Source organism: Lemur catta, chromosome 7, assembly GCF_020740605.2.
Source record: "Lemur catta isolate mLemCat1 chromosome 7, mLemCat1.pri, whole genome shotgun sequence".
NCBI lineage: Eukaryota > Metazoa > Chordata > Mammalia > Primates > Lemuridae > Lemur > Lemur catta.
In genome coordinates this window covers 33,468,936-34,045,651 of record NC_059134.1, presented here as the reverse complement: position 1 = coordinate 34,045,651, position 576,716 = coordinate 33,468,936, and the positions used below count along the sequence as shown (strand labels likewise).

The 576,716-nt window shown below is 37.1% G+C and overlaps 2 protein-coding genes and 1 pseudogene across 3 annotated transcripts; 1 reads left to right on the top strand and 2 right to left on the bottom strand.

Moving 5' to 3' along the window:
- Positions 1-116,343: 116,343 nt before the first annotated feature.
- PDGFD (platelet derived growth factor D) lies at positions 116,344-352,457 on the bottom strand. 2 transcript variants are annotated; one of them, XR_006736360.1, is made up of 8 exons: positions 351,907-352,457; positions 198,044-198,248; positions 194,089-194,269; positions 154,651-154,713; positions 150,457-150,655; positions 137,203-137,417; positions 125,955-127,692; positions 116,344-116,448 (listed from the first exon to the last, which is right to left on the bottom strand). XR_006736360.1 is itself a non-coding variant. In XM_045556810.1 (7 exons), the coding sequence occupies exons 1-7, from the start codon at positions 352,028-352,030 to the stop codon at positions 127,567-127,569; spliced, it is 1,113 nt and encodes a 370-aa protein (XP_045412766.1). In that variant the 5' UTR covers positions 352,031-352,457; the 3' UTR covers positions 125,044-127,566. The 2 variants fall into 2 exon arrangements, 1 of the variants encoding a protein (XP_045412766.1); XM_045556810.1 differs by lacking the exon at positions 116,344-116,448 and having other exon boundaries at positions 125,044-127,692.
- DDI1 (DNA damage inducible 1 homolog 1) lies at positions 232,805-234,043 on the top strand. The gene has a single exon (XM_045556809.1). It carries the CDS (start codon positions 232,805-232,807, stop codon positions 234,041-234,043), a length of 1,239 nt encoding a protein of 412 aa, XP_045412765.1.
- LOC123643169 lies at positions 263,187-263,332 on the bottom strand (annotated as a pseudogene).
- Positions 352,458-576,716: the final 224,259 nt, after the last annotated feature.

The following is a 576,716-nucleotide window of genomic DNA, read 5'->3' as shown; positions in this document are numbered from 1 at the left end:
TATCTGTGGGCTGCCATCAACCTTTTTATTATCTGTCAGTGGATAAAGGGGACGGTGTTTACACAGAAAGTTTGAAGGCAGAACATGGACAGCCCCGGAGGATAGGCTGAACAGTTTGGTGAAATTAATTAGCCAGAGAGTGAAATGAAAAGATCTGGGCTTCAAGAGAGTCACTTCCTCAATCTAAACAAAAATGTAGGCGTGTAATTTCTAGAAGGTCACTCTATAAGGGTGCATATTGGCTGGAAAAGAAAGAGGAAGACTGCAGGAAAGAAAGCTTTCTGTATAAGCACAGATTGGTTTAATGATTGTTGAACAGTCACCTTGAAAGTTCCAAAAGCTGGGCCTAAGAGTGGAACAGAGTTGGCAAGTGTCAGTGAGGGACAGGCAGGATCTTAGCAGACACAATTCTTTGTGATGAGGCCATATGAGCACTTGGGGAGGAAAGGTGGCAATAATAAATCATGAATGCTAATGTCTACCAAACAGCAAGTGTTACTAGGGAGGGCCGCAGACTCGCCAGAGCCACAGCTTTGGCCTCATGAGCATCTTGCTATACCCACCTAAGCTAACCCTAGAGACTCCATACTTGCAATTCATCCCACATTTGTCCAAGGTCATGAGAAGTTTATCTCAGTCAATAAGAAATTTGTGTGGGTGTCTTTATTTTCCAAAATAGTTAGAGGGGAAATGGGGCTGGTACCATATACAGAGGTAAATTTTTTATTGATTTTAGAATCCTCTCTTAAAAATTACATCTCACCCAAACAACTGAAACCAATGTAAATTCTTATCATGCCTTTCTCGCCCACTTCAGATTGCAATTATTGTCATTATTAGTTAGATTTGGATGCTCTTAGAAGTCATAATTGACTTTTAATTAAGTGCCGAACTGTTTCCAACTATTCCGCATACCCTAAAGATTTCTGCACCACTTCTAATTTCCTTCAGATGCCTCCCAGCACAGGAAGGGATGCAGAAATGCACCTGACTGCAGAGCTGCAAGGCGAGAAATCGTAGCATGCTTTTAACAAAGTTGTTAAAGAAAACCAAAGCCCTCTCTTTAAAAGAATTGCTATGATGTCTTGGGCTGATGTGCATTATGTTCACAGCTACCCAGTAATTACTTTGGAGTCACAGCTAAAGGTTTGGTTCAAAAGTCAGGTCTTAAAACAAAAATTGTGTATAGACAAAATTACCCGTGTTCCTTGACATTATCCTGAACGATAAGTAACAGCGACAAGTAAGTACATAATATATATTTAACTGTAGAGCATATAATCAAGTGTCAATATGCAAAATATAATTCTGTAGTATATTTATGGTTATAAGAAAAAAGATTCACAACTAGCTGGACAAGACAGCAAACCCAGAGAACTAAGGCAACTGAAGGAACATAGACCAGCATCTTTATGTCTTCCTCAAGCACACTCCCGCCTTAATGCCATTATTTTGGAAAGGCCCTACCTGGAAAAGTATATCCTCCTCTGTGGCATTCTTCTGTTTAATCTTTTATATTTCTTATCAAATGTCATCTTCAGAGAGGTCTTTTCTGGCCATACTATACAGAATTAGCTGTTTCATCTTTCTTCATTAGTTGAGATGATCAATAACCAAAGTAAATGTTTGTAGAATGAATAGATGATGTTTTCTAAGGGCATAATTCACTTTAGATGTATCAGCAAAGATAGTACTGAGTTCCAAGTATCATGAATTCAAATTTAGTATACATTTGACTCATTCATTTACTTATTGTTCCATTCATTCAACAAGTATTTATCAAACACCCATTCTGTCCCAGACACTGTTCTAGGCAAGCAAATGCAATGAAAACTAACCGAAACAAACTTTCAATGAGGAAGACAGAAAACAAATAAGAGACAAGCAAATTATTTAATGTCAGTAATGGTGTTATTAAAAATAAAGCAGAGTAAGGGTGTGGAGATTGGATGCTTGTTTGTCGGGTGCCAACATCTATCTGGGGTACACACAGCATCTGTCTGTCTGTCCAGGGTACACTGGAACAGAGACCTGAATGAAGTTAAGGATCCAGTCATGGAGATATCTGCAGGAAGAGTATTCCAGGCAGAAGTAGCAGAAAATGCAAAGCATGGTCTATATGACTAGAGCAGCATGATTGTGGAGGGAAATGACAAATGAGGTTGAAAATGGCCAGATGGTGAGAGGCTTGCAGGCCATGGTGAGGATGCTGCATTTTATTCTAAGTGAGATGGGAAACCATTGGAAAGCTTTGGACAAAAGTAATGGTATCTGATTTACAACTGTAAAGGATCACTCAGGCTCAATGTGGGGCATAGACTCTTAGGAGAGAAGTGGTGAGACCATGTGGGAGGTCAGCACTTCACAAGAGAGATGAGGGTGGCTTTTACTAGGATAGCAGGAATGGAGATGGTGAAATGATTGTTGCAGATGTTTCTTGAGGGGAGAGCTCAGAGGACTTTCTGTTGGGGTTGGCTTGTACGTGTGAGAGAAAGGGAGAAATAAAAATGATCCCTGGATTTTGAGCCTAAGGAACTAAGCGAATAGTATTGCAATTAATGAGTAGGAAATCTTGAGAAAGTTCATGCAGGTAGGGGTGGAGTTAGAAATCAATAATTCCAATTTTTGATAAGCTATATTTCAGATGCCAATGAACATCCAAGAGAAAGGTCAAGTAGCCATTTGGAAAAACAATTCCAGAGCTTACATTACTGAGATTGAGCTCCCTTGAGTGTGATTATTCTTAAATTATGCTTCTTAACTGCATATATAATCCTATATCAGGAATTATAAATGTATTCAGTGGATCACCAATGCCTACTGAGTAAACAATAAACTGACATTCGCATCCAAGGAAAATATGGGGACATTTACATTTTCAGACTTATTTCATATTGGACCCTGCTACACATCACAGATCCTGTATACCTATGTGCTTTTTATATACTTTTCAGCTTTTTTGAGTAAGTTGTTCTTTTTGGGACTCTTCCCCTCAACTGCACCTATCAAATCAGATGAAATAGAATGAAGTAATGTCTTTTGCAGCAACCTGGATGGAACTGGAGACCATCATACAAAATAAAGTATTTCAGAAATGGAAAAACAAATACCACATGCTCTTACTTATAAATGGGAGCTAAATGACAGGTCTATATGGCCATAAAGAGGTATAAGGGACATTGGAAACTAAGAAAAGGGGATGTTGGGAGGGGAGTGAAGTATCAGAAATTACTTATTGGGAACAATGCACATGATTCTGGTGACGTGTACTTTAAAAGCCCTGACTTCACCCTTACACAATTCATCCATGGAATAACAAAAGAAATTGTACTCCCTAAATATCTTGAAAGATTTAAAAGTTAAAATTAAAAAATCCTTAAAAGTAAGCCTTATGAAAAAGTATAAAAGGTATATTTGCATATCCTGAGGATAACCTATAGGAAAACTGCTTTATTGATACAATAAAATTAAATTATCTTCCATAATGATCCCATGAACAAATGTATAATCTAGAGGCTGCCAAATGGCAAACAGTTTTCATAAAAATTTCTGGAAAGGTTTACCTATTTGAAATTTCTTATTTATAGTTGCTGAAATTATTAGGACAGAAGGAAGGAGAAACTCAGTTTTATGAATTTTTCACAGATTTCCCTTGTCATATTTGGCACCCTTGGTATGGAAAGCACAGTGGAGTTGACAATATTTGTAGGGTTTTATCTTGTAGAAATTTTAAAATTAAGAAAGTTTGGCTATATTTCTCTATGTTTTTCTGCTATTAGTTTACTCCAGCTAGAACAACAACAGGTTGGCCAGGTGAATGTTTAAAAGCTTCTTTGGGCTTATATTGTATATTTAAACTTTAACCTGCACTTATATTTTTAAAGTGCTGTAGAATTTACCAAGTGTTTTCATAAGTATCATTAGTTATTTCAAATAATCTAATTTATTCTGACATTTTGGCATTATTTTTTATTTTACCTATGAAGAACTGTCAGAGAGATTATATGTACTCATCCATGGTTCCATAAGTTATAAATCAGGACTGAGATAAATGCTTCCTTATTCTAAGCCCAGTACTATTTCTACTGAACCACAGCTGTCAATGTACCTACCAAGTGGATGAGAATTGATATATTTAACTAGATTTTTGGTTTACATTTTTAAAATTTCCCCTATACTTACATTTTAAAGTAAATTTTAAAGGCAATTCCTAAACCTGGTTAAAGAAAATCTAGTTACAAATGATATATAATGAAAAAGAAGTCTCTTCCTTCCCAATACCTGATCTTCCTAAGTCCTCTCCCTGGAAGAGACAACTTGGATGCCAGTTTTTGTGTATTTTTCCATACATACTTTATGTATTTATAAATGTATGAAAATAGATTCTATTGTTTTTCATATCAAAATGATTTTTCAAATTTTAAGGGTACATATTTTTAAAGATTTGTGTATACTTGAAATACTAAGTTACCACTGGAAGTTCCCAATAAATTTCTTAAATATCCCTTGGTGAACTGGTGGGACCTTCAGTTACCAAATAGGATAGCACCAGAGGAGGCATCTCTCATTGAGACACCACAGCTATACCTGCAGTTTTCCTTGTCCACTCTGGGACAATGCTTCTTCTTCTTTTTTTTTTTTTTTTTGGGACAGAGTCTCAATCTGTTGCCCAGGTTAGAGTGCCGTGGAGTCTGGCTAGTTCACAGCAACCTCAAACTCCCGAGCTCAAGCGATCCTTCTGCCTCAGCCTCCCAAGTAGCTGGGATTACAGGCACACGCCACCACACCCAGCTAATTTTTTGTATATATTTTAGTTGTCCAGCTAATTTCTTTCTATTTTTAGTAGAGATGGGGTCTCGCTCTTGCTCAGGCTGGTCTCAAACTCCTGAGCTCAAACAATCCACCCACCTCGGCCTCCCAGAGTGCTAGGATTACAAGCCCGCGCCTGGCCGGGACAATGCTTCTTACTGAAATATATTCATTATATTTTAAATTTTAAGTTTTGGCTTTTATTTTTATTTGTTGTACATGCACATTAAGTGTCAACCAGTTCTACAAGGTTTGTTTAAAAAAATAAAATAGCACAACTCTCTCCCCGCTATTTACCTCTTCCCAGGGACAACCACTTGCTTCTCTTTTAGCTGATCGTGTCTCTTAAAAACATGTTTATATTGTGACTTCATTTCCCTAACATCTTTTATTTTCCATTAATAATTTTGCCCTTTTTAATTTTTGCTTTTTTTTCCCTACATACTAATTGATTTTCCACTACCAAGTCTTTGCCAAGTGCCTAAATCCCGTCTCAAGTTATTCAGAGATATTTGGTTTTCTGTTAAATTTGCCTTTCCAAGAGAGTGTCTCCTAACCTGCTCCAAGCTGGCCTGGTTTCTCTCTGGGCTTGGGACTCAGCTGCTATTCTGAGTTTTCTCTTTCTAATAAATCCAGAAAATTCTTAGCCTTCTTGCCTATGTTGTATCTCTTCTCTCCTATATCCATCCTATGTCTCCCTATTTATTGTCTTTCTTCTTTATTGTCTGGGATGGAGCACATTCTCTATTAACTTTATGAGAAGGAATTCATCATGCTAATTTTTTTTGGAGACTTACACTCCTTAAAAAGTCTGTATTCTACTCTCCAACTTAATTGAAAATTTGGCTGGCTAGAGAATTCTAGGTTGGAAATAATTTTTTCATCAACTCTGTGAAAACTTGGAAATCTCTTTCTTCTTTTCCCTGACGATTGGGAACTTCATAATGATACGATGCAGTGTGGGTTTATGTTTATCCATCAAGCTGGGCAAACAATATATTCTTTCAATCTGGAAACTCTTGTCCTCTAATTTGGGAAAAAATTTTCCTTAAATTTTTAGCTTATGGAAAATAAAAATATTTATTTTATGATTTCTTCTCTTTTGATATCATTCTTCCTTTACAGTGATTTTAGTGAGGTTTTAGAAGGGAAAGTAGATGCTGTATTCAACCTGCCTTTCTTTATCTAGAACTTGCAAATTTACTTTTATATAATTTTTTTCTCCTTTGTGGTAAAATTTTTGTGGATAAGTAATATAAATATAATTTGGCAAATGTGTCTACTCACAGTATCAATTTATGTTAAAATTTTCTATAAAGAATAAAATTTGAGGTAAAATTATAAAAGTGATATTCAAAAATGACATTTTGAAGTGGTATTAACATAGTGATACTTAAAAAGAAGACTCAAGAATACCCAAATCTTGCTTTTGTTTAACTCCGTCCAAGAGGTTCCTAAAGGAGATATGTGCACAGACGAGAAAAAGAAAGTAAAGCCAACAATAATTATTAATGAGGGCTTTGGTCCCAGATCTTGAAATTGAACTTTAACAAAAGAGGCTAGAATACAGGGAAGACTCAGTCTTCCTTATCTAGCTAGGCTGAACTACCTAGAATCAAAGCAGACCATGGTTTCCATCTTTATTAATTATAAGATCACACTAAAATCTGAAATCTTATCATTTACTAATGGAGAGAAAGACAAACCCAGCACAGAGGATTCATGATGTCTGTAAATATAAAACAAACCAATATTACTCACTGCTGCCTCCACCAAATGGAAACTGGGAATAAATAAGGCAACTGATTCTCCAGGAAAGAGACCGAAGATCTTGTTGTGAACACAAGGGAAAAACAGGCACACTTTTGCTTCCCCTCTCGTGCCCACTGTGTGGGTTGCTCTGCTCTCCTGGCCTATTCCATCCCTCTCTTGGGCCCATCTCCTGTATGGCTATTTATCTTCTCTGAAGAACGCCTGAAATTTTCTCAGAACTAAGAACGGTTTTTCCATTTTTAAGTACTTGAAGAAATAAAAAAAATATATTATTATGTGATGTGAAATTTATATCAAATTCAAATTTCACTGTCCATGAATAAAGTTTTATTGGAAAGTAGCCACACCTATTTGTTTACATATTGTCTACGGCTACTTTTAGGAAACAATGGTAGAGTTTAGCAGTTCTAACAGAGACTGGCCTGCGAAGCCTGAAATATTTACCATCTGCTCCTTACAAAAAAACGTTTGGCAGCTACTATTCTAGGGGTATGACAGATATTAATAATAAATAGGTAATCAATTAAACCAGACAATTATGGATTCTGATGAGAGGTCTGAAGGAAATACACTTGATGGTGAAATCTCATACCTACTTTGAATAGGGCGGGAACAGAAGACCTCTTGGAGGTGGTGGTAGTTGAACTGAATCCTGAAGGATAAAGATGTGCCAGCCATACAGAGAGCTGGAAGCAAAGCATTCCACGTAGAGGCAACAGCTAGACCAACGGCCTAGAGGTGGGATAGGATCTGCTGTATTCTGTGCATAGAATGAGGCCAGCAAGGCTGGAGCACCGTGAGTAGGTGGGAAAGGGCTGGTGAGACAGAGAGGTAGGCAGGATATGTGGCACAGGATCTCAGAGGCCCTGATGAGGACTTTGGGCTTTATTCTGAGAGCAAAGAAAAACCATTAAAGGATTTTAAATAGAGGCATGATACGATCTGATGTACATGTTATTTTGGAAAGCTTTTCTGGCTATTATGTGGAAAATGGGTTTTAGGGAGGACAAGAGTGGAAGCCAGGAGACAAAATAGGACACAATTATAGTCCAGGCAAGAGATGGCAGTGGTTTGGATTAAGGTGGCACTGGAGTTGGAGAAATGTAGAAGTCTTTGAGATATATTTTGAAGGTGGTGCCTATTCAACTTGGTGATGGATTGGGTCTGGAGTTGAAGAAAAGGGAGACTTACTTCAAGACTGTTTCCTAAGCTCCTAACTTGATTAGCCAGGGCTATGGTGCTACCATTAACTAAGACTAATTCATGCAACAAATACATATTGAATGTCTACTACATTATGATCACTGATATAGGCTATAGGAAACAGCAGTGAACATAACAAAAGAGATCAGGTATACGTATAACTAGATAAAATGCCTGATGATGACGAACGCAACAGAGAAAACTAAAGCAGAGGAACAAGGAGGTGGGGGCCCAGGGGCAGTCTGAGAAGGTAGGAGAAGGTGTGCTTGACTGTGAAGCAACCCCAGATAGAACTCACATCTAAATAAAAGATGGTATTTCTGTTTTCTCAGTTAGAATAGCTACTCCCCTCAAAAAATGTTTTTGGCCAATTTGTCTATTCAACTTATTTAATTTAGTTAAACACACTTTTAAAATCATAGATTACATAAAGTAATTTAAATAAAAAGTATAACTTTAAAATAAATTGTATTAAATTTACCAATTCCTTTACTATGTCCATGTTTTTTTAAAAAATTGTATAGAATCCGAAAATTTAATGTATAACAGCAATATTATTTATCATTTCAGATTTGGCTTGAGAATTATTTTCCCCAAATCTAGAAAGACCTAAATATAAAGTGATTCCTTTTTTTTTCTCTCTAAAGTATGATGTTGGCTAACAGCTAACTAACTAACTGAATTAATGAATGAATGAATGAATCAGTCAGTCCTCACCATGTCCAAGCCCATGCAACAGTCACCTAGGAGAGGAGAAAAGCAGTTACGGGCAGAGCAGGGGAGGAGGCCAGGTAGCAGGCAGCACAGTGTGCAGTCATGACTTAAAGGGAAAGCATTAATCCCAGCTTGAGGCTGTTCTTCACCATGATTCACTGTTCAGGGCAGACTTCAAGGTGGCTTGTCCAGAGTGAGTTGTGCCAAGATGGCTGAGAGAGAAGAGTTCAAGGTTGAAGGTATTTGCAAGGGAGTGGTTTTAGATGATGGAAGACCAGATGGCTGATAACAGAAAGGGAAAATCCAAAGTGATTTGACTTCTCTTTCCTCACTTTCCTGGGCCAGAGGTTATAGGAAAACCTTGTGGGAGCTGGTAAATCCGTCTGTGTGGCAGCACAACAGGGCACCAGAAGTCTATCAACAGACTCACTCGAGTGACAGGACTGGGGCAGATCGGATCTGTTCTGTTGTTACTGGCTTTATTTAGATGAGGCCAACGGCGAGGAGGCTTCCCCAGCTTGTCAGAATTCCTGTTGTCCCTGGGCTGCCTGCGAGGGACTATACAAAATAGTAAAACTAGGTTTCTACTAGATGTCAAAAGCTGCAAGTTATAATCCTAACTCTGACATTTATTAATTTTGTGACTCTGGGTAAATTCTTCGACTTCTATAAATGGGAAGAGAAGTAATACCTGCTCTGTTCCAGATTTGGAAGAGCATCCAGTCCTTTCTTTTAGGTACTGTGTCCTAGCTGGCACCTGAAACCTTCATTGTGCCTGGCCCACAGCCAGTGTTCCCTAGTTAGCAGCTAGGATCACAGGAGGTCGTGTGGCAGAGAGAAGAGTCAGTCAGTCCTTGGGGGGCGGGCACAGCCAGGGCTCGGTTCAAACCCAACACTACTGTTGCTACATGACCTTGGTCAATTTATTTAACATCTCTGGTTTTTTTTTTGAAAATTACATAGCACCTTCGTACGGTGGACAATTAATAAATAGTAGCTGTTATTGCTATTATTCTAAAAATGATGACTATGCTGATAACACAAACACCAAACATGGTTTCTGTCCATGGGTGGGGTGTGTGTGTGTGGCTGGGGGTGCAGGGGAAGATGACAAGTAAGGGGCTGGAGGAAGAGATTGGCAGATGAACTTCCAATGTCTAGTTGTACCTGTGTAGAAGTAGGTAACACAGAGAGATAAGAAAATAATTCTATCCACTTAGCCATTTTTCATCTGAGAAAATTTCAGGCGTTCTTCAGAGAAGATAAATAGCCATACAGGAGATGGGCCCAAGAGAGGGATGGAATAGGCCAGGAGAGCAGAGCAACCCACACAGAGGGCACGAGAGGGGAAGCAAAAGTGTGCCTGTTTTTCCCTTGTGTTCACAACAAGATCTTCGGTCTCTTTCCTGGAGAATCAGTTGCCTTATTTATTCCCAGTTTCCATTTGGTGGAGGCAGCAGTGAGTAATATTGGTTTGTTTTATATTTACAGACATCATGAATCCTCTGGTGCCTTTTATCTTTGCTGGGTAATGCAACTTTTCCTGTTTTTTCTCATGGAAGGCTAAAAAAAGCTAACTAAATTATGCCAGCCCCTGTGTAGGAAAGAGGATGGCATTTTACAAGCAGCTATCATTTTACACATTATTACTGGGCAATAATCGTTTCTAGCTGCAGATATTTATATGCGTCTAATCAGGGAGACAGCATCACACTCCATTGACTGATGTGTTAAAATTACCTGTAACCTCTACCTTTTCCATATAGAAACCTACTTTACTGGATTAAACCAGGTTTAGTTACAGTCTTGCCAAATGAGTCATGTTTTCCAATGAATGAGCAAAAATAGGCAAAAAACAGGCTTTAGCATTAGAAACAGTAGTCTTTAATTCTGCTTACATCATTTACTGACTTTGCAGCTTTGGGTGATCTGAGACTCAGTTTCTCATCTTTAAGATGGAATAGCATTTATAGTCTCATTAATATGTTACAAAGATTAAATAAGATTAATCTTTATTAATTAAGATCAATAATTTAAAGATTAATCTTTATTAAGATTAAATAAGATTAATTTTTATTTCAGAATATTACGAGGGTATTTATAAAGCACTTAGCATAGTGCCTAACATACGACTATAGCTCGATAAATGTTAACTTCCCATTTCCCTCCTCCTTCCCTTCCTTTTCCACAATAATCTCTGTGCCCAAGGCCATTTAGCTACCAGACAGAACTAAGGAGCAACAAACTCAAAGTCAGAAGACACAGCTTTGCCATGTATTACCGGGAAGGGTTTGGGGCAATTAGTCACATCTCTTAATTATCCTGTCTGCGAACAATGGAGGTGATATAGTATCTAGCAACCTAATTGATGAGGCATCAGTGGATTAAAAGAAGAAATGAGTGAGAAACTGGCTTTTAAATAAATGGTAAGGTCCTGATTCCTGTGACATTTTGAGTAATCATCCAGGCACTGGGAAAATAGCTGATCTTTATTCTTATCACCTTTTAAATTGCTTGTCATTCCCAGTAAAATTATTTTGAGGAAAGCTACCAATGTTTAAAAGTCTCTAGGGTGCACCCTTTTAAATTCCCACCAGCAGTGTACAAGGTTCCAGTTTCTCCACATCCTCACCAACACAGTGTCTTTTGTTTTTTTGATAATAGTCACCCTAACAGGTGTAAGGAGATAATTTATTATGGTTTTGATTTGCATTTCTCTGTCGATTAGTGATATCGAGCATCTTTTTACATACCTATTGGCCATTTGTGCCTTCTTTGGAGAAATATCTGTTCAAGCCTTTTGCCCATTTTCTAATTGGGTTATTATGTTTTTTGCTGTTGAGTTGGAGAGGTTTCTTATACATTTTTCATATTAACCCCTTATCAGATACATGGTTTGCAAATATTTCCTCCCATTTTGTAGGTTGCCTTTTTTTTTTTTCATTCTGTTGATTGTTTCCTTCACTGTGCAGAAGTTTTTTAGTTTGATGTGGTCCCACTTATTCATTTTTGCTTTGGTTGTCTGTGATTTTGGTGTCATATCCAAGAAGTCACTGCCAAGACCAATGTCATAAAGCTTTTTCCCTATGTTTTCTTCTAGGAGTTTTATAGTTTCAAGTCTTAAGTTTAAGTTTGTAATCATTTGGAGTTGATTTTTGTATATGGTATAAGATAAGGTAAGATAAAATGGTACAGCTGCTATGAAAAACAGTATGGAGGTTCCTCAAAAAATTAAACATAGAAATATTTGATCCAGCAATCCTACTTCTGGGTATTTATCCTAAAGAATTGAAATCTGAATCTTGAAGAGATATTTATACTCTCATATTCATCTCAGTATTATTCACAATAAATAAGATTTGGAAACAATCTAAATGTCCATCATGGTATAAAACATACAATGGAATATAATTAGGCCTTAAAACATAAGGAAATCCTGCCATCTGCAACAACATAGATGAAGCTCCAGGATGTTATGCCAAGTGAAATAGCCAGTCATAGAAGGACAAATACTGTATGATACCACTTAGATGAGGTATATAGTATAGTCAAACTTATAGAAGGAGAGAGTAGAGTGGTAGTTGCCAAGAGCTGGGGGAGGGAGAAATAGAAAGTTGCTATTCAACAGGTATAAAGTTTCAGTAATGCAAGGTGATCAAATTGTACATATCTGCTAGACAAAATTATGCCTATAATTACCATACATTACCATACTGCACATTTAAAATTTGTTAAGAGGGTACTTCTCATGTTAAGTGTTCTTATCATAATAATGTGCATAAAATTCATCTTGGTAAAATTCTGATTCTAACATAAAATATTTGCAGTGGAGCCAAAGAGTCCAAATTTCTAATAGGCCCACAGGTGATGCCAATGGCTGCTGGTCTGCGGATGAAAGTTGGAGTGGCAGGTGTTTAGCGTGGGCTGACAAACTATGGCCCAGGGGGCCAAACTGGGCCCACCACCTGTTTTTGGATCACTCTAGAACTAAGAATGGTCTTTATATTTTCAAATAATTTTTAAAAAAATCAAAAGAAGAACAATACTTTCTGGACACATGAAAATTATATGCAATTCAAATTTCAGCATCCATAAATAAAACTTTATTGGGACACAGCAACACAGGAACAATATGATTTGCAAGAGCTGAAATAGTTACTGAATTGATAATTACTAATTACTAATTAATTACAGAAATATTTACTATCTGGCCCTTTACAGAAAAAAGTTTGCCAACCCTTGGAGTAGAGGGCAACTTGAATTCTCAGGAAAGTAAATATAATTCTCTAGGGTTTTGGTTGGTTTGTTTTTTAACTGCTATGAGATTCTCCTGCAAAAGCCTTGTGCCTTTTGGCACTTCTCACCAGACTCTAAGAGTTTTGAACTGTTCTTTTTTTAAGGCACTGTGCTGGGCACATCAGGTCTACAATGCTATATAAGTCAGAGTTTCTACAAAGGCTCCTCTTATAAGAATGACTGAGCAGCCTGAACCATTCTCTCTTGCTATTGTTTAGCCTTACAGCATCCTCCCGTCAAGGTGTTCTCATACACATGAGAGCTGTCTAATGTGCAGAAGAAGACTTTGATTTAAAGCTTTCAAAACAGAAACAAATAATTCTGTTTATTAATCAACAATCCTTTGAAAATGGACACTAAAATCTATGTCTTTCTACCTAAAAACAGATTAATCTAACCTGATTTAAAATAAAATGATAAAACGTGTCTGGGAATCTTTCATCAGCATGGGAGTCTGCTATCCTCAGATGAGACCCTTAAATCCAGTTCTTTTTTCTTCATGGAGTCTCAGTTGTACCCCTACCATAAGAGAAAATGATTTAAGGTTTCCACCTGCCTCTCTTACCAATATTTTAAGATCAAAAACATTTAGAGAACTTTACAAGTCTGAAGTGCTGAAGAACAGACTACAGTTAATAAATGAATTTTACAAAGCTGTAAAATGTAAGAAAAATTACTGCAAGCCAAGCTCTGTAACTCTGTGCTTCTGAGGTTACACAGAGCTGGCTACAGGCACACCGACAGATTACCTCTTCCTTGTGCAAGGGGATGACAAAAGCTATTTCTTACAGAGTGGTTATTTTGAAAATGCCTTGAAAATTTTAACTTTTGAAAAATTCCAAATCATATCTAAGGAAATAAACCTGTTTTAGCTATTCTTCCTAATGGCTCCCGGGTCAAGACTAGTCAACATAATTGTCTTTGGTTTGGGAAATAGTCGGGAAACCATGGCTGCTGGCTTAAGTGGCGAAGTCTCTATTGTTTTTGGCTCTCAACAACCATAACTGGTCCAGACATGTTGACCTGATCTAGCCATAATAAGGCGGCTTCCATCCAGCTCTGTCGTCATAGAAATTAATGTGTCAAGAAAGATTTAGTAACCCACATTTTTCTCTGAGCCCTTGTTTTTACAGGAACACACTGTTCTTTCTTTGTTTCAGGTGCTTTCAGTCAATGAAAATTATCATTTAAAAGTAAATAAATAAAAATTTAAAAATTATTTATTAGGTAATTGAAGTACTCATTTGTGACAATAACCTTATGAAATGAGTGTGATTATTTCCATAATAGTTCAATAACTTGTTCAAAGTCATGCAGTTACTTCGTGGAAGAGGTAAAATTCAAAACCTTGTGATTGATAACTCTGGAAATGAAACCTTTAGTTTGAATCCGTGTTTACTCCTTCTCACAGAGTAACTCTCAAATCCCATTGTTAGAATCTGAAAACGTTCTTCTGGCAAATCATTCATTTATATTCATTAATATACATTGAGTTTTCAATATGCCAATATTTTAAAGCTATGTTTTAAAAAAAGTTTAAGTAACCAAAACATCTTTCGGCACGTTTTAAGTTCCTGATAAAGACACACCAAGAGCCAGAAGACTCAGTCTTTCCTCTCCAAGGGTTCATAACATATTAGGGCACAGAAGACAAGGATACAGATAGTATCAACAGCATAGAGTACATGATAAGTGCCCCTAGAAATGCACAAGGAACAAGCGCAGTAGTTTAAAGGAGAGTTATTTGGACAAGTGACTATGGAAGCCTGCACCAGGATTCTAGCTCTTAGAAACTGCTGCCTGGAGCTAAACTTCCAAGATTCACACTTGGGCTGCATCAATTCTTAGCTATATACCCTTAGGAAACTTCAACTATCTGTGTCTCAGTTTCCTTATCTGTAAAATGATGATAGTAAGGGAATCCAATTCATAGAGTTGTTGTGAAGATTAAGGTACTTAGAATATTCCTGGCACACAGTATGCTTTGTAAGTATCCATTACAATGCTTTAAATTACTATTTTGGGATGAATTGGTGAAAAAAATGGAGATCTGAGGAACAGAGAAAAGCTTTAGGAATGCCATGAAAACGAAACCAAGATACACAAAGCCAGGAGTGCATCACCTCTGAGCAACAGGTCTCCCATACTTGTCCTGAGCTGTGTGCAGAAGAGAAGGAAGGCTGGGAGGAATTCAGGGTTCGAATGGCTAGAGAGAGCCAAGTCATTCTAGGACTGGGGTTTGGCAGCACATAGAAGGTAACCAGGATGACTAAGTTTCCCAAAGATTGTGGCTACAGCTGTGAGCAGGCTAACCCAGAAGTGGAATGGCAAGAAACAGGCCATGAAGAAACATGGTACTTCCAATGGCCCACGATATTGGACTCACCTACCTTGGACTGTCAGTAGCTTTGTGCTGGTCCCAGAGGGTGCAAACCTGGCAGAGAATCAGTCCTCTAAGACTTAGAGGATTGGGTCTTGATTTCATCTGAAAAAAACAGGAAATATGTGTAGTCACATTGAAATTCTGTTTGTGTATCTTGTTGGCAGGAGGTGGCTTATCATTGTTTGTCCCACAGATGTGTTTGGAAATTGCCAACCAATTAAAATGCACAAAGTTAGCAAAATTGGTTACTCATTTTCCCAAAAATGTATACTAAATGTGCTGTAAATGAGTTTCCTTTAGAAAGTTCAGTGAAGTATACAGATTCCAGTTACTGGTAATGACTTAAAATAAGGCAATAAACATGCCACAGCTGAGTGTGGTTTTTACCCTTTACTTTTAGTTCTTGATGTGGCTCACTGAAAACTGTAATTGAAATGACTGGTTGAGTTATGACTGCCAAACTCTGCCTTTGTTAACGTGGAAGTTAGACAAGGTATGGAGGAGGGACTGGAGCGTGGTCGCACGCTGGAAGGGAGACAGGCTGCATGGATGAGGGAGACCATTGACTTGTTTCTGGATTCCTCATTGGAACCAGTGGCAGGCAAATCCCTGAAGTTTCTTTACAATCTGCCTGTTTAACAAAGACTGAGATTAAACTCTCTAATATTAGTTGATTCATACTTTAACTGCATTCCATTTTCAAATATCTCCACTTGAGCAATGTCACCAAACCTTGCAACATAAAATGCACAATAATTGTAAGGGAAATTTGATCACTCCTCTGTATTCACATGGGTCCATATATCAAGAGAACAAATTAAAGAGAAATTCATCCCAAGGGGTTTTCAAATACATTACCAGAGAAAACTGAAACAGAATGCTGAAAGTAAGGCAATAGAAAACTAAAAAAAAAAAAAAAAATTGATACTTAAAGAAGGCTACTCTAAAAATAATGTAACCAGAGCACAAGAAGCAATACCTACAAAGGTCAATTCCCTTATGTCAGTGGTTCTCAATTAGTTGTCACATTGGAGAGAGGAGGTGTTACTGGTATCTGGTGGGTAGGGACCAAGGATGCTGCTAAATATCCTGCAATGCACGGGACACCCCCTACAAAAAAAGAATTATCTGGCACAAAAATGTCAGTTGTGCCAAGGTTGAGAATTCCTGCTTTATATAAAGGCTAATTTCCCCAAAACTTTCTTCTAGCTGGAGAAAATGATTGCTGGTGTACTGTCTGTACCCTTCATAAGCATTTTTTAAACAGTATTGGTAACATAAATTTATTAATATCTAGAAATTGCATAAAATATGAATGCACAGATTAAGGAACTACTATGTAGTGGACGCTTACATAACCACCACCCAGGTCAAACAACAGAATATTGTGAACCTGAAACCTCACCCTCCACCCCCAGGGCTCCTTGGCAATTATGACTCCTCTCTCCCTCACTCTCCTGAGTTGGTTTCCAGGTTTTCTTTGTAAATTATCACCCAGATGTTCACTGACAAACACTTTAGTTTTACCTATTTTTGAATTTTGTATATATGGAATCATACAGTATGTCTACTTCTATGTCTTTCTTCACTTGTCATTTTGATGAGTTCAATCCATGCATGTAACAGGAATACATTGACTTCCATTGCTGTATGATATCCCGTTGTATTATCACAATTCATCCATTCTATTGTAGATGGGCATTTGAGTTGTTTTCAGTTTGGGACTGTCACAACTAATGTACAAGTAGTACTTGAGAGCACCAGTTGTCTTTCATTTTTTTCCAACCCCTGGTATTGTCAGTCTTTTTAATCTTAGCCATTCTGATGGTATGTAGTGGTATTATATTGCGGCTTTAATATGCATTCTTTGATTACTGAGAAGGTTGAGTACCTTTTCATATGTTTTTGGCCATTTAGATATTCTCTTTTGTGAAGTGTCTCTTTAGGTCTTTTGTTCACTTTTCCATAGAGATGTCTCTTTCTAAATGATTTGTATTTCTTTATATATTATTGACATGAGCTGTTTGTTGTTTATTAAGCTGCATGTATTTTCTCCCTGTCTGTAGCTTGCCTTTTTATTCTCACAATGATATCTTTAATGAACAGAAGTTCCTCATTGTAATGTGCTCAGTCAAATGTGTACATCTTTTTATATACTGTTTTAGACAAGCTGATATTGATGTATGGTGTGAGATAGGAGTGTGTCTTTCTGTGTACCTATTTATTTGCACCGTTTCAGCAATATTAATTGATACAATTATTCTTTCCCCAATGCTCTGCAGTGACAAGGTTATCACAGGTCAAGTGTCTATAAAAATATAGGTCTTTTTTTTTGGCCTTCAATTCTGTTTCAGTGGTGTGTCAATTTTTGAAGCAATACCATGTTGTTTTAATCACTTCAACTTTATAGTAACCTTAGTATCTGTACAGCAAACCTTCATACTTTCTTCCACAAGAAAGTCTCAGTTCTTCTTGGCCTTTTTTATTTGAATTTTAAAATCAGCTTTTCAATTTTTACACACACACACAAATGCACACTTTGGAAATGATCGAGTCCATTGTATTGAATCTGTAACTTTTCAGTATTGAGTTTTCTAATCTATATAAAATATCTCTCCATTTAGAAAGGTTTCCTTTAATTTGTCTCAATTATGTTTTATTGTTTGCTGTATAGAGGACTGAGATAACGCAGAGGGTAGAATTGTTGACTCAGACTCACATAAATCGTAGATCTCATTCAATGGCAAACATTACTAATAATTCCCAGGATATAGGATAAAGGATAAGACTTGAGCAAAGTGCTCTTCCTTTGGAGAAGTCCAAAACCATCAACACAGCTACCCAAAGATTCTTCTTCTTCTGTTTTAGGGCATGTTCTTATTCAGATTTTACACTGATATTTAAGCAATGCATGTGGAATATTGCTTACACAGAGGGAACAAATTTGATTAAAGATCATCCCCATTTTACACTCAAAAAATTGCACAGTTTATGTGATATTCTCCAGCCAGTCATACCCTCAAAAACCAAATGTTCCAGGTTTCTTTCTACTAGATAAATAATACTAAAAGGATTTCAGAAAAGGACTCTCATTTATCTTTCTGTTATTAAGCATCATTGGCACATTTACCAGGAGATGGGGTCCTGTTTACAAAGGGACTAACCATGATCATTCCTTTTTTCCAAGTAACCCTGGAAAAGAGGAAATTATTCACAGGCCTACTGTTAGCATTTTCTTCTCAAAGTTTCCTTTATCTTTTGTTAGATATACTTCTAACTATATGATGCTATTGGTGCTATTTTAAATGGTATATTTCTCTTAAATATCATTTCTAGTTATTCATTTCTTGTTTGTAGAAATACAATTTATTTTTTATATTGAATTTGTTTTCAGTAATCTCAAAGACTCACTGATTAACGTAATAATTTACCTGAAGATTATGTTGGACTTCCTATTACCTGATATCATTTGCTGTAATGAGAGCTTTCTTTTTTCCTTTTCAGTTTCTATATATTTTAACTTATTTTTCTTATTTTATTTCTCCAGCTAGGGTCACCAGTATAATTTTGAATAGAAATTGGTGATTGCAAGCATCCTTGTTTTCTTGCTGATTGCAAAGGAAAATATTTCAATATTTTACTGTTCAGCACAATGTCTGTTATTGTTGTTTTGTAGTTAACATTAATCAGACTAAGGAAGTTACCTTCTATTCCTAATGCACAGAGTTTTTATAGTGAATAGATGTTGAATTTTATCAAATGCTTTTTGAGGTACTTTGAAATGATCATATATTTTTTCCTTTATTATGTGACAAATGGATAGATTTTAAATATTTAAATAGTGTCACACTTGTGGAAAAAGTCCAACTTGACCATAATATTCTTTTTTACATATTGATGCATTTAATTTGCTAATATTTTGCATCTGTATTCATGGGTGAGTTTGGGCTGTAATTTTTCTTTCTTATACTAAGTCTTATGAGGTTATGGCAGCCTCGTAAAATGAGTAAGGTAGCATCTTTCCTTTTTTTATTTTATGAAACAATTTGTGCACTTTGGTCTTATTTCTTTCTTAAATGTTTGCAAAATTTACAGTGAAACAATCTGGGTTTCACAGAAACTTAAATCCAAGCTCTTAATCTAAAGTGACTTTGGGCTACCCTGGTAATGCAAATATATGAAGCAGCAAGAAATAAAATAAGAAAAATTTTAAAATAGTGATTACTACGGTCAATTGGAAACCATTTCATGCATATGAGATGCATAAACTTACACATATGCACACACACACATAGACATATAGACAAGCCAAGCACATTGGCTTGTAGCTGCCATTTTCTGAGTTCCTACTTTAAGTTTTTACTACACAGGGAGTGTGATAAAATATTGGGACTTCAACAACCTCTTACTATCTATAGTCTTAATCCTAAGTCATTTGTTTTACCTCACCCCACATAGCACATTCCAACTTGTTCCCAAACCTAGAGATTTTCAAGGATGTTCCATTCTGAGTGGTATCTGTGCGACTGAGACTATTGTGGATGGGATCTTCTAGGGCTTTATTACTTTTTATTCCATTCTGGGAGTACAGAACCAAAGTTCAACAGATTAAAACTACTGGCCCTCACCAAAGGAGTCTTTTTAACCCAGCTTTTGAGAATACCTTCTTGACAACCTTCAATAAGCCACATTTGGAAGCTTCAGGCTGGGTTAAAAGACTGATGTTTATTTTGTTCAGGGTTACCGATAAAAATGATCTTAAAGAATGCATTTTAGTTAGTAGCTAATGTACACAGGAAAGAATAACTGAGATATAGAATAGAATGGAGGCATACCTAGGACATATCGCAGATTTGGTTACAGACCACCGTAATAATGTGAGTCACACAAAGTTTTTGGTTTCCTGGTGCATAGAGAAATTATGTTTACACTATCCTGTAGTCTGTTAAGTATGCTATAGCATTATGTCTTAAAAATGTATACACCTTAATTAAATAATACCTTATGTCTAAAAAATGCTAACGATCACCTGAGCTTTCAGCAAGTCATAATCTTCTTTCTGGTGGAGGGTCTTGCCTTGATGTTGGCGGCTCCTGACTGATCAGGGTGATAATTGCTCAAGGTTGGGGTGCCTGGGGAAATTTCTTAGAATAAAACAGTGCAGTTTGCCACATCGACTCATTCTTCAAGAAATATTTCTCTGTAGCATGTAATACTGCTTGATAGTATTTCACCCACAGTAGAACTTCTTTCAAAATTGGAGTCAATCCTCTCAAACCCTGCTGCTGTTTTGTCAAATAAGTTTATGGAATATTCTAAATCCTTTATTGTCATTTTAACAGTGTTCATAGCATCTTCACCAGGAGTAGATTCCATCTCAAGAAACCACTTTCTCTGCTCATCTGTAAGAAGCAACTCTTCATTCATTCAAGTTTTATCATGAGATTGCAGCAGTTCAGTCACATCTTCAGGCTCTACTTCTAATTCTAGTTCTCTTGCTGTTTCTACCACATTTACAGTTACTTCCTCAACTGAAGTCTAGAACCCCTCAAAGTCAGTTATGAGGTGTTAGAATCAACACGTTCCAAATGTTGATTCCAAGTATTCCTATCAGTGTTGATATTTTGACCTCCTCCCATGAATCGTGAGTGTTTTCAGTGCCATCTAGAATGGTGAATCCTTTCCAGAAGGTTTCCAATTTACTTTTCCTGGATCGATCAAAGGAATCATTATCTATGGCAACTTATAACTATACAAAATGTATCCTTAAATAATAAGACTTGAAAGTTGAAATTACTCCTTGATCTGTGGTCTGCAGAATGGATGTTGTGTTAGCAGGCATGAAAAAAACATCCATCACCTTTTACATAACCAGAGCTCTTGGGTGAGTAGGTACATTGTCAATGAGCAGTAATATTTTAAAAGGAATCTCTTTTTCTGAGCAGTAGTCTTCAAAAATGGACTTAAAATATTCAGCAAACCATGTTGTAAGCAGATGTGCCATCATCCAGGCTTTGTTGCTTTTCTAGAGCACAGGCAGAGTAGATTTAGCATCACTCTTAGGAGCCCTAGGATTTTCAGAACAGTAAATGAGCTTTGGCTTCAACTGAAAGTCATCAGCTGTATTAACCCCTAATAAGAGAGTCAGCCTGTCCTTTGAAGTTTTGAAGCCAGGCATTGACTTCTCCCCACAACCCTGAAGGTCCTAGGTGGCATCTTCTTCCAACAGAAGGCTATTACATCTCCACTGAAACTCTATTGTTTAGTGTAGTCTACTTCATCAATTACCTTCACTAGATCTTCTGAAAAACCTATTGTAGCATCAGCGCTTGCTGTTTCACCTGGCACGTTTATGTCAGGAGGACAGCTTCTTTCCATAAACCTCATGAACCAATCTCTGCTGGCTTCAAACTTATCCTCTACAGCTTTATCACCTCTCTCAGCCATTATAGAATTGAAAAGTGTTAGAATTTTTATCTGGATTGATTAGGCTTTGGTTTAAGGGAATGTTGTGACTGGTTTGATCTTCTATCCGGACCACTAAAACTTGGTCCATATCAGCAATAAGGCTTTTTCACTTTCTTATTGTTCATGTGTTCACTGGAGTAGCACTTTGCATTTCCCTCAAGAACTCTCCTTTTGCATCCACAACTTGGCTAACTGGTGCAAGAGGCCTAGCTCTCGGCCTGTCTTGGCTTTTGACATGACTTCCTCACCAAACTTATCATTCCCAGCTTTTGATTTAAAGTGAGAGATATGCAACTCTTGCTTTCACTTGAACACTTAGAGGCCGTTATAGGTCTAATTTCAATATTGTTGTGTCTCAGGGACTAGGCAGGCCCCAGGAGAGGGAGAGAGAAGAGGGGATGGCCAGTTGTAGAGCAGTCAGAACATACAACATTTATTGAGCACTGTTCCTTGCACCCAAAAACAATTACAATTAGTAACATCAAAAATCACTGATCATAGATCATCATAAAAGGTATAATAATAATGAATAAGTTTGAATACTATGATAATTACTAAAATATGACACAGAGATACAAACTGAACACATGCTGTAAGAAAAATTGTGCCAGTAGACTTGCTCCATGCAGGGTCACCATAAACCTTCAATTTATAAAATGGCACAATGAAGTGAAACACAATAAAATGAGGTATGCTTGTATTTAACATACTACAATTATTTCCTTATCATTTATCTTTTTCTCTAAACCCTTCCTTTATCATGAGCCTTTTATTCCAAAATATTCTCACTGAATATAAATTCCCACAATTGTGTCTTTAAATCACACATATCCTACAGATTCAGCTCAAATTCTTTTCTCTGCATGAAACCTTTCTAGACTATGAGCTCCATGATATCTTCTCTCTATTCTATCTTTACTAACCAAACAGTGGCCATACTATTGAGATATTCTTCATATTTATGAGACTGCCTATATCACACAGCAAGTCAATGGTGGATATGTCTAGAACCCAAATCATTTGACTCGGCCCAACAATCTTTCCCATAGAATCCCACTGCTTCAACGACATTCTTTGCATTCATTATATGTCCAGGGGCCATCAACTGGCCTAATAGGAAGCTGACCCTGACCAGAAGTTCAAGGGAAATATGTGCAGTGAGGAGTGAGGAGAGAGGAATTCTTGAGTTTGTTTATAAGGATTACACTTTATCTTTCACAACACAAAGAAAGAATCCATGAGTAAAGAGGCTTTTCCTCTTCCAAACCTGAGGAATGCAAGTTCTCACTTGCTCTGGGAAGGAAAGAGTTCAGCATTTCTTAGTAGCAAAATTGTAGAACCCAAATGAAGCCGATCATTTCTCAGAATTGAAGATAACCCTTTTCATTTAGATAAGCACCTGGTCTTTCGCTGCAGAATTCTGTCCTTTACTCTATTAAACAATTTTAAAAATAAAATCACATTATCCTAATATGTGGGATTGTTTGACTCTCCATGTTAAGCTCACTTCTGCAGCTTCTCTTCCAACAATCATGTCAGTGATTGGAAAAGGAAGTAGGATACAGAGCAGCTTATAGGTGTGCTGATATACCTCTCATAAATGGTGGAGTAATCAAGATTTAATCACAAAACATGTATAATGAGGGTTTTAAAGAGCCTATTCACGAATTTGAATCTCTCTTCACTAGACTCTCTCACCAAATGCTGCAGGAGGCACTGAGGCAACTATATTTATGGCTCATTAATAAAGATTGCTTTCTCAAAAGCATGTCTTTAATGTAGTCATGAAGATGAGGGGATTTTTTTTTAAAGGAATTACATCACTGAAAAAGGGATTGATGTGTCCGATCAGCAATGATTCCATTCTTTACTCAAATGACATGTTATATTCGAGTAATTGCTGCAAGCATATCTTCTCTGCAAATACATTTTTTGAATTGGTAATAAATGATGCTAGATATTTAGTTTTCAGCCTAGAGAATGATCTGATATGATCCTCTGTCTTTTATATATGGCCTTGATTGGCATTCCAAAAATTCATATTGGGAGACTGCAAAAGAACTTGTCTGACATGCCACCTGAGGGGATAATGTGAGGAAGCTGCAGACAGTGGATCCAACAGTCACTCTGGCAGTTACGGGATGTGAGAAAAATATGCTTCTTCCCTGTGTCAGAGCAGTGACAGAAATTTCTTTTCTATTTTCCACATCCTTTATCAAAAACTGATCCCAAAACCTTTCAAAAATTCTTGTTTACCAGTTTATAAAACGGTACCATTAAAAAAAAAAAACTTTACAAATACTTTCAAAGCTATGTGAATTTTTGAAGAGTAATATTTCCAAGCTAAAAAAAGAATTGATCTTGCTATTTGACTGTTGAGCTGCCAGACTATTAATAATCACCTTTACATGTTTACAGTCCTCATCGTTAGTGCTGCTATTGCTACTATCTACACAACAGTTGCCACCTGGCACCACTGAGGATTCACATGTGCCAATTTGGTTTATGTGCATTGTCTCATTTAATCCCCATAATCCATGGGATAGGCATTTTATGGCCCTTCTGTATGTTAGATATCAGAGATTTAGATACTTACGTACCTGAGTAAAGTAACCCAGGTTAAAAGTGGCAGTGCCAGGGTTTGGACCAAGGCATTCTGATTTCAAAACCCAAGGGTTTTTCTTTTTAACCACTCAGACATTCTGCTTCTAATCTGCTATGGGGCTGAAAACCAGGTGGTCACACTTACTAGAACTGTGTCTAAATGTAAACTATGTAAGTGCTGCATTGGGTTTAAAAAATTCTCCTGAAAGCAACATTTTTAAGCTTTAGAGTAGTATTTTTAGCCAATGTCGGGGAGGACAGAATTATTAGGTCTATAAAATGATATGTAAAATAGCTTACAATACACAGGTTAGTACTTTGTAGAGGTATATATTAAAAAATACCAATTGGTTTAAACGTGTTGATGAATTCATAGTCTGTTTTACTTATTAATGGAAGAAAGCACAACGTAGTAATGTGGTTAAGCACACAGACTCTGGAGTCATATTGTTTGGGTTCAAATCCCAGCTCTGTTACTTACCAGCTTGGTGGCCTGGTTAAGTTACCTGATCTCCCTGTGTCTGTTTCCTCATATGTAAAATGAGTTTACAAACAGTAAGTACTTACCTCATGGAGAATTAGTGAGATAAAATAAATTAAGATTTGTATAGCACTTAGAATACTTTGCAGTCTCCATAGTAAGTACTATGTGTTTCCTTGGATATCAAATGCTAAATACAAACTATCCTTAGGGGGTCTATGACTATTTCTTAGATCAACCTGAAACTGTTGAGAACCAACCACTGCTCTAGAAAGGATATACTGAGACATCTTGGTGGTTGTTTCAGGGACCCATTTTTTACCCTTCCAGTTTATTATTTGGGTTTTTCATAGTTCCGAATGCTGGGCATATGTCCTATAGAAAAGTAAGATGCTGCTCGACAGTGTGTTAGGAATTCACAGGCATACAATTTACACTTAGGTATTGAATTAAAGTCAGTTAAAAAATGACACCATCTCAGGAGATTAACATTTAATGTAAAGGTAACATCACAGACATAATTTAAATACAATCGGCAAAGACAAAATTTAAAGTCATATCTTTTTTTACTGTTTTATTTTTATGTTTGAAGAAGCAGACCATTATTCTCATTTTTTTGTTTCGTTAACCCAGTTTATATAATGTAGTTCTCCCTCTGTTCATCCATACAAATAAATAATTCTCTCATCAAGGGAATTTTGAACTCAGATTCTACATAAATTCCTATTTTTCTTCTCAGATGAAAACTGGTCTATGCTCTGAATGCTATTTGATAACCCTATATTTATTTGTATTCAGAGATTCTGTTGCAGTCTACTAAAAGCCATTTCTTGGGAGCCCTGGATAATTGTAGAAGACAAGGCTGTGAGAGTACGTTTCCCCTACAGGAAAGTGAGGAAGGATACGGCTGAAGCTGAGTAGAAGGAGCACAACCCAGGCAAATAAGGAAATAATTAAGGGCAGGAAAAACAATGTGACTATATCACATCTCATGCAAATTAGAGGACCTTGGGAGTAGTCAAAGAAAACCTCACTCTTCTGACACACACACACACACACACACACACACACACACACACTTACACTCCAGCTCAAATTTGGAGCAGAAAAAAAAAAAATCAAAGCAGCAGGTCACTCAGACATTAGCATCCCAAAGCCTGAGTACTGAGGCACCATTTTGTACAAGCTTCATTTGGGTGAACTGAGAGCATCCTATGGGATTTGTTCACAGAGCCTGAACAATACGTGGGAACTCTGTGAGGTGATACAAAGAAAATGCTAAACATTTCCTACTTACATTTCCTCTTACATGAAAGGACAATACACTCATCTTTGATGCAGGAACAAAAGGCAAATAATGTGCATCTGACGTACATTCTAAAAGAAAGTCTGCTTGTGTTGGGGGGGTGGCACCAAAGGGGACAGTACCAACATCTCTGCTGTCCCTTTCATTGTTCTTTTCACTCTGTTTTGTGGTTACAGGTGCCATGCTAAGTACCCAAAGGACTTTTTACTTTTCTATGTTCTACATATTACAAGAATAAAGAAGAGGGTGGATTCTCTAAGCAATTTCTTTTAGACATCACCAAGAAGCCTTCTTGTTTTTAGGGCAGTGGTTCTCAAAATTGAGTGTGCATTAATCACTTGGAGGTCTTATGTTAAAATATAGCTACTGGGCCTCTTCAAGTTTCTGATTCAGCAGGTCTGTGGTGGGGCCATGGAAATTGCATTTCTAGCAGTTCCAGAGTGGTACTGATGCTGCTAGTTGTGGGACTGCACTTTGAAAAACCCTACTGCAGAGCTTCATGCAATGTGCAAACTTTCCTGCACTTTGGAATCAACTGGAGATCTTTAAAACTACTGATGTCTGACATTACCCCCAGAAATTCCGATATCATTGGAGTAGGTTGTGACCGCAGCTTTGGGATTTTACAAATCTCATGTGATTCTAATCCTTAGCAAAGTTTGGGAACTAGGATATTAGGCTATACCTCTCTTTACTTCTCCTGGTAACTAACATCTAGTAAAATCCCGATTAAAAAAAAATGTAATGCCCTTGTGCTCTTATCTTTTTGTCTCATCTAGCTGGCAAAAATCCTAACCCTGGATCAAGCTATTATCTGCATTGTTCACTTCTTCATCTTTGTTGATGTGCACTTCTGGAGAAAATAACATAATCACAGATACTCACACATTGCTGCACTATAAATTTGCTGTCTCATGTGTCAACTGGGCTCTCAAATTGTCATTTTATAAGACCAGATTCAGTTCATTTATTGTCACATACATTCTCTCTAACATCCACACTCTCTTTCTTGCTGTCTTATTCCACATAATACTTTTTTGAAGCCCTCTCAACATCTTACAATCTATCTCAGTGATATTCAACCTAGGGCAGTTTTGCCCCCCAGGGTCATTTGGCAATGTCTGGAAAAAATCTTGTTGCCCATCTGGGAACAGAGGGCTGTGCTACCTATCTAGTGAGTAGAGGTCTCAGGGAAGCTGCTAAACATCCTACAATACACAGGTCAGACCCTGTAACAAAGAATTATACAGCCCAAAATATCAACAGCACATTCATTAAGAAATTCTGGTTATCTCTACACTACCTTCCCCTAACCCTCAGCAGTTGACCATCACTTGAACTTTATAAAGAAAACAGAGCCCACTGCCCCTCTCCACCTTCATACTCGCATATCCATACCTGTTCTTCACTGCTTGGTCTAGTTTCTGTGGAGAAGAGAGTCCTCTACATCTAATAAATGCACACAGTGCTTTTCCTCAAATTCTCCTATCATTTTTGGAAGCTAAAATATCTAAAAATGCATACTCATGCCTTCATTGATTTATTATTTCACTCACTTGGAAAATATTTATTATTTACCATGTGTCAGGTACTATGCAGAGTGCTAAGAATATAAAGCTGAGCAAAGCAGACATAGTCCCTGCCTTAATTGATCTTAATTTCCAGTAGAGGAGACACGAGTTAATTAAATAGTCCCCAAAACAAAAATTACAAAATGTGATGGGTGCTAAGCAAGCCTCTAACTGGTGAAGTTGACCTAGCACCAGGTGTCAGAGGAAGCCTGACAGCAACAGTGCCGGCTGCTTGTTGAGCTTGGCTGGCTGGACAGCAAGGGTGGGAATGCGGAGGAGAAAGGGCCCCAGGCAGAGGGGCAGCATTCATGGGGACCTGAGGCTTGATGATACACATCCGAAGCATGTCTCAATGCATGACAGAAAAGGTGATCGGTGCTGCTGGAAAACAGCCAAGAGGGAAAGAATGTACAGAGGAAACTAGAGAGCAAGCCAGGGGCCAGTTCTTTAATTCTTTCCTTCATTCATTCAACAAGTATGTATGGAGAACTTCCTGCAAGCCAGGTGCTGCTTCAGGCACTTGGAATTTAGCAGTGGGTTTATATTCTTGTGGATGATATAGGTAGTAAGAAAAAGAAATAAGAAAAACATGTTGTATGTTAGATGGTGATCATTGCTAAGAAGATACATAAGTTGGGGAAGGAAAGCAGGGAATATGTTGAGAATGAGAAGTGTTTGTTTTTACACTGGGTGGTGACATTTGGGTAAACCTGAGAGAATGAAGAAGCAGGCTATGTAAAAGGAGTCGCCATTCCTGGCAGGGGGACCAACAGAAGCAAAAGGCTTGTGTAGGAGACAGAACAAGTGAAGGACAGAGCAGTAGAAGAAAAAGTCAAAAAGGTAAAGAAAAAGAGAGACTGGCAGGCCGGGTGCAGTGGCTCACGCCTGTAATCCTAGCACTCTGGGAGGCCGAGGCGGGTGGGTTGCTCAAGGTCAGGAGTTTGAGACCAGCCTGAGCAAGAGCGAGACCCCATCTCTACTAAAAAATAGAAAGAAATTAGCTAGCCAACTAAAATATATATAGAAAAAATTAGCCGGGCGTGGTGGCACATGCCTGTAGTCCCAGCTACTCGGGAGCCTGAGGCAGTAGGATTGCTTAAGCCCAGGAGTTTGAGGTTGCTGTGGGCTAGGTTGATGCCACGGCACTCACTCTAGCCAGGGCAACAAAGTGACACTCTGTCTCAAAAAAAAAAAAAAAGAGAGAGAGAGATTGGCAGAGTGGGTTTAAAACATGACCCAACTATATGCTGTCTACAGACAAACTCACTTCAAATATAACGATATAGGCAGGTTGCTGGTAAAAGGAAGAAAAAAGATACATCATGAAAACATTAATCAAAGGAAAGCAAGAGCGATTATATTAATATCAGATAAAGTGGACTGTGGAGAAAAGAAAATTACTAAAGGCAAAGAGGGGCATTACGTAGTCATAAAAGGATCAATCCACCAAGAAGATATAGGAATCCTAAATGTGCATGCACTAAACAACAGAACTGCAAAATATTTGGAGTAAAAAGTAATAGAATCCAAAGTAGCAACAGACATATCTACAATCATAAATTATAGGTAGAGACTTTAACACCCCTCTCTCAACAATTGATAGAACAGCTAGCCATTGCAAAGTTTAGAAACTCAATGTCATCAACCAAGATCTGATTGACAGTTATGTACACCCCATCTAATGACAGAAGAATACACATTTTTTAAGGGACCACAGAATATAAACAAAGATCAACCATGTCCAGTGCCATAAAAACAAACGTCAACACATTTAGAATAGTTAAAATCATACAGAATGTGTTCTTTGACCACAATAGGATTAAACCATAAATACAAAAAAGATAAGAAAATTTCCAAATGTTTGGAAACTAAAGAACATATTTCTCAATAATACATGGGTCAAAGAGGAGGTCTCAAGGGAAATTAAAAAAAAACAAAAAACAAACACTTTGAACTGAATGAACACGAAAATACATGACATCATGATTTGTGGCACATAATTAAAGCACTGCTGAAAGGGAAATTTATGGCATTATATGCATATATTAGAAAATAGGAAAAGCCTCCATTTAATAATATAGACTCCCACATCAAGAACCTAGAGAAAAAAAAAGAAGTGCAAAATAAACCCAAAATAAGCAGAAGGAAGGAAATAATAAGAGCAAAAGTTGATGAAAATAAAAACAGAACAATAGAGAAACAAAACAAAGCTGGTTCTTTGAAAAAAAAAATTCATAAAATTGACAAACCGGAGACCTTGCAGATATCAAAAGGATGATAAGAGAATACTGTAACTAATTCTACATGCACACATTTGACAATTTACATGCAATGGACCAATTCTTCAAAAAATATAAACTAGTTCAACTTACCCAATATAAAATACATAATTTCAATAGCTTTATAACTATTAAGCAAATTGAATCCATAATTTTAAAACCATGAAAGAAATTTCCAGGCACAGATAGTTTCATGGGAAGCTTTAAAAAATAATTAATCTCAATTCTGCACAATCTCTTCCAGAAAACAGAAGAGGAAAGAACACTTCTCAATTCATTTTATGAAACTATTATTACTCTAATACCAAAACCAGATAAAGACATATCCTCTCCCCCAAAAAAGAAAGAAGGAAAACCACAGACCCATATTCTGCATGGATATGGATGGATATGTTCAAATACTTAAAATATTAGCAAAAAGAATTCAGTAATGTATAAAAACAATCATAAATCATGACCAAATAGAGTTTATTCTGAGGCTGCAAGGCTGTTTCAATATTTGAAAAATCAATCAATGTAAATCACATATTAACAGGGTAAAGAAGAAAAATAACATGATCATGTTAGCCAACTCAGGAAAAAAATTCAACAAAATTCAACAGCTACTCATGATAAATACATTCAAAAAACTAGGAATAGAGGGGAAACTTACTCAACTTGATAAAGAGCAAACACAAAAATCCTCAGTTAATATTATACCTAATGGTGTAAAATTGAATGCTTTCCTCTTAATATCAAGAACAAAGCAAGGATGTAGTTCTCATCACTCTTATTCAACATGATACTGGGAATTCTAGTTCAATAAGGTAAGAAAAGGAAATAAAAGACACACAGATCAGAAAGGAAGAAATAAACTGTTCCTATTTGTAGATGATACCATCATCTATGTCAAAAATCCCAAAGAATCTATGAAAAAAAAAAAACTCCATGAACTAATAAGTGAGCTCAGCAAGGTCACAATACAGATCAATATGCAAAATCAAGTGTATTTCTGTGTACTAGCAATAAACGCATGGACACCAAAGTTAAAAATGCAGTAACATTTACAATATTGCTCAAAAAATGAAATACTTTGGTTTGTATCTGACAAAACATGCACAAGATTTTTATGCTCAAAACTATAAAGTACTGATGAAAGAAATCAAAGACGACCTATGAAATGGAAAAATATACAGTGCCACTGCACTGGAAGACTCAACATAGTAAAAGTATTCATTTTGTTCCAAATTAGTATACAGATTTAACACAATTCCTATGAAAATCCTTGCAAGATTTTTATAGATAAAAACATTTATTTTAAAATTTATATGGAAATCTAGATGAACTAGAATGGTTAAAAAATTGATAAAGAAAATGGAATGAATTGGTTTACTTAATTTCAAGACTTCTTATATAGCTACAGTAATCAAAACTGTGTGATATTGACAGAAAGATAAACATAGATCAAATGGATCAGACCAGGGAATCGAGAAATAAACCTACTCAATGGTCCTTTTGCTTTTTCACTTTCCAATTTTTGACAAAATTGCCAAAGCAATTCACTGGAGGAAAGATAGTCTTTTCAGCAAATAGTATTTGAGCAATTGGACTTCCATAGGCAAAACGATAAAATAAAATAAGAATGTTGACCTAAGTGTATAAACAATTACTCAAAATAGAACACAGACTCCAATGTAAAATATAAAACTATAACATTTTTAGAAGAAAGCATAGGAGAAGATCTTTCGAACCAAGGGCTACTCAAATAGTTCTTAGACTTGACACCAAAAGCATGATCCATAAAAGAAAAAAATAAATAAATTGGACTTTTATCAAAATTAAAAACTTTTGCTCTGTGAAAGGCCCTATTAAGAGTCTGAAAAGACAGGCTACAAAGAAAATATTTGTAAATTGCAAATCCAATAAGGACTCGCATCTAGCATATTATTTTTAAAAACCCTGTAAACTCAACTACTGCAAAAACAATCCAGTTTGAAAATGGAGAAAAGTAATAAACAGACAATTCAGCAAAAAGGACATATAGATGGCAAATAAGCACTTGAAAAGATGGAGAATATCAATAGCTAACAGAGAAATGGAAATTAAAGTAAAAATGTGACATCAATATACACCTATCAGAAAGGCTAACTGTGGGGAGTTACCTACACTCCCCACAAAGAGGTTTTTCCGGTCTGGTCTCTCAGGCAGGGGTCGTCGCAAAGGATGAAAAAATAGTAGGAAACAGAAATAAAAAAATAATAATACACAGAGCCAAAGGTATAGTTTATAAAGTAAAGGTTTATGAAGACAGACAAAGAGGGTGTCCGGATGATTATATCCCTCCCACGGAGATATAACAAACACTGAACTTTTTACATGGGTACTTATAGGGCAGATACATGCTCCCGAACAGACAGTTTGGTTTAGGGTCAAAGTCTTCTAAAAGGCTACTACAGATCCTTTAACTAACTCTATCTAGGTGAATAATGAGTTACAAAATCTTCTTAGGGCAAACTTCTAAGTTTCATGATAAGGCTATTACTTTAGCAAAAAACAGAAACATCTTGGCTCCGGTAATTGTGTTCTTGGAGACAGAGATGACCTCAGAAGTCAACATGAGCTGTGCCTTGTGCTAATTACTTTAACCACATGGTTCCATCTGGGCCCAGCTTGGGCATTAGCATATCTGTTTGATCAGCTCTCATCTCCAGTGGCCTTGTTGATCAGTTCTGGCAACCTATGGCTTTAGGTGAGACCTGCCTTGTCTTTCAAAACAGGTGAGAACCATAGGCCCAGCTTACAGCTGTCTCTTTGAAATGCAGCTGTTACTGACCAATGACATGCCCTCCTGAGGCAAGGCAGCTTTTTGATATGTAAACTAACATGCTTATTTTTTTCTTTAAAGCAAAGCCTTATTTGACTTCTGAAATCAAATCTTGTCTCCAAAAATATAGGGGACATTTCTATAACTCAGTATTCTCAGGCTCAACAGCGAACATAAAAAATCTGGAGACAACACTAAGTGCTGGTGAGGCTACAGAGATGCTGGATCACACGTGCATTGGTAGTGTGGGTGTAAAATGGCACAGCCACTCTGGAAAGCAGTTTGGCATTTCTTAACAATCTAAACCTGCAAATACCATATAACCCATCAATTTCACTTCTGAGCATTTATCCCAGAGAAATGAAGAATCATGCTCACACAAAAACTTGTGCACGGATGTTTGTAGCAGCTTTACTTATCATAATCCCATACACAACCCGTATGTTCTTCAACAGATCATTATTTAAACTGTGGCATGTCCATCATGATGGAAACTACCTAATGGTAGAAAGGACTGAACTACTGGAACACACAACAAGCTTGGTGAATCTCCAGAGAATTATGTTGAGTGAAAAGCAAAAGCCAATCTCAAAAGGCTACATGTTGTATAATTCCCTTTATATGACATTCTGGAAATAACATACTACAGATGTACAGGTTAGTGGTTGTCAGGGTTAAGGAGATGATGGAGGTGGGGGGTGGTGTGGCTACAAAAGGGCAAAAGAAGGATCCTTGTGTTGGTGTACATGCTCTGTGCCCTGACTGTTTCAATGTCAAAATCCTGGTTATGATACTGTAGTCTAGTTTTACAACATGTTTCTAGTAGGGGACACAAGGTAGAGGGCGCATGAGATTTTTCTGCATTATTTCTGGCAACTGCATGTGAATCAACAATTATCTCAAAATTAAAAGTTTAATGTTAAAAAGTTTTTATCCTCATAATAACATATGGACAGGTTGACAAGCCCTCTATATGGCCCAATGATTTGGTAGTAAGAGCCCTCCTTCCTTCCCTTCCCTCCAGCATAAATAGAAGTTGGGAAGTTCAAGTTACTTTTTAGAGATTGTTACTCCATTGTTTCCTTCCCAATTACCCATGGCCTTAAACTTAAAGGGCCTTGCCAGCCTCTGTGAAATAAAATATTCCAGTGCAGCATTAGGATTAGGCTTGGCCTTAATTTTACTAAATTTCGAGGCAAAGTTAAACAACTAGTCATTTTATTTAAGAATTCTTTACTTCATTTTTCTTAACTTTTCATTTTTAATATATTGTGATAAAATTATCAGACATTCTGAAGAAATGAGAATTAATGATGATACACTTAAATAAAGTATTCTTCGAGCTAGAGGAAAGGTTATGTTTTTAAAGAAAAAGAGTACAGTGGTTGTTTTGTTAATAGCTGTGTTTTTGGAAAAACTGGGTTGTCCAGATGATGGTGCTAGAACAGTATTCTTAAGTCAAGTGTGAGAACTGGAAACTCATTCTGGGTCATTCAAAGTCATAGGCAGATCATTATTAAAGACATTTTAAAATGGTTTTTCCAGACCAATCATCATTGCCATCATTTTCATCAGCAGATACTTATGGAAAATTTTATAATCTGCGTGGCTTTCACAGCAATGAAAGAAATCCTTACAAGGCCAAACAACTCTATTCATACAAGGAATTGTTAAATGAATTTCATTTATTCATGAAGTATCTGTTTAACCTATTAAAGTAATGCAATCACACATGAAAGATCATATTAGAAGTGCCAGCACTTCTAATACCATATAAGGGTTTTTTAAAGAGATTATATGAAATGTTCATGACCAAGATGGTTTTCATATGTTGTATATAGGAAAGTATTTTTAAAGTTATAATTATTAACATGGTGATTGAATTAAAATGAATTATGAGTAAATTAATTTCTAGGGGTAATTAAAGCAACATCTTACTAGTAATAAAAGGAAATATATGATATACATATTTTATACCACAATAGTGAAAAACAACACAGTCGAGGATACAAATAACACTGAATGTAGCCATGATTCTGCTCTGGTTTATGAAAGAAAGTTAACCTTGAGACTTTTAGAATTGGAAAAAATAAAAAACACCATAAAGAACAGAGAACAAGTAATAGGAATAAAAGTCTTTTTCTTGAATTGCCTTAGTTTGTAAAATGTACTCTATCATTTCTCACCTGGGTATTAAGTCTTATGTCAAGCTGAAGAGCTATTAGAAAGAAGAAAGCAAAAAAAACCCAGCTTTTCAAAAAGAGCAAGTTTATTGTGTATATCTGAACACTACCTTGCAGGTGCCAAATTACGATGACCACAGCACATAAAATCACCCTTTGCAAAGCACGAACTTTTCCTAACCCTCAGAACTGAAGGAAAATTGATGTGTTTTCATGTTGAGTACTGAAAACAAATTCTCATTCCCTCATTCTCTCCTCTTCCTCTCCCTCCCCGCCCCCACATGCACACGCACGCACGAACACACATACAAATGCACACCCCACTGTGGATAATTCCATCTCTTTCTACCTCCCATTTTATCCTGTTGGCCACTCTTTCCTACTTGCTCATGATCGGAACACAGCTGTAATTATCACTTTACATTTTGCATTTATAGAACATTTAATATATTTTAAAGTCTCCGTGAATGTATTTTATTTAATGCTTATAGCACATGTCTTATTACAGGGCTGAAAATGCTGACCTAGTTTGCAGGTGTCAGCAAAAGAGAACTGAATTGTGCTTCTCACAAAACACAGGGTCCTCCAAAAGATCACATAAGTGAAAGGAAAATCATTTCAGGATTCATCTCTATGGAGTTGACTCTCGGGTTTCTACCCTAAACTTCCCTTCTGGGCTCCAGGAGAGGCCCATCTTTAGACATGTGTGCCAGGTAGCTTCATGTGTGTTTCATTTGCACTTGGCCCATGTGCTTAAACCTCAATTATTCTTTCTTCCCCTCTGGTTTCCACACTGTGTTAATTTGTGGCACCTCTCTCCCTAGAACCCAGATGGGAACCTCAGATGCTTCTTGGACTCTTGCTGTTATTTCTCACATTTGATCTAGTCAGTTGCAGAATCCTGTAGATGTTATTCTTTGTCTACAAAGTACCTTGATTTGCTCCTTCCTCATTGTCACTGGCACTGCTTGATCCTATCATCCAGGCCTTGCTGCCTCCCCTACATGTTGCTATAATCGGTCTCCTCTACTTCTCTTCTCCCATTTCAGGACGTCCACATGCTGCTGATCACTCTCCCAATCAATAGCTTCAGCATCTCTCATCAACTCCTGAGTTAAGCACAAAGTCCTCATCCTCATGATCAATACCCTCGCTTATCTTTTCTTCAGACTGAACTACACACACCTCAGTCTTCTGCCAGACTGCAACCCACACAATGGGGTGTCTTTCTTGCCTCTCTTTGCTCCTGATCTATTTTTGAATTAACCTACCAAATTCTACTGCCCAGCTCCTCCTGCTAAACCCATGCCAGCCTCAGTACGTAAATCCCTACGTACTCTGTCAGTCCCTTCAACTGTAATTTCCCTCTTACAGTCATTTGTGTGGATGTCTTTCCCTTCCTTCTAGATTGCAAGCTTCTTGAGAACAGAAACTTTGTCATTGTATTTTCTCAAACACCTAGGACTGAGAATTGAATATAATGGAGATTGTATAGCTATTTAAAGTAACTTGAATTAAAATAGAGGTAGAATTGAAGATTTTTATTTTCATTTTACTGAATGGAGTTACCTTTCTCTTAGTCAGCTTTCAAATATTGCTTCAAAAAGCACTGCTTAACTGGTACAAAAACACATCTTTCAGTTTCCACAGAAGATTATTATGTTTGAGTATATGTATATAGAGTTAGTTAAAGCTGAGATACTAGCAATGTCAACAAAGGGCAGGAAAACATTGCAAATGTACACACTAGTTTATGTCATCAACAAATGCCCATTTGTTAACACCATTAATCCAAATAGGTTATACCATGTAAGCCATTAATTGATTTAGGACTAGAACTACAAATGGAAATAAAATTCAAGCAATCATTAAGCTTTTCTTCTGTTAATAAAATGCTAGATTTTACCTGTGGTAACATGCTAGAGATCAATTTCACAATTGTTTACTTATCATTCATCTATTCATTCTTTCTCTTATTTAAGAAATATATATTGGATAACTGGGCATAGGAGATAAAAATTATCACTATTTTTGCTCTCAAGTCTACTATAGCTTGGTGGGGCATGGTGGCTCATGCCTGTAATCCTAGCACTTTGGGAGGTCAAGGCAGGAAGATAGCTTGAAGTCAGGAGTGTGAGACCCCGTCTCTATTAAAAATAGAAAAATTAGCCAGGAGTGGTGGCACATGCTTATAATCCCAGCTACTCAGGAGGCTGAGGCAGGAGAATCGCTTGAGCCCAGGAGTTGGAGGTTGCTGTGAGCTAGGCTGACACCATGGCACTCTAGCCCAAGTGACAGAGCAAGACTCTGTCTCCAAAAGTGAATAAATGAATAAAATAAAACAAAAAGTCTACTATAGCTTGATGGAAAGATAGACTGAAAAGTGCCATAATACATGTTAAACTCTCTATGGGTGCATAAGTGCACAAGGAACCATAGTTTATGGGGAAAGGAGAATGTAGATTTCCCTAAGAAAGACAAAACCTTTCAGAAGTGTTGGAATATTTGAGTGAGAACTGAAGAATTTCTAGTTTGCCACATGGAAGTGAAGGTAACAGCATTCTGAGGACACAGAGATGCATTTGAAAAGCATAGGATGGTGAGGTACTATGTCATACTTGGAAACTGCAGCTCTGCGTATCTGGTACCCAAGCAAGGAAGAAAGTCAGGAGATCAGTGTGAGCAGGTGGACTCAGCCAGCCTGGAGAAAACCTGCTACTCCCTGCTAAGTCTTTTGAATTTTATCCAGGCCTCAGGGTATGGGAAGATCCCAAGCAAGGAGATGCCTCTGATTTTATCATAGAATCAGCACTCTGTGATATTTGGGTGATGGAGCAAAAGGGTGTGAATGAATGAGCCCACATTTTAGTGTCACATCAATGAAAAGCTCATTCCCATTAACAGTGGGTCAGTAGCATCAACAGATAACTCTTTCTTCAGGATTTAGGAGGAATTTCTGGACAGATCAAAGCTTTAAGACAGAAGAGAGTAAGTTATATCAAAGTGACATTCAATCATTTTTTAAAGTCTGAGAAGATTCAAGGACTTATCACAGCTGGACTGTGTAGAATTCATCCAGATGGGTAAATGCCTGTCTGTGTCCCAGACGAGGAAATGCCACAACCACCCAGGTTTATGACATTACATAGACTTCAGTCTGGAAGTCCCTTTGGTCTAACCTAAATTTATTTTCTTGTACTTTAAGCTCATTTCCTCTTTTCCGTCCTTGGGGAAGGTAAAGAACAGATGGTCATAAACCACCAGATAATGACCCTTTTTAGACTGGAGACATTATTAAATCATCTCTCAGCCATCACTTTCCTGGGCTGAACAATAGAAACTCCCTATCAGTTTTATTCTTAGATTTGCCGTTCTAAATCTGTAGCTTTGTTTTCTTCTAGTGTCTTTTTCACCTCCCTTAGATGTTCATCCACAAACAGAATGAGAGTCTTCAACAAATACATAATTATTGCCAAGTGCATTAGAAACATTTCTTCTGGGATCTCTGACCCTGTAAATATAGTCAAGTGTTATGTTACATTTTTTAAAAAAGATAGCAGCAGCAAGTTACTGACTGCCATCTTGGGACCACTAAGATTTCCACATCCTTTTAGCAGAATTTGTATCAGGCCAATCTTCCTACCCTATGTTTGTCAATTCTAAACTATCCCTTTTTGTAAATTGCTGAATTTTGCTTCACTTCTTTGAGTCTCTCTACCCCTTTCCATTGAACTTTATTTTGTTCATTTCTGGCCATTTTTCTACTTCTTTGGCATTGCTTGGCAATTATTTATTTTACCATGAGTGACAATCAGAAATAGTTCAGATTTTCTGCATCTTGGCACATCTGAAGATCTTATAACTCTTTGCCTTTTTGAAAAATATCATGGATTTCTCCTTGTACTAGGCTTCTCTGGAGCAGGCAGAGGCATCTGGCAAGGGTGCTCCCCTGCCCCACCCCAAATACTCACTTCTAAGCTCCCCAAAAGAAACCACAAAGGTTGAGTAATGGCATTTATTGAGCACTCTCTTTTGGCCAGACACTGGGCTGGGCAGAGGGATAACTGTGAATGTTTCGATTCCTGCTCTCCAGGGACCACAGCCCTGGGCAAAAGGTCCTTATCTAGCCTGTTTTTCACAGGGATTGGACACAGGAGAATATCTCTGCAGTTTGAAAGTTAGATGATTACCTAAGATATGGTACTATCCTCAGAGTTAACTGGGGAACAATAAAATGTTAGATTTTCACCTATATTACCCCTCAATGTTTAAGTGCAGGCCTCCTTACTAGATCTGTTAAAAACCATAATTTAAAAAATCATTTAAACTTTTAAAGTATTCTCATAAAACCAGTGTTTAATGACATATTTTAAGTAGGAGGACAGTTCTGGGGAGGGGGAAAGAGTTGAAATATGCCAAGAATAAATCCTATAGCCCCCTGTTGACTATTAATTAATATTGGGGGAAAAAAACCAGCCTTTTGTTTTATTTCCTCAAACCTCACAATCTCTCAAAATCCCTGTAGGCTGAAACATCTGAGAAGGTCATCCATCTATTGGAAGAGAGAATTTTTGCTGATCTTTCATTCACAGGACCATCATTTCCAAGTGGACAATGAGATCCACAGCTCCGTTTTCCTGGGAGCTACTATGAAACGGGCATGCGCCGTGCTACAGACTTGCATCTGTAGCCAAGATTCACGCCCAGCAGAAGCCCCTTTACGTGAGAGACTGAGAAGTTTCTTAGTCAAGAACTCATTCTAAGGGAAGACGGAGTCAGACATCAGAGTTTTGATCTGGTCACCAAGTATCAAGCCGGAAGGGAAGTGGTAATTTAAAACACGGAGGAGCTGTCTTTGATCTGGACCCATTTCTAGTTTTATCTGTCTGGATCTGAGGACAGAAGAGAACAATAAATAAAACTTTAAAGAGATAAATCAGTAGGAAAACTTCCAAGAATTTAAGGGTAAGCAGACTTTATATCCTCCTAACAAAGAATAACCAACCCCAAGGGGAAAGAGGCAACAAAACTATTATTGTAATCTCATTTCTACCAGAAGTTAGCGAGCCCCGGAGAAATTAAATAACAGGTAACCACATCACTGATCTGTCCCACAGAATCTGAGGCAGGTATGATTCATCTCATTCTATGGACGAAGTTTGGGAAGCGATTCTTAGCATGTGTGCCAACCCAGCGGGACACCTTTCTTTGTCCTCCATGAGAAGGGCGCCCCCTGCAGCACCAACTGGGCGCGCTGGACTTGGAGTCAGGCCCGGCTGACTCTGAATTTATCCCGTCAAAAAGCCAAGGTCTGTCTGGATTGAAGCCACCTCATTCTTCGGGAACTAATAGACCCAGTGAGCCGACCAGGACTTCACAATCAATGGGCCTGTAGGATATTTGTCAAGTTAATGCCACTACGGAAGTTCTCTATTTCCTCTGGTCTTGGTGAGGAGATTTTTAGCCTTCCCTAGAAATGACTTTGGGGCTGGGCTTTTGTTCTAGGAGACTTCAGCCTTGAGCTTTGTTTGCTTGTTTATTTCCTCTCCTGCATCCTTGTTTAGGTTCCCAGCCATATTTCCCCCCTCTGCTTATTTATTTGAGAGCAACTGCCTGTGTCATTTCCTTCTGCCCTGCCATGTCCCTTGGTTGGTGTTTTTGTTCCCCTCCACGGCCTGGGGCACTGCTAAGAACCTGCCATGCGGGATGCACAGACCTGTGATCAGAGGAGCCAGGACACACTGGAAGGACGGGCTGGCAGAAGGGGGTGCCAGCGCGGGAAGGCGGCACGTGCTCAGTCCCTGCTCAAACATAGGCCTGAGTGTCTGCTACAGTTGGCAGCGCTTCACCCATCTCGGTGAGAGGAACAGGCATTCCCACGTTCCCACACGCTTTGTCTGCATACCTGGTGTCCTCGCCAGCTCCAGTGCGTATTCCCACTGGCTCACCTTGCACCCACGGTACTGTTGCTGCTGCTGGTTTTGTTTTGCTTTTTCCTATTAATAATGGTCACATTTTATTAAGATAAGAATAACTAAGTTTTTGAAACTCTTGTTTCATCTATTCTTCCAATGCTTTTCTGTTCAGCTTAATAGCTTCTAAACATAAAATTTAAAATAACTATGGTCTCATTATAAAAATTATAACATGTTCATTTTAGAAATTCTGAAAAAAAGTATAAAGAAAAAAAATTACCTATAAGCTCAGCACCTGAACATAGTAGCCACCATTTATGTTTATATGCTTCGATTATTTAAAAAACGCACAGGCACATATGTTTTTTTTAAAAATGGAAGGAATAATGTTCCCCTGGTTTTGTTTCAGTAGTTTACTTGCTTTAACAGTTACAAAGTCAGGTATTTATAAAAAACACTTTACAGATACTCTCTTGACATAGTTGAAACAAAGTATATTTTTAATTGAAGTATAAGTCCCATATAATACAATGTACCCATTTTACATTTTCCAATTTATATTCTTGGGCCGGGCGCCAGTGGCTCATGCCTGTAATCCTAGCACTCTGGAAGGCTGAGGTGAGAAGATGGTTTGAGCTCAGCAGTTTGAGCCCAGCCTGAGCAAGAGAGAGACCCCCGTCTCTACTAAAAATAGACAGAAATTAGCTTGACAACTAAAAACATATAGAAAAAAATTAGCCAGGCATGGTGGCGCATGCTTGTAGTCCCAGCTACTCAGGAGGCTGAGGCAGAAGGATTGCTTGAGCCCAGGAGTTTGAGGTTGCTGTGAGCTAGGCTGACGCCACGGCACTCACTCTAGCCCAGGCAACAGAGTGAGACTCTGTCTCAAAAAAAAAAAAAAAAAAAAAAATTATATTCTTGTGTAACCACCATCATGCCCTAGATAAAAAGCATTCATATCACTTCAAAAAGTTGCCTTGTGTACAACCCCCATCTCTACTCCCTGTTTCAGACAACCACTGATCTGCTCTTTGTCACTATAGGTTAGATTTATCATTTCTACAGTTTTATATAAATAGAATCATATAGTTTGTACTCTTTTGTATGTAGCTTCTTTCACTCATTATAAATTCTCACATGTTTATAATCACATATGACTATACTTGCATATATATTTAAATCTGCTTTTCTTCATTTTATACATACATTTTGAAATTTTTCATGTCATTATTTTCTTAAAATTTAATTTCCAGTGACTAATTGTATTCTGTTTTAGGGATACACCATAATTTATCTCATAAGTAAGACCTTATTGTTAATCATTTATATTGTCTCAATGATCTTCTTTTATAATCAAGAATGATTATTCTTGAATACATGTTTGTGTACATTACCCAATTTCCTTGGGATGAATTGCTATAAAAGTAATTAAGATAAAGGACAGGCCAATTTTTAAAGCTTTTAATTGTGCCAATTCACTCTCCCTCCAGCAATATATACAAATGTGTGAAGAAAAATAGTATTTGAAATCTGGAAAGGAACCTGGAAAACATATAGTTTAGTGGTCCTTAACCAATGGGGTGGACACATCTCTGGGAGCTTTTTTAAAAATGCACCTGCATTTAATCTAATTTGGTATTAATGAGGCTCAAAAAGCTGTTGTTCTTGTTTTCAGTTCTGCAGATGATTCTCTTGCACACTCCATGGTAAGAATCACATCATTGTTACAGATAAAGAAACTAAAGCCTGAAGAAGCTAACTAAAGCCTCCTGGTTCTCCACACTCTTGCCACTTCTCCAGGGTGAACTTCTCTTCTACATTAATTACCCATTGTCTGGAAAATGATGATAACAACAGCAAGCACAACTTGCCCTCTCTCAGAAACCACAACCAGCTAGGTCCTTCCTTAGTGGACCCATAGTTAGAACAGCACTTTAAGTGATGAAGTTGATAACAGCGCTAGGACCACCTCAGAAAACTCTCCAAGGGAGAGGGACCACAAAGAATCTAAAAGATGTGTAATCAAAAAATCTGCTTAGAAAGCACTGCCAAAAACTGAAGCAAGCCCTCCTTTTCGAGGCACATCAGGCTGGGAGTAAAAAATAGATTTATAATAACAATAAACCACCCCCCCCCCAACACACACACACACACACACACACACACACACATACACAAGTTTTTTGACTTTGTCCTCATTCCCTCTGCAGGAACTCCAGTCCTTCCTCAACCTCCAACTTCACCTCTTCACATTCCTCTCATAGGAGCTGAGAGGCAAAGAACAGCCTCACTTGAGCTCAGGAGTGCATCCTTTTACCCACCTGCTTTGGTCAGTTTTTTGATTTTCTCTCCTGGGGTCCAGCTCCCAGAAGTTACAGCCATTGTTTCTGCTACTTTGCACCATGGCTGCTGTTGAATCACGATATCTTCTATGGATTCTTCTCCTTTCCAGACACAGACTGACCCAGCTGCTGGCCAGGCCATTGTGTCCATTTCTTAACTTCTCTAGGCTCTCACAGTCACCCTGGAGTAGGGTAAATGCCTTTCATCTAATTTTTATTACAGGGGCTACAAAGCATTGCTCCACTGAGCTCTCAATGTCTGACAGAGGTTTTAGTGTATCAGTTCTTTGAAATCTCACCTACTCTTGACTGCAGACTAATTTCCTAATATCCTAAAGGACTAATTTCCTTTAGGATAAGGTCTCAGGAGTCCTGATGGAGATAATTCCTTACGTAAACAGACAGTTGGTTCACCCTCTTCAAGAGTTCTCTAGGCATACCAGCCTCCTGGGGGAAACCTGGTGTGATTGCCAAGGTGAGATTCCTATTTAAAACTACCTGGGTATTCTAGACATATTATTCAGCACAAAATCGATTCCCCAAATCACAGCATTTCATTTGCAAAGAAGTAGGATTTTAGATGCAAATTATTATAAAGCCAAAGAAAAATACTTCTGGAGAGGGCCTTTAAGCTTTAGCAAATAAGAACTTACAAAAAGAAAAGTTTAAGTCAAATTATGAAGGGCTCCTTAAGCACTTTTCAATACTTATAATGCAGATACAGTGATTTTTCCACACATGAATCCCCAGAAATTAGTTTGCTAAAAAGAAACATCTTCATAAATCATAGAAGAACTGCTTGCACACCAACAACACCTCAGAGAATAATTCCCCTTGGGAGGATACATTTGCCTTTTCTTCCTGTGACTCTTTCGTTGCTTCTGACCCCAGATCTCCAAGTATTTATATCCGCATCCCCTTTACAAATTAATATAGGAGTGGCCCTGCTAATAAATCACTCTTCTTCCCAATTAATTACTGGCCAGGCACAGTGGCTCACGTCTGTAATCCTAGTACTCTGGGAGGCCGAGGTGAGAGGATTGCTTGAGGTCAGGAGTTTGAGACCAGACTGAGCGAGAGTGAGACACCATCTCTACTAAAAATAGAAAAAATTAGCCAGGTATGGTGGCATGTGCCTGTAGTCCTAGCTCCTTGGGAGGCTGAGGCAGGAGGATCACTTGAGCCCAGGAGTTTGAGGTTGCCGTGAGCTAAGCTGATGCCACGGCACTCTAGCCTAGGCAACACAGTGAGACTTTGTCTCAAAAAAAAAAAAAAAAAGAAGAAGAAAAAAAATAATTACACTTTAGCTGAAACTCATCTGGTTAATTTCAAGGCCCTATTTGTAGAATGAAATACGTTTCAGTAATTAAAAAAAATAATGGCATCAGAAAAGAGTTGTGGAAAATGTTTGGTTATGTATGCCCACGAAATCACTTATGGCCACTTGACTGACTTTTGAAAGTAAGTTTAGCTGAAGCAACTTTCATAAGTCACAAGTTCTGTGTACAAAAATGTTGCTTTCTCTGTTTCTCTCAAATTCGACTTACTTTCTACCTCGAGTCCTATTTCTGTAGGCTTCTCTATGGTGACACAAGATCCTCAGTGATTTCTCAGTCATTTTAAAATTAAATTCAGCCAATTTCAATAACTTCTCCCTGCTCCCTTAGCAGACCCAAACTAAAACATTGCAGCATTGGTAGAAAGAGGAAGTAAGCAGTTTATTAAATATTTTATTCCAAAATCTGTATATTGCTCACTTAGGTCAAGGCTTTTAAGCTTAAAATTAACAATATAAAGTTCTAGGTTTTAGTTCCCCTTCCTTCCACCACTGGAGAAAGTTGGCCTTATGTCTCCTAGCTAAGTGTAGCAACTATTGGAGTATTAAGGCAAATGCAAGATAAATCCCACATTTTTCACAGTATTTGTGTTATGTAAACATGCCCCAGACTCCTACTCCTCCCCTGCCCCCTTGGGGAAGAGACTAAGGCTTCTGCTGGCCCTCCCACAGGTTCATAAGGATGGAAGAATCTGTGTTTCATTGTCAGTGGCTTCTTCCCAGAGCTGGAGCCTGCTTTGTCTCACACAGGCCAGAGGCACGTTCCCTCCTGGACTTCCTCCCCCCACCTCCTCCCTGCCCCTGCACTCAGTGGCCTACACCCCATTCCCTCATTACCTCTAACCTCGGTCCAACACCTTGCTTCACCTCCTTCTGCATCAAGATGCCTACAGATCCATTCCTTATTTTCTAAAAGTTATTATTGTTTAATAGATTTTTATTCTATAACCATTTTACTGTCTGACTTTTGGGTATATTGCCATGTTTCCCATGGTATTTCTCCTGGTTATGATACCTCTGACAAAGAATGCTATTGGGATGCACACTGCAATTAGTTGTTGATGTATCTTTCTCTTCCACTAGATGGTGAGTTCCTTAAAGGTAGAGACCATATCTGACTTATCTCAGCATTCTGAACAAAGCCTAACACATAGTAGGTGCTCAATGCGTGTGTAGTGAATACTTAATAAATGCATCCTTTCTGCTAATAAAGAATGCCAGACATCCTTTTTTTTTCTAATTTAATGAAAAATTTATTTTTTACTGTTTTCTGTATGTGAGTTATAAGCAGTTAAATTGTCAATATCAATTGTAACATAAGAACATCAACAGGTAAGATTTTCACAAACCAACTGCAGGGTTTTGCCCAGGGGGCCTCCCCTCATGAACATTTATGCTACAGCACGGCAGCGTGAGTTGCCTACGTACCATGTGGCTCCCAAGGTAAAGGGATGTGTGAGTTTTTTTTTTTTGTTTGTTTTTTTATTTCAGCTCTTCATGGGGGTACAAAAGCTCAGGTTATATACATTGTCCATTTCCCGCCCATCCCCCTGAGTCAGAGCCTCAAGCGTGTCCACTCTCCATACAGTGCGCCTGGCATTCACCATGTAGTCATACCTCCATCCCCAGACATCCTTTTAAAAGGATCATCTGCTTATAGTGCATATACTCAAGTAAAAGCCAAAGGCAATTTCTAGTCATCTAAATAATTTATCATTAATTACTAATGTGATAGTATAAGAAAATATTGCTGAATTTTCTTCCAAGCAATGATTCAAAGCTTGCAGATCGGGAGACTATGGACTCCTACAATAAGATAAGAGTCAGCTTCCTGTTTGAGTCTGTCAGCAGCTACTGATTTATTAATATCACAATAGAGCTGCAACAGTACTGTTTCCTAAGCTATACTCCTGGTTTTTCCTGTATCATCTGGGATTGAACTATATAACAGGTATTATGAATTAAATTCTCCACTGGCAGTACATCTGTTTCCATACTGCACAGAAATCCAAGTGGAGAAAATAGCAGCACGTCACAAACTCTTGGTCTTCTACCCAATGTTTGCACTGTGATTTCATTGAAGGAATTCCAAGCACTTTGTGGGTTTATAGATCCCCTTAAAGTTCTTTAAGTTATGTATTAACCTCAACTTGAAGTTGAATAAACTAACACTTGTTTCAAGAGGAATTTATCCAGTGTTTTATATATGGCAGATAGTACAGAAAGAAAGAGCTTCTGAATTATTTTATTTGTTACCTATATCATTCTATCTGATTACATAGTGTTTTTAAAGGTAATTGTGCTGTTGATAAAACTTGTAGTAGAAATAATTTTTAATTCCTAAGAATTAAAAATAGGCTTAAGCCAAATTTCTGAATATAGTTTATTTTAGAAGACAGAAGAACAACTAGACTCTCACCAGCTCCAAAATTGTAAAAGCTGTGAGAATTATTGCAAATACTTAGAAGTCATATTTTTATTGTTTTTTCTTTCACATTTAAATATTCACTGAATACTGATTCACTTATTCTTACTCCCTGAAATTACAAAGAGCTGTGACTCAATGTCAAACCCAAACTAATGTCAATATCAACTGATAAAGTCTTGTTAAATATGCTTAGCAAAATATTATCCATATTCCAAATGTTAATAAATATCAACTGGCCTTTACTAGGGTAAAGTTTGAGATAATAATGTTACATATTAACGATTTTCTTCCACTAATGAATAGATACAAGTTCTCACCAACTAAATAACGACTAAATAACATTACTCAGAGTTGGAACTTTAGTTTCATGTTTAACAATTTTGAGACAATGTCAAGAAAACAAACAGAAACAATTGATATCTGTGTAGCCATTAATGATTTTGATGTTTTCCCAATAGTTAACCCTCAAAAAATGAAGTCCCATTATTCACAATATCTGACTTGACTATTAGGACATGTCTAATTTGACCATGCCCGCTGGCAAGAATGTTCAGCCTTTTCTCCCAGAACATCATAAACCACGTGGATATAATAGAGTTCAGTGATTCAGAGACTGGGCTTTAATTCTAGCTCATTATTTTATTAGCAATGTGGTTCTGATCAAGTTGTTTAATTTCTCTAAGCCCTCTTTTCCTAACTTGTAAAATGGGGTTAAGAATCTTTGTTCTTCTGTAAGAACTAAATAAAATAATATAAATAAAAGGCTTAATGTGGGGACAATTAGTGCTCAATAAATGATATTTAGTAAGAAATTTTTATTGAGGGTAAATACTCAGAATGTGACTCTCATCCAGCCTTCTCTAGAGCCAAGCATGACAGTGCTTGGTGTCAGCATGATAAACCAAGAGTAGGGTACATATTCAATGAATGATTTGACAATAGTCATCGAGTAGATAAGGTCGATATCAGAAGATAGATGACAGAGGTGGGAAACTATAAGGAGAAAGTTTTTTTTTTTAATATCCAAGAAGATTTTAATCTAAAAATTTTTAGGTGAGGACAGTCATATTATGCCAGAAGAACAAATATTTATTGAGAACATTTATATGCAAGGCCATACGCCATAAGAGACATACCAAAATTTATTCAGTAAATATTTATTGTGTGTCTACTATATGTCAGGCACTGCTCTAATGCTGGAATAAAATTTGACTAACAGAGTCAAATTTTCTGTCCTTGTGGAGTTTACCTTCTAGCATAAGAAATATTAAATACAAAGATATTATTTCTTTTTTCAAGACATTTACTATCTCTTTAAGGAGACATGAACCTTTGTATTTAAAAAGTATAAAATAGCAATAATAATAAAAATAGCAAATAGTAACAATAATTGCAACAAAGGATACAAGAAATGTCACTAGGAGACTCACTGGAGTGGTCAGAAGGAACTTATGGTGACCAAGAAAACTGTATTCAAATCCAAGTTCTGACAGCACCTTTGGACCTTGGGACAATAAAGCATTTTATTAGAGTCTCATATTCTCTTCTGTAAAATGAGCATAATAATAGTTACTAAATAAGGTTGTTCTGATAACTAAATGAGATTACATGTATCAGTCCTTTCCTAGAGTGACATGGTTACATGAATGTCTTCACTGAGGAGGAGACTTGACCAGTGCCTCAGAGGATTTGGCTAGACAGAGAGGAAGAGAAAGTACATCCTACGCTGAGGAAAAAGCTTAATGAAAGAGCTTGTGTGAATGGCACAAGCATTATTTGGAGGAAAGTGAGTTGAACAATTTGGCTACAGCAGAGAGTTCATGTAGGCAAGCAGATAGAGAAACAACTCTAATGATAGGTGGTCCTTGGATGACTCACAGAGGAATTTCTGAGAGTTAGAATAGCTCTCATGCATATGTAGACATTGAAACACAGCATAATTAAGTGAATCACCCAAGGTTATATCATTAACAGTGAAAGCAGAATCCCAATATCCATCTGGCTCCCTGTCTCCTTGATGGCCTGGCCAGTGGTGAAGACAATATCTTAACATCCTCCTCATCAATTTATATCTGAATGGCCTGTAAGGCATTTTTTATAATATACAGCTGATATGCTATCCAGCCCTCTAGTTTAAGTGTTGCATTTATGGCAAGAAAAAGCAATTCTAAAACAACCAAGGGGAATGAAAAACAAGGGGCTATTTCTCAAAAATGAGATGGTGCTTTGCAAAACTGAACTGACTTTATGATGCCATCTGGAAAATGCTTTTGTATTCCCGATACAGTGCACTGAGCATAACTTAAAGTTGACTAACCAGCTCTGAAATGCTCTCTTCTGCTTCCTCACATGTGGATGTAGCCTACAGGAATAAACATTAGTCCTTGGATGGGACATCTGGTGTGAGTCCTCAGCAATAAGGTGTGCAATCCTTGGGTGAATTTCAGCAGAGCACATCAGCCTAACTTTGGAAACTTTTCATGGTTCAATCTCCAGTCCCTGGTGATTGACCTTATCCAGAAAAAAAACTAGTGCTCCCAAACTGAACTCTAATCACAGAGATTCTGTCTTCCCTCCCTCCTTCTCGCCTTCCCTTTCTCCTTCCTTCTTTTGTTCCTTCCTTCCAACATTTTAAGAATGTCTGTGATGTGTAATGCACTGTGGTATACTCGGACAGAATTAAGATTTTCAAACGAATTTGAACCCTAAGATGTTATATCATAGCCAGACTTTTTGCTGCTTAGGGTGGCAGATGTTCCTCACAGTTTCTTTCCAAGTAACAACAGTCTTTTTGCATAATTTATTGTAATTGGATATTGGAACTATGGACAAAGAAATTCTTCTCTTTTCTCAAATTTAGTAATACAACCTAATTTTAACATCAGTAGAAAAGATTTAGAATCTCATAAATGAAAAAAAAAACTTCATTAATTTGGTTACGAATTAAGCTGATGCTAACTTTGCTTTATAAAATGTTGCCAATAAAATAGTCTAACACTTACATAGAGGAACATTCAATTTGTTGAAGAGAACAAATTGCTTTCAAACAATTAAAAACACCAATTTATGGTTAGATAACCAATATGTTAAATACAAATCATTCTTTATTTATTGAAGCAGCTTCCCAACTCCTTTGCTTGACAACATTTAATTAGTATGACTTGAATTGCTTTATTTAATTGAAATTAATACAACTAGGTTTCTTTTAAAACTTGCTTTATTAAGACTGACTTTCCCATTTGTTCTAAATTGTGATAATTAATAAAATCTGCTTTTAAAACTATTTTTCTTTCACATTTACAGTAATGGTCAACACATTACATATTTATATGAGGACTGATTATCCGGTTTCTTATGACATGAACATTTTTGCCTCATTTTAAATCTGACTGCCTTTTTGGGAGGTGGAAAAATATCCTTAGCCACTCCACAGACAAGATAAAGTACATCCAGTGAGTTTGGCTAATGTCTCTTATAAAAATATTTGCTTGGGGAGAATGAAGGCTGAAATGTATATTTGAAATATTTGTTTTCTACTCTGGCACTATGGCTGATGAAGACGATGGTTTGGTCATAAGTCAGTTTATTATTATTTTAAAGGGCCTAAATAAGGGAGAAGTAAAGATTCTACACCATTTGAGATCAAACAAAATTGTTTTAACTCTGGCTCCCCCATACACTATATCTTTGATCCTTGAGTCTATAAACTTCTCCAAGCCCGACTTGAGTGTAAAATGCAGATAATAACATCTATCTAGCAATTTTTAGATCACATATATTGGGTACTTAACATGTGCCAGTTACTGTTCTAGGGAATTTATACATATTAATCCATTTACTCCAACAATCAAGCCTATGAGGTCAATATTTTTGTAACTCCATTTTACAGATGAGGAAACTAAGTCACAGAGAGGTTAACTGACTTGCCCAAGGTCACACACTGGTGAATGGGGGTGCTTGGGTTCTAACAGAGAAAGCCCAATGCAAGATTTCACTTTCTAACTAGTTCTGGAAGCTGAAGTGAAGATTAAAGTGGTGAACTTATACAAAGGACTAGCATGTGACCTCACACAGTATAAAAGCTCATTAAGTGGATTTCTATTAGGTTTCTGAATACTTCTCAGCCTTCAAGATACTGGAGTGCTGGAGTGGTCTCTCTGGCCCCTTTCCTTCTCCATGCACATTCCTGTGTGAGCTCCTTCACTACCAAGCCTGTGAACACCGTGGCTATGCTGCTGGCTGCCAATTCTCTGTCTGCAACCTTGACATCTCCCAGCATTTCAGATTCATACTCCCCACTGCCTGCTTGTCATATTTATATCATCTCTAACAGGCAACTCAAGTGTATGCTGCCCAAAACAGCACACTTGATTTTTCTCCTTCAAAAATGGCACCACCATCAGCCCTTTTGCTCATGATAAAATGTAAGATTTATGCTCCCACGTCAAATCCTTCTGCAAGTCCTGCAGATTCTACCTCCACTTTTCTCCATTTGCCTAGTCCAAACTGCCATCCCTCCTGTTTAACTACTCCAAGAGCCTCCAACAAGTCTCCCAGCTGCCTCTCTGACTTTCCATATAAATCTACTGTCTGCCCAGAAACAGTGTGTTCATTTTAAAATATAGCTCAGCTCAAGTTGCTCCTTTCCTTAAAACCCTCAAATATTTTCCCACTGTACTTAAATGAAACTCAAACTACCATGGTTCACAAAGCCACATAAGATCTGGCCTTTGCCAATGCTGCTAACCTCATTCCAACCACTTCTTCCCCTTCCACTATCTTCAGTCACTCAGAACATCTGTCTGGGTCTCAGATTCTCAGACTCATTTCTGTTTTGGGACCTTTGCCCAGCTTTTCCCCCTTTTGGAAATGTGTTTTCTCTGATCATACAATGGCTGACTCTTTTATGTCAGTTTCCAATTCAAATGTCACCTCCCCAGAGAATTTTCCCAAGCACCCAATTTAAAGTAGGTCTTTCACTTCATCCCTTTAAAGTCTCTACACTGAACTGTTTATAACCTGATGTTGGCTTTTATTGTCCACCCCCTTTTTTCCAAGAACAACAACACATACACATGCATGTACATATGAATGCCTAAAAGTGAAAGTTTCATGAGAATGAGAATCTTACCTTTGCTATTGTTGCTCTGATTCCAACATTTAGTATGTAATGGCCAACAAAACATACTCGTTGAGTTAATGAATGCATTAAATTATAGTTGCTGTTATTAATGATCCTTCTGAAGGTCAAGGGCCAATGTGCAACTCCTATACATCTTATCATATTTTGTGACAGGACTAGGTTTGGCCCAGATAACTACACAAGGTTTTAAAAGACAGAAGGGTACAAAAGAGAAAAACAATCTATTTGCAGAAGCTGAGCAGCCACTTAGACTGCTACACAGAATTCAGCATCTAGTAAGAGCATCCCTAGACTATAAGTGATACTAGGTAAACAATTAGCATTCGTATTCCAGCTTGAAGCAATGGTAATTCCCAAATCAATGGTAAGAACTTAGTGATGGAGAATTAACAAAGATGGGATTGAGAAGTACACACAGGCAGACGTGAATGACAGTCTTTGAGCAGGAGCCTGGCCCACTAGGGTTCAGAAGTCAGCTTTCAAAGCCCAGGCAAGAAATAGGAGTGACAAATACAAAGGGAAGAGCCTTATTTCTAGAAGTAATGGACACTAAATTTGCAGACAAATTTGAGAAACTCAAGCTCAGGGAACAAAGCAGGGTTTCACATACTAACATAAAGCACAAAGTAGGGATATAGCCTCAAAAGTCAAATAGACTTCCTGAACAGACCAATAATGAGCAATGAGATTGAAGCAGTAATAAAAAAACTTCCAATAAAAAAAGCCTCAGACCATATGGATTCACAGCTGAATTTTACCAGACCTACAAAAAACATCTGGTACCTATGCTGCAGAAATTATTCTATAACATCGAGACAGAGGGAATCCTCCCCAGCTCATTCTATGAAGCCAGTATCACCTTGATACCAAAGCCAGAAAAGGACACTACAAAAAAGAATACTACAGACTAATATCCCTTATCAATATAGATACAAAAATCCTCAATAAAATACTGGCAAACTGAACCAGCACATCAAAAATAATACACCATGACAAAGTGGGCTTCATCCCAGGGATGCAAAGATGGTTCAACATATGTAAATCAATGAATGTGATTGACCCCATAAACAGAAGCAAAAACAAAGACCATATGATTATCTCAATAGATGCAGAAAAAGCATTTGACAAAATTCTACACCCTTTCATGACAAAACCCCTAAAAAACTAGGCATAGAAAGAACATAACACAAAATTATACAAGCCATATATGACAAACCAATAGTCAAAATCATACTGAATGGGGGAAAGTTAAAAGCATTCCCACTAAGAACTGGAACAAGACAAGGGTGCCCACAGTCACCACTTCTATTCAACATAGTGCTGAAAGTCCTAGCCAGAGCAATCAGGCAAGAGAAGGAAATAAAGTGTATCCAAATCAGGAATGAGGAGGTTAAACTATTACTTTTTGCTGATGATATGATTTTATATCTAGAAAAACCCCAAAGATTCTACCAAAAGACTCCTGGAATTGATAAATAAATTTAGCAAAGTCTCAGGTTACAAAATCAACTTACACCAATTAGTAGCATTCCTATACACCAATAACTGTCAAGTTGAGTGTTAAATCAAAGACTCAATACCATTCACAATAGCCAAAAAGAAAATAAAATATCTAAGAATATACTTAACCAAGGACGTAAAAGATCTCTATAAAGAGAACTATGAAACACTGAGGAAAGAAATCACTGATGACACAAATGAAAAACATAGAATGCTCATGGATCAGTAGAATCAACATTGTTAAAATGTCCGTACTACCCAAAGTGATTTACAGATTCAATGCAATCTCCATCAAAGCATCAACATCATATTTCACAGATATAGAAAAAATTATTCCGAGCTTTGTTTGGAACCAGAAAAGAGCCTGACTAGCCAAAGCAATCTTAAGCAAAAAGAACAAATCTGAAGACATCACATTACCAGACTTCAAACTATACTACAAGCCTATCGTAACCGAAACAACATGGTATTAGCAAAGAAATAGAGACATAGACCAAAGGAACAGAAGAGAGAACCCACATATAAAACTATCCACATACAGCCAAGTGGTCTTTGACAAAGCAGACAACAATATACACTGGGGGAAAGAAGCCTTATTCAATAAATGGTGCTGGGAGAATCGGATAGCCACATGCAGAGGAATGAAACAGGTTTCATATCTCTCACCACTCACAAAAATTAATTCAAGATGAATAAAAAACTTAAATGTAAGGCATGAAACCATAAGAATGCTAGAAGAAAATGTTGAAAAAACTCTTCTAGATATCTGCCTAGGTAAAGAATTTATGAAGATCACTCCAGTAGCAATCACAGCAACAACAAATAAATAAATGTGACTTGACTAAATTAAGAAGCTTCTACACAGCTAAGGAAATATTTAACAGAGCAAATAGACAACCTACAGAATGGGAGAAAATATTCACAAGCTATATATTCAATAAAGCACTAATAAACAGAACCTATAAAGAACTCAAGTGAATCAGCAAGGAAAAAAACAAACATCCCCATTAAAAAGTAGGCAAAAGACATGAACAGAAGCTTTTCAAAAGAAGATAGATGAATGGCCAATAAATACATGAAAAAATGCTCAATGTCACTAATCATCAAGGAAATGCAAATCAAAATCACAATGAGCTATCACCTTACCCCAGTTAGAAGGGCTTTTATTTAAAAGTCCAAAAACAACAGATGCTGGTGTGGATGCAGAGAGAAGAACACTTATACACTGTTGGCGGGACTGCAAATGAGTACAGCCTCTATGGAAAACAGTGTGGAGATTCCTCAAAGAACTAAAAGTAGACCTACAAATTGATTCAGCAATCCCACTACTGAGTATTTACCCAGAGGAAAAGAAAGTCATTTTTTCAAATATATAACTGCACTTGAAGTTTACAGTGGCACTGTTCACAATTACAAGGATGTGGAATCAACCCAAGGGCTCATTAATTCATGAGTGGATTAACAAAATATGCTATATATACACTGTGGAATAGTACTTAGCCATGAACAAGAATGAATTAAGGCCTTTTGTGGCAATTTGGATGGAACTAGAGACCATTATCCTAAGTGAAATATCTGAAGGATGGAAAAACAAATACCACATGTACTCACTATTAAATTGGAACTAACTGATGAGCACACATGTGCAAAGAGGGAAGTAAAACTCAGTGAAAATCAAGGAGGGGGGAGGGTTGAGGAGGCGATAGGCAAAAACCTACCTAACAAGTACAATGAACACTATCTGGGTGATGAGCAGGCACATTTATGATTCTGACTTAAGCATAACAAGAGCAATCCATGCAACTAAAAACATTTGTACCCCTGTAATATTTTGATTTGATAATAATAGTAAAAAAAAAAGAGTCAAGCAGAATCAGGGTTGGACTGGCTGCAGATGACTTGATGCTGGGTCTCAGGCTAACATGGCAGGAAGGAGGTGAGGCTGTGTTCCGAGCAGCGGGCCGTGCAGTCAGATGGGAGGGCTTATCGATTGCCTTTCACTGCATCATAACACTGTCAGACATGAGACCCGAAAGCCCATCTTTCTGCCTGCTGCTCTCAATCAATATGATAGATTTTTCCCTCAGAGGCCTGTCTGAATCCTATTATTCTGCCTACACGCATGTGGAGCTAAATTAATGATGATGACTCACGGGCTTCAGAGCATCTGTAAACTGTTATTATCACCATCCACACCAGCACTTTATCGATCTTCTCTATTAGGCCTTGACTCAGTTTATGACCGTCCTTTTTTAGGAAGCCAATAGGTTAACCTTCTCTTTCCTCTCTACCAATAGTCAGGGTAAATGTAGGCCCAATCAGGAGTCATCTGTCTCTGGCTAAACACTAGACCAGCGACCACAATTATGAGAGCTCATGTGGATATAAGTACATGAGTTAAAACCAAAACCCTCTTGGTATTCTCTCCTTGAGGCTCAGGGCAAAAAGGAGTTTCCTTGGAGATAACTTCATCACACTGGTATATGAACTGAATTTACCAAACAGTTAAAATAAACATTACAACTAATTATGAATAGACAAGAACAAATTTAGGTTTGACCATGGATGGCTCTTTGTGCACAGATTGCTCAACATTCTGTAATCAAGGGTGATTAGAAAAATATTTCAGTCCTGCTATTTTGATCTGATGTAACCTTTATTTTGATGTTTTCTTGTGGGGCTGGCAGGAGGCTGCCTCCTTCTGCAGTGACTCAGTGCCTAGTTATTATAATTTCAATCAGGCTCTTGGTGTCCTCTCTGCAGACTTGTACATCCCCTGCCTCACACTGGCCTATTCAGGGCCTCAATCAGTATCTGGCACATACAGAACGCTCAAGAAATAGACATGGAAAGAGGGAACGAGTGCTCTTTCCTCAGGAGCATTAACCCTCTACCACTCACACATGCGACTGCCATGATCAATCATAGCCCTGACCTAGAGTTTTCTGAGCATTGTAGAATGGAGAAGCTCTGATTACTGCAGTACCAGAAAATTTTGACAAGCAAATCTTTAATAACCATTGAATAAAACGTGAGTTCATTAATCCTGAGGCCCACATAAAGATACATGCACGTATTAATATAAATCCACAGATAGTCATATAAGCATGAGTATTTAGGGAATGTATGCATGCATGTACAGTGTATGACTACATGACTCATCCAAGTGGAGGGTGGGTAGGACTGTGTGAAGTTCATTCCTGTTTTGTCTTCCCTTCCACACAGCAGAGAACTGTTGGTTGTAACCAGTTCATATGCAATGCTCTAGGGAAGGTAAGATAAAGTTAAGCTCACTAGTCTTTTCACCTACATCTCACTTCTTCCTGTTTTCAAACAACAAAACTCTGATCTATTCCCAAACATTCAATATTTGTGCAAACTTTTTTTTTGGAAGAGAATAAACTAGAAGGATTAAAGCATGTTTGGATATGAGAGGAAAATCTAGAATGCTTCCCCATTAGGGTCAATAAAAGGATTTGAAATGAATGAGCTCCCACTTGGGGATGAATGCAACATCACCAGCAAACAAAGAGATCCAAGGAAGGAAAGATCTTAAAGTGGCTTCCAACCTAGACTTGAGGTACAGTCCTCATCCAGCCAATGTTCTACATCATTAAAACATTACCTCTTTATTTAACAGGTCATTTAAATATTTTCCACTTTTTATAAAAGCTCCAATGTATATGATAGACATAGACACTATAACATTCAGAAAGGCTATTTTTCTCTGGAGGCTTTTTCATGTTGTTAGATTTGAGATGTGAATGATAAGTGGGGTACTTCAGATGCTACCTCCATTTAAGCATCTGTTCAGTCAATATGTGATTATATACGATAATCTGCTTCAGCCACATTTGGTTCACTGTTAATCAAAAGCCAAAAATTCTGCCTTGCATAATAGCTTTTTCAGTGTCATAGTTTGAATCTAAGAAAGCATATGTAAATGATTATCAGGTGATAAGCCTTTCTGAAAGTTTCTGCTATAGAATGTCCATTTTATGAATTTTTATGATTCAAAGGTGTTAATCATTATAAAAGTAATCTGAAGAATAAGGGAAATTAGGAGTCTGTTATCTAATTATTCTCTCCCTCTTATTCAATATATTAACAATGAAATTCTATGTTATGAGAGAAGGACAGATGGACAAAAAGAAACAGAACACATCAAATCCTCCCTCTCTTTTCTTATAACATATTAAATTGCAAGTATTTTCCTTAAATCTATACAACTGTAAAGTTTGTGTTTCTATTCTTTATGTTTTGAAGAAGGTAAATCAGTAGTATGTTAATCTATAGGATTTGCTTCTCTTGCTTACTAGTCAATGTTAACATCAATAGGGTCTCACAGATAAGCCTAAACGAAAGCCTTCTACGTCAAGCCCCGTCTGCCCTTTATCAATCATCTGTTTTAAGATGTAGCAAGAGAGATGTTTTTCTTTCTGTCACCTGGGCTTGCTTCTGTGGTCAATTTCTACAGAAATAATTAGAACTTTTCTTGTTACTTTCTAAATAGATTTTTCTAGTTTCTTCTTGCAGAAGAGGGGAACCATTGTACGCTGGAATTCTCTGAGCACTCACAGAAAGTGTGACAGCAAAATGGAAGTGACAGGAAGCTGTTCCAGTGAGACATACCTTTATGCCGACAGTTGAATCTGATGGGAAAAGGGAATCCAAGCTCTTTAACAAAACAAAGAAACCCAAGGGAACTCACCAACTAAAAATCAAACATTTTTTGTCAAATTCACGTTCAAGAATAGTGTTTCTACATCTGTTTGAAGCACACCTTTGTGGTCATAGAAATCATGGATTTTATTTTTATTGAAAAGCATTGGGGATTTGGGGCAAATCACCTTCAGACTGAATCCTTTCTGCTCTCCCTGCCCGTGATAATGCTCCTGTGTCAGGAGGGGTTCAATGATTATCGAGCTCCGTAAGTTTGCCTCAATTAAAGCTCAAATTATTTACTTTCAATCAAGGCTCACTTTATTTTCTCACATAAGGAATCATTTTCTCATAAGTGGAAAATAAATTGCGTATAACATTAATAAATAGCACTCTTCTCCCAAGCTCCTTCTTGCCTACGGGACTGTATAGTTTCTCAAGCATGATGTGGATTACTGATTAATTCCCATTAACACCAAGGAGAGGAAATAAGGAAATTCATGTACACCCCACCCCACCCCACACACATGCCTTGGGTATACATGCTAATGAAGCCAGTATATTTTTTGTGTGTGCACGTATAACCCATTTATTGGATAATTAAAACTTGCTCAAATGTAAGCAGAGAGTGACTTTGTTATTTTTTCACAGCTTTTAATTTAAACCACTCTGTAGGTTCTTTCTGCTCTTCCTCTGGGTGAAATATTAGCAAGTTCCCATAGCATTTCATTCAGATTTAGATATTAACAAACTGTGTTAAAAACCAAATCATTCTTTTTTTTTTTTTTTTTTTTTGAGACAGAGTCTCGCTGTGTTGCCCGGGCTATAGTGAGTGCCATGGCATCAGCCTAGCTCACAGCAACCTCAAACTCCTGGGCTTAGGTGATCCTACTGCCTCAGCCTCCCCGGTAGCTGGGACTACAGGCATGCGCCACCATGCCCGGCTAATTTTTTCTATATATATATTTTAGTTGACCAGATAATTTCTTTCTATTTTTAGTAAAGACGGGGTCTCGCTCTTGCTGAGGCTGGTCTTGAACTCCTGACCTCGAGCGATCCACCCACCTCAGCCTCCCAGAGTGCTAGGATTACAGGCGTGAGCCACCACGCCAGGCCAAAACCAGATCATTCTAATGTCAATCTACAGACTCTCATGAGTTTAGAACGTCTTGCCTCCCTCAGCTTGTGCCTGACAGTGAAGAGGAAGGGTGTGGGAATCTCTCTGTCCTCAGACTTTCTCATCCACCACTGTCCACTCACCAACAGCCTCAGACGCCACACGGTTGCAGAGGACAGGTAAGGGGCAGAGCAGACGCTCTCTGACTCTGGCGCCTTCTCCATGCTGCAGAAGCCCAAACAATAATTCTCTCTCTTGGGTGCTACTGGTGGATTTTTAGAACATGACTGTTGAGGATCTTTGTCCCCAAAGTTCTCTGAGCAGGCTGCACCCTCAGCTGGTTTCCTGTAGCTCCGCCCTGACCCTCTGGCTTCAGTTGATCCCACACAGAATCCTTACGTTGGGTTCATCTTATGCCTCTTGAGTAATGTCTTTTCAGGCAAACCAATCCCAGTTCTACTTCTGCCAATGAGAGTATAGCTCCCTTCCCTTGTGTCTTCTCCCCTCTGTGCAACTCTAGGTAGCCTCTTACTACCAGTCTTTTGAGCACGAACTCCAAGTCCTTCTAACCCTAAATTCTAGGGAATGCACGTGAGCTGCTTTAAGTGATTCTTTGAAGTCACACTCTTTTGATTTGTGGGGAAAGGAAAGCATCCCTCTTCCTGAAGAAGAGTGAAAAATAATAATATCTCTCTTCTTCCTCCCTCCCTTACTCTCTCTATCTCTCTCTTTCTCTTTACCCAAAAGAATCCTGTGCCAATCTTCCACAACAACCTCATTAATGCTTAACCCCCTGTTCTGTGTCCTAGAGATGGGTGATATACTGGTGCTGGCATAGCAGAACCTGTCTTTGGCCACCTGATTCGGAAGTCCTGCGGTGAGAAGACGATGGTTTAGGATCGGGCCTCCAATTCCTTCTTTTACTTAATGCTGGGTTTGGGGAGATCCTTTGAGAAAGATAGTTTACCAGGTTGACAGACCTCATGAATGATGATGGTATTTACTTAAAGGAGGCTTATTATTAATTTAAGGCTGTTAGCAAAATATATCTGATATTTCTAGGATTATGTATGGAAAACAAACCTGGAATCCATAGATTCATTAGGAATAGTTCCCTAGAAAATGTCATGTAAGCTATATAACTAGTTGACTATAACATAAAGAAGTTTATATGACTCAACAATGCCTTTCCATGTAAGTAATATCTCTGTGTACACAATTCAGAGACATCATAAGGCGATCTGGGACACAGTGCAGAGTCATGCAGGAAGAAAGGGCCTGGGAACTGCGCTGGCAGTCTGGGACCTCTCTTAGCTTTGGCTTTGCCTTGTGATTATTTGTGTCCCTGAAATTATTATTGAAGCCTGAATCCACATAAGATCTCATTCATAAGAACTGACAGATGGTGTAACCCCTTATTTTAGAAGGTAGGGTTACTTTATTATTTTTTTTTAGGTTTGGTACCTAAAAAGACTTTTTCTCTATGAGATATGCTTACTTTGTAGGTACCAAATGAATAAGAAAAATCCTTAATTTTCTTTGGTTTTGTTTGGGGACTCAAATCTGAGAGGCACTTCCTGGATATTAGGGTTTTTCTGATTCTAATATACAGTATGGCACCCCTTGAAGGTGGCCTCTATAACTGACCTCCACTGATAAATTTCTTAATTGCAGAAACCACGTGAGATTCACCTTAGGATCACTGGTACGCAGAGCAGATGTTCAGATAAATGAGTAACGGTGATTTTAGTTGGAGTTTAGGGCTTGTTCTTTGCTGAAGTTCATGAATGAGGGATGGGCCTGAAATAATATTTAATTGTGTCTCAGGGGCTTTATTTTTGGATGTAGAAGAAGATTGTAGCCCAAGCTTGGGGGTAGAGAAGACAGAAGGCACTAGAGAAATAGCTGCAATATATTCCTCCACCAAACTCCAGGTACAAGTTTCAGCCTTTGCAGAGAAGGGAGCTGTTTTCAGGTTATTGTGAGATATAGGGCATACGTCATTTTTACTTTGGTTATAAATCATGTCACAGATTAAAGGAGAAGGGCTTTCTCCCATTTATTCTTGCAGCAGTATTGTTCGGACAGTGTGATGACTAAGGGATTATACAACATCGTACCATCACATTGAGTGTTTGGCTACTGTGGAAGCCCATCGAAACCCCCGACTTGGCAGGAGTCAGCGTTCTCCTGCAGCAAGCTGTGGTCATAAGGAAGATGTTATCCTCAAACAGCATAGAAGACAGAGGAGGTCAATAAAAAGAGTATGTTGGAAGAAAAGAATTGTTTATGGCCAGCTGGAGAAATGCCTAAGGAATCAAAATATGAACAAACAGAACAAACAAACAAACTAGAGGAAGTTTTGATTTTCAGGGTGTCAGGGGAGAGGTTCAAGGTCCTGTATTAAGCAGGTTGGAGCAATGAAATAGTGAAACGTACATATTCAAGTCCAAGTGTCCTTAGTTGTACCCAGAGGCTGTTGGCCTCTGGGGAAATATTGATCACAGATATTGGCTTAGTGAATGGAAAGATCCGATTGTTTATTTTTCTAAGTCCCATAAAATGAGAAAAATGTTTCAGACCATATTACACAAGAAAAATTAAAAAATGGAGATGGGGTGATGAAAGAGGTCATAAACGTCGATGAGGTCTGATTCAATAGAGTTAGGTTGCAGGTGACAGTTTATGTCAAAATAGAGTTATTACCATGTATTGAATGACTTACAAAATTGTTGGAAAGGTGGTAGAAGAAGGTTCTAGCCTGAGCTTCTGAGAATTTCTGCCAGTGACAGGGAAGCTCCCACCTGAGCCTGCAGCAAGCCATCAACTCCGGAAGCCGCTAACCATGGTTTTGCACTGCCTCTCGCAATTTACAACAGCAAAATGAGCGCCTCATGCCCTGCCCCTTGCCCCACTTAACTCAGTTTCAAATCCAAACCTCACGTGAGTGCACTCAGTTGGTAGAACTTAAATCACATCCAGAACTCCAGCAGCAAGGAAATCTGGGGATTGTTGCTTTTAGCTTTCTAGCCCCTACAGTTCGGAAAGACATGATAGAATAAGGTTGGAATGGACGCCAGACTAGCCAGTGCACAGAATCCACCGTGATCAGGCTTCGGAAAACCCACTCCATCCCCTACCTTACATTGTTTATTCATAGAATAAATATTTATCGAATGTTCGTTAAGTTTTAGATCCCATTCCTTGGTTTCAGCAATAAACAGGATACAAAGGTAGAGAAAAATAAACTTGAGTTATTTTCCTCTTTTATTTCTTTTCTTTTTCTATTTTAAAAGTAAAATTCAGGGTAGTGTGATTCGGGGCTGGGTGTGCCTTCTATAAGAGATGCTTTGTCTCTGGAGAAGGAACACAGGCCAGGGAGTGGCCCGGGGAAATAGGAGGCTTGCTTGCTGGCTGGTTAAAATCGACTCCATTCGCAGACTTAAAGGATGAATATGAGAGGAATCATGAGGCTGCTGAATTTCCCAGCCCTGTGTACCAGCGTAAAGAGTAGACAGGGATTTGGACACAAACCCTGCTCAGGATAAGAATTTATTTGGCTAGAATATCCCTTTCATTTTATCTCAGAACTAAGCCTGACCATAAACAGCTAAAGGGAAGAAGCTGGAACACTCAGTTGAAAAGAAACACAAGCACAAAACCTTAGATAGCAGGGCACATACCCGCAGCAATGGGTGGCAGTTGTACAGAGGAACGTCAACTGCAGGCTGGGTGGCTTAGAACAGGAAAGCACGTGGTGTAGGTAATTCATCAATACATTCAAATACACAGAGTCTCAAAACATAAAAGACAGCCAACCATCTCATACTATCTCAGGAGAAGATTCTTCCCATAAATATTTCATTTTTTTCCAGTTTTGGGCTTGAACTGGAAATACTGTGAAGAAAGCTGTACACTGTATCTATCAAAATGTGAGGAAAAATTCTCAAAGAAATAGTTAAATTTGGTAGTATTTTAAAGTTTGCATGAAATGAATTATTATTTAAAGACCAGCTTAGTCATCAGTATCTAACTTGAATTTTCATTTTTTTTTTTGCAGAGTGTAAAGAACTCTGTTAAATGGAATTATCCAAAATATTACCAAAGTTCTCAAGCTCATTTAGATATATAATTACTTCTATAACCATTTAATAAGATGAGTGGAGGAGATAAAAAAATGTTACCCCATTTTATGGATCAGAAAATTATGGTGGTTTAAATATGTTCCCCAAAGCTTACGTGTTGGAAACTTAATCTCCAATGTAACAGTGTTGAGAGGTGGGATCTTTAAGGGGTGATTAGGTCATCAGGGCTCTGACCTCCTGACCTCCTGAATGGATTAATGCCATTATCAGGGAAGTGGGTTAGTTATCACAGGAGTGAGTTTGTGATAAAAGAGTGAGTTTGATACCCTTCCTGTCTCCCCCTCACATGCTTTCATGTCCGTCTGCCTTCTGCCATTGGATAACACAGCACGAAGACCCTCACCAGATGCTGAGCAGATGCCACTGCCATGCCTTTGGACTTCTCTGGCTCAGAATCATGAGCCAAATAAATTTTTGTTCATTATAAGTTACCCAGTCTGTGGTATTCTGTTATAGTAGCACAAAACAGAGTAAGACAACCAGCCAAATACTAAGCTAAAGAAAGCTTATCTGGCTGGTCATAGACTTTAAGGCCAAAATAGTTATTAGAAAGAAGGGTAAGCACATATTAATGAAAAGGCAATATGCCAGGAAGATAAAATAATTGTAATGTTTAAGCTTATGGCACCAAATAACATTTCTTCAAAATATATAAAACAAAAATTGAAAGGCTATGATTAAAATATAACAAATCCACTATAATAGTAAGAAATTTCAACACACTTCTCAGATATTGATACATAAAGCAGATCAAAACTCAACAACGTTACAGATGTGTAAACAACATAATTAATGTGAGTGATCTAATAGATAGATAAAGAACATTTTATCTAGCTGTTGAATAATTCTTTGACATACAGGTAACATCTGCACAAATTTATCATTCACTAAGCCAAAAAAAGTTTTTAAATATTCCAATCAGTATCAAAGGCTACCTTGACTAGCAACAAGAAAACTAATTTAGCTATCAGTAAGAAAAAGATGTAAGAAAATCCTGTGCATTTGAAAGTTTAAAAGCAAACTTCTAAATACGTCCTAGGTCAAAGAATAAATTATAATGGAATATAGAAAATACTTAGAACTAAATGATAATGAGAATAAAACAGAAGATATGGGGGCTGCTGTTAGAGCAACAGAAAACTTTGGTGCCCTACAATTGTCAAAGAAATTGAATCAGTAGTTAAAAAGCCTCCTCATACATAGAAAACCAGATATAGATAGTTAGATGTACATGGAAATCTATCAAATGTTTATCAAACAGCTAATTTCAATTGGATACAAACTTTTTCAGTAAATAGAAAAAAAGAGAAAACCCCCTCCCTAACTCTATCAAAGAAGTTATTTTTAGACTTGATAGATAACAGAGATAAGATTATAAAAAGGGGAAAATTGCAGAACAGTTAGATGTAAAAATCTTAAACAACATATTTAGAAACTGATTATAGTCTTGTATAAAAAAAGACATTGTGATCAAGGTGCATCAGGTTCAGGAACAGAATATATTGTTCATGATCCTCGCATCTTCTAGCTTCCATCATTTGCATGGAGAATTCAATTCTCAGTCTTTGATTGCTATTTTGAAAGCAATGTCTTTTTTTTCTGGCTTCTTTAAGATTTTGTCCTTATTTTTGGTCTTCAGCAGCTTATTATGAGCCAATGTGGGCTTTATTTTGCATTATCTTGACTAGGTTCCTCAAAGCTTCTTGATTTTGTGGGTTAGTTTTTTAAATTAGCTGTGGAAAATTTTTGGTTATTCTCTCTTCAAATATTACTTCTTCCCCTATTCTCTGTCTCCACTCTTTCTGAGACTCCAATTATATGCCTGTTACACTGTTGGTTTTTTTTTTTTTACTATAGCTTGCATGTGTTTTATGTTCTTTTTTGCATTTACTTCCCCCCCCCCCCCACTTTGTGCTTCAGTTTGGATATTTAATATTTGGAGGGGATACCTGGAACCTTGTGCCTTATTTCTCCTGGACTTCACCCCATATGCCTTTTCTCTTTGCTGATTTTGATCTATATTCTTTTGCAGTAATAAATCATAACCATTAACATAACCACTTAAAAGCCCTATGAGTCCTTCTAGTGAATCATCAAGCCTGAGGATGGTCTTGGGGACTCCCAACATTGATACCATTTACAAAAAGAGCAGAACTAATAAAGTATCTAAAAATAAATTCAAGAAAAGGTATGTTATACCTATAGACAGAAAATTGTAAAGAATAACATTAAATAATAATACTTAACAAATTTAAAGATATTTCACATTCATGGATAAAAAATTCTTAAATATATCAAATTTTGAAAAGTTATTGACAGTTATGGTAACATTCTGATAAAAATCTCAATAGAATTTTAAACAAACTTGATGATTCCAGTTTCATATGGAAGGACAAAGGACTGAGAATATCCAAAAGGATGAATATGTTACAGGAATTTGGCACAACAAATACCAAGAGTTATTATAAACCAATAGGAATTGGGACAGGGAGGTATTGGTACAAGGATAGTCAAATTTACCAATGGAGCAAGAATTGAAAACTCACACATATATGGAAGTTAATTCTCATTTGATTAATGATTTAAACGTAAAAATCAAAACTTTAAAACTTTTAAAAGGAAACATTGGAAAATATTTTTCTGGGCTTTGTAGAGAAGGGTTTCTAAATAAGAGTCAAAAAGCATAATCCATAAAGAAAAGATTGAGAAGTCTACTTCGTGAAAACAAAGAGCTTGTGTTCTTGAGAAGATATAATAAAGGGAGTAACAATGTGAGCCATAATGCTACACATATGATCAATAAAGAACTAGTCTTGGGCCAGGCATGGTGAGTCACACCTATAATCCCAGCATTTTGGGAGGCCAAGGAGGAAGGATTGGTTGAGGCCAGGAGTTCAAGATCAGCCTAGGCAACACTAATTTTTTGTAGAGACAAAAAATTAAAAAAATTAGGCAGGCATGGTGGTGCACACCTGTAGTCCTAGCTACTTGGGAGGTTGAGGTGGAAGGATCACTTGAACCCAGGAGTTCAAGGCCACAGTGAGCTATGATTGGGCCAATGCACTCCAGCCTGGGTGACAGAGTGAGACCTAGTCCCTATTTAAAAAAAAGAAATGGTCTCTAGAATGTACAAACAACTGCTAGAACTATTAGAAATCAGTAAGACAGTCATCTCAATAGATGAAATGGACAATAAAAGGAACAGACATTTCACAATGAACATATGTATATATCTATCATCAACCTCATTATTAACCAGAGAAATGCATAATAAGATAACAAGATACCACTTCATTCCAATGAAAATATTAAATTGTCTAAAATATGTTCAAGAGAAGATATAGATCAATAGGAACACATTTCTGATGGAGGGGTAAGTTGGTATAGGCACTTTGTAGAACAGTTTCACAATAATATGTAAAGTTGAACATTTGTATACTCTATGACTTAACAATTCCACTGTTAGGCATGGACCCCAGAGAAATCCTTGTACATGTCTACCAGGAGTCATATATAGAAGTCTTCCTTGTACTGTGCAGTACATGATAGTAAAAACTGGAATCAATGTAAATGTCCACTGATTGGGAAATGGATGTGTAACTGGATTTACCACTTCCAGTATCACACAATGTAATATTACACAGTTATACCCATTAACATGGATGATTCTCAGAAAGCTAATTTTGAGTAGGAAAAACAGTCAAGTTCTTGAAGACTACAAACAGATATTATAAAGCTCAAGACATGCAAAATTAAACTATCTATTGTTTAGGCAAAAATACACATATGGTTAAACATTTTTAAAGGAAGGTATTAACACAAGATATACAGTGATTGTTACCCCAAGGGGAGGGAGCAGAATGCATCTGGGCACAAAAGATATCAAGGCAACTGTCAATATTCTTTTCCTTTTGCCAGCTAGTGAGTACCTAAGTATTTGTTTTAACATTACTTTCTAAATTGTACATGTGTTTTATATACACTCTCTTTTTAGTATGATATATTTCAAAATAAGTGAGGAAAAGTATTCTCATAACAATAATTAAAAAGATTAAATGTAGCTAGTTTTCACAATAATGAGCAAATCTCCAGAAAAAGAGAACTACATTATGAATTAGGGAAATTTCTATGTTTCTACTGTCTCATTTATTCTGTACCATTAAGATAGCCTGACTTATCTTTTTAAGGTTTTGTTTGTAATTTTTCTTTCTCAAATTCACCAATCTTTTCATGTTCTGACACTTATGGCCTAAGACGTATTTAGTTTGCAAACTATTATTCTTCCAAATAGAAATATATGTGTAAATTGTCTTCTAAATTACTGTTCGGACATTTTCCATAATCTGTTCACTAATTTTGAAGCTGGCATAATTTAAGTGACTTAAGCCAAAGGAATTTATTTGGCAAAGTTTGTCATACCCAAAGATAGCTTCATCAACAAGAAAAATGAGTCCCAAGGCTCCAAGACATAACCAGATAAGTCTGTTGATGTCATTGCCTGGCCTTCCAAGTGACAATACGCTTCACACATAAGATAGTGGGTGGCCCCTGAGCACTATTTACGAACTCCCTCCTACATGACAGGAGTTACTCCTTTGGCAAGGAAGATAATGTGGTAAAATATTGAATTCACAGGGATGCATTTATCTTTTAAGATATTGACTAGAACACATACACATATCTAGCTGACTCAGTGGTTTCTCTCATTGCTGCATAAGACAGGAAACAAATTTAAAGCGATATAAAGATCTTATTATGATGTTGCTCAAAGGACTGGGGGAAGGAAGCTATTAGGAGAGATTTTTTTCTGGAGTGGTCACTGGGAGGCTCCGCAGCTCACCAAGAACACCTGCTTCGCTAACACCGACGCACTTTACTCGCTGTCTCTCTAATTGGAAACAGATGCTGAGATTGCACGAGCCAAGCAGCAGATATATTCATGACTACTCTTAAGTTGTCTGAAAGAGCAGCATTCAGACATTTGTCCTTTGAATGACTGTCCTGTTCTCCATAATGGTTGTTTAGCAAAATCATCAGGGAACGATACTATCCTAATATTCGGCTGTCCAGGAGGATACATGACAGTGTAACAGGGACACTAAAAACCACAGAAGAAACACAGCACATAATTCAGGAGTTTTAACTTCACTCAAAAATTTGGAGGTAAAAATTTATGAAACTTAATCTGGTAAGAAATTAAAATCATTTTTGCAATAAAGCAAAAACATTGTGGAAAGGTAGTCACAATTTGCATACTTTTTAAAAGTGAAAACCTGATTCAGTCTTCAAATAAATTTCTCATTTTTATCCAACCCCTTTGGGGGCTGTGTTCCTACTTCCTTTAATGTATCTCTTATGGTTCTAAGCGTAACCTCCTCAGCATTAATGGAAGAAGTTTGAAAAAGCACTGACCTAAGTTAGTGGGATTAGAACAGACTAGATTTTTCCCAAGGATGAATCTGTGCTAGAATATAAAGGGACAAGCCAGGGAACTTCAGAGGGTGGACCCTAATTGGGGGTTGACTTGGTACTTACCATAAAATAACTTCTTTTTCTTCATAAGGAGTCACTTCACTTCCAAAAGTCTGTGCACTTTGGCTGATGAATAATTAGCAGGAGATGGGAGAGAGGCTTTTTACTTGCACGGAAAAAAGGAAGTCTTTTTTGTCCATTGAAGTCATGGTAGAACAGCTCTTCTTAGCAACTTTGTCATTCCACAGAGAGGAAGTAGGCCTTTAAGGGCAGGCGTGGGCAACCCATGAAATACCGTGTGAAGAGAGGGGTGGTCGGCCTCAATAAGGTGGAGGTGAGAAAAGAGTTTATTTGGAGGAACCAGAGGTTATCATACAGTAGGGAAAGGGAAGATATGGCCAGTCATTGGTCAGCATCAGGGAATAGATGACAAAGATGAGCTGAGATCATCGCTGACCAACTGACAGAAAAGACTGGCTTATTGAAAGAGAAGAACCAGCAACAATGGTTACCTATTTGCTCAAACAAATTGCTCAAGACGAATGAAATGGCTGAGGGCAAAATTTGAAGTAGTGGTGCTTGTGTCTGCTTCCTCATTTATAAAATGCAATAATGCCCCGTTCAGGGCCACATGTGTTTAAAGAGATAGATAATTCAAGTCACCTGAGACAGTATCTGGCCCAAAGCAGACACTCCGTTAGTGGCAGCAACTGTTATTATCATCTCTATTTACTTGTAGGAAACCTGTGTAGGCTTATGTGTGGCAAAATAAGCCCAACAGTTTGCTGATCCATGCAGAAAAAGTGTGGAAACTGTCAAAATCTAATAAGACACCAGCTATGATCCACTAGGGGCCTCTGTAAAATCCTGTCTAATAGGAACCAATTTACCACATTTTGCATGGCCCAGTCTGCAGCCACAAATAGATAAACCAGAAGATGGTTTCTTCTCCCTTCTTCTTCTTAACTGGCTCAGTTCTTAAGAGGCTTCCAGCAGTCACCTTTACAGAACCTCAGTGAATTAGATGTTCTTCCTTAAAATTTCCAGATATCTAACAATGGTTTTATTTACAAGAAAGTCTCCCCTTCGCTAAGGATACCTACCTATCAACTCTGCAGCCCTGTAAACTCCTTGCTGAGCAGAACGGCTGCTAAATTTTTAATGGCTCACACCTGCTTTGCATTTGCTTCCAGTTGCAGGTCATTATGCCACTCTTTTGATATTTCCCTGCCAGCCACAAGGATATCTTTGAAAGCCCAGGTTTGCGGGCACAATGCTCTCAGGCCAGAACTTCTCAAATTTTAATGTGTATAAGAATTACCTGGAGGCCATGCGCAGTGGCTCATGCCTATAATCCTGGCACTCTGGGAGGCTGAGGCAGGAGGATCGCTTGAGTCTAAGGGTTGGACGTTGCACTGAGCTATGACGATGCCACTGCACTCTACCCAGGGTGACAGCAAGACTCTATCTCCAAAAAATAAAAATAAAATAAAAAATTACATGGAGATCTAGTTAAAATGCAGATTATAATGTAATAGGTCAGGGTGAGGCCTGAGAGTCTGTAGGTCTAACAAGCTTTCAGGTGATGTCCTCAGAGCACAGTTTGAAAACGGCAAGGTGCTAGAAGGCAGGGTGAGCTATGACTGTTTACTCACTTGCATTTTGTGTCATCAGTGAGTAGCACAGCATTGACCCTCAAGAGAGTCCTAGCTCGTTGTAATGTTTAATGAGTATTTAAAAACCAAAATGGCCCAGCTAACTCATGCAGCAGAGATTTCCAGGTGCACACCAGGTCATTCAAACCAGTGCATATGAGGATTTTGCTAATTGGTAAAGTTGGCTCTCATACCTGTTTGCAGGGAAAATGACATGTATATTTTATAAAAACACATTGAATTATGTATCTGTGATTACAAAAGATGAAGAGAAAAGTCAACTCCAAAGAAAATTGTTTGTTAGCCACTAAGAATCTAGCTGACTCTCTTCTTCAGTCTTCATCTCTTTTATCTTTCCAAAAAACTGCCCAGCCAACCACAAAATGGCTCTTGGATAAATAACTCTCAGCAGGGCAGGGAGACAAGCATTCCCCTCTGTACAAAAATGTCCTTTCTTTTCAAAGGTGTTTATTTAAAATCTGTCTTTGCTGTTTTCCCATCAGCTCTGAAGTTATCTTCCAGAAGAGTGTATATACGTTTTAATCAGCATTATCTCAAGAGGAAATGCTATACTCTAATTAATGGCTCAAGCAATTGTGCTAAGTATAACAATTGCCTGACGGTCATACTTTGTGTTAACTGTATGATTGCTGTTTGTGCTTTGTTTATTCAAAAGTCATGTTATTACCATCTCCAGATAATCAGCATTTACTCCAAACATTTCAGAGCATCAGTGAGGGGGTGCCAAACAGGCCAGCGATTTTTTTTTTTCTTTTTTTTTTTGAGACAGAGTCTCGCTCTGTTACCTAGACTAGAGTGAGTGCCGTGGTGTCAGCCTAGCTCACAACAACCTCAAACTCCTGGGCTTAAGTGATCCTACTGCCTCAGCCTCCCGAGTAGCTGGGACTACAGGCATGCACCACCATGCCCGGCTAGTTTTTTCTATATATATTTTTAGTTGTCCATATAATTTCTTTCTATTTTTAGTGGAGACGGGGTCTCACTCTTGCTCAGGCTGGCAGGCCAGCAATTTTGTTAAATATGTTGCATGGCAGCGTCTCAGCCACCAGAGCAGGGAGGTCCTGGCCATGCCTACTTGGTATTGCTCGGTGTGATGGACATTAAGGAGCTGACAGATTACATTTTGTGATGCTTTAGAGAATTGTAACAAATTAAAGGAAAATCATGTTGTACCCAATATATTCTACAAGACATAATACTTGCTCTGTCTCCGTTCTTATTCTTCCTATATTATAGCCTCACCTGGGAGAAACCACCTCTAGCTTGTACTGAATACTACCTGTAGAAAGAATATGGAAACATAAAACACCAGAAGTCAATATCATTTCCACACACTATGCAGAGCCACATGGGAACCGGAGGCAAAAGGATATATCAGTAACAAGGATGCCATCTTTATTTAATGTTGGGTTATTTTGCTCACTCTAAATTTTTTTGGCATGAATTTTGACTTTTTAAAAATCACATTAAAACATTATTTATCTTGATCACTGAGGGTTTTTTTTTTGTTGTTGTTGTTTTGAGACAGAGTCTCACTCTGTTGCCCGGGCTAGAGTGCTGTGGCATCAGCCTAGCTCACAGCAACCTCAGACTCCTGGGCTTGAGCAATCCTCCTGCCTCAGCCTCCCAAGTAGCTGGGACTACAGGCATGTACCACCATGCCCAGCTAATTTTTTCTATATATATATATGTTTTTAGCTGTCCGTATAATTTCTTTTCTATTTTTAGTAGAGACAGGGTCTCGCTCTTGCTCAGGCTGGTCTTGACCTCCTGAGCTCAAACAATCTACCCGCCTCGGCCTCCCAGAGTGCTAGGATCATCACTGAGTTTTTTAATGCCCTCTTAAATTTTGTGCTCAGGATGAGTGCCTCATCTTAGTCTTGGCCTTGTCATTAGAGAGGAGATAATCTATTTAACAGCCAAGAAAAGAAGAACATTTATGAAGAAAAAGGCTGAGTTAATGACACTACACATTGAGAAAAAAAAGAGCAAGAAATGATGGGTTGTGTTTCCATGAACTGGAAATCAAAGCTAATAGGATGTGAACGTGTGTGCTGATGATTCTTGCAGCTGCGATGGGCAGAGGAAATGCTTTGAGCACTTTCTCAAAAGTCTCCTCAGTGTTTTAACTTAAAATCCTCTTATAAAAGAAAAGCCTTTGTTGTGGTTTATTTGGGTCTCCTTCATCTTAATAGGTCTTCTACACAGTAATTTGCAACTTTTATCCAAATTGAACTTCTAATGTGTATGTTGTAAATACTGAGAAACAACTGTGGTGGTAGTTACAGGAGGTAGGCACTGCTTGCTTTCAAACTAAAGTCTTTATCTTGGCAGCTGTAGACTCTTGCTTCATTTTTATCTTGAGATGCTCCTTGGCACAAGCTTAGTGAGGAAGCTGGGTCTGGTGGGGAAAGCACAGGCTTCTCTGACTCACAGTTCATGTGACACTGGACAAGTGAGGCTCTAAGTTCACCAGGGCTCAGTTTTCTCATGGTAAGTGGCCGGAGTCAAATCTGCCACATATACCTTATTGGGTTGTTTCCAAAGTAATGCACAGAAAATTGCTTTCTAAAATATGACCACCATATTTATTATTATTAGTTGACCATGAATGGACATAAAAATAATAATAACTTCAGAGGACTTTTTCAGCATTATTAGATAAAATACTTAGAACAATGCTTATATATAGTGCTAAAAATGTCAATATTATATTACCATAATTTTTATTACCTTCATTTGATATTCTTCAAAGTCTCCAATAATTTCCGACCTGAAAATAATTTCTAAAAGGGTCATGTTACTTTGTTGCTTATTCATATGTAGCATCTTTAAGACCCTCATTACAGAGAAATAAAGCTCAGAAACTTCAAATACTATAGGGTTTCCCTGGCTCTTGCTGCCATATCTTAGGTGCCTACAGTTTCCCCTGAACCTTCTTTCTTTGTCCTTTTGTTTGGGGAAGGTTGTTTTACGTTTTTCTACTCTCTCTTGTGTTCTTTCTCTCCATTGCAGTTTAATGTTATTTTCCGTTTTCCCTTTATTTTCATAACCAATTTCCCCCCATGCTTGGCACCCTACCTTCTATTCTCTGTCTTCAATTCTTTGCACAATTTTCACTATTCCTTCTTTGCTGTCTCATGTGGGAGCAAGGACACATTTATTTAACCCCTCTGGAAATCCTGTGTTTTGATGGGAAAAGACTGGCTTTCTAGCAGTACTAAAAAGAGAATAATTCCTTGAAGGAATGCAGGATGGGGCCAGTTAGTAACCGGATAAATGGAACTTGGACACAAGGCAGAGATGTGGCCACAAAGAAAACATAAAGACTCACTTACCTGGTCCAGGGGATGGCATCAGAATGGGTCTAGCAGCAAGGCTGACTTGATGAATCCAAACCAGGAGGCTTACTTTTTCTCAGCCTGGAAGGCAGGAGCTAAATTTGAAGGTGGCAATAAAGTGTCCCCAGGGGTGGCTGAGGCAGGGCTGGGGAGGTTGTAAGGTCTGGTAAGGACAATGTGGGAGCAATGAGCCAGTATATTCAGTCCTTACACTGCTTAGCTTTTAAATAGGAAAGACAGAGCTATCAAATTCAATTTGTATTTTGTGAAAGAATTTAAGCTTAATAATTTTAAAACACAAGGCTGCATTTGATTTTTTCAAAAGCACAATTAAATAGAAAATAGCTCCCTCAGTGGCTCATACTTATAGAAGCCAAATGGTTTGGATCAAAATACCATTTCCAAGTCACCAGCATCAACCTGTGTCAGTAAAATTATAAGGACAGGCAAAGCAAATTGGAAAAAAAAGCATTGCTTGAAGGTAGGTCTTTCAAATTCAAATAAAGTGAGAGTAAAATTCACAGTATTTAAAGAACCAGACCTTGCTGCTCCTTTATTGAACCAAGCTTCGGTTTCCTCGCTCTGACAAAGGACACAGTGACTACCGCAAGGGTTGCTGTAGGAATTAGATGAGATAATGTGGGGAATGTGTTTATACTACAACATTCAACACATGGATAGGTGTCTACATTAGTTTCCACTGCTATGTAACAAATTTCCATAAACTTAGTGGCTTGAAACAAGTCACTCATTATCTCACAGTTCTGTCAATCTGAACTCCAGGCACTGAGAGGCTGATTATCTGCTCAGAGCCTCACAAGGCTGAACCCAGGTGTCAGCCAGATCGACCAGGGAAGAATTCCTTTCCAAACTTATTCAAGTTGTCGGCACAATTCAGGTCCTTGCGAGCTTCAACTAGGGGCTGATCTCAGCAACTACAGGCCACTCTCCAGTCTTTATCACGTGGCCCCCTTTATATTCAAAACCAGCAACAGAGAATCCCTCTCACATCAAACCCCTCTCATACATACTTTCAATCTCTGTGACTTTGGAAAGGACTTACCTGGGTAGGTCAGGTCCACCAGAACACTCTCCATTTTGGCTAGGTCAAAATCAACAGACGAGTAACCTAATCCCAGGAGTGCTGTCGTAGGCACAGGTGTGCCTGCAGGCATGGGGAGGGGATTATATAAGGCAAGTACACCTGAGGCAGGGTGGGCAGGACTCTGGCAGCCATCTTAGAATCCTGTCTGCAACAGTTTCTATTAAGTGGTTATTATTGTTTGTTACTGGGGCATAAATAAAGCAGAACTCCTAGGAGATAAAACACTTCCAGTCATTACAAATGTCAAGTTGTCTGGTGAGGTGTTACACAGAAGTAAAACACGCATATAACAGGCTCTCATAAGTCGGGACACCTGGGAAAGTTATGGGGCGGGTTAGGACTCCTCAACCTAGCAAGAGGTCTGAGAGGTGACTTAGTGGTGACCCAACACCGCATCTGAAATCGTGGTTTGACTTCAAATGCACCGTGGGCAGAAAAGGAGAAAACATTTAAGCTAGAGCACACAGTTATGGGATTATCTAGAAGGAAGGATAAAGCTAGCTAAAATTAATAATCATTGCCAAGGCTGTTTAAGCTCTGCGTCTGGAAATCTTCTAAACTGGGGTAAATTGGCCTGTATTTGAAGTAGTTTGGGCATAGTCCTGCCCGAAGCCAAGGGAAGATAAAGTGTTGCAGTCACTCCTTCCAGCCCTGTGACTCGGATTCTGTGTCTCAGGAGGCAACACGCCTATTGAATCGGGCTCACCACAGGCTCCATCGCAACATTGAACTGTGTCTGTGCGAAAGAACAAGGTTAAGTCAGGATTCCCTGATTAAGACCAGTTAATATAAACACCGAAAAACCCATGTGCTGCCAGCATAGCTTTTGGCAGCAACAAGAGAAAGAAGAAAGAGCTGTAATAGAATAACAACAAAATAACGTCTGGTCCTCCCCTCCCTCCCCCTGCCCTCACCAAATCCCATTTGTTGATCTGAGGCTCTGAATTGCTCAGTACTTGGATGTTTTGCTCTCACATGTCATTGTTGTGTTGAACCTTCCCAGGCGTGGACAGAGCTCACTGCTCAGGAGATTAACTTTCTAAAGCCAAAATGCTTGACCAACTTGAAATCTATTTGTGGAATTTATTGTCATTTTCATCGTTGAACCATGAAAAACAAATTCAACAGAGTCCTAATAGCCCAGCTCATCAAGAAATATCTCTAATTTCTTGACGTGTCCAAGAGTCAGAGAGAGTTGAGAGAAGTATCACTGTCTATTTAGATATATTCTTTCTCTTTTTCTTCTTTAAATCTGGGATTTTTGACTTCAGAATGGAGTTGTTTTGATTACTGTCAGTTTTTCTGGCTAATGTAGTTTTCTCGTCAGAAGAAGGCTTGAACACTTTTAACTTAATAGCAAAGAGAAATCATGATAGCTTCTTTTGACAACACTTTGCACAAAAACAAACAAAACAAAACAAAAATCCCATAAACTGGTAGAACAAGAAGACACGGCATGTAAGAAACAAAGCAATTATGTTCTTGATTCTAACGAGGCACATGATTTTCTCTTATCAAAAGTTCAATATCTGGCCTTGAACTTTGATAAAGCATGTATGACTTGTTTATCTACTTGTGGAGTTAAAAGATTATTCTTACAAATATTGTTTCTCCCATAAAGTACTTATTAAATATTAAAGAAAATGGAACATTAATGTAAACATGACAGTCACTAAGAATTTGTAGACACTGAAGAAAAAGCTCTGGATGAATGATCTGACAACAAAAGAAGGCTTATCAGTATACCTCAGACTAATGATTGATTGGGTATTCTGGGAACATGGTTTTTGGACAGTGGGTCCAAGAGGACAATAATAAATATTATTAAAACTTCTTATAGTTTATAAAATCTCTTAGATCATCTCAGTGGGAGGAAAGTAAGGAAAGGAATATTTATTGACAGTCAGTGATGTATAAGCACACTGCAAGGTACCTTTCAGGTCCCATTTCATTAATGTTTTACATTGATTCTGCAAGGAGGGATATCACCTCCATTTTATAATCTCCAAGGGCTTCAAAGTGTTTAAGTGACTTGTCACTCTGCATAAAAATGTAGATGCTTCAAACAACTTTTTGCTCTCTCTTTGTCTCTCTGATTTTTTGGTCAGGAATTTGGAAAGAGCTTAGCTGGGCAGTTCTCATATAGAGTCTTTTGGATGGTAGTAGCCACTGGGGCTTCAGTCCTTTGAAGCCTAGACTCAGCTGGACTTCCAAGTTGGTCACTCTTTCCCTGGTTTTCAAGAGTACCAGATTTGGTCAGCTGAATTCCACAGCAAGGTGAGAAACTGACTTTGGACAGCCTCACAAACTACCTGCAGCTCTTGAAATCAGACATGGTTGGTTCAAGGCCATGTAGCAGGTTCTCAGATCCATGGCTAAAAGTGAAACCAAGAGGTCCTCATACCTTTCTAGCTCAACCTGGTTAACGGGGCCTAAAAACACTTTATTTGCTTGTGAAAAACAAAATTAAAGGAATATATAACCACTTTTGCTTCCACAGTTTGCATGAAAATACAGTTCATGTATTGCTTTGCTTTTGAAAGGTTTTTTTAAAAATCAAATGTTTAAAAAGTGATTGAGGGTAACTTCGATATAAACATAACTATTATTGAGGATTTCTTTAATGCAAGGAAGTTTTTTTTTTGGTTTTGGTTTTTTTTTTATTTCAGCTTATTATGGGGTACAAAATTTAGGTTATGTATATTTTGGTTTTGATTTCTAATCCATGGGTGCTTGTAAGAGGTTTGGTTTGGTTAACATAAGCCAGACTGATCATCTGCCAAACTAGGAAGTAAGAGATTTTTTTCCTTTGGTGTTCTAAATCCCCCTTTCAGTACCCACTTTCCTCCTCCTGTTACTGCAAGTTCATCCCTGCACTGAGAAGAAACGATTCCAATAAAATTCATGGTCAGAAATGGGGATGATTATGATGGTGATCATACATGCTATTTAATCAGTGCTTACCATTTACTTGTTATTTACTCAGTGCTTGTTATGGGGCTAGGTTAGGCTTTACATACATTATTTTGTTTAACCCTATCTACCCTATAAGATTGATACTGCTGTTTCCCCAATTTTATAAATGATGAAGTTGACAATTCCAGATGGAAATAACCATATCAGGTGAGTAGTAGAGGTGAAATTTAACTTCCTATTTATTGGACTCCTAAACCTGTTGTTGTTGTTATTATTCTAATAATCATAATAATGGGCTGGAAAATTAATCTATTATCTGTCCTTGAAAAACTTTCATCTTAAAGGAGGATCAACAGTATTAAGCAGTGAGTAATGGAAAGTTAAGAATTAGCATCAGTGTGGGTCCCAGCATGAATAATAGGCCAGTGTGAAAAAATATTTCCAAGTTGCTGAGAAAGGGCTTCCCAGAATCTCCCAAATCACAAACCACACTATGTAGAGAAATTTTTTTCCTTTCACAAAAAATTTCACATTTTGTGACTGAAATGGGAATTAGGAGATCCAAATAATAGCACCAGTTATGCTATTACCAGCTGTAGGCTTTGAGTCCCTCATCTGTAAAATGAGGAAGGGGGAGAAAATAATCCACAGGGATTATTCCAGGCCCAACCTCCCATTTGTGAAGGATTGATTACCTGTTGAGGCCAGGTGAGGTGGCTCACATCGTTAACCCTAGTACTCTGGGGGCTAAAGCGGGAAGATTGCTTGAGCTCAGGAGTTCGAGACCAGCCTGAGCAAGAGTGAGACCCCCCCCCCTGCCTCTACTAAAATTAGAAAAATTAGCCAGTTGTCGTGGTGTGCACCTATAGTTCCAGCTACTCGGGAGGCTGAGGCAGGAGAATTGCTTGAGCCCAGGAGTTTGAGGTTGCCGTGAGCTAGGCTGACGCCACAGCACTCTAGCCCGGGCAACAGAGTGAGACTCTGTCTCAACAAAAGAAAAAAGATTACCTCTTGAATGGATATAGTAAATGGATCTTAAGGCTATTTGGTAAGCCTAAAATCCTAGTTTCCTCAGCTTTCAGAACTCCAGTTTCTTGGGCCTTATGTAAATCCTCTCTGAGGTGAAAGATACCCTGTAAAACTGTGGTCCCCAACCCCTGAGCTGCAGACTGGTACCAGTCCGTGCCCTGTTAGGAACTGGGCCACACAGCAAGAGGTGAGCAGCACGTGAGCAAGTGAAGCTTCATCTGTATTTACAGCCACTCCCATCACTCACATCACTGTCTGAGCTCTACCTCCTGTCAGATCAGCGGCAGCATTAGATTTTCATAAGAGCAGGAACCCTACTCTCAACTGCGCATGCGAGGGGTCTAGGTTGCACACTCCTTAGGGGAATCCGATGCCTGATGATCTGAGGTAGAGCTGAGGTGGTGATGCTAGCGCTGGGGAGCGGCTGCAAATATAGATTATCCTTAGCAGGGAGGTTTGACTACACAATAAATGTAATGTGGTTGAATCATCCTGAAACCATCCTCTCCACTCCTAGTCTGTGGAAAAATTGTCTTCCATGAAACTGGGTCCCTGGTGCCAAAAAGGATGGGGACTGCTGCTGTAAAGCACAGTGTAGGCAATTTTTCAGTGAATGTCATGACAAAATTACAGGTCTGATGCTAATTCATCTCCCAGCCTACTTTCCTAGGACTTGGAAGTAAAGACTGAAGGCTGTTTCAGCCCTTTTCATTTTCAAAGTCTTGCTAAAATATCTAATTAATCTTCAAAGGTAGGCACAATCCAAGTGCTGTCACTCCTTTTGCATTCCTTTCATCTGTTCTTGTCAATCATGTTCTTAGCATGGTGGCATTAGAGGAGACCAGGAAGTGTTGTTTAGTTGAAAACCACATCTGATACTTGAGTTCTACAATCATTCCTGCCAAATGTTCATCTAGTGTAGAGAATAACCTTGGGGCATCTTCCCAGCCCAAAAGCTACGAATTGCCCGTTTTGTCTGCAAATTACCCCACCCAGACAGAACCCCAGGCAGTTAGGTGAACACAACATGACTCCCACGTGACTGCTGTTGAGTGAACCCCTGCAGCAAGCTGGGCCAATCAGAGTGCCCTCCTCTGCAACCAAGAATCAGAATGAAGCTGCTAGACTCTTAGTCTGGGCTGTTTTCTTGAATGCAGTTGATGACCTTGAAAGTGGTGGTATATTGACCCTCCTCTGTGTGCACCAGTCAGCAAAAACAGAAATAGGAAGGAAATGTACAAGGAACAGAGATGCAAAATGGAGAAAAGCAGACTCCTTGAATTTCTAATCACTTTCCACTTTTTGGTTCCAATCCCTGGCTGAGCCTCTGCATTTGTGTCAAATTAGCATCCTCACTAATACTCTCAGCTTATTCTTCAACAAATCTAATAACAAACAATTGACTAGAATTTTTTTTTTAACTTCTCTTACAGCTCCCTGTTCTTTTCTTCTAAGACTCTCTGGGTTCAAAGAACAATGTAGGATTCAGGATTTTTTTTTTCTTACTCCAATTGGGATGGGGTAGAAGATGGGATAAGGAGGAAAGAACTGAGTATTTTTCTCTATTATTGCTGGCTTCTTTTGAATTTATTTCATGCTGTTTCTGGCCTCCTTTCCAGGATGACTATTACAGAATTATATCCATCCCCTGCAGTATTGTAATAGGAAAGGTAAATACATAAACCCACAGCCTAGTTGATTTGCAGGTATTCACATAAGTGGGAAGAATAAAAATTTTAGCATAGCTCTTAATTAAAATATTTTCTCACACTTCCAAATTCTGGTTTGGCCTTTCATCTTAACTGAATCAATTCTTTAAATTTTTAGACTGTGTCAAACCATGTCTTAAAACATCATAAACTGTCAGGCTAAACCAAAAGAAGACCATTACTTAAAGTGTATATCACTGTAAATAACCACTTCCTGATGCAATTTGGAAATGGCTGTCAATAAAGTCTAAAAGTGGGTTTTCAGTTGGTAGCAATGACACCTAAATAGAGTCTGGAAATTTAGTACTTAGGTTTTGAAATGTCCTTCTGCTTGACCTAAAGTAAATTGTCTCCTCATGCCTGCTCTTCCACCCACACCCCCACCCCTTCTCTGAGTGGAGCCTGGGAGGCCAGGTCTGAGTGGTGTCACTTCAGGAAGGGACTGTGTAGCATCTGGGTAAAGGATGCCATGACAGGTAGGAGACAGGTGCAAGAGAGTGCCAAAAAATAGAGGCCCCCAGAGACAAACTGCAATTCAACCTCTGCCACAGTTGTGCTTTGCCCTAGAGCATGGGTGGGCATCAGAGCTCCATCTCCCCACACTGGTCTCCCAAGTCTTTTTAAAGTGTGTCCCTTGTACTGGGCAGTAGACAGATGAATCCATCCAGTGCAAATAATGAAGTGCTCCTTAAGAAGACAAAGGATCAGAAATTCATTTTCAATACCCCATTCAGAATAAATACACTTGCTAGCTGTTCTTGGCATGATGACATTTCATTCGCTCATTCAGCTCTTCAAAAACTTTTTTTTTTCTTAAATAATTGAGCTCCTGCAATGAGCACTACTGGCTTATTATTTGCATAGCTGTCTCTACAGTGGTTTTTAAATTGTGATCCCTGCATAGTCCATTTGGGCTGCTATAACAAAATACCTTAGACTGAGTAATTTATAAATAATAGAAATTTACTTCTTACTGTTCTGGGGCCTGGGAAGTCCAAGATCAAGGCACCAGCACATTTGATGTCTGGTGAAGGATTGTTCTCTGCTTCACAGATGACAAGTCTTACTATGTCCTTCCATGGCAGAAGAGGCAAGGCAGCTCCCTTCAAACTCTTTTGTAAGGGCACGAATCCCATTCCTGAGGCCTCTGCACTCATAGCTTAATCACCTCCTAAAGGCCCTGCATTTTAATATTATTGCATTTGGGGTTACATTTCAATTTATGAATTTGGGGAAACACCAACATTCAGACCACAGCCCTGCATCAACAATAGCCTCATTACCAGGAATTTGTTAGAAATGCAAATTCCTAGGCCCTGTCTCAGATTCAATAAACCAGATATTCTGGGTTTGAGGTTGAGCAATCTTTGTTTTAACAAGCTCTCTGGGTGGCTCTGATGTACACTAGAGTTACAGAACCACTGGTCTAGAGACCATAAATTTCAGGCAGAAAGTCTGTTTCATATAATCCCTTGAAATCACATTCTTCCCATGTAGCAGTGCAGTGATGATCTATAATGGGACTTAAGGTGAAAGTTAAAAATCAATAAATTGATCCTTTCTTTATTTAAAATTTAGATATTCTGTTCATCATAATTTTTTTGCCTTACTTTTGACTTTTACAAATATCTGTCTTGCTACTGAGTTTTCTAGTGACCCCTTAAATTTTGCCCCTGAGGTGAATGCTTCACTCACCTGCCCTTCCCCTGCCCTTTACGAGAGCACTCACATCAGGAAGAGAAAACAGACTTTCAGGGCAGTCAACTTACTGTCACCCTGGATTCTGAAGGACAGCAGGACAGGTATTCCAGAAGTGGGCTGGGAGGACTCACACTTCAGCTGCGTAGCATAGCACCTCGTGCACACAAACTTCACATGGTCCTCAGCTGTGGGTGGTCAGGGTAGAATTGCAGGGTTAGGAGATATTTTTTCAATTTCAGGGATTTAAACAGTAATTTCCAGAGTGGCCTCAGACCATCCTTCAGACCTCCCTTCTTCGGAACTCAGTTTCAACCAGAGATGACTACTAATTTATTTGTTTCTGAGTGAAACCACGTTAATCAGGATGAACTAGCTTGATTTAAAATGTGTGTCATTTTACCCATAGTTACTTGCCCCTTTATTTTGCAATCAGTGCTGATTTATCACTGAACTGTGACAAGAGGGAGGTAATTCACACTGGGGCCTGAAACTCATCTCCACGTTTAGTTTCATCTACAGAAAGGCAGAGTTGCCAAGGATAGGGCCTGACATCTGAGTGCTCGATAAGCCAATGACCTTCCTTCCTGCCTTCCTTCTTTTCATTTCTCCTTCATTCCAAACTTCAGGAACAAAAGGAAGGATACAAAATTCATGTCTATAAAATTATAACTTAATTAAATGAATCAAAAGGACTTTCTCAATAAGTTGTTTTTTTTTTTTGGAATAGATGCAAGCTGTCAGTCCCCACTTTACCCAGCTAATCTCATCTGCAGGCACTGAGGACGCTGAACCCACTGGCTGGTTCTGGAACAAGTTCTGATCCAGACTAGCAGCCTAATAGTAGGATTTGACTCACCAGCTCTTGGGGTAGTAAGTACTGTGGTGCTCCTTCCCAATCCCCTTTATAGATCCCATTCACCCAATCGCTGGCTTCTGGGACTGGCAGCTATTGAAGGCTCACAGCTGCATTCCCCACTGGACTTGCCCTCAGTCTTTGGGATCAGTACTGACCAAAGTTATGCCCACAGCCAACAACATGCTGAAGTAGGGAGACAAAGACCCAGTCCTCTTAAGACTTAATTTGGGACATTGTGAAGAACATTCCAGCTCCAAAACTCTCAGTAGGATCAGCTGAGGTCTTAGCCGTAAATCAGCTTCTCTTTCTGCCCAATCCTGCCTTCCTCACTTCCTTAAAGTTCTGTCTCCTGAAAACCCACCCTTCCACCCCCTGTGCCCAACTATCCATTTCAGTGTCTGTTGCCAGAGAACCCAATCTAACGATCAGAAGTGGTACTAGGAAGCAGCCTCTGAGTGGGCTTTTGCAGACTGATGATTCACTGGCTGTCTGGCAATGGGACCCCCATCACTGGTGGGGATGCAGTGGAGAATGAGCAGCCCCTGGAATGCTGTGGCAGTGCAGTTGTCAAAACTCTCCCTGATGGTTAACTGGAATAACATTTTGGTGGAAGAAAATGAACTGACTGATGGAATATTTATGGTGCTGGAAGCATAAAGGAAATGATACCGAGAAGAACCATGGAATTGTGTGGTTGATGCTGAGTACCAGTGATTCATTAAAGAGATATAATAACAGGCTCAGGGTGACAAGTCATCAATTCAAGATACAATGTGAAGGCTGGAGAGGACTCCTGGGCAGCATTTAAGGATCTCCTGTGGTTGGAGGATTAGACCCAAGATCAGGTTCAGGCTTTAGTTCCACTTAATAGTAGAACATAAGAGAAGTCTAATAGCGAAGGAGTGGGACTTTGAGACTTGGTACAGGGATCTCTGGGTAGATGTATTTGAGAACCTTGAATTACCAGGCTCTCCTGAGTGCACTGGGCATACAGAAGCAATGCACTTATACTTGGTAGTGGCCTGTTCTTTACATAAAGATAATACAGAGGACTCAGAGGAGGCAGGTGCCTTAGAAGATAAAGTCCACTTATGCCATCCTGGAAACCAGACTAATAAAAAGGGTCAAATCTTGGCACAGCTCACTGGGCATGTGCTGGGCCTGCTTAGGGAAGATAGGGCTATATACTGAAGGGGCTGTAGAATTTAGATAATACCCTCTGGCAGGAACTGGAAAAATTGTATGGAACTCGATCTTGAGTGTTCTAGATCAAGGGGGGTGCAATATAGAGTTGGATAAGGGAGTTTATTGATATCACTGAACACTCCCATAATATAAGGGCCCTAGTGAGGCCCTTAGGAGATAGTGCTAACATGCTGCTAGAATGGCTCTTAACTTGCAAGGAACTGCACATTCTGGACAAGCAGCTGAAGTGGAGCACTACTGGACTTTTCCTATTTCCACTTCTGGAAGCCATGTGGTAGGAGCAAGAAAAACATAACACAACAAGACCCCAGAACCAAGAGAAGAAGCTCCTTTGTCCTGCAATGTCCCTCCAGCACACTCTACTGATAAAGCTTAACATCATGCTTGCTGTGAAGGAGAAATGCTTAAAGGGTCCAGGTGCAATATCACAGAGCAGGGAATGCCTGATAGATTTGGAGAGGAGGAGCAATAAATTGATTAATGTCACAGTCCACCCCTTTGACAACTCAGATTCTATATTCACCCTCTACACACATTTGAACTTCCATACAATTAAATAACTCTGTATTTCCACTCCAATAAGATACAGCTGCCCCTTCTTGCAAGTGAAGAATTCTCACCCTTTCCCAAAAGTAAGGAGATGTACAGTTCTAACAGTCATTGTATCCATCACTACTATATTAATGTCTCCTGAATTCCATTACAATCCCACTGAATGTTCTGTTACCTAAAGAGTAAAATTTAAAGTTAACCCACAACAGCTTGCATGTAAAATAAAAAGTCGGCAACGAAGGGAGAAGAAAACGGTTAGCATGCAAGTAAATACATATAACAAGCAAAGAGAAAACACACAAAGCACTGAAGTTCTTATTCCTGTAGTTGGCTACAAGGCTCTAGTTGATATTTAATTATTTCTTACTTTAATAAGAATTCTGTATTTCCCCCACTCTCAGCCAGAATCTCAGTTGGTTGGGGTTATTTACCTGGTACAGTAACCCAAATGTTAATTCCTAAAGTATCTGGGTTGTCAATTAACCCGCCTTTTTTGTTGCTGTAGCTTTCATTAACTTATTTTATCAAACACGGAAGTGCTAAGAGATACTCCAGAGGGTCCACTGGGTTTCCAACAAAATCCTCCTTGACCTAAATGTGTATCAGTGTAGCAGTAATTCAATTTCCTCTTGGTATTCTGGATCAGCAATTACACCAAGTAACTCCTTTTTTGTTTGTTGTTCAAAAGGAGCCCGAAATGGCCAAGGTGAAAGTTTCATCTTCCAACTGAATAGAAATACCACTGTGTCACCCAGTGGAAGTATTCCTTCTTTAGGTGCAAAGACCTCCAAACTCAGGGAAAAAATCCTGTGAGAGAGTTATTAAGTATAACAGTGAGAAGAGGCATCTCTACACGTTGATTCCCGGAGCCATGTATTCTGGCTATGGGGGAGACAGTATCATATACTAGTATGTTCTTTGAAGCGCATGCTGTACCCTATAAACAAAATACCATAATTTCAGGGTGTTTCCCAACCTGTGCAGCAATTGAGTTGTCCATAAACAACACAACATTCAGTGAGCCCAGTTGTTTCCAGGTGACATGATATTTAGCATTAATAAAACAAGTTAATGTTAGAGACATAAGCTCATTGCTGCACTTACTTTGCTGTGAGATGATTTCCTTTATTAGATGCAATGCTATGCATAATTCTATGACAGCAGATAAGGTATTCTGTGAGTCTATGGGTGATGATGCTAATAGAAACATTATGGGTAGAGGAAAGCAATTCTGGAATCTAAGTCTATTCCAGTGAAGATGAATCTTTGTCCCTTCCATGATATAACAGATCAAATGTAATCAACCTGCCACCACATGACTGGCTGGTCATCCTGGGGGATGGTGTCATATTGGTGGCTCTATTTTGGTCTTTGCTGTTGGCAAATTAGTCAGTGGCATTACCCAGTTTAGTCTTTTCCCATTGGTAATGGGAAATCTATGTTCTTGAGTGCCTCTGTCTTTGCTACTATGGCCACTTTTTTCATTGTCCCATTGAACACCAGCTAGTATGACTGGAAAAAGGCTAACTGATATCATTAGAACATGCTGTTTTATCTACATTATTTTTAAGAGCCTCTTCTGTGGTGCACGCTCTTTGCTGAGTATTCACATGAAACATAAATATCTTCAGTCTGTTCCATTATGAGAGGCCCATCCACATAGCTCTTCCCTAACACATTAACTGCCACATGAGTTGTATTTAACTCACGCTAGTTTTGAGCCTGGGGCCTCTGAAGCATATATAACTCTCTTCACCTTGGGAGCTGTGAGAACTATTTTTCAAGTTGCACGCACAGACAATAAAAAATTTTAAAAAATTTCATTAAATTAGAAAGGATTGTTTTGTTTTTGAAGTTTTCATTCTATTTTTGTAATAAAACACCAGGGCCCCGAGAAAACAAATATTTCTTTCTAGTGTGACAGTCAATGAGTTAAACCTCTTGTCACCTACTTTCCAATCCTGTTCCTTCTCAATCCCTGACCATACAGCGAAACTTAGCAACTGCCCAAGAGTTAGTGTGCATCCGCACTTTGGCCCATCTCTCACTCCAGACGTAGTGAGAAACCAAATGTGCTACTCAAAGACATGGGGCGGGGAGGGGATGGGTGTGTACATGCATAATGAGTGTGATGTGCACCGTCTAGGGGATGGATGCACTTGAAGCTCTGATTTAGGGGGGAGGGGGGCAAGGGTGATATACATAACCTAAACTTTTGTACACTCATAATATGCTGAAATAAAAAAAAAAAGAAGATTAAAAAATAAAAAAGTCCTGCCCACTGAGAGGATTTTCTTTCAGCACTGCTGTTCAGAGTCATGCCTAAGTGAGCATGCAGGGATGCAGCTGTCTTCTTTTTATTGGTGCCATCATATCACACAAACCCATCTGGCTTGAGAATCTTCTTCCCCCAGTCATTTGGGTACAGATAATACCCCCAGAGGCCATGGGAACTGATTGAAGTAGAGGAGGCAACGCAATAGAATTGGTACTGAAGGAGTCTGAGCAACTTGCTTACTCCTACTTTTAAGACCTGCCTGAGCTCAGTCTTTTATATGCCATTTTAATTTCATGTTAGACTGTTGCTGCTGACACCCACCTTATGAACACTGGAAGGTCAGACAATACTCAGTTTTTGAGGATAAGCTCAGATTCTATGGCCACTTGATATCCCATGTTTAGGCATCAGTTTCTACCAAGGTCCAACAGCCAGTCAGAAGCTGTTTTTCAAAAGGAGAAAAGTTATCTTCAGAAGATAACATAGATTTGCTCCTACATCTTAGAAATATATGTTGTTATTCTCCTATGGGTATTTGCAAGAAACTCCATACAACATCCTTATTGTCATGGTCACTTCAAGTATCATTGCATCTGTTGGATTATAAGGACCCAAGTGGTAGCCTGGCTTGTACTGCAACCTAAACTTGAAACTGGAAGCATTACAGGTGACTCTGAGGATGGGTTGAAGTAGCACACTCAAATGTAGTATAAGTTGCCTCCAAAATCCAGAAAGTCCTACCAAGCATTGTGCCTATTTTCCATGGTAAATAATATGAGGTGAAGCAATTCTTCTTTCACCTTGCAAAGAATATCTTGACATGCTACATACCAGTGAACCACCAGAAACTTCATTGAGGTTTCAGGCGCTTATGTTTGTGGGGTTTATCTCACACCCTTTATTTTACATGTGTCTTACTCAAATATCTAGAGAACTTGCTAATTCCTCTTCATCAGGTATGATGAGCATAATGTCATTGATATAGTGGGCCAGTGAGATGTTTTGTGGAATAAGACAATCGAGATCTCTGCAGGCTTAGAAATGAACTGGTGGACCTCTGATGCAGGATTCTAAGTGTATAATGCTTGCCCTGCTAGGTAAAAGCAAAGTTCATTTTGTGTTCCTCACAAATTGGTATGGAGAAAAAGGCATTGGTCAGGTCAATAGCTGCACACCAAGTGCCAGAGTTCATGTTGATTTGTTCCAGTAAAGTTAGTATATCTGGAATATCAGCAGCAATTAGAGCCACCATCTGATTAAGTTTACAGTTGTCTCTGGTTATTTGCCAATATCTATCTGACTTTATCACAGGCCTAACTGTTGAGTTACATGGAAACGTGATAGGTATCACCATCCCTGCTGTTTTTAAATTTTTGATAGTGGCATTAATCTCTGCAATTTATCTAGGGATGAGGTACTGCTTCTAGTTGACTATCTGTCTTGAGAGTGAGGAGCTTTCTCTTAATCAGTCCTCCCATAATGACCCTCCTCCTATGGTCAGAGAGCCCATGCAGGAACAAACTGAGCCCACCATAAGTCATATTTGTAGTAAGACTCCATCTATCATCTGATTGCTGTAATTCCCACTTTAACTGTCAGACCATAGTGGTGTTTTGGGTCCCCAGGAATAATAATTAATTCATACCTATTATCTAATAATTCCTCAAAGGTCTGATTATTCCCTATTCCCCAGTGCATTCTCTCCCTAATACATGGCCACAGGATTATGTATATAGTAAGTCCTTGCAACAGCGGCACAGGGTTCTTCCTCAATGTTATTTGGCCTCTCTGTCAATTAAGGGGCTCTGGCTCTGTGACTTGACTAAGATCTGGAAACCCAGGGTTAGGTCAGGACTCTTCAATGTGGTGCCTCAAGTCATGTTTTGGCTCCATATATATAGTTTATTATACCATGAGATTACCTATCTATTTAATTTCTTGGGAGACCATGATCACTTAGCCCACTGCCAAATATTCTTGAGGGTCAAAGTATTTCGATTACTGGTACATCTCTGCTGTCCTTTATGGTAAACATTCCCACCTTGTTTTTCTGGCTAAGTGCTGCCACTTGTCTTAGGAGAATTCACTCCTGCACATGTTCCCTGAGTTTCTTTCCATACGCAATAGCAGAGTCTTGCAATGCCTTTGGTATGTAAGCTATTTTCTTCTGGGTTATAGTGTGTCTTGCCTCCTTGGAACATGGTGAGATTTGACTCTAGTTATGAGTCTAGTGCCAACAGAGTGTGGTTGTGGTGTGTCTTGAGGGGAATGAGCATCCATTTTCAAGGCTTCTGCCTTAGGTGAGTTTATCACAGAATCTTTAAGCAAGGTAGGCTATCCCCTCAGACACCAGACAGGAATTTAAGTCCCTTGGTAAGGGAGGCTCAAAATAGCACAGGAATTACCAATTGTGAGTTTTATCTGGGTGCAACCAGATGTCCCCATTCTAAGTTTTATGATTTCATTCTTTCCTAATCATTGTCTTAAATTTCACATGAGAAACTTGATGAAATTGTAAATTTAAATGTTGTAATTCAGCAATCCATACAATTAACTGGTTGTGTTTTATTTTCAGAAATATTAGTCCTGTGGCTACAAGAAAAAGGATATTCTTTTAAGGCTGTCATGGAAATCCTCTAGTTCTCAGATAGCGACTTAAGCTAAAAGTTAAGGAACCTGATCCTCTCATTTTCTTTTTGTAAGTACTCAAATACATTAAAAAAATCAATCCTAAATCATAGTCCTTGTAGTCATCATTACTGCCATAAAAGTCAAGTGCAGCAAACACTTGGGATCCTGTGGCACTTGTTTCCATTGGCACTTCATTGCTATCAGCCACAGCTTATAGCTTGATTAGTAATAATGCCACTGTTTGCTGTAGATTGGATTACTAATATCCTAATCGCCATTGTCAAGGAGCTCAGCAATGTATTTCAGCCCAAGGGCATGACCAAACCAACTCCCAAATACCATTTTTGGGGGCCTACTCTCACTACCAATTCTTTATGAGTTTGCTTCCAGTTAGAAGACAGAAACAACACAGGGAAAGTTTAATATAAAGCATTATTCACAATAAGAGGGGAGTAACTATGAGAAGCTATAGAAATGTAAATAGAACTACAAAGAATACCCTAGGGCTAATAGAGAGAGGGAAAAATTTGGAAGGGAAGCCTTATAGGAAGCACTTTACAGTTTCTCTTTGGCAAATCCTAACTCTTATAGTCTGGGACCATTATCAAGTAAACTAATGACTTGAACACAAGCAATGTGATACAGCAACAGTGAATCTGATAACTGAGACCCTCCTGAGTGACTGACGGGTGGGCGGTGTCTACAGCAAGGACGTGCTGGACAAAGGGGTGATGCACGTCCCGGGCAACATGGAGCCAGAAGGCATGAGATTTCATCACCTTACTCAGAACAGTAAGCAACTTAAAACCTATGAATTGTTTATTTCTGGAATTTTCCATTTACCATTTCTGGCCCACAGTTGACCCTGGGTAACCGAAACCTGGGAAAGTGAAACTGTGGATGGTGGTGGGGTTGGGGTGGGGCTACCGTACCAGGCAAGCAGGAGACAGCCGACAACCTCTCGGTGGGGCTGGCTGAGACCAGGGCTGGAGCAGACAGAAGGAATCAGGTAGGGGCCGCTCACTGGAAGGGCAACCTGAGGCCTTAGATACCTGTTGTCCCCATCAAGAGAGCTACGGCAAGGTGTCAACAGGCCAGGGTCAGAGCCAGAGCTGCAGACTGGCTGAGGGACTTTGAGCCCTCCAGGAAAGTGGCTGGGGAAGAGAGCCACTGCCATTTCCTCATAGACTTCACTGGAAGCCATGTGGTAGGAGCAAGAATGAATCAAAACAGCGAGGCTCACTGCAGAACCAGAAAGAGAAGCCCTCCCCCTGCAATAGCTCCCTCGCCCCATGCCCCCTGCTAACAAAGTTGAATTTGTTCTCTTTGCAAAAGGGAAATACTTAATAAAAGGTCAGTTTTCATCATCACAGAAGCTAGTAATAAATGGATTTGGAACTGAAAGGCAATTAACTGGCACAGATCCCTCCCTTGAGTCCCCTTTCCTGCTTTGAACTTGACCTTTCACACCTTCCCTTGCTTCCCGCCTCCCCCCTCCACTCCACTGTGACCTTGGTCTGGTGACACATTCAACTACAATGACTGCTCTAGATTTCTGAGTCTGATGACTCAAACACCTGAAAGCAGACAGAGGTTAGAGAGGGAGAGGAAGAAAGGAGGCCTAACACTTCAGACTCTTAAATATGTATATACTCTCATTAAGTGACACTGAAACTAAATCTGGTGGTAAAAATTTGGTTGTGGCCTTAATTCTTTCTTTTCCCTACTCCTGTCCTATAGCACAGATTATACAATTCAATTAAAAAAGCTGAAGACATCGTTCTCATTCCTGCTTCAAAGCAGCAATGATTGGAACTTAGTCTAGAAACATTGTTACAATTACCTGCTTCCCTGATTGCCTCTAGAGGTGTTATCAATTTAACAAGAGGAATTCTCGTAATACCGGCTGTCTGTTTAGGTAGCTCCCAGAGGACTGATGGGAATATTTGCCTACACAAAACCTGCTCTGAGCTTGCCCTAACACACATTGCTCATTAAACCTTAAAAGAATTGTTTGTGGGAGGTCATCACTGAGCAGAGAGCTTGCAGAAGATTTCAGTGGCAAGTCTTTTCTGTTAAATTGTGTTGTAATTTCAACAGCAAATAAACATTTTCCAGTTTCTGAGTCAATAAGCTATATAGTTTTCTGGCAATGGAAATCATGCTCTTGGACTCCCAAGCTGAACCCCTGCTGTTTCTCTGTGAGTGCATTGTATACTGATTTCAGCGCTGTACTTAATTGAGTAGATGGTGTTTGACAGAGCCAGTGTAGCAGGTAAAAAAATAATATTGGACTCTGTGTTATAAATAGTGGATTTTATGGCTTTGTACCAAGGAGTGTTAAATACACAGCCATTTTTTTCACTGCTCATTCTTTTCAAGTGACTCATAAGATTTGTATCAGTCAGGGTTCTTGATTGCAATCTATAGAAAATGCCTGGGAATCTTAAGCCAGAAAGGGAATATATTGGAAGAGTAATCAGGTCTCACAGAAAGAACTAAGAGGAGACTGGAGGCCCAGACTGAGAACATGGTAGATATGAAGGGTGCTCTGGGGGTGGGCAGCAGACACTACAGCAAAGACGATGAAGCAGACACAAGTTCATCTGCTGTTGCTGTGAGAAGATGACCTCAGTCAGCTCTGTGACCTCATGTCGTTCACGGTCATAGGAGAGTAAGTCACATTGGCTGAACTGAAGATGCCTTCCTTTGGTGAGAAGGGCACTTGCTCACTGCAAGAACTGCACATAATGTGGGATTACTAAGAGATATCAGGTGCTAATAGGAATGGAAGATTAACGCTAGACTGTCAAAAAATGACAAAAGTCCTTCCCACAATTCGTGTTCCTTAGACGCCCTTTCAGGAGACTGGGAGATATCGTTTCAAGGAATTATTCATTTAAGTCAAGGTATGGCATATGCAAAAGGTCAATTGAGGTTAAACAATTTCTAATCCTTCATTCATTCAGTAAGTCATCCATTCATCGAACATACATCCAACATGTATAAAGTGCAAAATCCTATTCTGGGTCATTTGAAAACCAGTGCCACCCATTCATGCCTTCTCCCTTTATCCCTCTCATCTCTGCTCTTAGACTTTAAAAAATTTATATTATGGAGTCAATAAATCCCCAGTGATTCAGTCTCTTGTGTATGCCATTAAAGTTCCTTTCTCCCCCAACACCCTCCCCTCACCCTTCCCTCCTGTTGCCCAGCCTTGGTCATCTGAGATTTGGTTTGAACCTCTGTTCCAGCAAGGACAAGGAAGGGAAATGAGGTCAATCTGGACACATCTCCAAGGCTACATTAAACAGCTCTGGCAGGAGACTTTTAACACAGGATATTGCAGAAAATATGTTTTAGGGATTAGTTTTAGATTTCAGTGACCTGTGTTCTCTCTGGCCCCAATCATCAGAGCTAATTGAAAACTGGTGTTGATGTAATAAGCCTGTGGGTTAAAGTGATGGCCACAAGCACCCAGGAAGGCAGCCCTGGTAATGACAAGTACAGCGGCTTAATTCAACTTCTGTGCCCCTTACTAACTGTGTGAGCTATTTTATTGCTTTTTGAAACACGGTAACATACAATGTGCACATACAAACATTTATGTGCATGTACATACACTATACTTTTGTAGGTAAAAAAGCAATAGAAGGTAGCAGTTAAGCCCATGGGCTGTGGATTCAGATGGAGACAGGGTTAAAATCTGCAGTCATGCACCACATGATGATGTTTCAGTCAATGAGAGATCGCATACGTGATGGTGGTCCCATGATATTATAATGGAGCTGAAAAAATTCCTATCACCTAGTGACTTCATAGTAGCCATCATAACATTTCAGCACATCACATTACTCATGTGTGTGTGGTGGTGCCAGTGTAAACAAACGTACTGCATGGTCAGTCACATAAAAGTATAGTAATACAGTCATGCACAGTACATAATACCTGATAATAATAATAAATAACTATGTTACTGGTTCATGTATTTACTATCCTATACTTTTTATTGTTGTTTTAGAGTGTATTCCTTTTACTTATTACAAAAAAAATGTTAACTCTAAAACAGCCTCAGGCAGGTCCTTCAGAAGGTATTCCAGAAGAAGGCATTGTTTTCATAGACGACAATAGCTCTCTGGATGATTTTTGCCCCTGAAGATCTGCAAGTCCATAGACAGCTCTCTGGATGATTTTTGCCCCTGAAGATCTGCAAGTTGGACAAGACGTGGAGCTGGAAGACAGTGATGTTGATGATCCTGACCCTGTGCATGCCTAGGCTAATGTGTGTATTTGTGTCTTGGTTTTTAACAAAAAAGTTTAAAAAGTAAAAAAAAAAAAATTAAAAAATAGAAAAAAGCTTATCAAATAAGGATATAGAGAAAGAAACTATTTCTGTACAGCTGTATAATGTATTTGTATTTTAAGTTAAGTGTTATTACAATCCTGCAAACTCCATTTATGGTAAGTGTCCTATACAGGTGTACCATTTTTTAATCTTTCATACCGTATTTTTACTGTACATTTCCTATGTTTAGATATGGTTAGATAAACGAATACTTACCATTGTGTCAGTTGCCTGTAGTATGTAATACGGTAACATGCTGGACAGGTTTGTAGCCCAGGAGCGATAGGCTATGCCACGTAGGCTGAGTGTGTGGCAGGCTCTGCCATCTGGGTCTGTGTAAGTACACTCTGTGACGTTTGCACGACCGTGAAATCGCCATACATTTCATGTAACAATACATTTCTCAGAATGTATCCCTGTTATTAAGCAAAGCATGACTGTTCCTATGTCCTTGAATTACTAGTTTTGTGACCTTGAACGTTCCCCTTATCCTCTTTGAGCTGCCTTTGCAATTTGACATCAATAACCACCTTTCAGGTTTGTTGTCGAGATTAAAGAAAAAGGATAGCTAACATTTATTGAGCCCTTGCTACTGTATATAAAAGGGCTTCCTACAATACCAGGCACTATCAGGTATAAGATATTGTGCACAGCAGCTGGTTAGCGGATTCTCAACAGAAGAATGAAATTCACACTCATTTCACAATCACCTCTGATTAAAATGCCACTTGGGAAGTACAGACCTTTCATTCTGAGATGATCCACGTTCCAAACAAAAGGTTAAATAGCAAGTCACCACTTTGACTTCACAATCAAAGGTAGGTTCAATCTGTCAGCCTGTACTTATGAGGAAAAGAGGGAGCAATGACAATATCCTGAAATGAAGTTCACCTTGTTCAAGAGACACTTTCCTATGAAACATTGAAAACCAATACTCTGAAGCCTCTGGCACCGTTGAACTCTCCCTCCAGGTGAGAAAGAGGGCACAGAACATGTGGCACTGAACCGTATATATGGAGAAAGAGAGAGAAAAGAGATTTTAAGGAATTGGCACCCAGGTGTGTGGGGGCTGGCAGGTCTGAAATCTAGGGCAGCCTGGCAGGCTGGTAACTTAGTCAGGGTTGCAGTCTTGAAGCAGAATGCCTTCTTTTTCAGCAAACCTGTCTTTGCTCTTAAGGCCTTCGACTAATTGGATGAGGACTACTCACATTATGGAGGATAATCTGCTTTCCTTAAAATCAACTGATTGTAAATGTTGATCCCATCCGCAAATGCCTTCACAGCTATATCTGGACTAGTGTTTGACCAAACGCCTGGGCACCACAGTCTAGCCAAGTTGACACATAAAATTAACTATCATAGTGGGAAAGAATAGTGACTGCTTAGTCACTATTAGTTTAGAGTTAAGAAAACTCATAGAGGGGGTGATACATGAGTTTTAGTCTTTAAGAAGTAGTAGGAAGTGAGGGAAGTTTTTTCTCAAAGAAAACAAAGGAAGCAAAAGTTCTGTCAGAAGGAGCCCACAGAGGCCTGACAACACGTGTGCTCCAGGAAGAGGCAATTTCTCGGTGTGGCTGAGCAGCGCGACCCACAAGCCGGGGGAAGAGGAGACTGTAGAGGCAGCAGGGCCAGTGACCTAGAAGGTCATTTTCGCCAGTTAGAGTTTATTTTCCAGATGTCTGAAACCCTTTTAAAGTATTTAAGCATGAGAGCAACACGCTGGTGAAATCTGACTTCTAGAATAGTGGTTCTCAAACTTGAGTGCACACGAGAATCACTTAGTAGGTGATAAAGGTGCCAATTCTGAGGATGTCCCCCTAGATTTTCCTATTCTCTAAGCCTTGTCTGAGGTCCACTGAACAGATTTTTAACCAGCACCTAATGAATCCTCTGCAGGTGTTTTGGAGACCATACTTTGAGAAGCACCGTTCTAGAAAGATAGCTCTGGCGGTAGAGTGTGAAATGTGTGGAGAGGAGCCAGACGGCTGAGAGGCACGGCTTTTGCTCACATGCCTCAGTCCTCTGGAGCGCAAGGAGGTGGCCGTGTTCTCTAGAGACAGAAGCCATCAGGGGCTCGCAGACTGCCCCTCTCCCCACTTGGATGTTATTTTATTACAATGATACAAAGCGCTGTTTCATTTGCTTCAATGTCTTAGAGTAAACCTTGCTTTGATGTTTTTACTCAGAGCCTCTCCCCTCAGACTTAAGTCCTCACAGGAACAAGGACGGGAGGCAAATCCCAGTGACAGAAACCATGCTGAAAGCAGTATACCTACCCACCACGGCCACCCTGTTACAAGTCTGCCTAAGGCTTTGTGATTGGGCAGAACACAATGCCTCCATTTTCTTTTTATAGAATGAGTTTGCTCCCAGATTCGTTGGCTCTGGTTACAAATAAGTTTCTAATGGTCTTTTTCCACCAGTTCATCCAAAATGACCAGATTTCTTTGAATTTCAGTGCAGAACACAGCTTAGGCTCTAGTGGGAACCCCCCGCCCACATAAATACCAGTGATTCTATACAGTGTATGATGAACAGATGTGTTTTTCTGTCTCTCCCTGTAGAGTTAATCTGGTCTAGGTACAGATCTGAAGCCTCACACCCATCGCCAGAATTAGTCTTGCTGCCAGTGTCCTTAGACTGAGCCCTCTGTACATGTTTACTTACCAAGCCTTGGAGTTGTCCCTCATCCCCACCACTGTGGTCCCATTGTTGCTTGGGCCATGGTTTGCTAATGGGCACCCCAGTGTTTTCCCTGAGACTGGAGCTCTGCCCTGAACTACACTCACTTGCTCAGGGCCCTGCCTCACGGCCGGCCCGGCTGTCTCCAGCTCCCTCCTGCACAGGCTGAATTCTGCTCTAAGCCACAGGGGTCCTCAGAGTCTCCACTCCACGCTGCCAACTGCCTCCCTGAGTGCCTGGTACCTCATCTGGAACTGCACCAGATTAGAACTCTTGACGGTGATGTTGGCCTGGTTTAACAAATAAAATATTTATTTTATTCCTTAGGACACTATAATTTGCATTTCTGATCACTACTCCAAGGTCATATTAGTCCCCAGGCCAAGCTCTGCCTTTCCCCAGCTCCAAACCTTACAAGGCTATGGAGAGGGGAAAAAATGGGTCTTACTTCTGAGCCCAAAGAGGATGTGGTGTTACATGAATGATCAAAGTGTTGCAGCAGTTCAAATAAATTCAAGTTTAGGATTATATTTTAAGCAGACTCACTATGCAAACTCACATAACATTTTATTCAATGCCTTAAAGAAAATCCAAACTTGTATATTATTTTTCTGGGAAGATCCGATCAGAGCTACCTCCATTCCTACTTATCCCTCTGAAACTGGGCAGGCATGTCAGAGTAGAATCTGCTCTGCAAACCTGTCTTAAATTCAAGGAAGGAGAAATAAGAATCTCTATTCAGACTTCCCGATAGCATGTGTTTCTGCACAGATTTTGTTCATAAAATGGTATCTTGCATTCCATTTGGCATTTGTTTCTTGTGTGTCCAGCTCTTTGGGTTAGGACCCCAGAGAGAGATGCAATCAGTGATAGGATATGGGCATCAAAACCTCACTCTGAACTCTAAGATTATGTATGTGAATGTAAATCATGAACTTCAGAGCAGTCTTCAAACTATAACATCATAATCATTTAAGACTCGACATAAGTTAATCAAGAATGGTCTGAGAACAAACAACCCCATTAAAAAGTGGGCAAATGACATGAACAGGCATTTTTCAAAAGAACATATACAATGGTCAACAAACATGTGAAAAAACTGCTCAGCATCCCTAATCATCAGAGAAATGCAAATTAAAACCACAATGAGATACCATCTTACTCCAATTTGAATGGCTATAACTAAAAAGTCAAAAAATAATAAATGTTGGCACAGATGTGGAGAAAATAGAATGCTTATACACTGTTGATGGGAATGTAAATTAGTACAACCTCTATGGAAAACAGTGCAGAGATTTCTCAAAGAACTAAAAGTAGACTTAGATCCTGCAATCCCACTGCTGGGTATATACCCAAACGGAAAAAAGTCATCATATCAAAAAGACACCTGTACTCGTAGGTTTATCTCAGCAAAATTCACAATTTTAAAGGTAGAGAATCAACCTAAGTGCCCATCAACTGAAGGGTGGATAAAGAAAATATTGTATATGTATACCATGGAGTACTACTCAGCAATAAGAAAGAATGAAATAATGTCTTTTGCAGCAATTTGGATGGAACTAGAGGCCATTATCCTAAGTGAAGTAACTTAGAAAAAGAAAAATAAATCCCTCATGTTCTCAGTTACAAGTGGGAGCTAAGCTGTGGCTATGCAAGGACAGACACAGTGGTATAATGGACACTGGAGACTTAAAAGAGAACAGGGTGGGAGTGGGTGAGGAATGAAAAATTACCTATGGGGTACAATGTACACTATTTGGGTGATGGGTACACTAAAAGCCCAGACTTCAGCACTATACAATGTATGCATGTAAGAGAATTCAATTTGTACCCCCTAAAGCTATTAAAATGAAAAAAAAAAGAAAAGAAATGGTCAATCTGTCCTTGATAATAGAGTCTACGCATTGTCTCTCTGTGAGGTTTTTGGATGTGCCCCTTAAGAATCATTACTCTCCACAGAGTCCTAGAGAGGGTATGGAGCTAAAGGACATCGTTAATAAATGCTATGAACTCTTTGTCAGTAAGCTATCATATGAATACTGAGTTATATTATCACATTACACTGTGCACAAAGGAACACCTTTGCACTGTCACCTTAGGGGCAGGGAAAAAGCAACCATTTTATCAGCACCTGTGATGCTCTGCCACAGACTCTCTCTAGAAAAGCTGTTCAATTTTGATAGACCATCAATCTCAGCTCTTGGGCAATTGGCTTCCACCTATGCTGATGTGAAAAATCAATCTTGATTCCCAAAACACAGAGCAATTGTTACCAAAGGTCACAAAACAATTGCGGTTGCTTTTCTTCAGCAGCAAGTATAAAAGGATTGCTACTGGTCTCAGATAAATTTATCTCTCTGCTCTGCCTTCAGCTCCTCTCCTGGCCAATTCAGGAGAAGGAATGATGGAATCCAAATCTCTGATGGTGGAAAAGTCAAACCAAAGGGCTGTCAATTTTTTTTTAGTTTTTAGAAAAGAACTATAACAGAGGTTAAACTGAACTGGGAATATGGAAAATTATTTCAAGTTTGTCACATCTCTGTGATGAATTTAGCCTAAAGCCAAATTCAATATATTACTATTTCCACTCTCCTACATACCCTGATTTCTGACAATAGACAATAGCATTCTAGTACAGCATTTATAATCAACTGGGGCTTCATCTCCATACTTCTTTTACCCAATCCAATAAACTGCCAATTTTCCCCTGCAACTGTCATTTTCCCCTGCTTCTCTGCCATCTATCCCTATTTTTCCTTTTTCTTTCTGGTGAAAGAATAATCCAGGATTACACATAGATTATTGAAACAATTTGCCTGAAGAATCCGTATTTCAAGACTGTCTCCCTCCAATCTATTCATTCAACTCTCCATTGCAGGCCTCATTGTGCCAGGCATTTCTTTCCATATTCCGAGACGTACACATTATATGTCTACTTAACTAGAAAGTTATCAAGGCCCAGAAAGGTTAATTGTGTAGAACACTCAAAATTACACACCTAATACTTGGCAGATCAGAATTTGAAACTGGGTCTGCAAATGCCAAACTTCACGGTTTTCTGTTTTACCACACCATGTCCCTTCTACCTGACTTACCTGTTGATCTGCTCTAACAAAATGTTCATCATTTCATACCCCTCTGAAAAATTTCCAGTGGCTCACTCATTACCAAATTCCTTTGTCTGCCATTAATATAACCTGATGCCAACGTCTATATCAGTCTGATCAGGCTTCTATAATAAAATACCACAACACAAATTTATTTTCTCATAATTCTAGAGGCTAGGAAATCCAAAATCAAAGTGCCAGCACAGTTAATGTCTGCTGAGGCCTCTCGCCTTGGGTTGTAGAAAGCTGCCTTCTCACTGTGTACTCACATGACCTTCTTTTGGTGCTTGAATGCAGAGAGAGAGAGAGAGTTCTCTTGTGTCTCTTCTTATAAGGACACAAATCCTGTTGGATAAGGGCCCCACCCTTATGACCTCATGTAACCTTAATTACTTTCTTAGGGGCCCAGTCTCCAAGTACAGCCACACTGGGGATTAGGGTTTCAACATATATATTTTAAGGGGGAAACAAACATTCAGTCCATTACACAAAGTATTCTAGCAATCCTGTCTTCCTCTCCTCCTTCTTAGAAACTTTTCACATGGAAGCTGATCTACAAATTTGCCAACCATCTTGAACAGTTCTTGTATTTTGCCACTTCTGGACCACTGTTCTTATAATTCCTCCTATAATTTAGAAATGTTTTTCCAACTTCCTTTCTACCTATTCAAATTATACTCATCCTTGAAGTCAAGCTTAATCTCATATTTTCTTAGAAGGTTTTTATGATTTTCCTGATCCTTAATGACTTTTCCTTATTCTGAACTCTGGAAGCACTTACTATCTGCACAGATGGCTGGAGACAGCTTATACAGACACGGTCTCACTGAACACTCCTGGGATGCATCTTGCCAACAAATCCTCACTGCTCATGGACAGCTTGATGCTATTTGCGATAATGTGGATTAATGCTTTCCTAAACTCTACATCCTGCATTTCTACAACTTACTCCTTTTCTCACGGCATGTATTTCACTGATCACTGAGTCTCTTGGAATCCTCTTTCTTCTTTGTTCTTATGTCCAATTTCATTTTTCCCCCCTTATATTCCAGTCTACTTGCTTCTTCTCTCCTTTTCCAAAACCACCATTTTATTTTAAGTCCTTTTTACTCCACCTGGGTAATAGCATCTGGCATCCCATCTCTCCCCATTTTAATTTATTTACATACACCAGCCAGCCAGTCTCCTTCCATGGTGCCTTATTCTATTACAGTCCTTAATGTATGGCTCAGCTGTTTTCTTCATATCATCTGCTTCACAAGTTTGGAGGTGTGGAAGTCTCATTTGTTACCACTAGATTATAAATTCCACATGACCTTTTGCTGCTTTTGTTATCACATGGTTCATAGAAACTCATCGCTTGGTTGAATGCCATTCTCACCATTTCACTCCTCATCTCCAAGTCCTACAGTACACCCATTGCCCATTTTAGTATCACATTTCTACTTGCTCAGGCTCATTGTTAAAATTTAAAATCAATTCTCTGTCTTTATGATTTAAAATCAATTCTCAGTTACACTTTGCCAAATTCCTTCCACATTTCTTTCTACCATGGCCTCCACTGTTCCAAAAAAACTGAATCTATATACTCTCACCTGCCTTTCTTACCTGAGGGATCCCTCATCATCTTCTAACCTGGATGTGTGAATCCCTGATGTTCCAGGAAGTTGTGTGCTTGTTGTCTGCAACACAAAGATAAAAATGATTGCAAACCATAGTGAAAATGGCAATGAAACATAAGCACATGAACGCAAAAAAAAAAAAAAAATGACAGCTTTTTAATTGTATGTACGTTTCCTGATAACTCAATTAGGAAATGTCTGAATTGAGATTTGGCACATGAATCCGAACTTCAAACCAGGCAGAGCAGAGTCACATTTTTATGCGGGAGTTAGGTTTTAAAGACAGCATGTAAGGTGGAAACTATGCAGAACATTTCTTAGAAAATGTTGAACTGACACAAAATCCCTCAATAAGTTTGACACAGCAGTTTCTCCTTTTCTCTTTTTTTAAATTGGAAACTAGATGAAGTAGTTGACTTGAGGATACATGCTGTACCCCCAAAAAACTGTAAGTTTAAATGACTAGTATAATTTGGCTCAGAAAAATGTTCACATTATGAAAGTCATATGAGAAATGATATGGGCCTTGAGAAGAGTGGATTTCCATTCATTCATTTTAGAGTATAAATTTATTGTCGGGAATGGTGAGCTCTGTCCACTTTTCACACTGCACAGTGATTTGGCTGGACTTTTTCCAGCGCACAATAGAGACCACGGAGCAGGCACTTAATAAACACTTGGGATTAAATTCAATATTGTCACCCTTGCAGCTGAAAATTCAGACTCCTCCCTGGTCTCTCCTTTTCTCCATTTTCCTACCTTTGTACCATCAGACGCCTGAGGCAACAGAGACCTCAGATCGCCACTCCTTGCACACAGCATGGCAGAGCACTAGGGCCTAAGCCAAGCAGGAATATTTCCTGCATGGTCTGGAGTGATGGAGATATTTGCACTCATTTTCTTCATTTAAAGCCAGAAAAGGAGAGGTGTGGTGGCTCGTGGCTGTAATACTAGCACTCCGGGAGGCTGAGGCAGGAGGATCACTTGAACTCAGGAGTTCAAGACCAGCCTGAGCAAGAGTAAGACCCTGTCTTTATGAAAGATAGAAAAATTAGCTGGGTGCAGAGGTGCACACCTGTAGTCCCAGCTACTCAGGAGGCTGAGGCAGGAGGATCCCTTGAACTCAGGAGTTTGAGGCTGCAGTGAGCTATCATAAGGCCACTGTACTCTAGCCAGGGTGACAGAGCAAGACTCTTGTCTAAAAAAAAAAAAAAAAAAAAAGCCCAAAGAAAGAGCTGAAGCCTCACCCAATGAGACTTCATAAAAAAGCGCTAGTTAAGGAGAAAGTAGTTTATGGAAATTTTGCCTGTGATAAAACTCTTTAATAATTTTGTAGGTCTTAGGAAAATCACGTCGCTCTCATGTGAGCAATAAAAGCCCATGGAAATCTTTAAATTCTGTAACTCTGAGTAGTACTTATGTAGTAATCATCCCCTTAAATTTTCATTAAGGTAGAAAGAAATGTATACTCTTGACATATCTATATAGACTGTCTCAAATTTATGAATGGAGAAGTCCCCAAAATTTACTTATAAGTCACTTATTTGGGATTTGGAACTATTTTGCCATAGAAACAGTGTAACTCATGGTAGTTCAAGTCTCGGGCCAGCCTACAATGGCCTTTTAAACCCACAATGTAGGTGAATTAGACAGATAAAGTCCGTAAGCCTTGAGTGGCATGAGACCCAGCCTCGGCTCTCTGGGACAAAGACGTGGTACCCAGGCCCTGGACCTCTATTTCTGTGCCATGAATCCTGAGAATAATAAGATTAAAGCTGGTTGGAGGGTCCCTCAGTTATATCTCAAGGCAGCAAGAGAAAAGGCTCAAACAGAAGCTGGAGGCTTGAAGAGGCAGCTGGGGAGGATCTGCTATAACTTCAATGAAGTCTCTTGCATATAATATGCACTTAAAATTGCACAGAATCTCCCATTCTTTCCAGGCTTTTTTTTCTTTTGAAAAAATAAAGGCTTTGAAAGCTTCCTTTCTAACTAGGTGCCCATCGCTACCTTTACGGTGCTTGTGTTCTGTCATATGTCATATGGAGATAATATCTAACTTGGAGGTGGTAATAAATATAATTCAGTTGGCACACAGTATTTTATTATAATACGCAGTAGCTAGTGTTATTATTACAATGCTGCTTTACCTACTAAACTGTAGAAGAATTTGAAGACCCAGGCAGTTTTTACAGGCAGACAGCTTCACTATTGTAGTATTTCTTTAAGTTTAATGTATGAGGTACTAAACCAAAGTACAGCCAGCTCTGGATAGGAAAAAACAGAAAGAATCACTTGGAATGCAAAATATGTCTCTTCCAGCCTCTTCATATGAAACAGACTGCCCTGGACAGAATATAGGTTCTGAGTTGCTCCTACTTTAAAGACCTGGCTTGACCAGAATTTTCCATCCTCATGAAGTGGCCTATCTCTAAGATCATCTATGAGGTGAAAGTACTGACCCTATAATCTTTGTCTCATTCATGGTCTCACCTCTCCCATCGACTTGCTAGAAATGCTGCCCAGGCCCACCTTCTACACGGTAAATCTAGCCTCATGGAATTTTTGGTTTAATCTCTGTCTTACAGGCTTACCAAAACTCTTACATAAACAAAACCCCCTGTTTGTCATTGTCCTACACCAGGGAGTCCTGGAAGCTACAACTACTTCCTGTCTTGCACTGTATCTGCCGCTCTGAGTTCTTTATTAAGTTTGGATGCTATAGTTCTCTATCGACCTGGCTACTTCCAATAACCACAGAAATGGGCCCATTGCAGGAACAGTAACAGCCTCACGGATTGACTAATCGGTGTAAGGGAAGTAGATGCTGGTGAACTGGCCTCTAAGCTTTTATTGTTGATGACCGAAAATCTCAGGTGGCACATGGATGACAGAGAGATGACAGGTCCAAGTCCTGACGAAGTGCATAGTAACAGATATCCTACTGCCCAGGGGAAAGGGCTTTAGGTTCCTAATTAGGAAAACTAAGCTCCAATTCTGCCACTACTCAAGGTGTGACCTTGAGCAAATACTTAATCTCATTATACTTCATTATCTGAAACAGAAATCATAATACCTGGTCCAACTACCTCTCTATTGTTTTCTGGATCAAATTAGATAATAGGTAGTAATCTATTTTGAAAACATATTAGATAATAGGTAATAATAAATATTGAAAACATATAGAATGTTAAGCAATCAAGGAATTATACTGTTGATCATCACCATCATTATAAAACTATTCCATAGCCTGTTAGCTTGCTCTGAAGACAAATGTCATGCTGACCTCCACAGTATGCCAGCTACATTCCCAAAGGATACACTGACCTTTTTGATACAATTTTCTATTTCTTGGTCTATTGCATTCCCTGTTTATTGGGCTGTGTCCTGCCTTCCCAGCAGCAATCAGCCTTCAGCTTTGTTTATAAACTCCTAATTGCACTTACTTTCTTTCTACTAGATATCGGCATCAATTAATAAATGTTCATTGAGCACCTACTATATGATTAGACACATTACTAGTTTCTGGGAATACAAAGTGCCTAAACTTAAGAAATTTACCATTGATCTCAGATTGCCACAGTAAGGGAAGACAGAAGAGGAGATTCACAAGGGATGTTCTCAAGAGTTGTGTACAGGAGTAGCTTTCATCACTTCCATTTACACTCTATTGGCTAGAAGACAGCACATAATCCCAACACAGCAATAAAGGAGGGTGGAAAATATACGGAAAAGAAAAATGAAACAGAGCTTGCTGACCACTTAGCATTGTCTCTGTCCTATGAGCCTCTAATAAAAATAGGATATTGATTATGGTATGTATATGGCCCTAAGAGAACAGAGAGGATGCAGTCATTTAAATCTGCTGAAGTGTTGTGGAAATTGACATTAAAGTAGAAGGAACCCAGAAAGATTAGTACGCTTTGCTGGATCAACAAAGTAAAAGAAGTGCACTTTTCACAGAGGAATAATGTGGGACAATTGTTGAGGCATTGAAATGCACGTGCTTTTTGGAAGAATGGCAGGTTTATTAAGTTGAATTCTATAGCTTCATGGAATATGGTATTAAACAAAATATAAAACTGGAGAGATAGGTTGGGAATACATTTCTAAGGTCCTTGAATGCCAGGTTAGAATTTAAATTCATTTTATCACGCCATGGGACACTATTAAGATTTTTAATAAAAAACTTTGATGTGATCTGAAGAGAAAAATCCTCTGATGGCAGAGTACAGAGGAAATTGTAGAGTGGGAGACTAATGAGACTAATGAGTTATACCAATGGTTTTTAAACATAGCTGCACACTAGAATTTCCTGCGGAGCTTTAAAAATACGGATGCATGGGCCTTTCACTAGACCAGTTCACTCAGAATTTCTGGAACAAGTACTGTATTTTTCAAAATTACATAGGTGATTCTCATGTAGAACCAGTGTTGAGAGTCACTGATCTATGCCAACAAAATGATAAACACTTCCAGAGCAGTCCTGTTTATTAGACATGTTAAAATCTGAATTTGACAAATAATGAGACCATGGTACTTTAATTGGTTGACTGATGTATACATCTGGTCATGAATAGGGTTGTTCTAGTGCAGGCCAGTGTAGAACCTTGGTTTGAGCTTTGTTCATAGGAATAAGTGACTCTGGATAGTGGCTTACACTGGTTGGGGGATGTAACTACGTCTAGACATGGAGCTAGGTGTTTTCATATACTATACCTGTCATTCTCAAATGTCCTCTGTGTGTGCATTATTAGATATTAAGTAGAAGATTCACAAACAATATTGAAACACCTTCTAAAGTTTCATCTGTCTCTGGAATATTTACTTCAATAACATAAAAAAGGAATCATTAGCCTACTTCCAAGTCATGCTGACATTCATCAACTTCTGCACTCCTTCCCCCTCAAGGAATTTCCTGGGGCTGTTACGGTTCACATCCCTTACAACTCCTGGAAGATCTCATATCCCCAAACCTCCTAGTTACCATCTTCCATTTTCTAGGGGCACCACTGCTGCCCTCCCTCGGGGTGCTCAGAATGAAGAAGCGCTGACATGCATTTTCCCCATAAGCATGAGGTGCTCTAAGCCTGGAGCCCTTTCTGGAAATTCCTGAAGCAGATGGGATCTGGATGTTCTTGAAGTGTGCCTTTTCTCCTTGGATACCCGCTAATGTCTCGAGCTTTTCTCCTTGGATGGCCCCTGCTACCCTGTTCTCCTGGCTGCTCTGTCACAGCCCCTGAGTTCACTTACAGTTCAAAGTAGTTCCCAATATCCACATTGATCATCTGGTCCTGGAACGTCTCTGCTCAGTAAATAGACCCATTTGTGACTGGACTGCAGACTTACTCTCTCAAGAGCAGTGTCTCCGAGGAAGTCTCAAGGAGAGTTGCAATGCCGCACATCTTTAAAATAATGAAATTCTCTTAAGCCTCCATAATTTCATTAGAGGATCCAGCCCGCATTGTGCCCTATGTTCTCACACTCTGGTCTGTCCCTTCAGCACCAGGAGGCTGTTCCCTGGTGTGGTAGGAGAGAGTCCGTCACCTCTTCAGCACCTGCAGTCAAGTACAGCAAACAAGTGCCACATTCCTTTTTACCTGGTCCCCACGGGTCACCAGAAACATACACATATTGGCTGCCTGGAACACCAATAGGCATCTCAAGGTTTCCCACAGCAAATGGGCAAATTAAAAATCAATAACGCCCCTGGTTACAGCTATATTTCTCTGTTCACACACCAGCCTCTTTTGCGAAGCAGTTGTATATTTTAGACTTGGTACTATATTTACAAAGTATGACGGCTTAATGAAATACGCTTTAAATAAAACATGATCACTATATTTTTTACCTAAATTTCTGTCAATGACGCCCAAAGAACTGTATTCACTTTATAAAAACAGCAATCTCCTTATGAAGGATAGTACCAGATGCTGCTTAGGCTGCAGAATTTGCAGCTGTGTGTTAGCGTTCAATAGCTTGTGACTGGTTTGTCACTTCTCTATGGCTTTTCCCCCCCCGCTCCTGGGAGTGTGAGATGTGGGAGAGAATTGCAGCTGTTATATCTGCAGAGCTCTGTGGAGGTAACTCAATGGCTGCTGCTGTATTCAGGGGCTGCATATCAGCTGCAGCGCTGAGCAGCTGGAAGGGAAGCTGCTGAAAAATTTTAACTATGCTTATTCAACATGTTATGGGACTCCAAGTCCTGAATCTTTCGAGAAAACATGAGTGGAATACAAATAGTTGACATCACACTTACATCTCTTGCAATCTTTCAACACTGCTTTCAAAGCAAAAAAATTTCCACTTCACAGGAATATGAAGCTTCCAAGTGCGAAGCCTGGTCTTCTCATTTGCATGTCAGTGCCAGAACGCTTTCCCAGGCCTCAGCTCTTCTGAGCTTGCTGTTTTAGGTAGGATAAAGAAAAGGCTAAAGTGTCCCCGTGCTTTTTGAGTGTTGTGTAAATTGTACCTGTGACATGCAAACAAGAGATGTAGGAATTTTCCCTCTGTCCTAAACTTAGTGTGACTTCAAATGAAAAAGTGAGAGTTTGGAACAAGTAGAAATGAAGTCATGTTCACTCATCACCCTTTGAAGTAACATTTGAGTGCTTGAAATTCTAGTACCTCCAGTCTGTTTTTATCTTTCATTTCAGGGGCACATATTACAGGTTCAGAGAGGTTGAGAACCGGAAAGGAAGTTACAGATCTTCTAATTTAGGGCCTCCCCAGTCAATGGATGGCCATCATCCGTGTGGTCCTAAGCCAGGTATGGCTGCCAGCTCTGCCCTCCACAGAGTACCCTGCTGACATTCGCCTCCAGTGACAGCTGGAGTGAGACCACAGACAGCAGGGGCCACGCCTCACCCACACTGGCCCAGTGACCTCTAAGTGCTTTTGATGATTCCACCACAACCACCTGCCTCATGAATGTATAGCTTAGAGACCTGAAATTGAAATGTCTGCATCTTCAACAAAAATGAAAAATACACTTTTCTTGATGTTGATTTTTACTTTAAAGGGAAGAAAACTGAGGCCAGAGCGGGTAAGGCTTTCCCAAGGTTTTATGGAAAGTTGACAGCAGAGTCAGGATGTAAACCCAGGTCTCTGCATCTTAGCTCAGAGTTATTCTGCCCTCCGCATAAAGTGGCCACGAGCCTCTCCCATGCCAGTCACTGCCCCAGGCCTGGGGACAGTAGCGACCAAGAAAGAGAAAAAAAGAGAGTTCTGTCTTCAGAGAGTTTACACAGCAGCAAATATGAACATTAGTTACAAGCAATTACAGTCAATGGTGAAGAGCATTAGCATAGTTGAAATAAGTTGATTTTTTTTGTCCTCTAACTTCCAAGTAAGGAGCAGAAAATTCCCCTGCATTTATTCTTCCTATGGACATCTAGAAAAAGTGTCCATTTAGTGAAATACAATACTAGTGACTCAAGTGTCAAGAAAGACAACGATTTTCAGGACATTTAATTGATTGCTTAATTAATTCTGTTGATTGGGCACCTTTTGTTTGTCACACACTGCATCAGGCATTAGGAATTCAAAGATAAGAAAGATAGGATCTCTGCACCAGAAGGCACAGAGCATAGGAAAGGAGTCACATAAATGAATGGATACTTAGGATGAAATGTCATGATTGCTATAGGAAGTAAAGGTTTTTAGACAATGCTATGAGAGCACAAAGGAAAGATCAGTCCAGGAGGTGGGGGTAGGGAGGACAAAAAAGGCTTTGTGAGGTAGTGGCCCTCAGCTGGACTTTGGAAGGTGTGAAGCGGGGTAATGTGCATGAGCTGGGCTTACAAAACAGCATGCACAAACTAGAGATGCATGAGGATTGATTATGGCCTTCAGTTTTGGTCTGCATTCTACTGTACTAAAGCCAATGTACATATTCCCCAAGTAGGCAACAGAAACCAGAGGAATGGCCTTGTCTCAAAGGTCTATGCTGAAGGGTAGCATGGTAGTTAAACACACAGGCCCTGAAACCAGACCTCCTGGGTTTAACTTCTGGCTTTGACCCTTTTTAGCTTTGTGACTTAAAATTTTCTATCTCCTAATTTTCTCATCTTAAATTGGGCATAATAAAAGAATTAAAGTTTTTTTATTATATAAGGGTTAAATGCATTAATGATGTGAAATACTTAGAACAGTTCCTGGCACATACTCGATACATGTTAGCTTTTATTGCTTGGACCATGGTGATGCTAGTATTAAATGCTTTTGGCTCCTGTTCACAGAGGGTATGTATGGTGGTCTCTTCTCGGAGTGGCCTTGAAGGAAAAGGCACTATTGTGGAGCTCATGGGTCAGCCAGCCCTCTCTGTGGGGGAAATGGGAGAGATGTTCTTTGTTGCTTGAAAACTTCTACTGCCTGGGAATGGGGCCAGAGGGGGTGGGAATGTGTTTTTCTCCTTGCCCATTTCTAGTTGCACTCACTGTTTTCACCAGCATCTATTTACAAGGTATAAACTATCTGACTAAGATCTGCTGGCAGGTCAGAGTACATGCCAGAGGGAAATTTACTAAATGCCAGGTCTCATGAGGTCGTTGTCAGTTCTGCTCAGCTTAAGGCAGCACCGAGGTGCTCCCACTTCCTCCTCTCTTTCCCAGCCCCTCCAAAATAAAATTTTGTTTTGTTTTGTTGGTTTGGTCTGTGGTATTCTTATACCCCACCTTTTACCATCTCTGGTCTATAAAAAGCAAGCTGCTTTCTGTCCATCTTTCAGAGCCCTGGATTCCTGCTTAGCTTCCCCACAAAACTGTTCTCCTCCTAGTTGCTGTCCAAAGCCTGACTTGGGGCATGTCTTGGTCAATTTGGGCTGCTATAACAGAATGCCGTAGACGTGGTGGCTTAAACAACAATTTCTTTCTCATAGTTCTGGAGACTGGGAAGTCCTTGATCAAGGTGCCAGCTGATCTGGTATCTAGTGAGGGCTCTCTTCCTGGTTGGCAGGTGGACACCCTCTTGCTGTGTCCTCACATGGCAGAGACAGGGAGATCATCTCTCTGAATGTTTGTGTGCCCCCCCCCAGAATTTCCTATGTTGAAGGTTAATCCTCAATGTGATAGTATTTGAAGGTGGGGCCTTTAGGAGGTAATTAGTTCATGTGGATGGAGCTCTCATAAATGGGATTAAAGCCTTTATAAGAAGAGACATGAGAGAGATGATCTCTCTCTTTGCCCTGTGAGCACACAGCACGAAGATATTTATCTGTCAAGCAGGAGGAAGACCTCTACCAGGAACTGAATTGGTACCTTGGTCTTGGACTTTCTTGCCTCCAGAACTGTGAGAAATACATTTCTGGTGTTTAAGTCATCCAGTCTATGGTACTGTTATTATAGCAGCACAAACTGACTAAGACATAAGGGCACTAATCCCATTCATGACGATGCTACCATTATGACCTAATTATTACACATCTTCAAATTCTATCATACTGGGGATTAGGCCTTCAACATGTGCATTTTTGGGGAATACACTCAGTCCATAGCAGGGCAGTCTTCTATCTGCACCCCAAGCTCCTCACTCAGTTCCCTATTTCATTCCATTTGCTCAGAGTTCCTTCTATCCCCTCTTCCTTACTCTCCTTAATATTACCTTCCAATGTGCCAACCCAAATTTTCATCTGGCCTAAAAAGCACACATGCTATAAAAATTATATTGACAATACTTACCTTACATCTCACAATTTATATTAAATGGAACTACTTTTTATTTAGTCAATTTTTAAGTTTTTTCATAAACCCATTTACAACAAAAGGAGTATAAATTATTTTTTAAAAAAGACCAAATTCACTTTTTACCAACAATGATTTCCTTCTCCAGATAGGACACCTAAAAAGCTGACAACTCAACTTTCCTTGATGAGTTGCCAACTCCCCCACACCTTTGGTCTCTAGCCATCAGCTCTTCTCAGATGAATTCTAACACAACCCTTATTTAGCCTCCCTTCAAATTAAATGCTTGGGATTGGCCATTTGGGGAATGATTCCAAATAAATATATGATTTTTGAGGAGATTGAGTATTTCTCTTTTTATGAGAATTTTAAGCTATCTTTATGCAAGAGAGATTGGTTGACTGTGAAAATACTGACAGTTGAACATGGCTGCACTTCATCAGTAATACAGAGGCACAGTGTTCCTAAGAATACATTCTATCTGGAGAGATAACCTTGTTTTGTGCTTCACTGAAAGGTGACTACTTTATTCTCCTTGAAATGGTGAGTACTATCTCTCAGAGAAATTGTAACTGTACAAGATGAGTTTTGAAGAGGGATCTTCTTTGAAACAGTGATGAATCATGTCACAGGTAAGAAAAATGGTTAAAAGATTCAAAATAATTTTTAAAACTTCTTAAAAAAATCTTCTTAGATCTAGTAGTTCTCAAGAGAGGTTTGAAAGTATATTTTGTTGTACAGATAAACAACATCAGCGTTCATTGTTCGTCTTTTGTTTTTTAAAGGCGACTTTGAACATTTACCTTAATAGCTTTCCCAAGTAGATAATGAGACTCACCCTTGGCCTGTAAAGTCAGAGAACACACACACACACACACACACACACACACACACACACACACACACACACGGATATGGACACACTTAAAAGAAAACCAGACAAAGAACTCCAGCATATGAACCATAAGATTCCTGAAGCTTGACTTTTCCTACTCATCTTATTCTTATGTCTTGAAAGTCCCGTTTTCTGACCTTTAGATCCATTGCTTCATGAGGTCCCTGGCACAAGATTTTTCAGAAGCTCTCTGGCTTCTGTGCCTCCCAATTCCATTGTAAATTACAGACAAAGTACATGTTTAGGCAATGAATTCACTTTATGAATTTTAACTTAAGTCTGGAGAATAAGGATGTACAATAAGCTATATGACGAGGGCATGTGCTGAGGAAGTGGATTATACACAGAACCAGAACTCAGATCCCCTGTGCCTCTGGTCCCACTCTGTCTTTTACTTCTTGTCTAGCTTTAAACTACTCAATTAATCCCTGAGTTAAATGTGATTTTGTTCAATGCAAAGGGGAGAAAAATCCAATGTCCCTGAGTGCTAGGACCAGTTCTACCACAAAGTGACTTAGTAACAGCTTCTGTAAGTTGTTAAATACTGGAATGAGGCTGTCATTTTGTTGGGATGTGGTTTACTATCTATGCTTATGTAGAGTCAGGAAATTTTTGATGAGTTTATAAACTTCAGAAAGTGTGGTTAGTTAAAAGCTTGTTTTCATTTGATTATCCCAATAAACTTATCCCTTTGCAACATGAAAAGAAAAAAAAAACACAAGAAACTGTATCACAGAATTTATAGGTTTAGTCAAATTGAATCCTGAAGGCAACATATCTATATTAATTTTTGACAGCACATTACTGAGAATTTCCAAAGTCTAAGGGTATAATCTGGGTTTATCCACCTCTCTTTAATTTTTATTACTCCTGTGACATTATTAGCTTACTGAAACATCAATTAATCAGGGAATATATTGTTATGGTTCATTGACTTTTCCGGTTAATTGCAGGTTAACAAGAAAATGGTTTGTGTTTCAAACCTTATTGAAATTCTTACTAAAATGTCCACTTTTATGACATAACAAAAGACCCTTCATTCGTTATTCAACCCCTAGTGGTTCAGAGCTTGCTGTCCTATGAGCCAGACATGGTACTGGACACTGGGGACAAAGACGAGCAGATCTCTCTGCTCAGAAGTGAGAGGACAGCTCAACATTGGGATGCCATGGACCACAGGGTCTGGGCTATGTGGCCAGTGTAAGCCAGGGGATCCCAGAGAGAGGCATCTGCTCGGCTGGGAATTAAGAGAGAGGGCAGGACTCACAGGGAAGAAGGACCTTTCAAAGATGGGAAAATGCTGTGTGTGCAGCAAAATTGTATTCAGGGACCTATGAATAATTCAGCAGTCCTGGAGTGAGGTCAAGAGTGGGAAACAATGAGAGGTGAGAATGGAAGCTTATGCTAAAGGCCATGGGCATGGATCCTTGTGTTTTAAGCAAGGAAGTAATAAAATCAAATATGTATCCTAGAAAGACGTCTTAGGAAGCCTTGTGGGGGACTGACTGGGGAGGGAGCAAAGCTAGGCTCAGGGAGATGCTTAGTTTGGAGGATGTGGTGGTAATTCAGGCAGATGTTGTGAGGTCTGGACTAGCTGGGGATGGAAAGGAAAGGTTAAACAGGTAAAATATCTTATATAGATCAGTGATTTCTAAAGTGCGGGCCCATGGACAGCAACATCAGCATCACCTGTGAACTCATAAGAAATGCAAATGGCATCCTTTACCCTCTGAGACCCAGCGAATCAGAACTCTGAGGCTGGGGTCCAGCACGCTGGTTTAACAAGCCTTCCAGGTGATTCAGATACATTCTGCAATGTGAGAACCACTGCAATAGATTGATTTACAAGACTTGAGAATTGATCTGATGCCAGGAGGATAGAGGGGCATAGGATGCTCACAGGTATCTTGAGTACCTGGTTAAATGGTTAGCAAATTGAACCATCTGGTGACTCGGGGCCTCAGAGTCATTTTCTAAAACATTACTTAGGGTCTTTATGGGAACAGGGATAATTTGCAGATATAAACTTCCTACTGTTCTTTCTCTAATGTGCCCCATTCAGCTTTTGTCTCCAACATTCCACATATGACTTCCACATGCTGAGTCCATTTCTAAATGGCCACATGTGCTTTTTAAAAATGCTCATTCATTTATCCCCAGGACTCCTATGTCAGTGACACAGATGGCTCCCTCAAATTAGATAATTCAAGGGGAGGGGTCTAGTTACAAAGAGACTAATGACTAAGGTGTAAGTATAGTGTAGAGGAAGGACAGCTAATAGGGCAGGAACTTGGGGCCGTCAGGATAGAGTTGTCACCACCTTTAAAAAGATGAAGGCAGGAAGACATTACTGAAATTCCAAAGGAAATAGAGTCATGTCCTGAAGGTCTATTCGGGAGGAGCAGTAACTTTCTGTTAGGGTCACAACCAGGCTGAAGCAATCTCACTGGGAGGGCATGGGGGGACATAAATACCTTAACGTAGTGGTTCTCCAAGTGTTGTCCCTGGAGCAGCAGCAGCAGCAGCACCTGAGAACTTGTTAGACATGCAGATCCTCAAGGCTCACCCAAGATTAGAGAAGAATCAGAACCTGTGGGGGCGGGGCCCAGCACTCCGCTTAACAATCCGTGCAGGTGATTTGGATGCATCCTAAAGTTTGAGAGCTGCTGATCTAATCTCATTCCCTTCTTTCTAATCTCCCTTTCTGGCTCCTTACCATTGGCCAAACCCAACCAGAAACTGGAGGGAACAGGAACTATTTCCATTGAGAGCAGCCTCCTTGGACAGACAGCCAGGTGGAGAGTGTTGGAGAAACCTTCTATCCAGCAATGCAAGATGCTCAGCGCATACCCCACACCAACCAGTCTTCTGCAACCTCACTGCCCACCTCTGCTGGTGTCTCACTGTTCCCTAACCTCTTATTGAAGGAGGCTCAAATTTTGGGCCTCTTTTCTGTCTACTTTTACTCCTTTTGTGAATTCTTCCAATATCCTGGTTTGAAGTGCAATCTCCATAATCTCCATAAACCAACAAACTACCAAATCACATCTCCATCCCAGCCTTCCCTTGAACCCTGCATTGGTAAATTCAACTATTTACTTGACTTTTTAACACAGATGATTAATAGGCACTGTTAACATGTCCAAAATTAAGTTCCAGATCTTTCCACAGCCAAACCTCTTCCTTCCACAATATTCTCCATTTCAGTTAAAGGCAACTCTATCAGACCTTTCTCAATCCCCAAACCTTACAGTCATCTTTGATTCAATTCTTTCGCTCACGTCCTGCCTTCCATAAACAAATCTGGGCGGCTCTATTTTCAAAATACATCCAGGATCTGCTCCCTTTTTACTTTCCCCACTGTTACCACGATGTTCCAAGCCACTGTCATCTCTTGCCTGCATTATAGTTGCAATAACTACCTTCTAATTTGTCTCCTAGCCCCTGCTCCTACCCTCTTCAGTCTATTCTTAACATAGCCAGAGTTGTTTACATATGTGCCAAATCATGTCATTCCTCATCTCAATATTCTAGAGACTTCTTATATCAGCCAAACTAGGCCACGCTGCAGTATCAGAAACGGAATGACATCAGCTAACACCACAGAATTTTATTCTATCTTAGTCTATATGTCTAGTGTGGGTCATCAGGAGCTCTGCTCCGCACAGTCACTCAGGGAACCAGGGTGGTAGAGGCTCTGCCTTGACCTGCACTTCCATCCTCTCTGCAGCAGGAGGAAGGGGTTGAGGAAATGTACAGTGACTTTTAAAGATTTCATTCCCAACCATAATTGACACATTTCACTTCCACTCTCATTTTATTAGCCAATTTGTTGCTGTGCAAAAACCCACCACAAAAAATCTCAGGGGCATGCCACAATAAGCATTTGTCATTTATCTTCTGGCTGGCTGGGGTCAGCTGATCTAAACTGGGCTAGGCTGGGTAATCTTCTTGAAGCTGCAAGTCCTCTGGGATAGCTCTGCTTGGTATGTTTCTCATCTTCCTTCTGTTCAGCAGGCCAGCCAGGGCATGTTGTTTTCATGGCGATGGTAGTAATTCAAGAAGGCAGGCCACACCGGGCAAGCTCATCTCAAGCCCTCACTTGCATCATGCCTACTTACATCCTCTTGGCCAAAGCAAGTCATGTGGCCAAAACCATAGCCAAGGGGTGTGGATGTATTCTCTGTCTGCAGTGAGGATGCAAAGGAAAGAGGAAGAACTAGGGTAAATAGATTAGGTTTAGATTTGCCCACAGTAGGGGCAAGTAACTCAATCTATCACACCTGGCCACACCTAACTTTAAGTAGGTAGGGAAATAGGGAGCAGGCCTTAACCACTACTGAAGATTTTTAGCAGTCAAAACCAAAGTCCTAACAATGGCCTAGAAATTTCAATAAAATCTGGCTCCTACAAGCTTCCTAACTTCATCTCCTAACACTCAACCTAGCTCACACCATTCCAGCCTCACACCAACCAAGGTCCTACCTCAGGGCCTTTGCATTTACTGTTCCCTCTGCCTGGAATCCTTCCCCCACCCTTTTTAAAAAGATATTTGCATGGCTTTTTCCCTTATGTCTTTTGGGCTTTTACTTTAAGATGACCACCTTAACAAAAGTTGAATTTGCCTCCTTTGCTGATCCCCTTCCCCTGCTTTTATTTATCTATAGCCATACATGTATTTCCTTCTCACATATTATATACATTTTACTTATTTGTCTGCCTCCACACAAGGACAGGGATTTTGGTCTGTTTTGTTCACTATCCTCAGCACCTATAGTTAGTTGTGCCTGGCACATAGAAGAGTAAGCATTTAATAACTTTTTCTTATTGAATAAATGAATATTCTGGAAATCGATATGTGTGTCATCAGAAAGTTATTGCCTTTGTATTTTGAAAGTTTACCAAGGGATTCTGATGTCTTTCAAGCCTAATTCAGCCCATCCTGACTGGCTGGCCTCTCCACCTTAACCTCAAATTCTCCTCCAGGCAACATCACTTGGCAAAGGCACCTTTGTAGAACGAATTGGGATACCTCACAGAAAGACAGGATTTTATTGCTAATATAATCTCTAAATCAGTGGTTCTCATGTGGGGATGAATTTTTCTCCCAGTGGGCATCTGGTGATGTGTGGAAATATTTTTTGATTGTCACTAATGGGGGAAAGAGTGCTACTGGCATCGTGTAAGTAGAGGTCAGGGATGCTGCTAAACATCCTACAATGCACAGAGCAGCCCTTACAACACTAAAATTACCCAGCCCAAGATATTAACAGCTCTGAGCTTGAGAAACCCTGTTCTAAGGGGGATGCAGAGGTCCTGGTCTCAGTGGTTCTGAAAGTTGCTTCAGACAACTGGTGTTTTACTACCTCTCAGTGTTAGTGTTAGACTGTAAGTACAGCCAGGGCAGCACTGAGATGGGATTATTCACTGGTGCATTCTGAGCACCTCGTAGAGTGCCCGAAACATAATAGTTTCTCAAAAATAGTCGTCGAGTGCATTAATGAAAAAAGATGTCCCATTAAAACACTAAATGTATTCTAGACACAGTATCATGCTGATGATTAAGCTTTGCATCATTTCGTTTATTCTATATTAAGATCAAATTTAGACCTATAATATTCACAGCTCTGTGGTTTTTAGTCTGTTTTCAATTTCTATGAGAAGAGAAAGGAAAGTCGTATTAGTCCTAGTCTTGCACAAAGGCTCATATATTTCATTAAAATGTCTTCTGGAGAAAAATGTTTTCTCCTACGGATAAAACAGGAAGTGATTTTAGTTCTTGTAGAACCTAATGTGGTGGTGGTGAGCCTGAGGTATTGGAATGCAGAGAATTATTTTTAGCTTGTTTTTGAATCCATTTTTGGGTAAACAGTTGACCACAATATTTCCTTTTTTTTTTTTCATCCTTGATGAATACACTTAATGATTTGGTCTGGGATTTTCTCCACTGCAGACTCTGAACAAGTGCAAGCTGTATTTCTCAGCAAAGCTAATTTGTGTACCATTGCTTTATACTACACTCAAGTGTCTTCATTTAGCCGTGTGTATATGGGGACAAGGAAACTGTTGCGTAAGCCTTCATTTTTTATTTATGTAATAATCAAAGTTATATTTGGAGTTTGGACAAGGTTTAACTGGGAAAAAATCAATTTCTTTCTTTCTTTTTTTTTCTTTTCTTTTCTTTCTTTTTTTTTTTTTTTAACAAAATGAGGGTTTCAGTGAATACCCAAGGTGATTTATTCCCATGTGTTGAGGGCAAACTTTCCAAGGACATCCAGAAATCAACTTCCTTTAAGTCACAGCAAAAATGTCATCTCCTCAGAGAGGCCTGCCTTTGCCCTTCTAACTTGCTTTGCTTTTCTTATAGCCCTTCTGAAACTATACCTGTTTTTTTCTTTTTGTTTCTATCTTGATGCAAATTCCACAATGGCAAGAACATTGCCTTGTTCATCATCCCTGGTGCCTAGAATATTTTCAGTTACTATTGATTAAATGGATGGCATTTGATCAGAATGTTCAATGAGGACCTTAGGGTCCATGCTTGGAATTGTCCTGTAGGTGAGGAGACTTTCCGAGGAAATTTTTCAGTTCCGCTCGCTATCCAATGACTCAGAGGGATGGTGTGACAATGTGATCAAGAATGTGGTTGCAGAGGCATTGTCAGGAATTGACTACTTGCCAACCGTGGGTAAGTTACTTGAACTCTCTGTGCTTTACTTTTTCATCCTTATGAAGCATAATAAATATAATAGCACTGTTCTTTAATAAAAAGCTTTAGTATATATTCATTTCTTTCATTTTCATAAAACCCATTTATCATTGGGTTATTATGAAAATTAAATACATATATGGAAGCTTCAGAAAAATTCCTGCCACCTTGTAAAATGGGCACTATCATTACAGTCAATATCCATTATTCACAGCTTCCGTATTTGCAAATTTACCTGCTCAAAATTTATTTGTATCCCCCAAATCAATATGCACAGTGTTTTTTTGTAGTCATTTGCAGACATGAGCAAAGCTGTGAAAAATCTGAATGGCTCCTGTTCCCAGCTGAGGTAGAACAAGGTGACATTGCCTTTTGGTTTCAGCTCTCACACTGCAAAGGAATGTCCTTTTCATGGTCTATTTAGTGTCATGTTTTTCATGTTTTTGTGCTTTTTGTTGGATATTTTGTCATTTAAAATGGCCCCCAAGTGTACAACTGAAGTGCTGTCCGGTATTCCTAAGTGCAAGAAGACTGTGATGTGCCTCATACAGAAAATAGGTGTGTTAGGTAAGCTTGGTTTAGGCATGAGTCATAGTGTTGTCAGCCATGAGTTCAATGCTAATGAATCAGTGATGTATATTAAATAAGGAATTCTTAACCAGAAGCACACATAATACAATGTTATGTATTTATCGGTTGTGAAAATATTGTGACTAGAGGCTTGCAGGACCCTGACCCTGTATTTCTCCCAGGAGCAATGGTGCAGCATCTGCTAATTCAGTGGTTGTGGAGACTTCATAGAACCCAATTGCCACAAATAACAAGAACTGACAGTATAGTCATCCCTTGGTGTCCATGGGATATTGGTTCCAGGACTCCCTGCAGATACCCAAATCCAGGGATGTTACAAGTCCCTCATACAAGATGGTGTAGTATTTCCATATAACCCATGCCCATCCTTTCATATTCTCTAAATCATTTCTAGATTACTTATAATACCTAATACAATGTAAATGCTATGTACATAGTAGTTGTTATGCTGTGTTGTTTTTTATTTGTGTTATCTTTATTGTTGTGTTATTGTTTTTTATTTTTTTTAACAAATATCTTTGATCTGCTGTTGCTTGAATCCACGGATGCAGAACCTGTGGGTATGGAGGGCTGACTATATTTCCTTCCTTCCACTCACTAATCGACTTCTCCAGAAAGCGGTTTCCACTCAGCACCTCCATTTCCTCACAGTTCTTCCCTCTGGATATCTTACCACCTGACTCACACTTCCACCATTTGACATTCTCAGAGAACTAAGAGGGATATGGCTACACACTCATGTAGCCATGAGTCACATGTGGCTCATGTAAATTAAATAAAATGTAAATTAAATAAAAAAGAATAAAAAACTCTTCAGCTGCACTAGTCACGTTTCAAGTGCCCAGTAACCACATGTGGCCAGTGGTTACAGTCTTGGACAGCAGTTATAGAACATTTCCCGTCATCATTGCAAAGAGTTCTACTGGTCAATACCACTATAGAAAAAGAGGTGTTTCTCAGAAAAGGAGCGGAGGTGGGGGCAGGGAGCAATGTTTCTGGGCAGACAGATCAGTAGGTGTTTCTTTCATCTTCTCTGCAATAATTGATAAAACTGACCCAGACCCTTGAAACAATTTCTTCCTCTGGCACTCAGGACATGTTGATACTCTTGCAATTGTCCTATGATCCTTTCTCCTGTCAATCTTCACCCTCCCCTAAGGATCTGGACCACTCCTGTGGCTTTTAATAGCTACATGTTCATGACTTCTAAATTTACATCTTGTTCTCAGGACCCTCTTCTGAGCTACAGACCTGCAGACCTAACTGCCTAATTGATATCTCCAACTTGATATGTCAAAGGCCATTTGGCATCAATCTCTCACATTGAATTCTTAATCTACCCCAAATCCTCTTCTTCCCTTGTCTGCCTTGTCCCCCATCTCAATAAATGGCACCTCTATTTGCCCAGTTTGTTATGCCAGAAGCCTTGGAAAAACCCTTGACATCTTCCTCAGCTTCAGTCTAATCCATCACCAACTCTAGTCAATCAAACATTTCAAAATATTTCTTTAATCTAGCTAAAATTTTTGTTTTCGTTTCTCATGCCACCATTTTTGTTTTAATTTCTTACACCACACTCTCCTTTCACTTTCCTTCTATCTAATGTTTATTCAACTTTCTGTTCTGGCTGCAGTGCCGTCTTCTCAGAGAAAGCCTCCTGATCCCCTGATCTGGAATTCTACCTTTTACTGTCATCCCTCACTATGCTTCTGCTGTTCACAAATATCGTGTGTTATTTATGTAATTATTTGTTTAATATCTACCCTCCCTTCTCTATCTAGTTTGATAGTTTGATAAGGGCAGGAAACATGTTTGTTTTATTGTTTTGTGAATCTATTGTATCTAGTACAGGATTGGGCCCTTTACTAGCCCTCAATAAGTACCAAATTTTTGGAACACATTTTGTGAGCTTTGTTACTTCGTCTTCTTTACTCTTCTCTATGGAAGTCCTTCAGGTTCTTTCCTTTATTTTCTCATGATTTTGGCTTTGCCACTTATAAGGATAATTCTCAGCCAACCTTAATTATAAACTGTGCCTCCTCTTCTGAGAGATGCTCTCGAAATTGGCCTCCCCTTCCTGGCTCCCTTCTTTTCTCACAGAGAATACTCTTGAAATTCCTTTCCTCCAGAATACCTTCAAACCTGCACCCTCCTCCCCATTCAATCACTAAGATCTTTGAATTCTCTTGTTTACCTTTCTTGTAGTCTTAGTTCTTCAGATAGCAGCCCTCAGAAATTTGCAATGCACAGCCTGCACAACCACATCCCTTCCTGTTTCTGAAGTCTCCTTCCTTATTATCTCATGAACTAAAATAAAATCTTAAGCACCCCAACCAATGGAATAGACCCCTTCTTGGCCAAGGGGACCCTACAAATACCCTAAAGCTGAGTTGCTGGCCATGAGAAGGGAGGTCAGACATGCCTCCTCATGCCCCCCTCCCTTCTTGGAGATATCCTTTATAACGCGTTAATAGGCCTAAGGCTATGTAAGACAAAGCTTAAACCACACCTATAGGTCTTCAATTTACTCAACAGATCTTGTGAGTCTATGTCCTGTGACTTGTCTCTGATTAACAGACTTCCTTATCTAAGACATTCTAAGCCTTTAGACAAAGCTTCATTTCTTTAACCAATTACAAATCAAAGAATCTTTAAACCTACCTATACCCTGTAATCCCCTGCTTGGAGATGTCCCTCCTTTTCAGGCCAAACCAATGTATACCTTTCATGTACTGATTTATGACTTACTTATAATTCCTGTTTCCCTGAAATGTATAAGACCAAACTGTAATCTAACCACGGCAAGACAACTTGCTCAAGGCTTCTTAGGTGTGGCTCCAGGCCATGGTCCCTCATACTTGGCTCAGAATAGACCTCTTTAAATTATTTTAGACAGTTTGGATTCTTTTCCGTTGACAGTCTCACCCCTAAAACAAGGGGCCACATAACTCCCAGCCTATCACCATTCTTCCTGGAGACTGTCATTGTCCAAAATGCAGAACTATTCTGCTGGCTGGGTCCTACAGAACATCACACGCATCTGATTTTGTAAATGAGGGAACACAAGTCCGGAAAGGCAGGTGAATCACTACCCAAGCCCTCTAACGTTCTGTCTGGTGCTCTATGGCATTTACAGTCCCTGCTGTCTCAGAAGTCTCCACAGCCTCCTCTCCTAGTAAAGGATGAGACTTCTTTGCTGGCCATCCAGGGAAGACTTTGTGCAATCAGGTGCTTATGTACTTTTTCAAACTTAACTGTTTGGCTATATATTCCTTTCCTTTATTTTCTGCCACTTTACTCTGTATTGTACGAAGTGCCCATGCCTACCTTTTGCATTTTCACTGGAGCATCTCTGTTTTTTCCATTTATCCCACCTACAATATCTTTCTCCAATATTATCCTCTCTTGTGGATCTCACTTGTGTTTTGGGCCCCAAAGCATGCCTGATGCATAGTGGGCTTTAATGCATATGTTGCTGAATGAATGAATGAATGAAACATTTAATTTAGTCTGTTTTCCCCATTATTGACTGTGGCTAAATTTCCTTTGACAGAAGTCAATAAATATTCACCACCATATTCTGAAGTTTACATCAAAATGGATGATATTGGAAAATATTCACTTGATGTGTTTTGACTCTCAAGAAGCAGTGATACCCTAACAGTTGTCAATGTTACCCTATTAATTGCTTACTTGGGAAACTGTGCATTTGATCTTTTCAAATGATCTGTCTTCCCAAAGCAGATATCAATTCTGATTTTCTCTGACTTGAAGATTGGTGGGGTAGAGGCTGGTGAGAAGGGAAAGGGATTTGGGAGTCACAGGGAGAAAAGGAAAGTCTAGAAAAGACTGGAAGGACTAAAGAAAAGGAATTTATAATATGGCCTCAACCAGAGACAGGTGAGAGAATATACCCAGAGGCTTTAGTTCTTAAAAGAGAATTTGTATTGCAGGTATTATGTAAAATGCAAATTGAATCTAAGAATGTTTTTAACATTTGGTTTCTGGCCACTAAACCTGGCAATCAGTATTCAACAGTTTTAAAATAATTAGAAAGTCAAATGATTTTGTTAGAAAATGAAGATTTCTTGGCCCATAACTTTCTGCACTGAGTCCATTAACCTTTATTACGGACTGAGCTCCATTCTCCTCTAATGTGATCTACTTGAAAATTTTTAGACATCTCTATAGAAATGAAATTTATTCAAAAATAATACAAACTGGTTTGCAAAATTCAGAAATAGAACTTGAATAGCAAGCATGAAGTCTTAAATTAAGCAGTTAGCTGCTTATCTATTGTTGATGTCTAATTGTTTCATTTGAGAGGTATCCCCGTGTGCTATGTTAAGTTTTGAAGGCCTGTGTAGTCTCTAACTTGATCTTTAAAAACAATAAGATCTGAGTAAATGTCAATAAAACCAGAGAAGTATAAATATTCTATTTTCTGGCATATTTGATCAGGGCTGTCAATAAACAAAATTGTATTTCCTAGGATTTTGGGCATGAATACTAAGCTATGAATTTTAATTTAATGTTCTACCAGAGGACTGTAGGAGAATATGAACAGTTTGGACATCTGTTGAGTCAGTCTTAGAGAAAAACTGGACACATGAACATTTCAGGAAATGACATAAAATCCTTAATGTCTTTGCATTAAAATGCTGTTTACACATACAACTATTATGACTTTTTACATAAACACCCAAATTATCTGAATGAGCTTTTATGCACAGAACTATTTGATCCTTTCCTCATCCCTCCCTGAAACTCACACATTAGCTGGTATTTTTGATTGTAAAGTTGATTCTTGTCATGGACTACATATGTCTCTACCCCCATTCCCCAAACAACCTAAAACCATTAAACTTTAGTGGCAGAGTTTTACCCAACACTGCAGCTGCTATCTTGTCTCTAGTAGGATGATGATAAAGACTAAGCCACAAGCAAAAGCAAAAATTCTTGCAGCTAGAAGAGCTCTCTTTATGCTCTGGGGCCCTTGACAAATGGTAAACTAAATACTACAAGAGTGTGGCTCCTAAACTAGTCTCCCTGAGCTGATAGCACCGAACCACTAGCTGGGGTGTCCATCCCGATGGGAAAAGGGGTCAGAGTGGCCAAAAGGGAAATGAGGCTGTGATGTTGTTGATTTCAGGCCTCAAGGAAGAGAGAGGATGTGGACTCTTAGGAGAGGAATGTCAGAGGACAATATAATTCATTAAAAGCCCTATGGGAAACAGTCATACATAAAAGCAACAGCAGCAGCATCAAAACAAAACCCAAGTCCTGCCTCACTGTGAGGTTGCAGAGCAGGGACAGAGTAGAAACCTGTAGTTGGGGAATAAGGTGCTTCATCTTTCAGCATTATCATAAAATGACGCCTTCAGAAACCACCCAATCTTGTCATTGCAAACAATTTGTGAAAGTAAGTTTGTAACATTGTACACCTTTTAAAACTGCAATTGAGTACTAAATAATAGGGTAGTTTTGTTCCAAAGCAATATTTATTTTTCCTGAAGATAAGAGGCATATTACATTTGCCATAGAAAAATTCTATGAGAGGAAAAAGCTGCATGTTATCAACATGACAAAAAAAAAAAAACAACATAAAAAACTCTACTTATGAAAGTGTTCTGCCCTATAAGAACATATTGAATGAAAGGCATTATTTCAGTTGAGTGAGCCATGCAGAAATGTGGATTTATTAGGGTTTGTTTTGAAATGTAATTTGTATGGTGAGCTTTTTATTCCTTTGATGGCAATGAACCAGATTTATTGGCTACATGTTGGAAGTGCAATAGCTAACAGATAACCAAGGGAGAAGTTTTAATAAAAAGCTCTCAGGAAAGACAAAGAAAAGTGAGTGAATATGCCTGCTTACATTTCAGCTAATAAATAAAAAGTACAGATAAGGGTTTAACTGAAAACCATCCTGGTTATTGCAGCCTGGAAGGTTTATTGAAAATCGGGTAGAACACTCCAATTTTTCATATTTACAGCTACGACGTGAGCTGTACAAGCTAGAGTGATGTAACAACACACATTTTGATTTGGGTACAGGAAGCCAATGTTTTCACAGGAAACTTGCAAATAGCCATGAAGGGGAAGAGTGGTTCCTGATTGTTAGTGTCTGCCTGGGATATTTCTGGGCTTTTGGAGACTTGAACAATAGAGTAATTTTACCACTCACTGCCTCAATAAAAACATCAGGCACTTCTAGGAAAGTTTTAGAAGGTACATCTTCAATAAGCACAGGTCTTTCATCTGAAAGAGCTGGGAAGAATTGAGCCACCTAAGGGTAGTTGAGAGGTTGGACCTGAGAGCACCATGCTTAGAAATCTAAGTATATCACGGCCACTCATCTGACACTGGGACTTCACTAGCCCTGTCACATACCTCTTGCCCAAACTGGTTGCAGGCAGTAGGGCCCTAGACTTCCAGAAGGAATCGGCTCTCCTTTTTCCTTTCAAGGCAGGAAGAAAAATGTAGTTCTCTGTGAGCAGCCCGTGAGCTATCTTGATTTCAGAACTGCTCTCTTAAGTGTCTTGCTTTGGAGAATGATGAATCACTTCCTACTCTTGGAGTCAGTCTTCTTTAAAACAGACATGAAGGAGCCAGGGAGGAAAAATTACTCTAAATACCAATAACCAATGCAACACAGTTTTCTAGTGGGAGAGCAGGGCCGAACTTGTGCTTCCAGAATTCACAGTTGGCTTCTTAGAACAAGATATACAGATTTAGAAAGAACCAGAGACCCCCAGATCTGACTTCATTTGGTTCAGAAACATTCTCAGCATGGTGATTACACATAGGATTGGGAATTTGCATCAATAAAATTAGGTTATTTTATTGATACACAAAAGCTTTTAGGCTAAAAGTAATCCATGATGCCTTGCCAAAAATAGAATGCCATTTTAAATCCAAGTCTCTCTGTCGAAGGGACAGGGACATAAATGCAAGATACATAAAAATTAATTGGCATAGTTTAGAGAGTTTGAATCCATTACTAAGTAGGGAGTCTATCAAATATTCCACCTGATTTCCAGTTATGTCAATGTATCAATACTCACTTTTTAAACTCTCAACTACCCAAATCTTCCAGTGAACACCATTTTGAAAGGCCCATACAGAATTCCCATGCCATTCTTGAAAGGATTTCCTCTTGCAGAGGGGTTTTGGAAAAATAAAAATTCAAAATTCTGCTACAGCTTATAAATTGTCTCTTGTAAGATTATAATAATAAAGACTCTGAGTACTTTTCTTGAGACAGGTGTTCAATGGATTAGAATGCCTCAGCAAAATGCATGAAAAGAAGACTTAATGATTTAATTTCTAAAGCACCTACGTTATTAATGGCATGGTTTTGGAGACAGGTTATTATTGTCTACATAGGTAAGTGTGTAGTGCATCTTGTGGGAAAAATGCGTAAGTATTTGCCTTTTTCCGAGAAATCATATTTTTCCCTTTATATAATCAGTGAAGATGTATACATAAGAAAAGCTTATCTTCTGGTTTTTAATGTACAAGATGATTTCTTTAAGAGAGCGAGATCCAAAATTGTTCTGTGATTTAAAATTTAAAAATAAACGAATTCATTTTCTGAAAATTTTAAAGACATGTTTCATATATTTGATTGTCCCTTATTTTGTGAAAAGATTTTAAGGGTCTAAATAACCATATGTAAGCTCTAGTGTACCTGGTTATATATACTGAATAAACCGTTTGAGCTATTTACACATAGACATGGATATACATATCTGTGCTGTGTATATATATCCTCAGACACTATTATTAAATGCAATCCTATATTCTTGGATATAGAAGTTGATGATACGCCTTGCTACTTGCCCTGGCACTAAAGAAGCTAGGTGGAAACTCAGCAACCACTTGTGTTCATGGCATTTCAGGCTAGCAGTAAGTTCGGTTGCTGGTGGAAAATGAGTCTCTTACCACACCCCCCTTAAACTAAAGGTTTCTTCAAGCTTAATGTAAGTATGTGCACATTCTTTTATCGAGGGGGTCTTGAGCTGCAGATACAATCGCACCGCTCATGGTGATCCAATTGAATGTCAACGAGAGCCATGGTCTTTGCTCTGCCCCTCCTCCTGAAGTGGCCAGGCTCAAACTTTAACACCTAGGACAAGAAACATAGTTCCTGTTAGAAAGCCCTTAGAGTTTAACTCAACCAGATGCCACTTTTCTGAAAATCGGTTCCTAACCCTTTGAGAATCCAAGGCAGACTCTGGGCCTGCTAACAGAATGCCCACATGTAAACATTTTCACAAACAATCGACTCCCTTGAAGTAGAAGAGTGAACTGATCCCACAGTAATACCCTGGCATTACCTACCTGCAGTTCCCAGATATCCTCGTGTGTCTTAGCAGATATGTATTGATAGCTTCCTAAGGGCCTGCTTTGGGCCAGGTGCTATTACAAATATTATCATAAAGATTCTTCTGACCGAAACATATGTTATAAACACAATACTGAGCACATTATCACCACAGACAGGAAAATGAATAAAGTCATGAACATAATATGCTGGCATGCCTAAATGTTTGGTTGAAGTAAAACATTTTGCCCTGTTGAAGGTCATTAGTGGCCATAAATAAATAAAAATGTTTATATTCTCACATATTTGCTAACACAGAATACCCTTTACAATTCAAAATAGATCAGGCTCCACTAAAATCTTGATGCATTAATACCTGTGCATCAGTGCAGTATTTCTTAAGTCAATAAGTATATCCTTAATTTTTTAATTAATAAGCTTAAACATTATTTCTTAAATCATTAGTTCAAACAGAAGCTAACTTTTCTTCCCTGCTGTGACCTTCATTGAGTCAAACAGCCATCACATGCACAAATACTTGGCAGAATTATCAACTTATTTTCAAATTTACTGCATAGTTACTTGAATTGCTTCTTTTCTTGATGTTCTTAGATTTCTGTTAGCCTTTACTTTTGATTTTGTTCTGTTTTCCTTTTAGACTCCAAACTCCGTCATGGCACCACCAAACAATTGTTACATTTCACAGTTTTCAAAGAATTTGCACAGACACTACTTTTTTTGCCCTCATGCAAACCTTGTCACATAGCAGAGAAGGTACCACTATGCCCATTTTATAGATTAGACAACTGAGATTCTAAAGGAGAATAATTACATTGTTCAGGGTCTTCCAGCAACTTGGACCTGGGACCCAGGCTTTGTCCTCGAGGCTCCTGGTGCACTCTGACCCAAGGCCTCTCTAACGTGCCTATGATTTCCTTTTGTGCCTTAAAGTATCTGGCCCCTGTGTGAACTGGAATGGGACTTGTTACACTTTGCTTGTTGTACTCTTGTCCTAGATGAAGGTTAGATGCAGGAAAATCTTGCTTTAACATCTGCATAACTCTTCATGGCATCCCCACAATTCTTTTTTTCTGGATTGTATTCCCAGGCATTTTCTCATCCTCCAATGTTTAAAGTCTTAAATAAACCAAAACCATCCACTAGGAAAATTACGCCTAGAGTCCCCTGCACTCATGCATCATGGTCTGCACACATTGTCATTTAGCATTTAGCCATGCTGTTCCATGGGAGTCCCAGTGAGGCAGAGAATAAGTCCCTGAATTTGTTCGGCATTTGATCAAGACAGGGCACTCTGCTAACGCACAGCACAACGGAGCATGGAATCCCATTTGCAGCAAAGCTTCAAAGGAACTGTGAGTACAACATTGGGGGGAAAAAGGAATACCTTAAGAGAGTTCATGAAGGAAGCACAAAGACTCAAAAGCATTTGATATCGGTAAAGCTAGTCCAAATGCCAGTTTTGATAGCTGATTATATGGTTTTCATTGCCTCCCACAATTCTACTACACTTACAATATGTATCATACAATTTCACAAGATTTGTTATGCATTCTGTTAATTGGATTATAAGTGCTCTGAGGGCAAGGATAGCATAAATAATTGCTAACATCATTTCTAGATACTAGACACTGTTTTAAGTGGCTTTGCAAATTTTTCGGACTTCACTGCAACACAGTGAGGTAGGTACATTTCTAATTTAGTTTGCAGATGAGGAAGGAGAGATTAAGTTACTTGCCTAGGGTCATACAGCTAGTAAACTGTGGAACCAGAATTTGACGCCATGTCCCTATTCATGAAATCCAAGCTTTTGTTTGTATCTCATCAGCAAGAGGCAACACAGGCAAGGAATTAAAGCAAGGGCCAGAACAAAGTTGCCCATGCACAATTTTGAACTAAAATTGAAAGTCCTGAGAGCTGAGTTGCAAAGACATTTGACTTTTCCTGTGCCCATGTTCTCTCCTGCTGAGTCTCTCTAGAAAATATAAACTGTTACTTCACCATGAAAAAAGTAAGTAACCAAAGAGATGGATAGAGAATGTGTTACTTTTTTGCTATCCTCTGCCCATGACAGATACGAAAACCCTACTTTATCGTACTTGGTAAGTGTGCCTTACCAAGGGGTTGGGGGTTGAACCCCTACAGATTTGCCAAGAATTTCTCCAATATGAATTAGTTGCTATGGTCTGAGACTATCTCCATGCAAACTAGATTTGAAGGCTGGGGGATGCAGGGGAAGGAAGTGATTCCTGAGAAGGTGAGCATATGATAAGTAGTCTTTGTTTAAAGAAGACCATTATCAAAGCCTAATAATTTGTGATGACTGGCACCTGGAAAATCAGTGCTCTTGTAGCTTTGCCTTTTCATTTGATGGCAAACAAAAGTGTGTGCTTTGGGACGAGAACAGAAAGCCTGGGCAGTTTTTCTAACTGGTCTTCTGATTGTTCAGGGATTTTTGCTTGTGTTTTATATTAAGCAATGTGAGCACTGTATATATGTGTTTTGCTGATAAGAAGAGAAAAATGAATTGGCAGACACTTTTCCCAGACAAGACAGGAAAGCACTATTTGAACAAAGTGGAAATTGGACTGCTTGACTGGCTGATCACAGCACGGATGTTCAAAGCCTTCAGATCATGTAATAGTCTTAGGTTCAGGTATATGACGTTGAAAGGAGGAAGAAAGCAAGGCTGATTTGAGGGTACATGGGAAAATGAAAAGCCTTTATCTGAGAAAGCAAACTTGCTGGCTATGGGTTATCTGGTCACCTTTAAAGGGAAGGAAGCATTGAATTAATTATAGCTGCTGAAGGTCACTTGCTAATAGGTACCATCACAAAATGCTTTCTGATTTTCCGAGCTATGACTCACAGCTGCAAGCACACACATGGAAATAACAAATGCACTGAGGGACAGCCAGCCATGTCTCAGCACCTATGGGTGAAAATCGGACTCCTTGACTCCTCTCCACCCCCTGGAAAATCATGTGAAGCCAGGGAAACTTGACATCCACTAAATGGAGTGTGACTAAGCCAGTAGGTGGCTTTCATACCACACAATGCAAAATCAAAGATGCTCAGTTTTGCAAATTACCACATCACGAAAGATATTTAACTACAGTTACTCACCTTGTTGCCAATAAACCTCTGAATGAATCTTTGCCATAAAGCTATTACACTAATAAAACAATACCAGGCAGAAAAGCTATCTGCTGAGTCGGGTTCTTGTTTATTGGGAATATAAAAAAAGGTTGTTAAGGCCTTGTAACAGTTCTCAAATTAATGGCTGACAAAGGAACACAAGTACATATTTCAGGATAAATGCATTATATAAACCTGAATCATTAAGAGTTTATTTAAGATTCTACCCAACTTCTAAAGCAGGCTGTATTCAGCACATACACAGTTTACGAAAAAAGAAAGCTTCCTACTTTTGCTTCTACTTTGACTTCTTTCATGCTTATAGTTTATAAAAAATGTACACGGAGTCAAGATTTTTAAGGGGTGATAGTGACTTATTCTGAAACCTAAGTGACTACAGGCAAAAATATTTTCAGAAGGGATAACATATTATTTTCTACCTGGGTAATTACTCAACCTGCAGGCAATAGTCCCAGCAGAGGCTGAGCGTTAAGACAGGAGTGATGTCAGGTCATAAGACACAGTACTCACTAGGAAAGACATAAACGATAAACAGGACACAAACGTTATACTGAGGAGTTAAGGTGAAGGTGACGAAAGGCTGGATGGTAGTGGGGATTTATAAAATGCTCATGACTTTTGAAAATGCAGTCATGACGTCTGCGGATATTTATTGCTAATAGAAGCTTTCTGTAAACACTCTAGGGTTACTATGGGGTATACTTAGCTGGGAACCTACCTTTACAGAACTAAATAGTTAAACGATTTCGACAGTACCTTAGAGGATTAATGACTACATGTTTAGCTTACCCACTGCAGAAAACATAATGGAAGCCTGGCTGGACACTAAATTTCAGAGCATGGCATTAGCATTGGTATCAGTCATAACACAGCTGGGCCTTGTTTGCCTGGGGAGTATCTTGCCGGGTGGCAGGTTTGCTAAGTTTGGAAGGAAGGCCTGATGGGAAGGAAGCTAGACTGAGAAGGGAAAGGCCATGTGTAGTTTGCAGTATGTAAGTGAAGCGTCCATTCACTTGGTAAGTGAGTCATCAGGGCTGAAAGGTAGTCAGAACTGAGAAAGCCAGACCAGGCTCTCATATAATTCCACCCACATCTGTCTTGTGCTTGACAGTGTTCAGATGCTTTCATTAACCCAGTATCCCCAGGTGGTAAGAAGCACAGGTGTTATCATTGCCATTGTCAAGCTGAGTGAATTAACTTTTTTATAAGTAGTCTATAAACATTAATGGTTCCAGATCATATCTTTATTCTTTTGCATTTCGCTAGCATTTCAACCACTAATTTGTCTTTATTCCTCACACAATTTCAGTAAGATAAGATTTAGGGGGTAGGATGGAGTGTAACCACAGTTCATGGATATAACGTAATTTCAAGTCTGCCTGGGAATTCAAAATTGTAGGTTATTAAGGGATTAAGTAAGGAAACCTGAGGCCCTGGGAGGTTTTAAGTGGCTGGGGCTTGGTTGCCTCCCCATGTGGAAGAGCTGGAACCAGAACCCACATCTTTTCTCTTGTAGTCCTGCAATTTTCCCACTCTATTGCCCTCTCTCTGAGTAGGAAAACACAGGAAAAGCCTGACTCATGGTCTCAGTCAAAGGTGGAGAAAGGAAAGAAGCAGGGAGACTCTAGGAATGTGGTTTCCAGAAAAATAATAGGAAAGAGATTTTCTTGATTTTTGTGATGGATGGTTGGTTATAATCATGACCCCAAAACTTACTGCCTTTTGCCAGAGAGTATAAACTCCTTGAACAAAATTTCTTTTCTATCTCTTTGGTCTCAATTTGCAATTTTAGATAAATTTGTTTCAATAATAGATCTTTTAAACATGTAAAAACTAAAAGTACTATTCTTTCATCTCAAGTCTGAAGGTCACCATTGTAGTACTCTAATTAATCTTATGTCTCATATATAAATACAGATGCTCATTGACTTATCATGGGGTTATGTCTTGATAAACCCATCTTAAGTTAAAAATATCTTAAGTCAAAAATGCATCTAATACCCCAATAAACCCACTGTAAAGTCAAAATATCCTAAATTGAACCATCATTAAGTCGGGGATTATCTGTACCTACTTACATCTTCTAACTCTTAAGCTGTAATAAAATGCAAATTTTTAATATAAAATTCTACATTAAATTAAAACAATCCTCTGAAGTCATTTTCTTTTGCATTTTGTCCAGAAATAGGAATAATTCTAGATGCTGTAAATGTGCTAGAAACAGAGAGAGGTGGATCTAGGCTTCTGCTGTTCAATACAGTAGCCACTGGTCTTGTGTGGCTATTTACATTTCAATTGGTTAAAATTACATGCAATTAAAAATTTAGTTTTTATTTGTGCTATGCACATTTTAAGTGCCCAGCAGCCACATGTTGCTAGTGATTAGCATATTGGACAGTATAACTATGGAACATTCCCATCACTGCAGAAAGTTGTATTAGTGCGAATAGTTATGTCACCATCATGACAAAATCACGACAGGAAGGACAGAGAAAATTAACTTCAGTCTTTCTCTCTCAGCTGCTTTCTAAGTTTTTGGCTGCTGACTGAACGGACATAGCCAGGGCACAGAAATGAAAAACAGTAAGTATTAATTTAATAGGTCACCATAATTTTAGGGAATATCCTATCTCTTCATTATGATTATCAAGGGAAGAGGAGAACTAAAATTATAGTATCCTCTAATTGTCTAAGTAATATGTTTTCTGGAAGCCTCCCTTAAAAAAAAATCACTGCCAAAAGTCTCTTTTAAATCCTATGATGGGGTTCAGGGCATTCTACCCTAAAATATTTTAAGCTGAAGGGATCTGAGAAAACAGCAAAACCAGAAAGGTCACAACGACCTTCGCCCCACCCTTCTTCCCTGAAGTATGTCATAAAACCTAGAAAAAATTTTCTGACCTTCCCTATAGCAGGACATAAGAAGCTCATGTGAGGAAAGGAATATCTTTATCTCTGAAGACAAAGGTACAGCAAAGAAGAATGTGAACAAACAGGGCTTGCTAAGTTTCCCCCAATTTATTACCATTAGATCATACTCTTTGCCCTATCACATTTCTCCTCCACTATGCACTCTTCATCAAACCTACTATAAAAAACACTCAGGTTGAACTGCTGTTTTTGGGTCTTCGTTTCCTTATGGAGGTTCCTGCATCATGTAAAACCTATGTTGAGTCAATGTGTATGCTTTTCTCTTATTAATCTGTCTTTGTTATAGTGGCTTTGACCATGAACCTAGGATATGTGGAAGGAAAGATGTTTTTCCTCCCCTATATCTATATATTGCAAGAGGCATAGAACAATTGTTAGAAAAGAGGAAAAATACTTTAACAGGGTACCTACAAATTTTTGAGGGCAAGAAATAATACAGATGGTCACATATTTTACTGCACAGCGAAGATTGCTGAAACCCCTACAGGAGAAGGTGCACAACCTGTGAAAAGAGCAATGATACTAGTTTCATTAGGAGCTTGCAGGGTCTCCCAGATTTTAATTCCTTAATGTTCAACACTGAAATATTTGTGGAGAATCACACAGGCCTGTTATGTGACAAGGTCTTGTTACCCTCCTAAGGGTGCTCATCTCTCCTAGAAACTCATTTCACATCTCATCAGTTGCAACCACGAGCTGGGGAAACTGGTTTCTCATTTCTCAGAGGTAAGAATACAGACACAGAACTAATAGAATAAAGGACGAGGATTTTTCCCTAATGAGACCAAGCTCAAGCAACCCCCACTTCTGGAAATGGAATAAGCCTTCTGCTATTTTCCACAGGGTACTTGGCAGTGATAATTGTGACACATTTCAGGGGTATTTTAGGAATCTCAGGGAAATATGACTGGAGTGTTTGTTCCAGGTATGCAGTTACTGACTAATGATTGATGGTGATTTGCCCTTTTGTCCAGCACTTGGCAGAGGGATTTTGTATAGTGAGCTGCAGAGTACTAGAGGTAAAAATATTATGACACATGTTATGAAGAGACGCTTTAGATGCAGTTTTAAAAGGATGCCAACATTTTATACCCACTCATGAGACTGAGCAAAGAGCTCAAGAATTTTCCCCACTAGATATTAACTGCGAACACAAATTTGCAGGTAACAGTTATTGTGTACAGAGATGAGAAAGGAACTAAGAGGAAGAGGGTAGCCAGGCCTTCAGAGTTCTTCAGAGTTAACTGTCTGGGAGGCAAGAGTCTTTTTGGGTATATGGTTAACTCTGCTGTTCCCACAAGAAGTAATTTAAAAAATCCAGCTGAAGCTTCAATCTGAACCCAGAGTCAAGATAAAAATAAAGCACTCTACAAATACATCAAAGGCCTGAACTCGAATGTTCTTCCTCACAGTTATTACTAGGTAGAGATCTTGTCACTTCCTAGATTATTTTAACTCTAACCTGATTATTGCATTCTACATTTATCCTCAGGGTTTAACTTAACATTATAAAATTCAGGTTCTTAGAAGTGAAGGGCAACATCCAATCTAGAGTTCATCAGTTCATACAAAAATAAAACACAATGAACACAGACGATAGCATTCTCCAGATATGAGAACATTTTTTTTCCTTTGAAAACAGTGGGGTGGAGTAAGCAGTTCTTTTGACTAAGCAAGTATGTTCTATGTAGGTCTGAAATAATGTGTTTCCCCTGTCTAAGGTAAGTATGGTCATTGTGGCACAACTTCCTACATTTCTGAAGTTGAAAATATCACTTGGAACATACTCATTTTCGTTTAGCCCAGAAGGTACCTTCTAACTTATTATTACTGTTGCATTGTTTTCGGGATACAAATCAAAATAAAAACAAAACAAAACCAAAACCCTCCAAACCTTTAGTTTTACAAAGCTAGAAATTTTATTTAGAGAAAACTATCCATTCCTGTGTTTTGGTGTTATTGATGGAAAGCAACTCAAACAATAATTCCTAACAATATTATTTGCTTCATATTTTAGCTTATATTTTTAAACATATTTCTGTATGATGTTTCACATCTTACAAAATGCATTTCATATGCATTATTTTATTGGATCCTCAGAATAACTCTGAAAGGGGTTATCTGATATCATTTCTTAGTCCAATTTCACATATGTAAAAACTGAGTCTCTTAACTTTAGTGACTTGTGTATTCTCCCACAACAAGAAAGTAATTAGAGCTGCTGTCTATGTCAGGAACAGCTCTAACGCCTTTTAAGTTTACTCTTTATTTTGTGCTCAATAAAGTGCTGTATGTTAACATTATAGCACCGTATTACTAGTGATAAGATCATAGCCTTTGGAACCAGTTGACTAGAGCTCCAGTCTTGGCTCTGCGATTTACTGACCGTTACACTGGTCAACCTACTGATTATATCCTAAGCCTCAGTTTACTCACCTATAAAAAGATAATAAAAATAGCAATCCCCTTACAGCATTGTTGATATACTGCTAAATGAGCTAATGAGTACTTACAGTAGTGTTTGGCACCCAGTAAATACTATTATTATTATTAAAGGTTACTGCTCTCCTTAAATTTTTGTTCCTCTTATATCTTTATATTTACTTTTGTTTATTTCTACATTAATTCAATAGGTTATTACCCAGGTAGCACTCAGCAGTATTTAGAAAAAAATGAGCATTTCCAGATGAAAAATACTTTCATATTTAGAAAATGAAAAGGTCTCTAACAATTTATATTTTGCTACCTTTACCGTTCTTAATTTTCTAATGACTTAATTGAATTAAGTTTTGGCTTTTAGCATTTTCTTAAAGCAATCTAGATTTCGCAGTCATATCCTGTAAATGAATAGCATTATATTTCTACAAGGAGGCCAAGTAAGGTCTAAAATTACTGCATCATACATTTGATTATATATTCTAACAAGGCTATTGTTGACCGACATGGTATATTGTAGGAAATAGAAAAAGGAATTCCTTCTTCAGGATGGAATTAACTTATCACCAGGGCACTTGGCTTGGTAAACCTAGCACTGGTAGAAGTTCAGCTTCCTATTATCCCCTTGGCTGGGTGCCCTTGCGCAATGAACAACCTGAACAACAGTATGCAATGGCCCTGTCTTCCAGTATCTTAGAGAAAACACAACTGATGCAGCTGAAAAGAGCTAAATGTAGCACTACCTCAAGAAATTTGAGAATGACATACCTCATGATACTTTTTCACAGTTTTCCCTGAAGTGCATGTGCAGGACTTCCAGTTGGCAGTTCCACAGCCACAATTTCCTCCACAGCGCTGCACAAGGAGGCAACGTGGAAAGAAGACCACACTGGTCAGCTTCAGCTCTTCTCTTAAATTGACCGAGTAATTCCTGGGAGTGCAACTATAACGCTTGACATCATCATTGAGCCTGTCCAGGTCAACTGTAAGCAAATACACACACTGTGTAAAGCGAACACAACCGTAAGCAAGAACATTCAGCACGTGTTATCGAGAATGCAGTGGGAAGATTCTGTGCCAACAACCTTAACCCAGGGATTACATCTGTCCTTAGCATCTCAATTACTGGGCACATAAAGTGGAAAACCTAATTTCTCTTTTGATCCTATCTGCCCTTCAACACTAACAACAAAACAAAACAAAAACTAGGCTAAAATCTGTATCTTCATTCAGATTTCCATGTGTCTTTTCTTAATGCCCAAAAACTGTTTGTTCTGAGGGAATAAAATAAAACATTTGACAATTTAAAATAATTGTCTTTATTTAAAAAAAATACATTGCTTCTTGGTTCTAAATAAAGCCTGACTCTAAGTCATTACTTAAATATAATTTGAATTATTAATATATCTAGGACACGTCAGGGGCAACCACTGTAATATATTTCCCTGGCAACAAAATTTTGCAAGTAAATATAAGGAAGAAAAGGTTTTAGTTTCATTTAATTCCAAAGTCAACCAAATTTTAAAGGAAATGGATTTTTTTTTTTTTTTTGCTGTGAATATGGTGCATATTTGTGCATCGGGTCCTAGGTGGCAGTATAGCATAGTGGTTACATGCCTGGGCACTGCAGTAAACTTGCAGCTGCCTTCAATCACATCACGGCTCTGCCACCTTTTAGCTGGAAAGCCATTTAATGGCTCTGAACCTCTGCTTCCTCATCTATAACATGTAAATATTTGAAGGAATGAATGTAGCGTGCCTGGCACTCAATTAGTGCCGGCTATTATTATTCATCTTGATTCATTTGATTCTCCCCCTCCCACATTTTCTTCCTTTAAAACCAAATGGTCAAACTTGAAAAAAAAAAGAAGTCTTTCTCCCTCTTTATTTCTTTTTTGGCCATTACACTAAGTAAATGAATATGCACTTGAATTGAATTTGTATTACGGTGTTATGAAAATTGTATTTTAATTAGTGTTCTCAAAATACATCCAACCACCCACCCATTTAGCGTCCAAATTCTCTTACTGGTGCACACACACATGAATATCTTCTTACAAGAATGCAATTAGAAGCAAGTCTGTTTGCACAGGTTCCACCACCATTTCCTAGTGCATGTCCCCTGTGCACCAGCCACGCTACTATAGGAAGAATCCTATCAATGTTAGATACCACTATGCTCACTCTGAACTCTAGCCCCAATAAATGTCTTAGTTTTAAACCAGCCCTGCTTGAGGAGCAATAAGGAATGATTTTGGGGGGTGGAGGTCAAAGGCCAAGGACAGTGTCAGTGGAATGCATCCGAGAGAAACAAGGAAAAGAAGGCATAAGTGTGGACCAAGAGTCTATTAACCCCATCCCTGTGTGCCTTTTAACATATGCAACTATGCTTTAATTCTCAAGGGCAAGGGTTTATTCTCCAGCTATTATATGCTGAGCCCAGGACACTGTGGGAACTGAATAAATGCTAAAAAGTCACTGTGCATAATTTATTGCTGTTTTCTTTCTTCCTTTGTAAAGACATGTCATAACTTTAGGTACAATCAATCCAAATTTAAATTGAATGAACTCTGTCTTGGGAAAGGAACAATTTTATTGCTGCTAAAGTCCTGAAAATAACTGCAAGCAAAGCAGGAAGGATTACATAAATGGATTAAGAAGTGCAGCAACCATCCATTACAAGTGTCACCTTGAGATAAATATCGATGCTGGCCTGTGCATTCCTGGGCTTGTGGACAGGGCTGATGCAGAGGCCAAATCTGCTGCCTGTGATAATGCGAATGTATTTGACTAACACGGAGGAGTAAAAGAGGTGCAATTAGCAGGAAGGGATTGTGATGAGAGGGAAGGCAGAGAGGGACAGGTAGGAAGTACCAGCACTGAGTCTCTAGTTAGTTCAGCCCTCTGGAGGCACCTTAGCGCTGTGACTACATTTGGTTGTTTCTCACCCTTTGGAGGTGGGTGTTGTTTCCCCAAGGTGAACAGTAAATGGTGAAACTGGAATTGAACAGTAAATGGTGAAATTGGAATGGAAGCCTTTCTCTCTTTTGATTCATAGTCTTTGCAGCACCAAGCAGGACAGGGAGATGACAGGTAGCCAGCCCACTGGTTGAAAGAAGAAGACCAAGGTTGCTAGGGCTGTATAGGGCTCTCCTATAGGATGCTGAATTGGGCTTGGGTGGTGAATGGCCACATCCTCATCTCCATGAGCTACCCGAGCCAAATTAGAGCATGGCTTCCCTTGGGAATTTAGGCAATCCCCAAAGTGCCCTCAACAAACCAGGGCAAGGCCTTAGTCCCCTTGAAACCAAACACCTCACATTGTGTATCTGTTTAACTGACTAGCACTGGTTACTTCCGTTTCTTACCCGCCACGAAGAGATTTACAATTCTGTCAGTTTTATGCATCAATTCCCTGATGTGACTAAGAACTGTGGCCCAGTGTGACTGCTGTAGAATCCAGCTGCCCTACATATTAGAGGATTGAAACCACCGAGGCACTCAATTTAGAACTAGAACTAAAAGGTTCTCTGACGGGATGCAAATAACTTCAAGGCGTGATTGCAGACTTTCTGCAGGGGCTATTGAGTTTTCAGTCAAAGAAGACTGATTAGGTGGCACAGCAGAGCAGGGAGCCAGACAGAGGCTGAGCAGCAATTACAGCTTCTGGTGCTTCGGTCTGAGGGACTCTGGTGTGAGACTTCTGTGAGGGAGACAGGCCATGTGCGGCAGATCCACGTGGGAGAGGGGCTGCCCCTTCCATCCCCATAGTTGAACATTACGGAGCAGCAAGGATGTTCCAAATTCAATTCGAAGGCCCATTAATTTCATTTAATGTCCCTTATGTAACCCAGGTGTCCATAATGGTATGATCCCTCTCTTGCTGTCCTGTTAAATTTGAGTCTTGCTTTTTCATGGATCTTCAACATGGATTAAGTTTTTTGGGCTTTATACTTACAACCTTCTGGAAAGACTTGCTTCTTTAGGCTGTGATGAGAATTCTGGATCTGAGCCCCAGGGTGCAGATGTGAATGCACACCCTTGTTCAGTTTCTAATATATTATGACTTAGGTATGGGAGGAAGAAGAGTCAACCTGGTCTTTTTGATTCTAATAATCCAGACTACTAAATAGCAGGTACGGTGAAAAGCTCTTCATATGCATGATTGCATGAAATCCTTATAAATGCTATGAATTACACACCATTATTACCCTTACTTTTATACTTGAGGAAACTGAGCCTTTGCAAAAACTTGTCCACAGCCGTACATCCAGTCAGTGGTAGAGCCAGGGTTGGAATCCAGGCTTCTTCATGCCTTTTGTACTTATTAGCCTCAGTGTGATGAGGTGGAGGGTGCAAAGAGCAGCCTCCACAGCCATGCTTGAGTCTCCCCACCAGAGAGCCATTTGCTGTCCAAATGACCTGGGTTCCTAGGTGCATGGATCAGTTACACATACCTGAGCATGAGCTCCTGTGCACACTCATTCATCTGTTGGGTTCCAATAAACCAGGCAACTATACAGAGCCTACTTTTTTCTTTGGTGCTTCAATATAATAAGTTTCATCCTTTCACCTGGACTGAGGGGAATTTGGCTGAGGCATACCTCTTCATTTTGTCCTCATTTCTCCTTGAACCCCTTCTTGCACTCACCTACTTGTAGTCTTTGTCATGAAAACCAATCAGAGGTCTGAGTAAGGAGCTGGATGGATTGATAGCAATGATTTGTTCTCAGTGGGAGTGAATGCCAGCATCCTAGAGATTCTAGTTTCTACAGGACAGATAAACCCAATATGCCCAGTATGTGTTCACATACTTGGCAAACACAGGATGGGTGATGATCAGTTTAAGACAAAATTTTAAACATGTATGTCCATTCTTTTTCTTTCTTTTTTTTTTTTTTAAAGTGACACACATTTGCATATAAGTTTTGTGTTCAGGAGGACAGAAGTCCAGAATGGGCCTTACTGGGTTAAAATCAAGGTATGTAAAAGCAAGTCTGTGTTCTTTTGTGAATACAAAAATTCATTGTGAAACAAAATAATCTGCTCACTTTGAATGTGGGAAAGTACTTTTTTTCTCCCCATGCATGTTTAATTTATGGCTTGGTCTGTTCAACAGGAGGATAGTTTCCTTGGATCAATCTCTCAATGTCAAGTTATCAGTCGGCTTTCACTGTGCTGGTTGTTCATCAATCTTTATGCTGATACATGCACCACCAGCCTTATTTCTCTTGATCATCCCGAGTCTGCTAGAGTGCCCAATTAAACTGCTGCATGTCCTGGGAGAAAGCCCAGCAATCATTTTATAACAACCAGGTCCAGCCTTTACAATGCTAAAATTCTTTCTAAACTCTCTGAGCAGGCGTGCAGCAGCCTCCATGTTAGTGCATGTTTAGCACACGGTGATGGCATGGGGAGAGTGGGGGCTGGAAGTGGGGCCATACTCATTTTCAGCACCATGCTTGTGTCATTCTGTTCTGTCTTATCTGGGATCTCAGCCTGCTACATCATTTTAATCTTCTAGAGCTCAAATCAAAAGGCACATTCACTCTACATCTTCTCTGACCCTTCTCTATGTACTCACCACACTTTCTCTGCCCTCTATTAGAGACAGCACCTACTTCACAGACCCTGCCTTATTGTTTTCTTTCCAGTTGGTCTCCAACTTACAATGGTTCCACTCACAATTTTTTGACTTTGTGATGGTGCTTTCAGCTGTGTGTGTTAGTGGTGAGTACCCATACAACCACTCTGTTTTTCACTTTCACTAGAGTATTCAACTACATGAGCTATTCAACACTATATTACAAAATAGGCTTTGTGTTGGATAAGTTTGCTCAACTGTAGGCTAATGTAAGTGTTCTGAGCATATTTAAGGTAGGGGAGGCTATGAATGTTCAGTGGGTAAGGTGCATTAAATGCATGTTTGACTTAAGATATTTTCAACTTAATGATGGGTTTCTTAGAACATAAACCCATCATAAGTTGAGAAACATTTCTAATTATGTGCTTCTCTTCTACTGAACTGTCTTGGAAGCAGAGAATTAATCATCTTTTTATCTCTCTTCTTATAGTGCTTTGCCCCTATAGGACAAAGTGGAAGAACCAAATGCAATTCATTTAAGTACATGTCTTTTAAAACCATTTGACTTCAACAATCAGAAGCAAGGTGTTGCCAAAGGAAACACAATCTCATCTTTGTGCCAGATTATCATGAAGAGAGGGAGAAACAATTGCAATTATCTTTCAGCACATACATATGTTTGGCTCTTTTCTCAAGACTAACCTGTGCTGTGGTCTAGTGGGAAGGTGTTAAGAGTAGAATTGAGAAACTAGGGTTCTAGAACCAGCCCTACCACAGATGAACTATGATGCGTGAAGAAGATTGGCTCTAAGACCCATGGAATCTAGAAGCAGTGCCAACCAGGGTAGAGCATGGTGTCAAGAAAGCTCACTCTCAGATACATATATCAAGGTGCTAAGGAACATGTCCTTTGCCAAATGGGAAAGAGTGCCACAATGTGTTAAGTACTAAACATCTAACTTTGATGTTGCAACACTAGATTTATGACACTTTGCAGTGGGGGTGGGAGGTGAGGGGAATATATTAATAATTGTAGTATTTCTGTACCAAGCAACCAGGGGCTCTCAGCGTTTTCCAAGGTCCATAAACTCGCCAGGAGGAGTCTGTACTTCTTTATGGACATTACAACCTCACTGTGATTTTCAGATTCTCTCTCGTATAAATCAGCACATAATTGTAAAAACTGTTTGCACATTTCAACCCCAATGTGGATGTGCAAATAAATCTGGAAAGAACAATTAATTTATAACTTTTAATAAGGGAATGTCAGGATACTTTAAACTTTAAATCATGAAATACAATGAATTTTGTGACTCCATTTGTTAGTTTCATATCTAAACAATGAAAACTTCTACCACTTGTTTTGACAAAAATTAACCTAAATCACATAGTAGAAGGTTCTTGATCAGATAATTTCCGATTTTCAAGGGTTAAAAACAGTGTGAAGCAACGAGTGAATGGAAATTTACTGAGCACCTACTAGGTGCGCAGCACCATGTGAGATGCTTTCACAAACTTAAGTCTCATTGAATTCTCATAAGAAACCCTCATCTTAGCTATTACTGTTCCCATCTGATACATGTAGAAGAGATGCAGAGGAGTTAAGTGACTTGTCTAAAGTAGACATAAGTAGACATTCATAAGTAGACATTCAACAAATACGTGCTGAAAATTCAGTGGATGACTAAATGAATACCTGGAAGGCATTGAATTAGGCATATAAGCAGTTGACACCATCCTAAGGCAATTCTTTGAATCCTAGGAACTCATGACCTGGGGGAATGTATGATGTCTACTTATGCAATGAAAAATAAGAAAACAAGTTAGGAGATTATTAAGAACCAAATAGATCTTAAAATGTCTCTCTTTCTCTCCTTTACTAGACTATGAGTATCTGAGCTTTGGACACCACTGAATTCTCCCATAGAATGAGCTTTGCAGCCCACAAAGCCAGGTTCATGTCGTGGCGCTCTACTTTGTAGTTATCATAGAATCTTTCTGAATTTGTTTGTTTTACTGTGTAAAATGGGAATAACAGTACTCTCTTACCAAGAAATTTATTAAGACTGAGTGAGTTTAGAGTGTTTGAAGCACAGGTCCAAATCCTACCTCCCAGGAGGTGTGCCTCATGTCATTGTTGAAGTGAGTAAAACAGATTAAAGAGGGAAGGTTAAAAGCAAAATCCCCTAACACCAGAAGTAGCTGTGATTTTGCAATCGCTGAGTACTAAGGAAAGGAAGACCATGGCTACCTTGATCTAAATGTAAGCATGCAACGGTCAGGTGTGTTCAGTTTAATTTCATTGGACTGAACACTATCCTTTGAGCCAGATCTCTCAGAACCAGCAGTTCCTACATAAGCATGTGCCCCAGGAACAGTGCAGTGTTTCCTTAAGTCCACTGGGGCACGGAGCAAAAGGATGCCATAAGGGTTTCCCCGTGCTTCACAGAAAAAAATGGGCACAGAAAACACAAGGCACATACATTTTCTTTAACAAGAATAACTGCTGTGGAAAATGCACATTTGTTCACCCAGACACTAAAAGTTACCAATAGCTTTCCACTGCCAAATGGATTGTTCCTATTAATTTGCATTTGAATGATATGCCTCCATGGAAAAAATAACTTTGATGATGAGAGTGGGATTAGGATATCCGCAAAGATGAACAACCTCATCAAGGAGAAAACCAGAGGTGGCACTGGCACTAGACAGAAAAACAACTGAAAATGTCCCTGTCCTGCTGCAGAGATTTTCTTCAAATGTTTCGTGTGTGTGCTCTCATTGACACATGCAACATGATAAACGATAACATGGCTTTTATTAATGCTTGCTGGCAAACCGAGTGGGGAATTTAGATACTTAAAAATCATATGAGTCATAAACAGTGGCTAAAGCCTTAAAAAAAAAAGAAGCTCAGCAGAGGAAACATCCAACAAGCAAAATGGTGCCAGAAAGTTTCTGGGTAAATAGTATCATAGAAAAGTTTAGTACTTGGCGATAATTTTGTAAACTTTTAATGAGTGTACTGATTATACTGATACTTAAATATGACAATATTTGGATACTATGTATGAGGCTTTCCAGATTACTGATGATTATCTTAGAAGAGCCTTACGGAGAAGAGAGCAGAGGAGTTCATAGAAATATCTTGGTTCTGTGCAGAGTATTGTAAGTAATAACTGTAGCTATCAATTATTCAGGGTCCACTAGTTGTTACTCTGCTATTATCTAATCCTAGCACAACTTTGTAAAGTGATTATAATTAAAGCCATTTTACAAAATACAGAAAACTGAGGATCAGGGGTCTGTAAAAGTGACTCCTCCACGGGTATCGATTTTAGGATTTGAGTTAGAATTTGCTTGACTCTCAAGTCCATGCTCTTTCCATCATAATATTCTTCTTTCTTTTGCTATATTTCGATCAAATTTATGGCAAACAATTTTAATATTGATAAACAAAACTTTGACTTGGTAAAAGTAACAAATCACGTCTCAGGAAACCCAGTGAAGTTAAGCTTCTTTTGATAATAGAAATTATTATTAATATGTTAACAAATATTAATAATGATAATCATTAATTTTTATTATTGATTTGATGTCCCTGGTACCTCTGTTTGTTTAATTTACAGAGAAGTAGTTACAGAGGGCCGGTATCTCAAGACTGACTTATCCAATTCATCACTGTTGTCAGTCAAGGGCTTTTTGCAAATTTTCCCCCAGGTATCAAACAGGCAGACAGAGAAAGCTATAGGCACTCAGTTTCTAAAATATATTTATACTTCAATACACTGTGAAATTATTCCCTACATTCTAAATCATTTTCGAAAAAGCAAAATTTGTATACTCCAGGTTAGCATGCAGTGGCATGACAAAGAAACAATGATTCACTGTTTTTTACAAAAAGTATTTTGACCTAAGAAAGTTCCAAACCAATTCAAATATCTTGACAAGAAGCATATTTATTTCATTTATTCATCAGTTTCTTATGCCAGTTATTTATCAATAGTTTGCAAATTAGAGTTATGTGTTAGACCTTAGAACAAAATATCATGTACGAAATAACAGAATTGGTATTAGACACTCAGAAATGGGTAACTGTCCCTGAGTTACAACATCTAACCATTTAGAGTCTGTAAAAACCATATATTTCAAACCTCATCATTTGGAATTAATTTAATATCAAGTTATTCACTGCACTCAATATTAAAATACTTTTGAAAAGAGGAATGTATGTCAATTTTGGCATGTGTATCTGAAAATGACAACTCTTTGGGGAAAAATATTTTTTATTAATAGTTTAAAACTATTAATTTGCAGTGCCCCAACCATTTTGCTCATATTTTAATCATAACACAAACTGTGAGAACAGGCTTCCCTCCTTGCTATTATGTGTTGAATTTTTTCCTACAGCAAACACTATCATTCTGGAAAGTTAAATTCTCCTGGAATAAGTAAAAGCACAGATCTCACTTACATTGTTATTCTCTATAAAAGACCTTTCATTCGATGTCCTGTCTAGTGGAGCTCAGGGCTGATCATTTCTTAATTTAGAAATGTTGAATTTTGTGCTATGAACTTGAATAGAAATACACTGCCCCTAAGTTCATAGGTATATCTTTTAAATGAATCACAGTTTAGTTTCAGTGGAACTACAATGGCTATGCAATGATCTAGGTGGTAATTATGTAGCTTATAGAAAGAACATCCACATAATTTCACCTAATTTTGTACAAATTTGCTATACTCATTACCATGTCCATCAGAAAAAGTAAATGCAACTTGAACTTGAAACTTTTTTTGTTAACTTTTGGGTAGCTTTGAGGTTGAAAGCATGAGGTTGAAATTATTGCCAAAAATTGGGTTCAGAACTGCAGTTATGTATAGATTTCAATTATACATGCTACCCTTTTCTCCACAACCATTAAGTTGGATATATTAACTTGTTATATTATCTTCTGTCCAGAGCTTTTACTGACAAGTTTGAGCTTATCTATTACTTGTGAATTAAAAAAAAATAGTAAACCTTATATGTCAGCATTCTGGCTCTAATACTTGGCAACGTTATCTATTCTCTTTCTCTTTTCTCCCCAAACTTCACTGTCCTCTTATTTTTCATTTTCAACTCTCTTGAAGAGAATGAAAAATGCACGCATACCTGACCTCCTTTCTACCAAATAAATAGAAGCAAAACATAAAACTTAATTTTAAAATATGAACTGTTTCTGCTTCACTACATAAGTTCTTCATCCAGTTTGTCTGCATTTTATTCCAGAGTTTATAAAACTTTGTGTTTTGTATATTCACACTCAAGTGTAATCTTAGAATTCTGCCTTTTAGAATCATGAAAAATGCCACTTTTGATCTGTCTGGGCAAATTAGAAGGATGGATCCTCAATATCTATTCATAAATGACAAGCATGTTTCTGTACAACATTATTAAGAAATTATACACCGGTAGAAAGAAACTTTGCTGGTGATCCTGTAAAGCTAATGTTTTATTTGACACCTAAATGACTTCCATTATCCATAGCTGTTTCCCTGTTTTCAACCTTTATTCGCTGCTTCCTTCTTCACACATCAGGATAGAAGCCCTAAATCTGTATTTTTCAAGTTCCAAAAGCAGAAAATACCAGCTGAAATATTAAACCTGACTTCCCTTGTTTTTGTGATACATGCAGGTGGTTCGGCATCAGTGGAATGATAAACAATTAAATCAGCACATTTAAACAAGTGCAGAGTCAGTGGTGACTTGGCAGGTTAAATGAAACTGTACGAATCTGCCTTAGGGCCATTTTAAACAAGAAATGGAACCTAAGCCATCAGTGGAGAGAGATGATGTTTACTCTGTCACAAACATGGAGTAGAATGTCGCCTCCAATGTTCTTGCAAGATTATATCAGTACCAAAGGCGTTCTTAATAAAGCTACACTCTTCAGTCTATGGGGTAGGTTTCTGTAAACTTTAGAAATACACTAATGCTGAATTATTAATATCTTCAATTCTGCAAGCATTCATTGAGCATCTAAAAGGTGTCAGAGACTCAAAGACTGTGCCAAGTGGTGCAGATATACAATGAGCAATCCCTAAAATAATGGTTCTCGAACCTGGCTACCTCTACACGTTGATCTCCTAAGGGCCATAAATAACATCGGTACTCCAGCCCCACCCTCCAGAGATTCTTAGTGAATGTGTCTGGGGTAGGACCAGGCATCTGTAGTGTTTTAAATCTCCCCAGGTGATTTTTAGCCCAAGTTTGAGACCCATAGAAGCTCCTGGGATTGCACAGCCCTTTAGAGAAAACACAAACACACAATAACAGTGCAGTAGTAGGTCATACAAACAATGGTTTTGGCATCCCAAAGTACTCCTAACTTTGCCTGGGTTGGGGGGCATCACAAGGACAGGACAAGGGGCAAGGAAGTCTTCACCAAGGAAGTGATGCAAATATATTTCAGAATTCTAAGTTGTGATAGTTAACCAACAATTCTTGAACAAGTATTACATGCCAGGTGCTCTGGATGGCACCACAAACTATTCCCAGAAGCAGGTGCTATTACAGGCATGTTGCCAATGAGGAGATTGAGACATAGGAAGGATCAGGGTTCTTGCTGGGAAGTCACAAAACTTATAAGTGGCAGGGTTGGGATTTGAATCCAGGCCTCCTGCCTTCAACTGAACATAACTTCTAAGAAAAAAAAAAAAAGGTAAGATGATTTAAAATTTTTAATATTTCCAGAAAAGGGGAGCCAAGAAGGGCTACTCCTTGAATAGCTGAAGACAGAGTCACATTTTATTGCTTTTTTGTCCAATGACATTTTTAATATGTCTTCTGGGTTTTACAAAATGTGACTATTTTACTTTTTTTCAAGTTGACCTAGTGGAGATCCAAACACAGCAATGACTTACAGAAAAGCAATTTCTTCTTTGAACTGAATCCAATCTGAGCCCTGAGGAGATTCAGTTTGCGAGTTTTAGTGATCTGCATGTGGCATATCTCCATAACATCAGGGCCACCGGTAACTTTTGCGTCCCCCTCTTAACTGTGTATTTTAACTAAACTTATGACCTGAGCCATAAGCAGAAGGCCCGGGCAGAAGTTAATTAAATATTAAGTAATTTGGGCCCAAATGTTATAACAGCTTGTACTAAAGCAACACAGTTCTTAAAAGTACCCTCAATATTACAAAGTGTAGGAACAAGCTGTATCTTAGCTAAATATCTTCATAGCTATGATGCAAGTCAACCTTACAAGACTTTTTCAGGAGAATTTTAATGATAACAAATCTTATCAAGCAAGGACACAGACTAGAATGGATAATTTTATTCAATCAGAGTTAATTACACTTCATTTCTCTATTAATTTGAGCTATGCAGTCCAAAAAACATTCTCATCCTGAGATCACATCACTCAGATGTATGACTAGGCTATTTATTTTTTAAGAGTTAAGTATTGTTTTAACTCATGATGATCTCTCTGCCTGAATGTTCTCTCTTCTTCTCCCCTCATTCTACTTTTCTGAAACTTCCCATTGAACATGTGCTCTCACTATCCCAGGCCTTCTTTTCCTCTCCCTTGGGACATTTATATCCCAAACACTTGAAGCACTCAGGCACCAAGTACACAGTAGATACTGATTTAAAAAATTACAGAATGGACATCAAATGAGTAGAGGTGAAATCTTCCAGTGGAGTTTTCACTATTGCTTTAACGGGAGCCTCTGCTGTCAACACTGACAGGACTGGACTCAACCAATCCTCAAATCCATCAAAGAGGCACAGTAGACAGTTACACAAACACTGTCATTTTAGGCAAGAGACCACAATTCTCATGTCTTCCCTACTGCTATTACTTTGGCAAATCATTTACCTCCCCTGCCTTTTGGTGCCTCCACTATAAAATTGGGGCTAGTAATGCCTTACTTGCTAAGGAGTGAGACGCTGGTCCAGATGATTTATAAGGTCTCTTCTAGCTCCAAACTATGACAAATCTTTGGGTGAAATCTTTCTTAGTCCTATAAAAACAGCACAGTTTGTGCAAAACACAAAACTTCATCCGAAAGCGCTGTGAAATGTGGTAATGCACTGACAGCAATCATCTGATTTAAGTAAATTAAATATATTGCATTGCTAATCCTTACTTATTATTACAGGTTAAGTATCCCTAATTAGAAAATATGAAATCTGAAGTGCTCCAAATTCTGAAACACTTTGAGCACCAACATGATGCTCAAGGGAAATGCTCACTGGAACATTTTGGATTTCAGATTTTCAGATTAGGGATGCTAAACCAGCAAGTATAAATGTAAATATTCCAAAATCCAAAAAAATCCAACATCTGAAACACTTCTGGTCCCAAGCATTTTGGATGAGGGATACTCAGTCTGTACTATTAACACTCTTATCTGTTTACGAAGAACCCGCAAGCCTCTTTCTCTTACCTTTTGACTTCCGGTCATGGTACGACCTGCCTCGATAATGAGGGGTGTCCAGATACAAATTCTCAAGATCTTCTTGCCATGACTCAGGGTTGAAGTGCTTGAGCAGATCTTCCACGGTATCAAACTCTGCAACTGTTTTGTCCAGAGCATCCGCAGTAAGAGTGGGATCCGTTACTGATGGAGAGTGATAGGATACCCCCTAAGAGTGACATACAGCTCAGTGTACTCAGAAAAAGTTCATGGCTATGAAATACAACAGTCATTGAGCTCTACGGAAGAAACATAAACAGGCTTCTGGGTATAAGACATCATATGTCTACATCCCATGCAAAAGCCACCTGGCATTATCTTGCCATATTCTCAAATAAGAGCAATCAATTAATTGATATAAGATAATCATTCAGTTTTTTGCAAATCAAAGCCAAGCAGGTCATAAAACTTCCATTTCATCTGAACTGTAATGATTTAAAAATATAGATGAGGTGGAAATATCAAAACTAAGTTATCTAATTTCTTGGTTCAAGGTCCATTATCACCCATAGATCAACAAATAATGGTGAATATTAAAATTTCAAACTCCTTCCATGCAAGTTTTGATAATTCATTTCATTCTTCCACATTTAGCCTCCATGTTTCTCTTTTTCAGGTCACCTGGTATTGCAGATGATGCGTGAGCAGTGTCTGAATCTACTCTGGAGACATTTTGATAAAATCTGGCACTTTAACCAACTTATTTAATGTCAGCAAGGATAATTAGCCATGAAACTGGCTCTCTTGCCTTAAGAGTGGTGGATTCATATGGGAAACATATTTTTTTTTAAAGTCCTATAGTTTGCTAGTGATCCCAGTTGCCATTAAAACATTCTTAGGAATACTCTGTAAATGAGGAACATAACATCATTGAATGTCTAGAAAGGATTACGTATTTTGCTATGGAATACATCCCCACATAAGGCTTCCAAGCACTTACTTCAATAACCCTTGTACAATCTAGAGGTAAATGAGCCATGATTCAAACATCTCTGTAAAAATTCATGACCCATTAACAAGGAAATAGAGAGCACACAGCCTCAAATGATTTTTAAATGTCTTTAAAGAAACTGCCAAACAAATAATATCCCCCAAGGGCAAATATCTCCTATCACTAAGGGAAAAGGGGAATTAATGAAAACTTGTTTTCCTGAAATTTAACCATAGGATCCTATCAAGAAATAATAGGCACTTTAGAGTCTCAGACAGCAAAGCCCACAACTTATATTCTCACTCTTAGGCAATGTTGTCTCTCTTTAACCAAACAAGGACCAAAGGTCATAAGTGATTAGATGATCACCTGCTCTCAGAGGAACAGTCCCTCTTTAGCAAAACAAAGAGGTGTAAAAGCATTAATCTACCATTGGTGTAACTTAGTTGCAGTTTTCAAATATGCCCTGTAGGGGAAGCAGAGTGGGGAGAGTAGGGTGGGAGAATGAGTTACACTGATGTATGTATGTGTCAGTCCAGCTCAATTTTTTTATTTTTTCATTTAGAGAAACCATACATCTAATTTTCAGTCATCCCTGTTAAAATAAGTAGATATCCTCTCCTGACCAAACCTTTCCTCCATGCTACTTTCATTACCTGCTCATGAGTCTACTCTATATTCTGCACAGGTGTAGCCAGGTAATATCAATCATTTATCTGGTGGCATGGCCTTTGCCATACATTACTGAAGAGTCTAGAGATTTGTTAGTAGTTGAAGCCATACCAAAGACACCCTCTACAGTCATCTTGTGGATACGATATGGCTCTTCCAGGGGCAGCCATATTTGTTCCTCTGTTTCTGATAAGGCAGCTCTTTAATCTAGGGGTGGGGGTGTGTGTGTTTCTGCCTGATATGAGCTGAACCCTGATTTAAGCACATCATTTCTGTCTTTCTGTCAAGTGCTAGGGGTGGATAATACATATAATTCAGTACTATGACTCCAAATCTCTACTCAACTTGTATTGTCTGGGTAATCCACAGTATACCTGGCTCGTATTCACCAGATGGTTTACAATTAGCCTGGTATCACAACAGTATGGGTCTAAGAACCAAAACATCAAAATGAGCTGACCAAAGTTAGGAGCACGGCAGCATATAAAACCTTCGAGATTAAAAAATGCTTCCCTCTTTTTTGAAATAAAAGCAGGGACATTAATCAAGCCACACAAGTGAAAACTTTTATGATAGCTCTGGGGAAAATGGCTACAGGAGTTTTCTAGGGTAGCTTCTAACATGGCCAGAGATCTGCAGTGTGTACCCAGATTATCTCTCCAAGAGAAAGTGTTCAGTTCCTGAGTGGGAGGGGGAAATCTAATCTCTTCTAACACTGGGCTGAAGAGCAATCCGAACCATAGGTAAAATGCAAACATGTCTTCACTTATAAGCTTTACAGCCGTTTTCAAGTTTGGACTCAGGGCAGTTGACAGAAACAATGATGATGGCTAAGAAAATATTACGTGACCTAATAAACCTATGAAAACATTTATTTTTCCCTGAGGTAAATATTTTAAGACTAATTTTGAGAAAAATAACTAATTGGGTGTGCCTCCTTCAGTTGCACAGTAAATATGATCTCATTCAGCTTTTGTTATTTATTTGTAAAAGTCAATTCTAAAGTTATCTAAATGACTTCAAAATGATAACAATTTGTAAAAAAGATGCTTTGAAAACTGTAAACCACTTTCAACAAAAACAAAGTATGGTTCAAACAGAAGTTAATGGGAGGTCTAATGGCCCTTGCTCCTACTCTAGAAGTTCTTGAAGAATGGAATGCTGAGCACAGAAGCTGCTAATAGTTTGCCCTGATCTTCCAAGAATGCTAAGCAGCACCTTGACTTGCAACGCAAACCAGAAGAGTTTCCAGTGGGTATGAACCCAAGGCTGAGCTTCCCCAGATACTCTAAAAGGATGGGACAATGCCTCTTCTTTTAAAGGTCATAGATTATCCTTAATGAGCTAACGGTCCTTTAAGGTTTATAATTGTGCACTTCAGGCAGAGATGAATAGACAACCCTGAGTTATCATTTGTAAGATACTTGAGAAGCTGGAGGATTCCTTGACACACAGTCTCAGCTGCAAAAGCTGCTGCTGGCGTCTGCTTTGAGTTATCAGCCTCAGGCTGCCAAGTGCCCAACCCTCCTGAGCTGCCTGAGCAGCTCCTCAGCATGACCTGCCTTTGTGTTGATTTTCACCCAACCGACAATGATTGTCTACACTGGGGTAGGTTCAGAGGATGCATTCTGGATTGTCAAAAATGCACATATAAAACACTCTTAATATCACCGTCAGTGACATGTCTGATCTCTTGATCAGACAGTCCAACAACCCAATCAGGTGAATTTAATAGTCACAGAATCCAAAACTGAGGAAATCCTGCCATATGAGGGAATTTAAAACAAAACAATCCCCCAAACAGCAAAAGATAGCATATCACTTTCGGAAAAAAAAAATCACCTCTGACTCAGCCACTCAGACCCACTTTAGAGCCATAGACAAGCCTTCTCCATGCTCTTGACCTTTTTATGAACAACTGCATTTATTATCTTCTGTTTTATTGCTGCATAAGTGCTACACAAAGGATCGGTAAAAACAAAGTCTGCTCTTTCTGTGCAAAGTTGATAAGAAGACAGAATATTGAGAAATGACTAAATTTGGAGAAAAAATTGGGGCATGAACCATTTTATAGCTTTGGGGTGAGTTGTGTTTTATATCCAAGTCAAATAGAATACATGCCTGATTTGCACTTAAGTTATCTTACTGTAAACATTGGTATTTTTCAAGTCTGAAAAGACCCTTGAAAATGCAAAGGTTAACAATTTCTTCTGGAATATTCAAAAAATTATTACAAAATTCCCCACTTGAGCTTGGGCCATGAACCACTTTGATATGTTTGATGTGTGGACAGACCTTTCTTGGAATGATCTGCTTTGAAAATGATAAATATTTAAGTCATTGTCTAGCTCCTGGCAATTCCTGGAAACCTTTCTGGAAGAGAGGAAAAAGGGTGTCTGATACAATCCACTGTAACCTAAATTAAATGGAGGAACATATTGTGCTTGAGATCTGGTTTTTGGTCAAACCCCAGGTCCTTAATGCAGGTGAAGTCCTTTGGGGGTTGACCTTAGCTATTCTATCAGTTTCTTTCACTGGCAATAGAGTAATAAATTACTTACTGAAATAGAGCTTGTGACTGATTCCCAGTTGGTCTCTGAGGCTGCTGCGGGCTGGAAATCTTCCTAGAAGGCAAAGAAACGTCTATGTGAGTGAGTCAAACCTCTGTTCAATTCATTATGTGCACAGTTTCAACATCTCAGCCTCTGAATCTCCTTCCAACTAAGTGACAACAGAAATAGGGCTACATTCCTGCAGAACAGGTTACCATTTTTCTTAAGGACCTCTCCTCAAGAACCCTTCTCGTTCAAGAATCGGCACTTTCTTGTAAGTACCGGGGAAATGGAAAATGTCCAGACCGGGGTTCAAATTTTAACTTGTTCATCTACTGGCTGTGTGACCTCAGGCAACCTACTTAACCTCTCCAGTCCTTTCCTTCCTTATCTATAAAAGGTTGGTATGGGATGCTCACGTTATAGGTTTTGAGAATTGAATTCATTAATTATGTAATTACAACTGGCACGTGATAAAATGGTTAATAAAGAATAATAATAATTACTATCTTTATTGGTGTCTAATGTTTATTTGGTTTAAACTGGATTCTGCATTATGTTCAATCTTGCTTGTTGAGCTAGTCCACAATATAGGTGATCTTTTCGAAGGTACACTAACTTTCAAAGGGCTGTTCCTGACTCTATCAACAAATGTCAGGAAGGATGGCAGGGGAAGAAAATGACTAGGAGTGACAAAGTACTACTCACCCAGAGAAAGAAGGCCAAGGGCAGACCTGAGAACATTAGTTATTTCAGACAAGCCCGAATGGACCTCACAGAAAGAAACTTCTCTTAAAAGGCAAACTTGTCTCTCATTTATATGTGACTTTCATGTTAATTACTCCTACAAGAAGTTTAAAAAATACAAAGGGAAGGAAAGCTGATTCTACCATTTTTTTTTTTTTTTTTTTACATATCAGAGATGGCTTCTTGACTCTGCTAAAATAAATCACCATGGTAAATTTCTTCCAGCCAGACCAGGCAGTGGAGGTGTTTTGAGATGATGCTGAGAAATATTCAGCCACTCAAGTCTGACGGCTCACTTTCCCAAGTGTACTTTCTGAGTGAAAACTAAGTGTCTGGTCTAAATTTCATTAACATTTTGAGAAGCTGGAAGTGTATTTGTTAATTGCTCATGATAAGACTGGATTAGATATAAACATCCTGTGTTAAAGAAAATTCCTGCTGTTCACCAAGAAAGACTTAGTCAAATGTGGGATCCAAGGAATGAACAAGTATTAAAAACTGATCAGTGAAGGATCTCAGGAAATTTCACCCCAAAATATGAGTTCTCGGTATAATATAAAGAGTATTTTGAATTACAGGCCCTCTGAAATCAAAGATCAAAAAGCATTGGAAGGGGCTTTCCCTCTGTCTGCATAAACCATAGTGACAGATCAAAAGAACAATTGACTTCCCTTCCTCTCCTTGTCATCTCAGTATATTGGAGGAAAATTGTTCAAAAATGTAACCAGACCTGGCCCAAATCATCTGAAATATAATACCTGTCTCTCTGGTTAACTTAATTTGCTAAGGGAATCATTTACTAGTCAATCTGTTTCCCCCATCCATTCATCCTCCCTAGCAACCATTTATTGCCCCGAAACAGAATTACCTATACTGCTCAGCTCCCCTACCCTCTGAAAAGCCAGTATAAAAATATCTGACCTTCACTGGGATATTGGATAATCGCTCTGTGGTTCTCCCCATGCACATGGTAAATAAACCTTTCTCTTAGTAGTCTGCCTTAATTGTGAGTTGATCTTTCAGTGAACTTTTGGGGAAGAGGGCAAATTTCCCCCTCTGCCCCACACTAGACATCATTATTCTAATCTCAACCACAGGGAAGATAAGAGAGAAACAGATGTGGCCTCTGCACTCTGCAAAACAGCATAGACATGAAAAGGACACACAATTCCCGCAGCAGAAGAAAGTGTGCAATCAAACGCAGGTTGGCATTTACATGGATCTTCACAAGCAGGTGAGCAGGTGAGACGGGGTGGGAAGCAAGGGAGCCAGTGGCTTCCCCATGGCTGGATGAGACTGCTGGTGGGAGGACATACGCTAGGTAAGACAGGACAGGAGAAATCCCAGATCATAGAATTTTCATTTTCACTCATTCATTCAATAACTATCCCTACCCTCAAGGAGTTCAAACTATAAACATGTAAATACACAGGTGCACTAATCTCAAGTGGGTGCTCTGATATCAGTCTAATCAGCATACATTAGAAGGCAGCAGACAATTATACTGGAAAGGATGTGAGTTTGGAAAAGTTTCATACAAGAAGGTGACTCTTGAGTGGAGTCTCCAAAGATAAGTAGGTGGTTACTTGCAAGAAAGGTGGGGGACAAGACTGAAAGGGAGACATCCTTAGATGGATGTCTCCCTTAGACATCTAAGGAAAGTGTGCAGAAAGAGGAACAAGTTACTGGGGAAATTTAACAAGTCATCTTGGACCTAGCATGTTTGAGGTGCCCGTGCACTATACAGCTAGAGATTTCCGGAGGTTTGCTACATGAGAATGGACCTCATGAAATTTGAACTTGAGACACAGATTTGAGAATTACCAATACAAAATGTAATTAAAGCAAGTAATACATTATGTTGACCACGTGTGAAAATCAGAAGAGGGACAGTTTTAAAATCTTGAAGCTGAAAATGGTTTTAAGATTATCTAGTCTAATCTTAATTGAACAATAAGAAAACCAATTCTCTCTCTCTCTCTTTTTTTAGACACAGTCTGTCTCTGTCACCCTGGGTAGAGTGCAGTGGCATCACCCTAGCTCACTGCAACCTTGAACTCCTGGGCTCAAGTGATCCTCCTGCCTCAGCCTCCCGAGTAACTGGGACTACAGGCATGCACCACACTCGGCTAATTTTTTTATTTTTTGTAGAGATGGTCTCACTCTTGCTCAGGCTAGTCTCGAACTCCTGACCACCAGCGATCCTTCCACCTTGGCCTCCTGGAAGAAAACCAATTCTTAGAGAGATAAAAGATGTGCTCTGTGTCATGTAGCCATCTTCTGGCAAGGCTAGGACCACCAAATCTCATTCCTAAGCAGAAACTGTGTGGTTGGTGATCTTTTGCATCATTACAGCTATCTTGGATAATGTACGCCTGGGGGAAAAAAATGGAACGTTGTCCAAAAAGGGAGTCAACACAATAGCACGAAAGGCATAAAGCAGAGGATTGGTGGCAGGTTCCACATCGTCAAAGTAGTCTTAGTTATTTAGATTTGATATCTATATTTATTAAATCCTGTGACTTCAGTTCATATTCTTGCATAGACACGTTTAAAATATTTTGTGATTTTTTTTTTAAATGATAAAGGCACTTTCATGCACAAGCACCTAGACAAATGTTACAGAGAGAACTTTTAGCTTCTTCATTGTCTGGGCTGCAGGATTCCAGTCAGAAACTTTAATAGGAACAAAGGATAAAAGATTTCATTTAGTCCTAGATAAAATGTAACTTAATCTCCTCTTAGCAACATGAATATTAGACATTTAAAAGAAACCAACTTTCTTTTATGTGACTTCAAAAGTTTACTATTATTTATAGATGACATGTTTAAAATGAGCTTATAAAAGGGAACAATATCTTTTATCAAAATAAAACACTGAGCCTCCAAGGTTTTAGCCCTGAAAGGAGAATCTCAGCATAGGGAGGAACGTAGTGATTTTACCTTCTAAATATATCCTCAGTATGATCGTTTCTCATCTCTCCCAAGTCTCAGACACCAGCAAGTCTCCCAACTGCCTGTTAGCTTTCTCCCACGTGGCAGCTAGAATTATCTTTTTTTTTTTTTTTTTTAACAGTAAATCAAATCACTTCTGTTTTCTGCTTAAAACCTTCCAATAGCTTTCCACTGCACTTAGATCTGGCATAAAACGATCTGACCACTGCTTGCCTCTATGACCTTATCTTCTGGTGTCCTTCTCTGGTTTGATGTTCTACCTTTCCCACTAACTTCACTCCTGCTACACTGGCCTTCTTTTTGTTTTAGATGGAAATGTAAAAACTAAAATTTTAATACTGAGAAAAATACAGTTGAGACTGTAGCCCCCCTCCAGCATATTAGGGAGTTGATATTGGGTTCCCTGCATAAAGCCTAGAGTTCTAAAGGAGCTAGCTAGAATCTTGTTGGTGATAAAGGTATGGATCAAATAATTGTTAGCTTTTTTGGAAAAATATAAAATTATATACGTAGGCTAAAGCATAAGAGTAATCCTTAAAGAATTAAAAAGAAATAAAGCATAACTTCCAAAACAGTAGTGGAGGAAAAGTGATTTGTAAAAAATTAACTTGCAAAATTTAGGAAAAGAATGAAAAATAATTAAGTAGAAATACAAAATAAGATGGCAGGAAACAATCCATAACATCAGGAATCACAATAAATTTGAACAGATTAAACTTGCCTATTAAAAGTATAAGAAACTCAGATTGGACCTTTTTTAATCTTCTAAATATATTTTAGGGAAAAAAATATGTTTCATATAAATGCACTAGGATGTTTAAAACAATAGATGAAAAAGACATAATAGGTAAATTCTAACCAAAAAGAAAGCTGTACACTAGCCTTCTTACAGTCCTTCAAGTAACACTCCAAGCTGCTTCTTCCCTTAGATTTAACCTGCTGCTGTTCCCCGTGCCTGGATGCACTTTTCCTGAATGTTCCAATGGCTGGCTCCTCATCCTTGAGTTCTCTGCTCAAGAAACAAATCTTTAGAGAACATCCTTGAGCACTCTATTTAAAATACTCCCCCCCCCCACCGCCTGCTCACTATCTACCTAACATGCTTAATTTTCTTTAAAGCATTTATGGTTATCTGAAATGATTTTATGTTAGCTTTATTGTTGATTATCTCTTCCCTCAACTAGAATGTATGCTCCAGAGTGGTAGGGTCCTTGTTCATTTGTTCACTACTCTGTCATAAATTTCTAGCTGAGTTCTTGGCACATATTCCAACTTCTCTGGCTCCCAGGGTGCACTTGGGGATGATGATGTTCAGGGACTACCCACTAGTATAGGCAAACCAGTAGTTTATAGCCAGAATCCATTCTGACTGGTCGGTGCTTCGGTAATACTGCTTGTTATCTATTTTTAATATTATCCTGGGTAGACTTCCTGCTTTTTCAAGTTCCAGGCTAATAATGGAGCTTGAAAACTCCCTTTCTGTGGGTTCTTAGCAGAGCAGTGCCCTTACCGTTACTTTAAGAAATGCTACAATAGAACAAACAGTGACTAATCATTTAAAATGTATCAAAATGGTCCAGTTTGCAAAGACCACATTTCTGTTCTTTGTTATAGCAAACGCACATAAATACTTTAAAAGCCACACCCTGAGAGAACTAACTATTTGTTAGCTCCAGGAAACTGGTACACATTCAGCTCTTGATTTCCTTATCTCCTGCTACTGAACTGCAGCATAACACATCCTAAAACCAAGTAGCTGACATTTTGGTTCCTTTGTTCCTTTAGTCTATGTAGGGAATCTTAGCACTTTGGTGCTGTGCACCTCTTACTGCGCCTTACTGAGACCATCTCTAGAGTGTCCAATGACCTCCCTGGAGAGAGGAGCAAACTGAAGCTCAGAGAGCCCAGTGAGTTGTCCAGTAGCCCCAAAGTAATTATTACTAGAACCCAATTAGCTATTGTGCATTTCTTAGTCATATGTGCTTTCCAACCCACCAAATAATGTTATATATCATTCTATAATTATAGGAATCTTAATCTGCATTGCCTTAATAAGAATTAATTTATGTCATTAAAATAATAATTTATTCTCAGCTTCTATCTTCACATTAAATTAGTTCATAATTATATTTTGGCAGTGAAACCCATTGTTAGGCATTTTAAAATGCAACTCCCTCATTCTCTGCATTTAACTTTTTTGGGTAGTTTTCAAAACATAGATATGATTCTGAGATCTTTGCTTTTTAAATTGCTTAGTATGCAGAGTTTGGTTTGTATGAGAAAACTGTTGCGGACTAGAAAGTTGGGGAGGTATGTAAAAATAAAATCTTAAAGTACTACATGAAAATACAGATAAATAGTTATATATGCGTAGTGTGGAAGGATGTTTCTAAGCATAAATGCGAAGTCAGAAAACATAAAAGTTGATATACTCTACATATACAAAATGTTGTATAAATTTAAAATATGTCAAAACAAAATGAAAAGCATAATGGCAATGTAGTAAACACACTTGTAACAGACAGATAAACAGTTAACATCCTTAAAATACAATGAACTTTTCTAAATCAAAAAGTTATAAAAGAGTAGGTTCCATATTATACAATTTTGCTAGAAAAATGTACAGATATCTGATTGAAACAGGACTTAAACTGTATTCACAACAATATTTTTATTGGTTAGCACTGAGAGATACATGATTTTTTTCCTTTTAGTTTATTTATATGTTCTAAAATTTCATAATAAATGTCTAGTTTTAATAAAATGGTAATTTTCTAAAACGACAATGAAAAAGAAAAACTGGATTGGGGTGTGTGTTATCACTTACCCCTAAAGGCTTATCTGTTATATCACTTGTTGGATGGTGTCACCCATGTATTTCCTTGTAGAAAATAAATGCCTTCTTATAGAAATGCTTCTCACCAATTCATAATAGAAAATTATTCAAAAACTGGAACATAAAGGGTTCTAGAATGATCACATTTGACTCCATCTAAAATATGGCTAATGCAATGCAAACTTTTAATGCCTTTAAAAACAGCCATGAAAACATGCCATTAGTCATCAGCTCAGGGTCATACAGGCATTTGTCAGGCTCTGTAAGAGAATAATTTACCCACAGGCTGAAAGCGAATATAGCTGGGGCTATAATAATACTGCAGGTAATGAATGTTTTCAATAACAATCCTTGCTATTAAAGACTAAGATGAGTGGGAATTTCCATTTTCAGAAGCAGTATCTCCAGGTAGCCCTTCCTTTCCATTGGCCATTTTGTACCCATGCTAGAGAGGGCAGTTGATGCATTACAATCTAACCAACAAATAATCCACTCATTCCTTCACCAGAGCAAGCCTGCACACATTCCATCATTGAGCACCAGCCAATGTCCAAAGGAATTCCTCTCCTGTCCTAGATAGTAAGCTAAGGGCTCTTGTCTTTTGAGTTTCTGGAGACAGCTGTTCCCAGGCCGATACTGAAACATTTGGGATGATTAGTTGTACCACCTGTTCCTGGATCTCACAGAGGGTGGCTTTTGATTTTTATCCTAGGTGATTATGCTGTATGTGAGTAGATGAGCCATAAACTATTCATTGCTAGAGGGATGTATTTCACCAGCACTCAAAACATATGCAGTTGCTTGGAGTTTTTAAAAAGCTTTCAACCAAAACAATCTTTAACTTACCAAGGATGACTTACTTTGGGAAAGTTTTAAAAGACATTTGGCAGAGTATTTTCTCTCATTTTGAAAATATTTTTTTCTGTTTGCTGTTTTACATTCACTCCTCAGAGGAAGAAAATAAAGAAATCTCTCTCCAAATTTTATCTATGCTTCTTGATTGAGTGAATGCTTAGAGGTGTTTCTTTTGAAATTTGAAACACCGAGGGATTTGATGGGATTCATAAAACAATAATGAATGAATACATCCTCAACATCTATTCTCTCAATAAATTCTTCTTTCATTCATGATACCCCGCTCTGTTCATGACCCACTGAAGGAAATTCAAATATCAATAAACATGGAGACCTGTGACCTGGGATTACTCTATGGGGGAGATCTTTGAGAACAAAGGCTTTCGATACTTCAGGACCTGAATCTCTGGCTTGCAGACCAAATAATATATGCAGAGATGATATACCCCAATGTTCTAATGTCTACAGGAATAGCACAAAGCAAATGATTAAAAATTTGATCCCGTAGGATCAAACTCTGTGATCCAACCAAACCTTTACAACTATACTTTGTTACAAACTCATCATCAAACCAACTCTTCTACAGACAACATGGGAAACGCCTTGGCAGGAGGCCAGGTTTCACTGGCAAGAATATTTAATACAAGGATATCAAAACTCTAAGAATCAATAATTTAAAAGAATCAAAAAGCATCTTTCAAAGTTAGAGAATTTGCCTGTGAAATTTAATAATGTCTGATTCTTAGAGTCATAAGAATCCCTGGACATGAGCCTTGTTATTGGAAAAATGTCTTTGATTAAATAAATACATATTTAATAATAAATATTCTTCATAGATTAGACATACTTGCAGATTTCCATTGACTGAAGAGTTACTTTTACACCTTTTTCATTTATCATTATTGACAATAAAGAACAATGTTTTAATTCAGAACTGATAGGATTCAGCAACCAATCATCTATGTAATCTTTATGCTAATGTCAAGGTTTTTTTTTTTAAGTTCACTTTTTTCTTCTTATGTTATGAGACAAAAAACCTTTCATACTTGCTAGTTTCTGATTTCTTCAGACTGAACTCAGTCTGGGAAGTTTTTCTCAATATGATAAGCAAAGATTAGAGCAATCCCCAGTCCAGTGGGTAAAGAAGAAAGTTCCTCCAGTGAGCTGAGAAGAGAAGGAATCATCAACTTGAACAGGGTCAGGAGCACAATACTCGAGAGCTAGAGAAGGATCAAGGTATGTTTGCAGAGAAAGAGAGAGGTGCCTATTCAAATACAATAAAAGGATGAACAGCCTGCAATTCTTGTGTGTGTACTGTGACTTGAGGAAAACATAACGATCCTGGAGAGGAGAGATGAATGGTCAGGAAGGTTGATTAAAGCCTCCATTTGCCATAACAGGAAGTCTTATCAAGGGGCTGTGCAGAAAATTGCAGATTGTAAAATACAACTTGGCTAATAGCTTCCGTCATGTTTGATACAGATCAAATGATAAGTGAACATTTAATTTGTATCTAGACAAATACTGTCAGAGTTCTTTCAATAATGTCTTGCTGAAAAGCTAGGTGCACATTTAAGTTTTGTGACTAATTGTTTGTTTAATACTAAGAAAACCCTGTGATTAATTATTTTGCTGTAATGGCTACCATTCATGGAGCATAGATTTTTGTTCTGGGCACTATATGAAACCCTTTCTGTACATTATCTCATTCATCATTTCTACAGTAGCTTTAAGAGATGAGAAAGCAGAGACAGGAAGCAAGCCCCGTTATTTAGAGGCTTTGCAGATATCTGAACCTGAGGCTGACTCTCTGAATTCTTTCATCTTTGCTGAACTATTCCTCTTTTCATTTGTAAAGAATCTCTTTTATAAGATAGGCAAACACCCTTGATTTGTGCTAAGCATAGGTTTTCATAAATTCCTTAAATGCATTTCTTTTGTTCGTTCTTTTTTTTTTTGAGACGGAGTCTTGCTCTGTAGCCCTGTGTAGAGGTGCAGTGGGGTGATCATGGCTCACTGCAACCGCAAACTTCTGGGCTCAAGTGATCCTCCTGCCTCACTCTCCCGAGTTGCTGGGACTATAGGTGCATGCCACCACACCTGGCTAATTTTTTTCTATTTTTCCATATTTAGTAGAGACGGGGTCTCACTCTTGTTCAGGCTGGTCTTGAACTCCTGACCTCAAGCCATCCTTCTGCCTTGGCCTTCCGGAGCGCTAGGATGACAGGCATGAGCCACTGTGCTCCGCCCCTTAAATGCATTTCAGAGAGAACATTTGGTTCAATTCACCACTAGCTTGAAAATTATTCAAGATTGTACTTTTGATATTACTAAGCTAATCTTAAAGACTATTTACATTACCAAGCTAAAATGGATGGCTTAGGAAATTATTCTGCTACCTTAGGAGAATTACAAATTGAAATGAAAAGAAGAAATATTGAACTGAATGATTCATAGGTTCATTTTCTTCCATTTAGCACAATGCCTGGTGCATAGTGGGCACTCTTTTTGTTTGTTGGCTTTATTTTTGTCCCCTAGTTGAAAGAGGAAATACTGTTTCATGCTCAAAATTCAACAAACCATTTCACAACTCTGTACTGCAATTCACACTCCCAAGAACTGCTAAATTTCTCTGTACTTGACTGATGTTATATAAATAGATTATCTTCCTGGTGGCCAAAAGCTAGTTACATTATTAAAACTAATAATTAGAGGAAATGGGAATTACAAACAGTATGAAGATTAAGGCCATGTCACCAAAATCCCTTAGCTAAAATCATTACCTCTATAAACTCAAATTATTCCATTACTAATTAAAACTCCTAAGATCTGACTGTAGGGAGAAAATGCCATTTGAAGTCCAAAAATCAAAGCCACAGTCAACACAGCTTGCATAGTACCGGGAAAAAGAGCACTCATGAAACATTATTCAGCAAGTGATAGGATTATAAGGTAAAGGGGAAAATCTAAGAGAATTAGGAGCAAGTCAGTCATAAGGCATTCAAGAGGCTGTTCATTCCTTTTAAAAATATGAATCTTGCCTAGGGAGGTGACTTTGTGTTGTTTGTGACACATTTTTCTTCTACACATTCATCCCTGTACTCACCCATCATAATTATCATCTGACATTATGGGCTATACCGAATATAAAATACTTAATAGCCGTGTTAATATTATAGAGCCATGTAAATGAAATAAGTTAATTCAAAGTACCTTTTTCTTGACCTGACCCCTTTCTAAGGGGATTTCCAGACTCAATTACGTGGTTAAACTACAGTGACGGTTAATATAAAGTTTCAAACAAAAGTCTAGTACTTATATCCTTGCAAATCATTTCTCCCACAAAAGGTGAGATTAGTACATTCTTGACTCTGCAGTTCCTCTTTCCAGTCCCCACTCAACTAGCAACTTATCAAAGCAGTTTTTTTGCAAGTTTCAGATCTCAAAAGCAGGTTGGCTGTCTGGGTCTATTAGCTGAGCTTGTTGGAGCTGAGCACCAAGCACTCAGGTCATTGGTTTCTTTCTGATAAGAGTTGGTAAAGCTTTGCACAGAGAAAAACTCAATCCTTTTGCCAAACTCAGTGGTTAATGCCAGTGAAAGAGATCTCCCAGGAACAAATGCATGACTCAGTCCATGGAACTTCGTCACTCCTGCGTAAAGAACTCAAAGTCTTCCTCTACTGGTTGGGAGGATCCTTCCTGAATAGGATAAGTGGTGTTTAAATGAGAAATCCTGCAATCTGAGTTCTATTAGTTCATGTTTATGAGCTTTTAAAATTTCTTTTAACTTTTGGTTATCATCAGTTAACAGCAGCATCCTTTACTCTTACTTGTTGTTTTACGTTAGCAATATTTATCAGCAGCTTTATGAGTGAAAACATTGGGCTTTGCATAGCAAAATTTTAGTCTTAGATTGGCTCTCCTTTGCTTCTTGCTACACTTTTTTGTACCATCACATGCTGTGTACTTAGAGAAGGCAAATTCAGTGTTTTATTCGTCTAAGCCAAATATAATTACAAAGGTAATTTATTCTGCCAGGAAAAAAAAAGTACAATGCATTCCAAAGTCAAAGGGAAAATACTCTAGGGCTTGGGTAAACAATTGCTTCTTTTCTCCTGGATTGGGAAAATTCAGAGCTGACTGTGTTGTTGCCCAGGCTTGAGGATTAGCTAAGATCCTCGCTGGACATAGATTTTTTTTGACAGGCATCATGTCTCACACTTACAACTTATACCTATTTCTTTATTCTCATGAATGCAGTTTGGGAGCTGGAAGGGATCCCTTCTTAATTCTAAGATTGCCTGTCAAAAAAATGGTTTACCATTATCTCAAATTATCTTGTGTCTTAGTCAGTTGGGGCTGCTACAAAGAATGGAAATTTATTTCTCACAGTTCCGCAGGCTGGGAAGTCTAAGATCAGGGTGCCAACATGTTTGGGTTTGGGTGAGGGTCCTCCTTCTGGCTTGCAAATGGATGTTTTCTTGCTATGTCCTCATATAGCAAAGAGAGAGAGATCATTTCTCTCATGTATCTTCTTACAAGGACACTAATCTCATCATGAAGGCTCTACCCTCACGTCTTATTTACCTCCCAAAGGCCCCATCTGTAAATACCATCACATTGGGGATTAGGGTTTCAACATAAGAATTTGGGGAGGGCACTAACATTCAAGCCATAGCATCTTGTTCATTTATTTCTGCTTTGTTTTCAAGTTTGTGTCTCTTCATTAGGATGTGAAGCCCTTGAAGGTGGGATGTTTTCTAACTTTCTCACTTCCCTAGCCCCAGAACTTACATTAGGACCTTGTTAACTAACATGCATTCAATAAACAGGGGTTCAATGAAAAAAATGAATAGTCATTGCATTGTTGTGACATTCAAATGAGATGATGAGATGATTCACGTAAAGTCATAGCACACTGGCTATTACACAGAGGGGGTTAATAAATATTTGGGGACTAAATAAATAGTGCAACTTAGAGACATATGTGCTCTACTAGAGCCCTGAGCGAAGTCCTGGAGGTCTACAGAGGAAATAAGGATTTAAGTCCATTTAGGAAGGCTAGGGGAAGGTCTCAGAAGAAGTGGTCTTGGAGTTGACTTCTGAATGAAAACCAAGGCTTTTGATAGTCCTGGGAGCAGGAAGGTAAAGAGGAGAGCATGCGCAAAGACAGGGGTGGCATCACCTTGGATCTGTTAGTGTGTCAGGCACCCATTGTACCAGGAAGGAAATGAGGCTGAAGAGGAAGGAGCAGGACAAATCGGAGGGTCTTGAACACCAGGCTTAAGGGCTTTTTTTTTTCTTGCAGGACATTTAATCTCTTATTCAACAGATACTTATGGACTTCCACTATTACTGACTACATGGTTCAAGGTTCTAGAGAAAAAGAAATGAAAAGAACTTCAAGGTCACTGCTCTCACAGGCTTTCGTCCTACCATCCTTTGCCTGCATACAGGAAACCAAGTCCCCACAGGTTGTCAGTGTCGCTGGCAGAGCTGGTGCCCGCAGCCCAGGTCTCTTGACAAACTGTACTGCTTTGCACTAACTTGTAGGGAGCAGTTTTTAACATAACCACATCTTCACCTCCCCTGGTCACATGCCTCCCTTTCAGTATGTATGAAAAAAAAAAAAAAAGAACATTTGATCATCTTGAATTCAGAGAAATTAAGTACGTAATGGAGTTCCTAGAAAACAAACACTAAAGAACACACAGGTATTCTGAGAGAGGAAAGTAGAGGAAAAAAACTGAAGATAAGAAATTCAGTGCTGTTGGTTTGGAAAAACTTCTTGAAATGTCCTAATTCTAAGCCAATCTTAGAATTAGGCAATCTTAGAATTAAGAGTCATTACTTATTTTGATAATCAAACCCCTAAATGGTAATAGCACTCAAATACAATTTAGTCTTATCTCATCCCTCAGCAGGGTACAAAATTACCTTTCTTCTTCAAGGAAGAGTTAGAATGTTTGCCTGATCAGAGGATTCAATAGATGAGAATCCCTTAAGTACTTTATGATGACCCCTGAGGTTGGTCAGCAGGAATTGATTTGGTAGGATTACTAAAAGCTATCTCTATACCCAGCAGGGATCGTAAAGACGCCTGAATACAAATGGCTCTGGATGGTTTCATCAGAAGATCTCTAAGTGAAAACAAAATAAAAGCAAACTGCATGCCTTTAAATGAAGAGCAGGGAAGTTCGGAAACTCCTTTACTACTCATCTTGCTGAATGAGGATTGCACTATTTCAGTTGGTTAAAAGATTTGATAATCATTGTGTTAAAGCATTTTTAAAAATTGGCTTTGGAGACAGAACCCTCAATTGAATTACACAGGGAATACTGACTGTGTGACCTCAGGCAAGGTAAACTCTCTGTGCTTGAGATTTCTGATTTGTAAAATGGAAAAAATTATCTTTTTCCCCCATAGGGTTAGTTTGAGGATAAGATAACTCACGTGAAACTAACTGACCCAGGTGGACATTCATTGCATTTTTTCCCCCAACTAGTACAATCTTTCTAATATGTTATCTTTCTACTTGAAAGATGGCTATATTAACACCTCTGCAAAGATGGGAATCACCTGTTACAAATCCTGGAGTCTCTGGATTCAAATCACAACTTCACCACTTACCAGCTAGAGTCCTTGCACCAATTACTTAGTTTCTCTGTGCCTCAGTATTCTTATCTGAAAAGGGAGATAATTCCTACATCACAGGGATGCTTTGAAGACTAAACAGATCACTACATGTAAAGCTATGAGAAAAGTGTCTGTCACACAGACACTTTCTTTGGAAAAAATGTTGATTGGTCCATCCAACCTATAGTGGCCCAATATACTATCACATAAACCTACATTGAGGCTTCGAAATTTTCTGAAAGCTTTGACATCTTCCATCTCATTTTACTCTCCCTATCACCATGTCAGCTGGCACAGATACAATAGATAAAAGAATAGTTTAGGTCTACTCAGAGAGGACATTTTTGGATTTCCTAACTGGTCATTTCTGCCACCATTAGACAAAAGGATGTGTAATCTCTTCTTCGGCTTTTTCTCTGGGGAAAAAAGAAATGGCAACCATTTCCCAACCCCGTAATTATCTCCAGTATCATTCCCACAATAGTAGTTCCTCCCCATGCCCTAGAAAATTACTGAGTGCCTACTCTTTGCTAAGCTGTCTTCCAGGCATTGGGAATGTCTGGTAAACAAACCAACCATGGTCAATTTGATCATGTGAGAAAGGAACAGACATATATATGTGTGTGTGTGTGTGTGTGTGTGTGTGTGTGTGTATGTGTGTATATATATATATATATATATATATATATAAGTAATTTGACAGATGCAAATTACCACATATATGTAAAGTACTATTATTTATGTGGGTCTTCCAAATATCAAACAAAAAATTTTAAGAGGACAAGAACTTGCTTTAGAAACAGTTGAAGGAATTTAAAGGTAAAAACTACATATGCATGTGCAAACTACTAATTCTTGCCAGAGTCCAGCTGCTTCTTAGACTGAATCATCTTTTATCCAGTCTCCTAACTCTTGGTAAAATAATTCTACATCCACACTAATTATTGCTATTTCTAACTCACGAATTAAGATTTGTAATTTTGGAGCTGGAAGGAGATTTACAAATCATTTACCAGTGCTTTCAACTTACAGATACTGTGCTGCCCCTCTCTGCTGGGTCTGTTTTTCCAGGGCTTCTCTTTGGGGCCCTTCCTGTGGGAGGGGTGAACTTCTAGCCCCCATGATGGCAGGCTTGGTCATGTGACTTGCTTTGACCAGTGGAATGTAAGTAGAGGTGATAAATATCACATCTGAGCAGAAGCTTTAACACACATTGTGTGGTTCCACCATTGTTCTTTTTCCTCTGTTGAAATAACAGCTTGTCCCAGATGGGGGCTGAACCTTCAGCCTGGATCTCTAAACGAAAAAGCTACATGGGGTTCAGCTGTAGGTAATTCGCACCTGATGTGTAACATGAATGAGAAGTAAATCTTTGTTTTTGTAAGCCCCTGATGTTTCTGGGTTGTTCATTAATGCAGTAAAACTTAGTAAGCTGTGACTATTTCAGAAATCAGTGTCCAGAGCTATTACTTTCCAATGAGCATGCATCTAACTCATGTGAGTGCCAGGACTAGATCATATCTCCTACCTTACTCCAGATTCTTTTCCACTCTAGCACATGCTTTAAGAAAAGAGGGGAGGGGCCTTTTCTTGGTGATGGATTTTCTTTTCTTCCCCATATCCATTCGTGGCAAACTGTGAACACTTCCCCACCCTGTGGTGCCCTCCCAATCTCTACCCAACTCCACCCAAACTCCATAAGTGTTGCAGAAAAAGGAGGGAAAACCATGTTGGTTCCTGAGACAACTGATAATTTGGAAGGGTCATAGCTGTTGTCCTCTGTGAGGTGCACCAGGAGCAGGTGAGGTCCACGTGGAAGAGAGCAGAGGTGGTAGTGCTGTTGGTCTAGGGTACATGTAAAACAGGAATTTGTCTTCCAATATAAGATCAACAGCATGAACATAAGGTCCCTCAAGAAACTCCATTGGCATTTAAAATAAATCTTGTGTAAAGGAAAACTTTATTTTATGAGAAATGATATACAGGTTTTGAAACACAGACACTGAGCTACATGCACTATGCTCTCTCTGCATGTGACATGTGAGAAGTCAGGAGGAACTCCCTATCAGTTAAGACGACTCTTTAACAACCATCTTTTAAAGTAAGATTCTGAAGCTACAGTGAACAGATACTATATAACCATATTATCTTTCCTTCTACATAAAAGATTAAGTTAGAGACGATGTTAGGGGTCATCTAGGTCACAGTCCTACAAAATGTGACAATTATTATCATAAAAAGTGGTCAGCCAGGTGCTGCTTCTTTATTTCCAGCTATGGAAGCTCCAGTTTAAAATAAATCCAACAGTTGTAAAACTCTCCCTTGATTTTATTTGAATTGGATGCAAAGTTTCACACAATATTGTGTGCACTGCTACATCAGTAAGATTCTTATGGGTAGAAATGATACAACTGGAATTCAAAGCTCTTGTCTACATGTAGAAAAGAACCCATCACCCATGGGGGCAGCTGGAGGGGTGGGTTGGGTACAGTTCATGGACCAGCTCACACCATCTATCATGTTCAAATGCTGATCACAGTAGTCTCAATCTTACTGTAATTCACTGCCCTTGAGAGGTCTTTGGTGAACTCCTGTCATTCTGACTCTGACAGGTTTAGGGGAGGACTCCTCAGTAACAGGAATGCCTGTGCTGAGCAAAGTGGAAAATCCTGACTCTTCAACAGCCTCTTAATATTCACCCAGGTTGGGGCAAGGAACGCCTCCGTGACTCAGCAGAGTGGCTAGGGAGCAGCTATGGCACATGTGGCTGGTCTCGGGTTCCCTCCCAGATTCTGATTCCACAAGGTGACAGTACTGAGTGCTCCTGCTTTTAGCACTTGGATGTTCCCAAAGAGGACAAGGAAAAGGAGGGGACCTTTTTCATATCTCCTTATGATGTGGAGAGAGAACTGTGCAATACCATTTAATATATAAAGGCCAAAAACTATTTGGGTCAAGCAAAAACATCTGATTAGAATCACTCTGTTCCCAGGATGTTTAGGATGCTTCCTGATGAGCTATAGAGGAGAGAATGGGGGGTGGGAGGGAAGGGACGATAGACTGTACAAAGCAAAATAATATTATATTTAATCACAATGTCAAGTAATTCTGGGTTAGGGAAGCCAGATATTTGCTTCACTGATACCTTCTGTGGCTCTATTCATTTTTGCTCAAATGGGTCTAGTCAGCCTCTACAGGTATTATTCAGCCAATGCATACGGTAGATTTCATCAGGATAAATAAAAGAAAAACATCCTCAATAATCCTGTGTGGAGAGAGGAAGATGCTATCTTTTTAAGAGCAACAACAATAATAAAAAAAAAAACGCTATAAATTTTTATGGAAGATAAGAATATAAGGTAACAAGAATCTTTGCTCTCAAGAGAACACTACATTATCTACTGCCAACTTCTTAGCTTACTGATGGGATCGAAAGCTGATGATTTATTGTAAATGGTAAAGAATACTGCTTTTGGGAGCTGTTTTCGCCTGGACTCCATGTTCTCTTCAAAAATAAAAAGGAAACTTTAAATTGGATTTCTGACATTGGTTGAGCATTTTCAGTCCAAAATCTATTAAGTAGATTAATTTTAAAATGGGGCACCATAAGCACAATATCACTTTTGAGAGGCTATCGCTTTACAATGCCTTCTAGATCTCTGAATCATTGTAGACACAACCCCAACACCCTTGACGCCTTCAATGACCACTCACTCTTTGGTGCTGTAACCAAAGCTTTACTCTCCTCAGAAAATAGTACTCCTCTCCAGGTTTACCAAATGAGAGCTTCCTCTCTGAAAATCCTGCCACGCTGGGAAAACAAGGATGTAGGGGTGGGGGGCTCTCTTCTGGCTTCATTCTGGCACTTCCAAACCACTGATATTTTTAGTCTAATACATCCATATGGATCCAAACCTAAAAGTTATGAAAGGGATGTCACTCAGAGGCAACCAACATTACTGATTCTTACATATTCTTTTAAAGATATTATAGGTGTATATTAATATAAGTACTCATATATAGACACTTCCTCTGAAACTTAGACCATGCAACTACAATTCCCTGCTTCCACCCTGTACATTGCTGTCTCGACTCAAGTCCTGGTCACTTCCCTACATTCACTAAGGACCACAGCATCTGTGTTCCTATATTTCTTTCCACCTCTTATTATCATCTGCCTGGATGATGTCAGTGTCCAGGTAGATAGCACAACACTTGGTTTGCAGTCCTTTGACTCCTTCAACTCTAACGACCCTTCTTATGTAACCCTATGTTAGCAACTCCTTCTTAGATCTTAGATGCATAGTGCACTCTGTGACCATTCTCTCCATGTCCTTGCATGCCCTTGAATGCTCTTGGGGCTGTCCCTTTCTCTTTAACCTCACTGAGCCCTTCATACACTTAATCCTTCTATATTCCCACAAGTTAACAGCCTTCTATTCTTGGAGGCCTCACAACCCATCACTTCAAGTCCTGTTTTATCAATACTCCCTTACTGCCGAGCTGCTCTGTGGCATACACCCTGCAGAGTCCCTCCTCTGGAGCAATCCAATCACCAACATCTAGACTCCTTCATCTGGATTTCTGATGGAGAAAAATTACCAAACCAGCACAGTATGTTGCCTTTCTTTCTACCATATCTTTACTCTCTTCTTGTTTGTCCTTTGCAACCTCTAAAAAAAAAAGTCTGTCTCTAGAATCTTAAAAAATATTTCCTTGATTCTCATTGCACTCTAAGTATCGATTCTTTAAATCCTTGTCCCTTTACACTCAAGCTTCTTGAAATAGTTTATACTAGTTGTTTATTGTAATTTTGATTCACTTGTCATCCCCTGGCAGCCTGGTTCTTGCTTCACTACTGTGATGTAAAGACTTTTATTAACATTTTTAATAGCTTCTGAATTGCCAAATCCAATACACCCTTTCTAGCCATTGTTTTATGTGACCTCTTTCTTGCATTTAACATTGTTGATGACTCACTCCTTAATACCCTCCCCCTTCGGCTTTTGTAATATCATGCTCTGGTGTTCTCCTTTTACATCTCTATTTCTTCTCTGGATTCCCTTATTGTACTGTCTTTTCAAATTTCAGCATTTCCCAGGATTGTGAAACTCAGTACCTGGCACCTGAGGAAACTCATTGACTTCCCTGGCTTCAGCAATAATTTACACATGCATGATGCTTTTCTCCATATCCCAGGCCAGGAAATCTTTGCTGAAAATCTGTATCATTTTGCCAAATTCCCTCTGGCCACCTCTCATTGGATGTCCCACAATCTCCTCAGACTCAAAAGGTCCAAAAGGTTACTCATCAATTTTCCAGCAGCACCTGCTCATTGTCCTGTGTTCCCTCTTCTAGAAAAACACCACTACCTTTACCTGTATATATGGTATACCTAAAAGTCACACTGAAATATTCCCAAATTAGTCTTTCAATCCTTCAGATTATACTTCTTTAATCCTTCAAAACCATATCTTCTATGCTATGCTTCAATTCAGAAGCTTATTACATCTCCACCGGATTACTGTGGTGGCCTCCTAAACAGACAGTCTTTCTCCGCTTTTGTCCAGCTGCAATCCCTCCTCCATTGGCCTGCCATATTGGTCCTCAACAGCAAAAATCAAAACAAAAAGTACTACACTACTCATGTAACTTCCAGGCCCCAAATCCTTCAGAAGTTCTGAATAGCTTCAAGTCCTTTGATGAGTACATGAAAACCTTCACGATCTGGCTATTGTCTTCATATTCCAGTCACTCGTATTTCCTGAAGTTTTCAGAATTATTTTATACTTTGTCAGCCCTCTTAAATTTGCATCAGCTGCTTACTTTTGCTTGGAAAGTTCTCACAACTCTTTCTCACTTAACTAATTCCACCTCGCTATTTAGAACACAAATGAAATCACTTCCTTTGAGAGACATCATTAGGTCTGATGTAGGTGGCCCCACCTCTGTGTTCCCAGAGTATACAAAGGCTTTGACAGTGTACTCTTTCATCAGCGTTCATGCTTCCACTGCAGCCAGTATAGTTAGGCTCTCAGTAAAGACTTGAAGGATGAATGGGCTCCCAGGGTATGATGTGACATTTGTCGTTCTCAAATTCTTAACGAAGATCTATCACCTATTAGCTGGGAATTTAATTAATGAGTTTAAAAGACCATATTTTCAGGTGGTTAACTCATTTTTAAACCATCTTTATTCATAAAGGTGACTTAAAGTTAAATGTTGGCTTAAGGGTTAATATTATTTTTAATCTTACACATTTCTAAATGTGTGACAACTAAAGGTTCTAGAAAGCCACTTCCTTGGCAGCAAGACAGCAGTTAATATTTAGTTTTATCACCAAAGGTGTTTTTCTTCTTGGTAAACGGTTGAGATATCACCCTTAAAATGAATGTTAAAAAGGGTGGGTAACAGGTTGACAAACTTAATTATTTTAAGGTTGTGTGAAAAGAATATTTTCTCTATATTTCTGTCCTTTGATATGTTGTACCTACACCTTCAGGGGCTTTTAATATTGAAATTCAAGATATTACAATGATTCTCATAGAATCAACTATGCTAGCAGGGTCATAGTCTTTTAAAATGTATTCACAACCCACATTTGGTTTATGTTAAGATGAGAACTATAAATTCTAGTAGCAATAAAATACTCAGACAAAACAACAACAGTGGTTTTCATAATAATATTAATTCTAGAGCTGGAGAACTCTAAAATTTGAATGTTTTGAAAATGAAAAATCATCGCAGAAGACTGGAAACATTTATATTTAAAAATAAAGACTTAAGAATTAAAAAAAAAAGGAGAGTTTCCCTGACATACATGATCATGTTTAATCATCTTGAAAGAAACAGAAAAGATTTCTGCGCTAATTCTATACACTATACATTTTAAGAGGCTAAATTATTTACCTGACAAGGATCTCCCTGTAACTTCAATAATTTGCATAATGCAACATGTTATAGGGTCCTTGTGTGGGCAGATTTAGTAGAGTATTTTAGACATTCTTTAAGTGGAAATGTTGATATTACATTAGATATAGACCATTTCAGAGTTGAGAGAACATAGAAATTAGTGAAAGTGAAATGACTTCTCTAAATATCAATAACTGATGCACAGTGGCTAGTACAGTATATCGTATATGGTAGGATGGTAGGGAGTAAGTGAGTTTTAATAAAATGTTGTCATGACATCTTTGGTATTACCGAATCTAGAAATGTAATTGCTTTACCTGAAATTTCAAAGGAGAAAGTTTTTCCGTGAAATATAGTGAGTGTTAAAAGCTATGAGGGCACTGTTAAGATATCTTAAAGGTGCCAAAAAGAGTATTAAAGTCTGAAACTAGGAATCAATCGTTGATCTGTGGAGTGCATTGCTAAGACAGGAATCAGATTACCAAATCATTTTGCGAGTACTTTAATATAAGATGTTGACAAACTTGAGGGAATTTAGAGAAGAGCTGATTGATTAAGAGGCTGGCAAAACGACTTATGAGACAAGATTATAAAAACTAAATATATTGTTCATCGACTAAGGAATTAAGTACTTCATGTACAGTACTTGTAACATTTTTCAGAGAGTGACTTAGGGGGATATGATACAAACTTCCAAGAATACAAAATGCATCACCATGAAGGGAAAGAATTGTTTACGATGTTCCCTAAAGGGCATAACTAGAAGTCAGGGCATGAAATTGAATAAGAGCGAACGTAGGCTCTGTATCTACAAAGTTTTCCCAGTAGTGATATCTATTAAATTGTGGAATGGCCTCAGAATGGAAGTGGTGGAAAAGCCATCCTGTAAGTCATTTCACACAAGAGTGGACAAAGTATTCAAAGATACACCTCTGGAAAGAAATCTGCCCCACCACTGTGACGGAGAGTATAATGCATGATCCACTAGAGCTTTCCATTTCTGCCTTTAGCAGTGTTATGTGCTTCAAGTGAGCATCTGTCTTCTATTGTGAATATACTCATGTCATAGCTTTGATTTTATGTTTATTATTTCAATCATTTTTTGCTTTTATTTTTCTAAAAGTCATTTAGTTTGTAAATCTTTTGGTTTGCCTGGAGTGTAGTTTATGAAAATCACATTTGTAGTTATTTATATAGTATCCTGAGCTTGGTATAGGTAATGCCTCTGAGGAAAAGGCAATAAAAGCAGTTAGTATTTTAATACATTTTACAATGTATCTTGAAATATATGCATCCAATCCTAAACTAGTAGCCCTTGAAAGCTGATGAGAGTGCAGAAATAAACTTTTATATTTTATTTATTGCTATAAATCCCATTTAGAAATCTTTTTAACCACTCATAAATACGTAACTTCTCCATGTTTTATTGAAAACAATCCTTTTGCTTATGGGCATTTATTAATACTAATTTTCTCTTACATGATAATTTATGAGGAATAGATTAAAAACTATGGGGGTAAAGACAAGAAATATTTGAGACATTCTATACATTGAAAATAGTTGTTAATTATTTATGCTAATCTAAGCTATGTTATATATGTATTTACATCTCATAAAATACTTATGTAAATAAGAATTTATTATAAATTTTAAGCAATTGTCAAAAACTAGAACCTAGGACATTATGTTAAGTGTTAATATTCCATCATGAGTAAGATCCATTTAAACCTATAATAATAATGAGTTATCCCACTGTAAAGCTGTTTCTTACTTCACAATTATTATATCAGCAAAGAACACTTTAGTTCTAAGGATATATTGACCACACCCTCAGGTATTTTGTTAATTATATCAATTTCATATTGCCTACTTTGAGACTACTCAAGGCATGATTATATAGCACAAAGTATGCTTATAGTAGATCCTGAAGGCGGGTTATAGGAGTGAGAAAATCATGAAGGGAGGCTTTGGTTTGTGCAAATTTTCCTTGACTTTCTCTTACATTACATAATTCTACCCCTTCCCTCCTTTTTGTTTAAGTTCTAACAGGTTCTATGCTGTTCCTATTTCTCTTCAAGCCCCCATCTCTAAAACATTCCAGGAAATCACAAGAGTAATTTGAGGCAGTAAAATGTATAAAAATTGGCTTAGAGCAGGGTTTCTCAAACTAAACACTACTATTTATACTTTGGGTTGGATAATTCCTTGCTGGAACAGGGGCAGGCGTGGCCTTTGCATTATAGAATATTGACTAGCATTCTTGACCTCCACCCACTAGATGCCAGTAGCACTCCCTGCCCAGTTGTGACAACTAAAAATGTTTCCAGATATTGCTTAATATCATGGGGGGAGGGGACAAAAGCAACCCTGATTGAGAACCACTGCTACAGCAAGGTGTCAGAGTGAAGGACAAGCCACCTGTCTCACTCTCCTTTTTATATCTCTGAGGTTCTATGGAGAAGGCAGTTGCAAGAAAGCTGGGCTGGGATTGGTTGCTGAAACATTAGCAGTCAATATCCTGAACGTTAAGGAGTAAGATTTTGAAGCTCAGTTTTGTGAGTGTCAACAAGAGGTATGAATAGGCTAATGTATAGTCTCCCCCAGTTCAGGCACCCTATACCCCCCTATCAAGGACGTCTTAATGGTAGGTCCACAGTTAATTCTATGAGCTAATGATGGAGGAAGAGTGAGATGGGGCAAATGTCCATACATACTAACACTAATGAGAAAAACTTTTACCTAAAAGTCCACTATATAGCAGCACAAATGAGGTTACAACATTTCCATTTTATGGACTATAGTGTTCTCAACTACAACATGGGCCTTTTGTATGCAGAATTCTAAATGTTCCTTCTGGTTTTTGTTTGTCTAGCTTCAATGAACTGGCCAATATTAAAAGAAACTTGTTTGTAAGTCTGGCAACAATAATTCATTCATTTGACCAATATATAATATACTGTAAGTGTCAACTAGGCAAGAAGCTTCACCAGGGGCTATGAATACAGAAATGCACAATACAGGACCCTTGCCCTCATAAAATTTTAGGGTTAGACTAACATGTAAATAAGCAAGTGTCATAAATTATTATAGATACATAGTAGAAGAATACATGTGTGGTGTGTGAAGGAGGAAGTGGTCACTTTTAAACGGGGATAAGAAGAGACCTTGATTTAAGAGGGGAGGCTTGGAAATGAGTTTTGAAAGATCAGAAATAGGTGATAAGCCTGCACACTTAAGATGTGACAGCCTCTCTACCAGGATGCATTATCTCTGGTCTTGACGAGGTCTCTGCAACTCATTCTTTATTTGCAGTTTAACTATGAGAAATCTCAGGCTTGGATAGCTGAAGGGCCTAACTGGTGGTTCTATGCTAAGTAAGCAGCAGAGCCTAGACTCAAATTCCAGAGCCTTTATGGAGACTCCTCTAAGCAAAGGAAGTCACATTAATTTGCAGAGCCTGTGAACATGGCACACCTAACCTTAGAAATACGTTATGCTCGGGGTGGCTGGAGACAGGGTAAGATGTGGACTAGGGCAAAAGACAGAGCTAAGAAGCAGGGAGAAACAAACCACGTCACCATGCTAGTGTTGGAATTTTATCACAGGAAATGGGGAGCCACTGAAGGGTTTTAAGAAGAGGAATGGCAGTTGTTTGGATTGAATCTTAGAAAGATCTCTCAGGCCACAGTGGGGAAAGGGAGTTGCATGACGATCCTGCAGCCAGAGAAACAAGGGAAGAAGCTTCTTGGTTATTGCCCAGAGAAGAAGTTATGATGGTCATATCCAGGCCAATAGAAGAAGAGGGAGAAAAAGGGCTAGAGAAAGATAGTAAGGAATTAGGGAGGTAAAAAATGAGTTGCTCATTAGTGACGAAAAATCTGAGCACTTTCCAAATGGGAAGAGAAAAGACAATGTCTACATTCTCATTCACAAAGTTGCTTCTATTGCCCAACCTGCACCAGGACAAGATGGGTACTAACAAGGGTGGGACAGCAAAGTCCTGTGAAACAGCACTCCCTTCTCCTACTGTTCTGCCACTTCCTCCAACAAGGTGAATTCTATCTACATCCAAGAGTGACTGTAGAACACCTTTCTCCACTTCTGTCATAACCCTGTCGCATCCTAACTGATAATACTGTTAAGTATTATTTTAACTCTTCTTCAAAAGCTGGGCTAGGTCCCCTGAATGCCCCCAGTTCCAAGCATACAGCAGGTTCTCCTTAATTATTTGTTGAATCAGCCTCTTCAAATCCCTCTTGACAGTTACATAAATCGATCGAGTAATGCATATGTTCCTTTGCTCTATTTTGATTATATTTTAACTAAAACATACCACGCATGTCTAGAATGACCATTCACCTATAAAAGGAGGGGAGGATGAAGGGGAACTTAGCACTCATTATGTATTTGAGGGTAATGGGATCTATTATGTATAGAGCATTTTTTTTCCCTTTAAAAACATGGTTGCTAAGGCCACCAATCCTAATCACAAAATGAGGCAGTTGTCATCCCAACTGAAATGTGTTGAGTAGCTGTTACAGCAGAGGTCACAGAATTATTAGACCAGGAGTAAAGAAAGCTGATACTATATAGCAAATGCTCAGAAAACAAATGCACACCAACTGCCCCCCAGCACAGGAGAGGTTAGACAAGGCTGCTGCAGTGTCACCAGCCAGGTCTGTCATCAGGACAAGTGTCCTTCCCATCGCTGACAGCTGAGAAAACAGGCACCATGTAATTTTTTTTTTCTGTGTAAGCAAACCCTTTTTAAGTAGCAAAATGGAAGGAATTTTCTCTTAATTGAGGGTAGGACCAATAATGTCTTCAAAAGGAAATCAACTTTTTACTGAGAGAAGAAAACGGACCATCAACAGGATCGTGTTTGTAAGGTAACAGGGCTGCTTTCTTTTTTTCATGAACATATCAAAACATGAATATTGCCTTTCCAGGTGGCCACCTGGGTACTCTCTCTCTTAATGTCCCCACACAGAAAATTAACTAATGGAACACGTGAGCTAGAATGCTGTTTGATTTGAAAGTAGCGTGGAATTAAGAGAGCAAACTAATTAAGAGGTCTTTTTTGATGGGACTTAAATATGTTTTTATTGATGTAAAAGTGTGAATTCAATGACAGAAACACTCCAGCCTACTGAGAATTTTAATGGAATTATGAAGCACCCAGTAGTTTGTTATAATACCTCAAAACTATCTGGAGCATTTACATTTTACAAAGTGCTTTACCGTATCTGATCTCATTTAATCCTATTGCATGATTGGTATATAGGAGGTATTTTAGAAATGTTTATAGATTTACCAAAAGCTTTCTGAACAAAAACATTAATTCATTAAGGAACATATACTGCGTAACTATCTCGTGTCCCTGTACTAAGTGATGCCATCGTCTTTTTTTAACATTGATGACAGGAGGCATTTGTCTACAGTCAACTTCTCTTCTGTTTATCTGGATATCTAGATATTTCTAGGACAGCTGCATGACCCTAGCACTGTACATTCAAACTTTATGTGGCCCTACCTAAATTTTTTTTTTTTTTTTTTTTTGGTGAGCTCAGTGCTACTGAAGCAGTGAAACGAGTAGAGTAGCAAACGTAAACTTGAGGATGGTATCCTCAGAGAAGGGGATGGATTCTGGGGTTTGGCTTTATGCATTAAGATTTCCTACCAAGGAAAATAGTTCTTAACAGGGCAGCACAACAGGATCAGCTGAGGAGCTTTATAAATGGCGCTTTGCAGTCCTTTTCCCCAAGACATTCTGAGTCAGTAAATCTGGGATCAGGTCTAGGAATCTGTTTAAAAAAAAAAAAAAAACCTCTAGTACAAACACTTGATTAAAAATTCTTTCCCAGGAATTGTGACATTTCCTGCTGTCTAAATTGTACTCTATAGTTCAAACCTGAAAAGCCTTTGGTCAACTTTCTTTCTTCCCTTTAGCCTTAGGCTTTATTGCTTTTAAATGCAAATAATTTGGGCTGGGTAAGGCTTTAAACTGTTATCAGTCATTAACTTATTTGGTTCCCTTTGCCTGGATTGAATGATTTCCCACCTGTGCCTTGGGTCAGCTTCTGCTTCTTCTAAGAATCATTTCCTGACCACTTTCTCTTTCTCTTGGACACCGTTTACTTTCTCTCTTCTCTCCTCCCACAAACTCTCAGTCTGTTTTTCAACTAGCCTTGATCCCATCTTGTCTCACTCACCTGAGGGTCTTGAGGGCAGGTGTCATGTCTTATGTGTACTCCCAGGTCCTACCTTGTGACCTGCCATAGAGACCGAGAGCCACAAAAATGTTTGTAGTATGAATGAGTGACCTAATTCACTAGAGAATTAATTTACAGCCTTGTCTACATGAAAGATCTGCTGGTTGTTTTGATTTGTGAGGAAAGGGACTTTTGGGCGTTTGGTGAGGATGGGATACAGGGATGGGTGGGGCAGGTTTGCAGATGATGGCAAGATGTAACTGGGGCCACACATAAAAGATCTGCTTTGCCCTTCTGCCTGCAACTGGCCTGAAAAATAACCATTTTATCTTCATATTAAAATGTGGCACGTGTTTTTTGGTATACAAGGGATGTTCTTACAAAAGGCTCAGAAAAAAAGGGAATCATTCACAATGGTTTATTCTAACTAACTGTAACATTACATCAAAATCAGGTAATGGCCTGAAGTTTAAAATTAGAGCTCTGCCTTTATAACCTGATTTTCCATTGGACATGTTTTTTTAGTTAAGACTTTGGATGCATGTTTATATATTTTTTTAACTAATTAAAAAATGCTTCCCATTCTAGGTTATCTCCCATGGCTAAATGGAATAATTTTGTATTCATATTTCTCTTACTCATATTTCTTTTTTGTCTGTTATAGTAGGGATTAAAATATTAGGAGGTTTTAGTGTCCTCGTTTTTTTTTTTTTTAAGAGCCAGAGTCTTGTTCAGTCACCCAGGCTGGAGTGCAGTGGTGCGATCATTGCTCATTGAAACTCAGATTCCTGGGCTTAAGCAATCCTCCTGCCTCACCCTCCCCAGTAGCTGGGACTACAGGTGTACACCACCATGTCTGCCTAGTTTTTTTTATTAAAATTTTTGAGACAGGATCTCACTTCGTTGCTCAGGCTGGTCTTGAACTCCTGGACTCAAGCCATCCTCCCATCTCAGCCTTCAGAGTCACTGGGATTACTGGGATTATAAGTGTGAGCCACTATGCCTGGCTTTTTTTTTTTTTTAATATCTGGTTTTAGCATTTCAGAAAAAAAGAGAAAGCCAGATCACATGGACTACTTCTGACCTTGAAAAGCCATACTCTTCCGAAACCTGGCTTGTCTTTGAGCCAAAAGAATATCTCAAGGGCTGTTTGCATAGTATCTTGTAGAATTAGATGAGAAATGAGTGCCTTTCTACAGAGTGACATCAAGAAAGTTTTCAAATCCAGACTTACTATTAAAATTGGAATATTAAAGGTATGTTTCAAGATATTTTCATGAACAGTTCAAAAGGGACTGACCATCTAGGGAAGGGAAGGTACATCTGATCTAGCATAGCCAAATAGAGCTAGTTACTGTTTTTGGCTTCTGGTCCTCCCAGCACTGCCAGGGTTGTTGGATCCTGCCAAGGATCTTGGATACTGTTGGACTGAATATTTATGTTACCCCTCTAAATTCATACATTGACATTCTAACCCCCAATGTGATGGTATTAGGAGGTGGGGCCTTAGGGAGATGAGACCTCTTGAATGGAATTAGTGCATTTATAAGAGACCCCAGAGAGCTCACTCGCTTTCAGTTATGCGTGGATACAGGAAGTTTTCCACACTTTGCAACCCAGACAAGGGTCCTCACCAGAACCTGGTCATGCTAGCACACTGATCTCAGACTTTCAGCTTCTGAAACTGTAAGAAATACATTTCTATTGTTTATAATCTGCTCAGTCTCTGGTATAGCAGCCTGAAACTAAGGCAGATACTTAATTTGATTCTAACCCACTGCTATGGTTTGAATGCTTGTCCCCTTCAAAACTCCTGGTAAAACTAATCCCCAATGTAACAGCATTAGGAGGTGGAGCCTTTAGGAGGTGACTGGGTCTTGAGGGTTCTGCTCTCATGAATGGATTAATCCATTTGGGTATTAATGGATTAATAGGTTAATCATGGGAGTGGGTAGAGGCATCACGAGAGTGGGTCTGTTATAAGATGGCAGGCTGGCTCTCTCTTGTGAACCCCCTCACCAAGCAATGCCCTGTACCACCTTAGGACTCTGCAGAGTCCCCACCAGCAAGAAGACCCTCACCATATGAAGCCTATCCACCTTGGACTTCCCAGCCTCCAGAACTGTAAGAAAAAAAATCTTTTCTTTATAAATTTATTTATAACTGAATAGTTACAGCAACAGAAAACAGACCAAGACACCCCTGGAAGGCATTTAATAGTAACAGTAATAATAGCTCCATCTGTTGCACACAGACTGTGTACCAAACCCATAGATTCTAAAGCTAATCTTTAAGCAGCCTTAGGATGTAAGTGGATTCTTCCTATTTTACAAATGAAGAAACAACGGCTTCAACAGTTTAAATGACATGTCTCAGGTCTCACAGATAATGCACATATTTGAACTTGAGTGTTTCTAACTCACATATACTCTAGTTTGTACACAAAACCTGAAAAAATCAAATGAATGGCTTTAGAGTGCCTTAAAAACCTGGAAAGCTCTTGAGGCCTCAGCAAAGACCTGCTAGGATGATAGACTATCAGGATCCTGATACCTTTTACAATTATTAGGAAGCCCCGAGTCTTTCAGGTGGCTTCTGCTATTCATGAGGAAGGTCAGCTCAGCAGTCACATCAATGAAAGACGCGAATTTTGTCTGCTATGATGTCACAATTACACAGTTTGTTACTGATGCAATCACATGCCTCCTTGGGGTTAAATCATTGTGGATACAGAGTTTAGAATTAGAATGCCTGGTCATGTGCTGCATTTCTAGCCCACAGTTTCCCTGACATTGGACCCTACAACCTCCCCTAACCTCCATCCTCACCCCTAAGCCAATGCTCCCTGCTCCCCGTCCCCCAAATGCCCAGTGAGTCCTGGAACAAAGTAGCTAAAGGGTATGTAGCATGTTGGAATGACTGCAACATTAGAGTGGGAAGGAGCAACTCTTTCAGGTTCCTATAAACACAGGCCATGGTCTGTTAATAAATTTTTTCTTTATACATTATTTGGGATTGCTTTTTATTGCTTGCACTCCAAACTACTGGACATTATCTTAGGTACTCAGTGGATGCTTGTTGGTTCATCTCAATTAAACATTTTGAGGCCTACTTAGTGAAAACGCACCATGCAGACTCTGCAGGTGTAACCTACTCCCTACCCTCAAGGGGCTTTCACTCTAGTAGAGATGGTGAGACCTGTGCATGGGTTTCTATGGATTAAAAAGCGTGGAAAGAAACATGCCAAAATATTCATGGTGGTCGTGTTTGAGTGATGGGAACTATGGGTGTTTTCTCTTCCTTTTAAAACTTTTCAATATATTTTCAAAAGTATGCATATATGTACCTTATTTTTTCTTTGAAAAGCCATAATGTTGATGAAGAACAGCAATCTGGGTACTTGATGGAATGCCAGAGTCTATGTGGCTGAGGAGCTAAAGACTAGTCATTTTTTTTTTTTAAGACATAGTAATGTTTTTGACATGAACATGACTTTGCCAGGCAGAGGAGGGCTTGGATTCTTGAGGAAATACATATATATATATATATGGGACATTTAATCGCCAAGGATGAGAGGTGACAAATCATGAGATGACAGGGCCATCAGGGAATGATGCTGTTTGTGTGGAAGGGAGGATGTGTATGGGGAGAAGGGAGAGTTGCAGCTAGAATGTTAGGTTGGGGTCAGAACATGGAAGCCTCCCAGTATCAGAGTGGGGTATCTGAACATTTCTCCAGAGGAAACAGGGAGTCATTCCCAATTTTTCAGCTGGAAAATGTGATCACAGCTCTACTTTAGCCGACAACCAGGTGCAGGGCAGACTGAAGGTAGGGGAGAAGGGAGGGAGGGACACCGAGCAAGAAGCGGTTAGCAGGGCCCAGCCAAGAAGCAAGGATTACTTGATTATTTATTCATGTATCTCTCTTTTTCGGATGTGGCTCTAGGCCTTTTCAATCTCTTATTTTTTTGCCTGTCTGGCCCCCCTTTTCAACTGCAAAATAAGGAGAGTCACTTTGCATATGTAGTTCAATTTTCTCACAGGTGAAAGAAACAATCTTGAATGGAGGTTAGCCTTAATCTGTCACATTCCCACGGATACAGGGAACACTCAGGACAGTTGTTTTCAAGGCTGGATGAGTCCTGTCTATATGATTGATTTTTAATTCCTTCATTCACCTGTAAGCGGAGACTGGCCTTTCTCTAATGTTCATGGGATCTTTAACTTCCCGGTCAGGATGGCTGGTGCTTATAGAGAATGGAGCAGGTCAGCGAGGTCGCCTTAGAACCACAGTGGGTAGAACTGAGTTTCCAGGACTGTTACCAAAGGACTGATGAATAAACCTAAAACGTAAAAATCACCCTAGGCCTGGATCCTCACTCATGCGCTCATAGCCCTTTGCACTCTCGTAGGCAGAAACCCTTCTTTCCATGTTACTGCATCAGCCCATAGAAATGGAGACATCAACAAACATTTTTGGTCTCTTTCTTCAAGCATTTTTTTCCTTTCATCACTTCTTTCATTCTCTTTCCTTTCCCTCACCCGCATCCCCTAGCCCATTTCTCTTTTAGGCTGTGCTTTTGGCAACATTCCTTGGCAAGGGTCTTGGCTCTCCACTTCCTGGGTCTAGGTGCTAAGTACAGCTGTGCCAGGCATCTGCCTTCCTTGCTGGCTCTCTTGCCTGTGTGTGACCAGGATATTTATGGCCAGACAGTGCTCTTCCATGCAGTGGGAGGAGTGTGTAAGTGCACCCATATCTGTCTTATAGACTTTGAAGCCCTCTTACGCATCCTTGGGTCTGAATTTGCACCACAGCTGTACAACACCCCCACTTAGGCTTTCCATCCCAGCCACGTTCTTGATTCTAGTTTTACAGAGGAGTCCCAGGTGTTGGCATTTCCTGGATCTCCATTAATAAAGCTGTTATTTTTGATGTCCTTTTGGCTTCTTGTATCTCTTGTCTACTGTCTGGTATGAAGAAAGGGGAGTACGTGATTAGCATCCTCATACCTGCAACACTGTGAATTAACAGGATATTCTAAAATACCCTGCTTTTTCTGGCCTTATGTGGGCAGTGCCCTCTTCCTAGGACACTCTCCCCTCCCTGATGCAGCCCAGCAATGCCTGTCTCGGTGGGGTACGTGCCCTTCTTCCCGTGTGCCCCCAATACTCCACACACATTGTATCACTCCCAATTCACACTGTTTTATAATTGGTTACCTTTCTTCCCCTCAGGACTATTATTTTCTTATGATCCACAGTGCGTCTTCAGAAATATTTGTCGAATTTATAAGTGAACATATGTGGAGCTATTTTTTACTGAGGTTCACTTCTTCATCACTTTTTAAGAAAGAAATACTGCTCTGTACTCGGCATATCTTAAATGTGCAAGCCATTTTCTAATATAGTTGAATAGCTTTTTCCTTCCTCATGTTTTCATTTTCTTCATCTACCAAAATATTTGTGCAGCAAAGAGCACAGTTAAAAAGAAGGTTATTTGTCTATAGAGAGGCACAGTCATCTAAAATCACTACATCTTTCTGGTTTTCAAGGATAAAAGTTTACTTGCAGCATGCACGTGTAATTAAATACTAGATAAACAGGATACTGAACTTTCCAAGTGTCATTAAACAGCATCCCTCTCAGCGCTAAAAATGTGTTTACATAGCACGTGGGGGAGTCATCTGCTCATGTGATTAGCAAATGGAGTTTATGAGGAATATTAATTACAGTAGTAAAGTATTATTTCAAACACTGCTTGTGTTGGAAAGGACTATTCAACATGCACAACAACATTCCACCAATCAGTTAACACGCACAGGCAATATGTGTGGGGTTTTTAATTGCACCTGTGTATCCAGAGGACATCGTGGATGAGATTCAGGGGGCTCCTTGTAATTTCATGCACAATTTTGGATGTATTTATTTTTCTTTGGAGCGGGCCCACAGCTTTCATATCTCCTGGATAGCAGCACACAGGTGACTATACGTATACTCCTAACCTCTGTGTGTTCACTGCCTCATTTGCAAAGTCATGTGACCTGTGTTCGTTGCTTCACTTGTAAAATAAGAGGGTTGGCACTAGGTCTCTAAGACGGTACAGCTCTAAATTGTATATTTTTTCTAAGCCAGTCTTTGTGGGGATGCTTTAATGCATGATTTAATAGCAGCAGATTATTTATGACATACCAGGCATTGCATTAAACACTTCACATACATTGCCTCATACATGTACTCCTTACAGTAATCCACAGGGTTAGACACTATTGTTATTCTCTCTATTATTATTATTATTATTTGTAATATGTATATTATTATTATTATCAGGACTGTACCCAAAAAATTATAAGTTCTATAGGGGCAGGGACCTTCTTTTGTTCACTACTCTATATCCAGCATTTATCATTGTGTGTGGTACAATTAATAGATGTTCAATAAAGTCTGTTGAATAATACATTGAAACAAACGTATGACTAAGACAGGCCCAAGCAATATTATCATGGGATTTTATGTCACCTCACTTTCTGGTCTCCTCCCAGTCCCTTAACACTTTCTTACCCACCTCCTCTTCTGTTCTCCTTCCCCCAGAAAAAGCCCAACTTTCCCTTTATTCCCCTCACCCATTACCATTTGCTTTTAGACCTAGCCATATCCTTTGTCAAATTATCCTTCACTCCAGGAGTGTTATACTAAATTTTCCTTTTCACTCTCCCATACACTCTGCCAAAGTTCTCACTATGTATCCAGGCTTTAGGAAAGCAATCTGATTAAAGTAACTGCCTCATTCAACCTTCCCAAAGAGAAAACTAGTTCATCAAAATCATCTCTGTAATTGGTAAAAGTTTAGAACATTTGTGAAATATTAAATAAGAACACTTATGTACCCCTGTCTATGAAATTGTGCAACAGTGAGACTCTGTTCATAAAGAATGTGTGCTTCAACTGAGATCCCTTGAAGCTCCCAGGCTTGCCAGCTACTGCACCCACATTTACTTGGGGGTTCTGGAGCAGACATATGTCTCTCTTGCTCTGCTATCCTCCTGTCTGACCTTGACCATGCCCCAGCTTTCTTTCTGTCCAGACTTTCTTTAGTGTCTCACTGACAATTTTTTAGCATCTGGCCTTAGCTGACCCTCTGGTTTTAACTACTTTACCCTATCCACACGCAGGATATCCAAAATGCGATGGGCTGAGATAAGGATAAGAAGCCTCCTTCCTCATTCTCCACTGAGAGAGGAGTTAGCTACTTTTCTGCTTTCTTCTCTTACCAGCAGCCTGAATGCGTAGGCCCCAAGAGAATCATTTCTACCAAAGGAAAGATGGCTTTGCTTTTCTGTTTCAGGGTCTTGGCATTTCCCCTTCTTTTGCTGACTGCATTCTTCTCCCATAGCTTTGTATTGTTGCCTCCTTCTAATATCTCAGGTCTCAAATGAACTATTACATCCATAGATCATCTTTTACTCCCTAGCTGTTATGGGTCTCTTCTGAGTCACTCTTTGTCACATTACTCTCTTTTATGTGCCTTTATTGAACTTCAAATGATTTATGCTTGTACATATAGATGTACTTCCCTACATATATGTTTACTGTCTGTTTTCACCTACTACCATGCAAGTTCCTGAGAGCAGAGACTCTGCCTGTCTTCCTCACTGTTCTATCTCCAGGGCCCTGGGCATGCCTTGTCTGGCTCACAGTAGGCATTTACGCAACTGTATCACAACTCTTGCAGCTCTCAAACCTCCAGGAGGTTACATTTGAGTGAAAGAAACTGAGGTAAGCACAATCTGCTGTGGGGATTACCACCCCGACACCAGCAATCCTTGGCTTTATGTATGGTCCTGGCTGAAGTGGCCAGAACAACATGGATGGTCAGAACGGTCAACAATTTTTAACTGTCTGTGCAAAATACAGGTGGAATTTCCACACTTTACTAAATGAATGAGTTTCTTTACTCTCTAGCTTTGTTTAAGAATTCAGCTTAGTCAGATGAGGATAAATTGCCCACCTTTATTTTGTTGTTCTTATATTGTTTTTGTTTCACCAACTGGTAAATTTTAGGTTAGCAAAATCAGAACTTGCCAAAGCTATTATAACTGAGAATCTTATCTTGTTCACCTCTTGGGTTCTACTCCTCCTCCTTCTCCTCTTCTTCTCCATCTTCTTCTTTTTCTTTTTTTCTCTATTTTAAATAATCATTTTTATGCAAAATCGTGCTTCACTTCAGTTTTAATCTCAGTGGAAATCTTAACTGTATCACTTGAAGTTAATTCAAACTGCAGAGATTTACAGTTAAGCAACTGGTCTGATAAAGTAATTTTTTTATTTTAGGAAGTGTTTATAATGGGGATTAGTAAATTTCAATTTATAAAATAAACTAGACTTTATTAATAAAACAAAGTTTGAGTAGCTTTCAATGACTTAATTTTTTAGTTTTGAATTTAAAAAAATAGACCTTACATTAAACACACACAAACATAAATAAAATAAAAGTTCTCATGTTTGTTACAATACACAATGAAATATTTCTATTTTGGATGAAGAATGTGAATACGGCCAGTGTACATTCATGTGTGTACATACAGACACACACACACAGATAAGTGGGCTATTTGTACAAGATTACTTGTCACCTGACATGTTAATAATAAGACCAGTGATAATGACAACAATAATAGCAGCAGATATTTGAGTAATTAATAAGTTCCAGGAAGAGTGGTTTATAAAATTTGTTTAATTTAATCAGCTCAACTACCTAAAGTTCAGCAGTATTATCACCATTTTACAGATGAAAAAACTGAGCTGTTAGTTAGCAGCTGAGCTGCAGTTCATATCCATGTCTGCTCACTTCTCTGCACACGGTCCATAGGGAACCTTGTGACACCTTTCCAATAATCTACTTAGTGGTCTTCACAAAAAGATTCCTAATCATTCAACCATTCATTCATTCTCCAATAAACTGGATTTTTGGTGGGAGATCCTAATTTATTTAAATAATCATATCTTGCTACCAAGTGTTTGATAATTATCCACTTTACTTAATTATACTTTCTGAAAATATCTATTCTCCTGAGTAGAGTGAAACCAGAAAACAAGGCTGAGTAGGAGAGCAAGGGAATGAAATTAGGCAGTTCTTGTGAGTCATATTTTCTCAAGAAAGGGTCAATTCAAAAAATGCACTGTCTAGCCAGTGTCTAACATAGGAATAAGATACTTGACCTACCCTCAAAATGTTCATTGCCATTTATCTGGAAGAGACAGATAGGGACATAACTTGTGATGGTAAATGTAGAATCATTATCACCATTTATTGAGCACTTACTATATCCTAGGCATTGTGCTAAGTATTCGTTATTGTTTTAAAATCTCATACCAACTCCAATTATTAACCTCATGTTAAAGATGTCAAAGCAAAGGGAAACAAACTTATTCAGTAACACACCACTAGTAACCAGTGAGATGTGCCTTCAATCTGAAGTGTGCTTTACAGTACAGCTCTGGTTCCACGTGGCTATGCTGCCCTGCCCTAGGAGGGGACTGTGATAGGTGCCGAAAAAGGTAGAAGATTCAATTTCAAGCATATCAAACAAGTAAACATCAGCATCATTTTCAACCAGAAATAAATTACCTTGATGTTATCCATTAGTCTCCACAGTTTGCTGGAGTGAAAAATTGACTAAAAATGTACACTGTGTTTTTCCAAAGATGTTATGAGCATGGCCCCTGTATATTTGATTCCGGTGTAATGGGCTCTTATTCTCCTGGGCACCTACTACTTACAGCCACAGGAGAAGTCCTTGCATACCTGGGAGTCACTGAGGTAGGAAGAGCAAAGAGGTTCCATGGAAAGCACAAAGGGGAAAGGTAGAGATGAAACGAGAGGTGATCTTGACCTATCCTAACAGCTACCTGCCATTTTCCAGGAGCACTCCGACTCCTCAGGAACTATTCTTAAGGCTCGTATTTCTCTAGCACCTACCATTCCTTAAAGTAGGGCTTGCAAAACAGCTGCCTCCATCCCCTAGAAGTGTTTAGCATTCTAAAACTCATTATTTAAATACACTTGAAGAGGGCTTGCCATTCTTAATCTCACCGTCTCCCTTTTAATTTATACGTGGTCCACTTTCAGTTTCAAGCCTGGTCTCTTGAGTTTATAAACCCATCATTAAAGTCTGTCTAAGTAAAACTTAAGCACTCATAAAGTGATCTTCCCAATACAGTGGTCAAGCCATATGTGACCTTCTATCCCTACTGAGCCAAGAATCAAACAGATGAGTTTTGTCAAAAAAACCACACGATCTAGAATCTGTGCATACCTGGAAGTTAAGCTCATTCTACCTCTTGGAATTCAGCCACCAAAGCACTTTGGCCCTAGTTGATCATATTTAGTGCCAGAAGCTGATTAGGAGGGGAAAGAGTCTGTAGCTATTCCCAAAGGATGCAGACCAAGAGACCGGTTGAAAAATACACAAAAATATTAGAGCTACCATCATTTCTTTACAAAACCAAAATTCCACATACTCATGGAGGTAAATGAGTGGAGTGATGCCAAACACTCCACATCCAAACTACCAAGGCTGCCCAAGAGTCCACTTAACATTGGCTAAGATATGAGTGATGAGCCTGTGTCATAACCTAAAACATCTCTAACAGGCATACTCCTTCTTCCTGAAACCCATACTTGCACTGCCCTCTACAAATGGAATTGTTTTGCCTTAAAGACATTGTGTTAGGGTATTTATTACTGACTTATGGACCATTTGGCTTAGTTATAATCAAACATTAGCACTAACAGTGCTTGTTATTTTAAAGGGAAAAAGATCCTTCACTAAGCCCATCCATCACCATTCTAAAATGCCAAGCGTGCTCTGTCCAGGAGTGACTGCGAACAGATGCATCGCTGAACACATCAAAAAGTGAAGAAATGCAGAAACCAAAGGTTCACATTTCAATTTTAATACTGAGCAGCACTGTGTGGGTTTGCAATAAGGGAAATCATGCTTGATGATTTTCAAGTTAAAACTGGAACCAGTGTCAGCACATGCTATTTTTTCACTTACAGTGTTCTGATGTAGAATTCACTTAGTGTTTAATAACTCACCATAATGCAAAGAACCACCAGATTAAAATATAAAACAAGATTTCCTATTCTAAATTTAATTCAGAAGAGAAAAAGAACCCAACAAATTGATGCCATTTGTAGTACTGGGTTTTATTTTGGCCTCCACGCTGGAAGAAGGGACAGAGACAAACCCAGGGAGAGTGAAAACTGCTGCCAGTAACAAAAGGCAATATGCTATCAACAGCTGAAGGGCTCAGGGGTATTTAAGATACTATTTAGGCAAAATAATCCCAATGTCTACATAGACTTAACCTAGAGCACCCAGTTCTTCTGTCTTACTACTCAGCATTCTTGGTTAACTGCTTTTTAACTGTTTGTCATCTCCACCGGACAATAAACTCCAGGAGGTTCAAGGACCCTGTCTGTCTCATTTGCCTTGTAATACTGCATCTATCAGAGTGTCTGACAAAGAGCAGGAACTTCATATTGTTTTGTTAATGAAGGACTGAGCAAAGAAGATGTGTCCTTGTGTGTAACCCAACAACTAAAATTAACTACATTGTAGATTTTGGCTCAGTATGAGGTTGAACATTGTCTAACAATCGGAACCATTTAAAGTTGGAAACCGCTGCTGAGGTGTTTGAGTAGAGGAGAGACAACGAATGAGCATGACGGTAGCCGACAGGATTCACACTCTTGAGTCCTGAGTTGGACCTCATGGTTTTGAAGATGCTTATAAACACTGAGGCTGTATGATTATAGCATACACCATTCCAAAATTTGGGTCACAGTTTAAATTAAAATCATCAGGACTTTTTCCTGCTATGAAATTTATAGACAAATTTTCAAACCAAAAGAGAAATTACTTTCTTTAGCTTTCATTCTTAAAGCCTGTTCAACAATCGGATACCTCCTATTTGGCTATACATTTACTTTGCTTAAATTGAATCAAAGGTAACTTCTTATCTGCTTTATGATAAACTATTTTCCTGTTTGTATTTACTATGCTCTCTTTCAAAAGGTAGGACCCAAAGTTTGACTTAATAGACCCCAAATGTTATTTCTTACTAATGAAGACTTTAATATTTTGACCATAAGGTAGGAACAAACCATGCCATAAGGAATTAATAAAGTTCATTCATGCTCACACCACTGTATTTATATCATAGAAAATGATCTGTATACTGTATGAAACCAGTGACTGCTTTTAATCATAGGGTGGTTAAGCTACTTACCACAAAAGAATAATAAATCTTGAATCCAGGTTTAGCCACAAAGTAGTCATCGGACTTGAATGTTATTTTAATTTGGTTTGTTCTTGATGTTATCCTTGGAGGAACTTCCTTGTGTCCACACCATCGTCCTCTAATAATGGTACTGGTTTCAGATATATCTTCAACTTCCACAAAATCATACCTAGAATCAATTTGACATAATGAACACATTTTGATTACAGATTTTGAAATTCATACTTTCACTGAGAAATTAAAACTAGCATCTATGATTTCTCATGACTACCATCTGAAATGAAAATTATAGCCTACAGAAATGTTAAGAGGAAAGCTAATTTTTGGATTAAGTTTTCCAAATTCAAACTTTACTAATCTATTCTGAGAGAACCCTTACATTTAGCCATAACTGTTCCCAAGTCATCAATAATCAAAATGGGCTACTTTCTGAACATCTGGCTTAGAAAGTTTTCTTGGAAAAACTAATAGTGATGATCTGTTGGCATATTTTAGGAGATGCAACTCTAATTACATGGCCAAATGTTAACTGTATAAAGTTTTTCAAACAAATTCCCACTTTGAATTAATTTATATCACATTCACTGCTTTCTCTAGAAAGTAAATGATTGACATCTACATAGCTTACAGAATCAGCATTTTCATTATGGAAAAGAAATAAACAAATGTATACAGATACGATTTGCTATATTCTCTTTTTGAAAACTCTTTTGGAAGGATCACATCATAAAATATAAAATTTATCACAAGGGAAAGGACAGATGCAAGCTAACCAATAATGGAAAAGTCTGTGCTGGTTAAACCAGAATGTGAATGAGCTTTAGTCCATAGGTTCCCCTCTGGCTTTGGTCAGAGAAACACAGAATCCCAGGACTGAAGAAGACAGCAAGGCCTCTTTCGTTATTCCTCGTGACCACTGGATTCTTGACATCCCTCTCTAGCATCCCATCATTTTATCACATAGTATGACACCCTCAGTGGCAGAGTTCACATCTTCTAGGGATCACTTATTCTATTTTCAGACCCTTAAGATCTTGGAACATTCTACTTGATGAGCTGAACTATCTGCCTCTCTGTTCCGGCCATCAGTGTCTCAATCCTCCACTCTGCCTTTCCAAAAATGATGCCAGATGCTAAAGTTTTAACACCCAGATGATGGGCATTCAGAGTGAACAGTGGCAGAAGTTTCACATCCATATTATATTTCTCTTTCATGATTATGAGAAAGAATCAGCATAAGAAACATGTCTGAATATGAGGAAAAACCAACATAGCTGTCCTGGTCTTACCCATGCCCCTCAGAGCTGTTCATGGACTGGGCAGGGTAATCTAAGGAGTAAGTAAAAAATAATGGCATGGTGATTACATTTCTTTGACAGTGATTTACGAGGCCCTTATGTCCTTTGCCTCAGTTTCCTTATGGGCAAAATAAGGTGGCTTATATAATTTTACCAGCTGGATGTCTCTTGGGTGCTGTGTAAATTAATTACTTAACATTTCTATGGTGCTTGGAAGGTGAAAAGCACTAACAAAGAATCATTCAAGCAATAAAATATTATAAGGTAAACATCAAAGAGGTTTTGGAACAGATGGTAGAAAGTCAATTGCATTTCATGTTGTACACAATGTGTGTAAATCACATTTACTGCACAAAGTATGAGTATACTTGAAACTTTGTTATAACACAATAGGCCACTTTTGTTTAAAAAAACACATCAGTATAATTTAAACTCTAAATCTTAAGTCAAGAGAGCACCATTTTATTTCCTAGGGCGGGTTCTGAGGCAAGCCTGTCTCTCTCACTTCCTCCTCTCCTCTTTTCTGCCTCTTATTCTTTTACCTCCTTTCATAAATTCTGAGGAGCAACTAGATTTGATGAAGGATCCAGAAAGAAAACCATCCTAACTCTTCCTCTCCTATTTTCAGGGTCAGGATGCCCAAAGAGTTCACTGCCAGGATCAAAACTCCAGCTCAGTTGTGGAGCCCTGGCTTTCCTTCGTGATACTGTGATATAATCAGAAATACATATTTGATCTTGGTTCCTGGTTCCTGGCACAGGGCTCCTAAAACCCTTGGAATTTCTGAGTGATGCAGTGTGAGGAGCATCTTTTATCATTCATAATAAGCCCCCTTCATCCATACCAGAGATTAGCTAATGCGGTGACCCTAGGTAGCTTCAGAATGGGGGCTGGTCACCAGCAAGACCCAACCAAGACATTATGAGAGGGTTGGAACTTTTGACCCCACCTCTGGACCTCTGGGGAGGGCAGAGGGCCTGGAGATTGAGATCAATCACCAATGTTGTAATCAATCATGCCTACATAATAAAACTTCCATAAAAGCCCCAAATCAGGGGGTTCAGAGAGCTTCCGGGCTGGTGAACACATCAGGGTGGTGCACCCAAAGAAAGCACCCTTTCCACATACCCTGCCTATGCATCTCTTCCATTTGTTCCTGAGTTGTAGCCTCTATAATAAACGGGTAATAGTAAGTAACGCGTTGCCTTGAATTTTCTGAGTTGTTCTAACAAATTATCAAACCCAAGGAGGGGGTTTTGGAACCCCCTGATTTATAGCTGGTCAGTCAGAGGTATGGGAAGCCTGGGACCTGCAACTGGCATCAAATGTGGGGGCAGTCTTGTGGGACTAAGCTCTTAACTTGTGGGATCTGACATTAACTCCAGGTCGGTAGCGTCAGAATGAAATTGAAGGACATGAGCGGGTTTCGAGAGTTGGTTGATGTGGGAAAGGCTCCCACCTTTGGCATCAGAAGTGTTCTGGGGTAGAAACAGATCATGGTAACTTCTACGTCATCACTTTTAATAATCTTTTAATAGTGCTTTTTTTCCCCCATGATTTTTTTTTTTTAGCACAGAAAATTAGTTCTCTTTTTCAAGGTTGAAAAGACGCAAGATCAGCATTAGTTTATTCTCTTTGTAAATATTAACTGGCACTTCCTGCATGTATTGGTCTCTGCTTTCTGGCATACATCACCCTCTATGGTCCTAGAAAATAATAGTCACTGTTGTTATTCTCAGAAAAAGAGCAACATAATAAAAGCTGTCAGCATAATAAACATGCAACAAAGGACAACCAAATTTGAGGCACCTCTTTTTATTATTCAAAGGAAAATAAACCTGCCGAAAGGATTTAGCAGTTCAGTAGTTCATTGGCAATGCAGAACAAGTGTGTGCAGTAAAGTACAAAAAGGAAAAAAAACTACTGGCCAAACCTTACACATGCTAATTAAGTGAGTAAAATGCTGTGAGCCGACAATTCAAAGAACAACAGCCCAGGCTTTCTTTGATAAATATGCTAAGAAGGGAGAAGATTATCAGGTATAGCTTTCATCTTCTACTCCTGACCCAGAAAGTGCAAGAAACAGACCCATCTGAGGAGCACAGGGACTCTGGGTGTGTTTCCTACATATATCTGAGGGCTTAAAGCTATGAATTCAGGGTCAGGCCCTGACAGTCCCCAGCCATCTTCTCCCAGTGCGGGGGGAAATCATTACAGTTATAAGGGCTGCGTCACCTAGAGCCCAGTGGGGGCTGATGCTCCCTAAGCCCACGGCAGGCTTTGACCAGGGCCATATGACGCAGTTGCAGGTGACCCAGAATGTTGGATGCATCTACCTGTTCACAAAGGCTGTTCTGTGCCTGGAAAGGACCAGGACTGCCAGATTCCCCCCTTCTCTGGGAGTCCTGCAGTCCTGACAGTTGCGGAAGTGAGTTTCTGCGAGTCGTGCCAGGTTATTTGGCCCTCAGCAGCAGCAGTCTACGCTACTTTGTCTACTGGGGTTGACATCAAGGCTTTTTGAAAAAGAAGTGACACATTTCAGGTAGGTCTAATAGACTCAAAAGAAACGTTTGATGTGATGCTTTAAATTCATCTTTTTTTCCCATCTTGGAACAGTACTCTAAAGTGGATGTTTTTTCACTTACCGACAGATATCATTTTCTGCCTCCTCCAATCCAAACTGGTTGTCGAACGCGAGCTGTATCCTGGTTTTCTCCTGGGAACGGAGCCGCCAGGTCAGGAGCAGGTTCCTGGGATAGCTGTTGGGGAAGCGAGGGCTCTGCACGTGGCCGTTGCCCGTCACCTGGATGGTCTCGTCTCTTCGGTACAAGTCTGTGAGGTGATTGCTCTCTGTTAGTAGTCACAACTTGTAGAAATTAGTATGTTGCTCCAATTACAGGAAAGTAAAAAAAAGAACAGTTTATAACACATCACATTTCAAAACACTTCTTGATTTTGATTAAAAATATTAAGACCAGATGGCAGCCTCCTGGTTAAACAAACAACATATATTTCTCCTATTATTCCTCACTTCTCCAAATTCTTCACAAATCTAGACTTGTTACCTACTACTTCATACTCTGGGGCTCTCTTAACATCATTCTTGACTAGCAAAAACTAACAATTATCTCAGAACGGAAGTTCATTTAGATTGCAATTTAAATCAGCAAATGGTTTCAGATAGTTCATTCTTCCCCTTTTCTATGAAATGCAAATCAACAATATTTTTTATTATACTGACAGTGTAACAACATATGTCCAGTGACTACCAGATGAGGCACTCAATAAATATTGTTGAATGAATGAATGAGTGAAAAATGAAGACCCTTATTATGTGTAATGACCATTTATTTCATAGTCAAATGACATTTCCAGTGGGTAGCCTTCTGGTTAAACAAGTAACATATATTTCTCCTGTTATCTCCCACTTCCCCAAATTCTTCACAAATCTAGACTTCATGTTTAATATTTTATACTTTGGAGGGTCTATTAACATCATTTTTCACAAGCAAAAACTAACAATTAGCTCAGAACTCAGGTTAATTTAAATTGTATTTAAAATCAGCAAAAAAATTCAAATTGTTCATCCTTTCCCCACATCCTTCCACCACAAAAATCATAATTTTTTTTGCCTTGGTTTTCTATGACTTAAAATGGTCCAATTCTTATTGTATTTTCTATAAGTTATATAATAAAGAATCTATCTGACTTTGTCTTGGGTTCTTGAGAGGGAGCTCCCAAACCCCTGAAATTTTTCAAGTGATAGAAATGTTTTTTGTTATTCATGATGGGTCTTTGGGACCACATATGAGTTTATGCTAATGAGATAACTCTCTGTGGGCCCAAAGATAGTTCCAGGGTGGGGGCTGGCCAGGCCAGGAACACAGATCATGTGATTAAAGCATTAGGGCTTTGAGCCATGTGATATCAGCTTGACCTCCCTCCCATCTCCGGGGAGGAAGGTGGGTTGGAGATTGAGTCCAATTATGTTGATAATGATTCAATCAGTCATGGCTGCATAATGAAACCACAATAAAAACTCGGGACACCAAGACTTGGGTAAGCTTCCTAACTGGGGCTACATTATTGATGTACCAGGGGAAGGCATCCTGAGGACACAGAAGCTTCATGCCGGGGGACTCTCCCAGACCTCACCCTATGTGGCTCTTTCTTTATTTGGCTGGTCATAATAAAACTTTAATTGTAAGTATAGCGTTTTCCTGAGTTCTGTGAGTTGTTCCAGCAAATTATCAAAACTGAGGGGCTTGTGGGGACTCCTGAATTTGTATCCAGTGGGCCTGGTGTTCCCCAGACTTGCAGCTGGTGTCTGAAGTGAGTGCAGTTTTGTAGGGCCTGTAGCCTTAACCTGTGAAATTTGGCTTAACTCTGGGTAGTCTGCATCAGAATTGTCTTGCACGGTGGATCCCCTTTCCATGTCTCCCTATACTCAGAGTTCTTTGCATTTTAGGTTTTGGCTTTTTAGGCCCCACCATAAACAAACGTCCAGCTGCAGTCTATTTGTATTGCCCTGCAGAGTTTACTCTGAGGCCTATAATTCGGTGAGCCTGGTCAGGGAGGCGAACTTTGCTGGTGGAAACCACTATAAGGTAGGGCTGCTGAGGGTGGTTGTTAAAGCTCCCAAAAATAAGAAAGGGAGGATGCATAAGAATTGGCATGTAAAATACAAAGGCCTCTCTCTTTTTAAAGTTTTTGTGAATGTGGAAATTTAAATTTTTTTTGGACTCATTCAATATTGAACATGTTGCAGCTCATCCAGCTAAACTTTGTGTGGCAAAAGGAGTCCTAGGAAGAGCAATGGGTGGTTGAAAGACGTCCCCACTCCCTGCCTCTCAAGGAGAGCACTGGCCTGCAGTGACATCACCACCTCCAGCGAGCACAGCAACTAGACAACCTCCTCGTAGCCCCAAATCATTTTCACCAGTTGACTCTTTAATCTTCTATTCCCTTGACCTTATGCTAAAGATGTAGCTGTGAAAATTAATGTTTGTTCATTTTGTCATAAGGGGCTTTTAAGAAACAGGTCTAACAGCTGTTTTCTAGGTTGACTGATATGAACTATCAGTCAACATTTACTTATTGAGTGCAGACTCTAATCATATTATAGTATAGTATTTTCAAGACCTCTATCACTTAAGTATTACTCTCACAATTTTTGCCATATTTTCTTACCTCTATTTAACATTTCTCTCTAAATTAATATTTATAATCAAAAGCAAATTTATTCCAAAATAAAACTCTATGCCAATAATGTAAATGGCAACTAGATACCATTTCCATGAATAGAAGGCAACCATAAATCTAACTATGTAACTATTAATTTTTAAAATATCTATCTCAGGTGTTCAGATTCCTCATTTGTATAAGGGAATGGGGTGGAACATTCCCTCTTTGGTGTCTTTCAGGGGTAATATTCAGGGGTTTTATGAATTCTTTCTTTACTGTTCCAGATGCTCTGCTACATCTGAATATAATTTAAAAATGTTTAAAGAAAGGTTTATGTATTCATACACCCTGAAAACAAAGCTGATGCATCCTGCACACATGTAAGCAGGCACAAAGGAGAAGCAAGTGCAGAATGTGAATGCAGTGGTTGCTCAGAGGCAGGAGAGCAGCAAGGGCTGACGTGGCGAATACGGGGTATGTTCAGGGAATGCTGGTAAGGGGCCTGCCCTGAGCAGAGTCTAAGTGGGCCCAAGTAAGACATACGGGCCTACAGGCTTTAAAGGCAAACTATGGAAATATTAGAAAGCCACCCCGAGAGGCATCTGCATTTAATGTAGGCGGAAACAGGAAAGCTCTGGAATGGGCAAACGGTTTGTTGAAAGGCATGAGAGTGCCTGCAGTGGCAATGTCTCCTAGGAAGTAGTTGTGACAGTGACAAGGTCCTGGCCTAGACAGGCAGGTAGCAGTGAGAGAATCAAAATGTGGAGAATCTCTGTGTGGAGAATCAAAATGAACTTTAAGAAGGGATGTAGAGGGATGGGTTAGAGGTAGCAGCAACATGCTGTGAGGGAAAAAGGTTTTTAAGAATTCAGGTGAAAACTTTAGCAGGCTTTAGGGGTTGTGGGGCTAGAGCTGAGCTGGGGGAATAGATCAAACGTGAGGTCTTAGCTTAGAGAGGGAAGGGAAAGCCCTGGGAATCAGTGAGTCCTCCAAGGAAACATCCAGAGGAGGGAAGGAGAGGCTTGGTGCTGGGAGACATGCCCAGGGAGTGGCAGGTGACAAAAGGAGTGCCACGGAAATCTGCAAAACCGTGGCTGGGAGGAAAGCCCTGTCTAAGTCAGGCTGCCCAGGAAAGGGATGATTTCAAGGACAGAGTAGTTAATAACGTTAAATGCAGAAGACGGCCAGGGAACAACAAACAGGGAGAAGACCACAGGACTTGGCAGTAACAAAGTCAATGACATCCTTTGAAAATACACTTCTAGAAATTGTTGTAAGTACAAACAAGACCTCTTTTTTTTTAGAACATCATTAAAGGCTATATTGTCTTAAAGGTACTAACTCGGTTCATAAATGAAATGCCAATTATATTTTTAAGAAGGCTGCAGAGGGGGTAGAGAGAGGGGCTTTCCTTCTTATGTAGTTTGATTAAGACAGTACGATAGGCCCTCCATGGGTTCCACATCTGCAGATTCAACCATCCACAGACTGAAAATATTCTTTTTTAAAAAGATGGCTGTGTTTGTACTGAACATGTAAAGATTTTTTTCTTGTCATTATTCCCTAAGCAATAAAGTATAACAAGTATTTACATAGCATTTACACTGTATTAGGTATTATAAGCAATCTAGAGATAATTTAAAGTATATGGGAGGATGTGCATAAGTTATATGCAAATGCTACATCATTTTATATAAGGGACTTGAGCATCTGTGGGTTTTGGTTCCCTTAGGGAGATTAGGGGTACTAGGGGTGAAGGGGTCCTGGAACCAATTCCCACAAATTTACCATGAACCTATGCGGTAGAATACTGAACTAGAAAGGAGGGAAAAATTACAATTTTTCTGATTTCTTTTCCCCTAAAACCAAAATTCTGCCAGAAGATACACATATACAAACTAAATATGAATAACAGAAAACACTTCTCTAGTGCTTATTTTGTGCCTAGCATTATATTCTAAGCTTTTGTATGTTTCATTTGTAGGGTCTAATCACTTTACATATATGTGACCTCCTGTATGTGTGTGAGACAGTGTGTGTGTATGTGCGCATGCGTGGTCGTATATACTTATAACAACTTTCTGAGATAGTTATTATTATTACCACTATTTGGCAGATGATGATTCTGGGGAACAGAGAGGTTAAGTAACTTGCTCAGGGTCACATTACTACTACAGAGTGGAGTCAGAATACAAACCCAGGCAACCTGGTTCCAGAGTTGATGCTCTTAACCACTGTGCTATATAGATGTTCTTCCTTCTTAGTCTGAAATTTGTTAGAGGTGATTTTAGATTCTTTGCTCTCTGTAAACCACTTTGACTTTTGAATCATATTGTTTACATATAATTTATAACATCATGCCAACTCAGGGCTATTCTTAGCAGAAGAGTTATAATGAATTATAGATACAGAGAACAACTTATCAGGTTAAACCTGAGCTAACTATCAAAGTATTATATACAAAGTCATATTCCTGAACAAAGGCCTTTACCTTGGTGTTCTAATAATGGCTAACATTTGTGGAGCAATTATTATGTGCCAGGTACTCCAATAAGTGGTTTACAGCCACTACTTCATTTCATCCTCAAAACAACCCTATGCAATTGATAATATGCCCACTTTACAAAAGAAGTTCTGAGAGCTTACAAAATTTGTGACCTCAAGGCACAAAGCTAGTGGTAGCGCAGAATCAAGATTTGACCCTAAGCAGTCTACTTTCAGAGTATACAGGCTAAACCAGAGCACTGTACTAGTTGTTAAACTACAAAAATAGGAAATAAACCACTTTTCATACAAAGGGAATAATTTCTATGTATGTTCATATGGCAAGAATATACATTCTTATTGCATTTTAATATAGAAGGAAGTCTGCATTCTCATAAACTCTGAACCATGCATTTGACTTAAAAAAGAGCCAATTAAAATGGAAAAAGAAAGATAAAATGTTGTATTTGTCTTAACAAACTCAGTTCACCCAAGTATCTGAGGAACTCATGAAAGCTCGCTGTAGGCAAAATCATTTTATCTCTGGAATTCATCTACATCAATGGTTCTCAAAGTGTGGTCCCAAGACCAGCAATACCAGTATCACTTGGGAGTTTGTTAGAAATGCAAATTCTCAGGCCCTGCCTCAGACCTACAGAAGCAGACATGCTGGGGCTGGAGCCCAGCACTATATGTATTAATAAGCCTTCCAGGTGATTCTGATGCACCTAAAGTTTAAGAACCACTGACCATCTCACCCATTCTATTATTCCGCTTCTTACTCTCATCTTCCCTGGTTCCTCCACCTCTTGCTTTTGAGTCTCTAACTCACGTCTGGCATCTCATCTGCTTGACTGATGACTTGTCTTGGACTCACTTTCCTGCCTTTGACCTTAGAACCTCCTCCAGGACATCATTCTGGTACATACTGTCCCGTGGCAAGAGGCTACACACCTCAGTGCCTTTGACAGCATCTGGGTCTCCCTCCTTTTCCAGCTTTCCCCATTCAGGAATACGTCACCCCTGGCCCCAACAGATGTATTTGATAATCCATCTTCACATATAATAATTCTTAAGGAAAAAACTATAAATAATGGTAATACTTTTATTTCTTCTTCTCAGATCATAATGCCATCCATGACAATATAAGATGCAAAAGGAAAAAACTGAATTGTTGAACTAAGGATTAAAATATTTGATCAATGATTCCATAGGAACAAACAATGATAGAGTTGCAGGCTGTGCCATCTCACACAAACTCAGTGGAACGGTACAGACATGTCCGTTTGCCCCATCATCCCCATAAGACAGCCAGGAGCTGGTACCATGACTGATAGTTGCAAACCCTATATTCTTCAGCTACAGCCAAAAGCAAGAGAAAGCCATTGAGTCAGGAAATTCCCAACTTGCAAAGGGACTCATTACAAAACATCATTAGTAAAATGGTTGTTTCATGATGCTACAATGTCTTAGCAACAATTTTTGTGCAGAATACAGCTGAATGATATGTAAACCGTACAGTTCCACTTCTGCTGCTAAACAACCACAGTAAGCTCAATTTCTATGGGGTGCAATATAGTTTATATGCATTCATTTTTTAAGTTCATCATAAAAATAAGTTGACCAAAAAGGTAGTAAATATTGCTGTTTTTATTCTGTTTTTCTATAAAAATTATTATTTTTTGGTTACTTTAACAGGTAATCAAAACCAACACAGACAAGTTAAAGTGATTTGTTGCAAGACAAAAGAATATGTGATATAGGAAAGAACTGAGTTTTGAATTCAGCTCTACCTCGTTCTAGTCCTGATAACTTTTCCCCAGTACTACAAACAGCAGCATTAGATGCACTGCGTCATTTCTCTGGCTTCTGTTTCCCAATACGTTAAGGGGCTGAATAATGTGGCATTTAAGATTTTTTCAAGTCCAAAATGACAACACACCTGGATAGTTTCTTTTTAAGGGGACAGAATTGCCAGTGATTTGACCATGGCTAACAGGCAAGATGAAACAATGATGAGACAATGAAATTAGAAATCCCAAATCTCCAATGGGACACATGGTCAGACAGTTTTTCCCTCTAAAACTGATACGATATAAAGTTGTATGCTATCACCTAAAATGAGAGTACAAATGGATAAGTTCAAGAAGTTGTTCAAACACATATTGTTTAGGAAAATCTTTATTTCTCATTGATTAGAAGTGTCCCAGACACATAATTATCCACTTAGCGCATTAATTTGTGTTGAACACATTATGGAGGAATTAAAATCTTTTAATGTAGAAACAATATATTCTATCTTTTGCTGTCTTTAAAACTAAGTAAAGACTTCTCTCTAAGGCTTTGAAGATACTCAAAAGTGCTTTATAATTTCTTTGAAAGTGTCATGGGAAAGTAAAAAAAAATCATATTGCAGAATATTAAATTCCTGAGGGAAAGGACTATGTCTTGTTCATCAACATAATTCCAGTGCCTTGCCAGTCTGGGCATACGGAGGCACTCAAAAGGTATCTGTTAAATACATATACGGATGAATGGTTACTGGAAATAATGCATATCCAGAATTGTTAAAAAACTGAAAGACATTTTGAAGTAAGATAATAAAACGCAGTTTTATCAGAAATAAAGTTGTAAAATGTCCCAAATATTTTATTTCTAAGAAATTCAATATTAATGTAGCCCAGAGCCCTGACACTTGCAGGAACACATTCAGTAAGAACAATAAAGGATCACTTTAGGGAGAGTTCCATTGAAATGATCCTGCTTCCCATCTGGTTTAGATATGAATTCTGAAATGTCTACTTATTCTGTCCTATTTCCATCAAGTAACCAACCTACCGGCTGCACCACAACCAGGCCCTACCACACTTTAAAAAGTTATGGGCCAGAAGGAAAAGAAGAAGGCCGGAATAAAAGTAGAAGAGTTTGTGGTTACATTTGAGGAATGCTCTGAGACTTATTAAGCAATATATGAAATCAGGTGACTGAATAAATCCCACAGGTTCACATCCTACGCAAGCATTTAATTTAGAATAGCAAGCTCAGCAACACGAATCAAAATTCAGTTCTGTGCCTTGTAAATGTATTATTATTACTACCACTCAACCACCTCAAATAACTTCTGCACTCTCCCTCAACTAATCAAAACATAGTATAGAAAAGTGTCCTAGGGTGCAAAACAGTGCCTTAATCTGTGAGATGTGGTGCAGTGTTTTGTTGAAGAGGAAAAAAAGGAACAAGGGAGGGGTGGAGAATATAAGAGAGTAGGGCAGGAAGTCCTTAATTTAAAAATGAATAGGTCAATTTGTAGAATAGACCCTTAAATACACAGTTGGGATTAAACTGAATTTAATTAGATAATTTTCTGTAGATTATCTCCTAATTTAAAAAGTACAGAGCTGGGGTCTCACCATGAGAACTGATAAAGGTGAAAATTAGACTTTAACAATGTAAATTTAAAAACCAGTGTGAAAGCTTTTTCAACATTTTTTCCTCAATGTTTGCTAAAGCACTGAAGCTTGCAATCAATGAACTAAATTCCTCCTGGGACTATGAACAGGACAGTCTTCATTAAGGAATTTTTGGTTAACACATGTTTCTAGTGAGAACCAGTCTTCTGATAGCCCACATCAGTTTTCTAAAAACATTCACCTGTGCTCAGTTTATGGCCTACCTTTAAGCAATTCAGGAGCAAAGCTGATTAAATATTAGACATTTATTTAGAATTCTCCAGCAGAGATTTTTCTAAGAACTCAGGAGTAATACAAAACCTTTCTGTTTATGAAGATTTGGGGAGGAAAGCGTTGTTTGTCAGTTACACACTTTTTTAAAAATTACAGTTCGTTTTGGCACAAATGAAGGTGTTAATGTTATTTAACACATTGACTGCCACACCAGAAAAAAATTTTTTTTTTCCTTGAGGCCATGGTGTTTTATTACACAAATAGAACAAAAACCTCGAAAACAAAATGATCCTTTCTAATTTAATGAAAAAATTGTTATTTTTTTATTGTTTTCTGTGCATGAGTTATATGCAACTTGAAAAATAGTTCATGCAACTCCTGAGGTAGAGACTAGTGAGTCACATGTGCTTCAAGAGGCCCCAGGGGTCAAAACTAGCATGAGTTAAATACAACTCACATATCAATTAATGTGGGAAACAACCTTGCTCATAGTAACAATTTGGAGATAATGTTTTTTGGAGAATAATCACTTGATTATTCCTTGAGCTCAAAATTATTCTTCAAGAATCTGAGTCCACTAAAGAAGAAAAAAGAAAAAAGTATCATAAAGTCCTTTTGAACATTTGTGGGAAAAACTCACCACGAGTGTAGTAATACTCAAAGTACTATGCTGATAATTATTATTTCTCACCTCCCTAGATGTTTTTTTTTTTTTTTTTTTTTTTTTTTTTTTTTTTGAGACAGAGTGTCACTTTGTTGCCCGGGCTAGAGTGAGTGCCGTGGCATCAGCCTAGCTCACAGCAACCTCAGACTCCTGGGCTTAAGCGATCCTACTGCCTCAGCCTCCCTAGTAGCTGGGACTACAGGCATGAGCCACCATGCCCGGCTAATTTTTTTTGTATATATATTTTTTAGTTGGCCAGATAATTTCTTTCTATTTTTTTTTTTAGTAGAGACGGGGGTCTCACTCTTGCTCAGGCTGGTCTCGAACTCCTGACCTCGAGCGATCCACCCGCCTCGGCCTCCCAGAGCTAGGATTACAGGCGTGAGCCACCACGCCCGGCCCTCCCTAGATGTTTGAATGTAAAAACAATTTGTTTTTTTTATTGTATATCAGTGAACAATCATCTTTCCTTCAAAATAGCTTGTATTTTATAGGTAGATTGTAGAAGTGATTGTAAAATTATATTAAAACGGAAATAATTTACCTTCCTGAAATGATCTTGTCTATTTATTAGAAAATTAAGACCTAGGTAAATAAAGATTGACCTAAAGTATCCATGCTCTATTATATTATAGCAGTTCATATTAATTCTCTGATAATTCTCTTTTCTTCTATTGCAGTCTTTTTGTGTTGTGATATTGTTCTTTACATGTAGAGGATATAAAAATATGAAAGAGAAAATTTTGACTGGCATGACAGAAAGTATTTTAGAATCAAGAGCTTCTGAATACAAAGATTCTTTCAATCATACTAACTTACTCAGAAAACATTAAGACAACCAAAATGACAAAAATATCTGCTTTAACCACTGCCACCATAGCTCAGAGGTACATAAAGATAACAGGCAAAATAGAAAGAAAAGTCATATCCAGAAGTAACTAGATTTGGTATTTTCTCTAAAACCAACATTTTTATAAATATTGTCAAGGAAGACTATGTACTTAAAGTTTGAACTTTAAATATTCACAGAGAATGAGGATATTTTCAGGGTAAGTTTCAAGAGGAAGTAATCAATCCAACAAAACTGTTGTGGAGGCGAACAGCGTGGAACACGTGGATCAAGAAATATTCCAATACTTAAGAAGTTGATCTGCGTGGAAAAAGAAATGAAAATGTTTGCAGCCAGGGGATTAGGGACTTCAGCTTTATGGGATCAAGCTGGGAAGATGTATATAAGTAAAAACTGTATTTTGATTTGTAACTGATGCTCATGGAAATACATTTCCTGCTTACCTCAGACAACAAAATTAAAAGCAGTAGAAATTACAAAACATCTCAGAATAGGTCAAAGAATTGTCAAAGCTACCTGAGATTAATGTAAATAATCCATGCATTGTGATGGTGCTAGATATCTACCTGTCAAAAGTTGGTGGTTTTAAAGAGCACTATTTAAAGTCTAGTGACACATAACCCAAGTAAGCCAAAAATAATCAGTTAATAGAAAAATGCAGATGAATTCTTATTCATTGATATTTCTTAAAATTCTTGTGAGTCCTAAAAGTGCTCAACTGAGCAAATCAAGATATACACATGTTATGGAAAAGGTCATGCTGCCATGAAGCTATGTATTGATACTGAAGTACAGAAGTATTAGAAAACTTTTGAGACCCAATGTGAAAAAAGCTTGGATTGGATTTTCACTGGAATAATGAAATAAAAGAGATGATACTTTTCTGGCTAAAGTCATGCTATTATCATTTTATTACAGAGTTCTGTGTGCTTTTAATGCAGATCTTCTTTACTTCCCCAAAGCTGCTACTAAACCAAGGCTAGGTCATACAATGGATGGTGTTTTAGAATGCAACAAGCCTTTTGTTTCCTTGTCAAATCCCTTGCTAACAAATCTCTTCAAATATTGTTACCTGGACTGGTGTGCCTCCTCCATGGACTCTTCCCTTGTACTAGGTACACTCATGGAATGGTATTAGTCAGGAGAGGGGGGATCATACCAGCCTAAACCTCAGTGGTTTTAACAACAAAGTTTTATTTTCCGTTCATGTTACATGGCCACTTTGGGTTAGGTGAACTCTACTTCATGTTTTCTCACACAGGACCTGGGATAATGAGGTTTTATCATTGTAATATTAATAGTCATGGCGGGGACAAAGATGAAAGCATTTTCTTAGTCATTTCTGACTGAAGGGCTCACCAACTCTCTTGGATATTGGTCTAGGTAAAGAATTTATAACTAAGACCTCAAAAGCACAGGAAACAAAACCAAAAATAGATTACTGGGTCTTATTAAACTAAAATAATTCTGCACAGCAAAAACAACTAATCAACAGAGTGAACAGACAACCTGTTGAATGAGAGAAAATATTTTTAAACTATTCATCCAACAGAGAACTAATATCCAGAACATATTAGTAGCAAGGAACTCAAAAAACTCAACAGGAAAAAAACAATCCCATTAAAAAAGTGGGCAAAGGACATGGATAGACATTTCTCAAAAGAAGACATACAAATGGTCAACAGGGATATGAAAACATGCTCAACATAATTAGTCATCAGAGAAAGGCAAATCAAAACCACAATGAGACCTTATCTTACCCTAGTCAGGATGGCTATTATTAAAAAGACAAAATAATAACAGGTGTTGGCAAGGATGCAGAGAAAAGGAAACTCTTATACACTCTTGGTGGAAATGTAAACTAGTAAAGCCATTATGGAAACAGTGTGGATATTTCTTAAAAAATTGAAAATAGAATTTCTATTTGATCCAGCAATCCCACTACTGGGTATCAACATATCAAAGGGATACCTGCACTCATATCCCTATTGCAGCACTATTCACAATAGCAAAGGTAGGAAATCAACCTAAGTGTCCATCAAAGAATGAAAGGATAAAGGAATGTGTGGTCTGTATATATATTACACACACACACACACACACACACACATATACACACAATGGAATACTATTCAGCCATAAAAAAGAACAGTCATGTCATTTGCAGCAACATAGATGGAAGTGGAAGTCATTATCTTAAGTGAAATAAGCCAAGCACAGAAAGGCAAATATTACAAGTTCTCCTATGTGGGGGCTAAAAAATGTGAACACATGGAAGTGGAGAGAGGAAAATTATTAATAGATAACAGAGATTGGGAAGGGTAAATGGGAGTGAGGGGGAGGATGAAGGAAAATTATTAATAGATAACAGAGATTGGGAAGGGTAAATGGGAGTGAGGGGGAGGATGAAGAGAAGTGTGTTAAAGAGTACAAACATATAGCAAGACAGATGGAATAAATTCAATGTTTGATAGCAGAGCAGGATGACTATACGTAACAAAAATGTATTGTACTTGGGTGACGGACACCCTGAATACCCTGACTTCATCACTATACATTATATACATATAACAAAATTTCTCATGTACCCCATGAGTTTGCACAAATAAAAAATAAAGAAGTAAAAGACAATACATACTAGTATTTACTGAACATTGAGAAAGATGGGATGGTGTGTATATATATTGTTAAAAGGAACCTGTTTTGAGCCCAAATAGTCATCTTAGATGCCCACTGTGGTTTGTGCTAGAAAACTGGTAGGCTTTATGGAAAAAATAACTAATGATATGCTAGCATCTGTCTGGCTTCTCTGGGAACCAATATATTAATAACAATCAGATAATCTTTTATATGATTAGCAGAAAAGAAATTTGAAGTTATTTTCTTGGACAAGACCTGTAGTAGTTCATCACTCTATCAGCTTTTACTGAGATATGACAGGGTGCTTGGTGGGAATTAGAAGCTGCACTTAGACGGTGGAATAAATTCATGCTTTTATTCTAAGTATGATGCCACTAGGCAGAATGGCCAACTTCTTCGTTCTTCTGTTCCTATTACTTTTGCAAAGGAAAAGATAAGATAGAACTTTTTATTCCTATCAAATAAAGACTTCAAGGATATTGCTAGTGACTCTGTTGCTCCAAACTCTCTTAATATTCTATTTTAAAATTTAATTCATAAATCATAAGTACTTGCTTTTAAACCTTACTTGATTTTATTCTTAAGCACACTCAATAAAAATCTAAGTTGTAAATTAACTAAAGTTACTAATCTTCTGTGAGATTGCTATAGACATCATGCTATGAGAAGCCAGCAACTGAAATAAGATTCTCTTTTCTCCTTAGATTGACAGGCTACTACTTGAAAAAGAAATGCAGATTTTGTTTACTCTCAAGTGGTCTCAGGTGTGAAGAAAGCTACATTTTTTTAAATTAATCTGAGAAAAAGACCAATTTCAGAGGCAAGAAGAACTACAGGTCATCTCTTTTGGTATTTCAAAAGAAAAAAAGATAAAGACAGCATTACCTTTGCATCTGGAATATAAAAAAGCATTTTAAAGCACCTGTGCACATAAGAAAACCATCTATTTAGCTTTTTCCTTAAATAAAACAGGATATTCAAAAGCATGATTTTCTAGCTAGTATATGTCTCTACATTAGACCTACTAACTATATAATGAATAAAGCAGCGATTTAATAAATACGAAAATTGAATAAATTAAAAAGGACCAAGAGTATTAGTATGCATTAAACTCTTCAGAATGGCATATTTCACCAAATCATGACATTGTGTGAGAGTTTTGCATGGTTGTCCAATTTAGCTATTCACACATTTTCCATTTCTATTTTCACTTTTGGTTAAAAACAGAGACACAGTCCTTTCATGCATATAAAGAGCTCACATGGAAACTACATTGAATACCAGCTGGTTTTTACTATCAATTTCATTTTTTGCTACAGAGTCCAAAACCTCAATAGAAATACATTCTCCTGATTTATCAGTTTTTAAAGAGTAGACCCCAACCCTGTCTCTACAAAAAAATAGAAAAAATTAGTTGAGTGTGCTGGTGTGCACCCATAGTTCCAGCTACTTGGGAGGCTGAGGCAGGAGGATAGCTTGAGCTCAAGAGTTGGAAGTTGTAGTGAGCTACCATGATGCCACTGCACTTGTTGAATGACTCTGAAATTCTGCACATAAGGAGAGCACTTTTACTTTCTTTGCACCACACCACATGTTTAATCAATCTGATGATTTTGTAGGCTAATTTTGGCCGCAAGTAACAGATGACCAAACTAAAAGTAACTTAAACAATAAGGAAAGCATGTCATCTCACATAGGAAGTCCAGAGATAGATACTTTCAGGTTTGGTTAATTCAGGACTTTGTAATGTGGTCATGGGTTTTTCCACCCTTCTGTTCTGTCATCTTGGCTGTGTTGGCTGCTCTCCTTAAAATGTGACAGCTTCTCCAGCTATCTCCCCCTCACAGAGTTGGATTTTTGAGGTCAAAGAAAAGGCTTTTCTCTATATGAATCTCATGCAGAGGTGGGTTGGCAGAAAAATCTTTCCTTCCATGTTTGGCATGTAGCACCGCTTAAGAAATGTTGGTCCCACTGAAGTGAGCTTTGTGAAGAAATCTTTCCTAACTTTTATAGCCTGCAGAAATTTCTCTGCTATAGTCTGAAGGTTTGTGTCTCCTCCAAATTCAAAAGTTGAAATCCTAACCCCAAAGTATTAGAAGGTGAGGCCTTCTGGGAGTGATTAGGTCATGAGGGCAGGGCCTTTATAAACAGCATCAGTGTCCTTACAAAAGAGACCCCAGAGAGATCCCTTGCCCCTTCTTTGAGGACACAGCGAGGAGGTGCTGTCTATCAACCAGGAAACAGGCCTTCCCCACAGATTGAATCTGCTGATGCCTCGATCTTGGACTTCCCAGCCTCCAGAACTGTGAGAAAAACATTTCTGTTGTTTAGGACACCTGGTCTATGGTATTTTGTTACAGCAACTTCAACAAACCATGACACCCTCTCTGCTTAGATCTTTTAACATTCCTTGGGTGTTTTTCCTGTCTGTTTTATTATCCAGTATTTGCAAATAAATACCTGGACATTAGGTAGGAAGATTAAACTTGTAAACCATTGTAAGCTGAATCTCAGCCCACTTCAGTCAAACTTGAGTTCCCATCACCTACTTTTTCCAGTTCGAATTTGTAATCCAGCACTCAACATATTCTTCATAATCGTCCTGCCCAATCCCACATCCACCTCCATCACAAAAAAGAAGTCCTTCTAATTAGTAATCTTAATAAACTCCAAATGTTTAAACATAAAAGTGTTCAACAAACAATAACTGAGATATGGAAATCTGGATCTTTTTCTGTACCCGTGGGTTTGTCTGTAGGTGCTGACATATGCCTTACAAAGACTTATTCAGGGGACCCTGCCTATGTTTTTGTCTTACTACATATGCCAGGATACTACCTTTTCAGAGGGGAAGCTGAAGCCTTGTCCGTGGACACTCATTAGAGATTTTCAGAAGGCAAGTGTACAACGTTAATCGTTACAAGTGATATCAATTAGACCCTAGGCCTCTGCTAAAGAGGCTGTTTTGGTAAAGGTGCATCATTGCATGTATATACTTCTAGAAAGACTTGACAATGTCGTACAGTGACTATTACTGTTCTCACTGCTGTGTAATTATGAGAGAGGGGGATTTTCAGATTTAAAAAAAAACTAGAGGACCTTATGTTAAGTGGGAATGAAGGAAGGGAAGGAGCATTTCTTGGGTCAGGCATTGTGACAGAAAATTTAACTTGTTCTATTTTACTGATTCTAACTTAAACATTCATCTTTCGACTCACTCTTGCTCCCCACTTCCAAACTGAAAGCTTCTGGAAAATGAAGACTGGGTCTCACTCACTGTTGTGTTAGGACCTAATGGGAAATATAGGAGGCTTTCAATAAATACCTATTGAACAAATGAATGAAACTCAGAATATTCTCGAGGTGAGACATATTTTTCTATTCAGATTTAGGGCAAATATGAGGAAATAGTATTGGAGAAGTTAAGCAATCATTTCCATTTGTTAACTGAGTAGGTTCATTTAAAGTTTTGAGGGCAGGATTCACAAACCCTGCAGTCAAACCTATGACATGTGACCCTGTTAGACTGCTTCTTAAACCATGGTGTCTTTTGAGGGGCTCTGCCCATCTCATGTGATACCCCCTCCTCTGTGAATGGCAATCTATGGGGTGCCATGGTGGCCCCCATTCCTCATGGGTGAACTCCGGCCAGCAACGTTCACACCAGTCTCTGTGCTCCTGGCTCTCGCACATTCTGTCTGCTCTGCTATGTCCTCTTCTGCCTCCCTTTCTTGCCCCAGCTGTGGTCTGCCTACCAACCCTTCTTTATCTTTTAAGCATTTCCAACACTGCCCCTTCTTTCCAGATTATTTTAATTCATTTTCTCATTTAATATAATGCATAGTAATAGTAATTTTGTCAGCTTGTGTCTCTTTCCTCTATGGGACTTTTTAGTTCTTTGAGGGAAAGGACTATGGCTCTCCCCTTTGCTCCCTCTCTTCCAGCCACAGTGGCCTTGCCGTGTCCTCCTCTGCTCCAAGCTCTTACTCTGGGATCTCTTTACATGTCTTCTGCAAAGAATGCTCACTCCCTGCCTCCTCACCAGGCAAACTCCTCCTTCGTTTTTTGTTTGCATCTTTTCTCTTTTTCATCACAGTCTGCTCTTTTCCTTAAGAACACACATCATACTTTGTATTATATGCGTGGCTTTCATAGTTTCATATCTGGTTCTTCCAGGAGACCATAAGCTTCGCAACGACAAGGATCATGTTTACCTTGTTCAATATTGTATATCTTGCACCTAGCTCAAAGATAGTATGGAATAAATGCTCAACAAATGTTGACTGAATGAATCCATCCTTGAATCTCAAATGTATAATGTAGTGCCTGACACAGATGAGGCCCAGTAATATCTGAGAAATAAATTATTCTATGATGATAAAAGAAAAAATCTCTTCCTTATAGTCAACCAAATTCTACCACATTATGACTTTCACCCATTTAACCATAAACTATTAACACATTTATTTAGTACTTATTATTCTGTGCAAAATGTAATGGTAGATGTTACAGGGGCAGAGATACAAAAGACATAGGTCCTAACAAAGTAAGGTATAGAGCTGGAAAGTCAAACATATTTAATCCTGAATGCCTACTCCAAAAAATTATGAGACTCTTCCTGAAGTAGTGTGTTGAGAAGGTTTTTGAGGCTGCAGATATGGTCTGGGGGAAAGGGCATCATATAAACCATTAATATCTGCCCTGAGCCTGGGAGGGAGATAAATGGCTATGCACATGCTATATCTGCTGTGTGTACTGCAGAAGGGCTAATATGAAAGAGCTTTTCTTTAAAAAGTATATTTGGAATATTTTCTACCACTTTCTGGCTGTTTGTTTTGGGGAAAAATCACCTAATCTAGGTGTCAGTTTCTTTGTCTGCAAAGTAGTGAAAACATTAATATCTCCATGGGGCTGCTATGGGAACCAAAAACATATATACATATAGAAATGTTTTACCAAATGTAAAGCCATCTAGAAATGTCATTAAGCTAAACAGACACACCGAAAAATAACACAAAAGAATAAATAAACACCAAACAAATTTCTAGGCAGCAAACATTTTAGGGGTTCAGAGGATGGAAAGGCAGTTTCTTAGGCTGATTTATTGCTTCAGAGAGTAGAAGTAACATGTGTAATAAAATGTAGAGATGGCGATATACACTTAATACTATATTTTTAATTTGGCTTTCCTGGACACTATTTCTAGAAATATTAGGCCCTGGAGCTATTTCATTAATTTTTTTCTAATAATTTTGAAATGACTGTGACTGCAGACATAATATATTGAAAATATAAACTCCATAAAGTATGACCTGATTTTATCCATTTAATCTTTCCCGAGGATATTACGAATGATTTATTGATAGCTTCTAAATGAAAATAAAAAATGGAAAAAATGTTCCATTCTAATAAGAATAATATGTATGACAAAGCATGCAAGTGTTAATAATAGCAATAATTATTTTATCATATCACAATTGTATTTTGAATAGGTACCTTGTACATATTAAGAAACACAATAAATATTTTCAGGATATGTTGAAAAAGGCAATGGAAAACATATTTTTCCATTTAGATTTAGGGAAATGACTATATTTTAAGAGTAATGGGCTTAGAAAATGGTCATATTTTATTCTTCACTTTTCTCATGCATTTACATAATTGCCAAATTTCATATTAATATCTATCCCTATATCATGCTATTCCTTGCATGAACCTATACTACTAATGGAATGGTTTCAAATAGAAAGAAACATTAATGCCAATATAAAGGTATTGAATTCATTATGCTTTAACTTCCATTCTCGGAATCTGTATAATATATAGTTAGTAAAAGAACTGAAATCTTGGATTAAGGCATACATTCATTTTTCTAGACAAGCTACTCAAAATGTCTGTCTGCTATATGATTTTCAACAACTGCTTCCTTCATTGACAGCTTCTTGCGACAAAAACAATTTTACCAAACTAAACAATATACTTAGGGTCACTGTTATTCTATATTTGGCACAAGTGCCTTATCATTTTTTGGACTAAAAACAAAGGGCTTATGCAATGGCAGCTGATCCAGAGATCACATGTGAGCTGCACTGGTCTAGGGAAAACTGGAGATGGATTGATTTTCTTCAGTCTGACCTATTGAATAACCAGTTTTATTAGCTGGAGAATTATTCTAGTGCTGCCTTGTTTTGAGAGAGAAAAGAGCACTGAGGCCAGTTTTCAAGTGCATACTATGATAGACTACATTATTGTTCCAGTTCTTATCTTTCTATAGTTTCCACATTCTTTGCCATGTTACTGTGTAGTACTCCCTCTAGAGTCAACCACTTTATCTTCCCGCACTGTTGATGCTGAGGCTGGGAATGTGAATTGACTGAGACAACAGAATACAGGCAGAAGTGCTGGTGTGCCAATTCTGAGCCTAAGCCTGAGGGGTCACCTGCTGTTTCTACTTGACCCTCTTGTGCTTCTGCTGTTGCCATGAGAAGTGCATGAACCTGGTAGCTTGTTATGCCAAGAATAAGAGATACATGGCACAGATCTAGATCCAACCTGAACCTAGAAGCCAGCGTCATCCAAGCCTAGTCTAGGTCTGTCAAACCCCACTTGACCCCAGATGCAAGAGAGAATAAATTATTTCTGTTTTAAGCCATTGAGTTTTGGAATGGTTGTTACACAGCTTATTATGCCAATAGCTAACTAATGCACATGAGAATAGTACTCTCCAAAATTCAAGGTGGAGGAGGGCTGCTGAGATGGATAGTGTTGGTAGGGGAATTCTTACACCTTGGCTACATACATAGCAGAAGAAGTATTAATGATTAGGTTTATGAGTAGCACATTTAGGCAGGTGTTAAAAACTCCTTGATTTCACAAGTGCTGAGAATCCCCATCAGGACTTTGATACAAGGAAACAACTTCCTTATTTTTTACTCCAGTTAGTGCAGCAAAGAATAAAAAAAAGAACATAATGCACAAAGACCAGTACTTTGTAAATGAAAGAAGAATGTTTCAAACTGGGATATAATAGAGATTTTAATCATTTACTATAGAGTAGGGATTTTAGGCTTATAATAAAATGCATGCAGGCTGAAATATATTGTTACACTCTTCAGTTTACATTCTTAAAATAGCTATGCTAAAGTAAAAGTAGAGTTTGTATTCCATAGTGTGGACTCAATTGATCTTCTATTATTCTTTGTGCTTTCCTTTCAAGTCTAACTTAATGGATCTCATCTGGATATTGTTCAAGATTAACAGTGGGACTCAAGATCCTTGAAGAGACAACTGCATTAATTTATGTAGCCTCTGTGAGCAGACGGGACAAAAAAGACTTCTTATAGAAGCATGCTTTTGTAATTATTATTTAGAAGTGGGACATTACAATAACATACACTTTCTGCAACACTAATAAGGAACATATTTTACCTCCAATTTCCTAAGGTCAATTTCCAAAATACTTGGTCCCAACCACACTATGAGAAAGGAAAAAAATCTGACCTTAAAGTTTACAAAAATAAAAGTGACATAGTATTTTATTTCAGTTTGTTTTTACTACATTAAGTCAAAACTCAGTGTATATATTTGAAACTTAACAAATATTTAGTTAAATGTAGGTATATATACACACACACTAAATTTATGAGCCATTTTTGTTGTTGTTAAAGTTTCCTGGATACCATGTGGGTAATAACTACATAAAAATGTAAAATTTGTGGTTTTTTTCCTGAGGGGTTTATTGGTTTGTACTTCCAGATAGTCAAAAATGAAAACTATGGAACAACTATTGCCCAAAGGAACAAAACATATACACAAAACTCTGATTTAGTCACCATAGCCAAACTCTGTGGGAGCTCACTTAATACAGTGGTTACAGTCATTTTGGGGGGCTCCCCAGAGTGAAATGTTCCACTTTTTATAGCTTTGTATATAATTAAAAATCTGCTGCAACTATGACCTTGAGTATCTTCTGGAAAAAGGTATAATTAAATAACCAGAATCTCTAGTAAATAACAGCTGCAAGGTAAGCAACAAAAATGCCTTCTGAGCAGTGTTTTATTTACATCTTTCTCAACTACAAACTTCTTTGCTCTAATGCATTTCAAACAGAATGTCAGGTGTCCTGTCTTTTCAAGGAACTCCTGCTCTTCAAAGCTTCAATGGTCCTTCTGCAGTTAAGGTGTAGTTTCTTCTGTCTCACTCAGTCCACCAAAGACAGACTTATATAATCATTCTAGAAATGTTCCTTCCTACTGGGCAACATTTAAGAAGTGCTGATTTTGAGTGCAAGGGGGAAAAAAAACAGATGGCACTGACTATTCTTATATCAATAGTTCTGGCTTTAGTTTACAAAAGCACACTATTGATCTATTCTTCGTAAATTGCACAATTACTCATCCTGTGCAGTGTTACTATCCTGTAAGGACAATCCACTATTGAGAAATATTACATTTCTTTTTTTATGAAACACATTATGTAGCCATAGAATAAAGAGTAAGTAAACATGATCTGGAGATTTGCTATGCTTAGCAGTTTTCTTCCAATGGTCAACTATTATAGTCACCAACTCTCAATGGAATTTTACATGTTGTCAAAAAGCTTATCACAGCTTACATATTTACTATAGAACTTCTCTTAGGAACCATTTCCCTGTTATTTCTAAAAGTCAAATTCAGAGTGAAATTACCACAATATATAAACATTAACATACAAACATTGCTAATCTGAGAAAAAAAGGTGGACAAACTTGGGGCATATTGACTAGTGTTAATATGATCCCAAACATTTTTTCAACATTTCTGCTTTCGACGACCTCTTATAAACTTAAACATATATGTTATATGTGTACCATTAACTAAGTCTCTGAGGGGAAAAAAAATCACATGACTGAAGAAGTGCTTTCCTTTGGGAAGATAATAAACAAAAAGATCTCATAAGATGTATGATTTTACATTTAGTATCAAAAAGAGGTTTTTATCTTGGGCTATAAATTAGGATGATAAAACAGGTAAATGAAAAAGATTAATATCTTCAAGTATATGCTTTAGGAAAACATTTTAACATGATGATACTGTACAAAAAAAATCCTGAAATAACACTTTTATTCATCAGTAATTATGCTGCTATTCATATTTCACGTGTAAAACAAATGGTCAGAGTGTATGAATTTTCTTCAAAGAACTATAGTAAGTTGACTGAATTGCATACAAATAACTTATGTATCCAGTCAGTGTCTCTCTGTTTGCTAATACAGTCATGCACCACATAACCTTTCTGTCAATGTCCACATATACAACAGTGATCTCATAAGATTATAATATCATATTTTTACTGTATCTTTTCTTTGCTTAGATATATTATATTTAGATACACAAATACCATTGTGTACAATCGCCTACAGTCCTCAGTACAGTAACATGCTGTATAGGTTTGTAGCCTAGGTGCAATAGGCGATACCCTATAGCCTCCGTGTATAGTAAGTTATACCATCTAGGTTTGTGTAAGTACACTCTGTGATAGTCACACAAGGATGAAATCGCCTAAAAATGCACTTCTCAGAAGCTTCCCTGTTGTTAAGTGACACATGACTGTATTGTCAAAACAATGAGATAGATACATAGGCCTCTGTCAAAAATGTGCATACAAATAACCTATTTGCACATGTAAGTGTCAAATCTGTATAATCTCTACAAAAGAACTGATCTCAAGACGTTGTGGGCGGAATATGGAACATGTCCTTACCAAGTTATATTGCTCAATTTAACTGAGCATCGTAAGTGATTGATGCTTTAAAATAAGCCCCTGAATCAATGCCAGGTGGATTTTTCAGCAGTTGACAGGACATCAACGTTGAGATCCTTCTTTAAAATGTAAAGAAATTTCTGCACAGAACTAAATGTATCAAAGTAGGAAATCGAACCTCAGTATATCAGAAGTCCACGCCCTTAAGACTGATACCAAACTGCCTGCCTGATATGTTTTATTATATATTGTAATTACCAAATATATAAAACTTTGAGATCTCCTTGGCAGGGCACTTTTGAATCTGAATCAGCCAATTGAGAGCAACAGTTCAGAACACTGTTAGAGAACATGCAGAATTAATAAAAGCTACACACCCACATGGAACCCTCATCCAGGCACCAAGATCTTGACCAGATGGTGTAAGGTGCAAATCCATTGTGTTTAACTTTCTGTAAAATCTACATGAACTGTTTGAGACTCTAGAAGAAACTGAGAAAAATGAACAAAGTGGATAAAATATGTGACCCTCCCACCCCTGCCAAATTCAGTTACGGTTTGTTTCTCCTCAGAGGCTGACGCTGAGACAAGGGTGTGGATGCAGGTGGCCTTTATTTGGGAGGTCATGCCAGGAAGTGCAGGTGAGAAATGGGACAGACTGAAAGTTGCCCCTAAGGGCATGAAAGCCCCAGCACTTCCAGGCTGAAGAGGTCTGAGCAAGCTCCCCAGTGACAGAGAAACCAAGACACAAGGGCACTGGAAATGGGAAGCTGTCAGCTGCTCCTGCCAGGGCTGCTTGGCTCCCAACTCTGTGGTCTTGACTGTCACATTGTCTCTTCCTGACTTCCACCTGCTGCACACTGTATTAGGAGAGGCTGGTCTCAGCCCATAAATATGCCATTATAGGTGTGGTTCTCTGCAATGCCTCTCAGGACTACACTTTCTTTGATCTCCTATTCTGATCCTAATCCATGCCGTCTTGAAAGGAAGCCTGAACCTTGGCCATACATTCAAAGCACCAGAGACTTAATTGTCTTCTAATAGTCTTAAACATGAGTTCTTGTACTTTAAGATCCATTGGTGAAGGCAGGAAGAAAATATTATAAATTTTATTTGTATTTATTTTAACGAATCCATTTATAATTTCATCCTTTTTATATCTTATGTTATATAGTGCTACATATAGTTTATAAACATACACATACTGAGTGTGATCAAAAAACATTTTAAGTAAGGAGGTGCACCCCCACAAAGTTTGAAGTTCCCGCTCTGAGAGACTCTATCTGTTGTCCCATGGCCACAGGATGGATGACTTCTGTCAAAATCCCAGTTCTTTAAAGGGACTTCTAGGTGGCTGCTATCAATTGTCTAGCGGAGTCCCTTAGATTTACAAACCTCATAGCCTCATGGTTATGCTGTCCAGTCCAAATGACACTGCGAATCCACTTAGTGTTTGATCTGCTTAGCTATGTAATTTGCTTTGGGAGTTTGATTAAAAAAAAAGCCTTTGAGGAAAGTCCCCTGTGGAATGTTTATCATTCTATCTAATAACCATGCCCAACAGTGATTCCAGATCATAATTTATAGGAAAGATCATACTTATATTCTTGACATTAACCTCAACATTAACCTCAACAGTTTTGGTTGCATACAACATAAGCAATACTAATTTTACTCAATATACAACACTTTTTAACTTTTAATTATGGTGAATCAATTGTCTTTTCACTGTGTTTTGGCTGCTCAATAATTCTATAAGTACCTTATGAACAGGGATCTTGTGTATTTTCTTTCACCTTCAAGAACACTTTGCAGACTGCCATGGTTAAAAAAAAAAACATTCAATAACTTGTTAAAATAATACACTATTAAGGGATTTACTTATTCAACTTTTGAAGGACACTCCCTGGTTTTGAAAGAGATTTAGTGATCAAGTCTTGCTACAAACTCTCCAGGGCACGCTGGAATACAAGGTTGAAGGGAGTAGTGACAGCTTATTTCTAAAGGCACAACGGCACCCGGCCCTGGTCAATAAAGGGTTAAAAACTAATCTGCATATTTCCTTTAGCATTTATAAATTCCATCCTCTCTTTTTACTTTTCCAGGCTGTTAATTATTGTTTTTATTCATATGAGGAAAAAAATAACTTACTTTGGTAGAGTGCTTTTCTATTTACAAGACAAATTCAAATTATCCATTAAGTCCACACCAAAATCCTATGGAAAAGAGATTATTGCCATCACCCCCATTTTACATAAGAGGATAATGAGGCTCAGAGAAATTAATGCTTTGTCTAAGGACATCAGATAATAAGTGACAAATCCAGGGAACTTGAACTCTATTTTTCTGACTTCAAAGTCATAGGCTTTCTCTGTCATTTATCTCTATATCTTATCCAGTTCTTGTGTGTGTGTGTATGAGAGGAGAGAGAGAGAGAGAGAGAGAGAGAGAGAGAGAGACTGTTTTTCCAGAACCGCAGATACAGAATACTGTCATTTTATACAAAGACAGAATAATATATCTTGATAAAATTTCTGATACTAGTTTGTGGAGATTCTTGTATTTTGTTGCTTTTGTTGTTGTTTTCGTCCCAAGGGCAGATTGAGCAGGTATTTTTTAAGGAACAAAGTTCATGGCCTTCTTGGTAAGAAGTGATTAGCTTAGAGCCTATTATATTAAAAAGTATAGTATGAATTCCTATTTTCTAATTGAGATACCTTGTGTCTAGGATGATCCTAGTTATTGTAGATGAAAAAGCCAATACCATACAGTAATGATCTTACCTAGGCCTATAACAGAGAAGGTAGAGAACTGAGGCAATAACTGCTGGATAAATTTATTATATATCCATCCGTACAAACACAAATCATACTTCCTACTTGAATTTGCCATCTTTTTTTTTTTTCTCAAGCTGGCTTGCTGCAAACTCAGGAGTTGATGATCCTGTTTGCTCTAAATTTTCTATAAAGAAATAGTCTCAGAGCCCAATTTTAATAACAGAAACTTAACTACAGTGGGGATTCACTCTTTGATGTCAATCTAACGCCAGTAATATTTCACGTTGTGTAAATGGTAATTTACAAGATATCCTTAGAACACTGGGTCCACTGTCTCTTAGCCACAGGCATGAAGGACCCACCGCAACCCTACATTATAGATGATAAAAAAAAAAAACAAGCACTGAAGAAAGAACTTGAAATACAACCAAGTCTTTCTTCAAAGTTAATAATGTTTTAAGTTGTTTTGAAGTTAAAAAGAAAAGAAATGCAGAAAAATAAAAGAATCAAAAACAGGGTTGCTTGAGACATCTCAGTTCCATTTCATTTACGGTTTATAAAGAAAAAAACATCAAGATACCATCTTCTTGCTCTTCAACATCATAAATTGGTTCCTTAATTTTGAAAGCTAGGGTACATGATTTCTCTGATTAGTTCTTGTCCTCTAGAGGTATCCAAAGAAAGACTCTTGCTCTCTGAATAAGCAGGACTGAAATATTTCACCAATACATGAGCAAACAAGCGCGTATCAGTGGTTAAGCACATTTTATGAGCTGAATGAAATAGAATATTTGTAAGTGGAATGCAAATGAAAATGGAACAGTGAATGGGTATGGGAGTTCCACATCTTCCAGAGTAGAGAGCAAGCCCACAGAGACATTAAGTTCCCAAATCATTCTAACAGTGAAAAGGAAAATGCTATGGACCTGATGTCATTTAGTTGATCTAAGAAGGAATTCTTGTATCTAGGCTGCTAAATTTAATTTTTCTGAGAAAAATAGAAGGTGAGTCGAATTGTCTTTTATTTGTTATTTTAAAAAATGAAGCGTTTGTTTCTCAGGCTTTGTTTTTCATTTTTATGGTTGGAATACAACTAAATTCTACAGACAGATGGGCTTTAGCCATGCTAATTACTATGGTGATCAATTAACTCAGCTGCTGTTTAGAAAAGAGAAAGCTACATAAACAACAATTTGGAAATTTTGTCTTTTACAAGATAGTTGTAGAAATAATCACCTATCATACATATAATTCATAAAATATCCAAATGACCGTGTTGTTATAGCACAGTGGGCTTTTATATTTATTTGGGATCTTTCAATATACCTCTGTCATGTCAGAAAACTATCCATTCCACAAAGATTGACCCAAAGTGTCACCATAAATGAAGTGACATGTCATATAACTACCTTTTGTGGTGTCTTGGCCAGTGGCTGGAGGTATCAGATCCTTCCTGCTTGGGCAGACTGCATGCTATTACTCTGTACCTAAGGTTAGGAATCTCTTATCACAGAGATGAATGTGTGTAGATAATACGAAAACTGGTTACTCTGAGAGTTTTGTATTATATCACAGGTAAGGGTATAGGACTATCAACACCTTCTTTAAAAATTAAAGTATTTCAGCATCCTTAAACTGTAAATCCAACATCCTAAAAGCTCCAAAGTCTGAAATTTTTTGAGTGCCAACATGATGCCACAAGTGGAAAATTCCTCATGTGACTTTACATGAAGCGTTGCAGTCAATATGCAAGTCAAACTTTTTTTTATGCATAAAATTATTAAAAATATTGTATAAAATTACCCTCAGGCTATGTGTACAGGGTATATGTATTAATAAAATATAAATGAATCTTGTGCTTAGACTTGAGTCCCATTTCCAGGATATCTCATGAACATTCAAATATTCCAAAATCCAAAAAAATTTGAAATTTGAAACATTTCTGGCGTCACGCATTTTCATAAGGAATATGCAGTCTGTATATACATTTGCATTAAAAGCACCCACAAAGACTTCTGGAAATCCCTGATGCATACAGTCTCTACCTATTTTCCAATAAAATATCTCCACAGGCGAGAGAATAACAAAAGCTAAGACTGAAGAGCAAAGTAATGCCAACGTCTGAAAGGAATCTTCACTAACTCTAAAGCAGAAGAAGGTGAACTGAGAAGATGACCTAGTCATATTTCAATTCAGGGCACTGCATGGGCTTTTCCTCATGAAGTCAAGACTGCCTCTTAACTCAACTACCAGAAAGAAACATGGGCATCCATTCTGTTTGTGTTGGCGTGGGTGAACGTTAAGGTGGTAGAGATTACTTTTCGAGAAGACTAAACTACTATTCCGTCCTTAGATCAATCCTACCATCTTAATACATCCATTTGATTATAGCAGCTACCAGGAAAGATGCAAATAGAAAAATACACATGCATGGGAGGAGAATGAGGTCAAGCAAATGGTATTACACATCAAGGAAGGGATTGCTCCTTGGAACTCAGGTAAGTAAATTTAACCACAGCTGTGACCAGATCATTCTTCCAGGCCCACTTCTGTGGCACTTTCTCCAGTAAGCATTCTAGATGGTCCCATTCAGCACCCCATCCCATACCAAACAAGACATTTTGACCTCCTGTAAGCAACCACAGCATTTTATTTACACATCTATCATGACTTATTATTTTATATTACATAAAATAATTCAAAGTGAATGAATTTTATTTCCCTTAGTAAGATGCCTTGTTTTTTGAAGGAGGATGACTCCTATTCATCCTCAAAGCCCCTAGCTCAGTGTCTTGCTCATAAGAAGCAGTCATTAAATATTTACTATGAGAAATTATTAACATGTTTCTGAGATCATCTCCAAATTACAGAAAGCTTAATTTCATTATGTAAATGCTAAACAATCTATAATTTTCCCAATACATATACTTCTAGGAAATTAATGGGACCAAGCCAAGATGCTTCCAAATAATGATGTTGCACTCCTACAATTTCTGACTAGAGCTGACTATATGTGGAAGGACAAAGAGCACAAAAGCCTAGAAATCATAAATAGAACTAAATAAAAAACAAATACAGACAGTGGTTTCAAACATTAGCAGCACCCTCTTGGCAGCAGTGAGAAAGTGAGAAAGGACTCCTATAGACGAAGGACTTTCATGACACTGTTCTTTGCAGACTGTTGTCCATTGTGTAGGTCTGTGGTTATTTTGCCATTCATGCAAACATTTCTGGGAACACATCATGATCAACACCCTGTGTTAGGAACTTTGGAGGTTTCAAGGTTGAATAAGATAAGGTATTTGATATTTAAAAAAACTAATAGAAGAAACATCTCACGCATAGTTTTAATGAAATAAAGATATAATTTCTAAAATAAAAGTATGACAAAGATTTAATAACAGTGCTGACTTGCATACCCCTTTGCATTGTCTTCTTTTTGATGTTTTAGTCTTACGTACACTATTGCTCTTGCAGGTTAAAGAATATACTCAGAGTTTTATGTCATTTCTATCAACTATTCTAGAAGAGATAGGTACCTAGAAGGTGCTCAAAAGGTAATATTTTGGTGATTGACTATCAACACCACATTGAGAGGGAACCAGGTAATGTTCTCATTTTCTGGATATGATACACGATTACCTAAATACAATGATGAATTTGTGTAGATACTAGCATTAATATTCTGACAAAGAAAATTTATGATGAAGTTATTATAATTTATTTGAACTTATGAATAGGCCACAGTGGTATTTCTAAACTATAGTAACAGTGATTTTTAAATAAAGATTTTTCTTAAAATGCAGTATCTTTCTCTCCTTAATGGTGTAACGTGTGGGCCTTCTGATAACACTTGAAATAAGCAGCAAGGAACAGGCGGACAACATTGACTATTTTGGTTCACAAGTAGGTAGACCTGGGAGGACCAAGCCAGGGAAGCATTAGCTTTTTACAGTGCAAAAGACTTTAGCCTCAACTGTAGCTGAATTCAAAACCTAAGGAATTATTATCATTACTATTATTTTTATGTTACATGGTTATTCTTACACAGCAGGAATAAGAATACATAAACATTCCTTTCCTAAGGTACATTGAAAGTCAAGAAACAAGTAAATGTCAACCCAAAAAATAATAAATCTTTTTTATCCTGTTTTTAACGTGTTGCACTAAATTTATTTAATCTATAAATGTCTCTCTCAGAAGTGATAAATAATCTTCAAGCCTTCAATAACACAGCATGAGCCCCACAGATCAGAGTAATTTTTATAATATGAGTAAGACATTGGAAGGAATCATACAGCACAAAATTGTAAGTAAACACAACATGACAGACTTAGAAAGTGCATAGTTTGAAAATGCCAAAAGTTATCAAGAGTTATATTATTTTCAACATGCAATATATAACTTAAAATGAATCTCCCTTCATGATACAGTGCTAAAACTAATAATCTATAAAATACAGCAATAAACAAAGTGCACTATAAAAATATTCCCCATTGGAAAATGATGATCTTTGATTAATAATTGCACTTTCAAAGTAATTGGAAACATCCTGCAACTCTCGGGTACATGCTCTCTCTTTCTCTTCTCTCACCTCCTTTCTACATGTGTGCGTCTTCTGCCAGTGTTCTGGCTCCTTACAACGAAGAAAAACCACTAGCTCAGTTCTAAGTAGATTGATACAGACTAAATTCTCAGATTTCATGAGTTTCTTCAATTACCTATCTGTTTATGTATTTATTTAAAAGATCTTACTATGGCGTTTAAGCTTCCAAGACAGGCAATACTAAGCCTTTACATTTCATACATTTTTATAATCCAAACACACTAATAAAAGCATGAACTTTCATTATAGTATTTTTTTTGTAAATATGGACTTTTTATTATGGAAAATTGTTTAAACATATATGCAATAAATAAGTCCCTATCCATAACCCAGCTTTGGAAATATTTTGTAAGAAGTATTTTATCCAGCATTTTTATTGAGATTGAAGTAGGAGGTAAAGTTTCTTGTTTTAACTCAGTCTATCATCCTAGTGGAAAATTCTTTATTTTTTAACACATAAGATATCTTAAAGATGGTTCACATGTTCTTTAACAGCTGCGTAGCATACCAATATATCACAGTTCATTATAGCACTTTTCAATGTGTCTATTAAATAATTAACTCTCTGAAGAAATACATGTTATTCATTTATGACTGTTCTGGAACAATTTATTGTATTACTGTAAAGCAAATAAAAGAACAGTGGAAAATTAGCTATTTAACCTAAGGGTACAGCTTTAAAAATTCTGCATCTCTCCTAAATTGTACTGAAAAACTCAAGTGATGATTTAACTGTCTTAATAAGTCTAGATTACATTTTAAAAGTAATGACAGGTATACATTTAACAAAAGAGATCCCTATGTAGCAAGCAAATATATTTACTTAACATGGTTTAATTATTGTATATGTTACATAATGACATTTATGCAGGTACTCTATTTTTTTCACAGAAAAAAAAATTTATTTTACTTTGTAAAGCAATAGATAGCATTTTAAATACCAATTGACTATACTAAGTGGAACCATCAATTATCTGGATTTTTTTTTGCTGCATTAAGAGTTTAGAAAGAGATAAATTATAAAAGGTATCATTGTGCATTTATTCTAAAAAATAACTTTGGGGTTATTTGCTTGGACAGCATGAAATCACTGCCATTTCTTCTATTTTCTGGGCATTTAGGCCACACAATGAGAATTGATTTCTGAGTGATAGCCCTGAGACCCTGCAGGAGTTCACTTATCATAGAAAAATTCAATTATGTTCTTACATTGTACTTACTGAGACAAAAAGTAAGAGAATATTCTTCACAAAGAACTCCTCAAGAAAAGGTTCAATAACCTTCAGTTAGCTAGATTAACATACCTAACTGTATATATATAACACACCTATTATATACAGATCACCCGTGTCTCAGCAGTCTATGTGATAGGGGCTTATAGTATAATAAAAGCTTACGTTTAGGAGTATTTACACATACTTCCAATGACCTCCAAGTTCATTATATAGTCAGAAGATGTTTTTAATTAAAATTCTGAGTTAAGAGAATTACACATATGATATTTGAATCACCAAAAGTGCTGAGTAAAATGGAAGAATCAAACATTGTATAAACAGAAGTCCTAAACAGCCCCAGGGGACTGTGTTTATCTTTTCAGATTCTAGGCTGTTTTTTTTATAACCGAGTTTTAGGGCCTGGAAGGGTGGCTGGACAACAAGAGCCAAAGGATTCCTGCCAATCCTGACATCCTGTGACCTACGGAATGATGAAAGTTCATTGGCCAGATCTTGAGGCTTTTTGCTTTCCAGAGTGTATTCTCAGTAAAATGTAAAATAGTAAAGAGTATATAAATGCAAAATGCCACCCAAAGTAAAGAATTACAGCAAGATAACCAAGCATATCATACAGAATGCAAATATGTTCGGTATCAAGATTACAGTAATATACATCAAAAAAAAAGATGTTAGTATCTTTTAATGTGAACTCTCAATTTTTGCTTTACCAAAAAAAAAAGCTTATTCTACAAAAATAATTTCATCCACTATTTATAAAAAACCCCAAAGCCCTAGGATTATCCCAACTTATGGTTTTAAGAACAAACTGTACAAATCTACTTCAGGGAAAAAGAAAAAGGAACATTGAATCCAAGTCTTACTGATTTCTCAATCTGTTCTTTAGCAGAGTAGTTTGCATGTGACATCTCACATGATGGTTGTTCCCAAACTCAGGACAAACCATTAGTTAACTCCGATAAACTTATAAGGATACTAAAAACCACAGAAGAAACTGAATAACTTAATACTGTCAGGTCAAAGGGCCACTGATCTCTACAAATAGGGAAAAATTACAATGCTAGATTGTTTTCCCCTAAAAATCCTCATATCATGAAGCACTGCCTTCTAGTTAAGGCTCTAAGTCAGGTCGTTTCTCTTGGCCTTTGTTTCCCCATCCGGGCCCACCCTGCATGGCTAACTCCTTGTCATCTGTCTAAACCCTTCTCTTTCAGGAAGCCTTCCCTGCCCAACATCCCTTGCCATCTTCTTCATCTGTTCTCCAAATATTATCAATTTCTCCTGAGCTGTGCAGACTTCTACTGTGATATTTTCTTACTCCCAATTTGTGTGTGTGTGCGCACATGTGTCCTCTTTTAGACTGTGAGCTTTTTACAGCAGTGGTCCCCAACCTTTTTGGCACCAGGGACTGTTTTCATGGAAGACAATTTTTCCACAGACCCAGAGGAGGGGATGATTTGGGGATGATTCAAGCACGTTACATTTATTGTGCACTTTATTTCTATTATTATTACATTGTAATATATAATGAAATAATTACACAACTCATCATAGGCTGGGGACCCCTGTTTAAAGAATACAGCCTATATTTCACATTATTCATGTCTGCATTCCCCAGAACTTAGCACATGCTGCGCATATACTCGGTATTCAGTCAATATTTCTAATAGAAATAAATATGAATATGGAAACATCATGATAATTAGAACAATGAGTGAGACATAGTCTTCCATCTGAGATAAAGACATGAGGAACAGGAGCCAAGAAAAAAAAGACTCTTTAGGCTGATGCACCATCCTTCTCTCTATCATGGTGATATGGTGCAGGCCTTCTGACAACACTTGAAATAAGGGGTGGGGGAGGGGGGGACCAGGCAGATGATACTGACTATCCTGGTTAATGGATAAATAGATAGATTTATAAAGTAGGTAGACCTGGGAGGACTAAGCCAGGGAAGCATAAGCTTTTTAAAGTATAAAACACTTTATGAAATATAGAGAAAAATAACTAGTATATTTTTCTAGCATTTCTACCCAATCATAATTTGCCTGAAGGACTTCTTTACCCTTACCCTGAGAGCTTCCACTCTGGTGTATGTGTGTGCATGTGGGGGAGGGGGAGGTGTGTGGCTGTGCCCTAGGGTAAGAGAGAGGCATGTTTGACCTCCAGAGTGGCATCTACAATGCATTTTACTACAGAATCAATGTCAAACTGGTCACCTCAAAGGCTTGGCTCACTCATCCTTTCAAGGCAGTGGCCTATCTACTCAGTCTCCTATTGTAGAGACCCTCTGTGTTACCCACACACTCAGCTTCTCTGACCCTCCCCACATCTAATGGGTAAACACATCTTGCGCATTCTACTCGAGCGACACTTTTCCTCCCCACTGCTTAGGCTTTAGTCCTCTTTAGGTCTTCAGATTCAAGCAATACCTCTCTCTTCGAACCACTGAAAAAGCATCCTAACTGGCCATCCAGTCACATTTCTGTCCTCCACTTGTGGCAAGAAGCCTCTTTGTACAGTCAATTAACTGGAAAAAAAAAAATCACAAATACCAGCTTCAAATGTTTTCCATTTCCTTTCCTTTCTTTTTTCTTTCCTTTTGTCCCTCTTCTTTTTCTTTTTTTTGGAGGGAGGGATTCTTGCTAATTGATAGTATTTAAACTCCTTGGATTCACATGTGACTCTTTATAAACTGGCTCCAGCCACTTTTTCCCAGCTTTTAGAGCCTGCAACTCAAATTCATGTACAAATTTCCCCTGTTGCATAGAGCGTCTTACTTTTCTCTGGAAAGAACAGGGCTTGTCATGAATTCCTGCTTTTGTAACATGCAATTCCTTTCATCTGGAGTGACTCTCAACCACTTTTCACCTGGAAAATGCTCATCCTTTAACATCCAGCTTGTCTCCTCCTTAGAAAAACATCCTCTGTTCTTTTGGGAGTACCAAGAGTAGTACACTGCACATGTCTGTAAAAGTACTTCCTTCTAGTATTGTGACTTACCCATTCACCCGTCTAACCTTTTTCAGAGTGTGAGCTCCTCCAGGGCAGAGGCCAAGTCTGACTTATCTTTCCTACTAACCACAGAGAATGGTACTGGCCAGGTAGGAAACAAACCTTCACTGTGGGTGGGGGGAAGTAAAAGTACATAGAATACAATTCTAAAGTGAAGAAAATGAATGTTAATATGTTGTTTAAAAAGAATTGAAATAATCTCCTTATCATGTGTTACATAGGCTTTGAAGGGCTGGCCTGGGAACCTAATGGGAACCAATGTACCTTTGTTTCTAGGGGAATATGCATTCTAAGTTCCAATCAGCACACAGGCAAATGAACTCTGGAACACCGCGTGCAGCCTCAAGGCTCCTGGCACTAAGGCTGGGAGGCAGCCCCAAGACGGGCGCGTGTCTGTGCCTCTTTGAGAGGCGAATGAACCTCAGGGACACACCTCGTCGTGCGGAGCGGCGGCGCCACCAGCGGAGACCAGCTCAGCCGGCCAGTGAACGCCCGATGCCCTCTCCGCCTGGCCCTCCCGGGCCCCTGCCATGCTGATCACCGTGTACTGCGTGCGGAGGGACCTCTCCGAGGCGGCCTTCACCCTCCAGGTCAGCCCTGACTTTGAACTCCGCAACTTTCGGGTCCTCTGCGAGCTGGAGTCCGGAATCCCCGCTGACGACATGCAGGTCATCCACATGGAGCAACTCCTCACTGACGACCACTGCTCCCTGGGCTCCTATGGCCTCAAAAACGGCGATGTAGTTGTTTTACTTGAGAAGGAGCATGTGGGACCTCGGCCTCCAGGACGAACCCCGAAGCAGCCCCGGATAGATTTCAGTGGCATCGCTGTGCCCGGGACGTCGAGCTCCCGCCAGCAGCAGCAGCAGCAGCAGCAGCAGCAGCAGCAGCAGCAGCAGCAGCAGCAGCAGCGCCCCCCAGCAGCCCAGCAGCCCCGCGGCCGGGCGGGCGGAGAGCAGGCGGCGCCTGCCCAGCGTCTGGACAGCCCCACCCTGATCCGCAGCATGCTGCTGTCCAATCCTCACGATCTGTCCCTGCTGAAGGAACGCAACCCCCGCTTGGCAGATGCTCTGTTCAGCGGGGACCTTGAGACGTTTTCTCAGGTCCTGATGGAGCAGCAAAGGGAAAGGACTTTGAGAGAGCAAGAGAGGATTCGCCTCTACTCTGCCGACCCATTTGATCTGGAAGCTCAGGCCAAAATAGAAGAAGAAATCCGGCAGCAAAACATTGAGGAAAACATGAACATAGCGATGGAAGAGGCTCCTGAGAGTTTCGGACAAGTGGCCATGCTCTATATTAACTGCAAAGTGAATGGACACCCTCTGAAGGCTTTTGTCGACTCGGGTGCCCAGATGACCATTATGAGCCAAGCTTGTGCCGACAGATGTAACATCACGAGGCTGGTGGATCGACGATGGGCTGGGGTGGCGAAAGGCGTGGGCACGCAGAGAATTATTGGGCGTGTTCATCTAGCCCAGATTCAAATTGAAGGTGATTTCTTACAATGCTCTTTCTCTATACTTGAAGAGCAGCCCATGGATATGCTTCTAGGCCTAGACATGCTCAAGAGACATCAATGTTGCATTGATTTGAAGAAAAACGTGCTGGTGATTGGCACCACTGGCACACAGACTTACTTTCTTCCCGAGGGAGAATTACCTTCTTGTGCTAAGATAGTCAGTGGTACTGGGCAAGAAGAGTCTTCAGGCAATGGAGCAGCAGATGCTATTAAACATTCATTCATGGAATCAGGACGGAAAAAGCATTGAAGCAGGTGAGAAACATGCCACCACCTTGAGGGAGCCTCAGGACCCGCATAATGTAAGACATGAGCTCACTGGCAATGTAATCATTAAAAACAATCAGTAACAACTAAACCTGGCCTTGGGACTAAGTTCTCTGATGGGTAACTATATAAATCGTGATCGCTTGTTCTTGGCCCCTCTTCCATTTCCCTTATCCAGAGATCACTGAACCTCACCCTGGGAAGGGTATGGAGGCTCCGGCTGATTTCCAAAAAATCCATGAAAAGGAAAACCAGCCTCTTCTTTTAAAGACACTATCCTATTAGATTACAGGGTGGCTTGTCCAAACCACTTACTATTTTGCAGAATTCCCTGGAAAAAAGCCATTGCTGCAGACCTTACAAGGCATTTACATGAAATTATTTCACATCAGCAGTAACAGTTATTTATATTCAGAGAAATATGTCTATTTTCACAGATTTTGTTTTCTGTGGGAAAAGTATTAGAAATGATGGGTCAATTGTAATCTTAAATTGATTAATAATTACGTCTGTTTTGAGCAGCATAAGGGCCACTTACCTCATAGTTACTTACATCTTCCCATCCCCTGGATTCCCCTGGAGTCACGCTCACTGCAATCCCCTGCTAAGGGCCATATTACACAGAATAAATTTTCTCCTAGGCTGTCCTAAATTAATTTTCTCTTTCCCCTGCATTTAAGGAAGACTTGGTTGTAAAACAAAGGCAATAAATTAGATTTTTTTTTTAATTATGGTACTTCTTGGGAGCCTAGTGGTTATATGGTGGTGGAGTGAGAGGTAAGAGCAGGCAGTGGTCTAAGTTGCTTAATACTCATTTCAATGGGATCATCTACCCTTTTTAAAAATCTGCTTTATATATTAAGCTCCTCCTGCATAAATACTATTTGAACAAAGGGCTTCACTGTTAAAATAACATTTGAAAAATTCTGAATGAGAAGATCTCTAAGGCCTCATTCAGAATAATTTGTTCAGACAAAGCAACTCTTCATTACTACTGATAGTGAGAAATGGAAGATCCTAGACCTAATTACAACCCATGGCCAAAACACCTGAGAGAAAAGGGTCAGCTACCTGGGGCCATCATATGCAGGGGAAATGTTTCAGGACAATAATTCAGCAAGACTGGTATTAGAACAGTGGATTCAAAGTCAAGAAGCACACGCTTTGATCCTAGCTCTACACTACTTAGACAATCAGTTTGCCAACTTTACAGTTCAGATTCCTCATTTATAAATTGTTTCAGAGGTGAGGGAGTCGCTTTTCAGGTGCTAAAACTCCATTATGATCTAGGATATCTTTTAAGTTATGCTATTTTCCCAACAAGATCTAAAGCCACTGAAAGCATTCTCAAAAGCTACAGATAAATCCTCCCCTATAATCACCATATTCCTTTTTTGGGTTTGCTTCTTGGTGATACTAATCACCCTCTTTCTAAAAAGAGTTACTCTTCTCTTTCAGCTGCCATCAGTTCACCTCTAAGTTTTCTGCTTTCTGATAGGTGTTTCCATGCTCATGTTCCCCAATCTTGTCTATATTTGCACCAAGATTTACACTTAGAACTGCTTAAAATGACCAAATGTATAGATTTCTACTTTTGTTTCTAATTAAGCACTCAAGACAAATGCAATAAATGAAAAAGGAAGACATTCAGAATAAAGTCAGCAATAAGCAACCTGATAAATTCATAGATTCTCTCACAGATAAAAATATGCAAGATCCTTAGCATCTTCTGGACTCAATTTTAAGGTCTATTTATGCAAAAAATATCTGATTTGCATATGTCACATGGGACTCTTCAATGTCAAACAAAAGTTTATTATATGGCCTATCAGGATGTCTGGCCCAAAAAAGCTAGTCTAAAAATCACAGAATCTTCAAGGTAAAAGATAATTTACATGATATCAAATCCAACCATACCTACCCTGTTTTCTCTGAGGAACATACCTTCTGGGATAGCTATAATGTTTTGGAATAAGTATCAGGTATAATTCTTTGTATCTTATTTTGAGCTGACATCTACTGTCCCATAACTTACAATAAATTGGTCTTCATTCTTCCTTCTGCCAAAAATGCATGCATTTAATCTTTCTGGTATGAAGCAATCCTTTTAATATGTGAAATCAGTATCATCCTACATATTTTTTCCATTGGCTTTCACCAGATTCTTTAACTGTTCTTCATAGGTCAAATTTGGATTCTCCTAAAAATTTCTGTCATGTTTCTTTGGATGTATTCCAACTTCTAAAAATATTACTTGAGTGAATGGATGAGTAAATTAAAACCACTTACACTGAATTGAAAAGCGATGACCTCAAAGAAAAAACAGTAAACAAAGTGAATTAATTAAGCAATGTCCTTGCTGATAAATTTTTAAAAATCATTGTCTTTCAAATCAGAAAGTATTTTAAAAATTAGTTTAATGCATTTAAAGTCTTGATACAATTCTGTGTATACTTAAAAGGGTCCTGATCAATTAAATTTTAAATGGATTACTTTTGGTAAAAGCCAACCTCTTTTGTTTGTCTTCTATATATATCAGATGCTGTGCAAGGTACTTTGCATATATTACTGCCCTTAGTCCTCATAATAAACCTTCAAAACAGTTATTCTTAACCCCATTTGTAGATGAAGGATGTGAGGCTCAGAATTATCAGTAACATTCAAATATCCAAAGCTCAGTAGTTTTTAAACTTTTTTGATGACTACCTACATTTTACATTGTGGCCCAGTTTTACACACACATACACACACAGATGTATGTCTCTCTCTATATATGTCGCTATATATAACTGAAACAAAAAAGATTCTTGAAACAATATAAAATCCTTTGTTTTCTTAGTCTATTTCCTTTTAAAAATTATATTTTATGTATCCCACCAAGATATCCTTTACACAATTTACAAAACAGACTAAACTACCAAATTGCCTGATTCAAATCTTTCTGTTTTCAAATGCGAAGTTCTTTTCACTATGTAACTTCTTTACCTGACATATTTTAATTCTAGATACTGATGCAAAGGATGCAAAATTGTTATAATATTTCATTTTATGGAAACAATCAAAACACTACCAATAAAAATGACACCAAAGTGGCAGGAGTCAGAATATACTCAACAATTATTTATTGAATGCCCATGAAATAAGTCCCAAGCCAGGTTTTTACAAACATGGAAATGAGTCAGTTACAGTTACATACATCAAGGTGATTATAACCTAGTAAAGATAGAAGACAGATTTGTAACCAACTAAGAACAAAAAGGGTAGGCATGAAATTAATATGTTAATAGGCACAAAAGAATAAATTTTATATTGGGGGTTATTTTTAAAATAAGCCAGTAAATACTGTCTCAATATGTTTAAAATATCCATCACTGATGCTGGAAAAAAGTCCTTAACCTCCTCTTAAAGTTCAGCTTGCTAATGTACGACTTATAAATATCTACCACTGGAAATATACTACTTGGAAATGGATGAAGAAATCTTCATTTTCTTTCTTCCTACTAGAAATCAGGATGAAGTAGACCACATGATGAAATAGACCTACCCTGTTTAAAATAACAAGCCATTTAAAAAATCCTTGGTTTCATCTAATACCCATTTAAATACCCATCTTACCTAAAATAAAATCACTATTGTGATAAACATTTATTTCAAGACTACAGTAATGCATTCTGCTGCAATTAAACCAGAAGACTGATGTTGTTTGAGATAAATAGAACATATAATCTTGACCTTTTTCTTAAAATATCTAGTCATAAAATTTCTCTTGTTTCTAGAGGGCAATCTATTCCCCCAAAAGAAAAAAGACAAATGGATGTCGGCATGTATGAATTCATCTTCACTGCAGGTACTAAATGTTGCCTTTTTAGTTAAAAGAACAATTGTGCTTCTTTCAGAATGCCAATTATAAGAGGGTCATTTGCTGACATCTAACATTCCATAAAGAAACGCTTGAGTAAATGATGAGAGTGATCCGGGACTCACACCAGGAAACTGATGGCAAAACTATTAATCAACGCTAACGTTCCTAGTTATTCTTTGAGGTTGGCAAGAGCCGGTAAAACCAAAGGAGAAGAATAAATGCAAAGATAGGTGGAGAAGGAAGGAAAAAACCAACAAGAAAAAACCAAACACACAAAGAAGTCTGGGTTGATTTTAACTGATTCTTTCTCGGTCTAAGTACTGTTTTATATGGTGGGTAAGGAATAGGCTAAGATTACGGGTCAGCTACTGTTTCAAAACACTTTATTCATCCTTGGCAAGTTATCTAAAAATGAAAATATTTTCATAGCATAGCTGAGTTCAACTTGCTTTTGAACCTCAGCTTGTTTCCGCACCTGGGTCCGCCTGTTAGAATCTCAGAATTTCTAAGGGTCTGGTATTAGAAAAAAATGGAACTTGCAGTTTTGCTGTGTCTTCTGCGCCTTCCTCACAGGACCCGTTTAACAGGCTGTTGAGACGGTACACCTGGGGGGGCTTTGTCTCATGTAACCCTGGGGAATGTTTTGTGATGATTGTTTGCTTTCTTTCTTGAAGAAAGGCTCTCATAAATATGGTTTTTCTATATTTCTAATCAGTAAAGTTTATTTTATGGACATGACTGTAAAAATCACAAGGCAATTCCCTCCTATGTGCCTAGGAGGCAACGTGGGCTATGCTTCAGATAAGGGTAAAGGGAATATTTTTCTACTGTTAATTGATGTATTGATGCCCTGTCCAAATAAAATAGACGATGATTACCAAATAAACATATTCCAGGTAAATAATCACTTGAATCCATCAAATTCTTACACTATGACATCAATCACCATTATGAAATCTTACTCTACCAGGGCTTCACTACAAGGATCCTTTGAGATGAAGAGGAAAATTAATTTAAAATCACATTAATTCACATATTCTCCCTTTCAAATTCATGTCATGTCTAGAGATTCAATTAGCCTATCAGTCAAAAAGTGTCAGTGTTTTGCATTCATACATGTCACTATAAATTCAATCTCGTTTTTTCAAGGGTCTTGTCATTGGCCTAAGTCAGGGGTGGGGAACCTTTTCCTGTTGGAAGTCCACATTAATTTATCTGTAATCAAACAAGGCCGCATTCAAGAAACTTCAATTAGATCTACTTAAAAATGTACATTATTTTATAAAAATCTAACTACAATGTACTTAATAATTTTAAAAAATGAAAACTTTATTATTTTAACACATTAACTGCCATGTGAGTTGTATTTAACTCATGTTAGTTTTGAGTCCGGGACCTCATGAAGCATATGTAACTCACACGTCTCTTCACCATGGGAACTGCGAGAACTATTTGTCAAGTGGCATATAACTCATGCACAGAAAACAATAAAAATAATAAATTTTTCATTAAATTAGAAAGGATTGTTTTGTTTTCAAAGTTTTTATTTTGTTTTCATAATAAAACACTGTGGCCCCAAGGAAAAATTTTTTTCTAGTGGCAGCCAACGTGATAAAGTTAACTAACCTTTTAATGACTTTGTTTTGCCTGCTTTTTGTTGGAAAGCATTTGAATATTTGGTTCCAGCATGGAGGTCTGTAGTTTCAGTTGATCCTCTAGATCTGTGGTCCCCAACCCCTGGGCCATGGCCTGCTAGGAACCAGGTTGCACAGTGGGAGGTGAACAGTGGGCAAGTGAGCGAAGCTTTATCTGTATTTACAGAAGCTCCCCATTGCTTACATTACCGCATAAGCTCCATCTGCTGTCAGATCAGCGGAGGAATTAGATTCTCATCCTTGCTTGAACCCTACTTTAAACTGCATGTATGAGGGATCTAGGTTGCACACTCCTTATGAGAATCTAATGCCTGATGATATGAGGTGGAGCTGAGGTGGTGATGCTAACACTGGGGAGCAGATGCAAATACAGATTATCACTAACAGAGAGGTTTGACTGCACAATACTTGTAATGCGCCTGAATCATCCCAAAGCCATCCCCCTCCCCACCTCAGTCTATGGAAAAACTGTCTTCCATGAAACTGGTCCCTGATGCCAAAATGGTTGGGGATGACGGCTCTAAATGGGTGTCAGTTATTTGTGACCTTAAGAGCATCTTGATTTGGGTTAGGTAGGAGAATATATTAATAGATTCACAATAATAAGTGGTTGAAAAGATAGAAAGCATTTTTCCAGCATGTTGCCAAAGGTGTGGGTATTCTGCATTTTTCCATATTTCCATTGGATCTTTCTTAGCATTGAACAATGACTTTAAACTGTCATCTACTGAGAGCTCAATCAATTCCATCTGTAGTTGTTTAGGTGCCTTGGTAATATCAAATAAGTGAAGCTGAAATGCTAATTTGAGTGTGATGTCATGATCATCAAAGTCAGTGAAACTTTCACTGTTTTCCAATTAATAGGTCTATAACAGATGCATAGTCTTCAAATGATTTGCATATATCATCCTGCTCATTAATGACCTTTGTTAACTGGGAATAATGTTCATTCGAAATTTCCTTTTGAAGAATTGTTTTGAAAAAAGAAAGGTTTTTTCAAAATGCTTGGATTTTTTGCCACATATCATCATATAAACTTAGGTTTACCTTACAAAGAAATATTCAAGTCATATTGATTTGACATGATATGACACAGAAATGCTGCATTCCTATAGAACTCTTCTTTCAATAATTCACATTGCTGATTCTGTTCTTCACAAAATTTAACTATCTATTTTTGCAGAGATAAAATTTTGACTAATACCTGTCCCTGCAATCGCCAACACACTTTAGAATGATAAGGCAAATCTATGCTGAATACCTCATCATTCAACTTTAGCATGTTACAAAACTGACCATGCTGTGTTGCATTTGCAGGAATGCAGTTAACAATACTTATAACTTGTTGCAAAGTGTCACTTAAAATAGTAGCTTTAGCACAGAGATTTTGCTGATGCAAGATACAATGAGAAGAAATGAAAGCATCTGGATATGTTGACGCTTTTTTTTTTTGTCTGTGCAATAAACCATTCATGTTTCCCTGTCATGGAAGGTGCACCATCTGTACATACACTGACTAAATTTACCAAATTCAGTCCAACTTCACAACATTTATCTTGAAAGTTGTTGAAGATACCTATTTCCCCTGTTCTGTTTGCAAGAGTTCCCAAAGTGAGTAATTCTTTGTAGCAAAGAATATCTATTATGACCGGAATGAAGTATAAAACCTGCACTGAGTCAGTAGTATCAGCTGATTCATCTAAAGTGATTGAATAATATACATTTTTCTTTTGAAGTATTGTATGAAGTTTGTTCTGTTAAGTTGAAGGCTAATTCATGCTGCCAATCAGCTATGGTTCTCCTTGAAAGAGGCAGTTGTTTGTCCTTTGAAATGTTATTGGGGTCTAAGCATCCTACAACTTCAACAATACATTCTTTCACAATTTCTACATCACTGAATGGCTTCCCTTTTTTCCCAAATATGTAAGCTACTTTATAAACTTATAAAGTAGTTGCTTCAATGGCATTGTTTCCAGGTGTTATTGCTGCTTGAAAGAATTGTCTTTGCTTTTTGCTTTTCATCTTTTAATTTCTGCAATACAATTTTTTGCACCTCTCCCTCTAATTTAAAATATCTGTGGTCCTTATGAGTGTTATTAATATAATGCTGGTGAGCACTGAATTTCTTTAATGTTGATATTGCAATATCACAAAGCAAGCAAATAATCTTATCTTTAGCAGAAATAAGATAATATTGCAATCCCTAATCCTCTTTTTTTTTTTAAGTTTCAAATTCATTTATTCATTACCAGTATAGGGAAACATGATTGACTTTTATATGTTAACCTTTTATCTTTATTTATTTATTTATTTATTTATTTTATTCAGCTTTTCATGGGGGTACAAAAGCTCAGGTTATATACATTGTCCATGTCCCGCCCATCCCCCTGAGTCAGAGCCTCAAGCGTGTCCATTCTCCAGACAGTGCACCTGGCATTCACCTTGTAGTCATACCTCCATCCCCTCCCCCCCCACCTCCCCGAGTCAGCACCTTCAAGCATGACCATTCCCCAGACGGTGAGCAACGCACTCATCATGTAGGCATACATCCATCCCCTTCCCCCACCCCCCATCTCAGTCTGATATCCAATTGGTATAAAATCTGTTTTCTTCCTTCAGCATTCTCTTGGTCTTCTTTGACATGATGGGCCATTTAGCAGAGAGAATTAAAAAATACTGTCAAGCTGTGCAACTATTCACAAATTCCACTTCAAACAGAAACACGATGCACCACTGTCAAAAGCTGATAACAGACTGGTGTACCAGACCCCCATAAACTCTCGCCAACTAGCCTTGTGCAACAGTGGTGCTACTCAGGTGGGGGAAGTTAGAACTAAATCATGAGCGTAGCAGCTGTCAACTTAGTCTTTAGGGTTTATTGATGTTTTAATTGTGCCTTTCACTCTGGGAGGATTATTTCATTGAAACTTATTTTATTCTTTGGTATTTATTTTAAATACATTCATTTTAAAAATGAAATAAAAATATAAAAGACAAAGAAAAATGTATTAATTATAATAAAAGGATTTGTTCTATAAAATTTGGATTCAGCGAAAAGGCCACACTTAGGACCTAGAAGGTTACATGTGGCCTTAAGGCTGCAGGTTCCCCACCCCTGGCCTAAATCATGCAGAGTGACAAGGAAGTGTAAGTCATAGTTTTAGTCTATAAAGAACTTAAAACTCCAGTTAGAGAAACTAGAAAAAAAATGCAGAGTAAAATATTTGAAAATAATATTCAGCAGTGGTGAATCACAGAATATAAAATATGGAGTTGAGGGGAATGGCTCCTGCTTTCCATTTGGGACGTTAACTACAGCAATACAACATCTATTCAACAGAATCGTATTGACCACCTGCTGTATGTCAGGACTTTTAGGTGCTGGATTTCCTCAATGCAGCAATCAATTTCTGGTGCTCAACTAGTGTTGTGAGCTGCAACCAAGGATATCTGAGAATTTATTATTTCCTCAAAGGTGAGTCTTCCAGGGTCCCTTTTTAATGACTCAGCTTATCAACCCAGAGTCAGCATATGGCCAATTCTTAGGCTAAACTTCAAGGTGAAGTCTGTGGTCTGTTTCTGCCTTGATCCTCAGTGGCACTGCAGTCAAGGTGCAACTATTAGGGCTTAATCCTGGAGTAGAGTCCGGCAATTGTAAATAAATACTTCTCTCACAGAGTTAATGAAAAGGATTTGGGGCTTACATAATAGATGAACAACCAGCAAAAGAGTCACAAGGAATTAACTACCAGAGATGAGTTAATCTGATAAAACATTTGTCACATACTTTAATTCCAGGTAATAATAGAGCAGGGTTCTCGAGGACAATGAGACACCAACCAGATGGCAATTATATAAATATTTGGGCATTTATAAAACCTAGAATGGGACCCCCAATTACTAACAAAAATCCAGTAAGTCCTGGGATTTTCTGGAGTGGTCATAATCATGTTAATAATTATATCTACATTCCGTGTTTTCTGTGAGGCAAACAGTATCTGCTTAATAAATATAGATTATGTGAATGAATAAATGGACAAAGTCTCACATGTTATTAATAAGCTAATGTGGAGAAAATGTGACTTTTTTTAAAACTTGATTTAGTTCTTATATACATATAAGGTAAAACTAAATCACATAAGAATAGTAAGATTATTTTTAAATAATTAGAATAAATATATTCTGGGTTAACACTATAATTGATATTTATATGTGTAGGTTTAAATGTAAATGATCTACAAAATAAACCCTTAAAGTACTTTTAATCTAGTAGAGTTGCCAGTGGTTCCATTCTAAGGGCAATATAACTAGTGTTTGGAGTGGTCATCTCATCCCAGTGTGCCTGGGACTATACTGGTTTTAAAACTGATATTCCTGCATCCAAGTAACCCCTTCAGTCCTGGGGCAAACCAGGATGGTTGGTCACTGTACTAGTGTTATAAGTGAACTTTTAATTTTATGTTCATGGGCATGCTGTGCACCTCTAAACAAGTTGCAAATTTAATAGGCCAGAATGATCAATGATCAGTATATATATGTTGAAATTAACAAGTCCTAATTTATTTATATGGGGCATATAACCTTATTTAAACTCATTTATCAAATATTTCTGGACTGTAAAGTTAAACATTTTAAAAATTATAAGAAAAACACATTTTGAAAAATACTAAAATAATTTAATAAAAAAATCCTGTAACTTTTTAAATAAAATTCATACTACAGCTGAAGTTGATGAAACTTCTTTAATTTCCAAGTCTCCTTGGAAATGGTATGTGTTTATGCAACTAAAAAAATGAAATGAGTAGAAATGGACATCAGAAAATGGGGGCATGAGACATTCAAAAATAAGTAAATATTTAAATTATCTACAAACTTGGATTATCCTGGAAAAGCACTGAAAAGACAAAATTATACCCTTTTTTACACTAATGGTAAGGATAGTGATAGGCTGAATTTAAATCTCAAAGTAAATCCTAGATTTTGACGTTCTGAGTTTTTAAGAGAATATTTGAACAAAGGAGCAGAAACCTCAGAAGAAGCACAAATAAATAATGATGTTACCTTCTCAATTATTTTAAGTTGTCATGGAGTTATCAAAGGTCAAGACACAATAAAGAGATTGCAAGATAGGGTTGCACAAAACAGAGAGATAAAAGATAAGCAGGTTTTTGATAAAGAGATGTGCTTACAGATAGTAGAGGATACCTAGAAGAAGGAGCTTTGTGGAGTGTCTGGTTGAGAAGAGGAAGAAGTGTGGAGAGTCCAGGATTCTGTGGTGGAAGCTGTAAAGAGTCCAGGGACTGGCAGGTAAAGAGAGGACGACAAGACCAGATTGTCATGTTGCCATGAAAACAGAGGTCTGAGAAGGTCCTAAGGAAAAATAGGTCAGCCACTCACATCCAGTGTCCCAAATAACATAAAGCAAAGTAAAATGGCAAGGTGAGACCTTTACCTCTGCCACTAGAAGAACAATAAAACCTGTGACAAAGGTAGTGGTCACAGAATTGAAGGAGAGTGGCATAGTGAAGTTGATAACATCAATGGAACATCAGAAACATGTACAAGTTGTCTTTTTTTTTTTTCTGGTTTTCACTGTTAATATCTTTACTTAGGGTCTATCTCATCAAGAGTTCAGAACTCAATGATATTAAGAAAAATTTTATATAGAAATACTAGAGCCAGCACTGTGGGCTTCATTCTATCAGAAATGACTGCATAAAGTTAAAGCAACAGATGGGCAGTTAGACTAAAACGGAAACAATGATATTATCTGTTCAAACATTGCCAACTGCCATCACTTGGACTCCAAAACAATAATTGACAGAAAACGATCTCACTGATATTCCATAGCTACAGGAGTTTATGTCCCCATATGGCAGGGCCTCCACTGTCAAAGCCTCATTATATAATGAATGTCTTCATTAATACAAGAAACTAAAAATCCTGCTTGCTCTTTTTCAGTTAAGTATTCAACAGCAAATCTGTTTAAGTTTTATAAAAAATACAAAAACCTTCAAATGCTATCTATTCTCAGTAATTCAGGTTAAATTATTTTTAAAAATTAAGCAAAAATTCCAAAGTAAGACCAGTGAGAATACACTTTTAAATTCTTTCTCCTTTTGAAAAACATTCTAAACGTATTTCAGGTTGTGGCACATGTGGAAGTTAGTTTCAAATTTCCATTGCACTATAACTTTCTATAGTTTTGTGAAGGTCTATAAAGCTTGGCAGCCAACAAAATGGATGTGTTAAAGTCTAACAGCAAGTTCTGAGAATGGGTTCATGATTCAGCACCCTGATTCAGTTGGGATACCATGGAGAAAGGGTGAAGGTGATTGGTCAAATTAAATGCATTATATTCATTCATAGTTGGCCAAATGATTTATAGTACATAGCTAAGGTAAACCTTTTACAACTTCGATAGTGATTAGGAAGTGATTCGATAGTGATTATTTTAGTCTACCAAAATATAGATGAATAATCTAGTACACATTTTTGAGAGTACTACAGTGATTTCTGGACTCCATACATAACATCTCATCAATAACAACCTGTGAGTATTTCTTTTATAGGAATGCTTTTCTATATTATATTTGGTTGCATTTTAGTAACTTTATTGGATATTATAAAAATCTCAGGCATGCCAAAGCTCTCTCTAAGGAGACCATGTTTTCATCTTGAGAGTAACTTACTGACCCAGATGAATCTGGCCAGCTAGGTAAAAATGAAACTTCAATTCCCAATAGAAAATATTAAGTAACAATTTTCCAAAGAATTTAAAAATGATTATAAAAACAAGGAGATAAAGCTAAACATTCAAACCCCAATTCTAATTCTACCATTCATTTATTTTTCTGCTCTCTTCTTGCTTGGATGAACAAAGCTAGTCCTTTTAACTTACCACTGTTGTCTCCTAGTTCAGTTCAATCACTCCCTACCTTCCTATTCTCTCCACGATGTCCATGAGTGAAAAGGTCTCAACACAAGCCAACCTAACTGGAAGGTCACTAAAACCCTACTGAGAGTGAGAACAGATGTGGATGTTTTATTTTACAAGAACTGCAAGTCACTTCTTGTTTTTGACAGACTAACCTTTGTGACTAGTACAGGCTGTTCTCAAAGCTATCTTGTTTTCAGGCCATGAGTGCAATTTGAGAATGTGTTGAGATGTAAATCCAATTAGTGGCAAGTCATTCATTTGGTCACTCAAAAAGTGGACATTGAGAGTTATACAATGAACCAAGCACTGCTTCAGTGGTTAGAAAAACAATGGTGCACAAGAATGACAAAGCAGTCATCCTCTTGAAGCTTATTTTTCAATGCAAGTTTCAAATAATAATAAAAAATAATAATGATAATACCTATCATTTACATAACATTCACCAAGTGAATTGTTTATTGTAAGCATGTTACATATTTAAACTCATTTTACTTTATAACAACCTGTAAGTATTAAACAACACCCCCATTTTAAGGATTCAGATATTGCAGAAAAGAGAAGTTAAGTAACTTGTCCAAGGTCAGAGAGCTGGCAAGTGGCTGTATCCAGGACTACGGGATTCAGAGTCTCATATTACCTCTCATGAACAGCAAATAAATAAATATACGATGTCAGACAGCGATATGTTCTGTGAATAAGGCAAAGGACAAAGGGAACAGAGAGGGATGGGATAAGGGAGGATACTAATTTAGATAAAAGAGTCAGGGAAGGCTCCTGTGAGGAGGAGAATATTTGAGGAGAAACCTGGATGATGAGAGAGGGGAACTTGTGAGAAGGTCTAGGTGACGAACATTTCAGGAAGGAGAAACAAAGACCCCATTGCAGGACTAAACTAAGAGTACTCAAGGAAGAGCAAGATGGGTGGTTGCGGGGGCGGGGGGGAGTGAAAGAGTAATCTAGAAGGGCTAGTTTATGTAGGGCCTTGTAGTTCTAAACAAAGGGCTTGGATTTCATTCCAAGTGTTATGGGATTTAAGGGGTTTTAAGCAAGGGAGAGACATTTGATTTATTTTTTAAAGCTTTGTCTGGTTGCTTTGTTAAAAACAGATGGGCTAAGAACAGGGGCCTTGAGAAGTCCAGTAGCTACAGGTTGAGCAGATGAGGAGGAACCAGCAAACGGGCCCGAGAAAGAGTAAACGATGTGGCAGGAGATAAAACATAAAGGAAATCATGTCTAGGAGGACAAATGAAGAAAATGTTCTATGAAGAATGGTGTGGTCACCGTGTCAAATACGGCCAGGAGGTTAGGAGGATGGTTGAGAACTGTGGCTGGATTTGGCAAGGGGGAGGTAGTGGGTAACTTTGACAGGAGTGATTTGCAGGGATGGTGGGGGAAGAAAGACTGGTCGGAAGGGGGTGAGTCGCCAACTGGACTGGAGGAGGTTGGAGAGAAGTAGTAATAATTCAGGGAAGAATTCTTTTGGGAAGCAGAGAAACACCACAGTAGATGAAGCGGCCATGAGAACATGTCTTCTACTATGAAGGTACTTCAGTATGTTATGTACTGATGGGAATGATCCCATGGGATGGAGAAACTGAAAAGGCAAGAGAGAATAAATGATAAATCAAGGGGCACAATTCTTGCATACGAGGGCAGATTTGGGCTTTAAGGAGGAGTAGGAAGAGTTCATTGCTTGCAACAGGAAGGCAGGCAGAGCATATGGGTATAACTCAGCAGGCTGGCAGGATTGATGGTGTGAAGATGACATTGGTCTTCCCTTTCTTCTATTTTATCAGTGACATAAGAAGGAGTGGAGGGAAGCAGAGAGTGCTGAAGGATTAAGGAATAAGAAGAATGTATGAAATAGTCATTTTAGAACATGAGAGTAAATTGAATAGGAAAACGTAATTGAATTTCAGACCAATGCTGAGGGCTCACTTGAGATTGTACTCAAAAAATTTAAATGCAACTAGCTGATAGAAGGAGCACTAGACTAGATAAGTGGACATTTTGGTTCTAACACCAATTTTGCCACTTACCGGACAGGTTCCTTTAGACAAGGCACCAAACCTCTCTGGGCCTCAGTTAACTCATCAAGTCCAGTCAGAGAAGACTGTGGGTCCGTCTCACTCTGAGGGATCCAGAAATGTGTCCTGGTGACCACTGGCATCTAGTGTCCAAGGTCCAGGGTACTCAATGTCTTTTAGGGTATGGAAGAGTCCTGAAAGATAAACAACTGTCCCTCCTCAATCTCCAGCAGTGCCCACCCCTGGTGACAAACACAGGAACAGAGGATCACACCAAGGGGCCTTCCAACTCTAAGACCGACTATAACCTTAATTGTTTATGTCAGGGGAAGCTGGATTAAACTGATGGATAAACCATACATGCATTTAATTCACCACTATCAATCCTCACTCTTGTCTCCCAAAGTGTTTTTTAGACTGATAATAGGTTGCCAGCCAGGCAAAATGAACAGAAGTTGAGTTTACCCTTGTTATTTCCTCAGGCCTTAGAGGTACTAACGAGCAGTGAAACAGTCTACAGAATACGGCCAAGAAAAGGAAGAGCCAGCATAGGGTGATACAGAAATAAAATATTTGTCCTTCATTATTACGGAAACCACTGTCATTAACTAATATAATGATCAAACATAAGTGCCATCAGCAATAATACGCAATAGTAGCAAAGAAAGTTTTGTACCCAGGTATTGCCAGCATGGTATTTGGTCACATCTTGCCACCATAAAATGAGAAAAATTAATTTTAATTGTATTGGCCATAAGGCCCCCAACATGAACTGAAAATTAGTTGCCAGGGACAAGGCAATTATTAAAGGCAATACATCAAATTCTACTCAAATGATCAGTGGGGTGCTGCAGGCATTGCTGTTAGTGACCTTTCTAGTTGACACCTTCATTAATGATGTGTAAAAAGAAGACTAGTATGTGAATAGTTTTCCAAACTGATTCCACCCATGGGAGTTATACCAAATGCAAGCTTCCAACATCACAGTAATAACTAAAGTAGAACTGAATACAAATGTTCCTGGGAGGAGAAAATTCAAGGCAGGCAATTGTATAGTGAGAGAACACAGGCAGATGGGAAAAATTCTAGGGGAAAATCTTTCATAGTAACTTGGTGATTCCTTAAAAAAAAAAAAAAAAAACAAATCTGTGATTACACAGATCTCAAATAGTTTTGTTATTGACCTTTATTGAATAAAAATGCCTTCCAGATATTATAAACACTACTGTTTCATCTATAGAATGTAAACAAATATAGTAAAAATATATACATAGTCAATGTGCTTTTTATATTTTATGTAAACAAAACATTTTTGGGACAATTTTGAGAGGTTAAATACATAACATAAAATTAGCCTTTTAAAGGTGAACAGTTCAGTGGCAGTTAATACATTCACAATGCTTTGCACCCACTAACTCTATCTAGTTCCAAAACATTTTCATTACTGCAGAAGGACACCCTGTATACATTAAGTAATTGCTCCACATTGCCCCTCCTCCTTGCCCCGGCAATCACCAATCTATGTTTTGTCTCTGTGGATTTATGTATCCTAAATATTTCATTTAAATAGAGTCATGCAATCCGTGACCTTTTGTATTTGGTTTCTTGCACTTACATTTTCAAGACTCATCCATGTGGTAGCATGTACCATTGTTTCACCCCTTTTTATGGCTGAAGCCAATGTGCTTTTGAATTGCAACATTAATTTGAAAGCACAATACGGACGTCCCACTTCTGAGGGAAAATGATGAACAAAACCCAACAGAAATCCAGCAAAACCTAGCCCATCCTGACTAATACAACTCTTAAGGAAAGAAGGAAAGAAGAGAAGAAAGGAGCTTATTTCATTAATTTTACTACCAGAAATCCTTCATGAAATGAAAGATGCTACAGTTAGAAAGCCCTTTCTTTACTTTTTAAGTGACATTTAGCTCTTTACTCATGAGATGCCATAAATATTTATTAATTACTGAGGAGCTGGAAGGTTTGGAGCTCCTAGCATGCTGTCTATGACGCAGAAGGTACTCAGTACATGTCTGTTCAATGACGTGCAGTAAGAATAGGAGAAACTGTGGGCTTTGTTTTTGATGTATGTTTGTTTCTGTCCAATGGGGGCTAATGCAATATGGCTGACGTGAGCAGGGAGAGTTGTTTTTGCTTCTAGTCTAAATGTCATTGATTCTCAGAGTCATCATGAACCTGTTTCTAATCTGATAGCTCCCCATCCACACTGGGGCTTGTGGAACTGGTTGCTTTTGTAAAAAATGTCCTGAGTAGGTTGTACATAAAAGTCAGAGAAGATCTTCCTTCTTCCCTTTCAAATTTACATCTCCAATATTACTTTTTTCCTTTCTTGATGGTTCTTGTCAGAAAGGTCCAATGGGATCTTTATTCTAACTGTGTCTAGTACAGAATTTCTACATTTTTATTCACTGTCAAAAACACAGTGAAGTAGTTTATGAGGTAGAATATTGGTCTTAACTGTGACTTTCCATCTTATGATTTTAAGTCATACTTTTCCTATTATTTAGTTGATATGCGTATGATTTAACTGAACAAATACTTTCTTATTATGAAATCTGGAATGGTGAACTCCTCTGAAGAACCTCAGTCTATTGAAGTGAAGTGGGACAGCAATCTAATTTGATTTCCTAATAACACCTTTGAAGGGAAAAAATAGACCCTTTTTATATTGCAAGAGTTTTTAGAAAGAATACTAAGAAGCTGAGAGTCCATTTAAAATGTACAAATTTTCCTCCAAGGAGACATTATTTTGTTCTCGCTTGTATTTTAGAAAGTTGGGCAAAAGTACTATGCAAAATAACTGAAATTTAACTCTTTGTATATGTCTGTCTTTCCATAAATGTGTATTTTAAAAACTGTGGTCATATTACTTATGTAACTCAAGTGAAATGGCAATTAATTCCTGCAGAAATTAATAGTTTCCCAAAGGGCTTCTAGATTATATTTAGTTTATTACTGAAATGCTTCATATTGGTACACTGTTCCTATGAAAATGTGTTAATTAGCCATAATAACTATAAATTGAAGATAAACTATTTATATCCTTTAATGTAATTTCAGTCATCTATAAAACCAAATTGTACTCACATAAAAATAAATTTAGAAGGCCAAATCAACTATTTGGAACATGGTTTGTTCTAGAAGGTACAGAACAAGAAGCATATATATTCAACTGAGTAGGACCTTACAAACACTTGCATAATCCAGAGAAATCAAACCAGATACAATGCTGAGACATAAAACAACACATGCTCACCATAAAATCTGATGAATCTATAAAATTGGATGGAACAATACCCCAAACTCCTGAGGCTTCCAAACTTCAGGACAGTCTTGGTTATGATGGTACTCTGCCACATAACAGACATAAAAGAGATTTATAGCAAGAGGCAGGACAGAGACATTTATGAAGGTAGAAGGTTCATGAATTACAAAAAAAGTAAAAGAGGCCAGCAAAACAGGAGGCATGACATTTTTCCCAAGATAAACTTGCTGGAAGCCCACACTGTCCACCATTCCAGCACACCATGAGACACACAGGCCAATCTCCAGAGAGCTCTGTACCAAATACTGCAGCAACAGACATTGGCTTAGCCAGGTTACATGTCTATTTCATAACTGGATTTTGACTATTGGGAAATGATTCCTGCAAAGGAGGAGGAAAGCTTCATGTTGCTGGGAAATGAAGCTTTGATAAAAATGACAACTGTATATTTACACAATATCCTTCACAGTCTGCCTGCTCAATGTTCTCACCCAGACATACCCTGTTGACCTTTACCAGTGATGATGTATTCACTTCTTAGTTCTGCCCAATGTTGGTCAAAGAATGATGAAATAATCTATTTTCCCCATTAAGTATGTGTGAATTTAAAAGAACTAAGGCAACCTCAATAAGAAAATAGGCAAAATACTTGAACAAGCAACACAAACACACACATGAGAAATGGTAAGGAACATGAAAAATGTTCAATCATATTAGAAATAAAATCATTACATGAGCAATGAGGTACTATATTTAGCATCACATTGGCCCAGTCTTTGGAAAGGACAATTAGAATAGAAAGGGAGAAAATAAGATGAAGATAGTAGGGAATAGATAGGCGAGGAGAAAGTAGTGATGGCAAACGTAGAGAATGCTCTCAAATTGCTTTTCTTGAAAGGAAGAGAAATAAAATACTAGCTAGAGGGGAATAAAAGGGTAAAAGGAAAAGTGTTTATTTGTTTTTAGATGAAACATACTTGAGCAAGTTGAAATGCCAAAAAGAAACCACTAGTAAAAGGAAATAGGCTAGAGATAGAGGAGACAGGTGCAGTGTCAAGGTAAGAATCCTAGAAGAGGAGGAGAGAAACCAAGCACAGGGGGAGGGGACCAGCCTCAGATGGAGCAAGTGTCAACATTTCTAAGGCCATGAGCAAATACCTTAACATTTCTAAACCTAATTTCTTATCTTTGAAATTAAGAAAAACAATAGCCATCACTCAGAACATACTATGCAAATAGCATCTGGCATATAAATGTTTATTTATTTTAATTTTGATTTTTTAATACAAAATATACTTGTTCCTACCAGTGGCTTTTACACAAATGTCATGTCTGATCAAAAGCAAATTCTCTGGCAGAGAAAAGGATGTGCTGCTCCACTGTACTACAAAACACCAGTTCATTTCAAATAAATCATTTATAAGGAATTAACAGTCTGGCAAACAGAGCCAAATTCAGCAGCAGGTATTTACTGGAAGGAACATAGATTTTAGAGTCATACAGATGTGCATTTGAATTCTAGCCCTATCAGTTTCTAGGTCAGTTTTATTCCTTGCTATAAGTTTGATACTTAGAATAGTACCTGGCTTAATAAATATTTATTAAATAAGAGAATAAAATTTTTTTAACTTCTTGAGTTTTGGCTCCCTGATTTGTAAATGGGATTAATAATTCAACGAATAGAAAGAACATATTGAAGTAGTAATACAGTGCCTAGCATTTAGTTGGATCTATGTAGTAAATATCACTCTTTAGTAGTAATGGAAAAAATAATTATTTGAAGAATTAAGAAAAAGTTAAATAAGTCATAAATCTATTATTCTTAAAATTTGAAATATACTATGAGAAGGTGATAAGTTTAAAATATTTTTTACTTGGAGAAAACTTTCCAGAATTTGTGCTGAAGTGACACATAGATATTGATATGTTATTTCCCCAGTTTGAGTGCTTTGAAGGTGCCCACTACACTGATCCAATGTACTACAGAAATTACCACTAAAGCACACACATAATGGAACTGTTGCCATAGAAATGGCATTTTGTCAACCTGCTCTCTTCATTTGGATGTGCTTCCTTCATATGAAGGACAAAAACAACAACAGCAACAAAAAAAAACAAACCCAAAACAAAAATAAAATGCTGAGAGTACTATTTCTCATGTAAATTGTTCTTTTTTACCTTTTAAAATAAAATGCCTAATAAAAAAACAAAAATCAACAAGCAGTCAGAATCTTCACTCCATCTCAAAATTAAAAGATTATCCTATAATATGACATAAAATTGCTAAAAAATCCTCTTTACCCCCAAACCTATAGCTGTTTTTATTTACATAAAGTCTATCAAACAGCAAGGATTTTTAAAATGTAGAAATGGGAACGAGGGACAGAATAATCTCTATACAGGTCAGATTATCTACAAATATAAATACATCCTATGTCCAAGTTGTGTCTATTCTATATTCTTTACCTATGTGGAACAATGACAGAATATTTAATGTGGAGTAATGTTTCTATTTCCACAGTTAATCTCTGTCTAGACATTTATAGTGGGTTGAACAGTGTCCCTCAAAAACATGTTCAAGTCTTAATCCTGGTATCTGTGGATGTGACCTTATTCGGAAATAAGGTCTCAGCAGATGTAATTAGGTTAAAGATCTTGGGAGGAGATCATTCTGGGTTTAGGGTGGGCCCTATATCCAATGATTGTTGTTCTTAGAAGAGAAAGGAGACAGTGATTTTGGACAGAGACGCAAAGGGGAAGGCCAGGTGAAGATGGAGACAGAGGCTGGAGTAAAGCAGCCACAAGCCATGGAACACCAAGGACTCCTGGGACTCACCAGAGACTAGGAGAGGCGCACAGAACAGATTCTTGCTCAGAACTTCCAAAAGATACGAACCCCACCAACACTTTGATTTCAAACTTCAGCTTCCAGACCACGAGAGAATTAATTTACATTGTTTAAAGCCACTAAAAACTGACCTTTGTTGAGTCCTGTCTATTCAATAAAAACTATGCTAAGTGCTCTGCATTTATTGCCTCATTTAATCTCACAAAAGCCTGGGAAGAAAGTATTATCCCCATTTTGCAGAGGAAGAATTTAAGGCTCAGAGAAGGGACTTAATGATTTTAAGGTCATCCAGTAATCTGAAGTACAGGCCAAAATTCAAGCCCCAGGTCTTTTTGACTTCTAAGCTCATTTTCCTTTTTCTCCAAGCTGCTCCTTCTGAGGTCACCTTGATTTTAACAAGAGATTTTTCACCTTTCACAAAGGTTTCTGATGGGAAGAGGATGAGGGGAGAGTAAGTGGGGAAATGGAATTGGAGAAAATGTGTTTCTTGTTTTGAGGTTTAAAGTAAAAATAAAAATTAAAAAACCAATTTCTCCAATAGTATCACCACTTTTACATTCTAATGGAACACTAGTTTTGGTTAATTATGGATGAAAGTGAAAAATATTTTTGTTTGAGTCCTAGTATAACTATCTTATGCTTTAAAAACATATTCTTCCTTTATAGCATGACAGTTGCTTCTAAGAAAACTTATAAAAAAATTGCATTGTAAAACAATCATTTATTTTCATATTTATATTTTAATAAAAGGTTTAAAACAATTATTTCATATAAAAATCACTGCATTTTTAATGTACTAGCAATGAATACTTAGAAATTGAATTTTAAAACTTCAAATATCATCAAAAAACACAAAGTTCTTCAAGACGAATCTAACAAAATACGTGCAAGATTTGAAAGCATAAAATTACATGATATTAATAAGAAAAATTAAAGAACATCGGATCAGAAAAGTCAATAATGTTAAAATGTCAATCCCTCCTAATTTGATACACAGAATCAAAGTAATCCCAAACAAAATTCTGCAGAAATATTTTTTGTGGTAACAACTGGCAACCTGAGTCTATAATTTATACATAAAACAAAGGGCCAGAAATAGCTAAAACAATTTAATGAAACAAAATTGGAAGTCTCACAATACCTGTTTTCAAGACTTATTACAAAGTTGCAATAATCAAGGTAATTTAATATCATTACAACGATAGCCATATACATCCATGAACACAACAGAGTCCAGAAACAGAGTCTAGAAATAAACCCATATATATATACATATATGGTCAATTGATTTGAAACAAAGATGTCAAAAAATCCATTATAGAAAGATTAGTCTTTCAATAAGTCATTCTGGAACAATAGGGCATACAAAGAAAATAACTTCAACCCTTACCTTACACCGTCCAAAAATAATTATCTTAAAATGATCACAGACCTAAACGTAAAGCCTATAAACTTGTAAAAGAAAATATAGAATATTTTTGTGACAAAGATTAGTCAACACTTTATTAGAACACAAAAAGCATGAACTATAAAAGAAAACAAATTGATAAACTAGACCTCACCAAAATTAAAAACTCTTGGATAAATACTTTAAGAAACTGAAAAGATAACCTCAGACTGGGAGAAATTATTTGCAAAATGTATGTGTGATAAATGTTGAAATATATATATGTATAAAACAACTTTTACAATTCAATGATAAAAACAACTCAACACTTGATGGGCAAGAGATTTGAAGAGACAGTTTGCTGAAGAGGTATGGATAGCACGAAAGCTCATGAAAAGATGCTCAATCTCAGTAGTCACTAAGGAGGTACAAATATAAACCATAATGATATATCAAGACATATCTACTAAAATGGATAAAATTACACAACAAAAACAATATTAACAACTGACAACAGTGAATGCTGGAAAAGATTTGGAACATCTGGAACTCTCATACATTGTTGGTGGGAATGTGCAAAGGATTAGACCCTTTGGAAAATAGTTTGGAACATACACTTACCACACTGGTAGGTATTTATGCCAAAAAAATGACAACACAGACCTGTATACAAATGTTCACAGGAGCTTTATCTAGAATAGCCAAAAGGATAGAAAAACTCACATGCCCATGGGCATTTGAAGGGATAAGCAAATTAGAGGCTCTCCATACAATGGAAAACCATTCAGCAATAAAAATGAATGCATTATGGATACATGCAACAACATAGATGAATCTGCAAAGCCTTGTGCTAAGTGAAAGAAGCCAGACACATACTGCAGGATTCCATTTATATGATATTCGTAAAAAGGCAAAACTAGAAGGACAGAAAACAGATCAGTATGGCCAGGGCATGAGGATAGGGGAGGAGACTGACTACAGCCGAGTACCAGGGGACATTTTCAGGTGACAAATTTATTTATATCTTGATGGTGGTGGTGGTGACACAACTGTTCATATTTGTCAAAACTTGACCTGTACACCTAAAAATGGTGAATTTTACAATGTGCAAATTATATCTCAATAAATCAGTCTATAAAAAATTTCAATGTCAAAAAGGAGTATTTGGAGCTAGGGAGTTTCAGAATAGTTATAAAATGGTATTTGTCCTTCTGAAGTTTTATTAACATAGGTGTATTCTTCAAAAAGTCTGACATTCCTGAGCAAATATAAATCCTAAGCATTCCTAAACAAATATAATCTCTATATGTATATTTTATTTAAAAATAAGTACCTTTCTCTTATAACTGCCAGCACTATCATTAGCACATGACTCTTAAACATTCTTATCCCTCTATCATTCATTGTTTTGATGAACTAAGCACAAAGTACTTCCTAACAAGTGAAACACCCGTCTCCCAGGTGAATATTTTCCATAAATGTTTTAGCTGTAGATTGTTACAGCATTAATATTTTTAAAATTAGGTAATTCAAATCCAATTCTTTAATTAATTTATTGACCTCTTCCAATTTACATTATGTTAACAAAAACTCCACTTTTTAGCATTTCCCATGTGCTATGCATTTTTTCTTCCTCTTCTGAGGCCTTGTCTACCTAAGGAACTACAACTAATCCTTCAAGGCTGCTTGAGCAACCTTCCTCCCCAAAGACTGCTGCTGTTGATTCACCAATTTCTCCCCTGCATTCCAGAGCACCTAATCTATTTCCAGGATACTACCCCTCTGACATTTATTTTTCTCTTCTACTAAAATGAGAACAGGATTCTAGCTTATGTATCTTTATTTTCCTAACCTCTAGCAGACTGCCTAACAACTAAAAGGTTCTAACTACAAGTTTGCTTTGAAAATAAATCATTTTGAGTATCAGTTGTCATTTCACTATATGGTAGATTTAGCCTCTGCAATAGATTGATCTAAATGGACGATAGCCTGAGGAGAGACTTCAGAAGGAAATGATATTTGAAGGACAATATACTAACTCTTAATTTGATTTTACTTGCTTGTCATTTGTTTCTTTTTCACAATGGCATTGTGACATCCCAAAAGATCGACCAATGGAGTTTGCATCAGAAACATGCAGTATGAAAACTGCAAAGGATTCTACAGATCCACTACGTTATGAATCACATTTTGACTGTGTCTTGGCATCTTCCCTCCTAGATCTGACTTTTGCCCAGATCAGCAACCCAGAACAGCTCCAGGTGTCTAGGTGCGCTTGGGTGTGATGACTTTACATGCTGATCCATAGGCTTCCTTCTTCCTGGACCAAGCTTCACCATCCCCTTAGACCAGGTGAACATGGTTCTCCGGATCAGGAGGAACACAGTCCTGCTTATACTGGGCCTGGGTACACAGCCGGGTGAGATGGGCATAAAGAAGGTATCATTGTTTTTTCTCAGTGCAGGGGTGGGGAAGGATTGGAAGATAGCTTCTGGGTTGCTAGTTCAGATCCAATTACACTGCCCACGGTTAAATCTGGCAGATGTTGGCTGCCAAAGGGAATTCTGACTGGCTCATTAGTAGAGATTCCTATACACATTTCTGCATGTCCAGCTTATTAGTAAAGCAGTGAGTGCTTTATGCCTATTTGTTAGATAAATGAACAAACCTATTATGTGCCAAGCCTGTTCCAGGAACCACTTTTCCCATATCGTGTATTCATGTGTATATTTTTTATAACATCTTTACTGAGATATTCATATATCACATAACTCATCTATTTAAAGTATACAATTCGATGTTTTTTTGTATATTTCACCATCAATTTGTAAAAATTGTGGTAAAATACATTTAATATAAAATTTGCCATTTAACCATTTTTAAGTGTACAATTCAGTGGCATTAATTATATTCACAATGTTGTGCAACCATCATCACTATCTATTTCCAAAATTTTCATCACTTCAAACACAAACTCTACAACCATGAAGCAACAGCTTCCCATTTCCCCTTCCCCCAGCCACTGGTAACCTCTAATCTACTATCTATATCTATGACTTTGCATATACTAAGTACGTCCTATAAGTGAGATCATATACTATTTGTCCTTTTGTGTCTTACTTATTTCACTTAGCATAATGTTTTGAGGGTTCATCTATGTTTGCAACATGTATCAGAACCTCATTGCTTTTTATAGCTGAATAACAGGTCAAAATATGAAAAGTCAAACTGCATATTTGCAGTTTGAAGACAGGTGTATATCTCCATGACATTGGGGTAAGCAAAGAATTCTTAGCCAAGACATATAAATGCTAGTCAAAAAGAAAGAAAAAATGTTAAAACTGAACCAATTAGGAAAGTCTGTGCTTTTTAAAAGACACCAAAACAAAAGAGTGAAAAAGCTAGATGCAGAGTAAGAGAAATTTTGCAACACATATAACCAATAATGTACCAGTATTCTGACAAACATATTTTTAACACCCTAAATTGGGGGTGGTGGGGAGAGGGGAAGATATACAGATACCCTAATTTTAAAACTGACAAAAAACCCAAGTGTCCATCAACAGATGAATGGATAAGCCAAATGTGGTATATATAATATATACCATGAAATAAAATAAGTTAAGTTTTTCCAGTGGTTTTTTTTTTTTTTTGTAGTTACAACTTGAACACTAACGTTAAAGTTCAGGTAGGGACTGACTTCTCCTATTCTAGTATAATTTAGACTTGTCAATGCCTCTATTTCCTAATCCCCTTTTTTGGGTCCTGTTTCATAGAATGTTTCCTAATTGAGATACCATCCCCTCTAGTCAAGGCTAAGCTTTCCTAAGGTAGGGGTGGGGGCAGGAAAGGTTTTCAGTAACATTTTATGTGGAACTGTGGTATAAGGGCTAACACATCTGCTGACTCCATGCCCAACAGTTCCTAGCGTTTCTGTCTGTCACAGGAAAACAAATAACTTCAATCAGCATTCCAGTTACAACCCTGGGCTAATCCTTCCTGGGACATTTCTCATCCTTGTTCTTGGCCACAGAAAAGGCAATCACCTCCATCTGTTCTTTCCAGTCTGTCATACGACCTGGCTCCGTGTATTCTTCTTTCCTGACTTTACCTAATAAAAAGATTTTTCTGAACGCAAATAGAGTATGTGAGACTACATAACTGATGTTATCAATCTTATTTGAAATGGCTCACTTAAGGTTTGAATTTAATTATTTTTTGTTATGCTGCAAAAATATCCAGGTGGCAGCTCAATGCCTCAGAATATCTTAGAAATAATAACTTATATTAATTAAATATGCTTATCCATCCACTTAAATCCTCAATTTACTGCAGCACTAACTAACTAACAATTGACACACAAAGAGAATAGATTATTATGTTCTTATAAACATCCTCTAATGGCTGCAGTAAAAAAAAAAAAAAAAAAGAAAAGAAAAGTAAATTCAAAGCTACTTCCTACTGACAAGGGGGCATGTTTGAAAATTCATGTTAAGGGGAGAAAACAAAAATATCTTTAATAAGATTAATCACCATTATCCACAACAGATATGCTAATGAATTTACTGATTAGATATGCAACATTCTCTAGAGATACAAACAGTATCTGTCAGTGCTATTAATTTTATTCTTTTGAAACTTTGTGAATGTTGATTTTCTCTAAACAACAACAAAATAAAATTAACAAACCCTCTAATTTTGAAGTTTTTGGGTTATATAAATACTTTGAGGAGCTTCCCCTGAGATCCAGCAAAGTAGGGCAAATGCCCTAGGCTCTAAGCTTTGGAAAGGACTAACAGACATCCATTCAATTATGCTGCTAAATATTACAGAATGAGGACAGGCAGGCTTTTGAGGTAAGGAAGGTAGTTTTCTCCTAAAGCAAAAGATCTTGAGAACTTTCTACAACTATGCATACTCAGGCAATATACCAATATCATCAACATTAAGATAAAACAGGAAACCTCTTGAAGAGTCCTTTAATGGAATAGTCCTTTAATGATTCATCTTCCCCTCTATGATACTGTTGTAGATATGTGTGTGTGTGTGTGTGTGTCTGTGAGAGAGAGAGAGAGAGAGAGAAAGAGAGAGAGGGATGTAGGGAGGAAGGAAGGGAGGGAGATAGATAGATAGAGAGAGAATACTTATTTTGATAAACAAGCAGAGGGGGAAACTAATGAATCTGAGTTCTGCAATAATTAGACAAGTGATCCTGGGAACATCATTGAATCACAGACTTCTCTTCCTAAAAATTAGAGAGGAATTTTTAAAAAAAATCACTAAATGCAACCCCATCAAAAATTCTATGTTACCTCAAAAGGCAGAGGAGGAGGAGAGTGGAGGACCAATGGAAGGAGGGAGAAGAATGAAGAAAGAAGCAGTCAACTTCAGAAAATGTGAGGAACTCATTCAGAGTTTTATGGTAAGTAGCAGAGTCTGGATTTGGGGGTCCAAACCACTGACCTTCAAAGGCTTCACTCTGAACCTACCCCATGTAGACCATGACTCTGAGATCTTCCACATGAAGTCAGTGATAGAAGAACAAAGACATGCATAGCATCCCCAAAATAGACCCTTCATGGTCAATTTCACAATGTGTTCATAAGGTAGAAAATAAAATAGTGTTGCCTTTACAGCGTATCCTTTCTCACTGAGCTCAAACACTTCACAGACATCATCTAAACCTATGTTGATGTGCTGGGTTCATTCATTAAATTACCAGGTGATGAATACCTCGACCGGGCTTACAAGGCAATCCAGTGGAAGTGCTGATAAACATCCTGGATGAATTACACTTTCAAAATAAAAAGGGTAAAAATACGGTTGCCTGAATTGTTCCAATCATTATGGATAAAATATTTGGTTGGTTAACTAAGATACTTTAATTTTTACTTGGAAAATTCAGTGTCCTATAAACAAATTCGCATGGACTGACAAGATATAAAGTTGCAAGTATGTTTATTGTTGAAACATAAAGAAGCAGTAGCAACATGGCCTAGGAAAAATGGAGGAAAATGACCAAATTTTATAAAGCAATGCCATACTTTCCTCATCTTCAAGAGCTTTTGATATACTCTGATGGGAATTATAAGCCATGATTTGTTAAAAATCACCAAAAATCCTTTTTCTGGGGCTCTATAACAAAAACATAAAAATAAATTTTAAAAATACCAAAAACCCAGTTGCATTAAGTTGGATGGACTGCTTTTTCATATACAGTCATAGAGGTTAGAAATGATGAGATACTTCAAGGGATAAAGAAGTGCTAACAATGTATTTCTTTCAGAGATCTACGCTGGGTCTGGTCTCATTACTGTAAAATCTGAAGAGTGAGAACTCAGTAAAGCTCCAAGTGAGATGATATAATGCTGTCATAGTAGCTTTCAGACAAGTAATGAGAAATAACACTTTACACAGTAGGGAATAAATTCCCTGACCTAACACCCAGAGATAGCACAGTATAAAGAAAGGGTTAGGATAAATTAATAACCCGTTATAATTTTAAGAGTTTATAAAAGAATCCTGAGGGTATTCTGAGCACCTTCATAAACATATTTTAGAAGGTAATGATAGAAAAGCCCCTGGTGTCACTGTCGAAAGCTCTGGGCTCAATCAGCATTACTGATTGATCCCAGATAGTATTGACATAGTTCATATGATCAAATCACATGATCAAATCACACCTGCCCTTTGAGAATTAGCTCCAATATTATTCTTCCTTGAAGTCTTAAAGTAAAAGTACTTATATGACCAAATTCCTGGAGAATTTGGTTTGTACATCTCCAAATATTTACTCCCTACCCTAAATCATATATTTCAATTCTTCCCATAGTAACTGTGGACCAAATATGGGCTAGGCATTGTGCTAGGTGCTGGTGGGGCCCAGGTGAGTGTAGTATGAAGATGACTGAGCTTATCTCAAGACTCTGAAGGAAAGCACTCTGTCATTCATTTAGTCTTCTCCCTAGATATGCTAAATATATAAGTTATTTGTAAATGAAATAAAATGTGTATATTCATGTCAAGTCAGCTCCCATGATTACATACATCCTCTCATTATTTGTGTATTTGTATTTATTAATTTATTTATTATTACTTTTTTTTAAAAATTTAAAACACAGGGGAAAGCCCAAACGCAGTCCCCCACTACCACAAATTATGCAGTAGAGTTTTCCATATTTGGGGAAATCACAGGGGTCAGCACACCCTGAGTGCAATGGATAAGCCTCGCCCTGCCATGGTATCTCCCCTGCCAGGTAAGTATACTATCCACGTAAATACTAAAGGAGCTATTTCCGTATGTGGACATTCTGGGGAGTGTGACATATTTTTTGAGGCAAGGTCAATCAAGACCCTGTGGTGTTTCTCAATTATACTTTGAAACTCATTTCTTTTCAAAGAGTAGATAACTGCTAAATCTTTATTAATGGATTGAATAATTATTCTGACCATATTAAATAGTCATTTAAAAATGTATTGACTATTTTTTCTTGTTTCATATATATGAAGAAACAAGCAAAGGTACTTCAAATTTGAAAATCTTTCATTATAATTCAATCACATTAAGCACACATGCACATATACATATACATTTAAAGTCTAGTCAAAGTATCTCCAAATGTACCATAAAGAATTTCCTGATTTCCCTTTAGGTAAGAGAATAAGACTGGAAGAAAACAATGAGGTTGGCCAAGTGCATTTGTTTCCTTTAGCAAGCCAGGCTAATTCTAAAAATTATTAGATTCAAGTAGAAAAACAGAAATTTTAAGATATGCTGAAGGATAAATGGCCTCTGTTCATGCTTATGATCTAACTAGAACTAAATGAATTTCTAGTCTTGAATTTCCTGCAGACTCCTTTCTTTAATCAACTAAAAGATTTTGAATACATAGAGCAGTTATGCTTGTCTGGTATTTGCAGCAATGGCAGATAAGGAAAACGTATTAAACCTGAGTTAATTAAAATGCTTTTGCTTTATTTCTCTGGTTGTTTCATGGGAATAATGCTAATAAGATTGCAGGGGAGAGAGAATTATATGTGTGAAACTGCCACGAAAATTTCAGTTAAGTGAAAGAGAATAGCGCATTATCACTCACTTAAAATGTTAACGCATTAAAGAGTAAATTTCTTTCCTATGTAATTGTTTTTAACATATGAGATCAGAAAGCAGCTGGTTGGGCTGTATCATTTTTCCATGTAGAAAACTGAAGGAATAACAATAATGGCAACCTTGTACTTTCTTAAGTTATCTTGTTAAACCACACCCATACCCTATGTGGTGGAGATCAATGTCTACATTTCAAAAATTAAGTACAGAATCAGGATTGGCACCAAAATCTGTCTAGCTCCAGAGATACTGTAACTAACCACCAATCTGTTTTGTTTCTTGACTACTTTGTGCAGGCAATGGACACATACTTAACCCCAAATGAGGAAATACATTTTCATTAAAGCATAAAACAATAATGATTATTTTCTTCTTTTGCTGTGACTACCTCTCTTGCTGTAGCTTTTGTAATTTAGGTTTAAAAGAGAGGTCTCAAGATTTCACTATGTACAGCCAATTTAATATTGCTGGTAATTAGTAAATAGCTATCACAGCTATTATATACATAGGTTCTTCATTTCATATGATATTAAATTAGGATTGACCAATACTGATTAATTTATTAAAGATATTGATGAGCAATGTGAGCAAATATCTATTTGTGTATTTGTGGATCTATTACTTTATAAATATTTGGATATAATTTAAAAATTGTAAGAATAGTACAAAGAATTTATAAATACCTTTTACCAAGATTTTGACATTTTATAACACTGGTTTTTATTTTTCTCTCTTTCCCTTTCTCCCATATGCCTGTGTGTGTGTGTATTTTTTTCCTGAATTCTTTCAGAGTAAGTTTGCAGACATGATATTCCCTTACCTAAACATTTCAATGTGTATTTTCTAAAAGCAAGGAATTCTCTTATATAACATAGATGCAATCATTAAAATCAAGAAACTGACATTGATACAATACTGTTATCTAATCCACAGATGCTACAAAACTTAGGCAGTTTTTAAGTTGTCCCAATAATGTCTTTAAGAGCAAATGAAAACCCAAGGTCATGCATTGTATTCATGAGATGCACTGTCATGTCTCTTTAGCCCTTTTTATTTTGAAATAGTTTCTGAGTCTTTCTCTTTCATGACACTGACATCTTTGAAGAGTACAGGCCAATTATAATATTTTTTATAACAACCATCAATTTGGGTTTGTCTGATGTTTCTTCATGATTAGATCCAGTTTGTGCACTTTTGGAAGGAATACCACAAAAGTACTACTGTGTCCTTTTCAACACATCATTATCATAAGGCACACGCTGTCAACCGGCAGTTATTTTTGATTATTTGGTTAGGGTGGTATCTGCCATGTTTTTCTACTTTAAAATTGTTTTACCTTTTTTAATTAATAAATAACTTGTTAAAGAGATTTCAGAGTATTCTGTTACTTCTTAAACTTTCACCCATTTCTTTTAACATCGATTAATGTTTCTTGCCTGAATCAATTGTTATTACAACGGCTGGCAAACGGTGCTTTTCTAATTCCATCATTCCTTCTACATTTATCAGATGACTTTCTGCTGAAACAAGAGCTTTCCCAATATGGGCTCATGGATTCTAACCTTACTCAATAGTTATAATCTTCTCCTATCATAATTTTGATACTCATATTATCCAAGATTTGGCCAGTGGAAGCCCTTACATGCTGACCCCCATGTCCTTTTGACATGTCCCCATTATTCTTTGAACACTTCCTCAACTTTCAGCACAAAAAGTTTTCCTTAGCATACAGGATAATCTTGGACTTTCCCTGCCCAAGCCCTGAAATCAGCCATTTCTCCAAGAAGTCTTGTTCCTTTTAGCAGAGAATGATATTTAGTAACCAAAATCTAGGTACTAAGTGTATTCCTAATACAGTGTCATGGATGCTAGACCTCAGAGAGTAGAGTTAGGGAAGAGATTGTATCTAGCTATCTATATTTCAAACCCTTAGTTCACACCAGCACATCAAATACAAATCCAACATCTGAAGGGTCATTCTATCCTTCCCTCTTTCTCTATTTGTAACTGTCTTCAACAATGAGAAACCTAGCTCCCATTATCCACGAGAGATATGGATATATTGTCTTAAAATCACAGAATGAATAGAAGGTAGTTTCAGAATTACCGACCCATGCCTCTAAAAGAATTACTAGAATTCAACATATGTTTAGAGTTTTTTGTTTTTTTGTTTTTTTGTCCCAAAGGAAAAAGAGCAAATACTGTGTTCAAGATCACTTGGGTTGATTCCTTGTTTTGTCTTTGGTGAAATCATGCTATTCATTTATAAAATGACTGCATCTATTTTTACTTCTCCTTATATTCAGTTTTAGGATTTTCTGCCATGCTTTGTTTTTCATTTATTTTTAGGTATAAAAATATTAACATGGTTCCAAAAGTCAAGCCTATAAACAAAGGTATATTTGAAGAGGATACAATCTCATCCCTCACCCCTTCATTTAAAACTGTCCATCTCATTTTTACTTATTCTTTCTAGGCAACCTCATTAGTCTCTTATATTTTTTCCTGTGTTTCTCTTTATTCATATGAGGAAATACATCTATATTTTCTTTTTTCTTATTCTTTCTTATTAAAAAAAGTAAAATGCTACAGATATTCTTTATGTACCTTCATTTTTTACTTAATACAATTATATATTCTGAAAATAACTTCATATCAGTTCATAGACATCATCCTTTTTTTTTTACAGGTGCACAGAACTCAATTCTATGAATATGTCATAGTTTATTCAACCACCTGTGTATATATGGACATTTTAGATCTCTCCAATGTTATGGAATTACAAATAATGTTGAAATGAATAACTTGTGCATATACATTTGCATTATTGTTGAAGGTGTATTTTCAGAATAAATTCCTGAAAAACAAACTGCTGAGTAAAAAGGTAAATGCAATGCATATGTAGATATGTCAGATATTACTATTAATAAGTCTTTCCCTATAAGTTAAACTGAACATCTTTACATAATATGTAGATATTTAGATATTGCTAAATTACCTTCCTATAAGTTACACTGAATATCTTTACATGTTTTTAAGAAACAAATATAAATATTGTAAATATACGTATGTCTATATGTATTATATGTATATATGTGTATGTATATTGATACACATACATATATAAGTTGTTCATCCCTTTTGCCCATTTTTCTCTCAGGTTTTAAAAAATCTTTTTCCCTCATTTATTAAACATTTCTGATATATTTTTAATAGCACCCCTTTATCTTTGATAAATATTGCAAATATTTTCTCCCAGTTGTCTTTTGTCAGTTGTCTTTTGACTTTATTTAAATCGCTTTTTGAGATGCAAACAACAAAAATATTTACATATAGGCAATCAAATTTGTCTATCTTTTCATTTATTAAATCTGGATTTTGAGGCATAATTATAAAGCTTTTCCCTAAAAATTCAAGTTAAGAAGGAATTCATCCATGTTTTTATCTAGTATTGTATGCTTTCATTTTTTTTTTAACTTTTTCCAGGGGCTCCAGCCCCATTTATTAAAAAGGTTCATCTTTGCTCTAGTGATTTGAGATGCCACCTTTGTTATACATTCATATGTGCTTGAGTCCATTTCCAGATTTTCTCCTCTATTCCATTAGTCTATATTTACATTCATGTGTCAGTACCATACTGTTTTAATTATAGAGACTTTACAATATATTTTAATGTCTGGTAGAGTTATCCCCCCTTTGTATGTTTTACTATTTGAATTTTTGGAAATTTTTTTCTACTTTTGCATGCTTATTTTGCCATATGACATTTGGCATCAGCTTGTTTAGTTCCACCAAATACATTTGAATTTGATTTTGGAGATTCATTACATTTATAAAACATAATAAATGGATAAATTAACTTAGTGTGAACTGACACCTGACACTGAGTATCCTATACCAAAACAAGTTATATCTTTTCATTTATTATATCTACTTTTATGTGCTTCAGTAGTGTATTAAAATTCACCACAATTAACTTTTTTGCACATTCCTTGTTAAACTTTTTCCTGTGCATTTTATTTTTCTGCTATTATAAATGGAGTTTTTCTGCAATTATATTCTCTAAGTAATGTTTGTATACATTAAGATATTGATTCCTAGGCTGATGCCACGGCACTCTAGCCTGGGCAACAGAGTGAGACTCTGTCTCAAAAAAAAAAAAAAAAAAAAGATATTGATTCCTGTATGTTAATTTTATAGACTGCTGCTTTATTGAATTCTTTTATTATTGGAGTTAGTTTTATCATTGATTATCTAAGGTTTTCTAGGCATACAATCATCATCTACAAATAGAAATAGTTTTACTTCTTCTTTTCAAGTTCTTATGCCCCAACATTGATTTCTCTTTCAAATTGCATTAAAGAAAACCTCTAGAACAATGGTGAAGGATAGTAGATATAGGAGGAAATCTTGACTTATTTCTGATATTAGTGAAAATATCTCTAGTGTGTTTCCCCATTAAGTAAAATTCTGTTTTGCTAATGTAGTTTATATATATTTTTTATCATATAGTGTGCTCACTAATTTCTATTTTGAGTTCTGTTTTCCTCAAACAGGTGTTGAATTTTGTCCAATGCTTTACCAGGATATTTAGAGATTAGAAATATGTATTTCCTCTTTCAGAAATGTATGAGTTCGGATGAGATATGCATACAAATATCTAATACAAAAGCATCTTTGAAATTCACTTGATATTCTGTTCAAAAGTTGCATAATACATGAAAATAAAAAATATATTAATTCCTTATCTTTTTCTTTAAAGCTCCAACTCTCTTTCTTTCAAATCAAGGAATAATAGGTATAGAAAAAATATATCACAACATTGGCTTTTACAAATATTTGTACATTCTATATGTGAAATCATGTTTGGGGAAGCATAATGAGATGATATAATGTGATTACTTTATAATCCAGTATTAGTTTTATCCTCACAAATTAGCATAAAAAGGGATTCTACTATATAAGCTGCAGCTGAAGACAGTTCATGCTAATAATTTTCTGGCACTATCAGTATTGCAATTAAAAAATACAACGAAAAGGCTTGTACATAGTAAATAGTTGTAATTAATTGCAATTAAAAAAAGTATACAAACAGGATTCCAGTTAACCTAAGTTTTGTATAGATAATCCAACTGAAGAATACCAGTAAGGAATCATCATGGCATTATTTATTTTATGTAAAGTTTAAAAAAAGAAACTTTTCTTTGAATGTAAGTATATTTTGGGTTTTCTAGGACAGAATGCCAACTTCTAGACTAATTTGTAACTTCTTCATTTATATTCTGAGAAGAAATGAAAAACAGAATATTGTAATATTATAAAGAAAAGCAACTTTTGGTGTGTAAACAAATTTTGTCCCCTAAATTTTCCTGAGGTACTTTAGGATAATTGATGTTATACCTGTTGACTCTACTGAAGGTTTTGTATCATTCTATCAGGGATTATAAAACACACCTGTAGGCTGCATTTTGCTTTAGGACCCTTAAGTCTATGACATTATGAGCATTGGTACATAAATGCTCATATACACTTTCGGCTGAAATACTGATCATTACCGTAAGTTGTGAATCAAAACACCATTGACCACACAGGTGAGTTGGCTGTTACATCTAGGGTCTAAATATTATTCTATTTTTGCTCATCTCTAGAATCTGAGTCAACTTTCTAAAACCCCTGGGGGAAATGAGTTATTTTTAATTGACATATGCACAAGGTAAATGAGAACTAATACTTGATAAAAACTGTGTAGCAGATTGCATTACTGGCTGCAGTATTTTAAACCTCTCTGTAACCACACTTTTTGTTAGTGCACCCCTCTTCCAGTCACTGTTGCTTTGGCCAATGGGAACAGCAAACTTGACACAGCAGAAGTGTAAAAAAGTGCTTGCTCATTTCCATTTCTTCCTTTGGACTCCTGATACCACCCTGACAACAAGCTTGTGCTTGTCTGCTTAGAGGATAAAGTGGGTAGTCCGGGATGAGTAGAGCCTGGACCAACTAATCCCAGGCAACCCAGCAGTTGACCACAGACTCTTGCCTGAGCCAGCTGAGAACAGTTAATCCAGCCCAGAGCAGCAGAAGCACCCACTGACACATGAACTTGGGGAACAATAAACAGCTGTTGGGTTGTTGCTTTAAACCTTTATATTTTGAGGTAGTTTGTTTTGCAGTATTATTGTGGCAATGGGCAATTATACAAAGTGCCTAAAATTTTCTTTAAGTAAGGACATCTTAAGGGTTTCTTGGTGTCAAGATCTCTAAAATGCTGTGCTATTTCCAACAGAGCTTTTTTTTAAGTGGGATTTGATAATGTGATTATGAAATTTGAATGTATGAGTAGCAACCAAAAATATTTGTGCAACAACAAAAAAAAGCAGATATCAAGACTCATTATGAAGTAGTGTTGGTACTGGCTCAAGCATATACAGCCAACTCAGGCAGAGTGGAAGAATAAACTGCAGCGTATTCATAGCAGTCAGTGTGAGTGAACTACAGCAACAAGCAAATAACTGTATGGATGAATCTTCACAAAATAACACTGAGTGAAAAACTCCAAAGAGATTATCCTTGGTGTGATACCTATTTTTATATACAGAACTTGCAATGAAATGCTTTAAAAAAAAAAGCAAGGCAATGATAAGCAGGAAAATTCAAGATGCTGATTAACTTGGGATGCAGCAAGTAGGTAGATGGGGAAATCACACGGTAAAATGAAGCTCACTATAAAACTAGCTTTTGTTTTGTATGGTGGGCTCATAAATTCTTATTTAATTACTAAAAAAACTAAATAAAGTAATTTAAAATAAACAACTAAGCAAAAGTAGTCCATACATGAACTGAAAAATAAAGCTCTGCTAGCTAAGAAAGATGGGAAGTGTGTTACAATAAGCAATGTATACTGGTTGCCCTCTGGCTTTGTTTAAATGACCCAGGATCATCATTTTGTAATGCCGTAACATGGAAATGCAGCTCGGAACTATGGCTGGGATAAATATGTTCATTGATCACAGGAGGGGCCTATAATTTGCTCTCGTAAGAGAGTCCATATATATTATCCATTTCTTTCTCATACACAAACAATTAAATGAAAGATGTTACTGATGAATTTGAAAACCTCTCTGTTTTAATGAACTATTAGCTGTATTTGGCTACATAAGCAGAAACTTTTGGCAAAATACTCTACGTATATTTGAATTAATCACTTGAACTTTTCAGTTTTCTTTTTAAATCTGTACTAAGTCTGAGGGACCATTTTCCCCACCTTTCCAGTTAGCCAGCATGAGACCATAATTCTGTGGTAGAATGATTTTGATATTTTAAAAACCTTGGTAGATGTCCCCAATTGTTTATGACTTGTTCCTCTTGGATGTACTGCCTTTACACCTGATATATGTCACTCCTACACTCACTGCCAGGTACTGTGATTGTTTCCCTACTCTCCTAGACAAGCTCCGTGACGATTTCTCCACGCCTTTTCTATCTTTATATCAGTAGCATTTAACACCTGGATTGTTGCAAAGGCCTCTTAACAGGACTTCCTCTTCATAGCTCTGTGCTCTATGTATCCATCATTAAAACTGTTCCCAGAGTTATTTATAATAATTATTATTATTTAGTGTGACCACATCACTCTTCAGCTTACACACCTTCAAATGTTTTCCATTAGAGGCCTGAGTAGCATTTCTACAGCTTGTTGCAGAGGCAAGTCTCAGGGGTATACAAGTTCTACATGAGAATTTTTTAATTTTGTGTTTTCACTTCAGATTCATCTTTTAAAAAACAATATAAACGTATTCTGAATTATCTAAATCAGCTTTTCTTAACCTTACATCATACTGGAATCTCCCGAGAAGCTTTAAAAAAATATCCATCCAAGAAGGGTCACATCCAGACATTCTGAGGTATTTGCTCGGAAAGGCTGGTTGTAACACATGAAGGAATTTGGACTACAGCTGACCTTGAGCAGCACAGGTTTGAACTGAGCCAGTCCATTTACATGGAGATTCTCTTCCACCTCTCCAACCCTGAGGTAGCAAGATTAACCTGTCCCCTTCCTCCTCCTCCTCAGCCTACTCAGCGTGAAGACCTTTATGATGACTCACTTCCACTTAATGAATAACAAATATATTTTCTCTTCCTTATGATTTTCTTAATAACATTTTCTTTTCTTTAGTTAACTTTATTGTAAAATTATAGTATATATTACATATAACATACGTATGCATTTATGTTATCAGTAAGGCTTCTGGTCAACGGCAGGCTCTCAGTAGTTAAGCTTTTGGGGAGTCAAAAGTTCTATGTGGATATTTGATTACATGAGGAGTTGGCTCCACTCACCCCATGTTGTTCAAGCATCAACTGTATTCCCTAGTTCTCTAGAGACACTGGGTTGTCTGAAAAGGATTTTTTAGAAAGAGAAAAGACAAGGGAAGACCTACATTTGAAAAAGCATCCATAACAGCTCTCTAGGAGACAGGCCTGGTGACAGCCTGGAGGCAGGGAGGTCAAGAAGGTGTTAAGGTCAACCAGGTGAGGGAGGAAGAAGGTCTGATTTAAGGCAGTGAAGGTGGGAACAGAGTAAATTAGGAAAGAGAAAGATGTTTAGGAGTTGAGGACATAGAGTTAGAAGGACTCTGGCTTGGGCAGCTGGTGCTGTCATCCCCCCCAAAAGAAAGCAGCAGGAGAAGTGGGGATTTGGAGAGGTAAATGGGGATTTGTGAGGTGAGTGAGAGATGATGAGTTCAGGGCTAAATGCAGGTTTTCGACGTGCCTGCCGGACATCCAAGTACAGAAGACAGTTATCATCAGAAACATGCAGAGGAAGAAAACTACTTCCAGTGTGCATGGTTACACAAAATACTGCAGCTTCTGTATTACTCTATAACTGATCTAGATTTCCTCTTCATTCCCCATCCCAAAAGATAGCAGGGAAAAAAAAATCTTGCCAATTAAATGTATTTCAGTTAGAGTTTTATCTTGTTTTAATCAATCTATTATAGGTAAATATTAAATCAATTCAAAAATCAGATTTCCCTAACAATGTAGTTTTTTTTTTTAAATTTCAGCATATTATGGGGGTATAAAAGTTTAGGTTACGTATATTGCCCATGCCCCCCCAAACCCCCAGACAGAGCTTCAAGCGTGTCCATCCCCGTAGACGATGAGCATCGCACTCATTATGTATGTACACACCCATCCCCTACCCCCCCATATCTGCCCGACACCCAATTAATGTTATTCCTAAATGTGTTCTTAGGTGATCAGTGAAACCAATTTGATGGTGAGTACATGTGGTGCTTATTTTTCCATTCTTGGGATACTTCACTTAGTAGAATGGGTTCCAACTCTATCCAGGAGAACATAAGAGATTCGATATCCCTATTATTTCTTATAGCTGAGTCATATTCCATGGTATACATATACCACATCAATTGTGGGTTTTTTGTTTGTTTGTTTTACCCTTACTGAAACCAGCCACTAACTACCATGTTCTCAGATTCCTCCTTTTCTATTGCAGAGTATTTCTAATCTGACAGTTTCCCCTACCTCTTCTTCCTTACTCACTGCCTCAACCCATCACTTTTTCCCTGTTTCCCTGATTCAGACTTTCTTTCACTTCCTCCTTATGTTTCACAGGGGCTCTCCCATATCTGCCTCCTTCCCAAGGTGGTGTTTTCCCTTCTCTCTCCCTGGGGCCATACTGCACATGAGGTATAGGATGAAAAACAAACTTAGCCATAAAGGGACATACCTAGGGGGACATTTCAAAATTATCTTTATCACGATCAGAATAACTTTATAAGGCAAGTATTTTAATCCACATTTTACAGATGGAGAAAGTGAGACTTAATGTGATTAAAGAACTTATTTTCACAGAGCAGTAGCCAGAAATGAAACCAGGTATGGCAGACTTCAAAGATGATTTATTTCCACAGGCAGTGAAAATAAATCTAAATGGTGTGTTTGGTGGGCCACAGAGGTAGGACGTGGCTGGCTGTGTTGCCCCAGCTCTGCCACTTCGCCACGCACAGCAGGAAACAGCACAGCTTCAAAGGGACTTTATTACAGCACTTGCCACTGCCCTTCTCACATGCCCAGTTGTCACCCACGCGTGGTGAAGGTGGCTCTGTGCCTTCACGGCCTTAGCCTTTTAGTCAACATCTGCTCTCTCTATAGTCTATTACTCGCCACTTTGAAAATGTCTCTCTTATTTTATTTTTTTCTGCATAACTTATTATGTGTTCCATGTGGTTTAGCTCTTCAACCTGAAAATCGAATACAATCTCATCCAAATGCTTGTGAGTATATTAATGTGGGCTAGTCAGCACATAATTCATGTTGATTTAGGAAGAGGTTAACCAAAATATTATTTCATTTTAATAATTATATTTTCACCAAAAAATCATCTTTAATTGTTCCTATAGTATAAAATACTTAATGTTTAGACATTCAGCTGGTTACCAATGAGGGAAGAATATGTCATTTTATTCACTTTATATGCTTTACAAATGTGTCCAAAATAAATGCAAGATTTAACATTGTGTAGGCTTACCTGTACTTAAAGAAAGCTTCCACTTAGGGATGTGGCAGGTTAAGAAATGTATTTTTCCTTGTGATGTTCCTTAAAGTCTACTTTTAATATTGCTTAAAAAGATCATTGATTAAATTGCTGTTTGCACTTTAGTAGGTAGCATAATTTAATTTTTCTCAATTCTGACAATATCAAGAATAGATTTAAAAATCTGGAAAAAACTCATCCAGTGACTTCAAATCAATGGAGATGTATTAACTGAATAATTCAGGCTCCACTACCCAGGAAAGTAAAAGGAGGAGTCTGTCATAGTATTGCCTCAGCACAATGTGTAGGTGACTGTATTTACTTAAGACAGGCCTATGAAATTGCAATAAGCCTCTTTACCTCACCCTCCTTCTAAAATTATCAGGTTAGTTCCCTGAATTTCTTGAACAGATATGCTAATTCTAGACTAAGGGCCACTTTTGATCTCTATTAACAATTCCCATCATGAATGCTCTGTCCAGTTTTACCAGCACATGTAGAGTGACAGAATACATGCAATATGCAAAATTAATCTTTGCATAAATACCTATATATTACCACATCCACGAATGAATTATTAATGGCAAAGATATAAAGAAAGGGCTTGAAAATATGATTTAATGGCATTTATGCACAGTATAAACTTACATTTCTGAGCAGAGCAATGAACCTCTATAAATTTATACATTTTGTACATGCTCTGAATTACATGCCGTACTACTTGTATTAAACTATAATTGCACTGACAGTACTGTTGCCTATGCATACAAATGTGGCCCAAAAGCCCTCTGAGTTACTCTTCGTCTTCCCCACTAATTCTATACTAACTGGGACTAAATGAAGTGCAAAGAGTTTCAGTATAGTGTGTCCTCTACAGAGAGAAAAAAAGGGAGCTTTTTATGTCTGAGTCATTAAAATCTACCGTTAGCACTGCCCTTATCCAAAAGCAGAATTTCCGAAGACTGAGATTCATTACCTCTTTGGTCATTTAACACTGGAGTCTCTCAGTGGTACCAACAAGAAAGTAAATGTTATATATGTGCTTATTAAAAGTAAATAAATGATGTTAAATAAAAAAAAAAGAACCTTCAAGTAATATCAAGTAATATCAACAACCATCAGATCTGAGCTAGAGACCAGAAATTCAAGTACTCCAAAACCATATAGTATCTTCTGGAAAACAAACAAAAATTTTGATATCATTTTGGTTAATATGCAAGATACACTTGCACTGAGTCTAACATCTCTAGAAACTGGGATGAATTGAAGATATCTGACATTCACTGCATATCAGTTTCACCATCTAGAAAATGTCTTGGTTCCATATTGGCATTTCAATATTTCATGACTATATTCTGACATATGTTGGGGGAGCCAGCCTCCAGTATGGTCCTCCACCATCATCCTTGCCTACTCCTCTTGCGTGATACCCTCACACTTTGGTGCACTGTATGACTGACAGATATTGAAGAAGTGATGGTGTGTGACTTTTGAGGATATGGCATAAAAGACACTGCAGTTTCCACCCTAACCTGTGGATTGCTCACTCTGGCTGGAAACCAGCTGCCATGGCATGAGAACACCCAAGCACCCCTGAGGAAAAGCCCACATGGGGAAAAACTGAGGCCTCCAGTTAATAACCAGTACCATCCTGCCAGCTATGTGAGTGAGCCAATGTGAAACAGATCCTTCAGCCCCAGTTAAATCTACACATGATGATGGCCCTAGCTAACATCTGGACTGCCATTTCATAAAATAAAAAGTCAGAACCACCCAGCTAAGCCATCCTGAATCCCTGGCCTACAAAAACTGTAAGACATGATACACTTTTGTTTCCATAAAGACTTTATTTTTTTTTCTGGAGAAGTTTTAGGTTCACACCAAAATTGAGCAAAAGGTACACAGATTTCCCATGTACCTCGTGCCCCCTACATACACAGCCTCACTCACTATCAATATCTCCCACCAGAGTGGTACTGGTACATTTGTTACAACTGAGGAACCTAGACTGACACATCGTTATCACCCAAAGACCACAGTTTGCATCAGGGTTCACTCTTGGTGTTGTACACTCATTGGGTTTGGACCAATGTCTAATGACATATGTCCACAATTACAGTATTATACAGAGCATTTTCACTGCTCTAAAAACCCTCTGTGCTCTACTTATTCTCCTCCCTTCCTCTAACCCCTGGCCATCCTTGGTCTTTTTACTGTCTCCACGGTTTTGCCTTTTCCAGGATGTTGTATAATTGAAATCATACAGTCTGTAGCCTTTCCATATTGGCTTCTTTCACTTAGTAATTTGCATTTAAGTTTCCTCCATGTCTTTTCATAGCTTGATAGTTCATTTCTTTTTTGTGCTGATTACTAATGTGGCATAGTCTGGAAGTATTTATCCATCTATTGAAGGATATCTTGGTTGCTTCCAAGTTTTGGCAACTATGAATAAAGTTACTATAAACATCTACGTGAAGGTTTTTGTGTATACATGAGTTTTCAACTCCTCTGAGTAAATACCAAGGAGTTTCTTGTTTCCTTAAGCCACTAAGTTTTAGAGTATTTTGTTATATACAATAGATAAATAATATGCAAATGGATACTGATGGCAAATTAATTTTCATTTCTTTGTGAACTATGCCAAAGCAATACCTGAAGAAAGTTGTGCATAATCCTAATAAGCTGATGGAGTTGTATTCTCAGGCTATTGTTGATAGAAATTTCACTGTTAATCTTCTTGGTAAGAGGTGAAGTTGCTTGTTTTATGTGACTAATTGAAACATTCTCTGAATCACCATTCAGTTTGTTTTTTAATATCTTGAGAAATATGTCATCGTTATTTTTCTTTCAAGAAACCCATAATTTCTATCAAATCCAAATGAACTAAAAGGCACAAAGAATACATAGTCTCTATGATCAATCCTCTTCAACCAACCATAAAATTTTATTTTGATTGTAGTAATGTTGACATAAGCAGTAAAAACAGTTCAGTTTGCAATTGCAGCTTTTGATAGAAATATTCAGCTATGAAAAACCTGCATAATAAACCAAGTTTACAAGAACAATGAGATTGGCCATTTATCCAGGTCTTTGCCTTTTGTCATGATATCCTATATTTTCCTTTTCATAGAAAAACAATTCAAACCTAAGTTTGAGCATTTTAACTACCTTTCTCACTTCAACATATATATTTATAGACTAAGTTTTTGAATTCATCTTGCAATTCATTAAACATCTGTCTAAAATGATAAGTATTTGAAGTAGCTTATTTTATAAAATATATATATATATTTTAATCACCCCATTGAAAACATTGAGAGAATCATGGCTAATTTTTTTTAAGGCAGGTAATTCTTAATGAATGCAGCAATAGACTAGATACAGTCTACTGAGCTCCCAAAGTATTGCTTTTTATAGAGCTGCCAATTATTGCCAAACTTTTTCCCAGTTGCTTGTCAATCAGGCACTATGAAGTTTTAACATTTTTTTTTTTTTTGCTGAAGTCATTATATATTAGTATACATGAAGAACAAAGTCCATTAAAAGTGTTAACTTTGACATTACCCGAATCAGATATTGGCAAGAACTCAAGCTCTCCACTAGCAGTTTAAATACACATTCTCTGATGGTATTAAACAAAGGTGCTTTTCTTTCTGAGTGGCTACCTCATTTTGACTCAGAAGAGTTTCAGTGTTGTCCTTGGGTATCACCTACTCTTCTCTCATTATGTGAATCTCACCTTCAAAGTCACTTTGTGTTAATAACTGGCCTTGAATGTAGTTCCAAGAAAGATAGTATTTTCTGTGTTTGGCTATATTTTTCATTATATAGAATATAGCCATGATCTTTTCTTTTTAGTTACCCAAAATTTTAGTGACTTTCATTCAAAATTTGTATGCTTGGATTTTTATTTTTTAAATTTCAGAATATTACAGGGGTACCAACACTTTGGTTACATAAATTGCCTTTGCACTGCCTGAGTCAGAGTTATAAGCGTGTTCATCCCCCAGATAGTGCACACTGCACCCATTAGGTGTGAATTTACCCATATCCTCATCCCCCTCCCACCTGCTCAACACCTGATGGATGTTACTACTATATGTGCACATAAGTGTCAATCAGTTAATACCAATTTGATGGTGAATATGTGTGGTGCTTGTCTTCCCATTTTTGTGATACTTCATTAGAGGAATGGGCTCCAGCTGGATTTTTGGTTCATCCATTTTAAAGATCACTTGAAAACACTAAATTTAAGCTTATTTGTATCATAACAGTTAATTAAAACACATCAAGAAGTTTTAAGAAAATCTTGCCATGTCTCTTACAACCAATATACTAGTTGTGGATGAAGTAGGGTCACCATCTTCCTTAATGTCAGGTTTACTGTGAAGATCTTCAGAATCTTCTTTTTATCAATCACAAACCTATATATTTCAGGTTGCTATAAATCACCCATATAATGTATCAGTTTCATAATATATTGGTTTTATGTGGTTGTTTGCAGAAAGTAAAATTTAAATGCATGAAAGTTTTAAAAGTTACATGAAGCATGGTATAAAATTTTCAAAAGTATCTTAGAGTCTCAATTATTTTTTAACTAACTGCAGGGAGAAGTGGAACAAACAATAGATGCTGGTTTGCAACTGAAATATGTGATCTGGACAAAGGTGGGAAAAAACTAGATTAATATGTAGAAGCTACGTTTTTAATAGAATGCGTAAAGTACATGGCTTATAAGAGACAAAAGCATTATCAAAATCTTCTGTGAAGATTTCTGAGGACAGCCTAAAAAATGGCACATTTCATAATACACAGAAGTATCATTACTTTTTATTATTTTCCTGAACCTTGATCACTTTTACTCTATAGCTAGTGTTAACATCATTAGATTTCCTGATAACACAAAAGCATCAAATTTTCCCTTTATTAATTGCACAGAGAATTTCTCTATTCTCTAGGTTTTCAAAACAACCAAAAAAACCAAACAAAATATGATATTGTCCCAGCGTGGAAAATCTGGATTGTGTTGATTAAATTAGAGCATGCTAATCTTGGAAGACTGAAAATCTTAAAAATGTATCCTCAAACTTCTAATAAAACACTGATAGTAGGACATTATGCATCGTAATGTTCTGAGGTTCATATGTTTGCTGGTACACTGCCACTCAGGCAAGTCAGTACGTTCCATTTTGAGAAGAATGTAAGGTAATCTAGTATCATCGAGGTAGTGTTACCACATAAAAGAACACCCAGTTAAATCTGAATGTCAGATAAGGAACAACAAAAAGTACACTGTCAATTCAGAACTTGCTAAAAAGGTTAAAATCACATGCACAGGTTATGAAAAACAGCTGAGTAACTGCACACTGACCAAATTCTTTACAGACTTAGAGTTGCCTGGGAAGAAAGCTCTACCTCACACTTTGATGTGATATTGAAGAAGCGTGGATTAGTATATTCACTCAACAAATACAGATTCAATTCCAGGGACATCTCCAATATTCTTCCACACACTGGGGAATTGCAGTGAGTGGGCAAAGAAGATGTCTGCACTCATGGAATGCCCAGTCTGTCTCACAGGTGACACATAAATGCTGAAATGAGGAATGTCCACTGGTGGGAAGTGTTGGGGTGAAAACCAAACAATAGAGAACACAGAGCATGACCAAGAACCTGCTTCATATTGCGTGGTCAGGGGAAGTTCTCAAAGGAAATGCTGGTTAAGCTGAGACGGAATGACGGGAAAGAGCCTGCCTTGGAGAAATCTGGGGACATGATGTTCAGGAAGAAGAAAGGGCTAGTACAATGGCCCTGAGCTCAGTATAGTGAAGGGAGAGAGAGAGAAAGGTGTACTCAAAACGTAATAAGCAGAGGGAGGAGAAGTCTGAAAGGCAGGCAGGTGGCAGACTTATTGATGGCAACAGTTCTCTAGGATTTTTTTGTAGTTGTTCTGTGTCCTCTACACTGTTGTAAAAAAAATTAAATTACATATAAAAATAATTTATATATATAACTGTTATAATTACATAATTATGATAAAATAATTATATAGCATATAATTTTATAATTTATATATAACTTATACACATGTGTATATACATATCATATCTCATATATAGATTTTATATATATATATAGTGTGACCTTCCCTCAACTTCCTCCAATGATAATACCTTACATAACCATAGCATATTTCAAGACAAGGAAATTGATGCTGGTAGACTACTACTAACTTATGTACAGACCTTATTCAGATTTCACCAGGTTCCAGGTTGTATTGTTTTTTTTAGTATACATTTCTATTTAATTTTATCACGTGTAGATTTGTTCACCACTACTACCATCATTACAGAACTGTTGCACAAAGAAATCCCTTTGTGTTATCTCTTAATAATCACACTCTTTCTCCAACCTTGACCTCTGGCAACCACTGATATGTTTTCTATAATTTTCTTACTTTGAGAATGTTAATATAAATGTTACATAAATCAGCTGATTTGCTTCTTCACTCTGCAAAATGTCCTTGAGATCTATCCAAGTTGCTGTTTGTATCAACAGTTGGTCCCTTTTAATTACTGACTAGTATTCCAGGTATGGATCTACCAGTTTGTTTACTCATTCACCCACTACAGAACATCTGCGTTGCCTTTACACCCCTAAAAAGTAATGAAGACTCCAAATAGCTTTTGTTTATATGTGTTATAGACTGATGTTTACTATATTAGAAATTCAAACAGAAGCATTTAAAAATATTTATTTACTTAAAATAGCAATAACAAATCCATTGCATATTAATAGAGATAACATTTTTCTGAGAAATTACTCTATTTTTCAAAACAAAAGCAATCAGTGAGAAGAGGGGCATTGTCTTACATTTTTGCATGTCTATTTAATGCCTGGTTTAATAGAAGGCTTCTGGATTCTCACATCTGCTTCTGCATTCAGTGAGTTGGGATAAAACATGTCATGTGATCTCTGGGAAACTCCTCTGAACATGCATGAGAGAATGAGGGAGGAAAAAGTAAATAACATCTTTCTATTATGATGAAATGTCTTTTGAGCTCGTGAACCCCTGTAAAGGTCTCCAAGACTCCCAGGAATACCTGAGCCACTGAGAACCACCGAGTTAGGTGCTTGGATGATAAAGAGGGTGGATTTTAAGGGGAAGGAAGTCCACTGTAGAGTTTTAAGTAGGGAGTGACATGACTTGATTCATACCTTTTGAAAAATCACTCCTCTGGATTTTATGTGCATAATGAATGACTAGCGTGGCTGGTGACAGCAAAGGATATACCAAGGGGGTCTAAGTGGCAGTTGAGGAGTTGACTAGGAGGCTACTCATGGTCTCCTGGCAAGTGGCTACGGTGGTTTGAATTAGAGGAGTAGCAGCGAAAACAACACCGATGTCACGCATCTTTGGTAAGTAGAGTTTATAGATCCTACCGATTGAAGCAGATACAAGAGATGAGAGGGAAGGAGAAAAAATAGTGATGATTTATATATTTTGCACCTGAGCACTTACTGCTGTATAGAGAAAGCCTGGAGGAGCAGCAAGTTTTAGGGCAAATTTTGCAAAAAAAGAGCAAAGTAGTGCATTTAATGGGACATATAATTTCTTTTTTTCCTTGCTTCTTCCAAAGCTGTTATTAAATTGGTAGTGTATCTTATAATCAATGACATCTTATATTTAAGGGACTACATGTCTTCCTGATTCCAATATAGTCTAAAAGCAGATTAGCACTAAGTATAGATTTTAAAGGCAGTTTTATAACTAGGAATGCTCAAATGCTTAATGATTCCATTTTTCCTCTCCATGTTGCTGATACCTTGGTTAGAAATAAACATAGCCTCAATATCACAGAGTTCAGACCAAAGGATATTAACTTTAGGTAAACATATCACTGAAACACTATAATAATACTCTTTTTTTCATATGCTCATCTTGCTCAATTCCCTTAGAGGATAATACATAAACAAAATTATTTTATTGAAGTGAAAACTGAGGAATATGTTTAGAGTCAGATGTAAACAGAGATGCCTCAGTATCAGCAACAGATAATCAGAGTGGCTCGTGTGTGCCAAGTAACATTCTTAGATTCCAAGTTGAGGGAAAATTAGTGTCTAAGTATTTTCAGAATAAATGAAAACACAGAGTTAGAATTAGTGGTCTTCAGCTTACAACGCAATGTCCATCACTCTGTTGGCTGAAGCGAGAGAGAGCAGTTCCGTCTTTTATCTAGGCTCTTATGCCTCTTTTTTCCTTCATCTTTTTAATGTATCTGACACATGGTATAAAAAACAAAAATCTATTCCTTAATTATTTAACTATGATCACACAAAATCCAAAGTTAAGCCAATTGGCACAAAGCACTGTTTGCTCACCACTTCCTTACCTTCCCCTAAACAACTATTCAGTGAGATTTTTGGTTCAGGATGCCCAGGACAACCTCTGAAATATTCTACCTCCAACACGAAGAAACTCCACCTGTGTTTAAGGCTTTGGCTCGTGCCTTGGTGCTGCAACCCAGGCAGACAGGTATTAATTAGGTGTTAAAAAGGCCTATGTTTTTATTTGGAATAACTGCCAGGGAGGCCTGGACTAATTTAGAATAACGTTCCATGATGTGGCCTCTTACACACTCGATGGTCCAGCCATACTCAATAACTTATTCCCTAGACAAGCTATGCTCTTCCACACCTTGCACTTGCTTGGTGAAGTCTTACTTTTCCATTTGAAGAAAGCTGAAGTTTCACATTCTTCGTGAAGCCGTCTCTGTCTTCCATAGAATTAATCAGCTTTTTCTATGCTTCTCTTACGTCATGCTAATTGCTTTGTCTTGACTACACTCAAGTGAGTATAGTGAGTAGAGTGAGATCCTTTATGGCAGAGCCTGTGCCTGGTTTCTCTCTGTGCTACCAGCAGCTAGCATAAGCCCTTGTGCAAGGTGGTTGCTCAGTACTTTCTCAGTTAACACACACACACACACACACACACACACACGCACACATACAGTTTTACAGACTCATAATTACAGTTAAACAAACAATTACAAGTTTATCTGTTTATTCTGCCTTACTGAAAAGGTTTCTGTGGGGCTCAGTATATCACTTACTTGTTGAATACCTAACAATTTGCTTTTAAGTGCTCAATTCATCCCTTCATCCTGAGAACCTTCATTACCTAGAATATCAGAAAGGGCAAATTCATGGATAAATAGAAACACTACATAAAAGTTTTCTGCAATCTAAGGGATATCATGCTTTTTAAGTATGACATTCCAAAATTGAAATTCTTGGGTTTGGACTTCTTATCTGGCTATTACAACTTGAGGGAGCTATGCCTGAATGACAGACGCCTTCTCTCTGGGAAGGCAGACTGTTCCAATAGAGCAGGTGACTTTGGGAAGGACTCACAGGGAACAGCGCTGGAGAAGGCAAGGTCTTCTTGGACCAACAACCAGGTCAACCACATCAGCCTCGAGAATGAGTGAGGCTAAGGAAAGACACAACAACCACATTACTGTCTCAGCTGGGTGAGCACTTTTAGAGCTCACTGAACCAAAATTCTTCCTTCTGTACCCAGGAAAGTTCTAAAGGTGCAACTCTCCATTTGCTCCTCCATGTAATCATGAACATCCAAGTGGTATAAACAACTAGGGGAAAAATTAATCAAGACGGGAAACAAAAGAATTGCAAGATTACTATTTCCATTGTCTCTAAGGAACTCCAAAAGCTAAAGTTAGGAAGATGAGACAAATTAGCTCATTAGAAAGTAATAAATGTATGAAGCCATAAGTGGTAAATTGGAAACTGTGAATCAGAGACTGTCTTCCAACCTGAAGTAGTTAATGCACTTTGGAGTCATAGAGAATATTCCATGATGAGACTAAGTTTTGAACTGGACTCTGAAATATAGGCAAAATCTGGAAAGGTGATGAATATCACGATCCCTCTGGGAGTCAGAGAGTTAACTTACACTAGATTTGAAACTACAGGAATTTGGGAAAAAAGGAATCTAGAGAGTGTCTTTTCTCCTCTGAGGAGGACAGTGCTTGAACGCCCAGGAGGTGGGAGTTACTGCACTGCCAAATCCCAATCTTTAAAAGCAACAGTGGTAAGCAGCAATTAACGGGTGGCCGCATGTTCTATTTTCTAGATAACAGAGGACTGTATTCTCTCTATGTGGGTTTAATGTTGGAAATTTCAAGTTTATACAAAGTAAAAGTTCTATTGCAAGAATAAAATAATGGCATACAGAACTTTAATCACACTGGCTGAGAGTTTAGAGTTTACCAAGTGCTACTGGAAGAATTACATCAATTGATCTTCACCAGCCCTTGTGGAAAGTTACCAGATCCACTTTACAGATGAGGAAATGGGTCTTGGCAAGTGTCTATGGCTGGCTACCAATAAGAGCACCTAGATTTGAAATTGTACGCATTTTCTATCACAAGATGAAGCCTTCTTAACTTAAAAAAATATTTACCAAAAGACTGCTTTAAATAAAAGCCTCCCAGATACGTGTGAAACACAACCAATTTGTCATGACAAATCGAACACCTCTTATAAGCATCATATCTATCACAATATAGCAAAGAAAGCACAAATTGTACAGATTCTATTGGAATTGACTACTGTTTCCTAGATAAAAAGATTTAAGAGCCAATTCACTTGCTTCAAATCTAGACCTTTTAGAATAGACCACATAACTCTCTCCCCCATCAATTAATGAAGATCAACAAAGAAAAACTGTTAATGTCCTTATCAATCAAATAATTAATGAAGATCAACAAAGAAAAACTGTTAATGTCCTTATCAATCTAATCCATAACATAATTTTTACAAGACTGATTAGAGTGCCATCTCTTCCTCAAAAGACAGCAATGGAAGATAGAAGAGAACTTAATCATATTTCCTTTTTTTTCCTCAAAACTCTTTTCTTAGAACCATATTATGACACTAACAGTAATAAAAAGCTATGAATCTTATAGAAATAGATTCTCCATTTTTAACATTTGGGGTTGTGGCTTCCAAGCTTGTATAAAATTTCCAACTAAAATTCATCATTTGTGAGATCACTTTTAGTGCTTGGTAAATGTTAAAAACCAAGGTATGGCAGAACAAGGCACTGTCAAAAAAATTGCCATTAATTGAAAAGAAAAAGAAACACAACACTTTTTAAAAATATCAATTTTCAAGAAACATTTGTCTGCAATGGAGAAATACAGTGAAATGAAATAAATGATTCTGTTTTTCTCTTTGTGTCCCACGTCCGAGGCAGGCCTACCAGCTAAGAAAGTGCCTTCCCTCCCACCCCCCAATTCTGCCTGGAATGTGCCACATTATTGATCTCCTGGGTCCCTCCGAGGAGCAATTCATGCAGATGCTACAGTAGTCATTGTGCCTATGACGCAGTTTATATTATGGCTCTAAAACAGATGTAGCAACTGGGCCTGCAACTAGTTTCTCAAAAGCCCCGTAGGCAAACTACCAGGTCTAATGCTGAAATCCTAAAGCATTCCCCAGGGCCTGTAAGCCAGCTAAAACAGTGTGATTTACACAGAGATACGGCTGATGCCTTAGATGTAAAAAAAAAGGAGCATTGTAAATTAAAATAGTCTCTAACAGTGTTTGGCCCAAACCACACTTGCTTACAAGTGTATAAGCATATTGTAGAAACAGCTTCACAAATGGCTTTTCAGTTGGACATATTTAAACACTAAAATCATGTTGGTTATTTGTTTTTCCTTTTTTAAAAAAGAAATGCTTAATACTGTAGGATCAACTATGAAACTTTTTTTTTTTTTTAATTTTAGGGCCTCTAATTTGCATCTGAGGAATTGATGCCCCCTTCATTCAATACAGTTCAGTCCTTCAGCTCTTCTCTCTACTTCTGCATAAACCAGATAGAGCTATTGTCGCAGGAAACCTTTACCCTATGTGACTGAGCTAACAGCCTCTGGGTGTATATTCTAAAATTGATTCACATTTTATTCACTGCAGCAACTGTGCTCTGAGATACGGCACTGTGTACTTGCAGGAGAAGGGCTGACAAGCTGCCTTTAATGAGTCAGTTTTCACAGCTTGCTGAAAAGTTCCCTGACTATGCCCTTCAATAAGGAGTAAGCTAAGACTTACTCTTTAGGAGTTAGGTTTTGTGTACTTAGAACAGAGCCTACACTGTTCATGTTATAAATAATTAGGCTGACCATTATATAACTCATGGCTTCATAATCTTGCTCTTGCTCCAAAATCTACACCTCATTATGAAAATGATCTAATATCCAGGGACTTGTAGGTGTTAACAAATCGTGGGGACTGAGTAAGCTGTCAGAAGTAACCACAGTCGTATCTATTAGGATGGAAACAAATCTAGCTGGCAATGAAAGAGAAGCTGACATTACATAAGCGCCCACACAAATGTTAAACAAAACCTTATATATGATACCTTTCCATATATTTTCTACACATGATCTCATGTAATTGTTACACCAGCTCTGTGAAGTAAGGATGACTATTTCTAGCTTAAAGAGGAAGAAACTAAACCTTAGGGAAAAGGCAGGGCATCCAAGTCCTTAAGATTAAGTAAGCTAAGGCTCAGAGAGCAAGGTGATGTTTCTAAGATCACACAGCTAATGACTATCTGTGCCAGAATCTGAACCTCTACATATCTGGCTCCAAAGACAATGACTTTTCAACTGCATTATGTGGTCTCCCAATCAGTTTTGTAGTTTCTTCATATGCTTAAACTGGCTTATTTTTATTGCTTACCAGACAGTAGCTAAGTGTTTTGGGTTTATTAACATTAAATCCTTAGAACAACCTCATGAAGGAGGTAATTTTATTATTCTCATTTTGCAGAAGAGGAAAGAAAAGTGCCCGTGTTCATAACCAGCAGAACACCCCAGAGCCCTTCCCTCCCCCTCTGCACTACCCCAAATCTCTAGATACAAAGACAGCAAAACAGCGAATTTGACCCATTGCTTTTACAATGTTGGAAAAACAACCACCACAAGTACTCTCTAATATTATTAAATTGGAACTAATGAATGGGCACACCAGAGGGGAGTAAAAGTCACTGGAAATCAAGCAGGGGGTAGGAGGAGACTGGCAAAACCCACCTAACATGTAGGGAATAATGAACACTATTTGAGGGATGGGCATATTTATAGCATGGACTCAAGCCATGTATCAAAAACATCTGTACCCCCTTAATACTTTGAAATAAAAAAAATCAACTTGAATGATATTCTGACAATAGCTTTTCTCACAGATTAGAAGATATCTGTGCCAAAGGACATGTTTTTATAATTAAAACATGTCCCCAGAAAAAAAAATGTACTAACTCTGATCTTCTTGAAAGAAACTATTACATATTATACAGAGTTATATCACTGGCATATGGATAAGTAATTATTATCATAATTTTGAGAACAGAATGACGCTTTTAAAAAAGCTACACCAGTAGTGTTTGCTTTTCTGATATATAAGTCAATGTGCTGAATTTATCAATAGTAGAAAATGAATAGTGATTATATGGAACAAAACAGAATATGATCATCTTGGGGTTTTCAACATTTGTCCTGCATGCTCATTTCTTCTTATAAGTCTATGATTGGCTCAAGTAGAGAATGAGTCACTCCACAGGTGGTCCACCATTTTCCTGTGACATTAAACAATAGCTTAGAAAAAGCAAATTTGATCTACTACAAAATTAAAGAGTTTGCTATGGTTGTTTTCTCCTTGCTTTCTGAGTGACTGTCTTCCCCACTCTGAGGACCCCCAGATCCTGGGTACAGACATGCATCTTGTTTACACCTCACCAAAACCTAAATGGTTTTAAGTTTCACAAGCTCGTAGCCCTTCTAGAAAGAATTTACTTTTTCACTGGGAATTCTGGATGCCTTCAAGACGAAACAATACATTTTACTGACAAAATTTTAAGAAAAGTGATGGGAGGGTGAGGGGTAATTTGAATCATCCCATAGAGGTCAGCCCTGGAAGGGTCGGTAGGAACGTACACACATACACACACTCATGGCAATTGAATGCTCAGTCTCTGCTGGGAAGACAGACACATTTTCCCTAGGTAGGTGTTTTCAAACTGAGTGCTTTGGAGCCCGAGGGCTTCCTTTAGGGGTACTCTCTATAACTTAGAGAAAACTGAGTGGGCAAACCTCTGCTCTTCCTCTCTCGTCTTCAAACAGAACTTCTTTTACCAGTTTTATACATCAAGGTTCTGTGTAATAGTTACCAAATGGGTCCACTTCCCATTATACCCTCCTAGGAAGTTTGCTTTTTTCTCCCCCGAACTTCTCAAACTTCTCACTCCCTCACTCTCTCACTTTTAGCCAATGACTTTAATTCTCACTTTACTGAGAATATGGAATCCATGAGGCTTCACCTCTCATCAAATGACATCACCCATTCACAAATGTTACATTCTCTATCCATCCCCTCCTCCTTTCCTAACAGAGGCCGCTCCCTCACACGCCTCGGAATCCCATCCTGTGTCTTTTGCAAAGTCTTCAATCTTCAGGTTATCTTCTCTCTTTCAGTTCTAGTATCTCCCATCTTTAAAAAAAATAAATATTCCCCTCAACTTCACAATCATTTCCAGCTATTACCCAATTTCATAACTCCTTTTGAGAAAAAAAATCTTTCAAGAGTTGTCTACATTGACTGCCTGCCTCTCACTCCCCGGTCATCCTTCAGCTCACTCCAGTCCTGCCTTCAGCCTCCAGCATTCCAACATTAATCTGAAACATTAAATGATCTTCATGTTAATAAATCTTATGGAACGTGCTTTGAATCCTAAATTATCAGGCTTCTCAGCAGCATTTGGCACATTCACGTTCATCATCCCCTCTGTCTTGATATCCTTTCTTTCCTGGCCATCATATCAGCACGACTTATTGATTTTCCTCCAACCTCTCCCACTTCCCCCCAGCCTCTTTCAGTAGCATGTGCAGGGCCTCTTCTTCCTCCAACCCAAGTCTAAAAGTTGGAATTCCTTGAGAGTCAATCCTGGCCACCCTCTTCTTTTCTCTTTGCATGCAAATTTCCTTAAGTTGTCTCATCCATACAGTATAATTTTTATGCCAAAAATGCCAAAATTTACATCTCAGCATCAAAATAATATATCTAAAAACCTACTTGAGATGTAAGCATCTCACACTTCACTTTTCCAAAATTAAACTCTTCATCTTGCCCTTCAAAATTTGTCTTTCTTTTCAGGAAATAGCATTATCATTTACCCAGTTGCTCACAATGCACATGTAGGGTTCAACCTTGAGATCTCCCTCTCTCTCATGACCCGCATCCAATCATTTGACAAGTCCCAATCATTCTGTTATCCATAACAGAGATATATATATCCATATATGTTGTTTTTAAATTTTTTTCTCCAAATATCCTGCCAAAACTTTAGCCATAACATCATCCCTTTCATGGACAAATGCAATAGTCTCCCAGACGGTTTCTCCCTTCCACTTTTCTAATTCACATTGCCAAGTGATATTCTTAGCATATAATCAAGTTTTGACATTCTCCATTTAAAGTCTTTTAATGGATTTCTACTAAATTCAAAACAAAATTAAAACTCCTGAATATGCCCACAAAACTTTGCATGATGTGACTCCTGCCTAGGTTTCCAACCCTCCTCCCAGTTCACTACACACCAATCCCACTGCAGTTACTTAGATGCATCAAGATCTTTCCTGCCTAATCTTTCTTTTTCTTGTAGGTTACTCTGGAAGTGTCTTCCTTGTCCTCTTAACCTTATTCACCTCTACTTACTCTTCACATCTCAGTTTAAACATTGTGTCTGCAGATGCCTTCTCTGACCATGCACCTAACCTCAATCAGAATCCCTAGTATCCTTCTCTTATTATATTTACTTTTTTCTTTGTTCTATTTTCACTCTTTAATGTCATCCAACTAAACTATAATCTCCATGATGGCAAGAATTAGGTCTTTATATGTTAAATACTATATTTCCAGCACTTAGCACAGTGCACACAGGATATACTCAAGAATTATATGTCAATTAAGAAATGAAAAAGATTTTGAATATTGTAAACCACTCATCTCACTGAAGCAGGTGGCCCTCTCAACCCTAATCTGAGCCCTATAAGCAGGTGGCTGGAGGGAGATTTACAGTCTCCTGCTTCAGTCCCAGTAAGACTCTGCCATCCATGCCTAAAATTCTCGTTATAACATCTGTTTCCTGTCACACAGTCACTGACTGCATTAGAGACTAAAAAGAAAAAAAAAAAAAAACAGAGAAAAAGAAAATGAGAGGAGAAGAAGAGGGAGAGGAGGGGAAAGGAGAGAGAAAGATTTAATTGTTGCAGTTGAAGCACATTTGATATGTAAGAAATATTCTCACCATTTTCCTTTAAGATTAGTCTATAAAACACGCTCCATAGAAAAGCCTATCATCTCTGTAATGAATACTCCACACATGCAATCTCCATTATTGTTAGTGTTTGGAAAGGCCAAATGTACAGCTCCAATCTTTAGAAGGAAGCATCCTACAAACTCTAGTATCATATTTATCTTTTCATATATTTCACGCTAGAAATGAAATCACTCTTACTGATATATGAGGAGATAAAAATGTGAGTTAGCTCTATTAGTTCTGGCGCAAATTATTCCACAGCCCAGACTTTCAAACAATAACTCATTCAATACTCCCCCAGTGGCATGAAAAAAATTAATGCAATCTGCAGATGTGCCTAAACATATTCCCAAGGGAATTATTTAGGAACTTGGAGAATCTGGTATTAAGTTCTAAATCTCCTGTTATTATTACAGTGAAATTTTCTGCAATGTGTTCCTTGAAAACACAATAATTTCAATCTAAAAATACCAACTGAAGTTTAGAAAATGAGCTACAATTTGATTTTTCTCTAAGCGATTGTTTAAGGATCCATATGTCCAATAGTTTTTTTTCTTTTTCCTGCAAAAACACAAAAAGCCTACAGGGTTGGAAAAAAAATAGACAAAAAAAGCTCTCTTATCTATAGCCACCATAATGTGGCTAACACTTAAGTATTAGTTAAAATATCAGGAATGCTGGAAAAACAGCAAACAGAGGGCACTGCATTTATTGTGTAATTTAAAGCAAAGTATTAATGTAAAGGAAGAGAGTTGTATGGTATATTTATTCAACTCTTGATTTCATCCTAGAATTAAAAAAAACAGACAGATTATAGTTACCAATAATCCGCAAACTCCTTTCTTCATTCAGCAAACATTTTTAGACTGTACTAAACACAAAGCACTCAGCTTAGGGTGAGAGAGGATGCATAGATTCTGTCATCAATATGTATCATGAAGACCATCATTTCCAAGTGTATCTCTATTACAAGTGTCATTTGTGTAACAGAAGTTCCAAGGATTACTTATTAAGTTGCCTCATTAGTGGTCAATATTTAATAACTTGGACAACAATACAAGGTATTATTCGTAACTAGGCACACATCTGCATATGAGACTGGTATAGAATGTAAATGTGGGAGAAGATATCAATGGTATAATTGTAGCCAATGGTTTAAAGCTCCTTCTCCAAGGGGTATAAAAATCAAGCTGCGCTAAGGAGTAGTGATGTGGCCAGACTGGTTAAAAGAAGATGAAGTATATGGTTAGGGCTTGGATAATCACAAGTAGACGTAAGTGAGGTCACTATTTATTACTTCTTATCTCAACATAGCTTTTCATACTAAACAGTTTTGTTCTTCAACAAATCAGGCCTTATAGGACTTCTGGAAACCATCACTCCTCTACTCTTGAGAAACAGGGTAAGTGAGGTCAAGAGGTTTGCCCTAGACTTCAGCAAGAGTTGCACACTCAACAAAGCAGCTGATTCTTTGTGCAGTGCTTAGATGATAAACTCATATCGTTTCAAAAGAAAGTCTTAATTATACCAGGCCACGCACCTCTACCACAGACTGCATATGTATCAGGAGATTTATTAGGGTGTCAGTATATCAGTAGTTTTTATATCACAGAAATTACAAAGGAAAGTGTATTGTGTTCTTTCAAGAAACACAGTATGTCACATGTACAGGATTTCTAATCCTCTAAAATGCAACAGTCAGATGTGAGCATTTTCATACTAATCAGAAACTGAGACTTTACATTCCTCTGTTCTTAAGGTTCATCTGTGACAAGGTGATAATAACACCTACTAGTTAAGATTGCTGAAAAAAGAACATGAGCTTGTAGAATAACGCCTGGTATGTGCAAGGTGCTCAGTAAATGGTTAGGATCCAGCCTTCAAACACTTGCCAGATGCTAGGTTATAGAGAGAATATGTTGACACTTCAGTAACAACAATAACATATTTGTAGAGTACTAATTGTATTCTTCAATTGTACAGAGTGCTTTACACAGATTTTTCCAACAAGCCCATACCAATTCTATGAGGAAGGTACTGTTGTTATCCTTATTTTACAAATGAAGAAATGGAGATTTAGTGGTACCAGATAATCTGTCCAACTGGTAAGCCATTGGGTTTTGACCTGTCCCAGGTGTGTCTGAATCTCCTGTTCTTACTTTACATATAACTATACTGCCTCCCTTAAGCACAAACCATTTTTGAGTGTGAACTGTTAAAATTACAGAGCAAATTTCAGACACCTACAATGGTGGGTCTTTCACCTTAAAAGGAAAATTCCAACCTTCCTCTCCAAAAGCTCTGAACATCTTTTTGTATAAAAATCACTCTCAATCATTAGGAAAGAGGATTTCCTCCTCAAAATGTCACTCCAAATAGTACTTTGCGTGAAAACATTTCTATAATCGTTGAGAGAGGTCCTTAACTTGAAAACAGGCCACTTGAACCACATCATTTGTTTGAACTTGTAACAAATATAAAAGTACCCATCTGGTGCCTACTACATGTCCAGTTCTGGGGAAGGCATTTGTTTGGTAAAGGAAAAGCTAAAAATAGACATGATAGCTATTCCTGTTCAATTGTCCTATCTGTACACTGGATTTGAAGCTCTCTGAGATGCCAAGGAATCTGGGCCATCCACAAGAGATGAAGGCAAAGGGAGGAGGAGGAGAAATACAAGGTGTCCTGGTTAGGGACATGTGTCTTTAATTTACACTCTTTGCTGCTCTGATAAGAAGTATTTACTCATCCAAAGCAGTCTAAGAGGCTGCAAATCATATATACAGAGGGTAAAACTTTTCCTTATGTTTTCCTTCATTTTATCCTCTAAATACAAAAGTGAAGGAAAATACAGTATGTTATACAGAAATGGGCAAGGCACAAAAATTATTTAATCGTTTACATTATGTTTGACAAAGTAGGTGAAATTCCTCACATAAACTGAATAATTTCTAAAAATAACCTTCTTAGTTAAAGCAGCAGGAAGACACTGAAGATAAAATAAAATTAAATAAAAGAATAATACCTAACATTCACTGTTTTCTCTGGGAGCCAGTTCTCACAACACTAGGAGGTGGGTACACTAGCATGTCTATTTCACAGAAGGAACAGAGACACAGGAGCTCAACTAAGTTGAGCAAAAATACCCAGCTAATTATCAGCAGAACCGGAATTTGAATCCAGGCAGTGGATTACAGGTAATGTTAATACAAAAGAGTCAAAAAGTTAAAAAGAAAATTAAAAGTTTATAACGTTAAAAAGTTATAATAAGCTACAGTTAATTTATTATTAAAGACTTTTTTTTTTAAATAAATTCAGAGTAGCCTAAATATACAGTGTTTATAAAGTCTACAGTAGTGTACAGTAATGTCCTGGGCCTTCACAGTCACTCACCACTCACTCACTGACTCACCCAGAGCAACTTCCAGTCCTGCAAGTGGCATTCTTGATAAGTGGCCTATTCAGGGGTACTATTTTTTCCCTTTTGTACCATATTTTTACTGTACCTTTTCTATGTTTAGATGCACAAATACTTAATTGTGTTACAACTGCCTACAGCATTCAAGTCTAGAACCTAGGAGCAACAGGCTATACCATATAGCCTAGGCATGCAGTAGTCTGTGTCATCCAGGTTCGTGTAGGTACAGTCTATGGTTTTCACACAATGACAAAATCTCCCAATGATGCATTTCTCTGAACATATCCCTGTCGCTGGGTGATGCATAACTCTATACAGAAACTTGTCTAAAGACGAAATACTCTGAGTCTCTGAATGCTATGCATCACCAGAAACAGGTGGTATATTCATAAGCACCTTGTGAAACAGCTGTTTGTTACTTTAAACACTGACATCATATGCAAATTTACATATATCTACAGGAAAACTCCTATTTTTCATTAATAGGGACTTTCCTTTTGCTTTTCACCATGTATACCAGTATCATAAAAGATGAAATGTAATGATCATAATAGTTAACATTTAAGTGAAACTGAAGTGCCAGTCACTGTGTTAAACACTTTGCCCGCATTACACATACAAGCCATGCAGCAACCCATCAAGGGGGGCACCACAATTGCCATTTTACAGGATGAGGAAACAGATTAAGGTCACCCAGATGGAAACTTGCCCAGGGTCACACAGAGTTAACAGCTGGGCTGGTATTTCAACCGAGGTCTCTGATATGAAGCCCACGCTCCCCCACACATACCTACAGCAAGAAGGGAGAGCTAATATTATGCCTATAAATTTTAGTCCTCATTATGACCCACTTCATGATATCATGTTTTTTTTAACAACTAGTCTCATCTAATTACATGAGCTAACTAACAAGTCATAGGCCCACATAAAATGCCTGTTGGATAAAGTCACCTCACTTAGATGAAGGCATTGGGGCTGGGAGAAAAAATTGGAAGAAGAAGGAGAATAAACCATGTTTACACAGCAAAAGGAAAGTATTTGGTCAGTTATTTATCTAACTCACATGAGACTATTTCTGTAAAAGAAAAAAAGAATATTTGTATCTCCAGTTATTCAAACTGTCTGGCTGTAAATGTTTTCTTATTTTCCAAATGCTTATTCAGCTTTATATGACATTTTTTCTCTGTGTGGAGTCAGTGATATTCTCTATAGAGGTGATGGCTCATATAATTCAGCTGTGCAAGCCCATAATTTCCAAAATGACAGTAGAAAAATAATGTCCCACAAAGATAAAGGAGATTGACAATGAAAGTGGATGAAGTACAAAAACGACCACGTAAAAGAATTCCTGGAAATTTTTCTTGAGTATTGCTGGAAAAGACTTCATACTTCTTCAAAGGAAAGGTAAACTTCTAGGTGTTACATATAAGTACATGTTAGTATTGTCATGAATTAGTAAAAAAGAAAACTTGAATTTGAGACATGTTTATAAAGAAGTCCAGAATGATATGTGTTGACAAAATTTCCTGACACAATGACTGTAAAAAGCAACAACAAAAAGTGTAATGTTTATAAAAAAGTTACTTTAGAAGTACTGTTAAATCTTCACTTAAAAAAAATTAAACCAGTACCATAGGGAGCTTAAATCATACACATATTAGAAAGGTACATTTTTGTACTGAGGAACAGAATAAATTCTGACTGAAAAGAATTCTGAGAATAATTAGTAAACTAGGTAATCTCAAACTTCCATGCAGGCCAGTTATAAACAAGATGAGGTAATTCTCATTTTTCAGCACTTTGGCACTATTTGTTTGCAAAATTCCTCATGAGCCCACTAATTGATAGCACATGCTTACATTTTTTAACTCTGAAGAATGTTAGCAACCACCAAGAAGCACAGCTAAGCTAATGTTGTAACACATAACTATTTCTTTCTCAAGGACAAAATCACTACCTCTGTATTGGCATTACTTCTGACAGCACAGAGTTCTGTTCCTGTTTCTAAAAATAGGCATAATTGATATTAATACAGACCATAGGCCAAAAAGGACTCTGTGTGAGATGTTGAAACTGACACAACAAAGATAGTAAGTCCACACTTACTCAGGCATTCGGCAAATACTGATGGCCTATTCTGTGCAAGGCATTTGTTGTGTGTAGGGGACAAAACGAGGACTGTTAGCTGTAGGCCTTTCACAAGCTTGAGGTCCACAGCAGTGGAGAGGAAGCAGTCTTCATTGTAAGCAGTGGGAGTCATAATTCTAAGAGGTCCCCCAGTGACCCATGCCCTTGTAAAATCCCCTCTTCTGAATGGGGGCAGGAACTGAGGGGATGAGGGGAACACCACTCCCCTGATTAGGATACAAAATATAGCAAAAGTAAAAAAATATTGCGATGTAATTAAGGTCCCTAATCACTTGACTCTTAGCTCATTAAAAGGGTCCAAAAGACCAAGCCTGTAAAGGAGGGTCTACCTATAGATAATAGGTAAGCAGCAGCAGGGGCATCTCTTGTTGGTCTTGAAGATGCAAACTGCCATGTTACAGAGAGGGTTATGCGTGTGGGGTGGTGGGAGACTTCCGAAAGCTGAGGACCTGAACCTTACCACCAAAAATAACTGAATTCTTCCAAGGAACAGTGAGCTTGGAAGAGGACTCCAAGCCTCAGATGAAATTGCAGCCCCTGCTGACACCTTGATCTGCATCTGAGCAGAGGACCCAGCTAAGCAGTGCCTGGACTCCTGAGCCCCCACAACTGTGAGATAATGGATGAGTACTGCTTTATGCTACTATTTGTGATAATCTATTATACCAAAAACAATAAATGCATACATAGACAGTGTAAACTAAAATTCCACAGTAAAGATGAAGTCCTGTGTGTTTTAGAGAAAATAAAACTCCATTTTTCCCCCACCACAAAATTCACTACTATTAGCGTGAGGAACTCTGGAATCAGACTGACTAGCTGTGTGACCTCTGACAAGTAACTCAACTTCTTAAGGCCTCACTTTCTTCACTTATAAAATGGGAATGATATTAGGTGTGATAGAGGGTTCGGTGAGAGAACATATTTATAATGCTAACTAAGTCCAGTTCCTCTCACATAGTAAGCTCCATAAAATATTATTATTGATGCTATTGCTATCATCACCATCATTATTAATTTAATTAAGAGAAAAATGTATGGTCCACTATATACCTAATACTTAGACCAGTCTGAAAAAAGAAATGAAAGAATGTGACAGAATTAGTAAATGGCTTTACAGAGATTTCACATGATTGTGATTTTGCAGTCAACAATGCTTTTAAAGCATTCATTCATTAAAAAAAAAATTCATCCCTTCAGAATCTTTTTCATTACAATGCCCAGGACAGGTACTTCGAAGCAAGAAGTGTCGGCACTTGAAAGAAAACTTACAGGTCTTATTGGAAGTAGACAGGAGGCTGAGACAGAATATTTAGGCATCCTCAAAAATTCAAAAGACCCCAGAGCAGTTTGGTGGTGGTTTTATGTGCATGGGAAACTGTGAACCAGATCCTCCAGGCTGTGTCTTTTACCCAAACCCCTTACCTGCTGCTCTCTACAATCCACTGCAGTGATGTTACAGGGCTCTGATCATGGCTTGGTTATGGCAGCATCTATGCTGTTGTCTGGTCTATTAAAAGGTTATTAATAGTTATAACAGTCTGGTCTATTAATGGTTTAAAAAGTTCTCTTTAACCATTAATATGTTACCAAAAATGATTTTTTGTCCTAAGGCAAACAGTTTCAACTCAAGAAATATATTGTCTTTTTTTTTTATTATCGAGTGAAATTCTACAGGAAGCAAATGTTCCCACAGTGGTTATTATCTAAAAGTACAAGAATTTTAGATATTTATTAATGTAACAATAACACTGATTATAAAAACATGAGAAGCATGGGTCCTAATGGACTCAAAGTTTATTTCCTACCTTTCTCCAATTCTTAAAATTAGCATTCAAGAGAAACTAAAATTCTATACCTTAAACAGCATTAGTAACAAATCTACTCTATATGATCTGTGTATTGATTATTTTTCTGTGACCAATGAAAAGCCCATTCTATACCGTTCTAGGTTCTGGATAACAAGCAATATTCTACAGAGAGAAAATTAAGCTGGGAAAAAAATGAAGAAATGCTAACAAAGACAAAGAAAGGGAAAATTTTAGGCATATGTTCATCCTACAGTTTAGATAAATTATCCATTTTAGGAGTTTTGGTAGAGTAAATAATAGATGGCTTCTTAAAATGTAGAACTCATAATTAAGTGGGAGTTATAAAATTAAACATGGGTATAAGTCACAGTAAAACACCTCAGACATTTAAACATCTACTACTATTGCTCTATACCTAGTCCAAGAAGTAGCTTATAACCTGTGTTGTTTGCTGTGGAATTACACATCTGTAAATTTCAGGTCTTCATAAAAAGAATTTAATTGGTAATATCCTGATCATAGTCTGGTCTCAAGTAAGAATGTAAAACCAATCTGCTTTTTCAAATAATTTTGTCATTTGTATGATGGCTGTCATTTCATAAAATTATAAGTGCAAAGATATTTATTATATTTCCTAAATAATTCAATTAATTAAAGAAAATATAAAGCAGAAATAGTAAGATCAAACCGATGGCGTGACTTTAAAAATTAAGAATAGGACCTATAACTGAAAAGAGGATACTTTTCAGTCAGAACATTTGGCTGGCACTGACATTTTTTAAGAGTGGCAATTTGAAAAACTGATTTCACAGGGGAAATCGACTATACTAAAGGTTATATAATTCCCCCAGAAATAAAGAAGGTATTGTTAATTCATTTTTTAATCATTAAAAAAGCAATGAATGAGCACCTTTTTTTAGCTAGATAGAGTATTGAGTACTGGGGACGCAGCCACGTCCAAATCAAAGCTCCTGCCCACAGTGAGCTTACCCTGCACTGCCAGGCACAGGCCATAAAGATGTTGCCCAATCACAGAATAACAAAGGGATGGAAAAATAACACAGGTAAGAGGGTCAAAAGTGAAGAGTAATCAGAAATATTAAAACCCTAAAGTAACTAAGTTGCATACAATCCTATAGATTAGCCATCTGACCTATAGGATTCTACAAAAATCTTTTGCCCAACTCATGAACATGAACCTTATAACATAATACCTATTAATGCTAGTTAGCAAGAATTAACATTAATGTGAACAGCTGTCAAAGACTAGAGAATAACGCTAATTATTTTTTTATAAATTGAGGAGTACGCAAGATATTTAAGAAAAACATGTAAATATAATTCAAATCAAATCAATTCATGTAAGTTTCATTAGGGCAGAAATTTTTATCACTTTGGTCCACTGCTATGTCTCCAGTGCTTAGAACTTCCTGCCTGATAAATAGTAGGTCCTTGATAAATATTTGTTGAATCAATGAATCAATGCAACAAGCAAAATATCTCATATTTATACAAATTACCAAGGATAAGGCCAAAAAGTGCAGGAAAGCATCTCTTCCATCATGTAACTTATGAGCCAGTCAGGAGAAACATAAAGTATTTATTAAAAAATGCAGAACGTAGTAAGAATAAGTCTTTGCAAGCACAGTGAGAGGTGAAGAGGGAAGGACGAAGGGCGATTTATTGACTGATTTCAATGGGGAAAATTGAGAATGATTTCAAGTAGGGGGCAGCATTTAAAATGGCTGTAAGAGATAGGCAGGATTTGAAAGGAGTGTGGAGAAGGCAAAGAATATTGTATGCAAAAAGAACAGGATGTTTTAAATCACAAATAAGTAGCAAGGCCTGTTCTGGGAGGAGTTGAGTACCCCATTGTGCCTGAAGTGGACACAACACATGAGGAGGAGGGGAACATGCCATGGAAGGTCTTCAGTGCCACCCTTTGTAGACTGAAGAGATTCTAAGGCAGAGCTGCTCCATGTCCCCCAGAAGTTCACCAAGACAGAGTAAGTTCTCAATTCTATGTGACAGGAAATAGTTATATTCAGAACAGGCTTCTCACTAAGTGTATTTCATAATACACTACTTTGATTTAAGCAAACTAAAGGAGAACAGGTGCATGACTTTTTGTGAAAAATAACCAAACTGTCTTGCATTTAAGTTACTACACATGGTCTATAAAAGCTACTTCTATGAGATAAATGTACATCTTGCTTTCATCTAGTGGGTTCCAAAATTTCCTAACCTTGGAGGGCCAAATGTTCCTGCAACTTCTCCATGCCCCATATCACCCCTCCACTAATGAAATGAAACAAAAAAATCAAATACTTAGTTTAAGTGACACATTCATCAAATTTTTTAAATTCTACCTGTAAGGAATAGAAATCCAAGTAAATTAGGTAATTGCTTATACATACTATCAACAGGTAAATATAGGAACACTTAAAAATACTGAATAAAGCTTTGTCAACCCAGAGAGGAAACAGCCATTTAGAAATGGTGAAACAGATACCTTAAACAGATTCAAGTAGACCTACCATTCGATCAAGCAATCCCATTATTGGGCATCTACCCAAAGGAACAAAAGTCATTCTATAACAAAGACACCTGTACCTGAATGTTTATAGCAGCACAATTCACAATTGCAAAGCTGTGGAAACAACCCAAATGCCCATCAATCCACGAATGGATTAGTAAACTGTGGTATATGTATACCATGGAGTATTACTCAGTTATAAGAAATAACGGTGATACGACATCTCTTTGGTTCTCCTGGAGACAGTTGGGACCCATTATATTAAGTGAAGTATCCCAAGAATGGGAAAACAAGCATCACATGTACTCACCAGAAAATTGGTTTCCCTGATCATCACCTAAATGCACATCGGGGAAGGATACCAATTGGATATCAGACTGAGATGGGGAGTGGGGGGAGGTAATGGGTGTATGCCTACATGATGAGTGCGTTGCGCACCGTCTGGGGAATGGTCATGCTTGAAGGTGCTGACTCGGGGAGGTGGGAGGTGGGGGGAGGGGATGGAGGTATGACTACATGGTGAGTTCCAGGCGCACTGTCTGGAGAATGGACACGCTTGAGGCTCTGACTCAGGGGGATGGGCGGGACATGGACAATGTATATTACCTGAGCTTTTGTACCCCCATGATGAGCTGAAATAAAAAAAAAAAAAAAAAAGAAATGGCGAAACATTTTCTTTCTCTGAGCCTCATCCTCCTTAGCAGTGAAATGCAGAAACCACTCCTGATGTTCCATAACATACCATCCAGCTGAGTGAGTCATCTGCTCTATAAACCTTTTCACCCATGGCTACAGAGCACTGCTCCATTCCTTCCGCTTTCATTAGAAATCTTGCTGCAACACTTATTTTTCCATTTCAGGTAATGTCGTTCCTCTACTTTTCCTTCACATTTGAAAAAGTTCTAATGCTTAAACTCAGCTAAACGACAAATGAGTAGGAATGTGCAAAATGATCTATTTTAAATCAAATCATGGCTACAATAAAAATGAATGAAAAGAAATGGAGACACCAACTTTAAAAGCGTCTATTTTAGTTGAATCCAGAGAAGAAAGCTTCAAACAGAAACCGGCCGGAAAGCTTTATATCCTAGTGTAATGCTGGGGCTTTCAAGGTTGAGAAGAGTAGCCTATGGAAATAAATGTTTTGACCATGGGATATGACCCGTGCTTCTCAGTTATTTCTATATTTGGAATTTCAGAATCATGGGTTGGAAAACTTTAAAACAAAAAGAATTAAATAATCCTGCCAGTGTATGTAATCGTGTTTTATCAGGGACAGTTTTACTGAGAAGCTGATAAAACTTCGGGGCCCAGCTGTGGCATGGGCTCCTTTCAATGCCCTGCAAGAGGCCCTGACAATGAACTGACATAGTCATATGTTTTAAAAAAAACTTGAAGAAGGATATTTTGAATGCAATCAATTAAGATCGCTGTTTCTTTCCATTCTTGCTTAGGCTCCATCATGCTCCTCTTTTGTTAGGTGGGGATGGACTGTGTGGTGGCATTGCAAGATACTGCTACAGGAACATTGAGCTGGGGACACACTTAGTTTGGGTTTAATGAGATATTTTTATAATTAAGTAACTCAGAGTTACTCAAGTCAAGTCACTGATAACTGTCCTGGTGTAGGAATGGCTTCCAGAAATGCTCATAACACCTACTGTGCTGACTGGTCACACACTTGACATCTGGATACACAGTTGAAAAGCCAGAGGTTCTACAGACAGGGGAAAAGGTCCTCTGGTGCCTGTTACTTGAAGAATAGAGGTAGTAGAGTAGAAGTAAGGTTTTTTATGTATGGAGCTAGCAGGTGGACTACGAAAATATCTAAATCTTTCAGCTCATATATGAAAGACATTATATTGGAGGTTCACAACAATCTCACAAACTTACATGGCATTAACAAATTGTGTCAGTTGAGAGAAACTTTTCCAAACTTTCAATAAATGAAAAGAAAAAAAACCAATTTTAATTATACATCATAGAAGGAAGACTGCATGATTTTTCTATTCTCTTTACAGAAAATGACATGACAAAATCGTGGTCAAGTGAAGAAATGATCCAATAGTATGAAGTCAAAAATATATAAAAAGTATAATAAAGGCATGCCAATGCAACCATTTAACTAATAACAATATATTATTTTTCAGGACTTTTTGTTATTAGTGGTACTTGTTAGCATTTTAAAGTTTGTAATTTTTTGTAATTAACTTGCTCATTCTAATCCATATTCACTTTCATAACTAAATTTCTATTCTTTCTTTCAAACAGAATCCCCAAAATCGTAAAAGCTTGAAACCAAAACCTGGATAGCTCCTGACTCTCGGGTCTAATTTATAATTCACATCACCCTTGATGATTTCACATAAGAAAATCTGATGAGTAATTCTTTAATAGGCTATTTTTAGAGCAGTTTTAGATTCACAGCAAAACTGAGCAAAAAGCACAGAGATATCCCATTACCCCGTGGTCCCCCATGCACAACGTCCCCCCGACCCCCACGTCAACATCCCCCACCACAGTGGTACATTTGTCACAACTAATAAATCTATATTGACATGTCATTATCACCCAAAGTCCATAGTTTACATTAGGGTTCACTCTTGGTGTTGCATGGTTTTGAACAAATTTATGACAGTTATCCACAATGATAGGATCATACAGAGTATTTTCATTGCCATAAAAATCCTCTGTGCTCTACCAATTCATTCTTGCCTCTGCCCAACCCTGACAACCCCTGATCTTTTTACCGTCTCCATAAGTTTGCCTTTTCCAAAATGTCATATAGTTGGAATCATAAAGTATGTAGCCTTTTCAGATTGGCTTCTTTCACTTTAATATGCATTTAAGTTTCCTCTATATCTTTTCACAGCTTGATAGGTCATTTCTTTTTAGCACTGAATAATATTCCATTATTTGTACATACCACAGTTTGTTTATCTATTCATCTACTAAAGGACATCTCGGTTGCTTCCAAGTTTTGGCAATTATGAATGAAGCTGCCACAAATATCTATGTGCAGATTTTTTTGTGGACATGAGATTTCAACTTCTTTGGGTAAATACTGGTGAGCATGACTGCTAGATCATATTGTAAGAGTATGCTTAGTCTTATAAGAAAAAATCTTCCAAAGTGGCTGGCTGTATCATTTTACATTCCTACCAGCAATTAATGAGAGTTCCTGCTGCTTCACATTTTTGCCAGCATTTGGTGTTTTTGGTGTTCTGTATTTTGGCCATTCTAACAGGTGTTAGTGGTATCCCATTATTGTTTTACTTTACATTTCCTTGATGACATATGATAGGAAAGATCTTTTCACATGCTTATTTGCCACCTGCACATCTTCTATGTGTCATTATGTATAATTCTTTGTATATATTGTTTGATTCAATTTGCTAATGTTTTGTTGAGGTTTTTTGCATCTATGTTTATGAGAAATACTAATCTGTAGCTTTCTTTTCTTGTAATAGATTTGTCTGGTTTTGGTATTAAGGTAATTTTGGTCTCACAGAATGATTTAGAAAGTATTCCCCTTGATTCTATCTTTCTAAAGAGTTTGTAAAGTATTGGCATAATTTCTTCCTTACGTGTTTGATAGAATTCACCTGTGAACCAATCTGGGCCAGGTGCTTTCTGTTTTAGAAGTTTTTAAATTATTGATTCAATTTCTTTAACAGATGTAAGCCTATTAAGATTGTATATTTCTTGCTTGAGTCTTGGCAGACTGTGTCTTTCATGGAATTGGTCCATTTCATCTAGGCTAGGTATCAAATTTGTGGGCACATAATTGTTCATAGTATTCCTTTACTACACTTATAATGTCCATGGGATCTGTAGAGATATACCCTCTTTAATTTCTGATCGTAATTTATGTCCTCTCCCTTTTTTCTTACTTAGCCTAGCTAGAAGCTTACCGATTTTACTGATCTTTTCAAAGTACCAGCTTTTAGTTTTGTTAATTCTCTTTACTGATTCCTGTTTTCAATTTAATTGATTTTTTGCTCTAAGTTTTATTATTATTATTCTTTTGCTTTCTTTGGATTTGCGCTTCTTCTAGTTTCCAAAGGTAGAAGCTTATTTAAATTATTGGTTTTAGATCTCTCTTCTTTTCTAATATATACATTCAATGCTATAAATTTCCCTCTAAGCCCTGCTTTTGCTGAATTCCACAAATTTTGGTAAGTTGTTTTCATTTTCATTTAGTTCAAAGTATTTTTTAATCTCTGGAGATATCTTCTTTGATCCTTGTGACCTGAATTGTATACACTTACAACCAGACACAACAAGGATTACTCCTCACCCTCAGATCTAATTTATGGTTCAGATCTCCTTTGATGATGTCATAAAAGAAAATTGGGCAGGTAATTTTTCAAATAATTTTTAATTCATATGTAGCTGGTAGATGGCTGCGGAAAAGGGGAGAGCTGAGTTCATTTTTGTTGCTCTTGGTTCAGTGGCAGAGAAATTAACAAACATTTTGGGAACAGGGCATTTATTCCTGGGCTCAGGGGAAGCATCTCCTCATGGCTGGACTGGTGGTTGTGCTAGAGTCTAGAAAGGAGAAAATAACAGCACTGTCTCTGGTAAAAGCCCCCCACATTAGTTTTCCATGGCTGCTGTAACAAATTAGCACAAATTTTGTGGCTTAAAATAACAAAATTTATTATCTTACAGTTCTAGAGGTTAGAAGTCATATAAAATAATAAGAAAAGTCCTATGCTAAAGAGGTAAGTCTAATTTTATTTTATCCACTATTTCTGAACATTTGAATATGGTGCTTTCACTTTTTTTTTAGAATGACTAATTAATATCCTGCAGGACAATCTTTGGGAAACAAAGCCTTAAAATCTGCTTCCTCTATGCTAGATGAAGGATCTCCCTGAAATTCAATATGCTGAACCCTATTTCCTTACTACTTCTGCCAATTCATTTGTTTGACATCAAGTATTATCTTTGTGTGAATGATTCCTAAATATACATGTTTTTTGTAATGACATTAATCATGAGTTAAAGGCCCGTATCATCAACGAACTCTGTTTCTAATCATTGATATCCCATTGCTAACCTGGGATAGTAAAGTATTTAAAACTATACTCACCATCTCCCTAACTAAAAAAAAATGCTCCATTTGACTTGCTTATTTGTTATTCATACATAATATTCTATGATTTTCCAGACCATTTCTTTCCTAGCTGTGGAAACTCAAGCCTGACTTATAGCACTTTCTTTCACTTTCTCTTCCATAACCCATCCCTAAATTGCATTAATTCTGCCTTCAGAAGGCATTGCACATTTTCCCATATATTGCCACTATCCCCATTCCAACCAAAGGCCTTCATTACTTGATGCTTAAATTGTTGCAATTGTCACCTCTCTGGTTTTCAATCATCCTTTCAGTCTAAATTATCTTTACTATATCTCCAGATTAGTCTTCTCAAAACATATCTCTCTAACTGTCATTCCTAGTTAAAAAGTCTTTAGTGGATCCCTATTACTCATAGAAGAAGTTTAAACTTTTGACCTGGTACCCAAGGCATTCAGCCATCTATTCTCTTCATAGTTTTTCAATATTATCTTTTAATATTTCCCCAGCAAGTCTTGGCAGCCACCAAACTATCACAAAGATAATTTTAGATAGGTTTACCATCTGATGAACTTGATGTTGTTCTTCTATCCACATGGCAAACTCTCTTCCCCTTCTCTCTCTTTGTCAATTTGTTCTCTCAGTAATGAGTCATCTCTGCGGGAGGCCTCTTCCTCTTAAAATGGTACTTACTTCTTAATTCCTTTGGTTTTGCCTACCATCCTCTCACAAGGAGCCAACTATTGTGATTCTTCTTTTCCTGTGTACATGCCCTACTTCTAGAATAGATCGGAAGTCCTCTGAAAGCAATGACTAATATTTAGCTGTTTTCCTCTGTAGCTCAAATGCAAAACAGAGCCTTGCACATAGTAGGCCCACAATAAAACTGCGATTAACTTGACCACTCATCAAAGGACATTTAAATGATAGAAAGTGGTGTTTTTGAGAAGTGAATTGTTTCCTTTCTAATCCAACAAAAACAATTGAAGATTCAAAGTGACAGCACACATCACTAACATTTTGTAGTCTCCCACTGCTTTTTATTAAAAACAGATCTTTGAATCCAAATAGATTAGATTTTAAAGAACAAACTGAAAGTTTAATTTGATTGTCAACAATGCAGACACATCATTCTTTTCCTCAGGCACCTATAACGTGCTTTCTAATCCAGGTGGCAATGTGAATAAATACTAAGTGGTACATATTTGGAATTTTAATTCAGTGAAGCGATTTTCACTTAAAAACATCTGTATCTGCTGCAAATACATTTCACAGTGCTCTGAATAAAAGTGTATAGTTTAGCCAGAATTACAGAAATTTAGAGTTAGAAAGATTATTGTGGAGGTCAACTTGCCCAGTGATACTAAACAACTGTGTTGAGATACTAGCTTTTTTGTTTTTTTAAGTTTTCAATCTTCCATAGACCAATAATTTTGTAAAATATAGTAAAAAATGAATTACTACAAAATCAGATAATAAAAAGGGCAAAACCTACAAGAACACAAGCTCTAGTTTCTTATTATTAGATTCAATAGACATAGAATTATTCTGGAAAATTTGTGCACACATGCTCTCAATTTCTGTACTTAAGTGATCAAAAACCAGTTAGTTCATGCTCCATTACTGGTTTGCAAACCATACTTAGAGTAGCATTGACACAGGCCCCTTATTTTACAGATGAGCAACGTGAGACCCTTGACAATTTCTAATTTATTTTGAGCTCCAGCTCTGTACCAAGTGTGGATCTATAGTCTTGACATATATTATTCATTTTATTCTTAAAAAAATCCTTTTTAGGTAAACACTATCCTCACTTTACAGTTGAGGAAACTGATGCCCATGAAATACGACATACCTGATAATACAGCAGCAGACCTGGGGATATCTAAGTTCTTTATTCTAGTGCTAAGTAATATTTAAAATGCAACTTGCAATACATTAAAAATTTGTCATTTTCTTGAGGTAATCAAAAGTCTTGTGAAACGAAAAATAAACTTGCACTTAATTTCAGTTTTTAGACTGCTAATCTTGGTAGTCTCAGCTAGCCTTCATCCTGATGATTTGGTATGTGTAAAGGGAACATGAAACAAAAAGAGAGAAAGGTGACAGGAGAAGGAACAATACTATTAGTCTAAATCTAGACACATAAAGACAATAATCATTGAAGCAGGACCCTGGATCTCCTACCCACTACACACAGCTGTGTTTACATTTTTTCCCCTACTAATGTTAATCCCCAAAATTTAAAACATTTGGGAGTTTGAGAAGTTTTGTTATTTCTCTTCTACGTTTTTTAAAGAATGTTTTTCTGGGAACTTCCATGGTAGTGAATATTTATAAATATGGTACCCTATTTGAGAAATAATCCACTTTTGTTTCAAAAAAATAAACACAAATTTAAAATATGTAAAAGACCAGCAGCATAGCATTTTTAAAACTTCTGACCGTGACAAAGATTATATGATACCTGGGAAATAATTAGCTGGGAAGTTTCTTTTGAACCATAAAGTCTTTTTTTTCCTATAACAAACTTCAAAAAAGAAAGAAAACTTTATATTCTATCTATCTCCTCGTCTGCATAAGAAAAGCAAATGGGCACCAAGGCAATTATCTAGACAATTCAAGGAAAAAGTTCTTGAAATACCCAGTTAATTGTCTCAAACCACGGCTTTATTAGTCTATGGAGACAAAAACTATGGTTGCCTAGTGAATGTTAAATAATGAGTACAAGCATCTATTATTAATAAGCATTTTATCAATTTTTAAACCTAGTAAACTATGAGCCAATAATACCCTGAAGCCATGAGTACAACTAATTAAATATGTTTAAAGTGGCATTCTTTTGTCTTCTTTCTGAATTCCTGAATCCAAGCGAAAAATAAATAAGTTGTTAGTGAAGCTTGCAATCTTAATGCAGACTTTCAAAGAGTTTTCAAATGCCCTTTGTTTTTTGCATATGTATATTCCTTTGTGTTATATTCCTCATGGGAATTTGTATTTTTCTAAGACTACTTTTTCCTTCTCTCTGTTTTAGTATCTACTGTAGTCACTGGGTGCTGACTCTAGATAATGGAAAAAAGTAATAAAAAAATTTGCTTCTAATTGGCAAAGGCCCAACTACCACCATCCCTCTGTAGCTATTCACTAAGGTACGAAACACAGAAAGAAGAGAGTATTTGGCAGGGAAAAACAGATTTTTTTTTTTGTCATGTTGAATTTATATGATATGGTGAAATTTATAAGATATTGGTGAAATATGGAAGTAGAATTGTCCTGTAAGCAGTTAGATATAAAAGTCTGACTGAGGAAGAACATCTAGGACTTACTAACATACAGATGGTAATTGCAGGGATGAGTACAAGTAAGATCACCCCTAAAGAAAATGTGCAGAGTGAGAAGAGAAGAGGGCCTAAACAGAATACTGAGGGAACTTGATCTTAAATTTACCAATACTTTTCCTTGTTAGATAGGAGAGAGGAAAGATTCATTTGCATATGCAGCTGTTGAAACAAGTCAGAGCAACCTGTGGGCATTTCTAGGAGGCAGATTCCACTTTAAGGTATGAAGAGACTTTCTCACTACTGAGCCACCAACTGTGAATGGGCTGTACAATGTGGTGGTGAGTTTCCCTTTGCTAGAAATCCTGTATCAACATCCATTAGCGTGTTCACAGAAGAGAGTCACATGAGCAGAAAACTAATAGATATTTAAGGCCTTCATCTTCATTAAGTGAATATAATAATATAATAACATAAATAAGATAAATGTTAATATTCATTAAATTAGCTGTGTTCACAATCATTTCTTACTTATTCAGAATAGGTTCATAAAATTTAGTTTATTTATCATAGTGGCTAGAAAATGTTTAGATGTTTTTTACTAGTTTACAGTGAAACAAAGTTTTGCTAAGCAAATGTAATTGTTTTAATAATTTAATGAACTCTTTTTTAGTATTGGCCCTAGTCCAAACCATACTGTTTCCTAAAGGCTCTTTAAAAATGAGGGTTTCCCCTTCCAGAAAAGCTGCACTTCACACGCAGGCTTCCTTGTTCACGTAATAAACTGTTTAAAGATGTAAGACAAAGGATCTTAAAGAGTCCAGACAAGTCAGTTAAATAACTTTCTGTAAATTTTCAAGCAGAATAGAACAAAAACGATCATTTGGCTAGCATTTCTTCTAAGCCAGATGAGTAAAAAAGAAAAATAATTTTCAGACTTACCTCCTTATACTGTTAAAATTGCTACAACAAGGGAGTACTCTGATAAGTTTCAGGAATAGCTAGCTGAAACTTAGTAGTTTTTTCCATTAGTAGTAATGAGAGATAGATATGAAAGTAATATATGTCGGCTATGAGCCTCACTGATGGTTAGATAATGAAAGTCTCCCTCACAGCACGGTAGCTGAGAGGTCAAGAAGCACGTGCTCTTGAAGTCTGAATTTCCTGCTTACCAGCTATTTGACCTTGAACAAGTTATTTAACCTCCCTAAATCTAAGTATCTTTATCTGATAATAGGGCTAAATATATACTTCATAGGGCTGTTTTCTGGATCAAAAGGAACAATACATATAAAGGGCTTCACATAACCGGAAAACACTCAGGCACCCTCTTTCTGTTTATTATCACTATTACATTATACTTACAGAGTTTCTACCTTAAATAAAGTGCTCACGACAGATCTCAATTTCAGATTTTTAAATTGTTTATACGAAAATAGGAACATGTTTACTTTAAAATAGTAATTATGTAATAGATTATATGTATTCAGAGCTAGGTTCAAATAAAAACACATCACATTACCCCAAAATGTTTCTTGTTTATAGATTCTAGGGAATGTCCCACTGTTAAGAACATTTTAGAAATCAAATTACATGTTATTACTTTACTGTGTGTTTACCAATGACTCTTCATAAGAGTACAAAATATCAAACTTCTTTTATTTTATTAGCAAATACATGGCATGGGTACTCCCGATGCTGAAGTTAGGCAGTTGGCAAAGTTGTTCATACTATGACCAACAGTAATGTTATCACTGTACCTTTACAGGCCACAAGGTGTTCAATTCAGGACACAAGAGTAACAGTGACACTGTTGCACAGAGTGGGCATTTGTAACCCCATACATATGCAATGAAGACCAAAGCTCTGCAGCTGAGGTTGCAGCACTGCAGAGGAACCCAGTGTGGTCACAGCGGTGGGGAAAGAGAAGGGAAAATTCTTTTCTGCCACTCCTGACATTTCCTTCCACATGGAGAGAGATCCCCCTAGCATCTCCCTGCTGCTCTCTTTCTAATTCCCAAAGAAGAGTAACTTGATCTACACTACAAATGGATTTGGAATGAAACACTGGGCATGCATAGTCCTTACTGCCCTTCCTCTTGGGAGAGAGTGGCCTGCAGGCAGGAGGGACAAACTGCTGGTCTCCTCCCTTCCTGGAGTTCACTGGAGCAGGACACTGGGATGGCCTCTCCCAGTCCATCAGGGCTGGGATCTCAGGCTGGGATTCTGCAACTCTAAAAGACATCCTCAGTGCCAGTTTTACCAATTTTATCTGCCTTGTCCTTTTGCTTGTTTCTCAGTGGTTTCAAAACCCACGTGGGGAAGATAAGTACTATTTATTCACGGGAGTCTCTTTAAACTCAAATAAGTTCAAATTGTCAGTTGATTTTTGAGGAGAAAAACCACCTTTGTCGAGCACTTACTATGTGCCAGACATTCTGCTAGATGCTAAAGAAATGAAATTAGGATGGGATTTCTGTACTTAAGGAGATTAAGGTCTACATATGTAGAGCATGTCGACATCACAGGTGCTATGCAGCTGGCGTGCTCACGCCAATCATTTGTGCAGTTCTCTGTGAACAGAGGCTGAGAGACGTGCTCATTCACAGGCAGCAGCTACAACTCTACCCCTCTCCCTCCTACGCAGCAGCAATACTGCAGTGCAAGTAAGAGGAGTAGTTAGAGGAGTAGCTGTGGAAGCACTCCAATTCAGAAAATAGAAAAATCAGTTACAAACAATGGTACCCTTCAAGTAACGAATTATATGAGCTCTCTCAACTGCACAGGAACCCTTGGTGCTAGAACAGCCGTTTCTAAAAATCTCTGATCTACGCAGTTTTCTGAGGAGAAGGGGAGTTCATAAGGGGGCTCAAGGCCCTCTAACGGCACAAAACACATGCCCACCCCCACACTAGCTCTGCTTTTTCCTACTTTATTCCACAAAAGAGTGCTTCAAAAGAAGAGAAAACCTGAAGAAATATAGAAAAACATCCTATAAGAACTCACAGTGTGAGGTAGGAAGTGGCAAGAGTGAGGCTGGAGTGGAGCCACAAGCCAGGCAATGATGCCCACTGTCTTTTAGACGAGTGATGCCATATTTTGCTGTACATTGGAATTGCCTGGGCATCTTCAGAGATATCAACACCTAGATCTCACCCTCAGACCTTCTGATTTAATTAGCATGGGGTGTGATCTGAACTTAGAGAGTGCTGAAAGTTTCCAGGTGATTCTAGTATGCAGCAAGTCAGAGAACCACTGTCATAGACAAAAGAGGAACATAGTGACAAAGCCGGATTCACTTTTCAAAGGGATCTGATTTTTGTTGTGTGGAAGTCTGAATTATATTCTGGTTCTAAGTAGCATTTAACATTGCACATTTATTAAATTCCAAACTATTTATGCAGAAGTAGTTGCACAAAATAACTTTTAACATCACTTCCAGTCCTGATATACTTGTATACTAGCCAAGGTTCTGTTTGTTGCTTGGTATTGCAAGAAATAAAAATGATTATGGCCTAATTTTAAAATATATGTGTATATGTATGAGGTATATACATCTACACACACAAATGAGGAGTCTTCAAAAAGTTCATGGAAAATATATATTATGAAAAAAACTATGCATTGATTTCAAAAATGTTTTGCACCAAAACAAACTCATATTAACTTGTTACAAGACGTCTGAATAAGATCTATTTGGAAGCGCTAAGAAGAGTAAGATATCAGTTTCACAAGAGCCCCTATCAGCAACATGAATTCTACTAGAATTGAAGCAAGAACAACCATCAAGTTTATGGTGAAGCTTGGGTAGCAGAATAATGAAATCATTGATGATTTATTACACAAAAAGTTTATGGGGACGATGCCCCAAAGAAATCAGCAGTTTACAAATGGAACTTATAAGAAGGGATAAGATGTTTAAGATGAAGCCCGCGGTGGCAAACCACCCACATCAATTTACAGGGAAAAAAAATCAAGTTATTGGTGACCTAATTGAGGCGGACTGATAGTTAATAGCAGAAACAATAGCCCACACCATAGACATTTCAATGGTTTAATTTACACAATTCTGACTGAAAAATTAAAGTTGAGCAAACTTTCCATTCAGTGGGTGCCAAAACCTCCTGAAGCATTTCTTCAGAACTAACAGGAGATGAAACATGGCTTTACCAGTACAATTCTATATACAAAGCACAATCAAAGCAATGGCTACCGAGAGGTGAAAGTGGTCCAGTCAAAGCAAAAGCAGACTGGTTAAGAGCAAAGATCATGGCAACAGTTTTTGGGAATGCTCAAGGGATTTTTGTTTGTTGATTTTCTGGATGGCCAAAAATCAATTATGTCTGCTTATTATGACAGTGTTTTGAGAAAGTTAGCCAAAGCTTTAACAAAAACACCAGAGGGTCCTTCTCCACCATGACAATGCTCCCGTTCATTCATTCATTCCTTTCATAAAATGAGCAATTTTGCAACAGTTTCAATGGGAAATCATTAGGCATCCATCCTACAGTCCTGATTTGGCTCCTTCTGACTTCTTTTTGTTTTGTAATCTTTAAAAAAATCTTTAAAGGCACCTATTTTTCTTCAGTTAATATAAAAAAGACTGTATTGACATGGCTAAATTTCCAGGACCCTCAATTCTTTAGGGATAGACTAAACGGTTGGAATCATCACTTACAAAAGTGTCTTGACCTTAATGGAATATAAAAACAGTTTATATTTTTTAATTTTTATCTTTTATAATTCCATTTTTCCACAACTTTTTGAAATACCTCGTGTGTGTGTGTGTGTGTGTGTGTGTGTGTGTGTGTGTGTATGTAAGTGATTCATATATGAAGGTCACAAAGCTCAAAAAATGAAAGAGGAATATGAACAACCAACCAATGCTAAGAAGAATGCTAAGAAGGACAGGGGAGTTCTGAGAACTTCAGCACAAAAATTTATGGACCTTCTCCTAGTTTATAGCACTGCCATTAAGTTATTTAGTTCTTAGTGTTAATATTAGTATTTAATATTCCAAGACATATGGTCTCTTAGCCTCTCTCCATTCCTGTTACAAATTCCAAGGAGAAAATGATTTGCCCAGCTTCTGTCATAGGAATTTCCATGGGCCAATCAGTCATGACCCAGAGGAACCAGCAATTGAGGGAACTGCTATCAAAGCTCTGCAACACTCCAGCTTCCCAATGCCCCCAGCCTCAGTTTCTGTCCATTACAACTTGCTAAGTGTTAAATCTACCCTGGCCCACCTGAGGAGAGAAGAGTATCAAGGGGAATTACCTGTGCCCACTTATAAAATGTGGTATAGGTCAGTCATACCTGAGTAAAGGATATACCATCCCAAATAAAGGAAAAAGAAGACAGTTAAATGGTGGTCTATGTAGAAGTGAACTCCTCAATCTAAAATGCTGCATGTTTAATTTAAAATGTGTGCCCAAACACAGCTCCACTCAGAGAGCAGATGTCCCACCCCTTGGTTCATATCCACTAAATGCCAGTGGTGCCCTCCATTTATCACTGCAACCAAAATGCCTCTCATGCTTTCGAACATCTATGGAATACAGTGTCACCCCCAGATGAGACCCTCTGGGTACATCAAAAGGCTGGCACATATGGATGACTCCATACATGATTATGTGTGTACTTCTCCTTTCTTTTGCTAGTCTGTCATACACAATGAATAAGCAATGTTTACTGTAAAAAAATACTGATAGAGAAGAGGCAGTATAGAACTGGTCCTGGAATGAGAAAAATCTGGTTCGGAATTCTGGCATTTCATTGGGGAGTGTCAATTGATTGAACTTTAAAATAAGGGCAAACATCATACCTACCTGGAAGATTTACTGTGAGGATTAAATGAAATAATGTACATTGATAATGCACATGAAGATCTTGGCATTGTCCTAACATAAAAAAATGCTCAGTGAATGGCACTGACTGTTATTTTTGCTGTTGCTGCTATTATTGCTGCTCATAATTCTTAAATACAATATTGAATTTAGGAATTATCCTCATGGTGACCTGGAGACGCAAACTGTGTACATTCAGTGATTGAGCAGGGTTTCCAAATTAATGCTATGACCATTGGTCTTATGGTAAACCCTGAAAATGTTCTGCAGGTGTATCTTAAAATTTTTGGAATGAACTACAAACCTGCATAGATTTTTTTAAAAAACGTGAAAGATACAGCAAACTGCAAGGAAAAGCATAATACAGAGCTCTGCCTCCAACTGGAGCTCTATATTTTCCCAAAAGTAAGGTATCACTCTGTCATTGTCATCATCATCATCATCTTCTTCTTCTTTTTTTTTTCCTTTCTCCTTTCAGCAACTTCAAACATTTTTTATCTTTCCAGGTAACACTGTGTGGCAGCTATTTAAGCACCCTGGAGAGTGGTTTAATGATGAGGAAGCCCTGACACATAACAGCAGGATGAAGATTTTACAGCACTTCTTGTCAACTTTCCCCTTAACCTGCAACGTTTCTTCCTGTGATCATCTTGAATCATGAGCAGACACATGGAAATAAATACATGTCTCTCTAGTCATGTCTCCAGGAACACATTCTCTTTCTTTTTCACTTATAACATAGATAAGGCAAACACAGTAGAATAAAACCATGCTAGGATGGTTTGCAGGGAACATTGTGCACCAACATCAGAGATACCTCCTTGAAGCAGCAGTGTACAAAAACTGCCATCTTAGAAGTTGGAACCAGAGTTCCTCTTAAAGAAGAAACTTTAAGTTAAATATTTTGATCAGTTTCTTGGGGGGTGGAAGGTGAGACATTAAGGCAAGAGCTAAAGGAGATAATAAAAGGAAGAAATAGGTAAACCACTCAGCATAAGAAATTAAAGGGGGGCTGTGGGTGGGGTGACAGAGCATAAAAGATAGTGAATGAAAAAGAGGAGAGAGACTTGGGGGCTGAGCAGCACAATAGGAGGCTGTGGTCTGCAGAAATTCAGAGTGATGGAGGTATCCAAGGGGTATATGGTAAGGCAGAATGGCCCTCTACATTCTGTTCATTTGTAATGCCCCCTTTCTCTATCAAAACCTCCAGTGAAGTCAATGCAACCAACCACACGTACTTGTGACAGGAGGCACCGGCATCACCAAGAAACACTAGGAACATCATAACGAGGTGTTTGGGTCTCTGGATGGCAATCTGTCTCAAAGTGAATGAGTGACAGCCACAGCAGTGCTCAGAGTGGCAGAGAGAAGTAGTGGAACTGACACAAGGAGCGTATGAGATGAGCCCACTTTTCTCCAAATAGCCACAGAAGGGCTTTTAGTTCAGGGAATGGCAGTAACCGAGCAACATAAATTAATGTCTCTAGCTGCTAAAACATACAACAGAAGATGAAAGTATCCTCACACCAGCCTTCCCTACACTCAGCTATACTAGTCTTCTTTGGTGATTGAATAAACCACGTGTGCTCAACCTCAGGGCCTTTGCCCTTGCTGTCCCTCTATGTCTTGAATGCTCTTCTTAGAGCCTGGCTCATGTTTTGAAATTCAAGCTTTGACTCGAACAAACTCACAGAGACCTTCTCAGACTACCTATCCAAGGTACCTCCCCTCCTCTGGCTCCAGCCATTTGCTATCAATTCATTATGTTTTATGCTTTTCACAGACCTTGTAACAGCCTGATATTTTTGGTTTATTAATTGTATTTCATTGAATTTAAAGGCCCATCAATGATAAGATGAACATTATCTAGTGCACTCCTAAGAAAGCTAAATGTGCCAATTAAACTATGATACAATATTTTTTTACCATTTTGAATTTTGATTGTATACTTAATTGGAAGAATTCTTTTATATCTATGTAGATATTGATTTTTATCATGTCACTCTTGTACATACGTAAATAGGAAAATATAAATGAGACAACTTGTTTATTGTTTTACAGTAAAATATGTAGTTAGTCATTCTTTCAAAAATGAATATTAGCTTCATTAATATCAAATTCAGGTCCCACTGGTCTGTTTCTGTTCTTTCTGCAGACCAAGATTTGACATTAAAACAAAAAGTTTTGTTTTAATGTCAAATCATAGTGTAATCTTCTCAAAAACATTTTGAATGGCAACTAAATCAGTTTGTGTAATACCAACAATGCACATAACAGAAGTGGTAACAATATGCCCCTCTTTGAACAAGTTTGGGAATAAACAGGAAATGACAGCTACATCACTTCTGCAGCTTCGCCAATAGTGAAGAAGACATCTTTAATTGTGAGCAGGATCTGATTACAAAATTGCTAAAATGTGATAAAAAATGTGTATCGTAGAGTCAGTTCAATAAGCTGATTGTTTACAGTCTCTCAACCCAGCTCTTTCATCATTAAAATGCAAGATCTATGAAAGCAGGGACCTTGCCTACACATTCCTAAAGCCTAGACCACAGTAGGTACTCAAAAAATATTTATTTAAAGAATGAGATGTGTTCTCTCTTAAAGCAGGCGCCTTACCATCCAGAGTGAAGTAGCATAGAATAAGAGCTGCAAATGTAATTTCTCTGTCAACTTACAAGTGGCATTTCTGGTCTAGTAATTGTGCCTTGAAGATTTGCTGCCACCAATGAGGAGAAATGCTATCTAATCTCTTTAGACGAGATACTGTCCCAGTGTTTTCCTTTAAGTATCCTAAATGGCAATGAACTGTAAAAAAAATGGGATGCTTAGTGATCCACTCTTTGATGAGATAACCTGGAGGCTGGAATTCTCATTTGCAGAAGACTGGTAAAGGGGAGATAAAGCTGACAAGTGGCACCAGGATGAACCTTTGGATGTATGTACCAGAGAGCTCTGTTAGAAAACATCCTATCCCCTAGAGATTTAAATACCTTCTGACATGGTGAGCATGCCAAAGGATGGGAAATTATCAGAAATTCAGGTAGCATTAGATAAAACTTTCATTTTTTTATCCAATTGTATGACATTCATATCACTTATTCTTAGGTCAACTTCTCCTTATTTTCTTGAATACTCTCTCTTTGTGTTCCCTCCTTGTAGTTAGCTAGGCAAAACTATACTGAATAGGTAAGAGTTCATTTAAAACCATGCATCTTTTTTCAAAAATTTTACACAAGTAGCATAATCTTGATATGTACACAGTGATGTGAATTTCAGATATAACTATAAAAATTTCTTGTTTTCCTTCTTTTCCTGCTCTGTACAGAGATGTAACAACATACTTATCTACGTTCCTACAGTTAGACATAAAATGCTCAATGACCTCAGTTTGGGTTCCCTGTACCCTCTTTTGCAACCTCTTTACCACAGTGATTTTTCCTTATGTCTACTGTTTGTATTATCTTTTCAATTCTCCTAGGTTCTTTATACCCTATAACATGAGTAAGGCAGGCTTATAAGCCATTCTATAAACAAAGTAGACTAATGACCTAGTTATTACAGATAATATACATCTTTACATCCTTATTTTAAAGATTTATGCTGAATATTTATGCTCTCATTGAGACTAAATTACCCTCTCTTCATCTTTTAGTCTTACATAGAGATTATAAGAGTACAATTAGCTGATTTGTCAAAATAATATATAACTCAATGCTAAATTTACCTTTTCATGATGTTCTGAGAATATAACAAATGAACAATCTGATTGGATAACATATTGTGCAGTGATTATATTAGTCAGGATAGGATAGACTATGCTGCAATAACAAAGTAACCTTGACATCTCAGTAGTTTAAATCAAAGTGTGTTTTTTGCTCACATAAAATTCAAACTGACCCTCTCAGAGCTCCACCGTTTGTAACTCCAAGGTGTTGCGGTAGGAGAAGAGACCAATGGCAGGGACTGTCTGTTAACTGCCTCAGCCCAGAATTGACAAATGTCACTTCTGCTACTATCTGTTAGCTAGAATTAGTTATGAAGATTAAATGAATAAAGGATGATTCATAAAGTAATGCCTAGCCTACAGTAACATTCAATAAGGTTTAGTTGTTATTATGTTTAAATATTACCATTTTAATTCATTGTTACTATAGTAATACATCTAAGTATTACTATTTCATTATTATAATTATCTCATTATTATTATATCTAAAGCATTTCAATTTTGTATACTGATTTCACATTCTGGTCATACTATAAAATTATTTTCCTAAATAATGAGAATGAAATTGTATGGGTAAGAATTTTCTACATCCTACCTGAATAACAAACAGAACATAAGTTCTCCTTTTATTAGTGAACTACAACTAACAGAGAATAAGTATTATATAATTTCTTATAAATATCAATTATATTTTTATCAGTCACTTTCATTATAATGTTCCTGTTACCATCAATAATGGTAAAACATGAAAACGGAATTTTCCTCCAGCTGTCCTTGTAATATCTGTCGTGCACACACTTGGGACCATACATGGCTAGAGAGTTTCCAAGAACCTTGGAAAGAGGAGTTAGGCTAAAAATTTTCAGAGGCGTGCATGTATTGGTACATTCCATAGTATTCTCTAATATATATATATATATATATATATATATATATATATTTTTTTTTTTTTACTTTAAAATTTTTACTTTATTTCTTTTTTTTTTTTTATTTCAGCTCTTCATGGGGATACAAAAGCTCAGGTTATATACATTGTCCGTGTCCTGCCCATCCCCGGGAGTCAGAGCCTCAAGCGTGTCCATTCTCCAAACAGTGCGCCTGGCACTCACCATGTAGTCATACCTCCATCCCCTCCCCCCACTCCCTGCCTCTCCGAGTCAGCACCTTCAAGCATGGCCATTCCCTAGACGGTGCGCAACGCACTCATCATATAGGCATACACCCATCCTCTCCCCTCACCCCCCGTCTCAGTCTGATATCTAATTGGTATCCTTCCCCGATGTGCATTTAGGTGATGATTAGGGAAACCAATTTTCTGGTGAGAACATGTGATGCTTGTTTTTCCATTCTTTGGATACTTCACTTAATAAAATGGGTTCCAACTCTCTCCAGGAGAACCAATATATTTTTTAAAAGTCCACTAGGCCATGTATATACTCTGCCCAACACTGTCAAACATAAATAGTCTAGTCTCCTTCCAAATATAGTTGAGCTGAAGATATACAAAATATCTTAGAAAAATACCTTAGAAGTAATCTATTTCATAAATGATTTACTTTGAATGCTTTTACAAATAAAAGAAAGAATCATTAAGATTCATGAGACTCTATTTCCTATCCCTAGGTTGAACACAAATAGGTATTTTGTCCTTAATTTTAGAAGTTTATTTACACTCAGACCAAGACACCTCTGTCCTTAGGTCTCACATCCAATCCATTACTGAGTTTTGTCAGCTCTATTTCCAAAATATAATCTGAATTCATTTACTGCACTCCATCTCCATGGCTTCTACTAGACCAAGCCACCATTATTTCTTGCTTGGATTCTTTCAATTGACCCCTTACTAGTTTGTTTCTACTCTTAATCCATATATATTCCCTCCCCAACATAATCTATTTCCCCCCTGACAGGCAGCACCAAATTGACTTGTTTGGAATTCTCCAATGTGATACCTTTCCACTGCATTTGTAATAAAATCCAGTTCTGTCAACAAGACCCTTAAAAGATCTGCTCCTCTGTTATCGCTCTACTTCTCGCTCACCCTGTGAGTTAGTTTCCTAAAGCCACTGTTCACACACTACAGCAAACAGAGGCTAAAAACAATAGCAATTTATTCTCTCACAGTTTTGGAGCCCAAAATCAAGATGTTGGCAGGGCCATGCTCCCTCCAGAGGCTTCAGGGGAGAATTTGTTCCTTGCCTCTCCCAGTGTCTAGTGGCCCCAGGCATTCCTTTACCTGTAGCTGCATCACTCCAATCTGCTTCCATCTTCACATCGCTTCCCGTTCTTCTGTGGGTCATCTCCTCTTCTGTGTCTAATCTCCCCCTGCCTCTCTCTTATAAGAACACCTGTGATGGCATTTAAGGACCACTTGGATAATTCAAGATAATCATCTCATCTCAAGATCCTTAACTTAATCACATCTGCAAAACCTTTACCCTATAAAGTAGCATTCCCAGAATCCAGGGATTAGGACCTAATTCAACCCACTACAGCATGCTTCAGTGCACTGGCCTTCTCTCTGCTCACATGCACGCAGGTGTCTGCACTTGTTTTCATTGCCTGGAATGCTACTTCTTCCAATATTCGCCAAGCTTATTCCTTATTACTTGGGTCTTATTTCAAATGTCACCTCCTGAGAATTTATTCCTCTATAGCCCACCTAATATCACCATCTATCTACTCCAGTCACTATTGCAACACCCTGTTTTATTACTTCCAAAGTACTTCTAACTTTTGGAAATCATCCTGTTTATTTTAGTGTCCTTTGCTTCTCCACTGGAGAGCTATTTCCATCAGAGTAGAGAATTTGTCTCATTTGGCCATTATTGTATATGGAGGACTTAGAACTGTGCCTGGTACTAATGATAAGCACTCAAATATTTGTTAAATAAATGGAAGATTAAATGACTGCCAGCATTCAATAAAAAGGCATCCAACAATGTCATTTTTCTAGTTTCAATTAATATACCAAGTCTTTAGAAACCATGAATAATAAATTAGGAATTATAAATACTTTCTTGAAAAAGATTTTAGCAAGATTTTATAAGCTAAGGAGATTTTTAAAAACTGCAGGAACTTCTGTGGCTGAACTTCTTCTGTTTTCAAAAAGTCATAGTGATAAGCAAAGTTTGAAAGCTCTCATTATATTTCCAGCTTCTATATTGAGGAGAATACGGCAAAGATGCACAAACATTTATACACTTGAAATTGTCTAGTATAAGTGATGGAGATGCTTCCACATATTCAAGTGTGATAGCGTTATTTGTGACAAATGCTCTAGGTCTCTGAAAATGCTGTCCTCATGTAGGGCCCTTCTGACATGTTTCACTATGTGCAACCAATTTTTAATTCACAGCAACTAAATATCTCTCCTTGAGTTAAACAGCAATAAAAATCACTAGTATTTATTGAGATGCTGCTATGTGTCATATAATGTACTAGGTAAGGCTCATGAGGGAAAGAGTATGAGTTCCACTCTATCAGGTAAAAAACAAAACAAAACAATGACAATAAAACTGATGCCCAAAGAGGCTCTGTACCATGCTATTCTGTGGCAGAGCCCTGAGTCCTGGTGTATCCTCCATCCAGGGTCCATGCATATCATTCACTAGGGACATGATCTGGTAAAATGGAAGACACCTAGCAGCCACCAGAATGAGTACCTCTTAACGGCTCATATGGCCCCATGTCAAGACAGACATCTGTGCAGATCACACCCATGCTTACTCCTTGTTTCATTTAATGAATCTCTGACAACCACATTTCTGTAGCATTAATCATTCCCATTAGCCACCAATAAAATAGAGAGGAAACATGAAAATACCAATGACATTTTTGAAAAGTTCTATTTCCATTGCCCTTTTCAAGTATCAACCCAGCTGTGTGTATATTACTGGGCATTTAGGGTTTACACACACAGAGAAATAAACATACACTCACACACATGCAATGCCATCTTTGGAGTACTACATACCAAGTAACTGCTGAAAAATCAGGCAATGGATTATTCACACTAAACACAAGCCTTAATTTTTTTTCAGCTGCTAAGTGTCTCTAAGAAAGTACTTCCCATTAATCATAGTTATAACATCCTAAGTATACTATTAAAAGAAATTATTGTGTTGGATTAGAAAATTTATCAAATATACAAAATGAAATCCCAAACTGGGATAATGAATATCAAATAAAGTCCCAATTAATTCGAGTTGTACAGTCCCAGGAACGCTGGGTATGAGGAGTCACAGTATGGCTTTCAGCATCTGAAGGCACCCAGTCCACAGGACAGACTGATTCATCCACTGACCCACTCATTCATTTAGTAAGCACCTCCAGTGTACCAGGCCATGTGCTTAGCTCTGAGATGTCAGACTCTGTGTCCTCAAGGAGCTTGCAGTTGGTATTGTGGTTAAGAACAATATCTTAATTAAGAATAATTTAGGTGCAAGTAGTAGAACCATTCATGTAGCTTAGGTAAAAGGGAATTTAGAGGTAGACATGGAGGTGTCTCCAGGAACCCAGGGCAGTATGTTTACTCAGGTCTCCTGAGAGGTTAAACCCAAACCTCAAACTCTGAAGAAGAGATCTACTCTCCACCTCCCAAGGAGCCATGGGCTGCATGTTGCCTTCCTCTTTTCTGACCAGCTATTACCTCTATAGGCACAAAACAGAAACCAGGTAATCTTTTCACCTTAGCTTTCACTGACCTCCGATACTAGAGTCTCTGAGCCCAAATTCCAGCTTTCTATGTGGGAGGGAATCTGGTTAACGTAGGCTGAGTCACGTGTCTGTCCTTGCCCAATGTCCTGAGGCCACTGGGGCAGAAGCAGGGGGAGCCACTGCTCTCTCAGCAGAAGTTGTGGTTAGGCTCTCAGAGAACAGTCATGGATATAGGGAAGGTAAACTGGCTACTATGCCTGTTATATTAGTAATTAAATTGACAATCACATTTGGGTGGCATAATATCCATAAAACACTTAGCACAGTTATCTGTCACAATGGCTATTACTCTTGCAGTGGCTCTTACATCACACGGTGCTAGGTGTTATGGGGAAAGCAAGCCCAGAGGCTGGGACAGCCCAATGTGGCGGAATCAGTTTTAAGGGAATCTTGAAAGGCTTTCGGAATGAGCTGGTGAAAGATGAGGAGGAACTAGGCAGATAATGTTGGGTGTTTGTGTGGCAGGTGGGGCAACAGGGTATTCCAGAATGGTGCAGTTATGTATGAAATTCCAGTGGTAAGTGAGAACATACTATTTTCCAGAAATTCCAAGTGGCTTAGTGTGCCAGAAGCTTAGGGTATATGTTTGTGCAAAGGCTGACTGAGCTGAGGCTTGAGGAGTTTGAAGGAGTCAGATCAAGAGCTTTATTCAGAAGGCTATTTGGTGGCATTAAAGAATTTTAAGAAGGGGAAGGATGGGATCTGATTTCCACCTGCTCCTTGCAACGTAGAGGATGGTGGATTAGAGGACACTGGGAGGAGGGAAATGTCAGCTAACAGGTTTGCCATTCACCAGGATAGAGTGCCAAAGGAAAAGCTACTTTAGAAAAGGTTGGGATAAGTTTAGTTCGGCCCTCAAGGAATTCGAGGTATCTGAAAGACAGCTATGAGGTGAGGTGTCTATAAGGGAACTGAATGTAAGGGTCTGAGCTCAAGAGAGAGAGGTCTGGAAAGTGGGTGAAGAGCTAATGATAAAAATACATAAAACACAGGCACTAAGAGCTGTGGGAATACAGACATCGACACTCTGGAAGCCTGGGAAGGATTTTCAAAGACGGCAACGTTGGATTGGAGGCTGGAAGGATAAGGAGGGGGACTCCAGGCAGGCAGGTGAGATGGAATGGAGGGAGAAAGGGGCATGCCTAGCATGGAGATTCCATGCAGAGGCTACCCTGCAAACCTTAGCTCTGCAATCTGAAAAAGGGGTACATCGGGCACCACTCAGCTCTCTCGTACACAAGAAAAGACCTGAAACTGTCTCTGTGATTAAATCCTTGGAGACTGGACAGGCAACAGAGGCAAGGGTATGTATGACTTATCTACCTACTGTCTTACAAAGATTCTATAGAAACCAAAGTAAAAACATCTCTAAAATCGTATTTGCAGGCTTCCAGTTAAGCATGACAGATTGAACAAGTGTGTTTACCTTCCCTTCCTCACAAAACCCACAAATCATCGCCTCCCAGTGTAAAAAGATAATAAGTAATGTCTAAAGTTGACAAATATATAAACAGTAGTATATGAAAAGTAATAACAAAACGAATGCCAATTAAAGAAAAAAATAAGATCCCTCTGGGAATTGGGACTTGTGCATAAGGAGACATTGAAAAGACCACAGTTCATTATTATAAACCCTGGGGGATTGTGGGTTGATTTTTAAAGTATATACATGTATTGCTCTGGAAAAATAAGCTTTTTATAAACTACAACATCAATGAAGTGAGAATGAGATTCAGTTTGCATGTAACTTTTCACAAATACGCCTTTTCTAATAGTAAATAACATGAAAAGCACGATTATTCTGTACCATATCTATGTCAACACTCGCTCTGCCAGGCACGCTCATCCTGCACCAATACCAATCTGTCATCACTTTTATATTTTATTGCAGATAAAATATAAAGAATTATCCTGCCTGCCAGACTAAATACTGTTAAGAAACACTCAAACATTTGGGCCAACTCCCTAAAACATTTTACAGTCACATTTTATTATCATACATCATAGAATTTTAGAACTAGATGGGACCTTAGAATGCAACTAGTCTAATGTCCTCATTTTGCATGTGGAAAAACTAAGTCCCTTACTAGAGAGTTTGCTGGAGGTCAAACATCTCTCATCACTGGCTCTGCTCAGAAAACAACCCAGAGCTCCTCCTTCCTGACCCATTGTTTTTCCACTAAACCAGAATTTCTCAAGCTCTGGTCTGTTGAACACTAGGTCCATTATACCAAATGGTCTGCATAAAATATTAACAGTATCATCAATATTAAGTGCATTTTTAAATTGCTGTGTTGTTTAGGATTTCAGTAACAAAGGAAGATCCTTAAACATTGGGCCAATGCAGAATTGCATCCTAAATGAATAAAATGCTCTGGCACTCTCCTGATGACACAGCAGTGAACAAGAGAGATTCGATCCTTGCCCCACTGTAGCTTATTCTATGTACATACATTCTATGTACGAGAAAGGGAGATTTAAAGAAAAACTGGAATAAAATGGGATGATTTGCATCAAAAAAACTTCATGGGAACTGTATTGTATTGCAAAAACCTGAAATCACAAATATGTCTAAAGACAGAAAATTTTACAGTATTGTTTCTAGAATAAAAGAAATAAAGCATACTTGGTAAATTTTATCATTGGCACAAGGAAAAGCTATTGTGCTCCAAATAGTACTGAGCCCCTTTAGTAGTCCACACTTTTTAAAGTTACAATTGGGTTGGTAGATCTCACTTTGTTGCCATATGTCATCTTATTGATGAGGTTGATGGTGGCATTTGACTTCCACATAAATTCTGTGATAATCAATTATGATCTTCCATTGCATCTGAGTTATTTTGTAGCGATGTAGATCACGTTTGTGTGCATTCTTACCTACTGGATGTCTGGATTTCTCTGTCTGGAATTCTGTCCGCCACTCCTACCCTTCCCAACAGGTCCACTTGGCACCCAGGTAAGCCGCTGACACTCACCTGATACCCTACCAGACCCATCCTCATACATAGTGCAGAGCTGCCCCTCTGTAGAAAGATGCCAGGGTTTTCCATGGCTTGCACACAAGCTGACCTCCCTACCAGAAAATGCACCCCTGAAAGCAGAACCCGTACCTGCTTACCTTGTATCCTCCACCTTTAACCAACCCTTGCTAGACTGTAGGCACCACACAACTTGGCCTATGTTATGGAGATGAATATTTTCTGAACATTTTCTTATTAAGAACAAATGATATAAATCCATAAGTTGTGATAGTTAATGGACTATAAAAATTCTGTGAGTTAAAGAAAGAAATGAAATAATACATGTTACCCCCAAATTACCATATGTATTAAATAGAGAAAAAATTGACAACAGATTTTAATTTATACAATAACTCTTTTTTTAGAATAATTTATTTTAATTCAAGTTTAATAAATTCAAGATGGGGAAATGACTCAAAAACAATAAAATGTGTTTTTCCAAGCAAGCATATTAGGTTATAATACAAAGAAAACTTGAATAAAACCACAAAGAGTACAATTTTTAATTAGACTATTATATGGGCCCAGTTTTCCTTGTAGGATATATAGAATTGTGTCGAATTCCCATTAAATGTAACAAAAATAATGCACAAAAGCTCACCACACATAATAGTCAAATATAACTTGAGATCAAAGAATTATTATATTCCTTAGAATTGACTGAAACCTCATTTATGTTGTCCTGTACTGTAGATGGAACTTTTCATGACCTCTAGATTTTATTTATTTATTTTGGAATATTATGAGTGTACAAACACTTTGGTTACATAAATTGCCTTTGCACTGCCTGAGTCAGAGCTACAAGCGTGCCCATCCCCCAGAGAGCACACACCAAACCCGTTAGGTGTGAATTTTCCCATCCCCTCCTCCCTCCTCTCGCCTTCCGGACACCAGATGAATGTTACTTCCATATGTGCACATAAGTGTTGATCAATTAGTACCAATTTAATGGTGAGTACATGTGGTGTTTGTTTTTCCATTCTTGTGATACTTCACTTAGAAGAATCAGCTCCAGCTCCATCCAGGATAATATAAGAGACAGTTCACCATTTTTTATGGCTGAGTAGTACTCCATGGTATATATATGTATATACCACATTTTATTAATCCACTCATGTATTGTGGATACTTGGGTTGTTTGCACACCTTTGTAATTGTGAACTGTGCTGCTACAAACATTCAAGTGCAGAGTACTTTTTAAAGAATGTCTTTTGTTCTTTTGGGTAAATACCCAGTAGTGGAATTGCTGGATCAAATGTAGTTCTACTTTGAGTTCTTTGAGGTATCTCCACATTACTTTCCATAGAGGTTGTACTAATTTGCAGTCCCACCAGCAGTGTATGAGTGTTCCTATCTCTCTGCAACTACACCAACATTTATTGTTTTGGGACTTTTGATAAAAGCCAGTCTCACTGGAGTTAAGTGATATCTCATTGTGCTTTTGATTTCCCTGATGATTAGAGATGTTGAGCAATTTTTCATGTTTATTGGCCATTAGACTCTCTTTTGAAAAGTTTCTGCTCATGTCCTTTGCCCACTTTTTAATGAGGTTGTTGTAACTCTTTTTACATTTAAAAAATCCAATTTTAAGAAAACCCAATGAGGAAATCCACATTTACAAAGCAGTTATTTTAGACAGAAATTTACATTACAAATGGTTTCACTATACAGCTCATTTAAACAGCAAACTCCCTGGTTGGATTAATTCTGTTTTCCAGTTTTTAAAATTCTACGTTTCTCCAATTGAGTTATGTAACTTACAGTTCTTCCTAGCCCTATGTGTGCTATAGCGAAGTGCAAGTTCTTTAAAAGTGTGGTCCACAAGCCAGCAGCACAAATATCACCCCGGAGCTTGTTAGATGCAGAATCGCAGGCCTACCTCAGATCTTCTGACTTTGCAGGTGTCTACATTTTAATAGGCTTTCTGGGTGATTCATATAACAATAAATGTTGAGCAGTACAACTTTAGTCCATCTGACTGTCCTTCTTTGTGGTCTGAATATATCACCTCCAAACAAAATAACTAAATATCTTATTCTTTGCTACTTACAGATAACCCAGAAGCATTATGTAGTTAGTGAGAAAGTTGGTAAGGAAGCATAGGACAACTGATTCCTAATGCAGGAATCCGATGCCCCAAATTGCATCCTCCAAACATCCTGAGAGCTTCCTCTGAGCATAATATATAGGGTGGATGAGGGATACAACTTCTAGTGGAAAGCAGAAATTACTTTCTATAGCTGAAAAGTAAAATGAGTAAAAGTAACAGACAGTAAACAGGAAAAGGTAAGCACCAGCTGCCCCAGGAGAAATTACTGTCTGATAAGTGGTGAAAAAACAAGCTTATATGGATCCAGACTGAACTAGAAATAAGTTTCTAGGACAACAATCCAATCACAAACACTAAAGACTGGCACAAAAGTTACCTGTAGAAGCTATTGCTTTCAATTGGGTGCAGGATAATCCAGTGATGTTTCACCTGAAACAACAAAATCTTTACACACAATGGCATCATTTGAATCAACTGCATATTTCCTTGATTAGTACAGAAAACTCTCTTCCCTGGAAACCAGCATTAACACTGCACACAGTGACAAAGCTTTGAGCTCTTGCCACATATTAATAAACAATTCTGTCTGAACAAGAAAAGCCAAAAGAAATATCAGTATAGACAACTACTCAGGCTAGTGTGCAAATTAAATCCTAATTAAACCATTTGAATATCTGAACAAATACAGCACAAAATTGTAATGCCAATTAGCATTTTGTTTATCGGTCATTACCATAAAACAAAGAGCAAATATAACCATGTTGCTTTAATAAGGTTCTAATTAAAGAAAATTACTTTAGCACAAAATGCAAAGAAACATAGCAGATTCACAGATCAGTATTTGGGCAGAGACAACACAAAGAGGTTGAGCTCACATGCAATCACTTAGTGCATGAAAAATCCTGTAAATCCAACAATCCTGTGTGCCCATCAACCATGCTCTGTGTTAAAATGTGCTCAGAAAGTGCACTTTTGGAAACAGAATGAAACAAAAATGCTAGTTCTCTTTTTCTCTCACTAAACCTCTAAAGGAAGGAGTCTGCCAAGACTATACCTTTAGAGACCTTCTCTTCTTCCCCTTCCCTTTCTCCCTTTGGGAGCCTCACCCTTCAATGTAGGTAACTTGAATGCCAAGCACTTTCCAGAGACTAACTCTCCATTTCTAACTGCATCCCCCTCTGGATGCTGTACTGGAAACTGAAGCAACACATCTGAATGCAGCAATCGGTTCTGCCTTATTATTTCCCTATTGTTAATGTCCCAAACTTTTCCTAGTTATCCAGGCATTTGGAATTCTCTTAGATGGAATCTAAAACCAATCAATACTGTTTATCGATTTTACTGCTGGAATCTCTCCTATCCTTTCTACTCTCGTAGCTAATAGCTATTTTGTGAGGTCTCACCTGGGCTATGTTCATAAATTGCTGTCTGATGATTCTCCCTGGTTCTCCAATTCATCCTAACACGGCTGCCCAGGAGCGAAGGGCCTCCGTGGCCTGGCCCACTTTGTCTTCGCTGGCTTCCATCTCTTTTTTTCTCTGGACACAACTTATGCTGCTTCCTGATGACATTCCTCCTTGTTACCCAACACACTTTCTCTTTCTTGCCCTACTTCTCTGCTTACCTTTGTTTCTTAGCCTGTAATGAACTCCCCAAATTCAGCTTTTTTAAAGGTATAGTAGGTTGAATGGTACCCACTCCCCTCAAAAATATGTCCACATTCTAATACCTGGAACTTGTGAAAATACCTTATATGGCAAAAGATGTGATTAAGTTTAGGATCTTGAGAAGAAGAGATTATCATGGATCATCCTACATGCAATCTCAAGTCTCCCTATAAGACTGAGGCTGAGGAGCATTTGGCACACACAGAAGAGAAGGTAACGTAACCATAAAGGCAGAAATTGGAGTGATACAGCCAAAGCCAAGGAATGCCAACAGCCACCAGAAGGTGAAGAACCTCTCCTAGGGCCTTTGTAGGTGTCCCTACCGACACCCTGATTTTGGACTCCTGGTCTATAGAACTGTGAGAAAATACACTTCTGTTGTTTTAAGCTGCCAAGTTTGTGACAATTTGATACAGCACCCAAGGAAAGTAATATATCATCTTTATAGTCTGGTTTGTACCACTTTCAGTTCCATAAAAGGATGTCTAACTTTCTGGGGTTGGTGACCCTCCCCATTTAGACTATTCCAGTATCATGTTTTCACATTTACCATATTAATTAACACTACCATCTTAATGATACTACATATGTTTATTTCATACACAAACATCTTTATAATATACATAACACACAATACATCTGAACATGTAAGTATGTATAGATTTGTGTGCCTGTACATAAACATGTTAAAATATGTATCATGCATCTGGGTACATGTATGTATATGATTATAAATATATATAATATATGAACTATATATATATTTTTTGCATATATGTGCATGTGTATATATATATCTCCAGAGATGATCTAATAGATTTTTTAATCTCCATCTCATCTACCTAGCACAGAGCCTTACTAACAGAAGATGCTCAGTAAGTTATCTGTCAAATAAATCAATGGGTAGTCAAGTCTTCTGTGAGTTCTCTTAACATCATGTTTCCAAATTCTTGATTTGGCTGAATGAGAGCTTGAGAGGTGACTGATAGCACTTTAGAAAATCCTAAGGCCCTAAGAACTTCTTTGTGACTAGAACAAGGGAGAGGGCTTACAGGAAGTGATGTCGCTCTTTTAATATCCTCTAGAAAATGCAGACAGGACAGCTCATAAGTCACCCCAACATGGCCAGTGCCTTCTTGGGATTCAACATGCATCAAGGAGCAATGATGTGGGCCATGGTACTGCATGTCCATTATGGTTTCAAAGCCACCTGCACTCAGGGTGTCCTGAGCGAGGCCAGTTAATAATTTCTGTAACCCCGGTGAACGTTCCAGGGAAGAGAGATGCTCTCTGAAAGCACTGTCTCTGAGGTTTGTTTGCTGTTACTTACCACTCCCACAGCTCATTGAAAGATGAGGGCCTGGTTATTTTCAGGGAGCTATGGAGATTTTCCTTCTAGTGTGTATTTTCAGGACATAAGAATGGGATATTATCATTAATAGTTTGTAAGAAAAAATGTTTTCTCTATTAAGTCTGAAATTTTAAAAGGTCTGCTATATTTTCATATGCTTTGGGTTTATTTGTTTAATGTTGATAGGAAGCTGTAACTACCTCTTTGATATAAGGACCACCTTCGTATCAGAAATTGTTTGCTGGGCCTGTTTTAGAAAACCACTGATTAGATATGAAGATTTATAATAAAACTATGGCCAATATCTATGTCTAGCCTACACATTTCTAAACATGCTAGAGGGGAGCAAACATGAATTAGAAAGGGATTTTGAGCCAATGCCTGTAGAATAAAGCAGAAATTCTGTGTTTCTTGGAATTCTTATTTGATTTTGGTCTCCGGGACAATATAAACTCTGGCAGCTGAAGGTCTGGTTTAACCTACCTATTTCTATCCTTGGAGGCACCATTTACATTTTAGGGCAATCCAAGCTCTTCAGAGAAGACTTAATCCTCTCCAGATTCTGGGATAGAAGCCCTTCCTTGGTGTTCCCTTAGTCCTGTTTTTCTCACAACACTCACTTGGTGCAATAATCTACTGGCCTTGAGAGTCTCCAGAGTACATTAGGGTGGAGAATCAAGTCTCTTTTACTATTATACCAAGTCTCTAGCAGCTAAGGTGCCAGGCATATAACAGGTTTTCAGTAAATGACTGATGAATCAAGAGAAACTAACTTCCAAAGCAATACTTAAAAACCAGGAAAGGATTTAAATTTTTTTCCTTGGTTACACTATAAAACCAATTTGTCTACTTTTCAAATGCAGTTAAGATTATTTAAGGCAGCTTGAGTTTCTGTCCCTTTTCTTAAAATTTGCATACATATTGCTTTTAGACATTAAAGAAAACTCCGATTGACAAGTCAGGAATGAGTGTCATCTAGCTTCCAAGTTTATTTAGATTCATGCTTTTATATACAGCAAGCAGATTCCTGAAAAGTCAAGTCTCGAGGGAATAGGCTGCAAACTTGCTTCACCTACAACTTTAACTTGAATATATTGCAACAACTGGAACACTGGAGGTTAAGATTATGAATAAAATTAAAGGCAACAGCCAAAAAAGAAAAAAAACCCTACAAAATCTCAATTCTTATCACTATTTTTTAAATGTTAAAATAATTACATCCATTATATTTACCACAAAGAAGTCCTAACTGAATACAACTTTAGAGGAAAAAAGGCAGACATTGATAATACAACAAATTCAGTGTTGGTGATGCCATTTTCTTTAAATTTTATCATGGATCTTAATGAGATTGTGAATGTCTCATCTAATAATAGACAGGCAGTATCTGCAATACTTTGTAAAAAGCGACTGATGAGAGTCAGAAAATCTGTATTTAAATCCTGATGCTGCCATTGACCCACTGTGTGACATTAGGGAAGTCACTGCACCACTGTGTGTCATGGTTTTATCAACCATCAATCAAGAAGATGGGCTGGCCCACCTATAAGAAGCCTTCGAGTTCTAAAATTTAGTGAGTCTATGAAGTCATCATATCAGTGTATTGTAGACATAGCTGTTACTACTACTTATGGTTAGATACAACTTTTATCATTTAAGGTATACACTGAAAAAATGTGGAAATGTGAAAATACCCCTAATCCACTCAACAACTTAATGTAGACATCTAAATGCCCTACCATTTATTAAGTGCTGTTTCCCTGATATCATGCTAAGTGCTTTGCATACAGGGACTATTTAATCTCCACACTTTATAATACAGGTAGTTTTGTTGTTGTTGTTGTTTTTATTGTTGTTACTTAAGCTCTGAGTACTGAGAGGGCTTGAGTAATTTCCTAAGAATACATACCTAGCAAGTGGTAGGGGCAGGATTTCAGCTGAGGTCTTGTTACTCTTAATCATTATTCTGTACAGTCCCTCATCAGGCTAGATTTTCAAGTTAATTAATTTCATTAACCTCTGTTGGTATAAATTAAATTCTACATTGTACAATACAATACATGCACCTTTTTAAGACATTATTTTTTTTGCCATACACACATTAGAAACACTCTTATCCAACATAGTTGAAATAGTACTGTATTGATTAATTTAAAATTTCATTTTATTTTAGCTTAACACATGTAAATGTACACATCTATGATCAAGTTCTGATGAACTGCAAAGGCCTTTTCTTTGAGTACTTATACTGATAAATTATTTATAATCATTCTTGGCCGGGCACGGTGGCTCACGCCTGTAATCCTAACGCTCTGGGAGGCCAAGGCGGGTGGATCGTTTGAGCTCAGAAGTTCGAGACAAGCCTGAGCAAGAGCGAGACCCCATCTCTACTAAAATAGAAAGAAATTATATGGCCAACTAAAAATATATAGAGAAAAAATTAGCCGGGCATGGTGGCGCCTGCCTGTAGTCCCAGCTACTCGGGAGGCTGAGGCAGAAGGATTGCTTGAGCCCAGGAGTTTGAGGTTACTGTGAGCGAGGCTGATGCCATGGCACTCTAGCCTAGGCAACAGAGTGAGAATCTGTCTCAAAACAAAACAAAACATTCTTGCATAAACCATGTCCATATCTTATCCATAATTTCCAATTTCTCTTTCTTGAAAGTAGAGAAAAACTTAAAGACACATGAGAAGCAATTTATATATGGAACCCTTCAGGCTTTTTAGACTTATTTTACTTTTATTTTCATTCTTTGCAGCATAGTTCAGTTGTTTCACTCCTAACTAACTGTCTCACTCATAACTCTTAACTGTTACAGACTTAATCATTGTTGGGGTTTTGACCCCAACTGTGATTATATTTGGAGATAGGGCCTTTATAGAAATAATTAAGGTTAAACGAGGTCATAAGGACAGGGCTCTAATACTATAGGATGGGGGTGTCCTTGTAAGAAGATGAAGAAACATCAGAGATGTCTCCTTCCACATGCACAAGGAAGAAAGACCACGTGAGAACATGGTAAGATGGCGACCATCTGCTAGCCAGAAAGGGGTCTCACCAGAAATCAAATTTGCCAGCACCTCTGATCTTGGACTTCCCAGCCTTCAGATCATGAGAAATAAATGTCTGTTGTTTAAGCCACCCAGTCTGTGGCGTTTTGCTATTGCAGCCCAAGCAGACTAATACACTAACTCAACAACTTTTTTAAAAGCAAACTCACCATTAAAGTTTGGATAAAGCATTGAATTAAATATTTATAGAGACAACTCTCTTTTTTACATCATGTTTTGCTGTGTCACACAATATTTAATTAAATTATGTAATTACTTTAGCACGTACAGCTGGAAGACGTATGTTTGGGAACAAATACAACAAAAATTTGGAATATATGTGTTTCAATGGCAGAAGCAGAAGTTTGTTCCACAGATGTAACACGAGAGCACCACAATCACTGAGGGCATCAGTCAGTCAGGATGTTTTATATCAAACTAGACAATGTGGTTAATCCTGCTCTTGGAGCAACTGCATTAATGTGTTCATCTGATATTTTCACTTGTTTCCACATTTCTTCAGAGCAGACTGAAGACAAGATAGGGACCATAATACCAGGGAATGATCTAGATTTGTGGAGTCTGACGCTTCTTATACAGTGTAGGATGCCTTCTTTAAGAAAAAGAACACCAAATTATGAATATAAAAATAGGTAATACGGCCTGGAAAGGGGGTAATCAAGTAAGTGGGCCTGAAGCTTAAACCTCATTGGCATCAAAGTTCGTCCACCTCTGCTCCCACAGACATTTTCCTCCTGCTACAAGTTTGAGCTTCACTTGAACTACACTCTGCTGTTGTTCATTCAATCATTCAGCAAGTATTTACTGAGTACCTCCTATATACGAGGTACTATTCCAGGAGCCAGTGGGGAATAAAAGAGACATAAAAAAGGATACAGTAGGGAATAAAAGAGACAAAGTCTTTATCCTTACAGAGCTTATATTCTTGCAGGAAGACAGAACATAAACAAATGAAAACAAATGATATAATTCTAGATAGAAGTAAGTGAGTACGGTGCGCACCAGGCACCAAGGCATACTAAAAAAGTAGTTGTTTTTAAAACCACTTCTTTGCTGAAAAACAAAAAGTGACTTCTGAATAAAATGTTTTCAATAACACTAGAGTAATGCTGTGCTCTGATACATACAGGGTTGTTGAGGAGAGTCTGATCTCAAGGAGTTTCTTCTTTAGAACAAGCCTTTCTGATTTTGTGTCCTTGTTTTTTGTGTGCTTGTTTTGACAACTCAGTACACTGTGCTGTGGCCCTTCATGTGATAAGACATCAAAATGGACAACTGAGGTTGAATTCTCCACAAATAGGAGAAATAAATTTTGCAGCAATGAAAGTTTTACAGAACATCATTATATATGAGCCTGTCATTGGAACACAATCCAATGAGATGTTTCTGAAGTCACTTAAGGAAAAACAGGACACCCTCACAAGCCATTTTACTTGATAGAATGCTTTCGCTTGCCCAAATTATAAGCAAATTAAAGGCCAGGTCAACAGTGACTAAAAGCTTGGTATAGATATGTCACTTAGCAAAAGTAAGAATAATTTATATTTCTGTAATAATTTTTAGGAATCACCTTTAAATTCTAGGTCACAGAGTAAGCAAACGGTCTGAAATTTTAAAATGCATAACAGTTTTCATAACATTTAATTTTCCTAAAAAGTCATACTCCAAAATGTATGCTGGCCAACGCCTCTAAATCCAAGGTGATGTGGGTCACTTTAGTAAAACTCTGTATCAAATATATATAATAGGTTAAAACCCCCAACAGATGACAGGATTCTATTATTCACAAATCTTTTATTACTTAGCCAGAAAGAGTAATTTTTAAAAATGGTCAAGTGATAAAAGACAACATTATCAATGCCTAAGTCAAATTAAGTTGTAAATGAAAAGGAATATCAATGCTGGTTAAACAGTTTTTTCCATTCATGCCAGCTACTGTTTTCATAAGAAACTTCTGAAATATCAGAAATTTTGCACCTGGTATAAAAAGTGAGTAGCCTGGTTGACTGTAAGTTTATTAGATGACTATAAGTTGTTGGGGTTTTTTAAAGATAATACATGAAAGTAACAAGAAACATCGACTGCACCAATGTTGTGATAATAACAAAACAAAATATAAACCACATAAAAGTTGCCCGTGCTGAGTTGTTAATTTCCTTAAAAAGTGACTCCGTAGATTTTAGCACATTGAAAAAGGAGAGAAATAGCTTGCATAAATTAAATTTTTTTATGTTGGAAATAGACCAATAATAACTTGTGTTGTTCTAAATAAGTGATCTTAAGAGCTGCAACTCTCCAAATTGGCAACAACTAGTCACATGTGGCTATTGAATATTTGAAATGCAGCTAGTCTAAAATAGGATATGTTGTGAGTGTAAAATTCATACCAGATTTTGAAGACTTAGTATGATAAAAAAAAATTTAAAGAAATCTCAATAATTTTAAAATATTTATTAAACATTGAAATGATAATATTTGGACTATATATTGGATTACATAAAATATATTAAAATTAATTTCGCACATTTATTTTTACTTTTTTATGTGGTTACTAATTAACATTTTAAAAATAACATTGGCTTATATTATATTTCTCTTGGACAATGATGGCCTAGAGTGGTAAGAACTGGGTTCAATTTCAGCTAAGAGCCCTGGGTTCAGAAATTCATCTGGAATTCTCTGATTCTACCCTAAACTCAAAAATTCCAATTATCTTAATATTTGTAAATAATTCATCTAGATATAGCAAGTATTCACTAAATGTTGATGATAGGTTCTTGGAAACCTCAACTTCGTAAAAGGATGTTTGGTATAACTAATTTTACCATAGGCTTGTTGATATATACAAGAGTTAAGTTCCTATGGCATATTTCCAGTCACAGAAACATCACTAAACTTCTAAATAGAGATGCAATCACTTCTAATATTAAACACTAACATACATGTGAGGTACACATACATCTGAAGAAGATGAATAAAAACAAGTAAGATTATCATGTACCCAATTTTTTGTGAATCAGTGACTGACAGTGGTTGTAGTCACAGTGGGTTAAATCAAGGAGTAAATGTTTGCAAAGCAAACACCGTAAGGCACAGCTCCTCCTACCATGCAATCCAAAAACAAACAAGAGCAAATACCGTTGGGCTCAAGCAGTGCTTCTGTTTGGCATAGATCATTGTCATGCACTCGTATGATTATCTTACACTTTATGAATTTTTATTTTATAATAATTTGATAATTTGTATTCATTCATTCATTCATCCATTTTTCAGCGCACTTATTCCAGTTCAGGGTAAACGGTGGCTGTAGTCTGTCCCAGCAGCTCAGGGTGCAAGGTGGGAACCTACCCCTACCGGATGCCATATACTGTCATCATTGTATTATACTTACATATATCATATTACATCAGCATACTCTGAGCACTAATAAGTATGCTGTGAATGTTAGCCATCATCACATTATTAATTAGTTAATTTAAAAAATAATTATCACATCACTTGCAACACTTTAGCTCTAGAACCTAGTATAGAAGTAGACACATAGTGAACTTACACTAAACCTTTATGGAACAAAAAATAAAAAACACATAAGCCAACAAATGAATAAATGACACGGTTGGTTAATGGAAATTTTTAAGAATCAACTATAATATAATGAAGTAGGACAACACCATTATCATTATCTAAGGACTTAATCTTATTTGAAAAGTAGCTAAAACTTGGAGCCAGAATTTTTTAAACTTTCTGATACAGAGCTAGGAGAGAAGTGAGGCTTTTCTTACTATTAACAGAAAACTCTCAAGGGCAGAAATCTAAATGCACCATTAAACCATCAATGTAAATTTACTGGCCAATGACATTTTATAATGGCTGGAAAACTGGACTCAACAAACTAGGCAGTTCAACTATTCTCTTTCATATCAAAGATTGTATTAGTTTCCTGTGACTACTGTAACAAATTTACCAGCTTAAAACAACACACATTTATTCTCTTACAATTCTGGAGGCTGAAAGTCTGAAATCAGTTTCAATGAGCCAAAATCAAGGTGTTGGTGTTATTGAAACCACAAGGGGGTTTCAGCCTAGGCCTAAGTCCATTGACTCACTGAACAGATAGCCAATTATTGAGACAAGGAGGACTGCCCAAGAAAAAAGAAAATGTTAATATGAAAGATGTCTTGTTGAGAGAACAGGAGAAACAGCGTCAAATCCATCTCCCCAACTAAAGGAGAGTCTGGGCTTTTTAAAGAGGAGAAATTAACAAGGGCTTACATGTGTTTTGGCAGGTTTTGTTGACATTAACAAGGGGCTACATGCATGGGGCAAGTTGCTCTGATGGATGGTAAGTCTTGGTGTCAGGAAATCTTCCCAGGGGCCTTTAGAATCTCAACTCCTTTGTCTTGCAGAAAATTCACCATTTCTGAGAAACAACTCAAAAGGTCAAGTAGTTAAAGGTAGAGCATTATTAAAAATAAATATAGGGGTCATTGAAATTTGTTCATAGAGCTGGCTACATTGGCAGGGCCATACTCCCTCTGGAGTCTCCAGAGAAGAGCCCACCTTGCCTATTCCAGCTCCTTGTGGCTGCTGGCATTCCTTGGCTTGTGGCTGCATTACTCAAATCTCTGCCTCTGTGGTCGCACAGCTGTCTCTTCTTCTGCCTATGTCAAATCTCCCTCTGTTTCTCTCCTCTAAGGACACTTGTGACTGCACGTACGGGGCACTCAGATAATCCAGAATAATCTCCACATCTCAAGATCCTTAAGTAAATCACATCTGCAAAGTCTTTGTCATTTAAGGTAACATTTAGAGGTTCCAGGATTAGGACATGGTATCTTTAGGGGCCACTATTCAGCCTAGTACAAACCCCAAAACACTGTTTTCTAATCTGTCCCAAAGCTTTCACTAAAAATGGTCAATTTTGTACACACTTTGCAATTTTTATTAAAGCTGGATGAACACAACCTAATTATTAATGTGCAGCAATGATGTGGCTATTGCACCCCTATCACTGGTAACTGCTCAGCATCTTGGTAGTGAGATGAAGGTTTCATGTTCTTACATTTCCACATGGCCGCCACTCTGCTCATGTTTCCTTAGGATCTCAGATACCGCAACATTTTGAGACAATGATTTCTCACTTCTAAAATGGTAATAATGCCGTTATCCCCCCAGGTAACTTATTTTTGATAAACCTGGCAAGTAATAAGGAGTCGTCAGGGGCTTCCTGCAAGTTTAGAGTGGCCAACTAGCTAGTCATGTGTCCAAAGGAAATTTGTTAACTCATGGCTACATCCAACTGTTATTCAAAAAGTTATTTTCAACTAATCAGTGTTTCTAAGTTGGACTTTCACGAACTTTACATATGTATACAAACTGGATGTGTAAAGAGTACAAAGCAGTAAAACAGTCACCTAAATTGTCTCAACATGTTTTATTTATATCTAAAATTTATTGACATCATACAGAATAGAATAGTTGGAGATTAATGATAGATTCCCATTATTCCTAGATTATTTTCTTCAATGTATGTGGAAAATATGAGACTAGTTTAATTTACATTCCCAACCACGAGGGAGGAAAAAAAAAAAAATACGATGTACAAAGCTGTCTTTGTCTACTGCCATCCAGTGGTCAAATAATCATATTGCATATACATATTATTAATAGAAAGTTATAATAAGTCATACTGGGTTGACAACTGAGTCTACATACTTGCTTTTATGATTCGGGAGTATTTAGCCTAAAATCTGAACACACAAAAGAAAATCAAGAAAGTATAATTCCCAGTCCTACAATTAAATGTTATTTTTCTGCTCAAGTTTTAACTAATATAATAATAATAGTAGCAACTTAATTAGAAGAGATTTGTCTTTCATCTTCAAATAATATTGTGCTCAACAAAAACTCAAACAATATAAACTTTTTTTTACTGAACCAATATTAAGATGGATAATCTACAGTTATAGTTTGATCAACCGGACAGAATCTTGAAATCAGGGTTCTTAAAAAACAAAAATCCCTAGGCCACATAACGGTGGCTCTCATATAGCACTTCCTTGCCCTATATTTATTCACATACATATTTTCTTTCTTCAGCCAAAGTGTAATCTTTAACAGAGCAGAGACTATGCCTTAGGATTAACTGTTTCGGCTCTATAGTGCTTCATCTAGCTAGAGCTTTACATGCAGTCAGTACTCAATAAATACTTGTTGAATAAATGGATACTGTGTATGTTTATTGCAGTTGGTTTTGTTGAAAAGTAGTAAACTAAAGAATCAAAACATTATAGGTCACAGTGGCTCTTCCTAAAATATTTAAATAATCCCCCCTACACTGTACTTAAACTAAATTCCAAGTAGTTCTCACTCCATTTTAGTTTGTTTTTTTTCAATTAACAAATGTTTAAAAATCCTTTAATTTCATGTTTAGCCAACTTTGTCAATGAAGTTTTTGTTATTATAGCAAATGAATGCTTTTATATTCAATAACAACTCTTTTGTTTTATCCTTAGTAAAATAACATAGAGTGTAAACATTGTGTTCTTCCATAGATAAACTTATAAGCAGAATGAAGATACATTAATTTTTCCTTAAAGTCTATCATCCAAACTGACTCTTAAGACTTGTTTCCTGTTCCTTAATTTACTTCCACTTCTTTTTTTTAACCCTTTATTACATAGCATGAATTTTGTGTAAAAGTACTTAAATACTAATACTGAAAAGGTATACCAAAAAGAATCTATTCTAGCAGGAATTATGAGTGAAGTTTTGTTGGTTTTTCTTTTTGCTTTTTTTTTTTTTTGAGGCAGTTGAAAATTCTCCACATTTCATTAATACTGGTCAAAAATTAACCCAAAATATCATGCTTATGCCTAAGGTGGCAGTGTAAAAGCATGTATAATCTTGGGATTCTCAGCAAAGCCTTTTGGAAACATAACCAGTTCTTCACACTAAGCCACCTTTTATAACAGGTATGAAAGCACTTTGCCATGTTAAAAGCACTTAAGAAATATAACGTATTATTATCATCCCACAAACATGAATCCCACTTACTTCAAAAACATAATACATAGTTATTTACTTCCTGTTCACTGTGCATGTATTTCATGCAAATATGTGTTTCTTTCTTGCCTTCCTACCTCTATGTTTCTCCACATGAATGTTATACAAGCTGCTAAAGATTAAAGTGTCCCCAAATCAATTTTCTATCTCTGTGACTTTCTCTAATCTGCTCTTCCTCTTATATTCCCTGTCCTGTTCAATAATATAACCACCATCCAGACGATTAAGGCAGAAATCTGACAGCCACGCTACATTAAGAGTTAAAACAGAATTCTCCTGTTTGCTTACAGTCTGACAGTGAGAGGGCTCACCCAGGCCAAAGATCTGACATTAAAAGAGGACACTGACTGATTTACTGATTCATCAAACCTTATTAAGCTTCTCCTATGTGCCAGCCAATGAAATGTACAATAAGGACGCTCAGTTGTATTAAACACAGTTAGTGTATATATATATATATATACATATATATACACACACACTGTATATATATATATCCAGAGACATCATACATGTGAATAAACAAGCACTATTGTAGGCTTTATGATAGAAAAGTGGGATAAATGAAGGAGGAGCCAGTTCTACCTGGAGAGGGCTGGGAGTCAGGAAAGTCTACACAGAGTGGTGTAATTCCTCTATCTAAAATGTGACACCTGATCTTTATGTTCACTCAACAGTTCATTCAAAAACAATTCTGATGTGTCTGGAAGAACAGCAACAAAAAAGGATTACTACTTGTAAGAAATTCACCATTGAATGAATAACCTAATATTCTAAAAACTAATTATTTCATACAGTTATTTACCAAATTGGAGAGTTTATTTTAATTATCAATGGGATCAACCATTGTAGATCTCAAGTAGTGAAATAAAAGGAGGACAATTCTGGAGCTCAGTAAACAGGCAGAAGAAAAAAATGGAGATGTATGGGTCATGTACACATAAGTAACAACTGACCCTGGATAAACTAAGATCTTTCAGAGAGGAGCAGTAAGAAAAAAGTGGGAAGTCTGAGGTCAGAGCCCTAGAAAACATACCAATATTTATAGGGCAGACAGGAAGACTCAGACAAGGAAACAAAAAAACAAAAGGGTATTCAACCAAAAAAAAATTATGTATGTGTTCAATGTCATATTTCTATAGTTATAAATATCCTCCCATTTAAAAAAGACTATGTTTTGTCCTCAAAAAATGTGGCAATTGTGTAACTTGATAGGTTATAATATGACTTTATTTTTATCTTGGAATGTTCTTTTTTTATACATTAACAGTATTCCCATTACATTCTAAAAATCTTTCCTACTTCTTTCCCTATCCATAATGACAACAGGGAAAGAATAAAACATAAACTATGCTTTTTAAGGCTTTCTCCCACTTGCTTTTCCAAAGAACCTGCAATGAGTCCTGTGTTAGTTTTGGCTTCATTTCTATCACCATTTCCAACTTGTCATCTTGGAGTAGCTCAGACAAAGGAGGAGCAGCGTCAAGGCAAGGGGACAGGGCATTTCAAAGAGAGATGGGCCAATCCCCGAGGACACTACAAATCCTAGTGAACTACACCAGAGCAGCTCAGTGGAGCAGTGGGGATGATTTCAAATCACAATGCATACAGGAGAGGAGATGAGGTAGAGACACTGAGTTGTGGTGAGACTGAGGATGTTTAAATGATGAGAAAGTGAAGAGAAATAGAAAAATAACTTGTCTATGTTGTGGGACGGTGGGAAGAAACTTGAACATATTTGCTGGCTGAAGGGATGGAGCCAGGAAGATGGGAAGGTTTAAAGATAGATGACTATTAAACTCTGTGGATTTAGGTCACAGAGCTAAAGGAGTTAGAAAGAGGTAGAACTGTGCAAAAGAGAAGGGTCAAGAGCGTGGCACACTCAGACTTGCACTGACCCAAACACAGTCTGACTCTGCATTCTCTATGGCTGTTTTTATGCTGTCATGGCAGAGTTCAGTAGTTGCAACAAAACCATATGACCTAAAAAGCCTGAAATATTTACTATCTGGCCCTTTACAAAAAAAGCCTGCCAACTCCTCCCTCTGATCCAACCTATTTAACTATTTTTTTCAGCTTAAGTACGAAAGTTTGGTAGATGTGTTTTCTGTCTTCGTTCAAGTTATCGAGGATTCTGTACCCAAAAGAGTCTAATCCAAAGGGCCAGTAAAATCACCGTTCACCTCCTTATTGACTAACACAAATCTATTAGTTACCACTAGAAGAATGATAATAATAATAATGATAATGATAATAATATTATCATCAAGGCTACAATCATTACTTTCCACAAGGTTTTCATAGTAAACATTGTCAATTTCTGGTTGAAATCCATATATACTTAAACTAGTACCATTTCCAGCTTATGAACCTGGTGAACTCAGAAACATAATCTGAACTTTCTTTATGGCTCAAGGACAATCTGTTAAAAATCAACAACTTTACTGAGCTATAATATAGTAACTCTCTAGTGACGTTTAGAGACAGGTTGGAACTATTTTCACCTTATTCAATAAGAAGCCTAAGCCAGCTGGGCTTGCTTAGGTCTTATGGAAGCTTTTCAAGGCCTACAAATACAAGAGGAAGCAGGAAAACTACCAGCTGTCATTTCTCAGTGCTAATAGTGTGAATAACTCAAACCAGTCTTCTTCTCTATTCTAATACCACACTCCTATTTGCTGTGGGTATGAGAGCCACATAAACCAGTGTGACGGAATAACATGCAAAGTAAAGACATATGGTCTTTCAGTGCCTACCGCATGATCCTTACAAACTCATTTATACATTTTGTGACACTGATTTTAGCTTTTAAGCGGATTTGTTGCCTATTTGTTATTTCATTTGGTTGCATTTTATATAGCTGAGGTCTCTGAATAGCTAACTTTTGTAAAAGTAAGAGGTTGCTATATTGCTTATTAAATGTTTTAAATGTAGAACTTGTCAATATCTTCTCATAGTGGGTCTGAAATGACTTGTTCAGAACCAATGCAGCTCATTCAACCCCTGCTCACAGCTCACACCCAGCAAGTGTCCCTGAACTCCTTCAGTCCAGAGAAGGAATGCTGGATTTCAAATTTTAAAAATAAAGAATCCTAATATATACAACATGGTGACTATGGTTAATAACAATGTATTGTATTCTTGATAATTGCTAAGAAAGTGGATTTTAAATGTTCTCACTACAAAACAATGATAAATATGTGAGGTAATGGATATGTTAATTAGCTTTATTTAGCCATTTGACAATTTATACATATTTCAAAACAACCAGTTGTACATGACAAATATATACAATTTTTATGTCAACCAAAAGTAAATATATAATAAAATAAAATTTTAAAAGAAGTCTAATATGTGAGGCTTCAAATCATGTTTGGTTCATTTTATAGACAAAATACTTCATCCAAAACTGTCTTTATAAATACACTCTACAAAAAAGTGCTCAAGTGCCAAATCTAAAGTCTAAGAAGAGATCACTCCTCATGATGAAAGACAGCTCACATGCCCATGCTATGGTGTTTCCACGGAACTCCCCGCCTCCTAATCACACAAAACCCACTAAACTGCACACCCCACAAATCACAAAACAAGACAGTATTAATCTATCAATTTTAAAGCTAATACATAGATATCAGAATACCAGGGTGTAGATGAGGGAAAAAATATATTATCATATGAATCACCAACATTTGTAAGAAACAAGGCATCCTTCATTCTTGTTCTGGGGAAAAAAAAATCAGAAGAAAGTATTTCTTCCTGTATGTGCACTTGTGCACATTGGGGTTGTCCTGTGGGCTCACTCCTTTATTTCTGACTTACATTTTGTCCTAAAATACTGTATGGGGAGGCAGAACATTTTTGCTTCAGCTTTTGTCTTAGATTCTCTTCTTTTATCTATTATATATTATCCCCCTGTAGCTTTTTGCTGAAACTGTCCCTCATGTAAAAGTTAATCTAAAAATGTTCCCTTTTAAATTGCATTAATTCTGAATGCAGACATTTGAACTAACTTAAAATGTTGTCAAACGCTAGACAGGTTACTTTCACCATTTACTTTCCCTTACTGAGACCTCAGATACGGTTAATAGCTGCCGTGCTGAGCTGCAGAGACCTCAGCTGCCTAGGTGGGGAGACCTCAGGGATACAGTGAGGCACTAGGCACTACGGATCTGGAGCTTTTGGACTAAGAAAGTCATTCACATCCTTCACTATCATATTGAAAATGAAATAATTCAGTCTTGTCAGTGTCCCACAGGCAGTGAGGGTGTAGGAAGACTGGCTCTGAATACTGGCTGACTCCTCAGAAATTCAAACCCTCCGCATTCAAACACAGAATGGGTCACGTTTCCCTCCAAATTAAATCTCTCAATGGTTTCCCACTGCCCTCAGCATAGTGGCCAAACTCGCTAACATTTCTCATGCCTTTTACTAGTGGACACTTGCTCACCTGCGTTCTCATCTCCAAATCTGGCCAGGGCCATTCTCTCCACTGAGAAAATTCTCCCTCCTTCCTGACTGCCCCCAACTTCTTAACCCCTATTTATCCTGCATTCTTCAGTTTAGACACCACTTCCTCCAGGAAGCCTCTCCCAATCCCTCAAGTCCTATATTAGGTGCTCCTGTGAATTCCCACACCTCCATTGAAACACCTATCACACTATAAAGAGCTTTCACACTTTAACTGCAAAATATTCTCTTTTTTTAAATAAAAATCTTATGATGAACTCCAATGTGTGAGACAGAAGTGTGGACGTACACGTGTAGCTGTTCTGTTGATGAAAGGGTGGAGAACCTCATGCTACACATGTTCAGCCTCCTCCATACCTGCACACTGCCCTCTAAGGCACTTGTAGAGAATCTTAGCACTTTCCAGAATACATCTGAAAGATACATACAATACACTGGAACTGACTACTTACTTGTCTACATTTTCCACTAGACTATACATTCCAAGAAGGCAGGAACCATGTATATTTCATTCATATTGTGCTAAATAACTAAGCTTCCAGAACAGGGTATGGCAGATTGAGATGCAAAAAAATAATCATTGAATAAATGAATAATAGTTATAGCAGGGGTGAGCAGCAGAGCTTGGGATAAAGAACTATTTTTGCTACCTTTCACCCTTTTTTTTCCTGGACTTACGGTGATATTCTTTACTGTTTTAATAGACTTAGGGGGTACAAGTTGAAATCAGTTATATGTATATATCTAATAGTGGTAAAATCCAGGCTTTTAGTGCACCCATCACCCAAATAGTGTACATTGTATTCCATGGGTAATTTTTCATCCCTCAAGCCCTCTCACTCTCCCTTTTGAGTCTCCAGTGTCCACTATACCACTCTGTGTGTTTAGAAGACAGTCCAAGTCAAGTAAAGAATGACCTTAAAAGAGAAAACCTTGAAAGAGTCCAGGTAGCTCAGACACTAACTCACTTCCACCCTCAAATCACATTGATCCTTTTGTGAAAGATCAATGTATTTCCTAAATGACATGGCATAGATGAGTTAGAAATGTCCTACACCTGGTTCACCTAAAAGATTTTCCTATTTTAATAAAAGGAAGGATTTTATTAAGGTGTTCCAGAACTGCCTTTTTACACTAATCAGATTAGCAAAGAAAGTTCAAAAGTAAGTTCCAGAAGGAAGATGATTTACATTATGACTCAGCTCTCAAGGACAGAGACAGAAATACACATATCCTTCTAGACTCTTAGAATGATGGGGCTCTGGGACCACACATGCTCACTGTCTTCCGTGACGGCAGGCTTACACTATGGCTAGTCATTAGAGATCAGTGACTCTGTGGGCTCTGCTCCATTGTTTGAATAATTATCTGAAACAATATAGCTTTGCTTTCATTCACTGAAAAGAAAATCCTGTAGACAAAAATTACTGTCGTTCAATGAACTCACAATGGTCATTAACGTAACTCAAAACCTAGTGGCATCCTCCAGTATATAGTGTAAAGACACCTGGCTAATCTCCTCTTTAAAAGAATATATTAAATAGTATTTACTTACAGTGTTGGGTCAAAGCCATGTTGCATTTAAAATATGTAATTACCACTATGCTTTATAAGATTATGAGGCTTTAATACCGTTAGAGTTGAACAAAAAATATAAACACAGAAGAACATAAGATTTAGTCACTGATCTGATTCTTAGCTTTCAGATACTTTAAAAATAATTTGTTTATATTGTCCTCTGTTGTGTTGCCTTTCCTATGAGCTCTGATCTCTGCACTAAAGTCAATGGGCTGTCATCAAAAATGACAATAGAAAGCCACATTATTTAAGAAAGGAGCTTGATTACTTTAAAATCTAAGACAGCACAATTACTAAAACTGCAGGCCTATCACTAGATAACGATAACATAATAGATGATTCAAGTATTGGTGTATTATCCAAACAGAACTAAATTCAGAATTGTTTACCACCAACACCCATACTTTCTGAAAGCTACAAAAGGTCAAGAAGATGAAGAGTACATCTGTATTCTTAACCCTCTAGGCAAGAAGTTCTATCTAGTTAGATTTTAAAATAAGTAAGTAATACTGTCAGTTAATTGCTACCTTTACACTTCTTGATTCACATGCTGAGCAACACTTAGTTGTGGCCAGTTATTATTACAAAAGCACTAACTGCACAGGCACTAAAATAAGAATATGTGGATGCTATTGGGAAATTAAGATTTGCTTTGTGCCCAGAGGCAGGAATGAGTATCAAAAATCACCCAGTTTGAACAAGATTAATAAATAATAAATACAATATAAGAAAGTTTAAACATTCAATTAAGTATTGTGAATTATTATATTTTAATCTTTGTTAGCTATAGAACCTCATTTCCTCCCTGAGAGAGGGGCCAAATTCAACCACGCTTCACCACTGGGCCACCTTTAGCCATTCTGCAAGTAGAAGGGCTCTGCAGATATCCCTTTAGAACAAGAATACATTGTGATGGAAAGTTTTGGAAGGCCAGGAGACAGCTGCAAGAAGCCTCCTATAACGGGTAGAATGAAACTACCATTTAGTAACCCTAACTCTATGTTATGTCCACCTTCTTTCTTAGCTACTCCAGTTATCTGAAGTTATTCAGCACAGTAGATCAAAAGCAAGTTTTTTTGTATCAGGCTAGACAGGATCCAATATACCTCAATCCCTGGACAGGATACCTGTCCTCTTTGTTCCCTCCCTGACCTCAACATTAGGCAGCACCTAACAAGGCTGGCAGAACAAATGGATGGTATTCAAGTGTGAAGACACGTCCATCATCAGATAATGGTTTCTAAAACTTCTATTCAAGAGTCATATCTAACTTTTTATTGTGATATCCTACCATTTGCATTCTGAGAGCCAGATTTTATAAAGATCCTAAATTAATGTTTGGAAACTTTTATTTTCCATTTTTCCCCTGATTATATTCCATGTGCATATTCTTCTCAACTTTATATAGTATCTTAATCTGATAGTCAAACATGCAAGAATATTGCCTCCTTCGATGAGCCATTAGGGAAATTTGGGAGAGCAAGTTGTTAACGTTTGGAATCAGAACAAAATTTTAATTTAATAAGTTATTACCTCTTTCTGTCAGCTCAACTATTGCCATTAAGATCTTCCAGATGTTGTCTAGCCTTTTTAAAAGACTTTTTATTCTTATTCTTTCACCAAGACTCTATGGCAATGTTTCTCAACGTTTTTCTCACTATCACTAACCCATCACCCCAATAAAGAGCCATTTTTGGACTTTTTTTTTAATCACTCTCCCTCCCTAAGAACGTTAACATCACAGAACAGTATTATCTGTTCATACATGCTAGCCCTTTGGAGAAATACAAACCATTACAATATCTAAGATTTTTTCACCCACTAAGTTCCAATTTCACCCTCTTGGGGACAATACTGCCCCTCTTGGAGAATGCATGCTTATTTAAGAAAAAGTTACAATTCTCAGTTTCCCAAACTAACAACTCATTACAATTGCCAACATTTTTCACTGTATATAAAACAATTTTTTATGTCTAACTACCTTTTCCTCTTTCCTAATCTTATTTGTAAGACGGCATTGAGAAAAATATTAAGCAATAAGATCTAATCAAAATGTGTGTGTACATGTGTGTATGTAGACTATTAGAGTATTTGCAAAATAGCTTTAACTAAAATATGAAGAAATAAGAAATCCAGGGTAGTTTTTAAAATTTTGATGAAACAATGCACTTTCCATATAGCCTAGAGTTTTAACAATGGAAACCAAGTTCAGATTATTCCTTCCCCCCCCCCAAAAAAAATGCTAAACTGCATGACTTGGTTTTAGTCAGAATCTTGGGTTAAATGGGCAATGGTTACATATTTTTCATTTTCTGTCCTTGACTTCTTGTAACTGATACTTCAGAGACTAAAGATTACAAAATTATGGCTATGAAGTCATGCAAATTATAAGTGGAATTTTACTCTATGCAGCTAAAAGGACATATAAAGTACAAACACGAACAAATCCTAAAAATCAACTAGGAGAAGATCTGTCCCTAGTGCGAACACTAAAGCATGAAACAAAAGACCATAAAAGTTCGGTCTTGAGCCTAAACCTTTTCTTAAGTTTAGTAAGAAAATTTTGTGCCTTAACTAAGATAGAGGTTTATCAAAAATGTACTGCTGTAATATTTTACATAAAAACACAGTTATAATGTTAAGATGACTCTCTGTGGCTTCTCCCGCCACACACCTACACTACTACAGGTGACTTGTACACACTGAAATCCACAGTCTACTTGTCATTGGAAAATACAATAAAGTTTTGTTTTTCCTTCAAAGTCCAAAAGTCCTTCAGTCAAGTCCAAATTAAGGACATACCAAGAAAAAAATTTGATAAGGCAGTAAGAGGGCTAATATATTAATTTACAAAGTAAGACGGTCATGTTGCTAGCTCAAACAGTGAAGCCATCAAGAATAGCTTGGTGTGGTCTCCCTGTGGGATGTGTTATAACTTTAAGCTGGCAGGAAAGAAGAATACTGATGCAGGAAAAAACAAAAACCAAAAACCTATGGGTCAGTTCAGGTACATGGCAGAAACAGCTGTAAATTGCTGGGTACATCAGCTGCAGTGAGAATTGAAGGATAAATCAACTTGAGATGTAGGTGGAGGCCCCAGAAAGTAAATAAACTCAACTTAGAGTCTCTGGACCCAGTGACCCAGGTGTCTTCCAGAGTAAAGGAAAACAAACAAGCTTGCTTGAGACCTTTCTTAGGACAGCTGTCTCAAGCTTTGCTCCTTGCAAACAGCTGGAAAGCCTTCTATGCAAGGAAACTAGCAGCAGAAGCCTGGACCCCCTGTGGTACAGATGAAAGCCCAGAAGTCCTAGTCTCCTGGCTTCTGAGTTTCTGAGCCACGCTGAACTCCAAGGAAAGTCACTTAGGGGACGGAAATGGCAATATGCTTGCTGCACACGGCCATCTCCTAAAAATAAATAATATATAAATAAATTCTCACTCTGTTCCAGATACAACTGCTGGACCGAAACGTGTCATTCCCTCTTCCCCACTAAAACAATAAAAATAAAAATAAGTCGCCCAGAGACAGCCACTTTTTAGCCCCTACACCTACCACAAGTTTAAAAGGTTAAGAGCCTGACCGAGGGGCGGCGCAGCCTGCAACTTTCTCCAACTCCGGGATGAGGCACCGCATCCTGGTATCAGAGACCCATTGGACACCAAAATGACTTCTCAAGGGTACAAGGAGATGAGCCACCTGACTCATCCTATCCCCTTCCAGCGTGTGCGTCCCACATTCCTCAGTCCCATTCCGGAAGAAGGGGCTTTCTCAGGACTGGGGTCAGGCACAAGACCTCCCTCCCCAAACAACGCATTCAGCCTGGGTTCTCATGGAACATTCATAAAGAAGGGGGAAAAAATTCCAGAAAGAACAACGACAACAATAGCAAACATGAGTATCGTTTACATTAAAAAATAAAGTGAGTCTCTTACCATCTCGCCTGAGGTTGGCGTTGCGCAAAGCTTTGATGGATGCGCTCTGCGGAGTTGCAGAAGTGTCTCGATAGCTGCAAAAGTTTACGCAGACTAGAGTGTAGACGAAGATGAGCCGGTGCATTTGGGATTAGCGACCTAGGGACAGCGCCGCTCCGAGAAAAAGCCGGGGTACGCTCCAGGGACGGACGCCGCGCCGCCCTGCGCTCTTGCCGCCTGCGCTCGCCCCGCGTGGCCCGGGTGACTGTGCTAGTCGCCGAGCTCTCCCCAAACTTCCTGCATGCTTAACTTTCTGAGCGCGTGTGGGTGCCGCACTTCCTTGTGGTGCTGAGTTGATAAATGGTGACGGGACAAACAACAGGTTGACGTTTGTTCGCCCCCTCCGGTGGCCGGCAGCTGCAGCACAGGCTGCAGGGGGCGGGCGGCGCCGCGTCCGGCGGGGCGGGCGAGCGGAGCAGCCGCGTCCTCTGACCCGGGCGACGGCCCCTCAGCTGCGCGCACTGACTCCGGGCGGCGGCGCGAGCGCCCCGGCTCCCCGGGCCAGGCCCAACCTGCTCCGCCACTGAGCATGCCCAGTTTGACAGTGGGCCAGGACGCTTCCCACCGCCCTGGGCTTTACCCCAGTTGTAGGACCAGAAAGAAAGCGGGAAACAAGGTGGTCAAGAGGAAGTGGGAGAGGGTAGAATCCCAGGACTTCTCCAAACGTGACTGGCACATTCACCCACAAGCCACAACACTCGCCTTCATGATGGTGGGATTTGGTAACGGGGACTGGAGTGTTTGTTTTACAATAACCAAAATCAGATTCTACTTGGGCAAAATTTCACTATGAGTATAGTGAAAAAAATGCAGTCACCCAGGAGCTGGATTCTGAGCTTTCCTTTGGGCTCCAGACAGTGTGACCTTAGGTGAGTTAAGGGTAATTTCTGAGCGGTAAAAATAACCAGTCCTTCCTAGCTCACGGGGCTGTACACGTGAGGGGCCCACATGGTGAAGTGTACAATATGTGCAGCAATAAATGTTCACTTTTTTTTTTTTTTTAAATACCTCAGTCTTTCCCCTGGCACGATAGAAGGACAGGGCAGAGTGGTGTTGAGCAGTGACAGACAGACTGGGCAAGGGGAGAAAGTTGTGAGGTAACATTGTGTCCCTTTGCTTTCACAGCCCATAGGAGGAAGCAGGGGCTATTCAGGTTTTGGGGAGCCGCCCTACTTTCAGTGTCCGGAACCTCCAGACCAGAGGAGCTGCCTCTGGTTGCCAAGAACTTCTACATCATGCGCCTGTCTCCCCAAGGTAGGGGCCATATTTGAAGAGAAGTGAGTTAAGAATGGCTGTTCACTAGCTCTGTCACCTTGAGCAAGTCATTTGACCTCTTGAGCCTCAGTTTCTTTACTTGCAAAATGAGGGTAGCAATTCTTAATTTGTATGGTTGTGGTGAGAATTATATGAAAAAAAATTAGTATATCACTTTGTAGCTGAATCCAAATCCAAATTTACATAATTTCTCAACTTCTCACTGACGAGATCTGGAAGAGAAATGTTTCACTCTTTTTCAGGCCTTCCAGCTCCTGAAAGTCTCCTGTATGGGAAGTGGTATCCATACATAGGGTTCTAGAAGTGGCTGAAGGGTAGGAAGTTCAGAAAGAGATACCCTTATGATGTTATTATGCCATCCAGTGCTGACTAGGATACATGTGTTCCTTCCACATAATCAAAGATTAATGTGGTTCATTTCTATTGGCATTTTGGCCTAAAATAGTGTTTCACAAAGTGCAAGTTTGTGGGTCATGAAGTCAGTTTCAATACCAGCATAATTTTTTAAACAAATAGAATATCTTAGAAATCTAATCATCAGGGTTCATTGGAGATAAGATAATAATATTGTTTCATGAATATTTTGTTTCAGATACACACACCACACACACAAGCACTGCAATGTAAAAGGTATTTCTGTGGGGAGTGATCAAAATGTTTGAAAGCCACTGGAAAGAAAGATCTAATCACATTGTCTAAAAATATAGTCAAACTCTGGAAGAGACACTAAGAGGGGGCATAAAACCTGGGTTTGCATTCAGTCATTGATTAATTCAACAAGTATTAATTAAGCATTAGCATTTGCCTTTTTGTCATGCCTTTGTGTAAAAATCTTGGGGGTAAAATAGTGAACAAAAGAGACAAGGTCCCTAATATCCTGGAGCTTACAATCTAATGGAGGAGAGAGAACATAAACAAGTAAATATATATCTATGTTAATTAGTGAAGAGAGCCAGAGATAAATGGGATAGTACAGGAGCTAACTGTAATATATGATACTATTTTTTAGAAGTGGTTGGAAATGTTCCTTAAATTTCAGACTTAGCTTCTGATATGAGAATGTAGGGAAGATGAGAAAATGTACAAGTAGCTTATGTTATGACAAGTATCAAAATCTCAGCTTATGTTATTATAAGTATTAAAATGCTAAAATTATATTTCAATATCTTATATGAAATATTGAGGTTAAGTATTAAATGTAATATTGTCCATATAATCAATATTTTCTTGATCTTTAATGTTAACAAATATCCAAAATTAAAAATAAAGCAAAAAAATTAGTCACCTAAGCCTAACCAATTATTCTGAACCTGGTTTTTAATATTATCTAATAATTAATTCTTAGAAATTAGGTTGATTATATCAACTAAGATATTGTACACAGAATAAATGTTTAATAAAAATATATTTAAAGTGGGAAAGATGTGGTACAAAGATAGAAAATAAGATTATTTTAATTTATTTTCCCATGTACCTCCATCTAACTTACCAAAACCTTGAGTTTGTCACTCCATTTTAAATGCTTATATAATAGGTCAATTAGAAGGACATGAACCAACACAATGAAATCAGATTTATAAATATTTATTACTATTCAGACTAATATAAATCAACTATTCTATATTTAGTCATTGTTCAATGACATTCATATAACTAAAAAAGGTACATCTATTGTTTAGGAAAAAAAAAAACTGTGAGAGCAGTTTATAATAGATCCACATATAATGGCATTTATCCCACCAAAAAATTTTGTCAGTAAGGATTTGATAAAAGGGTAAGTTAGGACGTGACACTATTTTTATCATGTACTCTCTTTCTTACATTAATAGGACACAAGAATAGTGTTTTCTATTATATTTTCAAATATTCTTGGCTTCTTTCACTACTTATAGAAGCTACAGTGGAAAAGAAATGAAACGTGGTGTGACCTTTCTGAGGCCTTCTCATCTCTGCAGATGGTTCACCCCAGTTTTAACTAAACTTCTACCAGTCTTTACCTGGTAACTCATACAGGACCTTTCCCTTGACAATAGTAGTCATTTTAGGAAGCCTGCTCCATTCAAAGAGGACATTCCTTTGTTGCTCATCCTCCACTCACTGGATCTCAGAAAAAGCAAAGCACCTTGACATGACATCCTAATTTTTGCTCTGCCACTAGGCTATTGAGCTTGGTCTATAGTGAACTTTCGTGGGACTTCAATCCTTCCCTGTAAAAGAGGAGTGCTATGATAGATTACCTTTAAGACTTCTTCCAGAATTCTAAATATTTTGTTTTATTTCTTAAATCTTACCTTAATTTGTAATTTTTCACCATGTGATAAATGTGTAGCTTTATCATGCCCAAATATATTTAAAATGGTTATTGTTAGAAAGTCTGGTTACATACAAGAATAAAGGGTTTCTACAAATTTTAATAAGTTGATATTTTGAAATTACAATAACTAATACATACTAAAATGATAGCTTAAACGTTAGTTTATCATCTAATATTAATAGATACTTTAGTTTTCAAAATTATATTTTCTTTTAATTAAATTACTTGTTCAAATATATCAAAATCTAAATAAGAAGAACATATTTTATGGGTAAAAATGACTAAATAGATGAAATACAGCTGATTAAAATCATGACATAAATTTAGAAAAAAGACAAAATTAACTCTGATGTTTTAAGACAATTAGTGAAATGATTTTGGCCAATTATTTGACTCAGAAGAACTGGATTACATTCAGTTTATTTTCAAAATTAAAGAAAAGATAATGTATAGATATTTTGGGTGCCAAAGAATGAAGTTAAATATTCATAAAATATGGTAAATTTTCTGGATGGTTCCAAATGACATCAATGGCCTACAAGTGGTTACAGAATGTTTTATGTCAAGTATATATAAAAATACATTATTCAATTATATTTACTCATCAAAAACTAGCAGACCTTTAATCAATCCATCCAATAATTTTCTTTTAGCAATGAAAGTGACACTTTTGTAAAACTCTTTCACATTTTAACTGACTCCTTTGCCACATGTATCAATTTATCCTTTTATTCTCATTATTATTAATAGTAAAATAAGTTATAAAAAGCCTTGTGAGATCTTTTTTTAAAATCATTACATTCTCTGTGTATAAAGAGGCAGAAAATGACTGTGAAATTAAATCTCTTTGGAGTGCTGAAACTTATTGATTTATTTAACTTGTTTCAAAGCAGCATTAATTTACTCTACTTTTTAATTATAGGTGCAGGAGCCCATAAACCTGAATATTGCCTTTCCTCAACAGGTCATGACACTGAGTTCTTCCTTGCTAGATATTTTTCTCTAAAATGTAACTTCGATGGCACATAGTAAATATTTACCATAAAAATACATCACAATTGGTGGCGATGTTTCTTCCCACCTAATAGAGTGAAATGCAGGCCTGTTTCTATTTCTGAGTACTAACTTGAAGAAAATCATAGTACATACATGACAATGTAATCATTAAGTCCTGGTGTCTTCAATTTATATCGAAACTCTATTGCTCTATTGCTTATGTATATAATATATATAGACAATTTATTTTAGAATCCTACATAGCAATGTCAAATACAATTTATCCAGCTATAGTGCTGACACATTTTGAGCAGTAACTTCCAGCTTTGACCATTTAAGATTGGTTGTGGTTCAGACTATTAGCTTGACCTTTTGACAAGTCATAGGTCCAATCAGTCAGTCATGTAGTCTGTTCTGTCAAGCATTAGTTTTCCTTTACTTCACGGAGTTAACCAATGATTCAGCTTAATTGAATAAGTCAATGAGTTAATAGTTACCGTGTAAAAAAAATCCCTATATCTATAATTTTTCTTCCACTTAGTTGCATTTTTCATTTCCATTTACCCGTTCTTGAGCTGCATTATCTATGCTTAAAGTTTTAAAGATGAGAATGTTGCCTATTCTGCAGGATTTCTTCCTTAATTGACCCGGGATGTCTGCCAGTCTCCTTTACATTTTTGTACTTTTATGTTTATAAGATTGGCTTATATCCAGTCACTCTCACACTTCAAGTTCTCCTCTCACCTTGCCATTTTTTGAGCAAGCAACTGGTATTCAGGCCTTTAAATGTTCCTTTCCTTGAGTGAGAATTTTAACTCAATAAAGAAAATCTTTTCTTATATTTACGTCCCTTGGAATTCTATATTACACATTTATTCTCCTTTTTAGTTGAGCCAAGGTTGGATTTTTTTGTAAGATAATAGTTAAAACTTAAGCAGTTATTTAACCCTTAGTAATTACCAAATTCTTTTTTCTCTTCTACTAATTTAACCCTTTTGTTATGTATTCCCCTCCATCAAGGAGTTGCTTTTATTTTATTTTAACCTAAAATGTTTATTTTGCTTATAAATATGTTTTTTTTTCTTTTGGCAATGTCAGTAGATATCCTCATTATTTATAATTGATATATGATTTAGTAAACTTTATGTGTATTTAACTTCAAACTGTTTATTTTTATTTTTTTTCCACATATACTCACTACCTAATTTATTGGTTTTAAACTTAGGAACATATAATTAATTTCATTGCTTCTAAAATGTCCTCCCACTTCCATGTAAAAAGTCCAAGGTGTCATTTATGTTAGTATACTGAAGATTACTTAAATCTAGTTTTATAATGCTACTTTTATATATTTTTTATTTCAAAATATTAATGGGGGTACAAATAAGCCCCAAAACAATAGATTCTGGCATGAATGCAGGGAGAAAGGAACACTTATACACTGTTGTGGGACTGCAAATTAGTACAACCTCTATGGAAAACAGTATGGAGATTCCTCAAAGAACTAAAAGTAGACCTACCATTTGATTCAGCAATCCCTCTATTGGGTATCTACCCAAGGAAAAGAAGACTTTTCATCAAAAAAGACACCTGCACTTGAATGTTTATTGCAGCACAATTCACCATTGCAAAGATGTGAAATCAACCCAAATGCCCATCAGTTCATGAGTGGATTAACAAAATATGGGGTATGTATGCCATGGAATACTATTCAGCCATGAATAAGGATGACTTAATGCCTTTTGCAACAATTTGGATGGAATTGGAGACCATTATCCTAAGTGAAGTATCTAAAGAATGGAAAAACAAACACCACATGTACTCACTATTAAACTGGAACTAATCAATGAACACACGTATGCATAAAGGGAAGTATAACTCAATGGAAGTCATACAGGGGATAGGAGGGAGAAGGGGATGGGCAAAAACCTACCTAATGGGTAAAATGAACACTATCTGGGTGATGGGCAGACTTATAACCCTGACTCAAGCATTACAATAGAAGTTACTTTTAAAAAGTGAGACTGGGATTGACATCATATTTTGTGTTCTAAAATCTTGGTTATCTTTTCATGCTTCCCTCCTTGTACTTAGTCTGTTAAAAATTGCACTTTGGAAGGACAAGAAGTATTGAATGTGTTGAGACGAATAATACAGTTTACTTTTAGTAAGTTAACGTGGTAGAAATAAATTACATCACTAGATAGTGACCCTGATTCTTCTCTTAGACTTTTCTTCAAAGCAATTTGTTTCCTGAATAAGGACTAGAAAAGTCCCTCATGTGAAAATTCTAAACTTACAAAAAAGGGAAACTGCTTTGATCAAATCTGGACAATATTGACTAGTTGTATCAACATAATCTTATGAGTATTTTTCAGTATTACATACTGATTGACTGTTGAAAGAATTTTCAAGGGACTCTAAATTGTAATATAGTGTGAATATAATGTGGTATATTTGAAAGGTCATGACATACATTTCATGATTATATTCTTTATATTTGGGGATAGGGCACTTTCAAAGCTATGCAGAGGCACCACCAGCTCAAACTATTTCTTGGCCATTAGGGAGGGTGGAGGGAAACTCTAAACCTCTCAGGAAACTTGAAAGAAATAAGCAAGCTTATTGACTTCATGTAGAACAATCAATGAGGTGCAATCTCAAGAATGAACTGGACAAAGTAGAAAACAATAAACTATGACAAAGAAAGGATGTGGGAAACCATAGAAAAGTAGTAGATTATTTCAAGGTAATGAAGTTAAAAAAAAATCTGTCTTTTAGTTCCTTAAGCTATAGTTTCTTAAGTGGCTTATCTTTAAAATCTGTTTGTGTGCTGTATACAAAGAAGGGTGTAGAAAAACTAGTATGTATACTGATGAAGCCACAAGAACAGTGAAGTGTCTGTGTGGAAACCATATCTTAAGAATTATGAAGATAAAGGCTTGAGATGAATGGGAGTGGAGAGAGAGTTGGAGTAGGGATGACAGGTGCAGAGAGACATAAAAGTTGTCTTTAAGTATTTAAAGATGTGAAAGTTTATCATATGGAAGAGTAAGTAAGCTATTCCTCCTCTATACTGTATATGGAATCAATGGAAGGGATTTATTAGATGGCACATTCCAATTAATAAACTCTTTTAAGAAAACCTAACTTGAGCTGTCTAACAGTGAAATGAATCCTACCTCAAGACAGAATTTTTTTCACTACTGAAAGTGTTATAATGGGAACTGCATAAATATCAGGAATATCAAAAATAAAGTGCCTTCATTAAGGGGAAGTTTTGGAAAAGCATAAAATTTTTATCCAACTCTAGGATTTTGTGATTTTATGACCATATCTCCCCAAAATTATTTAGTTCTTGAACAATAATATTATCTTATACAGCACAACTAGGAATTTGGAATAGTTCCATTTCTAATCCTTTTCACGGATTTTAGTTATTACAAGTGTAGTCTAGAACTTATTAAGGCACAGAAGCATTTTTAATATGGCCATAAGGCATATACAGGATGATTTTATATTGAGAATAGAAAAATATGCAAATTAATTATCCTCTTAATCTGGCCAACATCTTAAATAGTGCTATGACTACACATATGCTTTTCCCTAATGCACTAAAGTTGTAATTGTTTTCCTAACACCATATTAATTTAAAAAAGCTCGGGAAAGTTGTTGAATTCATTTTTGAGGCCAAACACAACTGCAGAAAATATGAAAATATTAAGGCTGGTAAAATCTGGTATAACTTTTTAATGTTATTTCAAAAATAACTTATTCAGCAATTTGAAGGAACTGTAATAAAACTGAGGAGCAATCTCTGGGCAGCCAAACTAGATGTTCCAAAGATCATCCTGGAAAGTCTGTATACTTCGTTTTGTGGGAAACCTTTAGGCCCTAATAAGAGTCAGCTTGGTCACCTTGTATGTAAATTTCACCAGTTCAAATAGCTGATTTCTCCATTAAGTATTGAACTGGAGAGTGCAGCATAAAGAATAATAAGGGAGAGTGGAGTGTAAGGGATGATTTTTAGAAAATGTATAAAAAAGAAAAATCAAAAATTGATCCTGGTAGTCTGATGATTATATAAAGCTTGTAAACAGCCTTATACATATACATGGATTGTAAATAGCTATATGTATATGCATATGGCTTGTAAACAAGTCTTATATAACTCTTTTGGACTCATGGATATTTATAGAGCATTGCACTAATTGAAATATTATTATGTAATCATTGTGCTAAATTACCATAAATTTTTCAATTCTATTGGCTATATTATATTTAATATAGCAAAGGCAAAGTTTTACATTGCCAATATAGAAATTTACTTTAAAAATGTTTGAACATTAACAATGTGACATAGATATATGTGTATACAAGTTAACTCCAATTTAAAATTTGTAAAAAAAAAAAAAAAAAACTTTGTCAGAAATCAACACTCTAGAAGTCAGTGTTTAATGCCTCACATATCTTTATCCAAATATAGACAAGAGGATTTTGCTAATTTATATAAATGATACAAGAAATGATTTTTCATTAGTGAAATGAATGGTGTCCAATGCATGTGGTTGGTAGTAAATATTGGTCAATATTGGCCCCCTGCTCTTGGCCAAATGAGGTATAAAAATCAGCAAGGTCAGCAGTTGGATGTTCCGCCTGCCCCACTTCACAGAGGGCCTTATCTCCTGACCCAGTTACATGTCCAGCTGGTCCTTTTGCCAGGACACCACTGTGTTCACCTGTCATGCCAGGTGCTAGTTAGAGTGCCTGAGCAGACTTAAACTTACCCCCAGGTGCCAGAGCAGCTGTAAGAACCAGCTATTTGTTTTGTTCCTGCTTTTTAATAATAGTTATATATTTGACTTATATGTACTTTTATTTATTTTATCTATTTTTATTTCGGGATATTATGAGGGTACAAACATTTTGGTTACATTTTATGTCTTTGCCTCACCCAGGCGAAGATTAGAGGCATGCCCTTCCCCTCTACAATGCTCTCCATGTCCATTAGTTGTGAGTTTACTGCCCCCTCCACCCCCTAATCCCTGGAGAATATTACTACTGTGCAAGTACCATAGTGTTGATCAGTTAGTGCCAATTTGAGTTGGTCTCAGGGTTGTGGGTTATTGTTAAGCTGATATGTACTTTTATTTTAATGTGACAACTGGCAGTAAAGTTATGGGAGAGAGAACATTTAGCCGTCATCTACCTTGACTGCCAGAGGCTACCAATATTTACCCAAAAAGTCTAGAATTTGCTTCATGGTCATATTGGCTTAGATCATTTCATAACACAAGCAAATGTATGTGATAAAAATGCGTAATCACACCATATATATAATAAATGGCAAATAAGCTGTGCCTAAATAAATAAGATTCTGTTACCTTACAATTCACATCATTACCATCTCCTTCTTTGGTAACGGTGTATAAATATGGAATTATCTATATTAAAATCATATTTGACCTCAGGTTTCCAGAAATTTAGAATGTCACATAGCAAACACAGGAAACAATGAAGAAACCATACAAAAAATCTTTTTTTTTTTAATTTTTTTTATTTCAGCTCTTCATGGGGGTACAAAAGCTCAGGTTATATACATTATCCGTGTTCCGCCCATCCCCCTGAGTCAGAGCCCCGGGTGTGTCCACTCTCCAGACACTGACTGTAAGAGTCTTTTTCCTAAATGTGTTCCTCAAAACACATACTGTGTTAAAAATATTTCTATGAGCAAATAATTTTCAGAAATTCTACATTATTTGCCACTGTATGATAATCACAATACACGTAAATATATTACAGACTTTGAGAAAGTTGTATTAAAGAATCCTATTAACTTGCTTTAATCCAGCATCTTCCCAATATATTATACATTTATTTGAGAAATGCTGAATTAGAAGGAAACCCAATTTGGACTCATTTGTAAGTTGAATTCTATGGTCAATATTTGGAGAAGGATATTGATAAACTAAGCTAGATATTTATGAAAACTACCAGAAAAGTGAAAGAGATGAAAATTTTGAAACACTGAAATACAAGATAATGTAGGCTACATGTAAAAATAAATGTTATGTATAGAAATTGTTGTCCTGGATAGGAAAAACAAAAATCCTCTTGAGTGTATTTGGCAAATAGTATACCACATATAATCAATTCTAAGATGCATTTCTTTTTTCTAATTTTAAACAGCTCTAAAATAGGCATAAATCTTACAATTGATTGCATTTGTCAAACTGTGTTGGCCAAGTGGCAGTCATAATATGGTTAACATCACTTGGCACCTCAGGTAAGATAAAGCCCAAGCACCCAAACTGGCAGGATGGATGTTGGTGGATAAAGAGAAAACTTCAAAGACAATAGAGAAACATTCTTTTAATATATGCTGTACAGTACTACCAACACTTTCGATGGCCTAGAAGATAACATTATATGGAAAAATATGGAATTCAGTGATTCTCAACCCCAACAGGATTCAGGAGAGTTGGAGTCTGAATCAGAAGGAGTTTCCTTAATACATAAACCAATATATCTTGCTTATATTTTCATTTTTATTTATGCACAGAAGTGATTTTTTAAAGTATGTATAAGTTTGAAAGAATTCTTTGAATTTGCACAACATTTCTAAGATAACACAGCTTTGATTACTTTGCCAGGTTTTTTTTTTTTTTCTTTCTCAAGGAAACATAAAATAATGACATATCTTAAGACTGCATCTCAGCTCTGTAAAACTATATTAATTCTTCAATGGATCATAACCCTTTAAAATATCCATAGTGGCATGAAATTTCTTAAGATAATTCAATAACTCATTTACTAAATAGTTTTTATTTTCTGTCAGATAGACTTGTGTGTACAAGCTAACCATTTTAAGGAGAATGTGAATAGATTGAAAGATGTTTATTCAGTGACTAAAATGATTATACTTTCCCTAAACTGTTTGCAATCTAATTGATTCTTTTCAATATGTTGGTTGACACAGGCTAATGATGATGATGAAAACAATTAAGCTGACAAAAATGCATTGAAGAATTATTGCCATACTAACCTGAAATGGTCTGATCAGCTTTTGGTTTAAAATCTGATGCATGAGTTTCGTTCTAAAATCTGTACTGAGATTTTTGTCTATATTGGGGCATTTGATGACTGAAGCTGCTTCCAGATTTTTCATTTTTTTAAATTCTTCCTCCTCACTGATTGTTGATTGTATTATAGTTGAGTAGATTTAATATTCAATAGTAGCAAAATTATAAACTGAAGCATATATTCTTTTAAATTTGTTGTATATTTCTCTTTTATAAATCAGCAACTGTTAACATTTTTCTAATTCATAGGGAGTTATTAAAAATAAGAATTCTACCATATATTAAGGAAGTTATGATTCAGTGCAACATGACTATAAAATCCATCTTCATCTCTAGGGAAGGTAATGAATTAACATAAGTACCTTCATAATCCAGTCTCTCACCCGCCCCTCCTTTCTAATAAAAATGCAGCAAGAATATTGTAAAGCTCAAGCTACCTCTAAAGAAAGTATGGCTTTGCAGAATATAACCTTACCAGATTTGTTGGTGAATTATGAAGAAACAAAGACATTTATTTTGAGAATCATGAGCATTAAAACATTTATTGAGGATTAGCATTTTCTGTGGAGGTGCTACTTTCTTTTCTTGAGCAATGTCTGAATTCAGTAAATCTCAGCAAGAACATGATTAATTTGTACAATATTAAATTGCCACGAGTTTTTCACTTTTTCTGGCAGTTTTTTCCATTAATGTTAGGTATCTTATCTTAGTCTTTATGATTAAAAATAGGACAAAAATATCAGACTAAACATGCCGATGTCAGTCTTCTTTAAAATTTGCATCATCTTAAAATTTTGTCTTTTTTTGTATCATTCTAATAGAGTCAGAATTTACCCAACAAAAAATTATGTGGAAATGCTTGGCACATGTGTTAGTGCCTTTTCACTATGTGAATAACCTCACCAGATTAATGAGCCAATAATTCCATTTTGAAACAATGAGTTATCCAAATTTTCTGCTGACATTGGCTATAACTTAATACTGGCTTATATGACACATTTTTTTAAGTGGGGTTGGAATTTGAGGTTTGTTTAACTGTTGAGAGAGCTAGAGGAGGGGAAAATATAGAGTGAGAGAAAGAGAGGGAGAGATTTTTGAAGTCAAATGACATAAAAAAATATTAATTTATGGCAGTAAAGTCTTCATCAGGAAAGTGTTAAAATAAATGAAAATACAGGATGAATTCTAAGGTGTTCATCCTATATTTACATTGATAAATGAAAGAACAAAGGTAGATGTATATGAAGTAAATCTTGAGAGGATAGTGCATTAAAATTAAGATATGAAAATGTTTTAAAAATGGGACAATTGCATGTGAAGCAATATAATATGGTGTTTGTATGAGAGGGCAGAGTGTGGTTTATGGGAAAAGTCCAGCTTTGGGGGCAGACTGAGAAGGACCAAAGGATGGCTGCTAAATACGATCTCAGGCAACTCCCTCAAAGGTTGCTTTCCTTGTATGTAAAATGGGAAAAGAGCATTACTTAGAGCTTGGTTGTGACTATTAGTGCTTGTCACACAGGAGGCACTGTAAAAGTGAAGGCTACCATCTTAATAGTAAAAGATATTAACAGTCCAAACAATCTTAGAGTAGAAAACACAGCACTTTATTTGGTCACATAAAGCTATTTGGCACATGTTCACTTAGGGGAAAAGGAGGTTGGAAAATATGAAGGCGAGAACCAGAGAAAATACTAGAAGTAAATTGAGTGGGTTGCATGGCTGCAGGAGCTAAAAATGTGTTCATTAAATTACTCAAACAGTATTGAATGCCTGCCATGTGTCAGGCACTGTTCTAGGTGCTAGAGATACAGCAATAAACAAAACACTCATGGAACTAGCATTCAAATATGGGTAACACAGGTAAAATATCTGGCAGTTAGAATAAGAGATGATGATAAAAAATGAAGCAGGTTGTGGGATACTAGTGCTAGTGGTTAAGGGTAGGGATGGAAGTGTTCAGATTCAGACAGTTTGGCCAGGAAAGGTTGTCTGAGAAAGTGATTTTAAATAAAGAGCTGAAGGAAGTGAGGGGTCAAGCCATGCACGTATCTGAGAGGAGATTCCAGGCAGAGGAAGCAGTACTTCCAAAGGACCTGTGACTATAGGAGAAAGAATATGAGAGGTAGTAGCAGGAGAATAGTCAGAGGGCTAACTCATGGTCAGATTATTGTGGGGCCTTGCGGGACAGGGTGTCGACTATGGGTTTTGCTCTGAGTGAGATGAGAAGTCATTGGGTTTTGAGGAATGACATGCTTTTTCTTTCTTTGATAATTTTATTTATTTATTTTTTCATTTCAAGAGATTTAGGGGATTCAAGTGTTTTTTGTTACATACATGTATAATGCTGAAGTCAGGGATTTTAGTGTACCTGTTACCGCAATAGTATACATCATACCTGATAGGTAGATTTTTATCCTTCTCCCATTCCTACCCTCCCCCTTTCTTAGTTTTCAATGTCCATTACACCAATTAATGACCATATATACCCCTCATTAAGCACTCACTTACAAGGGGGAGCAGGTATTTGTTTTTCAGTTTCTGAGATACTTCACTTAGGTCTCTAGTTCAATCCAATTTGCTGCAAAAGACATTGTTTCATTCCTTTTTATGGCTGAGTAGTACTCCATGGTATATTTATATACCACATTGTCTTTATCCACTACTCAGTTGATGGACATTTAGGTTGATTCCATAACTTTGCAATTGTAAATTGTACTACAGTAAACATTCAGGCACAGGCATCTTTTATATAAATGACTTCTTTTCTTTGTATAGATACTTGGATTGCTGGACAGAATGTTACATCTCCTATAGTTCTTTGAGGAATATTCATACTGTTTTCCATAGAAGTTGTGCTAGTTTACATTTCTACTAACAGTACATAAAGCATTTCCTTTTCACCACATCCGTGCCAACATCTATTGTTTGTTGACTTTTTTTTTGTTAGAAGGTGTGCATTTACTTATTTTTTAAATTTTTTATTTATTGCAGAATATTAAAGGGGTACAAATGTTTTGGGTTACATGGATCATTTTTATAATGCTTGAGTCCTGGTTATATGTGTGCCCATCACCCAAATAGAGTTTGATTTAAGTTCATTATTTTTTTATTTATTTTCTGCTTTGATGATTTCTTGTGCTCTGACGGTAGGGTGTTGAGATCCCCAGCAATTAAACAATGGTAATATTCATTTCTTTGCTTAGTTCTAGTAACATTTGCTTTATGTATCTGGGAGCTCCTGTTTTGGAGACATATAATTTTATGTTTGTTTTGTCTTCTTGTTGGATAGCTCCATTTACCATTATATAATGACCCTCTTTGTCTTCTTTACCTTTGTTGGCTTAAAGTCAATTTTATCTGATATGAGAATGGCTACACGTGTTCTCTTTTGATTTTCATTTGCATGGAATATTTTTTCCATCCTTTCACGTTGGGTCTGTTTGTGTCCTTGTGGTTTAGATGTGTTTTCTGGAGACAGCAGATACTTTTGTTGTGATTTTTGATTCATTCAGCCAGGCTTTGTAATTTGAGAGGAGCATTCAGTCCATTCACATTGATTGATAGCATTAATATGTGGGATGTTGTTTTGTTCATCTTGTTGCGTAGTTCCTTATTGCTTTGTTTTAACACTTGTTCATTTTTTTATATAGGAGTTATGAGTTTTGAAGGTTTTTTTAGGTGAATTTCCACTGGTGGCTGTCTGTTGTGCTGATTTGTGTATAGTGTTGTTTTGAGTATTTCGTGTAGCGCAGATTTGATCATGGCAAATTCTGTCAGTGCTTGCTTGTTTGGAAAGGAGTTAATTTCTCCATCTATTGTGAAACCTACTTTTGCAGGATATAAAACTTTAGGCTGGCAGTTGTTCAATTTAAGTCGATTGAAGATGGGGCCCCAATCCCTTCTGGCTTGTAAGGTTTCCACTGAGAAGTCTGCAGTTAGCCTGATGGTTGTTCCGTTGTAGGTTATTTCATGCTTTCGTCTTGCTGCTTGCAGAATTTTGTCCTTCATTTTAACTTTGGTTAGGTTGATTACTATGTGTGTTGGAGATGACCTATTTACTATGACTCTTCCCAGTGTTCAATGTCCATCTTGTATCTGTATGTCTGACTTTCTGGTGATGCCTGGGAAGTTTTCCTCAATAATTTCATCAAATAGGTTTTCTGTGCTTTTAGCTCTTCTTCATCCTCAGGGTTACCTATAATTTGAATGTTATTTCACTTCACATAGTCCCATATCTGTCTCAGTGATTTCTCAGACATTTTTATACTCTTCTCTGACTCTGAATGACTGGGTTATTTCAAGAGTCTTGACTTCAAGCTCTGAGATTCTTTCTTTTCTTTTGTTTAGCCTGTTGTTAAAGCTTTCAACTACATTTTCAAATTCCCTAAATGACTCTTTCATTTCTTTAAGTTCTGTTATATCTTTTCTTATGTTGTCTAGCTCTCTAGTGACTTTTTCATTTATATCCTGAAATTTTTTTTAGCTTCTTTTTGTTGGTTTTCAACTTTCTCTTCAATTCCAATCACCTTATTTGCTATCCATGTCCTGAAATTGCCCTTTTGTCTTTTCACCAATTTCCTTGTGGGTAAAGTCCACTACTATAGCTCCATTGTGTTCTTTTGGTGGTATCAACTGTTTTGTTTTTTCATGTTGCCAGGGTTCTTTTGCTGGTTTCTTCTCATCTGTCTCCTCTTCTCTCAGCTCTGGGTTAATAGGAATGCAGGGCACCTGTTCTCCTTTGCTGGGGACTTTCTTGAACCAAGTCCAGGAGTGTTGGCTGTTCAGGCCTGGGGAATCCTGTTGGACTTCAGGGAGGTTCTACCGCCCAACCAGTAGTGGGGAAGACTCAGTAATGGGGTCTTGGGGTCCAGGCACAACTCTAGAGTCTCAGAGGTAGAGTCACAGGCCCGGCAGGGGCCCTAGAGGTACAAGGCCAGAGCCTTTGACTCAGGTAGAACGAGAGCTTCAGAGCTCTGGGGATTTTGGTGACAAAGTCATCCATATGGTGGGGGGCTTTTATACCAGCCTGGGGACTGCTGATGCTCAGTTGCACAGGCAGGGATTTCTCAGCTGCCCAGGTTCCGTGTAGGCAGGCTGGAGATGATGGTCAGCCAAGGTTCTCCCCCTACACCTACAACCTACTGAGGCAGTTGCTCGATGTTTCCCAAGTGGTGCCTATAGCATCTGAGACTCCTTCTCTGTTCGGCTTCCCCACCAGTGAGGAAGCATGCTTAGCCCCCAATCACAGGGCTCAACATGGTGGAATGCCTCTTCTCTCCCTGGCCTGGGAGGGATAATGCTAAGGTTACTGCTGGATGGCTGGGTCCTCAGCAGACCTGGCTCCATGCACCAGAGTGATCAGGATGCCATTAGTTGCAGAAGCCTGGGATTAGCAGGCATCAGATCTGTGCTGCACCTGCTCTCCAATGGAATGTCTCTGCACAGATTCTGAGCAGCTCCCTGATCAGCCCAGAAGTCTGCAGTGGAAGAGGGAGACCCTTCACAGATCAAGCTGCCTGTAACTTTTGGTTCTCTGCTAATAGACAGTGTCCTGTCAGGTTGCCTCTACCTTGCGGTCTTCACCTCTTCCCTCTTCCCAATGGTGTGAATTGTATTGGGTCCCCCAGCTTAATCTCTAAGATGGTGGGTGGTACTTGTAAGAATCAGCCACACCCTATTTGATTGAGTTGGTAGATGCTGTGATAAGTTATAGAATTGTTCTCCCTGTTAGTGGTTGATGCTTTCAGGAAAGAGCCAACTGGTGAGATGTTCTTTTGTGCCTGTGATTAGGTCTAGTCCCTCAGATGGAGCACTTGAATGCCCCAGGCTTTGGGAGGAGTCCTGTATCTCCCATGGAGTTGCTTGATCTCCACCACAGCAGAGGTGCGTGGAGGAGCGAGCCAGAGCACGGTTAGTTTTCATGAGTGTGTAAGGCTTTGCAAAAGCCTTGGCTGGATGCAGAGGTTGTTTTCCCAGCCACTAGGGGAGCCAATGGGAGGAAAGCCAAGGAAGGCACTCCAGAGCAGGAGGGCTGCTCATGGCAGAGAGGCCTGGGCCTGAATGTTTGGTTGCTATGGCACACTGGGCTGGGATCTTCCCCATCAGATGACCCGCTCTAATCTAACAGCATGCCTTTCCTGCAGAGAGGATGGGCACTCTCCCAGATAGCTGTGTCTTGGACCCCCACAGTATTGTCCCATCAGTTTTATACATGTCCTCGCCCCCAGAGTCCAGCTCCCAAACCTTCCCCTTGTGTCCTCCAGCAACCTGCTCAAGTTCAGGGGACACAGATCTGGCCTGTTTCTCATCCACTGGTGTACATTTCCACGAAACACTGGCAGGCAGGGAGCTCCCACAATGGGCATCCTGGGTGCACTGCAGGTCCTCAGAGGGAAAGACGTGGGCCCCACCTTATATGAAAACCTCAGCCAGCTGGGGAGAGGTGGCCACTTGCCAAATTCTCAGCTCAAACTGCTCTCTTGGCTGTGGTGCACTGGGAAGGGAAGGGGAGGAATAAGAGTCTGAATGGAAGAAAACTAGATTTCTGGCCTCTTGGGTCACTCTTCTTGGAGGGGAATCCCACAGGTAGTGCCTAAACTCTGGGATCACGCAAGTTCTCCTCACTATTCCATGTTTGCTGCAGTGTTTGAGTTCATGGGGGTGGAAAAGCTTCCAAGAAATGTGGTAGCCTGCTGGTCACCAAAGGAGTGTGGGAGAGAAAAAGGGATTCCCCCCTCACTCCTTTGCTGGACTCTGAGCCTCTTGGGTTTGATCCTCACTGATTTCTTTTTCCCTTTATCTTCTTTCTCTGCTTTGCAATTTTCCTCCATGAGGTCCCCAGCAGGCTTTGGCACTAATCTCTATGATCTATACCTGAGCTGAATCTCTCTCCCCTTTTCTTTATGTGAGACCCTACCTTCCCTCCATGACCATCTGGCAAGCAATGTCTTTAGTCAGCCATCTTGCTCCCTTGCCCCTGCATTTTACCTGTTTTTTTTTTTTTTGACCTTTTAGTAATGGCCATTCTGATAGGTGTGAAGTGGTATCTCATTGTGGTTTTAATTTGCATTTCTCTGATGATTAGTTATGTTGAGAATATTTTCATATGTCTGTTGGCCATTTGTCTATATTATTTTGAAAATAATCTGTTCCTGTCTTTGCCTAATTTTTGGTGGGGTTATTTGTTTTTTTCTTGCTGATTTGTTTGAATTCTTGGTAGATTCTAGTATTAGTCCTTTGTTGAATGTACAGTAAGCAAATATTTTCTCCCATTCTGTAGGTTGTTTATTTACTCTTTCTTTTGATTATTTCCTTTACTGTGCAGAAACTTTTAAATTAAGTCCCATTTATTTATTTTTGTTATTGCTATATTTACTTTGGGGATCTTAGTCATAAATTCTTTGCCTAGGCCAATATCCAGAAGAGTTTACCCTAAGTTTTCTTCTAGAACATTTATTGTTTCAGGTTTTACATTTATCATTAATCCATTTTGAGTTAGTTTTTGTATATGGTGAGATAGAGATCCAGTTTCATTCTTCTGCATGTGGTTCCCTAACTTTCCCAGAACTATTTGTTGAATAGGGCATTCTTTCCCCCAGTGTATGTTTTTGCCTGCTCTGTTGAAGGTCAGTGGGTTGTAGCTTTATGGCTTTATTTCTGGGTTCTCTATTCTGTTCCATTGGTTCTATGTGTCTATCTTTATACCAGTACAATGAAGTTTCAGCTACTACAGCCTTGAAGTATAATTTTAAGTCAGGTAATGTGATGTCAGATTTGTTCTTTTGCCCAGGATTGCTTTGGCTATTCAGACTCTTTTTTGGTTCCATATGAAGCTTAGATTGTTTTGTGTAGGTCTGTGAAAATTGGCATTGATATTTTGATGGGAATTGTGTTGAACCTGTAAATCACTTTGGGCAGTATGGTCATTTTAACAATGTTAATTCTTCCAATCCATGAGCACGGGATGTTTTTCCATTTGTTTGTGTCATCTGTGATTGCTTTCATCAATCCTTTGTAGTTCTCTTTGCAGAACTCTTTCATCTCCTCAGTTAAGTATTTTATTTTCTTTGTAGCTATTGTGACTGGTATTGAGTTCTTGATTTGACTCTTAGCTTGACTGTTTTATTAGTATGTGGTAATGCTACTGATTTGTGTACATTAATTTTGTAACCTGCAACTTTATTGAATTAATTTATCAATTTTAAGAGTCTTTTGATGGAGTCTTTATGATTTTCTAGATATAAGATTATAACATTGGCAAGCAGGGATAGTTTGACCTCCTCTTTCTTGATTTGGTTGTCCTTTATTTCTTTTCCTTGCCTGACTGCTCTGGCTAGGACTTACAGTTCTATGTTGACCGTGGACATCTTTGTCTTGTTTTAGTTCTTAGGGGGAATGATTTCAATTTTTTCTTATTCAGTATGATGTTGTCTCTGGGTTTGTTATATGTGACTTTTATAATTTTGAAGTATATTCCTTCTATGCCTAATTTGTGGAGAGTTTTTATCATGAAATGGTGGTGGATTTTATTTAATGGTTTTTATGTATCTATTAAGATGATAATTTTTTTTTGTTTTTAATTATATTTTTGTGATGGATCACATTTATTTATTTGCATATGTTGAATCATTCTAGTATCTCTAGGATGCAACTCATTTGATCATGATGACTTATCTTGTTGATGTGCTGTTGGATTCAGTTTACTAGTATTTTGCTGGAGATTTTTGCACTTTTGTTCTTGAGGGATATAGGTCTATAGTTCTTTTTTGTTGTTTTCTTTTCTTGCTTTGGTGTCAGGGACATACTGGCTAAAATGACTTTCTTGTATCTGGTTGTCTAACTCTCTAGCAATATCAGTGAAGTTTTCCTTCAATATTCCTTCAAATAGGTTTTCCTTGCTTTTGTTATTTCTTAATCTCCCTCAGGGATTGTTATATTTGTTCATTTTATACAGTCCCATATATCTCAGAGGGATTATTTATTTTTCTGGTTTCTTTTTTCTTCATCTTAGACTGACTGGATTAATTTGAAAGCCTTGTCTTCAAGCTCTGAAATTCTTTCTTCTGTTTGGTCTAGTCTATTGTTAAAACTTTCTACTGTATTTTGAAATTCTCTAAATGACTCTTTCATTTCTAGAAGTTCTGTTACATTTTTCTTTACATTATCTATCTCTCTTTAGTGAATATTTCAGTCATGTCCTGAATGATTTTTTTTGTGTATGTGTGTCAGTTTTCAACTTTCTCATCAATTCCATTTGTTTTACTTGAAATCCATACTCTGAATTCCATATTTGACATTTCCACAATTTCCTTTTGGTTGGAGTCCATTGCTGGAGAGCTAGTATGATCCTTTGAAGGGGTATCAAAACAGCCTGTTTTTTTGTTTTTCCATGTTGCTTAAGTTCTTATGCTGGTTCCTTCTCATCTGTAACCTCTTCTCTCAGCTCAAAACTGATAACTTTGTAGTACACCTCTTCCCCTCTTCTGGGAACGCTGTTGTTCAGTGAAGAGGGAGAGGCCTCTAGATGGCATGTTTGATTCCTACTCTGGAAGACTAACCAGGAAGAAGATGAGTGGATGAACTGTGAGCCTTTAACATTGCCGCTCTCCTTTGTCTGCCTGTTCACCTGTGGTTGTCATGGGCAAGCAAGGTGTTGCAGGCATGTGGTGGGTTGTCAGCTTACAACAGGTGCAGGGTTGATTGTGTGTGGTGGCCTGGTCATTTGCTGCACCCAGGTCCACTGGTGGCTGCAATGGCAGCAGCAGTGGTGGGGTGAGCATTTGCCCTGCCTAGGTCCTTCAGTGGCAGCCCTATCCAAGTAGTGGCAGTGGGAGCCAGGGACTCTGAGCATGTACTCCACCTGGGTCCCACAGTGGCTGTGGTTGGGCAGGGCTACTCAGGTGGTGACAGCAGGCACCAGGTCATGGGTGCCTGCTCTGTCTGGGTCTCCTGGTGGTGGTGGTGGCATGTGAGAATGCCCAGCCTCCCTGATCCTTCCCCAGATAGTAGGGGTAATGGGGAGGCTGTAGCATTGTGTCTGATTCTCTGGTGTAGCATTCTGGGGCTGTAACCTCAAATTGGTGCCAGGCTCAGTGTCCAGGATTCAGGAACCAGTGGGACCCTCCTGTGCCTGCTGTCTGGAGTAATGCTGTTGTGCAGTCTCCAGTCAGCTGCCTGTATCTGACCAGAGGTCCACTGCAGTGTAGATGCTCTCCCACAGCTCTGATTGCAGTAGCCACAGGAGAAGTGTGGAGCTCTGAGGTTCTTTCCTCTGCCTCTTCCCCACGTGTGAACACCTATCCTGGGTACCTACAATCCTGCCAAATAGGTCACCTCACTTCCTTCTCCTTCACTTTAGGTGCCTCCCATTGTCTCACTGTTGATTTCCAATGCTATCTCCTAGACAATTGATCCAAAGGTAAATATCTACTCACCACTTTTGATCCTCTCTCTGACAGTGGTGTGTGCAAACTGCTTCTAGTCTGTCATCTTGGCCTCTCCCTGCATGACATGTTCTTGAATTATATTTTAACAAGCTCATTCCTGCTTCCATAGCAAGCATACTCAGAAAGGGAGGGTGAATGAAACAAAGATGATCAGTACAGAAGCTGTAAATCATCAAGGTGAGAAATGGTAAAGGCCTGGACCACAGTGGCAGAGTTGGGGGAGATAAGAAGTGTTCAGATTATAAATAAAATTTTAAGTAGACCCAATGGGATGTGCTAATGGATTGGATGTGATAAAAAGGGAAGAGTTAAAGATAATTCTGCAGATTTAGGTCTAAACAACTGGAAAGATGTAGAAGACTGTAGGAGAATTAGATTTGGACAGGCATCAGTTTTACAGTTTTGGACATGAAAAGTTCGAGTTGCTTTTTAGACATCCATGTGGAGATGTCAAGAAGGCAGATGGATATATAAGCCATGAAATGGAAAAGATCACTTAGGGAGTGATTTTTGATAGAAAAGAGAAATATCCAAGGACTGAGCCCTGTGCATATTAACATTGAGAAGTTGGGGAGATAAAGAGGGCCCAACAAAGTCTACTGAGAAGGAGTGGTCTTTAATGTAACAGAAAAAGCAGACAAATGTGTATTCTGGAAGCCAAATGAAGATGTTTCATATTAACTATGTGAATAAAAACAGCAAAATTGCAAGGGAAAGAGATAGCTGAGACATGTAATATCTTTTTAAAAATTGAGAAAAAAATGTATATATGTTTTCAGCAGAAAACAGTAGAGAGGAAGAAGACAAACTTGAATGAAGTCCTCATTCGAAAGAAATAATAGAAAGAAAGAACAGGGGACCTGTAGTGGTTTCTCAAAATGTCCTTGTGCTGGCCATATGCATCAAAATCACTTGAGATGTTCATTAAAACATGCAGTTTCCTGAATCAGAATTTTTTATGACAGACGCAGGAATTTGTATTTTTACAAAGCTCCACAGGTGATTCTTACACACATTATTAATGTTTTTCGAAAGTAAAAGTAAAAGAGGGAAATAGATTTCAGGAATGGTTAAAAGAGTTACATCTAAGTATGTAACTGCAGGTTGTAAACATTGATAGGATAAGGTCAGTGGTTTGTGGCTTCCATACTCATGATCTATATTTGCATCAAAGAGTAGGATTAGATTATAGTCATGCAGAGAAGGAGTGAATTGCTTTACTTTCAAACTTAATATCCCTTCCTACCAAATATTATATTTTAGAAAGCTCAAATTGACATTTATTTTTCCATTTCACTTGCATGCTCAGTGGGAGAGGAATGGAAAATTGAAATGTGCAAGACCTCCTGGGTTTGCCTCTGCCTCTAGGGCACACTTAGTCAACAAGTGTAGTAGAATCCATCATTACCTTGCTCATTATTCCATTGATTCAGTGATTTTGCATGTCAAACAAAATCTCCCTTTCTCTCTGTAACGGCACACCGCACATACACATACACACACACACACACACACACACACACACAATTCTGTTAAACAAGCAGTAGCTACAGAAACCTATGATAGGATTTCACATGGGGCTTGTGGAAATCCTTTCCAATGCTTGATGGTCAATTTCAGTTGCTCACGTCAGAATGAACTTTCACCTTCATCTTTAGGGTTGTGGGAGATCTCCATTATATAGAATTGGTCAACAAGCATTGATGGTCCATGAAAACTGCAGCTCTGCAGAAGGAGCATTAAAAACCAGAAAGTGAATTCTAGTTCAGTAAACTCTACATTTGAAAAGAATGGAAGGGTTGAAGGAGGGAAGCAGTGTACACTTTTGGAGGTGAGGAATATGAAAAAGCCTCTTGTATTTACTTTGTACTTTCTTATTTCAAATATCCCAGTTGTTTTACATTCAGCATCTCATTTTATCCCCTCAGTTCTATTAGTTAGGTGGTTAGGTGTTTCTCCCCATTTTATAGAGGAAGAAGTTGAAACTAATTTTCCCAAGGTAAGTAAATGACAAAATTAGTGTTTGTATGGCACATGATAGTTCCTTTTTTTTTTTTTTTTACTATCCCATCCAAGCTTTTGGAATTCAGTGTTATTACTGAGATTGCTGACTTGTACTGCAGATCATGCCCTATAATTCTGTGTGTTCAGATGCTAACATGGCAAGCATATGCGAAGTATCTATGAAGTATATCATGGCAGAAATGATGATAGTGAACTACCAATCTAAAGAATATTAAGGTATGAAAATAGCCTACTATTGTACAAGGAATTTGAGCATGTAAAACCATAGGAAAACTAGAGACACAATGTCCTTATATATATACTTTATCCAGCCTAACACCTATAGCATCTTATCTGACTTTTACCACTCCTTCTAGGCTCCAGATCACTCAGTATTCTTGTTCTAAAGAGTGGATGGTTTCTAGTTATGCTCCTGTAGGTTCATTACCTGGCTGAACTTGTTCTCATAAAAATGGATGCTCTGAGAAACTGCTGCTCTAGCCCGCTCTATTTTGACTCTCAATGATTCTTTCGTTTCTTCTTGGCACTTAGTTTTATCTACAAATGGTCAGATTGCCAACTGATGCCATTATCGTTTCTCCTTCACTAGAGTCCAATTTCTTCCTACACATAAGAAGCTTCTCCCAGCCTTTTATTTTCTCTTCCTCTGACACGTCCCCTTTGCCCAGAATGTTGGTAATGCTGCTGTCAGGAAGGAGGAGGAGTTCTGGCATACTGGAAAATGGGCCAAGAAGCAAGAGATAAAGGTTGTTGACTTCTCAAAATTGACTCATTTTGGGGTAAATGGCAGATCACATATCTTTCCTGGGGCTCAGTTTCCTCATTTTTAAAATAAGGTGCTTTGACTAAATGCTCTTCATAGTCCTTACCCAATGTAACGACCCATAATTCTGTGATGATGTTTTGCAAAACTATGTCCAGAGAACTACAGCATCTTCCTTGCTGTAATTCTGTCTGCAGCCAAATGAGCTGAACATATAATTCACTTTGAGGGTAACCCATTATGGGCCATTTTTATTAAAAAAATAAGTTTTTGGATACAAACTTTTTTTTGTTAATAATGTTTTCTTGATTATAAAAGTGATATATTGCCATTAGATAAAAATTGAAAAGCACAGGGAGTATAAAGAGGAAAATAAAAATCACACATAATTCTTCAACCCAGTGATTATCATTGCTTACATTTTAATGTTCATGCTTGCTTGCTTTTTTCTTTGTTGTTTTTTTATAACATCTGGGCCATGTTTTTTTTTTCTTGTATACTGCTTTTTGCTCTCAACATATTATGTTGAATATTTCATCTCATTAAGAAATCTTTGAAAACATCATTTTGTTTCTGCTTATCATTCCATATTATCGTGGCACCATGCTAAGGTAATAATCTCCTATGATTATATTAATACATTTATTTCAATATTGCATTATAGTTTGAATGATAAAGTGTGAATGTATGAATATCTGTGTACATACATATATTTATTCAATTATTTCATCAGTATAGACTTCCACAATTGGAATTACCTGGTTAAGTTCCTAAACATTTTACATTTTTACCCAAATGTTTTATCCCCCACCCATCCCCCCAAAAGGCAAACAACTATCTAGGAAAATATGGGTAGTATATATATGTCAGACAAAAGATTAATAGGATTAATATTCTTATTCTATTGGAATATTTTCAATAAGAAAAAGAGAAACATCCAAATAGAAAGATTGATTGGGTAAAGGTCAAATTCAGAAAATTCATTGCACGAGTATCTATTGAGCTATTTTTTTTTTTTTTTTTTTTTGAGACAGAGTCCAGCTCTGTCACCCTGGCTAGAGTGCCGTGGCGTCAGCCTAGCTCACAGCAACCTCAAACTCCTGGGCTCTAGCAATCCTTCTACCTCAGCCTCCTAAGTAGCTGGAACGACAGGCATGTGCCACCATGCCTGGCTAATTTTTCTGTATATTTTTAGTTGTCCAGCTAATTTCTTTCTATTTTTTAGTAGAGATGGGGGTCTCTCTCTCTTGCTCAGGCTGGTCTCAAACTCCTGAGCTCAAACGATCCACCTGCCTCGGCCTCCCAGAGTGCTCGGATTATAGGCATGAGCCACTGCACCCGGACTGTATTAAGCTATTAATACTAGATGCAATTATCAAGTTTCTCCCCAGTCAGGTGGTGCCCATTTTCATGCCTGCTGGGAGATTTGAAAATATCAGAACCTCACTGTTTTCTCCAACAATGTGCATTATCATCAAATCCTTGCCAGTTTGATAGGTACAATGGTTTCTCATTATATTTCTTATCTGCATGTGTGTTATTATTTGTGAGGTGAAGTCATATTAAAAATATACTGTTGCCTCAGTTGCCTTCGTGCCCTACATGATCTGGACTTTCTTCCTCTCCAACAACCTTTCTTATATATTACTCTATTCTAGCCACATGGACCTTGCAGTTCTTAGACTATGCTAAGTTTTTTTCCGCCTCAGGGAACTTGACTATGTTGTTGGTTTTCTTTACCTGCAATATATCCCTGCTTCCAAATCACTTTCTTATTTCATTCTGTTCTGTCCAAATGCTAACTCCTCAGAGAAGCTTTTTAGGTGGCTCCCTTATCCAAAATAGCTTCTCCTTGCATTATTCTATAAGCACCTCCCCTACTTTCTCATAAAATTTGTTTACCACCGAAAATTATATTGTTTAGTTATATAATTGCCTCCTTTTTGCTTTTTTATTGTCTTCACATTAGAATAGAAGCTTCCTGAAGGGATGAGCGTGACTACCTTATCTATTCCAGTATTAATTCCCACCACTTAGAACCCCATCTAGCATATACTAGGTGCTGAATAAATATTTGTGTAATGAATTATCTGAATTTGACCTTTACCCATCTATTTGGATGTTTCTCTTTTACTTATTGAAAAGAATAAGGCCATTAATCCCATTAATCTTTTGTCTGTTATATATTATACTACCCATATTTTTCCTAGTTGTTTGCCTTTTGGAGGGATGGGTGAGGGATAAAACAATTGGGTAAAAGTTCAAAATGCTTAAGAAATCATATCTGTTAAACTTTCCTTTGATGGTTCTCATCTATAATATTATACTCAAAAAGTCTTTCTATAGCCTAATAACTGATAGTATTCACATGTTTTTTATTCTGGTTACCTTATTCCTTCTTTATTGTTTAACTCTCAAATTCTGGGATTTTTTTTTTTTTACGTATGTCATTTGTCTTATCTCTTTTCTTTAAACTGAATACTATGAAATCCAGAAGGAATTTTAATAAACTATTTATCAACATAGAGTTTCTTATTGTGTACATGTCCTTTGGTAAAGAGGAAAACACTGTAGTTAAAAAGTTTCTTTTCCTTAAGCTTAGCATGTCTGTCCTTGATTACAGACACATTCCCTTCTCACTGGTAACCCCTGGAACCATTCTGATATGTATGCAAGGACAGTAGTTACCTCTAAGATGCAAATTGAAAGCATTGAAAATATTTTTTTAAATGTGGCTGCATTGCCTGAAAAAGTGTTTGAATATCATTTTTGTATTTAAATGTGATCCAGTATATGGTGCTAGCTTTTCATATATTATCTCAGTCAGTTCTCCCTGGAACAATGAGCGTAAAATACTAATTCCATCTTACAGATGAAGAAACATACTTTCAGGGGTTAAAAACATTCCTAAGCTTGTACAGATAGGAAGATAGGAAGTGACAGAATTCCTGTATCTCAAAGCCAATGATAAAAATTGCAATTGAAAAGTCTGAGTGACTACCATGCATCAGTACTGAACCAAGTGCATTGCCCAGCTTTTTTTGTTGAACACTCACAGAAACCTATTACATCTATTTGACAGGTAAGGTAATTAAGATTTAGAGGCTTGCTCAAGGTCATACAACTACTATACTACACTGCTTCTAATAATACTATGTTAAAATGCCCTAATCTTTTGGGTAAAAATGATTTTGGTTAAAGATCTTTATAAACTAGAGTTGGCTAACTCATAAAACGTTGAGTCCCAAAAATGTATAATGGCTCAAACTGAATTATTTGAATTTCTATTAATATGAAAATTCAATGTATTCATTCTAAAAATCACCCATTCTATAAAATTGCACATTAAAAATAACAAGACCTCTGGAAATAAATAAGATTGGGACATACCTCTTCAAATCTATGGAGCTTTGTAACCAGAACACTAAAAAACAAGAAAAACATCCTAGTACACTTAAAAAGACATGTTCCCAACTATATGATATTCTGGAAAAGGAAAATCTCTGGAGACAGTAGAAATATTAGTGATTGTCAGGGGCTGGGGGAAAGATAAATGAAAAGGTAGAGAATAGAGGATTTTTACAGCAGTGAAACTATTCTGTATGATACTGTTAATATAATGTTTGATACGTGTCATTATGCATTTGTCAAAACCCACAGAATGAACCCAAGAGAGAAGCTTAATGGAAACTATGAACTTTGGGTGATATGATGTGTCAATATAGTTTCATAAATTGTAACAGACGTAGGACTCTGATGGGGAATATCGATAGTGGCAGAGGCTGTGCATGTGAGTGGGCAGGTAGTATATAGGAACTCTCTATATTTTTGGCTACATTTTGTTGTAAATCTAAAACTTCTCTAAAAAGTACAGTCTCTTTAAAAATACATGTTAAATTCGTAATAAGTAAGAAGCACTTTGAAGCTAGCTTTTTTTAAAAAAGTGGGAGAATAAGCATGATGGAAGAGGTATAAGGAATAACTGATCTTCAGAGTTAAGATAGCAAAGACCACCAGAGAAAACCATCCAAAGTTTGTGATTCAAAGCAAATGACCAAGATCAGAACAAACATGGAGTGAATGGGAGGCTGCAGTTCTCTGTTCATCCATGACTCATTCTGTGGAGTCTTACTAGGAGAGCTGGTGCTCTCTGCTGCTGTTACTTCATGGCACAAAATATTAACATGCTGGGAAATATCACTTACGGAGTCACACCACTGTACATTATTCTAAGTCATTTTCCTGTTTAGCAATTTTGTGTGAGTTAATTCATTGCAGAAATTGTAGGACAGACTTGAGTAATCTATGTCTTCCCCAGCTAACAGTATTATGCCAGTGAACAGGTGGGCGGAAGCCTCACTCCAGGCAATTTTCAGGAACACAGGCTTATGGAAGCTTGCGAGGTGGCCTTGAGAACCATCTCCATTTCATCCAATCAGAAGAAGAAAGATCTCTGAGAGGCCTCTGTGAAAGGTTTTCCTGGGCTAGTCTTTGAAGTGGTGCTTATCATTTCCTCTCACATTCTGTCATCTGGAATTCAGTCTTATGGCCACACATAATAAGATGGAGCCCAGGAAATGAGGTAAATCTTACAAATGTGTACCCATGAAGAAGAGAAGAGTGGAAATAGTCTGTGCCAGAAAATTATATCCAAATACTGATTCTATTGCAAAGCCCAAATCTGGGTGAGTGCTAGCAACTAGATGACTGGACTTTTAAGCCTGCAAATATGAACTGACCCTAAAGGGTCTATTACAGCATCACTTGTCTTATAAAGAGATAGTTATCAGGTTAGACTCATGTTCTTATAAGTCAGTTATCAGCACTTATACTACATATAAAAATGTCAGCATTTAATGCCTAATGTAAAAAAAAATATGGTATGCTTACCTTTAACATCTTTCTTAAAACTTCATAATAAAATGCTTTAACTTTAGTGCTGTGATTAGAAAGACAAGGTGGCATGATGGACAGAAAGAGCCTGAGGTTAGATCAGAGAAAGTGGGATTCAAATTCTGACTCTACCATATTCTATCTGTCTGATTTGAGGCAAAAGAATTGATTATTCTGATTCTAAGCTTTCTTGTCAATAAAAATGGAGATGATGAGACTGCATAGGGCTTTGTTCAAATTAAATGAAGTCAACTTTAAAAATTAAGGACTCAATAAAAAGGCTGAGGGCTTTGGAATCAGAACAAATGAGGGTTTTAATCCTGGATGTGCCATTTATTATTCATGTAATCTTGAACAATTTATCTAACCTCTCCAAGCTTCAGTTTCCATAACTGCAAAACAGAAATAATGATAGTGTGCTCTACTTATTCTTAGGATGGATGTGTATTGCTTAATAATGTCCCTGGTGCCTTTATCCATTTAACAAGTGTCCATTAGTTGCCTATCATGTGACCACTCTGGTGGTTACACTGTATGGGAGACAGCCTAAAAAAACAAAGTCCATGTCTTTCATGGAATTTACCTTCTATTGGGGATTGAGGGAAAGGGGAAGACTTAAGCAAATAAGCAAATGAACAAATAAATAAGAAAATTTTCAATAACAATTAGCAGCTAAAAAAATAAACTGATTAATAAAATGGAGAAAGACTTGAGGTAGGGTAGGGCTATGCTATTGTGTGAATGATTATGTCACTGCCCCCCAAATTCATATGTTGAAATCCTAAGCTTCAAAGTATTATTAGACAGTGAAGCCTTTGGGAGATAATTTAGTACTTTTATAAGGCATTTATGGCCTTATAAAAAAAAAAAAGCTGGAGAAATACTCCTTGCACCCTCTACCACCTGAGGACACAATGAGAAGGTGCCATCTTTGAACAAGGAAATGGTCCCTCACCAGACACCAAATCTGCTGATGCCCTGATCTTGGACTTTTTTGCCTCCAGAACTATGAGAAATAAATTTTTGTTGTTTATAGCTATCCAGTCTATGGCATTTAGTTATAGCACCCCAAACAGACTAAGGCAGGCTATTTTCCATAGATGGTCATGAAAATCATCTTTAAGGAGGTGATGTTTGAGCTGAGAACTGAGTGATGTAAAGAAATGAAGCAAGTGACAATCAGAAGGATTTTCTAGGAAGAGGAACTAGTCAATGGAAAGGTCTGCAGGTTGGAAAGCAAAGGCTAATGTGTCAAAAATATATTTTAAGCATGGAAGCAGATATGAGAAAGGAGATTCCTCTGACAGTCCTGGTGCAAGGAGATGGTGTTTTAGACCATGAGAGTAGCAGTGGGGACTGGGAAGATTGAACAAAGGCAAGATATATCCATGAGAGCTGAAAGAAAGATAAATCCAGTATGACTGTGAGCTTTTGAACATGAACAGTGTGATATGATAGTAGATTGAACATGGTAGATAAATTTCAAGTGGTAGTTGTCACATTATAATCATATATCAAAGTTGTTTTCCATAAATGAATACTTGATTAATAAAATGATTCTTTTTTATTTTCTCAATCATTCCCTTTCCTCTCCCTCCTTTCATTTTCCCCTTCACTGATTTAGAAGCCTTGGAAGTTTGTGGGGTTAAATGTTTGATTTTTCTTCCCTACTTCTTGTGGGGAATTGTAGACATTGTGGAGTAGATATGGAGCATAGAGATGGAATTAAAACAAAGAAACAATAACACTGAAAGCACTGCCTTCCACAGACGATGGTGTCAGTACCATGACCTGTAGAATGCGAGTTCATCAACCCTCTGCACCTGAAGTTAAAAATAAAGAAGGTAAAAATGTAGTAGTTCTTGGATTTTCTCTCAGTATCTTAAAAATTATGACTGCACTCTGTAGTCCTAACACCTTTCGAAACCTAAAAGACTATGATGTTCTAGCAAAATTCTTTCCCTACCCCCTTTTTGATAATTGTATGCCATTGAAAGAAATAAATAATTCCTCTGAACATATAAGTAAGAAATACCAAGGGAAAAAAATAACAGGGAATGATATTCCCTTCTGCAAATTTTGCATAATAGTCCATGTTTGAAAAAAGAAGGCAAGTAACTCCAAATGAGAAATAATAGAAGGAAAATACTCAGATCCTACAAAATTTTAATTTGAAAGGTAGAATCTTTGACTTTTGCTGGGCATCTATGGCCATGCTGTTTCCTTCAAAACAACTTCATTATGTTAAGATTTTTTCTCAAACGAAGTGCTCTAGTAGTCAGATAAATATAATCATAGCTGAATATGAGATGAACAAAGGGAACAAAAGGTACTTAACTATGCAAAATAGAATTTCCTTATGACCTGAAATCTCCTCCCCACAGTCTACTAAGGATAAAATAATCATAAAACACACTGACATAATTCAATATAACCCTTCAGCATTAATATAAATTTCAACATAGCAAAGCATTAAGCTAACTTCTTTTAGCAAGTTTAAATGGGGAATGAGCAAGCCCTTTGTAAGCAATCATGCAGAAATATCCACAGATATAGTCAACCATAAAAAAAAAAATCATCCCAGAAAATGAAAATGAAGTACTTGTCTGGTCCTGATAATTGTAGCACTTAACATGCCAGAGAGTCAGGCATTCGACTTAGATGAATATAAATTATTTATGCCTAACTCAGTTAGGGTCTCCAAACTACAAGCTTCATCTCTAAAATTGTAGTTTCTCAGTGGAGAAAAAAAAAATGTATCAGCTTCAAAGTTATGCACCTCATAATGCTCCCTAATAGACTTCCATGTCTGCATTTTGCATAAACAGCACTAATAATTTACCCTGAGGTAATTCTGTGGTCTTCCAGAATTTACTATTAGTTGCTAGACATGAAGCTTGGCAATTGCTATTTATTTCAGAGAAGTTTATTCTTCCATATGAAGTCATAAAAAAAAATGTGTCTTTTGAGAGTAGTGATTCTATTAAATACTATGCTTTTGATATGTTGAAAACACATCATAAAATCACAAAAAATTAAGTTTATAAAATATCTATATTGATTATCAAAAAGTATATTGTGAAAATATCTTAACAACTTTTCCTGTGATTTTATTCTATTGCCTAAAATTTCTTTAAAGTCAGAGAGAAATTAAGATGAAAGGATCCCGGGTTGCAGAATCAGCAAATAGCCAGTGAAAGCACCTATGAGGAGACTGTCCCTGGGAAGTGTATGAAATACTTCTTGCCATTAGGGTCCCGTTAAACAATAATTACAGCTAGAGTTGATGGTCAGGGCATTTCTTAATCCAATCAGTTTCTTAACAAGTGCATGTGTTCTCAGATATTTTCTCATATCATTCTGAGCTGACATAACTAAGAATACATCAGTATGGCCAGTATTGGGCAAAGTGATTCATTTGTGACAATTGTATGGTTGAAGAATGAAATTGATAGCTGTAGACATGCCTAATGTAACAAGAGGCCTGAAATCTATGCAATGATTCCTGGTGTCTATAAATACCTGTCTTGGAGCAACTCCCAGGCAACCATTCTTCCACAAATAGATCTGTGGAAGAAAAATGTTGAGGTTTTCTGATTTGAAATGTATAATTGCTCATGGTGATATTATTCATTTGTCACCAAGTAGGTTCTTGCTCACATTTGGTGCCTCTTTCTACCTGCTTTTAAAGTCAGCATGAATATTAACAGTGGGACCTAATGGGAGATGTTTAGTTCCTGAGGGCTCTGCCCTCTCCAGTGGATTAACACCACTATAAAAACAAGGCTTTTAAAATTCACTCTCTTCCTCCTTTCTGTCATGTGAGGAACAGGGTTCCTCCCCTCCAGGGATTCAGCATTCAAGGCAGCTCCTTCCCTATACTGTTGCATTGGGGATCAAGTTCAGCATGAATTTTGGAGGACACAGAAACATTCAAACTATAGCAATTTTAGAGCGTCATGTTTCTTTATGATTGTGTGTATAGATGGCAGAGTTATGATTTTTTGATAGCAAATAAATTGCTGATCATTATATTTTAATAGACTGTCAAGAGCCTCTCCTACTTCTTTCTTTCCCAATATCTCCCTCTCCTACTTTGGAATTTTGATGAACTTTTAATTAGAAAAACTAAAACACTGTTTTATGTTTTTGTGGATATAAAAGATAACCTGAGGGTACCCTCACCACACATATGTATATAAACACCCAGGTTATCCAATAAACTAAAATAGTTATTCATGTTCCAGTTAGGATTTTTTTTTTTCAGTTGCAAGGAATAGACGCTCATTCAAGCTTCATGAAAAGGAAAATTTATTGTAAGGATTTAACAGAGAATTCCACATCCATCCAAGGTAGGGAGTGAAGTGATTGATGTCAGGCCTCCCTAAGATGAAGGCAGGACCTAGGAAGTGGGAGACAGAGGGTGCTTTTTTACTGGGGACCAAGAACGCCAACATCCTGCTTTTTCCTGGGTTTTGGCTCCTTTCTCATCTGTCTCCCAACCACCTCCCTCTGAGTTCTCATCTTGTGTAACTTCAAAGGCTTGGGGTCTTTTCATTGCCTGCATAGACTCAGTTCTGTAAATTTTTTAGAGCAAGTATTCATCACTGACTAGATGTTATTATAATACAAGGTTCAAATTGCTGAGAGACAATCTGATTAGTGCAACTTGTCTCTTGGAGCTAAGTCTCACAAGTTATATGTGAGGGCTAATCTTTGTCAATGGCAACATTTATTAAAATTTATATTTTTATCCAGTCAGCTGCAGTAGAAATACTCAGGGGTGGAGGTGAGGGGAATAGGGAGGTGAGGCAGGGGTGAGGAGGATATTTGGCCTCATGTCTGCCCAGCTGAGATAATGGGCTGGGAATATTTCAGAAAGGGAATGAGTGACATTTCTAAAAAATGTTTAAACTTATGCACTCAAAAGTGCATCTGTGGTGATTATGCCATTTCTTTACTTTTCATTTAATAATAGGAAACATACATTTAAATTTATGTTCCATTTGTTATACCCAAGGCTAATCATACCCATAAATACATTATTGGGAGGAATGATAAATACCATTTTTCCTAAGTTTTCATTGAGAGTGATGCTGAGCTGGGCATATATCATATTATAGAAAATTAAGTTTATAAAATATCTATATTGATTATCAAATCAGTATTGTCAATTGCCAATATTTACAAATAATATAACGCTTAGATCAACCAATGTCAGCATGAAATATAACATAAAACCTCTTCAAATGCTTAGTTTGGAAAAAAAGATGGTATATTTTATATGTGTTGATGGATGAATAGATCATGTGAGGATAGTCCATGCAGTATGAGATTAAATATTTACCTGATAATGTGTATCATTATTGCTATGAAAAGATAATGCCAGGGGACCATATTCATTAAAGTGTTGACAGGCTGCACTCAGGCCATTGAATGTAGTTCATTCCTCCATATCATGTGTGAAGCTGGGGACCCACACTTGGGATTATCGAAAGAACCTCTAGATTTGAGTTTTGTCTTATAACTTGATAGCAGGGTGATGTTGGACAAGTCAATTAACCATTTTGGGCATCAGTTTCTGTGTTTATAAAATGTGTCAAATGGTTTGGGGTGTGTGGGGTAAACCCTTTGTAAACAATAAAGCACTACTAAAATATTAAAAAGTGTTATGCCCTTTTGGGATGTAGATAGATGAACAATAGTGAAAGAGACATTCTTTCAGTCCAATTCCAATGCTCTTTTATGGACATCATCTATAATGGATAACCAGTTGTCTTTAAATCGTTAGAAGGAACAGACAGTATAATTATACCTATGACTTGCTGTGAACTCATTTATTCTAGCATTTAATCTTGTGTTGTTCAACAGTAGGCATTTAAAATATATATCTTGTGTTCATTTTCCAAAGCTGATGCAATTGTTCTGTGAGAAAAAGAACATCTAACAGGGGAGAAAAAAAGAATGATGTCTCCTCTGGTCTGTTTGTGCTCTCAAAGGCCAAAGTTTCCTTGCTAGATCAGTGTGATCAGGTATGTGTTAAATACATAGTGCTTTGGTTAGTTATATTTAAATTTAATCATGTACCACAGAAACGTAGAATATTTCATGCTTGGATTCATTTCTGAAATTTACATATACACATGTCAAACATTTTTTATAAAACAATTATGAGAACCTTTTCAGCTAGAATTCTTTCTAGCTAATACTAGAGACTATAGCAATAATCCTGTCCTAACGCTATTTTGTTCCCTGTATTTTGAGTTAACTATCATTTGTTATTTTTAAACAAGTTATTTGAGATATGAGGCTAGGCTAGTGCTAATGCATACTTCATGCTTTTACTGATTGGTTCAAGGTATCACATCCATAAACTATAGAACATATACTGCCAGGAGTGAGGAGTTGATCACTGTTTTAACTCAGGATGAGTGAGTGTGGTAGGCAGTGCCTGTCTGGCTATGGAAAGTCCCTGGACAGATATAAGTGAAACTCCTAGATTTTGCAGTGAACACCCAGATAAAGAGAGATCACCCCAGTCTCAGCAGATAAAAAATTTTAAGACCTATAACTTAAACCTTCAGCCTATGGTGACTAGGCTTATTGAGTTGTAAAAAATTATAGTCTTGCAAATTCTTAAAAATTGTTTCTGGTGCTAATGTGACTTGGGGGTGTATAGGGCAGAAAGCCTATGATTGCATGTGTCTTTGGCACAGTGGATATCCACTCGGTGAGGGCTGCCATAACCGCTGAGCTTGGGGTGCTCCTCGATAAAGTACAAGAGGGCAACCGGAACCATATTCTTCTACTCTTATCAATGTCTCATAATTTCCCTTTGCATGACTCGTTAGCTGCCTTGGGAGTAAACCTTGAACTGAGTCCAAATTGTCATTTTTATCCTCCTTCATCCCAGACCCAGACGCTAGTCTGGTCTAATATAGTTCATTAAGGTTACTTAATTCTTCTAAGGAAAGCATTAAGAGAATTCTGGAAATATTTTCCTTCCGTTCCATCCTTGTGGTTTAAACAATTCTATAAGTCAGAGGTGAATCTATTTTTGTGTTGCTCTGATATATAGTTTTTGCTTGAGATGGATTACTGAAGAAACGTGTGTGTGTGTGTGTGTGTGTGTGTGTGTATGTATATATATATATTTAAGAACATACTTCTTTTAAAAGTAAAAATACTTTATTTCTGTACAATAGGCTAGGAACCTATGGGCTGAGAAAAAAATTTTGGCTGAATGTTTCATTTCATTTAGGCTGGGGATTTCTAAAAATATGGACCCATGACTGACCTTTGATTTTAAATAGCGTCATTGTTAGTTATTCAAATATGTGAATGGTGGTGTGGGTGGTAGGCTAATATTTTTATTGGCATGGAAACTGAAAAAGTTATGATGTATGTTCATCTCTATATAATTGCTTATTATTTCTATGTGGCCTGCGTTCCCCTCTGTAACAAAACAGAAACAATCAAGTGGAAAAAAATGCCTTCACCATTGGTAATGTTAAAAACAGTTGATCAATTTGACTCTAACTTTTATTCACAATCCAATATGTGTAGTGCATTAGTGGGAAAAAGACTAAAGATGCAAAAGGCATAGAAACCATGGTCTCAGCTTAAAATGCTTCAGTGACTTCCCTTCTTGCTTACAATGAAATTGAAATTTCTTAATGTGGCCCACTACGCTGCACTGTCTGGACCCTGCCTTTCTCTGCAAGTATATCTTCTTTCATTCTTGCCCTTGTTCCCAACATTCTAGTCACACTGGCCTTTTCATTGCATAAACACACCAGGCTCTTACACACCTGGCCTTTCTCATGTGAGTGTGAACATTTTTATAAAATATAATAATCACTTGAAAAATACTGTTTATTTTTGTTCATTGTATGTTTTTTTGTGCTTTTTTTTAACCTTGAATGTATTTTATTTTATATGAATTATCCTCATTAAGTTTATTTTTTTTATTTCAGCTTATTATGGGGGTACAAAAGTTCAGGTTATATATATTGCCCATGTTGCGCCCATCCCCCCGAGTCAGATGTATGTTAACATCTACATAGCAATCCTTAGAGACTTCCAGAAGGTGGTTCTTCAAGAATATTTATCTATGGGAACTCTAAGTACTCAGAGAAGCCTCCAGGTGATTGGAAATCATTCAGATATCCATTAAGACTGGGGAAGAATGGATGCTTTAAAGTCCTTGCTCTTTATTTAGCTGCCTTCCAATCTTTTTGGTCTTAAGTCACAAGGCAGAGATATTCCCCACTAGCATCAGAATGGATTCCAATGCTTCTCTTCACTATTATCTTTGAACTTTATTTCCATTAAAGCACTGTAACTATCTGTATTTATTTTGTAATTTGCTAGTCTACTTTGTTGCACGTTTCCCTTCTCTGAGTATAATGTAGTAGTTACCAGTACAGGTTAGGGTTATGTCCCAGTTTTACCACTTACTAGCCATATGATCTTGGGAGAGTTATTTAATTCCTCGGTGCTTCAGTTTCCTTGTCAGCAAAATGTGGATAACAAATAAACTCATAAAGGTGTTGTGGGATTAATCAATTAATATGGACACAGCATTTAAAATAGTATTTCACATATTATAACCTCTCAACAAATTTGAGCTATTATCAGATTATTGGCTACTTTAGGGTAGGATTCCCAATATCTCAAATAATGTCTGGTGCATATTAGTTACTCAATAAAATTTGTAAAATGAGTAGAGAAATGAATTAATAAATAGATGAATATATATTATTAAATAACAACCAAGGGAGCACAAGCAGTAGAAAGAACTCTGGCCTGACAATCAAAACTCCTGGGCACTAAGTTCATTTACACCACTTTGCTCTGTGACCTGCAGTAAAAGATCTAACCTTCTTTCACATCAGTTTTCCAATAAATAAATGATGTATTTGCACTAGGTAACCTCTAAAATCCCTTCTAATGTAAATATTTTATGATTCTATAGTACTCTAGTACACTGTGAGTTAGCATTTCATTCTGCTTAGAATTTTAGAATTCTCTACAAGGACTTTAAAGCACCCACTCTTCCCCAGTCTTACTGGGTATATGAATGATTTCTGATCACCTGGAATCTTCTCTGAGTACTTAGATAGAGCTCCCTCTGATAAATACACTTGATGAACCACCTTCTGGAAGTTTCTAAGGATTGCTATGTAGTAAGACATTAACATACAATGAATAAAAATAAACAGTATTTTTCAAGTGATTATTATATTTCAATTTCTATCTTCAGTCCCTTGCATGTATTATATCATTGAATGCAACATCTCTACAACATAGGTGTTTTTATCCCCATTTTGCTGATGATGAAACCGAGAAATGGATTAAGCAACTTGCTAAGGCTAGTAAGTGAATCAAGCCCTTTGGAATCTATGTTTTGAATGAGCAAGTGATTGAGAACAGTAAGGGATAAAGGAATGAACTAAAGCACTTACATTAAGAAAGCAGTTGACGGAAAGAAAGAACATTTATTTGCCCAGAGATTTTGAAGACTCTGGGCCCTCATTCTTTACTTGACTTGAACTACACCCATCCCTTTGAAATGATTGTTGGGATTCGTGCCAGATGTTCTACATCAGAATTCTAGGAGTGAAGCACCAGAGACTGTAGTTTTAATAAACACATTTGATGATTCTTATACACAATATGATTTGAGATCAATTAATCTAGTCATTTCTTTTCTTATCCTTTTTATTTTTCCCTGTACTTCCCCCTCTCATCCAGTCCGATTCCACTTCCCTGTTTAGGCAGCTTTGAAGAAATATTTTATTGTATTAAAAGTTCTCTTGCCACTATATGCATTTAACATTTTGTCCTTTGTCCTTTTGTTGCATCCTCTCATAAAACATTTAATCAATGTCACTGGCCATGTCTTGCTCCTACACCTGATCTCAGGGATGTCATTTGAGGAATCACCAGTTAGGAAGATGGACCCTACTAATAGGCTGTGTGACCAATTCACCTGGATTCTCAAAAATCTTTTTATGCATCCTTAATCTATTCTGCTTCATTGTCCATAAATTTTTAATGCAAAAGATTTTCCATTCTCTTTAAGCCGCTTCTATCTTTGCCACCGTCTTTATTCTCTGAAAGTGCAGTGCTTGCTCATGATTCTGAAACTCAGCCCACAGTACTCCCTCTGCTTGGAGTGCCCAACTCCCATCCTTACTTTCCCGACTCACTGTTACTTAACGTTTTATATTTGCTTCAAATGTTTCTTCTGTAGGAAATCTTTCCGAACTTCTTCAGGTAGACTTAACTACTTTGTTCTTCGAGATTCCATTAAGATTTCTATCATAGTACTGAATTGATCACCCAACCTGAGACACTTCAGAAAGTGAAAGTATGCTAGCAAAATTTACAGTGATCCAATAGATTTACATTGAAATTACCCTGAGCAAATTGGAATGCGTGGTCCCTTTATTTGTAACTTTTATTTATATGTTTACATGGCTGTCTTCTCCTATTAAGATCATAATTGATAATGCCATATTTATCATTTTGTCCCCAACTCCAAGCATAGTTCCTGGTTGGTTGAGTGATGAATGAATGCACGTTGGGCCATACTGAGCATCAAAAGGAACAAAAAAGATCCCAGGGGCCCAGGCATTCTGTGAATCATGCTCATGATTATTTCTGTTTCCGTTCGTCTGTTTCTTTACCCTTGCCCTCTGCTCTGGCACATTGCACATTCTGTTCACTCTTCATGATTCTGTTTTGTTCTTTGCTCTTCAGCTGGAGATCAGGAGTTGAAAAAAATATAACCAGAGATAGCTCTTAAATGTCAAATAAAAATGTTCCTCTCTTGAGGGTTTTCATAACATTGAGTATTTTCTTACCTTTTTCTCTCTTGCCAAATATGTTGGAAGATCAAAGATGTTTTCCTCAAAATTGCTGTACCTAAGCATATTTCTTTTTTTTTTTATGCTTGCTTTGAAGCAAAATTGGCTAAAATCTGCTGTTGATCTTGCTCTCCTAATGCATTGGCAATCATGCCAAATTCAGTGAATAATTATGAAATAACTTTAATTGCTGACTTTTTCCCTCTCTTTTTATGCTACTGTACCCTCATCCATTCACCCATGTAGCATGCATTGAGTGTCCACTGAAGGCTGGATGTGCTGGGGATTTAGAGATGAATGAAACATTAGCCCCACCCTCAGTGAGTTTATGGTCAAGCAAGTAGCTGTCCCTGATGGCTTAAAGCACTCACCCCAAAACACTGTTTTACTCTATGTCAGGGCCTTATGCTTCACATATTTCTTCTTCCCTTCCCTCCCCACACACATTAAAACATATCTGTCACCTGGACCATTTGCCAAGAATTTCCATGGGAACTGACACAGCACTCACGCACTCACGGTAATACTAAGAATATCTGCAGTTAGTTTAGATGAAAGCTAAGGCACTCTGGCCCAAAGACTATACAATATAGTAGCTGCCTGATGACTGGGGGCACAGGGGAGGGCCAGGAGGGAGAGATTCTAAAGGGGTACAAGGAAACTTTGGGGGATGATGGATATATTCATTATTGTGATTGTGGTGATGGTTTCACAAGCATCTACCTAAGTCAAAACATAGCAAATTTTACAGTTTAAAGGTGTCCAGGTTATTGTATGTCAATTAGGCATCAATAAAGCTGTTAAAATATTGCTGCTTGTTAAGATAGATGTTTATTTCTCTGTCATATATAAGTGTGTTCTGTGTAGTCTGTTATGGAAGTTCTTCTCCTAAGATCATCCAGGGACCCAGATCCCTTCCTTCTCTTGTCTTTATCTCCCTAGGGTGTTGCTTCCTCTGCCTAGTCAGTGTCAGTTCTCTGCTATACCTCTGGCAGAGGATCTTGTCCCTCTGGGGAGACAAGTAGCAATCTCCTGCAGTAAATTTATTTACTGAGTGCATACTATGTGCTAGGGCCTGTGCTAATAGCTTCATTATATAACCTAGTTTGTTCTTCTCAACCCTTCTATGAGAAAGATTCTGTTATTGGCTTTATTTAACAGATGCACAAACCACATAGGAGCACAAAGATTGCACGCTGCATAATTCCACAGTCATCTTTCATACAGACTATGTAATAAATGTTGCTCCTGGAGTTGCACAATAAATGGTCTTCACAACTCAACCCCATGATCCTGTCTAGGACTTCGCAAAGTTTACAAATCTTCCCAAATTACACCTGGTCAGTGGCAGAGCTGGGATTTGAACCCAGGCATGATGGCTCCAGAGCTTGTGCTCTTATTGGCCACACTAACTTATGTGCTCCTGTATTAAGCAGTGACTGTGGCTAAACGCATTACCCCCTCAGCTAATGAATTTTCATTTTAATTCGGCCTTTATAGAGGAAAACTCTACTCACAAGCTAGATCAGTTATTGGTAATTTTTTTTTTTTCTGTAAAGGACCAAAGAGTAAATATTTTAGACTTGCAGCCCATATGGTCTCTGTCACAAATACACAGCTCTGCCATTGTAGCATGAAAGCATCCATAGACAATATGTAAATGAATGAAAATGGCTGTGCTCCAGTGAAACATTATTTTCAAAAATGGGCACTGGGCCAGATTTGGCTCACAGGAAGTACTCTACTGATCCCAGATCAGATAGGACTCTGAAGCCAATGCGGGGTATATTAGGGCAGGTTGATGTTTGGGGCACTCCTCATGTGCAATGCAAATGACATTTATTTACACGTGCTGCCATCTGGATTTGCTGCCAACCCATAGGGAAAGAGGAGCTGTAGGCTGGCAGTTGAGCTGCTGTCCCAAGTCATTCTACTTTGTGCCCAAAGAGCTTAACTCCTGCATTTTAAACTTAACTTCTATATGTTTAGAATTTACCATGAAACACCTATTTTCTTCCTCCAAATATGAAGAAATCATTGTAAGAAATTAAAAGTCCTAAGAGACTGAGATAATGTGAATTACTTTTCTGTTTTTTATCATGTACCACTCCTTGCAGCACAGCCTATGACCTGTCTCTGCAATGTGTCATCCTGTCTTCGACAGACCAGGCCCTCTCATGCTTCCTCCAGGCCATTGCTGTCACCATTCCCTCAAATTAGAAGACTCTTTCTCTCCTCTCTGCTTGGTGGATCCCCAACCATCTTTTAAGGCCTGGCGCAAATGGCACTCCAAAGCTTCTATCACTGACCTTCCCTTTGCCTCCAACAGCAGATTATTCTTCTCTTCTCTTTGCTTCTGTAGAATTTCTTATTTTATTATCAAGTTAGCTGTGCATTTGTCCATCCTCCTGATAAAGGGTTAACATCTTTGACAAGTACAACTGTAGTTGTTCCTTTTCATCTTCCTTACACCTAGGATGGTGCCTGGCACATAGTGAAAACACAACAAATGCTACCGAATAAATGAATGAATAGTTCTTACATAGCAACATCTCAGTGACACGGATGCTGTGGTGATTGATAAATGTTTATTAAACAACTTCATTAACCTGACAAATTCTAGATGAGTTGCTATTCTTTATTAAAAAATATTGAAACCTCAAGGATTAATAAAATGGTGAACTTGTAACTTTATTTTTCTTATGTCAATAAAAATTCTAGAGTAGGGGCAAATTTGCTTTGCTGTCTAAAACTAATCATCCCTCTCAGAATGAGAGCCACACTCTGTAGTGCAGTGGTTCTCAAACATTGGCTGCACGTTAGTGTCACCTGGGGAGCTATTAGAAGATGCTCATGCTTGGGCACCAAGCCAGACCAGTTAATCAGGAACTCAGGGAGGGGGACCTAAGCATCAGAATGGTTTGATGTTCCCCAGATGATTCCAATATGCAGCCCAGATTCAGAACTGCTTAGCACAACCTCAGGTTATGATTCTCACCTCTGGTTGTTCCCCATGGTAAAGATTTTGAACTTTAACTATAATGTACTAGGAAGCAACTTGATCTGTTGATGTCTTAAAAGGATCACTGGCTGTTCTGAGACAGTGTCGGTGGTAGAAGGGCAAGATAAGTGGACCAGTTAGGAGGCTTTAAATGAAATAAGTGATAATCGTAACAGTTGATGAGTCTAGAAAAAAATTGTTTTCTACTTAGTTCTCAGTTACCCATATAATTCAGTTAATGAGATGAACACATATTCAGAGCACTACAGTAAATTGCAGTTTTATTGTACATATATGTCACATATTTCATGCCATATATTTCTTTTTAATCTTTGAAGGACTTTATGCAGACTAAGCATCAAAACCTGTATATAATTCTGTCTGATTTGCAAACATTTCACGTATGTAATCTGAGATAGCCACCAACTTATAAACTTTTATAGTGCATTTTAAAGCATGTAAAATTTAATATGATTTTGAATAATCACTTTCACTTAAAATTTCAGTAGTTGATATGCACACATATTAAAGTTTATTAAGAAGGTAAGCGCCTAATGAGCAGTGGGGATAAATAAAATGTTGCTGATTTAAGAAAAAAAGCATTTTTATTACATATTTCATTATGTGTCAGTGCTCTTGTGTGACTTTTGCACATGTTTGCTTCCAGCTGGTCCTCCCAATTCTTAAAGGCCTGCCAAGATGTGTCATGTAGCTGTTTCTTATTTTCCCCTCCAAACCTAAATGAGGCTTCCTTTAATTGAAACACCACCACAGAACATTGGATGTACCACTCGATTATTCACCAAGCAAATATTCATGGAGTGCCTACTTTGTGTGCTGCAACTGTACGAGATCCTGTCATTGATAAAATTAGCATAATCTCTTCCTTAGTGGAAAATAGGATCTAAAGGATCTACAGTCTGGTAAATTCATGCATTCAGCAAACATCTATTGAGTCTCTACAATATTCAAAGCATGGTTCTAAGAGTTTGGAGATTTAAAATTTAATATAGCATGAAAAAAACACCTCTGTCATCAAAATAACATATGATAAGGGAGTTAAAGCAAGTAAGTGAATTAGTGGTCTATAAAGTCAAAGGTGTTATTTATCATAAGGCAGGAGTAGATTAAGTGCTATAGGAGTGCAGCAAGGGGGAGATTACATCAACTGGAGGGTTATATCAGGGAGGATTTCATGAGGCATTGGATGTGAACCCTAAAGGATGAGAAAGATTGCATACCCCAAAATAAGTGGGAGTACATTCCTTCTAAAGCACTTACATGAACAAAGGCAAGAAGACAGAAAAGCCCAGAATTAAAGTGGAACTGTGTATAATTCTAATAAAAATGTGTGACTCAACATCCAGTCTTCCCTCAAAGGCACTATGCCATTACCCAAGACATAAGTATATGATGAGTGACAGTCTTCTTGGAAAGTTTGGCACATCAAGAAAAGAGACGCTCTGATTGCAAAACAGCTATCTTCCAAAACAACATATGTTTAGAATTAAGAAAAGCCAGCTCCTTTGCTCCCCAAATTATCAGTTGACAAGTCTGGATTCGCTTCATTTTGACTTCTTGGCCATAACCTAATAATTTTTCTGCAGTAAGAGTTATTTTCCATTTTTGGATTCTTGCCCTCCTTTTTGTTTCTGAGTACCCTTTAATATTGCATTTATCCTTTAAGGCAAGTCAATCTTCTATTTGATTTGGTACTACATAGTTATTCCTACCAGCAGCAGTGAACTGGAGAGCTGTGTTGGTATAACCCAATGCAGAGCTGATGGTTGCAACATGTTGCACCTCCAGATAAACATAATAGCTACCTCGTTGTAGTGTTTTCTAAGTGCCAGGCACTCTATGGAGAATTTGACATTCGTGACTTAACATATTTAATGCTCACCTCAGCCAGATGAAGTAAATACTGCCATTTGTCTCATTTTACAAAGAAAAACTTTGAGGCTTAGGCAGATTAAATGTCTTTATCTAGGTCGCACAATTGTGTGGTTAAACTTGACTTCAAATCTAGATCCCTCAAAAGCCAATGCTTTTATCTATGACACTGTTTCTCATAAGACACTGTCAAAGCTCGACTCATTGCCTCAGTCTTTTTTTGGGTTTCAGTGCTAACCTTGCCCAGCTTCCCTGTGGATACAAGATTTTGATTGACTGCAATGGCCCCTCTATCTGGATTCAGCATCTCTTGAACACCAGACTTAAACAGGCAGTCTTTAGGGCAGTGAGGCATTGGGAAGAAGTTAAAACTCTCATCAAACAAAAGAAGCCATTAGTAAATCAACAAATAGATGGCTTGAAGGGTACTAAGTGCAGTATTCTGGCAAAATTCCACAGCAGCAATTGTATGACTCTCTGGATCAGAGCGACCTCAGCAAGGTGAAATCTAAGGTCTGAGGGGAGAGGCACAATGTGCACATCTGGAAAAATGACAGCAATGGACCACTGGACAAATGATAGTTGGAACAAGTCCACAGATCCATGTAGGAAGAGATTTTACAATTCTGGCACTTTGCTTTTCTGAGCATTAAATGATAGTTTTCCAAATAGTGGGACTGATGAGTATTTACAGATAGATAGCACTAAGAAGCTATTAAGCGACAGGAGACAATGTACTCATGATCATACTAAGAGGAAGACCATGGCTTGGGTGGAGTAGAGTCCAGGAGGATGGACTCACAGGGAGGCTGTACTAAGAGACTGCAGCCAGCAGGCTCTTGGGCTGGATTCCTGGCCTTACTGAGTCATGGCCTCCTGGCACAGCCTGCAAGGGAAGGGCATTTGGTGACCAATTCTGCTCTGCCATCTCCCTAGCTTCCACTCCACTGGGTGTCATGCAGTATGACTGCTCTATGTGACAAGCCAGTTTAGAACAGCCCAGTAAGTGCTCTACCATATCTAATCAATTTCTGAAGAAGTTTAATCTTAATTCACTTTAGGGAAAACAACAGTTAAGGGAAGAAATTTTGTAAAAAACAAAAAACAAAATGAAAAAATAAATAAATAAAAATTGTCCTTAGGAAAATATTTTAAGTCTGAGGTCAGTCTGGAAGTAAAATAATCATCAAAACATCAGCATTTCCATGTCAAAGAGGAACTCAGAATTAATGAGGGAAATACTAGCCCATTTATGCCTTGCAATTTTATTTAACTGAGCTAGCAACTGTTTATGTATGAGGACAGAGAGGTTAGTCCTAAATTTATATGAAATTCAAGGCTGAAGAAAAATGAAGACCTGGTAAAAATGTTTTTTTTCTTAATTTTTAGAAAATGATATTCTATACCCAAAAATCATTTTAATAAAATATTAATATATAATACCAACATATTCATATGTGATACTTAAATATAGGAAATTTTTTATGTGTTTGAGGATATAAATGGGTTACCACAAAATTCTCCTGTTTTCTAATAGGATACATGGAAAATAATTTAAATTGAAGTTTATTTATGTGGATGAACTTCTTAAGCAATGTCTTGGGCCACCCTGAAGGCACGTGATATTTTTCTATGACTACAACTATGGGAATATTGTGTTTAACATAAAATAATTATTCATTGATAATGTCTCAATAACTTCTGGTATGACTTCACAGGTTATTAGGTTTTTATGCAAGGAAAATTCTGTCACATTTTTTCTTTGTGGGAGCACAGAAGCTATCTTAAATGCATTCATTTCATTCTAGAAGTATAGAAATTTAGAAACTTCATTGATATTAGAGAATAAATGATACAATCATGAACAAGACACAGATTTGGGCCTCAGAGTTTACAACAAGTGAGAAATGTGGACAATAAAAGAGAAATGTCAGCGTAGGTTTCGGACATCTAACATTACTAATTCTGAGCATCTAATTCTGAGCACATGGGGTGAAGGTGGGTGTCAGAAATATTTTAGGATCAATGGGCTAAAAATTAGAATGCTTTGAATAGGAAAATGTGTTATAACGTTGGGTACCTGTGTACTGAACAGGAAAAATCTATTAATTCATTCATTAACAGTGGCTTTATTTTTCTGACCAGTATTTCAGAGGTTGAAGGAGATGGCAACCTGCTGCCTTTGCATGCCGTCAGAAGGTCCCTGAGGTCTGCCCTGAGGAGATCTAGACAGTAGCAGTAATGAGCTGCAGGCTAATGGAAAGATGTTAACCTGCTACTTCCCACTTCTGATCTTCCTTCTGTATTCTTTTCCTATGTTATTTAGTCTGAGTTTTATAGTAATGATATGGGGCATGTCAGGTTCATAAAAACCTTGAAAAGTTATAGCATAAACATTGGTGAATCACTGTTTTTACATTAATTCGGTCTGTATTTTCTCTGCATACATTGCATATGGAAGAGTATTTATGAATCTGAAATTGTAGCAGGTGGGAATTATATATCATATTTGATTACTGTCAGATGTGGTAATCGATCTATACATCAGAGAAATATGTTCTGCTCTCTACTTAAGAATTACTTCTTGGTCTCAGAAAGGGCAAGCTAAAACAGAAGACACATGGATAAACATAAATAGCATGAAAGCAATGGTATTTTTTGCTTTGTGTTGCTCTTAATAATAATGAGAAATACGAGACGCCAATAATGCATGCAAAGCTACTTTGCTTTTGCACCCTAATTATTTTCAGTGCTGCATAACTTATTAATAATGGGAAACTAGTATAAAACATTCAAATGAATCTGCCATTGTTTATATTTGAATCATGAGCTCTAAGGATCTTTATCTTGTGATTAAACAAGAGAAAATTTATTTCTAAATGATTTTCCTTAAAAAAATGATCAAAAGGCATATATGCAAAATGGGTCCATGTGAGTAGGAAAATGTCAAAACACTTTTTTTCTAGGAGGAATAAGAACATATAAATGATTTAGCTGAATAGAAATCTACAAGTTGTTAAAAGTTATTATCTTTCAAGTCAAAGTTTGGAAAAATGCAAAGCCAGAGGACAGCACTTCAAATAAATTAGCTCAATTTAATTCAAATTATATATTAAATATGCATTATGTGCTCAGCACTGAGCTCTTATTAACACTTTTCTCTGTCATTTATTTAGATGGTTTAGTTTAAAAAGGTCCTACTTCACAGAATTATAAAAGCAGGAGAGACACTGAGAAGCTGAATTTACTGTTGAAGTTCACAGAGAAACTCAAAATAATTGTGAACAATTGTATTGAATAACAGAACAATATAATCATCATCATCATAAAACAAATTAGAACTCTTCTTAGTCATGTATTTTCTATTGCTCTGAAACTACTGTGGACAGGATCAACCCATCTAAATATTTCTGCATCAAGAAAACACAAGAAGTTAAAGAACTCAAGAGTCTCCCAGTGAAGCAAAACTGCCCTGGAAAAGGCCATTTTCCCCCCTCCAGTAGTTAATACAATCTCTTTAACTGGAGTATCATGCTCTTTGGTTTAGGCTGCATTTTGTGCATTAGTGGGTATTAAAAATCCCAGGTGAATCCCTTCCAGGGTCTGATAGACAACTCAAAAAGATTAAAAACCTGACAGGAACAGAGTGGGGCAGAAAAGCAAGGACAAGGCAAAGAAAATGGTTCAAGGCAATTGCTGTGGGGCTTGAATTTAATATCATTGGAGATACTCCTTTTAGTGCTGTGGGAGCTTAGCCTTATTTAAAGACAATCACTGAATGAAAATTGGGCCATTTATTGCTACTTTTTCGTATGAAAGTCTTTTGCCGAAATTAATGAGAATACTTGCTTTTCACAAAAGAGAGTGGTATATTCCTTCCTGAAACCTTTTCCAGAAATAAAATGTAGGTAGTCTGACATTAATATATAGTGAGTTTTCTCCCTGAGATCTATTTTTCCATGGATGCTTTTAAAAATGGGTCGATTTTTAAAAATAAAGGACACACATTTTCTCATCATTTATTAATTAGTTTAACAAATACTTTAGTGCCTCTCCTGGGCCAGGCACTGAGCCAGGCCCTTAAATCTGGTGATGAACAAGCAGGCATGGAGCTCTGATGGAATTAAAGTCAGCTACCACGGCCTGATTAAATGTTCTTGTCCTGGGTTATTTACAGGCCGGTGCTTGCATTTATTTTCTTCTTATTCATATTAAAAATTCTTTCTAAGTCCGTCTGGTTTTTACATAATCTATTTTAACGTTGGTTGTCTGTCAACCAAGTTGCTTCAAAAGAGTTTCATTGGGAAAATGGAACTAACAGGATATGGTTGAATTTCCCAAATCTCAATGGAAAATTACGCTGAATGTACCCTGACTTCTACTCCCGAGTTTATTTCTCTGGCTGATCTATAAGTCTGCTGAAAGGCAGAATTACTTACTTACGGATCAATAATAAAGTTCAAGAAAGACGGATGTTAATGAAATGGCTGAATATAAAACACTCTAGAAACCTCAACAATGCTGTCAATGTGAATAAAAATATCATATTTTGTGTCGAAGTGTATAAGCAAAAGGAATTGCTCAGAGTACATTTTTAGTCAGAGAGTGTTCAAAGTCAGTCACTTCTTAGGAAGATTCTTCCAGTATATTTTATCACTGTTACAACATAGCACATGAAAAGTCATGGAGAGAAATCATACCTTTTCCTCTTGTTGGATTCCTATATGACATCCTGAAATGATGGGTTCTGAAAATGCCCAAAACATTAAAAAGTTCTTTATGCATATACGAGAATATTCCAACTGAGACTGATTAGGAAATGGGCGTATCCGGATACAGCATGGCAGAGTGGTACACAGCCATTAATCCTTGCCCTGCTCTTTGACTGTCAATGACCTGAGCTCAGAGGTCCCCAAGAGCCTGTTACAGAACTAGGACCACGAGGAGTCCTTGGGATCACTGAGAGAGACTCTCTTAAGTTAGATTCTCCAAATGCAGACCTGGAGAAAATGGTTTGGGTGTAAGTAGTTTATTTGGGGGGTGATTCCTGAAAGTACCAAAAGGAGAGTGGGCAAATGAATTAGAGGACAGGGCAAGGTCAGCAAAGTGGGTATTATCTAGTGAGTTATCCCTGTAGACAACTGGGTTCAATCCCTCTGGAGACAGTATAGAGCATGCCTCAGGGTTATCTAATTAGAAGGTGAAAAGTTGGGATATTTTTCTCTAACTCCCCATCTGTCATTGATTTGATGGCTTCTTCCAGGGACATTAATTTTCTGGCACTTCCGGCTTGCTCTGTATGCAGCCCACGCATTCTCCCTCAGCCAGAAAAATAAAAATAGCCCTTAAGTAATTGCAATAAGAAGACTTCATGATTGAGAGGTGAATTCTGAGGGGATAGGAGCAGTGATACCACAGCATCTGCTGCGGAGGCATATAGCTGAGATATATTTGTCAAGGAAGGTATAATGGAAAAGAATGGATTAAAGCTGCATAGACCTGGGTTTAAATTGTGATTTATTTGCTGATTAGCTATGCGACCTTGGCAAAAGTTCTTACATTTTTGTAGCCTGTTTCTTCATTTATAAACCAAGACAATGCCTACATTAAAGGGCAGTTGTAAAGATTAGATGGGACCATGAATATGCAGATTAACACACAGTTAAGTACTTCTTAGTGCCTGATGACTAGAAGGTTGCATATTTATTAATTTAATCAATATTTAATAAGTACCTACCATGTGCCAGGACTATGGTAGGTGTTAAAGACATAGGAGTGAATTAAACAAAGTCCCTCATGTAGCTTATGTTCCACTGGGGGAGATATATGAGAGACAAATACACATAAGTATTTAAACTGTCATTGTTCTTAAATCCTTTCTTATGTTCTTACTCAGTAGGAAAAATAAGACCTGACTCTCTCATACTTCTCTTCTCTTTTTAGGGTGCTTGCCCTTTGCTAGACCCTCCCCCTATCTCTCCCTGGAGCTCTATACTGCCTCTCTGCTACTCAAGGTAATTTCAAATGCCCACCCCACTGCACAGAGCCACCCCTCCCTGGCAACATCTCTAAGGTGGAACTCTGTCTACCCTCCCTTCTATCAAAACATATACAAGGTATTTTATTTTGTAGGAAAGGACTTTCAGCTTCTTTGTCAAATCAGAAAAGTTTGGAGATACTCATTCTAATTAAGGTGTCAACAGATGATATAGTTTAATGCATTACCTTCCCTACAGAATATTCTGTTTTTAGAATTTCAGGTTAGGAGTAGTGCCCATTTTGATCAGGAAATTCTTTATAGTGATTGCCTACCATGTCTGAAGAAATGGGGGTGAACATTTTAAATGCTTGCTATTGAATGGGCATTTTATCTTAGCCCTCTCAACGACCCTATGAGAGGGGTATTATTAATAGTATCAACGTTTTTTATATATATATATATATATATATACACACACATATATATATAAACCCTGGAGTTACAGAGGTGTTGATTTGCCAAAGGTCACACAGCCATAAATGGTGAAGATCGGGATTTGAAATCAAGGCTAACTATTAGGTTATTAAGTATGAAATGTACGATTACCTTAAGTACTAAGTTTGACAGTTGATATCTATGACATTTCACTTTTACAACTCTTGTTTTATCTTTATTGTGAAGGTACATCCTCCATCTTTCAAACACACGGTTTGGGTTTTGATTATCTTTCAAATTTTTTTTAGAGCAATTTTTGTGAAACCATGGATAAGTCAAAAATTTGTGTTATTTTCGAATACAAGTTCCAATGTGGCACACACAGGTCAAAATATCAACAAAGCGTTTGGGAAGGATGTGGTTAACGAATGCACAGTACGTCGACGGTTTGAGAAGTTCTGTTCTGGTGATCTTAACCTTGAAAATGAGCCACATGGGTGAACTGAGACCAAAGTGGCTAATGATGAGCTGAAAGCTATAGTGGAAGCAAATCCATCTCAACCTACCCATGAATTAGCAGCGAGGTTTATCATTACTATTCCAACAATATTGGAACATTTGAAACAAATGGACAAGGTAAAGAAGCTGGGTAGATGGGTACTGATGAATTAAACAATTGACAGAGGAGAAATCATCTCAAAGCTTGCTTTTCTTTGTTGTCATGACATAAAGGCAAACCATTTCTACACTGTATTGTTATGTGTGATGAAAATGGATTGTTTTTGACAATCACAGGCATTTGGAACAGTGGTTGGATAAAGATGAAATGTGGAAACACAGTCCAAAACTGAATATGCATCAAAAAAGCTAGTGGTGTCTGTTTGGTGGTCCAGAGCTGGTATTATTCACTACAGGTTCACGAAACCTGGTCAATCGATTACAGCAGATATCTACTGCAACCAACTGGATGAAAAGATGGGCATGCTTGTGATTAAGCAGCCAAGATTGGCCAACAGAGACAGGCCAATCCTCATGCAAGACAACACTCAACTACATGTCACACAAACAACACTGCACAAGCTATAGAGGCTGGACTTGGAAACTCTCTGTCATCCACCGTATTCACCAGACTTTGTGCCAGCTGACTACCACTTCTTCCAGGCTTTGGACCATTTCTTGCAAGGAAAAATATTCAATTCTCTACAAGCTGTGGAAAATACCTTTTGCAATTTCATTGCCACTCTCTTTTCACGCATCTTTGCTTCTGACATAAACTAGCTACTGTTAAGGTGGCAAAACTGTGTCCATAGTTTAGGCGCATATGTTGATTAATTGTACTTCTTGTTTGAGTTATAATAAACTACACTTTTGACTTGAATTTGGACATTTCATATTTAGTGACCTAATATAAAGCATATGCATTTTTCTAACGCATGCTACTACCTGCCCAGAAGTGTTTGATAAGAGTTTCTTGTTCAATCTAGCTACTCAAGTGTGATGATTATATGGCATGTCATAAAGTAAGGGACTGTGGGGAAAATGAGATCTCTGGAATGAGTAACCAAAGTGCTTTTTCATATTTGTAGGGGAGAGCACATTTTCCCTTGTTTGTGTCATTGTGATGATTAAGAAAAAGCAAATTCTAAAGACCAAAGGCATTGTCCAGCAGAAATGACCCTCTGGATTGATTTAAAACAAAAACAAAAACAACCACTTTAGATGGTGAACATCTTTGTAGCTAGTGATTGCTATGTCATATGGTTATAATTTGGAGAAGTAAAACTATTTGGCAGAATATACACAAAGTTAAAGGAAAGATTCCATTTCCTGTTAAGCAGCAGAGATGTCATCTGGGTGTGATTTCCAGACATGGTCTCTCCCAACGGTCATAGTTCATGAAAATTGCTGAAAAGAGCAGAGTCAGACTTTTCAATGCACCCAGCTAGAGAAGACCAAGCTTGATCTGCCTTAGGAAATGGCTGAGCCAAAAGACTTTTTCAAAGAAATGTAGTTTTATTACCTTCAAGTACATCTGCTGGCTTTACCAGCAGGTAAATGGTGAGAGAAAGAATGTGAGACATAGAGAAAAACAAAATTCAGCCCAAAATCATGCTCTTATTTCACTAGCTTTATGATCATGGGCATGTTTCCTTCACTATTTGAATCCTTAATTTTCTATAAAACTGAGATTATATCATGTACCTCATAGAGTTGTTATAAAGACTAAACTTGATAATATATACTACTTAGATATTCACCAGCTTTGGTTAAAAATAAAGTCAAATAATCATTTAACAGGACTTTTGCCAAACTTTTGTTTCCCTGTCAATTATTTTATGGATTTTTCAAGTGGTGTTTTTCAAGCAATCATGAGTTGGTCAAAGATGCCACATACTGTTGGCTTCAGCCTCCTTAGGCGGCACAGCTACCTCTGGGCTCAAGTACTCTGAGGCTATTCCACTCTCTAGATTTGATAATATTCCTGGGGTGGTCAGAAGTCACTTTAGGAATGAGCAGAAGGAACTCTTTCCCTCTCTGAGTTGGCTCAATTAGGAGAAGTCCAACATGTGGGTGTCTTGGCTCCCAGATGTTATTAGCTAATTATAGCATCCATCACTCCTACTCCCAAGCATTTCTCCCAAATCATACTTCCTAACTTCTTTTATATCTTGCAGTCCAAAGATGGCTAAGTTGGGATTCAAAGTCCAGTGTGACTCATAGACCAGAACTGTTAGACACTTAACTCTGCTTGCTTAACGACTGTACTGGCCTCTTAGGTGAGATGCAACACACAACTCCACTCACAACCTAAAAACCAGCCAGATCCTACCCAATGTTGACGTGTGACTGAGGGAGCACTTGGCTCACAACTTGCCTCCAGCATCAGAGGTGGAACCATCAATGCCTATATTTATTCTTCACCAGTGGCCAGTTTCTGTCAGCTACTGCTGGGGCTCTAGCTCTCAACTCAAATCATTTATTTATTTATTTATTTATTTTGCTGTGTTCATTGTTTTTAGCAATGTCTTCTGCTGCTGCTCTTAAAATTAAAGTGACAATTCTCTTCTCTACCAATTTTAACTGTCTTTACACTCATCCCCCTCCTTCTAAAGATATAGTTTTTACCTTTTGTTATTTCAAAGTTCCCTATTTAGGACATCACATTAAGTAGTAAGTATTATATTAAGTATTCACGAAAAAGCATGACCCAGGACTCTGTCAACTATTTTCCTCTCCAGAAACCAAAGCAAATTCTAGGATTAGTGGATAAAAGTGTGAAGAAAGTGAGCAGGGGAAACCTTATAAGAGTAATTTTATTTAAATTGTTAGAAACAGAAACCAAATTTGGGTAGATTGAAGACACTAAGAGAAGACAATGACATACTATTCTCTGAAAAAATGGATACTGATGGGAATTACAGAGATAGGACTATAGCTTGAGTAGTAAAGGAATTTGGAAGTTAGCGGAGATTTTGAGTGTGTGTTTGTAGACTAACAACTGAGAGAAATTGGGGAGGGATGTGGTGAATTCATAAGAGTGAGAATAATTCAAGGGACAGTTTTATAGAGAGCATAGTGAGTAGATGGAAGATTGTACAGATATAGGGAAGCATTATTAGCCTTAGAACAGAGTAGGGCTATTCCTTTACTGAGATGGGAGGGAAGGTGTCAAAAATGGATAGGGCCGGGCGCGGTGGCTCACGCCTGTAATCCTAGCACTCTGGGAGGCCGAGGCGGGTGGATCGCTCAAGGTCAGGAGTTCGAGACCCCGTCTCTACTAAAAAAATAGAAAGAAATTATCTGGGCAACTAAAATATATATAGAAAAAATTAGCCAGACATGGTGGCACATGCCTGTAGTCCCAGCTACCCGGGAGGCTGAGGCAGTAGGATCGCTGAAGCCCAGGAGTTTGAGGTTGCTGTGAGCTAGGCTGACGCCACGGCACTCACTCTAGCCCGGGCAACAAAGCGAGACTCTGTCTCAAAAAAAAAGAAAAAAAAAAAATGGATAGAACTAAAGTTATACTTTTAGATAGAGAAGGGAAGTTGAAGGCCTTTACACTTAGTCACTACTTCTTTTTCTTTTTTTAATGAAAGAAGAAGATCATTTGCTGAAACTGGGAAGGGAAGGGACATAGTTAGAGCCTGAGGACAGTTCATGACAACTACTTTAAAGGTTGAAATAGGGGCTTAGCTAGAGATGCACAAATCAACTGCTGAGACTTATTCCGTGCTCAGTTTCACAACTACAAGTGCATGTGAAGAGCTCACAAAGAATTCCATGAATACTACATTGACTAAGACTGATAATTAAAAGAAAATAAAACCTTAATGACCTGTGAGCATGTGGAGCAACACAAGGAAGTAAGGCAAGTTCAATATTTTTATCTTTTAAAAGGGCTGCAGGCAAGGCCAAGTAGCCTAACAGCAAAAAACAATGCAAGGTATCATTATCCTAGAAAGGCAATGGTGGGTAATAAGAGACGGGTTTGATTTTTCTGCCTTTGAATGCAGGGCGCAGGTTTTACAGGTTTGAGTGATGGCGTTTTATATGACTGCAGTATGGTTCTGAAAACTAGGAGGCTTTTCTGCAAATGACCTCAGGGTTTTCATTACTCAGCACTATTGACCAGCTGAAAACCACCAGAGTCATCAACCTTTCAAAGCAATTGCTCTTGCATTAAGTAACCACATCTTCTTCTCTTCCCAGTTTTCCTTCATCTCGCCTTCCTTCCTGTCTTTTTCCTGCTGCTAATACACACACAAATTCTTCACACATTTTAGTTATGCTGTGATCACTATCATGGAGATTACAATTTCTTAACCTGCTAATGCCTACAGGATTGTCAAAAGACATTTGTATAGCTCCACTGCTTTATAATGTATAGGATCTCTAGACAGTGACATTCATAAGCCATCAAAAATAATAAAGTAAAAATTGAAGAGCAATGCATACATTAAAATACCAAAGTTTATACAATTAAAAACCAATTCCACAATGGCAATGTTTTCGTCCAGGGGATGATCTAAAATTAATGCTCAGCCCATATTTGGCCCACATTAGAAATAGTCCAGAATTTCTCAAGGATTAATGCTATATAGCTTCTTTGTAGCTTGGGGATGGATTTCTAAGTCATCTGGTTGACTTTCTGAGAAAGAAGGCAGAACTAAAATTTATTATACAATGAAGTAGAGCTTGACTAATTAAGAAGTAATAAAGAAAGACACTGAAGGACAATAGCTGGTGTTGTAGTGTCAAAGATTACAGGGAATCAATATCTTACAAGGTGAAGGTTACAATGTTTATGTTAAGGGAAACTGTAGATTACTGGCCAGGAATTCCTTGAGTTATAGACAGCTAGATTTTTCCCACTTTTAGTGCTGAATTGCTGAGTTGATTTTTTACTACCTACCAAGTCAATTCAACATTTTCTCTAGATTCAAGATTTTTTTTCTAGACCAGTGTTCCATCCTATTAGACTTAATGTCCTCTTTTTTATAATAATTACTTTTTATGCGTGCTTTACAATTCTGAAATGAAATGAATAGATAATAACCCATCTACAAGAAAAAGTTTTAAAAATTAATATAATGCCATAACTATATTGTAGGGATGTAGCTACCATATATTTCTAGGGAAGTTGCTGTTTTGTGTTATTGTATTAAGAGTCATTTGCCATTTTGGAAAATCACATCACCATTGGAAGTGTTGCTCCTGGTATCTGAAAAGGTGATGCAGTTGTAGCAGTCTGATTTTGAAGTCACACAGAGATTTAAGCATTTGACTGCTTTAATATGTCTTCAAGTGTAGTAATGCAGAAATATTTACATACTGAAATGCATATTACATTATATGAAATTATTCCCTTTCATTTCTCCTTTGTATTATAGAGCATTTTATTTATAAATTTTTGAAATTTTACATGTAGGTGGATTATCCTTTATTAATATTAATTAAGAATAATAAAGCAAGCCAGAAGTATAGTGATATCAAAAATGAATTGGGTCTGGACAATCCATTCTTATGATTATTCAAAAGGCTTCAGTTTCTTATGGACTATTGAACTCATGACCTCAGTTTCTGCAATGTTGGCTTCTGCATAGGATCATTCACAACATGGCAGCTTGCTTTCTCCAGAGCATGTAATAAGACAGAGAGGAAGAGAGATAGAAAATTAGAGAGACAGGAGAGAGAAAGAAAGAAAAGAAAGGAAAGGGAAGGAAAGAAGGAAGGAAGGAAGGAAGGAAGGAAGGAAGGAAGGAAGGAAGGAAGGAAGGAAGGAAGGAGGGAAGGAAAGAAAAGAAAAGAAAAAAGCAAAAGAGAAAAGAAAAGAAGAGAAAACACCATGGAAGATCAGGGACAGGTGGTATAGATGGAAACTAAAGACTTTTTGTAATCCAATCTCAGAAGTGACATCCCTTCTCCTCTGCCTCATTCTATTCACTAGATGCGATTCACTAAATCCAATCCACACTCAAGAAGATGAAATTACACAAGGGCTAGAAGCTGAAGGTGGAGATCACTGGGGCCCTCTTAGGGCCAGCCTAGTATATATGTCTTCAGAGTTTTCCGAAGGCCCTTCAGAGAAGAGAAGGATGAGGTCGGTCCATGCTTGCTTTCTGCATCGTCTCTGTTATCTTGCATACCTCATGATCCCCACTTTTGCTCATTTTTTACTTCCCCCACATTTCAGTTCAGTACACATCAGCAGGCTCTTTTAGAAATGTGTCCCTTCTCTGCCTTTCTTTTTCAATACTCATGACACCTTTAAGAAATTCTTTCAATTTTTTCTCCCTTCTTTTTTCATTTATCTTCCAGATTTATAAAAGATCCCACATCATCATAATTTATATATGTAAATGTTAAGGAAAATAAAATAATAGTTTCATATTTTAAAATAAAATTAATATGAAAGAACTACAGCTATACCCCCATATTACCATTCCACCAAAGTCCTTAAAGATTTTCTGAAGAATCTTTTAGAATCTCTGCAAATCTTCATCACCTTTCTCATCTTCATCCAATTCATCACACTCTTCTCTAAGGATTGTATTTAGAATAGATATTAATACAAATATCTTATTTGATCTGTTTTGTTTAGCTTAGCTACTACCATTGAAAAAATTCCTGCCATTTTTCAAGACAAATCTTCAATACTTGCTAAAAGAGTCTTGGACATATTAAATAACTTAACCAATATTTATGAGATAATGTATTGTAGTGGAATAAGTACTGCTCTCGCAGCCAAACATCCTGAGTTCCAACTTCAGTGCTGCATATTACTTGGTCCACTTGCTGTTCACAGTGTGAATCAGGTTCACTATGCACTGGTTACCAACTTGGCCAAGTCTGGTGATATAGAACACCCAACACAGCAAGTTACATGAAGCAGATCTATTACTTATAGATAGGCAACAAGGAACAACAGAAGCCATATAGCTTAATGCCATATAGCTCCTTTCTAGCTTGGGTATGAGTTGCTAAGTCATCTGGTTGAAATGCTGAGAAAGAAGGCAGAACTAAAATTTATTATACAATGAAATAGAGCTTGACTAGTAGGTCCCCGAAGGCTCAGGAAAGTTTTCCAGGGTGGATAACATCCTGACTGTGTATGCCCCACTTGCACCACAGCTGAGAGACCTCAGAAAGCAGCCCATGGTGAATTTTATACACAGGGGAACATAACATGCTGGGCTAAAGCATGGAAGGACACCTGTTTCTAGGGAAAAAACAAACAGAAGCTGGGGCTGCTCTGGCCAGTCCCTCCCTATATCAGAATGTTGCATTCTTAGCACATTCTGCAGTTATTCATACTAACTACAAGCAAGAAGGGAGGGAGGATTGGGTTGGTCCAAGGCCACCTGGAGAACTGTCCTGTACACATTACCTTGGGAAAGTTACAATATCTTTGAGCCTGGATTTGCTCATAAGCATAAAAGAAACCACAGTATTTGCATACATTATTAAAAGATTCCTTCTAAGTTCGATGAATAAATAGCTGTGAAGATACTTTGGAAACTATGACATATCAGACAATCTTAAGGGGTTATTATTATTTGTACCATTGTTTCTGTGGGGAAAGACCTTCCAAGGTCAAAGTAATACTTATGTAAATAAACTTGGGAAAAATGATTCATTTGTATATTGGGAATTTTCTATATTTAAAAATTATTTTTATACATATAAAATTGTCTGAGTACTTCATGCATAAGTCCTGATAAGGAAGATGACATGGAAATATTTTACCCTAGTTAAATTTAAAAATTTTTTCTGAATTATTTTTCAAATTAGATTTTTATACCTTTGAAACAGAGAAGATAGAAGAAAGAGAAATGAAGTTACAAAGTATGCTAGTACAAAAATTTGATTCAGTATCACAAGAAACCTGCATAGGGCTGAGTATGCAATAAGCAATGAATGAATGTCTTTCATGTAAGGCAGAACAAGTTTAGAGTCACAACTGGATATCCATAGGAAATCTAATATGAATTATTGGAGAAGCTATTGATTTTTTAGTTACCTGAGCGTCAACAACAAAATGAAGTCATTAGGCACTGTGAGCTCTCAAGATAGCCTCCAACAGACAAATCAACCTCAGTATTTGCTATTCTTTACTGTCCTCATATTTTCAATCAAATCATTTTGAGTACCCATACACTGGGAGCTTTTAGACATTATTCAGTACTGAGCTCTCAAAATGCAGCTTTACCAATAAAGTTATCGGGAGATGTATTGGTTGGTTCTGCAAGAACCTATGTGGTCATTTGTAAAAATTAATGTGAACAACTTTTAAAAATCTGGGCTAAAGTTTTAAAGACTTTTGATGTTAAACGTAAAATGCACGTCTGATTCACTACACACTCCTGAAAAATCATATTGCAACTGGATGAAAGATACAGGCAGAGAGTAACAAATTGGCAATGCTAGTCAAAATATATACTAAGAATTTGCCAGCATCATAATCATGATCACCATCATAATTATCATCATTATTTACCATCTAATTAATAAAACAGTATGCTGTTTTGGGTTATGCAAATAGGCCTATAGCCCAAAAATATAAAATCTAAAATTAATTCATGGACAGATAATAAATTTGGGAATTTTGGAGACAAATGAACTTTTCTTTTAATAGATGGTTATTGAAATGGGATTAAATCAGCTGGAAGCTAAAAGGGATAGTAACATTTTTCAATTTCACTCTTTCCTGGGACTGCTTTTCTTTTAGATTGTTTTTAATCACTTTCTTTTTGACCCATACATTAAATGTTAATGTTCAGGTTCAATACCTAACCTGTCCCTCCTTTACCAAATCTCTCAAATGCATTCCTAGTGATTAACTTCAATTTACATGTTGATTATACCAAACTTTCTACACCTATCCCAGGCATCTCTCCAGACCAGTGTATTTCATTGACTATTATGATTCTTTACCAATATATGCTGCAACTTGTCATTCATTTATGTGGATTGAGCATACTTGTATCTCCTACCTTGCCTTTTTAGAATGCCAGGAAAGGTATTTTGAAATAAAATTAATCTATATTAATGTGGAAACACAAGAAAACAAAATGATCAGTACTATTTGAGAAATTTCTGAAAGGCCCTAAGCACATGGTCTGAGATTGGCAGAACAAAACTTCTATAATGAGTTCTTGAAAAAGTCTGGAGAATGTTCTCAGGTGAGCCAAGTTCAGAGACAAAGAATACAAAGGAGAAAAAGGGTCTAGGGGTCATCTGTATCATGATTGTTTGAAGAATTCAATTCAGAGAAGGTGGTGATATTGTGCCTTTTTATCTCTTTATCCGTATTACCAACTCACCATCCCTCCTACCCCACTATGCTTGAGTCAAATGGTGGGCCGCAGAGGGATTTTTCTGTCACCCAGAAACAGTGAGTGTTGGCTCTGAGAGGAAGAACAAGGAATCCTAATGGCTGGAAGATGAGCTAGTGGCTCCAATGTGGTTTCAAATTCCACTCCTTCTGCACAGTAACTGGAGGCAGACCACAGTAAATAGATACCTCATCCTTGAAAGAATAGAGAATCCTAAGTTTCACTGGGAAAACAAACATCGTGAAATAGAGGCAACAACAGAAAAACTAATAACCAAAGAAATAGAGTTATTAGAACAAACAGAGAAAGACCACAAAAATAGATTGCTGTCTTTAGAGGTATACATGAAGACACAGACATTGTGTTAGTTTGACTTCTTTGGTGTCAAGACTCAAAAAAAAAAAAAAAAAGAAACTGTGGTTAATTTTACAAAGAAATTTGTCAGCAGTATATGAAAAAGGTCACAGAATGAACATGAGGCTAGAGACCAGGATTAGAAATAGAAGAGGAACCAGAATAATGACAAGGGCAGGGACTATGCAATAAGAAGAGATGGTACCTTCAAATGAATATGCTGTACATATCTTGTTTCCTTGATTTCCTTGGAAATCCAACTTCCAAATACCACCTAGTAGAAGTTACAGAAAAACAAGACAGAGACTGGTGAGTAGTAAATAATAAGGCTTGTTCGGAAATGTTTTTATTGTCATTATTTCAATGTATTTTCCATCATCATTACTTCTTTGACTGACAAATTATTTGAGTGTTTCTCTAATTAGAATTCTTTTATTCAGTTTCTAGCTTAATGGTATTGTGGTCAGAGAATGTTCTCTGAATAATTTCGATTCCTTTAAATGTACTGAGACTCTTGGTTTATTCACGAGTATATGAACTGCTACATTTTTTGAAGTTCTGTGTGTATTTGAAGAGAATGTCTGCTCTGCAGTTGTTGGATACAGAATTCTATAAATGACCATGAGGTATTACATTTATGATTTGGGGTGGGTCAACTTTTATTAGTTACTAAGAGAAGTATGTTAAAATTTTCTCACTATTATTTATGGATTGTAGTTTTCAGTGTACAGGTATTATACACATTATGTCAGATTTAGCTGCATATTGTTGAGGCTATTCTGAAAAATGTTTTAATTTCAATTTTAGATTATTCATTGATAAACAACAGAAATATAATAGGTTTTTTATATTGATTTTGTATTATGTAAACTTATTTATTGGTTATAGCAGCATTTTAGTGAATTACATAGGATATTCCAAGTAGACAGTCATACCTATGAATAAAAAATGTTTCTTTTTCTTTCCAGTCTACATCCATTTTATCTCTTTTTGTTGTCTTGCACTGGAAAGAACCTCCAGTACAATACTGAATAGAAACAGAGAGAGTGGATGTTCCTGCCTCATTTCTGTCCTGGGGGAAAGTATCTGATCTTTCACCACTAAGTATTATGTTAGCTGTCAATTTTTATAGATTTCTTTTATCAGATTGAGGAAGTTCCCATCTACCTATAGTTTTCTGAGAGTTTTTGTTAGGAATTGCTGTTGAATTTTTTTCAGGTTATTTTTCTGCATCCATAGAGATAACCATAAAGTTTTCTTTTTGAATATATTAACAGATAATTACATTGATTCATTTCCAATGTTAAACCAATCTTGCATTTCTACTTGAACATGATATATTAGTTTTGTGTATGCTGTTGGATCCTACTTACTCAAATTTTAAAACATTTTCATCTGTGTTTATGGGGAATATTGGTCTATAGTTTTCTTTTCTTGTAATGCTTTTGTCTGATTTTGATATCAGAGTAGTATTAGTCTCATAAAATGAAGCAGCAAGTATTTCCTTTTTTGTTTTTCTGAAAGTTTATAATAATCGGTATTATTTCTTACTTTAATGCTTAATAGAATTCCCAGTGAAGCTCTCTTGGCTTGTGGTGGGGGGAAGGTCTTTATTTTTATTTTTTGGAAGGAAGATCACTGACTACAAATTCAATTATTTATTTAGTTATTTACTTATTGACAGAGTCTTGCTCTGTTGCCCAAGCTGCTCTGCAGGGGCCCGATCATAGCTCACTATAACCTCAAATTCCTGGGCTCAAGCGATCCTCCTGCTCCAGCCTTCTGGTGTGTAGCACCACACCTTGTTAATTTTTTCTTTTTTGTAGAGATAGGGTCTGGCTATGTTGCCCATGCCAGTCTCAAACTCCTGGCCTCAAGCAATCCTCCTGCCTTGCCCACCCAAAGCTTGGGGATTATAGGCATTAGCCACCATGCTCTGCCCAATTTCTATAATAGGGCTATTCAGTTTTACCTATTTCTTCTTGAGTAAGCTTTTTCCAAGAAATGTTTTAATTTAATTTAGTTTGTCAAATTTATTGGAATACAGCTGTTCGTAACATTCCCTGATAGTTCTTTCAAAGCCTGTAGAAAGCATAGTGATGTCACTTATGTCCTTCCTTATTTCCTGTCTGCCTGTTCTAGCAATTACTGGGAAAGTGGTATTAAAATATCCAGTTGCAATTCTGTATGTGTCTCTCTCTCTCTCCATATATATATATACGTATATATATACATAATATACATACGTATATATATTATATATATACGTATGTATATTATATATATATATACGTATATATATATATCTCCTTGCACTTCCATCAGTTTTTGTTTCATTCTTGACCTTGGTAATTTGTGTCTTCTCTCTCTCTCTCTCTCATTTTTTTCCCTAGAGTTTTATCAATTTTTCTGCAAAAATCACATTTTACTTTGTTGATATTTCTATTGTTTTTCTGTTTCTATTTTATTGATTTTTACTTTGAGCTTTATTATTTTCTTTTTTATACTTACTCTAGGCTTAATGTTATCTTATTTTCTAGTTTCATGAGGGGAAATTTGAAATCATTGATGTGAGAATTTTCTTCTTTTATAATATAGGTGTTAATTACTGTAGATTTCTCCTCCAAGACTGCTTTAATTACATACCACACATTTTTATATGTTGTATTTTTATGCTCAATAAGTACAAAATACTTTCTAATTCCTCTTTTGATTTCTCCTTTATTTAGAAGGGTGTTATTTGGCTTCCAAACACTGGGGAGTTTTCAAGACATTCTTCTGGCATCAATTTTTAGTATAATTACATTATGGTCAGAGAAAATACTTTGTATGATCCTAATTTTTACATGTTTATTGAGATTTCTGTTATGGCTCACAACATGTTCAATGTGCATGTAAATTTGTGTGTATTCTGCTGTTGTTAGGTGGAGTGTTCTATAAATATCAATGACCACAAGTTAATTGATAGTTTTGCTCAAATCTTCTGTATCTTTACTAATTTTTTGTCCAATTGTTCTATCAGGTATTCAGAGAGGGATGTTCAAATTTTTAATTATCTGTATTGGATATATCTGTATTTTCTTGCACATCTATCAGTTTATGCTTCAGATATTTTGAAGCTGTGTTATTAGGTGCATAAACATTTAGGATTGTTATGTCTTCTTGATAAATTGACCCATTCGTCATTATGAAATAAAAATTTTTATCCATAATAATATTCTTTGTACTGAGATCTATTTTAGCTGATCTTAATAGCTACAAGCTCTTTACTTTTATTAACATCAGTATGGCATGTCTCTTTCCTTCTTTTACTTTTTAATACATTTGTATCTTTACATTTAAAGTGGATTTCTTATAGTCAACACAAAGCAATTTATCGTTTTTTAATTTTATCTGTCTTGAATTAGTGTGCTCATTCAATTTACAATTAATATTATTATTGATATAGTTGTGTTCAAATAAATCATCTCACTGTTTTCTGTTTGCTCTTTTCTATCTGTTTCCTGTTTACTCTGTATCTTTTTTCTCATCTTCTTTCCTCTTTTTCATGGTTTGAGTACAACTCTCTGTTGTGTTTTTTAGTGGTTACTTTAGCATTTGTAATATCTATATTTAAATTATTATAGTCTGCCTTACATACCATAGTGTTTCACATATAGTATGTGATCTTTGTAACAGTGTACTTTTGTTTTTCTCTCCTATCTTTTGTACTATTGTTATACATTTAAATTCTACATACATTATAAATTCCATAATACATTGTCATTATTATTTTATTTTTTTGAGACAGGGTCTCGCTCTGTTGCCTGGGTTGGAGTGAGTGCCATGGCATCAGCCTAGCTCACAGCAACCTCAAACTCCTGGGCTTAAGCGATCCTACTGCCTCAGCCTCCCAAATAGCTGGGACTAGGCATGTGCCACCATGCCCGGCTAATTTTTTTCTATATATATTTTTAGTTGGCCAGATCATCTCTTTATATTTTTAGTAGAGACGGGGTCTCACTCTTGCTCAGGCTCGTTTCAAACTCCTGACCTCGAGCGATCCACCCACCTCGGCCTTCCAGAGTGCTAGGATTACAGGCGTGAGCCACCATGCCCGGCCCATTGTCATTATTTTTGCTTTAAAGTTAATTATGTTTAAAGAGATTAAAGTACTAAAACTATTTTAAAGTCACTCATGTATTTACCATTTCTGGTATGCAAATCCAGATTTCCATTTTGTATTATTTTTCTTTTGCCTGAGAATTTTCTTCAACACACATAAATTTCTGCTGGTGATGAATACTTCCAACTTTCATATGTCTAAAAATTTATTTTGCTTTTATTTAAAAATAAATTTCAAACCGTAAATTATTGTAAGTTAACACTTTTTTTCTTTCAATATTTTAAAATACTGTTCTAATGTTTGCATTGTTTTAGATAAGAAATCTGCTTTCAACTTTATCCTTGCTCTTCTCTATGTAATGTATCTTCTTTCCTTGGCTGTTTTTAAGATTTTCTCTTTAACATTGGTTTTAAGAAATGTGATTATCATGTGCCTTGGTGTTGTTTTCTTTCTATTTCTTGTGCCAGGGTTTGCTGAGCTTCTTGGATTCACGAGTTTATAATTTTCATTAAATTTAGAAAATCTTGAGTTATTATTTTTTCAAATTATTTGGTCTTTCTCACTCCCACACATTTCCCATTCTTAAGGGATTCTAATTATGAATATGTATGTCTACTTGAAATTTTCCCAAAGTTCATGAGGATCCTTTTTTTTTTCATATGTATCTTTTTAAATCCCTGTTTTTATTTTGGCTAGTTTCTATTGCTATATCTTCAAGTACATTAATCTTTTCTTTTACAATGTCTAATCTGCCTTTAATATCATCCAGTGCATTTTTCCATTTCAGCCATAGTATCTTTTATCTCTAGAAATTTAGTTTGGGTTTTTTTTATTCCTTCATGTCTATAATTAACATGTGTAATATTTTCTCTACTTTCTGGACATTTAGCATACAATTCTAATAATGATTTAATCTCCTTGTCTATTAATTCCATCCTGTCTGTTATTTTTCTCCTCATTGTGGGCTTTATTTTCCCACTTATCTATCTTCCTGTTAATTTGTTTTTGTTTTTGTTTTTTTTTTGAATGCCAGATGTTAGGAGTTTTATCTTGCTATGTGCTGGAATTTTTGTATCCCTATAAATATTTTTGAGATTTATTCTGGGACATGGTCAAATTACTTGTAAAGAGTTTGCTTTCTTTGAGTCTTGCTTTTGGGCTTAGTTAGGTAAGACCAGACTGGCGTTTAGTCTAGGGTTAACTTTTTTTATTGCTGAGATAAGACCATTCTTACTATTGTAACTGATACTCTCTGAGTTATTAGATTTTCTTCTCTGGCTATTAGAAGAAGGTGCTATACCCAGACCTGTGTGTTTCAGGCTTTATGGATTTATATATATGTAAAAATATATGAAAAATATGTATATATATTTTAGATGGTTCTGTCTCTGATCTCAGGTACTTTCTTCATACACACATGCTCAGCAATACTCACCTGAACACTCAAGGGAGACACTGCAGCTATCATAAGGCTTAGCTCATTTGTTTCCTGGCCTGGGGTACCATAGTTATTCCTTGTATGATGTCCCATGTCTTGAGTGAAATTATTTTATACATTTTGTTTTATTCAGTTTTTTTTAGTGGTATAACTCTAATCCTTATTTATCCATCTTGATCAGAATTGTATACACACACATATATTAGTTTTTAAAAGATAATTTTCTGTTCTGTTCTGTAATCACTTTTACAGTTTACTATGTAGCTGGTGCATTTTAGTGTTGAAGTCTTTTCAAGTCTATTTCTGTTTTCTTTCTGCCAGTTTGAAGCATGGCATCTTTTTTTCTTGTATGCTGAATTACCTTTGAGTATGAGTTTATCATTTTCCTTTTAAAATTAATGCTGACTTCTCTGAGGTTTGCAATCAAAGTGGGTTACTCCAGAGATAATGTGTTTTTGCTTCTGCTAGGCATCTAGTGGTCACTATCAATTTAGAACCTCTATAAGCTAAAAGATTTTTGAATCCACAGAGGTAATATAAGTTTTATTTTGTTTTTAAATTTTTGATGTCTTGCTCTGCTCAGTGGTAAGGCAAATTCACTTATATTAGATGGAGGCAAGGATGGATAGCTTGCTTCTGGGTTATCTTTATGTCAAAGGTACATCTCTTGGGGTCTACAGTTTAAGCAGAGAGGTTATTCTGTTAGCAATCTCGCATTGGAAACAGGCTCCGAATTTTGGATTCTATTTCTAGTGCTTAATAAGAACATCAAGTCAGCTTTTACAAGTTTATCTCAAAGCATTATAACAGATAAACAAATGTTCCTATCTTAAAACAATAATAGCTTATTGCTCGTTTACATTACATGCCAGCTACAGGCAAGATACAATACTGTTTTATGTGTCTTCATTCTGGTATGCAGACTTAAGAAGTAAGTTCTATATGTGAACTGCCATTCTTGTTGAAGAGAGATAGGTGAGTCCCTGCTTCGTCTTTCTGCTCATCTTTTATTGCCTAAATCAAGTCACATGGATTTATCTGCCATCAAGACAGCAGGGTTGTGTGTAACCCTCTCAGAGGAAGAGTCAGTTAATGTTAGTAACATCAACTCTGTAATGCTGTTAGTATGATTAATTTTTTTCATTCAGCACTTTTTATTGATTCAAAAGGAAATTTAATCCAAATAGCCAAATCTGCCTTATTACTAAAAACAGAATGCTTAAATTGCTAAAATATACATATTTTAAATTTTAAGTTGTAAAATATACATATTTTAAAACTTTTAATTATGGTAATATATACATAACATGAAGTTTATTTTAACCATTTTTAAGTGTACATTTCAGTGATATTAACTTCATTCACAATTGTTCTGTAACCATAACCACCAAAGTCTCTAGACATTTTTTTTATCTTGCAAAACTGAAACTCTGAACCTCTTAAATAATAACTCCCCATTAACCCCTTTGCCAGTCCCAGACAATAACTGTTCTACTTTCTTTCTGTATGAAATTGACTACTCTAGATACCTCACATAAATGGAATCACACAGCGTTTGTCCTTTGTGATTGGCTTATTTCAGCATAATGTCTTTAAGGTCCATCCATGTTGCTATAGAATGTATCTAAATTTATTACTTTTAAGGCTGAACAATATTTTATTTGTAAATATAGTCTATATCTTGGTAATCTAGTAATCTATCAATGGACATTTGAGTTGTTTCCACCTTTTGGCTATTGTGAATAGTGCTTCTATCAACATGGGTACATAAATATCTGTTGGAGTCCCTGCTTTCAACTTTTTTGGGGTATATACCCAAAAGTGGAATTGCTGGAAAATACAGTAACTCTATTTTTGATTTACTGAGGAGCCTCCATACTGTTTCTCATAGTGGCTGCCCTATTTTACATTCTCATTGGCAGTGTACAAGGGTTCCAAATGCTCCCTATTCTTTTGACACATTATTTTCTTTCTTTCTTTCTTTTTTTTTTTTTTTAAGTTAGAGGTCTCACTATGTTGCTCAGGCTGGACTCAAAGTACTGGGTTCAAATAAGCCTCCTGCCTCAACCTCCCAAGTAGCTGGGAGTGCAGGTGCATGCCAGCGTACCTGACTATTTTCTATTGTTTTTAATAATAGTCATCATACTCAGTAGGAAGTGGTGTCTCATTATGGGTTTGATTTGCATTTCTCTAATGATAAGTGATGTTGAACATCTTTTTTGTGTGCTTTTTGGCCAGTTGATAGCTTTTTTTGAAGAAATGTCTATTGAAGTTCTTCTCCCATTTTTAATTAGGTTATTGGGTTTTTGTTTGTTACTGAGTTGTAGGGCTTCATTATATATTCTGGATATTAACCTCTTATCAAATATATGATTTACAAATATTTTATCCCATTCAATGGGTTGCTTCTTCATTCTGTTGTATGTGCCCAATTTTTGATATACAATTAAAAACATTTTTGATATAGTTTGATTTATCTATTTTTTTCTTTTGTTGTGGAAGCAATTTTTTTCTTACGACAAAGGAATTAAAAGAAAAAGATTTCCTTTATATGAAGTTAATAGACTCCTTTACATTTTGAAAAGTTTATCTGAATATTTTGACTTTGAACACAGTTATATTTTAATATAGGCAAATTTTCATGGAGGCATTTAGCATGACTCAAAATGTGTGTTGATTTATCTACTTCCGCTCTTTTTTGATTATGTTTAATGCAATTAAAAAGAAAAAACATAATTCTTGTGATAGTTAATTATGTGTGTCTACTTGACAGGGCTAAGGGATGGCCCTATAGCTGGTAAACATTATTTCTGGGTGTGTGTGTGATGGGGATTCTGGAAGAGGTTAGCATTTGAATCAGCAGACTGAGTAAAGAAGATCACCTTCACCTGCTGTCTTCCAATGGTGATAACACTAGGTGGGTACCATCCAATCCACTGAAGGCCCAAGTAGAACAAAAAGGCAGAGAAAGGCTGAATTTGCTCTCTCTTCTTGTGCTGGGGCATCCATCTTCTCCTGTCCTCAGACATTGAGGTCCTGGTTATTTGGCCTTTGGACTCCAGGACTTACACTCCCCCCATATTCTCAGGCCTTTAGACTCAGGCTGCATTATACCAAGAGCTTTCCTCGTTCTCCAGCCTGCAGATGGTACATCTTGGGACTTTTCAGCCTCCATAATCATGTGAACCAATTCACATAATCTCATACATATGAATCCTACTGGTTCTATTTCTCAGGAGAACCCTAACTAGCACAATTCCTTTGGCATAATACCTTTAGATTGTTGGTATTCTGGAAAGGCAGACATCTGTGAATTTCAGAAAACCTACAGATTTCTAGCACTTTCATTATAAGAGCTTTATTTACTGAATCTTTTTCTTCATTTCCCTGATTTCAGCAGAAAATTGGCTTGACAGTTTATACTGTTGATACTTCATTTTTCCTTGAGGCAGGTGACTCCCAGTCCTTGCCCTTTATTAAGGCTTATATTATATACTGCAGTTTCTTTATAAATGAAAACAAAATAGGAAAATGTTTGGTTTTGTAATTGCATCAGTTGGGAAGGTACTTAAAGTTGCTGTTTTCTGCTGGTAAATGCATAAAGCTGTCAATATTGTGTCACTTCTTCCTGTATATTAAAAAAACTGCTCCTTAAGAAAAATATTTTTAGGAAGTACTGATATGAACAGGCTATTTTGGACATTAAGAAATTATAAAGTTATGTTTTTGCTTACAGTTTACTTAAACATTTTTGTTACATGTAATCTTGCTTATTCTTTTTAACAAGTGTTCTCCTTTGCCCAAAATATAAGAAGTAATGCCTATTAAACTGTTCTTAGTATTCTCTGAACATACTTTGTTCCTGAAACAAAGCTATAACATTTAAATTATATACTTCTACTCTTAGAGCCAATATATCATTAGGCCAGGGAAGGATGACAAGCTTAGAGTAATTGGCACATCATGTGTACCAGTGACAGGTAAAATGGCAACTGGGCTTTCTTGTTTTCTCATACACAAAAATTCATGGATCAGAGGAAATTGGTTAGTTGGGAAGCGGGGGCCAGCATGACTTGTAACCCTTCCTTTCATTTCTGTGAATATTCTCCTGTTTCCCATTTTCTCTTCCTTTATATTTGCACATCTGATATGATTATAGCATAATCTGACTTGTTATTCTTCCTTTCAGGAAGTAGATTTTGGACTTCAAGAGGTAGATTCCATGAAAAAATTAGCCTACTGACGTGATTTTAACTAGAAATGTTTTACTGAGTTCAGGAGTAAGAGTGAGACATTCATCAATTATATTATATTTTCATTCCTAAGATTATTTGGTTTTGGTTTTAGTAAAGTCTCTGTCTTGAAAATGATTTTCATGAAATGAACATTCCATAATATGCTATAGGAATATTTATTTGAGTTCTGCAAATCTCATATTTCACTCTCCGACCAATCAATTTATGTGGCCTTGATTAATGTGGAAATATGTTATCTAGGTGTGAAAAGAACCAGGCTCATTTTATTTAAAGCATTGATTTCATCTGATGATATCAATCTGAAGCAGATATTTGCTATTACTAAGACCAAGGAGAGGGAAGAGTCATCCCTAGATGAAGAAGAATATTCTCTTTCTTTCCATCTTACACCCTTGGGAATGAAAAATAAATCACTACAGCACTTACCACATAAATATAGAAACAGTCATAGTTAAAGAAATTATAGTTACTTAACTCTGGTTATAAGTAAATTAATATTACATGAATTTTCCTAATGAAATACTTTTAGCAGAACATCAAACACTTAAAAGACATGCTAATACTGAATATGAGAGAAATGCATTATTAAAAAGAGCTACTGGTTATATATCCAAACAAAATAAAATCATTATATGGAACAGGTATCTGCACTCACATGTTTATTGCAGTACTATTTACAATAGCCAAGATATGCAATCAACCTAAGTGTTCATCAATGGATGAATGAATAAAGAAAATGTGGTATAAATATGCAATGGAACACTATTCAGCCATAGAAAAGAACAAACTGTGTCATTTGCAACAACGTGGATGAATCTTGAAGACAGTATGTTACCTGAAATAAGCCAGGCATTAAGAGACAAATATATCATGATCTCACTTATATGTAGAAGCTAAAAAATGTTGATCTCACAGGAGTAGAGAGTAGAATGGTGGTTACAGAGGCTGGGGTGGTTAGGAGGTAGAGAGGAATAAGAAGAAGTTGGTCAAAAGATACATAATTACAATTAGATAAGAGAGATACTTTCAAGACATTTATTGTACAGCATGGTGACTATAGTTAATGATAATATATTATATTTTTGAAAAATGTAGAGTGGATATTAAGTGCTCTCACCAAATTGATAACTATGTGAGGTAATACATTTGTTAATTAGCTAGAATTAACCATTTTATGAGGTGCATATACTTCAAAACATGTTGTACATGATAAATACATAAAATTTTATCTATCAATTTTTTTTAAAAAAGTAACATCTGAAAATCTGTAAGGTTTTTTGAAAAAAATTAAATACGATGGTTGAAGTTGTAAAGCAACTAATATTAACATTTCAGAATTTAGGAAAATGGAAAGTTGTAATTTGTCATACTATTAAATATATTGTTTTATATTATTTAATTCAACATAATAGTAGAAATCTACACATAGTGCTTACTGTGTTCCAGGTTGTATTTTAAGTGTTTTACACATATAAATTATCTTATTTTTCATTACAACCCCATGATAGAGGGGCTGTTTTCATCTCAATTTTGCAGAGGAAGCTGAGGCACAAAGACCTTCAATACTTTGCTCAGGAGCAACCAGGAAAGACCACGATGTGTAGTGGCATGAGCTTTGTATCACACACCTCCAGAGCAACCATTCACATAGGTACAGCAAACATGAGATTCCAACTCCATGCTTTCTAGTGTGCTGTCTCTTGTAAATGGCTTGTCAACAATTGGAAATTAATTCAACTACTACTTGTGATATATTTTTTTTGAAATATTATGGGACAAATCTCCAAAGGTTTATTTGGTACCCGGAAAGATTGCTGGTATTCTAACAAATATTTTCCACCTCTCATGTGCCTGAAACTATGAAGTCACAGTTATTCTGTTATATACACAAGACATGACTATAGACCAGGGAGCTGGTCTTCACATGTATGACATAGAATTTCTTCATATTGTTAACTTGTACACACTTTCAGGTATAATGTGGAATATCAAGTATTATTTAAAATATTTTTTCATGGAAACTTATTTTGTGTTTTACATACTATATATAAAATATCTATTATTAATGGTCAAGAAACATATGAAAAAATGCTTGGCATCTCTAATCACCAGGGAAATGCAAATCAAAACCACAGTGTGATATCACCTTACTCCAGTGAGAACAGCTTTTATCAAAAAGTCCCAAAACAACAAATGTTGGTTGGTGTGGATGTGGAGAATCAGAAACACTCATACACTGCTGGTGGAACTGAAAACTAGTACAACCTCTATGGAAAGTAATATGGAGAAACCTCAAAGCACTAAAAGTAGAACTACCATTTGATCCAGCAATCTCAGTACTTGGCATCTCCTTGAAGGAAAAAACAACATTCTATAATAAAGATATATGCACTCAAATGTTTATAGCAGCCCAGTTCACAATTGCAAAGATGTGGCAACAACCCAAGTGCCCATCAATATATGAGTAGATTAATAAAATGTGGTATATGTACACCATGGAGTACTACTCAACCACAAAAAACAGTGGTGATCTAGCACCTCTTGCATTATCCTGGATGGAGCTGGAGCCCATTCTACTAAGTGAAGTATCATAAGAATGGAAAAACAAGAACCAAATGTACTCACCATCAAATTGGTACTAATCGATCAACACTTATGTGCATATATGGAAGTAACATTCATAGGGGATTGGGCAAGTGGGGGGGGGAATGGGTAAATTCACACCCAATGGGTGTGATGCACATGTTCTGGGATGGATATGGTTGTAGCTCCCACTCGGGCGGTGCAAATGCAATATATGTGACCTAAACATTTGTACCCCCATAATATTCTGAAATTTAAAAAAAGATATTTATTTTTTTTATAAAAAGCTTATAATTTAATACTGAACTTAATGAAGTCTTTAAATCAAAAGGGGATGACACCCTGAAATTTAGTTATCCTCTTTCGATACCTAAAAGCTGTATTCTTTGGGTAGAAGTATATGAGTAAAGTAATCAACCTTTTCCATTTAAAAATAAGGGGCTGGTATTCTGTGATTATATTAATACATTCTAGCCAAAGCACATTTATTAATTATTAAATCATGTACTTCTATTAACTTGCTTTCAGAACCATTTATTAAAGTGGTTGCCACAAGTTCCAACTCAGAGCCTGTGCTCGTCTACACATTGAGCTCTAGAACTAGAGCTTGTCTCTAGGTAAGCATTTCCCATTAGATATGCTTGATTTTAACTCTTGGTATACTTATAGTCTTCTTGTTTTAAATGTTTTTTTTGTACCTTTCTTGATTTTTGAAGCTCAAGATGTGACAATAAGTGCTGAGGCTTACTGTGTCATTGTACTTCTAAACTTATGAATCTTCTTTAATAAGAGGTAATGACATTGACTTCATAGGCTTTCTGTGGGAATTGGTTGATATAACAGGTTTAAATTATGCATAGGAAATAAGAAAGTAGTATATTAATTTCCTATGGCTGCCAAAAAAATTACCACCAATTTTGTTTTATAAAACAACACAAATTAACTATCTTACATTTCTGAATGCCAAAAGTCCAAAATTACTTTCAACAGGCTAAAGTCAAGCTGTCAACAGCGTTGGTTTCTTCTGTAAGCTCTTGGAAGCACTTCATTTCTTTGCCTTTTCTAACTTCTGGGAGCCACCTGTATTTCTTGGCTTATGACCCATTCCTGTCATCACTCCAGCCTCTGGCTACCTTTCTCACATCTTCTGTTTTCTCTTCTGTAGTCAAATCTCCTCTGCCTTCCTTTTGTTAAGGACACATGTAATTATATCAAGAATTGACATATGTATTCCTTGATAATATCCCCATCTTCAGATTCTTAACTTAATCATATCTGCATAATCTCTTTTGCCACATAAGTAACATTCAAAGTTTCTGGGGATGAGGACATGGATATCTTTTGGACCTTACCATGAAAAGTCTTTTCAAATCCCTTCTTTCTCATCCTTGCAAATACACACACAGCTAAGTTGACTTTAGAGTAGCACCAAGAAAGGCCCATCTCTGAAAACTGTACCAAAATACTCCAATACACTCATTTAAGAAAATCCTTATAAATTATATGTAGCATATGCTGGATATGTTCTGTTTCATATTCCAAAAGTTACACATGCTACACTCCAAAACCCATGTTCAGAATTTTAGATTTTACTCAATATATTTTTCCAATGGAATATTTGGTATGATATCACCCTCACAAGACATATGAGAGACAGAAAATCCAGGGAAGATGGTAGAGTGACCTATATTTTACCATATAAACCAGGATACCTGTAGGAGTAAAAAACAAAGTATTAGTAATTGTGATACATGATGAGATAACAAGCTTAAACCAGAACTGTGTTGGACAAATTAGAATATATAGCTATACTATCAAGGCTCTAATCATTGTGAATTGGCAAGAAGGAATGTACTTAGGAAAATCACTTTGTTCTGTCCTTATTTGATTCTTTAGCATATTCAGCAAAGATTTCTTACATAGGATTCCAAGAGCACTGACTATAAATTAAGTGAATTAACCGGACATCCCCCAAATTAAAAACTTCTGTTATTTAAAGGGCACTGTTAAGAAAATGAAAATGCAAACCATAGACTAAAAGAAAATATTCACACTACATATATCTGACAGAGGGCATGCAGCCATAATATTTTAAAAAACTCTTGTGACTTAATATTTAAATGACTGAATTTTAAAAATATACATGATTTTGATAGATACATCATGAAATAAGATATACAAAGAACTGATAACATGTAAAAAGATGCTCAATATCATTAGTCATCAGAGAAATAAAATTATAACAAAAATTAAATACCACTACATACCCACAAAAATGGTTAAAATAATAACTGATGACACTAAGTTTGTCAAGTATGTATACCAACTAGAGCACTAACATTCTGGTGATGGGAGTATAACATGGGATAATAGTCTGTCAATTTCTTATAAGGTTACACATGCACATACAATATATTCCAGAAATTCCAGACCTTAATATTTTCACAAAAATTAAACAATATATGTTCACATAAAGATTTACATATAAATGTTTTTTAACAACTTTTTTCCTAATTGTGTCAAATTGGGAATAATCCTAATGCCAATCAACAGGGGGATGGATAAACCTATTATGGTTTTTTCATAGTATGGAATACCATTGGGCAACAAGGAATGAACTACTGATTTTCAACCTTTTTAACATTAATGTTGAAAATTTGTTAAATTTTCAAATTTAATAAATGCTATAAACTTTATGCTGAGGTGTGTGCTCCTTAGTATCACACCCCAGTTCCCTCTGTTTGTTTCAGACACTGAAGATCTCCTGACCTGTGGAGGATTCCTGGCCTAGTCCTCCATTTTTACTCTGGGAGAGATTTTGGGTCCAAACACCAGATCCCTTTTATGCTTGGAGAATTTCCTTTGAACTTCTAATCTAGACTTTCAACAATTCTTTTTGCCTTCAGATATCTCTTTATTTCCATCACTGACCACCAACTGTTACAGTTGGGAAACTTGTGGAAGTAACCCTCAAAGACTTTAAGTTCTTTGGTGTCTTTGACTGCAACTCTGACTTAATTCAATGACACCATTGCAGGTACATTAACCTATTATAATCTTTACACTTTAACTGCTTCCTTAGTCCTGAACTCCAATTTCATTGAAAACTCTGTAGCTTTATTTGTGGGAAGAAATCAAACCTTTTCCAGAGGAGTCTTTCTAGCCCTTGACCTCATTTCCATTTTTCTTACCCCTGAGCTTAAAATAACATGGTAGCAGGAAACTTACACTACTTTTTGGATAATTTACAGCTAATTGAAAGCAAAATTGCTTTAGTTAAATGTATTATTCATTATAAAGCTTGTTCCCCAATCACATCAGACATTAATAAATAATTTAAGTAGGAATAGTTATCTTTCTATTACAAAAAACCCTGTCCATCCAGTGTTAGGCAGGTGGGAGTGGGGAGGAGGTGATGGATACATTCATACCTAATGGGTGCGCACTGTCTGGGGGATAGACACGCTTGAAGTTCTGACACAGGCAGGGCAAAGGCAATATATGTAACCTAAACGTTTGTGCCCCATAATATGCTGAAAAAAAACTGTGCATAGGGTTTTGTAACTAATGCTTCAAGATCAGAATAAAGTTTTATTTCCAAAAGGCTGACTTTTAAAACTAGGTTTATTCTTTCATAATATCTTAACATTTGAGTCTATATGGACAGAGTGTCTTTTAAACAATGATTTACAACAGTTTTTCAGTGGGATTGTCAGCAGAAGAAATGTGAGCAACTCAGAGTATGTCTATTTGTATTAGGTCATTAAGTATGAAATGTCTGATTTCATATCAAAAGTGTAGTTTATTGTATCTCACACAAGAAGCAGTACAATTAAGCAAAGTATGCACCTAAACTATCAACACAGTTTTGCCATCTTAACAGCAGCTAGCTTATTCCAATAGCAAAGAGGCCTACAGAGTGAGGAGTGATGAAATCATGAAAGGAATTTTCCACAGCTTGTTGAGAATTGAATATTTTTTTTTGCAAGAAGGGGTCCAAAGCCTGGAAGAAGTGGTAGTCAGTTGGTGCAAGGTCTGGTGAATGTGGTGGACAACAGAGAGTTTCCAAGTCCAGCTTCTGCAGCTTGAGCAGCGTTGTTTGTAGCGACATGTGGTCGAGCATTGTCTTCCAAGCCGATTGGCCTGTCTCTAATGACCAATCTTGGCTGCTTAATCACAAGCGTCCTCATCATTTCATCCCGTTGGTTGCAGTAGATATCGCTGTAATCTACTGACCAGGTTTCATGAAGTTGTAGTGGATAATACCAGTGCTAGACCACCAAACAGACACCATTAGCTTTTGTTGATGAATATTTGGTTTTGACTGTGCTTCACCACTTCATCTTTATCCAACCATTGTGCCAAATGCTTGTGATTGTCAAAAAGAATCCATTTTCATCACATGTAACAATACAGTGTAGAAATGGTTCACCTTTATGTCGTGACAGCAAAGAAAGGCAAGCTTCCAGATGATTTCTCTGAGGATGCTCATTTAATTCATGCAGAACCCATCTATCCGGCTTCTTTACCTTGCCCATTTGTTTCAAATGATCCAATATTGTTGGAATAGTAATGTCAAACCTTGTTGCTAATTCATGCATAGGTTGAGATGGATTCAGCTTTCAGCTGAATGACCACATGTCACACCAACAATGCTGCTCAAGCTTTCAGCTCATCATTATCCACCTTGGTCTCAGGTCACCCACATGGCTCATTTCCAAGATTAAAATCACTAGAATGGAACTGCTCAAGCCATCAATGTACTGTGCATTCATTAGCCACATCCTTCCCAAACACTCTGTTGATATTTCAAGCTGCCTGTGCTGCGTTGGTTCCATGACAGAACTCATATTCACAAATAACACAAATTTTTGACTCATCCATGGTTCCACAGAAATTGCTTAAAAAAATTGAAAGATAATCACAAGCCAAAATGTGTGTTTGAAAGACTTAAAATGTACCTTCACAATAAAAATAAAACAAGAAGTGTCAAAGTGAAATGTCAGAGATATTGACTGTCAGTACTTAAGGAAAATGGATATTTCATACTTAATAACATGATATTTGTGTTTGAGGCAGTGTAGCGGAAATAGTACTATGGATATATATGCAGAGCTTTGTTTCAGTAGAGAAGACTTTGTTTCCTTCTCTGTTAAAAGGAAAAAGGAAAAGAAAATCCACAAATAATTTTACCTTATTCTATCAGAATATTTTGTTTGACTCTAATAACATATTATTAATATATGTGAAAACATCTGAGTACAAAAGTGCTATAAAAATGTCATCTATTATTACTGTATGTACTGTGGCATATTTGGTCTTTGAATCAGCACTGGATGGGAATAGCTTTATTTATAATCTGAAATGCCAGCACAGAGTGAAAATTCATACAAATAGAGTGCAATTAGACAATATTTCAATCAAAACTGAAAATGGGTAGAACTTTCACCTCAGTGCTGTCAAAGCTAGAAATTTACTATATGCAAAAATAATATGCATAGATATATAACAATGCATGGGGACATCTATTCAAATAGTTTTATAATAGTAAAGGTGGAAATAATCAAAACATCTATAGGGTTGAATAAATTATTGTAATATAGCTATATAATCTAATACTAGCACACTTTAAAGAGAATGAGGTAGAAAGAGTGAGAAAAATATATGCAATAAATTAGGTGAAACAAAAAAAGTTGAACCAAAAGTAAGCATGATCCCATTTATGTTAATTATAGATAAGTGGGTAGATGGACAGATATATAGATATACAGAATCTCACACAAACGTGTAAGAAGATTTGAGAAGAACATGCAGGTGTTAACAGTTACTTCTGGAATATGAAAATGCAGGAAAGTGTTTATCTTTCATTATTTTAAATTGCTTGGCTGTTTAGAATTTTACAATGTAGAATTCTATGTTTTGTAATAAAAATATTAAATCAATAACCAATTACAAATAAAATGCCACTCTCAAATACCTAAACCATGTGGTGTTTAATCATAAACAAACAGATTAGGGACAGCCAGAAGAGAATGTCCACACTCTGGAGCTTGATGCATTCAATCTAATGACCTAGCCTCTTGTTCTGCCGGTCTCTCTTGCTCTGCTCCCTGCTAAATCCCCACTTGAATTCTACCTTCTGGGCATCTCACATGCATGTTAAGTATGGGAGCAAACCATGCAATTGTGTGCCTTTTAACTTTTTTTTACTTTTCTGGCATACTATGTCAGAAATTCATTTTTCTTGTCTCCACTTGGATAATTACTAATAGTCATTCAAGATTGTGCCTCAGTATTAACCAGTTAAGGAATAACAAATCTGTCCCAAAATCCTCGGGAACTGGACAATCCTGATTAATAGTCTGATAGTACCCTGGCTTACAAATATCACTACTTTTACCCCTGTCCTGCCGTTATTTCTTTCCATAATTGTTTTTACTGCAACTATGTTGTTGGGAGGAAGAGTTACATATTTTAATTCCGTAACCCAGTACTAAACTCAGTAAGTATTTTTTAGATGATTGAATTAAAATCTATACATAGCTTGAGTTTTATATTTAATTCCTTTACCAGTTTTAAAAAAGCATGAAATAATCTTGATTTTCAAAATAAATTACTCTATCAGATGCACACTTTTGAAAGATCTTGTTAATAAAAATGTAATGGAAGAATGAAGAAAAGATCATAGAAGAACATGTATTAAATAACCTGTGTTACGTGGAATCTAAAAAAGTCAAACTCATCGAAGTAGAGAATAGAATGGTAGGGACCAGAGGCTAGGTGGGGTGGGGTGGAGTGGACAGGAACAGAGAGATGTTGGTCAAAGGGTACAAAGTTTTCAATACACAGGAGAAATAGGTTCTGGTGATTACTGCACAGCATGGTGACAATAATTAATAATAATGTATTATATATTTCAAAATAGCTAAAAGAGTAAATTTTAAATGTTCTCACTACAAATAAATTAAGTATTTGAGGTGATAGATATGTATATCAGCCTTATTTGATCATTCCTCAATGTATACATGTATCAAAACATCACATTTTATCCCAAAAATATGAGCAATTATTAGTTGTTAATTAAAAATAAAATAAAACCTAAAAAATAAAAAAATAAAGAAATTGGGTATTTATCTAGTTGATTCATAGTAACTTCTCTGAAATAAAAATAATAAAAATTACCTTTCAGAATTCTCATGTGGATGAAATAAAATGTTGAATATAGAAGTTCTACATAAACTATGGAAATAAGATACTATAGTACTTAATAATAATATAAATTTAAAAGAACTTAGTTATTCCTTAAGGCAATTTAGACAGAGGGCACAAATATATTTATTATTTAATGTAAGCCTTATCCCTTTTAGCCTGAATTCTATATTTGGCAATTCTTTTTCCATTTTAAAAATTTAATTCTGTGCAAAGGCTCTGTGTGTTTAAGCAAAAAGAAAAAAACAATAATAAAATTTAATTCTCTAAGTTGGTGTTATTATAGCATCAGATATTGAAACAGAATTGTACAGGAAATTGGCAATAATTGTTACAGAAATGAAGGCTAATTACTATACTTTTTACTTTCAGCACAATGTGAAAGCTCTGACAAAACAAATTAGGAGGTTTTCTCATCACCGCAGCAACAATTTTCAACTTTGTTTTGCTTTTCTGAAGATATAACCAGTCAAGCACAGTTAATTTAACTTGAGCAGAGTGAAAAATTGATTTTTTTTTCAGAGATGCAATTAGGCTTTAAAAAAAAAAATCAAGTTAAATAATGATAAGCACAGTTTAATTTGTTTACAAACCCTTTAGGAACTTTATTTTGAGTTATAGGAAACAAGAACTGACTATAAAATAAGGAAAATGATTTGACTGGTGGAATGTCTTATTACTTTTTGTTTGTGTCATTCACTTGAAATCAGATGGCTGATACAATTTAGTAACAACATTTGCTTGCATTATGACCTTCATAAACGCTTGTTGATTATTATCTATCCACTGAAGTAACACATTTAAAATGACTCATTCACTTAACATAAAATAAATATGCCTCCTTTTAAAAAAAATCTCTATACTTCAAACGACAATGAGGGTTGTATGACAATATCTTTGAATCTGGAATGTCTGAATCCTATCAATAACATAATCAGTAACAATAAACAATTAGCAAAGATTGAACATGAGATGATATTTAAGCTTGAAAACTATTTTTACTGAAGATTTTTATGGGTGTCCTGGCACTTCAATGTTAACTGATATGAGAAGAAATAAAATATTGAGCATTTTTCTGGTGAGATTGTTTACATTATCTGTGATCACCAAAATTCCCTTGATTTTTCAAGTTATGGATTCTTTTTTAAATTTTAAAAAGTTTGTCTACACAAGCCCTTCTATCTTCTGAACTTTATACTGTTCCCTCTGGCTGGATTTTCTTCTCTCAGTTTTTCTCTTCCTTTAGTTTTTGGATCAAATGTCTTCTCTCTTAGAGGCCTTTCCTGATTGCACTATCCCAAATTGTTTCCCTCAGACACACTCTTTTTCATTAACTTGTTAATTTTTTTCCTTGCACTAACCATAATCTGTCAGTGTATAGCTCCATTAGGGTAGGTGCCAGAAATTAATAAAGAGCCATAAAATGAATGAACAAATGAACAAACTGTACTGTAATTTAAAGAGAGAGTTCGGAAAAAGAGAGAAATCAGTGAGAGCTGGTTCAGTCATTGAAGTCTTGAAGTAGGGTTTTAGGCATCCTCCCTGCCTTAAAGCACGAGCGGATTTTGTCTTCTTGTATTTGAGCACTTATAAATTTGAACAGAATTGGAAATCTCACTCTATTTTAAGAAATATTTTTATTTTAATGGGCCAAAGCCCTTCATGTAAAGAAAACGTGAGAGATAGCTTAAGATATTAATACATAATCCTCTGCTACCATGTGCCCTGCTAAGTCATTTGAACCCTCCTGTGATCTTATTCCAATGATATGCTTTCTGCATCTTGGATACATGAAGGAACAGCAGCCTATAAATGATACATTTTGATGCTCCGTTAGTCCATGGCCAGGCTTCATAATGGAAACTATGGTTACTACATGGTCCCTGCATTCCCAAAGGAGTGCTCAGAACTTCGTATCTGATCAGCAATAGGTTCCAGATTTCAGCATCTTTTAACATACTAGTCAATATTAAGCCTTTGATAACTCATTTTACCTAAAGAAGCAATCTCCACATTAATCACTGATTTGAAATTATCAAAAATACTTAGAGCAATAAATTTTGACTAATCACACATATACTTTCTTTTACTTAGGGTAGAAATAATTTGTTTCAATAAATAACAACAGAAAAATATCTTGCCAGAATTATTAAATGCTAGTTACAGATTTTTGGAACTAGTTATTTGTTTCAAATACATTATTTAAAAATTTGTAAATCTTATGTATTCTAAGTTGGAGTAGCCAAGTGAACCAAATTGATTTAAAATCAATTAATTATTCACTGAGAACTATAATGTTCTGAAAAAGGCACAGAAGCAAAATACACAATTGGCTCATGATCAAATAAGATACTTGATTTACTGAAAAATCTATTTCTTCATAAAAGATTGTGTGGATTTTATATTTGATATGCTTCAGTATTTATAACACTGCTTTGCTATGCCTTTGTGGACAGCAATATTGTTTTTCTCATTCAGGGGCCGGAAAAACTAATTGACTCATTTGAAATGGATGACTTAAAGTTACAAGTGCAAAATTAGAGTTTCCCAGCTAAAAATATAAATTCCAGTTTTTCAACACTTTGGTCTATTGAACTTTCTTCTGTAATGCACTATAATCAAAAGATTGTGTACTTTGAGGTCAGACCAGGGGTCAAATCCTTACTCTATCACTTACTTCCTATATGATCATCATTAAGTGACTTCACTTGTCTGAGCTTCAGTTTTATTGTCTACACAACAAAAAAGAATGAAAAAAGATTAACACCTCTCACAAAGGTTGTACTCAGGCTGTAAGAGCTTGGCGTATGTGAGACATGTTTCCTAGCCCTCCACTCTTCTGCAGAATCAACCCGGATTGTCTTATCTGATCACAATGACATGATACAAAGAATTTTGGACAGGAAGAAATGAGTTTTTGTCTCTGCTCTGTCACTAACTCAGTCTTTTTTTTCCGTATTTAAACATTTTTTAATTATTTTAATTGACAATAATAATTGTATATATTTACATTGTTTTTTTAATTTATTTTTTCAGGATATTATGGGGGTACAAATGTTTTGGTAAATTGCTTTTGTACTGTTTGAGTCAAAGTCCATCCCCCATATAGTGTGCATCATACCGGTTAAGTGTGAATTTACCCATCTCCTCCCCCGCCATCCCCACCTGCTCGATTTCCTATGAATGTTATTTTCATATGTGCACATATGGTTAGTTGGTTAGCTCCAATTTAATGGTGAGTACATGTGGTGTTTGTTTTAACATTCTTGTGATACTTCACTTAGAAGAATGATCTCCAGTGCCACCCAGGAACTCAGGCTTTAATCTCAAGCAAGTACGTTCTGGATTTCAGCAGCTTTTGTTTCAGTAACAATCATGCCTCTCAGCTCCACATTCACCCTTCATCGGCCTGCTTCCCCGATAGAGGGTGCTGGAAGAACATTGGAGGAGGAAGGGGCTCTTCCTGGTTCTGGGGTATGATCACTACCAGCAGGTTCCTGGAGGGTGGAGACTGGCCCCTTAGCAGTGGGAGACCTCTCCGACCCCAGAGGGCAGATTCCCAGCAAAGCCAGCCACACAGCACCACCCCAGAGGTCCCCCAGAAGTCCTTGTTCCAGTAGACCATGAACCAGCACTCTTCCCAAGAGTGTCTGGACACTAGGTCTGGGAAGGCTCTTCCAGATTGCTTACTTCCCTGAGTGCTCTGTCTCAACCCTAGAGGTAGTGGCTGCTCCCTGTGTTTGTTGTGCTCATGTTCATGTTGTGCTCTGAGTTCTATTTCTTCCCTAAGTAGGTAATATTCTTATATTGTTAACATTTCTTCATGTTAAACCTTACCTGTATAAATCTTATCTCTTGGCTAATACACCTAGCAAATGATTAGGTTACATTGGATCATCAATACACCTTTTAAAAATTAATTTTAATTTATGATATTCCATGAGATTTAATGGAATATTCTGTCTGTTCTTGGAGAAGTGCCTCATGGATGTGTCCCTAGGGAGCCAATACCTAGTCTAGGTATAGGTTATTTTGCTGTGTTTTAATGGAGTAATGTTGGGCTGAAGACCCAAGAGAAAAGAGAGATATATGGATTAGAATCAAAGATGATTTTGCTTGAGAATCAGGCCAATTGATTTATTAATAGAATAGTAGATCCCAAATAGTAATAATTATAATTATCACCTGGGGAATATTTGAATAACGAATGTGTCCAAATTTTAACCCCTAAATCAACATATCTGAGGTTGGGAATTGGTCTATGTATTTTGGAAAACCCTCTACATAATTCCATAATTCCAATGTATTACTTCCTCTCCCTCTCTGAAATTAATTAATAAGAAGCTATTCATGAAGAGCCTATTATGTACAAGAGACAGGGCTAGGTACTGGACAGCGTACCAAACTCACTCTGAGAAAAGTTGTATGCTCAAGGAGTTTGTTGTCTATTGGAAAGGCATGAAAAGTATACTTTTAACTAATATGAAACTCTTCAACTATGTGCCAGGCATTGTACTAAGAATTTTAGTTATACATCTCCTTCAGTCTTAAAAATCTAGTGAGGTAGGTAAAATTATTAAAATATTTTATAGATAAGAAAACTGAGGCTCAGCAGTGAGGTTTCTTATTAAAGATACATACACAAGAGCCCGAGGTGGGAGGATCGCTTGAGGCCAAGAATTCAAGACCAGCCTAAGCAAGAGCAAGATCCTGGCTCTACAAAAAAAATGGAAAAATTAGCCAGGCATGGTGGCATGTGCCTGTAGTTCCAGCTGCTTGGGAGGCTGAGGCAGGAGAATTGCTTGCGCCCAGGAGTTTGAGGTTGCAGTGAGCTGTGATGTCACCATTGCACTTGCACTCTAGTACAGGCAATAGAATGAGACCTTGTTTCCAAAAAAAGAAAAAGAAAATACAAATGAGGAAGAGAGAAAATCTTTTATGAGGAGAGGGCACTGAATTTGATCACTGATATTCTTGAGTTCTCAAATTTTTTCTTCTAAAAAAATGAAAAACTTATTTGAAACTGGGATTCTTATTCTCTCTCTCTCTCTTGCTCTCTTAACTCAATACGTGTTTTGTTTTATTTAATATTTATTCTGGTAGTTTCATTGATTTTCTTTCTTTACCCTAAATGTAGTCATAGATGAAAGATTAGAAACCCAAATCAGGTGTTTGGGGAAGTGCAGGCAGTTTAAATGGCTGCAGGAGGCTGGGTGTAAACCAAAGAATGAATGAGAGATAGGAATGGGATAGGACTATATGTAGAATGTGTCTGACAATATTCAAACTTAAATGTATTTAAAAATAAATTTAAATGTGAGAGAGTCATACAAAAGCTGTCTACTGGCAGGTGGCAAGTTCTAAAGCCTGTCTGACTGCACAGGGATGTTTCCAGAGCTTCTTCTAAGGTACTTATTTCCTAACATCAATATAAATTCTTATTTCCAGTTTAAAATCCAGGTGTGTGTGTGTTTCCATTGTCTAACATGCTTCTGTGATAGACTTTTGGGTGAGAAGAGAGTGAGATGTAACCAGTAGGGTGTGATGAAAACAATAGCATAAAGATTCATGAAACCTGAATTTGATCCAGATGCTCCCATTCTCTGAGGATTTTCTCTTCTCTACTCATTCATACAACCACTCAGTGGGGGAGAAGGTATTGAACATAGATCTATCTGACTCCAAGCCCTAATTCTTTTCACTAGGTGAAGATGAAGCAATTTATGGAAAATTCTTTATAGACTGAGGAAGGCTAAACAAACACAAATGACAAATTAAAAAATACCAAGAAGTCAAAGATAGAGAAAGCTGAGTAACAAATAGCTCCAGGAAAGCAAGGTGTCTGTGGAAAAAAAAAAGGAAAGCTTCAAGAAGCTGATGACCTTTCAGGTGGACCTTGACAAAGCTTTGATAGATGGAGTTTGGATGGAATGTAACAGAAAAAAAAACACAATAAACACATAGATTGAGGAAGAACTATCTAGGCCATGTTCAAGGGACAGAAAACAGTACACTTTATTTGAAATTTATAGTAGCTATCAGGAAGATAAGATAAAGCCATACAGGTGAACTAGAGTCAAAATACAGACTCAAAAGTTCATGAGCAGGTATATAAGAGACTGGATCTACTCTAAGAGGGGCAGTCAAGGAATATTGTCACCATATTGGAGCACTGAGAAAGTGCCTTAGGTGTGAGGTAAGAGAGGTCTGGTGTGTGTGTGTGTGTGTGTGTGTGTGTGTGTAAGAGTAGGACTGGAAAGACCCTCCAACAGACACATCAGAAGCAAGATTTTGAGCTGCATAAATAAGAGCATACTGAATTTCCTTAACAGAGAAGTCAAAGGAACATCTGAGTGGTTGAGGAGATTGAGAGAAGTTGATGAGATTTGTTTGTGACACACTATACTTAAAATACCGATTGTAAAGAGTCCTACATGGAGCTGGAAACATATGTCTGGGGCTTGAGGAGGGGTGAAGCCAGAGAAATATATGCAAGAGTCTTCGGTACAGAGAAGTTGACTAAAATCTCCACAGGCCTTGAAATTATCAAAGGAAAACTTTAGAAAGAGAAGATGGGTGATAATTAAACTTTGGGGATATATGTGTTTATGGGTTTAGAAGAGTCACGAGAGCTAGAGAGGATAGTGAGATCCACAGCCTTGGAACGGGAGGTGAGGATGGTGTTATATCCAATGTAGCTGAGGGAGGAGAGGGATTTATGTTGAGACTTGGGACCAGCAGTTGCATTTGGTGACATTTGAATGCACAGTTTTAGCAATTGTGGAGGTGGAAACCAGATTGTAAGGGATTAAGTTTTTATTGAGTGGTGATGAGTCAAAGGCTGGGAGAAGAGCCTGATCTTTTAAGAATCCTGAGTGTAAAATGCAGGGGAGAATTAGAGCAAAATTCATGTAATTTATAACATCAGGGAGATGCTTTTAAGATAGGAGTAATCCAGATATGTTCAGGGACAGAGGGGTACTTGGTAATAAATATTTTTATGTGATAAAGGACTTATGCAAGAGTTTAGGTGGGAGAGATAGAGTACCAGATTCGGAATAGAGCTTTCTACGGAGAGAGAATTAAGCTCTGTCCCCAAAGCCTTTTTCTGAATCAGGAAGGCTGTTTGTGTCCACCTTGACAAATTTATTTTAAAATGGCTGGCTTGTCTGGAGAACATTCTCTGTCTTTTTCTCATGCACTTTCAACTTTTTAATTGGGAACACACACAATAAGAGAGGGAGAGAGGGAGAGAGACAGAGAGAGAGAGAAGACAGAACATTCAGACTCTGAGAATGTAAAATAATCCTGTAAATCCCAAATACCTTACCGTACCCAAGAAAAGCAGAGCCTGTGTTGCTCAGGTAACTCAAACTTTGAGGCCCCTTGTGAGCTAGGGCCTTGTTCTCAGAAACTTCACTGCAGGAAATGATTTTTAGGAAACTGAGTTCAAGTAATGGTGTGGTCATCCTACCTGGAGGGCTCTTGACAGAAATCATGGGCAAACTCATTGCTAAATATATATTAAAAGTGCTTGACAATGCAACCTCAGTGGATGCAGAGAGATCAATCAGTGTTTTTACTCAATATAGCTTCCCCTTCATCATCTAAGCTTTATATAATTTAGAGAAAACATCAAATTTCCTTCCCAACCACTTTGAATATGATGAATGTGGTGCCTTATGAGGTGCTTGGTGTGGTCCCGGAATCATGGCCCACAGTTCACCTTCATGCTGATCAGAGAAACATTTCTGAATCCCTGATTATAATGGGAGAACTGACATTATAGCCAATTTCCATTAGGTCAGTAGAGTGACACTAATTTTTGGTAATTGATGACAAAGTAAACTATTGTTTTATTAGAAATCTTTGGGTTTCCTTGAGGTTTCCCTCTCTCCTAGTAAAGTCTATGGGTTAACTAGAGGTAAATGTTAACTAGAGGGAGTTCTGTTCCCCTAAGGACATACCCTAGACCAGTAGAGCTCTGTGTGTGTGTGTGTGTGTGCATGTGTGTAATTTACTTTATTAAAAAGTGGCATAAGTTTCTTTTGGTCTGGGTTTCACTTTTCTCTTAAGTGGGTGTCCTTTAGGGAGGCAAAAAAAAGATTGGCCTGTAGCCAGAGGAAGTGGGTAAGCGACGTTCCATAGAGAATCCCAGTGTTTATTTTATCACTTTTTTTTTTTAAGGAAATCAATCATCAGGCAGGCATGCTGTCGTGCACCAATGTCAACTTGAGTTTTCCTTTTCACTTGGTAGTATTTGGGTGATGTTTCCCAGATAAGGAACTTGGATGAAAGCCAACAAATGGAGGCTCCTGATCAGATCTTGAGTGTTTAGAAGCAGGAGGAATTGCAAGGACATTGTGTGGACAGCTGGGGCAGTGCCTCTGTTGCATGTGCATTATTGGAGAGACAAACAGATTACATCTTCCTGCCCCATCCTGCCATGAATGCCATCATTTGTCCATCTTTTATGTGTTTGTTTGTTTTGATGTTGTTTACTGTATCTTCTTTCTGAGAATCTTACAAAATTATTGAATCTTCTTCAGCTTACATTTAAAGGCTCAAGAGTCTTTTTCTCTTTTGACCTTTCATCAGAGGTTTTATTTCACAATCCCTTTTCTTGACTACAATTGAACTTTCACAAAGCTTCCACAATTCTAGTAGAATTTAAACATTTAATTTAATGGATCCAGGACAGTTTTAGGATTGGATTCAACTACATGCTATGGAGTTCTGACCATGAGGTTTCATAAAATAAGGATTATTGTTTCTCACATAACAAGAAATATAGAAGTACACAGTTTAAGGTTATTGCATTGGTGTAAAAATATTATACATTTCTCAAGCTCCTTCTCTCTTTTCTGGTATCCTTGATATGTGGATGTGTGGATTTAGTCTCATCATGATCATGTTATGACAGCAAGATGGCACAATTACTTCCAATCTTACTACCATCATTCATTAGAAAAGGTAAAGAAATCACTGGGAGGAAGGAATAGTCTTATCTCATGAAAACTGCTTTCCCTGGAATCCCTTCCACATATCTCACTAGTTAGATTGTGTCACATGAATGTTTCTCAACACAAGAGAGCTGGGAAACCTAGATTTCAGATGACCATATTGCTAATCCAGAATTTCCTTAATAAGAAAGAGATTAGTGGAGTAAACAATATGGACTGCATCTTTCATTAGACCATCCCTCCCAAAAATGTTCTGTCTAAAGTTAGTTAATAGACAAAGTGAAGTTTCATAAGAACACAAGGAGAAATAATTGAATAGAAACAAATCAGGAGATTAGATTAGATTAGATTATTCTGGGAAACAAACTGGATTAGACTCATCAAAAAGATATGCGAACATAGTGATATTTATTTATTAATCTAATTTGTAGCATATCACTTTTCTGTAGCATGTTTTGTCCTTAGCCTGAGGGAATTTCCAGCAAAAACTACACTCTTTCGTCCTTGGTGGGAATTTCCTCTGAATTCTTACTCATTTCCTTGACTTCTGGACACAGTCCTTTTTGGTAGTGGCATTCAAGAGGGAGAAGCCCTTTTATCTGATTCAGTTGGGATCAGAAGTTGTTCCATTATTTAAAAGTTTTATTTAAAATAAGAAATTATAATTATTATACATGATTTCATGAAAACTTTTTTAAAGCTTTTTTTATTGTGGCAAAATATATATAGCATAAAATTTAACATTTTAATCATTTCTAAGCATTAAGTACATTCATATTGTTATGCAATCGTCACTGCTATCCATTTCCAGAACTTCTATCCTATCCCAAATAGGACATCTTTGTCTTTTAAATAGTAACTCATTCTCTCCTTCCTCCAGCTCCTGGTAACTTCTATACAACTTTATGTTTCTATGAATTTTTCTATTCTAGGTACCTCGTATGTGTGGAATTATACAATCTTTGTCTTTTGTATCCAGCTTATTTCAGTTACCATATTTTTAGAGTTCATCCATGTTGTAGCATGTATTAGAATTTTAATCTTTTTTAAGGCTGAGTAATATTCCATTGTGTGTGCATATATATATATATATATACCACATTTTATTTATCTGTTAATCTGTTGGTGAACATTAGCATTATTTTTGCCTTTTAGCTACTGTGAATAATGCCACTATAAACATGGATGTGTGTGTGTGTTTGTGTATGTTTGAGTCATTGCTTTCAATTCTTTTGTGTACATAGTACACCAAGTATACCTAGAAGTGAAATTACTAGATGTATTACTAGTAATTACAATCAACATATAGAATCATTATTATATTCACAACTCTTTTTCAATTATAACTAAACAAAAATATTAAAGAAATGATATTTATATATGTATATAAAATGCATGGACACATCATTTGAATGAACATCCTACACATTAACATACAAAAATTTGGTATGATGCATGTGCTTGATTTTTGTTTTAATGTAGTTTGGATTGATCTTAATGTTATTTATAGGGAATAACGTATATCTATACAAGTTTCTATAATTTGTTTTAAAACACAATAGGCAGCAATAGAAGAAGAGATTTATTTAAAAGCAATTTCCGCAACCTCAAAAATATTCATTTTTTTAACTTTTATCCAAAAGATAAAAGTTTTAACAACCATCTTTGTTTAGAAACATAGTCAGTTTAACTGAGTAAGCCAGATTCCAAAGTATATTTAACCAAAATGGTGTACCAGCCTGAATTAAATATTAAAAGCCACTCACCCACCCACAACCACCATCTGGATACTTACGAAGAGTCTTGATAGCATATTAGCAAGACCACCAAATTTTTCTACTTAGTCATATATTTAGTATGGAGCCCAGAATAAAAGAAGAGTTTGATCAGTAACAGTATATTAAATAATGTCTTCAATTTTGGATCATTTATTTTTTACTGCTTTTACTTTTTTCTAGATCCTTCTCTAAAACCTCTTATTTCTTTCCCTATTCCAATGCTTTGTTACATTTTACCCTATTTCAAACAAACAGACATTATCAAATATTTTCCAATGTTTTACAATAGTACTGAAATGGTCCCCTAGAAACAAAGAAAGTAATTAAATATCCTTAGCTATCATACTTGCTACCCAGATATTACTACCTTAGGTCAGACCACTCTGAAGATAAATGCAAATTAATTTTTTCATTGCCTCACAATTTAGAACTCTGACTGATGCAATCAAATAAGGTCCCACAGAGGTGTAGTTTAGTTGTTCAACTTCATTTTCTTTCAGCAAAATAGCTCCATAAATACCACAAGAAACTATTCAGTTCTTATATTTCAATATCTTGTGCAAAAAAAGTGTTCTACTTCCTTATTGAAAATGTGCAGATTTTACAAAATGAAGAGAAAAAATGAAAAATTAAAATGATTTTCAATGGGTCAATTTAACCCCAAACTGCTTAAAGTTACAAAATAATTTATTTCAATTACTTCAAGCAATGAACAAAGGCACACCTGGTGCTATCTCCAGGGCAATTCATTCTAGTTAACAGGTGTGAATTAATGTTAGCTAGCATTGATTTCCCAATGGGAGTCCTTACTTCACTTTTTTTCAGCTTCCTTACTAAATGAGTATGGATTCCTGTTTCTATGAAAGTAATGAGCATTTTTTTCTATACTGCAACTTGTTCAAATAAAGTGCACATATTCCAAGTACCAGGTACTCCCTAAGTGCTGGATTGTAAAGTTCTTCCTTTAACTCAGAATAAGCTACTGAAATTGTCTGTAATGGTCCTGACCACTCAGTGACAACCTAATGCTCAACATTAACCAGTTATTTTTTTTTTCAGTTTTTATGTCAATAAGAATTAGTTTATTGAGTGGTTACCAGAAATCACCATCTAATTTAACTGACTGCAAATTAGAGCTATAACCCTTATCTTCAGAGTGTGAGATTGTGGAAACCCAAGAAATTGGGCTCAAAAGGACTATAAAGGAAAAAGTCTTCATTCTTCCATGCTCATAGTTATCTACAGGTCAACTGGCATTGGATTGAATGGAAGATGCACAATTAATCTCTAAGTTGTGATCTTTTAAACACTGACAACTTCTGACCATGATTCCTCACACAATATGTTGGTGTTAAACAAGACTTCCTTGCATATATTTCAATTGGTTGGTCTCAGAGCAAGAAAGAGAAAAGGCTGCTACCTCACCAAAGGTAGATAATCAATTTTTCACTAAATCAGTTCTGCATTATATGATGAGGGAATAAATTGTTCAAACAAAGTAAAGCTCTATAGAGTGAGAAAAGAAATATGTCACACAGTCAGTTTAAATTAATAATTCAACACAATATGGTATAAAGGGCAATCAATGGAAAATTAATATTAATACTTTTGACAGTTTGCAAAGTGATTTTGCTCAGTGCTTTAAACCATGTAGAGATCAACGTTTTTAATCCTTCAATTTATTCAGCAAACATTATCAAGTATCTCTGATGTTCCAGACACCATTCTGGTTGCCACAGAGAGTGAAGCTGTGGCTCAGTGAACAGTTCAAGCTTGCTGTCCCTTGTGACACTTTTTGTGCATTCCCAGTGATTTAAATTCATCGGTTATTTTGGCTTCAAGAACTTGCGTCTAGAGTACTGTCACCTTCATTGGATTCCAGCTCCCATAGAATCCCCTTCTTTTAGTGTCTCGCCGATGTAGGTATGGAATGGAATCTCAGACAAACCACATGTATGTACTAGACTTTATGAAAATTTGGCATGATGGAGGAGTTTTATCCCATAGGGAGGATAACAACTTAACTTAAGCATTAGATACATTTGCTCATAAATATTCCCCCTGTTGCTCAATTCATTTTCCTTACCTCCACACTGTTCTCTATCCCCTGTCCTCTCTCATCAGCAGTTCTCCCAAACCAATGCCAACACTCTCATTTGTTCCTTATAGTGTCCATTAGATGTTTCCTTTCAAGCCAACCCAGAGTCTTGTTTTTCACAACTTATAGCTTTTCATGACCTTGTATTAATAAGATTCTCTTGTGCTTCTTTACAGTTAATTCTATACTATCCATTTCTGGACCCAGAATAGAATTCAAATAAATAGAGTTTCATGTAAATAGAATTGTCCCATATTATATGGTCTTTTGTGCTTGACTTCTTTCACTCAAATAATGTTTTTTATATTCATCCATTACGTTATGTCTATAGTGATTCATTTCTTTTTATTGGAAGTATATATTTTATATTGAAGTGTTACATCATTTGTTGAAAAACTATTCATTCACCGTTATATTACATTGGCATCTTTACTGAAAATCAATTGACCCTATTTGTGTGGTTAGTGTAGGCCTCTCTATTGTGTTGAATTGATCTCTATGCTTATTCTTTTGCTAATACCACACTGTCTTGATTAATAAATATTAAAATCTGGTAGTATATATCTCTTCTCTAATTTTGTTTTCCTTAGTTAAAATTTTTGACTATTCCAGGTTCTTTGCATGTTTATATAATTATTACAATTAGCTTATCAATTTTTATAAAAAGATAGCTAGTATTTTGATTGTTATTGCATTCAATCTATAGATCAATATGTTGAAAATTGGCATGTTAATGGTATTGAGTCTTCCAATCCAGGAATATGGTATACCTCTCAATTTACTTGTCCTCAATCATTTCTCTCAGTCATATTTTGTAGTTCTAATATACATTTCTTGAATTTTGTCAGATGTTCACCTCTTGAGATGATCATATGTGCTTTATCCTTTATTCAGCTAATATGCTGAATTATATTGAGCTTTGAATGTTAAAATGAACTTTCATTACTGGAATAGACACTATTTGTTCATGGAGCATTATTCTTGTTGTATGTTATTGGATTTTATTTGCTAACATTTTTATTTTTATTTATTTATTTCAACTTATTACGGGGGTATGAATGTTTAGGTTACATACACATTGCCTTTGTCCCACCTAAATCAGAGCATCAAGTGTGTCTATCCCCCAGAAGGTGCACACCGCACCCATTAGGTGTGTATATACACATTCCCTCCTCCCAACTCCCACCTGCCTAACACCCCATGAAAGTTACTACTGTGTGTGCACATAAGTGTTGATCAGTCAATACCAATTTGTTGGTGACTACATGTGGTGCCTGTTTTTCCATTCTTGGGATACTTCACTTAGTAGAATGTGTTCCAGCTCTATCCAGGATAATACAGGAGGTGCTATATCACCATTGTTTTTTGTGGCTGAGTAGAACTCCATGGTATACATATACCACACTTTCTTAATCCACTCATGGATTGATGGGCACTTGGGTTGTTTCCACATCTTTGCAATTGTGAATTGTGCTGCTATAAACATTTGAGTGCAGATGTCTTTTTTATAGAATGTCTTTTGTTCTCTTGGGTAGATGCCCAGTTATGGGATTGCTGGATCAAATGATAGTTCTACTTGTTTCTCTTTGAGGTATCTCCATATTACTCTCCACAGAGGTTGTACTAGTTTGCAGTCCCACCAGCAGTGTATGAGTATTCCTATCTCTCTGCATCCACACCAACATTTGTTGTTTTGGGACTTTTTGATAAAACTCATTCTCACTGGAGTCAAGTGATATCTCATTGTGGTTTTGATTTGGATTTCCCTGATGATTAGAGATGTTGAACATTTTTTCATATGGTTGTTTTGAAAAGTTTCTGTTCATGTCCTTTGCCTACTTTTTGATAGGGTTGTTTGATTTTTTTTCTTGCTGATTTTCCTGAGTTCTATATAGATTCTAGTTATCAGCCCTTTATCAGATGTGTAACATGCGAATATTTTCTCCCATTCTGTAGGTTGTCTGTTTGCTCTTATGACAGTTTCCTTGGCTGTGCAGAAGCTTTTTAATTTGATTAGGTCCTGTTTATTTATTTTTGTTGTTGCTGTGATTGCCTTTGGGATCTTCTTCATAAATTCTTTGCCTAGGCCAATGTCTTTAAGAGTTTTTCCAACATTTTCTTCTAGAATTCTTAGAGTTTCATGCCTTAGGTTTAAGTCTGTTATCCACCATGAGTTGATTTTTCGAGAGGTAACTTTTTGATTGTATCTACCTCAGTGGGTGGGAAGAGGTAAGTCCTTGTGGCTTTGGTTTGTATTTCTGCCAATGTAAATGCAAACTTTCACATGTTGAGTAACTTTTCATGTGCTTATTAACCGTTCAAGTATCTTCTTTGCTGAATTGTCTGTTCAAATCATCTGCCCATTTTTAAATTGGTTGCTTAAAAAATTAGTGAGTTGTACGAATACTCAGTATTGTAAATATGTTCTATATACAAATCCCTTATTGCATCAGTGATTTGAAATTTCTTTCTGTGTGTGTGGTTGTTATTGCACTTTCTTGTTGGTAGCTTTTTTTCTTTATTATTTCAGGATATTATGAGGGTACAAACATTTTGGCTACATTTTATGTCTTTGCCTCACCCAAGCCAGGATTAGAGGCATGCCCTTCTCCTCTACAATGCTCACCGTGTCCATTAGTTGTGAGTTTACCCACCCCCCCAACCCCTAATCCCTGGAGAATATTACTGCGGTATGAGCACCATAGTGTTGATCAGTTAGTGCCAATTTGATGGTGAGTACATGTAAAGCCTATTCTTCCATTCTTGTAATAACTCACTTCGGAGGATGGACTCAAGTTCTATCCAGGAAAATATAAGAGGTGCTAGATCACCATCATTTCTTATAATTGAGTAATATTCCATTGTATACATATACCAAATTTTAATAATCCTCTCATGAATTGACGGGCATTTGGGTTGTTTCCACATCCTTGCAATAGTGAATTGTGCTGCCATAAACATTGGGGTGCAGATGTCTTTATTATAGAATGTCTTTTGCTCTTTTGGGTAGATGTCTAATAGTGCTATTGCTGGATCAAATGGTATTTCTATTTTTAGCTCTTTGAGGTATCTCCAAATTGTTTTCCACAGAGGTTGCACTAATTTGCAGTCCCACCAGCAGTGTAAGAGTGTTCCCATCTCTCCCCATCCTTGCCAGCATTTGTAGTTTGGGGATTTTTTGATAGAGGCCAATCTCACTGGGGTTAGGTGATATCCTATTGTGGTTTTGATGAAGCCTAATTTAGCAATCTTCTCTTTTATTTATTGTACTTTTGGAGTTGTGTCTAAGAAATAATTTTCTAACCTACGGTCACAAAGATTTACTTCTGTGTTTTCTTCTAAGAACGTTACAGTTTTAGCTTTTACTTTAAGGACTATGATTCATTTTGAATTAATTTTTATGCATATGTGAGGTTGGAGTCCCAATTCATTCTTTTGCATATTGACATGTAATTGTCCCAGAATCATTTTTTGACATCTAATTCTTCTTGAGTAGGCTTTGGTAGTTTTTATTATTCAAGAAATTTGTCCATTTTATTTCAATTATCAAATTTATTCATATTCATAACATTCATCATCCTTTTGTTGTCTATTTAATTTGTACTGATGATACTTTTTTATTCCTGACATTTATAATTTTATTTATTGATTTTTTTATCACTCTAGCTAGATTTTTATAACATTTATTGACTAAAAAAATAACTTATGGCTTGATTTTCTCGCTTTGACATTTTGTATTTGATAGTTTTCTGCTCTTTTTTTGGAACTTCTTTGCACTTTGCTTTTTTTCATAGCTTCCTAAGTTGGATGCGTAGATCACTGATTTTGAACTTCTTACTTCCTTAATAAATTTTAATTATAAGTTTCCCTCCAATTACTGCTTTAGCTGCATGACACAAATTTTGAAATATTCTGTTTTCATTTTCAGTTGGCTAAAATTGTTCGCTTGTATATTCTTCTTTGACCTAGTGATTATGCCTAAGTTTGTATTTATTTTACAATTACTTGAGTTTTTCCAGATATTTTTCTGTACTGTTTTCTAATTCAAGTCTACTGTGGTCAGAAAACCTAGCTGTATGATCTGAACATTTTAAACTTTTATTCAGTCATGTGCCACGTAACAACGTTTTGGTCAACAATGTACTTCATATATAATGGTGTCCCTGTAAGATTATAATATATTTTACTATTCCTTTTCTATTTGTAGATACGTAAATACTTACCTCGTGTTTTAATTGCCTACAGTATTTAGTATAGTAACATTCTGTACAAATTTGTAGCCTACGAGTAATGGGCTATATAATATAGCATAGGTATATATATAGTAGCCTATACTATCTAGATTTATGTAAGTCTACTCTATGTTTGAACAATGAAAAAGTACCTAATGATGCATTTGTCAGAATGTATCCCACTTATTAAGTGACATATGACTGTAATGTATTCAGCTGAATACTTCATTCATGTATAGTTGAAAATAGTATGTATTCTTTTATCACTGTGTCAGGTGGTCTAAAATGTCAATTTGATGAAGTTGGTTTATATTGTTTTTCATATAATCCATTGATTTCCTTCTACATGTGGGTTCCAGATTGTTTTGCTTTTCCCCATTTTAAATCCATCTTGCCTTCCTGAATGCCAGACTTATAAATTTCAAGCTTCGGTATCAAACATGAGGACAACAGCCTTATAGGTATTATTTATACAGCTCCCACAATTCCATGAAATCTCCTAATGGATCTGCTTTCTTTATTAACTTTAACTTTACACACCTGGTATTTCTTCATATTGTCTTGTCTCCTAATTTTCACTATTATTTGTTTTTATTAGACCAAATGTAACTGGAAAGTTATCTGTAGAAATAATTTGAGATGTAGGATGGATTTTCTTTTTAATGGTGCTTGGAAAGCATTAATATTATGGGATCATCTTAATTAAATTCAGGAATCAAAATAATTAAATACTGAAATCCATTCCTTATATCGGCTTGTTATGAGATAAACTTTGGACCATTAAAATTTTAAAGACTTTATTTAAGCAGACTGACCCATAAATCAGGAAGCTACAGTCTGCAAGCAGCTCAGAGCTCTACCAAAGGGACACAATGAGAAAGCTTTTATGAGATGGATGTGGAAACAAGGCAAAGAAAATATTTGATTGGTAAAAATGAAACAGTGGGTTTAAAAAAAAAAAAAACTTTAGACAAATTATATTTAGCAGAGTTTATTTGAGTAAAGAACAGTTCATGAATCAGGCAGCATTTAGGAACAGAAAAGGTTCAGAGAGGGCTACTTTAGCAGCATAAGCAGTGGGCTTTTATAGGCTGAACATGAAACAAAGCAACAAAATTACTTGGCTGGCTACAGCTAGGCATTTGCCTTATTTGAGTATGATCCCGTGGAAAGTTCCTAGGTACATTACTAGTGACTAGTTGGCTATTTGTGATTGGTTAAGCTTAAGTTTTCTTTTATTACTTACTTTGAATTGGGTTTTGGTTCGAGTACATAGGAACCCAAGGTGTTGGAGCCATCTCAGCCCAATAACCTCCCAATTAATTATTTAAACACCTTATTTGGATCAGTTCAGTGAAAAGTTTCTAGTTGGAAGTTACACTGGCAGTTTCTGATTGGTTAAACTTCAGTTTTGTTTTCTTAGAATATGACTGTTTATTCTGAATTGGGCTTCAGTTTGCTCCTGCAGGAACCCAGGGCACTGGAGCTGCCTTAGTGTAATGGCTTCCTAGTGAATTATTTCAACAGGCTGTTTACTTCCATTTTAACCTTACTCTGCGGGTGCAACCTCTCTGGGTTCTAGTTAGCAGTATTCACCAATACCCACTACACTTGATAGCCCTGGGTATTATTCTTATCCTGAGCTCATCAAGGCTATCAGCTTCTCAGACTCTCAGCCAGTCTGGCATGCTTTGTTTATATCTCTGGTATTCTTTTCTCCTCCAGATATTGGCCAAGTAATTGTGTCCTACCTTATTGGTTCTTTGCTGCCTCCTACAGATGATTTGACTTTTTTTTCTGTTTTTACTAGTTGCCATTAGTCAGAAGATTTTTTTGTTTTTTTTTTTTTTTTTATGACCTAACATAAAGTAGCTGGCCCACAACCTTACACATAGAAGGGGTTAACTTAAAAACATAATCGAGCTTGATACAAAAAGACCCTTTTTTTACAGCCCTACAGTGAGATTCCTCCCTCACTCTAAGTCCAAGGATTTCTATATATCAAATTCAGTTAGAAGTTTAATACAAGTTATTTAGCTCATTGTTACTGGAAGCAGACGTCTCATCTAGTTGAATTCATATTATCATTGTGTATTGTATGTGTTTTTCTAAGTGGTCATATAGCTCATATTTTTCCAGGTGGGTATAAGTAAATTAATAAGCACGAACTCTGAAACCAGATTTGCCTGTGTTGTTTTCTTGCCTATGTGACACTACTCATTAGCTATGTGCCATTGCCCAAGCTGCTTAAAAATCTATGTCTCATTTCTTCATGAGATTGTTTTGAAGATTAAATGAATTAATATAAATTAAGCCCTGAGATTATTGTCTAGCACATTTTAAGTGCATGATAATCATTAGGCATTATTATTTGGTACCAGTTTATATTAAATCCAGCCTAACTTAAAGTAAAATCAATATGTGAGTTCAATATAGTGGGCAAGGAAGCTCATTTTAGTTTTATTATTTGAGATAACCCAGTGAACAGTTAATTTTAAGGTTTTACTAATTTGTTTGTTAACTTTAAATATGCTCTACCAAGAATTTCTAGATGCCAATGGTATATGTTCTACATTCTTTTGGGAACAGAATGTATTGCAAATAAGTTTTTTCATTCGTTTCAACTAACTCTGTTCCCATGACTCATAATGCCTTGGTTGCAGGTGTCTGAATATCTTCTAACACCTTACCGGATAGTAATACAGAAGGTCAAAGACAAACCTTCATGTTACAGACTTTTTTTATGTGTCTGCTTTCTGCCTTAGAAATTCATCAGGGGGAAAAAAACAACATCAAAAAACCACTTATGTATTCTCTCAATTTTTTTCTCTTCCATGTAAACACTGAATATTTCTGATTTGAGGTGAGACTCATAATTCTTATCTGTCATGAAGAAAAGTCCTGTGCTTTCTTCTACCAACAATCACAAACATGAGAATCAGAGGTGGCTATGTCAGAAAATAGTTGTACTAGGAAACGTCTCAAAATGTGTTGTAATGAGCTGTAAAGAACAGAAAATAGAGATTAATGTCAATATTTCTTTCACTTTTTCTAATTGATGCTGTGGAGACAAGTACAATGGAAATAGTCATGTTGCTTATATGTTCTTATTTGCAAATATAATTGAGAGACTGAATTTTATAGAATAGTTTCATGTTGAATAAACTTCTTGAAATTCAACAGAAATTTTCACTCCAGAAGAGCTCATCTGAAAACTTCTAAGTCTCTTTCAAACAATGAACAGTTATTGAAATAAAGATAAAACCTAGTATGGATCTTATGTGTAGTCCCAGGTTATTTGCACCAAAAAAATTAGGATTTGTTTCAAATTCTGTACAAAATATGTATATTGAGAAATGCTAGCCTGAATGATTATGGATGGGAAATATTTTTGCAGTCACAATGAAGAGTAAAGGCATATGTGAAATTACAAAGAATTGAATGATCTGACATTTCCTTCAGTTTATAGCCTCTGCCAAACAAGTTTGTTATACTGACCTGGGTTTGCTATATCATACATACACAATAACAATATTGAATAATGCCACTTAGAACAATAGGTACTATTCATATAATTTCAACTTTATGTCTTTTCAAATGAAGAAAAAAGTCTTTTATTTTTTGGCATTCATGAGACATCACTAGTGAAGAAACACTCCATTTTGCCCCCAAAATCTTTGTTTTTGTTGTAAAAGTTCCAATTCCTGGGAGTGATTATTTAGGGGTGACTTGTTTTGCATCTGAAGTGTCTGACAATTTATTGGGCCAATCAGTATTCTTCCAGTGTCATATGACAGACACACAACTGGGGAAAAAGAGAAGTGTTTTGTTTTGTTTTTTTGCTCATTCAACAAATATGCAGGAAAATCATGGCTATAGCTGTGTCTGGGAAGTAACTGGGAAGAGGGTGTGGAAAACTCGAAGGCACTGTCCTTTAATTTTTTATCCTTCACTCTTTCTTGAGATATTCATTTTCTCCCTCCACAAACTGGCACCCAGGTATGGCAAGTTGGAGCTCCAGATTCACATCGCCTGGTTTTTCCTTTCAGCAGACGCTGAAAGCTGCTTTCCTTGGTCCTATAACAAAAAAATCTAACAGAAATGCTGCTTGATCCAGCTGTATGAGGGACCTAACTTTAGGCAATCACAATTTCCTGGGTAGGAGAATACCACTCTCCCTTGGAGGAGGAGATTTGTTGTCATCCTTTAACAGAAGAGATGTCCACTGTGACTACAGAGCTTCTGGCTCTTCACTTGTTTCAATTAACTATATTAAATGTACATATGTTTCCTTTCATTATCTACTTCTTGTATATTTTTACATGTTTTCATTTTCTCAATTTCAGAAAAGTGCTTAGGAGTTTTATATGTGTTTGGCTATTTTGTTTATTAAGTGACAATGTGATGATCTATCTTTATTAGAACATCAAGAACTTGGGGAATGCTAATGTCAAAGCAGTAAGAATGTCACTGTGAATTTGGCTCTCACACCTTAAACTGGGGCATGGGAAGCTGCCTCACCCTTAGTGTGTGTTCCTGTGCTTTCCGCTCTCAGAGAACTGTCTAGACTTTGCTTGTTGCTTCTGGCAGTGTTATGAAACTTTTTAGATTACAAATATCTACTGGAAATCTTGTTAAAAATATAGGTTCTGTGGCCCTACCTCAGATCAACAGAAAAAAGAATCTATAGTCCCATAATCAGAGAAGTTTGAGGAAACTGTGGAAGAAGTACAGGATGTTTTAGGTGAGCTGGTTGAATACCTTGTCATTTTCTCCCTTAATGGAGATACCTTGCTTACTGGTAAATGCAGAGTTGCAGAGTAGAGATAGATTGAACTGGACTAAAGGCAAAGATTTACTTTCTGGTTGTTTAGCTATTTATTTCTTTACATTAAGCATTTATTTCCCAGAGTAATCAACATTATTTATAGATTTAAAATTTTTTCATCAGTAGTCCTGTTAATAAAAATTACATTCTCCTCATGTGTTCATGGAAATGTCCTCTGAGTGTATGAAAATAATTATAAAAAATATTGTATTAATAAGATAGGTTTTTGTTTACACATTTCTATGCATGTGGTAACTTTTTTGATCTTTATCGAAATACTATGAGATTATTGCTGTCAGTATCTTCTGCTTACAACAGATTGAAGAAAACCTGAAGTTCAGAAGAAATATGCCATTGCTTAGGTTGACCACGGCCAGGCCCAAGTGCAGAGCTTCCTCATCAGAATCCCCCACCCCTACCTCCCACCACCACCAATCCCATACCACTTATCTCTGATGGCCCAATGGCACCAGATATGTTGGCAAACTGAAATTCAGTTTATCCATTCATAAAATTCATACTATAAGGTTGTTGATGAGATGAAATGCAAGATCAGATTTAATAGAACTTTAGAAAGTTTGAAGCTATAAGCAAATTAAGTGGTATGATGATATGCTTCAGGGATATGGAGATCTTTCCTTTTCACACAGTTTATCATGTCTCTTTTTTATTAAATTTTCTTTTTATTTCAGCATATTATGGGGCTAGAAATGTTTAGGTTACTTATATTGCCTTTGCCCCACCTGAGTCAGAGCTTCAATTGTGTCCATCCCCCAGATGGTGTGTGCTACACCACTTAGATGTGAATATACCATCCCCTCCTCCCCACTCCCATCTGATGGACACCCGATGAATGGTATTACTATATATGCCCTTAAGTGTTGATCAGTTTATATCAGTTTGATGGTGAGTACATGTGGTGTTTGTTTTTCCATTCTTGGGATACTTCACTTAGTAGAATGGGCTCCAGCTCTATCCAGGATAATACAGGAGGTGCTATATCACCATTGTTTCTTTGCGGCTGAATAGAACTCTATGGTATACATATACCACATTTTATTAATCCACTCATTTATTGATGGGCACTTGGGTTGTTTCCACATCTTTGCAATTGTGAATTGTGCTGCTATAAACATTCGAGTGCAGATGTCTTTTTTATAGAATATCTTTTGTTCTTTTGGGTAGATGCCCAGTTATGGGATTGCTGGATCAAATGCTAGTTCTACTTTTATCTCTTTCAGGTATCTCCATATTACTTTCCACAGAGGTTGTACTAGTTTGCAGTCCCACCAGCAGTGTATGAGTGTTCCTATCTCTTTGCATCCATGCCAACATTTATCATTTTGGGACTTTTTGATAAAGGCCATTCTCACTGGGGATAAGTGATATCTCATTGTGGTTTTGATTTGCATTTCCCTGATGATTAGAGATGTTGAGCATTTTTTCATATGGTTGTTAGCCATTACTCTATCTTCTTTTGAAAAGTTTCTGTTCATGTCCTTTGCCACTTATTGATAGGGTTGTTTGATTTTTTTCTTGCTGATTTGCTTGAGTTCTATATAGATTCTAGTTATCAGCCCTTTATCAGATGTGTGGCATGTGAAAATTTTCTCCCATTCCATAGGTTGTCTGTTTTCTCTCATGATAGTTTCCTTGGCTGTGCAGAAGCTTTTTAATTTGATGAGGTCTCATTTATTTATTTTTGTTGTTGCTGTAATTGCCTTTGGGGTCTTCCTCAAAAATTGTTTGCCTAGGCCAATGTCTCTATGAGTTTTTCCAACATTTTATTCTAGAATTCTTATAGTTTTACGCCTTAGGTTTAAGTCTGTTATCCACCATGAGTTGATTTTTGTGAGAGATGATAGGTGTGGATCCTGTTTCAGTCTTCTACATGTCACTATCCAGTTTTCCCAGCACCATTTATTGAATAAGGATTCTTTTCCTCAGTGTATGTTTTTGTCTGCTCTATCAAAGATTAGATGGCTATGTGAGGATGGTTTTATATGTGGGTTCTCTGTTCTGTTCCATTGGTCAATGTCTCTGTTCTTGTGCCAGTACTATGCTGTTTTAGTTACTATAGCCTTGTGGTATAGCTTGCAGTATGGTAAATTGATGCCTCCTAAATTGTTCTTTTTGCTTAAGATTGCTTTTGCTATGCAGGGTCTTCTCTGGTTCCATACAAAGCATAGAATTATTTTTTCTAGATCTATGAAAAATGTTTTAATAGGGATTGCATTGAATCCGTAGATCACTTTGGGTAGTATAGACATTTTAACAATATTGATTCTGTGGACCCATGAGCATGGTATGGTTTTCCACCTGTTTACATTCTCTGCTGTTTTCTTCCTCAGTTTTCATAGGCAAGATGGTGGATGAGAAAAACTCTCAGCCAGAGTGTCTCTGCATAAAGACTGATTTTAGAAGAAAGTGATAAACAAAGAGGCAGGTAAACACAGATCAGGTGAAGGTCGGTAGGAAGGATGCCTGAAACTAAAGGAGATTCCACGGGAAGAAGTTGTGGAGGAGATTTGGAAGGAGAAAGGCCCTTGAAAGGCTTGGAGACCAGTGACAAGGGTAGGTGGAGCAGGTAAACTTCTCCTGCTGTGCATCTCAGACTGATGGTGGGCTCCTGAGCGTTAGGGACACTGCTAATACCAGCCTAGAGATGGCTGCCACCAGTGAGCAGTGAGCCTCTTGTAGAGAGGGCACCAGGCTTGCAGCTCTCTTAGGGCACTTCCTGGACCACAGACCCGAGCGGATTGGCAGGCACCATATTGCTTCACTCTCATTGTGGTTTTAATTTTTATTTTCCTGAAGATTAGTCAGGTTGAGTATTTTTTCATGTTTGCTAGCCATTTATTTATTATTTATTTATTTATGTATTTATTTTGAGACAGAGTCTCACTCTGTTGCCTGGGCTAGAGTGCCGTGGCGTCAGCCTAGCTCACAGCAACCTCAAACTCCTGGGCTCAAGCGATCCTCCTGCCTCAGCCTCCTGAGTAGCTGGGACTACAGGCATGTGCCACCATGCCTGGCTAATTTTTTCTATATATATTTTTAGTTGGCCAGATAATTTTTTTCTATTTTTAGTAGAGACAGGGTCTCACTCTTGCTCAGGCTGGTCTCAAACTCCCGACCTCGAGTGATCCTCCCACCTCGGCCTCCCAGAGGGCTAGGATTACAGGTGTGAGCCACCGTGCCTGGCCTGTTTGCTAGCCATTTATATATCTTCCTTTAAAAAATGTCTGTTCATGTGTTTTGCACACTTTTTCATGGGTTTATTTTTTTTTCTTGCTAATTTGTTTGAATTACTTATAGATTCTAGATGTTAGTCCTTTGTCAGGTGTATAGTTTGTGCATATTTTCTCCCATTCTGTAGGTTTTTTGTTTACTTTGTTGATTATTTACTTTGCTGTGGGGAAGTTTTACTTGTATTAAGTCCCATTTATTTATTTTTGTTTTTATTGTATTTGACTTTGAGGTCTTAGTCATAAATTCTTTGCCTAGGCCATTGTCCAGAAGATCTCGTCCTAGGTTTTCTTCTAGAACTTTTATAGTTTCAGGTCATACATGTAAGTCTTTAATCCATCTTGAGTTAATTTTTGTGTATGATGAGATATAGCGGTTCAGTTTCATTCTTCTGGATGTGGCTATCCAATTTAATGAGCCCCCCCAACATGTATTGAATAGGGTCCCAGTGTATGTTTTTGTCTTCTTTGTTGAAGATTATTAATTGAAAGCATATGGTTTTATTTCCAGATTCTCTATTGTGTTCCATTGATCTTTGTGTCCACTTTTATACCAGTACCATGCTATTGTGGTCACTATAGACTTGTAGTATGATTTGAAATCAAATAAAATGATTCCTACAGATTTATTATTTTTGCTTACCATTGCCTTGGCTATTTGAGCTCTTTCTTGACTCCATATGAAATTTAGGATGGTTTTTCTAATTCTGTGAAAGATGATACTGATATTTGGATGGGAATTGAATTGAATCTGTAAATCACTTTGGGCAGTATGGATATTTTAACAATATTGATTCTTCTAATCCATAATGGTATGTTTTTCCATTTGTTTGTGTCATCTGTGATTTCTTTCAGCAGTGTTTTGTAGTTTACCTTGTAGAGATCTTTCACCTCATTGGTTAAGTATATTACTAGGTATTTTATTTGTTTTGTAGATATTGTGCATGGTATTGAGTTCTTAATTTTATTCTTAGCTTGGCTGTTATTAGTGTATAGAAATGCTACTGATTTGTGTACACAAATTTTGTTACCTGAGACTTTAATTAATTTATTCATCAATTGTTGGAGTCTTTTGTAGGAGTTAAATTAAAACCCTAGAGGTTTTTAACTTTTTAATTTTAATGAATTCCTGCTTATCAATTCTTTCTTTCACAGATGCACCTTTGGTGTCATATCTAAAAAGTAATCACCAAACTCAAAGGCAATTAGATTTTTTCCTATGTTTTCTTCTAGGAGTTTTATAGTTTTGTGATTTGCATATAGGTCTGTGATCCATTTTGAATTAATTTTTGTGAAAGGTGTAAGGTCTGCATCTTGATTCACTTTTTTTTTTGTATGTGGTTGCCCAATTGTTCTAGCATCATTTGTTGAAAAGAACACCTTTTCTCTATTGTTTTGCCTTTGCTCCTTTGTCAAAGATCAGTTGACTATATTTTTGTGGTTCTACAGTACTCTGTAGTATGTTCCACTGATCTACTTACCTATTCTTTGACCAATATCACACTCTGTTGATTATTGTAGCTTTAGAGTTATTCTTGAAGTTAGGTAGTGTCCTCTAACTTCATTCTTATCATTCAATATTTTGTTGTCTATTCTGGGTCTTTTCCTTGTCCATATAAACTTTAAAATTAGTTTGAAATAACTTGACAGGATTTTATTGAGATTGCATTGAATCTGTAGATTAAGTTTGAAAGAACTGATACCTTGACAGAATTGAGTTTTTCTATCCATGAATATGGAGTCTCTCTCCATTTATTTAGTTCTTTGATTTTTTTCATCAGAATTATGTAGTTTTCCTCATACAGATCTTGCACATATTTTGTTAGATTTATACCTAAATATTTTATTTTGGGAAGTACTAATATAAATGATAATATGTTTTTTTTTTCAAATTCAACTTGCTCATTTCTGGTATATAGGAAACAATTGACTTTTGTATATTAACCTTTTATCCTGAAATGTTGCTATAATCATTAGTTACAGGAGGTTTTCTTTGGTTGATTCTTTACGATTTTCTTCATAAGTGGTCATGTTATCTGTGAACAAAGACAGTTTTCTTTCTTCTTTCTTAATCTATATATATTTTATTTCTTTGCCTAGTTTTTGCATTAGGTAGGACTTACAGTACAATTTTGAAGAGCAATGGTGGGAAGAGACATTTTGTTTATTCCTGATTTTGGTGGGAAAGTTTAAAATTTCTCACCATTATGTATAATGTTTTCTATAGGATTTTTTATAGCTACTCTTTATCAAGTTGAGGTAGTTTACTTATATTTGTAGTTTACTTTGAGGTTTTCTTTTTCATAAATTGAGTGTTGTATCATGTCAAATGCTTTTTCTGCTTCTATTGATATGATCATCAGATTTTTCTTCTTTGGTCTGTTGATGTGATGGATTACAATAATTTATTTTTCAATGTTGAATCAGCCTTGCAAACCTGGAATAATTCCCACTTGGTTACTTTGTATAATTCTTTATATACATTGTTGGATTCAATTTGCTAATATTTGGTTGAGGGTTTTCACATTTATGTTTATGAGAGATATTAGTCTGTAGTTTTATTTTTTGTAATGCCTTTTTCTGATTTTGGTATTAAGGTAGTGCTGGCTGCATATGATGAGGAAGTATTTCTCATTGGAATAGGAAGAACTTCCTTTGCTTCTAATTGCTGACATTGTAGAGAATTGGCACAATTTCTTCCTTAAATATTTGGTATTATTCACCAGTGAACCCATCTGGGCTTGGTGCTTTCCGCTTTGGAAGGTTATATTATTGATTCTATTTTTTCTTTTTTCTTTCTTTCTTTCCTTTTTTTTTTAAGAGACTGGATCTTGCTCTGTCACCCAGGCTGGAGTCCAGTGGCATGATCATAGCTCACTGTCATTTTGAACTCTTGGGCTCAAGTGATCTTCCTGCCTCTGCCTCCCAAGTAGCTAGAGCTACACGCATGTGCCACCACACCTGGCTTAAAAATATTTGTAGAGATGGGATCTGGCTATGGTGCCCAGACCAGTCTCTAGCTCCTGGCCTCAAGTGATCCTCCCACCTTGGCTACCCAAAATGTAACTCTATTTCTTTCATACATATAGGCCTAATTGGATCATTTATTTCTTCTGGTGTGAGTTTTGGCAGTTTGTGTCTTTCAAGAAATTAGTCTATTTTATGTAGGTTTTAAAATTTGTGAACGAAGAGTTGTTCTTTTGCCCATTTTTATTGGATTGAGTTTTATATATTCTGGATACAAGTCCCATATCAGATATTTTTAAATATTATCTCTCTATGTCTTATTTATTCATTTTCTTAGCAGTGCCTTTGAAGAAAAGAAGTTCCTAATTTTAATGAAACATAATTTATCTAATGTCTTTGCCTTATTCATTATGGTTTTGCTGTTATAGGTAAGAAATATATGTTTAACCTTAGGTCACAAAGACTTGCCCTATGTTTTTTTGTAGAATTTAATAATTTTAGGTTTTACATTTAAATCTAGAATACATTTTTGATTACTTTTTCTATATGGTGTGAGGATAAGCTAAAATTCTTTTAATATGTGGATATCCTATTATTCTTACATATTTTAAATGTATTTATCTTGTTATATTGTAATGCACTTTTTAAAAGCTGTTTCACTTCCATTTTTTACAGAGGATGTTGAGTTATGTTCAGGTAGACAGGTAATTTACTTGTGAGAAGTTTGATTTTTTTGATGCTGTTTTTAACCTTAGCAAGATGGATCTACAGTAGGATTTGCTGTAATTCTAAATTAGCCCTTCTCCAAAGGGAGTTTTTGTGTTCTTTACTAAATGCTTGGATTATTCAGCGTAGCCTCCTCTCTTTGATTGTTTGGAAATGAAATGTGTACTTGACCTGTGCAAATTCCTGTAGTACCTTATGTTGCTTTGCTTTTTATGCTCTTTTACTGGTAGTTTTTGTTTTTGTTTGTTTAAGTGTTTTTGCCTATCCTGACTAAGTTTTTTCCTTAGCATGTGAGTTTTAGTATTTGGCTAAAAACTCAAACTAAAGGAGACATATTATCAAGATTTATAAGATTCATTTTCTGTGCAGTTTTTTTTCCTCTGGTACTCTGCCCCATAAATTCTAGTCCATCCCAGAGCCCAGAAATCTGATTTCTGTCTGTTGAACTCAATGAGATTGCTATCTTATGTTTGAACTGCCCATCCCTGCACATCAGTCTGGAAAGAGGCTCCAGGGAAAAAACAGGAGATATCGTGGAATTGACTCTGCTTTTTCTCCCTTTTTTCAAGGATTACCATTCTGCACTCCATGCCGTAAAACATCTGAAAACATTTATTTCATACTTAGCCCAGTTTTATAATTGTTTATAGTTGGAGGCACAATTACTTCATCATTACTAATAGTGTAAGTGCAAAAGCAAGTTTTAAGGCGATTGAATTGTTCACAATGTCTGTCTTGAACAACTTCCCTGACTTATCTTGCACTTCTAGTCCCTTTAATTTCTTATGTTTTCTCCTTCTTATAGCCCTTCTTCAACCCCAAGGTAGCACTTTTATGGATTTGACTTTTAGTCCCCATTTTTGTTTAATCAAGATGTACCCTTCAGCTATGTTGCCAACAGCTATCCTAAATAAATATTTTGTTTGCTTGGGCAATTTGTGCAGACTCACTTAGGCGACACTCAGTTCAGGTTTGGGCCTAGATAATAATAGATAGATACAGTAATATTAAATAGAATTATCTAGCTAGTTATTGTCTTTGAAAGATATTTGTCTTTGCAGCCCTTTCTTTCTAGATAAAGCCTTGTAATGGTAAGAGATAATAAGCAGTCCAACTTGGGAATAATACTAGGAGCTAACTAATAATTAAACCCATTTATAGGGTTTGCAGGGTAAGGGGAGAGGTGGACTGGAGTTAGTCATAGGTTGGTCTTGGCAGGGATTGGTTGGAATTTGTACACTATATACTTGCTAGACTAATCAATGGCCTTTAACATTGTGGGTGTACACAGAGTTGATGATAGTTCAATTTTTCTGTGGTATTATCTAGGAACATATGGTTTTGATTGAACTGGTATTAAAAGAGTTTGCACTTAGCTTGCAATGACCATCATGATGTGGTCTAATACAGTTTATCTATTTTGAGGGACAGGATATACTTTACCAGTTCACTTCTCCATTCCTCATAGCCCACATGCCAACATGGGTCTTTTTTATTTCAGCCACGTGCAAGAACTGTGTTCTAGGTATTGCACAATGGAATTTAATTCCAAAGCTCAGAAAGAAATGAAGTATAACCAAATGCAGAATCTTAAGAAAATGTCTTCATGATTAATAATATTAATTTTATGAAAGCAATTCAGAATTATACTCCCAGTACCAGACGTTTATTGAATGGATGAATGAATACAATTTTAAAAAGGTTATGAGACAAGGGACAGGAATTGATAATGTGCATAATCTTTTATCCTTGTAGACATAATTAACTGAAACATGTTATATACATCTGAAATCCACCATGTAAGAAACAATATAAAATTAAGACAGCCCAGATAGCTTCTCATGTGAGAGGGTAGAAGGTACATTGAAAACGACTTACCTCTTTGTTATAGATCTGATGTAGTAGTGGAGAGAGCACTGATATTTCTATTATTAGTTGTGGACTTAGTGGAAGTAATGATCTTTCTCAGTCTCAGTTCCTTCATCTTAAAAATGGAAAATTATTGTGAAAGGAAGAGAATTAAATGATTAACTGTGTATCCTAGCCATATTGTAGCTGCACATAAAATATTTAGCTGCTTCTTCTCTTTTTATCATTGCAATCAATATATAAGTATATTAAATATTATTGTTGTCAATAAAGATTATATAATAGTTCTTCTGATTAAATGCAGGTATCTGTACAAAAAGCTAAAATCTTGAAGAAAAGTGGAGAAGAGAAAAAGGGAGAAAAGGGACCAGAGAGAGAAGAGTGCTGTATTGCTTCACCCCAAATTTTAGCCACATCTCATGCTCAGATTGTGATCTGTGTGGAAATAAAAACTAAGGAAGTGATAAGCTATTTATAGACTTGATCCTCTTTTTTGTATGTCGGATACTCATTCATCCAATTTATTGAACTATTATTTGCCAATCATCTACCAAGTCCCAAGTATTGTGCAAAAGGCTAATAATGCAGGAAGGAATTAGGAAAAAATAATCTCTGCCTTTACAAAGTTTACAGCCTGCAAATGTAGATGCATATGATTCCTGAAGATTTGTGTTACAAAGGAGAGGAGCTCTGGCCATGGGACATGTGACAGGGACCCCCCTAACCTAATTGGAAAGGGTCATTGGGGAAACCTGTGTGGTAGGGGTATTTAAGTTGAGATTTAAGCATGAGTAGAATTTTCTAGGTCATAGGATGGGCTAAGAGGCAGTATGGGGATGGCATGCCAGGAGGAGGAACCATCTCTGCAAAGGCCCTGAGAAAGGAGAGAGACTGGCTTGCACAGGGACTAAAACAAAGCTGGCATCAATAGGACTCTTAGTCTGCAAAAGAGAGGCTGTACAAGGAGGCTTAAGATGAGGCTGGAGGAAGTTCAGGGCTAAATAATGTAAGATCTTATCTACTAAGTTAAATATTTTGTGCTTTAAGGTCATTATGAAGCCACTGAAACATATGAATCAGGGAATGAAACTGATTTCTATTTTAAGACAATCTTTTTTGCTGCAGTTGGGAGCAATGGGTTTGAAGAGAGAAAGCTTGTTTATGCAGAAAAGAACTAGGAAACTGGTAGATTCATGCAAGGTGGAGATGATAATGGTTTGCATTGGAGTCGTGGCAGTAGACCTAGATAAGTTAAGGATAGGGATAGGTAGTTAGAAGTAAGCATCAACCAGATTTTGCCCAATGGGCTAACCCTAGTTCAAAAGCTCTTCCAGCCCTCTGTATCCTCTTCCTACCTGGAGAAGTTTTATGCATCCTTCAAGTTTAAAATCAATTGCTATCTGAATTTTAATGATTTCCTTTCAACAGGAAGAGTTAGTAGCTTACTATTACAGCACCTGGCAAATGTCTCCTTTAAAGCAGTGTTTTTCGATGCTGGATACACATTAAAATCATCTAGGGAACTTTAGAATACTTCCTATGCCTGTCTTCTACCCCAGGCAGACTCTTTAGGAGTAGGAACAGAGCAAGAATACTGTTACTGTTTAAAAGCCCCTAGGTGGTTCCGACTTATTTAGTATGGCACTAAAAACATTTACCATACTAGCATTTTTAGTTGAGCCTCTTCAGGTGGCTATAAGCTCATTGTGGCCAGGATTGTTGGCACATCAATGATACCTATTAATACACCAGTGTATATTTAAATAATAAAATATGCTAATTAAATCACTTTTAGCCAATTTGGCTTTCTCTGTCCATAAAGATGAGTGGAACTACTTCAGGGAGACTTATGAGGAGTCTGCACTAGTAACTTGTTTCACTAAAATGAAATAAAATCATATTGGAGATAAAAGTATAAAAAATATGTAACTGTTGCCAAAATGTAAATGTTGTTGCTTATGGCAATATGTCCTGATTTGAGATCTGCCCAAAGATTTTTTCTGACCTATGAAGACAGTATTTTTGATGTTTATGTTCTAATAAATGCACATTGCTGTAAAGTACAGCTAACTGGGTACTTTGACCCTAAAGTCCAATCTGTTCCAGGCATAGAGGAAACCTCTAAATTAATAAGAATAGGAAACAGACTTATCTCTTCTACTTGTACCTACTTCATCTAGTTTTGAGTGACAAGCAAAGCTTGATTTCTCTGAGAACCTTATTATATTACTGGTTTTGGAATGACATTGAAGCTTTCCTATTACCACGATTCATGGGATGATTTCCACTGGCTTGTAATATAGCACCTGTTCAGTTTTTAGAGAAGCCATTTGATACCATCATAAAGTGACTGTCCAATTTAATATGAAACAGAATCAGCTTAAATGAAGGCCAGGACAAGACCTGGAGGGACCCTTTCCACCCTGACTATAAAACTCTTGCCCTATAGGGAAGTGTCTGAACATCTGTACAGATCGGTACTGAACTGAATCAGTGCTGTCATTTTTTTTCTTCTTATGTTAACACATTATGCGCTCTTAGAAAATGATAGTTCTGTTATAGAGGAAAGAAAAGGACCAAATTAAACTCCTTAGCTATATCGTCTTCCTGTTTGGGAGAGTAGGCCTGGGCAGGGACTCCTAAAGTGAGGGCTGAGTGTTGACCAAGACAGAGCTGGACTGCACCCAGTAGAAGATGAAGCCTGTGGCCAAGAAGTCAGGGAGAATTCAAAGGTACAGATGAAATGGAGTAAGATCCAGTGATTGTTCAGTAGCAGGTTGTTTAACGTCCATATATTTCGGTAGTTTTGAGAGTTCCTCTTGGAATTGACTTCTAGTTTTATTTCAGCATGATCTTGGAAGGTGTATGGTATGACTTCAATATTTTTGAGATTGGTTTTGTGGCCTAACATGTGATCTATCTTGGAAAATGTTCCATGTGCTGATGAGAAGATTGTATATTCTGCAGTTTTGGAGTAGATTGTTCTTTAAATGTCTGTTAGGTTCATTTGCCCTAATGTCCCATTTAAGCCCAGGATTCCTTTGTTAATTTTCTGCCCGGATGATCTGTCTTGTTCTGTCAGTGTAGTGTTGAAGTCCCTGGCTATTATAATTATGCTGTTTATTTCTTTCCTTAGATTTACATTCAGTGATAGTATTGCCATGAGATGCAGTTCTGTTCATCATGTTGATTGTTACCTGGTTGTTTCTTTTCTCTCTTGTGTTACTATTTATAAGAGCCGTGAGTTTAACTTTTGCATATTTTTACACTGGTGGGTACTGATTGTTCTATTCCGTGTATAGAGCCCTTTTAAGCATTTCTTTTCGGGTGAGTCTAATGATGACAAATTCACTTACTGCTCACTGTCTGGGAAAGACTTTATTTCTCTTTCATTTATAAAACTTTGTTTTTTAGGATAAAAAATTCTTCTGGCAGTTATTTTCTTTCAGAAGACTAAAAATGGGACATTTATCCCTTCTGGTTTATAAGGTTGATACTGAGAATTCTGCCATTAGTTGATAAGTTTTCCTTTGTAAGTTACTTGATGCTTTCACCTCACAGCTTATGGGATTTTCTCCTTCATTTTGACTTTGGCCAGACTGATGACCATGTGCCTTGGTGATGTCCTATTTGATATGAATCTTCCAGGTGTTAGATGACCTTCTTGTATCTGGTTGTCTAAATATCTTGCAATACCAGAGAACTTTTCCTCAATTATTCCCTCAAATAGGTTTTCCATGCTTTTCGCTGTTTCTTAGCCTTCAGGGATACCTATGATTCTTATACTCACTCACTTTACATAGTCCCACATTTCTCGGAGAGATTGTTCATTTTTCTTGACTCTGTTTTCTTCATTTTTGACTGATTGGGTTAAGTTGAAAGCCTTGTCTTCAAGCTCTGAAATTTTTTCTTCTACTCAGTCTAGTGTGTTGTTAAAACTTTCTACTGTGTTTTGAAATTCCCTAAATGACTCTTTCATTTCTAGAAGTTCTATTATACTTGTTCTTAAATTATCTCTCTCTTTAGGAATTTTTTTCATCCATGTCCTGATTTTTTTTTTATTTCTTTTTGTTGGTTTTCAACTTTCTCGTCAATCCCACTGAGCTTACTTTCCATCCATATTCTGAATTCCATATCTGAAATTTCAACAATTTGCTTTTGGTTAGATTCCCTTGCTGGATATCTATTGTGATCCTTTGGGGATATTAAAATAGCCTGTTTTTTTATGTTGCCAGATGTCTTATGCTGGCTCCTTCTCATCTGGAACCTCTCCTCTCAACTTAAGATAGACAGATTTGTGGTACATTTGTTCTCTTCTGCTGGGAACTCTGTTTCTCAGTGAAGAGAGGGAGAGGTCCTTGTATGGTGGGCTGGAGTCCTCCTCCAGAAGATTGACCAGGTAGAAGATGGGTGGGTGCATGGTGAGCCTTTAATACTGCTGTTATCCTTCATCTCCCTATTTGCCTGTGGCTGTCACAGGTGGTTGTTGTGCACAGTGGGTCCACATGCAGCACTCGGAGCATGATGGCTTTAGCATTTGCACCATCTGGGTCCATCGGTGGGAGTGGTGGCAGTGGCTGTACTACCCAGAAGGCAGTATTGGCACCTGAGGCTGTGGACGCATTCTTTGCCCATGTCCTGTGGCAGCTGTGGCTGGGTGCTGCCACCCAGGTGGTGGCAGTGGGCACTGGGTCTGTGGGTGACTGCTTTGCTCAGTTCTTGCAGTGGTAGCATGTGTTGCAAAAGGATGCCCAGTCTCCCTGCTCCCTCCCCACCCCAGCAAGGGCAGTGGGGAAGAGGAAACAAGGGATCTGACCCCTGAATAGGTGCAGCGCTCTGGGGCTACAATCTCCAAATGGTGCTAGCCGCAGTGCCCAGGACTGGGAGACCAGCAGGACCCCACTGTGCCTTCTCTCTGGAGCAATGCCACTGCACGCTCCCACAGTAAGCTCCCACAACTCTTATTATAGTGTCCATGGGAGAAGTGTAGAGACCTGGGATTCTCTACTCTGTCCCTTCCCTATGTTCATGTACCTCCAATCCTGCTGAGCAGATCTCCCTACTCCCTTCTCCTTCACCTTGGATGCCTCCCTTCACCTCTTTGTTGATGCCCAGTGCTCTTTCCTAGACAATCGATCTGAACATGAATATCTACTCGCCACTTTCTATCGTTTCCTTGACAGTGGTGTGTGCAGGTTGCTTCTAGTTCACCATCTTGGCCAGAAGTTCATTTGTTATTGAAAAAATCAGGAAAGGCTTCATGTAAGAGGTGGCATTTAAATTGGTTCTGAATGGATGAGTAGGATGTGTATTTATGCAGAAGAAGATATAGGAGAAACACTGCTAGCACAGAGGACAAGTACAGGTAAATTATATCGAAGAGAAAGTCTGGAGAATGTAAGGAAAGATTGTGATTTTGCTGTGGGCCTGAGTAGAAGAAGTGGAATGAAGGTAGATCCAAATTAGGATTGGCATAAATTAGTAGTTTAAAGATTGTATTCATTATTATTAATTTGGAATAAATTGAGTCATTGAAAATTTCTGGAAGGGGACAGGCCAGTGTATGTGGTAGGTAGTATCTATAGTGGAAGTGGGAGAACCTGGAAACATGAAGGCTAATGAAGGCTAACCCACAGGCATCAGTTGCAATCAGCAACCAGGCGTTCTGGTTACTATTGTTACATAATGTATTATTCTAAAACTTCGTGAGTCAAAATAATAATCACAGTTAATATGAATCAGGAATTTGAAATGGCTTGGCTGGGTGGTTCTGGCTGGGGTCTCTCATCAGATTGCTGAGCCCCTCTTGCTCCCTGTCTCTCCCCGTCTCTCTGTCACTGTAGTCTCAGGAATTCAGCATATAGTCTGTGCAGAGTAGCTTGGGCTTCCTCACCGAATGGCAACTTCAGGGCAATTTACTGTTCCCATGGTAGCTCAGGGCCCCAGAAAGAGGGTTTTAGTGAATAAAATGGAATCTGTGTCATCCTTTCTAACTTAGCCTAAGATGTCACATAGTGTCACTTTTGGTGCACTCTTAATTATAAGTGAGTCACAAACCTTTCTAGATTCAAGAGAAGGGGAATTAGACTCTAGAAATATAGTGAAGTTATAAAAGAACATAGGGAATGAAATATGACAGAACTGCCATACTTGGACAATGGAATGTGCTACAAGAGGGAAGTCAGATTTGACAGTGAAACATGAACTCCATATCAAGGAATGCATTCATATTTAACTAATGAATGAAAGTAGAAAAGTCAAGATAGGAGCCACTTTTTAAGGATCTCTATGTTTTCATGAACATCACATTTATGGTAGTTTGTTTAAATTCACATCTCCTCCAGTATAATGAAGCATACTCAGGTTTATATGTCTAGGAGTTAAAGCAATGCTGATGATATACCAATACAAATGAACAAATTCTCTTACAGGCTGGTTTAAATACAAGATTCAAAAATGTAGGAAAGACACCAGGATGAGAGATTTAGCTGTGGGAAGCATTTCCACAGAGGCTGTCCCTGAACTTGCATGATATGGCCAGTTTTCTTCTCTGGGCTTTCACTGATACAGGAATGTTTAAGTTAGGTTATCTGCATGAATGTGATCTAATTTATGATCATTTTTATCTAGTTATGAGGATGCTTTCTGCTCTAGTTAATTTACTTTCCTTTTTTTTTTCATCCAGAGTCACAGTGGTTCTCTAAGAGGCTATGTTGTTATCTAGTGAGAGGCTGAACTCAGGCTCAGGTCCAGCTCCTCTATTTATTCTATCACCCTTTGAGGACAGACAAGTGGCCATCATGTCACTGCTGCTATACAAAGTAGGTTTTGGTAAAGAACAAGCTTTATCTTGAAGTCTGGCTGTGTTAGATATTGCCTATGTGACCTTGGCCTAGTTATTTAATCTTTATGAGCCTGTTTTCTCATCTGTAAAATTGAGAAAATAATACCTGGCAGAAATTATATGGGATTGTGAATATAAAATGTAGCACTGAACTTGGTACATAGAAGTTAATCAATAAATAAAAGTGCAATTTTTTGGCACAGTCTGACTATTAGTATGATGGGGTAAAAAAGCACAAAATGTTTGATCTGAATATTTGGGTCATTGCAACAGTGGTATCTTGTCAACTGTGAGTTAAGTCATGAATTATGAAGCTTTGGCTATAATGATACAAAGAAATTTCCTAGATTTTGCATTGAAATATTAGATTTCATGCCTATGTATAGCTACTACTCATGTGAACTATTAAACGACTGTAAGAAAATTAGGTGAGCATTTTCACTGGAGTTAATGCAGATTCTGCAAAATACCTGATGTAATCTTTGGTTATATAATTATTTTGATTCCTCACAATTTAAGTAGTGTTTTTATAAGGGCATCCTTTGGATTTTAGCTCATCTTTTCTTAAGATCTATAATTCTTCATGATAAATGTTATGTGCACAGAATATTAGATCATGCTCTCTTGTAATATGATGCTGAGAGGGACTTAGGAAGCTCTTTGCATCTATTTGACAATAAACTGTTGCTGTCTTCTTGCTACATCTTAAGTCCCTTGATTAATATGGCATGATTTTTTTTTCATTATTTTTCCTGCCAATATATATATATATTTTTATTTCAGCTTATTATGGGGGTACAAAAGCTCAGGTTATATATATTGCCCATGTCCCGCCCATCCCCCTGAGTCAGAGTCTCAAGCATGTCCATTCCCCAGACAGTGCGCCTGGCACTCACCATGTAGTCATACCTCCATCCCCTCCCCCCACCCCCCCCACCTCCCCAAGTCAGCACCTTCAAGCATGACCATTCCCCAGACGGTGCGCAACGCACTCATCATGTAAGCATACACCCATCCCCTCCCCTTGTGCCCCCCCCCGCCTCAGTCTGATATCCAGTTGGTATCATTCCCCAATGTGCATTTAGGTGATGATCAGGGAAACCAGTTTTCTGGTGAGTACATGTGTTGCTTGTTTTTCCATTCTTGGGATACTTCACTTAATATAATGGGTCCCAACTCTCTCCAGGAGAACCAAAGAGATGTCATATCACCATTATTTCTTATAGCTGAGTAATACTCCATGGTATACATATACCACAATTTACTAAGCCATTCGTGAATTGATGGGCATTTGGGTTGTTTCCACATCTTTGCAATTGTGAATTGTGCTCCTATAAACATTCGGGTGCAGGTGTCTTTTTTATAGAATGACTTTTGTTCTTCTGGGTAGATGCCCAATAATGGGATTGCTGGATCGAATGGTAGGTCTACTTGAATCTGTTTAAGGTATCTCCATATTGTTTTCTATAGGGATTGCACTAGTTTACAGTCCCACCAGCAGTGTATGAGTGTTCCTGTTTCTCCGCATCCATGCCAACATGTATTGTTTTGGGACTTTTTCATTTCCCAGATAGTTTTCATAAAACAACAATTCTTAGATGATACGTGTTTGCAAAAAGAGTTAAATAATGCATTCTCTCACCAAGCAGCCTCAGAATATTAGTTTGAACTCTCTAGGCCTTGGTTTACTCATTTAAAAAAAGTTTTTAAAGTATTTGATCTTTGAAAAGTTCTGTTATCTATTGTTCTAAGACTCCCATTTACCAGGAAAACAAAGTTGTAAGCAATAGCATTTTCTTCCACTAAATAGACTCATAAAATAAATTGAACAGTGACATATTGCCTTCTAATTATGCCTGAATGATGTCGCAAATGGAAATGAAATATGCCCCAAGGCATATTTCTTCTAGCTTGCTGGACCAGCCAGTGCTTTATTTCCTTTTTTCAGCTCCTATATTTCCCAGCTCCGTGAAGCTATTAATAGACTCATTGCAAGTTTCACTGATCACTCTGACCAAGGTTGTTTCTAGCTAGATCTAGAGGCAACATACTTCCATCCTACCTCTGTTTCACCTAGCACAGAACTGAATATGTAGCATGAAAAATAAATAAAAAATCACAAGCTTATAAAGGTGATTAAAAACCTCAAGCATCATAGTCAAGTCAAATAAAATCATTTTTATACTAATTAACTACCAAACAACAATTTCATAGTTTTTTGTATTATTTGGCTTTATATTTTTTGAATGATTAGTGACAATAATATTGTAATACCACTTTCTCTAGATAATAGGTAACTCAATCTTCCCTTTCACAGGGTTGATTGAAATATGATTTTTATTATTAACAGTTTGGAAACATTTCTTTCTGTTTTATAGCTAATTATTGGTAATGTGATATAATTTTTAGGATTATTGGTCAAGTTTTAAAAACCTCTATTCAGATATGGTCTCTGTCGCTTTATCTTTGTGTAGAATTTCCAGTATATTGGTCTTTAAGTGATAAGAGCATTCCAAGAAGCCAACCCTACATTTGGCCATGAACAACTTTTAGAAAGTGATCAAAAACCACATAATTGTCTCACTAAATCCTAATTAGACATATATCCCTAACTTAACTTCCTGTTAGTAGGGTTACACAATTATCCACAGCTACTCTAAAGCCACTGGACATAAGAGGAGGTATGATGAAGAGGAAGAGGCATTACAAAGAGGTAGTGGTCCCATCTGCAAAAATGTCTTACTTTGGCAATTTTTACAAAACTACACAACAATGTGAATACCTTGCAAAGCTCTCTGAGGGCTTTGAAAGAAAATTGTGCAAGTGGGGGGTCCTGCAGCCGAAGTTTTATTAGCTTCACAGTAAAATTACCTCTGTTCCCACCCTTTAGCTTTGACCAGGGGGCTCCTAATCCCTGAAGTCTCCTGCTAGGACAAGAACTATTCCCAGAAGTGTTACACAGAGCCTGGGGCCTTGGTACTGATTTTATTTTTGTCATTCCTACTATTTAGCCCAATCAGTTCCCACCTCAGCCAGCTGCTTTGGGGTCTCACCTCATAAACACAAATTCCTACAATTCCATAATGAAATAATTATCAAATTGACACATAGTGGCAGCTCCCTAGATATCTACTTTCTTCATTCTTGTTATGTTGTATTTATTTATTTGCAAATCCTACTTGTATCTATACTACCACTCAGTTTGCCATATGGAGGCTGTGACAGCTTCTCAGGTTGATTCTGATTTCTTCTTAAGTGCATGTTTCAACGTATTTTAAGTTTGAGACTACCTATACTCAACAGTTGCAAAACTTTTGGATTAAATTTAATTTTTAGTACTTCCTGAGCTAAGTGACTTGCAATTCTCTCCACACATGATCAAAGGATGTAATAAAGCACAAGTCTGTAAGCAATCACACAGGAGTTTTAAGCCAGCATATTACTCCCCATAAAGATGCTTCCAGCAGACAGCATTAATCAACCACAGCCCTTCTTTGCAATGGTTCTAAATGCAGGTTTGAAAATGTGGCTCCCTGCAATTATATGCTAACTAATACCCTGATTATAATATTTGAGGGAATTATAATATTCTAGGGAATTTTTAAACAGTTTAAATAATATTATTGTAATAATTTCATTTTGTGGAATGCATCTTTGTCAATATTACATAAAAGCTAGTATTAATTTGAGCTTTTACTCCATGCCTGATAAGGAAACTGATGTTTAGAAAAGCTACAATAATGAGATATACAATTAGGTTCTCATTCTCTATAAACAGGATTTCTTATCTGGTAGATAAAGTCAAGATTCTAACCCAGGTCTTAGGAACTCCAGACTCTCAGTGTGTGTGTGTGTGTGTGTGTGTGTGCGCATGTGTGTGTGTGTGTGTGTGTGTGTGTGTGAGACATTTCTTCCCTTAGTGCTCATTTTCTTCCCCTCCTCCCAGGTTGCTTTGGCAGAATCACTCAATCTCTCTCTCTCTCCCCCTGTCTCTCCCTCTCTAACTGAGTCTCATTATTCATGGTAGTTATATTCTATAAAGTTGCTGCAAACACTGAATTAGTGAATACTGAACCATTGCTCCTAGCAGAAATACAGGGTTAGGGTCCTGCAAGCTTCTGCTCACGACATTTTCATCAACTGATCAATACATAACCTTGTTCTATGTGTGTTTCTGTTTAAAGACACTTTATTTAGTATATTTTGTTGATTTACTATTAAATAATATTGAATTCATGGCCAACGGTGCCAGAACTCAGGCATGAATGAAACTTATCTACATGTACTTTCTCTGTGAAACACATCACAGATTTCTTGCTCTTAAGAACACTAGATAGTACTTCAGTACTATGCTTTTGGACAATTTTAAACAGAGAAATCACCAATACTAAGCACAAAAATGGAAAAATTCCATAAAAGAACACTTGTTTATAGTATGAAAGTTGAAACAAAATGGCAGAGTGTTGCTTTTTCAACCTGAGCTGGGAACATATGCATCAAGTGACTCAATTTTTTCACTACTTTGCATATGTCCACAAATGACCATGAAAGCACTTTAAGTATTGACTTTGGGGTTGCAAATAAATTTTTAGTAGATGAATTCACAAATATGCAATCCATAAATAATGAGAATCAATTGTGTGTGTTTACATACACACAAAAAATTAAATTTTCATCAGTATCCACTGCACTGTTTATGCTTGGGAAACATATGGATAATGCAGAAAGAGAGGCTGTCTCTTGCTTGGTCATGGATAGGTAGTGGTCTCATCCTCACTGAAAGCAAGTGAGTGGGTGGAAAGAGCAACTTTCTACATCTATATGTTAGTAATTCCTACAATACTGTGTTTTTATGCATTCAACAACATTATGTCAACATTTTTCCTTTTTTATTTTATAGACTCTGTTTCACAGCAATGATAGTTTATATTTTCTTTAAATTAGATTTTAATTTTGAATGTTTAAACTCTATTGATGAGTATTTAGTTTTTTTATATTTTCTAAATTTGTTTAGCAAATGTTGGCAGTCTTTAGCTCCATTTTTAATCTTTATTTGTTCCATTCCCCATAGAATTTTAATATTTCAATATAGCCAAACTTATAGCCAAATGTATAGAATTCTTTGGAATAGAATAAACCAATCAAGACATAGTGATTTTGTTTTACCTTTGAAAGAATTCATGTTATTACATTTTGAAACACCCAATCTGTACTGTCTTTCAGAAAGTTAAAACATTTTATTTAAATGTACTATCATTTAATGTACAAATTATATGGCTATGTACAGATGCTCCTTGACTTATGATGGGACTATGTCTTGATAAACCCCTCATAAACTGAAAATATTATAAAAAATGCATTTAATGAACCTAATCTACTGAACATTATAGCTTAGCTTAGTATACATTAAACTTGCTCAGAACACTTATATTAGCCTTCAGTTGGGTAAAATCATCTAACACAAAGCCTACTTTTTAAATAAAATGTTGAATATCTCATGTAATTTAGGAAAACCAGAATGGTTGTGTGGGTACTTGATGTACAGTGGTTTCTACTGAATGCATATTGCTTTAACATCATCTTTTTTTATTTCAGAATATTATGAGGGTACAAATATTTTGGTTACATGTAATGCCTTTGCCTCTCACAAGCCAGAGCTACAAGGGTGCCCTTCCCCCATACAGTGAGCTCTGCCTCCATTAGTTGTGAGTTTACCCACCCCCATCTGATTGGCACCCAATGAATATTACTACCATGTGAACACCTTAGTATTGATCATTTAGTACCAATTTGATGGTGAGTACATGTGGTGCTTGTTTTTTTATTCTTGTGATACCTCACTTTGAAGGACGGGCTCCAGCTCTATCCAGGATAATATAAGAGGTGCTAGTTCATCATTGTTTTTTGTAGTTGAGTAGTATTCTGTGGTATATATATACCACATTTTATTAATCCACTCATGGATTGATGGGCACTTGGGTTGTTTCCACATCTTTGCAATTGTGAATTGTGCTGCCATAAACATTTGAGTGCAGATGTCTTTATTATAATATGTGTTTTTTTCCCTTGGGTAGATGCCTAGTAGTGGGATTACTGGATCAAATAGCATTTCCATTTTTAGCTCTTTGAGGTATCTCCAAATTACTTTCCACAGGGGTTGTACTGATTTGCAGTCCCACCAGCAGTGTAAGAGTGTTTCGATCTCTCCACATCCACACCAGCATTTGTTGTTTTGGGACATCTTAAAGTTGAAAAATCATAAGTAGAAACATCATAAGTTTGGGACCATCTGTAATTAGCTTTGCAAAAATCAATTCTCTTCCTCTTTTTTTGATCATGTCACACCTTCAGAATGTATCTAAAATCTCATATATTTCATAAATATTTCTTAGTTCAGACAGGGTTCACAAATTTCTCTCTTTTCCAAACATCTAAGAAATTACTGTTTTATTCACCTAGTTATTAACATGCTACTTAATTATAATTTTTCTTTTTATGTTCATTTTTCTCAAATTAATCATCACCATACCTATCGTTTGCACCATCATTATCATTAACATCTAATGAAACTTTTCTAAGTGTTTTACATTCATTACACCACTGAATATTCACAACACTTTTGTTTTAGGTGGGTAAAAATGATATTTAAAGATTTCAAACATATTACATGTAACCAAAATGTTTGTACCCGCATAATATCCTGAATTAAAAAAATAAACATAATAGGATACTATAGATCCACTAAAAAGAATGAATTAGAGCTAAAAGTATCAGTATGGATAAATCTCATTGAACATAATGTTGAAAGCAGAAAAAAAAAAAAACAACTTATACATCATGGGCACTGACCAAGACTAATAGACTTTGGGCATAAAAAAATCTGTTATAAACATAATGAGAGGCTCTGGTGGAATAACCACCACGGGGTCATTACTTAATCATTTTAATTTTGTAAATCTGTTTCCTGAAAAAAAATCCAGAGTGTTTAATGTGTGTCTGACAGAAGGCTCTGAAAGTAGAAACATAAAGGAGTAAAGCATGGCTCTCATTCTCATGGAGAGTATATACTAGTTGAGAGGAGATAAGTAATAGCTACTACCCTCATTTTTCTTTTATTTCCAGAAGTTGGTATAATGATGTCTGAATAATAGATAATAAAAAATACTTGCAACTGCTGGTAGTAATGATAAGGATGGCATCGTTAAAGAGGTAGATAGGTCTTGAAACAGCCAGTTTCCATCTTAATAAGTGTTTTAAAAATGCACATCTGACCCTGATACCATTTTTACAGCTATAAAAAATACATAAGCAAGAATAATAAAGAGACAAACCCAATGGTGTGACTTGTTTTTGTTTAAGTAGTTCATCTCTGATGAATTAGCAAAAAAAAAAAAAAAAAAATGGAAATTGCATTAAAAAGAGCATGAAACCCTGCTTTTCCAAATGAATTCATTCTACTTACCACCCACATTATTAGATAGAAATACTTGCTGGGAAATCGTATTACTTCTTCAGCCTCTATTCATATTTGTAAAGATAATGAAACTGTGTCAAATATTTATATAAACCCTTTAGCTCATTTTTGAAATATTGCCATAAATAATCATTAAATATTGTTAGTAGGCATCTTTATTCTGATCCAAACAGAAGGGCTTTAAGTATTAATTAGGTGTTCAAAACCTAGTTAAACTAAATTAAAAATCCATTTCAAATTAAAACCTCGAGGTATGAAAAATATTGCAGGAGTAAAATTACCATTGTGGAAATAGGACAATGCGCTGCTTTCCAGGGCAGGGTCTTCAACAGAATAGATATATTTTCTGGCACATCTTAATTTATATTTTTTTCATTCAATAAGAATGTTTTTTATCATGGAAACTCTATTATGCTAGACTTAATGCTAGTCACTTCTAATCATGGGTTTCGTTATATTTTTTACCCCTTCCTCTCTGCAACACCCACTGTTCAGGACAGGGGTGATGGCAGATCTTGTATCTTAGCTTCAATTTATGAATATGGTTGTGTCATCAGAAAGCTTACTACACTTTAGAAAGGCTTTCCGCTCTTCCTTTTCTTTTGGAAAAGAAAGGCTCTAGACCAGCCCCAAAGGGGAGAGATCATGGGATTGGAGTCAGAAGATCTTAATTCAAGTCCCTGCTTTGCTATTTGTTAGCTCTTGGTCAAACTTTCTCTTGAACTTTAGTTTCTTTTTTTTTTATTTCAGCATATTATGGGGGTACAAAAGTTTAGGTTACGCATATCACCCTTGCCCTCTTCCCCCAAATCAGAGCTTCAAGCATGTCCATCCCCTAGGTGGTGCGCATTGCACTCATTATGTATGTATACACCCATCCCTTCCCCCCTCACATCTGCCCGACACCAGATTAATGTTATTCCTAAATGTGCTCTTAGGTGATGATCAGTGAAACCAATGTGATGGTGAGTACATGTGGTGCTTATTTTTCCATTCTTAGGATACTTCACTTAGTACAATGGGTTCCAGCTCTATCCAGGAAAATATAAGAGGTGCTATGTCACCATTATTTCTCATAGCTGAGTAGTACTCCATGGTATACGTATACCACATTTTATTAATCCACTCATGTATTGACGGGCACTTGGGTTATTTCCACATCTTTGCAATTGTGAATTGTGCTGCTATGAACATTCGAGTGCAGATGTCTTTTTTATCCACAGGAAGAAGTTGCGGAGGAGAACTGGAAGGAGAAAGGCCCCCGAGAGGCTTGGAGACCAGCAACAAGGGTAGGTAAAGCAGCTACATTTCCCCTCCCTTGCATTTTTGGACTGCGGGTGGGCTCCTGAGCGGAGAAACCTGCCCACACCAGCCCAGAGACGGCCACCGCCAGTGAGCTGAGTGAGCCCTAAGCATCTTGCGGACAGGGCACCAGGTTCCCATCTCCCTCGAGGCACCTCCTGGGCCACAGACCCGAGCCCATCGGCGGGCACCATATTACTCCCTCCTCCCCTCCCCTTTCCCTACCGGCTGCTGCTGAGGGTGAACTTTAGTTTCTTTAACTGCTAAGTGACAAAAGCAGTCCAATCTTCTTTCTGATATCTCAGAGGTGTTATGATGATGGAGTGACATATAAGGTAATTACATGAAATGTAAAGCTAGATACATGTATATCATTATTTAAATAGCATTCTTTATCATCTTATTAAATACAGTGATTGCATGTTATTCAATCACCTATCATTTCATCTGATTTTCCTATTTCCCTAAAGTAGGTATTATCAGTCTTCATCTAGAGACAATGGAAACTGAAACTCAGAGAGATTAACAGAACTGCCCAAGTATAGCAGTAGAGCCAAGACTTGAAACCAAATTTTTAATCTCCAAATCAATTCCATTGCACTACAGTTGTATACTGTCACAGCATTTGTGGTCAAGTTGAGGGGCAGGAAGGCTGGCAGGTGGCAGGGAGCAGAGGCTGTACCTATGAGATTTAAAGAAGCCTAAGCATGTTCTTTGCTTTAAGGTAATTTAATTTATGAAAATCATAAAGTATGGAAAAATGTCAACTAAAGCTTGATAATGTGCTTGTACTCAGATGACTTTCTAAGGGGACGTGCCTGGGGCATTTACAAAGCTATTTTCTCTTATATAAAATTATGTGCCTCTATCACCATGGCTGCCACGGTCTGCTTCTTTGTACAAACCACAGCACCATGAGGCTGGGACAGGTGAATTTATTTCAGTTTTGTGCCCTAGTTCATCAATACCCCTCCTGAGTGGGGAAGATATTTTTCTCAAAGTAGATCATAGGTATTGTTTTCTTAGAACTGAACATGGGATGGTGAGTACAATACGAAAAGGTGGTTGTATTAGTTTTCTATTGTTAATGTCACAAATCTACCACACACTTAGTGACTTAAAACAGTGCAGATTTAGTATGTTACAGTTCTGGAGGTGAGAAGTCCAAAATCAAGCTCACTAGTCTAAAGACATGGTGTTAGCAGGGCTGGCTCCTCTTGATGGCTCTAGGGAAGAGTCTGCTGCCTTCTCTTTTGTGCGTTCTAAAGACCAGTTACATTCCTTGGCTCAAATTTCCTTCCTTCTTCTTCAAAGCGAGCAGCCTAGCATCTTCAGATGTCTCTCTTTCTGTCCCACTGCTTCTACTGTCATTTTGCCTTCTCTTCCTCTGACTTTCTTGTCTCCATTTTTAAGAACCCTTATGATTATATCTTTAAGCCCACCTGGAAAATTCAGGATAATCTCCCCATCTCAAGATCCTTAGTCACAGCTACAAAGTTCCTTTTGCCATATAAGTTAACATATTCCTGTGTCCTGGTGATTAGGGTGTGAACTTTTTGGGGGGTGGAGGGCATTATTCAGCCCACCAAAATAGGGTCATTTGCTGCATAACAACATTTCTGTCAGTGATGGACTGTATATATGGTGGTCCCATAAGATTATAATACTGTATTTTACTGTACCTTTGATATGTTTAGGTACAAAAATATCTATGTTACAGTTCCCTGCAGTATTCATCACAATAACTTGCTGCACAGGTTTGTTGTCTAGGAGCTATATAGTCTACCGTATAGCCTAGGTATATAGTAGGCTATACCATGTAGGTTTCTGTAAGTACACTCTACGATGTTTGCACAATGACATAATTGCCTAATGGCACATTTATCAGAATATATCCTTACCATTCAGTGATACATGGCTGTAATTGATATTTTTATTTTGAAATTGCTTTCTTTTGATTTGTGTATAGAATTTATATTTAATATTTCTACCACATAACAATGTCAAGTATTATAATGATTAATTATATTCTTTTTATTCTACTGTGAAAAGAGGACACAGGATCAGGCCTCTCTAAATGTAGAAGGCAAGTCTCTGTCCCACTGGCTCACAGTTTTCAACAGATCTATTTTTGCTCTTTTTGTGAGGTACAGTGTAGACACTGATGAGTTCGGTATAGTCATACATGGTAAGTTCTGTTCTATTAATGAGTTCTGAGCTTATTAAATTTGTATTTTCTAAATATACTGTGGAAGTAGATTTTTCATTCTTTACTATATACTCCAACAATCTTAGGTGATATAAAATTAATCACTATAATGAATAAATACACGTGTTTTTAAAAAATCATGATCAAAATACTCTTGAGAGACTCTTGAAGCCTCCCTCACAATAATCAAAGATTAAACAAAAGATTCAGAATTTTTAATCTATTTGTGTTTTAATAAGAGAAAGAGATGATAGAATTTAACATACTAGTGATAGCACTTTATATTTGTGCAATGCTTTATGTTTTTAAATATTTCCTTGTCTTTCAATCTTATTTCATCCTCAGGTATACTATATCTTTTCAATTCTGTGTAAGGTTGTTTTAAATAAGAAAAAAGAATAAGAATAACCTGATTTTATTTTCTTTTTAAAAATTATTTTATGTTTTAAAAATTTATTTTGAATTATGGATACGTAATAGTTGTACATATTTATGGGGTGTGTGTGATGTTTTAATATAGGAATACAATGTGTAATAATCAAATCAGGGTAATTGGGATATCCATCACCTCGGACATTTATCATTTCTTGCATTAGGAACATTCCAATTCCATTCTTTTGGTTATTTCAAAATATACAATAAATTATTGTTAATTTGATTTTCCAGGTGTATTGAACACACGTTTCATACTGGAATTTGTATTATGGCAGAGAGTGTATTTTTTAAGCCTTAATTTACAGAGCATGGTTTTCCAGCTTGTCCCTTCATTTCTGGCAGTTACAAAGTTTAATGTGTCTTTGAACACAGGGGTACTTTTTCCTCCTTTGCCTCTGCTCTCTGGCTGGGGAGACTGGCAGGGCAGGCTCTTTACATGGAATCCTGCTTACTTAAGGAGAAGATGCTTCTATATAGAGAAGGGACACTTTCCTTTTCTGGATTTTTTCTAACTCACAGCCTGGGATGTACATGTTTCTCAATTCATGTCTTTTCCCCTCAGGACTTCAACTCTGATCTGTATGTGCAGTTATCCCTCACAAATGACAGGCTGGCTTATCTCTATTACTCCTTTCCTACACTAAATTCATCATCATCAACCTCAAACAGGCTCTTCATACTGGCAAACACCTTGTTTATGTTGCTCTAGTCAGCACTCCTCACATTATCCAGAACAACTACAATAACAAAACAACACTACAACTTTCTTCCAAAGAAAGACCATGTGTTAGCAGATACTTTCCTTAAAAAATAGAAGCCAATAGTTGCTAACTTTCCACAATGAAGGTACACCCTCTTCTTACTAACCATTTTTTGTTCCTCCACTTGTGAACCTTGCTTCCTCATTTCTAGGCAACATTGTGATATTGACTATTTTGTCTTTCTTCTGTGTGGTCATTGTATTCCCATAATTTCCTTGTCCTTTATCATTTGGATAAGTCAAATCTCAACCATCTTTAAAAAAAAAAAAACTAAACTAAAAGATAACCACAATGGAGATTAGGAACATATGCTCAGAAGTCAGAAAATCTGTATTTGAATCCAGGTTCCACAACTGGGCAATTTACCTGACCTTGACAATTGTCTGACCTTAGCTGTGCCTCTGTTTTCTCTTCTGTAAAATTGAATAATTATAGTGTACTCATTAAGGAGGTTGAAAAGGATTAAATGGAATAATATATATAAAGGGCTTATAATGGTGTCTGGCATGTAGTAAACACTCAATAAGTTGGTTGTTGTTATTTTTATTTTTATTACCTGGAACCTATTAGTCAGTAAATTTTTGCTGTGCTGTTATCATTCTTCTGACCCAAATGCCCTCACACAATCATAGTAATTTGGAAATAAAAGTCTATTCATGCTTCTCATTAGTAGCTTCATATTGTCCTCAAAATATAGTCCCTACATGATATGATACCTTACCACCTTCAGTTTCATCCCATAGTACTCAACTCACTTGGTTTCTATGCTCCAGAAATATAAAAGCTTATTTGAGTGGCTTATTTTAATATTTCCAAAGCATTTGAACAGTGAATTAAGGACTCACTCATTGCATGAAAGCTAGTTGATATTATTTGCACATTATTATTAGCATCAGCAGGTTTGGCCACCTCTCACTTGTCCTCCCCATTGCAAACCCTTCTCTCTTCTCAGAATGCCCAGGGTTAAAGTTAGGCTGATTTCAGCTACTGATTGGCTCCCTCACTGAAAATGTGCTTTTATTTTCTTTAAAAAAAGAAAAAAAAAGGGAAGGCGAGCAATGATGGTCCTTTAAGGAAATGCTTGCAGATTTTTGGCTTTTCTTGTTGCTCTTATGCCTGGGACACCCCTCTTTCTCTTATTTGCCTGATTTATTGAATTACTACTTATCCCTTAAGGCTTGGATCAGATGTGAATTCCTACCTGGAAACCTTCCTTCTGCCTCTTCCAGTGGCTGTGAAATACCCCTCAGTACACCTGTAACACCCTGTGTTTAGCTCTGTTAAAGCGTATATCATACCATATGGCCATCTGTGTGTTTCCATTACTAGACTTTAAGCATACACTAAAAAAATCCCCACAAGTCTTTCTTATCTTTGCACCTTTTGCTTCTAGAACAGTGTCTGACACTTTTCTAGCTTGAAAGAAGCTGAGATAGAAGAGGAGAGAAAGAGAACAGTGATTCCTCAATTTGCAAATTCCCTTTCTCCTTACTCTGAATCAGCCTGTTTTTGTCAGAGTCCCATAGTGGCCACCACACATCCCATCAAATGAAATTCCCATTATGGCACTTGACAGTGTTTATGAAGGTTACTCCTGATTTCTCAGATCCTAGAAGTGGTTAAAAGTTTATGTTCCCAATAGTAGCCAATGCTTTCTTTCCAGTGGAATAATCTTACTTTGTGGTTTGCCACTAGGGATTTTTAGCTGTTATGTGGATTCTGCATTCTCTTTTCTTCCTGCTTAAAGGCACATAAGGACACCTATTTGCTGGGGAGCATGAATTGCGTAGAGTATAATTGCTTTCTCATTCTGCCAGATTCTCTCTAGGACCTTAAAACTGATCTATAATATTAACCTGAGGTGGAGAAGGAAAGCAATTATTCTGGTAGTCCAGGCTAAGAAAGTGTAGCGGAAAACAAAGCCAGCTGTGAATTTCCAATTAATTCAAATTCTACTGAAGAGTTAAAAATAAGCAGTGAGAAAGTGAAATTTGTTGAGTATATTTTTGTTGCTCCTATCTATTCTAACTAACATTGATTAAGAAAACCTCATTGTATGAGGGCCTGAAAGATCGAATTATAGTTGGGAAGATAAAAATGCCTTTCTCTTTTTCTCTTTTCCTCTCATAATATATTTACTAAGAAATGATTTCTTTTTTTCATCTTCTTCTTTTTTTTTCTTCTTCTCCTTTAAATATAGAACCCCCCCCAATCCTCAAGGCCCCCAATCCCCAAGGAAAGCTCATTAAACTAATAAAATATGACCATGGAGTATTAGAAATTATAACTGACAAATATCACCTCATCTACTTCATGCAAAGATTCCTGCTGGCCTCAATTACACAGTGAGGCCACTGTGATGTTTGACCAAGTCTAACTTTGGCAGACTCTACTGAGGAGTTAAAATAATATATATTTTAAACTTAAACTTACTTTCAGTTAAAAATGATGATAATGATGATCTAGTGAAAGAAAGGTTTTGTGTGTGTGTGTGTGTGTGGTAATTCTCTTTGGGGTCTTAGAGTTGTGTTAAAGAAACCCTGAAAAAGAAAATGACAATGGAGCTCTAAAGATAAAGGAATAAAGTGTTTCTTGTGCCTTGGAAGAGATGAGAGCACAGCACATGTCACTCTGAGACTGTACTGCCGAAGAATGGGCTCATCCTTTATTGATGGTGCACTCCGGGCCTTTTAAGGCAGCTGGTTGAAGAAATTCCTTCCCATCACCTTCTGCTTGTCCTAGATTTTTGCTGTTGTATTCTTTTCATGTGAAACATTTATCTTGAACTAAGGCAAACCATTAGTTATAGTTAAAAGTAAAAGTTAACCTTCAAATCAATAATTCTTTGAGTATCATTGGGTAGAATCTTACATAGTTCAGAAGTTTGGAGTTTTATTTTATGAGTTCTTTTTCATCCCATTATTGATGTAATGTGTTTATATATTTGTTTCTTGCTAAGAGGAGGGTAAATTTTAGCATTATGTAGGCTGACTAAATAATTACGTAATAATTTTTGCATGTAGGATAAAATGGATAAAATTTTAACATGTAATACATTCTGTTAATCTATTGTTTCAAGTCATCTAAAATTGATTTTCAATATATACATTAAGTAAAACATTTTATGGCATATTAGGTTTTTAATTTCAAAAAAGTAGAGTGATTACAATTTGTTTTTAACTAACACAAACACAATGTGATGTATTAAAAATAACATAAGCTTGAGTGCAAACAGCTGAATGTTTGTTCTGCCATGTGACTAGTATTATAATAAGTAACTTTGTTTTTAAAGACTAATTTTTCTTAACAGAAGATGGACATAATACCTATCATGCCTCAGCCTATTTCACAAAGCCGTGGTCCCAAACAAATGCAATCATGTGTAGTAAAAGCATGTTTGCATGGGGTTATCATAAGTAACCCCATAATTAGATAGTAAAGGTGACATATAGATAATAACTGTTTGGTTTGAAGAATTGTTATTATATTTTCAGGAAACAAAGTTAAGCAGAATCTGCAACAAGATAAGATCCTAAAACGTGTCTTGAGAGGCCACCCGACATCCTAGAATTGTGATTCAATGGCTGGTTCAATTTAATATAGTATACTTTAGAGAGAAATTATTTGTGCTTGTTTTTATACCAGACACTAAAGAGATTACAATCCCTTTTCTCAAGAAGTTTATGACATAGCTGTTGCTGGGGAATGGTTTATTTCCATAAAACAATAATAAAATAATGTAAGAAGATAAAATTTTAGTAATAATCATACAATAACTAGTTTAAAATAAAATAGCCTCATGGTTTAGTCTCTGCTTGAACCTACAGTATTCTATATACCAGTTCACCAAATAAGAATAATTGAAAAGCACATCAAAGCTCTAGTAAAAGTCTCTTCTAGAATGTCAGAGGTGATCCAATTAGCAACCATTATCAAACGTTCTAAAAATCTCTCATTATCCATCCTTTTCCAATTTCCTACAAATCCCCTAGATCACTCCTCCTAATCTCACTCCTTCACTCTCAAAATTTATAAGCCTCTGTCTCTAACATAAAACACAAAGAATTGTCTTCTGGCTTTCTTTTTGTCTCCAACTCTCACATTTTTATTATGAACCTCCATTCAGCATTGTTTCTTTAGTTTATTTTTCCCTTTTCCATCACTTCTCTCTGTGTCTGTATCAAATAAGACTATTTCTTGCTGAATCAAATTGATAGTGAATACCCAAATGTTCTAAATGTCCCCTTATGGATTTCAGAAGTTTTATACATCTTTAATGATAGAATTACCTTACAGAATCTCTCAACCAAAGTGGTTGTATGATATTCCCTCCCCTTGTTGCCATGAGTCATTGTGATTAACCTCCTGTCTGATAAATTTGGAATTGCCTTGGTACAAGTATAAGGATAAATGAGGATACAATAAGACTTAATCAAGTTATAAGTTCTTCCTAAATGATTTTGTATGTGACTGGTGATACATCAAATGATTCTGAAAAATGAAGATGAAAAACGCAATCTCTGGAGCTATGTTTACTACCTACGGGGGGCATCTTTGTCCAGCTCAGTGGAGCATCCTATAAGAATAGCTACAGAGCATTTCATTTTCCATCAGTATTTGTTTTCAAATTTGCTTCATAAAAATATAAGCATTCTTTGTTCAATAAAAGTATACCATATTTGCATAGTAAAACCAAGTAAACAATTTGGCTTAAATCACATAAATGTCATAAAACAATCAAAATATTTCTTTTTCTCTTTTACTTACCTACAGGAACCAGCCTTTTTTTTTTTTATTTCAGCTTATTATGGGGGTACAAAAGCTCAGGTTATATATATTGCCCATGTCCCGCCCATCCCCCTGAGTCAGAGCCTCAAGCGTGTCCATTCCCCAGACAGTGCGCCTGGCACTCACCATGTAGTCATACCTCCATCTCCTCCCCCCACTCCCCGCCTCCCCAAGTCAGCACCTTCAAGCATGACCATTCCCCAGATGGTGCGCAAGGCACTCATCATGTAGGCATACACCCATCCCCTCCTCCCACCCCCCGCCTCAGTCTGATATCCAGTTGGTATCATTCCCCAATGTGCATTTAGGTGATGATCAGGGAAACCAATTTTCTGGTGAGTACATGTGATGCTTGTTTTTCCATTCTTGGGATACTTCACTTAATATAATGGGTTCCAACTCTCTCCAGGAGAACCAAAGAGATGTCGTATCACCGTTATTTCTTATAGCTGAGTAGTACTCCATGGTATACATATACCACAATTTACTAATCCATTTGTGAATTGATGGGCATTTGGGTTGTTTCCACATCTTTGCAATTGTGAATTGTGCTCCTATAAACATTCGGGTGCAGGTGTCTTTTTTATAGAATGACTTTTGTTCTTCTGGGTAGATGCCCAATAATGGGATTGCTGGATCGAATGGTAGATCTACTTGAATCTGTTTAAGGTATCTCCATATTGTTTTCCATAGGGGTTGCACTAGTTTACAGTCCCACCAGCAGTGTATGAGTGTTCCTGTCTCTCAGCATCCATCCCAACATGTATTGTTTTGAGAATTTTTGATAAAGGCCATTCTCACTGGAGTTAAGTAGTATCTCATTGCAGTTTTGATTTGCATTTCCCTGATGATTAGAGATGTTGAACATTTTTTCATATGTTTGTTAGCCATTTTTATAACCTACCTACTATGTTCAGTGTTTTGAGTGACTTCCACTTTTACCTTTTAAAAATGTCTTTTTACTTATAAGGACATGAAAACTCACAAATTTTATATATGTATATGTATTTATATGCACACATATATATATTTGATTACAAGAAAAAGGATAAATGGACATTATCTCATGTTGGTGATAGAAGTAAAATGCATACAAGAGATTTAGATAGAAATCTGGTTTCATGTGTCAAGAACATTAAAAATATTCATAATTTGCTTTTAGTTTCTACTCAGAGATGTAGAAAACTGGAAAGAGGCTCACTCCTCCTGTTATGGATCAAATTGAATCCCCCCAAAATTCAAATGTTAAAGTCCTAATCCTTAGTACCTCAGAATGTGACTGTATTTGGAGATAGGGCCTTTAAAGGTATGATTAATTTAAAATGAGGTCATGTGAAGCAGGCCTTAATTTAATCTGACTGGTGTCCTTATAAGAAGAAGAAATTTGAGCGCTTGGAGAGGTCAATTGGAATTTAGAATTTTAAAAATGTCATTTACAATAACACTAAAATTAAAATGAAATACTTTGGTGTAAATCTAAAATATTATGCACAAGATCTATAGGCTAATCTTGTGAATAATCTAAACATACCAGTTAAAAACAGAAATGTTTATTGAACAAAAAGCAAGACCTAACTCTAAGCTGTCTATAAGAAATCTACTTTAAATATAAACATAAAATAGGTTAAACATAACAAGATGTAAAAAAATATGTACAACGCAACCCCTAACCAATAAATGCTGGAATAATTGTAATCTTATCAGACAAACTAGATCTTAGAACAAGGAATATTATCAGAGGCCAAAAAAAAAAGGATAGTATATTAAGGTAAAGGAGTCAGTTCTCAAAGAAGGCATAATAGTTCTGAATGTGTATGAACCAAGCAACAGAGCTTCAAAATGCACAAATCAAAAAGTGATAGAATGGAAAGGAGAAACTGACACCTTCAAAACTGTAGAGACTTCAGCACTCTTCTCCTAGTACTTGATATACCAAGGAGATTGAAAATCAGAAAAATATAGAAGACCTGAACAAAACTATAAGCCACTTTAACTAATTGACATGTATGAAAGACTTTTCACCCCAAAACAGCAGTCTGTTCTTTACTTCACCAAGCTAGACTATGTTGTAGGCCATTAAAAAAAGTCCACTTAACAAATTTTAAAAAATAATCTATAACAGAAAAATATCTGGGAAGTCTCCAAACATTTGGATATTAAACATAGACTCCTAAGTAACTAATTGGTCCAATAAGAAGACTCAAGGAAAAATTTTAAAATCTTTAAATAGAAATGAAAATAAAACATATCAAAATTTGTAGGATAGAGCTAAAGAAGTGAATAGAGAGACAATTATAGCATTAACACTTTATATTATACAAGATCTATTACAAAGCTCCTAGATTTAGTAAGAGGTCAGCAAGGTTTCAGGGCACAAGGTTAACATAAAAAAATAAGATGTATTTATGCATAATAGCAATGGAAAATTAGAATTAAAAAGTTCTTTAATTAAGACAATATATTGTTGGTGAAAAGATAGACATATAGATGAGCAGAATAGTATATAGAGTCCAGAAAATGGATGCACATAAATCTGATCAATTTATTTTTATAAAGTTATCAAGGCTATTAAATAGAGAAAATATTCTTTTCAAAAATGGTTCAATGGTGTTTTTGTCTGTTTGCAAAAACATGAACCTTGGCTTATGCCTCACATGTTATATAGAAATTAATTCACAATGGATCATAGACCTAAAAGCAAAATGTTAAGCCATTAAATTTATAGAAGAAAACAGTAGAAAATATGTTGCCCTTGGGTTAGGGCAAAGGCTTACAAATATAATGGTGAAAGCATGATCCATAAAAGAAAAAAATTGGTAAATTAAACTTTATAGAAATTAAAAATATTTGCTTTGTGAAAGTCACTGTTAAGAGAATGAAAAAGACATGCCATAGATATGTACAAATTATATTTTCAACAAAGTGTTTACAGAATATATAAAGAATATTCTCCATAATAAAACAAACAATACAATTATAGAAACGGGCACAGACATAGACATTTCACTAAGAAAATATATGAATGGGAAGTAATTACGTGAAACTATTCTCAGCATCATTAGTCTTTAGGGAATTGAAAATTAGAACCACAATGAGATTCCACTATACACCTTCAGGGATTCCTAATTATAAACAAACATAAAGCAAAAAGCCTGACAATATCAAGGGAAAATGCAAAATAGTATTTTTTGGAAAACAGCTCTACAGTCTCCTATAAAGTTAAGCATGCACCTCCCATAGGCCCAGCAGTCCCACAACTGTGTATTTACCCAAGAGAAATGAAAGCTATGTTTGTGTAAAACCTACATATGAATGTTTATAGCAATTGTATTCATAACACCAAATAAGCGAAAGCAACTCAGAAAAACTCAGGTGTCATGCAATTAAAGGACAAATAAACTGTAGTATGTCTTTAAATGAACTGCAACTCAGCAATTAAAAATATTCTGGAGAATCTTGTGGTGCAAGATTATGAGGTAGTGTTTGAACAAAAATGTAAAAAAGATATGGGTAGTTGAAAGGGCACAAAAGCAGTACCTAATGGCCAAAGTTGAAAAAAAAATGTGTGCCACAAAATATATAACAATATTGGATTAAAACTAAATAATATGTAATGATGATATAAATTATATCAATGAGTCCAAATTGGTATAAAAATAAGTAAATGAATAAATGAATAGGGGAGAATAGACAATCTTTCCATACAGAAAAAATCCAGTTAATAATGGTAGGAGGAATAAAGGAAATAGAAAATCTCAGTTAGAACATTGTCTAATTATCACAGCAGGCAAATCCACAAATAGATGCTATAATTAATATGTAAAACTTTAAGGGTAAAGTGTATATTTACAAGTTTCAAAATATTTTCCTCAAAGCAAATATTTATTAATTATAAGGTAAAACATAGTGACTTTACATTGGAAAAATATGGCAGACACTACCTTAACCAAGTGATCAAGTTTCACATCAGCAGAATGTGTCATACCAATATCATGTACCTACAAAAATGAGGCATTAAGAGAAACACTTCATTTATGTGGTATTCTTTCCAGGAATGCATAGGCTCAGTCTAATTTTCAGGGAACACTGGACAAATGCAAATTAAGGGGCCTTTAAAAAAATAATTAACCAGTACAAATGTCAAGATTATGAAAGACAAAGACAGACTGAGAAACCATCACAGATTGGAAGAGACGAAGGATATACTGTGACGTGATGTGGAGGCTTGTGGGTTAGATCCTACAGCACAAAAAGAACATTAATGGAAAAGCTGGTATAACCCAAATAGAGTCTGTGGTTTAACTCATAGCAGTATAACAACATAAATTGCTTAGTTTTGGCAATTGTGCTATAGTTATAGAAAATGTTATAGTTAGGAACACCTGTGTCATCATTTGAACTCTGTAATCCTGCTGTAACTTCTCTATAAATCTAAAATAATTTTTTAAAAATTTCAAAAGGAGGTAGAAAATATTCATAATCTCTAAATTATTATTTATTTTTCCAGGAATCTCTACAGTAAATAGCCCAAATAATTCTAATTTAGTAGGAGAGTTATCAGAAAATAATACACATGTGCAATCAACCACAAGACAAAATGATTTATGAAAATGCCATCAAACACTGTAATAATCAGGAGAAAAACTAAATGAAAAATGTGAGACATCAGTATAGTTCATGATGCCAGATAGAAGTAAGCGCCACCCTCCACCAAGATTCTGCTCAGGATTTCTTAAGGTTTTATTTTATAAGTCAGCCAGCTGCCTTGAACAGGGTAATGTACAGTTAGATTAGAGTTGGTTTTGTGAATAAACCAACGGAAGGTCCTGAAAATTAAAAAAAAAAAAGGCTTAGAAAGAGGTCTTAAAAAGAATACATCAGTAGGAAGAATATTAGAAATACAAGTAGAAGTAGGAACAAGCCCCTGTAAGAAGAAACATATCCAGTTGTGGCTTCTGGAGCTTTCTCTTAGGCCACAGATCTTGGCATTTGACCTTTATTTTTCTTTAGATGCAGTATATATGTCACTTAAAAAGAAAAGATATTGCCTCAAATTCTAGAGAAACATGTTAAGACAGAAATACTAGATGGGTTCCTTCTTGGGTATTGGTGTCAACATCTGAATTTATCCCTTTTACTAAGAAAGTGTAGCCAAGAAAGGGTAATCTGAAAATAATCCTGATACCATGACATTTGGATTCTGATTTCCAAGACTTCAAATGCCTTTGTGTGGTTCTGTTGCATAGTTTTGTTCCAGGGGAAGGCTGCCACTCAGAATGACAACAGGCCTCTATTTATTGTTCATTGCAAACATGGACGACAGTTGTAGTTCCAATCACAAGCAAGCAAGATGAAGCTACAACTGAGAAGACTTTTAATTCCAGGGAAAGGTGGGACTGGTTGCCACTCCAATACAGTTTGGAGCAGGAAATAGATATTATTATTTGGAGAAAAGATGGCCGAAGGGAGAACAAGACATCCCTGTGAGGTAGGTAGAACCCGCAGTCTTTACCCTTAGTGGAAGAAGATTTGATTTGAATAAATATCATTAATTATAGAATATTTCCTTAAGTAAGAATCTGATCTGTCTTTAGAGATAAATATAGCTATTTATAAATCAAAAATATCAGGATGGAGCAGGAAAGAAACTGAGAATACTTCAGCAAACGGTACATTGCTGGCATCTCAGGGATTCCATGGGGGTGGGGGGAGGGATGAAGCGGGAGAGGAGAGATGAGGAAGATGCAGACGCTTTGCTAATGGTACCTTTCTCCATCCCGCTACCTGGCTCTTCTGTCAGTGGGGGAAGTGGCAGAAAGATTCATATTTAAAGGAACCAACAGGTTTACTGTTCACACTTACAGGAACATCAAAGAGAACTTGGATCGGAGTATCTAATTCTCCCTCTTGCTGCAGGGCTTGGATGGCAGGAGACCAGTGTCCACCCTGCTGAAGCCTTGGAATGCTACTTAAATTTGTCAGATGTAGACTGGTAATTCAAAGAAAGGGGAAAGCATCCAGGGAGAAAGGTCATTTTCTCTGAGAGAAGTGGAGTTTTTCTCATAGATGTAGGCAAAGATTTTGCGTAAGAGCTGAATGAGATGGGGGCAGGACGCGTACATTTTGAATTTAGAGGAGGTAGACCAGGAATCAAATAAGCATCCTCAGAGGAACCTCCTATCATGAGGGTCCCAAATCTTCACGTTTCTACTAAAAGGTTCACATTAGTTAAAATCTTAATTTTTCTTTTCTCTTTATTGCAAATCTCCTTAGTCCTTTGGGAAATAAATTTTGCTTATACCTGCTCAGTCTTGGGGAGATTGGATGACTTTTCCATCTACTTTTGAACTGTCTGTGGAGAAGGACTCTGACTAATTAACAGCATTATTTGTTGGAATTCCACGTGAGGAGAACTGTTGAGGGTGATGCCTGGAGGAGACAAACCTGTGAGGCTCAAGGGAGGGGAGCTGTGAGAGGTGCGGAAAGACTGGGTACCCTGCTGGCTCCGTGAGCAGCCGGCTGCTATCCGCTCAAAGGGAAGGAGAGAAACTCGGTGGGCAGCTGTGTTACACTAGCTGCTTATGTTTTTCTGAGGCATTTTACAATGTTCATTTAAAGATTTATTTAGGATTACTTCTCTGGCTACCAAGGGCCAGTCTCAGAGGGCATTCCAGGGCTTGCCATCCCAGACGTTTAGAAGGCGGATGCTTTGACTATTTGTGTATATGTGTGTTTCAGACAGGTCTTGCCGAATATATCTGGGAGCTGCTGAAGGAGTCAGAAGGTCTATGTTTGTTAAGTGAGGATGGAGGCAGGGAATGTAGGTGTGGGCTTATATTATGAGCCTGTGTATTTGTGTGGTTTTTTTTTTGTGTGTGTTTTGTGTGTGTGTGTGTGTGTGTGTTCAATCATGCACTGTATCTGTGTCTTTCAGTCCTAGTTGACATAAAATTTACTTAATTTACTTTAAAAGTTGAGAAAAATGATGCAGGACAGATTGTAATAAGTGGGTTGACTTGTAGTTTGTTCAGTTCTAAACCATGTAATATTCAAGTGGCCTTGTTCCTAAGGTGGAGGTGAGGAGATTGTTGTAAGCTGAGAATTTCATAAAACTTAATTCTGATGTGTCTTATCTTCTTTAACTCTTACAGATTATGAGGGCCAGGACTATGCCTTACAAACTTCTTTTATACTCTCCTTAACCTACAATACTGAGCATATACTAGGCCCATATTTAATTAATTAGTAAGTTGCCTGAGTTAGTAGTAGAAAAGTATCATACAAATAGAAGAGTCATATGTTCAATATTTTGCCAATTATGGATGAAGGTTTTAAAACAGAACGTGAAGAATATTTCTTTGAAACCCAGGTTTATGGATAATTGGATGCATAAATTTGTTTGTGTGCAAAATTGAAATTAGGCCAATAAAATTAGTATAATTCGTGTTCACTTTGATACCATAATTTGTATCATCTGAAAAGCAATAGAAAATTTGGAGTCTAAATTAAACATGAAGATAAATTAGAGATTTATAATTTAATTTTAATGGAAGAGTCGATTGTATTAGAAGACTAGACTATTACTTATTTTGTAGAATGTGCCCTTCACGGAGCTGGTTGGTGTTTCTTGAGAATCAGTGCCTGCAGTCTAAAGGCACTCAACCTTCATTTGAATTCCAGCCCCACCACTTAGTAGCTATATGACCCTGGGCAAGTTTTCTAACCTCCCGGTGCTTCACAGTTTCCACTATAAAAATGGGGATATTAATAGCATCTACCTCTTAGGGTAGTTGTGAAGATTGGATGATTGATACATGCACATGCGAAGTGCATAGAGTCAGGTGCAGATTAAGTGCTCAAAAATGTTATTTGTGAAGATGATTATACTCATCACCCATTTTTCCTCTAACAAGTTATTACAAACTTAGATGCTTAAAACAAGACAATTTTGTTATCTTACAGTTCTGTAGGTTAGAAGTTTGATGTGGGTCTCAGTAGGCTAAAATTAAGGCATCTTCGGACGGCATTTGTTTCTATAGGCCCTGGGGGAGGATCTGTTTCTTTGTGCATTCCTGTTGTTGGCAGAATTTAGTGCACTGCGGTTGTAGGATCTAGGTCTTGGTGTTCTTGTTGGCTGTAAGCAGTGGGATGTTTCCAGCTTCTAAAAGTTGCTGCATTCCTTGGCACATGGCCCCTTCTTCCATCATCAAAGCCAGTGCAGCAGGCCAAGTCCTTTTCATGTGGCACCTCTCTGATCATTCTAGTCCAACTGTGAGAGATTCTTCACGTTTAAGGTTTCCTGTGATTAGATAGGGTCCCCCTAAATAATCTAGGATAATATCCCCTTCTCAAAGTCCTTGCCCTTAATCAGCAAAGTTCCTTTCCCAAGTAAGCTAACATATTCACAGGTTCTAGTGACTGTTGTAGGGGAATCTTTTGGGGGGTTGGGGTGTCATAATTCTTACTATCATGGTGATAGCGTCGTGGTCGAAGACAAGATTTAAAAGTCAAAAATGACTGCATTTGTCAGGGGATCTTTGGGGGCATTTTTCAGTTTGTGTATGTATTTCAAAGTGGAAAGGGGTATATTCCCTAGGGGAATGTTTATTTTAAAAATATCCTCTAAGCATTATATTAATATTTGTGAGACAATAGACATAAAATGAAAAAAAAAATAGGTTTGTATAGGAGGGTTCATGTTTATTGTCAAATAAGATAGGTAAATAAAACAAATGCAATATGAGTCTTTAAAGAAAGGTCACTTACTACCCTCAATATGTTAAAGGTCATCGTGACTTTCCAAAAGGTATGAGATGTTTTCTAATCATAGTTGATTATGGACATTTTGTTTTTATTTATTTCCTGAGAGATTCTGAATTAACCTTGGCAAGTTACAGTCCAGGCACTTGGTGTGCTAACAATGTACTTGGCCAGCAGTATGGACAAAGCCTCTCATTGCGTAGGAGACAGATACAAGGAGGCTCTACTCTGGCCTTATTTAAATGTTGTCTTATCTATAAGATCTTCTTTAGAACTTATTTTTCTTTCAAAAGATGAGATATATTTTATACTCCTCAATGGATTTGGAAGCATTTGTGCTGCACAGACACAGCCAAAGCCTTCTTTCATTGGTTAAATAATAACTATTGTTATTAATATATAATATTTTACATATGTTTGATATTTGCCAGGCATTGTGCTAGGGACTTTATGAGTATTATTTCATTTAATATTCATGGCAACGCTCATGAGGTAGGCGCTATAATTATGAAGGAATTGAGACTCAGCAAAGCTAATAGAGTAAATGTTGGGTTTGGAAATAAAACATAGGCTGTGTTATTTCACAGTATGTCCTCATATTCACTATGCTGTACTATCACTATAAATGTGGTTATAAACATCAGGCACACTGTTGCAATAAATTTAAAGACAGTATTTTATTTGGAAGTGAACAATGGAAACTCACTGGACAACCTGAGAATGAGGAAGACCTGTTTGGTTGTACCCTAGATATGGTGATCATTGCTTCTCTGCACATATCCTTTTCTGAGAGAAACTGCCTCGCTCCCCTCAGCTGGCTTGTTTGTACAACTCCTTGTCCCCCTCTACACTCTGACCCCATGACGATAATTAGACCTGATAGAGAAAACTGACCACAAAATAACAATCTATAAGCTAGTCTGGGCCAACTGAATTATATCTTGAGGCTTAGAATGGAGTCATTTGGAAACTGAATCCACAATAGGTCAACAGACAAAAAATCTAGCGCAAGGACCCATGCAGGGCTAGGGTGGTGGCTCCAGGAGATGGCATTTGAAGTGAGTTCCTTTTCCAGATCCAAAGAAACTGTAAAAGACAAATACAAAGGAGTCTCGAGAGCAGCTGGGGAATAAAGCTTCCTAGAGAGCTGGAGAGTGAGAATGCACAGTCCTTGTGAAAGGGTACCAGTGCGTATTGAGTAGACCACCTGGCCTATTGGTTAAGAATCACCTGGCAGTGGGAAGGGCCATTTATGGAGCTCCCTTTGTTTCATTAAAATATCTCATGAAGTCTTCAAATTCCCTTTGCTTTGATTTCACATTTGCTGACAAACCTTATGATATTAATTTGCTTTCCCACTAAGGTTTCCCTCACAGGTGGTGAAAATGCTTTCTGGTTGACAGGAACATTCTTCACAGTGAATTAATAAATTGTCATTTGATGTCAGTCTCAGCTGGATCAGGCTGAACCATCAGGCTTGATCCCCTGTAGGTGAACTAATGGAGAAGGTCTCTGCACCCACTGCGGTGAGCAGCCAGATTCAGTTCCATACCCTGGAGGCTGGAGCTGACAACCAGGCAGGCACACGCCCGTTAGATCGCTAATTAATTCTTCAGCAAACATTTGGTGGGTGCTTCCTTGATGCCAGACACTGCCCGAGAGTCCAGATCTTCTTCAATAAGCAAAGTGAAAGTGCACCTTGCTCTCAGAGAACTTACCATTTAGGGAAAGGAGATAGATAATAATTTGAAAAAGTACGTAAATAACTATATAGATAAGCATATACATGAATAGATATCAAAAGTATCAAGCAGTGATAGGTACTATCAAGAAACTGAAAACACAGTGATATGCTGGAGGGTAACTGGGTGGCAATATTTTGGAGGCAGAATAAAGAAGTGGTTAAAATAATGAGCGTCAGACACGAAGTCACATTATCTTCATTACTTAAGAGTCTCTGACCTTGGGCAGTGTTCTTCACTGCTCTGTGCATTAGTTTCTTCATCTGCAAAATGGGGTTGATACTAATGGGATCTACATGTTGGTGTATAAATTATATTAAATGAGTTAATGTACATAAAGCATTTAGAACAGTGGCAGGCATGTAGTAAATGCTATGAAACTGTTGGCTACTATTATGATTCCTGTTTATTTAAAGAAATTTAGCTGAGATTTGAATAAGCAGAAGGCCAACCACATGAATCAGGCAGAACACTCCTAGCCGAGGGAAATGCTGGCACAAAGATATACAGACAAAAATGCACTTGGCCCTGTTAAGGACCAGAATGAGGGCAGGTGCAGCTGGAGTGCAAGAGAGGAAGAAAGAGAGTGGTCAGAGGCGAGTCACATGGGAGGCAGGGCTGGGCCATAAAGAGCTATTATGTCCACTTTAAAACCTGCATGTGTAGGGAACTTTAGCTTCAAGAACTTCCACATATATATCATTACATATGTAGGAGTGAAAAGATTGGGGGGAGAAAGGAAATAGACAACATCCTTGCCCTCGTGGTGCAATCATTACATTATAAATCATAACCTTGGGCAAGAAGGGTTTTCCTAGGATATTTTCACTCCTGTAGCCAAGGCCCATTCTAAGAGCAAATAAATGATATTTGTGGTACACCTGGGGCCATAACTTACATCTGTCTCAAAGATGCTTCTAGCATGTTGATGCAGTTCTTCCCATTGGGAGGATCTTTCATTGTCTGTTCAGTCTGGAATGATGGCTCAGGTATTAGTGCTGAATTTCTCTGAGTTTCGTCATACCAGTCAGTTTAGTCATGTATCACAGTGCATGCATTTACAAGAATCATGAGTCAGCTGTGTGTATGCGTGCTACTATTAATATAAGACAGGAACTAATAGGCTTTCTACCCTAGGCTCATTCTTTCTCCTGGAGCACTCTAGCTGTAGTTCAGATAGTTTTGTCTGGTTGGAACAACCCAACTGGACAAGGTCACATTGGCATGGATCTCTTCAAGTATGTTTAACATTGAGTCAAGGTGATTTTGTTTTTTTCTTAAGTGATCAAACATAGGAATTAGTCTCATTCCACCCAATAATAAATAACCAATTAACAATAAAATAATTTTGGTAATAGTCTATTTTTATGCCACTAATTATTTCTGGAAATTATTTTATCACTACTACTAAATGTTACTTTTCAAGAGTCTAACCATTTCCCAAATGATTGCAGAAATATGTTTTACTTAATGTATAAGAAGACAATGTGTCTTAAACATAGTACTTCTTCTCTGTGGAGAGATGTGGTATAAGATAAAGAGCGCTGAGACTGCCTTGCCACCCTGAATTCTCTTCTTCACATAGATCTTACAGGTTCTAAACTTCACAATTAAGGATGACTTTATTGAGTTATCTCTCCTTTGAAGTTTTCTATAAACAGTAATTAGTGCTTTGAAGAGCTAATTCTTATTGGCTTAATAAATGACCATACTCTAACAAGTAGGAACAATCATTATGAAGAAGACTAGGTTGCAACATGAAGCCAGCTGAAGTGGTATTGAAAGAAATAAAAAAAAGGCCACACAAAATGAGGAAGAAAAACTCACCATCCTTCTCAAGGCAATATTTTCCCATATGACTGCTGGCACATACCTTCCCAACCTGTGCAGACTACCGCCTTGAGCTCAGCAGTGCATATGAGCTTCTTTGGTTTTGGAAAAGGATTCCAACACAGCTGGATGAAGTTTGGATCATTAGCCTATTCTCTGTAATGACTGCTGCTCTCACTAGGATGTAGGTGGTTCTTCAGAAAACAAAAACTAAAATAAAACCTCGGAATATATTTTCACTAGTCTAGGCACCAAGAAAGCAAGCCATCAAACAAACAAGTAGAATCCCAGTAAAATGGATAGCATGTGGCAGAAAGGTTATGGGATCCTATAAATATTTATGTAAGAATTTCCCTCTGTGACTCGCCAGCAGGAACGAGCTGGGTGGACCCCTGCCACCTGGAGTAAATGATGATGAGAACAGTGAAGCAAGCTCTGAAATGTGTTGATCAAAGTGCACAGAACGCTGGGCAAATGCTTTGCCCTTAAGTCACATCAACTCTGCCATCCATATGTTTTAAGCCTCTGTAGACTGTTCACTGCTGCTGGAGCAGATGGGTCCCAGGATGCAAGTGTAGTTTGCTGTTTTAAGGCATGCGTGCCTGTGCATATGTGCACATGCATGAGCACACACACACACACACACACACACACACCCCAAGGCACCATATGGGACTGCCTATTGACCTTTGAAACATCAAGATACTAAAATGCTATATGCTTAATTTAGGTGCAAGATTCAGTTGCTTGACTTCTAAGAGAAACTATTGCCACATCCAAAAGTCTGTTTAACTCTAGTTTGATTCAGAGCCTAGTTTTACATGTTTACTACAATGTGAATGTTTGAAATAGCCTGAAAACTTTCTCCCTAGAAGATAATCTGCTTGCATCCAGTGAGGCAGTAAAACAGGCTCCAATTCTGCCTTCTCTGCCATCCCCCTGAGGCACATGCACTAGGCTAGATGGATTGCAAATTTGGATTCACATCAACCTCTGAGATGACCACAGTCTGGGTATAATGTGTTTGCTCTTCTCTGCCAAGTCAGGCAAAGAAGACTTATTGGGCCCTAGAGGTGGAGGGCAGCAACTTCGTTGAACTAGTATAGTTGGGCCAAGTGAATATAGTATGTTGGTAATGTTGATGAATTTTGGCAATGTCTAGGTCACTATGACAATATGGCAGCTGTGATAGAACTGGATATTATATCTTCATAAAATCCTTGGCTTGATTTAATACAAATTGTTGCCATGTCATCACAAGCACCTACTTATGACTGCTGTCTTCTCTCAAATCTTGTGGAATTAGGAAAATAATACCTGTTTTTCTGGCTTCCATGAGCAGTCTTGAATTCTGTGTTCTAAGGGGTAATCCAGAGCTTGGACTACTCTATCTGTACATAAATCAATACTGGGTGGAAACACAAGGCATCGGGCAATTTGTTGCTATAGATGTAATTAATGAGCTGCCTGGATTAGTCTGGCGTGGGCCCTTCTTGCTGTTGTGTCTAAGAATTTGCAGATGAAATTTGAAGACTAATGTGCATCCAGACAATTTCAGTTGCTGTGAGTAGAAGACTCTTCAAATAAGCCCTCCTTTAAAGACTTTAGAATTCAGAACAAAGGGAAATTTACTGCTGTTCTATACTCTCCAGCCCCACCAACCTCATCATTTTTGTAGTTGGGAAAACTTAGTCTCAAGGTTCTGTATTGACCAAAATTCAGTTTATTTCTAGTCTGTATCTTCCTTGCCTCCTGTATTTCCTGCTTTGTCTCTGACCACTCTCCCACTTGAAAGAAGATGTATGCAGTGGTGGTTCTATTTTAGAACTAGGCTTAGGGTATTCATGACACTGAACCAATGCAAATCTCAGAATCAAAAGGAAAACAGGGACTCATGCCATGCCATTCATTGGTTATAAATGATTCCAGGGCTTGAATTCAGTTAGCAAATATTTGCAGGAAATTTATAAAGAACTATGAACAACAAATGAGTGAAACCACTAACTTTTTTTTGCCACTAATGGGTTCTGAGTGCCTACAGTATGCAAGGGCTCTGCCAGTTAATCTATGACTGCTATTTATAAACAGCCACTGCTCTAGCCTTGGCTGAACTTACATTGGTTGAACACATGGTACTTGATTTTAAGAAGTTCATGGTATGAAGGAGATAAGACATAAACACAGGTAACCATGAGGCTAAATGGTACAGGTACTACGTGAGTTCACAGAAGCTAGAGAGAGTAGTAAAGGCATTGGGGAGATGTGGGTGGCAATGGTGCCCTCTGACCTGGGCTCTGAAGGAAGGGAAGGGCCTTAACATGTCAGGATTGAAAGGAGAAAACTCTCATTAAGAGTCTAATTATGTATAAAAAACAAAATCTAGTACCCCACAGAAACCATCGTCCCATTTTAGTGGGAACAGAAGCTAGGCAAGAAAGCTATGGGATAGAAATAAGTTAGTTCGCATGATAAATACTGAGTGGCTTCTCTGTAGTCAGGCATTGTCCTATGCTCTGGGCTATGGCAGTGAACACAATGAAGTCTCTGTCTCCATGACACTTATATTCTGGTAGGGGGATGTGGTAGGCAGCCTGTAGGATGGTCCCAGGGATCCCTACCTCCTGGAACTTAGGTTCTTGAGTAATTTCCTCCCACTAGAGTAGGGGCTGGACTTAGTGATTTGCCTCTAATGATAGACTATGACAAAAATGATGGGATGCCACTTTAGAGATTAGGTGACCAAAAGCCTTTGACTTCTGTCTTACTTGCTATCTGTTGTCTCTTCCTTGCTCACTGGGAGGGAAGTCGGCTGCCATGGGGTAAGCTGCCCTGCAGAAAGGCCCATGGGGCACAAAACCGGCCAGTGAGGACCTGAGGTCAGCCAGCAGTCATGTGAGTGAGTTCACAAGTGGCTTCTCCCCAGGTAAGCCCTGAGGTGACTGTAGCCCTGGCTGTTACCTTGACTGCAGCCTGTGAGAACCCCTGAGTCAGGGGCACCAGACCAACACCTGGATTCCTACCCCATCAAAACCACAAGATAATAAATGTTTGTTTTTTAAACTGCTAAATTTTGTCATAATTTGTTATGCAGATATAGATAACAGATATAACAGAGAAAAACTAACCTCTCTTTCTCTCTCTTTTTCTACATACAATTAGAACAATTAAACAGGATAAAGGGGACCAACTGGGAACTGGGAGTTCCAGCGAGCAGGCTGGAGGGAGTCCATTGCCATTTTGTATAGAGTGATCAGGGAAGGCCACAGGATAAAGTGACATTTGAGCCAAGGTCTGAAGGACATAGGGGGAGGGGACTATGTAGATGGCTAGGGAGAGATGTACTAGGTAAAGAAGCCCTCAGGTACTAATGCCCTCAGGCAGAGGGATGCACCGGTTATTTGAGGAAGAATAAGAAGCCCAGTGTGGGTGAGGAAGGGGGTGGTTTTATAGGAGGCCAGAGAAGTCATGAGAGAACAGAATATAAGACTTCGTAGGTTATGGTAAGACCATGGGATTTAATATGAATGAAACTGGAAAGCTTTTGAAGGGTTTGAGCAGAGAATCAATACTACCTAACTTAGATTTAAATATCTAGCTAGGTAGCTAGCTATTAATTATTTGGCTTCTTTATGAAACATGCTATAGGAATATGGGAAACAAAGCAGAAGCAGTAGTTAGGAGGTCACTGTACTAATCTTGGTAAGAAACAATTGGTGAGTCAGACCAGGTTGTTAGCAGTGAATGCTGTGAGAAGGAAATATATACTGACAATAGTGAAGACATGATTTATGGATGGAATAGATGTAATGTAGAAAAGGAAGAGAGAAGTCAAGAAAGACTCCAGTGTTCTGGCCTGAATATCTGTAAATGGAATTTTCATTTACGCTGATGGAGAAGATTCTTTAATGAGTAGGATATTTTGGGAGGGGGCTGGGGTGTGGCACTGTGCAGTCAGTAGTTCAGATTTTTACCTGTAGAGCATGAGTTCCTTCTCAGTTATCCAAGTAAAGATGGCAAATATAGTTTGGTGTATATGAATTGGAAAATCAGGAAAACCAGGCTGAAGTTATAAATTTGAGAACTGGCTGAGAGATTAATATGATTAATATAATCACTTGATTAATTTATTGGACAATATAGAGATACTTGATGACTTGGTAAATACTGATTTGTGGAGTAGCATAATGATAGTTTAATTAGAGTGGATTCAACAGAGAATGAGAAGATAGGAAGTGGAGAAGTCAAATACTATTCTTTCAAGAAATTTTGGTTTAAATGGGAATCAAGAAGAGGAATGGTAGCCACAGGGGAAAAAAAGTCAAAAGTACATTTATGTTTGTGTGTAATCTTAATTTTAAGATATAAAAAAATAACAGTATATCTGTCTAATGATGGTAACAATGCAATAGAGAAGAAGAAACTGGCTGGATACTAGGGAGAGGAGGAGAGTAGAATTATTGAAGCAATAGCCAGCCTAAAGCAATGTTTTAAATCCATTGCACAGATATGGTAGTTGGCATTCAATTGGCAAATGGACTACCTTTTACCTATGGGAAAAGCAGGGACTGCACAGGAGATATAAATAATGGTGGTGGGTATGTGGTTGTAGGGAACTTGTGAAATTTCTCTTTTGATCGTTCTGGTTTTCTCAGTGAAAAGAAAATGTGGTTATCATCTGAGAGTAAGACTTGGGGAGGAGATCTAGGAAGTATTAACACAAGAAGGTATTTAATTGTCATTTCCAGAGAGTGGAAAAGTGACTGGACTGCTAGCATGATTACCAAAAGCCTATTTGGTGTTCCATCCAGTCTCACACAGGGCTCTCATTTGTGGTGAGAACAATCAGCCAGATTCTGTGTTGTTCTGCAACCTGTCTTCTGCCCTGGGGCAAACATGGCCTAGACAGAGAGCTGGCTTTAACCAGAGGTTGGGCTGTGCCAAGGTAGTATAACAGAATAGAGAGGAGCAAGGGATGTAATCTAAACTGGACAAGAACAGAAACGAGGACAGAGTGAAGGATAGTGAAGAAGAGCAGTGGCAAGGAACTGTAGATCCTTGTGAAAAGGTGGGGGTGAAAGACTTGGTGTCCTGGTTTGGCTGGGGGAGTGGGAGAGAGGGGAGATAGTGTTTGGTAAGTGAGATGTAGGAAACTGAGAGAATGAGGATTAGGCATGAGATCAAAATCACAGCCAGGGCCTAGGCTGAGAACTGGGAGGCCAAGTATGCATGAAGCTTTCTTCCCTAGGAAAGGATATGTACAAACCAGTGTTACTTTGAGACCAATCTGATAGTAACATGCCTGAGGATGCAAGTGGGGCAGGGGAATATATGTAAAGGCCATTATGGTAGGAAAGGCAGATTTTGTTTTTTTTGACAAAATGTTCCTTAATTTCCACTGTGTTATACCTATCTCATCATTTGAGAGGGATTCTTCCTTAACAGTTTCTCTCTGAAAAAGGCAAAGATGGATTTCTTTCTCTAGAGCACCTGCAGCTCGTCTCTCTTGTCAGTTGTTCAAACATCATTTGCCAGCTGGTGATGAGGCAAAGAAAATAGCACTGCCTGGGTGTGCAATGACACCTTGTACCTGCAGGCTGTATGTTCCACCTAATCAGTAGACTCGCACATTCTTGGGACTGTGCACTTCCTTATCAACTCTGACAGCAGGCAGATCTACCCCATTGTACCCATGGATGCTTTTGGAAAGTTATGTAAGTCAAGACATGTATTTTAATGCCCATGGGAAAATATGATTGAAAGGAAACTTGAAATCTACCCTCCTGTTAAGTAAAAATATTACATTTGGCAAAAGGTCATGCTGTGGTATAATTTATAACCTTAATTTTAATGTTAGCATTTGAGCATAATGTTAGAAAATCATACAGTTTGAAGAAAACTCAGGTAAATTTTCCACTGATTTCTCACCCCATACAGATAAAGACATCCCTTGGTGTCCAATTTCGGAGTTCAGTAGTTTTAGATATTGTTTTTAAGATAAGGTTGTTTGGAGGAAAGGACTCCTCACTTTTTCGTTTCTGGCTCTCTGAAACTCATAATGTAAACATATGGAGAAATACAGTCTTTTTCACAATTCAAGCTCACTCGATTCAAATTCAGGAGCATGCAGATTCAAATGGTAAGGGATAGCTATATTTTTGCTGAATTAACCTAAGATAATATTTTCAGTTTCTGAATAACAATAATGTTTTAACTTGCTAAGGGATTTTGAGAAAGACTTTCTATTTATCTTTTTAAAAACATTGTATTTAGGCTTCTCTATGAAACAGTGGGCATAAGATAAAAATGATCTTTAAAAATATTAGATACGATCTAGCTCCTTTATGCAACAGAACCCTGGCCAGCTTCCAGGGAAGTTCCAAACTGCTGGAGTGCAACTGAGTTTGTGCTCCCTGCTCCTCAGAATAGCAGTGAAAAACTACAAATAAAAACTCCGTCAAGAAAGTGTTACGTTTTTCCTTAGCTCATAATTCCACAAGAGTCAAGGGATGTAGTAGAAAATAAGAAAGAGCTGGAAGAAGAGAAGGAGAAGATCTGCTGTTGTAGACATTCACCTAGTTATCAGGAAAGCCTTGGAGCTGTGATTTTCAGTGTTAGGAAGAAAAGATAGCAAAAGTACTAATACTGCGTAAATACTGAAGTATCCTTGAGCTGCTCCAATCTATTGGAGTATGTTTAATTATATTTTTTCCCCTCAGGAGGGAAATTCAGGGATTTCTTTCACCTCAGACCAGATTAGTTATTATTATTATTATTATTTTTTACCAAAAGTAACAGAAAATAATTGTCTATCATTGAGTATGAACATGAGAAAAAATTTGGATAACATCATGAAACTGAGTAATTGAGATCTGAATACATAAAAAGAAGCCATTTCTAGGGTGAAGAGTAATTAGAAGTAGATATTTTGCAGACTGTTTCAGAAGGAACAAATCTTAAGCCAAACTTTAATAAATAATCAAAGTTACAAGAAGCTTTGATTAATTTTAGGTGGGGATTGAAAAAAATATGCAGATACTGCTTTGAGCCCTGGCTAATGGGAGAGACCAATCCGAGTGCAGTCAGCTTGGTCAAAAGAAGCAGAGAAGAGAATAGCAATTGAACTTGAGCAATGCAGTACAGCCACTGTCATTATTGCTGTTATGACTATGACTGCTACCACTGTTAATGCCTACTGATACTTAAGCACTTATATGAGCCAAGCATATTTAAATATTTTACATGCATTAATTATTTAAATGGAAGAAGAAGAGACTTCATGGGGAGAGAGACTAAACCTTATTCAGCTCTGTAATAAAGCCATTAAGTACTGTACCTGACACAGAGTAAGCACCCAATAGATGTTCTCAAACCAAACTAAGGAATAATCCATGCTCGATTAAAGCTTGATTTATACTGCCCAAGGGATTTCACGAGTTCTTTAGTGAGGAAGGGCAGGATGGTGTTATGAGAATTTTAACATATACTATTCTTATTATGGCCTATAATTTATATATAATACTGTTTATGGATAAATTGCATGTATATAAAACTGCATACTACATTTTTCTTCATCTGCAGATTTGGGAATAAAAAATTTTTGTCTTCATGAAGCTCCAAATTAAAAAAATTATTGAGATAATACTATGGGTGAATCCTATTGATAATTTTAATTTAAAAATGGTAGCAGAATGAGCAATTGAACTTTTCACAAAAGTAGGATTATTTCTACATTAGGAGACCTGGTCACATCTTCCAGCAGCAGGAAATTCAGCACCACATTTTGGAGGGTCTTCTCTTTTTCTTCAGGGACCTCAGAGTCTTACTAAGACCATGCAGAATACCTTGCTCCTCCCTGGAACAGAGGAAAGCTGTCAAAGCCTCATACGCTCTCTAGACAGACAGGTGGTGCTTGCCCATGGCTGTGTGGCTGCCCCACCAGTCAGGTTCCCCTCCCAGGGACCAGTTATTCTTCAGAGTAGATGTGCCCATTTTCTCACTGCAAGGTGTGGTCAAAGGTGGTCCACACTTGATTTCCTAAGACTGTAGCAATTCATACTCATCTATTTCGGTTCTTAAATGCTTCTTCAGGTCCAAAAGAGCTATGTAAGCTCCAGCTCTATTATCTCTTACCTTTAAGACCCAGATATGCTGTCTTCCTCCCCTCTTTAGGAATACACACAAGAAGTCACACAGGTCTTCCTTTTATAGTCTGAAGATGCAAAGAGTTTATTGTAGTAGTGCTTTTCACTGGCCTCCTTGAAGGACTTCAAAGATAAGGATGCTTGGGGTTGGTGGGTATATATCTTTATTTCAATTCACTTTCAATTGATTGCTTGCTGTTGAATACATTGTGCTGGGGCTGTAAACTTCTAAGTGTGAAAGGAAATGAAAAAAATAAAGGAAAACCCTGTTTTAAGGAAAATTCATAAGAGAATTTTATTCTCTTATACTGTAAGGGTCAATATAGTCTCAGTTGATAGACCTGAAAACCAGACCAGTAGGTGGGAGTGTGATAGGGATGGAGCATGAAGGCAGGTGAGTATAGGTCGTTCTTCTTTTCTTGTTTGTGAATAAAATGATCTTTATAACTTACGTGTAGAAATTCTTTGTTCTGTTAACCCATTAGAAGATTTGCTTTAGCTTTAAAATTCCAGGTTTATACCCATCATATAGAGAAGTAAAAGATTATGGTTGAAAAATGTAAAGAAAAATCCCCTGGACATCGTCACAGGAAAGTACCGAAGGACATTATTTCCACTTTGATTTCTCTCATGTTACACTTTGTCAGTGTCAGGTGGTCTTGGAGTGGCCATGAGCATGCTGAGATCCAGCTATTGACAGCTGAATTTGGAATACATTGAGGTTCAGGTAGTTCAGGCATTTATTTTATTATTATTTTTACTACCCTTTCTTTTTTTATTTGAAAATATTAAGGAGTTACAAATGTTTTGGATTATATGGATTGCTTTTGTAATGCTTGAGTCCAAGCTATAGGTGTGCCCATCACCCAAATAGTGTTCATTGTGCCCATTAGTCAGCTTTTTTCCCCTCCCTTCCTCCTACCTCCCCGCTCGTGTTTTACTTCCCTCTGTGCACATGTGTGCTCATCATTTAGTTCTAGTTTAATAGTGAGTACATGTTATGTTTACTTCTCCATTCTTGAGATACTTCACTTAGGAGAATGATCTATATTTCCATCCAGATTATTACAAAAGGGATTAATTCATTATTTTTTATGACTCAGTAGTACTCCATGATATACATATACCACATTTCATTAATCCACTCATGAATTGACGGGCACATGGGTTGATTCCACAACTCTGCAGTTGTGGATTGTGCTGTAATGAACATTTGAGTGCAGGTGTCTTTTTGATGAAAAGTCTTCTTTTCCTGCTAGATTGAATGGCAGGTCTACTTTCAGTTCTTTGAGGAATCTCCAAACTGTTTTCCATAATGGTTGTTCTAATTTATAGTCCCACCGACAGTGTAGAAGCATTCCTCTCTGGATCTATGCCAGCATCTGTTGTTTGGGGACTTTTCTTTTCTTTTTTTTTTTCTTTTTATTTCAGGATATTATGGGAGTATAAACATTTTGGTTACATGTTATGACTTTGCCACACCCAAGCCATGATTTGAGGCATGCCCTTTACCCTCTACAATACTCACTGCGTCCATTAGTTGTGAGTTTACCCATCCCCAAACCCCCAACCCCCAATGCATATTACTACAACGTGAGCACCTTAGTGTTGATCAATTAGTGCCAATTTGATGGCAAGTACATGTGGTGCTTATTCTTCCATTTTTGTAATACCTCACTTCAGAGGATAGGCTCAAGCTATATCCAGTATAATGTAAGAGGTGCTAGATCACCATCATGTTTTGAAATTTAGTAGTATTCCATTGTATACATATACCATCTTTTATTAATCCACTCATGGATTGACGGGCACTTGGGTTGTTTCCACATCCTTGCAATAGTCAATTGTGCTTCCATAAACATTTGAGTACAGATGTCTTTATTATAGAATGTCTTTTGTTCCTTTGGGTAGATGCCTAATAGTGCTATTACTGGATCAAATGATATTTCTATTTTTAGCTCTTTGAAGTATCTCCAAATTCTTTTGCACAGAGGTTGTACTAATTTGCAGTCCCACCAGCAGTATAAGAGTGTTCCTATCTCTCCACATCCTCGCCAGCATTGTTGTTTTGGGATTTTTTGATAAAGGCCAATCTCGATGGGGTTAGGTGATATCTCATTGTGGTTTGATTTGCATTTCCCTAATGATTAGGTATGTTGAGCATTTTTTTAATAGGTTTTCTGGACATTATTCTTCTTTTGAAATGTTTCTGTTCATGTCCTTTGTGCATTTATCGATGGGGTTGTTTGATTTTTCTTGTTGATTTTTTTGAGTTCTAGATAGATTCTTGTTATCAGCCCTTTATTGGATGTATAGAAAGCAAATATTTTCTCCCATTCTGTAGGTTGTCTATTAATTCTAATGATAGTTTCCTTGGCTGTGCAGAATCTTTTTAATTTGATCAGGGACCATTTATTTATTTTTGTTGCTGCTGTGATTGCTTTGAGGGTCTTCTTCATAAATTCTTTGACTAGGCCAATGTCTGAAAGAGTCTTCCCTAGATTTTCTTCTAGGATTCCTAAGGTTTCATGTCTTAGGTTTAAGTCTGTTATCTATCGTGAATTGATTTTTGTAAGAGGTGAGAGGTGGGGATCCTGTTTCAATCTTCTGCATGTAGTTATTCAATTTTCCTAGCACCATTTATTGAAAAGAGATTATTTTCCCCAGTATATATTTTTGTCTGCTTTGTCAAAGATTAAATGACAATATGTGAATGGTTTCATCTCTGGATTCTCAGTCCTGTTCCAATGGTCTATGTCTCTGTTCTTGTGCCAGTATCATGCTGTTTTAGTTACTATAGCCTTGTAGTATAGCTTGAAGTCTGGTAGACTGATACTTCCCAGTTTGTTCTTTTTGCTTAAGATTGCTTTGTCTGAACGAGGTCTTCTCTGGTTCCATACAATGTGTAGAATTATTTTTTTCTAGATCTGTAAAGAATGATGGTACTTTGATAGGGATTGCATTAATTCTGTAGATCACTTTAGGTAGTATGGACATTTTAACAATGTTGATTCTGCCAATCCATGAGCAAGGTAGATTTTTCCATCTGTTTGCATCTTCTATAATTTATTTTCTTAGTGTTTCATAGTTTTCCCTGTATATGTCTCTCACCTCTTTTGTTAAATATATTCCTAGATATTTAATTTTCCTTGAGGCTATTGTAAATGGTACTGAGTTTTTTATTTGATTTTAGACTTGACTGTTATTGGCGTATATGAATGCCTCTGATTTATGTGTATTAATTTTTTATCCTGTGACTTTACAGAATTCACTTATCAATTCCAGGAGTCTCTTGGTTGAATCCTTGGGGTTTTCTAGATATAATATATCATCAGCAAAGAGTGAGAGTTTGATCTCTTCTGCCCCCATTTGGATGCCCTTAGTACCTCTCTCTCGTCTAATAGCTCTGGCAAGGACTTCCAGCACTATGTTGAATAGAAGTGGAGATAGTGGACAATCTTGTCTGGTTTCAGTTCCAAGTGGTTTCAATTTTTTCCCATTCAGTATGATATTGGCTGTGGGTTTATCATATATAGCCTTAATAATTTTAAAGTATGTCCCATCTATGCCTATTTTGTTAAGAGTTTTTATCATAAAGGTGTGCTGGACTTTGTCAAATGGTTTTTCTGCATCTACTGAGAGAATCATATGGTCTTTGTTCTTGCCCTCTCATCACTCCGCATCTCCAAGGGCGGGGCTTTCTCCGGGGGCGGGAAATACCGGAGGCCGGGTGGGGGGAGGGGCACCGCCAGGGGCGCCAGAGTCCCGCACAGACAGCGGCCTCGCTCCTCACGCCTCACCGCCACGGGCGGGGCCTGCTCTGTCAGAGGAAAAAGGTGAGTGGCCGGCCTGGGGAGGAATGTTCCTAAAGTGCCTTCTCTCCTGACTTCCCTCCTTCAAGGGCGGGGCCTGCTCTGCCAGGCGGGGCAGGGGTGTTGCCTGAGACCATTGCCTGAGCTTGCCCTGCCGGGCTGGGGAAGGGGCGGTGCCCAGAACTGCAGTGCGCCACGGCGTTGCTGGGCCATGGGCCCCCAAAATGGCGGCCGCCCCCCACAGAGAGCCAGCGCTGGAGGCGACTGCTGGGGGTGGGCAGAAGGTGCTGGGTTGGCCAGGCTGTCCCCACTGCTTCCCCGACCCCTCAGTCTCGCGTCAGCCCAGTAGAGCGTCCTGCACTCTCCGTCCCTCCTACGCCAGCCGAATCTTCGGCGGTTTCCAGGGGCGGAGCCTCCCTTTCGGCGTTCACCCCCTTTGTTCTGGTCCTGGTGACCGCCAGAGGCGGGTGCCTGTCTCCACACTCCTCCAGCGGACCCGGGAAGTGTCCCCTCAGACCAGTGTCTCCCCGCCCAGTGCGGACCTAGCTCAGAGCACTGGAGAGTTCAAAATGTTTCCCGCTTTTGTCTCTTCTCCACACAGGCTGTCACCCCGGGCCGCAGCTGCGCGCTGACTTCCGGCGCTTCCCCGCCTGAGTGGGTGTGGGGGTCGGTGGCGGCAGAGTGGCCTCCTGTGGGTCAGAGCGCACCGCAGGCCCGGCCGTCCCACGCTCCATTCCCTATAGTGTATCTCGCGCTCTCCAGACTTTGTGGTGGCTTCTCTAATTCACTTTTTTTTTTTCCCAGCGCCGCTTGTCCCTCACTGCTTCTCTGCAGATTCACGATGCTGTTCTTGTGGGAGAGCGACCCACTCGTGTGTAGCTGTCCGCCTTCTTCACCCCCTACTCTGGGAGCAGAGAGCCAGGAGGTCGCCACTAATCTGCCATGTTTTCCTCCTCCCTGAACTTTTCAATAAGAGCACTTCTAACTGGGGTAAGGTGGTATCTCGTTGTAGTTTTAATTTGCCTTTCCCTGATGATTAGTGATATTAAGCAACAACAAAAATTAATATGTGGGATTTGATTAAACTAAAAATCTGCACAGCTAAGGAAACAATCAATAGAGCAAATAGATAACCTACAGAATGGGAGAAAATATTTGCAAGCTACACATCTGATAAGGGGCTTACATACAGAATTTACAAAGAACTCAAGCAAATCATCAAGACAGAAAAAGAAACCCTATTGAAAAGTGTACAAAAGACATGAACAGAAAGCTTCTAAAAAGAAGAAAGACACATGGCCAATATACATAAGTTCAGGCATTTTAATGTGATTTATAGTTAATATCCATGTATAGTGGAGTTATACTTGATTGGACTTCCCTTACTGGCCATGATGGAGTAACAAGGACAAGATTTAATCTTCTGGTACAATTAAATATTAAAACAGTCAAAATATATCAAAAATTTTCAGAGATTAGACAATAGGCAGGAAAATGATCCTTGAGAGAAGGAAAACAAAGTCAGCACTACAGGGACCAAAGTTAATGCCTGAAGAGAGCTTACAGACTGCCATGTGGGGAGGAAAAACCCAAATAGAGGCCAGAAGTCTTCCTAAGTAGAAAATTCAGGGAAAACATAGGCAGAGAGTTGAAAGAGCTGCATAGAGAGGTGAGAACGCTGAGATCTGCAGGGTCTTCAGCTGAGTACTGATCAGCAGGTGCTGGGTAAAGATCACTGACTATCCAAGGGTTGAGAAAGAAGCACTAGAAAAAACCAAGTGGATCAATCCTTGGAGATCACACAAGCCCAGGAGTTGTTTATGTTCCCATCAGTCAGAGTGAAAAAATCTTTAGTACACAGGGCTTCAAGTAGAGTAAATAAAAGACATTGCTTCAGTAGTGAAGCAAAATTAGGAATAAAGGCTGTTGTGGTTTATCCTGACAAGTCTTAAAAGAAATCTTGAAAAATCAAAGGGTTTCCACATAACTTAATTGCATTCCATAACAAAGCTCAAGAACAATTAAAGAAATACAAAAAATGTTCAGCAGCCAACAAAGTAAAATTTATAATATCTGGTATCCAATCAAAAAATACCAAGCATGCAAATAGACAAATATGTTTATAATGAGGATATCAAGAAATGACACATAAAAAAACAGTTGACAGGGATATTTAAAAAACTATAAATATATAACGCATTTTCAAGAAGGTAGAAGAAAGCACAAGTATATTAAGGAGAGTAATGTATGATTTCAAAAAGGATCCTCAGATTAGTGAGTGTGAAGGCATACAATATTTATGATTCAACTTGAAACATAGAAGCAGAAAGACTGAAATAAAAAGGGATAGTGCCCTCATTGAGCTGCAGGGCAATCACAGGGAGACTATCGTACGTCATTGGAGTCCCTGAAGATGAAGGCCTGAGAGAATACATGGAGAAGTAACAGCTGAAAAACATACAAATTTGATATGTGGTGTAATCTCACCATAGTGCAGAAAAACTCAAGCACAAGAAAATGAAGCACATTGTAATCAAATTACTCTACACCAGTGACAAAGAGAAAAATCTTAAAAGCAGTTAGAAGGAAAAAGACACAGTTCATATTGTACAGATGTATACAGATAAGAATGACAGCAGACACTCATTGCAGGAGTTTATAGGTGGTGGAAAAGCAACAAAGTTTTTGAAAGATTTGAACCAGAACCTGGCCTATGGAAAATTCTTCCAATCATCAAATGGGTAAACATAAGTGGAATATAAATGGTACAAGCCAGAAGACAGTGGAGCAACATGCTCAAAGGGAAAACAAAAAAAGAAACACAAAACCTCTCAACTCAGGATTCTTTATCCTGTGAAAATACCTTTAAAAATATCTTTTAAAATTATTTTTTAATAAAGGCCAAATGAAAACCTTTTTAGAAAGCCAAAGGTGAGAGCACTACCAGATTTGCACTTTGAGAAATGTTAAGGAAAATTCTTCAAGAAGAAGGAAAATGATATTAGATAGAAATCTGGATCTACACAAAAGAAATAAAGACCACTAGAAAAGTGTAGGGTCAGATGCTATATCTGCACATAAATATGCCCCATGACACTCAGAACAAGAAGTTTATAGGCAGTGAAAGAGAAACTAGTCTTAAAAATGTAAATGCCAGAAGCTGTCCTGTGGAAATTTTTTCCTATCCATCAGATGTGTGAAATATAAGTGAAGGGTTTAATTTTCATTAACAACTAGTCATAATGAAGAATTCCTTTAGTCATGTTCATGATATAGCAGTGTTGATAATTATAAATGCAACATACTTTTTAATAGGCATTTTTTGGAAGAAGTCAGAATTGTGTTTGAAGGGCACAAACTTCGTAGCAATTTTTTGTATACCTAGTGTACCTTTGTGTCAAGCTGCTAATTTTATCTGTCCCAGCATATTGAATTGCCTCTTAGTATAGTTGACACACTGTCTTGTTTTTTTCCCTGATGAAGTCTGGTACTTCCAGACAAAAGTGGCATGCAGAATCACCATCAAAATAACTAAATTCTCTAAAGAAGCAAGAGTTCTAGCAACAAAACTTCTATGCATACTCATCAATAAATCAATGTGTGTAGAATAAGAGTAATTGGATTACATATTATGTAGTTCAATACAACACAGCAATTTAAAATGCTTTTGAATTACTCTCATGTATGCTTTAATTGCAGATTAATTTTCTAAATTATCAATAATTAAAAACAAATGACAACCAAACTAGAGGAACAGCTGAATGATCTTCCTATTTTCCCTATAGAAAATATTACAGTATCATTATCATATGAAGAGAAGATCGTGTATTCAACCAGAAGATTATAGGAAAGAAAGAGTACTACTGAGAGTCATCAAGCAGTTAATTAATAAAAATATTTTTATTTCTTAAAATTTATGATGATATATTTGTCAGATTTTAAAAATAGGTAATTTATCTTCTTTTCTAATTGTATATTTAGGTTTATATCTCATTTTGTATTTGTGCTTTTTTTTTATATTTTTAAAACTTGACCCCAATTGGATAATCTTTCAGCCCCACAAACTCTGATTCCCCATACCATAGAGCAGCCCTGGTGCACATTAAACTTTGGTACTGTGTCTCCCCATAGGTTTTTAAATACAGCTCTTATTTCACATTTTGCTCTTGATGGAAGTTTTATTGTCTCTCTTTTTCAGGGTAATTATATTTGGGATAGTATATAATCTCTATTCAAAAGAAAGTTAGACAAGGAAAGAATCATCTGATACAGAAAGAAAAATGAATAAACAAGAGATCCTGAGTCTTATTAAACTGAATGGCAATTATTGGATGAACCAATCATATGTGATGTAATTTAACGTCTACATACTCAGGAACAAAAGGAGAAATCTGTGACTCAACATCTATTTTTATTTTCCTGCCAGCCTTGAATCATGCTATCCTGAGATAACCCAGGTGTCATCAGAATCTCTGTATCCCCTGGAAAGGTAGGTTTTCTCCAACCACCTCTCCCTACTGTATGGTTTCTCTGCCTCGGCAAACTTGTCTTTGTGCCAGGAATCTCAGTTTACCTCCTGTCACTCAGATGCAGACCAGCCCCATTGCAAATTTCCGCAAAATGTCCATTTATCCCATAAATTTAATGGATCACCTTGGAAAAAGGTGGGACACAGAACAGCTTAATGTTAGACCCATCGCCTGAGTGTGGGCCTCCATTTGGGCTTCCCCTTCCTGCACGGCAGTCTGGAAACTCCCTCCAGGCATTATGTTTGGTCATTGTGGTTCTCACCTTGTGTTTTCCTTCTCTCAAGGATCATTGTCCTGCCTGTTGTCCTATCTCTGAAAATTTCTGTTTGATATATTCTGTCCGTTTTAGTATTTGATTTATTCCAGAAGGGTAAATCTGGTCCTTGTTACCCAGTCATGGCCAGTAGCAGAAGTCCAATCGAGGATAACTTGACTATTCGTGGATGTTAACTATAAATCACATTAAAATACCTGGGCCTAGTGGAACCTAAATGTATTCCAATGTCTTTGTTAGGTTCTAAATAGAAACCTAGCTCAATGAAGAATTCAGGGAGCCTGCTGTTCTAAAGTCCTACTGTGGAAGTCTCCTTTTCCTCATCACGCCAGGCATAGTGGGAGGAAACTCTTTCTGTTTCACTTGGGGATATTGTTCTGGAATAACAGTTTTTCAGACAGATTTCCCACGGGCTACCAGGAAGGTAGTGCTAATGATTCGCTTGCCTGTTCCTCCCCTTCTGTCCATCTTCACTGTGCTGATCTCCTGGGTTATAACTTGACCCAAAGCACTGATTTGTTTCAGGTGGATAAGACGATCTATCACCAGATATGAACAGAAGCAGACCTTACGTTCCCCATGAATTAGTGAGGGGGACCCAGCAGCAGGGACTGTTTGGCTGGCTCCACAGTTCAGTGCTGTCTTTCTGCTGGGATCCAACAGATAGGCAGGGATTTGGGGCGGCAATTGGGTGGGAGAAAATAAATTTTCTGTGGGACTAAGAAATTTAATATCTTCAAAAAAAAAAAAGAAGATAAAATTGGATGGTGGTACTTTTTCACCTTGCACAAACACACAATAAGCACTCTACAATGTTGGCTTTGATCTTATCTCTTTCTGTGTAAAAATACTTTGTGTGGAGATGGTTGTGGTTATGGTGTGACATAGGAAGAGGGTGCAATAGGACTTGTCCACGGCTTGCCTTTCTCTTCAAGTTAGGGATAGGCCTAGGACTTTTAACTCCTGAAATGTATTCTATTTTTGAACCAAACTAATACCTTAGTGAGTACCATTTCTAACCTTAAATACCTTATAACAAGGCATTTACAAGGGCCCAAAGGAAAACATATGTCAAGAGTTGAGTAGGTTGAAGCTACCACACAGGGCATCTTGTGTGGTATATAAGTTGTATGTGGATTTCTTGTTAAGAAAAAACATAAAGTAAATAGTTATATTCATGATTTTATTTTCTTTTTTGTTTTTACCAGATATAACAGTTTTGGGGATATTGCTTAACACTCTTAAAATATATTGTTTCAAAGGAACACCTTAATTTGGATGTACTAAACAAATGGAACATTAAAGAGACAACAGTTACATCTCATTTATCTGGAGCTAGAAATCTGTGTAGGTAGCATCTTGCAGCTGAATAGATTAGTTTGCTTATCACTTATGTAGGTAGGATCATGTTCATTATCAGTTGAATATCATTTGGGGAATAAAGCAGCCCTGGGCCAGTTGAAAAAGGAACCAGGAGAGAAAATGGTTCTCATGTGGGTTTATGGAGACTTCTTACTCTTCTCTTAGTAAATCAATTTATTTAGTGTGGTTTAAAAATCACCCTTGGATAATGTTTACTACATACTCTTCCCTCTCACCCCTCACATCTCAACCTACATGAATTGAATGTGTATTGAGGGGTTTTATCTGGGGAAGAACAATTACTCACCAACCTGTGGACATGGACATCTATGTAATAGATATGATTTTTAAGGAAGAGAAACAGTCTTGTTTACCAAAAATTTGCTTCACCATCTGCTTGCCTTGGTGCCAGAAATCACATAGAAGATAAGGATTTGAATATATATTGATTTCTGAGCAAAATACCCACCATTAACACATTTATCAGATTAGCCAGAAGAAAGAATGATTCCATACTTTCTAAACTCAGTATCTTAACTCTGTGTAGTAAGGAGGAGATTGAGACAGATCCTCTGCTTTTAAAAGGGTTGTGATTTAGTCTCCAGACCCAACCTTAAAAATACACCTGGGCTCTTTCTCCTGATTAAATTCCTTTATATCAGTGCTGTCTGTCTTTGGCTTTGACTAGCCTAATCCATCTGACAGTGGCTCATGCCTTGGCCCATTTTTGCCTAATAAATCTAATTTCCTCTGTCCTGAAAGCCAATTCTCCAAAAACATTTTAACTTGTTCTCTGGCCTTGGTTTTGATGACTTGTCTCTCTTTTCTACAATCCCAGGAAGGAAAAAAAAGCCTGTAGCAAGGACTCTTTTCATTCTCTCACACCTCCTGGAGTCTTATAAAATTGCCAAGGCCATGAAAAATGGAGAGAGAAATAATGATTCAGAGGAAGTCAGAGGAAATGCATGGCTTGGGAAGCATTATTAGTATGTAGACAGAGAGAGCATTAATCCTTGGTTGGGAGATATATAAGAATCCAGAACACTATTGCCAATCTAAACTGTTGCCAGGTAGAGACCCACTGCTAAGTGGGTATTGAAACTTCACAGTCAGAACTCTTCCATGTGCTTAGCCCATCGTACATAGGGATGCTGCCCAGGTTTAGAAGATTACCACAGGGTTCACCAAATGTTTCCAGTCAGTAGATTAGACCTACCAGCAGATCTTTTAGCTTTACCTGGACTGCTTGTAAGGGAGTCACCACAACGGTTGACCAATTTCTACTTTGCTGAGCAGGTCTTACCTCCCTAACATCATTCCTCCCTCACTGGTAGAGGGCTTTGGGAGCCTTTGGAGTATGCCCAGAATCTTCATAATTTCAAAGGAAGAATGAGAGTCTTCCTTCATCTCTCCTCTTTTCAGCTCAAGTGTCTTCTCTTTTTGGAGAACCTTGACCTTGTTTTAGGTACAATTAAGGACCTCCCGTTTGTTTCCAGGATTTGTTGTATATGCCTGTATTTGTCTCCAGCTGTAGTGCACAGTTATTCTTTGTTTACATATGTGTCCCCACTCCCACCACACTATAGAAAGTGAATGCTTCATTCCAGTCATCTCTGTATCCCAAATCCTACCTGGCCCCATGGCGTGGTGAATAGTAGGTGCTCAATAACATTTTTTGATTAAATTATTTATAACAATATTCTGAACTTCTATCACATTTTCCCAAACCTTCCAAGGTAAATATTTAACTTATCCAATGATACTTCTGTTCTTTAAAGGTGTTTCATGTTAAAGTGTGGAGGTCACTGAAATTGGTTTCACAAAACATTTTAGTTCCTATCTCATGTTTGGAGTATGATCCTGTAGTGCTGCTGCTTTGTTGGTGTTCATTTTCATTGTAGAAAAAGCTTACCTACTGAGATTTAAAAGTTCATCAAATAACACCTTTATGTTTTTGAATTGTTCATTAGCATATTCTGAAAAAAACTTTTATGGCTATAATATACTTTTTAACTATAGTCATACTCCATCATTGTTAGTTATATGAACAAATGTTCGGCTGAGACAACAGCATTTTGTATCTATTCCTACAACTAAATTTCATGATTTTCAACTGACAGGGTGTATTATTTTGATTGGGTTTAGAATGAGAACTAATATCCATTCTTTAGCTTTCTGAATACATTCACCTTTTGGTTATAAGTCTTGCTCTGAGCTTCCTCACACTTGAAAATGGAGTTTGCAATGAATGTCTTAAATATAGTTATACTACTAGTGATTAACTAAACAAAATAAAGATCCTGAACTGCTGCCTGAACTTGCACTCTTTCCAAGGGCAAATTCTTCTAAGTTATTTTATTGATTTAATTTGCATTCAAATTGTTCAGGATTTTGGTGATGTATTTTCACTTGAATGATGTGCTATCAAGTGAGGAAAGAATGGATGGTATGTATGGACTCAAATGTAGAGTTTAATTTTAAAATATCTACCAATTTTAATAGAGCCATATTCATAATAAAATAAAAGAAAAAATTATGAGAGCAAATGGGCATTTTGCATTATTTCATAAATCCTAGAAAATTGTATCGCTTATGAATTTTCCTTATGAAGTTAATTTTATTTAGCATAAGTATTCATGTGTTATACTTATGAAAATTTTATTCTGTTTCAATTACTAATTTTTTAAATTGAGAAATAATTGTGATGAAGTTATAATTTAAATCAGAAGTGGTTGTTTTTGATGCATATTAACCACAGAATTCAATAATTATCATTAAATGTTAATTTTATAATCTAAAAATATTAGGTTATTAAATATGAAATGTCTGATTTCCTGAAATACTAAGTTTGACAGTTGAAATATCTGACATTTCACTTTGACACATCTTGTTTTGTTTTTATTGTGAAGGTACATCCTCATTCTTTCAAACACAAGGTTTGGCTTGTGATTATCTTTCAAATTTTTTTACAGCAGTTTTTGTAAAACCATGGATAAGTCAAAAATTCGTGTTATTTTCAAATATGAGTTCCATCTGGAGCCAATGCAGTGCAGACAGCTCAAAATACCAATGAAGTGTTTGGGAAGGACATGGCTAATGAACACACAGTATGTCAATGGTTTGAGAAGTTCCATCCTGGTGATTTTAATCTTGAAAATGAGCCACGTGGGCAACCTGAGACCAAGGTGGATAATGATGAGCTGAAGGCTGTAGTGGAAGAGAATCCATTTCAACCTATGTGTGAATTAGCAACAAGGTTTGATGTCACTATTCCAACAATATTGGACCATTTGAAACAAATCAGCAAGATGAAGCTGGATAGATAGGTTCAGCACAAATTAAATGAGGATCAGAAGAGAAATCGTCACAAAGCTTACTGTCACACCGTAAAGGCGAACCATTTCTACACCATGTTGTTACATGTGATGAATGAAAATGGATTCTTTTTGACAATCACAAGTGTTCGGCACAATGGTTGGATAAAGAAAGACAAAGGGCTGAAACAGTCCAAAACTGAATATTCATCCAAAGGAGCTAATGGTGTCTGTTTGGTGGTCAAGTGCTGGTATTATCCACTAAAGCTTCATGAAACCTGGTCAGTCTATTACAGCAGATGTCTACTGCAACCAACTGATGAAATGATGAGGATGCTTATGATTAAGCAGCCAACATTGGTCAATAGAGACAGGCCAGTCCTCTTGCAACATAATGCTCAACCACATGTTGCATGAACAATGCTGCTCAAACTACAGAGGCTGGACTTGGAAACTCTCTGTCTCCACCATATTCACCAGACCTTGTGCCAGCTGTCTACCACTTCTTCCAGACTTTGGACCCCTTCTTGCAAAGAAAAATATTCAATTGTCAACAAGCTGTGGAGAATGCCTTTCGCAATTTCATCACTACTCGTTCTCCAGGCTTCTTTGCTGCTGGCATAAACAAGCGACTGTTAAGATGGTAAAATTGTGTAAATAGTTTAGGTGCATACTTTGATTAATTTTACTGCTTCTTGTTTGAGATATAATAAACTATACTTTGATTTGAAATCAGACATTTCATATTTAATGACCTAATATAAAGTTAATTTGTGATGTGTTTATTATTCTATCTGAATGCTTTAACATATAAATAGGAAAAACCTTTCATTATGTTTTTTTGGGCATCCTCATCAATAGTTAAACCTACCTGGAGACCTACAGAAAATTTTAACAGTTCTTAATATTCACATTCTCATCTCGCACCATGTTGTGTCAAATCCTGTCCATATAGCAATTGTTTATGGCTTTTCTAGGTTAAGAGAATATGAGGTTCCAAGAGCAAATACATGTAGATTGCACATGGATTCAGTGGATTGCATTCACTGTAAGGTAAACTTTGTCTATAGTAGGGTAGGTGTTCACAAGTGAAGTGGACAATATACATATCCTCTCAGGAACTCATTTCATTTTGCCAACATTGAGGCAATATGCTGGAGAAAAATGTCTCTATTTTATGATGTGGCAGATGGCAACAAGCACAGTGCTAACTGCTTAACAGGTGTGCAAATATTTTATAAATGAGTAAAGGGAGGAAACATGAATAAATGAAGTAAGCAGAGAAGCACAGTGGAAATATACTGAACCCCTGACTGTATGATGGAGAAATGGAAATTAACCTTTTCTCCTTTCTTCTTTAAAGAAATTAGGATTAAAGTAAAACAGGAAAAGTGATGATATTAAATTGTTAGCAGTTAAAATAAATAAAATCACAAAAATAAGTATTGTTTATTTGGAACTGACATTGTGGCTGGAATTACACATTTAATCCTCAGAGACTTCTTTGTGATAGCAAAGAGGTATCCACCAATATTGCCATTTTGCTGAATTTTGGTTGGCTTTAGTGATTATTTTCCCTGGTTCACATTGTATTTTTGTTAGACCTGGAATCATATCCAGGTTTGTCGGTTACAACCCTAGAACACTGCTTCCCTTCCTCATACAACAGTTGGACCAATATTTTATAATTTGACTTGCTAATGATAATTAACATCATTAATATACTCCTAAGAGAATGCTGTCTTTGAATTGATCCATTCTCTGATCCTTTTGACTAGTTCAGAATTGGGGGTAAATATTCACATATAGATGCTCTGAAGATGGAAGGGGAGAACAAACTAAGCAGTTACTTACAAGAATCATGGAACACGGGGATTTTTGAGAAATTACTGCATTCAAAGCAGACACCAGGCAGTATGGGCTCAAGGGTTCACAGAATTATAAACATAGCATAAGTTAGCAGGGCGTTTTGTATGGAAGATATTTTATAAGTTGAAATCAGTCTTTACAGAACTGAAAAAAAAAAAAAACCTTGAGGGACATAAAGGTTTATTTTATTATTTTAAGAATTCCTGAAAAATTCTCAGCACTATAACATAAATTATCATTCTGAAATAGCTCCCAAATCTTTGAGCAACAATGAGAATTCAAACAAACAATAAGCTTTCAGGTTTTGTGTATAAATGTGAAAATTTTTTCACTGGTTACATTGAATCACTGTATATACAGATAGAGTGAGTGTTTCATAATACATGGAAAGACCACTGATTCACGTAACATGCTCAAAGCTTTGGTCAAATTATGTAAGTTTCACAGGTTAAAATAGTATAACAGAATACCATGCAATGGACAAAAATTAATTTTCCTCCAAAGAAACTGCTTGTCAACTTTGCAAAAATAACTAACATCCCCTTCCAACGAACACACACAATTTGTTTACTCTATGGCATTTGATTATTACATCCAATTTTCATAACAATTCTATACTATTGGACAAACTCTTTCTTTGAAGATGAAATTGAATGTCCTTGTGACTAGGTAATGTGTCTGAGGTTACAGAGGCAATAAATGTTAGAGTATGGTTTCAAATTCATTCTTCCTCACCTCACTGTAAAGTCCACACTCTTGCAATTGAATGACAAATTGTTAGAAGTAGGTCTATAAAAATAACTAAATTTAGTAATTATTTTGAAAATAAAAGCTCCAAAATTATGTTACATTTGGGTTAGTTTTTATTGGTTTCCCCTCTACTAGCAAATCTATATTTGAAAGAGAAGTAGGGTTGCATGCATAAAAAAGCATTTTAGGTCTTCATAATTTATATATCGTAGTAGAAGATAAATAGGAAACTGTTCATTTGAAACAAATGTCTTTCTTTTATAATAACTATATATAAACAAGAGGATGATTATTGCAAATACTGAATGAAATCCATTAAATTATAATAAAAGAAGCCTTGTGAAGAGATGAGAAGTGGGTGAAAGAGACTGAGTGAAAGAGACTCTAGGAAGATGCTATTAGTAACACTAGGATAGGAGAACATGTGGTGAAGGGTGAGGTAGGAGATGATGGCAGTGAAAGCACTGGATGGGTTAAGTATACATATGGGCTGTGGGTTTTCCGGGAAGGAGATAGTTGTGTTTATAAGATGTGGTTATGAATGACTGGACTATGTCCATATAACTAGTCTACTTGTTCAAAAAATATTTCTCCCCCAAAATCACATAGAAGATGTGACTTTCATTACATTTTAGGCATGAGAACTATTCTAGAGAGGTTATTTGCTTTTTGTTTGTATGTCTGGAATAAAGCTGCTCAGATGATTGGAGGGATAGAACTGGGAGGAGTGGGAATGGGGCAAGCACTTCAGGATGAACAAAAAAGATGTCAGGGAACTTCCTCAGTCGGGAAAAGTTAGTTTTTACTATAAATTGTCTGCCATATCTCCCTAATACTGGACACTATTTGTTAGTTCTTACCAAAACTAATTTTCCTCCAAGCTACACTGATTTGCTAAGACAATCTCTGATCATAGAAGTCCTCTGCTCAAGAAACTGCAACAATTTCCATTGTATCTTGAACAAATGTAAGGAGGGGGATTAGATTTATTAAACTTCTAGACCAGGGCTGGGAAACCTTTCCATGTTGGAAGGCCATATTAATTTTAGCTGTAATCAAATAAGGCCACATTTAAGAAACTTCAATTAGATATACTAAAATATGTACATTATTTTCTAAAAATCTAACCACTATGTAGTTAATAATTGCAAAAAATGAAAATTATTTGTTAATTTTAAAGTTAATTAACCTTTTAATGACTATGTTGTTTCTGCTTTTTGTTGGAAAGCTTTTGAATATTTGGTTGCAGCATGGAGGTCCACAGCTTCAGTTAATCCTCTAGATGGGTATCAGTCATTTGTAACCTTCAGAGCATCTTGATTTGGGTTACAAAGGAAGATGTAGATTCACAGCAATGTATGGTTGAACAGCAAGAAAGCATTTTTCTGGCATGTTGCCAAAGGTGTGGGTATTCTGCATTTTTTTCATATTTCAATTTGATCTTTCTTAGCATCAAACAATGACTTTAAAATGTCATCTACTGAGAACTCAATCAATTCTATCTGTAGTTCTTTAGGTGCCTTGGTGATATCAACTAGGTGAGGCTGAAATGCTGAATGTGATGCCATGATGCTCAAAGTCAGTGAACCTTTCGTTGTATTCTCTAATTAATAGGTCTATAATATCTGTGTAGTCTTCAAATTATTTGCACATATTATCCTGCTCATCAATGACCTTTGCTAACTGGGGAAAATTTCCACCTGAAATTTCCTTTTGAAGAAATGTTTTGAAAAAAGATAGCTTTTTTTCAAGATGCTTGAATTTTTTTTTTTTTTGCCATATGTCATATATAGAGTTAGCTTTACCTTGCAAAGAGATATACAAGTTGTTTTGATTTGACACAATATCACACAAATACTGCATTCCTATAGAAATCTTTCTTCAATAATTCACATTGCTGAATCTGTTCTTCATAAAATTTAACTAAATGTTCTTGCAGAGATAAAATTTTGGCTAACACCTGTACCTGCAATAGTTAACACACTTTAGAATAATAAGGGAAATTCACACTGAATACCTAACTGTTCAACTTTAACATGTTACCAAACTGACAATGCCATGTTGGATTTGTGAAAATACAGTTAAAAATACTTATAACTTGTTGCAAAGTGTAACTTAAAATAGTAGCTTTAGCACAGAGATTTTGCTGATGCAAAATATAATGAAAAGAAATGAGATCATCTGGATCTGTTAATACTTTTTTTAACTGTCAATAAATCCTTCATGTTTTCCTGTCATGGAAGGTGTACAATCTATACATATACTCACTAAATTTATCAAATTCAATCCAACTTCGTGACATTTATCTTGAAAGTTGTTGCAGATATCTATTGATTCCCTGTGTTCTGTTTGCAAGAGTACCCAAAGCGAGCAACTTTTCATAGCAAAGAAAATCTTCTGTTATGACCCAAATGAAGTATAAAACCTGCACTGAGTCTGTAGTATCTGTTGATTCATCCAAAGTGATTGGAATGATAAATATTTTCCTTTTGAAGTATTGCATGAAGTTGTTCTGTTAAGTTGAAGACTAATGGTTCTCCTTAAAAGAGGCAGTTGTTTGTACTTTGAAATGTTATCAGGGTCTAAACATCCTACAACTTGGACAATGCATTCTTTCACAATTTCTACATCACTGAATGGCTTCCTTGTTTTTCCCTGAGTATATAAGCTGCTTTATAAGTTACTTCAGAGGCATTATTTTCAGGTCTTATTGCCATTTGAAAGAATTGCCTTTGCTTTTGCTTTTTCATTTTTTTAATTTCTGCAATACAACCTTTTATGCTTTTCCTTCTAATTTAAAATATTTGTGATGCTTTATGAGTGTTACAATGCCAATGAACATTGAATTTCTTTAATGTTGATATTACAGTATCACAAAGCAAGCAAATCATCTTATCAGAAACAAGATAATACTGCAATTCCCAATTTTCATTTAAAAAATCTGTTTCCTTCCTTCAGCGTTCTCTTGGTCTTCTTTGACATTATTGTCTGTTAAGCAGACAGAATTAAAAAAATACTTTCAAGCTGTGCAACTATTCACAAATTCCACTTTAAACAGAAACACAATGCACCATTGTCAAAAGCTGATAACAGACTGGTGTCCTCGACCCCCATAAACTTTCCCCAACAAGCCTCGTGCAGTAGTGGCGCCAGTCAGGCAGGACAAGTCAGAACTAAATCATGAGCACAACAGTCAATTTAGCCCTTATGGCTTACTGATGTTCTAATTGTGCTGGTCAATCTGGGAGGATTATTTTGTTGAAACTTATTTTATTTTTTGGTATTTTAAATACGTTAATTTTAAAAATAAAATAAAATTATAAAAGATGAACGAAAATGTATTATTAAAAATAAAAGGATTTGTTTTGTAAAATTTGAATTCAGTCAAAAGTGTGCACTTACAGACCTAGAAGGCCACATGGGGCCTTAAGGCCACAGGTTGCCCACCCCTATTCTAGACAGTTAATATAATCCCATTTAACTTTCAGCAAAACTCTGTGAAGTAGATATTATTGTCTCTATGGAAGAGAAACCTGAGCTTCAATGGAAGTAACAATTTGACAGGGTTATATCTCCCTGCCCAATGCTAACCTGTGTAAAGGTAAATATTTTATCTATTTTCTTCACATTGTATCTCTGTCACCCTTCAATGTCTGGCAGATTCTCCAGACATATTTGTTGAATGAATGAATTACACAAGACTGAGCTTATATTCGTTCCATTATTCCACACTCTGTTCCATGAATTTCATATTCCCACTTAGCAGTTATTTACTTACTGCCTATTATGTCCATGAAAAAATTATATAAGCAAGATTGGAATAATATTCGACTATTTTTTTCTTGAAGAGCCTCTGAGATCTGGCCCCATTTATTGCTTTATTTACACCATAGAGGTGAACTTCATTCACTAATATTTTTAAGTAGGTCAAGGAGTTCTAAACTGTGTTTCCTGAAACATCTATGATTTCCTGTTTTTGCATACTTATATTAATGGGACTGAAAGCCACATACCTAAATTCAGAATCCCTCTGGATTTTACAAGTTCCACCTGTTCTTTAATAGTTGTGCCTACAACTAATTCTCTGACTATTATAGTAGCAATTCACATTTATTGAATCTTGACAAAGTCTGTAACTTAGCACACACAAATAATAGCTGCTTTATTAAACTCATTTCATAGTTTTTCATTACAGCAACACACAAACACACAAACTTGTATAAAGCGTTGCACACCTGAGAACAGCCACAGCTGACATGTGGCAAGCATACAACCCAACTAGAAGAAACAGAAGTAACTGGGCATGCTAGAGCGTTGCTTCTCAAATTTTAATGTGCATAGGAGTTGCCAGGGGATCTTGTTAAAATTCACATTCTGATTCAGTTGGTCTGGGGTGGCAACCTGAAATTCTGCATTTTTAACAGGCCTTCAGTTGTGACTGCTGCTGATTTTTCCTTAGATCACAATTTGAATAACAAGGTATCAGCCTACCAACTACAACTTTTCAGTATGCTATGAACATCAGTAGTTGTGTTTTAAGAGAAAGGAGAGTTAGCTCATTAAGTGTAGGAGCATTTGAGGGAATTTTTCTTATATAATTATAATCTTGGTGCTATGTTCTGAATGTCTGTGCCACCCCACCTTTAAATTTCATATGTTTAAATCTTAACTCTCCAGGTGATGGTATTAGGAAGTGGAGTTTTTTGAAAAGAATTAGATCATCGAGTGTGAAGCCCTCGTGATTGGGATTAGTGTCTTTATAATCCTCCCAGATTATAAGAGCTACTTAGCCCCTTCCGCTGCCATGTGAGGACACGGCAAAAAGGCATCTTTTAGGAACCAGAAAGCAGAAACACATCAGACATTGTGATCTGTCGATGTTGTGATCTTGACCTTCTCAGCCTCCAGAATTGTCAGAAATAAATTTCTATTGTTTATAAACTACCCAGTTTATGATATTTTGCTATAGCAGCAGTAACAGACTAGACAGCAGAGAATGAGTCTCTGTCACCTTTGTCTCTTACTGAATGTACAGCAAAGGAACTATAAAATGTGTGGAAAATCAGTCACGAGTGGACATAAACCTCATCAATGTTATGAGTAAATATAAGACCTAGGGATTGATGTTGGGTAAGAGTCTATGAAAGTAGCTTGAGTTCAACACTTGAAAATCCAAGGATATCAGCAAGGTGACATAAGTGTTTTAAGGAATGAAATTTAAAACCAAGGACAACATACAGAAAAAAAAATTGCAGAACACTTACTATTTTTTTAAATCATGATACCATGCTAGATATTTCATAACAACACTTTCCAAAAAATTTAGAGGGCTTCTAAAGCTTGGGTCATCAAACTGTGTTGTTAGTGGCCTCATTTTATTCCCTGGATTATAGCATTCTCCTGCAATTTTTTTCCTAATTCAACCAATCATTTTTCTAATGAGTGTTTGGGATTTTCTAGCAAACAAATTTGAGTACTGAAAAATGTAAATACTGTTTTGGGGCATGTAATGTTATCTTGAAGGACCCATTAATGTATGATCAGGAAAGAATGTAAAATGAGTAGCGAATAGTGATACATAGAATTATGTGAACAAATTTTAGGGTTCTAATAAAACAGACTTGGTTTTATATGACCTTAATGAAGTATAATAATGATGCCAAAGTTTATTATAATAGCTGTGAAACAGAATGGTGTAGTGGAAAGAATAATAACTGAGAAAGTAGAAGACCTGAATTTCAATGCCAGACCTATAATAGGGATACACTATTTACTGTCCTTTGGCCTTGGTATTTTCATTTGCATAAAGAAAGGGAATAACTAGAAGGTCTCTTTCATTTGTGATACTGTGTGACTCCATGTGACCTATGACGAACTCTATGCCTACTCTTGTGAGAAGTATACTATCAATGATGTATGTATATTTATTTGTAAAAACTTTTTTCCCCCAAAATTATATTCCCCTCCTTTTTTGGTTTGTTTTATACATTACCCTACCATCAGCCATTTATTGAAAGGAGAGATATAAAAGATGTATTAGACACTACCCTTCCCTCCTCATATCCCATGAACTGAGGAATTTATGTGAAGACGTAAATAAACATGTAAGAAAAGTTCATGTATGAGAAGTGTTCAATAGGTGGTCCTGATTGTAGAACACTCAGAATTTAAATGTAGGCTGATAGGCTTTTTGTTGAAGAGGTTTGGGAATGTTTGTATGAAGGTGTTAAGATCTGCTCAGAGTCCTGAAAGATGTGAAGGAATTTAATATACAGAAAAGGGAGGTAAGACAATTTAATTAGGGAAATAGCACACTTTGGAGATTTATTTAAGGAAGTAATTTTTAAATATTATTTTCTTAGTCCATATTGCCTTCCTCCATTTCTCTACACCTTGGCCCCTTTTGTTTTGCTAAATCTCATTTTGATCTTCAAGCCCTGTTATATATAATTTTCTTTTTAAAACCTTGCATAAGCTCCAGACCACTGCTTTCCAGAGTGTGTTTCTTCAAAAACTATTCTGAGCATAATAGTATCACATGCAAAAAAATTGTATTTTGAGGATTATCTATATACATAGAAAAATCATAAAAAACTTAGGATAATAGGACTTTGAATCTTAAGGTAGAAACTTCAGGAAATGAGGACCAATTACCCTTAGGATCAGTAGATGACTCAAGTGAGGAGGGCTAGTCTCATGACAAGTGATTCAAACTGGGAGTATTTGGGGAGGACAGAAGGGGACACATAACCTTCTCTACATCCAAGGGTAGGAGGAGGCATTTTTTGGCCATGCCAATCCAGAACACAGGGACCCCTACCATAATCCAGGTCCAGAGATCTGAGGGATGAGGGAGAGCGAACAGACAATATCTGAGAGTCCTCAAGGAAGCAAGACCATCAGGTGACAGATTGAGTTTTATTAATGCATTCAGATGAACGAAACTTAGAGGAGAGATTGAGAACATAGACGATCTTGCTAATGACTGACTAGAGGGGCAAAGAAAAGGGATTCTAGGTGTGGATATGTACTTTATGGAGTTAGAAAAGGGATGTATGGAGTCATATGGATTTGACATTATAGATAACTTGGATTTGCACAATTTTATTTTGTAATGGAAACAATTGGAGGAGAATAGGGAAAGATTGGGAAATGAGAAAATGGAAACAATGACCTGACCTGAACAGGCCAAGACATGAAAAACTTTGCTAAAAGGCACAAAGAAATGAGGCATTAGCTCAGAGTAGACATAAGGTATTATTATCATTATTATTATTTTTTAACTGGGTAGAAAGAGGGTATGTTTGTATCCTAGTAAAACTTATCTTGAAGAGAAAGATAAATACATTATGCAGGAGAGGAGAATACCCTGACAAAAGAGAGGTTTCTTTGAGTGGATAAGAGAAGCTAGACTCTAAAGCTAAAGTGTATAAATTAGACTTTGATTGAACCGGTAGCACTCTATTCAAATAGTTTATATACAATTTTTACTTAATTCCAACAAAAACCCATGTATGTAATTGCAATTATGATCTACATCTTACAGATGAGGAAACTAAGCCATAGATAAGTAAAGATGAAGCAGGTTGCTTATAAAATCACTATAACTTATACTTTAGAACGGGAAATTGAACTAGGGGGAAAACAAAAATTCCTAAATTGGAATGAATGACTCAAGAATACTATTAACATCTTTCTGGAAAGAGGCAAGTGTAGATTGTGAGACTGTTGTTCTTCCCACCAATTCAAACTTAAATGTGCTTCACTTTCCTATTGTAGCTAAAAAGTGTTTTCATAATTCTACAGTTTGTTAATTATTTACAAATGCAAATTTGTCTTCAAGCATTGAAATTTGAGACTATAGAAGGTTTAAAAGGGTTTAAAATAGACTGAAATGATTTTCATAAAGCTGCAACTTCTATGGGCCATAGCCTTTTAACATACACCATGTAAGAAGTAGAAAATCCATATAAAACATATTTTTCAGACATTAGACAATTAGCAGAGCATGACTGTATCCCTGTGAGAAAGGGGAATACAAGGTGAATCTTGGCTTTCTGCATGAAAACCATTTCTGGACCATGTCAAGGTCATTAGAATTACGGAGACAAGACTGGAAATAAAAAATATGCATAGACAGAGAACTCCGGAAACATGGACATGGATGCCTTTAAGTCTCTGGCTAACTGCCAATTTGTGCATGTGTAAGAAAAAATTCGTGAGGTGGAGCAAAGCTGTAGGCAAAAGACCAATTACCAAGACCTTAAAACAAACACTTTCCAGAGCTCATGCAGCACTTAGATTCATTCCAGTTCCCACCAGCCAGAGTAAGCAGACTTCATTGAACACACATATGGATTCCAGTAGAGGACCCAAAAGGGTCATGTCATGCCTAGGTAAAGAGATAGAACTATTTTTTAAAAATCTTTCAGAACCACTTGTAGTAAATGTTAAAAACATGCCTTTAAGGGGAAACACTTGCATTTCCATAGTGCCACAACTGATGTGGCACCCCATCCCCTGGGGATTTGGAGTTTCCCTTCACCCATGTAACCATGCTTTCTGGGGCTGAGCAGATGCGGTGTCTCATGTGCCAGGAAATCAGAGTCCTGGCTGAACTGTGCCACCTTGTTCTGCAAGCCAAACAGCCACAATACCTCACCCTCCTGGAACTGAACTAGCTCCCTGCAGTCTGAGCTGTTCAGGTGCCATGCCTCTTTGGGGAGTACAATCATTACTGTGCTGCTCCTCTCCTCCAGGGCCAAAGCCACAGCAGCATCTTGCCATTAAGTCCTTGATGTTGATGCACCCAGCCTGACAGAGCCTGGACAACTGCCATGGTCCGCAGTTCCAGAGTTCAGAGTCAACCATTGCATGGTACCTCATCCCCTGGAGTCCAAGCCGCCACTGTGCCCTGTTGGTTTGCAGTTTCAAATTACAGGTGTGCCCTGCTCCCTGGGTCCCAAGACTCTGGAGCACCTTTTCTTTCCCAGAGTCATGCCAGAGCTATGCCATACCCATTAGGGTCAGAACCACAGCTACATCCCAGCCTCATGGTCCCAAGCTACTGGGGTGTGACTCAGAGCAACAGACCCTGGCTTAGTGGGAGAACTACATCCACTCATACCTTGGACAGTAAACCTGCACCTTGTTTCCCAGGTGCTATAGTACTTTCCCAGAAACCTGCCTCAAGCAGCCAGAAGAAACAGGATCACAGTGCCACTACAGCTGCCGGTGGTCTGTGTCAGACCAGACACCAAGAGAGATACACTCAACTAAACCTCCCCACTGTGGGGAAGACGAGAACAGGAGCATCACTAAAGCTGTTGCCCTAAAAACCTATGCATCCTCCATCACTGATACAAACTCCTACAATCTAGACCACTGAGATTGCCAACATTGATCACAACTATAGCAGCTACATGGAGATTACACCACTGCATCCTGCCCAATCAAAACCCTCAGGTTCATCTGCACGTGAAAGTCTTCCCCTCTGAGAGCCACTTTGTAGGGATTAGAAAATGTAATCTCACCATCTGATGTGCAGACATAAACACAGGGACACATGAAACATGAAAAAGCAATAAATCATGATACCACAAAAGGAACACAATAATTCTCTAGTAAGTGTCCCCAAAGAAACAGAAATTTTTGAATAACTTAAAAAAATTCAAAATAATGAACTTAAGGAAATTCAGTAAGGTCAAGAAAATACAAATAGACAATGGAAATCAGCAAAACAATTCATAATCTAAAAAAATATTTGCAAACCATATACTGGTAAGTGATTAATATCCAAAATTCATAAGAATTCATAAAGAACTCATGCAATTCAATAGTAGAAAGACAAATAACCTGGTTAAAAAAATCAGCAAAAGAACAAAAATTTCTCCAAAGAAGACATAAAAATCACCAAGTATATGAAAAGGTACTCAACATTATTAATCATCAAAAAAATGCAAATCAAAACCATGTAAGATACCACCTCGCACCCATTAGAATGGCTATTGTTTCAAAAGATAACAAATGTTGGCATAGGTGTGGCGAAAAGGGAACTCTTGGGTACTCTTCTGAGAAAATACTACACTGTTGGTGGAATTGTAGATTGGTATAGCCATTATGGAAAATAGTATGGAGGTTTCAGAAGAAATTAAAAATAGTACTACCATATGACTCAGCAGTCTCTTCTGGGCATATACGCAAAGGAAATGTAATCACCACCTCATAAAGAATCTGCACTCCCATGTTCATTGCAGCAGTATTCATAGTAGCCAAGATAGGGTAACAATCTAAGTGTCCTTTAATGGACCAAAGGATAAGGAAACAGTGGGACATATATACAATAGAATATTATTCAGCTCTTTAAAAAAAATGACATCCTGTCATTTGCTACACATAGATGAGCCTGGAGGACATTATTCCAAGTGAAATGAACAAGACAAGAAAGTAAAATATTGCATGATCTCACTTATGTGCAGAATATAAAAGATAAAACAAAACAAACAAAAAACAAACCAAAACTTCAAATACACAGAGATAGAGAACAAAACAGTGATTACCAGGTGTGAGGGTTAGGAGGAGGAAATGGGGAAGTGTAGGTCAGAGGATACAAAGTGTCAGATGTGTAGGATGAAAAAGTCTAGAGATCCAACATTCAACATGAGGGCTAGAGATAATAAAATTGCACTGTATTTGGGATTCATGCTAAATGAGTAGATTTGAGCTGCTCTTGGCACAAAAACAAACAAAAAGTGGGTGACTATGTGAGATGATGAATATGTTAATTTGCTTTACTATACTAACCTTTTAAACTATCTATATGTATTCCATAACCTCATGTTGTATAATTTAAACATATAAAATCAAATTTATTTAAAAATAAAATCAGCTAGGGCTATAATGGAATAAAAGCAAAAAAAAAAAAATTGGAGAAATAATGCACCTAGATTTTCCAAATTTAATAAAATCCTTAAACCCAGTGATGCTAGAAGTTCAATGAACTCCAAACATGCATATGTACATACACACACGCACATACACACTCATCCCTACCTCACAAAATCATATCATCATCAAATTGATGAAAATCAAATCAGTGATAAAGAGAAAGCTTTAAATGGATCAAGGGAAAAAAGATACATTACTTATGCAAGTCAAAGTCTATGAAATAATTATAAGATATTAAAAGAAAATGAAAGGTTAGTGTAGAATTATATGCCCAGTAAAAATATCTTTCAAAAACTAAAAAAATAATAAAAATAATAAAGCAATGGATAGTTAAGATAATTATAAAAAATAGAATTAGACAAACAATAGAGACAATCAGAACTACAAGCAAATTCCTTGAGAAGTGTTTTGGCACCTTTGTTGACTATAAATATAATGGTTTATTTCAGCAATCTTAATTCTATTCCATTGATCTATATGTCTTTTCATATTACCGTATTACACTCTCTTGATTACTGTAGTTTTTTTAAAATTTCAGAATATTACGGGGGTACAAATGCTTTGGTTACATAAATTGCCTTTGCACCACCCAATTCAGAGCTACAAGCATGGCAATTCCCCAGACAGCACTTACTACACCCATTAGGAGTGAGTTTACCTATCCGATCCTCCCCCCTTCCCCCTTCCCAGCACCTAATGGATGTTACTTCCATATGTGCACATAAGTGTTGATTGGTTAGTACTAATTTAATGGTGAGTACACATGGTGTTTTTCCATTCTTGTGATACTTCACTTTGAAAAATAAGCTCCAGCTCCATCCAGTTTAATACAAGGGGTAGTTCATCATTTTTTATGTCTGAGTAGTACTCCATGGTATACATATACCACATTTTATTAATCCAGTCATGTATTGATGGGCACTTGGGTTGTTGCCACATCTTTGCAATTGTGAATTGTGCTGCTATAAACATTAGAGTTCAGATGACTTTATTATGGAATGTCTTTTTTTTTTCCTTTGGGTAGATACCCAGTAGTGGGATTGCTGGATCAAATGGTAGTTCTACTTTTAGTTCTTTGAGGTATCTCCATACTACTTTCCATAGAGGTTGTACTAGTTTGCTGTCCCACTAACAGTGTATGAGTGTTCCTGTCTCTCCACATCCACACCAGTGTTTTGTTGTTTTGGGACTTTTGATAAAAGACATTCTCATTGAAGTTAAGTGATATCTCACTGTGGTTTTGATTTTCATTTCCCTGCTGATTAGAGATGTTGGGCTTTTTTTCATATGTGTGTTGGCCATTAGTCTATCTTCTTTTGAAAGTTTCTGTTCATGTCTTTTGACTACTTTTTAATGGGGTTGTTTGATTTTTTTTTTCTTGCTGATTTGCTTGAATTACTACTATTTGTACTCTTTTTTTTCCCATGTGGATTCAAGTAACTGTTCAGTGTCACTTACTTTCATCTTGAAGAACTTTCTTTGATATTTTTTGGAAGTCAATTCTGCTAGCAATGAATTCTGTTTTTGTTCATCTGGGAATGGCTTTTATGACTTTCACTTTTTGGTAGTTTTGTTAAATATAAGATTCTGGTTGACAGTTTTTTGCTTTCAGCATTTTGAATATGTTCTGCTACTCCCTTCTGGCCTCCATTATTTTGGGGGGAGGCTAGGAGTCAGCTGTTAATCTTATTGGAATTCCCTAATACACGATGAGTCATTTTTCTCTTATTACTTTCAAGATTTTCTCCTCATCTCTGGACATTTTTCCCATTAAGTATTTGTGAACCCTTTTGTATTTATTCCTACTTAAAGTTGGTTGGGTTTCTTGCATGTGTAGGTCAAGGCTTTTCATCAAATTTGGGACATTTCAGCCCTACTTATTTAAACAATTCTTTTGATCCTTTCTCTTTCTCTCTTCTCTGATACTCACATTATACAAGTGTTCATTGGTTTAATAGTGCCCCACATTTCTCTGAGGCTCTGTTCATAGCTCTTCATCTTTTATTCTTTCTATTTTTCTTTTTTTTTTTTTTTGAGGGTTTTTAATTTTTATTTATTTATTTATTTATTTATTTATTTTATTTCAGCTTATTATGGGGGTACAAAAGTTCAGGTTATATATATTGCCCATGCCCCCCCATCCCCCTGAGTCTGAGCTTCAAGCGTGTCGAGTCTGAGCTTCAAGCGTGTCCATTCCCCAGACAGTGCACATCGCACTCATCCTGAGGTATACACTCATCCCCTCCCCCCACCCCCCACCTCTGTCTGATACCCAATTGGTATTATTCCCAAATGTGCACTTAGGTGATGATCAGGGTAACAAATTTGCTGGTGAGTACATGTGGCATTTATTTTTCCATTCTTGGGATACTTCACTTAATAAAATGGGTTCCAACTCTCTCCTGGAGAACAAAAGAGATGCCATATCACTGTTATTTCTTATAGCTGAGTAATACTCCATGGTATACATATACCACATTTTACTAATCCATTCATGAATTGATGGGCATTTGGGTTGTTTCCACATCTTTACAATTGTGAATTGTGCTGCTATAAACATTCAGGTGCAGGTATTCTTTCTATTTTTCTTATTGCATAATCTCCATTGGTCTATCTTCATGTTTATTCATCATTTTGTTAGCACAAATCTGCTGTTAAATCACTATAGTGAATTTTTTTTGTGTGTTATCATACTTCCAAATCAAGCATTTTAATTTGTCCTTTGTAAAATAACTTAAAAATCTTTATTTATATGTTCTATTTGGTGACACATTGTCACCTTACCTTCCTTGAGTTTTTTAATCATGAGTTCCTTTATTTCTTGATCATATTTATAATAGCTTCTTTGAAATCTTTGTTTTCTAAGTTTACCCTCTGGGTACCTTCAAAGGTGATTTTTATTACCTGCTTTTTTTCTGTGTGTGGATCATACTTCCCTGTTTCTTTTTATGCCTCCTGTATTTTTTGTTGAAAACTAGATGATAATGTGCAGAAACTCTGAATGCTGATGTCCCCTTCCCTTCCCTCAACACCTGGAATTGTTGTTGTGTTTGCTGTTTGCTTAGATGTTTCTTTATTTGTTTAGTGAGTTGGCTGAACTAATGCAGTTTATTTCTACAGCTATGTAGCCTCTGATATTCCTGTTCAGGTATGTTTTCCATCATTTGTAGGTTTTGGTTTGGCTAACTAGGTTTTGCCCCGGACATGCTGCTTGTCAAAGTCAAAGCTTAGATTTTTACCCTTTAGCTTTATGTGCATGTAGCTTGATGCTTGCATCATACTTTAGGGAGTTTATGTATTTTTGCTCACTTTCAGCCAGTGATTTCTAATTTTGAGGTTTCTTTTCTGTTTATTCATGCAAGGACACCACTTTGGGCATGCACACAGTCTTCCAGACTGCTTTGGATGAGTATGATTTATCAGAAGTTTTATTTAAAAGGTTTATGCTGGTGACATTCACCTTGTGTTGATGGATTTGTGTGCAGTTTGTAGAATATTTTCAAGTCTGTCCTACAGCCTGCTCTGATTTCTCCTGAGTAGTTGCAGCCTAGTGCATGCACACAGACTTCCTGATGCTCAAAGCAACTGTGATCTCAGGAGAGCTCTTCTTAGCTGTTTCTTTCCTTGGTTCTGGCTATTAAACTTCTGGCCACTCTGCCATTTTTCTTGAATCATGGAGCTGTCAACCTTCTCTTAATTGCTCTCCACTGAGATCTCCATTGTTTTTGACAAGGCCCTTAAGCATGGAGTTCTTTACTCTCTATATAAAATAAAGTCAGTCCCCTACAGAGAGAGCCGTGGAACTATGTCCTTAGGGCCTGCCTTTTCTCCTGGGAAGAACTCCTGTCGTACTGCATTTAAGGTAGGGGTGGGGACTTGCTTTTTTCAGAATAACCTGTCTGCTATATGAGTGGACACTTAAGTGGGTGAAGAAAGAGAGGAATGCATGAATTAAAAGCTTGACTTATTTGCAGTAGGTTATTATGGGAAATTTCTAGCCTATTTAGAGTTGTTTAAACTCAGTTCATGGTTCAATAATAATATGCACCTTGTGACTTGGGGTTTTGTTTTTATAATGATGACAAATATCTCCAAGTTCCTTATGATTTTGTTTATTGTGGTGTTTTTATTCTCATTTCAAACCTTTATAAGATACCAAATAATTTTAAATGCATATTTTTCTCAATAAATGCATAATTAATATATTTTGCATGCAAATTTGCAGAAATAGAGGAACTAAATGGTACCATTGGAGGGTTGTATTCTTTCTCTCTGTAGATGGTAAAAAGAATAAACTTTGAAGTAGACATCTGTTCTCTAACAGCAGTTTTGTTCTACCTCATTGCTTATTATAATATCCAGATGTGAAAAAAATAGTTTTTAGATTACTTGTCTTTCCATGCTCCAGTACCAACACTTACTTGTTGTGGCCTTGTACAAAACTAAGTCTCAGCTTTCCTATTTGCAAAATACATATGATAATATTTACCTAATATGGTTATTTAGTGAAAAAATCAGATGATGGACATAAAGTTTGTATCTTAATGCCTAGAAAAGAGAAAGTATTCTGTAATAATAGCTAACCATTAATTTTTCATTGTTAGGTTTACCTGCTTTGACTGATGGCATACTGGTTTAAGAAAGTCAATGCAATTACATACTAATAATATTCAATGCAGACATTATCTTACTTAAAAAAAATTCACTCTATCTGGAATTCAGAGTACACATTTGTAAATTTTTCTATGAAGTGACTCCTCAAATACTATTGCTAATTTTCTGATTCCCAGAATCAAGGTAAATTCACATAAAAAGTCTTATTTCTTTGATAGGTGGTTTTATATTTACAGATTATTGCCTCTGCATGCTAGTTCCTACTTGATTGTAAAATCAGAGATTCGGTTTCCACCTAAGTAGGCCCTAGACTAAGGCATTGTCTACATGGATGGACAGGAGTGAGGGGTGGATTTCTGAGATATTTGGGAACACACAGGCTGTGTTCTAACCTTTCTGAGACCTTGAACTGGGAGGCAAAGGAGGATTCAGAAGATCTTTGGTAAAATATTTAGGATTTGACTTTGTTTTTGTTTTGGTATTTGAGTATTATTCCACATTGAACCATAAGCTACATGAGAATTGAAGCATGCCTGTTTCACTCACCCTGGCAAACCCAACACTTCTCCCAGTACTTGATACACACTAGTCTTGATAAATATCTGTTTAATAAATAAATTTTATTATCATTGTATATTTTATTATGCTTCATAAGTTATTTACCTGTGATGTTTTTCTCTAATTTGAATGTTGTATAAAAGTTATATATCTGAATTTTTGTCCATTTTGAACCTATGTATTACTTAATAGTATAATTTATGTAAACACATTTTTTAGGAAGAGTAGCTTGATTTCTAATAGCTAAATGTTGGGAACAACTTGAATACCCAGTAATGGATGAATGAATAACAAATTGTGGTGTGTCTAGTCAATGAAATACTACTCTATGATAAATAAACATGTGAAGTATTCCAAAGAGAAAAATTCTCCCAAGCTGTAGAAAATTAAAATCACTTCAAATCTGAAATTAAATAAATAACTACATAATAGCACATCAAATAACAATTAGTTTGAGTCCACTGCCTTTAATATGGCATACAAGGTCTTCCACTATCTGATCCCTGGCTACTACTATAGCTTTATTACTTGCTATGTGTTTTTTCCATGTTTTCCCTCATTTTCACACCTGTATGTATGTTGTTTTCTCTGTATAGAGTTTCCTTCTTTGCTGTATCTGCCAAACACATACACATAAAAAATCCACATATTAATAATATTATTTATACTTTAATAATGATAAACATTACCTGAATACTATTAATTTTCAAAGTTATTCTTGTCCTTAGAATACATCTCTGTCTTCTGAAGCCTGGGTTAGGAGTTGTTCATCCACTTCTCACATTTCATTATAATTATACCTTAAACAGTCTGTCCTTCCACTAGACTGTGAAGGCAGGGGTAAAGTTTTAGTCACTTCTCTGCTTCTATAATTACTACATGGCCTGGAGCAAGCCATACCACTATAGTTGTTGAGCAGAGATATATATGAGCTGAAAAATATCTCTTTCTAAATTCCTGGGAGAGGAGCTTGTAGAACAAAGGAGCCACAGACCAGTAGGAGTACAGTTGGTTAGAGGTTGGTTAGAGGGCTTTCTGCTAATGAGCTCTTCTATCCATCTGCATCATCATGGGGTTCTCAGCCCATGATGCTACTATCAATTTTCAAGCAAAACCTTCCTTCTGTATCCTCACCATCAGTTCTGCATAAAGTGATCACAAAAGGTATTTATGATATTTATTTTTCACTATAATGGGCAATGGCATGAAAATGTGTCTTAATTCATTCAATAGAGGCAACATAAGGCAGTGGAATGACTATTTTCCCTTATATAAGAGCTAGAGTTCAAATAAGTACAGATTATTAAAGATTGATATTGCATAATGAGTAAGAGCATGATCACTGGAATCAGACAGATGTACTTGCTCATTTGAGTTATAATGTTTAGTAGTCATGTTACCTCAAACAAGTTAGTCATTGAGAACTGCAGCCTCTTCATTCATAAAAAAGGATAAAAATTGTATTAATAGCTAATTCTTGGGATCATTGGTAGGGATTGGTAGGGTTAAATGACAGAGTGAATTCAGTAAAGTACTTGGCAGAATGCCTGACAGTTAGTAAATGCTCCAGAATTCTAGTGTTTTCCTTTTGTTATTATTTTAAAAATACTGTTATGCATAATAGATATGAAGGAAAGGACATAACACAGGAATACAAGTTTAACAAACTATTATAAGGTAAATACTAGTGTCAAGAAAAGGCACTCTTCGGGCAAGAAAGAGAACAGAAGAGGCTGCCTTCAGGTTACACAAAGGTGGGCACAAGAGCCATCTCAGCAGGAATCGAGGGTCAACTCCCAGGCTGCTGTGGAAAGCCACCAGGGAGGGGCTGGAGAGGCCTCGCTGAGCTAGGAAGTGTGCTTCTGGGGAAGGGCTGTCTGGGATTCACAGACTGGCTGTCGGGAGTGGGTTTTGCTCTTCTACCTCCTCCCCTGTCCTTTGGTCTCCTTTCAGGGTCTGGGCACAAGCAGAAGCTCAAATTAGCTGAGCTCACTGGCAGTGGCACTGATTAATTCAAAAGTCTTTCCTTCATGCCCCAGAGCAATACAATGGAATCCTGGGGGTATGGGATCTGGCCTGGGGGCCTGTCCCCTGCTCCCCTAGGTTCTATCCCTGACTATGTCAAGAAGAAATGTGCTGGTCCCAAGTTGCCCATGGAGTGCTCAAGCAGATTTGATATCCCTGCACTCTGGGGTGTGCCCTGCTGTGACGGAGCAGCAAGCTGAGCAGCACTGGGGAGGGTCAGCGGCAAAGAACATCCATTGCAACCCAGGAGCCTTTGTTCTCGCCTTCCTGATCACAGCTCTCTTCCTCTCTGCTGTTAACAAGTATCCTGACTTACATGTAAATTATTTTCTTGCCTTATATTAGAGTTTTACTACCCATATGTTTATTTCTAAATTTATTTTTGACCTTTATAGGGTAAAGATGTCTCAAAAGTCAACAGTACTAAAAAAACCCAAACATCTATTAATAATTAGATAATGGGCAAATAAGAGACATTTCACTATAGAGGACATACAGATGGCAAATAAGCATACAAAAAAAGATATTCAACATCATTAACCATTAATGAATTACAAATCAAGACCATTATGAAATATTATTATACAACTATTATAACAGCTAAAATTAAAAAAAAATAGTGACTAGCAAATTCTGGTGAGGATGTCGAGAAACTGGATCTTTCATACATTGTTGGTTCAAATGGAAAATGGTACAGCTACTTTTCAAAATAGCTTGTCAATTTCTTAAAAAATTAAACATATTCTTCCTATACAACCCAGAAACTGCACTGCATTTATCCCAGAAAAATGAAAACTTGATTTCCACACAAAAACCTGCACATGATTGTTATTAGCAGCTTTATTTGTTATAGCCCAAAATAAGAAACAATCTGGATGTCCTTCAATGTGTGAATAGTTAAATAAACTATAATACATTGATAAAATAGACTACTACTCAGCAATAAAAAGGAATGAACTACAGAGACATGCAAGAGCTTGGATAGATATCAAGAGTATTATGCTGAGAAAACCAATCTCTAAAGATACATACTATTTATATTACATTCCCAAAATGACAAAATAATATAGATGAAAAATATAGTTGTCAGGAATTAGGGATAGAAGGAGGGATAGGGGTAAGTGTGACTTTATAGGGCTAGGGCAAGGGGGATATTTGTGGTAATGGGATAGTTCTGTGTCTTGATTGTGGTGGTTGTTACACAACTGCAAATGACATAGAAATATACATACACACACATCATACTAATGTCAATTTCTGGGTTTTGATATAACTACAGTAACATAAGATGTAGTCATTGAGGGAACCTTAGTGAAGGGTACATGATACCTATCTGTACTATCTTTGCAACCCCCTCTCAATTTGTAATTATTTCAACATAAAAAGTTAAAAAAAAATTTGCTTCACCAAGATAAAGATAAAAAATAAGAACACAGCAATAAAAAGAAGATGGGATAATATAAATAAAAATTTAAATGATTTTATTATATATATCAATACTTACATTAAATATAAATATAACAAACATAAAAATTCAAAGGCAAAGATTGTCAGACTGGATTTAAAAAGTGAGATCAAACTATTTTTCTTTAAATAAGAACCACATTAATTATAAAGACACAAACAGATTGAAAGTAAAAATATTTCTATCTGATTGCATTTTGTTTTAGCCTAGAGAACTTCTTTTGGCACTTCTTGTCTTGTGGGTTTGCTGGAGATGAATTTATTTTGCATCTGAATATGTTTATTTTTCATGATGATTTTTGAAGAGTTTTTTCACTGGTAGAATTCTAAGGTTCCTTAAAAAAAATTTCAACACATCAAAGATGCCATTCCATTGACTTCATTGACTTCTTTTTTTTTTTTTTTTTTGAGACAGAGTCTCACTCTGTTGCCCATGCTAGAGTGCCTTGGTGTCAGCCTAGCTCACAGCAACCTCAAACTCCTGGGATCAAGCCATTCTCCTGCCTCAGTCTACCGAGTAGCTGGGACTACAGGCATGTGCCACCATGCCCAGCTAATTTTTTCTATATATTTTTAGTTGTCCAATGAATTTCTTTCTGTTTTTAGTAGAGACGGGGGTCTCGTTCTTGCTCAGGCTGGTCTCGAACTCCTGAGCTCAAAAGATCTTCCTGACTTCTTGATTTCATTATCCTTGGTGAGAAGTCAGCTGAAATTCTTATTGGTTTCCTGTATGTAATATTTCGTTTTATTCAATGGCCTTCAAGAGTTTCTCTTTATTTTGGTTTTAATGGTCTAAGTATGATGCATCCAGCTTTTTCTTTGTATTTACCATGCTTGGAATTAACTAAGCTTCTTTGCTCTTTAGTGTTATCTCCAATCAAATTTGGAAATGTTAGGATATTGTCTCTTCAAATATTTATTGTATCCATTCTGAGTTACTTCTTTTCCTGGGACACCAGGTATCCATATACTAGACTGATCTTGTCCCAAGATCTCTGATCCTCTATTCTGTTTTATTTTTTTTTCCTTTTGGTGTTTGAATAATTTCTATTGACCTGTCTTAATGTTCATGAATTCTTTCTTATGTATCCAGTGGGCTGATAATCACCACATGGTTATCTGTTGTTTCTGATACTTTTTTATTTCTAACAATTCCATTTGACTCCTTTTTATTGTTTGCATCTCTGTGATGAAGCTCGACACCTACTCATGTATGTTGCTTACCTTTCCCATTAGATCCTTTAACTGCACTGTGGTCCCCAACCCCATGTGGTCTGTGGAATGTTAGCGACTGGGCTGTAGAGCTCAGCTCCCTGCCCCCACCTTGGTGGAGAAATTGTCTTCCATGAAACTTAGGGAAGGGCGAGGTGCACAGCAGGAGGTGAGCAGCAGGCAAGCAAGTGAAGCTTCATTTGTATTTATAGCTGCTCAGCATTGGGGAGTGCCTGTTATCACCGCCTGAGCTCTGCCTCCCCCCACTTTCCATCCCCCCACTCTCCATCCCCCCAACCCCTCACTGTCCGTGGAAAAATTGTCTTCGGGGAACCAGTTCTGGTGCCAAAAAGGTTGGGCACCGTTTCGTTAACATATTAACCTTAGTTATTTAAAGTACCTTTCTGACCATTTCAACATTTGTACCATTCTCGAGTCGGATTTAATGGCTACTTTATTTCTTGAGGACAGGCCATTTTTTTTTAAGTTTTCTATAGCTTCTAGTTTTTGATTGAATTCTGGACATTGTATGTAAAAATAATAGAGAGTGAAGTTAATACCATCTTTTCCAGGAAAAGCACATGTTTCTTATTCTGCTGGAGTGTTACTCTGAAGGATTGAGTCAATATTTTCTATATTTGGGCTGTATTTGATCTCGCTGTTGCTTTAACAGTTACATTAAGCACTTCCCAGGCTTCAAATATCTCCCTTGGAGAATAGCTGCTACCTTGTGCTTAGTGTGAGGTCTGGGATGCTGGAGAGTTTCTCATATTATTCCTGTTCTACCTTTATATTTTATCAGATTCTTCATGCCTGTGCTATGTCCCCACACCTCCAATGTGAAATATTTCTATTGTTCATACTCAGTTGAAGTCTCATGGTTGGGGGACAAAAATATTTCTTGTATTCTGCACTTGCTTTAGTCCCTATGTGGGCTATTTTCTTGTGATAGCCATTTTCTTGTGTGGATAGAACTTTGTTAGCATTCTTGTACTTCCTCAAATGCAAGTAACCTCTGCTCCTACTCAGTCCAGAGTACAGAGAGTAAGTAAATTTCCTGTTCCTCCTAAGTGCAACCAATCTATATTTTGTATCAGTGCAGAGCCCAGGAAGTTTAGAGTTAATAGGATTCCTGTTTCTCCCTCAGTGGCAGCAAAACTATGCCTTGTGTTAGTGCAGGACCTTAGGAATGAATTTCCTATCCCACCCTAGCAGCAGATGACTGTGCCAGTGCATAGCATAGGAATGGAGAGTTTCTTGTCCCTCTTCTAGTAGCATCTAAATTTGTCTTGAAATCGGGAGAGTCTTGGGTGTGGGAGAGCTACCTACCTTTTCTCCAGAGAAAGTGGCTATTATTTCATATCAGAGGAGCATCCAGGGTGAGGACATGTTTGCTACCTGTTCCTCAGAGGTAGCTAACTACCACCTTGTACTCAGGTAGGGTCCAGAGTACAGATGGACTTGTCTAGATTCTACTGCTCTGTTCTCAATACGAGGTGACCCTACAAAAAGGATCCACAGAAGGGATGTGCTTAAACAGGTCTTGCGCTGCTCCCATTGTTCTCATGGACATTTGGTAGAGCACTCATGGAAAGGAGTAGGTGAATGGGTAGTGATTCTCCTTATGGTTGGGGCTCCTAGAAATAACAGTCATGATAGCCTACATTCAGATGTTAAGAATTTGTTTAAATTTTAGCACTTTTTTCTTACTTGCTCCTAACATGGCCACTTACTTCCATGCTCTGCCAAAGGTGTACATGTATCCTATTCTCCTCAGGGGGTTTGCCACCTCATTGATTTCAGTTTTCCAGGTTGCCTTTGAGACCTCAGCTATTTGATGTGCTCTAAATAATTAGGATTCTGTGGGTTATCTGTCTTGTTCTTGTTGACATCATGAGTGATTTCTTTTTTATTTTTTTTGCAGTTTTCTATATCCTAAGTCAAAATAGAACCCAGCTTTTATAGCTAAGATGGTGTACATTGAAATTATAGGATAAATCAGATTAAAAACATTTTTGGTCTCTGGGTGTGAGTTGTTGTTTGTTTTAATGACCATGTTTAACACTGACACTTTTTTTTTCCCAAATAAAACATAATTTTATTCATGCTGCTGTGTGGAATTTCTACATGACAATTTCCTTTACACTTTTGGTTGATGACTATTCATTTCTATCAGGAAAAAAAGTTATAAACTCTTTTCCTGAGATACAATGGCCTTCAGCATTAGAGAATCAGATGAATACAGACGTTTGAGGAAATGCTAATCAATTTTTATACAAATGTTATTCTAATGCCAGTGATGGAGCAAGTAATGACAGCTTCATGTGGTTCTCACAGACATATTTGTTTGAAAACAAAAGCCATTCAGCAAAACTGGCTATTTTGAACCATCTTTTCAATTTCTATAATTTCAACTGATAGTCCCATTAAAGCTACAAATGGAAATGTAATATCTGTGTTCTTTGACTCCCTCCTAATCTCTCACTTTTAAGATATGTAGCTCTAACTAAAAAAATAAAACAAAACAAAACAAAAGAAAAACACTAAAACATCATGACTACTATTAGTGGCTGTATGATCTTTGTAAAATCACTTAGCTTCTCTAAGGCTCAATTTCTTTATTCATGAAATGAGCTAATTTTATCTATTCTAACAGTCTTAATAGAAAAATTGCAATGGAAAAATATTACCTGCAATGAACAATAAATATATGTGTTATTATTGCCTATCCTAATTTTCTCCTTAATAAAGATTATTTTGGCCCTAACATATACTGTTCTATAGACCAATGGATTTTATTTAGGTGATTTGACTGATAAGTTGTTATCCCTTTTTTCATTTATGATTATTTGAGCATTCCTACTTTATCTTTGTATTTATTCAAATTCCTCTGGATTTTTCGTAATTGAGAGGGCATGCAACACATTCATTATCACTCAAGAAAGTCTGAACAAATTATGCCTACCCTTAATTTAGATTTGGTGTTTCTATCATTGGCTAAAGACTGTGGGGTTTTATAAATAAAGAAACATTAACAGGAAATTCATTAAGGCTATCTTAACATCCCTGATTATTTATTGAACACTGGTTGATTGCATTACAACCTGTTTAGTTCATTGTAGTCATTGGTGTCTGGCATCGAGAGAGAATAGAGTTGCATTTCTATTTTACACTTCTCAAATTTGCTATTTAGTCACATTCAGTGCCTTCACACAATAGCAATTATAATTGGGGTCAAATTCATATGCTAGCTATCTCTTCTCTATGCAGTCATAAATAGCACTTTTATTAATTAAAGTGCTGGCTGTTCTTTTTTGTTTTGTGATATAATCAACACATTGTCTTCACTATACAGTTCTGTCTGGTATTAGTAATTTTGGTCTTTCAATCCAATATACTTGTTACTAATTTAGGAGACATTTACACAAAGGAATAGCCCACAGGCTTTGAAATGAGGTCTTTTTTAATCTACCTACCTATTACTAATTATGAGACTAGGGCAGATTATCACCTTTAAGCCTCGGGTTTTTCAACAGTAAAATGGAGATGATCATAATGTTTTAGAGCTGCTGTGAGGTTTGAAAGATACAATGCATGTAAAGCTCCTGGCATATTATTTAGCACCATTCAATAGCTCAAGAAATGGCACCAGTGATGATGAAGATGTTTGCTATATTTCTTAGGTTCTATGTTTCCATAAGGCAGGAGGCGCATTTACACAAAGAACTGTCTAAATTACTCCTGGTATTATGTCTCTCAATCAGTGTTTTGTTTTTGACAGTTTCTTTGCCCCAGACCAGTGCTGTCAGTCTTAGTTTGTAAATTCATATAGCAACAGAGCCACATCTATTTATCTTGCTCAATAAATCCACGTCACTCTAACAAATATTTCTTGATTATGCTGCTGATTCAGCTGTCCTGTTTCCTCTAATCCAGTTGAGAATATTCCAGCATGTATTCTCTTTTGCAACACACTTTAATTCAAAATGAAAGAAAGACCATCTCTGGTTCAATGAGCTTGGCCTAACACAACCCCTGAGCTTAATTTTTGGATTAACACTGGCACTTTTGCCATTTCATTCTTTCCTTGGCTCCTCTGTTATGTATGATTTCAAGATGACAATTCCCTTTGGACTTTTGGCTAAAGGCACTTGTCACTTCCAATTCATTATTTTCTTAATATTTGCTCACTCCAGAGCATCTGTCCCTATGTAAATGGCTTTGGAAGGAGATGTACATCCCTATAATAGCAAGAAAAATATTATACCTGATTATAAGTTTGGGAAAACAAAAACACAGCAAGGTTATTTTTAAAGTGTTCAAAATCGATGGATATATCACGTTTGTGCTGCTACCTGAGTTTCCATCAGGTATATTGCCTATGACATATCTCTATGGAACAATGTCAGTCAAAGAATGCAAGTCTGCTCTGCACATATTTTATTTAACACTGCCTGCCTGTGTCATGTGGTCTGTCTAAAAGTGATATTAGTAAACTGGAAAGTTGCACATCTTTAAATACACAAAGGCTGGATTCCTTATTGGGGGACATAAACAAACAAAAATAGTTATTGACATATCTCACTAATTCTTTTGGCTGATGACACATCTTGCTAAATTTTGTTTATAGTTTTTATTAAAAGCATTCAGAATTTTCAGTTACTCTCTCCTCAAGCAGATCTTTAGCTAAAGGCTCCCAATCCAGAAGATACTAGCTGTCGTATCAATTAATTCTGTTAAAGATAAAATCTTGAATTACTGGACAAATTATTACAATCTGGGGAGCCTGAAACAATTCAGAATGTAGCATGTTATAGTGGGGAAAATGAAGGGCTTAAAGTCAGGAGTCTGAACACTTCTGTTTATGCAATATGTGACTTTAGGTCAGTCAATAAAGTTTGTTGGGTCTATAAAATACCTGCTTTCCCTGGGTGATGGGGTCTTTGGCAGGTCTACATAAAACAGTAGATACGAAAATGTTTAATGCACACAATAAGTTAGTTCTCTTGTGACCTATTACATGAAAGAGTTCATTGTTATTACTTTTTCCCTTTGTAATTACATCTGCATCCTTTACTGGGCATTCTTTGTTCTTTACTTTTAAGAACATGACACTCAATAATTAATTCAACAAATATTTTTGAGTACTTACTGGTACTAGGCACTGTGGATACAGCAAAATCAGAGCAACAAGGCCAAAAGTAAACTCAGAATGGACTCTTTAGCGGGCAATGGCGTGTGGTGGTTGCTTCAAATTTCAGTGTGCTACAGGTTAAACGTTTTTAGTAAAGCTGTCAGGCTAAAATAGGGAAAGCCACAAACAAACAACAATAATACAACAAAGGTGAGGCAGGAGCTAATATGAAATAAAAATGGTGGCATGATATTTACCTTGAGAAAAATAGGTGCTATAAACCCTGTTTTCTACATTATGAAAAAAAAGCAAAACAAAACACCTGGCTATAAAGTAAGAAATTCAGTTCATCAGATTAATGCTTGTAATGAAAATGCCAAAAATCTGGAATCTATTACATTTGTTACATTCTGCTACGATTCCTAATAGCTGGATGTCTGGAAATATACAGTGATGAGCTGATGATGGAAGGGCGTATACCACTTTGTATTGATACACTTGGATTTTCTTAGGAAGACATATAAATAAAGGTTTACAATGAATGAGCTTTCCCCTCAAAACTAATAGGCATCAAAAGTATGGTCCTAATGGAAGAAAGTGTTTCATCTGGACATCTTTGACCTGTCATCCCAGCACTTAGCAAGCAGTAGCTGAGCTGAGGTACTTTGCGTGTTTTCTTCTGGAGAAAATTTGCTAGTGGAGCCTGAACTAACAGTCTTAAAAATTTCTCAGCCTCTTTGTAATGTGGATCATGTGGAAGATTAAATCAGAGCTACATCTCATCTGAAGAGGCTCCCTTCCTTTTGAACAAGGACTTCTAAAGAGATTTAAGGGTTTTTTTTTTTTGTTTGTTTTTTTTACCTTTGTATTGCTTTCAACAAGAGTTTTACAATAAGTCTCTAGTGGGTTTTGGATGGGTGAACATAAAATAACTTCCACCCTCTGGAATGTTTTAGTGCTGGAAAGGGCTCTGGACTAGGAGTTGGGAGATATTATTGAGTATGTGCAATTCACTACAAGTGGGATCTTGTACAAGTATCCTGACCTCTCTGGGTTTCAGTTTAATTCTTTGTAAAATTAATAAGTACGATGAACATATTTCTTAGATCACTGTAACTCAGCTAATAATTATTGAGCAATTAGGTATGAGGGACACAAATGCTTCTCGAATTCTATATTCAAGGACATTAATAATTTCATATTCTGTGAAATGCAGCTTCAGTCAGGTAGAGCATCTGTCTCATGATTTCCAACCTACAACATGATTATTTTCCTTCTTGTATTTTTTTTTCCTGTAAATTCTCCCTCATCTGGCATGCCTACTTCATCCTATCTGAATATCTAAGTCTCACTCATTTGTCAGGGGCAAAGCTCAAGTCTCATCTAATCCATAAATCTTCTGTTTTGGACATTTCCAATCTGTGAAGTCCAGTTGAATCTATCATCTTACTACTTAATTTTCTTTGATTGTTTCAGTAGTGTTAGTTCTATTTCCTGAATTACATTGCAAGCTCCTGAATATCATAAATCATATACTATATCTCTTTTGCAGATGCATAGAACTTACCAAGGAGTTAACTACACAGTAAATATTTAATAAATACCAATTCTAATAGCTTAGTTAATAACATTTTAGATTTCAGCATTCCAAAATAGTACAATAGATGAAACAGATATTGTTTCCCAAAATAATATAATTGAAGAACTGTTACTATTTTGATCTTAACTAGATCAAGCATATTTTCTCTATTTCTAAATTTAAAAAGGAACATTTATTTAAACTTGTTGAGATCTGATTTGTGGCCTGGGATGTGATCAATTTTAGAGAAAGTTCCATGAGTTGATGAGAAGAATGTATATTCAGTTTTATTTGGGTGGAATGTTCTATAGACCCATTTGTTTTAGAGATCTGTTTAAGTCCATTGTTTCTTTGCTTATTTTCTGCTTGCAGGATATGTCAGTCAGTGGGGTGTTGAAATCTCCAGCTACTATGGCATTACTGTTTATCATGATATTTAAATCAAACAGCGTTTGCTTTATGTATCTGGGTGCTATGTTGTTTGCATAAATATTAAGAATTTTTAAGTCTTATTGTTGGATTTTTCCCTCTACCACTATATAGTGACCATCTTTGTTTTTCTTTACTTTTGCTGCTTTAAAATTTATGTTATCTGTTATAAGAATAGCTATCCCAGCTTTCTCTTGGCTTCCATTTCCTGGAAGTTTGTTTTCCAACCCTTCACCTTGAGTCTGAAAGCGTCTTTGTGGGTAAGATGCATTTCCTGGAGACAGAAGATACTTGGCTTGTGTTTTTTTATACACTCAGCCAGTCTATGTCTCTTCAGTGGACAATTCAAACCATTCACATTTATTGAGAGAATTGATACTTGGGGGAGATTTCTGTTCCTACTGTTGGATAAATTCTTATTGTTTTGTTTCACCTCTCAAGCCAGAAATTTTACCATGTATCTTCTCATACCACAGTGAGATAAAATTAGAGATCAATTCTAACAGAAACACTCACCACTTCACAAAGTCATGGAAATTAAACAACCTATTGCTGAATGACTATTGGGTCAAGGAGGAGATCCAGATGGAAATCAAAAGATTCTTTGAACTAAATGATAATGGAGAGACAAGTTATCAAAATCTGTGGGATACAGCAAAAACATTCCTAAGAGGAAAACTAATAGCATTAAATGCCCACATCCAAAAGACAGAAAGTTCACAAACCAACAAACTAATAATCCATCTCAAGGAAGTGGAAAAGGAAGAACAAATCAATCCTAAACCGAGCCAAAGACCTAACTATGATCAGAGCAAAACTAAATGAACTCGAGAACAAAAGAACTATACAGAAGATTAATAAAACCAAAAGTTGGCTTTCTGAACAGATAAATGAAATTGACAACCCTCTTGCTAGATTGACAAGAACTAGAAAGGAAAGGACTTTAATAAGCTCAATTAGAAATGAAAAAGGAGAGGTCACAATAGTCATCATGGAAATACAAAACGTTATCTCTGAATACTATAAAAATCTCTATGCCCCAAAACTACAAAATGTGGAGGAAATGGACAAATTCTTAGAAACACACAACCTCCCTAGGCTCAATTAGGAAGAAGTAGAATTCCTGAACAGACCAATATCAAGCACAGAAATTGAGCAGCAATTAAAAATGTTCCAACAAAAAAAATGTCCTGGACCAGATGGGTTTACACCTGAATTTTACCAAACATACAAAGATGAACTCATATCTATACTGAATAAATTATTCCACAACATTGAGAAGGGTAGGATCCTCCCAAACTCATTCTATAAAGCCAATATCACCTTGATACCAAAGCCAGGAAGGGTTGCAACCAAAAAAGAAAACTACAGGTCAATATCCCTCATGAATATGGATGCAAAAATCCTCAACAAAATCTTAGCAAACAGAATTCAGCAGCATGTCAAAAAAATAATGCATCATGACCAGGTGGGCATTATCCCAGAGTTGCAAGTCTGATTAAACATACATAAATCTATAAATGCAATTCACCATGTAAGTAAAAGTAAGAACAAAGACCATATGATTCTTTCAATAGATGCAGAAAAAGCATTTGACGAAATCCAGCACACTTTTATGATAAAAACTATTAACAAAATACGTATAGATGGATCATACATTAAAATTATTAAAGCCATATATGGTAAACACACAGCCAATATCATACTGAATGGGGAAAATTTGAAAGCATTCCTGCTTAGAACTGTAACCAGACAAGATTGCCCACTATCTCCACTTCTATTGAACATAGTGCTAGAAGTCCTTGGAAGAGCAATCAGGCAAAAGAGGGAAATTAAGGGTGTTCAAATGAGGGCAGAAGAGGTCAAACTCTCACTCTTTGCTGATAATGTGATATTATATCTAGAAAATCCCAAGGATTCAACCAAGAGACTTCTGGAATTGATAAATGAATTCAGTAAAGACTCAGGATACAAAATCAATGTACACAAATCTTTGGCATTCATTCATATACACCAGTAACAGTCAAGCTGAAAATGAAATCAAAGACACAACACCTTTCACCATAGCATCAAAGAAAATTAAATATTTAGGAATATATTTAGTGGAGGAGGTGAGAGCCCTTTATAGGGAGAACTACGAAGCACTGAGAAAAGAAATTGTAGAAGATGTGAACAGATGGAAAACCCTACCATGCTCATGGATTGGCAGTATCAATATTGTGAAAATGTCCATACTACCTAAAGTGATCTACAGAATTTATGCAGTCCCTATCAAAATACCATCATGATTCTTTGCAGATCTAGAAAAAATAATTCTGTATTTCATATGGAACCAGAGAAGACCTTATGTATCCAAAACAGCCTTAAGCAAAAAGAACAAATTGGGAGGCATCAGTCTACCAGACTTCAAGCTTTACTATATAAGTCTATAGCAACCAAAAAAGTATGGTACTGGCACAAGGACAGTGATATAGACTATTGGAACAGGACTGAGAACCCAGATATAAAACCATCCTCATATTATCATCTAACCTTTGACAAAGCAGACAAAAATATACACTGGGGAAAAGAATCTCCATTCAATAAATGGTGCTGGGAAAACTGGATAACTACATGCATAAGATTGAAACTGGTTTCCCATCTCTTACCTCTCACAAAAATCAACTCACTGGATAACAGACTTAAACCCAAGGCATGAAACCTTAAGAATTCTAGAAGAAAATGTTGGGAAAACTCTTATACACATCAGCCTAGGCAAAGAATTTATGAAGAAGATTCCCAAAGGAACTACAGCAGCAATAAGAATAAATAAATGGGACCTGATCAAATTAAAAAGCTTCTGCACAGCCAAGGAAACTATCATTAGAGTGAATAGATACCCTACAGAATGGGAGAAAACATTTGCTTTCTACACATTTGATAAAGGGCTAATAACAAGAATCTATATAGAACTTAAGAAAATCAACAAGAAAAAATCAACCCCATCAATAAATAGACAAAGGAAATGAACAGAAACTTTTCAAAAGAAGACAGAATAATGGCCAACCAACATATAAAAAAGTGCTCAACATCTCTAATCATTAGAGAAATGCAAATCAAAACCACAATGAGATATCACCTAATTCTCGTGAAAATGGCCCTTATCAAAAAGTCCCCAAACAACAAATGCTGGTGTGGGTATGGAGAGATTGGAACAGTCTTACACTGCTAGTGGGACTGTAAATTAGTACAACCCCTGTGGAAAGTAATTTGGAGATACCTCAAAGACCTAAAAATAGAAATGCCATTTGATCTATCAATCCCACTACCAGTCATCTACCCAAAGGAAAAAAAGACATTGATTAATAAAGACATCTGCACCCAAATGTTTATGGCAGCACAATTCACAATTGCAAAGATGTGGAAACAACCCAAGTGCCTATCGATACGATATGTGAGGGGATTAATAAAACGTGGTATATGTATACCAAGGAATACTACTCAACTACGAAAAGCAATGGTGATCTAGCACCTCATATTATCCTGGATAGAGCTGGAGCTCATCCTTTGAAGTGAGGTATCACAAGAATGGAAAAACAAGTACTATATTTACTCGCCATCAAATTGTTGCTAACTGATCAACACTAAGGTGCTCACATGGTAGTAATATTCACTGGGTGCCTGTCAGGTGGGGTCGTGGGGGTGTGTAAACTCACAACTAATGGAGGCGCACAGCACTGTATAGGAGAAGAGCATGCTTGTAGCCCTGGCTTAGGCGAGGCAAAGGCATTACATGTAACCCATGTTTGTACCCGCATAATACTCTGAAATAAAATAAAAAAGGAGCTAATTTCTCAATGTATATGACTAATCTCCCAAAAGATCTGAATAAGACAATGAAGAAATATGAGTATCAAAGTACAAACTAATATTTGTTGCAATTTCATACATTAAATATAAAATACAATTATTTAATTAAAGTATTTAAATGAATCTTATAAAATATCAAAACAATTAACTAAAGTATAAAAACTTCCATCAAAGAAAGAACAGCTTGTGTTTTTTTTGGTTCACATCTTGCCAAACAGTAATCTAACTGAATTTCATTAATGAATGATTTTTGCTGAATTGACTGAATTAATTATTGTTTGGCATATTTGAGACAAAGACTCAAGGACTTGACTACATTGCATTGAAAATAGTATCTACACTATGGTTTTTTGAAATTAACATCACACTGAGATGACAGGAATTAACATGATAACATATAGAAAGTGATGACATATAAACAAAAAAGCCCCTATAATAAGAAAAGTTCTTCTCACAAAGTCCATCCAGTAAATACCTTAATACAAAGTTCTTCAACCAGGTTTAACCAAGAGTAGATAATAGACCAGGCTGAGATAGTTGTCGTTGTGAAATCTAAGGGGAGTATTTCTATCTGCATGATGATTTATTACCTGGAATTATATTCATGGGTGAAGTCTAAGAGGAATGCATGTGTTTGTTTCCCTTGCATCCCTCCAACTCTCTCCATCCCTATTCCCACCTGCAAAGGTCCCACTGGCAGGCAGTTATGAGAGTTATATTTCTGAGATTGAGGGAGGAAGGACAGTGGGCAGACATAAAAAATCAGAAGTGCCAGGTCTCTGTGAGAGCACCCAAGAAGAAAGGCATCTGGCTCTGAAACTGTTAGCCTCCAGTGGAGTCTTATGGAAATACCAGGTTAACCGCTGTGAGCCTTCATTAGAGATCCTCTGGAGATCAGAGATATGAGGACACATATTAGCAAGAGGAGTCTTTCTTGAGGACAAATTAAGTTGTGGAATCTTGCAAGTTCCCCAGTGGTTTCACCCTGCAGAACTTTATGAAGCAATGTATGCAATTCTAAGTCCTCCAGACTTTAGGACTTCATATTACTATGGAGATGTGAGTATATTTAGCCTATATTTTTCTTCCAGATCCCTATTCATTATATCCTGCTATCGTCCTCATTCTTAGAAACCATAAATGTATTCTTCCCCTGTAGTTTTGGATTTTAAATAGCCTGCCACCACTTGGTTATTGCTTATTCATGCTGTGTTTACTTAGCTTTGCTTCTTCTAAGTCACTCTCATTATTGCCTTAATCAGGGCCCTTGTGCTCCTGTGAATCACCTTCCTACTAATGTCATCACTGGTAGTAAAGTGGTAGAGCTCAGGGATAATTATTGTTTTACATTTATATTATTACTGTTTTGCATTTTTATAGCCTCCTTCTTCATATGATATTTTATTCACAGTAAGTCTCTTCTGGTGATTCTCATTAACCATATTAAAGAAATACGAGTGTTGCATAAAGAAATACAAGAAGGGGTCTTACAAATTATTTGACTTTATTTCCTCATTTTCAGATGAGGAAACTGAATCCACAAAAGGTTGACTGAATTGTCCAAAGGCACTTGTTTGTAGCAGAGCCAAAAATAAAGAAAAATTTTTCTGACCTGGCCACCACAAATTAATTTTTGAAATAAGGCAAGATATAAATGCATATATAAATAAATAAATTCATTACTAAACAAATTGTGACTCACAATCTTGAATAACAGCTGTACAATTGTGGCTACTGCTCGCTGAAGAAGGCATTAAAATGACATCCTCTGAGGACAGGTGTTACCTGAATTTGTCCACTCTGGGTACCAGAGGCTTGATGGGTGATTTCTGCCAGATAGAGAAATATATCCATAACATATCTCAGTATGAGGGGCAGAATGGAGAATCAAACTTTAAGGATGGCCAGGCTGAGTTCCTATTGGATGCCAGGCAGTCTGTCCTAGGTTGCCTTCCTAAAGCATAGCTTTTAATGCTATATGTGAATAATGATAATTGAGTGTACTGACTTGGCAATTGCTAGTGATTTAGCCACTGCAGAACTGCTTTCTCATCTGCAAAATGGCCACAGCGGTACTTACCTCCTGGGATTGCTCTGAGGATTAAACACCGTAGCATTTGGAAAGCCCTTGCCAGTAGTTGACACAGCCTATCTGAGACTTTACTTGCTGCCTTCCTGAACCCCCTTAACTGACATCTTATACTGGTGATTTTTAAACTTTGCATATTCATACTCTAACATAATCATTACTGGTAACCTATTTTATCTTTGCTGGAATCTCTGAAGCCTCACACATTTACAGAACTTCCTAGTCTTACGTGTCAGATTCTGTGAAAGTTATAGGATTAATTTATGTGTAATTCACCAAAAGCGATGTAAAGTAAATGTTTGTTTTAGAAAAATATTCCTTAGAGCTTTCTCTTAATGATAACTTGGTCAATGATAATTGTTTCTAATTAGAATTCTGCCAATTTTGCAGTCCTCACATTTGCCTGGAATGACTTTCTTCTTTGGGGGCAGTTCCGAACCTTCCATTTCAGTGGGAGCAATTCTGGCTGATGAGTAACAGATGTGCATCTGAGAGCAGATAAGGGGAAAATAATGACTCAACTCCTAAAAATCCCTGAAGATGAAACTAGATATAAAGCTAAAATAAAGAGCAATTTCCTACCCACCATTCCTCAGAGAACTGATTTGTGACATATTAGTATCTGGCTGAACTCTTAGTAGCAGCTGATTTCAGGAAATCTAAAGCCAGAGAGATTCAGGTTGAAGGATCTGGAGGATAGTTTAGTAAGTGGCATAAAAGAAATATGATCAGACAGAATTCTACCCAACTCAATAATTTTTCATGCCTTATAATTTTTTTCAAAAATCTCTGTTTTCCAAAGTGACCTTGAACAGTGGGGTCAAATGGTATCATATATATGGTTATATTTCCTTTTAGATCTAGTAATTTTCTTGAGTTATTGCAGATTAAGGTCTATTTTTCCCTGGAGAAAAATTGGGATCAGAAAATTTAAAAAGCATACTCACAATGAGTTTGAATTGAGTACCAATACACAGTGTTGATTATAAAGACTCCTTTGTACATTTTTAACATGCCAGGTATTTAATAGATAATTCAAGGAACAAAAATGCCTTCCTTCTTTCACTGTACATTGCAATATAAAAATATGAGTAGGAAAACATATTCTGTAGGACTTTTATTATTATAAACTGTGAATGGAATGAGTTTTATCATTGATGAAAACCTTAACTTCTGTTGAGACAGCTAATTTAGACAAATTCTGCAGATGGAGAAAACAGGAGTTTAAATTTGAATATAAGCAAAGAGAATGGTTTGGTGGATATGAAGCTATGGATTGATCATTGGGAAACAAAGGATCTTGGCCTGATGTATAATTATGTGCATATGTGTATGTACATATGTACAGAATAAAGGAGAGAATGAACTTCTAGAATAATAGAATGAATGACATGGGAATCATGGCAGTAATCAAAGGGGGTGCAGATGCAGCATGGAAATTACAAAGTTGAACCTGCAACAAAAGTGTCCAATAATGAAACTTTTAATATAGAATATTTCTTTAGGACTCCTTAGTATTTTTACAGTGAAGTGGTACCAACTATTTCTGCCATTTGGAATTCTAGCCAGGGACACAATAGAACATTGGTATTTCTTTGTTCTGAGCTCTTTGGAAGATATTTGAAAGTTCTCTTAGATTATAGTCCTGCCAGCTATTCTAGGCTGATATTTAGGTTATTAAATATGAAATGTCTGATTTCCTTAAGTACTAAGTTTTATGGTTGCTATCTCTGACATTTCACTTCATGACAGTTCTTGTTTTACTTTTATTGTGAAGGTACATCCTCAGACTTTCAAATGCAGTTTGGCTTGTGATTATCTTTCACATTTTTTTAAGAGAAATTTTTGTAAAACCATGGATAAGTCAAAAATTCTTATTTTCAAATATGAGTTCCATTGTGGAACCAATGCTGTGCTGACAGCTCAAAATATCAATGAAGAGTTTGGGAAGGATGTGGCTAATGAACGCACAGTATGTCTATGGTGTGAGAAGTCCTATTCTAGTGATTTTAATCTTGAAAATGAGCCCCATAGGTAACCTGAGACCAAGGTGGATAATAATGAGTTGAAAGCTGCAGTGGAAGCAAATCACAACCTACATGTGAATTAGCAGCAAGGTTTGATGTTACTATTCCAACAATATTGGACCATTTGAAACAAATGACCAAGGTAAAGAAGCTGGATAGATGGGTACCTCATGAATTAAAGGAGCATCAGAAGAGAAATAGTCTTGAAGCTTACCTTTCCTTTCTGTCATGACATAAAAGCAAATCATTTCTACACTGTATTGTTATGTATGATGAAAAGTGAATTCTTTTTAACAAACACAAGTGTTCAGCACAATGGTTGGATAAAGGTGAAGTGCTGAAATATAGTCCAAAACTGGATATTCATCCAAAAGATCTAATGGTGTCTATTTGGTGGTCCAGAGCTGGTATTATCCACTACAGCTTCGTGCAACCTGGTCAACCCATTACAGCAGATGTCTACTGCAACCAGTTGGATGAAATGATGAGGATGCTTGCAATTAGCAGCCGAGATTGGTCAATAGAGACAGGCCAATCCTCTTACGGTACAACACTCGACCACATGTTGCACAAACAATACTGCTCAAACTATAGAAACTGGACTTGGAAACTCTCTGTCATCCACTGTATTAACCAGACCTGGCACCAACTGACTACTATTTCTTCTAGGCTTTGGATCACTTCTTGCAAGGAAAAATATTCAATTCTCAATAAGCTGTGGAAAACACCTTTCCCAATTTCATCACTACTTGCTCTCCAGGCTTCTTCACTGGTGGCATAAACAAGCTACCGTTAAGATGGCAAAACTGTGTCGATAATTTACGTGTGTACTTTGATTAATTGTACTGTTTCTTGTTTGAGATATAATAAACTACACTTTTGATTCAAAATATGACATTTCATATTTAATGACCTAATAATATATCAAGTCATTTTAAGGACATATTAATACTACTTCTAATAGAATTTTTTTTTTTACTGGATTTCAGTGAGACAATAGATTTTCAGATGCCACTAAAGAAATACTTTCAAAACTCACTGGTGCAGGTGTCCTTTCATTGGAAGGAAAGTGCTCCTAGAAAAACTAGGGATTCAGGACATGTAACTATAGGCCTAGGACAGAACAAATACTCAGTGCTTTCCTACTTTTAGAAGTATTCTTCATTTATCAGTCAGCCAGAGGATTTTTAATATATCTATTTTATTGTAAACTCAGTATTAAGCAGAGATCATATAAAAGAAATAGAAGACAGAATTGTTACTCCAAAAAAGTTTAGCATGATAATTATGTGTTACACAGTGAAGGATGGAAGACTTTAGAACACTCAGTTAAACAAGATCACCCTGACCCTGAAATTCCAGTGAAAGCATATTAAATGCCCACCCAAGATTCAATACTATTCCTCAAGCTTTTTTTTTTTTTTTAATGTCTGAATATTTTTGGTTCACCTAGTAATCTTTGGCTTAGATTTCCCAATTTCTGAAAAATTCTCTTTATTTAATTTATAACATGCTAATATAGGTTTTGCTACTCTGGTGTAGCCCATCCATGAGCTACAGCTTTTCTCATTACTCTGATCATATGCTGAACAAAATTCATAGGAGGTTGTGCTTGGGTTTTAAAGAGATCCAGTGATAGTTATGGTGTCATTACAGATCCATAAAGAAGATGAATTAAAATTGAATATTAGATGCATCTAGGTAAGGACAGTGGACTGAATACTTGCACTTATCTCTTTTACAATCACACTAAATAATAGTAGTGGGATTTTCTAATATATGAAATGACAAGAGTGAACAGAGAAGTGATAGCAACATTTTTTAAATAAACTTTATTTACTAGAACAGTTTTAGACTTACAAAAAATTTACAAGGGTAGTACAGAGAGTCTTATATTATTAATATTTTGTATTATGGTACATTGTTATAATTAATGGACTAATATTAATTCATTATCATTAGCTAAAGTCCATACTTTATATAGATTTGTTTAGTTTTTACCTAATATCCCTTTTCTGTTCCAGGATCCCACTGTGTTCAAATCTTGTCTCAGTGTCCTTAGTCCTTAGGCTCCTGATGTTTCTCTTAACTGTGACAAGTTCTCCTTGTTTTTGATAACTTTGACAGTTTTGAGGAGTACTGGTCATGTATTTTGTAAAATTATGTTTCTCAATTAATAAATTTGTCTGAAGTCTCTTTATTTTGTAAATGGATTTTTTAGAGGTGAAGAGTCATTTTCACCATATTATTTCAAGGGTACATATTATCAACATAACTTAAAGCTGTTGATGTTGACCTTGACCACTTGGCTGAGGTAGTGTTTTCCCAGTTTCTACTCCATACAGTTTTTCTTTTTTCCCTGTTCATGCAGTCTTCTTTGGAAGAAAAGCAATATTAATATTTTGCGATCTAGGAAACTAACAAAAGAATGGTCACTGGTATAGCAGATGGGAACAAACGGAATTCTAACTAAGAAAATTGAAGACACAATTTAACTCGAATTGTAGAAATTCCCAAAGGGTCACGAACTGGTGGAACCAGATACCTCTGGAAGCAGGCTTATTATGTGGCTGTTCATGGAGACTGTTAAAGAAGGAGTTGGACATTCCTCGTATCTGAGTAACTTCCTCCCTGCACCCAGCCAGCAGAAGATCAGAAGTCAAGTTTGTCTGTTTTTATTTACTCATTTTGTTCTTATGGAGAGTGTATTACAGTAGGACTTGAACATCAAGAAAAGTTGGGTAATAAAAAAATGCCATGTGGAAAAAGAATTCTATAAAAGTTTGCATAGTCATTGTTAAAAAATTTCTGGCACTCTTATCTTTCTTCCCTTCTAAAATATTGACATTTGTGCTTACACCCTCTGGCCAAGAGTTTAGAATGTCCTTCCCTCCTCAGTCCAACGAGCCTAAGAGAAAAGATCTAAAGATACTAGAGTCCTCAAAGTTATAACACAGCCCTATTAACTTGTCATGAAGCCCATAATTCAAAATTCCTTTACTTGCACAAAGGGTTTCGATCAACTAAATGAGAGTACAGCACAAAAAGCAGAAACACCTTAATATGAAAAATAGAACCATTATTAATTTATCAGAGAAATAAAAGGAGATATTTTAACTGTAAAACAAGAAGATGCTGTTAAAACAACTATAAAAAAAGGAAAAATCAGAAAGCAAAAACTAACCTTGAAATTTATGTATATATATGTATGTGTGTGTATGTGTTTGTGTATATGTACACATATACTCCCATTTTATAGGAGAAATAAAGAACTCAAGTAAAAAGTTTAATGAGTAAGATTAAGGAATTTTCCCAGACAATAGCAGGAATATATATAAGAAGATACAAAAAAGCAAGAAAAGATAAGAATATTAGAGACTAACTTTAAGAGGTTGGACATGTAAGTAATAGGCACTTCAAGAAGAGAAAACAGAAAAAACACAAGGAAGGAAATCATTGAAGAAATAATTCAAGAAAAGTTTCCAGTTTCCAGACTAAAAGACTCACTAATGGCTAAGGACAGTACTTGAAAATGTCACCAAGGTACACTGCAAAAAAATTTCATATCACTGGGGAAGAAGGAAATATTATTAAAAACTTCCGAGGTAGAAAAAAGACGACTGCCTACAAAGGATCAGAGGTCAGGATGGATTCAGATATTAACTCTGCAGTGGAAGCTGGAACACAAAGAAGACATACCTTCAAATTCTGAAGCAAAATTATTTCCCCAATAGAATTTTACTCAACCAAAACTACTAATTAAAAGTGAATGAAAATAAACTAAAGACATTTTTCCAAGAAATAAAGCTTCCAGAAATGTAGCCTCCATGCATCCTTCCTCAGGGAGCCATTGAAGGCTGTGTTCAATTAAAACTTAAAAAAAAATAAAAACAAAAATTTTAATTAAATTTTCAACTTCCATACTTATAAAATATGTGCCTTAGCCATCTTTACCAACTTTGCCTCTTGCCATGTGGCTTTGGATACTGGATGTTCTCTATGCCATGTTCTCATTCATTGCATTTGTTCTAGACATGCCCCATGGACCTCACTAAATATTCACTGGATTATTGCCATTAGTCCAGTTTTTATATAAACTCTGTGGCATCTGGTAAAATAACTTTTTTTTTACCTGTCTCTTCCACATGTATCTACTACACTAGTGAAATACAGAATCAGTCAAGTTACATAACAGAGATTGGTCAAGAGTTTTGATGGTGAGCAGAGATACTGTCCTTTTTATTTTATAGTCAACTGATATTTTCCATAGATTCTTGTTAAACTTACTAACACATTCTCATATCACTTGTTGAATGACTTCTGTGTGCCAATCCATATCAAAGGCACCTGGGATATGGAGGTAAATAATATTGGTATAAGTCATTTAAGAGTTCAGAGCATAGTAGGGGAGACAAAGCATGCACAATTGTCAACATCGTGTAATGGGTACAATAAAAAGGTGTATGAAGTTACAGTGGGGAGGCATAAAGGAGAAGAGGATCATCTGAAATTCAGATGTACAAGTGTTTGGAAAGACTTTATAGAGCAGCACTTGTAGGGAGTTTGAAGAATGAGTAGCAATTTGTCAGACAGATGAGGAAGAGAACTTTAAGCTGAGAGGACAAAACATGCACAAAAGCAAAGATAACTAGTTCTTTTTGTGAAACACAAGGAATTTCATGTAGCGCTTGCCAAGGAATTTCATATAGCTCTTGCATAGGATTTGTACATGATTTGAATGGGACTAGGGACAAAGAAGTGAAAAATAGGTTTGGGGACACTAACACAGCCCTTCATGTGTTAGTGTCCTGAAAAACTCATGCATCCCGTAATGGATAATCTTTAAACTAAACCATAGATACCTAATGTTTCAATGTAGTTATGTAACTTATCCAGACCTCCTTTGATTACTCCTAACCTGTACTCTTTTTCACTTTATTTCCATCAAGTATCCTTAACTCTTGGTTCCACTCTAGCTTATTTTTTTTTATTTCAGCTTATTATGGGGGTACAAAAGCTCAGGTTATATATATTGCCCATGTCCTTCCCATCTCCCTGAGTCAGAGCCTCAAGTGTGTCCATTCCCCAGACAGTGCGCCTGGCACTCACCATGTAGTCATACCTCCATCCCCTCCCCCCCCCACCTCCCCGAGTCAGCACCTTCAAACATGACCATTCCCCAGATGGTGTGCAACACACTCATCATGTAGGCACACCCATCTCCTCCCGCACCCCCGCCTCAGTCTGATATCCAGTTGGTATCATTCTCCAATGTGCATTTAGGTGATGATCAGGGAAACCAATTTTCTGGTGAGTACATGTGATGCTTGTTTTTCCATTCTTGGGATACTTCACTTAATATAATGGGTTCCAACTCTCTATCTACCCAGAAGAACAAAAGTCATTCTATAAAAAAGACACCTGCACCCGAATGTTTATAGCAGCACAATTCACAATTGCAAAGATGTGGAAACAACCCAAATGCCCATCAATTCACGAATGGATTAATAAGTTGTGGTATATGTATACCATGGAGTATTACTCAGCTATAAGAAATAACGGTGATACAGCATCTCTTTGGCACTCTAGCTTATTTTTAACATGCGTAACATCTATTTCCTTTTTGACTTTTAGCTGTTCAAAAAATTTTATTTTTAGATATACAGTTGGCTGTCTGTATCTACAGTTCCACATTGGCAGATCTAACCAATTGTGAATCAAAAATATTAGGAAAATAAAATAAAATAAAAATACAAAAATATTAATAATATAAAAAAACCATACAGTGTAACAACTATAGACATAGCATTTACATTGCATTAGGTATTACAAGTACATCTAGAAATGATTTACTACTGCATTTGGGACTTGAGCATCCTGGGATTTTATTAATAGTAACCAGAGGGGGCCTGGAACCAGTCCCAGGTGGATACCAAGGGAGGCTTTACTTTCCTGGAACTCCTGGATTCAGAGTATCTTAGTGCTGCTTTTAACCATTGTATGTTTAAGCTAGATGACTCATCAGTTTAAGCTTCCATTTTTTTTTTTTTGCATTAAACCTGACAAAGTCAGTTGGCACTGATGTGCACAAGAACCATACATAAATATTTAGAATCACTACTGTGTTTTTATCGCATGGATACCAGCAGCACATTGGGCCATTCTAACTGAGTGTGAAATTACATTTCCAATTTTACCTACAGGACAGATGTTGATTTAGATAAGTGTTCTTGTTTTTCTATGCATTGCTATTTTCAAATTTCAAAAGTGTGTTATGAATAACTTGTGAGCTTTCTAAAATAAAACAAAGATCAAAATCCCTCAAATAATATTACACATAGTTTCAGTGTCAAAGCTGATATGTAATGAACTTGATTCAGGGGTAATATCTTTTATGTGATTAATCATAATAACTTTCTAACATTTTTAACACTCCACTGAATAAAGTATACATTATTTGCTTGTTTAAAAGCTGATTTTCACTTACTAATCAAGATGGTTTCTAGCTAATTAAGAAACACTCCAGGAATCAAGAAATATAAATTTGACAATATGCCTTAATCACGCACAATGATAAAGAAGTCTTTTTAAAAGAATGTAAAATATTTCAAAAGATAAAGATTTTTCAACATTCATATAATAATCCTCAATGAAGTTGTTACCTTCATTGCTATTCTGAGGAGCCCATTCTATTTGAGGGTCTGAAGTCATGGATGAAATTAGTGCAGTAGAGAGAGTGCTCTGCATTTAGTGAAAGCCTAATAAATAGTAATTGATTGATGAAGTGTCAAAGCAGCCTTCCTCTCAGTTGTCTCTATGCTAAAACAGTCAATGTAAAAAATTCAGTCGTCACATTGCACCCATGCCAAAAATTAAATTCAAATGAATTTAAAAACCAGACATTTCATTTTATCAGAATTGAGTCAAATTGATTTGATCTATTCTTCTGTCTTATCACTTTGCGGTCATAGACAGTCTCAGGACCAATGTTGCTGATTACAGTTTCATACACTTTCTGTGTAGGTTCTTAGTCTTAAAGATGTAGTTAGAGTATAGCCCCAGCTACTCGGGAGGCTGAGGGGAGAGGTTGGCTTGAGCCTAGGAGTTCCAGGCTACAGTGAGTTGTAATCACACCGCTGCACTCTAGCCTGGTGACAGAGTGAGACTCTGTCTCTAAAGAAAATAAAGAAATAAAAATAAATTAAAAGGAAAATAAAAAAGAGTGTAGTAGCTAAGAGCTCAGATTCTGGAGCCAGACCTCTTGAGTGTCAGTCTAGTCCCAGCCCCTTGTACTTTGGTCAAGTTATTCTTGCATTCTGTACTTCAAACTTTCTGCTGTACAATGAGGAGAATAGTAGTTCTTAACTTGTGTGGTTTTTAAGAGTATTACATGAGCTGATTCATGTGAAGCGCTTAGAATAACATGTGGCATGAGGACAGATTCAATAAATGTTACTGTCTCTTACTAAAAGGCATACTAAGATTAATAAAACTTAATTCAATTGTTATTTCCTAAGATGTTCTTGACCATCTCCATTTCTATAGGTAGAATTAATGGCTCTCTCCTTCATTGCCCCATTTAATATAGCATATATTGCTATGATATCATATTTTTACATCTTGTCATACTTTTAAAATTATCTAAGTCTCCTCCTATAAGACTACATATCCTAGAGGATAAATATTGCATTTATTCATCTGTGGATTTTCAACATTGGACACAGCCCAGTATATAATAGATGCTTAATTGGGGCCATTTAGTGGTTATAATTGAAAACTGTGGAGTCAGAATGCCTTGGGTTACATACTGGTTTGGCTACCTACTAGCCATATAACTATAGCCTAAATACTTCATCTCCCTGTGTCTCAATTTCCCCTTTGATAAAACAAGGATAAGTAAGGGCCCGCATTGCCAGGTTGTTATAAAAATTAAATGAATGCACACACATATAGTGATTAGGACAAGACTTGCCTTATGATAAGAGTTCAATAAATACTACTTTTGAAAACAATGAACTATTGTTGTAAAATTGAATCAATCAATAAATGAAAGCAAAATAGTAAGCAATGGCATGTTCTCACACAAAAATACCAAGTTTCAAGTCCTAACCATTATGGGACTATTAGAGTTCTCATATTTAAAAGACTTTCTTTGTCTGTTTTGTCCCCCCCTCTCTGGAAAGGGGCAACTTTCTATTGCTTAAAAATTATATGAAGAAAAACAAATTAGGTAAATTTCCTGGTATACTTTATCCTATATACTCTCTTGAGTACTCTACTCAAAAATCTTAAGGCTTTAGTCTGAAGCCTCTCCCTAACATTAGATTCTCCTGATATCATGACTTGAACATTTTCCTAGATACATTAGTTTTTTTTCATTGCATTCTTTACTGACTTCACAGATTGGGCCTTACCCAATGAAGAGACCCACTGGCTGTTTCAGTCTGCTGAGCTTTAATTTCATGGTCCACTAGGAAGAAGATTCTTTGATGTTATTCTAGTAGCCATTGGAACAGGGTGAACAGAGCAATAGAGGAGATTTATGTTGACTTGTAATTTCTAATAGCTGGCAGTTTGTGGCAAATAATAATAGACAATTCCTTAGTGGAACAGTTTTAATCAAAAAAGCAAACAGTATTCTGGTTTTTTTTCCTCCTTGGCTGCTCAATATATATTACTTTTCTTAGTATCAAGGAATCAGCATTGAGAATATTGCAATTTTACAAACCATTCATATTACAAATTTTTATATATATATAAATATGCATTTTTAACTGCTAAAGAGGAAAATCATCTTGAGGACAGGGATGATACCATTTATTTCACCATCCCTCGCATCTAGCATAGTATCTGACATAAAATGGGCACACTAAATAAATGCTTATTAATTGAATGAATACAAGTTTTCTATGAGAGAATACATTTCTATTCACCTACCATTTATTGAACCTTTACTACATTCCAAGCCAAATGATAAATCCTTCTGCATTTCCCAGGACACAAACTCAGATATGAAAAGAGTGATAGAACCCATGGTTCTCATGTTGTTTTTATGGCACAAAACAACTCTATCTACATATAGAAAAAGCAGGCTTTGTTAAAGCTTTTATATTTGTGTGACTTAATTATACAAGTGAATAAAAAAAATATGAAACATGCAGTACACCAAAGTGGTGCAAATTGGCTGTGTGTTTCTGTATGTGTGTATATGTAGGCATACTCACATCAGAGAAGTGGATTTCGGTTAAGTAAATAAATTCGGTTGAACCAGAGGGAGGAGCTAGTTCACAAACAATGAATGATGATGGATATACAGAAATAAGGTTAATTAAGATCTTAAGTTCCAGAGAGAATAGTTGATATTTTATTGAAAAGTATAGATCCAGGATGAATTCTTCAGTAGTGCATAAATCATCATAGCAATGTTCTATTCAAACTTTTTCAGTCATTGCTTAACCTTGGTTTGCTTCTGGTTTATTGAAGTTGTGCTGATTCTACTTTATAGCTTTGTGGTGACTTAACATGGAGGTCTCTTGTCTCTTGCATATTATTATTTCAAGTGTTTAGTAAGCTTTTACATATGTTTGACTGGATATCTGCTTGAGCTTGCACTTCCAGAGCACAGTCATAAGCAATCACCAGTCCCTGAATGACTGTCTCAGGAACTTATGACCATGCTCACAGCTCAGTGACCTGGAAGAAATTCCTGGAGGACTAGAAGCATATTGTAAGGTCAGCTTTCAGAATTCTTGTGGTTTCTCATGCATTCCTGAGTAAAACAGATTGTATAAAGTGCTCACATAATACAATCTTGCTTCACGCCTTTGGGGAGGATATAACCTACTGTAATTACTGTTAGCAAACCATATATCATACCTCAAATTTAATAAATAGAAAGCCAATTATGGAGATACAGCATTTAAAATTAAGTGTTGTTTCACCAAAACTAATAGTCATGGGTTGTGGGGGGGGATAGATTTTGAGGCCACACATAAACAAACTCTTGACCTAAGAAACAATACTAAGCAAGATCTCTATAAATTTTCTTTTCTGTTGCTATTGTTTTAACCAAACCCTAGCTGAAGCACCAGAATAGAATTGTAGCTCTCTATGACTGGGGGCATTCTGGTTGCATCACTTACCACTATGGTCTTACACTTTAGGTGCCTAGTAACACTGTAGGTAGGTTTCACTAAGTTCTATGCTGTCTCTTGCTTTAATATGGATGATTATGCTTTCCTTTCTGCTGGGAATATTTTTTCTTCTACTCATTCCTTCAAATTTAACTCAATTTGTCATCTTCTCCAGGAGACTTCCATGACCATAAAGATTGAATATATCCTCCTATAACCCAATAGTTGGTTCTTACTGCTATTATTGTCATTGTCATAGGATATAACTACCCATTTTAAATTTCAAAATATTAATTTTTGTTAAGTGAATGTCTTGTATAATGCTTAAGTCAGGGCTTTTGTTGTGCCTGTCACCAGAACAGTGTTCATTGTATCCAACAGGTAAGTTTTTATCCCACATCCACTCTCCTGCCATCCCCGCTTCTTAGGTTTTTGTGTCCTTTATATCACTTTGTGCCTATGTGTATTCATTTATTAGCTTCCACTTATTACTGAGAACATATGGTGTTTGGTTTTCCATTCCTGAGATACTTCACTTAGGTTAATGGTTGCCGGTTCCATCCAAGTTGCTGCAAATGACATTGTTTCATTCCTTTTTATGGCTGAGTAGTACCCCATGCTCGAGTCTTGGCTGTAAATGTGCTCATCACCCAAATAGTGTTCATTGTATCCATTAGGTAGGTTTTTGCCCCCATCCTCCTCCCCTCTTCCCACTGCTTGATTTCACTAAGTTGTACATTTCTCTGTGCACATGTGTGCTCATTGGTTAGTTCCAAATTAATAGTGAACACATATATATGTGGTGTTTGTCCATTCTTGGGATACATAACTTAAGATAATGTCTCCAGTTCCATCCAAATTGTGGCAAAAGGCATTAATTCATCCTTTTTATAGCTCAGTCGTACTCCATGTTATACATACACCACATTTTCTTTATCCACTCATGAATTGAAAGGCACTTAGGTTGATTCCACATCTTTGCAATTGTGAATTGTCCTGCAATAAGCATTCAAGTGCGGGTGACTTTTTGGTAAAATGACTTCATTTCTTTGGGTAGATACCCAGAGGTGGGATTGCTGGATCAAATGTTAGGTCTACATTTATTTCTTTGAGAAATCTCTGTACTTTTTTCCCATAGAGATTATAACCACTCTTTATGTGTTTTTTCCTTTAATAGGTCGGAATCTGTATCTTACTCATTTCTAACTCTCAATGCCTAAAACAATCCTATTCTATGTACAATCTAGGGGGTCACTAATTGTTTTGTTGAGCTATTAATTTTAGGTAGTCCCCAGTGCAAAAGGAATGTCAACATAAATATTCACAGAAACAGGATTTTCATAGCATTCACAGATAACAAAAATAAGTAAATGGGACTTGATTAAATTAAAAAGCTTTTGCAGAGCAAAAGAAATAATAAACAGAGCAAATAGACAATGTGCAGCATGGGAGAAAATATTCGCAACTGTATATCTGATAAAGAGCTAATAACCAGAATCAAAAAAGAACTCAAGCAAATCAATAAGACAAAACCAAACAACCCCATCAAAAAGTGGGCAAAAGACATGAACAGCAGCTTTTCAAAAGAAGGTAGACAAATGGCCAATAAACATATGAGAAAATGCTCAAATTGCCCCAAATCATCAGGAAATGCAAATCAAAACCACAATGAAATATCACTTAACTCCAGTGAGGTTGGCTTTTATTAAAAAGTCCAAAAATAATAGATGTTGGCATGGATGCAGAAAGAAAGAAACTCTTCTACACTGTTGGTGGTATTCAAAATTAGTACAACCTCTATGGTAAACAGTATGGCAATACCTCAAAGAACTAAAATTAGACCTACCATTTGACCCAGCAATCCCGCTACTGGGTATTTACCCAAAGAAAAGAAGTCATGTTATCAAAAAGTCACCTGCACCTAAACATTTATTTCAGGACAATTAACAATTGCAGAGATGTGGAAGCAACCCAAGTGCCCATCAATTCATGAGTGGATTAACAAAATGTGGTATATTTATACCGTGGTATACTACTCAGCCACGAAGAAGAGTGACTTAATGGCTTTTGTAACAATTTGGATGGAACTAGAGACCATTATCCTGAGTGAAGTATCTAAAGAATGGAAAAACAAACACCACATGTACTCACTATTAAATTGGAACTAACCGATGAGCACACGTGTGCATAAAGGGAAGTAAAATTCAATGGAAATAAAGCAGGGAGGAGGGTGGAGAAGGGGATGGGCAAAAACCTACCCAACAGGTGCAATGAACACTATCTGGGTGGCAGGCACACTTTTAACCCTGACTCAAGTGTTACAAAAGTGATCCATGTAACCAAAAATATTTGTACCCCCATAATGCTTTGAATAAAAAAAAGGAAACGTTTCTGGGGGACCTAATAAAGAACAAAAGCTTTATGCTCCACCTTAACTAATCTTCTCTCTAACATCCATCAGGGAGATAGTAGGGTATGATGCTTATACAGCAGAACAAGGTTTTTACAATTTGTAAGTTCCTCAAGAGGAATAGTAACAACAAACTAGGCCAAAAGACTTGGTTAAGACACCAACATTTAGTCTAACAAATACGATCTGAGCCTTAAGGACACTGGGACATCATTTGTTCATGACAACTCTGAGATTCAGGCTCTCAAAAAAAATTCAAGGTAAGAAATCTCTTAGTAGTTAGCTGGGAAACCTGGATGCCAAGGCAGCATACCAATTTGTGGTAGAATCAATGCATTTTTTTGTAGACAGGTATTTTTGAGGGTCAGTGTCCTGATTCTGCAGGTTCTATCAATCACTTTAAAAACTGTGATGATTCTTGAGCCTGACTGAGGATTGGGGCAGGTAGAACATGCCAGGCTAGGAAGAAGGTGGCTGATTCAGACCAACATGCACTGTAGGGATCATACCAAGAACTCCAGGGCACTGTGAATCCTACTATCTGAATGTAGACTTAAATGGCTAGTGTGGTAAGGCTGTACAGGGGGTAGAAGAAGGAAATCCAGATTTCAGAAAAAATTCTCAGATGGTAATTTTCTTGAGTCCCACCCAATATCATTATGGGAGATGTGGAAGTCAGTAGGACTCTGGATAATACAGGCGATATGTAAGGAGAGAGACCAGAGGGAATACAACTGGAAACATTCATTTAGTATTTGTTAGAGACAGTGGTGACTGAGAAGAACCTGCTTCTGCTGCTATTTCTGAAGGATGGGGATAGAAGTATGTCTTCCTCCAAAATGTTATGCATTAGTTACTATGATGCTTCAAGTAAATAAATAGTGCTACTTATCACCTCCCCACCATTTCCCTCCCTCCTTGGACTACTTGTTTACTATAAATTTTTCCTCCTATGGCAAATGGAAAAGTCACAAACTGCAGATAATATTGGGATATTACTGATTTGTTAAAATCTGAACTGATTACTGATAGCTCATATTTTGATAAGCTCTTAGAAATTCTCTCTCTTTATGGAAAATTCATGGAAAAAATAATACCAAAAGGGCTAAAAAAAGGATTTTGGGGGATTTTAAAGACTTTTTGAAAGCTCTTCCTTCTCCATGGGGAGCACCGCACCAAGGCTCAGATTTGTTAATTGAGTTCTCTTGGGCTGAGCAGTTAGTCAGAAGTGAAGGCGGGTGAAACAGCAGGCTCCTGTCTCCAAGTTCTATAAACACAGGGATAGCCAGGGTCCTTTCATATATGTCTTGTGTGTTTGAACTTATGATAGTGTGAAAGAAATTCCATTCTGCTACATGAAAGAGTTTGTTTCTTTTGTGTAATGTTACAATTCCTTTCCTGTTCTAAGAATCAGTTGCAGAAAATATATCATTCCCAAGAGCAGAATTATAAAAGATAAAATACAGTGAAAAGCTACAATTTTTCTAGGTTACCTGAACAGCCGATGTGCAGGATTGAAGTAGACTTGACCTTTAGGGCTAAAACCTGGATTTTATAACATTCTTGGATTTCATGTGCCTCACTCAGTTTTAAAGTATGCAGTGTGTATACTGAGATACATTTCTGTCCCTCTTTTGAAGGCCTTTAGGAAAGTGTGAATACATTAAGTAATTTAGGAAGAACATTAGTGCTTTTGAAAATAGACTCAGAGATCATTAGAAATTTTTGTTTTGTCATTAATTTTTGTGTAGAAAAATCTGGAAAAAGTAATGACCAAAAAAATAATCACACATTGTGCTGCAATAGGAAAAAATTATTAAAATTGTTTTAATTTTTATTTTTATATTATTGTCAGTTCAAAAGTAAGCTATCTTATCTTTATTTGTACCTATTTCTCTTCTTAAATCCTTTTCATAATTTTTATTTCTTTTTTCAAAGGTTTGGTAAAAGAGGCATCAAATAGGTGGTCAGATTGCCTTATTTGTTAAGCTTTGTTAATCTTTACAATACTTGATATAACTTATTTCATGCCTTGGCCTAAGGAAAACATGACGGTGTGGGATTTGGTTCTTTTATTGATAGTACACAACTGGGATACCTACAGACTTCACATACATAATAACAAATAATGTTGCATTCTGCAAGGAAATTAAGTAAAAATATGGATTATACACATCTGCTGCTGGGGAACACAAAATAACCACTCATACTGTCTTTATACTTTTGATTATAAAACAATGCATGATAAGAATGAAAGTTAAGTGACAAATTTCTCTTTACAGTTTGATGAATGGGAAATTAGTTTAGGACATAGGCTCTGGTTAATAAAAACTCTCAGGTGTTAAGTATAGTGATCAGTGCCTTCTTCTGTCCTGTATCATCCTAATGATTCTCTGAAAACCCTCAAACTTTCTCTCCTATCATCACAAACTACCCTTCAATCTTGTGTGTGAATGAGGGTTACTGTATTACCCCAACTATGGGTAATTGGGGGTGTGTTTCTAAGAAAATATTTTCCTTATGACTTAACTAAAATGTTTTTCTCCATCATAGATTGCTTCAAATTTTTACATGTTAAAGCAACAATAAAATTAACTATTAGGAAATTAATATTACCCTATGTTACATATTTCTTCTGAGCATTTTAATATTGTAATTCCCTGGATTCCCATGGGAATTGTCATACCGTATACAGGTACTCTCCGTACTATTGAAGTGCTTGTTTAAGAATTCAGTTTGACCTAGTAAGATCTGACTATTTCAGTTATTTCTTCCTTATCTCCTAGTTTAATTGTCTATTTTTATATCTGAAATAATTTCTTATTGTTTCTGTTGATTATTTTACTATGGAGACCTAAAATAAAATTAATAATGGAGTTTTCCTTGGAAATGGAAAAAATGCTAATCTTCCTAGGAATGAGGAAAGAAGAAAATAACATCTGTGGTATTCATCATAAAGTCAATTATAAAGCAAAACAACAAATGTGATGACACATTTTACCAGATTATTTTGAAGTCTTTAACAATTTAAATATTATTAGGTATTTCCCTGTGTCTATAAGCAAGCCCATGGTTCATAGATTTCACAGATCCACTCCTGCTGTTTCTGGAAATACCATCGACTTCAAAATGTGCTGTAATCCCCTATGAAAATTGTTTGAATTTATGAAAAAACATGAGAATAATAAAAACAGCAGCTGCATTACAAAACTAATTTTTTCTTCTTCAAGAGAATGGGAAATGTCTAGAAGTTATGTCAGCCATGCATGGGATTAAAGAATTACAGAATATAGAAAGGGTTGGTTTACTGTAATTTCTACCTATATCAGTGATCCTACTAATATGCCTCAAGTGTCCCTTGCCTCAGGCTGCCCACTCCAGGATGCAACTCCAAACACTGTCTAGCTTACCCGATATGGTAGCCAAATATATTTTCATTATTTTATTGTTAAGAATGTAATGGTTAGTGATATATTAAGTAATAGCAATGATCAAACGTTATTGAACAATCATAATGTGGTTGGCATTATGCCAACTGTGGTATTATTAATATGTATTATTTAATCATCACTAAAATCCTATGAAATGATTGAATTATTCTCATTTCTCAGATGAGGAAACTTAGGTTCAGAAAGG

Excerpts from the sequence above, each read along its gene's own strand:
- DDI1 (XM_045556809.1), top strand. The coding sequence starts at position 232,805 with ATGCTGATCACCGTGTACTGCGTGCGGAGGGACCTCTCCGAGGCGGCC.
- PDGFD (XM_045556810.1), bottom strand. The coding sequence starts at position 352,030 with ATGCACCGGCTCATCTTCGTCTACACTCTAGTCTGCGTAAACTTTTGC. Across the intron at positions 154,714-194,088 it reads AGATTTATTATTCTTTTGTG|GAAGATTTCCAGCCCGCAGC; the intron begins GTAAGTAGCTTA and ends TTTGCCTTCTAG. Across the intron at positions 150,656-154,650 it reads CAGTCACAAGCTCTATTTCA|GGGGTATCCTATCACTCTCC; the intron begins GTAAGTAATTTA and ends TGTCACTCTTAG.